Below are 501,695 nucleotides of genomic sequence, written 5' to 3'. Positions count from 1 at the left end.
TTCAATAATCCCTATAGTCCTGAGTCGTTAGTGCTGCATTGTACCAACAGATGGAGCCAGTTCCCAACAACACAAGAAAACTGATCATAATCTCGCTCTTCACAACAATGTCATGTGTCACAGTGCGTTTCAATGTCTTTATATTCACAAATCATGAATTATTAAGCACCAAACATTTATACTGAAGAGATGGTTTGGTTTCCATTATAACATATAATGTATCTGTAAATGTTCTTAATTTCTCTATTAAATTATTCCTAAAAAATATTTTAGTATTTCTTTATTCTGCTGTTTTAGGGAAATCAGTGGTTTCATGAGGCATTAAACTTTTATTAATGATTCACAAGGTAATAATGAGTCACAAGCATTATTAGGCTCATCAAGAACAAAGTCCATTAAATGACCCATAAATGTACTTTGAAGTACAAAATCTTTTTCTAAAGTTAATTTCTTTAATCAAGGACTCATTACATTTTGCAAATAGCCTGAGTCTTTTAATGTACATCTAAATAAGGGGTAATGAGATTAAGGCTGTTTTAAATTCCTGCGTCTCTTAGTTATTTAATTATATAAGCAAACAGAAATGAAGGGATTATTTATGGTGGTCTCTACAAGTATCCAATGAAGATAATACTCCTATGCCTTTAAAAACCCTATTATCTCATTTTTAGGAGGGTTAGGAATTAGGTTTAATAAGGGGAGATCAATGCCACTGTAGGAAAAGTATCTGCCAACATAATTAATCTCCTTTAAATCTTTAAACAAATTTTTGTAAATTATTATATTATTCTAAGAGGACGATTTCAAATCATATTCTTTATCCACAAACTTACTGTCCAGCTAATATAAACTAAGGCAACAAACTATGTAATTAGTTACACACAGGTATAATCCCTAATGAAAAATACTGTAACTTTACCATGATGTCATGTGCTGGCTAGACTCAATTTTCATTTATTCTGGGTCAACAAGGGATGAAAACATCACAAAAATCTCTTTCGCAATATGCTTTAAGAGGAAAAACTGTGCAGTTTGTTTGTAACATCAAACAATCTCCACATCAGGTGATTCTGTCCTGTAGGTCTGAAGGAAACACCCTTTGGGATGGAGGCACACGCTCTTTGGTTACCAAAATGTGCTTTGTTTTGACGTGCAAGAGAAAAACAGAGCGGCAGCTTTGAATCAGCTGACTGTAAAAGTCAATTCCAGGCTCAATTGAGCAGGCATTTTCATCAAAACAGTCCCTTGAGAACTTCAGAGAGGGACACAATAGTAGGGTTGCACTGCTTCAGCTTCTTATTACACCTAAAAATGAGTGAAGCGGTGCAAAGAACACATGAACTGTGGTCAAACTGTCCGATGAGTCATCATTGTTTTTGAGCGTGCGGTACTCGCAAAACAAGTGTCCAAAAAGGAGAATGTTCCTAAGGTGAAGGGTTCTGGGTGCATTTCCTGGCAAGAATCCCAAACAGTAAACAGTAAACATAAAGTAACTCTTTCAGATTTTGTAATGAGCACAGTCCTCGCATGACACTGCCACCAATCTACAAGTGTCTTGACTGTTTATTGAATCATCTAACCGGCATGACAATTATTTGATATACATGGCCTGGGTTAACCTGCTAAGGGGGTCCTAACTATTCTTTGCTGGAATATAACATGGCTCCATGGTGTTGTATAGTAATTTAACAAAAATGCAGCATGTCAGCACGATATGAACTGAAATAATGAGGATTCTAAAACTAGATTTAGATGATTGTAAAGGCACTCTTAGTTTAGCCTGGTCAGTATGAATGTACTTTGGCCTAAAGAGTGCGAAGAAAGAACCTCTGTCCTCTTCTGGATCTTTTAACTTTTTGGCCTGGTTTAATAGGATACATTGCTAACTGAAACCATGTACACCTACACACAAGTTGTTATGTTCCAGGAAGAATGGATTGTATCAAACAGGCTGCATATTGTCCTCGTGTGTAACTGATACAGAAAAAGGTGGAAGGCCATTCCCATCCACACGATACTCTCAAAAGCAATGGAGGAGTCACAAAATGTGCTTTTCGGCCTCTTGTGTGCCCAGAAAACCATCTTGAATCAAAGAAAATGACAGTTTATGTCTGGTAGTAATCTTTTTACTCTGCAACCAGAAGGCCTAGTTTATAACACATTAATAGAAACATTTGAAACCCCAGCAAAGAGAACAACTAGCAGGTTACATTTCCATACTGAAGCCTTGCATATATATATATATATATATATATATTTATATATATATATATATAGCCAATAATGGAGGCTATGATACGCAAGGATGTGTTTCAATTGGATAATGAGTGGGTGGCTGAGAGGCAGCAAAGGGAGAGAAAGGCACTGTAATTACATAAGCTTTTTTCCCCCACTGGGACACAAGATCATAGTGATCTAAACTGCACTATACACCCAACCGCTTGTTAACAACTTTCAAACTGTCTAACATTTTAATCGTCCAACAGAACTGAGGTCAAAACATTGATGGGGTACTTTCATTTATTTCTCCCTGCTACCTTAGCTGCAGCTACGTGTTTCCCTCTGTCACATGATACCACAAACACGGTTTGATGCTACCATATATGCAGTCATATGATAGATGATCTTTTGTCTTGCAGTAAAACATAATTCTCACCACTGTGTTCTATACCCATTGGGATAGGGTTGTAATAAAGTGCTCTGTGGTCTTTAAATGGAGACACGTGAAATGTTTTCTTTGAGCTCATAATGTTTATGACGCAAGGACAATGCTGGACAATATGACTGCCTTGACACTTGGCTCACGCAATGTCTCGGCAAGAAGACAATGACACAGAGCTCTTGCCTACACACATTAGGTGTGGCCTTTCAGGCCAGGATTACTGTGTCTCTCCACACTGTGTTTACAAGATTACATAGATTTATGCACGAGACAAGAGGTCACTAAGAGAAGCACGCGTGCACTTTAAAACACAGGTAATACTCATGTGAAGTTGAGATCAGTGCCGATCATTTTGTTTTGGATGACACTGAGGATGACAATGCTGTTTTCAAACAGCTAAGACTGAGTTTTATTTACACCTGCTTTGTTAAAGCTTCTTACTTGTTTAAAAGCCTATACTCTGACATTTGTGGACACTGTAAAGATCTTGCTGTGAAAGCAGTAGCTTACACTTTTTGTTTTTGGAGAATAGTTGTCTGCATGACTCGAACAACTGACTATATTATGCTTTGTTCGTTAAGTAACAGTGCGTATGGAAAGCAAATGAACGATGAATTAGTCAGTGCATGTTTTGATCTTCCAGTGTTTTCAAACCACTGTGTGTGGAGGCAATGTAACAACAAAGAAACATTGAAACTCACTATATTGAAATGTCTTATTTATTTATTATTTTCATAGTTTGTCACAGACCATTGACATATCATGTACTTTAGCCCACTGGCCACTTAGACGGAGAAGATACTTTATTCATCATTTCCCAGGTACAAAAGTCTTGAAATTGAAGAGAAAATAAAAGATACATTTGTTCCAAAATACAACTTTATTGCAATGCAGACATTATTTATTATTGCAGTGAGACATTTCACAATGTCAGCACATGAAAATGTGTTTATAGTACAAAAAGTCAGTGTGTTTGTATAAGGAACATTTAGGTTTCTTGCATTTTAGTGCTGATATATGTTAAAGTTCAGCTGATGCTGGAACTAGTCTATAAAAAACACCATACATCCTGTTATATAGGTCAATGCAGGGGTCAACAGCACATGTTGATTTAAGTCTCTACTATACTGTACATATTAGCCCATTATCTATAAATACCAAAATGGCAAACATAAGCAACAGCCTTTGTTACTGTAAATATATTTAAAGGGATGTGCTTGCAAAACATTCATTGCTTGATAGCAGTAGGGGAAGAAGTCTTTAAATGATCTTACTTAGTAAGTAGTAGGTCTTGCATTCAATATTTTACTCAAGTGAAAGTACAGATTTTGACACAAACATGTATCAATATAAAGTACTCATTAGGCAGCTGAATTGCCCTCGTCAGTGCTATATTATACAAAATGTTATTAGATTATTAATGTATTAACATGTACGCATAATTTTAATGTTGCATCTGGTTGAGATGGGGATCATTTCCATGTGATTAATCTATAATCATATTTAATATTATCTTAAAATGAAAAGTTACTAGTAAATACAGCTGTCAGATAAATGTAATGGAGTAAAAGATGACAATATTTCCCTCTGAAATGTGAGGTGAAAGCAGAAGCGGCATAAAAAGTAAATCCTTAAATAAATTACAAGTACCTCATAATTACACTTAAGTGCTGTACTTGAGTAAATGTGCAAAGTTACGTTCTTATATTATACTGTGTGGCTTATTGTTGTTTAGATGTGGCTACATGTGACTATGTAAAACATTTTGAATAACTTTGAACTCATGTATAGCCCTTTCTTGGCTGCTCGATTTGAGAATATCGGGACAGTATAGGATTCGTGTGATACTGTTTCATGAGCGTAAAGGGTCTTTCCTTAAAATGTACCTTCATTATGATGCAATGTAAATAAAAAACTGTTTTTAATTTCATTCTTCAACCACTCTTCTTCCATTCCCAATAATATTCATGACCACTTTCTTTCACAAGCAAAACTCAGGTGTCAATGAAAACATGCCTCGAGGGCGTTGTATCCGACGCATGCGGTCCACCTTGAGGTCCTGTGCTGTCGCTCTGACCAGAGGTCTTTGTCTGGCACCTGTGTAGGGAGGGCAGGGTGTACGTGGATCATCTCCAATGGCAGAACCAGGCTCACACCCCGGTGACGTTGGCCCAGGCGGGGAAGGAGTCCAGATCAAACATGGCCTTGCCCCAGCTGTTGATTGCCAGTGTTATACAAAGGATGCCAATGATGTTCATAACTATTCCTGTCCTGGCCTGATGGACAAGAAGAGTGCGTCGCAATGTTAAAGCAATATTTGGACACTTTGATCAACGATTCACTTTCTTGCTGAGATTTAGATTTAGAAGATTGACACCACTCTCATTTCTTTCAGTTAAATATTGAAGCTACAGCCAGCAGCTGGTTAGCGTAGCTTAGCATAAAGACTGGAAGCAGGTGGAAACAACTAGCATTGCTCTGTCTAAAGGTAATAGGACTATGTTACCAGCTCCTCTAAACCTCACCACTTATCTCGTCAAACATCCGTATCAAAAGACTGAGCATACAAACATTACTAACAAACAACATGCTGTCTTTTATCAGGGTGTGCTGGACTATTTCTTATCCTCACATTGACACATGCTTTAAGCATGCTGCTGCAGCATCATATTCACCATAAAGACCTAAAGATGTGGTCAGAAAATAAAGCTGTTGCATACAAAGTCAACCAAAATGCATAATTAGACATCATGAAATGTGAAGACGTGTCTGCACGAGTTGACATGGTTTCAGCTTGAGCAAACTTGAGCTTAAAAATGTGCTTTTGAATCTGTTTTACAAACATACAAAGACGAGAGGAAAAAGGAGAGAGACCAGATGGAAATAACTAAAAGAACCTGGTCCCTGGTGAGTTCTAAGAGCAGTAAGAGCATGAGCTGCCACAGCCCATAGTTTACTGTACTGTAAGTAATGTATTAGACAGTTGGTACATTGGCTGTTTGGGGTACAGCAATGCAATGCAAAAGGTCCATCAGTCAAATCTTCATTCATACTATCAACTGACTCTTGGTGAGAAAGCAAATAAGCGTATGTCCCAAAATGTCGAGTTATTCCTGTAATAGCGTCAGGCCACATCTGCAAGTGACTATAACCCATGAGTTCAGCTGTCCTTACAGTGTAACAGTGGCCCTAAAGTGCCAACTTTGCATGTTCAACATATAATTTACTGAACAAACACAACAAACCGCGGCCATACTCACCATGTCAGCAACCTTGAGGTATCCATAGGAGAAGACTATAGCGTTTGGAGGCGTTGCAACAGGCAGCATGAAGGCAAAAGAGGCACTCAGAGTACAAGGCACCATGACGTACAGTGGATTGATTCCAATGGACTGAGACTGCAAGAATGACACAGAAAGCTTCAACAGTCAGAGATAGGGATGAACCGATCCTTTATCATAAAATCCCCCACTCCTCCATCTGGCTATTTTTCTGCAACCGTAATCACTGACTTATAACTCTGATTAAGTGGGTGTAATTAAGATGTAATTCTTGCAAGCTCAGCGCTGAGTCATGATATCTAAAATAGAAACTCTCTACATATGTAGCGATAATGGCAGGCTACTGAAATGCAGAAAGCATTACTCCGTGGAATTTGCTTTGGAATTACATGTCACGCAACACAGTAGTTTACAAGTGCACAGTAATTTCTGGTTCTCAAAATAAACAGTAAAGTGGGAAAAAAACATAAAGTTTATAGTTAGTCCTCTTTAAACTATGGGCTGTATATCAAGTCACCACGATGACAGTGTTTTATCTTGTCTGATGGTTTTTGTTTGAATATAATAATAAATATGGGATGACACATAAAGTGACAAGCCATGACTGCCACAAAGTGTCAACTCCTCACATGTAACTGATCACATGCACTTTTTTTCAGTTTTCTTTCAATCCGTATGTTCACACGAGGGTTGGACACCCTTGTGCCCCCACTTAAAAAAATATCTATGTGAATACCCCTGCTTGTCACTGTCTTTCGCAACCCAGCCTTGGCATTCTCTCTAGTGCTCGACTAGCGGGCACAGTAATGCCATTCTTCAGCAGCAGCGGGGTGGGTAGCATTACGAGGCACTGGGCTGAATTGGTGTGTTTGGCAGGTTATTAATGGGAGCAGGGGCCCGGGAAAGGGGACCAAACACATTCAGCCTGAATGACTAACTAGATGGGTAACCAAACATGGGAAAATAGGCTAGCTCCCACTGGGAGTAGTTTTAATGCTGGACTCCAATTGGGGAAATCGGTTGAAAAGAAATAACACTATGTAGCACTTCACCTCACTGAACCACTGTGACTAAACTAACATAATTGTCTGTCTCCAGCTGTCTGAGATTCTCCTTCTGATTTTGTCATATTTAACTTTCACTCTGAGAACTTACCATTGAGGCTAAGACAGGTAGGAACAGCGTCGCAGTGGCAACATTACTAGTGCACTCCGTGAAGGTAGCAATCAGCAGGCACAAGATGATAGCAATTGCCCAGGGAGGGATGTTTTGCAGGGGAGTCATTTGATCTCCTATCCACTTTGAGAGTCCTGATTCCTAAAGAGAGAGAGATATGTATATATAATATAAACATATGCAGGGTTAGAGAGGGTTTTCAGGAAATGAAAACAGTATTTATCTATACAGCTGGGTCAACATTTGCTCATTTACTTTAAGTATAGTGTTATTCAGATTTGTAGAGTAAACCGTAAATAATGAGGCTGCTTTATATAAAAATGGAAACAGTAACGCTGCATTGCATGCTGTGCTGTTGTGAATCCTTTGTGCATAGAAAGGCAATTTGGATCCAGTGTAGGAATGGCGGACTCCGCCACCAACAATGAAAAACACTGTACAGAAAGGTAATTACAGAATGTAAAAACTTGAATTGACTATTGCTGGAAAAGAATCTAGACAATAAATAGTATTTAAAAAAGGTGATTTGATTTCATGAAAAGAATGTTTGCAACTTCAAATACAGACAAATATGAAGCGCCCATCACACTTCCCCCTCCAGAGATATTAGTATTCTTGCCATATTGTGTGTAAGCTCTTGGCACAATGTCCCATGAATATTTTGACTGTCACTGCCACTTACTTCACTACCTTTCGCCAGAGCAAAACCTCCGCCAAGAAGAAGCACGATGCCCCATGGTAACTTCTTTTGGGCAACTTTCCAGGTGAGCAGAGGTGGAGTTGGGCCAACATTTTGATGTGGTGCTACAGATCCAATACATTCAATGTCAGTATTGAATCATTGTACATTCTCTAGTTCTGAAAACATGGATGTAACTGTAGGACTTATACTATATATTCTTCCAGAATGATGGTTCACCTGTGTCAAAACTTTGAGTCCTCCATGAACAAAAACGTGGGGGTCTCGAGGGCAGAACAAAGAGAAGGACGGCAATGAAGATTGCCACTGTGGCATCAGTCACATACCTGAGTGCAGTGAGGAGGGAATGAACAAACGGACATATATGAACGTGTCCTAAACTAGATTAATGTATGACGGAAGACTAGCTGTATTATTGTGTACAAACTCTGCTTTGGAGTTGAAGATATCTGTCGCCCAGCCGTCGACAAAGCCTGGCTCTCTGGTGAACCACATGACCACCAGCAGTGTGAAGAGACCCAGGACACTTATCTCTCCAAAGGACATGGGCCCCAGCCGACGATGCTCCTCACGGATCACATTATAGGCAGCAATCTCCTTCTCTGTCTTCACAGCCCCACAGCCCCACGTCTTCTTAAAGCTAGAGGGATCACACGGGGGGGGGGGGGGGGGGGGGGGGGGGGGGGGGGGGACTCAGTGTCACCTTTACACTTAATCACACTCCAGTTTCTTGATGTTGATTCAAGTCTCTGTCACTGTAATCAGGCTTTAACCATCACCAAACTCACTTGAATCCCATGAAGACAAACTGCAGCCAAAGCCAGGCCAGTGTGAGCATGAGGATCATGTTAGGGAAGGCGAAGCCGAACCAGGAGGCAAAGTTAATCACATCTCCGTTTTGAGGAAAGAGTCTAAGGAAAACAACAAAAGTTAACATAAAATCGTATCGAACCAAATTGAAAGTTAGCAGAACATGGCTAAACAAAGCTTTAAGTAAACACTCACTGGTTCATCTGGCCCTTGAGCACCAGATTGGGACCGGTTCCTGTCAGTGTGGCGGTGCCCCCGATGCTGGCAGCGTAACAAACACACAGGGTCATCCCTTTACACATTTTCTGCTTTTCCGCTGCGTCCTTATGCATGGCAGCCTCCACTGTGACATCCAAGAAAGTCACCACCACAGGGCCTTCAACCAAAGAGCAGGGAAATAAAAGGGCTGCTAGCAACATAGTTGTATAAGCATTAGAAATGTATGATGCTTGGCCAAAGAAAACAATGTACTGGAAGATGATCATGGCTCACCTTGTCCCTCACTCTGTTTCTCTGCCAGTGAAGTCTGCCTGCTCTCAGTCTCTGATGTCTGCACCTGCTCCTCTGAGCTGAGGATCTGAGGCGTCTCTTCCTCACTGTTGTTGAGCTGCTGCAGCACTGCTTGGACAATAGGCACCATCATGGCTGTGGTAGCCGTGTTACTGATCCACATGGACAAGAAGGCTGTCACACCCATGAAACCCAACATCAAACTACCAGGGAGATTTAGAAAAAACATGTTAGTGGCCTTGGATGGAAAGAGGGGCCCTGAGTGTTTTACAACAATCAAAATTAAGAGAGAGACATACTTTTGTGATGGCAATAAACAACTTCTACATAGTTTTATTATGTATACAGGTGTTATCAGTTGATTAGATAGGCTTTGGAATTGCAGATCATAAAGATGAAAAGTCAAACAGTGAATGTGTTGTGTGAGCCACTCACAGCGCTGGACGCACACCAACAATGAGCAGCACCCTCAGGGCAATGCGCTTGTGCAAATTCCAGTGCTCCACGGCTACTGCAACCAACAGTCCCCCCACAAATAACAGGTTTGTGTCCTTCAGGTACTGCATACACACCTGGGTCACACAAAGCAAGGTGTGTGTGAATGGAAATGCATCCCTCGTGGGCAAATTCTTCAAACTGCTGCAGCTATTTCACTTACATCTTTGGATTGCATAATGCCAAACGCAGGGAAAAGGATGGCTGGGAGCAAAGCGGTTACAGCCAGTGGTAGGACCTCTGTGCACCAGTAAACCGCCATCAGGATTATCACATAGGCACATTCTGCTTCCTGCGTAAAAAACATGTAAAAACATACTGGTAAATGCACACACACCCAAAAACCTTGTAAGGTGTATAAACTGCTTCTTGGAACATTGAGTATTACACAATTGATAACGGGACATTAAGATGGTTCAAAGGGTAAAGATAAGCGTGCTTGTTCTATTGTTTCTGGTCACCAGCTTGTGCATTTGCCTAGATCAAACTTCTGTGCTCTTTAAACACCCCTCCAATTATTATTCAACATGTTAATTTATTAAAATATATTTATTATAAAGCAAAGACTCCTAAACGTTGTCCTTTATCAGTTTGAGACCTCATACTCTGTCACCTTCCTCTACACTATGCCATTGTTCCTGACTGCTTATTGAAGTCTATCATAACATGCGTACAGTCTATGTGCATGCCTCTATGTCACATGTAGCGGTAGCAACGTGAACTGAGCCCTTTGACTCTGTGTTCCCACGCTGGACATGACCCTTCATGTTAACAACAAGGAGTTAAAATAACAAGACTTTAGAGCGCTCCAGCCTCAGGCATCACTGGACAGTTCGCATATTGTTGCTGCAAGTGCGCAGTGTGCACTTGTGAGCCGCATCAACAGGTGCAAGAGAGAAGCAGTGCAAACCTGATGCATTCATTTAAAAAGGCATTTTTTAGAAATGTCTATGTCGCGCTGAATTTGTGAATTCATTTCGTTTATTCATGTTTTAAAACTGCATGCAAGCAAAGTGAAATGTTCCCAAATTAAACTTTAAAAATACACATAATTAAATTAATTCTGAGGTATATTTTGCAAAATAAGATTGCACCCAACACTTCAATGCACTACTTTATGCAAAACTCCTCAAGAGTTTAAGAATGTATCCAGTTTTAACAATGAGGCGAAGTTTAAATTGAATGAATCTCTAGTTTTACCAAATGAGTTACATACCGATGTCCCGATCACTAAAGGCAGTGGAAGAAGAAGAAATGGAGCTGAGAAGAGGATAAGCTCATTCTTAACAGAGCAAAGATATTTGAAGAATGCCATCCTGAAGGAAAGCGGAGAAAAAGGAAGCTTTCGCACTGTGGACCGTGCTTTTGAAGCGCAGAGGAGGGGAGGGGGGGGAGGGGAGGGGGGTGTCCCGCGGCATATAAAGGAGAGAGAGAGAGAGAGAGAGAGAGAGAGAGAGAGAGAGAGAGAGAGAGAGAGAGAGAGAGAGAGAGAGACAGAGAGAGACAGAGAGAGAGAGAAAGAGACAGAAAGACAGAAAGACAGAGAGAGACAGAGAGAGAGAGAGAGAGAGAGACAGACAGAGAGAGAGAGAGAGAGACAGAGAGAGAGAGAGAGAGACAGAGAGAGAGAGAGAGAGAGAGAGAGAGAGACAGAGAGAGAGAGAGAGAGCTGACTGACTGACAAAACGGTTCTTCTACATATTTAGCAAAATAATACTGCTGCACTGAGTAAACTTAATAAGGTTCCAAATCATATGGACAGACAGGTGCTTATCAACTGAAGCCATTACTTCATTAACTTATTTAGTGAAAAAGATTTTGTCATTTGTGACAGCTAGTTTATGTGGAGTTTACACTCTGGCTGGTCTGTGATGAACTGTGATGTGAGTAACAAGATATGACATCACCATGTCAAGAACCAGTTTTCTCCAGAAGAGCTAATGCAATAGAGTTCCACATAAAGGTTAATCATGTGACTACACAGTGATGGTTGTTTGAATCATTGCTGATGTACCTCATTATTTTTGGTAAACCAGCAATGGGGCTGTGAATTGAAGTAATCTTCATCACTAGTATTAATAAAGGATAGCCAGTTTTGTATCCTGGTTGTATAAATACTGAGGTCCACATTCCCCCAGTGAGACCCCACACAAGAAACTTTTAAGTAGTCTCCAAAAAAGCTTGTGAAATGTTCTGATCATCATCATCGCTTTTAAATCCTTTCATTAATTAATTTAACTTTCCTGTAAATTGTATCTCCCTAGTTGATCTAAGCTTTTAAGCATTGTCGGATGTAATTGAGGTTTGAAAATAACCAATTTATTTTAAATTGAAAATGTGTCTTAAAAAATAAACTAAATAATAAAGATGGTTGATTGACATATCAATCGGTTGCTGTCAGGTTGATATGTACTGTATATAACAACTCTCCGTCATGTAACCTTCATGACACACGGCAGTTTCTGGAGAGTGGATGCTGCTGGGAGATAAGCTGACAATGTCTCCTCTTCAAGCAGCAGCATGTTGTTGCCTGAGAGCCAAGAGCACCCACCTTAAAAATGTGTTGCAACCAAGAAGCTGCCATTTCAAAAAGCCTGCATTCTGGGCTCTAAATGAACTCATTACACTTCCTTCTGTGTGTTTCTGCTGACCTGAATACTTCACCAAAATAATAAACACCTCTCTACAGCCTTTCAAATGTCTGTATCTCCCAGAACACATCAATTATAACTGAGAGTTTGTTAGTTTCAGATTTCAGAACAGGTCACTAAACTGCAATAATAATAAATGGGAAATTGGGCCGACCACTTCCCCAAAAATATTAGAATTTCAGCAGATTAGATTGTCTTGATTTATATGTACAAATTAATTAATTTAGACATTTGTTTGCATGAATATTGTTTTTTATAATTTAAGAAACCCACGGGGTGCATGAATGCCAAGACGAATGACTTTTGTTTGTATTTGGTAACAGTGTGTTTTGAAACAATCACAGTCAATTTATTTCCAGCCTCATATGACAGGGGAAAGTCTGCGTTCCTCAAATTTATTACAGTAAATGATATATAAATACATTTCTATAAATTACTGTATTTATTTATTTATAAATGATCATTTAATGCAACTTCTGTCATCTCAGATTTCGTTTTTTTTCTCATAAAAAAACTGAAAACGCACAACAACTGAGTCTTGTGCGTGCAAGGATTTGGCAACTATTGGACATTACTTAAAGGGTCATCTGAATGTAATGTAATTTGTATAAGGAGAGGAGAAAAAGCTAGTTGTGTTATGAGGGATGACACACCGTGCTAAAATGGCTATCTTATGGCACTCTCCGAATGAAAAACGTATCTGAAATCTGTTTTGGAAGACATCCAACAAGACCAACAACCCACAGAAAATGCAACCTTGTTGGCAAAAGAAACCACTTTTATCTCTCTGGATTAAGTTAATGTACTTTTTCAATGAAATATCTGTAGTTTGAACTTGAACTCCTTAGTTCTTAAGAGTTTTTCCAGTTGTAAAGGTTGTCAAAGGTCACTTCAGGCTTATTTCTCAGCCTACAGAGAACCAAGTTTCCTTTCTTGTGACTTAATACAATGACAGTCAAACTATTTTTGAATGATGTGACGCAATACAAAAGCACAAGTAGTATTTATTTGAAGGGGTACTGTAATGCATTGAAATGTAATACACAGTGTGCTTCATTGTGTCGACCCTCTTTTTATGTAAGTTCGTGACATTTGCAGTAAATTCTTTAAATCAAAACCAACACTGTGGTTTGGGACATAAAAGGGATTCTGCATGGCAGTACTATAAAACTACTAAGAGCAGAGCGTGAAATGCTGAGCCAAGGAACATCTGAAAAAGTGCTGAAATGATGCTGCATTGGCGGTATGCTCAGATGAGTGAGGCTTTTAATTTGTGTCCCTGTAATTGCGAGTTTACAACCCAGTTTGAGGTTTCAACATGCATGCCTATAGAATCATTTTAACCAATTGTCAAGACATAATAAATCTGTTATAATCTAGGGTCCATTCGTTGACTTTTGACAATAATTGTCTTAATTCTGTCGCTTTGCATCTAAAGTAGAATCCATCTTGAAGCGTATTCATAACCATCTTGAATACAACAACACAACACAATAACATTTTCTGTATAGATACGAATGTAGTTTTAATATCCTGTGTATGACACATACTCTATTCTGACAAAAGGACCATAGAAACAAATTAATTTTTAATTTTGTTCAGTATTTATCAAAAACTGATCACATTTGGCTACCAGTCATTAGTTATGCCACGTTGTAACAGAATACAACAGTGGTAGACAGATTGCAGTTGCAGTTAATTTTTGCGACATTATAAAAATTTGAGTCAAAGTTGGAGCCACTAAAACAAAATAAAAGAAGATCAGATTATGGAAAACTGCTGAAGAATTTGTCTCTGAAATGACAGACATAACGCCACCTTGTGGAGATGACTCACTTAATCCCAGTCAGGTAATAGAAGCAAAAAATGTATATTAAAAATGAACAGAGACTCTGCAAACTTGAGGAACTGTCAATTATGGAAGGAGTCTTTAATGGGGTGGTTTCTAAAAAAGATAAGGCAATGTCCAGGGATCTTAAATGCCAGAAAATGTTGAAACGCAGCTATATTTCAATCACTAGATTAGCACAGATGAGATATAGTTTGCTAGGAGGATGGGCTATATTGCAGCCCTTTCCTTAGCCTTCTAATACAACTATGTTGACTTAAATGTATTGTTCAATGAAATAAAATAAAATCACACAAAGATATTTCTATTTTTCTATCTGTTGAACAGTTGACTGTCAACTTTTGCACTATTAAGTAACCACAAAAATATATTCTGGTGTTCAAATGTTATTTGCAGGTCATTGAGAAAGAGGCCCTTATGAGATATGGTTAGGACATCTACATTCAATAAAAAATAACTGTGAGAAATAGGAGAGGAAATAGAAAAGAGGGGAACTTTTACGAATAAATTGCCTAATCTGAATCTCACTCTTCACATCCAACCTGTGTTTGTGAAATGTGTCTGTTACAGGTACCAGAAGCAGTAAAACATTTGCTTGTCATTTGCAGGAAATAAATATCAGAGAGAAAGGACATGATGGAGGAAATGAAAAGACAAGGAGCAGAGAATCTTTGGTCAGCTTCCTAAGGAGAACAGGTCTGATGGGAATAGTCTGACAACCTGCAGGAGTCTACTAACTCCAGAAGATGGCAGTAATGCAACACTAAGGTAAGAAGAGGAAGCTTCGGGCAGCAGTAATCACATGAGACGGGGCTGGTGTTGTGTCACGTGAGGTCTCTTCTTAAACATGGCTCCAACTAGCACAGAACAAAAACATCATCATCGGCTGACTGACTGTCGTCTGTCTGCTGTCACGCTTTAGTAAACATCAGAAAAATGGAGGAAGTAAATGTGGCCCCGCTGTATGTCCTCGTTGTATAAAGTTACTGTTGTAGAAACCTCATCATGCGTGAAACCGGAGGTGCACCGTTAGCTTAACGCTAGCTAGCTGTCAACTGCTACAAGTGGTGAGAGGTGAGCTAAATATTAAACATTGAGTGCTGTTGTTCTGTAACAACAGTGGAGTTACATCTAACCAGTATAACTGCCCGTGTTTAGCTTTGTATCAATGATGTTTGTAACAATATGAGGGTTGTTTGCTTGTTTGAATGAGGTGTTGTAACATTAGCCACTTCGTTAAGCTAACTGTTAGCGTTAAGTTGACGTTACTTCCCCAATAGTGTTCTTAAAGCTTATTAAAGCTCCCCACTCACGCACACAAACATTACAAAGTGAAAGGGGTTGCCATTAGATAAATAACAATTACGTGTGCCGTTTGAAGCTTACAATAATTATTGTCTTGGTTCTGTCTATGTTGTTTTTTTTGGATGTTATCTCTGCCAGACAGCTAGCAGCCTAGCTGACGTTATACGAAATCCATTCAAACTTTTAACTACTGCTACTATATTACCGTTTTGGGAATTGCCGTAAGTAAAGTGAGTTGTAGCTACATTTATTAAGGCACTGAGTAATAGGTTGCTTATGGTAAAGTTACAGTTTAAATCACTCAACCTGAGACTCTTCAGTAAACCTGCCACCAGGGTAGAGGAGATGAGGCGGAAGCAGGAGGCAGTCATGTGAGCTGAGCTGACCTGAGTTGAGCTAAAACTTCAGGGACTTGTAGAAGGACAAGTAATTTGTCTGCATTCACCAACATCACTCCTTCATTGCAACAACCTACTTTTCTCCTCTGTCGAAAAACTATCTCTCATCACAGCGTTGCTGAGCAATAATAATGTTAAATCACTCAAATAAAGAAGATAATATAATTATATATATATATAATATAATTATAATTAATAATCTATTTATGCTTTTCAATTATTTCTGCAGAGGGACAGGTAGAAGAGATTAAGTCTGCCCTTGATGACTTTGATTTCTTTCTCCATGAATGTCTGAAAGTCGTCCTTGTGGGAGACAGCAAGGCGTACGCAGCAGGAAATTGTGCGACTCTTAAGCATTGGAGACTCACCATGGATTGGCTGATGCATGCAGTTGAGAAAGACCTGGGGGTTGACCGGCGGCAGCAAGGCCCAGGTCCCCGTCCCAGGGAGCTCATTGCCCTTGTTCCTACGCGCTGGGTGATGGGCCTGAGGGAGAGGAGGATCATGCGCTGTGCGCGCTTTGACTGCATCACTGACGCAGAAATTCGCACCTACCTTCAGTGTTCCCAGGCAAAGTTGCCTCCTGGTTGGACACGAGTGTGCATTCAGGGTCTGAGGAAAAGCAAGCTAAGCTACAGATTGGCCAGAGACCCGTGCCATCAACAAATGGAATTCATGTCACAGGATTCTTATGTCAAAACCATGCAGTGTGTGTCGCAACATAATGTCAGGTTGGTGATACATACTTTGATATTCTGTCATTCTATCTATTCTGTTAAATGCGGCTATGCATGTCACGTTATATCTGCGCTAAAAGTTGATCAAAGTAAAAAATATCCTTTTTTGAAAATATGTAATTCCTGTGACAATTTACTTATATCTGTGAACATTGTTGCTCTCATACTTAGCTTAAATAAGTTGTTCTGTAAGGATGTTAGGTAGAGCTGAAACAATGAATTGATGAATCGATAAGTTGATCGACAGATCTTTTTTACCTGCAGCAATTTTGATAACTGATTACTTGTTAAAGCCATTTATCTAGCAAAAATGCTTCTTGCTGCTTTTGTCTATTTTATATTAATATAACAGGTAACAATTTACTGTCTTTTGGTTTTGGAGTATTTGTAAGGCAAAACAAGCAATTTGAAGGTGTGACCTTTGGTTTTGGGAACAAATGCGGAACATTTTTACTACTGTCATTTTACAGAATAAATGATTGATAAAAAGAAAAACTGTTTTAATCAGTAATGAAAATAATCGAAAGTTGTAGCCCTAATATCAGGGTACCTAGAACTTCACTTAAAAAGGCCTTTTTGGATCAGCTTCATTCATGCATTGATGCCTTCAATGGTTAGGGCAGGGTTTCTCATTTACTATTAGTGGGGTTGCTCACTCGTGCACTCTTAATTAATAACATTAGGCGGTTCACTCTCGCTCTTGGTTTTTTGAAGTTTTCAATAGTCAGAATGTCAAACTTAACTATTTGCCTTGTTAATTGAATTCTGAGAATAGATTTTCATTCCTCTTGTTTGGAGTGAATTTAAAGTTAAAACATGTGAGATTAATTTATAAGTTTTAATACTGAAATGAAGAAAATGTAATGCAGTTACTGAGTTAGACATATTTGAGATGGTAATTAATTGCCTTTTTGTCTTTTTTCTCCTTTTTAGGAATCTGTGGCGTGACGCTCATTACAAACTTGTGCAAGCATATGCCGGAGCCAATGAGCAGATGCATGTTGCAGCTGTAGATGCAGTGCGTCATGCTTTACAGAAGCTCTTCAATTCTACATTCATCTCATCTGACCGAGTGTCACCATCCCTTTCTCCAGCCAGAGAGAAGGAGAAAGAAAGCTCTATGCCATCCAGTTCATCTTGCTTCTCCAATTCCCAGTCAGACCATCTGTGTCCTAATGTTCTGCCTGCAGAGTGCCTGCTGGAGACAGCGGAGATGCTTTATGTGATTCTACCTTATACTCAGTATTCACTCCATGATATTGTCTCCTTCAGCCCAGCCAAGCTCGCTAACAGCCATGCCAAAGTGTTGTTCATTCTCTACCAGTTACTAACAGCCCTGCAGGGATGTCATGCAGCAGGTCTGTCTTGTGGAGAGATCTCCCTGCAGGACATAGCTGTAGATGAGCAGCTCTGCAGCCGTCTCAAGCTCAACCTAGCCCATTATGAGGAACTGGGTACGGAAAGGGATGAAAACAGCGATGTGACTGGCAGACAAGTGCCAAAAAGTGTCCGGCCAAGGAACAAGTCATGTGTGAGCCAAGAGAACAAAATCATTTGCAAAGACTGCTTTGGTGAGCTTAAGAAGTTGGTTTTGGACTGGGTCCATGGACGAGTCAGTAACTTCCGCTACTTGATGGAACTGAATAGGTTAGCAGGACGTCGTGAAGGTGACCCCAATTATCACCCAGTGCTGCCTTGGGTTGTTGATTTCACTGTGCCATTTGGAAAATTCCGAGACCTCAGGAGGTCAAAGTTCAGGCTCAACAAAGGGGATAAGCAGCTGGACTTCACGTATGAGATGACCAAAGAGGCTTTGGCTGCTGCGGTGGGTGGTGGGGTCGGTGGAAGCGGTGTAGGTGGAGACCTCGGTGGCTCTGTAGGTGCTGGTGGTGCTGGACAGTCTGACCATCTCCATGTACCTCATCACATATCTGATGTGCTCTCAGACATTACCTACTATGTCTACAAAGCCCGGCAGACGCCCAAGTCAGTGTTGTGCAGCCATGTTAGATCCCAGTGGGAGCCAAATGAATACCCAGCCAGTATGGAGCGTGTGCAGAGCTGGACCCCGGATGAGTGCATTCCAGAGTTCTACACAGATCCCTCCATTTTCCGCTCAATCCACCCCGATATGCCAGACCTGGACGTGCCTTCTTGGTGCAAGTCGTGTGAGGAGTTTATCGAGATCCATCGGCGTCTTCTTGAGAGCAGAGAGGTGTCCCAGCACTTGCATCACTGGATAGATCTCACATTTGGCTATAAGCTGTCTGGTAAGGAAGCTGTCAAGGCCAAGAATGTGTGCCTGCATCTGGTGGACCACCACACCAATCTGACTACCTATGGTGTAGTTCAGCTGTTTGACCAGCCCCACCCACCACGCTTATCTCCTGCCCAGTACGCCCCAGCAGAACCTCCTCTCCTTGGCCTTGCTGCTCTTAATGTGCCTTCTCTACACATCCCTCAAATCGACACCGTGGCTGACACTGTGGATGGACTGGTGCCAGAGTCTACAGGGTGCGAGTCCAGCAGCTGGACCATGGTAGAAAGAGATGAAGAGCTTGAACAAGGTATGGAAGCTCTGGACTCATTAGCGTCTGCTGGCTCATCCAGTTCTGTGTCTTGCGCTGTGCCAATGCCAAGCGTTAGTACGGTGGGAGGAAAGATGGGAGGAGAGTACACAGCACCTATTGTATCTCAGTCCCCAAGCTCATTCCCTGGTGATTTCACAAGCGGCTTAGGCCCTGGTTTACGCAGTGCCATGTTACAAAGAGGTGGGCCAACGAACAAAAAACATTGGGAGGGAAGTGTGACTGCCACCAATGCAGAGGAAATCAAGATAGTCCTCCCTGAATGCTTTAACCCGTTGCAGCCTTTGGAAGAGCTGGAGAAGTTGAACAATTTCCTGGTGAAGAGTCTGCACGCGGAAGTATGGCATCCTGCAGGATCTACTGACTGCACAAGAGACGGTGTCATAATTGAATCTCTACTCTCTCATACACAGCTCTACCAAAGAGACATGCAGGCCCTTGGTGTTCTCATCGCTGAGATATTCTACTCCTCTAAACTGAGAGGACTGAAACCAGGCACCCCCCTGAGACAGCGTTTCCAAGCTGTTATGAAGCTATGCTCTGCCAGCCTCCGTGATGTGCCACTGTCTTTGCACCATGCTCTTGAGACGCTGCTGCTAATCGAGAAGCACTCTGGAGTAGCACATAGAGAAATACCAGATTGCCCACGGCCACTACTCTTCAAATATGAACCCATCTGCGATGGTCTCCCTCCCCCAAACCCCTGCCAATTTCTGAACCCAATCATCACCCCCTTTCCTTTCCCTTCTTATTTTGAAGCACTTCATCGTTTTATTTTTTCCTACCATGCCAAAATAGAGAGCACGTGTAGTATTCAAGGACGAGATGTTGTCTTTCACCTGTGGCAGCAGCTTGAGACACTTTTGCGGGGAAACATCACAGGGGAGGGTCTTGAGATTCTCTTGCCCTTCATTCTAGCCCTCATGCTTGAGGAGTCCACTGCTGTCTATGCTGCTTGGTACCTTTTCGAGCCCATCTCTGGAGTACTGGGTCCCAGAAATGCAAACAAGTACTTACTGAAGCCACTGATCAACGTTTATGAAAACCCTCACTGCCTGCGGGGACGTTTCTATCTCTACACTGACTGTTTCATTCTGCAGCTGATTGTGAGGCTCGGCCTGCAGGCCTTTCTGTCCAACCTGCTCCCCCATGTGCTGCAGGTCATCACTGGCTTTGAAAGCTCCATCTCAGGTTCTGGCGGGGAATCTTGCAAAGGGTTGAGGGCTGGCACATGTAATCTAGAAGAAGAAGAAGAGGACTTTCAGTGTGGCGAGGTGCGGCCACCTTCTGGGTCTGTTAGCGGGAATATGGGAGGTGGCAGTGGTGCCAGTGGAGGAGTCGGGACAGGGGGAGAGACAGGGATGGTCGATTACTCCTCTGGCATCAGTCTCAATGACCAAGTGTTTCTCTCAGAGGCAGAGGACTTTCAGAATGGGTTCTATGTCAACAGTGGAGCAGGGAAACGACAGAGCCAGAATTCTGCAGCCAAGGATCAAGACCAGGAGTCTCTAAGTGTGGGGAAACTAAGTGACAAAAGCAGCACAAGTGAGCTCTCCCTGGGTGACGGAGACTCAATGCGGGATCGAGCAAGTCTCAAATCAGCAGATAGTAGCCAGGACCTGAAACACGCTAGTGAGGGAGAGGAGGGCGGTGAGCTGGAAGAAGAAGAAGAAGAAGTGACTGAGACTACAGAGGGTAAAGAGGGGGCAGACGACCCTACTGTCACCAACCTGGAGCTCACTCTCTCTGGTTGCACAGAAGCTTCAGGAGATACAGTTGCCACTCTGGAGGCTGAGTTTGTGAATGGAATGGCACTGGAGGAGACTGAGAAAGGCATTGTGGGAGAGCAGGAGGAGGATGACCATGATCAATCGGATGAGTCCAGGGAGAAAGAGCAAAAGATTCTTCTCGGTGAGTGAATCACCATCATTATGTAAATTATTTGTTTATTAAGTGATAATGTCTAATGATTTTAATCATGCCTCCACACACAGATGCAGTCTGCAAAACAGTCCGGTGGCTGTCGGCAAAGCTCGGGCCAACAGTGACGTCTCGATACGTAGCCAGAAATTTGCTGCGATTGCTCACAAATTGTTACATTGGTACGTAAACAAATAAAATAAAGAGTTTCATTGCCTCATTTATATTTTCTAATATTAACAAAACAGTGCTCTGGGGTTTTTTAATTTCAAACCAGTGTCTAGTATAACTGCTTCACAATTTCTCCCTCCTTGTTCTCTGCCTGTAGGTCTTGAGAAACACCAGTTTGTGGCTGTTGCGCCTGAGGAGAGCAATCTGGAGAGTGTGGGAATGGGCAGTGTTTATGAGAAGAAAGCTGTTGTTGGAGACCAGACAGCAGGGCCTGTGTTGGACTGCCTCATCTACATAGCTCAACTTTATGGAGAGCCTGTACTCACTTACCAGTACCAGCCTTATATAGGATATCTGGTAAGGCATGAAAAAAAGGACATTTTAAGGGTAATCCTTTGTCTAAGAACATTAACAAACTCTCCTTTGATTTCACAAATGTGTATGTTTCCAGGTTTCGCCACCTCCTTCGCAGCGTCTTAACACGCGTAAGGAGGCAAGTCTGCTTGGAGCTGTTGCACTTACACAGAAGATCATTGTCTTTCTCTCTGATACCACTCTAATGGACATGCTTATGAAGATCAACCAGGATGTCCTCCTGCCACTACTGGACTTGCTCACCACCCCCCGTATGGGGTAAATAACACACAATCACGCACATACTCTAGATCAGGGGTCGGGAACCTACGGCTCGCGAGCCATATATGGCTCTTTCGATAACACGATATGGCTCGCAGACAATTTTGAGCTGACATTTAACATGATTAACAAGAAATAAATAATTATACTGTGTCATTTTAAAGTGAAACATTTAGCAGAGGATTTGTTTTTAGTTCTCCCCTGACTGCACAGCGCACACACTTACACACGTGTGTGTGTGTGTGTGTAGGGGGCGGAGCCCTGCCCTTCGCGAAACCGAGCAGAGGAGAAACTGCGCAAAGCAAGCAGTAGACCGGGGGGGTCAAACTCATTCACAGAGAGGGCCAACATTAAAAACTGGGCCAAACACGGTCCACATTTACTGAACAGGATACACATAAAGTGCAAAAAGATACGGAACATATTTAAGTCAACTGCAGACGGGTTGCTGAGCAGTTCACTTTAAATATCTGAGCTGCAAAGTCTCTCAGTCGATCAGCAGAATCAGTCGGGAACACAGCGGGGGAGATGTTTGTCAGTGTTTGGAAACACGTAGTGACCAAAGTTTCCTTCTGCATCAGAGTCTCCCACAGGCAGCTCGTCATCACACACGTCTGATCACACTGAAGCTGCAGGTTTAACAGTGAGATGCTTCGTTATGTCGCACTAACAGTCCCGCTCACACCGTCCCAGAGATCTGTGGTGTGTTTCCCTTTGCTTTCCAAAAACTTTCATTTCATTCACACACTTAGATTCTTCCTCAAATGTCTTTCCCCGTGGTTGTGCCATGCATTGATGCCAGTTATGACAGACATATGATATTTTCTCGCGGGCCGGATATAATAATAATAATAATAATAATAATAATAATAATAATAATAATAATAATTAATAATAAATTGTATTTGTAAAGCGCCTTTCAAAGCTAAAAGCAATCTCAAGACGCTAAAATGCAGGACAACAACAACACCAACACCAACAGACATAAGAGGTTAAATAGGTCATAATTGCCTTGAGTTTGACACCCGTGCAGTAAACACTGAAAGATGAGATAAATAACGTAAGCGTTTAGTTTATTTAATAAAAGAGCACCTGTTCAATGCAACACTGATACCGCTATTAGTACAGGAGACGTGTTATTCTTAAAAAATGCACGCATAAAGTTGCGTTCAAATTGATTAAATATATGGCTCTCAAGGAAATACATAAACAAATATTTGGCTTTTATGGCTCTCCCAGCCAAAAAGGTTCCCGACCCCTGCTCTAGATGTATGTTGAGGTATAATTTATGATGGTGTTTAATTATTCAAACACAGTATGTCATGTAGTAGAATCATTGTAAAATATTGCAAATATTTTATTTGATTTTATTAATTTAGCTGTTTTTCATTTTTGTGTTGAAAGAGAGTAAAATCAGAAAACACGCTACAATAGATCTATCATTCATCCTCTGCTTGTTTTTACCCATTCTGCTGTACTCAGGTTCCCCAGCGGGGTGCAGACACGCACTGCTGTCTGTCTCAAGACACTCAGCCTGATGGCTCTCATCTGTCTGCGCATCGGGAGGGAGATGGTGCAGCAGCATATGGCTGAAACTCTGCGTCGGTTCTTTGCCGTTTTCTCTCTGCTGCATTATTTGCAGCCCCAGGTATGCACACACAAACACACGACACATGATGACTGACAAGTTAGATATCAAGTTTATTTCTAGAATGCTTTCAAAAAGCAGATTTGTCATAAAGAGCTTTCCTAAACCAAATGACGGAAAGGCAGAAGACAGAGACTTGAAATACAAACAGTCTGACAGACAGAGGGAGAGAAAGCGAGTACATTTATTTGTGAGCATTGGCAGCATGGTTTTTCTTGATGCATCAGATCATTTAGAAGTTTCTTCATGTAGCTACACCTCGTGTCTTTTGAAAGTGGAATTGTAAACACACAGATGGTTGTCTCACTCATAATGTAGCTGGACAGCGCCCCTCGCAGAGTTGTGGGAGAAGTCACGGTTGTGGACGTCTGCACACCTGAAGAGTCGAATGTGACATATGAGTTGGGGGTTTTGGAGGAGCTCCAGTCCGTGTTTAACCCTGAGATGGCCCATGCCTCCTACATCCCCTTCTACTGCCTCATAGGTAGGAAGAAGGCAATATATGTTCTGTGCTGAACTCAAATATATTGTTACACTTCGGTGGTATAAATCAGCGCTGCATTGTGATTTCTGTAGGTGACATAGCAATTCGGAAACTGGTTCCCAACCACGAGCTGGTCTGGCAGTTGGCCCAGTCCTACCATCAGAGTTTGCATCAGGGGAGTCTAGAGACGAACCCCACAACAGCTTCAAGGGTGGAGCTACCGCCGTCCTCCATGGGTGTCTCCTCGGATTTCAGCAGAGGTGTGGGTTGCAACCCGTTTCCTGCACCCTTCACTAGCTCCACCTCGCTGGGAGACTCCCTCCCTGAGTCAGGCACGTTTGGGAGCCACCTGGTAGGCAATCGTATCCAAGTGTCCCGGGACACTAGTTATGACGCTAGCCCGAACCTGGGCTTGGCCAACTCTTGGGGACGCTCTAGCCATACCAACCCCATCATCACCACGGCCTCCACCTTCACCACTCCCTCTGTTGGAACAGCAGCTTTCTCATCCTCCTGGGTGACAAGCCCAACCCCAGAGGATAGTGCCTTGAAGCAGGAGCTCCCTCGCAGTGGCCGTTCCCTGCAGGGCAACTGGCTTGCCTACTGGCAGTATGAGATTGGCCTCAACCAGCAGGATCCCCATTTTCACTTTCACCAGATCCGACTGCAGAGCTTCCTGGGTCACTCGGGCCCCATAAAGTGTTTGGCACCGCTGGCAGGAGAGGATTACTTCCTCTCTGGTAGTAAAGACAAGACTGTGAAGCTTTGGCCCCTCTATAACCATGGTGATGGAACACAGGAGGTGGAGCCCAAGCATACATATAACGACCATCGAAAGTCAATCTTCTATGTTGGACAGCTCGAGGCTTCACAGGAGATAGTCAGCTGCGATGGTACTGTGCACCTGTGGGACCAGTATACAGGTAAGAGAGATAATGTATTTTAGCTCATCATTTAGAAATGTGAATTCAAAGCTTTTTGTGTGGTTAGTTGGAGGAGATGAGACTCAATGAAATAACCGTGATATTCTATGTAACTGAATCTGTTGTCCTTAGGTAAGCAGATCCGCTCATATGAAGCCGTGGATGGGAAGAATCCCATTACAGCTGTCACCACCATGCCAGCACCGCACTGCAGTGTGGTGTTTGGCAGTGCTGATTCTATTCTCCGCTTCATCGATCCTCGCAAACCTGGATTGCAGGTAGCAATTTCAGTTAGCAAGCTCATTCTGCCATACAACATTCACCAATTATCAGTCATCACTTTTTACACTTCTCCACTATAGAGTTATTTCAGACTTGACAGTGACAAATCTTCCCCTGTGTCCCCAGCATGAATTTCGTCTGGCATACAACAATGTCGGTGCTGGGCTGATCCGCTACCTGGCAGTGAGCCCTTCAGGGCGCACTGTGGCCGCAGGTTTCTCATCTGGCTTCATTGTTCTGCTAGACGCACGCACTGGACTTATTCTGAAGGGCTGGCCGGCTCATGAGGGAGATATCCTCCAAATGAAGGTGTGTGTATATTCTGGTTTGTTTGTTTGTGTGTGCTTTAACCGTAGGTCTGTATAACTGAATAGGGCCGCCTCAAGGTAACATTTTAGTCAGTGATATAAAAATAAATATGTAGAAGATGTCCTACCAATGACCGTAAAACTAATTCCACAAAGGTTTGGCAGTTGACAACAATACTTATGTATTTATATTAGTTGTGTATGTTTTTTGGCGGGCATCTTTGCCTTTACTTACTGTAAATAACAGGCAGTAAAGGGGAAACATGACAAGGAGAAAGGAGAGGACGGATGATGACATTGCAACTACATGGACAAACCTGTAGGCCGCAGGGCACACCTGAAAGGCATTTCTTATTACAGGATTCTTTTAAAATAGCTATTTCAAGTATTTGTGAACATTAGGCAAATGAGTTTCATGTTTTGAAATTATAACAATGATGATAGATTTGTTAAATGCATAAGTAAATAAATGCTTTCAGAAAACAGTGGTTTTGTATTAAAATGACCGTTGAGTGATTTGAAAGGAACAAAATATATAAAACTCCACGTGGGTGAATACTAAATACTTTTGTGGGTTTTTATGCCTTTTCAGCTGAGAAGGAAAACAGCAATATCTGTGTTTTCCTGGTTGTTTGGAGCAACATGTGTTGCTTTTTTGCTTTTTAAAATTGTACCTCGATCAAATAGTGACAACACACTAACTAGAAGCCTTGTTGCAGGTACCAGTATTTTAAGATACCAGCGTTTCCCAACACCAAGCTGATGTGTGGCATTAAGACATTGGCCGAGGGACACAGGTCAGGCAGTGCGTCACATATAGTCAATGTAGTCAAACTGTGTGTTCTGCAAGATAAACGCGTAGCCAAAACACAAGTGGACCGTTTCTCTAACATGACTCCATTACTTTCTTGAGTTGTAAGCATGGTGTGATTTCAGAAATATTTCAAGTATGGGTTTGAGGGGAGGGTTGGATGATCGGTATACCATCAAATACAACTTTTGAGCAACAGCAATGCAAGAGTCGGAGCAGGAGAGTGTTTATATTGGGGGAGGGGGGGGTAGTAAATCACAATTGGGCTTCTGGAAACGTTTGGATGACCACCACTGTGGAAATTGCAGCCCACACAGTGTATGTAGGCCAATTAATCACAGTCACTTGTGTTGACTCTTTTTCTCTGAGCAACTCGCATTACAGCCCTATGTCTGACCTAAACCACCGGGTGAAGTACATGGATTCTTTTTTAAGGCAGATTGAGAGCTTGGTGTAAAAGCAGTCTCACTGATAGTTCACAAACTGCCCGTAATAAAAACATGAAAACAAGCATTTTATTAAATCAATGGTCAGGATCAGGAATACTGCTGTTTGATGTGCATTCAGCCTGTACTGTAGGTGTTGTTATTTATTTTTCCTAGTTTAGTACCATATAGTATGTAAAGACCTGAGCTATTGCATGACATCAGTACTCTGCCAAAAATAATTGCCAGACAATAGTTGTTAGAGCCTGTTATTGTTTTCCTTGACCACAGTAGATTCTCAAGCTTTAACGTGTTGCTGTACTCTTGGATCATAAATATTCAAGAAAACGTTTATTTTGACATTCCCCAAAGGTAGTGGTGGAGCGATACTAAGTGGTGCAGAGATGGTGAAAGTTGTACCCAGCAGGTCTGCTGTCAACAGTGCGCAAGTTTGAGCAAACTTTATTTAACCCCACATTAGGTCAAGGATTGTATCTCTAGTTTTAAAGGCACAAGTTTAGGCAAATATGGACACAGGTTACTCATTAGAAAGACCACAGTGGTTCTCATTGGCACATTCATATTACTCATACTTTTACTCAGACTTCCCCCTCAATTTGTATGAGTATCAACCAGTTGCTGTTTTCACATCTATCTAGGAAAATAAAAATAAATGGACTTTCTTTATTGCGATTTAAAGGTATTTAAATGCGTGCTTTAAAGTGAGTTGTTTACTGTAGACAATATGAGTAAGAAATGGATATACAGTGCATCCGGAAACTATTCATACCCCTTCACTTTGTCCACATTTTGTTATGTTACAGCCTTATTCCAAAATGGATTAAATTAATTTTTTGCAAATTTATTAAAAAAACAAAATGATCACATGTACAGAAGTATTCACACCCTTTGCTGTCACACTTGAAATGAAGCTCAGGAGCATCCAATCTCTATTTATCATCGTTGAGATGTTCCTACACCTTGTTTGGAGTCCACCTGTGGTAAATTAAATTGATTGGACATGATTTGTAAAGACACACACCTGTCTATGTAAGCTCCCACAGTTCACGATGTATTTTTGTGCAAAAAACAAACCAGGAGGTCAAAGGAAGCCTGTGGAGCTCAGAGACAGGATTGTGTCGAGGCACAGAGCTGGGGAAGGCTACAAAACAATTTCTGCTGCATTAAAGGTTCCCAAGAACACAGTGGCCTCCATCATTCTGACATGGAAGAAGGTTGGAACAACTAAGACTCTTCCTAGAACTGGCTTTCCGTCCAAACTGAGCAATCGGGGAGAAGGGCCTTGGTAAGAAAGGTGACCAAGAGCCCAATGGTCACTCTGACCGAGCTCCAGATATCCTCTGTGGAGATGGGAGCACCTTCCAGAAGGACAACCATCACTACAGCACTCCATGGATCTGGGCTGTATGGCAGAGTGGCCAGACAGAAGCCACTGCTCAGTGCACATGAAACACATGAAAGCCGCTTGGAGGACTCAGACTGTGAGAAACAAGATGCTCTGGTCTGATGAAACTAAGATTGAACAGTTTGGCCTCAATTCTAAACGTCACGTCTGGAGGAAACCATGCACTGCTCATCACCTGTGCAATACCATCCCAACGGTGAAGCACGGTAGTGGCAGCATCATACTATGTTTTTTTTTTCTTTCAGTGGCAGGGACTGGGAGACTAGTCAGGGTCGACAGAAAGCTGAATGGTGCAAAGTACAGGGAGATCCTGAATAAAAACCTGCTCCAGAGCGCTCTGGACCTCAGACTGGGCTGATGTTTCACCTTCCATCAGGACAACGATCCTAAGCACACAGCTAAAATAACGCAGGAGTTGCTTAGGGAGAACTCTGTGAATGTCCTTGAGCGGCCCAGCCAGAACCCAGACATGAACTCTACTGAACATCTCTGGAGAGACCTGAAAATGGCCGTCCATCGGCGTTCCCCATCCAACCTGACAGAGTTTGAAACGATCTGCAAAGAAGAATGGGAGAAACTTCCCCAAAATAGGTGCCAAGCTTGTAGCATCATACTCAAGAAGAAGACTTGAGGCTGTAATTGATGCCAAAGGTGCTTCAACAAAGTATTGAGTAAAGGGTGTGAATACTTATGTACATGTGATATTTTAGTGTTTTATTTTTAATACATTTGCAAAAAATTATAAAAAACCTTTTTCACGTTGTCATTATTCTATTGTGTGCAGAATGTTGAACTTTCTTTTTATTTAATCCATTTTGGAATAAGGCTGTAACATAATAAAATGTGGAAAAAGTGAAGGGGTATGAATACCTTCCGGATGCACTGTAAGTAGATTTGTCTGTCTGAATATGTGCAAGTATTCTTACTTAGTAATAATGAAGTAATTTAGTTTCCTTATTCTTTTCTCATGAATATCTTTTTTAAATGTCTGCTTTTACAAGGACGTTGTAATAGCATTGCTTGGTATTTATCTTGACTAGCAGTGTTTACTGGGATAGGACGCCAACAGTCAGTGACTTCCCATCTTGTGTTTTTACTTTTCAGGCTGCAGACTGGAAACTTGGTCGTCAGCTCCTCCACTGACTACACGCTCGCTGTGTGGAAAGATCTGGAGCACAAGCCTCTTCGCCAGTACAAGTCGCAGTCCGACCCCATCCACGCCTTTGACCTTTACGGTTCGGAGATTGTGACCGGAACAGTGGCTAACAAGATCGGGGTGTACTCCATGGCAGATATCTCCTTAAGCCCTGTTAGCAGCACAAAGCTGAGCTCGGAGAACTTCCGCGGCACTCTGACCAGCCTGGCCGTCCTGCCCACAAAGAGGCTATTGCTGCTGGGCTCTGAGAACGGGGCCATACGGTTGCTAGCTTAGGGGAAAATCAATCCCAGCTACGCTCAACACTCTTACCCCTGATTTTGAAAGTGTCTTATTCCTGAAGACGCCAGGTGTCTGAGCTATCTCTGTCCACTCTCCTGTGCGTGAGGTCAATTGTACTGAGAGGGCACTTTCTCGAAGTTGCACAAGTAAATCTTGCCGCTCTGGCTGTTGGCACTGAATTTGATGAACAAGGAATGTGTTAACATTCATCATGTACAGTAAATCCCATGATTTTTTTTTTTTTTTAAAGATGCTCATAGATGTATAGATAGTATATAACGGGGAAATTCTTATCTTGACAAGGTCATTTATTCTCTTGACAAAGTCACTTATTCTGGTCAAAATAATGAATCAAAAGACGTGCTCAGGAAGGTGGAACCAAACACGGTTCTTTTGTAGTGTTTACACTTTCCAAATAGATGCATAACAACACCAAAAAAAACATTGACCTCAACTTTCATTTCCCTGGATGTTAGAATACATGCGTATCCAAATGCACTGATTAAACTATGCAGTATTTGTAGATCAAATCATTTGTTTGTGTTAGCGTTTCTCAGTGTTTCATAAGAGTTGTTTCACAGTAAATTGTTTATACATCAATAAAATTACACTCGCTGTTTTATACCACAGTCTTGGTGCATCTTCTCAGAGTGGAGAAGCTTCAATTGTCGTCGCATACAAAAAGTCAATTACTGATGCACAGCCTTTATTCTCCTGCACAAGTATGGCCTGAATTGTAACATTTAGATTCTCACTCAGATTTTAAATACTTAAATGTTTTTATCCACTAATAAATTACTTGAAGTTGCTTTGGGATTTTTAATCCGTGTTTAGAGACTTTTGATTTAGCAGTCAGAACCTGTAGCAACATTACACTGGGAGTGTATCTAAGCAGGGGCCACTTTCACTGGCTTGTTAGACTCATCACTTTCTAATTTCTTAATACAAAAGCTAACATAGGAACAGTCGATGCCAAGATAAACAGTTTTGTATTAAAACATTTATATAACTGCATATGAATATGTTGAGAAAAAAAGATAAATTAATCAAAAAATATAAAATGTGCATTAACTTGCTCCTTGAACACAAATGAATATACAGCAGAGATTTTTGTTCCGGATGCCGACTAAATTTCCATGAAACTCTTAATGAATCTATCTTAAGTTTTCAACGAACATTAGGATCCAACAATCAAAGCGCTCCCATTTGTATGATTTAATCACGGTCATGTTGTAAAACAGTTTGCCTACTTTTCTAATTATTTACCCAAAGCTCAAAATGCTCTGACGTGTGTGTACTACACCTTTTTGATATTTTGTGTTTTTTTTGTAAACCTGGAGTGAAAGCTTAACAATCATAAAACGACAAACTTCATTTGGAAAAGAAAATTTGTAGTTGCACATTGATGATTGGTTACAATTGTTCCTGTACCTCTTTGAACAAAAGTCCTTGAAAAGGCTTATTTATTAACTGAATTAATAAAAGAATTTGCTTCTATGTCATTTGTTCTGTTCCCGTTCTCTGTGATTCACTTGGCTTCATCATGACTCCCAGCCTTGTCTACCGATCTGGGCTGACTCAATGTAGAGTTTAGATTGGACAATGTCCCCTCTTGTGTTTGCAGATGGCTGTTATGTGATCTAGAAGATATCACTTTTGACCAAATACACTGAAAAAAATATATGTTTTTCTTAGTATCTTTCCCTCTTTTAAGTAATGATTGGTCATGACATACAACCACAGTTACTGTACTTGTATACTGGTCACGTCTTTTCTGCAAAGTTGTTAAATGCATCAAAGCCAGGGTAGTGTGGGCTTGTGTTCTCCGTCATTAAATGAGTAACTAGTGTCAGCAAGCTGTATTTGTTTGCCCACACATAGTTGGAATAACCACACTTTTGCAATTTGTCATGTTCTCTGTCAAATATTTATTTGTGTCATGGTATCACCTGCCCATTGACATGCTAAGTAGCTAATCTTCTCAGTCTTCAATATTTAACCCTGGAAAAGTCTCAGGACCTACATTTACAAACAAATAGTGGCTTAAATGAGGCCCCAATCAATGTAAGTTGATGTTTAACTGTTTGCTGAGCAAGTGCCAATCTTTCACTCAGGAATTCCGCCATCGACAGTCACTTAGTCGCTCCTTTTTTGGAATAGGCAGCAAGTTTTTTTTCTAATTTAAGGTAAGATCAAATTTATTTGTAAAACATTTATTGAAATACTATTGTACATTTGAAGTCTTGGTGGAACATGGTAAATACTACTGAGTTATTATTATTTTTCATGTTTGTGCAAAGGGGGCTATGGCGCTGTTAATACTTTTATTTCATGTGCCATATCTCTTTAAAGAAATATTAAACAAAAACAAAACTCAGTTTAACGATGAAACTGAAAGTACTGTGCATCTATTCTAAATGGATCCAGAAGAACAGGCCATATTTATGGATTGTAAACATTGTGTAAACATACTATTTAAAGTTCAAACCTACAAAAAAATAAGAAAAGAAGTGCAAGAGACAAAAAATGGAAATAAAAAGAAAAGAAAAGAAAAGGGGGGCAGTCAGGCGACAGGGATAGGAGAGAGTTTAACTTTTTATTTTTTTACATTTGGACATTTTAAGTTCATTGCTAGCCTATAACATTAACATTGTTTTATTAAATAATAAATATTGGATCCTGGATATCTGCTGAAAACACACTTTTGCTCTTTCTGCGTAGAAATCTTAGTGTAGGGTGTACAACATATTGTGTGAGGCTCCTACGCTTTAGGCATATTTCCAGATGGTCTGGATTATTTTTAAATGAAAGGGCAACTAAATTGAACAAAAGTGTTTGAGACCTACAAACAATACAGCAAAGAAACTCTAAATACAAGTTGAGAGTGTTTTAGGAGGTTTGATCACGAGCAGTACATTTTATTATTTCATAAACAAATTTTTCAGCCAACATAATTTCTCTCTTTTACAGTTACATTGTAAGGAAATGGACCTTCGTCTGACACTCCTGTTGATCGGTCTCTGCAGCCAAGGACTCACTGTAAAACACTGAGTTTACTCATGAATCACTTTTAAGATTACGTTGGATAATTATAATCTGTGCTGATTATACATTACTTAGATATATTGTTGTCTCATACTATCTTTCTTTTCCACAGAATGCTGAGGTGGCAGACTCAATCCCTTTGATGCCTCTCATTCCTTTGATTCCCAGCATCCCCATAGAGGTTAGAGGCAAATTGTGCTTATTGTGTCATAGCAGTCATCTAAATTCACAGTGTCCTTGTACTTAACATGTTTTCCTACCCCCGCATTTAGACAGTAGAAAATGGAAGTACAGCACAACCTGGAAACGCACCGACCACAGAATCACCTGTAAATACGGAAACTATAACTAGTAAGCCCAACGGGAGTTCATCAGAGGAAGGAAAAGATGAAGATTGTCTGTCTATCGGGCGAAGGCCACAGTCCAGGGAGACCATCGCCGCAGCCATTCAGAAACTGGGTGTGCAGCTGCTGCAGAACCTGGAGACAACGCCAGAGCAGCCAAATGTCATCATATCTCCTTTGAGCATATCATTAGCGCTCTCCCAACTGGCTTTAGGTATGCATGTCCTTCTGCAGCTTTTATACGACACATTATAGCCCAAACAACTTGTTCTCTACATATATGCAATCACCACATTTAAGGAATTGTGTCAGCAACTTGCACAAGTTTATAGTCGTCTGGAGACTGTCACCGTTCTCATCCAATTAATGCACCCCTCTTCTTTGCAGGCTCAGTAAATGAGACCGAGGAGCTGCTGATGCGCCATCTCCACAAAAACACTCTCCCCTGCTACCACCAGTCTCTGCATAATGTCTTGGCGCAGCTCAGAGACAATGACCTGCAAATTGCTACACGTATCTTCCTCCGCCAAGGTAACTTCCTAGAAATACACACCTACTGCTGGCAGAAACATTCTTTAAAAAAAAGATTTCACTTGTAATTTATTTTTGCTGGCCTACAGAGCAGATTAAAGAGAAATAGAGCCTGAGAGTTTGTGTGCTTATTATGTGTTTCAGGGTTTGAGCCAAAGCAAGACTTTGTGGATGAATCCCTGCGATTATATGACTCAGAACCAGCAGTGTTGGAGAGCCTGCAGCAGATAAACGACTGGGTAGAGAACGCAACAAACGGAAAAATGACTGATTTCCTGTCTGCTTTACCACCCAATCTGCTCCTCATGCTCATAAATGCTGTCCATTTCAAAGGTGAAATGTCATCATATTCACATAATTAGCCTATTTTCTAAAAAAGAAAAGAAAGATCATGTTTGCCCAGAAAACAATTTTCCCAAGATTCCAGTGGAACAAAAGAAATCTCCTGTGTTTTCAAGTTTTCCTTTTTCATAAGCTACTGTATTGCATTATACTGCTAAAGACTAAAACAGAGACCCATGTTACCCACAGGAGAGTGGAAATCTCGTTTTGACCCGCGCTTTACTTCTAGAGGTGTGTTCTACCTTGACGATAAGCGCATGGTTGATGTTGAAGTGATGGAAGATGCCAAACATCCGTTGAGTTTATTTAATGATATTGAACTGGAGGCTCAGGTAAAGTTCACTCTCATTAATTACGGTTTAATCACTGTCTCCAAAATACACTTGCCTCCTATTTGGAAAGAAACATACATTTGTGACATAACCTCAATTTTATTATAACACTTTTTCTTCTTCCTGTGCAGGTAGCGAGTTTCCCTTTCCAGAAGTTAATGAGCTTGTTGGTGGTCATGCCTATGTCTGGCCAGGTGAATGTGTCTTCACTTTCCGCAAAGCTGAATATCTCTGACCTGTATCATCGTCTGCCCAAGGAGAGGGCCGTTCAAGTTAAAGTCCCCAAATTCAAACTGGAGTATGCTCAAGACCTAAAGGATGTTTTTACTGAATTGGGTAAGAACTCACGATTTTCTGTGGTCTTTGTTATAGCAGTGATTTGCTTCACAAATGCAAATTTGTATGTCTCAATGACATTTCCCAATTGACCCTGTACTCTCTGCTCTGTGTTAGGGCTCGGAGAGATGTTTTCCAGACCCAACTTGGCTGGAATGGCAGACGGCCCCCTGCTGGTCTCCAGTGTGATGCATAAGTCCAGCATGGAGATAAACGAGGAGGGTGCAGAGGCTGCTGCAGCCACCACGGTGGTCATCTCACGAGCATCTAACCCTGTTTTCCACCTCAGCCAACCTTTCTTCTTTGCCCTTATAGATGATATGACTGAAGTGCCAATTTTCATGGGTGTCATTAACAACCCAAATCCTGGAGCTCCTATTTTGCATCGAGGAGCTATTGGAAGCAAGGATAAAGTGGGATTCCCAATTGATAAGAATCAAGTTGGCTCATTTAAAGTCCCACCTAAGTAGGGACTAATACCTGCACTGCTGTCCTATAGAAAACACAGAACATGATCTCTATGATTGTATAGATTAAATGTACAATATCACATGTGTGTGTGTGGAAACAGATGCTTTATATGTGTCTTTGTTTCAGTGTAGAGTAAACACACTAAGGAGCCCAGCGTCCCATGTAAAAACCTTATATTTCTTTACGAAAATTACAGTTTTGCTGGATTAGATGACCTTCTTTTTCATGCAACTTTTAAAGTTATAATTAGATACAAGAAAGGGTTTACACCCACAGTAAAATCTGTCATAAGCTTGATTGAATTGCTTGAATAGATTGAACTTTAAATTCCAAAATATAAGGCCAATGTCACAGCATTACTGCATAATTTTGTATGTAATTGCATTTTTATTGTCATCTAATGTGCTAATAAATTGAATTGATTTGAATCACAACATGTCAAGATTATGAGTTTTATTTACTTCTTGGATGAAAAACTGTATGTATTGACAAAAAATATAAATTGCAGAGAGGGCATTTGTAAAGGGCTGGTGGCTATTTAACATACTTGTGGTTGTAGCTAAAAGACCTTTTCATGTACTTTGACAAGTAACTTCTCATTATGGCTGTGACTAAACAACAGACTAATTAAAGTGGTGCTGTATTGATTGCAATATAAAGATGGGAGGTTTTGAAAAAAGATGAAAATTCGTTTTCACACACCCATTACTTTTTGTATTTGTTGATATCAATGTATTGTCCCAATATATTATTTCAATAGTAAAAGAGTTTGCGATAAGATAACTAATGGAAAGGGTTACTTCTTGCATGATTTCTTCAAAGATCCTCCACTAATTAAGTCAATCGTCATTATATGTATATTAGCGTTATGACCACATTAAAAAAACATCCACTACTATGCCATCATTTCAAAAGAATTAACCTCATAATAATAATAATGATAATAAAAAACACGGACATCCATGCTGTTTACATCTTTACATAAATATGAGTTAGAGTGGAGTCTGAAGATTCCCATTTTGTTCTGGCTGTGAACGCACCTGACGTCACGCTATGTTTGGCGCTGATTTGCATGCAGCTGGTCTCCGGTCAGTTTTACAGTATACCAGACCGATAGAGTCACGGTGCTGTCAGACCACAAACTGAAGTCAGATCTGTGAACGGAAACGGAAACTGCAGCAGCACATTCGCGCGTTTGTACAAGCTGTTGGCGCCACCGACACAATTCAGTAAATTACTGTCAGTAGTGGAAGAATAGAGTTGGCTGTCTAGCGAAAATTTAATTTAAAATTTAGCTAATTTGTCTTTTTGTAGCCAAATTACATCCTCGCAGACATGACGAAGCTCTCAGAGGGTGCGATAGAGGTAAGGTTAATATTTTAGTGTATAACTAATACGCTAAAACACGAAATATATTGTTTAAAACGTAAAAACTGACGATGTTAGCGATGCTTTTGTGCAGTTTTAAGTGCAGTCTTTGTTCAGCTGGATTAGCTAGCCAGCAGTCATTTGTGTCTACTTCATGTAATTTAACCAGCGGTGGTTAGCTTAAAGTAACATTAGTAATGCTAATAGCGTTCTTAGCTGAAAACAAATAGAAGTCAGCTTTATGTTGCCAGACACTGTAGAAATGTAACTCAAACGTTAGATAATAACGTTATCTTAAAAAAAGTTTTCATATGAAACATTGTCAAATAACGAACTTGACAACACATTATTTAGCTTAAGTCAATTGGCGTTAATTATCTATTTGTGTCCCCAGGCTCTATCAAACAGCACCGGTGGCAACGACGCAGTCCTTCAGTTGGTGGTGAGTAACAAAACAACTAGGATCACACAATCTTACAATGCGCCACGCGCAAATTCCCCGAGTCTCCCCCTACATTTGATCAACATTGGCTTCTGTTGGAATCAGATTTAAGAAGCATTCTGAAAACCAAAGCTGGATCCTCGGGATGGAAAAGTTTCTGAAACGTAATTTCAGACCATGACACACTACTCATAATTGAACACTCTACAATGTTAGTGTCAGTGCTTTGAGGATGGATGCCACACCGCTAATAATGGAGAGGGTCATTGTGATCTTGATTGCACGTGTGATGCGTGCAATGTGTGTGTTTATATAGCAGTCTCGGCCTATGATATGATGCTCTGCTATCCATTTTCTTATGTGCGTATGTGTTTCCATAACAAACAGTAATTGATATTGACAGGATGCTCTGGGTTATGGCTGTGTAAAATTGACCCTGCCTGACTCTCAGGAAATGAAGTGTCTCTTGGGCTTTTTGCATTTGCTCTTTGGAGTTGTGGTCCCATTTGAGGTTATTGCTGATGTGTGTACAAAGTAACTTGAAGGAGTTTGTTATTGTAATTGTTTGGCTCATGAGGATAGGTGCTTTTATTGATTGTGTTGTTCTGAAGTCGATGATCATTTCTGTAGTCTTTTTTTCTGTTCAGGACCGCGGCATTTTCTCTGTGCCAGTTGACTGAATTCTCTACCTTTTTTTTCTTTTTTGAGATCAGTCCTATAATTGTGGTGTCGCCCGCGTAATTCATAATCATGATGGAGTTTGATCAGAAATAATTTGATCTGTCTTTCCAAATATAATGTTTGTCTAATCGTCTCGTTCTGTATTCTATATTGAACATTTTCACTTGTATATCACTTTTCAGAACATTCGCAAAATTGATGGAGGAAACGGTCCAGCTCGCTATCGTGTGATGATGAGTGATGGAGTGCACACTCTGTCCTGTGAGTTTGTATTTTTTTTTTATACATGTTGAAGTACAGATTTCCTCAAACACAGCTATCACTTAAATACAGAAGAGCAGATTTGGATCCATAACAGACATTGTGATATTTAAAACACGTTTTTGCAAATTATTAATTGTTGTGCCTGATGTGTAGATTTAATTACATTTTTAAGATTTTTCTGTTCTCCTTAATAGCTATATCTAATTACAATGTGAATTGGCATTAAAATGTTTTATTAGACACTGAATGTAGGATGAGGTTGAAGACTTGTTGTTTTTAGGAGCACTTATTCCCCTTAGTTGAATAAACCTGGGCCGCCTGTCTGATTTCCTTTGCTCACTTTTCTACACCTTTGCAGCCTTTATGCTCTCGACGCAGCTGAACTTCATGGTCGAGGACAATTTACTGGCCCCGAACTGCGTCTGCATTCTGAAGAGGCATGTGACCAATATACTCAAGGATAAAAGGTATGCAGTTTTTATGTCTGTATAATTGTGTAATAAGCATATTTAGTAATTATCTTCCAAAACTAAATGGATACAATGCTATTTTCTGCGGTTTACGATGATTTCTTATTACAGACGAGTAGTGATCATTTTGGAAATTGAGGTCGTCAAGCCTGCTGAAGATGTTGCTGGAAGAATAGGTGACCCTACTCCTTACACTGAGGGTAAGCCTTCAAATCAGGTTTCATAAGAATATCTGCTACTTACTGAATAATTAATGTTTGTCTTGGAGCAGTGGTGGGTGAATATTATTATGAGGTATATGTAATTGGTCATAGTTTTACTGCAGGCTAATACTAATGTCAAATCTTCCTTGCAGGTCAAAACAAAGCACCGCAGTCGGCGACAAACTCTGAAAACCGCCAACCGCTACAGCAGCAACATAAAAGTGAAGGTGTGTACTCATTTTAATTTGAACTCTCGTACATGAATTAAAATGGGTGAACATTTCAGAATTAGTATTTTGTGGTGAACACTGTGCACATATATAGTTCATACAATAACCAGCAGCTGGCAGCATTTCTCTGCTGCTTTCTATAATTTGGGTGGCTGACAGATTTAAAGGACACAAGTCATTTTGACAGTAACGTTAATTTTTAGTTTTTTCACAGTGTCATTGACACTCGTAATTCTCCAGAGCTCTTTTTACATGTGAATGCCTGGCATCATAAACTTTAACAACTATGAGTCTGTGTCGAAGTGTAGCTGTCTCAACCCGTGCCTGAAAAATCATTGCGTCTGTCTCTTTTTGGATGCCCAGTAAAATACACTAACAAACACGGACTACCTGGAATGTGTATTCTAGCAAACAGATTTATTTTTCAAATTTGTTCATGTCAAAGATAAGCAGAGGGTCACAGCATTGCAAAAAACTTGGACCAGGAGAGATGTGCAATCCAGCTGTCTGAGGGGTTTTGCTGTCTTCTAGTGTGTGCCATAGCAGGTATTCATCCCTCTAATCTGCTGTGTGGGAATTGAGGTTATGGCAAGCACCCTCCTCATCAGCACAGTCATTGTTCATTTCTCTGTGTGTGCTGGTTGATCTGGGGGCTTAATTACCAGAAGTGCACTGGTTGGCAAAGTGGGAGGACTTAAGTGGACACTTTGAACTCTAATCCTCCGCGTGAGACGCACGCAAATCAAATGTGCAGCGCTTGTTCAAACGGAAAATCCCAAAGTCAGGCAGCACAGCTTTCTTGAGGAAAAGCAGCTACAGTTTGTTATAGCATTTCACACTCTCCCCTGATTCTGTGAATCATCTTTCACACCAAAATGCAGGATCACACACCTCCACTAACTTGACAAGATATTTGTTTTCTGTTGGAGTCTCTCCTCCTGCTCGACTCGGGAGCCCACGGTGGTAAATTTACTTCTTAGGTTTTTCTTTGATGAAATTTCCCTCATAAAGTGAGATAATTACAGTGATCAAGCAGTTGCAATCCAAAGAAATTGGATTTTTGTAATTCGTCTCTGATGAATAATGAATGTGCCTCTCTTTTGACTCCTCTCTATCACCGCTCGTCATGGATCATTTAGTTCTCTCTCTTTATTCCTCCAACAGTGAACAGAGGTTTCAATAAAGACTTTGGTAAAAAGACTCCATCTGCTATGCCCAGTACTCCAGGGGGTAGCTCTAAAGTTGTGCCCATCGCCAGCCTCAACCCCTATCAGTCCAAGTGAGTACGTTTCCAATTTAGTGGGAAATGGTCAAAAGGTTGTGTTTTTGCCATGTTTGGGACAGTAACAACAACACATCACTGCATACATTTAGAATAAAAACTACAAAATAAAATAGTGTAAATAAATGCAATAAAAACTAACTAAACACCAGCAAAAATGTGAAGTGTTGCATGTTAAAGCGAGACATTAAAGATAACGGAAGGTAGGCACAGTGTCATGAACGACTATATAAGTAGTGGAAATATCTTTTGCATTATTTGTATCGAGCCAGACCTGTAAAGTCTCCTATAATATCAGCCAGTGTGACCTTATTGAAGATGTATTGGTGTATATGTTGGCTGATCGTAAGATTGCAGAACAGAAAGGCCACAGTTATGATTGAAGTCGGTGTCGACATAGTTTGTCCACTAGTGAGCACTACAACTTTATTTTTCACCTTTTTAATACATCCTGCAAAATCCAAATGTCCTGCTCAGAACAGCTCTAGGTCACAATTCTTTCAAATATATAAATAAGAATTTGTTTATGTAAAAAAATAAAATAAAATAAGAGACTGATATATGTCAGATTTATTTTAAACTGGTGGATATCAATATAGGTATTGGCCTCAAATACAGTATTGGCCAGGCTCTACTGTGTATTGACAAACAGACTGCAACACATTACACTGATTATTAAAAGGTGGAGTTGGTAATTAACTGCATGTATTAATGAATAAATCCATGTATATGTACGGTTACATTCTCTGTCCATGAGGCGGTGCTCTAAAAACACTAAACAATACTGATATGAATGACTTTTCTGTCCGGTAGGTGGACCATCCGCGCCCGTATAACCAACAAGAGCAGCATCCGTACATGGAGCAACTCTCGTGGTGATGGCAAACTCTTCTCCACGGAGATGGTGGATGAGAGTGTGAGTGTTGTAGTCGTCCCACTGTTAGCGATTATGCGTTGTAAATTTGTAAACAAGAGATCATGATTTGGAAATTGTACTTTAATATATTAACCAAATGTTATATTTTATTACAGGGAGAGATTCGAGTGACTGGTTTCAACCAAGAGGTGGACAAGTTCTTCAGCCTTATTGAAGTTGGAAAGGTGAGACGCGCTGTGGTTGTGTAAAACATGGCAGCAGTGGATGAGTGACTGATTGAAAAATCTCTTTTCAACATGTTAATGATTGTTGAACAAGTGTATTGATAAAGTATGGGAATTTTTACTTGCAGAGGTTTTATTGCACTAAACCAGCGTAGTTGGAGTAGCTCAGCCCAGACACAAAGAGCAAAGGAGATGCTGCAGCATGAACATAAATACATTAAAACGTTAAAAGAACCCCTAATGTAGGAGGTTATCAATACTACGATCTTAAATAATTTAGCCCGTGGCCTGTTTAATACCAGGTTTTGACACCCATCACTAGTCCTAATTATCTGTCAAAACTGTCTTTCACTGTGCTGTTAAAGACAGATTTGGCTGCAGACTGTTCTGTCCACAGCTGCCAGTACTTTGTGAGTTAACACCACAGAGACTACGAATGAGTCATCTGGCTACACTGCACACATACAATAAGCAGCTTATGATCATCTGCCAGCCTTTGTTGATCTCCCTACTGTCTGAAGTCGTATCTTGTTTGCACCATTCAGTCAGGTGCAATGCTCTCCAGACCTCTAAATAACACGTGGTTCATTCATCTGTGTGGGCCAGGTCTACTACATCTCCAAGGGCTCCCTGAAGATCGCCAACAAGCAGTACACATCAGTGAAGAACGACTATGAGATGACTCTCAATGGAGACTCCACCATCATCCCCTGTGAAGACAGCTCTGATGTTCCCATGGTGCAGTGTGACTTTGTCTCTATCGCAGACCTGGAGAACAGAGAGAAAGACGCCATTGTTGGTAAGGAGCACAAGAAATGATCTCCGCAGGCAATTCTGAACTTAACCTGTATCATTAAATTCCAAGACAACATCAGGTTTTTCCTCATGTTTCCATTTTGAGACAAAAATACTGAACAGCCTGCAGCTCCAACTGCATATACAAAGATAAAGAAAGCATAAAGCCCCATACATAGCCCTGAAATTTAGCAGAGTTCAGCTCAAACCTGATGTCTCTTAGAAAAGAAGTCTCCGGCAGTTCAAGTTTTGTTTAGGTTCAGACCTCTAAGCACACATTTTTTGGCTGGTGGTAATTATTATAGGTGCTTCGAGATGCGTAAAGAGTGAGACAGTGTCATTTTTAAAGCCTCTGAGAACAATGTTGTAACAAAGAAGAAAGCTGAATAAAACATTTAAAGGAAGCCTATGTAAGATGTTAAATAAGTCCAGCCTCCAGTCCTAACGGGTTAAAGTATATGGTGAAGCAATAACTACATTGCAGATTTGTCTTGTTGTATTTGTTGCTGGCTACAAGTATTTTTTTAATGAGGATTTTTCCTTTTTAGTTGGAGCCCCTTTTTTCCCCTCTTAACTGGCCCTCCCTCCTAAACAGTCTGACACAGTGTAACATGTTGTATACAAGCAGCTAGTTAGACCACAACTCTATTTTTATTTGAGACTGATTTGGATTTTTGCTTTTGAGAACCCTATTAGACCCTACTGCACCATGTCCCAGGTTTATTCCTCAGAATCAGGCCGTGTAAACCCTTTCATGGCAGAGCTTGAGACTCAGTTTGTTCCTATGCTGCATTGTTGTAGTAGATTGAGGGTGCCACATTTCGTCCATTTTTATGAAACATTGGTTTTGATGTTGTCTTATGTATTTAGTGCCCTAAACTAATGAACAGAGAGAGCAGACCTGTGTAACACCGTGCAGAGACGAGTGTTAGAGTTTTCGCCCGTCAGTGACTGTACCGAGCACCAAACTGCAGGTAGCTCATGTTTGTGTCTTCTATGATTCCTGGTGATTTAAGCGCGCAGTATTTTTCCTTCTTATGGATGGCTTGTGCTCTGTGAGGTCTAAACGCATCATAATTCTCTTAAGCACTGGTGTATTACGAAAATCTCAAGTAACTAACCAAAGCTCAGAGCATAGCTCCTACTGAGGTGTTCCCGAGCACCTAATCATAAGCAGAGGATAGAGTTCGTAGCAGAACGTAGAGCCGGATATTCTGTGAAGTAATTACAGCGTACGAGCAGAGAGATAAAAGTGGTATTAATAATACTGATGACAGTAATAGCCTGTACTGCAGATTGACTTTGGGCCCTATGGCAGAACCGATGAGAAAATGAGAACCTGCTGTCACAGGTAAAATGAAGTTATAATAAGGAGTCTGCTTGTAATTCCTTTAATGAAGACTGCGGCTTGTACTGCTGTGAGAGTAATTTCTCTCCCGCTTACCAGTTGGCATCAAACGTTAAGGGTTGTTCATTATGCCTCGTACATTTGAAATCCTTTTATTCAGTGGCGTTGGGGGTTTATACATGATGAGTAATATTGGTGATGCCACTCTTGCACCTTTTCCAAATAAATGGCTCTGCATATATCATGCTTGATTGCATTAGTCAACAAAGTATGTATGATGAAGTGCATTGGTGGAAACAATTAAGGCATATTTTATGGATTCTCCTACATTATGGATGTGATGCCTGGCACACAGGCCAGTGACCTCAAACCTTATTTGAAATGAATGAATCACTTATTTCCCACGAGCCAATTTGCGCCGGAAGTTGTGGGACCTAGAGTGACCTGTGGGCGTAAACACCACAATCAATATTTATGATATGTATATTTGGGAACAATTGGGAGAATCTGTCAAGAAAATTAAACCTATAGGGTCACCTGAATCAGTCATGTCGGGAATAGAAAAAATTGATCCTGTGTCTGCTGCTAATGCACTGATTTCAATTCTTCCATTTCAGATGTGATTGGCGTGTGTAAGAGTGTGGACGAAGTGACCCGCCTCACCACCAAGGCCAACAGAGAAGTGTCCAAGAGGACGCTCCACCTAATGGACATGTCTGGGAAGCTGGTGACTGTCACGCTGTGGGGAGAGGACGTGAGTATAGTATTTAGACGGACAGTAAAATGTGTAATGCGGTAGGAGTGTTGTTTCTGGAGCTTTTAAAATGGTTTGCAAAAATCAATACCAACCTTTTATAATGCATAGACATGCTTATTGTAATGGCTAGACTTCCTCCTCAGAACACTTGTCTTACCAAACGTTAATCATCATCTGAGAACAACCTTTTACTATAAATGACTGAAGCTGAACTGAAGTTAGATCCCACATTCAGGAGGTGAAAACAAAGACGAACAGTACATGCTACCTTTGTGAATCTCATAACGTTGAGTTGTTTTACTTCGACTAGGTGTCTCATTAGAAGGGTTGTTCAACGTGTTTGCCGATCATTGTTCAGCAGTTTGAGAACCTAAAGACATTTATTAATGTGTGCCGTGTTAAATGGAGGTGGATGTGGTTGAAATCGTTAACTGAGTTCGCTGTCACAGGGTGATGAAGTAACTGTGCTCCTGCAGTTGATTTTTACCTGTGGCTCAGAGGGACTGTGCAGAATTGGCCACCATTTCTTCTCTTCCGACAAGAAGCACAGTGTTCCCTGTTTGTTCAACACATACCCCTTTTCCACGGGGACTTGCTGAAGTATACAAGATGTATAGTTTATAAAGAACAATGGAGATGCCAAAAAGCAAGTGTTGGAGATATTTCCCCCCTGTCTCGGAAGGCTGTACTGCCGCCCTTCTTTCTCTGTTATATTTTTTTCTCTCAGTTGGTGCCCTCAGGTTATTACAGTAAAGAGCACTGAAAACCTACGAAATGGAAAATCAAGTAAACATATTTTTTACAACTACTTGTCAGACATTTTGAAACTGAACTTATAAGAAATGTGTAAGATCATAGCTGCGGCTCTAGAGATGGCAATGCTGGTCTGTCTTTTGGTATCTCAGTCTGTCCACCTCTTCAGACTGAAATAACTTAATTACTATTTGATGCAGTAAGATTCCTCGTCCCCAGATAATTAATCACAAACGTTGGCTCTCCCGAGACTTTTCCTCTAGTTCAGTGAAAGATCCAACTTTTGAATAGATTGGCATGAGATTAGTTGCAGACGTTCAGCTCAATATTTCAGTTTGTCGAATTATTTTGTTATGACCAAACACCTGTAATACTAAATAGAAAATCTCAACATGCTAAACTGAGATGGTGAACATGGTGAACATTAGACCTGCTAATCATCAGCACGTTGGCATCAGCCACCTCACAGTACAGCCTCACCGCACCGCTCTATTCTGTCGATTCCTAATCTTGTACAAAGTACCAACATGTAACTCAGACAGTTTTACCAAGTGTTTGTCCTTTGTCGATATCTCTTTGTTTTGTGTAGGCAGAGAAGTTTGAAGGCTCTGGACAGCCCATCGTAGCCGTTAAGGGGGCGAAGCTTTCAGACTTTGGAGGACGGTCCCTCTCTGCATCCTTCAGCAGCACTGTGATGATCAACCCCGACATCCCGGAGGCATACAAGCTCAGAGGCTGGTAAGTGAGCCTGGGTTTCATAGGTAATGCAGTGCAGAACATTGCTTATGTGTTCTATCAATTATACACCCATGACAAAGAGCTTTCATAGCAGGTATGAAATATTGTTAACATTAAAGCCAAGGCTTTTTATTATTTATTTCACCCGCTGTAAGAGAACTTCTTGCATGCAAGAGTTACTGTTGAAATTGAAGAACTCAAAGGATTTAAATTGTTGCAAAAGTGCATGCTCTGATTCTCATTATCAAGATTAGTTTCCCCCATTAGCCACAATGTGGGGGGGCTGCTTCAATGAAGCATTGCATATAAATGGAAATCATGCTTAATCTGTGGAAATGTGTATTTTTTTCTACTCCTAATCGCCTTTCCAGCTGAAATGAAATCCAGACTAATTTCTGTGTGATGATGTTGATTATAGCGTTTCTTATGCCTTGATCTGTGTGTGTAGTGTGTACACGTCTACTTCCATGTTTGTTTTCACTTGAACACATTGGATTATGTGGAAATTAGAGAAGATATCTTTGTCTTTAAAATCAATGTGGTTATCTGTTAATCTGTTATACAACAGCTAAATAGTTTTAGGATAGTACACTAACACAATTAAGGCGTGCGACTATTCCTTGAAGATTTCCCTTTGGTTTTAACTTGCGGTGGAATGGAGGAACATTTAAGACTCAAGCTTTCATCTTTTATTTGGGCTCACATGCCGGTTCCGTATTTTCTAAATTTGTGCCTCCATTATGCTCAACATGATAATTATTCATGTGTTTAGCAAGGGGCAACATAAGTGTTTGTTGTTTGTCTGCTTTTAAACAAGGACATCTCCCCAGTCCGTATGTGATGTGGAGGTGCATAGGGATGCGTTGTATAAAGTGGTACAGGTTGGCATATGACTGACAGATGAGGCAGTGCTCTCATGGTCCGTGGTGGGGGTTGATACTTAACCTCGCTCCAACGCTGTGGCACACTGATTGATCTGTCCTTATAGAGCCTACTTTAAACAGACGGGGTCTGGCTCTCCTCTCTGGCATGAAAGCAAATGGTAAATGTCTGTATTTGTGAGTGGAGATCTAATCGATTCCATCAAGAGTTTCATTTATTCACCTCCCAACACCAGCGTCTACTCTGCAGTGAGAAATAAAAGACGGTAAACAGTTCAAAATTAAGAGTCCAGTGCAGTCTCTCTTTCTGCCTCAACAAATGAGGCTGTGAGTATTTATACATAATCAAAAGACCTGATCTGCATAATCAGAGGAGTGAAATGTGACTCTTACTTTGCAGGTGAGACGGAGGCAAATCCCAAAATATGCTCAAATGGGCCCTCTTTAATCAGATGCTTTGGCTTGTAGTAATTTCTTGGTGATTGTTATACCACCAGCCTCTGGCATCTTTGAATATATTTTTAAATTTAATTTCTCAGAATGACAACTACTTTGAACTGCTACCTGAACACTATTAAGTCCTGAATCACATTTCCACATCCCTACTGGAGCATGGGCTTTTAGTACTTCCTGTGCTCTTTTGTTTATTGAAAGAAGCTTTTTCGTCAGTCACGTCTCACTTGGACAGCCAGTAATAATGATCCTTAAATTCTTCTGTTGCTTTATCCACTGCCGAGTTGGCCCATGTGGATCCTCTTTGGACAATGCAGGAATCCACTAATGAACAGTTTAGAAGTCACAGATGGAAGGAGGCCAGACCTGACTTATTACTCTCGATCCAATTGAGAAGCATGGTGAAGACTAGATCATTATGCAGCATGTCTGAGAGCTGAGTCCAGCCAGCCTCATGCTGTGAAGAAGATGGAGAGAATAGCCTCCCTTTGTTATTTAGAGACGATCTCTTAGATGCAGCCTTAAAATCACTAGATAATCTAGTGATGACAAATAAGTAGTTGGTGTGTGTTTTCACTGAACGACCTGCCAGCCACACGTAATGTGTGTTTTTGTTGTGCTGGTGATAAGTCCGCCTCTCAGGATAGTAGCTGTCCACAAAGTGTGTCCATTAATGATCTGTAAGCCAAGATGTGTGCTATGTAAAAGACGACGAGGGAGCAAATCAATTAAACCCTTTAATGAATCTTTTTGATTAAATTTTAAACTTTCTCAGAAGAACCCAAAGCTTTTTCTCCCTCAGTCGAACAAAGATATGCCTTTTACTGTAGAGCCACGGCTGCTGAAAATCATTGTTTTACTCATGCAGAGGCGTCTTAATTTGATTGTGTTTTGGTGCAGACCTTTGGGACTTCCTCAAATGAATAGCCTATCCTTGGCGGGCTGTTGACTCAAAATCAAAAGAGCTTTGCCAATGTGCTTATAAATAAGAATGCTGCACTAATTGTCTTGATCTTGGGTTAATCTGGCGTTGTTAGCCTGCATGTGCAGTAGGCCCTCATCCTCTTTTTGAGATTTATTGACGCATGTTGCCAATTTAACATTAAACCTACACTAGGTTCCTCTTTGTGAAAAGTATCAGTGTAAAAATCCGACTTCACAGTCTCTCTTTCATCCAGCTCACTGTAAACATGCAGTTGTCCATTAGATGGCAACAGCACATTTAGAGATGGTCATGCTGCCTTTTCCTATACTGTGACTCTTCTGTTAACCACACTTTGTCATGTCTAGTCTCATTGCTTGATGCTGTCAACCTCAGACATTCACCACAGACTCATTTAGTCACACAAGTCGAAGCTGACATTTCTCCTGTCCTCCTAATCATGACTCCAGTATTTCTACATGTGCAGCTATATAGTTGTAGCAGTAATTATGTCATGTGTATAACACCGTAATCTAGTGAACATGATGCCTCAGTATTTAATTGACTGCTACTTTTACCCAAATGTTTCCCTTTTCTGTATTGATATAAAAACAAAAGTGTCAGAATTACTGTCTGAATTAGTAGTGTTATTATCTGAATTGAATTAGTAACTGATTTATTGCATGTTTCAATCCAACTTTGAAACATCTGACATCGTGTTCATTTTCAGTCACTACTGTCAAAGTGTCCTTAAAACCAGGGCTCTCAACTCCAGATGCTCTACCGGATCTGTGTGTTCGCATACAGAGCTGTCATTTAGCACTAAGCCATCGAAAGAAATTTAACCAGCAACTATTTTAATAACTAATCAATCATTTCTCTCTTTTCTTTAAAAAAAAACAAATGAAGCAGAATAAGATTTATTGCTTTTTCTAGCAGGGCGTTCAGTTTGCCTGAGCTGCACTCAATCCTGTTGGACCAGAAAAATACTGTGGCATAGCAATAACTTACTGTTCTGTTCTTCCATGATTTACTTATTCTGCCGAGCTATTGTGACAGTGTTGAGTCTACTGATGCATGCAGAACTGTCCTCGGTGGGAATGACATGTAAACGTTAGATTGCTGTATTCTCCCTCTTTTTATTCTACAGTGTTCTTACACAAATGGTATAACAATTGCAGCCTGCGTGATCCGTCCATTATGAGGAGGAAAGAAACGCATTGCTGTCATTCTGCCAACATGAGAATTACAAAAAGCAAACGTACATTCATCCACATCTTGCGTTGAATTAATCTACTTCTGTGGTTTCATTTGAATTACTGGTATTCAATATATGACCTCATTTCAGACGACTTCATTGTCACACACAACATGGGTAATCGTGTTTGTAGCGTGTTTGCCATTTGCCCAGGCATTCGAGTCTAAGCCTGGAGCAGAGAACACTGCTTACTTAGACTTTCCCATCACTCCCTCATGTCTCTGACACGTCTCTTCTCCTATCTTGTACTTGTTCATTGACTCACTGACACTTGACATGTCTATGCCATGCACGTGCATGCCTGCCACCCTCCTGTCATCTATCTCAGTGATCTTGCAGATAGTTTGTCTCACTGAGGCCATGCTGCTCTAATCTGGGAACCGCTTGCTTGACTGGTGAACATTTTTCTGCCAGGTCTAATTTGTCCTCTTATTGTCTCCTTCATTACGATCGCTGTCTACCTTGCCATTTCTGTTTCCTGTGCTCATCGCTGTCGCTATGATAAAAATGGCAGCAGTTTTAAAAATGGATGCTGTCACTGTGGTATCTTGATGAGTGTTTTACAGTCCTTTTGTGCTGCCTGTCGAATCAGATGTCCAGAGCAGCCATGAAACACTGAAGTCTTACAAGTCTTTTTTTTTTTTTAAGTGTAATGCATTTTTAATATTTCTTTCTCCTCCTGTAGAACATCTGTCTCAGGAGACATGTTGAGCCATGAAGGATAACGGTATCTCCGTATTGTCCGATTTGATTTGTCAGAATATCTTTTTTACTTCTTCCCAACTGGGCGCAGGAACAATTAAAGCAAAGCAGTGCAGTGCAGGTCCACTAGTGAGGAATCTGGTGCCACCATAAAGAATTGCTCACATTTATCAAAAGTTGTGGGGAATTGGCAGCCTGTGCGTTGCTCTGGCCACAGTATGAACCGTTAATGGGGATATTTTCAATTAGTCATGGCTCCAGGAGCAAGGCATGCTCTCGCTGTATTTACAACCCGACCTCCCCATTGTGCTGTACTCTGCCTTGTGGCCAACAGATTAGTAAGGTCTATTGATCTCTGTGACCATTTGAAACTGTTTCTCCCCCCCCCCCCCCCCCCAAAATGCATTTAACATCCACCCATCTTTCTTCTCCTAGTACTCTGCTTTCCCCCTTCTTCTTCCTATTGTCTTTCCTGAATTACCAGGAAACATTGGGTGAAAATGGGTTTCTGATATCACTGTAACTGCACTGACCCTGGCCAGCTCATCTGTCCCTCTGCTGTTGATTCATTTCACAAGCCTCTCAGCCTGCCTTGCTCTCAGCTGAGCCATCCTTGCTTTGACAAACACAAATGGATGCTCTGCCTGCAACAAGAATATTTTTAAAGCTCACTGTTAAATGGACAGCCTGCAGTCTGCCACGTGAACAGCATATATATATATATATATATATATATATATATATATATATATATAAAACTCTTCTCCAACATTTAATGGACCCAACAATTAATCCAGGAAATAATCAGATTAATGTATAAAGAATATATTCATGTGTTGCAGTTCTACAAATATACTTGGTTGACTGTGACTGGAGACAAATCGCAAGTGACCGGTGTCTGTTCTCTTTCACACAGGTATGACAAGGAGGGTCATGCCATGGATGGACAGTCTCTGACGGAGATGAAAGGCGGTGGGGGAGGAAACACCAACTGGAAGACTCTGGCCGACGTGAAGACGGAGCACCTGGGGCATGGAGACAAGGTATACACACGAGCCGCTTTGCCTTGATGCACTCAAACATTCCAGATATGGAAACCTCGGTCGTATTGTTATTCAAGGATGATTCTTTGAAGATATTCAAGGACAAACTAAAAGACTGGCGTTGAATCCCAAACAACTAATATGAAAGTGCTCACAGTCGAGCTGCATTTGTTAGTAAAAACCCAAGGTACACATCGCATGCAACCTTGTCACTCGTAGTTCTGCCTTCCAAATGTCCTGAGAGTCAGCGTGATGAATCTTCATAATAATCATTGACTCGTGAAATCACTGCACCACCAGGTATGTGTGCTTTAAAAATGGGATCCTGATCTTCTGCTCATTAATCCCTCTGTGTTGTGGGTGTCCTCTCGCACTCGCTGTATGTTCAGGGTGAAAGTCACATTTATCTGTAGTATTGATTACTGAGATTACATGGGCTCTAGTTTTTGTCCTCTGTAATGAAATGACTGCCCTCAGATAAGTAAAGAAATATACGTTCCTTAATTTCCCTCCTTTTTTCAATTATAATGTTGAGGGAAATGGTGCTCACAGAAGTGTATAAATTGTCTAGAGTGGATAAATGTGACCCGTGCTGAGATCTTAAGTTGTGTAATTTAACATAATTTAACATGCTTTTCACATTAGTAATCATCACAGTATGATGAAAATATCCCATTAAGACTATAAGACAATTATTGGATGCAATTATGCGATTATGATCGGGCGCCAAGAGACACAAAGGGAACAACTTTACTCTATTGTCTATTTGGAAGCGCAAAGAAGACTTGAGGGCCCATAATTCCTTAGAAAATAAAGAAATGCATGGATTAAACTGGAGCAGCAGTTATCTGGAAGTCTTAATTTTGGTGACTGGAGTATTTTCAGGATTTCTATGCAGTGGTGAAACTGTTTTTGTCTGCTGCCCATCCTACTTGTGGTGCCATCAAAATGATGTTATATGGTCACAACTGCAGGATTCTCAGTCCCAGAGAGTAAGAAGCTTATTGTTTGTCACTATGCCTCTTTTAGTGTAGCTACTTAAGATATTCTGTCATCTGAAGGCCTATAATGCAGCGTAAGCAGCTCCATCTATTGTTTTCTCTTAAATTCCAAATCCCCGAATCCAGACTGTAACAATTAGCCCCATGTCAGGTGCCGTGCTTCTCGTGGCATTAGCTTCCTGCTGTTCAGGAGGAAAGCTTTTGACCCTGGGCTATGGAGGCTCTTGCTCCACCTTAAAATGGCGTGTGACGAGGCCCGCTACTGACAAGAAGGAGCTGAGCCAAGGCTGTCCTCAACCCCTCTGAGACATCCCGTACACAGGCGCATGGGGGTCAGGCCTCTCAAGACCCTCCTAACCAAAGTCTGTTGCAATTAATTGTGCCTGTCACAAAGTCTTTGTGTCCCAATCTCAAGTTTCCAAATTGCTCCCGTGCCCTCACTGACAGTTAGTGGTCACCCTCCTCTTGTTGGCTTGACACTGCATTTGTAAAGGCCTATGACAGTCGCTAGAAACAAGTTATTCTGTCACCTTCCCCCTGAGGCAGCCCTGGTCAGTCACACTCTGATTGAAGAGTATTTACTTGATTAATTGCACCTCTTTTGGAAAAGCATCAGAGGTTGATGTCTGGGTTGTTTTTTGGTCAATCAAAACCGTGATTAAAAAAGCATAGCCAGCGGCGATCTTTGAATAGGATGATTTTTTATTTTGTTGCTATCATTTACCACATTTTTAGGGGTTTTTATTTATCCAAAATGAGAGGGAATATCAATTATCCAAGTTAATTGGAGTTGTATTCTTTTCACAAACTATGGTCAGTGCTTTTTGAGAAGGGAGGAAAGAATTGATTTTCATTGTACTTCCTGTTGTTGAATATGTTGTTCTTTATTTCTTTAGCAAATGTTTAAAACACTAGTAAGAGGTTTGTTAAAGCTCTGTATCACTCAGCAACTTCTCTTGACCGTATAAACAATCTGAAAAAGCTGTTCTCTACCACATCACTGACATTTTAATGATGTTTTCTATTTTGTCAAAATACACCAGTTTTTCCTTTTTTGGAGAACCTCTGATTACAGAAGAATGTGGCCATCAGTGCTTCTTCACAGTCAACATAATTGCATTTACATAGTGGCTTAAATGATTGCTTGATGTACTTGCACCAAGCTATTAGGCCTATTGCTCTGCTTCCTGACCCTGAACAGGCAACTTCAGCCTCTATCAAAGCGAGCGGGGGACAATTCTCCTCTCTGTCCAAAACAATTAGCTGTTGGGGTGCAACTGCTATCATGTCATTTACATCAGGGCCTACCTTTCATGAGGAAACTCATTCTGAGGAGGGGAGGTAATGTGACTCATCTGCACACGTGTTGAAACCTTTCACCCCTTCATTACAGCACATCCAGCTTCTTGTATTTATCTATTTCTATCCAATGTGAATTTCATCATGTCACTTGGTTGGGTGTCTTCCATGCCGACTCAGAATGTTTCCTGAAGGCTTTTAATGTTCGGTGCTTTCAAAAGTTTTCCGGTTCCCCACGAACACAGCTACCGAACTAGTTTGCATTTGTGTCGGAGCCATTTGGATTCTGATTGGGAGCGTGTGTGTGTGTGTGTGTGTGTGTGTGTGTGTGTGTGTGTGTATATGTATGTATGTAGTTTTAATTTCATGCTGTTTTATTCATAGTTTTTAACAGTCAACATATTTGCCAAACACAAAGGTCGTGAGAGACATCTAGTAAGAAGCACGTTCCAGTGACATAATTCTGCACTGAACCTTTGTTTATATCAATATTTGTTTGTTTATGTTCCCTTTTTTAGGCAGACTACTACACCTGCATTGCTACCATTGTGTACCTGCGCAAGGAAAACTGCCTTTACCAGGCTTGTCCTAGCCAAGACTGCAACAAAAAAGTGGTAGACCAACACAACGGCATGTTCCGCTGTGAGAAGTGTGACAAAGAGTTCCCCAACTTCAAGTACCGCCTCATCCTTTCTGTAAGTGACTCAGCACCGGCTCCCCTAAAACGTCTGACTGTTTTTTCAGCTGTGCCACACATGCACTCACACACGAGCATATGCTAATGAACATATCTTAAAGGCCTGTTCTTCCTGCTTAGTCTTGAGCAGATGCCTCTGCTGAGGCTATACGTATCATCCTTCTCATTGTCTTTCTGACTTACTGTCCTTTTTCTGTCTCCCCGCCCCTCTCTCCCCTTATGGCCCACTCCCTCTGGTTCTACATTTCCCTTTGCAGTTACATTTAGATACATTTAAATCCAACTTTGCTCTTCCTGTGACCAGCGTAATGAGGACTAATATCAGATTTTACTCGTGTATAAATCAGAGCTTTGTCGGGGTTAATTGCTGCAGCTTTCCATACTGTGCGGTTAGTCATTGTGTAGAAAATGCAGAGAGCTCTTTCTCAGCTTGTTCACAAACTATTTGAAAAAAAGAAATGGAACAAATAACATTAAATACAAAAACTCCCTTAGTCAGCAATAGAGCAATTGCAGCCAGGCATCTGAAATAAGCGGCTTTTGGTTTGTACCACTCGACATATTGTTGTTCTTCACAAGCTGTAGCATAAGCTGTGAATTTCCTTCCACTGTATGTATCTCAAGAGCTCCATGAAAACATCTGCTTGTTTCCAGGATTGCCAGCAGAATATAAGCTAATTAGAAGATGGATTGATTTCTTAAGAGCAGAGAAATGTGTTAAGTTAACATGGCATAGTTAAACATCCAAAACAAAACAACAAATACATTAAAGCATAAGATCCTTATTCCATACTTGTGTATATGCATCTAACTTTTCTTCCTATTTACTCTCGCCTTTTTGTTTTCTATATAAACCAAAAGGCCAACATTGCGGATTACGCGGACAACCAGTGGGTGACTTGCTTCCAGGAGAGTGCAGAGTCCATCCTGGGCCAGAATGCAGCTTACCTCGGGCAGCTCAAGGACTCTGTGAGACTCCCCTTCTTCAATATAACACTCTTCTCCTGAAAGGGCGAAGGCACAAGCTAAACCTCAGGCTTTATTACTGCCAAACATGCACACGCACTCACACGTCTGCATTGACACATTTCTGTGCTTTGTTTCTTCCAGGCACAATTACTCAGAAACTCACAGGAGATCCTTTTCAGTGTTCAGTTATCACACACTTACTTTATTTTACACTTGAAACTGTGCTGAACATAACATTTGATGAATGTGTACCTGTTGAAGTTGAGCTAATCAAATGTTTCTCTATTTTCAGAACGAAGCTGCCTTTGACGAGATCTTCCAACAAGCCAACTTCCACACTTTTGTCTTCCGCAGCAGAGTGAAGCTAGAAACGTATAACGTAAGTAAAGCAGGCTTTTAAAATGCCTTCGGGTTTGTTGCCATCTGAGCATGCTTTGTACACGAACCATATTTCTGTAACAAAATAGAAAATATGCTCGTTTATTATACCGGTAGGAGGAAAAAAAAGATGCACAGATTAGTCGTGGTCACTATTTCCTATAGGCCACACAGATAGAGGTTTGTTTTTGAGGGAATAAAAGAATTGATTGTGCTGGGACTGAGCAGGAAGTCTGGAACTGAGCCAGAGGCTGCATCCGCCTTCAACCCACAGAAGAGGCCACTGTGTCTGTCACATTCATCTCGGCATCCTAACTGCCAATGGCACTGCTACAAGCATGTATTGGCTGCTGCCGCCAGACTCCTTCGACAGAGACACCTGCAACCCCTCTTTCAGTTTCTTTCTCCTTTTCAATGCTACAAGCCAGCCATTGTGCCGTGCTCTCGCATTTTGTCATGTTACAATGTTGAATGTGTGATGTTTAACAAAGCAACTTAATGACACCCATCCATCCTGTTGCATCACAGTGAGACTTAGGTTTTAAGAGAAACTCTGTAACAAGGTTTATCAGAACTGTTAAGGAAAGTATGCTCCTCATTTATTGGATAATCAGGACAGATGGACAGGGGAGGGGGGGGGCGCGGGTCGGATTCCAACCTTGGACTCAGCCATGATCGCTCACCTGGTAGCCCCATGCTCTTCATTTGTAATTCAATCAAGGACATGCAACAGTCGCATGAGGAGTATGATTAAATTATCCCTTATAGTGACATTAAAACACGAGCAGACTGTCAGCGCATTTAGAGGTCGCTTGGCTGTACCTAATGTTGTGAAATTATACCTCAGAGTTTATGCCCTGTATGCATACATATCCAATATTAAAGCTGAAATTGATCAGTTGGTCATAATAATATTTTATCGATTAATTGACACTAATGAAATACTCCAGCATCGCTTCGAGGTTAGCCGGAGGCCAAGTTATGCCCGTTATGAGCAGACACGTTTTGAACAGGAACGGCTCTAGTTATAAATAACGATCACGTTTTATTGGACCTTTTTAGTATCGAAATCAAATTAATGTGATATGATACTCTTGTGATACTCTGTCATTGGTCCTGCAACATCACATCGAACGAAAAACTGAAATAAGCACGACGTTCTTAATAAGCAAAAACAAACACTGTTGAAGGAGCGGAGTGTCCCATTATGGATCAAAGCTACATTCCAGTTTAATTAATGTCATTCTGGCGTCAACATTCTCAAATAAATGAGCATAAAGTCTTTTAATGGATAAATATAGGGTGAGAACCAAAAGCTGTGGCACATAATAGTTTTCTTGCTATTAAATCAAAACACTAATTAATTGGTGTATTTATCAAAACAACTCGTGCAGTTGGTTTATGTGTGTCTGATGCATAATGTCATTATATTCACACTAATCAATATCAAAGTTCTGTTTGGCGTTCATTATATTTATTTTTGATATTATGTGTGTAGGTTGTTACTCTTAAAATCTCAGTGGATGAACGACTTTATTACTATGAATGTATTGTTACCATCAAATCAATCTTTTAAATATTCCCACTTATTACTCTTTAAATCTTAAATCTTAAATCTTTAACGTGACTGACATCAGGAATGTCTGCTTGCAGCTATGAGCTGCTGTTATTAAGGTCTCATTGTCCCTGTTGGCTGTGTCTAGACATTTTAACTGATTTAAGTGTCTCAAAAGGATGACACTGATGAAAACGCTGACATTCAACTTTAAAGGCTTTTCAATGCAGCACTGGCAAAGTCTTGACAACTCTAGGCTCCAGTTTCAAATCAGAGTTGTCTCATTTTGCCCTTTTTAAATCCCATCTGTTTTACAAGATGTGACCGTCAATGAGGGAGTCTGTAACATTGTCTCAAGCCAACAGTGCAGGGTTAGGTGTGAGTGCAGAGCAGGGATTCTCAGCCTTTTCTAATTCAGACGTGGCCCATTAAAAAAAGAAAAACAAATAGAATAGATTATTAGTTTTCAAATCTTATCTAATAATATATTCTAAGTGTATTAAACTACAGCAAAGCCGCTCCCTGTTATACAGGCAGGAACCATCAAATTAAATAAATACAATATAAACAAACATGTCTGCTGTGAAAATGGTCCATTGAGGACATTGTTTGAAGATGGATTTTATAGAACTAATTATTATTTTCAATTCGATTTTTGTTACCCAATTTGATACCATGATCAAAAACAAAACATTTAACATCCCATGTACTTCAACATACACTGCTTTTACTTTACCGTTGGCATACCGCTTAAAAAAAAAAAAGTATTTAAAGGAAGTTAAACGGGTCACATTTTCTAATATCTATTTTAAATTGATGTGAAAACTTCCCCTTTCAACAAGTTTCTCGCCAAAAACGACATGTTACAAGATTGCATTTGAACGCATCATGATGATGTAATTTAAATTTGCCTATACAATTTGTTTTTGTACTGTCACATTTTCAGAATTTGTTATAAACTTGGTACCGAAGAATCAGTTCTTGTGACATCCCTAGTTCCTGTAACATCCTACATCATAGCGAGGCTTTTTGTGCAATCTTCGTCTGCCACAAATCTTTGCATGTAAAACATTAATTCAAAATGTATATTGCTTTTGAGAATCGACAGTATCACAAAGCATATCGCAACCCCTAATTCCTTCTGTAAAATATATTACCAAAGTTTTAGTGTCATGTTCATTTATCTATATTGAGATGAAGCATGAAAGTTAATTCTGTTCTACGTTAAACTTAAATGAGGAAGATTTCCATTCTATATTTTTGTATATAATATACCAATATTTCATAGAACTAATTATTATTTTAATAATTGTGTTGGTAATGTATATGGTTTAAACACCTAATTCTCATGTTAATATTAGATAAATATTCTAAATAAAATAAATCCTTTCAAAAAGTAAGCCGCACAGTGTTTTTCTGCGTAGCATTAGGAGCTCTGCGGGAGGTAAAGAGCTTCACACCCGGGAGCAGCAGGTTCTCCTCTGGCCTGGAGCAGGGCCTCGCTGCTCTGCTGGTAGCAGCAATACAGCCTGTTCCTCCAGCAGTGTGGTGTCGGGGGTTGGCGCAGCGAAAGCAAAGTTCTCCGACTGCAGGTCCGTGGAGGCAGCAAAGCCGCATCCTTGTCTGACCACGGCAGGCCGGTAGCCGCCAGAGGCCCCGCTGTAGGTCATACAGAGTCATCAGTATATCGTTAAGACTGCGTTATAACCAGTTAAAAGTTCCTTGTAATATCTTTAAGAAAAGTATGCAACATAATCATGGTCAGCGATTAACATTAATTCAGTTGGTTATTGAAAGGAATTCCATTGCTACGTAAACCTGTGTACGCAATGCCGGGGGGATTACTAGAGGGCGCTCATGGGCCTCAGCCCTGTGGTAGAGAAACCCCGGCGTAGAGAGTTGTGTAATGGTTCCAACACTGGTTGTCCTCTGTACTACTTGTTTTCAAGATCAATTGCACGTGACTAGTTTTCTGGGGTTGTGTAAGAACCTCTGATGTAGCGGTGTGTGCAATGATCAAATGTACAGGTAACTCGTTTTTAGCAGAGAGCTGTGCACATCTGTAGGTCTGATGGATTATACTTTGGTTGAACTAAACAAAATCAAAGAGCAGTGGCTGGCCAGATGGGGGTGCAGGTATTTAGGAGGGCTTCACCCTTAAAGATATTACAGTTGAGACTTCTGCCTTGATGATTACATTCTAGTCACAGAGCTAAGGATCTCTTTTCCTGAAAGTTAAGTCCCCAGTGACCTTTAACAACACTTAAAGGTGCCCTCTAGCGTTTCCTTGTAAACAAAGTTTCTGTTTGTATTCAGTGTTACCCACCAAAACACATTGTATGAATGCATGTTCTTACATTCACAAGTTTTTACGTTTTCATATTCTAAATCATACAATGTTTATATCCATGTTTGTTTACTGCTGATTAGTGTAGCTCCATGATAAAACCTTTTTATCTACTGTTCTGAAGATATTTCTGTAATCCTCAGTCCATTTGGATCCACACGTATTCCTGGGGCTTTAATTGGCAAGAATTTAGTGATACCATACATATCGTGATACATGTTACGATTCAATATATTGTGAAATGTTGTGATACTGTAAGCAAGGCCATATATTGGGACTATTTAAATCACATTTTTGGAAAATTGTCACAGTATACAGGATACACCACCATAAACATAAAATCTAAGTAGGAATGCAATCAGTACAGTGGGATCTGCATTTATCACAGATCCTTTTAGAGATCACGATACAAGAAATGTTGTAGTCGATGCAAATACCAGTGAAATTCCACAATTTTATTATGTATTTAAAGGAAGTTAAACGGGTCACATTTTCTAATATCTATTTTAAATTGCTGTGAAAACCTCCAACCTTCTCAAAGTTTCATAATGCATCATCATGATGATGTTATAATTTACATTCGACTATACTACATTTTTACTGAATAGAGCTTGAACGCATTATAATAAAACTCAATGGAACTTTGTTCAGTTAACATTTGCTGTTCGCTCCGTTATTTAGCCAAGCGAGACTGTGCTGCCTACTGGCTGCTAACGTTAGGTAGCTCTCCTGCCGATCACAACACAGATTTGTTGTTCACAATGAAGCATCATCAGGGAAACCTGCGGTACTGTCACGCTTTCAGAATTTCTTATAAACGTGGTACCAAAGAATCAGTTCTTGTGACATCCCTAGTTCCTGTAACATCCTACATCATAGCGAGGCTTTTTGTGCAATCTTCGTCTGCCACAAATCTTTGCATGTAAAACATTAATTCAAAATGTATATTGCTTTTGAGAATCAACAGTATCACAAAGCATATCGCAACCCCTAATTCCTTCTGTAAAATATATTACCAAAGTTTTAGTATCATGTTCATTTATCTATATTGAGGTGAAGCATGAAAGTTAATTCTGTTTTAACGTTAAACTTAAATGAGGAAGATTTCCATTCTATATTTTTGTATATAATATACCAATATTTCTCTTGCATCATACAAAACGAGCAAAGAGATTCATAACGGGCTATTCTGAAGGAATGTTGGCACCAGTCCAAAGGAAAATGATTTACATTTCACCCACTTCAGCTGCAGAGGATTAATGGACACGAAATGAGTGTAACCTCTGTTTTAAATGCAGAGAATAATAGTCCTGGTAGAAATGACCTTCCCCTGTCTAGACAGCTGTGGAGGTGGTTATGACTTTAAAAGCTGCCTCTTTTTGTGAAACCTTTATCTGAATGCCAACACAATTCATAAATCCAGTCCAAACCTGTCACATCAACCCACTTTGTCACAGGGGAATGGAAGATGCATGTGTGTGTGTCATTATTATTATTATTATTTTATTATTTTTATATATATATATATATATATATATATATATATATATATATATATATATATATATATATATATATATATATATATATATATATATATATATATATATATATATATATATATATATATATATATATATATATATCTATATATATATATATATATATATATATATATATATATATATATATATATATAAAAAAAGCAGTGTGTTGGAATTTGCAGGCCTGGAATAAATACCATATGAATGAGTTTTCTTATTGTTTATCTAACAGGATGAGTCCAGGATCAAGGCTACAGTGATGGATGTGAAGCCCGTCGACCATATGGAATACAGCAAGAGGTTGATCATGAACATAAGGAAACTGGCTGCTGAGTAGGATCCTTGATGCCAAGTATTGTGATTCTGCTACGGTTTTTCTTTGTTTCAAAGAGTCAACAAAGAGCTCTACATGTATGACAAATTAGCTTGCAAAGCTTTTTGTGTTTAGTTTATATTTTGGTTATGTTTTACTTCCTTGTGAATAAGTGATCCTCGAAGTACTTACCTTGACTGTTTGCCTTTTCTTTATTTTCTGGCCTGATGCATTTTATTTGGTGAACATAGTGGACGAGGATTTATTTCCATTCTTTTTGTTATTTGGGTAAAAAGAGAGTGGGTCAGTAAACCACAAAAGAAATCATCACCGTGTCTGTCTTAAGTCAGCCAGTTGTTCCTGTACTGTGGGGGTGGTGACTGCTTTGAGCTGAAGACCAGTACGGTAGCTAGCACTCTTTTCACTTTAGTGCACACAGAACGGCTGGGCTGGACCTGCACATCCCTGATAAGACAGTTTGCTCTCTCACTCCGTCTCTCGCATATTGCAAACATAAGCACATATACACATGCACGGTGCAGACCTAATGGGAAAAGCTACTGCAGTCTATTTAAGTAGATACAAGGTGTTGTCCATATTTCCAATTCCTGTAACTGTTTTGTGTCTTCAGTTTTTGTGTGATAATTTTGGGAATAAATGTTTGTAATCGGTACTGAGTCTGTTTTACAATGAATACTGTGTTCTCTGTCACACTTTGTTATTTGTATGATTGAAGTCCATCACAGTGATGTATAAGTCTGTGGAGCTGACACAACTATCCCTCACAGCACCTGATCCCAACCAGTTTCTATTAAGAGCCAACAAAAACATGTATATTGTATTTTAGGAGTTGCACTAGTAAACTATATTTTTAGGAGTTGCAATATGTGTCGGGGATTTATTCCAGGGCTAGCACACAATGCCCTCTACCTCCTCGGGTTTTGCTCAGATGTGCAACAGATTCCCCTGCTAACCTGACTTTCATGTCGTATTAAAGCAAAACATCAGTGAGGCTACACCTTCCCATTTTTCTTGCGATAACATCTCGTTTCTGAGCGTCGCATCTGTTGCCTGTAGTGTGCAGAGCTGGATTAAACCTGTCTTAAAAAGGTAAGGAAAGGTAAGTTTTACTTATATATTTTATTTTGCCGGCCATGCTTGAAGATAGTGTTGAGAGTTTGCCTTTGATCGCCTCTCTATATCTTGCTGCTGTCACTGTTTGGTTATTTTAAGCTATTTTCGTGCCATCTCTAAGTCTTCCTGGATGTTGCAAACATAACGCCACGAGTCAGTTATTGTAGGTAATGTCAAAGGATGCGTCACCCCATTCCTGCCTCAAACTCCCAGTCAATCATACAGCACCAGCAGAAAGGGTCTGATAGGACCTGGGGACTCTTTAGTCATCTGAACTGAAATGTATTCAGTGTGTGATGTCACCGCTGAAAGAAAAAGGTTTCTTTTTCTGCAAGGGTGAATTTAGCACTAGTTTCCTCTGGGAGTCCAGTCTAGAGAGTTATTTACATATGACATCCCCTAAACTTCTTTTTGAAACAAGAAAACTATCAAGATTGATCAAGCCTCACCTCAAGCGAAGACGCCTGATTATTCAATTCTCAAACCTGTTTTGTAATTTTGTAATCAAGCAGATTACTCATGTCTAGTTTAGTGAAGAATTGGATTGTAATGCATTTCTAATTGATTTAGCACTTGTTAGAATGAGATTGGCTGACTAACTGGACTGAATTACGCTTGTTACTCTGGTATAATTTGCTCTTGCTGTTTTTATTGGTGGTAGATGAGCATCGCTAAATGGAAATGTCACACCAGGGTCAAAATTAGAAATGTGATTATAATCTGTGAGATGGCTCTATGCTGGGATCATGGGTTCATCTTCCCCATACTGAAAAAGTAAAATGTTTATTAAGCCCTCATTGGCTGATTAGAAAAATTAATCTATCTAAGGGATATATCGTTTCTCATATTCACGTGCGGTGTAACTAGAGATCCCAGCAGAGTTTTCTTTTTGGATTCTGAATAATGAGCACAGTTTAACTTGTGTTCTTCGTTGTGTAACACCTTTAAACATGCATCGTGTTCCTTCTCAGTGTGAACACGTTTAAATGAGTTTACTTTAGTTGTTTTTGTCCTCTTCTGATGAGTAACTAGATTTATTTTTGACATCTTGCTGTTTCCTTGCCATAAATCACTTCATGACAACCCTGTGAGCGATGACACATCAATCAACAATTAAATATGGATGTCAATGTCATGCGGAGGCCTTGTAAAGACTGTTTCTTTGGGGTATGCATTTGAAGTCTTGTATGCTCTGTCTATTGAACTTTAATTTCCAAGGTTTTTACAGTTTCAGATGTCTCATTGTGGAGGTGGGGATTCAATCCTTGGAGCTGTGTTGTCACGGGCAACTACTCCTTGTGTCCCGAGGCGCGTTGATCCCAGGTGAGGGTCTGACGAAGAGGGATTTAAATGGATCCACGAAACGGGTATGAACTTGGATACCAAATGCACTTTAGCTACAAGGCTGAATTACCAACAACTAACCTGGAGCCCCAAAAGCCTCAGGTTCACTGCATCGGTATTGGAAATTTTGTTCATTTCAAATTTGAAGGTTTATGCATCATTGTCACCATTACTTAACCTTATGGCCTGGTCTTGTTGTACCAAATACGTTTTAACCTTATATTTATATTAAGCTCTCATGGTGCATATTCCGTTATAGGACATACTTGTATTTTGGGGTTGTACTTAAACATGTTTACATGCTTTAATGCTCATAAACATAATTCTTTTCATACTGGCTGAATATACCTACCCTTCCCCTTCTGTCTGAAGCGCTCTGTTTTTAGCACCCGTCTCTTTAAACCCTCCTGAAAAAGCCCAGTCTGCTCGGATTAGCTTGAGAGAATAAGTTTAAACATGAGCTGGCATGTGACATAGGAAGAGGAACCAAATCTGAATGGCTTGTTGAATTGAGACCATGTTTTCTGACCGAGGCATCGAACAAAGAAACTGACTGGGTTTTCTTATTTCAGTTCGCGGGTTGGTAGGAACACCAGATACCCACATAATGTATGTGGCACTGCACAAGTGAATATTTGACATGTCGCCTTTTTCTTAAACAATAAAGTATTTTTAACAGACCCCTTGGAACTACCTGACGTACTGAAAAGGTAGTGTAGGGTAATACATGATATAATAGGATTCAATTGCCGTTACTATTTATAATAAATCTTTATTGACCATACATGATGCCTTATTAAATATAATCAATCACATGACATTTGTGGAGGTGGATGGATTTTGGAATTTCCAGTGCTATTTAGGTTAATTTACGAACGATAACTTTCTGATTTCTGCCTCTTTTGTGTGTTAAAAATCAATTTATAACCACTGTAGAATTTATCCACCACTGTCAATGCTATGCCAGAGTAACAATCTGCTAAAAAATGTACAAATAAGCATTGGGCATCTGTGTTGCAGAGAGCATGCCTGTTGCCCTGTAGGTTACACCACACATGGTGCACACTGCTGTGGTAACAACAGATGTGTTTGCTATGTTGATGTGCTCATCAGTTTTGAGTTGTTAAAGGCTTTGACATTTTCCATCTCAGTGTGGGAAAATATAATTTGTACGTTTGCCTTAAAAAAAAGACAGTATTATTGTATACTAAATGCATCGTACCTCATTTTGATCAACTTTCCTTCATGTTGGTATCCAACACTTCATATATCAGGTGTGTTGAAGGTTTTAAAGCCATCACCAGGTGGAGTTTAAGGTAGGACCGACAGATAAGGGTGTACCAGCGCCTTGCTCATTAACATCATATAGGCTAATGGCACATGCATATTGTTATGAATGTGCCGATATTGTCTCCCGTGTTATGTCATGAGATAATGTGTGTACATGTAAAATTGTGAGCATATACAGTATATCTCAAAAGTGAGTACACCCTTTAGATTTTTGCAAATATTCTGTTATATCCTTTCAGGGGATAACATTATCCTACTGAAACTTTGATATAACTTAAAGTAGTCAGTGTGCTGCTTGAATAACAGTATAGATTTATTGTCCTTTGAAAATTACTCAGTACACAGCTGTTAATGTCTAAACAGCTGGCAACAAAAGTGAGTACACCCCATAGTGAACATGTTTAAATTGTGCCCAAAGTGTCAATATTTTGTGTGACCACCATTGTTATCTAGCACTGCTTTAACCCTCCTGGGCATGGAATTCACCAGAGCTGCACAGGTTGCTTCTGGAATCTTCTTCCACTCCTCCACGACGACATCACGGAGCGCACGGATGTTGGACACCTTGCACTCCTCCACCTTCCTCTTGAGGATGCCCCACATGTGCTCAATTGGGTTTAGGTCTGGAGACATACTTGGCCAGTCCATCACCTTAACCTTCAGCTTCTTCAGCAAGGCCGTTGTCATCTTGGAGGTGTGTTTAGGGTCATTATCATGTTGGAAAACTGCCCTACGGCCCAGTTTCCGAAGAGAGGGGATCATGCTCTGCTGCAGGATGTCACAGTATATATTGGAATTCATGTGTCCCTCAATGAAATGCAGCTCCCCAGTGCCGGCAGCACTCATGCAGCCCCAGACCATGATGCTGCCACCACCATGCTTGACTGTAGGCAAAACACATTTGTCTTGGTACTCCTCACCAGGGTGCCGCCACACACGCCGGACACCATCTGACCCAAACAGGTTTATTTTGGTCTCATCAGACCACAGGACATGGTTCCAGTAACTCATGTTCTTGGATTCATTGTCTTCAGCAAACTGTTTGCGGGCTTTCTTATGCATCGGTTTCAGAAGGGGCTTCTGTCTGGGGCGACGGCCATACAAACCGATTTGATGCAGTGTGCGGCGTATGGTCTGGGCACTGACAGGCTGACATCCCACTTCTGCAACCTCTGCAGCAATGCTGGAAGCACTCGCACGTCTATTTTTGGAAACCAACCTCTGGATATGACGCTGAGCACGTGGACTCAACTTCTTTGGTCGACCCTGGCGAGGCCTGTTCCGAGTGGAACCTGTCCTGGAAAACCGCTGTATGATCTTAGCCACTGTGCTGCAACTCATTTTCATGGTGTTGGCAATCTTCTTATAGCCAAGGCCATCTTTGTGAAGCGCAATAATCCTTTTTTTCAGCCGCTCAGAGAGTTCCTTGCCATGAGGTGCCATGTTGTCCAGCATTCAGAGAGAATTGTGCCCAAAACACCAAATTTAACAGCCCTGCTTATCATTTACACCTGAATCCTTGTAACACTAACGAGTCACATGACACCAGGGCGGGAAAACAACATCATTGGGCACAATTAGGACATGTTCACTATGGGGTGTACTCACTTTTGTTGCCAGCTGTTTAGACATTAACAGCTGTGTACTGAGTAATTTTCAAAGGACAATAAATCTATACTTTTATTCAAGCAGCACACTGACTACTTTAAGTTATATCAAAGTTTCAGTAGGATAATGTTATCCTACTGAAAGGATATAACAGAATATTTGCAAAAATCTAAAGGGTGTACTCACTTTTGAGATATACTGTAGTTATTTTTTTTATAAAGCAGTTACTCTTATGCAAAACGAACTGTATTGATGGAAACTTTGTAATGGTGCCATTACAGAAGTTAAATGTGTTCATATTGCAGATACCTGAATGTGTAAAAAGTATAACCAAGGGGTCCAGTCAAAAATAATCACCAGTCTAGTCTAGGGTCCTGACGATGCATCCACGTACTGCAAGATATTTTTAAAGGAGCACATATGCAATCCGTTATGAGTTATTGTGCTCGTAGGCAGTCTGCAGTGATTTAGCTGGCCTTGCTCAGTCTGCTGTATGTTTAGCTTTATTGCTGGTGCTTCTCCTTAGGACCTGTGGAGCCCGGCTGGTTGAGACTCTACGCTGTGCTGAATGTAGGAAAGCCGGTGGCCCTGACACTGTGGAGACAAATGGAGAGGAGGTGCACCCCTGGGGCACTACTGTAATGAATAGGAGTAAGCAGTTTTCTATTTGTCAAGATTCATGAGTCTCGTTACTTTGGCGGTCCAGGGGTATTTGCTTATGTGTACAAGAAGGAACAGGTGCAAGACTTTGTGTTTGAGCATGCATCAGCCTAGTCTAGTCGAGGGACCTGTTGGCCAAACACTAGCATCACGTGGATGCTGCAAAGCGTTCTTTTTTTCCTGACTGGCCTTGTCGAGAGCTATGCAGGTGAGAGAGAAAATAAGTGCTTATGGCGCAGGATCTGTCAGATGGGGGTGTGGAAAATTGCACTGACAGTCAAAATGTCTGGAATGTGGAAAGCAGATTGTTAGAATAATTGTTGCAATCAAATAAAGTAATAATCCACTGTTGCTTTTGAAAAGCAGAGCAGATACAAATGTGTCCTGAGCCCCTATCCTGTTTCCACTTTAATTGGATTTGAGTATAGATAAAGTTCTGTTTGTCTTCTCGAGCACTAGATTATAAGGTCATGTAGTGAGTTTGTGTTGTTGTCTTCTCTACAGCATCTCCTTGTCATTGTCGGGGCTAGAAGGCCTGAAAAACTCCCCTTTACTTTGATTCCATTTCAATGAATAGTTTTCAGTTCTGTGTTTTGTTTCTACCTTGAGACTATTATCAGTGACATGTAGGGTTTATGAGAAAGTTGCTTTGTACAATTCTCATGCTAAGTGTGGCAGCAATCTCCGAAGATTACATACTTTTACCTGCTGCAATGTTCTCCTTGCACGAAAAGTGGACAAAGTGTATTGATTTGATATTTAAGGGCCTGGAATGAGGCTGATTTGATCTCTGGGGCAGACACTGTCCCCGACAAAGTGTTATATCGTTGGATTGTAAAAGCATAATAACTTTTTGTCTGACTTTGTGCCATCAAACCCTCGACTGAAATACACATGGGGTTCTCTTTATTTATTCACTTATTTAAATTCTGTCCTTCAGTAATTTAACATTCAGTAACCTTTATCTTGACTGTGCGTGAGAGGAGCTTATTCATGTACCAAGGTGATGTGAATTTGTCTGGTTTAGCTCAAACATATTGCTATATGGGTTTAGGTGTAGCAATAGTTTTAGCTATAACACAGTTCTCGTCTTTAAGTACAGCTAGTTTTTTCTTCTTCTCCTTTTAGTCCCGTGACACTGGTTTACCCATCAAGCAGAGTGTCTTCATTCAATCTCCATTCTGTAACTAGATGATTAGACTAAATTGTTTTTATTTGTATTTATTTATTGTCTTATTTTATCAGTTTTATTAGTACTCTATCACTTTACTGTTTGACGGAAAATAGAAATGTTGGCAGCAATTCAGAGGTTTGGATGTGGCCACACATCTCGGAGGATATGCACCATTTTCTTTTCATGATTTAAAGAAACTTCTCTCTTTTCTAATTATTTTACAAGCTGGTGTGTCCTGTATAGATTATGTTGTACTCACCAGCATCCTCGTATAGATTGTGACCACATGGGCTTTACACCGTAGTTTTATATAAGCTTTATTTGTATATGTTTTTTTAAAGACAGTGGTGGTTTGTCCTGTAGCTGTCAGCTCTTTCTTAAAGGAACAGAACCAGCACCGCAGGGGTGTTTTTAACGGCGCCCGTAGAATAATTTCATTGAAGAAGACGAAAAGAACATCAAAGATTCAGCACGTCACTGAAATTACTATTCTTGGTATGGTTTCCGATATCAAAATAACTTTGAAGTTTCATGTTGCTCTTTTGTAAATCTCACAAAGGAACTGACACTCCATGCTTTGAGATCCGCGGAGTCTTCATTCCGTATGTACAGGTGCCGGTGACCTTGTCTCGGTTGTCTTTAATTGGATGACCCATTGCTTTGAATAAGGGCTGCTCATCAGTGAATACTGAGGAGTGGTATCATCTCCAAGTTCATTGAAGTGTCAAGATAACAAGTGATTAGACCGTGCGTGGAGACATGGTGCGAGACTGTCTGATCCCATCTCCGTACAGAAAATATCAAATGTGTGTGTCCATGTTTGCCTCCCCAGGCAACACTTCTGTCTCCCTAAATGAACTGCGAGAGCATTAGAAATAGTAATTTATTGCGATGCTGCTACTGTAGAGTTCAGGAAATTCTTGTGCATCATTTTTCCATTCACCCTCTCTACCTCCCGCTCTGCCTGTCCACTTTTCCAGCCTCTATACAGAGACATTTTTAATAGTCCCTGTGGTGTAGGATTTGGACAGGAGTTTTAGTTATGTAACTGGGCCCTGCTTGTGCTGCTTCTGTGCCTCCTATGTGCCTCCATTCTATTTTTATCTCTCTCATCTTCACTTTTTAATGCATTGGGTCTTTAATTGTTTAGAAATGCTGGTGGAGTTCCCTTAAGGCTCGAGTGTGTGACCTGTGCGCGCGACGTCTGTTTGTGCTCATGCCTCCAGGACACAACCGCTGCAGAAAGACAGTTCTACATGAGTTCAGACTCCCCATCGTCTGTGCTTCTCTCTCCTTCTCTGTACACTCCAGGAGGTTTCTAAATGTATAGTATTCCTCAGTGTGGAGATTCACTTTTGGCTCCCCCCCCCCCCACCTTTCACATTGTTATTCTTTTTACCTCAACATCTACCTCGATCGTGCGCCGGCACATTATCTCCTCGGTGCAATGGGCGTCCATGCGGAACTCATGCATTCAAACATGTTTGTTTGAATTTATGCCAATGTCTTGTTGGGAAAACAACATTTGCGTGTTCCTTTTATTTCTCCCCAGGATAAAGATTATATCTCCATGTCAAGTAGGCCAGTCCAGGAGAAGAGTCGCCCCTTGAGGGGGGGGGGGGGGGGGGCCTCAGGCCCTGCTACAATACATCTCAGTAGTCCAGCCCTCTCGATGCTGTGGGTGATGCACTGCACTCAAGAGTCGTTTTCCTCCTGCATCTGTATTTCATTTACACCCTTTTGTGTTGCCCCCCCTCCTACCAAAGTGAAAAGCAATTGGCTTATATTTACTTGCTGTCAGTGGAAGCTTACCTGTTTCTGGAACAAGATGAAAAAAGGGGAAGTCATGGAGAGCGACTGTGCTGTCTCAGGAGCTGACAGAGAACTGCACAGGCAGCTTTACACACTTCCTGCTGGAGATGATATTTTGACATCTTTTTACAGACCCCTTGAAGACGAGGCTGAATCTAGAGAACCCCTTTAGTCAGTCATTTGAATGTAATGGAAAAAGAAAAGCTGCTGATGATTGAAGGCTGAAGTTAAATGAAAAAGAAAATCCTCTTGGAACTATTTTAACTGTTTTTGTAAAAGTTCTTTAAATGCGTTGCTCCGTTTATATCATCACTGTCTCGTTTAAAGTATTTCCACAGAAGTGTGTTGCAGAAAGTGTGTCTTGAGCTTATTACTGAGATGATGTATGTGCTAACTGTTACTGAGGCGGAACTCTGGACCATTTACTCCAAGATATAACAATTAGATGTGCAAAAAAAATTATATTTTGAAACTGTCAAATCCTACTATCGCTGAAATAACCAGGTTGAAGAACACAATATCGGAACATTTATGTTTCATTGTGCTGCCAGCTCTTCGGTCAAAAGCTTAAAATCGGGTTTAGAGATCATATGGTCTATAAACCACACAACAAACGGAGCCGGTAATGACTCTTGGCCACACCAGTGACTCTTTATTGTTTTTGTTTTTAAATATAGTGTCTTCTTCCTCTAACCGACTGTCATCCTGTAAGAAAGAGAAGATACTCTACCACAAACACAACTCAGCTGTCAAGGTGTCTCAGCTTCTTCCATGCCAACTCCACTGATTTACTTGAGCAGATGCCCTGCAGCTATCATTTCACATCATTACTTACAAGCCTTTGTGCCTCGTGTTTGACTGGTAAAATCAACAAACTGAAAGCAGCGGTAGAGAGGGGAGCTGAGGGATGCTTTATGACAATCATTAATGAGGGAAAATTAAGGTAATGTGCAGCATTACTCTAAAGGGCTATAATTAAACAACAACGTCCACTGCCAACTGCGTGATTTCTGAGGAGCCCCAGGCAAGGCATGCCTGTAGTGGGAGAGATAACGCTGCTGTGTGGGTGGAAATGTATCCTCGAGCCAGTAGTAGCCTGAACTAGCACCCATTGTTTTTGCCTAATTGAAGCCCTGATTTGGCCAAGCAGTGACCTGTGCGTTTCCTGGCCGGTGTTTGAAGTTTTGGTAGCAAGGCAGCCGCAGGGGGAATTTAATGGTCTGTGTGTTTGGAAAGTCTTTGGACTGTTTATCCCATCAGCAGATGAGCAGGAGGAAAATATGTCACAGTTGAACCCGATGGTATGTCTTTGACCGGGAGATGTCCTGTCAGCATTACAGCGAGGTGGTGAGACAGTGGGATACTAGGCCTTACTTGCAGGTTTCTAAGCCAGGTGGAGAGCTGTTTAGGTCAACATATAAATCCCTTCTTTTATGCCTGTCAGGTCTGGAACCAACAACAACCCCTTAAGATTGGGGTTTACACTGCGTATAAAGACCGAGGGCTGGCTGTTGTCGCCTGCCATGTTCTATCCTCTGAGTTATCCCGATAAAGAAATAAGCCGAGAATCTGGTGTCAGCAGGAGCTGACGGCAGAGGGGCTTCAATCATTGGGGATTCCGTGAGATTGTTTACACTGTTATGAATAAACAGTGGACTACAAGCGTGGAAAGAAAACACACTTTCTGGTAGGAATAAAAAGAAACGGAGAGGACATAATAAAATCTTCGGATTTAGAGATGATACAGTATTTTGTAATAATATCCTCAATGTTTCTTTATGTAACCCGGATGAAGTAACCACCCTATAGGTTTATGTCATGGTCACCAGTTTATAGAATTCTAATATTTTGAGAAATCATGTTTTGTTTGGCAGTTTGGCATGACATGGCTGGAAATACAACATAAGCCATAAGCCTCACTATTGTTGAATCTGTTAACAAAACAAAGTGCAATAGTTCTTACTGAAAACTCGCTCACGCTTTTAACTTCACACCCCCTAAAAAGGTCGCGTTTGCCGACCTCCAGTGGTTGAACTTCTGCCAAATCATGTAGAAGAGTCATAGTCAAACCGCCTCAGGAACGTCAGTTGCACAATATCTTACTACCATTAGCCACAATAAGCTACTGTGTGTGTGTGTGTTTTATTATTTATGAATTCAATTTTCTATTATCTTTTTTTCAAATATTAGTCCTGCTTCAAGGAAAATTTAGAGATAAACAATTTACAGGCTTTTATTGTTTGTGTGAGTGTATTGGGGACTGTTTTCAGGAGAAAATAGTTTAAATGAAAACAGTTCACAGCAAGGTTTGTAGATAAACCACAGTAACACAGGCATTGTTTTTTTGGAGAAACACATTGCTTCTAAGTTTTTCTAATTTCATTATCAAGTTTTTGAGCAACACAAACAGGGTGAAACTAGGGTGACGCATTAGTCTGAGCAATGGATATCTGAAAAGCTTGGCGAATATATAAAGGGAAAACATATGCATGGCTAGACCACAAGGAATAAGTGGGGAAAATGTTGTTTTGTGATTTGGAGGACTGACCCTTTAAACACCAGTTATTGCGTATGCAGGGATGAAAAGGAAAATAAAGCAGTGAATAGTCTTTCAGGGAGGTCTTTTAATGTTTTCTTTTTTTATTTATTTATTCAAATGCGAGCTGACAAAATATGAAACATATTTTAATATAAGGCAGTCCAACACAGAGTACAGCCTCAACAATTACAATGCGGTTTTAAGTAAATACCCTTCTCAAAGAAGAAAATATCAGGAGCTTGATAAGGGATTTATTTCAGGGCTGAATTGCATTACAGTGTAAACTGTCCTCTTGCGAAAACACAGTAGTTTATTAATATGGTTTCTAGATAAATTAAATGTCAGAGGTCCAAAACTCAGATACTCACATCTGATTTGAGAAATCGGTAGATTCATCTCTCAGTGGTCCAAAGACTTGTCTTGTGGGGCTCATTTAGCTTCTTTCAGGATAAATGGGAGCCCCACATGTCATTGGAAATGGGCTCACATATATTGACATATCTGTCAGCCTGTCTAATCCTTAATGATGGCTTTCCGATCCTGCAGGGACGTACATTTTTTCACGTAACCACATGACAGTTTTCTTTTCTTGAAAATGCAGCTAAAAATGACTTGTGGGATGTGGACATACATTTACAGCTTCAGTCAAGCAGTGGTAATGATGTCATTGTGTCATTGTTTTCCAGCCATAGTGGTGGTGTGATGCCGTGTCATCTCGTGGGGCAACCTCAGAGCTGGAACTTGTATTTGTATTGTCCTATTTTTCCAATGTTATGTATGAAAAGTACTTTTGAAAAAAGATTTTCCAGTGAGCCAAGATGTCACATGCTGTACATATTGCAACCTTATACCCATTATCACAATTAAATGATTACTAAGATATAATCACTTCTGTACATTTGTCTAAACAACACGAGTGAAGCTTTTATGGTTTGCAGATGAAGAAGTGTTTGTGTCCTCGTCCCCACAAAAAAACACCAGAGGCTGTGTACATACTGTATCTTATAAAACAAGTTTCAGATTAGCTCTTTTTCTCCCAGAAGTTTTATATATATGCAGGCAAAAGCAATTATTTCTGTGAGACACTTGCAGCCTTCATTAATTCATACTGTACATCACACTCGCCAAACTCGCATTATCTATCAGCGAAATACTTCTGTGGTAAATATGATAAACAAACTCCTTTCCTACAAATATCAAAATTGTTTAATGACACAATTTCAAATGTCTTTTATTAGTTATCCCCCCCCTGTCAGTCACCGCATGAGGGACAAATGAAACGTGAAGCTAAACCTTCAAGCTCTAAGGCTACATTGCTCAATGAGAATAAAAAGCAAACGTATGTCATATATCTTATATTTGTGTGCACTGCATGTTGACTTTAGAAAATAGTATCTTGTGTGCAGTGGAGCTGTGAAGTGAGGGTTAATAAAAAGCAAGCAGCATACAAGGTGGTATGTAATTAAACTCAGCATGTTAAGGGGGAATTTTGTCTTCAAAGACTGATGCGATGGAGCACTGCGCTGAGATAATTGTGCATGTTGTGATCGCGCGTGTCTCTGTGTACTTGTCGACTAGATAACATCAAGCAGCAGACAATAGAGCTAGATAACAGACAACAGTGACAGATAGAGCAAGTTGTCAGTGAGAGTACAGTCCCCATGTTCTCTTTTCTACCAGGAGTTATTGATTTAGCTCAAATTGATTATGACTTGAAATGGCTTTTCAGTGGACTATGGGCTAAGTAGAAATGGAGTGATTGGGTTAAGATGAATTATGGGTCATTGGGTATGAATAAAGAGATGTACCTGCCAAGACATCAAGAGAGCAGAGGCCACTCTGACTGTCCCATGCTATGATAATGGTGGGAAAGATGAAACCAGATGAGCTTCTTTTCAAACATTGAATCAACACAAAAGAAAACCCTATTAGAGCATTTCTCATAATCCCACCACACACATATTAGCTGATGGTCTGTGATTTGGCTCTGCACCCCTACAATGCTCTGTAATCCTCCTGCTTTCTCTTTGAGTACAAAGCCAATGTGGAAGGCAACCTCTAGTTATGACTGAGCTCCCACAGTGACCCGGACCAGCCCTCTTGATCAATGGGCAAGTGGGCGCCAGGCTGTGTTTATTGGCAGCCACTGGGCGCCTGGATGGGGTTGACTGCATCTGTGTTGTTACTGTAAGAGCTCCCTCATTAACCAAAAGCATTTATGCACAGGATTAGAACATATCTGCCAAAGCTTCCCCTTAATTATGGTAACCATTGATCATTTTGTGGCATTCTTCAGTGGCTGAAGAATGCCACCAATGGTTTTAGCGTTTATGTGTGTCTGTCAATGTGTGTGTGTTTGCTTGTTTGGAAGAGGATGCAACATTAGACATGTAGTGTTCATGTGTACTATGGGGAGTGATAAAATGCTCCTGATACTCTGGTGCTTCCAACATGAGAGCTCAGCAGAACTTGAACTAGCTTTCGTTGAGTATAACTCGATACATTGATTCATTTTCTATGTAGGCCTGTTTAACCATTTTTTGTTGGCCACTTAGGGGCAAAGAAGATATAAACGCTGACAAGTTGATATGGCTAACATGTTGATATGGCTAACATGTTAGCAAACAGTAGCAACATTAGCATTCATTTGGAGTCGTGTAGGTCCAATATTTGTTCTACTTTTAGCTCTGTTTTTTGTGTACAACAACTCCACACCAATGGGAATTACCTGTCTCTTTAGCTGCTAAATGCTCAGCTATGTTCACAACCTATTTTCATTAACATATAACATTGTCTGTCAGTTGAGTGTCTCGCAGGTAGTGTGAAGTGTTTTATAGATTTTTTTGCTTTAAGAAAGCTCAAGTTAGCCAATGATCAAATACATTTCACTGCAGAGATGTATTTTTTCTTTTGCATGCTTTACGGTGTACGTCATTACGATGAGCATGCTTCTCTTATTGTTTATTTATAGTTTGCAGGTAGTTTGACTAAAAAGCCTTCAAGACTTGCATATCCCCGCTATGTTATTGTCTGCAAGTTGTTGCGAGTTCCAACACAGCTTTTGCTTCACATACAAACTCCCCCTCTTTAGTAAACAAACCTAAGTAACCATGTTCTGAGTACTGAAGTCAAAGTTTTAGCCGATTTGCCAGTGTGCTTAAAAATGTATTGAAGTCACATTTACAACACACAACAACAACAAAAAGCATCCCTCACTATTAAAACATGGACATATAAATCAGCTGAATTGGGGAGCAGTAGGGTTTAAAAAAAAAAAAAAAAAACAGAGGCTTTGTTTTCTGTCTCAGTAAACTGAGCAAGAATGTGTTTTTGTTTATTTTCTATTCAAATTCCCACTTGCTTTTGGTAAAGAGTCCATGAAATAGTACTGCAGAGGAGGTGGGAGCCTCTAAAGTCAGCACAGTGTTTTCCACGAGGAGTACCAAGGACTCAATACAGGAGAGCTCTTCACTCACTGTTTACACAGTGTCGCCCCTTCTGAGAGAGGAATAATAAGAGGCTACAAGCTGGCTCAGGACTGGGAATATACTACAACGCTGTAGTGTACGCCCCCCCCCCCCTCCCCCTTGATCACATTTTAATTTTAAGACCTGTCCCATCATTTTAAGTGGTGAATGTCTGATTAAAATTAGCATCACGTTTAGCGCATATTATTGCTTCTTGACCCCATACATCTGAAATAGGGCACATTTGGAGTTATGAGTGGCAGAGATAAAACCTCTCACCTCTAAGTGTGAGGCCTCTGTCATGTTAAATGTATGTTTCTGTGACACATGCTGACAAAATGCTTAGTGCTGCATGAGGATGCAGAAAGACATTTGACCTGATCTCTGTCATTAGTGGGCTGATTATGGCTGTAAAGTAAAGTGTCCCTTGATGCCCCCCAGGTGTATTGAAATACAGGCTGTGGGAAGAAATAAAGTCGACTCCAAACCAAGAACGGGCTAGTCTTTAAAATGATGCGGCAACAGGGGAAACAAGTTAGTGTGATTTATTATAAGTGTGATTGTCGGTCATTTTTGTTAAATTGTGGAATATAATTTTAACTTTTTATTTGATTTATAAGAGTGCTTAATCATTAATAAATACAGATTTGTGGATGATGTCATCTACTTTTGTGGATTTTTATCTTTGAACAATGTGCAAAATCCTTCCTCAAAATAAATATTAATATTGCCTGGTATCTGAGGAGAACTCTATTTTTAAGCTATACTATATGTTGCTTCATTGTTTACCTCATTTAATTTGATAATTTAAGAAAGCCAGAATACAATACTATTAGAATTTGATCTAACCGAATCACAGCGGATATCAAAGGTTTTTTTTTGGTATCATGCTTTTATTAAACCTCTCGCCTTGTCAGGATAATTGATGAATCATCAAAGAAATCTTCAAAATGTATTTATGATTTTCATTTCATCGCTCATTGAAATTCCTCTCAGTAGATTGAATTCGGCTGAAACTAAACGTATGTCTGTTGAATATTGAAGTGTGTTTGGGCGCCTGTTTTAAACCGGCAGTTAAGGGATGAAGTGATAAAATACAGAGAAGAGTAAAAAGTATTAAGTAAAGCAGTGTAAACTGAATCACGCTGATCTTTCCCCGACCTTCCCACAAGAAGCTCCTTGTGTTTTCCTGTGAGAATTAACAAGGCCAAACAAGATTGTGAGTTCATAGAAAGAAATCTTTAATCAGTGGTTTATATGCATTTTTGCCTGTACATTTATTTCATAGACAGTCTCAGTAATGGAAAATCATAAAAATGAATGCTAATGATGACTAATTACATATGGAAACGTTGCATAAAGCTTTTAATAATTAATATTGAAATACTGGCTCGTATAAATGCACATTAGCTTATTAGTGATCTTAGACTGTGAATATATTATCACATGTGTGCCACCTTTTGAGGCCGTTACTGGTTTTAATGCATCTTTTATTGTTTTTATAATACTGTGCCCTCGAGTATGCTTCCAACTTTATTGATGTACAAAGTTGATTTTTGAGATTAGAAACAGCAGTTGAGAGAACAATCCAGGGAGATGAAACAACCAACTCTACAATTCATATACAATGTACTCTGCGTCCTGTGGAATTACAATTTAAGGAAACAAAGTGTATAACTAATATTTGATTAAAACTATAAATCAGAGAAAATGGTGAGCAACTTTGGCAAACACGTACACACAAGAAAAAGCAGTAGTGCTGCAGAAATAAAGCAATTTTTGCAATACAATAAATGAAGTTCGACATTAAAAGCATCAGTGTGTTTTCATCTTTATAGCACAGGAGCATGTAAGCATTGTGTTCTTGCACTCATGGGTGGGTGTATGTATTTGCGTGCATGTGCCTCAGTGGGTATTGCACAATGAATGCTGAGCCATGCCCACGGCATATACAGGCAGATCAAAGGCGTTCGTGGAACATGTAGTTAATTGAGTGTACTGGACAGTGTGCGTGTGCCTCACAGCTTCTCTGGGCAGAACCAACGCTTGTCCACAAATGTCAGCTTTTTTCTCCTCACCGTGAATTAAAGGCATCGCTTCACTTCCTTGTGTCCTTGTGGGGGGTTGTTATACATTTGTGTCAGAAGAGGCAAAGGCAGAGGAAGCCTGTTTGATCTGACAAGCCTGTATTTAATTGACTGTGATGGGGCTACAAAGGACATAAAAAGACTGGACAAGAAGCAGAGGTGGTTTACATTTTTGCTCAGTTTTTTTCACAGTGTTGACAGAGAGAAGTGCAAACACTGGGGTGACACTTGTCACTTTGAACCACAGCTACAGTCTGTGTAGGCTTTTACATACTTAAGTATACTTATAAGTGTGGGTTGTAAAAGTTTAAATCAAGTTAATCTGTAACCACAGAGCCCACAGGTGGACCCGGAAAATGTTTTGATACCCACCACAGAGGGCTGAAGCTGTTTCCCCCCCACCACCACCTGTATTCACAGGAATATCTTAGTTTTTTTTGGTTTTGGTTTACAAATACATGGCATCACAGACATCCTAAAATATTTTGAATTCTTAGATCAGAAACCTTCCTGCATGAAAAGATGTATCTTCTGCACATCACCTTCCACGCTGACTGATGTGAAGCTCTACAGAGGTAATCATTTCAATGTGTAACACGTTTTTTTTTTTATTCTGACAGTTGCCTCCCGAATGCTTGTGGGATAGAGAAAAGTTGTACCAAAGCTGATGGGATAGATGGAATCTCTTAGAGTCCCCCTGTTGAGACGACTTAGCAAACCAAGTGAGATGGGAGGCTGGTTTTTCCAGGGGTTTAACATCTTATTTTTAGCGGCGAGGATAGAAAGGCACGCTGGCATGAGTTGCGGTACCACCAGTCCCCGGTGATGGAGTGGCACTCACAACGCCGCCTCACCGTTTCCTGTCAGTGCTGTGGGGGATGTGACGTGGGAGCTTGTATCTCCAGCTCAAATCCCCAGGGAGATGGTAAAGGGACACTGTTGAGTACATTTTTACAGCATGCTCCGCAAATGTTATTACAAAAGATGGTCGGCCAATTGTTGCCATTAAATTAAAAAGACAAAGAAAGTCCTCACCACTTTTTATTTTCTTTGTGCTCTGCTTGTGCTCTACGTCATGCCAGGTGTGTTAAACCAGAGGGCTGTTGGTATTCCTCTCCTGTACTAATATCACTTACTGCATTAAATAATGGACTTTATGGAGCACACAGAACTCCCTCACATGTTGGTTTCACATCTGTGCAGTCCAGCTGTTCTCTTGATGGGGAAAGGTCGGTAGTGGTGGGAGAGGCTACGGTCCAACTCTCCACACCCGACAGAAGAGAATTAAAAGTTCTCTATTCAATATTCAGAGCATTAATATAACTGCAAACAAGTAATTACTATGTAAATATATACCAGAGTAATGTCTACCTGAGCAGAGAATAAATCCAAGCTTTTTACGCAGTCGGTCCAGCCACGCATGCATGTTAGTGAAGAAGAAAATCCCACAGGGTACCTATTAAAAGAGGAACCTAACAACAGGCTTAAAAGTTTCACACTTTTCCTCTTTCTAGTTAAAAGTCTGTTGCACTGCTGGAAACACCCACCAAGTTGAAAGTTTTAGCTTTTAAAAAGTGTTCTGTTATTTTTAAAGTAATTAAATAAAAGCGAGTGTAGGTCTTGCACTGTAGTAGCAGTTTTCAATATTCATTTAGGTCTGAAATGAAGTTTCCCCGTTGGAGGTGCAGCATCCTTTAGTAGAGGATGGTGACTTCTGTGCTAGCTCTCATTGGATAATTGACACAGATTCCACTTTCTTGTAGTGTATCCAGCCTGTGCTTTCAATCATTCATCATGTTGCTAAATGTATTGGTTGAATAAAGAGCAGGCTCTTCTAGTAAGTCAGATAGTGTTTTAAAGAAATATGTATTTTTCTTACAGCTGTAGCCACAACTAACGGTCATGTCATGATGTATTGACACACAGTGGAGTACACTTCTACATCACTGCAGCAAAGAGAGAAGGAGGTCAGCAAGGACGATGTTCAGCTGCTGTTACGTTGCTCTTTAATGGTAGTTTATTTATTCATTTATAGCTATATCTAAGTATATATCCGTCCTGTGTATATAATGGGATGAACGTTCTACCTAAAGATCAATCGGTTGATTCACTATAATCTGCAGCAGCCTACTTCTTACACGAACAAGGATGGTTTTCTGTCTTCACACACCATCAGCTATTGACCAGAACACTTGCCTCCCAGGGTGATATTGGCGTTACAATGTTATCACACCACATCAGTGATAAAACAGGGCCGGTCCTCTGCCACCGATATGGAGTGATTATTCTACACAGCGCTGCAGACTTTGCTGGCTGTAAAACCAGGCCGAAACTGTCGAGTATCACACTGGTCCGGTCCCAGCAGCACGTCTTCAGCTGCCAAGGCCTTGTACAATTAGCTTGGAGGACTGCAAATGCACATATCCAATTAAAGCAGAGTCCGATTCACTTGTCACAAAATCAATGCAGATCCGTCCCATAACGTGAGAGGCGCGTTAGGTGCCTGGATAGTGTGAACAAAGTGACGTCTTTCTTGCCTTTACCATCATTTGCTTCCCTCTGCTCACTGAATGTGACACAACAGCCTTATATTGAAGTACTGTCAGGGAGCAGCAAATGAATTGTTAAAGCATCTGCAGTGGATCACAGACAAGTATTCTGTATTTCGTATTCTTTATTGTTTTTGTAGGGATGGGCATATTTTGTAAAACCAAAAATCCTTTGGATACTCTGATCTTAATGCAGCCTGCCATTTCCCTTCCTGCACAAGTCTGCCACATTTCAAGAGTAATGAAAATAAGCTGACAGGCATCTCAAAGGAATTTTTCACTTTGATATAACATTTTGTTTTAACTGCATGCTTACTCATTTTTTGACATTCGTTGCCCCGTAAGCTTATTCAGTGTATTCTGTTTTCTCAGCAAATCCCTTTATTGTTAATAAACTAAATATAGCTTTTCTTTCCTTGAGCAAAATGAAGTAATTAATAATCAACTCAACGTAAAACAGAACAAAGTATGTGATACAGTGAATAGTGACTGATTAAACATTAACCATAGTCATATGAATTATTCTTTCACAGTCATATGTACCAGGTGTGGAGGGGGGGCTGACTGATCTTTAGATCAAAACATTTTCACGTGTCATTTTTGAAGGCAATGAAGAACATATTGTTTAGTTTGGAGAACTTGTTATAATACTGTTACTGCTTTAGTATGTATGTGGTTTGTGAACAGTGGAAAATGACAGATGAAAGTGATTTTTTTGAACATTCCAGATGAAGAAACAACATGTTCTTCCTGAGGCGATAGAAAGATACATTTATCAGCGGTAAAACAAACCTGTCCTCGGGGGTTTCGCCGGTATTTACCTGCAGGTAGGATCGGCTGCTAATGTTAACAAACTATTGTGTAACAAATGTTACTGGAGAAAGTTTTTCGGACTTTTGAACTCTTCTCTGTGTGTACCTTTTGTGCACCGCTTTAGCCTGAATAAACGTTCAAATAATTTTAACACCAAAATAAAACTAACACAATAACATGCAAAAGGACATATTTGTTTTTTCCTGTTTTGGGCCCCAGTTATTCCAAAGAAAGTGTTGTATTCATTTTTACAGTATCGGTATCTTTTGTGGTGATGATGTAAAGGAAAAAGTCAGTGAGCATCATGAGACCTGCAAGTCTGACTGTGGCCACTATGGCAAAACAAATGTCTTTCTGGACTAAATTTATAGGTTAATGTAGAGATGGACATTCTTGTCTAACAATGCAATGAGTCAATCTCTAATTTTGAAATCGCTGTTTTTAAAGTCACAGCTTAATATATCTGTTGGGCTGCACTTCCCTGCGGGTATGTAAATGTATTTCATACAAACTGCAACACTTGTATGCTGCGAAGAATTGTACATCGTGTGTATAAATTCAGATATAACCTCGGTACACACAGAAGTTTGGCATTTGGCTACAGCAAGGTTTGTTTTCTGTAAACACAGCTGGGGTCTGGTACTTGTGTGGGTGGTACAAACCTACTTGGAAGCCGAACAAGCGCACTGATACACCCATGTAAGCTGGTCTGTGTGTGTGTGTGTCTTACAGGGAAAAGGGCGATAAGCATCACATGTAAAAATATGTGCTTTTAAGTTCATGTTTGTGTGAGTATTATTGTAATGTGCAGCGCTGTGTGTTAGTGTGGGTGTGTGTTTATCTGAGTGATGCCTGTGCCGCGGGGCAAGAGCATGGAGCGAGGGAGTGAGACGAGCTTGAACTCAACCTCAGACACCCTGGAGCTTTCCACAGAGTGGAACATGTGGATGTGGGGGGACGCACTTGTGGTGTCTTCTTTTGTTGCAGTGGCAAAACTTTTACCTGACGGTGTTATCTCGGTACGGCAGCAGAAAAGCTTCTTCTTGCACTTCCTCTCTCACAGTAATATTTAGTAATTAAGGCTTAGCTGATCCACAGGAGGTTGTTTGATTTCTTATCTCTGTTGTCTTTGTTTGTTGATGTTGTATTCTGCTGTAATCCTTGAAACAGTGTGAATTGCAATGTTGGTTTTAAAGACAAAGAGATCAGGAAACAAAACCCTCTTTGATTATTAAACTCTATTCTATTGTTGTGCATAATCAGTACACAGCTTCAAAGAATTGGGAGTGTTGCCAGTGTGGTATTGAAATGTGTTCAGAATATGACATGATAATTAGATACTGCTGGTCCAGTGATCAGCCCCGTCAGCTGCAACTGACGCCCTTCATTGCATTTCAAATGGCACTGTGCTGAAACACAGGGGAACAACTGAGTCTTCTGGTAAGTCTGTGTTAGTTCTCTGTACTTAGAGAAGCAGCGAGGATTAAGTGGGTCTGTAAGGGTCTGTCACTGGCTAGCCTCAAGGTGAGTGACAAAATCACTACAACATCAGCATATTTCATTCTCTTTGTACCCAGCGGTGCAGAGCCAGAGAACCACTTTGTCAGTAGATCAGAACAGAGTTCTATTCAAATTAAAAACTGGGAGATATCTGGACATGGGCTCCCAAAATGTACTCTGAAAAAAGTTAACATTTTCCCTCTCTTGCTTAGTGCCGGAGGAGAGCCCTGAAATTCCCAAGAATTCCTCAGGATGAATTTTAATGATATCTTGCAACAACATCTGACTTAAAGGGCCTACGAAATGATATTTCGTCAGTGTTATTGGCCTTGGTATATGATAGAGGTTGCATATCTATTGTGAAATGTGCCATATATATATTTTTAATATTGATGTATTCGTAATAAATCACGATCGCAACGGCATAAAAATGACTTCCGCTAACAACAATCGATCGCTGTGCCGAGAGAATCCACTTCGGCAATGTTCGGGCGATGACGTCACAAGTAGAATACAGCCGCCGCCAGTGTTCGTCTGCGTTGAAGCTTCCAGCAAAGACTGCTGTCAATTATTATGAGAAATAATGGACAACAATCGATCGCCAAGGATAATTGTGAAGCAATGTGTTGTATGGGGATGTGGGGCCATCTCCAAATCTAACGAAAAGTGCGTCGATGAAACCGACGTTTTGTGGGCAGCACTTTGACAGATCGTGTTTCGAACAAACTATGCTCGCCAAGGAAATGAGATTCAAAAAGAATTTAAAACTGAACGCAGATGCTGTGCCTACAATATTGCCGAGACCCCAGCCAGCACAAGCCAGCACGCCGATTCAAACACGTCCGCCGGTGCAGAGTCCTCCACCAAAGAGAAGACGAAATGCATTCGCCAAAAGGGAGAGAGCGAAGGTAAGCCGTGCTACTTGTTTACTGTATTTATTGTTTCAAGCATAAAGCCATAATCGGTCTAGGCCTACTGTATGTAACGAGTTTACACCAGGCCCTAGCCGATATCTGTGTTATTGTTTGTAGTATTAATAACTTTAGCTAATTACACTTCATTAGCTTCATTAAGTATAGATTCAATGTGTATAACAGGCGACCACGTGTCAGGTCAGCAAGTTCCAATCCAAGTTGATTGTTCCAAAGGTCAGCATCATAATATATACATACATACATACATACATACATACATACATACATACATACATACATACATACATACATACATACATACATACATATATTATATATAATGCTTGATTATAAAACATCTTTTTTGCAGAGTATGTTACTGAACTCTTGACCGAGACTCAATGCTTTGTGTCGTGGAGACGTGTGACATGTAGGTGTCCGATGGAAACGTAGCAGAGATCTTTTGAATGGCACATGATGGCATTCTGTGGTTCTTACCAAGTATTCCCCAACAAAGTCTCACCAGCTGGCTGTATGCCATATAGTAATACATTGTGTAAAATACAAGATAATACATATCAATGGTAATCACTTCAACCTTATTTATCTATTTATTCTGTGACTGTGCAAGAGTGACCATTCGACTCCCCATAAATACATCAAAGGTTCTGAGCTCTACACATTTGTGCACACAAGTAACTTCCTCATTACGTGGCTGATCACCTGCTTGTTGTCTGTCCCTCTTCGAATACCTTTGGTAGGCTGTCTGCGACACCCAAACATCCAGAGACTTTGATTGGAATCCTGGGTGATCTGTTATGCAGGTTATGTTTGCACCATGTCCCTCATATTCATTGAATTCCTCCATGACATCCTTTTCTTGGCAGCAGCTCTTCAATTGCTTCCATAACTGTACAGTTTTCACATGTACACCTAATTGTACAAAGGAAGAGTGGTAAGGACATTTACACAATATGCAATATCCAGAAAAAAGGCCAATATTAACGTCATCTTAATTTCATACTATGTATATGCCTGTGTTTCACGACAGGCTTGTAAGCAGCTCATAAACCTGTTATGGTCGTACGGAGGTCGGATCTATCTAGTAGCAACTTGTTACCCATTTCACGTAAGTCTCGTAAAGTTACGACATCGTAACTTCCATGAACATCTGGTAAGTGTTCCAGCTACTATAGGCAGCCGTGAGACGGTCAGTATACAGACTATACTTTATAAACCAGCACTGTCCTCCGGTCTGTTTGTTAGCTAATAGCTAAGGCTTTATATAAAGCTCGTAATATATGACGTTTGACATCAGACACAACGATAGAACCTCAACCGCAGAAACTTCGAGAAAGAATCAAGTTATCAAGCTTTACAGACGTCGACGTGTCCAAGCAATTTGCGGACAACTAGTCGGGTTCATAACAATTCAAGGAAACCAAGCTATCGACTCGCTATAGGATAGCTTGCGATCTATTTATGATCGAGGATAATGTTAAGTTTTATTATGATGTATTCACTATTTATTGGGACGTTGTATGAACTATAGTCAAATGTATATGCCTGTCTGTGTTCTGTTAAACTCGCCCGCATGATCTAAATCCACGACACCGGCATCCTCTTCAATAAACACCTCTTCTTGAAGGTGTAACGAGTCTATTGACGACTCACTGTCACTCGATTCTGTCGAAATATCCGAGCCAGAGTCTGACATCGCCACGTCTGCCGCTTCTGCCGCTTCTGCCTCTTCTGCCGTGCTGTCTGTGTATTCAACTGGTGGACTGTGTTCTACTTGTGACGTCAGAACACGGCGTCAGGTGTTTCCGGTAGCGGCAATGTAAACATCGGTGGTCGACATAAATCATGATTTATTAAATACTGCGATCATTGTGTCATAAATAACACATAATTTTACACCACAAATAGCATTTACTATCATCAGTAGAAATTCATGTTTATCATTTCGTAGGCCCTATAATGCAAAAACAATGTGCTCTTGCCTAAAATTTTTCTATTTCAACATTTTCTTCAGGGCTTCTGTACATTTGGCATCAATTATGGTGGAAATACAAATGTCTCAAGTCGTGATGAGCTTATCAGCAGTTTGTGATTTCCTGAGGAGTTTTCTTGAAAGAACTGTTAATTTTAAAAGAAAAGTTATGTGTCGGAGTATTTTCTTTGGTCGTGATGGAGATTCATACTTTTACTTTTTGTGTTAATTAGTGAACTTTAGATTTTGGATATAGCAAGGCTAGCTATCTCCCTTTTTAAAAATCTAAGCTGACTGTCTCCTGGCTCGTTTTATATTAAGTTTACTAACATGACAGTGGTAAACTTCTCATCTAACTCTCGGCAAGAAACCAAGTAAATATTCATTTATTATTCATTTGTTATTGTTAGCTTGTAATTATATGCGTGTCTGTAGGCAAATATTCAATGAACCTGCAGTGCACTGACTAAAGGACTGTCTAGGTTATGCTAGCAATTAATTGGAAGTGTACCAACTGTACAATTTATTCTAACACCTAATTGTTCACTGTATTTTATCAATAATTAGTACTAAATTACAATACTTTTCCCGCAAACGTTTCTGTGGATTTACAATCATGCATCAGTTTGTTTTTAAAAAATTATAAGAAACTAAGGGAATTGTAAAATAAAACGTTACACAATATACATTTTTAGGAAGGTTTTCAATTATTTAAAAATATTTAGACTAAAGTATTAAGTCCCTCTTAAACTGAAACTTTTTCCTAACCTCTTGTCTCGTGGCCCCATGTACCTACATCTTTATCCCAATATTGTTTCCCAGTATTTTTTACAATTACGGTACAATAGGCTATACACATAATACTTACACTATAATTTGCTGGCTGCAATCTAAATCATTACCCTTTAATTTCCAGCTACAGTACACAAATTCCTAAATAGCCCTTCTGTAGTGTCAGAGCTAGAATTTCACCTCAACAATAAGGTAGCATTCACTTTTATCGAACTTTAGCGATGGCTTAAATTGGTATTTCTAGCCAAATAGAAGCAGAGTTTTGGTTTCCCCAAACAGTTTGTTGTTTGTCTCAATATAGATTACAGAGGTCCTTGGATCCTTTTGATGTGTCATTGCTATATCATCATTTCTGTTTTGGCATCTTGTGATTACAGGATTATCACAGACCTAACATTATTTGCACATTATTTTAAAGGCAGACAGATACACACTTTGATCTCATGAAAGGTTTAGACAGTAAGTGGTTCTTCTAGGCTTTTGAATACAATAATGTAAGTATAGGGTGTAGCCAACATCAGTCAAATGTGACTCTATAAAAAGGTGGACACAGGAATGCATATTAAGTAATTGCCTCCTGCAGACTGGGCTGATTTAACCCCAACATAGTCACTCTTAGCTATATTATAACATGTTAAAGGCACCTGCTACTGATCAATTGATGTTTTATGATGCATGATACCATGATATCCAGTCATTCTATTTGCCATTTTCGTCTTTGTGTTACAGTTATGATAATTGAATATGTGCACACAAACACACAGAGGCAAATCTTATCAGTCAGAGAGAGAGAGCGAGAGAGAGAGCGAGAGAGAGCTTAGCCTCTTGACTGGAGCGCGGACCCCTCCAGGAGTGATGGGCTCCACGGCTGCTTCACACATTTAAAGGACGACGCCTGTGTTCCTCAGGTCTCCTCAATTGATTGCGTCGGTTAATTGTGGGCATTGATCAGGACAAAAAACAGACCAAAGAGCCTTTCCAGCGGGGATGTGAGCTCGATGGAAGAAACAGAGAAGCGCTGAGTTTATATTGCGTACACTCCGGGTCTTATTTTCAGAGTTTTAGCCAACATTAATAACATTGTACTTAAGAAGTTAAATGGCTATCCAAACATCAATGAGACAATAAAACAGGTGTTCAACAAATCTCCAGGTTATCAAACTTATTTGGAAGGGAAAACAGTTTTGAATGGTTGGAGTTAAACTCACAGTTTACAGACCGACTTCATGTCCCAACTTTGATATACTGTACCTGCTGTAGTTGTGCATAGTTTTCCTGTGCAATGAGGGTTATACAGTACACCGTGCTTTATTCACCACACATTGTCTTTCATTTGACCTTCATAAACTCTACCAATCAGATATCTGAAGAACAGACTTATTTTAGATGCTGAAACACTTCCAGTGGACATCTAGGGCATCTTTACCTTCAAATAAACAGTTTATCTGGCTAAACTGTTTGCTTGCTAACATCCTGCTTAACTGTTTGTTTCCTGCCCTGTGGAACTTCTTTGTAGCAGTGCTCCCATGTTCCCAACAATTGCTTTGGTGAGTACACTATTATTTTATTTATTTATGTATAAAAGTATTCGGCCTTCTTGGAGACCCTGAATGGAGCCCTGCAGGGGGCTCCAGTAGGGGACTCCATAGTCTTGCTGGGAGACTTCAACGCACACGTGGGAAATGATGGAGACACCTGGAGAGGCGTGATTGGGAGGAAGGGCCTCCCTGATCTAAACCCGAATGGTCGTTTGTTGTTGGACTTCTGTGCTAGCCATGGAATGGCCATAACAAACACCATATTCGAACATAAGGATGCTCATAAGTGCACGTGGTACCAGAGCACCCTAGGCCAAAGGTCAATGATCGATTTCGTAATCGTATCATCTGATCTGAGGCCGCATGTTTTGGACACTCGGGTGAAGAGAGGGGCGGAGCTGTCGACTGATCACCATCTGGTGGTGAGTTGGATCAAGGGGTGGGGGAAGACTCTGGACAGACCTGGTAAACCCAAACGAGTAGTGCGGGTGAACTGGGAACGTCTGGAGGAAGCCCCTGTCCTGGGGATCTTTAACTCACACCTCCGGCGGAGCTTTTCAGCCATCCCTGTGGAGGTTGGGGGCATTGAACCTGAGTGGGCGATGTTCAAAACCTCTATTGCTGAAGCTGCGGTGATGAGCTGTGGTCTCAAGGTCTTAGGTGCCTCAAGGGGCGGTAACCCTCGAACACCGTGGTGGACCCCGGTGGTCAGGGAAGCCGTCCGACTGAAGAAGGAGTCCTTCCGGCGTATGACCGGGTCCCCCGGGTGATACTGTGGGAGGTGCTGCGGGAGTATGGGGTGAGGGGGTCACTTTTGAGGGCCATCCAATCCCTGTACGCCCAAAGCGAGAGTTGTGTCCGGATACTCGGCAGTAAGTCGGACTCGTTTCCCGTGAATGTTGGCCTCCGCCAGGGCTGCGCTTTATCACCAATCCTGTTCGTGATTTTCATGGATAGGATATCGAGGCGTAGTCGTGGAGGAGAGGGGTTGCAGTTCGGTGACCTGAGGATCTCATCGCTGCTCTTTGCAGATAATGTGGTCCTTATGGCATCATCGGTCTGTGACCTTCAACAGTCACTGGATCGGTTCGCAGCCGAGTGTGAAGCGGTTGGGATGAGGATCAGCACCTCCAAATCTGAGGCCATGGCTCTCAGCAGGAAACCGGTGGATTGCCTACTCCGGGTAGGGAATGAGCCATTACCCCAAGTGAAGGAGTTCAAGTACCTCGGGGTCTTGTTCGCGAGTGAGGGGACAATGGAGCGAGAGATTGGCCGGAGAATCGGAGCAGCGGGGGCGGTACTGCAGTCGCTTTACCGCACCGTTGTGACGAAAAGAGAGCTGAGCCAGAAGGCAAAGCTCTCAATCTACCGGTCGATCTTCGTTCCTACCCTCACCTATGGTCATGAAGGCTGGGTCATGACTGAAAGAACGAGATCACGGGTACAAGCGGCCGAAATGGGTTTTCTCAGACGGGTGGCTGGTGTCTCCCTTAGAGATAGGGTGAGAAGCTCAGCCATCCGTGAGAGACTCGGAGTAGAGCCGCTGCTCCTTTACGTTGAAAGGAGCCAGTTGAGGTGGTTCGGGCATCTAGTAAGGATGCCACCTGGGCGCCTCCCTAGGGAGGTGTTCTAGGCACGTCCAGCTGGGAGGAGACCCCGGGGAAGACCCAGGACTCGGTGGAGAGATTATATCTCCTCACTGGCCTGGGAACGCCTCAGGATCTCCCAGTCGGAGCTGGAGGATGTGGCCCGGAGAAGGGAAGATTGGGGTTCCTTACTGGAGCTGCTGCCCCCGCGACCCGATCCCGGATAAGCGGTAGACGATGGATGGATGGATGGATGTATAACCTTTACTTTACCAGGATAGGATTATGGCAAACAAAATGTCCCAAGTTGTGATAAAGTAGATTTAATAAAAAAAAATCTGCTTCCACAAATCCCCCCCCCCCCCATACTAAAAACAAGAAGAAAAAAAACATTTAACCTAGGCATATTGTTATGGAGAAACATGCCATGCTGACTTTCAGTAATTTCTCTGCATATTCTGTCTGACTTGAGGTCAAACATGAGAGGATTAGCGAGCCTCTAATCCATGCAGGTGGTGATGTGGCCTTGGGCTGCTCAAGTCCTCTCAGTTTATTATGCAGGCTGGCTGATTTAGAGAATTGGAGCACACCACCGCTCTGGGGGGATTTTAAGCTAAATAAATAGACAAAATAAAAGAGCTGGAATAAGAAAGGGTTTCATGGAGAAAGAGGTGATATTAGCTTTGTGATTGAGTGGGGAGAGTGGGACTCGGAGAAGAAGTGGAGAGTCACACGAGGAGCAAGTGTTGAGGCATTTTGTGGTGTGTCTGTTCTTAATTATCATATCCCCCAGTGCGCCTTCTCTCTTCCCAGCTCACCCGTTTTCTTCATCTCCTTTTTTAATTTTCTAATTGCTTGGTTTTAATTAAAGCCACACAGAAGTGACAGTGAGTCAATTAAAAGCCAAGCAATGGGCACAGATAGTCAAAGGCTGCATTTGTTTTGTGGAGGGGCATTTCTGTCTTCCACAATAGCGTCACCTTTTAGGAAGAATCAACATGCTGCCTCTCTCCCTCATGAATAAGTGATGTGAAATCACACATACTGGTGCTATATTGGGAGGCCCGTAGTGTGTTGTGGTGGTGATGTGTAAGGATGGTGCTTATGATCTACATACATGATGTATTTATACACAGACAAAGAAGTGTTGTGACATGTCAAACACCCCTTTTATCTATTTCACTTCTGTGTCTTATTTCTTCTCCGTCTCATTAATGTGATATCACATATCTGGTTGTGCTGCTTTTGTGTGTCATTTCCTCCTGCATGAATCTCAGCCAATTCCCCTCCCTCTAACCGCTCAATTACTGATGTACTGTCGCCTCCCGCTCTCTCTCCCTCCGCTTCTCTCATTTTCTTAATGATCCCACATTCCACATTTTAGCACTTATTTCTCCTCATCCCATCTTTTAATTATGCAGCAGCATTTTGGCTCGGGCTTCTAACGATACAGTCGTTGTCCTACCTGTTTTTACACAGAGGATCTGCCAGATGAATTGGGTCCTCGCTGCACGCTGATCGCTTCTAGATTTCCTCTGCAATGAGACAATTACAATTACTTCCCTGCCTTTGATGTTCTTTCTAACAAACTGGGTCAAGTCGGATGAGAGTATCTGTGATACTAATTTACCTCAAAGTTGAGGAAAATCAAACAATTCTGTGTAAAACTCTCCACCGACAAGATACCAATAACTCGGGCTGGAAATGAACGCAACAATAGTGCCCAAGTTTAAAGTGCCATTTATTATTAATTTGCTCCAGCTTCATTAGTTCAACAATGAGTCTAATTAGCATGTTTAGAAAACTCAGGTGTCCTGTTGTTTGCTCTGCAAAAACTTGCTGATGTTAACAGTCTATGAATGGAGTCAGATTGATACCTGATGTGTTCGGAGATTGACCAGTGATAAACAAATGGAGGTAGACTTTATTCTCAATTGATATCACAGTAAAATGTCCAACTGTCGGTTTAGTTCCTAATAAGTCAAAAGAATTTAGAGTTTGATTTTGAAAACAATGACAGCACAAGGTCAAAGTGACTTTGACGCTTCATTAGTCTTTAGTTTATTTCTTTTTATATGAACACATTTTCAAAGGTTATATTTGCATTATGGAAATAGTTGTATAAGTGTTTTCAAACGGGTGAACAACAAAACTCAACTCAAGGTCCATTTTCTAGCTTCTTTATTGCTTACAAACACATCTCATGGTCTTCATCAGTGAATGGAACTGGCTCAGTTGTTACCACAACACCTAAGTGTGGTAGGTCACATGATAACAGCAGGGCGTAGATTGGAGCCTTTGTCCCGGCTGTGACTCCTGCTCAAAATCTTTGGCCTCTTCCCAGTTGATGCTGTGATTGGTTTGGGTTCGACAGACATCGGATGCTGAACATCTAGTTTCGACTTTTCACACTTTAAAGAAATAATTTGACATTGTAGAAATCATAATAATTAGCTTTTTTGCAGAGTCATGGGATGGGATGTTTGATGGCACTCTCATGTCTGTCTATTAAATATAAATCTACAGCCAAGACACAGTTAGCTTAGCTTGGCATAAAGATTGGGACGGTAAGACATTTCTTTCTTCGTATAAAACAAACCAGATCTAACATGTTGGTTAGTGAGTTTTAGAGGTGCTGGTGGGTGGATTTTGTTACCTTTGTACCAGGACCGGTTCAATGTTCAGTGCAGATCCGGGGCTTAGTCCTACTGAAAGTCTGGTGCCAAGCATAGATTGATAAATATTACAATGTCAATAAGTGCAATATAATATACTGTATATAGTTTGGTATCCAGGCGAGAGGCAGTCTGCAGGTTGAACTCTGTGGCAGGCGGAAAGTTGAACTCTTCAGTATAATCATTAGATCAATAGCTGGCGTATCTTAAGTTTTAATGTCAAGTGCTTGCTTTCTAAGACTACACTGGGGAGGAAACAAACTATACATTTTAAACACATTGGCTCTTATGCAGCTATAATCGGGATTTAGTGCAATAAAATACCACGCCTGATGAACAGTAAAAGATTCGGGGCTTTGCTAAAAACATTTGGGGCTTAAGCCCTGTAAGACCACCTGCCTATGCTTTGTACAGTGCCAGGCCAGCTGTTTCCCCCTGTTTCTAGTCTTTATGCAAAGCTAAGCTAACCATCTGCTGGCTGTAGTTTCATAACAGACATACAGGAGAATGCATCCATCTACTCATCTGACTCTCTGTAAGAAAGCAAATAAGAGTATTTCCCAAAATGTTGAATCCCTTTGAGATCACTGGTGTGCACAGTAAAGACAGCACCTCACCCGAGAGGAAAACAAATGTGTGCTGTATGGCATCACGTGTAGCTTTAGGGAACATGACAAGGACTCTGGACATGAGCAAGTGAATGCTGAGCGATGAGCACTTTCAACAGCAGGTCACGGTCAGTGAACGGATCTGGCTCAGGTGTCATCACGTGTCCTAGAATGAAAACTCTGAAAAAGTTTGTAAATTGACCTTGAGTTGCAATTATATTATCCTACACACCAGCAGTTTAATTACCAAACAGAGAGTTAATTTTACCCTGAAACGAGTCGCTACATAATTTATTCAAATGAATCTCTTTTAAAATGCAACAATTTACAGCTTCCATATATAATTGAAACGTAGTCTTACCTTTACCTTAACCTACAGTCAGTGTAAATAAAACCTTAGCACATCAAATAAGCATGTTTATTCTCACATTTATGAAGTTCTGTGCACTTGTTTCCTTGTTTCACCTAAATTACAGTGATGGATGTTCGTGTGCATGTGAACAAGCTTATTGGAAAATCCACACCCCATCAGCTCCAGCAAACAGATACAAATGGATGCAAGGATGGCTCATTTATATCCTGTTTGACATTTATCCTCTTATTCAGCTCACTCAAACATGGAAATAATAAAATCACCCTTTGCTGACTATGGACTTGATCATTATGGGGGATATTGAAATATCTACCTGTACACTGTACAATGGAGGCATTTGGTGGCATTAAAAACAAAGATAATATTTTTTCACATGGTAAGCAGTACTTTAATTGTGTACATCATCATCAAAACCAGAGAATTGGAAGATTTGTTTGGGATTTGGCCAAAACTATATTTTGTATAATATAATTGGATGTAGCTTTATTCATTTCATTTAATTGTTTAACTTTTGCAATTTTTGGGCTGTTCCAGGGATAAAATGTTTAATCTTCTAACCAGCAAGAATGATTTTTAGTGAGTTATGTGCAGGAAAAGCAAAAATGATTGTGAGATCGACAGTATGAGTAGTTATGAGGTGGGTGTTGGATGAGCTGGCAGGGGAGAGAAAACTGGAGAGTATGATGAGCATCATACACCAGATGTCAGACCTGCTATCAGTTTGAATATAATTACACAGTACTCTCATCCATGCACATAACCACTTCTTCTGTGCTCATTTATCATTTAACACAATTAAAAAAAAAAAAGAAAGTAAAATGGAACACTTACTTGTGGATCAATTTCTATCCCGGTGAGGGGAATTTAAAGAAGGGGAAATAGAATTTATGTTCTAAAGATCCATTAATAATTATAATAGCCTGGAATATCTACAGATTCCATGTGACACTTTCATTAATATCCTCAGTGCTTTTAGATGATTTATTGAACTGCAACATATCACACCATAGTCTGCATGTCGACTTTGAATTTTCTTTTTTTTTGTCCTGGTGGTCTGGAACTTCTGTATGTTGTTGATAAAAACGGGCTTTTTGAGCCAACAAATCACTAATATTTACATTGTATAGTGCACATAAATACCAGATGTCTACAGAAAGAGGGGATCTGTTTGTAGGAAGCCAACAGGACTGATCGAGGGAGACAAATTGCAAAATAGAGCAAAGACAGAGGGAAAAACCGGGCGGAAATAACTAACAGAATCAATTCCTGGTTTAAACTAATTAAAAGGAAAGAAAGACAAGAAGAGGGGATCGAGCATGCCTTTTACTTTCTCCAAACGAGCCTATAAAACCTTAAATGTAGCAATAAACAGACTCAGACTGCAACGGTAGACATAAGAAGATATAGATTTTAATATCTTTATAAACATTTTGTACTGTTTTCTGATGATAACTTACTGAACAATTGAATCATGGCAAAGAAAGAAGATGAATAGGCATACAGCAGAACAAGAAATAGGGAGGTGAGGAATTGTGCTTTAACAAATATAACAGTTCTAAAAATATAGCATGAAAAATACGTAAATAAACAAATCACCAGAAAATTAAAAATCGAAAGACTCCCCCTGACAGGAGGAGCAGAAAACCCTGTTATCATTGATGTCACTGATATTGTTTTTCTCATAGTTATACAGTAAATGATTAATATCAGCACTGCAAGAAGTCCTCTTGTCTCCATTGTTAATAGTATAGTTCACATCATTGATACAAACACCATCTTAAGGGAGGCACAAAGCTCCAGAAGTAAAGCAAGATGTCCCGTAATTGTCCATCTGTCGCTCTGCATTGTACTGCATCCTCTTGTTACTTCCGAAGCGATTGTCTTGGTCTTGGATCTCCACATCCATGAACAATCACATCACACACAGTTAATTAAGAGGCATTATTCTCTCTGCATGATCCCTTTTTTTGCCATGCTCCATTCAAAAATGTTTTTTAAATCTTTTATTGATCACGAGTCATTGAAGGTACACACACATTTTTTTTCTCGAGTCTTGTTCTTGAATTCCTTTGAAGTTAGGTGATTGAGAAAAAAAACGTGTTCCTCACATTCTCAATGAGGGAGGTAATCCCTCACTTAGGAAAGATCAGATCAGCACAACCTCACCTTGAAACTGAGAAAGCCCCCTCTAAGGCTCCTGTTGGCCCTGCAACAAGGATCCGTCTCTTGGTCCATTTTGTGTCTTAGAAAAATCAAATGAACAACATCTGACACAAGATATAGACAGACGTCTTCAATATTCACAGCTTGAACTCCCAGAGACACACATTGTTTTCCAAGCAAATGAAAAAAGCGCATGGCAGTCCTCATCATCTTGAAACAATTAGCAGCTAAATATTCAGTTGCCCAGAAGGAGAGAAGTGTTGTGTGTAGAAATGTTATATCAACGAGAAAATACTATTAAATGTGGAGAAAGGTTGGTACAGTACCTCAAAAAAGCATTATGTAGAGAATACTTATTACAATTTGTTCCGGCTTCATACAATGCAAGCTAGTGTGTTTATAGCTTTAACATCTGTGGCTATAGATTTCCATTTTGTTGGAATGGCACATTCCTATGTCTTATACTGACTGACAATTTATTGCCACACTAACACTTTACTTCTTTGTTTATGAGAAACACTTAGACCCAATTGTTTGGACAAAATACATTTGGCAGAAAGGATGAGAGCAAGATAGGACTGACGCTGGAGGCTTTACAGGGTCATCAACTTAACAATTGTACCGTCTTGATAACAAACAAATTGTGAACTGGAAATTAAAGCTGGATGGAGCACTTGAAGATCTAGCTTATCTGTCTCAGAGCTAACTAGCTATCGAGTTTTAGGCTACCTCATTGTCATCTATTCCTCTTTTCACCAACTTTTGGTAATCTGAGCTCCATTTGAGTGAGAAACAGACGTTGAAAAATACATAAGATACCAAGACATATGACAATGAAATGAAATCATACTGGCATAAGTGGCAGTGCAAGCTTGGTCTGCATTAACCTTTTATCAGTCTCTGTCTCTCAGTCCCTTCGATATTTGTGCTGCGAGTCTTTCTATTGTAGATGTTTGATGCTTTGATGCCTGTTTCAGTCTGAACAGTAACGCTCCCTACACTACATTTACACGTATAATCACACTCACACACACATACATAAAAGACACACAGGCCTTGTAGTGCAGGAGCAAGAGAGGGTCTAAGGGCGTGTTGTATTAGCATCTGCCATATCCTCTGAAGGTCAACGGAAAATAAAGTCAATATTTGTCATTATCAAGGCCACAAAGAGGGCACAGACATGTAGTAATGACTGGGATATGGTTGCCCTGTTGTTGGCTTGCTGAACCCCACTAGGGGGGCGTACAGTGGTCCGGGGAGCGCACTTGTGCTTCCTCCGTGTGACGGTGCCGTCTGGGGATGTGTGGTCATGTTTGCCCCCATCTGTGAAATCTGGGGAGGAATCCTCCTTGTCTGCCATGACCTCCTTTGAGTGGTGAACCTCATTGTCATCCTTCCCCTTGCTCATCGTGTTACGAGGCTTAGTGCAGTTCCGAGAGCGGCCTGGCCTCGAGGGGTGCACTATGTGGGTCTGCCCTCCAGATCCCACCACTACACTGCGATTCATGGAGGGATTAACCGTGCCAGACAAATTGTTAGTCTGGGCTCTGGACTCCGAATTAGGTACAATTGGTGAACAGTTGGGGAAGTCCTCCTTGCGAAGCTCCTTGAGGTCTTTCCCAAACATATCAACCGGCGCCTGGCAACCCACTGAAGACGTCGAACCTCGGAAACGCTTCAACCATTCCCAAAGCGACAGAGCCTTGCAGTCACATGACCAGGGGTTGTCATTGAGGCGCAGGTATTCCAATGCGGGCAGTGTGTCCAGGCACTGCCCGGACAGCTGTATCAGGGTGTTGTTGAACAGATAGAGGGTGGTGAGACCCTTTAGGTCATGGAAGGCCAGGCGGTCAACCCACTCGATCTGGTTTTGGTGCAGAAGCAGTCGGTCCAAGGCTCGAAGGCCTCGGAAGGTGTTCTGGTTAAGGCTCCACAGGCGGTTTCCATGCAGGAACAGGTGGCTCAGGTTGTGGAGGTCCGTAAATGTGTCATCCTGCAGGAACTTCAGATGATTATCCTGAGGAGATGCAGAGAGGACACAATCACAAGATAAGCATATTGTGCAATGTTTTCATTCCAACATTTTTGTACTAAATTACTGTAACAATAAGTTGTGTCTACATGCCTTAAATACATTTTGTGAAGCAGCATACGATGCACATAGTATAAATCGAATTCAAAATTCTCAGTGAATAAGCAATACAAGCTTTGCCTTGTACTGCAGTGGGAGCATCCATCTGACCTATTGTATTCCCTGTTGCCTTCAGTAAACTATACTATTGTTTTACTTTCACAAAATGAAGAAAACTTGCAAGCAGTGCTGAATTGATAATATTGACGCCAAACCATCTGAGAAGCAATGTGTTGAAGAACTTTGGGTTTGACACCACAGATGGAAGAATTGTTGATAAAGTTAAGGCTGTTTGCTGATGTCGTAAAATGCAACTGCCAGCTTGTCACTCAAGTGAGGCAGCGGAGGGCACTGCAAATAAACAACACATTAATTTTACAACATACTTTAGGAGTGGGCTACGTGGGTTGTGTAGAAATTAATTTTGCATAGAATATGTGTTAGTTCAAATTTGTTTTTTAGTCTTGGTGGTAAAAAGAACCAAAAAAGAACCGTTTACAGTACCTGCAAGTAGAGATACTGCAAGTTTCTGAGGCCTTGGAAGATGTTACTAGGAAGTGAAGCGAGCCCACAATGGTACAGGTGAAGCGCATTGAGTCGATTCAGCCCGTGAAAGGTGTCTTCAGCCAAGGAGCGCAGGTGGCGGTTGTCTCCCAGATCCAGCTCCTCGAGTAGTGTGAAGCCGTGGAACGTGGACGGCTCAATGTATGTGATGTTGTTGGAGTAGATCCAGAGAGTGACCGTATTGGCGCTGAAGTGGCCCCGAAGTAAGCGATGGATCTTATTGTTCTGTAAGAAGATGCGCTCATTGTCAGGAGGAATGCCTTCGGGGACCGACAGGAAGTTATGGGCTTGGCAGGAGACGGTGCTTGGTGCAGTGTAGCAGATACAGTGACGGGGGCAAGACCATGAAAACTCAAGCCCACAGAGAACCAGCAGGAACTCCAGCCCACAGCCTGCAGTGACCAAACACACACACACACACACACACACACACACACACACACACACACACACACACACACACACATAGACAGACAGGAAAGAAAAAAGTGAAAAGTAAGTAACTTCAAAATTTAGAGTTAGTGCCTTCTTGTCTAGATCCAAACCTGAAAAGGAGAAATATATATATGAATAACATTAAGAGTTGGTTCAGTTTTGTACAGCTGAGCAGAATTAAAAAGGGATGGAGTCACAATTTTGCAAGTTCATTTTGTGTTTTGTATTTCACAAAGCATCGATATTGGTTCAACTTGAGCCACAGCACGTGCTACATGTCATGGATCCTCTCTGTCACAGTTTACTGCCTGAATCCACTAAGTGGAGAGCAGCCAATAACTCGTGCTCCACTGAGTCACAAGACGTCTCAGTGAAGTTGATTGGCTCTTGCAAGACTTTTGTCTGATTCCACATCTATGCAGCTATTTCAAAAATGACCCTTTCCAATATTATGCCACCTTAGGGAGATGTGCTATTAAGAGTCCATTCCTTTCCCTGAGAGTCCATCGGCACTACTTTGCAGCGAACGAATGATGTGATGAGTCTTTTTGTGTTGTTAAATGGGGCGTGGAATGCTTATTTAAAGTTGTAGTAAGCTGCTCCGAGGCGCTTTCAGATCGTTGACATGATTCCCCAGATATTTGAGACGCAAGATGTGACTTATCCACAGTCTCATCTAAAATGAGCACAACTCACAGCGCATCATCACAACCCCTGGCTGTCTTCTCCTCAATTTATTATTCAGAGCATAGCAGAGACCTGATTCACTGCCTCTAATCGATATGCCTCTGTTGCCTTTTAACTCGCCCTGTAATCCTGGCTCTTTTATGCTGGAAATTCAGGAGCTGCAGAATTACTCTACACCAAGAGACAGGCGTATTTATCTAATGTATTTTCTCGCCAAACTGTGGCTAAGCTGTGACATTCAGCGTCTGACTCCACTGACCTTTAACAGTAATTCTCTGTGTCTAGTTGCAGAGCTGGAGCATGGAGCCGTGTGTCACCTGAACAGGAGTGTGCTCTCTCGGGCACGGATCTAATCCTATTTGTTAAGCCCTGCCACTGGGCAACAATGGAAATGCATGCATCCTCCTGAACCAGAAATGTGCCCACAAAATGAAGTGATTCTTCACGGTTGAACACTGTCAAAAGGTTGAATCTGAATGTGTGTTAGTATGCATGTAGATATTTTGTGTTGGAGATCGTGACAGCACTATAGTAGGCCTTTGTTTTATTTACACTTTTCATTTAGATGTCATGACCTGCATCCGGACATGGATCCTTTAGTGTGTAACTGGTTATATCCAGATTTGACACACCGATGTCTCACTCTGCAGCTGTTTGTATCTCAATCTTTCTTTCTATTCAACATTTTCATGAAGATTTATCAAGCATGGCAACATACTGACTGAGTAAAGGGTGAAAACGTTTTACATTACTCCAGGGAAATAATGGTTTGCTTTATTTATCAAACAAATAAGCAAGGCAAGCCACAGTAAATTGTCCAGCATCCATTAAGCAGCAGCCACCAGGTACTTGAGATGCAGGTATTTCACATTTTATTACAATGTTAACCCTCACAGAAGAAGCATTTCCATAAAGAACACACAAAATACAGCAAATTTAATTTGTCCTTTGCTTTCACATTTGTTCTGAGTCGAAATTGATACTTGTTTCAATCACCTGCTGCAGCAGGAATTCATCCAAGAGATTCCCTTATTCATTTTACTGATCGTCTTTTCACTCCAGTAATTATATTTGTTGAGGCCTTGAACTATTTCCATTAACACTTTACTTCATGCATGTCCATAGAATTATGTAGATCTCTAGCAGGAAAATAGTCTGAGCATCCGAGAGACAGACAGTGAGAAGTGTGATACACAGGGAAAGCGAGCAAGAGAATGTAGATGCTGCCTAGATAGTGAGACAATTTGAATCAGTGATCTGCTAATCACGTTGGACACAAGGATGCGCCTCCTCTCCTCTCACTCTCCTTAGCTTGTCAGGACAAAGTAATAGATTCTTTACCCTACTTAATCTCTTCCACATTGCCAAATACCTCTATTTACAGAGAAGAACATTGAATAAAACACAGTAGATAAGGTGTGTAATATCTTCCTCCATTCCTTCCCTATGCACACAATCTTTTAGCTTCATCCCTGATGAGGCTTTAGAAGAGGGGAATTTATGATGTAGATGTTGAGAGTATCTCGTACACTCCCTTCCGCATGCAGATTGAGAGACAAGGGAGAAGCATACACCCTTTTTCTTGTTTCCAGCCACACAGAGCATGTGTGCTCTCTTTTGAAGATGGCATAACATGCACTTCCACTGGAGACTTTAACATCTGCCAACTCATTGATCTCAGCACTGCATGTATTTACACCTCCAATTGCTACTTTAAATACAGTTGTGGACATAAATGACACATACGTGCATTAGTGTATGTGTATAGGCTCTCCTTAGAAACACTAAGCGATGCATCAGGTTTGGGATAATGTCAGTGTGACAAGCATAAAAGGCTGAATGACGCTTGTTTACAGAGCTTTGCATAGGGAGACTGGTTTTCAGCACAGAGGGAAAAATAAGTATTGTGTGGGAATGCTGTCCTTAAATGAAAATGTAAGAAATTAATGTGTGTCATAGCTGCATTGTGCGCTCACACAATGTTCCATTCAGCTCAGATTGTATTATATAAATAGCTTTGGACACAACAGAACATATATATGCCAATAGAGCCTTTTGGAATTTGGCAGAATAAAGGAGATGCTCTAAAAGAGAGAGAATGTGTTTTTGGAAAAGAAAAAGGCGCAGCTATCTCTGGATGGAGTCTGGGCTGCGTATTAATACTCTCGTCACAAGTCTTTCACTTCCGTGCAGCTTCCCATCACCCCCCATTTCCTCCCCGCTGGTTACTGATGACTGATGCTATTGATATCTCTTCATAAGCATGTTTGGCCCTGTGACCTCATCATCACCAAATTCCCTTTTTTCTTTTGGAGGTGCAGAAACGGAAATAGATAAATAAATGAAACACAATGGCCCAGGTCTCCTGACAGACCAAGAAGTGACTGTGTAGAATATCAGTAAAGCATAGTTCACACTAGATGTGCCCTCATGAATAACACATCTCTGCTAATGGGAGGGAAATGGTACGTCTGTGGAGCTGCATGACTCTGCCCATAATTAGACTGGACAAACTCAATTTCCTGTGTCTCTCCAAAGCCCTTGATAAGCACCCTGGTGTTTTCGAAAATATATGAGATTATTGATTGAATAGGCTCATCCTTCTGAGGAGCATGGCTTAAAACGCATTTGACAAAACGTGTGCAGTGTTCCTATCATCCTGTGGAGCTAAATGTACTGTCCCTATATGTAATATGGGGATTATTCTGTAATATTATACTATACCTCTGCTATGTTATAGGAATAATTTAATAGACAAATACTAGTAACAATACGAAATGTAAGAATAAGGACAACATCTATAAATTATTGGTTTTACATAACATCATTTTGTGTTAGTTTATATAAGCCTTGGTTTCACAGCAAGCTGAGCAATGCTCTGAATGGACCATTAGCATCTGACATTTCCAGTATGAGCCAATGATTGCATATTTATTTTAATTAACAGTGTTGGAACAAAAGCACAAATGCAAATATTCATTCTTAACGGATAAAGAATCAGCAATAATGACACAAAACCCAAGCTGTTTCTCATTACCATTTTCTTTTTAAAAATGTTTCTGTTGACTTGTTAAAAGCACAGATTACCATTATTTTCTGACTGAACAACAAACTCACACATGAACACTTCTGCCAACAGCTGTGACCAGCAACACTTCTGCCCGGGAATATTTGTTTGTCTTTTTCAGAGCCTACTGCAGAACGTTATAGATTTTTTCTCATTTGCCATTCCCCGGCTCCACTGGAGGCAATTTTGCCTCATAAGGTTGCCTGACTATTCTTCTAGTGAATGAAAGGGAAATGGGAGAGAACAATGACAATGCTGAGATCGCTGGGAAACAAATGGAAATATTTCAGAAATATAGCACGCCGTTGAGATGGTGCAGAGGCATCAGCAAACTGAGAGAGAGAGTGAGAGTGAGAGTGAGAGAGAGAGAGAGTGAGAGTGAGAGAGAGAGAGAGAGTGAGAGAGAGTGAGAGAGAGTGAGAGAGAGAGAGAGAGAGAGAGAGTTGGAGCAGCATCAAAACAGGCCTCATGTCTTATCTCGTGCTAGCACACTACAAATAAATTAGGTCATACAGAGCTGGTAGTGTAATTAGTGTATTCAATGAATTTACTAAATAATAAGGGAATATTGCAGATAATGAGTTCAAGCTTTTATTTTTTGGGGGAAAATCATCGTAAGAGTTGCCAAGAAAAACGTTTCTCTCCTCCTTGGCTCCTTTTCTCCATCTTCTCTTTTATGATATATTTTATGACAGAGATCAATCAGATTTTACCTCAGTTCACCTCATCATGCAACTTCATAAAAATACTTTTTTATATTTTAGACATTCAGGAAATTGTAAAAATGTTCAGAGGTCCTAAATTATAATGCACAAGCTGCTCTTCAGACCAGCAGGTCTTGCACTATTGATTTACATTTGGTTGTTCTGTTCCATGTGTGATTCCTTTGATTTGTGCCATGTGTCTCGGCACAGTGTGTGCTGTGAAAAAGTGACAACACTCTTCGAACGATGTCACCACTTTCAACACATTAATTATGATTTGATCATTCTTCTGTCGAGTTGGCTTTACTTCAAGGTACTAAAATGCTTTTCATTTCTGTTTGCATCCCTGCCGAGGCAGAAGGACTGTTAAAGTAAAGAGAGCAGGTGAGAACTGGAGCCCAGTCACATAACAGGTTGGCATACAGAGTGCCAAGTTATGTCAGGGTTAAATGGACCAGCGTGCACCCCACATTATTGATATTTATGTCTGCTAAGTGCTATTTTATGGCAGTTTGGTCAACGAGGGGTACCTGTCGATAAATCTCTTCAAATTCATAATTTGGAATGGACAGTGAGAGAAGAAGAAAGTAAAAACATATGGTGAAAAACTGCAGATAGAAGGCATGCTAAGTTTGTGTAGAAAAAGGTCTCTGTCACCTGAAAAGTGCAGACAGTTACAACTGCAGAGAGATAAGGATCTCATTGGTTATAGTGCTTCTCAAAACACACACGTACAAAAGCAAGCAAGCGAACCAGAGGGAAGTCGAACATAGAAATGGCAGAGACGATGTGAGTGACAGCAGTGTTTCTCAGGTTCAGAAATCAGAAGGCCTAAAAATAACTCTTTCAAACAAGCGGCACCATATGGAGCATGAACGTAATGAAAGGGGAAGATTTGTGGAGAGTGTGTACAGGTGAATAAGCTCATTTTATTTAAAAGATGCAACTTGAGGATGCAGAGAGAGGCCAGGCAGAGAGGGGGATGGCTGACTGCTGAGCTATCCACATATGTTTGACACCTACATTTTAATTAAAAGACTTAATGGATGTCTAATAGGTGCTAATGCCACTTGCTTACATTTGCAGGCGCATCTGTACCCCCTGGTCTTTTACTCTTCACGCCTTCCCAGCATTCTGTTGAGCGTTGATAGAAGCCATACAGCGTTCATGCATACACATGGAGAAAACGCACATACACACACATACATGCAGTACACACATGCCATCCATGCACACACTAGCCAAATCAACGCTGTTGGGTGCAACACTATCAGCCACCAACTACATTCATTCATCATGACAGCACAAAGCCAAATGATTCAAATATATTGCACTCCCTGTGGCGGTGTTGCACTGCACTGGCCGAACTAAACTAATGGTTTTACCAAACCTAGATAAATCATCCAAAGTGTATCCATATGTAGTTCAGCAGGTGATAGAGAGCATTTACAATGCAATCCCCGTTGCTAGAGTGGCTCATAATTATCTTTCATGGTTGAAGATGGTTGATATAATAGGAGCTCTTCAAATGTAAAGAAATCTTTACAGTCCATTTCACAATATCCAAGATGGGTCGTTGGGCAATATTATCCTTGTTACATTAATGCCAATAAAACATATTGAATTGAATTGCCACTTAAATGCATGGTAAATCTGTTCCATTATCACAACATGTGGCTAATTTCAGTTTGATTTATTTCTGAATGTAAGGGCATTTATGGGATGCGGGATGTTTGGTTAACAGCCATTTAATGAACAGTTTTGGCTCTTGACAGGAGCAATGTTGGTTCTAAGGGAGTTGGGTGTGGCACTGTAAACACACAGATGGCTAACGTAAACTATCAGCTGACGGCACACGTGAAAATTATATATATATATATATATATATATATAAAAAAAACTCATGACCATATACAAATTTAAATTGTATAGAGGCAGTAATAGAGGTGAAAGGCTGCCCCACTATTTATTTCAAGCATGTGTCCAAGCCTTACTCATTGCATCTTTAATAATTGCTTTAGAAAAATGCAAGGCTGTTTTGGAGACCAACGCCTTGTAAATTGACATTCTTTTTCAATTCTTTTTATATTTGAGTATCATTGAAATTCTGGATTTAGTGGCCTCAAAATTTAGACTCAATATGGATGAATTCAGATTTGTTTATGCAGATAAATTAATCTAAATTTTAATAAATGCTGATAATTAAGTTGCCTTTTATAGTTGGACCAAGCTCATTTAAGGCTGTCACACACTGAGCACAAGATACTAATCGCACACACACACACACACACACACACACACACACACACACACACACACACACACACACACACACACACACACACACACACACACACACACACACACACACAGGCTCAGGTTTCACAAACAGACACAGTGATTCTCTGTTGTAGAGATTTTGGAGCTGAGTTTATAGCTCTCAGCAGCAGGCTTGATGGTTGTCAGTCTGCCTTGCTCGTCCAGTCGCTGCGTCTTGTTCAATCACGCGCATGTATGTCAATGACAGAGTGCAGCAAGGCCAATCATTGTGTGTCTCTGTCAGAGTGACAGCTGAGTTGGGGTGATACTGTGACAGCGAGCAGATTGACTGAGAAAAAAGCGGCAAATGACAAAGAAATATTTTGTACAAAAATAAGATTTACTGTAATAACTCCAGTCAAGTTAATCGAGAAGTAAAGACAGACAGAGGGAAATATCAGACAGAGGAGCTGTGGATTTAGGGGAAAAATGTTACATGCTTTGTGTCAACGAGTATCTGCCTTAAGAATCTGAGCATTAAATTATTACTAGCTCCCGGGCTGCTGCTCTTTAACTCACCTTATGCTTTGATGTTTCTGTGGAAGGGGCCAAACTAAATAGTGAAATTTCCCTATGGAGTTAGTAAATGAAGACAGTGTTTAGAACAGCAGAGCAGAATGGTCAAAGCAGGGCTGCAGCCAAAAGTTTAAAAAGATGCATTTCTCCCTTTTTAATTCATAAATTCACACAAAGAATATAATACGTATAAATATAAATATATATATATATATATATAATATATATATATATAATATATATATATATATATATATATATATATAAATATATATATATATATATATAAATATATATATATATATATATATATATATATATAAATATAAATATATATATATATATATTTAAAGAAGAAGAAAATAACGTTCCAATCAGTCTAATAGCATGCTGATGTAACCATCAATTTGTTTCAATCTGCATTTTTACCTAATCTTCTTCATTTCAGATACTTGTCATGTGAAACACTATAATCCATGTGAAGATGACCTGAGAGCAGTTTACTGCACCACATAACAATGTCCCTTTACCAACACAAATAATGTTATTACCAGACAAATATTACATTTGTTTTATCTCCCTAATTGTTATTGTTTTGCTGCTGGGTTATCAACAGGAATTAAAGAGTCAAATGTGTTGCTGAGTGTTGTGTTAACTCTGAGACTATGTCAACTACCTCTTCTGCACCACCATGTCCTTTTTATTTCACACATTGTTGTCATTCAAAGTCTCAATCCTGGTTTAACTAGGCTACTTGAAAGAGGTGATTAAAATTGCATCCTGTTGACATGTGTAGAAATGACATTCCCTAACCGTAGAGTCGCACATTCTGGCTCTAGTACATGCTACTAAAAGCTTTTGTGGATTAATGATTTAGCAGCTGCACAGCTCTGCTTTGGAACCATCAGGTCAGTACAGACCTATATGTGCATTTTCCAATTCACCTGTCTCTACCTCATGGTACTTCTTACATGTTTCTATTAAAACAAACTGTAAGGTACCTCCTGCTGCAGCAGCTGCCTCCTCGCATACAAACCTTATGCGGCCTAGATTCGCCAGATCAATTATTCATAGCAGGTGAGAGTTTGGTGCTCCATGTACGAAAATGCTCATACACACACAGAGAGTCTCAACAGTCTCATCTAATGGCTTCAAAGAGGCAAAGAGAAATGTGAAATCAAGCAGAAAAGTGTGTGAAGGAACAACAAAACATTGTGGTTCATTAGTTCGAGAGACAGTAGGATGACCAAGAGACGATGAGGACCCACTGCGGGGAAGCCGGAGCTGAAAGAAAACCTCGAGGGAGGACATTACACACAATACAGACATTACATGTACCAACACAGTGTACATACTGTATGTTTGTACATGTCCCCACTAACGCATGAAGTAAACAATATGCTACGTGTCGACTGTAATGCAAGAAGATTAAAGGAACACTTGAACAACAAAGGTTTGCAGTAAACTAGTTAGTTACATAAGATTTACTGCAGTCCCAATGGATTTAATTGGTGAACATTTACTCAAGTACTGTACTTAAGGACAGTTTCAAGGTACTTCTACTGAGTATTTCCTGCTACTCTATGTTTTTACTCCACTACATCTCAGAGGCTAATATTGTACAAATATCATATGACATTTATTTGACTACCTTAGTTACTTTGACGTTTCAGATTCAGGTTAATAAAGCAAACAAATAATCAACAAATCATTTATAATGTATTATTAATATAGGTTAAAATAAAATGAAATTCACAAGCTAGCCGGCAGTATATATAATAACAACAAAACTTAACTCCACCTTTACCGACAGCAACATCAAAGTGATGAACACATTAATTCATCAATACTTATAATCCAATAATATAATATATATTATTCTGAAATGAGCCATTGTGCAGAAGGAGTACTTTAATGTAGGTTTATTTTGATGCTAATACTTTTGTACTTTTACTTAAAAGTACGTAATTTTTTTAATGCAAGACTTTTACCTGCTGTTTTCACTTAAGTAAAAGATCTGATTACTTCCTCCATCTCTGAATGCCATGTCCATATGCTCAGTATCTTTCAAAACAAACAATCAAAGCACCAAGTAATTGCTAAACACGCTAAGCATGCTAGGTGTGTTTGGATGGGGATTAGGAGCTATGAGTGTGGCATGAAGATGTATTTAGCTATGTTGTGGAGAAACTGTGATTGGTGCATGCAGTGCTGAACATGCATGGATTATACTTCAGAAAAAGTTTGAGAAGTTTCCATAAATGTTTTGACGTTTTGTTTGTCTTGACTTGGAATCCGATGTAGTTGCTGTGAACAGTTAACTACAGATGTTGCTGTCCTCAAAAGAGCAAGCAACAAACTTTTCAAAGACATATTTCAAACCACTGGGAGTGAAAAGTATCTAATATTCAAGAGGCAGTTTTTGAAGAAAATATTTCCTTAAGCAGACACTCCAATTCTCACAAATCAATGTGCATAGACATCAATTCATAATGTGACCATTTACATGGGCTTCTCTCACCTAATCATAGTGCAGCAAATAACAAACTGCCACATTTCCAGACACACTTTACATTTAAATAAGTAGTTTGAGGAAGCCATATTAGATTGTGGGCAAAAATACTATATGTGTATATCTTCTTCAGAAAGGGTGGGAGAGTGAGGAAAGAAAACACAACAGAATATAAAAGAGCAGAACAAAAATGAGCAGAGGGGAAGAAGGGAACAGGAAGACCTTGATCTTAAGAGAGTAATCCCTTTTCATTAAGTGTAGTTTGTCAGACCCTGAGAGCTTCACCATTGATCCTAGTGTAATGTCAATTCATTAATGAACTGGGCCTCATCACCTTGAAGGCCTCCAACACCCTCTCCCAACAAACACCTTCAGCATTTACTGTAACTTTTCTTCACCATCAGCGGGGGGAGAAAAGACTGCCGTACGTTCAATTCTCATCAAATGGAAGTTGGATCTGTTTTGCTCTCGATTGGATTCCGTCTTGGCCTTTCCACTTTTTTATTCCTATTGTTCTGTCTTTATTTAGTGCGTCTTCGGCTTCATAGTCTAGCTGCAGCTGAGGAAGATAATTTATCATCATTTTGGTCACTCAATTCTCTGCAGTGTATTAAAGTTGCCCTTGAGTCACTGTTCTGTCTCCATCTAGGAAATGCACACATGCCTGCGCCTGAGGTCTGAGTCGACACTCCTGAGAAATTCTCTTGAAAGTCTCCATTGTGATGTCTCCTAAATTTAAAGTCTAAACATCGATAGTTCTTGAACGCTACGGTTACATAAATAGTAATGTCTCTCTTGCTCATTCAAATGACTGTTCCTTTTTACGACCTGTCTCGGCAATCATTTACTCCTCTCCTCCCTCATGCCATGTCCCCCTTGCCGTTTAATTGATTCTGTTGTTGTTTCCCAAAACTACAAAGCAGAAGGCTTCGCAGGATGAAACGGAGTCACTGTCTAGGTGTGATTAAAGAAACCCCGGTCTGGCCGTTGGAGATACTATAGCAGCTTATGGGATTTAGTGAGTCACTGAACAAGTACAACACCAAACCAACGATTCCCTTCAAAGTGTTCCATCACCAAAACCTTAAAAACATACAACACAATAATTAATTTCTTACTCTTATAACTTTTCCCAGATGCCTGTGTTTCATCCATAAAGCGGAATCTTAAGGGTCGTGATAAAACACTTGATCTTTTTACGATACTTTTTTTTTGTTTTTTTTATCATGTCGTGAGTCCTGCTGCTTTTGCAACAACTATGATAATTGAAGTTTCTATTTTGCTTTCTTCCTCTCCATTGTAAACCTGAACCCTCTGAGGTGAACCACACAAACTACTCAGCATTGTGAGTGCTTTCCCCTCCCTCTTAGCTGCTTGTCTGCATGCAACTACCACTCGCTAGAGAGTGCTCCCAATCCTCTCTCTCCTTATAAAGCCAAGTGCCTTGCTGCAGACGTTCCACAGATAAGTGGTTTATTTTTTTCCCGCTCCACAGTGATGGCCTGAGACTAATTCTCGTTGCATGTAATGACTTGGTCCCTTGAACTTTCTCGACGTATGACCAAGAAGAAAGCCTTCCCCTGAATATTGCATCGAGTCATGAACAACAATGATTTTCAGACAAGCAGCTACATCTCAGTTCATGTGGCAGGATGATGAAACCTGATTCCCTCCAGCCAGCTAACCCCGCCTCCTTGAAGACTGATAACGAGATGTAAAGTCAAGGACAGCGAGAGAGCCAGTGAGTGGTTTGTTTACACAATAAATTGTGAGTGAGATATTTTAAAGACAGAAGGAGAGGCAGAAAAACGAAGGGAGGGGAAGAGAGACCGCAAAGAGAGATAGAGACGAAAAGTAAAAAGTGTAGGAGAGACGTAGAAAGACCCGGAGAAAGAGAGGAAAGAAAAACAATGGACGCTTAGCTGACACCTTAAAGAGTAACTTCTTTAAAATCTCGTCTTTGCTGACCTCCAGTGGAATAACGTTTGACATTTGACCTGTTGGTTGTGGTTACAGGTTCACAAAGGACACATCTGTCACCAGACGTGATGCTGGGTGTGGTCAGAAGGGAAACAGGCTTGAAACTTTCAACCAGAGAGGGCAGACTGCTTTGAGCCTGATGTTTAGTAACCTTTGTGTGGTATTCAATATTTATTGCCTTTTTACATTACAGAAATAAAAACTTACATGGAAATACTTCACATACTTTCTTCTTTATTTTAGTAACAAACATACTAGATGACACAATTGATTTTTTGGAATTTACAATTTGAAAAGAAGGAAATAGGTAACAATTTAATTGTTATTTGGATTCTTTTTTTATGTTGTATGTTGTGTCCTTTGTATGCCAGGTCTTAACTGAGCCTTGCTTTTAACTGCTATAAAAATGTTCTCTCCTTGAGATAGAAAAATCAACCAGCCTGATGGCAATAAAAAAATCTTTAAACTGAACTTCTCGGCTGAGATTGACTCGGTCAACATCAGATGGTTTTCTTTATAAAAAAATAAGTAAGCCAAGGACATTTCGCAATGAAAACCTTTTTAAATTAGAATTCCTTTTAGAAAAAAATCAAATGGATCAATTTGACTCAACACCACATCACGGTCAAAGCCCAAAGCTTCCACCAAAGCTCTGCGTTGCCAAGAGGAAAAAAGTCCCATTAGCCAGCTGGGTATGAGCCTCAGCTGCTCTAACAGAAGCACAACTCACACACAATCTGGACCAATCAAATTATAGCCAAGGAGAAGAAACATACATCAACCACTGGACATCTGCAACAAGAACTCTATGCTATTTAGCTCTGAGCAGACAATACCAAGTGGCGGATTATCTAGGCACAGTTGGTGACCAGAAACTGAGAAAGACAAACTGAGTGACCACAGTTTCTCTATTGGCAGTGGTGGACAAACCTGGCAACTTAGAGAAAACAGACTGCATCAGTTCTGCCAACAAGAGAAAGAAAAAGAGCATTCGCCGCAGCCGATGAGTTCTTCACCAAAATAAAACTCAAATACTCTCAGAAAAAATCTAATTCAATATTTACTTTCAAGAAAAACTCTGGCATTGCTGTAGATGCAGCGAGATGTGTTAGAACAAGTGTACTGATCTCCTTCAAAATCTGCAACCTCTTTTTGATTTATATCTTATTACTTTTCTTTTATTGTTCTGACCATTAACATTACATTACATTACATCTCATCCTATCATACAGAGTATTCTTAAATGTATTTATTATTATATTGGGACATTTCTTTACCTTTTATTATAATGTATGCTTCGTAATATTGGTGACACTTTTGAGAGTATATACACACTTACACTCATAGCATTCACATGTAAATGTGCTATAGATAATATAATATTAGTTGTGGGTTGTAATGTTATATTAACTGATATTAAAGGGCAAAAATATCTCAAGGGCAAGAAAATATATCGGAAGAGAAAAAATAAATAATGCAATATAAAACAGCAATGTTTTTATATCCTAATGTAGCTACATAGTGTTTTATCATTTTCACATGTGCAAAACATTTGTTGTCTTTTTTTCACATTCGGAATCATAATACATTATAAGCCAACAATACTGTACCTAATTGGTCGTGCCAATAAAGCAAATTTGAGATGGGAAGAGATGAGCGACCAAGAGAGTGTGAGAAAAAGATGCAGTGAGAGTTAGAGAGAGAGAGATTGGAAGCCACCAGAAGTAAAAAACTGAACATTACTCTCTCAGTTTATGTGTGCAATGCAGGACTCCTTCACACTAGACTGGCCAAGCCTCATAAAGCACCCCTGCCTTGCATATCTTCCCTCAGGGGCTATTATCTTCACACCTCTCTGCCCTCACCACCACAAACGTTACCTCCTCACCATGTCACCCTCTCTCACCCGCCTATACTGCTCTCCCCTTAGGCTGCATTGTTGGTAGGGCTGCTTTAGAGGTTAAACTGGGCCCCAGTCAACCGTGGGAAGCTGTAATGGCAAAAGCCTAAACTCAAACACACCAAGTTTGCCAAAGTGATTCTTTCTGCTAAACTCAAACTGTGACAATATAACAAACTTGATGTGTGTACAAAGAACAAATAAGAGACAAATCATTAATATAAACAAAAAAAAATGTCTTGACAAAGGTTATATATTACGACCTAAATGTAAATACAACAATCAATTTTAACAAAGTTTTTATACTTGTGAATAACTAATCTGCCACCTCTGGGGAAAAGGTTTGGTCAAGTTTAAGCAGCTAAAAGATCGGGCTGCAGTATTTATGTTTCTTATTGTCAACAAATCCCATGAAAAGACGAATATCAACAATTAATTGATCTTATTAAGTAGTCTATTAAGTTGTCTGTTTACCCAAGCCTGATTCAGATAATTTATCTGTGGCATAGAGCCCCATTGTTGTCCAGAAACTGTTAAACAAAAACATAAATTAGCCGCGCTGTTGCAGTGGGTGACATGTTGATTCATTACCATGAACATGGTTGTTTATTTTAGTCCTGCTGCAGTAAATACTAACTAGCATATCAAATGTGCCTTACAAATGTCTAACAGTGTAGCTTCAGTTATCAATACAATGTGGATCTTTTGTTTTCAGTTTAAAAAAATGTTTCCAGCACCTGTAAACATGTTTTTGTTGTGCTACACTCAATTTGTAACAGGCTCTTTTGACCCAACCACCTGCCTCGGCGTTTTGCAGAAAAACAAAAAACATCTTGGACAATTTTCATTAAAAGAAACAAATGATAGACATCCACCTACCACTATCTATATTTTGCTTGAATATGGTGAACAAAATAGATCAAGCAAGACTGTCAGACGAAAAAGCGGCTTAGTTATTAAAAGCTCTCAGGGCCATAACCCGGCGTAACACAAAGTTAAGTCACGAATCAGCCAATGCTTGATGTTCTTGGAGCTGATACTGGATGTTCTTCTATTTGCTTCCCTTGTGGAGATGCCCACCATTCTTTATAGAGAGTCTTCCTGAGCGAAAAGAGCCAAAACACGATGTGTGGGTGGGTACAGTAATTTTGCCTAAAGTGATGATGGGGCTGATAAATATACAGTATGTACTTATCTCATCTAGAGACACAGACATTAGTATAATGGGAGGGATAATTGGAGGTAAAGGAATGTAAAAATGTCATGGTATGATAATCTAACAGGAATCACACAAACTAATTCCTGGCTCTATAATAAACACGGCTGGGATTCCCTTACGATTGAGGCTTGAAGCAAGGCTTTGTTGCTATTTAAATGGACTTTCTGTGACTGAATTCTACCAACCACACTACAATAGGTAATGTACTACATCTCACAGGTGTGGTTGTAAAAAGGGAGTAAAGAAACAATAACTAAATTAGCAGTTTATGTAAATGTTCGTCCGCTTATGGCAAAATCTATTGTCTTGAAAATGACGTGCTCTGTTACAGTGTGCAATAATCCTTACAATTTCATTTAAGATGAATTCAATATATTAATGGCTGTCTATTTCAACATTTAATACCGTATATGCAATGTATTTATCCTAACTCTTTATTACTTCATATGTATCATACTACATTATTACAGACTGTCGCAATGAATGTAATGATACACAATATGATCTGCCTTCTCCGCTTTCTACGCTGCAGACACTTAGTAACCACTCACACGCCTCTGTTTAGCACTGGGTGGTTGTCTGCTGCTAACCGCTCGGTGACAAATTGTGTGCTGAGAAAATACTGTCAATCATGACCTTTTTCATCAATGTGCATGCCATAAACCTGTATTTCATCACAGCAAATCATAGTCTCCATTGTGCATGAAATGCCTCTAACAGTGTTCAAGAGGAACTAATAGGCCTGGAATCCATCCAAAAACTTGCTTTGAAACATAATTGTATGTACCATTAAATATTTGTGACAAGGTAGTCAACAAAGCAACAGGTTACATCTTTCTGTTTTATTATTCTTTGTCTGTAGATTTAATTGTCAGTGATCTGGCAACATAAGCAAACAAACTAATCAAAATGCTCATAGTGAGAAGCAGTTTGGGGAAAAGCCCTTTAGGGGATCCAGTGGTCAGTTATAACAAAAAAGTTTTTTCTAAAGTCCAAAACAAATTAATATTTCATAAAAAGAAGAAAGTTTCCCATTATATTTGTTTTTCACAGAGCTTGCTTACTGACTGGGGCACATCTGGCACGCAGTATCTGTGCCAGGCCCAACTCACAGTTGGTCACCTTGTGCCAGAACACAGCTGACACTCAGCCACCATCAGTCCAACTTGGCTGGTTACCTGGGAACACCTGAATCCCTCTATTCCTGCTTGCCTTTCCGTATATAGAAAATGCACATCAGATGATGAACTGCCAGAGAGAATGTGATCAGTCAAATTACGGAAACATACCTTATGTGCTGCTCTCCTCCCGCTCTCAGATTGCTGCTTTATAGACTTCTGCACAAGACACTTTTTCATTTCCTTTTCAAGTATTCAACTTCAACACTCGTACAGTATTCCTTCCAACGTCTCAAGATGTTTTGTGTGCTGTTGAGGCACCGCCATAAGAGTCAGACGGTATGTCTTCAAATGTGCCTGTTTGTTCGTGTGTAAAGCTTTTTAAGATGTTGGCTTCTTTAGCAGTGAGCAGCCTCCTTAGAGAAATACAGTGTGCAATCATAAACCAGGCTGCATGTCTAACTAACAGGTGCATTTTTTTAAATCAACATTCTGTATTTTCACTTCACTTTATGGACCATATCAGTGATTCTGCATGTTTCATTTGGCCCATTTAGTGCTATATGTTGTATTTCTGTTTGATTTCTTGCCATCCAGTCAGTGAATAGTTTCAGTACAGCAACAGTTTCAAAACCAACAGATTATAAACAAGCTTAAAATAGATAATCCCTCGTAGTTAAACAAAAAATGATAGATTTCTTTTAACTTACATATTCATCATGTGGGTTATTTATCTGTGAGCAAGAAATGGTTTAAAAACTCACTTTTGCTGGTGCACTCCAGTGCTAGTAGGAAACGAAAGAATGTGAAACTTGAGCTACAAACTTTTCAATGTGAAACATTTACATGAACCTTCAAGCAAAAACCATGTTAGCTTGTTTTTTTTTTTGTTTTTTTTTGTCCTTCAGGTTGAATTTTCCAAAAAACAGCTTGTGAATGTGATGCTTTTCAGCAACTGACTCAAATATCAAATGCCAGTTCTTCCTCGAACACACCAACACATTTAGCTGTCTCTGCTTACAACTGAATAACAATGAGATGGTAATGAGCTCTGACAGGAAGCATTGTACGCTGTAGAAAGTGGTCAGAAGTACACATGAAAAACATTTAAAGGGCTAAAACATGAAAAACCAACGGTATAATCAAAGGCATGAGAATACTTCTTTCCTGGTCATTGCCTTCCAGTAAAGACTAGTTTCCTGCAATTTTCTGTCGAACAAAAAATGACATTGGAAACTGATGCATACTGTTGTTGTGATGCTATGTGCCACTGTGTGATGATGAAATAATCACAATTTGTGAAGTCAATGTGAAATTGGACATCACCATGAATCAAATGAATGCAGCATGTAGTATAAACTGGGCATACTAATTTTGCGATCGTAGCTGCCACACACCGTGAGTGAGTGAGTGACAAATGGCAGCTACTTTCAATATATTCACCGCCTCAGTGTTATTATCCCCGGGCTGCTCCTCCACCAATGACTGCCTACGTGTTTGAAAGTTTAAATCTGCGGAGAGATAATGCACTGCGCCCTGTACTTGAAGGGAATGAGAAAATGAAGCTTTTTCTTCTCATCCAGAAACAAATGACACCAGGGGAGTTTGAGAAATAGTGATGGTGAAAAGAATAGTTCGGCAAATGCTTCTCAGTCATGAAGAATTATTTCCTGTTAAGTGCGCGAGATTCTTTTTTATATTTCTCCCTCTTTCTCTCTGCCTCGCTCTTTCTGGCATGCACTTTTGTGCTCCAGGAATTCATTCGGTGGATTGCTGCAGTTAGAAATGACAAAACAGAAATTGAAAGCATATTTCTCCTACGGAAATCACTGAGCTGCGGATGTGGAGTGAGAGGAATGCCGCTGATGTGTTGAGGGATGGAGAGAGCACTGTGGGGCGTTTAGAGCATTTCAGATTCTTACAGAGCACCTGACCCACAGACATCGGCAAAGATGTGCTTGAGACTGAACACAGTCATATCAAATGCTGTAAAAGTAGTAGGACCTCTTCGCAGCCCTCTGTAGTTGATAAACTCTTTTTATAGATTTGGAATCACAAACTAGACATAGCATGCTGCTTGTGTGATTGTGCAATGCTCACAAACCAGACTCAACTTTTTCTGTCAATTGCATCAATAAGACTTATGATGAAGCAGTTGTTAGTCAGCATTTCTTGATGTCCAGCGCGACTTTCACTTCAAACAAATCTGCATGAGATGTGAAACTATGAGAGGCTGTTTGGACCATAAATTATATTTCACAAGTATCATTTAAAATGTATGTTATCTTATCAAGTTCTTGATTCTTGGCTCGTCTTCCAAGAATAAAAAGCATGTACTTGTTCATTGGTACTGCTGGCGATGCTTATGCTTCACTATAGTAAGTATTTAAATCAAGCATTACATGTATACATCTTGTCTTCCTGCTTTGAGGAGCCCTGTGTCAATTTCTTTATTTGTGTTCAATTATATTACCTGAACGATGCATAGAATACAATCCAGAAGGAAAACACTGCAATCCACAGTTTGAATGTCATAAAACAAACACAAGTGAATGTATTTACTTCAAATCTTGAATTCAAAACTCTTTGAAATAGTCTTTTGCATTGCCTTTATCAAAAGGAACAACACTTTCATGTTTTCTAACCTACAAAGTAGCCCTTGTTTCATCTCTAGACTTGTGGCTGTATTGCATTATAGTCCATTAAAGCTCCTGTTGGAGGAAAATCTCTCTTGTTTTGATTTTCTCAGAAGATTGGTCCAACATGTCAGCTGTAGAGAGAAGTGTTATCTTTTTGATTGCGGGGGACTCACACCAAAATGTGATGTTAAGCAAAGATGCTTTAGATGGGCAGAAATATTTGCCGGAAATAACCAACTGTCATTACATTTATGTTTGAAACTAGGACAACATCATTTTTCTGTGCCTGGAACATTTTAGGATTCAAACAGCTCCATCGACATAAATCATGCTCATTCGTTAACATCACTAGTGGGTGTCAACAGGTCCTTGTAACAAATACCCTTTGCCCAAGTAATGCCCCACTGGGTTAGACTGCAAATGCCAAGCTGGATAAATAGTCTGTCTTGTTTACCCTTATAAATGCGTCATTTTGCAGCTGCCCACTGCCGATTTGTACCGCTAAGACTAGCTGATGTGTCTGCTTTCCTGCCTGTGAGATCACTCAATGACTACGCTGCCATCTGTCCAACCTCTCTGTCTTTGTGACCGCTGTTTGCTCTGCAACATAACTCACGTCTTGTCTGCTGTTTGCATTGTTTCAGACTCACAGCCAGGCGTCTGTTTATCCACAGTATCTATGCAGACTATATTATTCATGTGGCTGGTTAATTTAACCTTTTTAAATATCACACATGACATTGGAGCCAAGTGCATTTATAGTTCAACAATTCATTCGCTAAAAGTCCTTCTTTTTAAACTTTCACTGACATTTGCTTTTTTGTTTACATTTTAAAAAGATGTTGTCGATGAATTACTTCTGGAAGGATTTTTATTTCAATGTGAGACTTAAAGCCAGAGTGGGTATTGTATTTTAGAAACATTTTGTGTTAGTTTTGTTGAAATACTCTTTATATCCCGACAGCAATCAATAAATCAAACACTCTGACAAAGAAGAAAAAACAATCTGATATCTGTGGCTGTGGTAGGACTGTAATAAGTCTACCTACCTGCCTGCACTCATTCACAAGCTGCTACAGTCTCTTTACAGCTGTGAGTACTAACGATCAGCATGTTCGTCGTCTATATTCATTATGATATGTTTACGTTCATGCTGATCATTTTGAGGGCGTGGCTTTGCAGGGAGGCCTGAAGGGACGGACTGTCAGTGTTGCCAAATTGTGTTGCCGACTTTCTCTATGCCAGCCATCTCTATTGCTCAAAAGCATTATCACACATTATCCTAGCTGGTACGTCACCTCTTTGGACATAAAAATGATCCCTTGTGAACTATTCCGCAGAAGTAGATCCAGTTTCATTTGCCTTGCTGTAAAAACATGCCGCGACTAAGAAGTGACTTCTCCCAGAGCAGCGTCATTATATTTTGACTGATTTGTCCTGAACTCTCTGGTAGTTGTAAACATCCTGCATCTCATATTCGTAAGCATGTATGAGCCTCGTCCTCGAGGACCTCTCCCTTTTGAGTACTCATTTTATAACCACTCCACAATTTTTATTCTCTTCCTCCAACTGTCCATTTTCATTCACTCTTCTGTCACCTGTGGCACAATGTCAGCAATATGTTCACAGGAAGAACTAAGAAGCCAATCTTATAGAGAAGACATTGATTGATGACATTTATCCCAATTTCTCCACTCACTATTTATGACAGGCAAAGCTGTGTCAAATGTAGGGAATACTTAGTAACTCCCAAATCTTACATCTGCTCAGCTCTGCAGACAGATGACTGTTTTCTCGGCTTAGTTGAACTGGCCACTTGTTTTCTTTTTTCTTTGCTGTGATCACAGGCAACAGCTGTGGCTCACATCCACAATCTGGCTGCTGGACACTGGAAGTTGTTCCAGACGTCCCACTGGTCACACGAGGGTTTTGTTTCTTACCGATAAAAATACAATGGACGTTTCAAACAGGTAATGCCTTTATAGTATCCCGATTCTTTACGTAACAATACCACCATGAAAAGAATAAAAACAAGAAAACTCGTTATTACATTTTGATGATAATACTTAAAAATAATAATAAATACTTAATTTATTACTGAATTTACTTAGGTTAAGATATAGAAGTCTTAAATGTACTTAAAGTATGTACTTAAATGTACTTGTATCAAAAGTAAACAGACTTATGCAGCAGAATAGTCCTTGTTAGTTATGTTATATTATATTTTAGTAATACTATATCATTATAATGTTAGATAATAAACTGTTGGATTATTGTTACCGATGCATTGACATGTTACCAGCCTTTAAATGTTGTAGCCAGTAGCGGTGGATATATTAAATATTGTATTTGCTTTTTGGTAGTTTCATCGATAAAATTAATATTCTATAAGCTCCTCCTTAAATTTTGAATGTGAATGTACATTTGTTGCAGGATCCACATGCACTTTAAATCCCATAAACTCATTTTAAAAATTTGCAGATTAATAATTTAAATTATATAATTTAGAATAAAACAATACACATAATGGACTCCCAGAACTGCAGTGCAGTTGCTAATTAATTTCGTTCACAGGTTGTTTTTGGTTTTTCGAATAGATAAGTCGACAACATGGGATATTTTTAGCCAAATAAACCCTCAGTGATAGCATCAATAATTTCAGAGTCCGACAGCAGAATATTTATTTTGTGGGTAAATATTTTGGTGTCAGCTTCACAGATTCAAACAGCAAATTATCTTTTCTTGCGTCATTATTTGCATTGATGTTCAACATTCTTACAGGAAGAAATATGTCGTACAAGAGGCACAGATACCAATTTATTTCACAGCGGCAGCTTTTGAAAGACCGAAATACAACGCAGCCACAAAACATGTCGCCTTTGGAGTTACAGGTGTGATGCTCACTTTCCTCAACTGTAGAAATCTTCTCTTATTGCTGTTGCTATTGATGTTGCTGCACATAACTGAGCCGAATGTGTCACTTTTTTCTGTCTCTGTGGGTTGTTGAGAGACTTTTTGGAAACTCGTAATTGAAGTGGGAGTACACGCAGCAGGTTGGGAGAAAGTTGATTCACAAAAAAGCAAAAGTGCAATAGTTGAACATACTGAACATCACATATTCTTTTCTTTTTCTATTCTAGACATCGTGAAGATTTTCATTTTCAAAACTTCCGTGTGTCGTGCATTGGTAAAAGCCGAATAAGCTTAATGACATCAGCCAATTACACCTTATAAACTTGGCTGCAATTAAAAAAGAAATGCAGCCAGAGGAGGAGTTCTCACTTTGAGGAGGGAACACCCTGAATGACATTGAGGTAATGAACTCAACATGTATTTAAATGTACCATCTGTTGCAATGCTATGCATACGTTTAGGTATCTTTTATAGATTTTGACCGGTTTATCTCTATCACTGAATGTTGCAAGATATTTGGTGATATTGGGCCATATTTTGTACTAACCACCAATCGGAGAGTACTGAGGGAGGGCCTGTCCCATGTCGCCATGTTTGAGTGAGAGTCTGTTATTGAATGACATTCTGCTCTGGAAGCCATTACAGAAAAAATAAATCTGCATAATTGCTGCCTTTAAATGAGACGGGCTATTATTATCTCTGGACAGCCGCTCTCTTTGAGCTGGGCTCATGCTTGTTCAGAATATGATGTGGTCAAAATTGAGTGGACACAAAACCCATATTTTGTTTTAACCATTTTGCCGCTCATATCCTCAAAACTCTTAAAAGCTACAATGTTGCAGTATTTACAATCGCATAGCTCTGAGTTGGATGTTTAATCTTATAATTAAAAATCAGTACGATGATATTAATATTTTTATGAATTAAGCTGTCTAAACTGAGAAAGTGCCAGTGGCTCTGCCATCCATTACAGCTAAGCATCCTGGGCAATGACATTTCCAGCTCATATTCAAAATTGTTATTATCACACAAACATGAACATACAAACATTGTAATACTTAATGTACTTTAATACAAAATCTGTCCAAGTATTTTATCATGTTTACAATGCCATAAACGTATGCTCTAATTAAGGTCACAGGATCTTCTAAAAAAAATGTGATGCAAATAACTGCAGAGCACAAAGGAGGTCTGCAAACTGTCGGGCTCCCAATAAATATAGTTTTTCTCTTTTTCTCTTTTCAAGGGAACTTTTTGATCTACAAGATTTCCCTCAGGCAATTAACTTCAAACACAGAGCAGGACCCTACAAGAACACATCCCTGACTTCTGCAACCCCATCACTTCTAATCTATGGACAACACTGACACCGACGTCAGCCTGCATTGAGTACCAAGATATAGCATCTACTAGAGACTTCCCAACCTCAATGAGTAACGCTGTCTCCAAACCAAGCCGAGCTTCAACACACATTTATTTCAACACAAACATAATTTACATAATGCTGCAATTACTGCATGTGTGCGTGTGCATGGTATATTGACATATTGAAACATTCAAGGTGTTTAATGTACCAAATGAGCACAATTCGTGTTGAATGGCTAATCTATTCAACATCTATGTACATGCATGAAACACAAGGGCGTACGCTTCGTTTCGTTGGGTGGGGTTACAAATTCAATGTAAAACAATCTATAATGAATTATGAATTATGCTGGAGTTGGTTATTATGTATTCCATAATAATGGTTCTTAAAATGGTTGAGATAACTGGTTAGAGACTTTCTGATAGATAATGTTGTATTTGTGCCCAAACACCACTTATCTTTACTAACTGAAAAACATGCTGAGACAGTGATGTGCTTTTGTCAGCCCTGAGTAGTGTCTACGGGTCATTTTCGGTTACAGTCACTTTTCCAACAAGATACGACGGACTGCATGTAGCCTAATGGCAAAAATAAATAAAAATCACTCTGGCTGCACGAGTCATTGCTGCTCATTAAGCTTTAAGCCCAAAGTAAATAACTGTAAAGCGATTTAGATGAGCATATCAACAATTTTATCGGCTCAGACATTTCATCTGGAGTATGGAAGCTGAAAAGTCAGACGACGGTGATTACAGAGAATATAGTAAGAAACTCTTACTGATGTACAACTGATACAAATGTCACAGGAGTCCCCACAGGGATTCACACACTTACACACCGGAACAAACACATACAGTAATTGTAAACTAATCATCCTATGATGTGTTACCCTATCATGTCTCTTATGAACTTATAACAAGGAATCATATCGAGTTTCAACCAAAGAAACTGATTCATATACAACATCCTATGATTCCTGGCTTAGTAATCACCTGTCACATGTCACAAATGTGTAAGTGATGTCTGCCTAATCCTTGTCTGATTAGTCAAGGTACATATTGGAGCTTGGCTTCTAACAGTTGAGTCAGGCATACAGAGGATCTAACCCCTTGCTGCTCACAGAGGAACATGTGAAACACGGAGGCAGGCAGCATAATCATCGCATGACATGCATTTCCACTCGCAGACATTAAGGCGGATTAGGGTCCTTCTTGCCAGTTTAATAGCATCTTCATGGGACTGAAATTTTGTGGCGTTTTATGAAATCAAAAAAGCACTATTTTTGTGTTCTTTATGGACCGATTTGTCATCTTGCAGATGAATATTTAATAATGACCCAGAGAGTTTAAAATCAAAAACAGAACAACATATACAAGCCTCACTTTCTTGGAACTGCTACAGTGAGAACATCTTATTTCGGTCTCTTGCGATTCCTCCTCAGCACTGGAGGTTGATTGACTTTGCCATGATAAAATTGCACTCTATAATTAGCAGTAATTACATGTTTCTCCTTTAACGCCAGTGTTTACATGTGTTGTGTTTAATTTTAGATTGCACCATTAAACGATTCGCAACTCTCAGTTATTTGTGAGAGCAGTGCTAATTATAGTGGTTGTCAGTGTAGTAGGGAATCATAAGAGGCTTTCAGTATTGTGTTTTTGAGAGGCAAGATGATGGTTTGAAGGCTGAATGATAGCTTTAGTGAAGAAGACATATGCTGGCTTGTGCATTTGAAGTTCTATTTATCAATATCTATGTATTTATCTATCTTTGCAGTGTCCTTTGGTAGCTGCCAGGTGAAATCCCTAGACAGGAAGGGGACTGTGTCTTCCCAAATGTGGACAAACACCTGTATCCCCAGCCCGCCGAGGACTGACACTTTTAACAAACTCCAATTATTTTCCCTTAATGAGCTCCTGTAGTGGTGGATGTGCTTCCCCATCATCGTTACTGTAGGGACAGCAGTTGCCGTGCTGGGCCTGACTGGCAGCTTACACAGACCTGTTCCCCCTGACTGACTGCAGAATGCATTCCCTGACAGCTGGAAGCTGGCCTCCTGGAGCACAGCATGCACTCACACAGAAAAGCACACAAGCACACAAATGTATGAACTTGTGTGGCCATTAGAAATACCGAGATTTTTCTTCAATACTATGATAACCTTTTATAGCTACAAAAAAACAAAGAATAAAATGCCCACCAGCAAACAGTGTGCTTTACTTTAACCCCTCAACATTGTTTTCCCTCCTGTTTTCTCCTTTAAACTTAAAAAAATGAATCTAACAGCATTGCATATTTTAGTTTGTTCCAGCACTTCAATGAAGCGGTATGATGTTTAAACCGACTGACATATTGAAATCAAAACTCATGTTGTGTTAGTTATGGCTTCATCATTCCAGTAAATTCCAGCAAAATATTGTATTGTGCATCCTTTTACCGGCACACACATTTCCCCAAAACTCAGCCTGAGATATTTGGTATCTTTGAAAACTTTGTGATCTTCACCAGCATTTTTTATAATTTTCTGTATGCTAAGATTTTGAGTTCAACTAACTAACTAACTAAACTCAATAAATGATCAATCCCCAGTTTGACGGATGGATAAATTTAGTAGCAACAGCTACAATGAACTGTCTCTTCCAGTCCCTCTTCATTTTCTCATTTTAACCTTTCTAATACATGCATGCCACAGACATAAACCTCTGAAGATGATATTGGCATTGAATCTCAGCTTGCAGAAGCTTTAGATTGCACATTTGATGAACGTATTGAACTTTTATCAAATAAAATCCCAAATTCAATCATTCAAATGCTCTCCAATTCAATCTGCAAAAAGAGATTTGTGATTGCATTACTACGCAGAGGAGAACGTAGGTCAGCGGCAATACAAAAAGCAGCTGCCATAGAAAACCCACACAAGACTGCTATTAACCTGGCATTATGTGCTCCGTCTCACTGTTTGATGTAAGCAGTTACATAAGTATAGTGGTAATTTCTCCTTTATTTAAATTACTTTCTGAGGAGCTATGGTTAAAACTCTTTAAAGTGCAATTGTTTCTTCACATGATGTGTCACTCCGATGATTAATATAACTTGCATGGCTTCACTATAGATTTCACATCACATTTCACAGTCCTGACTATGCCTGTCGGCGTTTCAAGCAGAGGCCTACAAAAGCCTATGAAGAGAAGTTGAAATAGAGCTAATGCATTGCAGGATGACGTTCCTGACTAAAGAAGAGTGCGAATGCACCATATAACATATCTGAGGACTATTTCCTCCTCGCCAGCTACAGTAACACAATCCCTGTGCACAGCAGCCAGATTGGTGTGAATATGTTCACTGTTGTGAAGTTGGTAAATGAGGATGTTTCAGGCAATGACTTCCTGCCACAAAGTGTCAGATGACAGAAAGCGCTGTCTGACACAGGTTTATCTCAGCAGTCTGCAAGCGTTGTGTACATGAGTAGCTAATTAGTGTTGTTAGGAGGAAAAAAGAAGATTATTGTTGCACCTTGTTGAGTTGGAGCTAATTCTCAACTTTTGTGTTGTTTTGTTTGTAAAATCTTAATTTGCGAAGTATCTACTAAATATAGCTGTCAAATAAAGGCAGTGGAGTAATAGGCTTAATATTTGGCATCAAATAAAGTACAAATAGTTTTTACAAAATAAAGTCCTGCATTGATAAATAGCCATAGATTTGAGGCTGCTTCTCTCTGACACCAGGTTTGAAACTGATCATTATATTCTGTTGTATTGCAAGACATCATACTGGGCTTTCTATTAAGCTTGTCACTTTCTGTAGTTTGATTTGATGGCCATGTTTCAGAATTAGTACACACACAATTTTCTTCTGGTGTTTTGAAAATGACTGCTGAGAAATACAGTGTGCCCTACATATCCAAATATAGGAGTAGGTCAATTATCTTTGTGACCAAGAAAATCTATACACGGTGAAGGGGTTTCAACATTAAATGTCACCAGTGTTAGTCACCGCAGGTCCTGGTGCCAACCGTGTTCGTCACATGACTCTCTGCCAGTGGACCTGTGCACTGCCAGCAACATAGCACCGAATGAGCCACATACAGTGACCTTGATAGCTAGGCTCCGAGTGGGGGAAAAAATGAAGATTGACAGAAATGTAATGAAGTGTTTGGGAATATAAAGTGCCATTCTCACTGACATTGGATTGCAGTTTAGAGGGGATATTATTCCAAAATTGCCCACTGCAACTGTAGAAGGTCTAGCTCAAAGTCACCCCATAAAGGACTCAAAAGAAAACAAATGGTTTGAGGTGATATTGCAACCTGTGATGAAAAGCAGCCAGTTCTCTGTTCTGCTTTGATTTAATATAGTGGAGATACTGTTACCAGCCAACAAACCAGACTTTAATTTGATCACTGACAGAGGTGGAGTGTTTGTGTAACCATCTAATTGCCTAAGAGGTAAAAGACAGTTGCCTCTACACGTTGTATACAGGCAGACAGGTGCAGTGTTTGTCTGCTTTACCGAACAACTATTTGCAGGCTCGAACCCCACTCCATCGAACCAAGATTGCTTCTTGATAACATTGTTCTCACTCCTCAATCAACACTACTCACAACGGCAAACACTTTGACAAGATTCAGAATGGGAAAAAGAAAAGAAAGGAAAGACAGAGTTGCAATGTGGGAAGGTGTGTTGCACATATCTGACAAAGAAAAGTTATTTGATTCACTTGCTACTTGTAGTGGTGTTACATTTCAAGGAATTTTAGAAGGTTTCATCATTGCTTTGTGATGACATGCTCTATTCAAGATAAGTGCATATTACAGACAATCATTTCCCATATTTTATAACATTTTGAGAGTATTCATATTCCTCCAGCAGGCATACACATGGATGTAACTTTAGAGTCTATGGATCTGACATCGATTGTGCACATGAGTTGAAATTATAGAGCATGCATTTCAAATGCAGCTCATTTAAAAGTTGGCATTTGAAAAGAGGCTGCTGTCATTAATTTGATCCTCTTTACTTCAGTGTTTTTAATGATCTGAAGACTTTTATTAACAAAAGTGTAATTCTCCTAATAACGGTGCAAACAAGATTATTTTTAGATGAGTCTAACGAGAATGTAATTGACTAAAAAGTATGACTCTGAAGCATGTGCAAACATAATCAACATTTACTCTGCATCCTTGTTGACTTGTTGCAATACATTTCCCTTGCGCCCCAACAGCCCTCCAGGAAACTTTGTTGATGATAAAACACTTGTGTGATGGGCCATTCTGGGATAGAGGATAAATCACTTTTGATTCTCCTTCAGGAAATTTGCGCCATGACAGCCACACGCTGCAGGCACGGGAAGACTCCCTCAAAAACCCTACAACAGAAATTGAAAGGAAGTTGCATCAAAAAGAAAGTACAGAGCAGAGAAAATAATCTTTTAAAAAAAATAGTTGTGCAGTGGCTATGAGTACATCTCCAAAATTGATTTGGTGGGATTTAAATCAGAGACATCACTGAGCCTTCTCTGTGGGTCCTGAATAAGATACAGGCTCCTCAGGAAAGTGGTTGCCAGCAAGCAGGGCATTTTTTGTCCCTTAATGAGATTTTGACTGATTTAAGTAGAAGATAATTATAGATTAATCATGTAATCCTAAAGCTCCAAAGGCAAAGAAATATATTCAGCCAGATTAGTTTTTCAGTAGGATTTTGTGACTTTGCAGGTGATATAATAAGGTTGTGAGACAGAGACCCTGCACAGCTCTGAAATACCTTCAAGACCGCATTGGGTTCAGAGGAAGCCCCATGAGAGGAAGCGTCCCACAGTGACACATCTTCACATCATTTCTGAAGAGAAAATGGGTTGCATAACTCGAAGTCATCCTCCACAGTGGCATTCAGTAACAGTCACCCCTTTCATCCCGTCTAACTCGGCTCATCACACTTACTTTTTTTGTGACACGGCTCACTTCAAAAGCAGCACAACACACACTTAAACACAGTTTATTTTATTCAGTCTGCATACAAGTCCATACAAGCCAGATTCCAATTTCCTAATTACTCCACCTCATAAAAATTCTCAGTGCTTGTCCTTTCCACTCAACCTGACACACTGTAGAGATAGTTTAACTGGCAAGAGTTCAGGGAGTGAGAATAACACTCACCCACCTTCATCTACATTTATCTATTCGTAATGCATTTTGCATTAATGCTAATATTTGTAAATGGACGTGCTGAAATGCAGCTCGGCGCTGTTTGCTGAAACGTTTCTCTGTTTGTGCATATACAGTGTTGAGATGGCTCGAGGATATAATAGGAAGGAGTGTGTGTGAGGAGAGGAAAGGGAGTAAAAGTGAAGCGATCTGGCACCGACTGGGTGGACAGGCCTGGCTGGTCCAATTATACTTGAGACAGGGTCAGGAAGAGTGAGAGGTAGTAATGTAGGCACTCATGTAACCTTGGAAAACTAGAACACATCTATTACAGTTTCACTGCTTATACTCTACAGGACATAGACACTGGCCACCACGGATACAAGTCTGAAAATGGAAAGTTTAGCATTAAAAAACATAATTCTTGTTTTTGACCTGACTTGATTGACAGTGCTATAGCAACAAAAACAAGCAACCCCACATCAGAGTTAGACTCAAATATTGCTAAATCCTGATTAGTGCATCACCATGTTTTGCTCTGTCCAAACAAAAGCACCATTAAAAAGATAAAAACACAGACAAACAACACCGAAACTGTTTGGCAGAAAATGTTTCTGACAGGCAGGTCTCTATTGATCATAGTAAGAAACCGATTGAGAAAAAAGATTTTTCGAGGCCCTTCAACTTTACGCTTCTAATATATTCCTCTGCATTGCTACTTGTACAAGTAAATACATATTCATTACTGCATTGCATCATGGTGTGTGATACATGCATGTGTTCAACTATGGCATACAATGACAGATACATGGAGACTGAAGTTGTCTTATCTTCTGGATAATACGTCAGGATAATGGGATTTCTTTTCTGAACTACCTTTTAGTCCCTTGCACTATTTAGTGTTACATCCCAATAGTTTTTTTGATTTAGTTTCTGACCATAGCCAATGCCACTGGTTTGGATCACAGCGTAATTCACTGATTTCTCTTTTAGACTCTCTGTGCTCATTCAAGAGATGTCATCTAATTCTTTGTACAATTTCAATAAGCACAATTACCATGGGAACAATTCTATTTGCTTTCATATGCAACAGTTTTTATTTTACAAACAGGAGTATATGGATAACATCCTTGGTATGTTGTGTGTCTGCCTTTGTAATCAATCATTTTGATCATAAAGCTGTGCAGTGGATAGGTTTTCATATTACTTTGGGAGGAAGTGGTTTGACATTTTAGTTTATTGATATTTGATCTTTCTGTTTGTTGCATGGTGGCAAAATAAAAAGTAAAAGGAGGCAAAAATAACATGATGCTCCTGTGGGGCACCAGGTAAGCCTCCAAGGCAGACAGAAAAGCTTTCAAACTTCTCACCAGGAGGCACAATGGCCGTGCAATTGTTGCTAGCAGATGGAGGTGTTGCAGAATGGATAAGGAGGAGAGGAGAATGGAGTAGCAGAGGAAATTACAAATCACGAAAGTTTTTTCCGGAGTGATGCTAACATGTTTTATGCTGCTTTAGTCAGAAAAATGCACACAATGTTGCTCTGTTATGCTGCATTGTGAAGGCCTTGCGCCTGGTGATGAATGGGCTTTTGTTCCTAGCTCTCTTTAATGAGTATTTTTCAGATATTTCACTGGCCTCTCCTCTGATGCCTGTGTTCAATGAATCCCTGGAGACTAGAGCCCTTTAGAAAACTGACTGCAGAACTGTCCTACATCAACCATAAAACTGCACTAATATGAAGAATTGACCACTTTCAAACTGGATAACTGAAACTTGTTCATTAATTGCATGCTTATTAAAAAAAAGAAATCAGGGGCAGCTTGTCTGCACAGTCTGTTCTCTCTACTCTGTCTCCCACATCATACCAGCAGAAGTGACAAAAATATGCATCGCAAAAAACAAAAAGATGACACTGGCGAGCATATACAGAACAATTTAGCTGTCTGCAAGATTGGAAAGGTAATTTAGAAATAAATAATGTCTGCCTTCTGCTCCCGGGACATTAAGTGATGTTTATGCAGGGAGATTGTCACTCAACGTAAATATTTATTTGTAGTCATGCTCCCCTTGATTGATTTTCTGGCAACTCCTTTCTCTGGAAAAACAGCAGAGGGCTTGTGCAGCATTGTTAAAACCAATCCTCCTGAATAGCTTCGAACTACAGCCACAGGCCCATACAAATCCACGATGACACAGGAATCTATCTATTACATTCTTTACAAGCTGCCTCCATTGTCCTCAAAATACAGCAAAGCCAGCATGAAATTGTAGATGCATTACTCAAGCTAAATTACAGCCTGCGGCCTCAACTGGTGTGTCCTAAAATAGATGAGAGACAAGGGGTCAGTTACAGTTTTGTCATCCACTGATCGGAGCTGCTCATTCCAAGTCTGTTCCACCTACTTATGTCACCAGAGACAATTCCTATGTTGGGCACGAGAGCTGTCGCTTTGATTAATGGGACAATAACATTTACAGCCAGCGTCCAGTTTATTATCACTCAAATGTGTCCCCTGAACTCTTCAGTTTCACCCCGCAGATATTTTACTTTTGTGTCTTCACTGCTGAAAGAGGGTGATATGAGGAGAACGGTACAGGAAATTCACTTTCCATCCCGTTCTATCTCTTTCACTTCTGTCTTAAAAATAGAGTTAATATGTAGTACTATGAGTAGCATCTGTGGGGTTGAAAGTCCCAACACGAAGACAGAAATGGGTTCTCCTTGTTGCCTTTATATTAAATAATGTGTCCTTTATGGTGCTACCAGCCAGGAGCAAAGGTGCATTGAATTATAAAGAAATTTAAATAAGTGAGGCAATAACTTTTTCAGAACAGCAAGTGCATGTCGTTGTTTTGAACAGAGCTAGATTAAAATATTGATACCATTGTCATATCTGTCTGTTAATAAAAAGCTAAAGCTAGCAGTAGATTAGTTTAGATTATTTGAGATTAGCGTAATGACTGGAAACATCGAGCCTTGCCCTGTACAGCAGTCTCTGCTGGTTGCCTGGCAACCTCACTGTGGAAACAGACTTGACTTTTCATCGGCTATCTTTTGACACTGATTAGCCTTAAAATGAGCTTGTAAACTAGTTACTTGTAAAACAATCCGGTTGTAGACATCGTCTATCAACTTCAACTCCACTCTCGTAAACAAAGAGCAGGAAGAAGGAAGTCTTCTTCTCCCTGCAGACTGACAAGATTTCTTGTGCCTACCTAAACAGGTGTGTCTGACCTTCCTCCCCAGGTTGCCTCAGTTCTCCAAACCGTCCCCACAAAAAACATCTTTTCTGTTTTCTTTCCTTCTTCTCTCTCATTACAGGATCCACAGCGGGGGACGATGAAGCAATACGCCTCATCGAGACTCTCACTGCCTGTGTTCCTCTCTACCACACCTCCTGGCATACCATGGATCCCAATGCCTCAGTCTGTCCATCCCCTCGTGCTCTGCCCCACTTCATCACCGTCTTTGATTCTTCTCATCCCTGACCCTCATTGACCCTTACACCTTACCTGCCATGCCAATAAACTAATTTGATTACTTTAATGGCGGGATCTTACTGAATCCCAATAGACTCAAGACTCTAAATGAGTGTGTCTGCCTCACATGTTTGATATGTTTGAGTGCATATGTGTGTACTGGGCTGTCAAGCTAAAAACAGGACAGTGACAGGTCCTGACAGTGAGATTGACAGGCCTACTGGGAGTTGGACAAGAGATGGATTTGGCTCCACTAATTGAACTGTGAGAGCACTGAAGCTTTTAAACGAGGACGACTGAACACTTTTTTCATTCAAGATATGTTAAGGCGCCTGTGTGTGTGTGTGTGTGTGTGTGTGTGTGTGTGTGTGTGTGTGTGTGTGTGTGTGTGTGTGTGTGTGTTTGCACCCTGCGTGGGTGTTTTCAAATGTGTATCTTTATCAATGGCTCTGCATCCTGTCTGGGTTAATAGCTATGTTCCGTGTTTGCCATAAAGAAAGAATGCCATGATTGAGATTTTCCTTTGTTGCTGTGAACTGTTTTTGACAGGCTGTGCCGTGGCCCCCTGCCTCACCATTGACAGTTCTAGCTTTAGTCAGTGTTATGTTACATTTGCTATTTATCAGCAGCCTCAAAAGTAGACTTTATTAGACTTATATGTCAGTCTGAGATGTCTGCAAGGAAGGTTTTTATAACACCGTGATATCTACAATATAGTTTCTGGAGTGTTTAACACCAAAGGACACTCATTTGCAGGTCACAACGGAAGGGTTGCACTTGTCACACACACACACACACACACACACACACACACACACACACACACACACACACACACACACACACACACACACACACACACACACACACACACACACACACAGACACCATTGCCCTCTTCCATGACAGGTTGATGAATATTTGATATGTTTATCCATTTTAACTCCATGGCTGGTGTATTATTAAAGTGCTGCTGTGCAGCCTATATTAACCCTCTCAGACAGGACAGAGACAGGCTAGGACAAGGCAGGAACTCTCTCTCTTGTATCTCTACCTTCTATCATCTATCATCATCTGTTCTTCTGCTTCTGTCTGTTTACTAGCCTTGTCTCTATCCATCTCCGTCCTGCCTCTCATCCCCTGCCACAGCTGCCTTCTTGCTCCTTGCTGCACCTCTGCAATGTCCTTCTCTCAGTCACCCCTAGCTTCAATCTTTGATATGTGTATATATATAAATATATATATATATATATATATATATATATATATATATATATATATATTTATATATATATCAACGCTGTCAGAGAGTCCCCATGCTTTCACTCTGTCTCTCAGGAGCTATCTATCAAGATGAACTGTCTCTGTGTCTGTCTTGTATCTCGGTGTGTCTGAGCCAAGAGACCTAATCCTCCTTGTGGATGGCCTTTTGAGTCCAACTGTGCTTTGGCCATGGAGCTCTGACAAAAACGTTAGAGGACCTGTCTGGAACAAGACAGTGAGGAGAGATTGAGAGGGCATTGAAGAGGCTATGAATCCCTGTACCAAGTCTTCTGCTGACAGGCAGCTCATCCCTCCTGCCTCCTGTCGGTGGCTGAGATGGATAGTCGGGATGGACGGATCCCAGCCGGAGAGATGGCTATGAGTGGCGACAGTGGCGAAACAACACCAACAAGGGATAAAACCAATGGTGATCGAGTAAGGACGACAATAGGAGCATGAGCGTGCATTTTTATCCACATGGTTGCATGGTAAGTGAGGAATGTGACTAGTGCTGAATCACTGCAGAAGGCAAGGCAGATTATGTCTGAAAATCCCTGCATACACGTGTCAGCATTACGGGTGTGTGGTCTGTGAGAGAGAGTAAATACGAGACGGGCCATATCGGGCCATGCTGTTTCAGTAAGCTATGACTCAGTGGCTTCTGTCATGCCTCTTTCCAAACCTGCCTATTGTAATCCACCCTGCCTGGCACCGGGTTCTGGTTGGGGCTCTGCCCGTCCCATCTGAGCCCTTGGGTGGAACACAGTATTCCCTCCACAGCCTATTGATTGCTGTGTCAGAGGCCATATTATACCACATTATATTGGACTGGCAGGGGTTTTATTCACTCTGTCTCGGGCTGTGTGTACAGCCAACAGATGACATTTACACTAGCTGGTTCAGGCCTTCTGGACTGGAGCTGACACCCTTACTAATGGCTACTTTACAGATGGCATTTCACTCTTGGCTTATTAACACTATTACAACTCAGCTTGTTTACACAAGGTGAAGGCCAGTCACACTACTTTGGCCGGCTATAGTCTCAAGCAAAATGGTGTAAATATTTCTCATTAATAAAACAACAAACAGCCTTTTCTTTCTGACCTGAAGACAATGCTCCAGCCACACAGAATATAGTCAGTCAGGGATGTACAGGCGAGCGTGTCATTCTCTTGAATAATAGTACTGGTTAGATGTCTCTTACAGTGAACATAAAGGTCACATTAGTGCTCAGTAATGCATGCAACGCCCCAGAGGACCACTGTAGCGAAAAAGTTTTACAGCCAGTCCTGAAACAGCGAGAGCTACGGTACCTATTAGTCGCCAACTTGCTCTTTCCTCCTCAACAGATCATCCAATCGCACCAGCTCATTTAGATCCCCACCGCAGATAAAAGAAATGTCAATACATATGTATAGGTCCAATGGTAATTGGTGCTCTGCTCACATCCGCATTATATGGTTATATGTGGAAGGAAAGTATTGCCTTTGATTAAAATAGAAACCTGATTATTAAATAATATGAGGCAGAAATTACCGTGGACAAATGTTCATGGTCACAGGAAACAACCGTTTTAATTGATTTTATGATGTAGTAATTCAATATGTTTTGTCACATGGCAGTATCTTGTTTGTAGAAGGTAGAATTTTCCGTGAAAACAGCATCTCATGCAACCAAAATAATAATGAAACACACTAAAAGATGATACTATTTCTTGGAGAAAATAGTTTATTTGTTGACTAACAACAAAGTGTCCTTGGTGATATTTATGCAATCCCAAAATTGCAAAAGTCACTTAAAGGCAATTTGATCATTTGAGGGTATAATTAAATACATACATAATGAGTGATTTGAATAATGCAAATAGATTTTTAGAAATGAAAAGCTTTTAACGCTCATAACTACTTTGTTTAGCCTCAAATCACTGTATAATGTACATTTATAATTCAAATATACTTTACTCTACAATTTACCATTTAGTCCTTCTATGTTTTTGTTAAACTCTTCAACTTTCTCTATTTTCTTGGCCCTAGTCTGCATTTTAATCAGTTATCTGTTTCTCCATTTCCCTCACGTAACTTTTTCACATTTCCTCTGTCTTTATGGTAATGAGAAGAGTCTGTCTAAAATATATCAGCAGTATTAGCTCCAGTATAAATACAAAGATGTCATTAGGGGATTTTGTTTTATTACCTTTATCAAAGACACACACACTCCCCTAGGCTGTACTTTGTGAGAGATGTAATTTCATCAGCTGATCTGATGTGGGGAAACATTTAGATTAAGTTTAGATGTCACCTAAGTTTTAGGGTTAGGGTTTATTAGCGCTGTCCAGGCATTTGCAACATCTCGTATTAGGTATGTGACAAGCAAAATGGGAAATGCTGCATGGGAAAACGGTGAATAATGTTCTAAGTCAAACAGAATAGGGAAAGTAAAGAGTCAACAGAAATGAAAAAAGTGGCTGGAAATGATACGCAGGAAGAACATTTATGGAGCCTTTGGAGGCTAAAAATAAATGTTGCTATTTTTCATTCATCTATTTACATTATTTAACGCACTCTATTATTTACTTGTGTATGCAATTAAACTTTTGATCCATCATAAAATCTTATTAGTGATGTTTGTCATCTCTGGGATTGCATGGAGACTCTGTGCTCATTTCACACCGTCTGTCCGCACTAACGCCTCTCGAAGGTGTAGTATTTTCAACAGCAGCGCCTCTGAAGAACAACCAACGTGTGACATTTTCATTCACATAATTAAAATGGTATAGACAGGGACTCGGTAAACAAATGCAGTTTAATGTCGGCGCTAATAAGGTGATGAAATGTTGTGGTACTGTCATAGCAGGGGAGGAGAACCGTCCGTGGGGATGTTGGGGTTTAGGTGAGAGCTAAAAAAAACTCACCTGAAGAGAAAAACATGGGAAGTGACAGAGGACAGAAGCATGGAGGATAGTGGAAGAAGACATCAAATGGGAGAGAGAGAAGTGGGATGCTGTCATTACCCCTGAGAGGACAGGTGTGGACCACGATTAAGACTGAGTTTCACTGGCAGCCATCTGGAAACAACCCTCACACCACCCGCAAGGGACGGGACATTTGCAAGCATCCACAGGCGTGTGCACATGAGACCACACACTCAGAAGCACGTACTGTATCTACACACACAGCAACAGCTCTATGAGCGTGCTGGTAGGGTGAAACAAACAAACTATACAGTAATGTTGCTGTTGAATTTGAGGCCAGAGGGACACTTGAAATGAATAATGAATTCAATAATATTTCCTCCATTTTAGATCTTCCTGTTCCAGCTCAGCCTCAAACACGGATACAACCCTTTGCTATAGGTCTCAGTCAGTCTGTCCTTACGACTCTGCTGGCTCAACCCAAATCATGTCCCCTCCTTTCTGAGCTGCAGGGTAATAAGGGAACAGGAAAAGGGAGGGAGAGAAAGAGGTAGAGCCTAAATGAAAAAGCAGCCTCGGTTTAACATCTTCCCTTTCTGGGGCACGGCTAAGCTTTATTGGATTTTTTTTTCTCCTAGTTTCGTCAAATCAGAAAGCATTTTCTCATAACCTTTGGCGCATGTGCAAAGTCAAATTTAATCACTTTCCTTGTCGAAATACACTGTACATGAAATTAAAATGCTAAGACAGGGACAAATAATAATTAAGTGTCTGACAAGTTTTGCATATTATCTACAGCCTCTCCTTCTTGTTAGACAAAGTAATGCTGAAGTCTCAGCATCTTAACACTACTTTAATCAAAATACATATTAGATTCAGGAATCTCAGGAACCTACATAATACCCAACCTCGTTGTTGTTGCACAGTACAATAACTGAAAGGTAATCCTCAAACTGCTCTTTGTGATTGGAGAAACTGAAGTGGAACAGTCAATTTCAGGTTGAATAGTATGTCAAGAGTCTGGATAGAGCCAAGGCCTTAAAATGTAATAGCATGATGCAGGTCAGGTGGAAAGGGGCTCTTAACAGCATGTGTCACAAAAAACAATACCGTGTGTGCCTGATGTGTGATGTGAACAAATAGGAGTGCAAGACAATCTTCCATCTCCAAGGTCAGATTGAATTTACTCAGTTCATGTTTCTCATTGAAAAAAGACATGGAAACCTACCTTACAGACATGCGGCACTTTCATTAACACAAACACCCACCCACCCTTTGCTCCATGCATTCATCCACCCATCAATAATGCAGTAATATATTTTGCTGATGAGCAGATATAATGCATGTTATAAAGGCCGATCATAATTACCTCTAATGGCCTGTGGACTATCACACATTCTAATCATAAAGCATTTATTCATAATTGTATAATAGTATCCATAAAATAGCTGTTTATCTTTGTTTATATTTGTATACCTAAATAAATTATGTTAAGCTAGTACTGGAGAGACTTTGAAAAAGTTTCAAGTTTCATTAATTATTATAATGTTAGTACATTATCTGTGGTCCAGATTACATTTCAACCCTGAATCTAAATCCTAATTGTTCTTATTTGCTTCAATAAATAAATAATTGATGATAACAACAGTTTGTGTCAATAAAAGCCATTAAACGCTCCAACCAGTGCATTAACGGCAAAGCTGCATTTGAATCAGGTTTATATTAAGGCTCATTTCCTGCTCGCTGACCTCCGACAGCATTAATGGATAGTTAATCATCATCAGCTCAGAATCCTTTCTGCCCAAAAAGGTGCTTGTGCAAGTCACTGGCATGGAAAAACAATTCATTAAAAAGTAATATAGTGCATATTGAATGTGAATGTGAATAGTGTCTGTTGAATGGTCTGTTTTGTACGAGGTAAAAAGATCCTTGGGCTGGGGGGTGTGGTGAGTATGAACCAACCAAAGAATAGTTCCATGCAAGAAAAACAACCATCATATCTGAATATTAAAACCAAAGATGCAACACTTCATCTGATGACTACTAAATCATGGTTCAAACTAAATTATATTCAAAAGAATGTGGATAAATGCATTAAATATTAATCAGTGTTTTTAAGGGAAATTCATTGATTAGTGGATAATGGATTAAACTAAATTATTTTGAGCTGTCAGGGTAGATAGACACAATTTCACTTGGTGTTTTTAGATTTTTTTTCTCTCTGCCAGAAATAAAAAATTGAAAGCACAGCCTCATGAAGTAAACTACTCTCAATCATGTATGAACTGAGCAGTGCAGGAGAAATGGAGCCCCGAAAGCTGCACTGACTAAGAGTTGCACCCATGGAGAAACCTCATTTGGATGCAGTTGATAGAATGTGATTTTTGTCTGTGCACAGTTTGTAAAGTAGGCTTTTCCCCCTCGTGATACATTTTATTCTCAGTAAGTTCATGGATTTGCTCACATGGGTTAGTTTGCTGATGTTAGGATAACTGATATTGGTTGTAAACAAATACCAAGATATTTTCTATATTTTTGTCCACATGCACCTCAAACTAAATCTATTTGAGTCCAAGAAGTGCTCCTACACCAAACATTTTTAATGTTGGTGATATGTTTTAAATACATTTGTTTATACAGGATTTATGAAATAGTGCCATATTGTGTAAATATTCCTTTGAGTAGCAATGAACATCCACTCCTGCAGCTCTCACTGTTACACCTGCAGCAAGAAATACCATTGTGCTCTCAGCAACACTTTATTATCCCAGTAAATACATTCTCAAAAATGAGGAGGCATTTTGTTTTCCACTTATTACATTTCCTGTTATGTTTCTCTGGGAGGATATCTGAGGCGATCACACGTCCTGAAGATCACTGTTGCCTGTGCTGACCCTGAAGATGAGCCACTGACTGTTGGCACCTGAGAGCAGTGGAGAGCTGAATAAATGTGGCTTGCACACAGATGATGGGACTGATTTCACTGCTTTGCATCTAGCAAAGTTGCAACCTAAAATGTGAAAATGTTTCTTAAATGTTACTGTGCTGTATGTTTTAAAACCAGCAATAGAAATATTAAATCGGTGTTAAAAAAAGATATTATGATAATATATAAATCCATTAATAATTAATCCTAATGTTCTTGTTTGGGTTCTTCTGGGCCCTTTAACAGCTGGAAAAACATACTTAACATTTTATCACTTTGCATTTATTATATATTATATTATATATGTTTATTTGTTTTTTAATATTGATTGTATTCGATACAGCCAAAAGTTTATTTATATTTTTTTTCCCAATGATATGGCACCAAAAAGTGATGCACTTGGTATCATCAACCTTAATAATGATTACATAACAAAACATTTAGATACAAATGATTAATTAGATAATTAAATTATAATTATTATTTAAATATTATTTATAAACCTCCTAAGACGTCAGTCTGAGTCTATCGCCCTCAGCCTGCCATGTTCTTGACCTGCCTCCACCAGGCTCAGCTATCCTGCATATTTTATAACTTGGATTTTCTTAAAACACCACTGACAAAGTAAGCACCCCCTAAAAATATCCTTTCCTTTTTTAAATTAAATTTAAAAAATGTAATCCAAGGTGTGTATGAAAGTGGATGCAACAAAATTAATTCATATTAAAATAGAAATATTTGTAGTAATTTCATGCAGAATCGACCTCAGTTAACCCCGTCTTTTGATTGGTCAAAGCTCACGTGTCAGAGAGAGAAGTCTCGCTGCACTAGCCAAGTTTGGATGAACTAGCTAAACTAAACTAAAAGTAAAAAATAAGTGTTTGCGCTGTGTTTTAAGTCATGGATCAATTCATTGTTCCGTTGAAATGGCCAAGGGTTGACTGCGATGCAGAAAAAAAGTCACAACAATAATGAGTAAGTGACGATAATCTGTCTGATGAATTTATTAAAAGAAAAACACAGAATGGGATTGCTGGGAATGCCATGCGTGATGCGCTGTTGTTATTAAAGCCGGATGCATTCCCGTATTTATTCAAATGGGGTCTGCTGACAATCAACTCCATGAGAACTACATAACTGGACATTGATTCCGATTGACCGCAAACTATCACAATAGTGCTCTTCTGTTTCAGCCCGGTGAGTACATATTTCTTTAAATTGACTATTATCTGTTGATTAAGAGCATTAGTATTGTTGTTTGGATAATGTGTGCATTGAGTAATCGTTAATGTGTGTGCTAGTTTATGTCCCATATGTTTTCTTTTTGACAAGTCATTTTGACAATAAGCCATGAGGGCTTTCAGTGCAGTTTGACCTGCCCTTGCAGTTATATGTGCATTATTGTCAGTAATGCAATTCCCTTGATGGTGATGGTTGTCTAGTGAAAGTGGTTATATGCTGGCAACAATTTATAACATTTGTATAGCACATGGAATTGATGATGATATTAATGTTGTGACCCAAGTTGTGAGTTTTGTGTTCTATAATGCATTTGAAAATGTTTTATTTGGCTTCTGACTGTATGAAGAAGGGATTTGCTGTCTGTAACTGTTCGTGGCTGCAGAGTGTTGTGTTGTTGTAGTGCAGCCTGTACAGTCACAGTGAGGCACAAACACAGTCATCAGCTCAATGAAGCTTGTGCATGCAAATAACCCTCTTTATAGTTATCATATCTCCCCCACTCACACATATCTCATTTTATCTCTTTCTAATTGTCACTAAAAGGATCAATGTAGTATCACATTTACATTATAATGACATTTATTTTGATTAAACTAAACTATCACAAAAGTGCTGGAAAAGCATATCTTCATCTTATCTTGATCTCCTGCCCAAAAACAACCCACATACATTGCTCATACAGTACCTTGCATAAGCCAGGAACCTCTCCACCAGAGTTAGCCCTCGCCCAGCCAGCAGCCTGCACCAGGCGGCCAGCTAATGGGCTGGTGTGGTGCACGGCAGGAGCAGGCGTTCCTAATGACACGTAACAGCAGCACTGGGCTGTACAGTAAGAGCACTCAGGAGCCTCTTGAAATCTAACCCCAATCTCATTTTGTAACGTTTGTAGCGTTCTCTTTCTCTATAACATGGCGTCACTGGTGGGTGTGAATAATAGAGGAGCGAGACAGGCTTCAAGCACGCAGTATGACATCAGTGGTCCTCTCTCTCCACCCAAAACAGTTTTAGTACATTTGTTACAGAATCCCCACATGTCTGCCGTTGACCCACTAGCATTGTCGACCAGCTAATAAAATCGGCTTTGGCTTTGAGATTTTCCATCTAGCCCACATTTATCCAAGTCTATTTTGGCAGCTTCTCTAAAGTCACTCCTACATGCATGCAGACGGGCTGAGCTGGTCTATTGTTGAGGGAGGGCGAGCAAGAGAGACTGTGCGGATGCTTCACAGCCCCTAATCCTATTGGATGCTAGGCCTGCTGTTTGTTTCCCTGTGTTGGCCCTATCAGTCACACTTAGATGAAGCCTGAGGGAAAGTAATATGGGTAGATTGGGCCTGAGTGGCAGGGGGAAGTTGCCAGGGCAGATGGGAGACTGCAGAGTAATACTCTGTGAAGTGCCACAGCCAGGGGTTCAGTTCGCTGTGGATGGATGTGTAATGGTAATGAAGAGAGATGAGATGAATCTGGTACTCAGAGGATGGAAATGTCTCTCGCACACACACAATACTCTCAAGAATGACCCTATGGATTATGCACTGGAACGCCTGCTCGCGATAAACATCATTCGGCACGGTGCTATTTCTGCAGTGTCCCCACTTTTAAATGTTTCAAGAAAGATAGAGTGAAACTTAGAAGAATAGTACTCACTGATATACAGTGTGAAGGGAATGTGCTGACATAATACATCATCAGTTCTCAAATCATGGATGCCTTGAAATAATTTCTGCGATAGGCTACACAGCCATACGGCGTATCAGTGGATAATGGACTTCCTCTGGTACGCATTGAATACGGATTGTGGAAGATGTAAAGGGAGATAGGCTGGCATTTTAAAATGTCTGCACCCGATCCAGGCTTTATCTAGTTTGGTGGGACAACAGTGTCAATGGGATGATTCAGTATGCCTATTGAGCATTTACCAGACACTTTTAATGCACAGCTAGCTCATTTTTTTGAGAATGTGCTATGACTTTTAAAATATGCAGTGATGGATGTCACATTCAGTGAGAGAGTGCATTTCAGTCTCTTTGTAAATTAATAAAATATAGATGCAATCTATTTTTAGGGCATTTTATCCTGAGTGCTTAAATAAGCTGTAATAAAAATCAATACGTTGAACCTTTGACAATGCTTGTTATCTTATTAAGAGCTAAGCAAATACATCCGGAACAGCTGTTCTGAAGCCCAGTGAGCTACATAATGGAAAATAAGAGAAAAAGGACAAATTATTTGTAGTCTGTTTTTGTAACCTAGCAATGAGCAAATGAGCTCTGAGTGTCTAACAACATCTAGGAGAGAAATTAATTGAGGGTTGGGGTTGCACTTTTATTCAAATTTGGTTAAAAGCCATCAATAATACTCTTTAGTTGGTTGCAAGGTGCAGATGAGTGCTTGCTCCATGACTTAAGAATCAGAAAATAGTTCATTTCTATTATTCTACCTACTAATGAAGATTTATGGCTGGCGGTGTCGAATCATAGAGGATTTACATAACACAACGGGTAGCCTGCCACCAGTGGAAGGAGAGCGGGAGAAAGCGAAGGAGGCAGGGTTATTAAGAGCTTTGAGTTTCTTTAGCAGGCATGACGCTCCATTAATATGCACACACATGTGCCTGTGTGAAATCATTTTGAGCAGATGATCGTATCTGTCAGATTCATGAAGCACAACAATTGCACACAGTGCACATGATATAATGGTGATTAATACATTCACTCAGTGCCTGCAACTAAATAAGTAAAAGTCAGAGGCAGTTGCAGTTTTGAAATAACAAACAAGACAATTTGTTTCTCATTTGCATCCTTCCAGCTAAACCTAAACTTAGCCATTAACCCAGATGTTCTGCTTGGGTTCCTGAAGACTTTGCACCCTCTTTAACATATACAAAATAAAACAGCAACTAGTCCTTCGTACTGGTCAAGACAAGAATGGTAGTTATCAAAATCTAATTTTACTTCACCTTTAAAAGACCCAAGAAGCAGGTGGACATTTCCAAAGCCCGGAGCTTAGAAAATCAATCAGGAACATAAGTGTGAGTTCCACAAAGTTCTCTTGTATGGCTGACCGTCTTGCCCAGGTTAGCTTTAATCATCACTGATCCCTCGCTACTATTCAGAAGCTCGCAGCTTCTTCTCCTGCCCTTAAAGCCTTTGATATGGATAGGTGTGAAACCGGCTCTCATTGCTGATCCCTACCACCACCAGGCTCGCGATCCCAGTAATTCAGTTTGCAGTCTCCGGTTTGTGAATTGATTACTTTGCTTTGCCTCTTTAAATTGCTGTCTGGAGAGTGGCTTTCTCTTTCTTCTCAAAAAAGCTCCCATCAAATCAAATGGAAATCTAATATTGGAGGGAAATGGGAATGAATAGTAGGTGACCTATGATTTAAAACGATGTGTGTAGGGGATGATTTGACATCTGCAGAGATGAGTCCACAGCTGGCCGACACCCACTCGTTCTCCAGTGGGCTCCTATGGGTCTTAAGCAAGTCTAGCTTGCTTCAAGCCAGCAGGACTGCCTTCAGGGCAAGAGCCGTGTAATACAGGTCCATGGTCCGATTTCTAAATCATGCAGCAAGCACAAATGTTCCTGATGGTCAAATAATGCAACAATACCTACTTAGATTCTGATCTCTCCGCTCCTCTCACTCCTTTTTCCTTCCCCTACCCTGTATCCAGCAGATCCGACCACTCTGTGATTGTATGTTACGATTACATGCTTCATGGCTTGCCTGCAGGATTTTCCCAGTATAGAATGAGATTGCGGGGGAAAAGGGCCACATAGAGGTGAGGAATTGAGCGGAATATGAATAATTATGTAGGCATTTGTCAGTCTGTCAGGCGGACTAAGTAATGCATGTGGTTCTTACACTACATTTTCACTGTCTAGACCTTCGCCCTCAACTTAATCATCACACTTTTGCTGTTTTGCCCTTTTGCACATTTATCACACCTTTCCTCAATGTTATTTCTTATTTCTCTAATTCTTTCTATCTCTGTATTCCTCACCTACCCTCCCCGTCTAGACAGTCACCAGTGAGGCAGACTTTGCCATATTGCTGATCGATGAATCGCCCGGGGAAACACATGCAGCACAGCTGGGCAGTATCGTTTTCCTTGGAGCCACAGACACACAAACAAACACACATACGTGCAAAGATTGTACCATTACATAGCCCCCGACTGAGTCTACATACACTGTAATAGATGAATGTCATCCCTACAGGCATCCCTGCTCACCAGTCAAAACTCCACATGCAAAATGTCCTACCACTATGTTATTATTGTATGTGAGTAACATCAGTCTGGAATTTCGAGGAAAAGGGCACCTATGAATTACTTATGGTGTTGTTGCAACGGACATGCCACACTCGGTATTCTCATACTTAACCCATCCCTGTCTGCTGGGTTTATAAAAGATCACTGACCCCGGACAAACTTAAGCCCACCATTTTGAATCTATGTGGAGTGCATGTTGGAATTCAATTAAATAGGAACAGAAAAGTTGTTTAAATATTTCATCACCGGAGAAACAGCAGGACTAATGTCAGTTGTCAGCATGGGCACAAGACATGTTTTTTTTGCGTCAAGTAGAGAGTGAATGAAGAATTTAAGCAGCAGGGGGGAGATGGATAGATTGAGAGGCAAAATGTGACAAGACAATAGAACATGGGAAAAATGAGTGAGGGAAGAGAGAGCGTAAATAGAAAGATCAAGTCAATATGTCTTTGCTTCCTGACTCAGAAAAAAATATGTTTTGGCTTAGCCACACTTTGCGATATTTGTCAAAAAAAGGGGCATGGATGGATATACTAAGTGTTGCATGAAGTCAGTGAATATGTGGCAATCATAATCTAGTCCCTATTGAAAGAGGGATGTGCTGTGGAGCAATTTAACAGAGGGAAAGAAAATACATCCAAGACCAAGGACTTACTCAAGGTCATTACTTTTTTCTTTCCTCTCCTCACGACACCCTTTTTCCTCGAATCAGTTATATTCCTCACACGTTTGCATAGGTTACAGAAGAAGCAGATGATTAATTATTTCTAAGGAGTCGGCCCAATTTTTTAGCAAAGCAGGTTAGTTTGAAATGAGACATTCATTTAGTGCACTGATGTGCTCTGTATATAGAACGATGTGTTGTCCTATTTGCTATATTCTATAGTCATTTATTTGCTGCATTGAGGATTGACCATTATATATACCATATACCACACTCAAATTCGGTGACCCAGGAAATGACTCTTTATCTGAATACCTGAATTTCTCTTCTGGCTATAATACGAGTTACACTTAATTTTTCTGTTAGTTCATAGCGTCAGTTATTAATGAATTAGATTGTGCCTTGAAACTGAGAACAAACCTGCCTAATTCAGATCAAGGAACCTTCAAACCTCTCCACTATCACATATTATATGAACATATTTTTTCCTTAGTGCTCCTTCCAGGAGAAAAAAAGCCATAATTAATAATTGCCTTGACTCCCCGCTTTGAAAAACCTCTTGAGAATGTTGAAGCAACTGTGGAGCAAGGCAAGCCTTACAACTCTTGTTCAGTGTTCAGCCTAGATTTCCTCCTCCTGAGATTGGTGTCTCCCTGGCGACTGTCTAGTCCAATTCAGCCCAGTGCTGATAGCCTGTAAAATCCCAGTTCCTGAAGCAGCAGCTTCTAAAACATTCATCATTCCCTCACTTCCCTCTAGGTGCAAGCTCAGCCTATATCCGAGGGTTTGTCAGGGTCTTTTTTCTTCAGCCCTATTGGAAGATTTAAAAGAGTCAACCCCTCAACCACCCTTTGCTCAAAGAGAAGGAATGGAGAGATTTCTAATCACATTTCTATTCTCCTCAATGGTCTCTCACTCGCTAGCTGGGTCAAGAGTTACCGTATGTTCTTGCTACATTCAAAAGCCAGCTTACATCGACTCACCTGGCAGGTCTCTGAGTTCACATATTATCCATCCATTAGCTTTGTGTAATAAAGAGCGTTACAGCACAGGGCTATTTATATGGGATTCTTGAACAAGCTTGAAAGCTAACATCGTGGAAATGTTCAACTCTGCCGTTTCTCACAGTTCACTTCAACATCACTTAAACTATACAAGCTGCAAGGACAGGGGCCAACATTTTGCTCATGGTGCTCGAATAAACACATCCCGGCCTGGTAGTGTGCATGACTGGCATCGGATGAGGTGGTGGTAGTGGTGGTGGGTAATTTCCTATCTTTGATTCATCACTGTAAAAGCCTGAGCTCACTCAATAATTTGTTGCCATTCGGCATCAAGCCCGTCTGCTTTACCTACACAGAATGAAATCAAGCGGTGCTTTAAAATCAGCCAACAGTGACGAATGTGCAGTTTTCCTCAGTTCTTACTAACACCTCCTCACAGCCAGAGGCCTATTTGTTGCTAAATAAAGATCAATACAGAACAAGAGATCCATGCAGATACAAGTACTCAGGGACATTTTCTAATTAGTTCTGCACATCTGTGTTTGAAACAGACGTGGTCTTTGTACACGAGAGAAGATTCACCTGCCATAGTCCAAGAGGAGAAAGAGAGGCCAGAGAGAGCACGGAGAAATGTTTAAATACGTTCAAGTAGTTACAATTAAAGAAGAAAAACTCATGAAACTGGGATTTTTGTAGCAAGAATTGAAATAGCTCTTTACTTAAAGCAAATAATTTCTTTAAATAAAGCGCTCTGTACCCATTATTGGTCAGAGCAAACAAAACTCAGGTCCTTCAGTAACATCTTTCTCCACCTGCCTCCCAGTCTGCAGGCTGTTCTCATCTTCAAACAACCTTCTGATTGTATGTTTTCTCTTTTAAAACACTTACAGTTGTTCTGTTGTTTGACTCTATCTACAAAACAATTACAAAATACATAAAGAATCCATTCAGAGGCCTGGGCTTGTTTAAAGTGTTTGCGTAGTCATCCAAGGCTGGTTACTACACAAATACATCTCCCCTGTTTCTGCTGACGCTGTCTGTTGCCACACTCGTAAGTGTTCGACTTTATTACCACTCCTTTGGGAAAGTCCAGCTAATAGAATTAATTGCATTTCACATTGTGTTTGCATTTTCAATTGTTCTGTTTGTGTTCTTACACACACTGTTAATCCCTTCCTTCGGTTGTCTTCATCAAGGTAAATCCCAACATTTAAATGGCCTGCCTGACGACATCACAGCAAAACAAACTCCCCGCTCTGCAGTCATCCACTTGTTCTTTGTTTCTCTGTGTGATTGTGACCTCTGCTGCAGCCATCCATGGAAACAAACATCCTACTGATAAAAGGGAAAAACACCAAAGGCTTTGCAGCTTTTATTTATGTCAGCCTTTACTCAGCGTAGCCAGACAGCAATAGTTGGCATAACGGCGTTCTTTGGGTGGAAAGTCTGACTGGAACAGTTGCTGGTTTGTCCCTGGCACTGATAGTGCCCAACATTACTGCAACAAGGGCATCTCAAAACCATGTACAGGATGTGTGCCGATGTCCTCCAAGGTCTGGTAGTGGATACTGTCAGAGTAAAAATATATTACACACACACGCAAACACTGTCTCATAGGCACCCTTTCCTCTGAATATAAAAACTATTTACAATCTTGTCCTTGGTGAAAATTCAAGGGACTATCTCTTATCTGTTGTCTGGTATTTTTCCATTAAAATCGGCCTGTGTGACAAGGAACGGGGGGCTGTAAGCTAGAAGTGTATGCAGTAGCTGTGTTTGTGTGTTTGTGCACGCTCATTTGTGGGATATTAAAATATAGAATGGCCTGGTTAATCACCCTTTATCAAACTCTCCAATCGCCTCCCTCTCAGTCCCCTTCACCGATCAGGCTGACACAACCATAGAGACGCACTAATAACATTGCTCATCCAAACAGAATTAAACCTGAAAAGCCTCAGCTATAGGAAGGATCCCTCAGGAACTGCAGCTAAAAAGCCTGGAACCCGACATCGAACAGGGAAAGCCAAAACGGATTTTATACATGCCTATGAAGCACTAGTCATTGACAAAGCAATATTCAGCATTAAAACAATTGTTTTAGAGGTTATCCGATTACATGAGTAATACTGCAGACATACTGGAATTCCAATCCCAAAATGTCCATACTATCAAAGCTATTTGGTCCTCATTGTAGTATGAACAAAATGACTGCTACATTCAGCTATTGTGTAAGTAAAAGCCTATTTGAAAGGAATAAAGGGCTTTCTTATAAAGTTCATGGGGAGTCTAGTTCATTAGTGGTAGAGAGAGAGAGAGAGAGAGAAGAAGTGAAGCTTATACTTGTAAACCACAAAGGGGCAGGTCTTTGGCCTCTCTGTCAATACTCAGTCACACACACAAAGGCACATGTGCCACACACACACTTACTGTGTTACCATGATCACTTATTTCATCAGTCATTTGCTTTCTTTCTCTACATCTAATTACTCTGTGTGTCCATTAGTGGGATTGTCACAGTCGTGGAATAAGTTGCAAACACGCCACAGACACTAACTCTAAGTGGGAACTAAATTGAGTCAAAATCAACAGAATACAGTAAGTTATCACTGTAATCTAGAGTAGATTGTTTTAATAAGATTGTTAGGATCTTTTCAAATTCAATTCAGGGCAGCAAAGCTGAAAATCTAAAACGTCCACCACTGCATGCACGGTATGAACCTAGTCTGGGACAGAAGAAAGAAAATAGTTAATTTTCTACATTGATTCACAAATGACTTGTTAACTGAAAGCTAGCATTGATAGATGTATTACCTAGCATATCAGCAGATAGGGAGCTAACGTCTTAGCAGCTTAGCTGTTTTCTTCCATTCTCTCAAAGATGCTGAATGAAACCGTTTTAATGATAGATATTAATGAGCTGTCTTATTGTCATATTAATGAGGCTCATGGCAACATAGCAACACAATTACTTTTTAACATGTAAGCTTTCACTCACGAGAAGTGGGAAACAGGCCTTCCAAGCAGGCCCATTAAGTCCAATAAAATAAACAAGACTGGAAGCCACTTGATGAAACAGTGACCGTTTTATTTGCTGACAAGTACCATAAATCAGTTAAGCGCAAAACGGAGCACAAAAGGCAACTATAACATAAACACAGCAGCTCAACCTGTCAAAATTCCCAGAAAAATGTGCTTGTGCAATTTGTTGTTTCATCAAGCAGCTTTCAATCTTCACTGTTTTATTGAATTCAGCATGAATGTGGCGGTATTGTAGGGTTCTGCTAAAGTGTTTCCTTACCCAGTGGTGCAGAATTAGTGTGCATGACACAGGCAGGAAATAAAATAAATAAACTTCCAGTCAAATAGAACTGCAGAGCTGCAGAACCTCAACACTGACATTCAATCTGCACTGAGGGGGCGTTTGGGTGAGAAAAAGCCACCTGACTGACAGTGCTAAAAGGGGTCAGGAAGTCCAAGGTTACTGATCAATAAATGTGAGCAAGTATACACATGATACATGCCCGACATCAACACAAACACACTCTAAATGGAGGTATATTTCCTGCAGGAAGACAGTTTTTTTTCTCATTAGAAATCACTAGACCCTCCACCATCTCTTCCTCCCACACTCATTCCGTGAAAGAGTGCAAAAATAATAATGGGGAGACACTAAGCTCTTTGAACACAATCTGCACATCTCCTTATTGTGTATTTACTACATGAGATTTATGATTAGGTATATGCTATCTCTCTGAAGTCGCTACAAAGCATTTAGCTATCCTCCTCTCTACATTATTAAATGTCCCTGTCATTATTTCTAAAGCTTTCTCTCAGGCATTCCTCTGAAAATAGAACTCCCTTGTTCAGAGGCTACAAGGCGAGGAAAGACAGACAGAGGAGAGGGTGGTGGTGCTGGTAATGCTGGAAAAGAGAGGGGTTAAGAACATGTGTAGTGGAGAGAGGGGAAATCTCATCAAATGAGACAATCCCCATGTTAGGTGCTAATGATGAGCCTGGAGGAGAAGCCTATATCTGCTCACCGGATATGTGTAAGATAAGCTGGGGTGATGAAGAGATGAAAAGAGCATGGTCCATTATGGTTATTTGCTACTAATAAAAGTGTAAAGTGTTGCACAGAAGAGGCTTTACATAACCATAAACAATTTCCAAAGAATACCATAAGTATCCTGACTAATTTTTTACCTTCCAGGCAACAATTCAGTTTATTTCTGTGTGCTATTAATATCAACCTGCAAACTCTATACTTGAGATCCATCACAGCAAACAGCTTGACTTCTCTCTCTCTTTAGTTTTGTTAAAGTTGTAGCCAAGACCATTTTCAACACTCTCGCCAGTGGTGCATTAGGAAAACGTACATTTTGTCATCTGACAAAAATAATTGATGCGCGTTGCTTTCAGGGAGTCTAATCTAGAAGACAAACAGCAGGCATTGTGAAAAGGATGCTGGGAACCTAAGTCATTTCTCACAACCAAAAGGATTGCTGTTTAGAAGCAGACGCTGACATTTAAGGTGTCAGAACATTGAGAGCTTTGCTTCCTGCTTTTAACTGCAGTAACATGCAGATGTAACTTTGGAAATTGTCCTCTAAGAAAAACGACAGCATCAGCCGTTTCAGGCAATGCACAAAAACTTTATATGTTTAACTTCAAGTGTCAAAGCCCTGTAGCGGCCATATTCATGTTGACTCTTGTGAGCCAAAAAGTCAGCAGAAGGAGGATGTTGAGGTGGTCGGATGGGTCAACAAAATGTTGGGCTTTGACAAGGGAGGCTGCTGTTTGCTTCTTGTTAACCAACGTTTGTTTATTTTACCTATAGACAGATAGGGTTAGGGTTAGGGTTAGACAGACAGACAGACAGACAGACGGACAGACAGACAGACAGACAGACAGACAGACAGACAGACAGATAGACATACAGACAGACAGACAGACAGACAGACAGACAGACAGACAGACAGACAGACAGATAGATAGATAGATTTTATTCTTTATTCATCCCGAGGGAAATTGTTGACTGTTTAACCCAAAACACTTTCCTTTATAAAGTCCTCTTGATGCCTAAACCTAACCTACAGTGATTTGTAAAGGTTTTGGAAGGAAGCGAAATATAATAAATAATAATCAGAGAACACTTGTATGCATTTTTTTGGATTGCAATTACTGTACAAACAATACATTTAGTTATTTAATTATCACGACTTGTTGTCAAGTTGTTGTTTACTGCGATGCAAGACCTAATGAACTACTTCTAGTGGCTTGCCTGGATGGTAGGGAATCTAAGACAAAGGCAGAATAATGTGTATGTGTTAAATTTGTTTTTAAAAACATAGAAAAAGTATAATTTCCAGTTGGTGACCAACAAAAACCTTTTTCTACATTTAATAAGGTCTGCCTGCAAATAACTAACTTTCTTTGGGCCCAATTACTGTCTATTTATTAAACAAGGCATTCCCGATTGATGTGTGCTCACAGCTGGCAATCCATGACTCATAACCATTCTTTCTTTGAATATCATCATGTATCCTCCACATGTACGTTAATGAGTTATGGCTGTAATCAGGTCAATGAATAATTCATCGCTATTATTAAAAAATGTATTCCTTCAAAAGATGTATGCATCAAGCACACGAGATGAAGTGCGTTCTCTATGCACCGCTTGCCTTACAATAGAACGATACAAGGATGTAATGATTGCTGTTGATTGTCAGGGCTTTAGCCTGGTTTCTTTTTAAATATGGCCAAACAGAGCCAGCCAGTCCTTTCTGGTTGACTGGAAGTATTATTATTATTTTTTAATAGTCTTCTGTTTTAGTTTATAAGCATGCGTTAACTTCCAGGCTTAAAAAATACAACAATCTATGGCTCCACTAGTTTTGGTCTCATTTTTAATCTTATGATTATCTAACTGCCTACTTCCACTCAAATCCATAAGCTCTTGCTGTGTGCCTGTGCTGTAAGGGCATGAGAATCACATATTAGCAACATAGTGGAGCTCCCTTGAGCCGACCGTCAGGGGAGTCAGAGCACTGAAGACTTCCTGGTCCCACCTGGTTCTCACCTCCAGCTGTTTATATTACTGATGGATATCATTCTACTTTCCCCTCATTCCCGGGAGATACTCGGCTGTATGTCAATTCCTGAAGGGTGCCTGTGCAGTGATTCAATAGTAGCAATAATCTACACACTGTCTCTTGAGACCTGATCGCAAACAAGAATGCACATATGCACAAGCAAGCACACGCCAGCAAGTACAACTACACACATGCATAGACACTCTACCTCTACCCTGCTCATGCGCGGAGACCTGGCACTATTTCTGCCTCATCTTATCCCCACTCTGCCCTTTGCTCCTCTCATTTTCCACCTGTCTCTGATCCACTGCCTCTTTTACATTTCAATCCACCGCCTGTTCCTCCTCGTCCTGACAGGGGAGTGAGCAGAGAGAGAGAGAGAGAGAGAGAGAGAGAGAGAGAGAGAGAGAGAGAGAGAGAGAGAGAGAGCGGGAAAGAGGGAGTTGTCCCCTTTAGGTAGCTAAGCGATTACCGTTTGAAAGATCCAATCCCTTGCATCATACCTCTCACAACCTCCTCTGCTCTCACATTACTCTGTGGGAACCCGCTTCTGCCTCCTCTGCACGTCTGGCGCCTCCACTCCTCTTTTCTCCATCTCTCCTTATCCGTTTATTCTTACTTCATTTATGACTCTCCTTGTTGTCTCTAATCCCACCCACAAGTAAGCCATTTAATTCACGATCATGAGCTTTTTATGCTCGCGTTGTCATTATTCCTCATGTATTTACACGCTACACTGAAATACATGGCAAACTGTAATCAGGTATATAAAACTGAAGAGTGGTAAAAATCAACAAGACGTACATTGCTTTTTAAGAAAGAATCATGTTGTTAATATTTAAAATAAATAATTTATGTATGCCTGTATCTGTTTGTGCACATTTTCTGCTTGTATGTGTTTGTAATCCGAGTATATCCGAATGTGTATTAGCATATGCTGTGAGCTGCTTCAGGAGCCATTTTGCCTGCTTTATCTGGCTGAGTGGAGTGATGGCTGCTCCAGCAGCAGAGCCAGAGCCCACTGCCCACTGCTTAAGTGGAAGAGGACTAATCCCTTTTCTGAAAGCCCACTCCAGTAAACACCACTTCTCCAAAGCTACCCATGCACACCGAGCTTGTCCAGCCTAACTACAGCCCCCAATACTTTGTGTAAGTTATGTGCAGCCTGGGGTTCCTTCATGGAGGGCGCCTGATCTCATATCAAATAATTACCAGTACCACGTTTCATTAAGAGTTAAGGGAAAAGAGCTTTTTGAATCTTTCAGCAAGGCAGAGCATCGTCATGTGCACTTTCCTCCATCAATATACCAATGTGCCACATCCATTACCCTTCATCTGCATGATAAAGGGAGGAAATATTGTTATGGAAAATGTAGCAACTGGAGTTAGAACCTCTGAAATCTGAACACATCTAACAGCTGGGAAGGGGAACAAAACTACCAGTGAAATGTTCTTAAATAGGGTTTTCATGTAAACCTAGAGGGGATCTTTAACCAGATTTTCTTTTTCCAATTGGGAAAATGATCTCCCAGCTGGGTGTCTTCAGGATACGATTTATTCTAATGAAAAAAGATTACATCTTGAATTAAAAAGTGCTCAGCACAGACAAATACACCAGACAGGAGTCGGCTCTGAGAATAAAAGCAGTTTTCTTTTGGTTTATGGTTTTGTTTTGCCACTTTTCTTTGTGCGCTGTGGTGCACTGCAGAGACACTTTGATAAGAACAGCAGTTTATAAGAGCTTTCCTGCCCCAGCAGTGCAACTGAAGGCCGTTATCTGCTTACCTTGCTGCTGTGAAACAAGGTATTTAACAGGAGAAGGTCAGATGCAAAATAGAGATCTGCCATATGGCGTGACGAGACTTTGATGAGGAAATTCATCAAAATCATTGCCGTAACTGACAGCCTTGTGATTTTTCACCGTAACACTTCCTTTAGCCATTTTGGGTACATTTTAAAGGTGGGTGGGTGGCTGGAGGGACAGGGTGGCAGATTGAAATTCATTAAAGTGAGCTTTGCGTACACGCTGCACTCTGCTCCACATGGATGGTTGGCTTTCTACTCAATCAAGTCGGGTAAAAAATTGACCCCCATCATCCATTCTCTATACGAGTCAGGAACAGTGCATTATTTCAGTGTGGCCTTGCCTTTGATAGATTTTTAGCTGCAGAGCAATTATACTGTTGTCAGAAAGCATGAAAATGTGCCCATCCGCAGTAGTATTGGAATTTATGTGGGACCATGCAAAAACAGCCGTCAAATGAGAACATTAAAATCTTCCTATTACCAAATTATGGAGTCATGCATGCTGATTCAATTATCCATTAAAGTAAGAATGATACTCCAACCTTATTGCATATTTGTCAATTTGATTGGATATTTAGTTTGAAAACATACACTTGTAAACAAATGCACTATAAAAAGTCAATAAAGTCAAATGTCAATAAAAGCCCATATGTGGCTAACAAATGACCCACCCAGTCTTATTCATTCCCTGCGTTAACAATTAAGCTGAGTGTTGACTTACACGTTTTATTAAATGTATTTATTCAGCCTCTGCAGTGGTGGAATTAGGGTTAATCAAAGTTCAAGTCCGTTCATATCCCTCAAGACGACACTGGGGAAACTGTGGATCGAAGTTAGAATAATCGCTATGACACACATGCTGACAAGGTAGGGCATCACATTCCACAGCCTGAGTGGACTATGAAAAATTATAAGATTGAACGATATCAGAGCTGGATCTGTCGAGTCAGGACGAGACGGGTCCAGTCAGGATGTGTCTACAGGTTCCATTAGCAGTCCCCTGCAACTGTGAGAACGTACCACGCTCTGGCTGCTCATCAATCTTTCAGGACTTTGCCTGTGAAGGCAAGGTGGCTCTGGAGCTGGGTCACTGCCAGATGTAGCACAGCCAGATTCTGAGCGCAAACAAGCACAGACAAGCTGCCGGCTGGGCTTGACTGGTCCGCTCCGGTCTGGTAGATGGGCACAGCAGAGGAGCTCAGCCTGTTTGTCTGTATGCACAGCAACAAAACGGCCCAGCACAGCGCAGACATTTTGGCCACAGTCAAAGGATGCATGTGTGTCGGACGCTTCAGTAGTAATGGGGAAAGTTGCGAGCTGAGAGGACTCCGAGAACAGCAAGCATGCTGGGAAAGTATGTTTCTCTCTGCAAGTGTTACAAAACAGCACTTTGATCCTTTTTTACTCATCGAACCCAATACAAACAAACTCTGAGGCTACCTCAGACTGCCTGTCAGCTGTCACAGAATACACTTTGACTGAATACCGTCTCTTTCCTTTTCAAAGCCCCACAAATGCAGGAATGTTATTTTCCGTCAGAAATCTGTTATAGGTGTAACCCTCCAAAAACTCAGTCAGGAAAAACTAATGAGCATCAATTCTCATTTGGCTCTTTTCACTAAAAGAAACATACCTGCACATGCACACACATTAAATCTTCAGCTCCGCAAGTCGAAGACATACTCTACCACACAGCAGGGGCAGACACTCTGTTTGTGTCTGATTCTGTTTGTTTCTCCTGTTTGATGGAGTCGAGTGTCCCCAGGGCACAGTCAGAATATTGTGGGCAGCCACAGATCAGAGCAACGATCTGAGGCTTGCTTTTTAGTTTGTGTTCGCCATCAAATACAAAAGTTTGCATTTCACAGAGAGGTAGTTTTTAGCCTAAACAAAGCACAGCTCTGCTTTTAAAGTATGACAATTTTAGCAAAAACACGGCGGCATTTAGCTGGAAATGTTTTGTTCTGGAAACCATTATGATGCATAGAGAATCTTGATGATAATGTTCTCTGCGTTAATATGAGGATTTTTGCAAAGGTAAATGAGGATAGCTTTGTAAAGTGCTATTGAGCCTTTGCATTTCAAAGTGGCTGCAATTAACCTTTTTAATGATTGCACTGGAGGACACAATGGAATCCATTGTTAATCCAATAACTATAGTCTGCCAGATGTACTTAACTTCGACCCGTCAGCCAGCTAATTCACTTCATGTGTTTTTTTGCTGCAGTCAATAATTATTCTGATGAGAATTGGATTTGCTGTTTAAAAAGGGGAAACGTTTATCAGGTTGTTCGTAGCACTCCAGTTAACATGCCAACGACGCAGGTCCATGTAGTTGTGAGATAACTAAATGTTAATTACCTTAAACCAAATATGTCAAATAAAACCTGGTAGTCCTTTTATACTGTCATACAATCAATTGAAATAATTTGTGGTTACTAATATGCTAAATGTATGTAACTAAAAAGTATATACTTTACATAATAGTTTTGAGTCTCCCAGGCCGCAATGCTGTACGTTTTAAATAATAATCGCATAATCCTTTTTTGTCGTTTCTTCAGAAATGTTTTATCTCATAAAAAACCCAGTATACAAGTACTGTGAACCGTTCCCTTTGTCACAGACGGTAAAGCAATTTTATTACACCAAACAAGCAAAAATGTCCTCAAGGAAATGTACAGGAGGCCATTCTATATAGTGTTGTTACTTATGTGTGGGTTTAATAAGACCCCAGATAGGTGTAACTCCCTGTTAGACCACTTATGAACAAACTGTTGCATTCCAAATAGAAAACAAGTTACGTATATGGGATTTATAATACTGTGTAATATACAAAGTATTGTGAACACCAATCACAGACACAGAGCGTTTGAAAATCCATTCCATCTTATTCCACCATGTTTTACAGCTGTGTGTCTCTTAGACCACAAACAGAATATGTCATTTTCTGTGGCAAACTTTTGAAACATTTCATCAGTTCAAAATCATGTTTAAAAGAAATACTCATCAAATTAGTCAGGAAGCATCAAGGTCATAAAATATGTGAGTATATTTTTGAGCTGTTGAAAAGGGTCTCTTTTGGACCGGAACATTAGGGTTACAAATAATGAGTCAGTGTATCAATTTCTCTTTGCCTTAGGACAAACCTATGATTGCCTCAGATGTGAAAATAAATGTTCCACCATTCTTGAATCAGCTTGAAATGTGTTGGTAAATTGATCTCGTAGGCGAGTGATAAGCTCCAAACTACTATCATCTGTGTGCAATTCTTGACAGCATCATAAGAGCACTTGCCATCATGAGCGCGAGAGCTCTGTCAATGAGACCACAACTTGAGCTTCACTTGCTATCTCAGAGCCTTTTAACCACTGGACTAAATGATGTTGTTGGTCCTACAGCGCTGACATTTTGCTGCCTATATGTTTATCGAAAACTGACATTGTGAAGGAAGATTATTCCTTTCAGCACATGAGCTGAGTGACAACAAGCAGCCACGCATCCCTGTCCCCCTCTCACCATGCTATTTCTCCTCCTCTCCAAGAAGCCCATCTGTTGTTAGAAATCTTTTCATTGACTATTTACTTCTCCTGGTTTGCTTTTCTGCCTCCATTTAGCCCCAGAATCATTCCAGCATTTCAATGACTCCAAAGTGTTTGGCTTCCAATTCAAATGGCCGAGTAAACCATCATGGTGTACCAACAGTGTGTCTGGGAATGAGGAATCCTGGTTAATATTCTAACCAGCAACAGCAGAGTGAAATTAGAAAAGCAGAGTCTTTTTAAAGTGGTTAATTTATCTTGTGTGAGGAGAGCCAGCCCACACTCCGACACAGAGGAAAGACTTACAAGGAAAATCCCAATCAAGCGTCAGCAAAGCATTTTAGGGCTTTTGTACGGTCATTGACTGAAAAATAAATGTGTCTCTTTTCCTGCCAGCTTTGTCCTGCAGAAACAACAAAAGAAATGTCTTGAGAACTGGTGGTAATTGTTATGACAGAAGGCGTCTAAACCAGAAAAGCACAGGACTTGCCCCTTCTCTTCATCAACAATGATCCCGTAATGATTAAAGCTTTTTAAATTTCAGCTCAGCCACAAGCCAAAGAATGGTTAAAGCCAGAATTTGGATCCAAAAAAGACGAGAGAATAAAGATCACGAGTGGGAACTGAAGTAGGTTTATATGGGTGACAGTAAAGGTTGAAATTAACAATGATGAAACACACAGAAAATGAATGTGAAATTCTCTACCAGTGCAAAATGACTCTAATGAAGTGAAACAATATCAATTAATGAGAGAGGGGGGGGGGGGTGGAGAGGAGCAGAGGAGGGTACGTGAGGGGTGGAGAATGATCAGGAGCAGGAGATAAGAAATGACAGTTTGTGAATATAATGTAGGAAGCGAATGATCTAAAAAGATGGTTCACACACCATTGCATGAATACGGTGGTCAATTTGAGTATGGCAACAAACAAATGTTTAATGATCTGATGCAGATCATTAGGCGGAAGCCCCTGTACAACCAAAACAAGGCAAAACAATAAAAACCATCAGTAAATCTCTTTTCTTTAACAAAACAATATGATAATATTTGCTGTATGTTTGCTGTATGTTTGGCAGCTTGCTTGGGTGTGTATAGTCAAAGGAACGGATCCAAGATGTAAACCTGACTGTACAGTGCTGAATATGTGTAGCTTCTATTTATTGTCAACTTCCTTTCTTGTCTTTAGCTTGCCCCTGTTGGTAGATAGTTAGAAGTGGTGAGGCTAAGCCATGTGTTACGGGCTGGTGATTGAATTTTCTTATTAACAGTGACTGATCAGGATGGGTGTGTGGCAGCGGGCGGCAGGCTTTGAGGGAGAAGCATCCCAGCTGAGACATAGTTTCACTGCTGGGAAGTCACCAGCAGGACGGATAAAACATATGGAGGAATGCACGCTTTCCTGTAGAGTGGAATTTGTGTGTGCATGGACAGTGGAGTGTGCTAATGCTGGGAGCCTGTCGCATAGGCTCCATTATAAATGAGCATGGCTCACTGGGGCAGCTGGACCAAGCATGGGGCAGCTGGATAATTTGGAGAGCTGTGGAGAGCGGTTTGTTGGCCCAGCTGTGTTAGCTGAGTTGGTTAAATGGGTCTGGGTCGCATGATGGAGCGTGTGTCCATACATTTATGTCCACTGCTGTTCATGTATGCACATGCTTCTGCAAGGACGGAAGCACCAGGGGCAGCTCATCTCAAATCCTTGATGTAGACGGGGGGAATAAACAGGCCTGGAACTGAAATGACACTTCACTGAAATATTGATCATCCTCCACAGCAGAGGGAGAATACACAGACAGTACAGACAGACACAACACTAGATAGATGAAACAGAGTCATGCAGATATGAGGGAATAGGTTTCTCAACAAAACCTTCTGCTAGTGCACATCATTACATAAACTTGTTTTCTTTCCTATACTTTAAACCCCACACGGATAATTTGCTGGAAAGTCAATAGTTGCTGTTTCATTTATTCTGATTGATTCATGGTTAACAAGTCATATAGAGGGTCCTAAAATGGTCTGAAAGGTCCTCCTCCAACCCACATGTTGCACTGCCATGTTACCACAGTAGCCCAGAGAATACAAACAAACACCGGCTCTAGAGAGGGCCTTTCATGTTTTTACGTTGAAGTGGCATGTCAAATTTGGTGGTGCAGATGCACATGTGCCTGAAGGTAAGTTCTTTAGCACGGATTGAAAGGGTGAGGTGAGGGTATTCATGTGGTTGCAATCTGCAACCTCACTGCTAGATGCCACTATATCCTACAGACTGAACAGACCACGTCTGGCTACTCCATACAAATATATCAATCTGCTTACAATCAACTCACAATCTCAAATACTATGCACACACTGCAGGTGTAGCGCGGAACAAAGATGTTGCTGAATCATTCGCACTTCCTGTCTTTTGAAAGAAATTAACTTTGGTTTGTTTCGTCCTACCGTGAGAAACCGAAAGACTTTTATCAAATCAATTAGCACCATCTCCCTGTGATCCAGCTCACGGAGGAGTGAGAAGTAGGGGAGAGAAAACCAGAGGCATTGGAAGGAGGTATAGGACATGTGGAGGGAAGCAAAAAAGTAGAGGCCTTTGTTTTTCTTTCTCTCTGCCTCACTTTAATTAGGCAGGCCAGTGTGAGCAGAATCCCAATGGCAGGATGCAGGGAGTAACAGATGTATAGAGGAGGAATGGAAAGCAGAGAGGGGGGTATACCATGATACCAACCAGAGACTGCACAATGAAGGAAGCTGCAAAGGTAAATGATGGTCTTTGTGCTGCAAGATGGGATAAAAAAATAAATGCATTCTTTATGTAAAATATACGGATGGAGAGGTTGAGATTTGGTAAAAAGAAGAAAAAAGGAAAGGGAAAATGACAAACTGTGTCTGATTGCATAAAAATGGTAATTTAGGGGAGATGCTACAGTGTGCAATTTGCAGTGGGGTCCCGCCTTGTTGAACCACCAAACACTTTGATACTCTATGTATGCTCCTCTCTGAGTGAATGGCTCACGTACCTTACGGTTCTGCATGAGCCCAACATGGAGGTTTTGTGGAACAGTAATATCATCCAGATTAAATGTTTTAATAAACTGATATGTCATGTTTAGTGCCAATAATGAACATATGGAAAATATTCACAGTTTTCATTTGTCATTTTTTCTACAATGTCTGCTCATGAGAAAGAAAAAAAAACGTTATTGTCATGGCAACTACAGTATGGTTATGGTAAGGCATCTAAACCACTCGATTAAAGAAAAGATTGCTGTTGTGCTAAAATGCAGTGGAGGAATGCAAATATATTTACTCAAGAACTGCACTTAAGGAAAGATTTGAGGTAATTTAATTTTACTTCAGTATTTTCATTTTAGCAATCAGTTGAAAGCTTCACCAGCTGCAACACAAAAGTGATATGAACACCGAATGCATCATTGTTCATAACCCACTCATTTCTTATACATTATTATGAAATTCTACATACTGAACACTTTTACTTATTAAGTATATTTTGGTGCTAATATTTTTGTACTTTTACTTGAGTAGCATTTTGAATGCAGGACTTTTACTTGTAACACTTTTACTTAAGGAAAAGATTTGAGTACTTTTTCCACCAACGCTGGAATGAAATGTGAAATGAAAGTGAGATAGGAGAAGAATCTTGGCCCGAGTCTGTACACTCACCCACCTCACACTTAGATACACTCGCATCACTTCCTGTACTGACAGTTTTGCTGTTGAACATAATTATCAATGGCAGTATACTCCCTTCTGAAGCCCCTCTAAAAGTCCTATGTTTTAGAGCAGCTTGAGGACAAGAAGATTTACAGCTGAAGCAGTAATTCAAAAACCTTGGATTAAATTATGCCAATAACACAGCTACTGACTATAGGTAATATTAACACTGAATTATCTCATGTTATAGCAATAATAATCACCTCGGAGACATTCAGCTTAATTGTCAAATGTTTGCAAACTGGGAACATATTTAATTATACGGGATTCACAATTCAAAAGTACTGATCTATGCTAAGCCATAAACTCTGACTACATACTGTTGAAAATGACTACGAACATTGAATAATTTTGACATCAGATAGGATGTGATCATAGTTGATGATACCGTCTCATTACTATCAACAGAATCTTGTGTATGTGACAAACCTTTGAATCCTGAGACACATGGGCCTTTTGGAACTTTTTTAATAAGTGACAACCTGCTCTGTTTTTCAAAAGGAAGTATGTAAATGTCGCTGTCAGCTGTGTCAATGTTTAGCATAACTATAGAGTAGGTATAAAAAAAGCATCTCTACAGAATACTTAACAAGTTAATAATATGCCTCGAGCTCAGCCTCATCGTCATAGGCCAGATTTGTCATTCTGCAGGATTTGAAATGTCTTCCTTCAAGCTCTTAAAATGGCTTTCCTTGATTTGTGCCACTACTTGTGTAGTCAAGCCTGCCAATGAGTTAACACACGCTAATTTTTTGCTGACAACAGGATTTCCGAACAGATAAATTGAAGGGAATCTAACTTCAGTCGAACATTATCAAAGCAATTTTCAAAACAAAGGTTTTAATTGCTTGAAATACACTGAAAACTGTGCATCATTGATCCCATGATACAAGGTATGAAAATAGAGAAGTTCAACTTTTAATAATCACAATGACAGCAGGGAATCTCACACAGATAGTGTAGCTTGGTATAATGGGTGCTTACGGAGATCTAAGGTGGCTTCATCAAATATTGAGCTGCATTTCAAACAGGACTGTCAGACTGTGATTGAGTAAAGCACACTTGAAAGTGAGATAATCCGTCAACACATTTGAACCTGCAAACACTGATGACCCATTTCTTCTCGACACCTGTTGCAACACTTCTGTCGAAAGATGCATTATTAACGACATTTATCTTTCACTTCCTGAGCGCGTGGGTGCGTGTGTCTACATTTGTGTGTGCGGAGCTTGTATAACAAAGAGAAAGAACTCATGAAATGATGTGAGAAAGAAATGATGTTCTTTCTGTCATACAAGCATAGTGATAAAAGAAGTTTACCGGTTCGCCTTTAGACAGAAAGAAATTGATGTCCAGAAGATGTCCTCTATTTATAAAATGTAAAGTGTAATATTTGTTTTGGTGCGTTTGCAGGTTTGTATTTCAGCCCATTCAACTGAGACAAAGCCCATAGTAAAGATATCGCTTTTATATGAGGGCTCGGTTGCCATTTTTACATGTGGTACTTTAATGCAGTGCAACAGCAGCAGAATGGATTTGAAGGCCTTTTTCCAGCGGCACATTGAATAGACTTGTTTAATGGTGCATTTTTGTCTAAATCCTGTCTCTAAATGGAGGTTAGCAGTGTTCTGGAAATTTCCTGGAAGCCACCCACTCTGAAGCAAAGCTTCATAGCCACTGTGGATAATCCATCTGATTCAAGTTTTTTCAGGAGCTGTAATTAAATTTCCTAACGATCAAGGCACTATAACGGAGGGGGATTGGACACTGAGTGGAATTGAAGTTCAGAGGAGCGAGACCTTTATAATGAAGCTTATTCATTTAAAGCATGTAGCATGCCACCAAGCAGTGCTATCTCACTTTCACCATGTTGTCGCTAAATGACCTGACAAATAATTGAATGATATACTGTGCTGTATGTGGCAGCAGCAATAATCCACTTTAATATGAAACCTGGTGCAGATCACAAAGACGCAACACATGTTTTTTAATGAGGGAGGCAATTAGGCTGTGATTCTGAGAGTCTATGTGTATGAGATTGTTAATTTCAATTACAGGATACATCAGTATCCAACTTGGCTCTCTCTTTGCTCTGTAGAGAAATCTTAGAAGCTCCACTATATTAGGCCACATAACTGTGTTGAGAATATTTAGGTGAGCTTGCAAGATCAGCATCACACACTAATACCAATTAAAAGCAGAGCAAACAGATGGAAGAGTTTGAAGATGTTAAAAGAACCTCTGCAAATTACATTTTTATTGTGGGAGCTGCACCCTTGGCCTGCAAACAGAGGTGATGGGCTCCATTTTTATACAAAGGCGACCATGACGATTTAATGTTGTCTTGAACATAAGTGACATAAATTGGTGCTGAAGTCATGCAGCCATTATACCAGACACAGTTTGAAGTAAAACAAAAAGGCCTGAAGGCAAAGGTGATCTATATGCTACAGCTTACCGACTGCCACAAGCTCTGGTTAGTAACAGAGAGGATCAGATCAAACCCTAGAAAGAGGGCGAGGGACTCACACACACACACCCTCTTTCTACATTTACCAGGTGATCCATATTCTACAACTGACCTACTGCTACAAGCTCTGGTTAGTAACAGAGAGGATCAGATTGATCCCTAGAAAGAGGGTGAGGGACTCATCTTAACATTAAAAAAGCGGTTTGAGGTGCTTCAGGCATCTCATTAGAAACCCTCATACATGCCTCTGTTTGGAGGGCAAGTCTGACTGGGAGGAGACCCAGGACAGACCCAGACCAACTTGAAGTGGATTTTTATATATTGCCACACCTCGAAACCTTGGGATCATCCTGGATGAGATAAAAGGTCACACATGCTATTCTACTAGAGCTGACTCTCTGACAATCCATACACAGTTGACCAGCTTTTACTTTAAGACCCTTTAAGATGATAATGGGAGTCTTGAGTAAGTGCTTGCTATCTGACAACACGTGATTTGTAGATTTGTTAAAGGCTAAAGACTATGTTTCCTATGTATGCTTCAGGGGGTGCCTGCGTCGTCATTTGGTCGCTGTAGACTTAATCTGAGAGCTGATTTTACTCCAGTTCATGATACTTTTGTACTAGATCTCAAAGTGAACCCTACCGGGTGTCCTGTTCAGTTACATTTGGTTTAAACAGGATGGCTGTTTGCAGATGATGCCATCTTTCAGGCTTAACCTGATTTTTATCTTCAGTGTCTCTGTTCCATTTTGCAACTGAGTGTGATGTGTGAGGATGAGCATGGGTACTTGGTGTGAGGTTTTCTGCTTTCTCTATCCACGTGAGAGGGGATAACATGTCTTCAAAGTCTTACTCATGTGTGACAGTAAGACGGATCTGACACCCAGGATTAATGCTGGGTGTCAGCTGCACTTATTGCAGGTGTTATGCTGGGATATTGTGGTTTGGGCACCAGATCAAGGCTCTTACTTTTCTGCTGTTGGTTAGTATTGGTCAAGTCATGCGATTTGGGTAAGACTAAATTAATAAAATAGTGGTAATGAGGAGTCTCTGCAGGTTGCCTCGCTCTGCATGATAACATGAGGACATCAGCTAAGAAATCACACACAATAAGTAGTATAAAGTAGTAAAAAATACATTTTTGGCCTCTCCATATTGGCAACAAAGCTCTTAAAAAGTTTTCTGGATAGAAGATTGATGGATACAAGAATGTAAAAAGGTGCTGGAAACATCCACTCAACCACTTCCACAATTGTTACAGCAAGAGTGACAAACATCAACATCAGGGCTTTGCAGTGGCAACAAATGGCTCAACTCCATAATCTTTAGTGTAATGCCATTGTTATTGGTGACATGGTGTCAGCTCAAAAGCCATGATACAGAGCATCACATAGACATTTCGTGTTCATATTTCACAATTGGATGGGGAGAAGCGGCATGCTCGAAAAAAGGAAAACAAAATTAATCTAACGAGCTTGTTAAGTACGTGCTCTGTCTCCAGCTGAATGACAATGACGATGCATCCGCTTACCACGACACACATTCCATTGTGAATAAATGAATATTTGAGCACACTGCAAAACAAAAGGCAAATGGAGGAATTAATTCAATGAAATGAAAAGCCTGCATTAGCCAGATAAGCCATAAGGCTTCACTACCGAGGTATGAAATATGACAGCGTTTGTTGAGCCGCATGGATACGGAGGCTGGATCTACATGTGACAATCTGTCCATGCCGAGTCCACTGTGATAGGCTTGTAGCTCCGGCCAGAGTTCTCGCATCATTAATTCAGCATCTCCCTGGCGCAGTGTTTTGGCTGCTTTCTCTACAAATGGGCAAAGTATATGCCAAGACAAACAGAGGTCAGAGAGCAACAGAAAGAAAAACTTTCACAATAAATCTAACTTGATCTCACAAGATTTAAACACATTCATACTTTGCCTTGGAGAAAAATATATGTTTTGCCATAGGGATCTGTAAAGTGAACCCATATGTATTTGATGAACGCAAGCCATTCTCTGTGTTGAAAAGTTTGGCTGAGGCTAGGAGCTTAAGAATACATATTTACGTATGTGTGTCTGCTCCCAACTACAGTAGGAAAGATCAGAGAGGGAATCCATACCCAGATCCACATTCATCCAGACCTACAGCAATGCATCAGAGCCAGCTGCTGCCCAGGGGGTGGGAGGCTGCACGTCCAGCGCAAGTAAGGCCATTCGGCTATCAGGACAGCTAAAGCAGACACGGTGCTTGGCACCAAGCTACAAAGAGCCTGGGCCTGCAGGCAGAGGGGTCCTGTTTGATGGGGAGGTGATAAAGAAAGACGGTCACCCTGCCAACTACCTCTGAGTCATACAACAGGGACGAGTATTGGGGGTGTGCAAGCTGTGGGGGAAAAAAGAGCAGCAAGACAGAAAGAGCTGGATGGTTGGAGTTTAAGCTGCTCTGAGTAGCTCTGAATGCTGGGTAATTGGAATGGGAGAGCCCTTGATGAGAGTGAGAGGATTCTGCTCACAGCTAAGGGAGACATTATCCACTGCCACATACTTTTTTTCCTACTGTAACTATTCTGGACCGCCGATCGAGCCATTGAATTTGCTCCGGCTTTGTCGCAAACAGGACTGAAAGCATTACAAAGCGCTGCGGTGAGGGCAGTAGGGCAGCATTCAGTAGTTTGTAGTATTCTTACTCCATAAAGACAACAAAAAAAGAGAGGACAAGAGTTTATAGTATGTGACCTATCCACTGGACAAGCTATGGCAGTATCCTCACAGCACGCCGTTGCGCCTGAATGAGCTCATATGGTGACCAAGATGGAAAGGGTCCTTATCGCACAGTGGAAACAAAGCCAGCTTGGGAGGTGTAGAGTTACCAGGAAACTCTAATATTTTAAATTGATGTTAGGCTAACAGCACGACCTTGACATTTTCCATTCACACAAAAATGCATACACAGCAGTTTTATACAACCAAAGTAGAGCAAAAAATAATGGGCCTTCAGGGCATCTGCAGCGTAAATATGTTGACGGCAGCTTAAGTGGACAAACTGCCAGCCACGATTTGAAGAAAAGACACATTATATGAAGGTTAGAATTGCTTTATCTTTTTGTATCACTGATTTTCTTCACTGTACACTGATGACTCAATAATAGAGTCTTAAAAGAAAAGAAGAAAAACAATTCAAATGGTGAGGAAAAACAAGAGGCCATATTAAAATGCAACCCAGCAAATACTCATTATTTCTACACTTGTACAGTCACAGAGGAAGAACAAACTCTGCATGATATGAGGGTAACACTTCAAATTAGTGCACTGAAAAAATAAAAAAGTGAATATGAATGTACTCCATCTATGGCTCTCTGTTCTTAACTCTGATGTGTTTTCAGAATGAGGGGGGTACATGGAAAAGGTATTTAAGCATGATAGTGGATCTGGAATTAGTTAAAGCTACAAAACTCTGCTGTCAAAATTCCTTCTGCGCAGTCACACAGCTTTAGCCGGTCCTGCAAGTGACCTTCAATACATGCATAAATGTATGAACACATGGAGACGATATAGAAATATTTACATTTAGATACACTGGTGGTCCACTTGAGCTTATTCTCATATCCCATGCCTCAAGTTGACACAACTTCAACATTTAATTTCTCATGTGTCAATTTTAAACTGTAAACACTGTGCACAGATATCAGTTGTGATTACCTGAGCCATAAACACGAGATTTTTCTATCAAAGGTTTAAACATTGTTTAATGAGATGTTCAGGAAAACACGGTCAGATCATGATTTCACAGAGAATGATAACAAATCTCAAAGTCTCCAGTTCTGAAATAGAGCTGTTTTAACATGTCGATGCATGAAAGGGATAAAATATTATATGTTTTTCTACTATATATATATTTTTTTTTAATCATTCCATGTTTAAAGAATCAGTCACAATTCCTATTGTGGCTCCTTATTTACGTAAAGAAAGGTGAGTTGGCACCAACATTGCCAATTTCCAAAGGGCAACTCCACCAATTTTATACATTTTACAGCCATTATAATTTAAGAAATGTACAGATAATTACTCTTAACGTCTGGACATTAATTGTGTGGTTATCTTTGGAGACTATGTTTAAGTTATGTGTAATTTTAAAATTAAAGCGATAATCTGGGTCTTTTGAAGTGGGGTTGATGAGCTACTTATTCATAGTCAGTGTATAACCTACGGTCGATGGCGGTCGGCACGCCTTCAGTTTGGAGAAACAATCACAAGTACCAGCAAAGCAGCAAAGCAACAAAGCAGCAAAGCAGCAAAGCAGCAAAGCAGCAAAGCAATGTACATTGACGTCAAAAAGCTCTTGGGGCGTGCCGGCCGCCGTCTACTGTAGGTAATACAAAAACTATGGATAAGTACTTCAAACAACCCCACTACAAAAGACTCAAATTATCCCTTTAAATTCTCATTACTGCCTCCTTACGGGGCTATTTAACATATTATTTAGAGCTGTAAGCATTGATGCGCTCCATTTCTCTGTTCCTCTAACTGTACTTCCTTCCATTTTGAAACATTTATTTACCCAAAGAAGGTTGACTGAGCATGCTTGCCCTCTCTCTACAGTGGCCTGCGCAACGAGTCATAGAGCTACACATATCTCCACCTGGGACCTGCACGGTGCGACTGCAAACCACTGCTATTAGTCACTCCGCCACTTTGAGGCAATTGTGGGTTCACTGGTTTTCTCTAAGGATCATTAACAGGGATTGTTAGAGCAGGGAAGAATGCACCTGATATACTTCTTTCCCCTTTGGTCTTTTATCTGCTCGTCAGGGGACATTAACCTCCTTTTTGGTGACAAGTCCAGCTCTCCAGCTGCTTGGCCACCTCATAGCACGTGCACTGATATTGTATGAAATCATTGTTTTTGCCTCCCAACCACATTCAAATTATTCTCTCCACGTCTGATAAATCTTAGTCCGCTCTGGGTTCCCTAACACAATAATCAGTTTTTGTTATCTGCCTAACGCATTGAGACTCACATTAACACTATCATGCAGCCGAAACAATGGAAAGCATTAATGACTGTAGATACGACCTTAACTATATATATATATGATACGCTCTCTCTCTCTCTCTCTCTCTCTCTCTCTCTCTCTCTCTCTCTCTCTCTCTCTCTCGCCGATGACACTGCTTTATGTCCCTTACCCCCATTCCATGACTATTTATCATGTCACATCATGCATTCTCAATCCTTAGTCCACCACCCGCTAAATTAACCTTTGCACATTGCGCAAGCAAAAATCCACCATGAAAATCTGTTAGAGGTCTCGAGGGGTGAAAGGCCATTAAGTAGTCCACGAGGAGTCTTAAACTCTGCTACTCTCTGCCTCGTATGCCTGCCTGCCGCTGCTCTCCCACAAGTCCATTACAAAAGGAGAGGGGCAGTGCACATACCACAGGCTTTTTCTCCTTGATCCCAGAAGAGAGCTTTACACTTTCAAAATCTTCACAACCCACTGACCACCAATGCTTTTGTAAAGTCATGAAAAGACAGGACCGTTTAGACTATCAACTGTATGACTGCGGACCAGTTTTGTTAACGTTTTCTTTATTTGAATTGTTGGCTACACAGAGTTGCTTTATTATCAACCAAGAGGAAAAACTCTCTTACTCTCTCTACTGTACTTGTCATGGTCAGAAGCTGCTACTTTCTCCTCGACTGCAGCCCTGCCAGTCAATGGTTTCCGTTGTTGTAAAAGCTGAATTAGAAACAGCTTGCAGGCACACACTTGCAGCTTAGACTGGTGTATCATATCGTGTTGAAAAGCTCCAGTTATTTTATTTAACTTATAGAGTCAAGTATACCTTGCATGTGTTTTCAGCATGACAGATTGCATTAGTTCAGGCAGCAGTGTGTCTCTGTGAGCAGCTTTTAATGGAGTTTTCACAACAATAGAAGTCTGTGATGTTGCTAGGTAAAATATCAAATATGTAGGTGAGCAGACAGACAGTGGCTTTCGATTGTAGTACTGTCAATACATTAGTGGATTTACATTAATTGGTAAGAGTGGTGGTACTGAGAAAAACAGGATTATCCTTTAAGACATGTATACAACTAGAGATGACACTGATGCAGTACTGTGTGTATAATGCGGGATAACCAACATGTATTTGGTGGAAATGAATCTTCATTAAAGAAACATACTCGTGGTTCTGCATCGGTTTCATTTATTTACTTGTAGGTTTTTTTTTAAATATATATTCTTTAGGTATTTCCTTCAAACTCCAGGCAGTGTTTGGTTTCCATATTATGCCTTCTATTTAATGTTTTGAAAAATACTTTGAAGTAATGTAACATATAGTTTACTATATCATTTTATATACAGGCTTGAAATATGCCAAGAAGTTAAGCTTCTTTTTTCATCTATTAAAATTATTTTATTATAGATTGAGAAATGTATTTTAGCTGATCCATTTCAGAGACAGCTGGTTGCACCTTTGTAGAAGATTGGCCACAGAAAAAAACTTAATTCAAATTAAGTTAGTGCATGAAGCAATAATGAATAAATGTATAAAATAATCATCAACTTCAGTCAACAGATGCTAGTCTTTCAAAGATCATAATCTAATCTCACAATCATAAAGTATTAGTAATGTTAAAATAGTTAAATATACATGAAAGGTTTTTTTTCAGCGAAAAAAGCTTTGATTTTATTCCAAACACCTCCACCCACAATGATGCAGCAGAAGTAACCTCTAAAGTCAGTGAGAGGGTGAATAGCCTCTAGTATGAGGAGGAAAACCAAGCTTGATCCAGCAGCCCCTGAGGCACTGGGTGTGTGTCTACTGGCCTCACTAACTAAAGAGCACGAGTTCCCTCTCTGGATCATTCTCTCTGGCACAGCAGCTCACTGTATACTGTTTTTAGTGTTTATAGTGTGTACAACTTCTCCTCGTGTTGTTTTAGGGCATTAAATGGTTATTTGAGTATCCATCTCAGTTATTTAAGATTGTCAGTGGCTGGTAGAAAAAGTAAATCAGTGGAGGTTGGTAGAAACGATTGTAGAGGAGGGTTTTGTTGTTTTGTTTGTTTGTATTGGTGACAATGAAGATAGACAAGAACATGCTTTGTCCCTATCGCTCTTTGTGTCTCTTTACCCTCTCTCTCTCCCTTTCATTACCACACAATCTCACAGTATACAACCTCAGATGCTCTTACACTGTTAGACATCATTAATGTGTCATGTTCATTTTGTGTTGAAATGTGGTCATTTAAGTTTTTGTTGTGCACATTTTGTTTCAACTTGCCTCATCAACTTCAACACTCATAACAGAGACAACCAATGTCTCCCTTCTCTCCAGGTGGGGCAAGGGTCATTAATTGTAAAACTATTAGCTACAATATCACAATAAGCTCTGCTATATTTAGAGTATTCAGATGGAGCACATCTGCAAATTAGTCCAGTCAGTCCCTCTCTCTATTTGGCATCATTCAGCAACATTGTACAACAACAAAATCATAAAATACTGAAACTCATCTCTGCAGTAATCCTTTAGTGCAAAGCTGCAGTTAGTGTCTGCAATCTCTCAACCAGCTGTTGGTGGCTGCACAAAGTGGCTTGTATGAGAGGCCATAAAATACTAAATGAAAATACCTACACCACTATACTGAGGCTAAAGACCATTGTAAAAAAAGTATGGTAAATTGTACCAAATTATATTGTATCATCAATAATGCCCTTTTCAAATGACTACATTTGTAGTGTAGACAATTATGTTAAGTTGTACTATTTAAATATTGTAAATACGTTGACTATAGTTATGCACTTATTTACTACACTTGCACACACTTAAACAGCACAAGTTGTAATCACACTTTATTGCACTGATAGTGTTTTTTTTACATTGTGTATACGTCAATCACGTTATGCAGTATCTTTTGCATCGCTATAAATATACATTTTATACGCTCGAAATGCTTGTTGTACTACACTTTAATGTGCATACTTGAAATGTACAAGTAACATACCTGAGATAATAATTTAAGTCAACTGAAGTTATATTTGAGGTATGTCGAAGAACAAAGAAGTGTATTCATAGCGGAGCAAATCCTGTATTCATGCAGTGGAAAAGACAATTTCACATGCTTACATCAACGCTCACTTGAGCGACACACCTCACAGACGTTGATAAAAGTTGGATGAATACTCTCTAGTAGTAAAATGAAACAATCCCGTTCCAAATTGATTTAGACTACCACTCAGGGATGCCAAAGTCAGAAATGTTCAAATTCTCTGCATGGTTGTTTAAAAAACAAACAAACTGAGGCATAACACATTCAGCGCTGGCTCACTCCTAATAAAAGGTGGTGGGATGATGCATTTTGGCATTTAGGGAAATATATACACTGATTAGCATGATCGGTATGAGAAAAGTTCAACATTTCACATTTTATAATTCACAGGATGAGGCATCCTCCTATTGATTGATTCTTGGGTGGGGGTGTGGTGCTGTTTGGAGTAAACAATAAACCTTTCCATGTCACTTCTCTTTACCTGCACTCCCTCTCTCCCAGTGCTGCACTTTTCACACCCCAGAGGACCTCACGCACTGTCAGCAGTTTCTGCATGCATACGGCCCTCATTAAACACCTTTATGATGGCGATGAAGGAAACAAAATGCCATTTAAGGAAAACATCGGGACATAAATCAAAAGGAAGCTCTCCAAAATCTATGGTTTGTTACACAGGTGACATGGCGTCATTCATCACTCCCCTGATCCATGGCCTTGTGACGACTTTAGGCTGCCTGACATCGCTTTCTCTCAGTGTTTCACCTCCAGCACAGTCAGCCATGACATCTGTACCCACTTTATCTCCAGCCCTGAGCCAGCCCATCAGAACACCATGTCACAATGCAGCCAACATCAATGGTGAGAGTAGAGGGGAACTGGGAAAGATTCATGTCTATATATAACTTCTTAGATTCAGTGTGAAGGTACCGATCAAAAGTGTCGATGCCGACTGCCTCACGTTTTGCCTGGCCATCCATCACAGAGATGTAGACACACCGGATGATGTATGTTGTCTTCACTCAACACTGCTGGGAGGAGTAAGATGTGCCACTCTCTTTTTTTTTATCCTCCCGACTGGGAACCTAAATAATGAACACGATGATTTTCTTTATCATGTTAACTTAGTGGATTGCCAAAAGGTACAGCTGAGAGCAATGTTACACAATGCTGCACAAAAGATGTAAAGATATTTACAATGTTTAATGTGATTAGATATTATCACAGCAAAGATGGCAGCTGGCAGCTGAGTCTTATCTTAGCTTGTATGTGAGCAGACATACAACAAAGTATTAGCAAATAATCCCACAATAATAATTTATGTGACATATTCAGTACATTTAAACATCATAGAGTGATTTTGCTTTTCATGATGCTCCTGTGTGTGGGTCAGTTCTTTTTATCATGTGGATTAATCCAAACCACCTAGCTTTGTTATGCTCAGTATTTCACAGAAGCATCACTCCAATGTTCTCTTCTTTTTCCAGAACCCAAGCTTTTTCTCTTTGTTCACTTGTCTTTTTTTCTCATCTAACAATGGAAAGTTTCTAATAACCCAGATTGCATTCATCAGCACTTCTTTTCAGCATTACAATGTCTCAAATCGCCTACTGTATTCCCATGCATTGTGTCATTGTAATCACAAAGGTTAGTAATTACCTCATAGAGTAAATGGATGGAGTGTGTCGGCAGGAAATCCTGTTAGTCGTTTAGATTGTTCACATTGTGAGAACAATGTCCTTTAGAGGGGTTTAAAAGGCTCATGAAGCATTCATGGGGGGGGGGGGGGGGGGAATCAACATTTACAACAGCTCATTCTTGTGACATGCATGTAATATAGTTTATTTAAAGATAAATGTGCTCGACTATATGTTTATTCAGCAAACAAGCAAAGGCTATTGTTTAATTTTAGAAAATAAAGGATATTTTGCAAACACATTCACTCAACTCACCTACACCTGCTTCACTTTCATGGGACTCTCATTTTGGAGTCCAAATGATATAAACCATTACTATAAAACCATGTAATGAAGTTAGTTTTGTGTATTGATCAGATAATACGTCTATGGTTATAAGTTCACTGCTTTTGTGCTACGAAAGCCCTGTACAAAGAAGAGTTTTAGTTGTTCTCATGTTGGTAGAATCACCTCTGTGTGTTCTAGAAAAAGGGCAGCCTTATTTTGGTGATGGAGGGACAAAGAGAGAGAGGGCCATGTCTCTATGACCCCTTCACATAACACTGCTTATTGATTGATTGCCAGTACCAGGGCTAAACCCCTTTCCAAGGACAAGTGGCTTCACGCGCCAATCCAGTACAAACACACACACACACACACACAACACACACACACACACACACAAACACACACACACACAAACACACACACTATTACTCTCCAGCTTTAGCTTTGAACATGCCTTTGTGTTAATGACAAATTCAGTACCGGAGCAGCTGCAAACACAACGTCTACATATATACTGTCAGATCTTTTTTTTTTGCTGTCAGACAGTTGAGTACATACGCTAAGTAGACAGCCCCGTCCACATACATTTCTGTACTTTTGGTGGGGCTGTTTCATGATTCTGCTTAGCTCCAATTAAGGGATAATACTAAAGCATACAGAGATATATTTTAGACTATATTGTGCTTTCAACTTTGTTGCAATAGTTTGGAGTAGGCCTGTCCTGTGACATGACATGACAATGTCTCTGTGCACGAAGCCAAGCCTATAAAGAAACGACTTTCCCAGTTTGACCTGAAAAACTTGAGCCCTGACCTCAACCACATCTAGCAGCTTTGAAATTAACTTGAACGTGGCAGACAAGTTCCACAATCTTGTGAAAAGCCTTCAGAGAAGAGTGAAGGCTGTTACGGCAGCATATTAATGTCCACTGTTTGGGAATGAAATGTCCAAGAATCACATTTTGGTATCAACATACCTCAAGTATCCTCATACATTTACAATATGGTTGCGGTTAAATGCAAGCAAATAGCCTGCCTTAGTCTCGTGTTCTTCTGTCATACACGATGATGAATGTGCCTTTATGTGCACGAGGGACATGACTCTGGTACATAAAAACAGTACAAATCAATGGTTCCTGAAAGAAACAATGTTGAACCAAGAAATAAATTGGTCCACAGACTTTAAACCTCTGCAAAAATGCTGAGCTACTGCCAATATTATTTTGAGAAGCAAAACAACTTTTTTGACAGCACACTGCATAAATATATTGCACTAATCTTAATTGTCAAATAACATTCATTTTAGGATAATACTGTGTATATATACACAATGGACATAATCACTTTAACAGGAAGACCTTGACTCCTGTGTGTGTATGCGTGACATTGCTCTTTCAGCATTTCTTTCCCTATCTCTCATCCCTCCCATTTGATTTTTTCCTTTTGTTCTTCTATCTTTCTTCTGTTGTCTATTACAAACAGGAGCGTCTTTGTCTCTGTACCTGTGCTTCCATGTAAACGTCTACAAAGATCTGTGCGACCAAGCCCGCACATATCACAGAACACTCCCAGCTATCTTAACCCAAACCCACACACATGCCCCAAAGGCATGTTTTGATTGTACACATGCAAATACACCAAACAAACCCCCAGTGCTCTAGGGTGTATTAATATATGAGTGGCAGGAAGTGATGGGAAGAGTTATGAGGTTATGGGTGGAGGCCACTGGCCAGGCGGTGGCTGGGGACAAGGGGGGACAGACTGCCACCAAGCAGCTGTTAGACTCTGCTGGCCTGCCGTGTGTTATTTATTGCAGCAGTGGTTAGGATCTCAGTGTGATGTCTGCAAAGTGGGTCAGCATATTATCTACCTCCCTCCTTTTACTCCCTCCCTCGCTTGCTCCTTCTCTCAGTCACTATCTCACACTCCTCATCAGCCCTTTTACTGACTCTGTCTGACATCTGTTTCATCACATATCTCATATCTTGTCTGTTTCCCTTTTTTTCCCTCTCATCCCAGCCCATTTAGCCACTTTTGTTTCCTCAAACTTGGCTTGCTTTCTTCACACCAACCTAATTCCTTCTTTTATCACTCCAATCCCTCTTCTCCTGGCTGTACACTCATTGTTGGTGCATCTCTGTTTTCCCCACATAGCCTGGGCGAGATTACGAGGGAGAGAGAGAGAGAGTGAAAAATGGGTGGAGGTAGTCAGTAAACAGCAGGAGAAGACTACTGCGGCCCAGACACCCAATGAGCTTCATTAGCAGCCTTCCACTGTGATTCAGGAATCACATTAAAAATAATAAATGCGCAGTGCTCACAGGAGGGCTCACTTGAATAGCTTCACAGTCACACGTTGAAATGCACACAGATACAAACAAAGTCCCATGCTCCAAGGCTTTTCACCAAACACAAGTTCATGGACTCAAAATGAAATCCCCCTGCTGTGTAAGAATATGCTTAAACATGCTCTGAATTCTCGGTTCTGACTTTTATGAATCCTCCTCGGAGCACACAAGGCTATAAGGATGTAGCCTGCTGAGTCATCAAGGTTTCTTTTGAATGGTCGTTGGTTTTGGTTTTGGACCCTCAAGGCCCGAGAGCTGCCAGGTTCCCACAACTCTAAAGAGCAGTGCTGATGATTTGCAATCCCCTCTCCTACTGGCCTAAAGCCTTAATCAGAATCTCAATCCCAGTGGCCCCTGGGGCATGGGCGGGACCAGCCTATTCCCACAGCCAGGTTGCTAGGATACGACTCTTGGATCTAATAAAAGTGAGCACCTGTGTATGACTTGCAGCTACTACTCTAAGGGATGAATTTCTAAAATTGACTATGCCAGCGCCTCTAATCTTTCTCTCCTATTCATCCTCATTTGATGAGAGAAAGTTCAATTTTTGTGTTTGTGAACTATTTGAATTACTGAAGTCAGTCCTTCCTCCTCCTCCTCCTCCTCCTCCAACAACAACAAAAATAGTCCCTATCAATCCCAGTGCTACTAAACAAGCTCTGTTTAAATACTTTTTTCTCGACTTTTCATGTTTCTGGCCTGACTTAAAAAATTAAAAAAAGAGAAAAACATTGAATCTAGGCCATGCAAAGTCTGAATGTTTCATATTCTGCTTTTGGAAAACACACATGCACGCACATACCCAGCAATGAGGTTCTAATAAAGGAAATTAAGACACTCCAGCAACTCTTGCAGCTGTTAGTTTTTCAGATGCTTCGTCTCCTGTCTCTCTTCCTTTTTTTTTCCCTAACCAAGGTTGCTCCTTCCCCCCTTATTTCGACCCTCCATCCTCAGAACAATACAAAACATGTGCTGGCTGTGCAGAGAGAATAGCTTTGGAGGGATTGCAACCAATTAAAGGGAGCAGTGCTCTACTTTGAAGAACTGCTGCACACAAGACAAAGCGGTATGTTTGTAATCTAGCCTAGTGTCTCCTCGCTGGCCCATGCTCATCAATCCTGGCTACAGCGGGTGGCAAAGGGGCAGGGAGGAGAAGAAGCGGCGCTTTGCACCAGGGTCACTTCATCATCACCCTGCACCAACGTACCACTGCATCTCTCGCTCCTATGCCTCATCAACACTGCGCTATAAATGTCAGCAGTGCCCACCCCACTCTATGGCCCATGCCCATATTCTGAAAATCAACCTGGGGAGTTGATACATGTTTTTGTCCTTCTCTGTCCACTCTTCTGCTACTCCAGAGAGTGCAAGCCTGCACTCTGCTGCATAATGGGCATCAGTCATGGGGGCTCACTCATAACGCTGTGAGACTGTGATGTGTTTATGGTGACAGGCATTACAGGTACTGGGACTCAGAGAACCAATCAAAACAGCCTATTCAATGCAGTCAACATGTTTTAAACAATATCAGACCTTTTCACGAAAAACAACAGTTAAGTTATTCTCTTTGTGCTCTTGATAAACAATATTATTTGTCACATTTTTATAGCTTCAAATAAACAAAAGCTGCTTCATGCCCTGTGGCATAAACATGTAAGATTTGCTTTAACACTGGCTAGTCCTGTTTGCCCGTGGTGCAGATAATAGCCATTGAAACAGCAGACCTGCAGGGCTGTGAGGCAGCAAATGAAGCCCACTGCTTCATACAACACTGTACCCAGTACAGACCTATTGGCCATGCCGTGGTCCCATTGGACCACTGCTCATCTACTCCTCTCCTCTTCTTGCAGACATCTACTTGCTGCATGCCTGTGTCCCTTCCTAATTTGTTTTAAAGAAATGTAATGTCCATCTGTCATTTTTTCATCTCTTCTATTCTCCTCAAGGGCAATGGTTATTTTTATCGTTTTGCTTCTTTCTTGTGTCCTTCTTTTTTCTGCTGGACAGTGTGCTCTCCTATAGAAATGAGCCTTTCTTTGGCCTTCACTCATTGTCCAAATGTTACTTTCTATATCAGCGTTAATAGTGTGTATTGTAGTGTAGGACAGAAAACTTTTCTATAGATTTTGTTCAGTTTTGGGCTATTTTCATGCTGAAACATTTAGCCATTGGTTGTTTAATCAACAAGAGATTAATTGATACATTTTGTTTCACTTTTTAAATCTTTTATCAAGATTTAGTGCTTCCAGTTTTTCAACTGTGTTGATTTCCTGCTTGATATCATTGAACATTGCATGTCTTTGGGTTTTGAACTGTTAATCTGCAAAATAATATCATTTTCAGACTATTTATGGAATAAATAAATCATTAGACAGATTTATCGATATGTGAAAAGAATTGTTAGTTCCAGCCGTAATTAAATGACACATACTGCACATAACAACACCCACAAACACACACACACACACACACACACACACACACACACACACACACACACACACACACACACACACACATGCTTGCTTTCTTTGAGAGCTGTGCCAAAAAGAAACGGTGTAGTTCTTCTCGCCTGTTCTCCAGAACAGCTGAATAACTAACATTGATTTCCTTTCTCATGTTCATTCATATGGATGCCTGTGTACATGAATACACTTGCCTTCATTGTCCTGTCTAAGAGCCATTCCAAAATGTGTGCTTGCTTAGGTAAAAGTAACCTTGATGGCCAATTGACTTAATGTCATTATGTTACGTGTTGCTGAGTGTGTTATGCAAACTCTGCTGTCAGGCTGGGATTGTCTTTGCGAACCGTGACAGGTACTGATGGAGACAGGAGGAAGAACATGAGAGACCAGCGGCCCTGCCATCTCTCTTATTAGCACATCCAGTCACTGCATAAACAATCTTGGACAAGGCAGACTATTGACACATGGCATAGGAATAGCTTTAGGGGTAAAAAAAATAAAAGCTTGAGAGCTGTACAAGAGCTGCTTTGTTTTTGTCGGCACCATGTCGACAGCTCCACAGAGGATTTGAGGCCCTGTCCTTTCTTAGTGTTGAATAAGAATTGCAATGCCTCAGTCTTTATTTCAGTGAGTCAGTGTTATGCGTTCGACAGAAATATGAGTGTATGAAATCCTAAACCAGCTGTGGCCCGAATGTGTCAGGTTCAAACGTCACTTTATGTATTGAATAAGGAATAGAGCACAAGCATGAAAAGCACAGAGGAGCTTTATGGTGGTGCCATCAGCCTTAATGGTGTCTGAGAGGCAGCTATGTACACCCAGTCCTCTCGGATTGTTCTAGCACTTTTTTCTCCCCATCTCCCTCATTTTCTACTCCATCCCTCAGTTGCCTAAACACACATTTCAGAGCTATTAGAAAATGTCAGCTGGAGCAAGCTTACAGAATAACGCTCGGGCGCATAAATATTGACTTGACATCCATATTGCAGCACACTTTACTACTATTATCCACACTGTCACATTTAGAGTAATTTCATTCTTTCATTCATATTAGAATCATGTTTCCTCCGTGGAGCATATAAAGTCTCTGTCCCCCATTTCATATCTGTTCGCATCTCCCCAAATGTGAATAAATAAGGCCATCGTCCAGCTTCATGTCACTGCATGTTTTGAAATTACTTTTCATTGTTCAACAGGGACCAATGGTGTCACAACAACAGCTTGTTCCATAATTGACTATACTGTATGTACTCTCCCCTTCCTGTGTCTCACTCTCTCACCCACTATAGCTTTAACTGCATCTCAAACACACATGAACACGTACTTCAGATTCCGCCACCATCCCCATGACTACCACCACACCTGCCACACATACATACTCACATACAGTTTTCCACCTAATGATGTTAAGAAAATGCACATTTTTAATAGGCCAAAACTACAGCCGTAGCATTTTTCTCATCTCATTAGTATCACCCTTCCTCTGCCGACGTGAAGAAGGAAAAGAAGAATGCAGGCTGTGTATTGTTTGGTGCTCTTGATGAGGCTTGCTGCCATAAATGAAAAATAAACACGTCTGTCTGGCTTTCTTCAAGCAGCTCCGTCATCAGCTACAAAGCCCCACGGAAAAAGGAAGAGTAGGAAAATTAGCTCCTTTTGACATGATTGTGGCAATTGAACCGTGGCTGTTTGCCTTCTGTTGCACAAAAAGCAGTTGTCTTAAGATCATGTATGTATATTCTACAAAGCTCTATCCTGTGCACCCAAATACAGAGGGATGTATGACAGATGCCATGAGCTCACCACAAATACAGACGTAAGACAGCTTCTGTCTGCACGATTGGTGGAAAACATGAAAACAGTTGGAAAACACGCCCCAATGGATGGGTGACGAGTGCAAACTGTGAAATTAACAATAGAAAATCAAAGCAAATACAGAATGAGTGGAGTGAACTGGCAGTGCAAATTATGAGTCTATGTTGGTCTGATTACAGTTGTTGTGGTTGAACAAATGCGCTGTTAAAGGAACATAAGGACCAGGATCAATGCTAAAAAAAACACTTTTCAAGCGGCCTACGAGGACATGGCTGCTGCAGACGGCACTCTCTTTGATGCATGCAAAGCAGAAGTTAATATGAATAGCTCATTGGACTACTGCTGTGCCATTCTTTGAAAAACATATTTGACATGCATTTAATTTAAGCTCTGAAGCTCGGCATGGCTTTCTTCCTGGAGTAGAAGGGGCCGAGTTCAGAGAGACATGAAGATGAGAGGCTGGGAGCAGACTGGGCCACACCAAAGCGCTTCCAAACTATAATGGCTGATTGAATAATATCGAATGTTGTTTTTATATATATTCTCAGTCCACAATGCTTACTTGAATACATAAGAAACATAGAAAATAACATAGACAAAAGCATAGTGCTGTTTTATTCAACATTGTACCCTAAATTCAAATGAGTCCTTGCAGAGATATGGCATGTGGGACAGAAAGGGGATACCTTAAAGCAAGGCTGTAAGATCACTACTAAAGTTATAACAGCCTCAAATAGTGATTATTTGACTAACAAAATGCTGCCGTCAACATTTCCCTTAAAAACATAAATAAAACATACTTGAATAATCTCCATAAATCTTCACATTTCTTCACATGGAATCAGTGCGTCTTCTCAGTAATCTTCCCTTCACAGCAGGACCACCCAATAAAAAGGATTCATCCCTAAATAGAAAATGTTTACAATTTGCAGGTTGCTCGTGAAGTAAGAATACTCCCGCCTGCAGCTGTGTCTGGGAAGCACAGACCAGTTAATCACAGCATGCTCCAAACAAATGGCTGTGATACGTCAGACAGTTTACCTACGTGAGTTTACCCACCGGATAAGACATAAAGACACAATATTATAGCAGCACAGATATAATGACGGTCATTTTGGAATCCCTTTCTTTAGCAACACTTGTCATTTTGCTGTGTTGGCATTGCACCATATTGTTTCATCTGTGTTAAAGTGTATGATGCCACTATATAAAAATTACAGTAGATCATATCAGATAAAATAAAAATAAAAAATCAGTCTGAGACTGTATCCAGTGTCTTTTAGCATTGATGACTGCATACTGTATATCATATAATCAGAACTACACACATGAACAGATGCTGATAAGGAGCTGGTGCACCTGAGGTCTGAGAGAGGATTAAAAGTGAGATATGTGTGTCTATATTCATGAATTAAAAGGTGCATCACCCCATGAGAGGGCTGCTGAGGGAAAAGTAAAGGGGGTAGCGAGGGTTTGGCTGGCAGATGTGCTGTGCAGCAGGAACACAGGTGCCAGACTGGTTTAATGAGCAAAGGGAGGCCATGTGGACTAAACTCCCTCATCTGTTGCCATCACACCTATGATGAGTCCATTTTGGGGTCAGTTCCGCTCCGTTTACCCCCCTCCAGGACAAACTTGATTTTAAACTCGGCCATATGGAGTCCAAGGAGGGATAGTGGAGCCCCTTGGATCTGACCTGTTAGCTTGGGAAGGGCTTACCTGTGCTTATTAGGGGCTCTAATGCTGATATAGCATTAGGAGAGTAATGAAGAGAAGGGAGGATGTTGATGAATAGACCTTCTCAAAATAAACAGCAGCAACTTGTTTATCATAAGAGGAGGTTAAAACAGTGCACGTGCAAGAACATATGCAGATTCATAATGAATGAATTTGGATATTGCAGCAGTGAAAATTGTAGGCTACTGTCATGTAATCTTGCATAGCCAGGGATTTGTCTGTAGACACAGTGGGGTGTTTAAATCATAAGAAATTATGTTACCCTGAAGGGGACTTGTTTGTGCCCAACTGGTGCCGTTTCCTGAGGCTAACATTTCAAACCCACAGTCAATCGAATAGCTGTCTAAGGATTACCCGAGGTCTCGCTATCACATTTTGTTATGGGATTTTCTCCAGACCTCCGTGAGCTTTACAAGACAGGGTTCTGGCTCCTTGAGATTAACAATCGTGTAGCACTAAGATATCTTACTTCTCCATGGGATATGAACAATGTTACATGCCAAAGAGGGCAGGTTAGATTGAAAGTGTACTTGAGTGGGGCTGCTCGGACTGCTTGGTGCGTGCACACACTTCTTTGACAGCGTCTCGGAAGGCCCAGAAAGTAATTACAGGATTCAGAGTGGGAATGGGAAATATATGTCACACAGTCAGCTACTCAGACTCAGGTTAGAAATTTGCAATCAACCTGAATTTCCCATTAGATCCTGAAAAACCTTTAGATATGACAGCTGATGCAAAGCTTAAAGTGCGTGGGCACAAGAGCTGACCTGGAGCTGTCATTACATCTATTGTTATGCTGCATTGCATGCTTTTTGTTTTTTCTCTGTTTTGATTAACTGAACAAACAAATCAGCTGTTAGATATTGGTGTTCCATCATTGTTTTGCTTGGGGTCACAGGGACAAATCTGGGACCGGAGGTGGATTTTTGGAAGCAGATAAAACTGCATTTGCGTTTCTACCTTTTGAAGTCCCTCTTGTCTGACATGGCTGGTACGGATGGGTTGCACAGCAAATAGATTTAGCCAGGGCAGGGCACGTGTGGGAGATCACGCATGGGCATGGACAGATGAAAGGTTTTGATACCCTGCTTGTGACAACACGAGTAACAGATTTCTGCTTTGATGGTGGCACCCTATCTTCAGCAGCTGCCCCATCCTGTTAACCTTCTGGCATTCCTGTAGATGAGAGAATTGCAATCTCCCTGAAACATCAGCGGCAGCCCTGTTATTTACCACTGATTCAGCTGCGTATCAAATTCCATGCAGTATATACAGTGGACCCTTTGATCCCAAGCATCAATGTTCATTACCATCAGCAATTACAGATATCTGAGATTATTACACTGGAAGAGAGCTGGAGAAAACTTGCTCAGCATTGATTACAATGACAGTGGAATTGGAGAATTAATGGCTCTTGGTTATCATGGGCATTTATCAACATCAAGTCTTGAGACTGTGTCTCAACATCATGGACTGTAGACACAAAATTGTTTGTTGTAAATGAATTTGTATTTAAGTCCATTTCAAGTGTCAAGGAAAACACTACAGTTTTGTTTTTTTCTAGAAAAAGAGGGTTACATCGAACTTTGGGAAATAATATTTTCTTTTTTTGCGCTGCCTGGCTAAATAAGCCGAGAGTCTCTCTGAGTCCGTTTTTAGAGGTTGAATTTAGTTAGTCTCCGTGGATCCAGAGATGCCAATAAGATAAAGGATCACAGACAAATGGTCCTGCCCTCGATGGGATATTGGGAGTTGTATGAGAGGAGATGGTGCAGGTCATTTAGGCCAAAGAAATAAAAGCAGCCCTGTGGTTTTCCTCCCTCTCTGCGTTTGACCTCTGGGCGGGAACACAGCATTCACTACAGATGGCCTGCATGCGCCTCGCTGCTCATTGCTCACCCAGGTACCATCGCTGTCACCTTGTTACCACCAACTCACACACACCAGTCACATAGCCAACTGACAGGGCTAAGAGCTGGCGTGTGCCCAACAGCCCCAGGCACACTTCAGTGCAGCTGCGGAAGCTCTTACACAACTCATTATGGTCTATACACTCATGAATGCCTAAAAATGCAAATGTTGGCTTTAACTGTGTACCACAAATAATGCACACCTCTGTGTGGCCACTGATTACTCCCTTTGAAGTACCATGTCAAACACCTAACTAAATAATTTAAGGTCAAAAGAGGATTTTTGTAGATTATAACAGTGCACTGTGCTTTATCACAGGTGATATATTATTAACCTCTGTATCTTATTGGAAAAGATGGGATGGCCCTCTTTGCCCAACAGAAAGGAGAAATATTTCTTTCTAAACAGCTCTACTGGAAAACCTGCCTTGTTGCCCATACTCTATGATACTGTTATAGATGATGATTTTGATGATTGATGAATTTAGATTGAATGGACCCAGTAGTAGACGTGAAATACTCTATTTTGAGTATTTGGCCTCTATTTCTTTGGAGCAGGTGGCTCGGAATTATACACATTGAACCTTCAAAAAAGAGACCTTGATCTTGAGTGAGATGACCTATTTAAATAACGGATTAACTAACTATGAATCAAAATGACTATATGCATTTAAATGTAGTTTTCTGACGAGTTACCAAAAGCAGAACTTCGGTTGAATCATATATAACAAGTGTATTTTGGATCATTGATTTAGACACGGTGGGGTAGTGAATTAAACATTTATATGGGTATAAATATGCATAAAAGTAGAAACACTACTTTTTGTTTGCTTGTGTTGTAGTACTTGCTAATGCGAATGATTGGGAGTACAAATAAAAAGTCCCTTCACAGTCAATCATTTGCCGACAGTGTAATGATCTGCTTTATCATTGCTGCAGGGATAAAAAAAACGTGCAAGCAAATTGTGTTTTATGTCAACAAATGCTGTGTTTGCTCTTTTTAAAATCCAAACCTCTGTCACCCACTCACCTCCTCCCTGTCCATCACACCACCACTTACTCTCTGTCAAATGCAGTTAAACACCCGCTCAAAAGATATGTACACACACAGTTCAACATATGGACACCCTGCACATTTTAATCTGCAGATTCACAGCAGTGGAGAGAGAGAGAGACAAAGAAAAAGAGAAAGAGAAAGAGAGAGCTAAAAGCAACAAACACAGAGCACTGCTAACTGCAAGAAGCCTCGAGCACAGATAAACACAAAATAAAATGCTACATAAACATATGCAGCGACGAGAAAGGGTCTGTGAAAAAGTTCACTTCAATGTTGAGAAACCCGTGAGCTCTAACATGCACTGTGCACTACTAAGTATGCATTATTTAATGCAGAGGAGTACAGTGATTGAATAAATAGCCGTGCTAGATTAAATTAGTGATATATGTTTATGTTATGGTGTATTTCTTTCCATATGTTGGGGTTTTGTCAGACTCTATGTGGTCTGTTTGCAGCAGTATATTCTCAAAGAGCCAGACATGACAATTAGCTGAAACTGTGGTTGTGGATCACACTGGCACTGTGGACGTAATGTCTGCAGGCTTTTGATCCATGTTTTAATTCCCTACATAAGGTGTTGGATTGGTGAATAAAGCTTAAAGCTGCACTTGTCAATAAATCAGTTGTTGCTGCTTTAAACTAACTTTACTGTTTCAATGTTTCCACCCACATTTAAGCCAAAACCCATCGCAGTTCGGCAGACTCTAACAGACTCAGAGTGACTTTGAGATGTAAGTCTATGTCTAATTAGTGTGGTGCATGTCTAAGTCAACAAAGTCTGGGACCCAATATGGTGTTGTTTCAGTGTAAATTAAAACAATCAAAATGACAATGTAACAATGACAAAGTTCTTTTTCTGTCTGTAAAAATCATCCTCAAGTGAGATTTTGTGTTGCCTCCCACCCACATCCTGTGTTTGCTTCAAAACATTTCCTCTTTTGAAGTACTTTACCATCACTGGAGTCGGCAATGGAGTGACGGAGACAGGAAGAGATACTCTGACATGTGCGTTTGCAATCTGGTGCCTCTTTGCTGCGTGTAAATACACTCGGCTGCTCTAATGCAAGTTTTCGACCGTACGCTAGGGGGAGAAGAGCAATGGTGCAAATTGTTTTTAGGTTATCAATAGTGTCCTTGTTGACATTCATCCACACACAATGCATGTGGTAAGTCATCATGTGAGTGTGTGTGCTGTTAGATGTTTGGCTTAGTAGGTGTGTGTGCGTGTGCAGTGTGTTAATGTCAACACAGGGCACAGAGTGAGTGAGGCTCATTGTCTTTGAAGACGTCAGAAAGAGATGAAAGGGCTTTCTCTCATTGATGCCGCCCCTCCCTGTTACCCCTCTCTACCTTTCTCTCCCTCCATAATCCAATGACGTGCCTAGCTCTCTCCCTTTTTTCCTTCCTCTATCCACACACACACACACACTGTCGTATTGACATGCATAGGCCGTACCACTCTCTTCTTTAAAGGAAAATGGATTTTGCGGAAGTGAGTCCTGAAGCACTTTTGCCATGTTGAATGTCCCACGGGGCTTTTGAATGGATAGATCTTTCCTAAGACCCCTCACACACACATACACGGACACAGTTAATATTTTTGCTCTCCATCCAGCTCCCTACACTCCACAAGCATCCCAAAAACTGCTGAACACTCCATTCAAAAGAGATCCTTTCCTTTCCCTACATGCAAAGGCAAGGTAACGGTAAAAAAGGCAAAGATTAAAATATTGGATAAATACAACTCAGTGAGAAATGACTTTGGTGCAGTCATTTGTATCCTGTGTCCATATCCAACGAGTGCATAATTGTGCTGGGCAGGGATTTCAACATGCGAATGTTCATGAATGGTAAAATGATTTGTGTAAATGAGTACTTTTGGGTTTGTATTGCAGCTATTGTAATCTGCTTTCAGGCTGAATGTAAAGCATATTTTAAAGGTGGTGCAACTGCAGATCTAAAAAGCTAAGACCGAAAAGAATAGGCTAAATATGCAAATTCAACCTGGGACGTGTGAATTAAATTTCCACGAGATAAATAACAGAAAGAACTGGAGATTAAGTAAGTAAGAGGCTAAGCTATCACTAAAACACAGCACAGAGACAGCCAACACATGCATGGTAGGCTATGAGTGTAGGCTACGTTGCTAGCTAGCTACAGCTAACGTCTCTACAGTCAGTTCATTGGCTGTTTGGGGTGAACACAGACAGTGCGGCAGTCAAATCTGTAAGAATAACAGGAGGTGATTTGCTTTGCTCTCTGTCTGAACAAACATTTAGACATGCACAGTTCACAGCTCCTTGCCTGTTTAATATGCTGCTACCTAGCATTTAGGTCAATGCACTGAGGTCTGCCAACAACTCCTCTGTACATGCTTTCTTACTACAGATGAGACAGTCTCAGCCATTCAATTACTCCGTCAGTAAAGAGGCACTAGCACAGGGGTGAAGGAGTAAAGGGCTTAGGATGGGCCCTCCTCTTCAATCTCTGCCCGACTTCAAGCCGGGTGTCCTATATTCAGCAGCAGCAGCATAAATGTCAGAGAGGAGAAGAGATTAACACAGTGTTAACCCTGACGGAGGTTAACGCAGGAGCAGGCCAACCATTTGTAGCCCCAAAGGAGATTAATTACTGTAGGACTGTGCGTGCGTTAGCTTGAGCAGCGACTATTTCATTTGCTTTGCTCGCTGTTTTTGTTGTGTTTGTACTTGTTTTAATGGATTGAAAATCCAGCTTCAATAGGGATCATCCCTTGCACTCCTTGCTCTATCTTTCCTCTGTGCTGTGCTCCCTCGCTTCTTGAATGAGCATCCACTGAATATTTTCTTTAAAATTAGAAAGGGCAGGCTATTTTATTTTAGTATTTCATTAGTGTTTCAGATACAGAGAAGGCAGATTGGAAGCTCAAGCCAAAACTCACACACTGCTACACACCGTGCATTGTAAATGCATTCTTTACCAGGCAACATTTCCTCTCATAATCTGTTTCCCTGTTTTTCAGTATTTACCTGCGCATCAGCACAATGTAACCATAATGTATCTCAGGTGAGGTCAGTGATCAATTTCACCGAGTCAAGGATAAAACCAATTTTCAGGTGCATCAGTAATCAGTGGAAGACAACAACTGAGCAACCATCAATGCGAGACAGTTTTGCATTCAAGGCTGCAAGTATTCAATAATTTATGAAGGTCTCGTATCTCCTCCATTCTTAATATTTTCCATTTCATTTCTCACCTAACTAACTAGCTCACTTTTTCTTAAGCTGTTAAAGTGAATCACAAGCCACCACGACTTGATGAGAAAGATGAGTGAGAGCATTTAAGGGTCAAAGGCCCTGCCAGAGAGTTATTTTTTAAGAGACGACTTTCTACCAATTTAGCTAACTCATGCTGCTCTCAAATAAAGAGCAGTCAATAGTTCTAATATTGTTTCAAATGTCAGAGGTTTGGGAACAGATTGAAAAAATGTTTTACTTGGCTAAAATTTGTAATCATTTTCATTTTCCATGTAATGTCGCATTTTCACTGGAAATATAGTTTTTTTGGTTTTCCATTAGTAAAAATTGTGTATAGTACCTGGTACTTTTTTAGTTATGACCTCGTTCGAGGTTCCAAAGGAAGCTGAGCCGATACTAAAAGGTGAAAGTAAAAAAGTTGCAATTCTTTACTGTGATAAATGTTTTTTTACCGTCTGAAATAATCCTGTGCTTCACTTCATAAAAGCTTGCATGTGGATTCAAAAGGCCAAAGTGCCTCAAGGTCATTTAAAGGACAAGGAGCTAAAGCATGTGCATGAGAGAAACACTTTGAAGAGCAGGAATATATTATCTCTTCTGCTGCCACTATTTAAGAGCAAATAACAAATTCCAACCACCCGACATGAGCTGCAACTATTATCAAGGGAAATCAAGTGCCGGGGTGAATTACAGCTCACAATAACCTCAAGGTGCACTGCATGTTTCTAACCCTGCAACTGAAGCGGAGCAAAGATCTCGGTAGTAAAGCAATTTGTACCCCGTCCAATGCTGATGTTCTCAGTCTTGTTTTATTCAGCGCAGGATCTCTTCAACTGACTGATCCGACTGTGACACAGCTGAGTCACGTCTCACTGTTGAGGGATAAAGGGTAGAATATGGAGGAAGCCATCCATGGAAAGGGTTGCATGGGGGACAACTTTGAGAGAAAAAGGCTCAACAAGGTAAAAAAGGCTCAGGGAGGTGCAATAAGTTGAGCACTGTCCCTGTAGTGACCCAGTCTGATGACAGTCCGACAACATCAGTGCTAACTGGCCACAGATGTGCCCACACAGCCAGTGTTTTCGAACAGAGAAAATGGGACAACAACCTCTTCCACCTCCCTCCCTCTCGAGTATACCCACAGGCTCTATGGCTCTGCAGGTTATCCTGCTATGATCCATCCTGCATTTAGCAGGTAATTGGTTAAGCTACTGCGGCAGCTAGGGTAAGCATCCTATCAAGTCTACAATCATCTCTTCAATCCACACATTCATTGTGATTTTCTGGCGTTAACATTTCCTAGGAGTCGGACTAAGCCAGGCTCATTTTCACAGAAAATTCTCATTTCAATTAAGTGTGTCAAAGTGGTTTAATCTAAAATCAGATATAGCTGCGTTTTAGTGCCGCGTGTGGTTATAATTAAGTCTCAGTGGGAGCTGCGGCCCATAGAGGAAAGCAAGGTCTCTGTGGTCAGACTACAATCACTGCCTTCACATGTGGCCTGCCTGCCTTCCTTTGTACCACAGTCAAATCTAAGCTTTCAGCCAGGTGACTTTATTATCTGCAGCCTAATTGGAAAAACATGCTTTTCATTGGCTGGGTAATGACTGTGAATGGTTTTATAGCTCATCAAACAACAGGCTATTTTCAATTACCTGCAGACTCAAGTGTTCGAATGCCATGAAATTGAGCAATGGAGGAGTTTAGAATTAAGCCTGCTGACGTGCTTGAATTTGCTCATTTGGAAAATGGACCTCCAGGACTGATGTCTGTATAATCACAACTAAAAATGTCACAATAATGACAGCAACAGGTACGTTTCCATTCACCTGATTTTGTGTACATTTAAAGCATAAAATAATTGTTTAAAAGCCTGTTAGCACATTTACGCAAAACTAGCTGTTGGTGGAAAGGTTAGCACATTGAGAAACAGAAGATAAGGCTGATAGAAACAGACTTTTCAAATACATCGTGATGTTTCTAACCTGCTCCTGCTTTGCCAACTGCAAATGATGTCATGTTGCCACTTATTGTTACTTGCTTTAAAAAAAATCAAAAACAGAAGAATTGTCTGGACTACTTATGTAATCTTGTCACAACCTGTTGGATGTATGTTCTTATGCTATATTATGGAAAATGCTAATTCACTTTGGTTATTATTATTAAGCAAAATGTTCAACAATTTCTTTATGACATATTTCAATGGAAACAATAACTTGTCTTCTGGCTTGCTTTGGTGACCACCAGTGGGAATAGCATAGTGCGATTCTTTATAGGGTTTAAAAAAACAATGGTTAAGACTCTAGCTGGTCTGTCTTGACCCTCAGCTCCCACCTGAATTGAATGTTTTTGCCTTCTTGACTGCTGGCACTGCTCAGAAAATAGATTTAGTGCTGAGTTCTTAAACCTTCTCTCTCGCTCTCTTTCTCTTGCTTCCATTTTTATATATGACACTGTTTAACTTCACTTTATCTACGTCCTCTTTACAACATTGTTTTTTCAGCTCCATGTCTTCTGCTCCGCTCAGCTATTCCTTCTTGCCTCCTCGTTCCAGCTCTCTGCCCTTTTTCTCCATTCTCACTTCATCAACCCCTCCCTCATTTCTCTCTTTGCTCTGGTCCCTCCATCTACATCACTTTCACCCTTATATGCTGTCGTTTTTTCTATCCTCGCTCCAAAGTTTACACCCTCCAGAGGCTGAATTCTCTATTAATAGCATAGCAATGTAAGGAGAGGAAAGAGAGAGGCAAAGAAAGAGAGAGAGAGAGAGAAAGAAAGAAAGAGAGAGAGAAAGGAAGGAACATACATGGATGCCTGTTGCAAGGCAGACAGCCATCCACAGTCTACACACCACAGATCTCACTATTACAAATAACAGAGCCGCATCCCACAGCCTCAACCCCTAAAGGGTTTAACAATGTGCACAATGGGGTTTAAAATCCAGGCATTACCTCTGGACATTATGATTCACTGGCGGCAACATCTTAGATTTGCCTGTTTTTCAGTTATATAATACTCATAAAGAACATTAAGAGAGAATGAATGTGAAGCATTCCTACATTATAACCCTTCAAGTGCAGGCTTTACATTCCAAACTAAAAACTAATTGGCAGCAACGCATATATATATATATATATATATACACTTTGGTGCATTTGTTTCTAGTGTGGAGAATGTTTACTTCATTAGGCCTTTATCTCACAAAGACAGACACAGTGTTCTTATCCCTAGCAAGCGTTTGCATACAATAGAGAAGCCATTTGGAGAGTAAAGAGCATGGGAGTGAGTATGGTTATGAAGGGGCAGACGGGGGAGACTGTGTCTTGAGGTCAGCTCAGCTTCGGAGCAGACTCATTCAATCACTTGGACACAGATCAAGAACGGTGAGAGCCTGTATTTCTTGCCCTGAAATTAATTGGTTTTCTTTTCCATTTCCCATAAAAACACGCAAATAAGTGGCTGCCAAGGAGCGCAAGTGCGAGGGGCATGGAAGAGGGCAAGGGGTTTATTTTCTTCTACTCAGTGTCAAGAGGGATACGTGGCTGGAAGAGAACAACGACAAATCCGGTAAAAAGGGTATATCATTGAACAAAAATAGGAACAACTAGGGAAAAAAGGGCCATCTATCTGAGATTGTAATCACAGTATTGCAGAGATTGAGGTGTTACTGAATGCCATATCTATCATGATAAGATAGCAGGAAAATGATCCTGTAAAGTCACTCACTGTGTGTGTGTGTGTGTGTGTGTGTGTGTGTGTGTGTGTGTGTGTGTGTGTGTGTGTGTGTGTGTGTGTGTGTGTGTGTGAGGGTGTGTGTGTGTGTGTGTGCACATCAAGCTGCGAATCCACTGGCTGCAAGACAACAAGATAAACTGTGACTGTCACGTCTCTCTGTTACTGTCATAACTCATTGTGTAGTAATTTTGCTTTTATATAATATGATAATATTGTCTTGTGAAAGGACCGAAACGTCGACACTCTTCTTTTAAGAAATCATTGCAGAGGTGATAAAAGTGTACAGAAATGATCTTTTTTTCTTTAAAATTGGATGTTCGGGGCATTTTATTCCTTGCACCACAAAGGAGACAAAGTAAGTGGTGTGCGTGTTGCCTTCTATTCTGCTTTTGTATAATGAAGAACAGTTTGATCAGATTGCCACTGAAAAAAAGGGGATTAAAAGACAATAAGAGTGGTTTGGTTTCTTTTTTTTAAGCTGCAACCAGCATCTCCATAGCTCGCTCTTTCAGTTAGTCAGTCGGTTTACAAACATTTCTCCTACTTCTTTGGTGGCTACAGCTTTCACCTTAGGCAGCTGAATTGGGCATGGAGGTCAAATATTTGTGAGGTTTTGTGATGGTAGTTCCATTAGTAAAACATTTAAATGAGTGATAAGTGTATATCTTTTTAAAAGATACTGTATGTATGATTGTCATGTGGTCCCAGTAAAGAGCAGGCACCATTTTGCAACTCGCTTTCTTTGTGCATGCAAGGATGCTTTGAAAAAAGATAGTCGACATGTTGATAAGTGCCTGTGTGTTCGTGGATAAGCACAGTATGGAGTGCTTTTAAAGGAAGCAGAAAAAAAAGAAGATATGTAAAGATGTCATGCTATATGTCAAGAGCACTGGGGGTTCAGTAAGTATTGTGTACTCCACCTGGCTGATTACCTCTGATTGCAGTGAAATAACTGTGCAAAGGCCCTTTCAGCAAGCTGAGCCCATGTGTCACACATATGTGGTTGCTGAGACACTTGAACAGAGCGTGTGAAGAGGTAACAAAATGGGTTAGATAAAGCAAGAGAAATGAGACATAAATGACATCCTGCACGTGGGAATAAATTAAATACATGATAAGAAATGTGCGAATGTACAAATATCTTCAGCTGGTTTAAAGCACGGGTTTTAGCTGCTCGTGCTTGAATGCATTTGTTACATCTGCAAACCCACCATTTGTGTCTGGAGTCATGTGTTTACTTACTTGTGTGGTTTGACATCATATTTTTATGTTGTGTTTATTTTTCCCTCCACTCCTGCTGATTTCATACACTTACATGCTTGCTGCAAGTCTAGGTTTATTTTGTTCTTGCTGGACTTCTGCCGTTTCCATTTTAATGTCAGTCATGATTGCTTTTCTTTCCTCTCGACAATCTGTGCCCTGACATCCCACTACTCATAACGGCTCACAACCTTACCCTGTTTATTCTTCAAAACCTATTAGTCAGTCCAAAGTCACAAGAGGCCATGCTTTCCCCACAGTAAACTAAATCCACTATCACAGGTTTATTTCTCTTCTATGCAACATTGTCTAGTCTTCTGCCTCTACATCTCACATAGGCACACCACTTAGATGCACAGACTACCACATAATCGCAGACACACATACACACATACACACAAACTCCAGGAGGAGAAAGGCTATGGAGCTGTAATGTATCACCCCCGCTGGCATGGCCTTTTCACACAAGCTGTTGTGGGTCTCTTATCGCCCACACTTCTTTCATGTGCAGTGGCAATATTTCTACACTGAATGGCTTGGATGTAACCATACATCAGCAGAAACTTTATGGCCTCTGTAGGAGCCAAGAGGACAGAGAGGTAAACAAGTTCAGGGCTTGCTCGGTCGTCTCTCTCTTTGTTTTCGTACAGTGTAGTTGCAAAGGAGAGGGTGAGTCAAGATGGGAGGAGAGAATGCAGGGAATAAAAGGGAAGGGTGAGAGGCATTGTTTGATGTGTATTAGTGCACAAGCATGCCTGATTAGACAAGAGAACAACAGCACTTTGTGCCTTAGTGTTTCAGCTCCTCCTTATTACTTTCTCCTTCAGTATCGATAACAAATTGTACTGCCACACAGCCCGCAGTGCAGGGGTAGTAACAAGTAACTAATTATAAATATTTATTGAAAAACTACGGGCATCCTGTTACAGCACAATTAAGGTGTGGTCCGACTTCAGTCAGTTCCCCATTTATTTCATCAAAGACAGGGGCGAGATGTAATCATGAATTGTTGAACTTTGACCTGCAAAGTGCAAGTGCTCTTCAGTGTCCAGCCTGTTTTAGGTAGTGGATAGACTGACCTCTAATTCTGGAAATATATATCCTTGTTTATACTGTATAACTTCACTGCTAAATAATCCACACAGCAGAGGACGGAGGATGCTGCTTGGCTGCAGTAAATGCAAGATAACTACAATAAAGTGTTTTATGTGAAATTTCAACATGTGGAAAGCTGTTGTTAGCCTGCTAGACATGCTAGCTCCCAAAATAACCCTTTTTCACATCCCACCTCCTTTTCCCTGTTGCCTAAAGTAAGGTTGCTCTAAATGCCTTTTCCCCAGTAAGGCAGTCTTTGATAATACTTAATTATGACTATATGTAATTATGTTATTGTTAGTGAAAGAGTTATTTCAAGCAAAAGTCAACATAGATTTTCTTGGATAATATTAGAAAAAACAATAACAGTAATTAGTAGTAGTAGTCGTTCAAGCACTTTCTATACACTAAAAACGATATACACCTCCCATTGGGTTGTACAAAGCTGTGGCCTGTTTGTGAAACTTTACTTTGGATCTATTTTATTTTATTTTTAAGATCTGTCTCAGCTGATTGCCTCTCTTCCTTTTTATTAAACTCTATCTGTCTGTTTACACATCTGCCATGTTTCATATGCACCACCCTTTTCCTTGAGGGTCATCTGGACATGTCTAAATTGTGGACACCCTCATCTCCTCCCTGCTTCTTGGCCGCTACACATTGCTACCTGTGGCGCTACAGACAGATATGGAGTTGGCCGCCATCTGGTCCCTCACGTCCTTCAGAGAGGGTCGAGGACAAGGTAGTCCAGTAGAGCCTAGCAATGTCAGCTGGTGGGAAAGGATTTTTACATTCCTTTTTATTTCATATGCAATCGCAGTGGCACGAGTGAACCTAAACAACCCCTAGACTGGGTCATAATCTCCCTTAGCATCCTCAAGTAATAACAAGCAATATATATACAAACATTTAACTATTTATTCATAACTTACAACAGTCAATATAATGTGAGTATTTGACATGTGAATTGGCATCTTAAATGCATACTTAAGCTTCTTTGTTGTCCAGAGAGTCAGCAGGTAAGAGAGTGCTTCAGGACGCGCTATGAATTTAGAGTGGCTGTTAAAGTATTTATCAACAATGTAGTTTGCTTGCACAGGTTATGACCTTTGGGATTACAAGCACCATAACACTGTTAAATTGTTGATCTGTGAAACTTTTCAAGGAATGCATGCAGACAAATATATTGCTGGATATATATATATATATATATATATATGGATTTATTGAAAAAATACAATTAGGGGATATTGTCCGAGCAGACACACTTGGCATTTTACACAAATCTCCTAAAGCATAGGTCTTCAACAGGGGGTCCGTGGAGGTACTGCAGGGGTGTCAAAATTGTTTGTAGATAAAGCAATAAAAAATAAAAAATGAATATATATATTTTTTATTTAAAAATATGTACTTCGCGAAGGGCGTTGAAGACCCCTGTCCTACAGTATCTGCCAAAGAGGTGGCAGACACCAAACAACTTACAAATCTTTGACTTTGTGGAAAGAGTGGCCGGGCTTTTGAGGGGAGAGACACATTCAGCAGAGTTTAGGACGGTTATCTACAGTTACATCTTCAGGTGATGGCTGCTATGGCGAGACTTGAACCCAGTCTAAAAAGAGTTCTGTTGCTCTGGCGATAACTTGATCCCAAAACTCACTGTCCGAGATGATGTCAATTGCGACATCTTGAAGAAGCTACACTACGAAGTCACAGTATTACACTTTGCCGACATGCAACTGACACTGCACTTGATGGCAGTTGTCATGGTAACGGGCAAGTGCCAGTCCTTCATTCATCAAGCAGCTTCTTGAATAGTCTAACAGTGTCATAGCTCTGGCTGTGAAGGGCACTTGATCTCACATATTCCACGACAGATCCAACTGACCAGTCCATCTGGGGGAGGCTGCAACATGGGGCCACTTGATATTAGTGTCTCTCACTGACACAGTTTTTAGTGGCACATATTTTCTGCCTTCTTCATTTTGCAGCCATATCAGACATTGAGATAGCAGCCGGGTGATCACGGCATAAGGTCTTTTAGTATTGTCAAACCCTGAGTTCAGGCGGAAAATAAAGACCTGTAATCAACCACTTTTGTCAGACACAACACAGACAAGCAGATTCAAGAGCAGGAAGTTTGCAGCTGAGTCCCAACTCATCTGACAGAGCTGAATGTTTTTAATATTCTTCCCAGTGCTGTCCTGAGAATGATGGTTATGCTTGGTTTCCCTCTCTGGAGGAAGTCTCCCCATCATCTTGTCTTGCAACACCTCTCTTTTTATCGGTTTAGTGAAGAGGCACGTTTCATAAATAAAAGGCGTATCCAGATTCAAGACTAGAAGTGTTTTTGCAGCCTGATAATATGATGTCGACTTGCTGGAATTCCTTGCTACACCTGTTAAAAAGGTATTGTTGATTAGGGAGAAGGGAGGTTACTACAATCTCTTCAAGTATTACACAATGTAAAGTTGTCAATTTCATAGAAATCGGCCAGCTGTGTGGAGGTGAGAAAGTACAGTATCGTAATTTCCCCTTAGTATCAGTATTGGGTAATATGTCATGTTTGAAACATACTGAGGCCTTTGGGTTAGGGTATGAAGTTGTCCAGGTTAAGTTTACGAGTAAGCCACCATGTGATGAATTAAAATGATCCAGGTCATGAACGTGGAACAATATTCTCACAAATATCAAAGGCAAGTGTGTATGTGTGTGTTTAAGTGTGCTGGTGGAGGGCGGGGTTTGGGGATTGAGACTCTTCATTAGGCACACTTCTCATTTCCATCAACATCCCTGGATGCAAGATCATTATGCAGTCTTGGATTAATAGTCATAAAATATAACCAAATAGTTTCAGCACATGGTTAGTGAATCAAAACACAACTTGGAGCTGCGATTAGTTCTGTACTGAACAATATTTCCCAGCATCCTTGACCACCAGAATGCCATTAAGTATATATTATGGAAGTCTTTTAGATGCCAGTTAATAGTGCAGCTCTCCCTCCTCTCTCACATGTCCTCCAGCCTCCCCCAAGGCTCTTTTGACTCCAATATGCGTTCTATCGCAACATATTTAGGTACATGACGAATATTGGAGCACATTAATTCAATAAATGAAAAGGCTGAAGCAATTTTCAACATACATGCCACATATTTGTTCTACATTAATGTCAACAAATATGTTACTCTACTGCTTCTTGAATACCTGAGGACTGACAGCTCATATGGTGGCTTTATTAACAGGAAGAACATGTTTATATGCCAGGAATTTGACACAAGTGAAATAATGTATTCTACAGTTGGCTTTTCCTATTAAACTTGTCTCCCATGAGACATCAAAGAGGGTGCATTTTAAACAGCTATTATCCTCATAATAAGCCCAGGTTTATGACTCTCACAATGGAGGGCTTTTTGATTGTGTTATTTCATTATTTTGCAGGCTGTTTATTCATATTTGCATGTGAGTAAACTGTGAAAACAAGTAACAGCACAGGCGGAAGTCAAAGCATTGAGACCCAATTTATCTTTCTCAACAAGATACCATTTGGAGTTGAGCTCCATGTACACACACAAGTCCAATTTCAGACACACACATGATTGCCAACACATTAAACTATGCTGGATTAACCCCTACTTGTTCTACTCACGCTCACAAAGAAAACAGTAGAGGTGGAAGATGGAAAGGGAGACGAGTGTAATGAATTCCAAAACTAAACCGCAGATCTCTAGACAAATGACATTTAGTCAGTTATCATAACTGTCAAAACAAGTACTTTCACCACTCTGCAAAGTAGAGTAGGTGATGGCATATGAGACAAATGTGGAGGGAGAAGGTATAAGTGGAGAAGAAGGAGCTCATTTGAGCCCAAATTGGATCTGTGAGGTAAAGAGAAGCTTGAGTAATAACCAAACCAAGATAAAAGAAAGGTCAAACCGTCTTTAAATCACAAAATGACAGAGTAACGTAATACAGAAACTTTGTAGCACTGAAAACTGAGTCTCTCGATCTCTGTTTCTGACATTAACTTTCAATCCTACACCATCTTAATTCCACACATCTAAAATGACATGCGCTCCAACTACTACATGATAAGGCTCCGTACAGTAGTCTTTTCTGAACCGAGGCTGATCACAGACCGCCTCACTGTGGACACATCCATCCCTGGAGGCGTTCCCTGGGGAGGAGAGGCCTCTGGATTTCATTGCAGAGCTGTGATTTAGCTGGTCCTCTCATGATCTCGTTCAGTATTCTCTGCTCCTGTCGGGGTGTGATTAGGTGCACGCAGACAGCTTGTACTTACATTAACATGCTGTTGGCAGCCAACAGGAATTGATGCTATCAATATTGCTTTGAAAGCCTACAACAAATGCATGGACGTGTCTGAGATGCCTGTTGATTATCATTCATAGTTCACAGACACAGGCTGTCCCCAGAGCAAGATGGAAGTGTGTAATGTCAGGACGCTGCTCAAAACACTGTCCTTTACCACATCCAGTTGCTAAGCCCCTACTACTGCATCATGAGTAATAGCACAGAGGGATACAATCAGTAGTGCAAGAAGCTTTCCAATGGTCATTCAAAAGCTAAGTGTAGTTGCTTTAACAGCCTGCAACCCTGTATTAATTTTACATTCCTTCTCTTGGACAGTTCTGGGTGCTCCCTCATTACCATACATTGATCGGGATAAAGGGCTCCACTCTGAGTTTCTCTGGGCTGCACAGTCCCTCTACATCCACCTACTGCCTGATTAAACTACTATTCATAATCCCTGTGGCCTTTAATGCTAAATATATCCCCTTTGTGTTTTTTTGTAAAATACCTCCCATTACCGAACACATGAGAAAGTTAATACTTACAGCAAATGTGATTTCAAATAGCTAAAGGTGAATATAATGGCAGCATTTCTTTAGATTGTGTGTTTGTGCCCAGGCTGTTCTCATACACTATTTGTACTTATATCTACGAAAAGTAATGCACCAGAATTTGTATAGCAAAGGTAATCAATTCGCATAAGCCCACGTAATCGGGAGTCAGGATAGGCGATGTAGTATATAGAGCGCCTAAATCAGCGTAGGTAAGGAAGTCGGGATGGGAAAACACAGGACTATCACCCAGGAGACTGCTGTTCATGTCCCCTGGGAAGCCAAAAGTTAACATTGACTTATTATGAACTGCTGGTTACTCCCAGGTCAAGGTTTGTGACAAAGGGTGATTCAGGCTTTTGTTAATAAACCCCGCCTAGACTATGTATATTCAGTTGTTTCTAATGATCTGATCTCATTTTATTTTCTAAAGCACTTTGTAACTTTGTTAAGAAAAGTGATCTACAAAGAAAGTTTGTTATTATTATGATTCTTATTATTCGTTATGTAACTTCCATACGTAAGTAACCACAATCTTTTTCCTAACCAAGTGGTTTTGTTACCTTTACACACTGATGCACACTAACCCATAGTATATGATACGAGAATGATATGTTGTTATGGCACCGAAAGTGAAAAGGAAATTATTTTATCTGGACTCTGATGATGAAGAAATCAGGCAACCATGTCAATTCCTATGTACGTAAGGCCGATTTATTTCAACAAGTTTGTTGCTCAGACCCAAGAAATACAAAACACACTGAGTCTGCACCTCAAGAATGCAGACACAGCTTTATATAGGAAGGATGCATAGGAGTGCACACGTCACAGCCATATACTATATAATGTCTTTGTTCCAAGCGAAAAACAAGTTTTAAGTGATACCAATTTATTTGCTTTAGCTCCCTTTCTCCACTGAAGCAGAAGATCCTTCTCTTTCTGGCCTCACTCCAGCTAACCACAGGAACCTGCTGCAGCTCTATACTGTAAGGAAGACTCACATCTAGTGGCAACGTTACACACACTTATAGAAGTATATGAAAGATTTAAACATATATATATATATATATATATATATATATATATATATATATATATTATATATGGATATACAAGCATATTACATTTGATTATCTGATGTCATCATGCCAAATCAACCAAAACACTCTATGAAGCTATGGAGAATGCATGTTGCTGCCAAAACGTCAGCTCAATGAATAAGGTCTATGCTGTGCATCCATCATTCTTAAGTGCTTCTTTTCCATGTTATTATGCTTGTTTGCTGCCTAATATTCATTTTTTAACAGATTTCATTGGAAGTAAAGAAAGTTCAGGATAGGCAACGTGATTTCATTGGTGAATTTCATTGTGCCAATAACTCTTCTTTTTTGCCTGAATAAAAACTGAATGAATAGCTTTGTCCTTCATCTTTGCTTTGACTATTCAGATGTGTGGGTGGATACTGAATATGAACGGAAGAAAGAAGGACATTTTTATTATTGTGTCATGCAGACCCTGCCCAGCCTGCATTGGCTTACAAGACACCACACATTCATATACACCAGATCCAGAGTGCCATGTATACTTTTAAAACTACAAAAAAGTCTGAAAATAACAAAAACCTATTTAAACAACTTAACACTTTATTATGTCATCATATTATGTACAGCATTTACATATAAATACTGTATATACATTGACAAAATAAAACTTATTCAGGGAATCAAGTCGCCATGCTGGACTTTCTGTACTTTCAAAGAAATATCATATTTACAAGATTTGAGGAGCTAGTCTCATTTATTAAGCCCTATACAGTTGAAGTTCAAGCATCTGTCTGCACAGTATAATAACACACTTCAGTCTTATACTTTAGTATCAATTTTGGTTACAGAACTTTGCCGCATAGCACTCATAGGCTTTATAAGCTCAAATAGAAAAACATTCTTGCAGAATATTATTTTGATATTTTTTTGATGGTTGAATCACAAAGTACTGCAGAGCTTCATGAGTTAAAGTTCTGCCCCGATACAAGTCTGCCATTGGGCCTGTAAAGCCAAACAACAACCCAAAACATTAGTTTGGAGGCAAGACGGTCAGCACTAAAGATTTGTGAAGATGTGCACTGGAAGTAGCTAGGCAAGTGAGGCAACCAGTGTAGCTCAGCTATAGCTGGGACTCCTCTCAGCTATAGAAATAACTTTTTTAGTCATCCGTATCTCTCTCTCTCTCTCTCTCTCTCTCTCTCTCTCTCTCTCCTCTTCCTCACTCCATATCGTCCTCTATCCTTCTCTGTCTCTGAGGATCCCTCTCATGTTTTCTGCACTGGCCTATTAGCGTGTACATCCAGCCAGTGCAACATTAAAATCCCTCCAACCCAGTGCTTGTGGACTCGGATAAAGATCCCTCTTTTTACTGAATAGTTTGATCCATCTCAGACAGCACACACTACATTAATATTCTCCCACAGATCAGAGACAAAAGAGCCACAGACCCATGTGCTGTACTGACTTGTGTGTCATCTGTGCATCATCCAGAAAGAGAGAAGGAAAGAGAGAGAAAGCGAGAGGGAGATGATAAGGCAGAGATACTCAAATATATGGTAACACTACATGAATTTTTCATCTGCCAGCAGCTGTTTTCATAACCTTTTCTCAGGGCAGCCACTGTGGTTTCTGCAGTGCCAGAGAGTCATTGGAACGTCAAGCTTGACAGCCATGTGAGTCTGAGGGAACGTGAAAACAGAAGAGGTGGGGTCGTTTGCCACGGTGTCAGGTCAGCTGCGATGGGACGAATGTGTTGGTCTCTTGGGTCTTTGGTACTGTTGAAGACAACGGTCATGTGTGTTGTGGTGAATGGATGTCCCTGGCAGGTTTCCCTTAGAGGGAGTCAGGCAGGGAGACAGGATGCTTATCCCTGGAGAAACTGCCCAACCCTCTGTGCCAATTTTGGTCCTGCTGGTGGTGCATGATGGGAAAGAAAAATATCCCTCTTTCCCTTTTCCCTCCCCTGTGAAAAGCATCCTGACCTGAATACAGATTCAGACGAATAATACTTGCTCTGTAGACGAAGGCAGACACGACTTTTTGAGAATTCATCTTCTAAAATCCCCCCTCTTGCCTTTTCAAGGTGAGATTTTGGGCGTGAGGACTGCAGCATCATTCTCGGGTTTGTGAACCAAGGGAGAAAGCACGAGAAAAAAACAGGGAGAACGCTGTGAGGAGCAAGAAAAACAAGCAAATGTGACTGCGCAGTTGAGAGCTGCAGCCCCAGATTCACAATCATACTGGGAATCACAACACTTTTTAATAATTCAGGATGAATCGAGGAGAAAAAATTCTGCAGCAACCAAGGAAGCCAAGGAAATGACAGTGAGGAAAAGAATCCAACAACACTCTCCGTACAAATTTCCCGGTCTGAAAACATGTCTGAGTGACTGCTATAGGGTTAGGCTATACATCAGTCTATGGAGAATTCTTTTAGCATAGAGCATTGCTGTGCAACTGGTTATTTATGACCTTGGCTCACTCACCCCTTCTCCAGGAACAGTCTACCTCACCATGATGTCTTCATTTTATGTGCAGCCATGGCTGAGAATAAGGGAATTATTAAATGAACTTGCAGAGTTAAGAATTGACTATCAATTCCTCGTTGTAAACATGTAATCTAAATACTGCAAGTGGTAGACTATGCTCTGCCTGTACCTGAGGACACATTTTAAGTATCAAACAAAATGCACAATTATCAGTTTGGTTTGGTTTCTCAGACCTTTTAGTGTGGCGTTAAATTCTAATTAATGTTGTCTCAAATGAATCAATTCATTCGGTTTTACTTCTCCCGACCCTGGCCCAAACCACATCTCATTATGTTCCACTATTTTTTATTTATGACCATTGGCAACAAGGTAGTGATCGAAAAAAATAACATTTGCCAATTAGTCTGAGCCCTTGTGATTTTGCCACTCTTGCTAACAATTCCAATTTACATTAATTATTCATTTTGAGGCTGCACACGCAGTTGCCCCTGCCAGAAGGGCTCGAAAGAGAGGAAGTGCTGCGGTGAGATCTAATCCTTTGTGTTGATGCTGTTGTGTTTCAAATACCACCACTTAGCATGTCTGTCATCCTGTTTTTCTTATGTCTGATTATTTTATGTGGATAATGTTCTATAGGCGTCATGTTGAAAGCTATGATGCAGTGTCCCCCATCAAATGGGACCATAATATCTTCAATATGTAGAAAATAAATAGTTGGAAGTGTGTAGAAATGCCCCGTCTGTCTGCAGAATGTGTTTATGTCTGTATACCAGGTGTTGCTTGGGATGATGTTTTTATGTGACCTTTGTTACCTGTTTACTCTGTCCTAAAATAAAACAGTGCCAGGCACGCCACAGTCTGTCTCTGCAAGATGCGGCTGACCAGACATCTTGGGTCATTGTTTAAACATCTATCTTTTTTCAACAATGCCTTGTTTACTGTTGTGACTGGAGATAAGTTGGAGTGCTGCGAGTGTTTACTGGGCTGCAGCGGTTGGGCATGCTGAGCTGAGGGGTCACAGGACTGATGCTGATGTCATGGCCTTTATGTTCAGACATATTCTTCAGGGGACACTGCTTTCTTTGCCCAGTGCAAGTCTAAACACACACGCACGTCTTCTATATGTCTTATTAATCACAAGCCAAAGTACAGGGGGACAACTGGAATACACAGCAGGGCTGAGCTTGACTGCAGGCTGAGGGAGCAGATCTGGCTGCAACCCAGACAGATGTGGCGTACTTGTTGCTTCTCCAGACAGGAGACTCATTTTCACACATAGGGATCGAAGAAGTCCATCAGTAATTAATACCAACATTTGCATACATTATTACAATGAAGAGAAAATTCTAACATCCATTGTTGAATGAGACTTTCGGGCATTTGAACTTTGAAAACGGGCAAATTAAGCCTTATGTGTTATTTCTAATTAACAAGACTTGGTCGCACATCTTTTTAAAATGTGTAAGCATTTGATATATTTGAGCTGATTTACATCAGAGACAAGATTTCTCTTGAAAGGAGCAAAAACATTGTTTTGATTTCTTGTGTTTCATATTTTAAATTAAATAAAAATGCCCTCTACTTCATCAGAGCCCTTACTGTAATCATGCATTCAGGACATAAACTCCAACTCTTTATACTGTAATTATTACTCTACATAATCTCTAACACACAGACCTACTTTGCTAGTTTTGTTTGGTTTTCAGTGTTGTCCTTTATAAAGGCCTATTTATATATTTTGACATCTGCCATGTCCTTCATTTTTCTACCGTGTCAACGTTTTATTTTGGCACTGAAATATTTGTGAAGACAGAGGTACCGAACGCCGCTATACCTCCCAGGCTAGATCACACAACAATCAAGGATCCATTCTGACAGAGGTTTTCTGCAAACATGCATATTGTTTGGCGTGACACAAACCGCAGTGACATGGCAGAACGCTGAAGGGAACATTTTAATACGGCTCGCCATCTTACCTCAGTCAGCACATTTTCCACTTAAAAGATGACCTCTGTGTTGTATTGTCAAGATGTGCGACAAACGTTACATATCAAAACTCTGAACATGTTAAAACGCAGCAAACCAACAGTAAAAACCGCAAAGTGAGTCATCACATGAACAAGGACGAAGTTGCACTGTAAGTTGTGTTTTTACAGTTGAAACTCATTACTTGACACAGTTTGATGTCCGCAGAAACAAAACAGAACTTTATAGTACAAACTGTTTTGTTTCACACATATGTGTTAATAATATCACTTTCTTCAGGAAGACTATGTGGGCCATGGTGAGTAGATGAGTAGTGTATGGAGAGAGAAAGCCGACGCCTTTTAGTTCTATAGAAGGGCTTGCACCTGCTAGGTGGGAGGCAGAGAGCTGAAGAGGGCTCAACTCCAATGTAACAACAATGGTGTGAATCTCCAACGGAGAGAGAGAGACTGTGTGTGTGTGTGTGTGTGTGTGTGTGTGTGTGTGTGTGTGTGTGTGTGTGTGTGTGTGTGTGTGTGTGTGTGTGTGTGTGTGCGTGCGTGTGCGTGTGCGTGTGTGTGTGTGTGCACCTGCAGCCAGATCACCCTAGCTGCTCCCACACAGAGCCAAGAGCTATTCCGATCAGCTGGATAATAGTGCCATCATCGCATGGTTTCATAAGCCAAGGCACTCCATGCAGAGATGAGAAACTGACTAAATAAATGTATGCAATCTAACAGACAGTTGCAAAACAGCGCAGTGTGTGTATTAGGCTGCGAGGGGCTCTCACAGATTGGGCTGTGAGCGCGACTTCTTCTCTGCCACATCATGAAGCTTGTACTGCGTGGAGACTTTGGGACAAGGATGATGCTTACATCATAAACAAGGTGTGAAATGTGGAAGTAAACACTCTTCTTTCCAATCTTTTTATTTTATTTTCTGGAGGAATCATTATCTTTTACCCACAGAGAAACAGATATTTCTAAACATCATACCTTTAAAGCGTTTAAAGTGCTTCAAGCACCACCTTGTACTTTTTGCAAAGAAATCATTTTTGAAATTCTAAATATAATTATTTTTTTAGCCACTAAATAAATTAAACTATTAAATTACTTGTTTTTGCATTTGAATTCACAAATGTTATATTATTTAAGATTTTTTAAGATGCTCAATCCAAGATTTTAAGACAACAACTGTGACTGCCTGTCCAGTGTTTGAAAGATATATTTGATGGGGTATCCTGAGGTGGTTAACCCAATATCATTTTAGTCTGAATAAATTCCAGAATATAATTTATAATAAAAAATAGAACTACAAAAAAGGTAATGTCAAGAGAATATAGTTTAGGTATGGGACAAATAACGGGACATATAACATGACATAGTCACGTTAGGTTAGGTTTAGGTTTAGGTTTCACATGGGCGAACTCCGGTCTCCTGTGTGAAAGTCCTGTGTTTGACCCATCAAACAGACCCCTTCAACAGAGCTTGTACATACATTAATATTATATCTAATGTCTGCTTGTTCCTTCAAAATCTTCAATAGCTGTATCCACACTGGTCCATGGAAATGGGCATCAGTCTGAGAAGTCAATAGGCTTGTCATGTCAATGATACCATCTCAGGCACACACATATATATTCAGACATCATTTGAACCCACATTATCTTCTGTTCCCTCCCTACCCATCACCCCTCTTCCTGTTTCACTCTGTCCTTTTACCCCCTCTCTATTTCAACATATCTTTTTTTTCATTGTTGACAATGTCATTGAATCTATTAACTTCTCCTTGGCCAGTGTGTCACAGGCTCTCCCCACTACCACTGGCATGCATGCATACACATGCATACTACAGTATACGTCTTTGGCATACTTTGTGGTCTCTCAAAGAGAACGTCTTACATTCCCCAGAGAGTATGAAATAAATATGTAAAGGGATGTAAGTAGAGTAAACAACGCATCCTGCCAAATATAACCACATAAAACATGTCAAAACATACTATAGAGATAACATGGCCAGGTTTTAGTTTGTTGGAGGGAAGCTGTGTTAAAAGTAAGATTCATATTGGTTGACTGACTGATCAGCAGCTACAGGAGGGCTCTGTCTGAAAAGTGTCTCCAGAGGATGTTGTGCACTCGGCTACCTAACTTACAGCGACTGTTAACCTCCCCATCCATCAGTGGAGAGAGCAGCCGTGACACAAAAAACCTGCTCCCTCCATTAGAGCCCTGGCAGAGCCTAATGCTTGTCCTTGCTCTCTCTCATTGGTTCTGCATCTCTCTGTTACAATAATGAAGTCTTCTGCCTCCCTTTGTTCCTGTGAAGTGAGCAACTAAACAAGTCTTTAATAATACTTTTTTTTGTTACCTTCTCCTCTGTGCCTCTTTGTTCTCCCTTGATGCCCTCGTCTTTGAGGGATGAGGGGACTCACGTTGGCAATAGTGTGAATTAGCACACGGACGCATAGGGATGAAAGACCGGCTCTTATTATGGCCTAAACGCATGAGCACACTTCTGGGAATAGAGATGTGTAAATGAGCTCCACACACCAAGTGCAGTCTTTTCTGGGCTGTTGTTTTGCTCTTTTAAATAATTGACAAGGCTGTGCTTGTAAAGACAGGGACAAATCTGCTGAGTTAATGTCCCAGCCAGAGGAGTTTTAGCACACAACGGCATCAATCCCCCCCACATAGGATTGTTACTGCCATGGCAGTTCATAAATCTTACGTAACCCCAGCTCAGCGATATATAAAGTCAGTATTCCACCATCATGTTCTGTTTATTGTTACGCTGGAGAGCTGGCAGCGGATGACATCTGCTATATTTACCCTCTAGATTACGTTCCATTTCCAAACAACACTTTAATGTCAGGCAGGTCCCTGCATTGAGGCTGGGGGCATATTAGCGTGATTGCTGAGGGCAAACTGTAGGCTGTTCCCGGCCATCTGGGGAATAAAGAGAATTGTAGTTTTTCTAAGAGTTGGAGCTGTCAGGGGTGCACACATGGCTTAGACAGTGATCTTATACTGGGGTGTTGGGGCAGAGCTGTGGCAGTGTTCACTGTCAGACTGTGGCTTCTCTGTGTCCCTCGGCCTCCCATAGGAATTGAGCAGTGTGTGATTGAGGCCTTGAATAGGAGCAGCAGCTACGAAACACAGCGTACATGGTAGTGACTATCTATTAGTCTGACACTTTTTTTTCTTGCTTCTTTTCTCTTTTTTTGACTGCAGGCGAGGCAGGATGCAGCTTTCTCTTCAAGGTCCCTTGCCAACGACAGCAGATGGGTGGAAACCTCTCTTCGGAATAAAAACATGTCTGCGCTTTCCCCTTTTACTCTCCATTAAAATTCCAACAAAAAAAACTACCCCTGCATTGCCAAGTGAGGAAAATCCATAACTGATGGTGTTTTCATACAAACTGGCCTCTGGACCACTCTGTCGTGACATCTGTCCCTTTGTTTTTTCCAAAATGACGGCCAAGATCAAGATTACAAAATGTTGTAGGAGTAGTTTGCTTTCCGAGCAGTTTCATCTTAAACAGAAAGGCACCTGGGTTTTAGCCGGAGCATCGTGCAAAGGAAAGTGTTTCATTAGGATGCACAACTGAAACCCTGCAGGCCTAAGGTGATTGGAATGTAAAACGACCAGCTACCGGCTTCACTACTGTCTGTACGCCTGCTTCCTAAAGCAGGGTCTCCCTACACCTCTTGCCAAAAAGAAAAGAAAAGAAAAAGGCACCATAACATCAGTTAAGAAGGTCACGGATGTGAAGCAGCACAATACCAACATGCATTAAACTGTATTACCACATGCACCATGTGTCACAATCCACCTCAGCGTGTCATTTGAGTCCAGCAAGGGCTCTGTACTCTTTACCCAAGTGCTGGAATAATTAGCTTATCTCTGGCACACAACGCAGCACCTTGCACCTCCATTGTGTGTTTGATACCCAGTGTTTCTGATGCAACTTTTTAATGGCTTGAATGGTTTCTACGAGCAAAAGCCAATGCTGAAGAGTCAAGATTGTTAAATAGGGAAAACAGAAAAATGTCAAGGACTTCATTCACTGCAGTGAAATACATAAGGAGAGTGTGAGAGAGATCCTTTCTGCACCAGAACTGGTTTTCAAATTGATGAAGGAAGGCTGCGAACACAGCATTTGAAATTGACATTTTGAAATAAATAGAGGGTATATCGAAACTGGTAATTCCAATCCATGCTTAGCCCCATTGTGCACGCCTTAATAAGGTCAAAACATGATTCTGCTTCTATAAATTGAATTTAAGACTATTCTAAGACAATTGTGAGGGATTTGCATATAAAAAGATGTGTGATTGTGGAGAAGACCTTGGCCTATATTCAGTAATTACTACAACTCCATCTGTCTCTCAGTCCTGCCCTTTGAATAATACTCATCCATCCTCTCTTCAACTATCTTTTTGATTGTTAAGTGTCCTCCTCAAGCCATTATACAAGACAACATCTGGTGCCAGCCTGTATCTCATCGATTCACTCTTGACATATTTAATGCGATTAAAACATGTTGCTTTCAAGGAATAGTTGAATATACAGCATACCTTCTGTAAATTAGAAGAACGTAAGGAAAAGCCCAAGCTAACTTTGTTTTAGCAGAGCCCAAGATTGCATTGGAAGCTCACATTTAGCCTTATCACCCTGCAGTAGGCTAGAGTGGGCCTGAGTTTTAAGTGGTTCTGTAGTTGCAGTATCACAGGCCACAGCGTGCATTAACATAGCAGTACAGAATTAATCCTAACAGGCTGCACCAATTACCTGAGCCCTGACTGTTCCCAAAAGTCAGTCTGAGCCGTGACAGACGTATGAGCACAGATAACATTTGCCAGAACACAGACACGGCAGATATTACAAGCACTAAGCTCAGATGTGACTGTGACACTAGCCTGTCTCATTAAAGCCATGGACGAGGAGGCCGGCTCTCGTGGAGCTGTCGAGCAGGAGATGAGTGGAGCGATAGAGCCTTGGAAAATAGAATGGAAAGATGATTGCTGCTGCTCTTCATCACATTCCCCTCTGAGTGTTTTAATTTTACTGAGCAGCCAGAACAGAAACTTTCATTTGGAAGCATCTTTAAACCTGCATACCCCAGAGATTGAATTAGCCATTGTTTTCACGTCAAACATCTTGAACTAAATGAGTTCTGACTGTGACATGGATGGAGTGCGAGATTAATCAGAGACATAATAAACAGGATGAATCAATGCCAGGAGTCAGATCAGTTCAGACGTAATGTCACACAGGAGGGCATGCATGCCAGTGTGTGCGCACCTAATACAAGCTCACATAAGCCACGATTGTCCCGCATGGTACGGCTCTACTCGACTCACTTTCCACTTTCCACTACGGATAGTATCTCCTCAGTGTAGGCGGGGTGATCAGCTGTTTGCCGTAGCAAAGCTGCTTGAACTGCCATGTAAACAGAACTCGCTGAATCTTTTCATCGGCAACCAAACAGAGGAACGTCTGCACTTCTTCAAGTGTAAGGTGTGGTGTACTCTGTAGTCTTACCGACTGCCATTTGTTTTAAATGTGGGTTGAATGGGAGAATAAGAAATGTGATTGCTATTGACGGTAGTTTGCTTTATAAAAACGTAGGGTTTGTGCAGGATTTCTCGTAATGCGCAAGTGGCAACTATCTCTGACCAATCAGTGGTCTGCAGTGTTTTAATGTCACCTTTTATTATCATCTGGCAGTACTTTAAAAAATGACCAGGTTCCAAGTACTATCAACAACTTTTCTTCGTGGAAAACCAAAAAGGAGCGGTTTGAGTCGAGTAGAGTCGTACCAAGCAGTGGAAACGCTGCTATACAAACCAAAGTACAAATCTTTACTTGATAATAAATAACACAAATGTACATGGCAGATGCTCCCTTCTCTTCTTTTCTTGACCTCTGCTCTATCTTGCGATGATATGCCACTCCATCTTGAGGCTTTTACTAACTCTCAATGCCAAAAGGACAGATGCCCAGGTGTTGGTGGAGCTAAATTGCTGTCCTCAGCACACAAAGACGATGTCGCCTGGGGAGGGAGGCTCGGGGAGGGGGAGAGTTGTCAAGGTAACTAGAGAGCACCTGGGATTACTGTCAACAGTCTCCTGGACTGTCTCCCTCTGCCCCTCCCCCACCCCCCACTTGTCTCCTAAGATCCATGGCATTTTCATTGACATTGACCTTTAAACTCCAATTAGCCACTTAATCAGAAATTAATTATTAATATTAGAAAAACCAACAGGGCTTAGGTTGTTTGTCTCTTTCACCTCATTATCATCCACTAATGACCATCCGTGAATCTCATTTCCACAACAAAGACTGAGGAGATGAAGTTTGCACAAGAAATAGGTGGATGTTTTTAAAGGGCAAAAGAAGATGGACAGGTTTTTTCCATGCATGTGCTGTAATTTTCACCCCTGACTCTCCTTCCAAGTCGGAATGTCCTGTGGATTTAATCACTCTGATGTCTCTTCAGACTGCATAAATAAGAGAGTCCTCAGCTGCATAAGAGCACTGCATCCACTTCTAAACTCATAGCCCTCATGCCGTAATTCAGTGTGAAATGGTTGACAGGGAAGTGTGAACATGGCCCCCGGAAACAGTTTATGGCAAAGAACAGTGACATGGACACCAGTCAGTGCTGTCTTCTCCACACACACACACACACACACACACACACACACACACACACACACACACACACAAACACACACACACACAATTATTTTTCATCTCCTGTTTGGTGTCACGTGTTAAAACTGTGCCAGTGGCTTCCATGGAAACACTCTTGAGTATTGACCACAAAATAAATGGCTTTTGGATTTGAACAGCCCCCTTTAGCTAAATAAGATGTTTGGAATGCACTGACAGAGCCAGAGGTGCATTGTGTGGCAGTATAATAAATGTAACTCAGCTATCCAATAATTGGTAATGTTCCTCTGTCAATTACTCTTGACTGTGTTTTCTGGGCTGGATCTACAGACTGTTAATGGGTCAATTTGTGAAAGTTTTTGGTTGCCTTATCCCATTACATCCGAGTTCTATGCTCGTGTATCTCATTTTCCTGGATACTTGATGTCTTCATTATCCAATTCTACCTTTTCTTTAAACAGAAGAAGGTGTTTCTTAAACAAGTGTCAGACAGGAGTAGAAAAGTTGTCCTCGTCTCTGATTTGCTTTCTATTTTTCAGGCGGCTTAGATAGATTTAGGGGATCAGTTTGAAGTTTATATTTTTGCTCCTCTCTACATTATCATTTTCACTTCTCCTCTCCTCTAAACCCTCAGTCATCAGTCCACACTGCCTCTCACCCGCTCGGAAACACAAGCCGGGCTGAAAAAAGTACAACAATGCAGAGTAGACAAGGAGTGATAGCAGAAGGCTGACACTGTGAGAGGATTAGGAAGATGATAATATGAGCGGGAAATCTATTCTCTTAAAATAGAACTCTTTCTGGGCTCAAAATGTGCAACATATTACAGTGACAGATGGGCATTTATTGCTCCCGTGCAAATTAATTTAAACTTACATGGGGTTTGCTTCAGGGCGGTGCCTGTGTCTCCTACTCAGGAAAAGCCTCTGTTTTTTATTTGGTAACAAAGGGAGACCATTTGTTTTTATGACTTTAATATTTTTGCTTTATAATCATCAACATAGCACTTGACGTCTATGATTCATATCATCCTTTGGTTAAAAATATCTCCCTGACAGAAGAGAGGAGCCCCTTGACGTGTGCAGTTATTAGATATTGTGGCGAACAGAATTGCAGCTGTGTTGCCTGAAGAGTCGCTCTGACGCCACCATGAGATACGGCAGAGCCAGAAAGCTGAAAAGCATAGGCCACAGGTGTTTCCCTTTTGCTGCATTCATTTCTGATGAACTCATTAATGGTAAATCCTCCAACCCTGTCTGCTAGTACTGAAAACAACATAAGCAATGTGCTACTTTAACATCAGTGCTCGTAATTAAGGTTGATTTACAAAATATGATGACTAAATGCTACAAGATTTCATAATCGCTACAAGTAATTATCTCTGCATATTGTCAATTACTGGAAATGGAAGATTAAGAAACAGACTGTGGTGTTTTTTGGTTTTGTTTTAAATTATATGTTTATGTAAAAATGTCAATTAACTAGTATTCATACAATTGCTGATTTGTTTGCCAGTGTGCACACACATACAGCTTGCATGATCTGTAGTGTTCTTACAATCTCCTTTGTTCTCTCTGAGCTAAATTCCCAAACATGCTCATCACGTTAACTGAAGTCAATGCAAATGCATTCCCCAATTAGACTTATCTTGCAAGTCTGACACTTGTAAAATCGAACCTTACCATAATTGTGTGTGCAATCGTGCGTGTGTGTGCATGAATTCACCACTTTGCTGTTTTGAGCCCTTCAGAGTTCTACTGTCGGTTGAGAACTGAGATTTGTGGTTGATGAAGGATTAGGTATAAGGGTTGAGGTAAGGCGTGTAGTCCTAATGCTTGAAGCGACTTATCAGTGGTTTTGCATGTTTTAGCCTGTTAAGTACAAATTATGTATATGTTACATTACAGCTAAAGCATACCAGTTTTCCAGAGCATGACATAAGTTGCGAGTGATTTCCTAGCTCCCAGGCAGCCATCCGTTTCAGTTCAGGAATCTTAACAGTATTAAGATCTACAGTACTTGTAGAAACTCTAAACTTACTCACGACAAGTAATCCCTCACGATGTATATTTAGTTGTCTACATATGTGTTACAGGTTACATTGTCTTTGTAGAAGGTTACTTTGATAGGTCTGGAATCTCAAATGTAAAGTGCACTTTGACATGCATTTAAAAGCACTAAAGAAAAGTATTTTTTCTGCCTGTAATAACATCACCATGCAACAATTACGTAAAGGGTTAAAAACATGGGTGAATTCATGTTGTCAGTGATATTCTCAAGGATAGTTTCAAGTCTTTGCAAATTGATTTTCATGCTGTTCTGAAATTAATAGAAAACTGTGGCTGCCTCATGGGAGTGAGAATATATTTGACAATCAGGTCAGCAATACATTGGTAGTAAAAGGCCCAATCAAATCAGCCGAGCATCCTCATAAAGATAGAAGGATTCATATGTATGTTCATCTTAGGGTTTTAGAGGCTTGCGAATTGACACAAGGGTTTTGTTATACACCTAACTGTACAATCCAAAAGGTGGCATCAAGCAGAAAAAGTCTCAGTTTCGCCTCCTCCATTAATTCTGAATAACATGTAGCAGGAATTACAGCACGTCACAGCATGGTATGTTCAGTGGACATCTCAGAGCTGTTCTGACAGATCATCCCTTGTGCCCACTCTATGGCTGACTGATTTTGAAGGAAAAGAGAGATTGTGAAAGTGAGACAGTGAGATAGACAGAAAAGCCAATACAGAGATGAAGTGACATAAGCGTGCATGGCTTCATAAATGTACACATGTACTCAGAGACGCACACAATCACACATGTTGTTCTATAAGCCATAGAAAAAAGACACAATCAGAATCACAACCACCGTTCTGACTGTTCAAACAAAGATATGAGGACTATGTTGTCTCACCTGCAGTTGAATACACACCGCAACTAATGTACATGTCTAGACATATTTGTGGATGGCATAGACACATTCACACTTTGTCGCAGCATTGATCAACCTGTACAAACTCATGGCCAACGGATGAAGAGATCAGCAGCCGGAGACAAAATGTGAACCAAAAGGTCATTGTAAAATATACATGACCACTAACATTAACCATTAACTTGGTAATTAGGCACAGCAGGCCACAATGTGAAGTCAACCTGGGGAGGTGCTGCTAGTGTGTGTCAGCTTAGACGCTTTCCTTCTATTCGTTTGAGTGAATAGTGGATCTGTCACAGTAAATGCTGTGGCCGGTGCATCAGCCAGGCTCCATAGAATGTGTTATTTTAGGTGCAAAAAAATTCAAATTCACCAGAGAACCTCTGCGCTGTTCCTGCCAACGCTGACGCATCTCTGCCTCACTATTGTAGACTCAGACATGCTGGCATACTGAGCATTTTTGGCAGACTGGTGGAATCTGTGCTTTGAAGTCGTTTGTCTTGAATTAAGTGATTTTCTGTCCAGTACTAAGCAGGGGTAGGACAGCTGATTCACATGCAAAAACCTTGGGCAGAGCAGGGATGGAGCATGTATAGTGTACACAATCCTCAAATGGCAATCACTTCTGGTTTCAGCTCTCCATTTAACCCTCAACATAAATGGAAGATGAATGTGTGTGGTGGGAAATTGCCTCCTTGAGGATCTGTTGATGATAATGATACATTGTCAACAGTAATAGCATTTACCAGCATGCCCATTAGCTTGACATAAAGCACAGACATGTTTGCTAACACATTAAACAGTAAAGAGCCTCTTCTAGAACGCAACCGTGACTCACGCTACTTCTCCCTGAAAAAATCAAGCAGCAACACTTTTCATGAATGTTAAAAAAAGATTGTTTATGAGAAGCAGAATGCAGGTTTAGACAAAAGGCCTTCCCACAAAGCTGTTATAGCTACTGTATAAGCACTCATCACCATGGTGTGTTTCATCTCGACTGTTGGAACAGCAATAATCGATCTGACAGCAGCAAAGAAACATGTTGTTTTTCTCTGCCCCAGAGGCGCACAGCAGAAACACACTCTATACAGATGGTTTTTTTCACAAGACAGACTAAATATTACACAAACATAAAACAAATTGTGACTGTATGGTGACCCCCACCACGCATGTATGTGTTTGTGTGTGAGTATGTGTGAGAGGCTTTCTTTCTAAAGGTTTGAGTATCTCTTAAGCTACTTTTACTAAATATAAACTGCATAAAATTAACACAACAAATGAGCAGGCTTGTTGTCACTCATGACAAAGTGTTAAACATGGCTTGATGTAATGCAGTGGTTCCTAAAGTGGGGTCTAGGGACCGCCCGGGGTCTCTAAGGGGCTCCAAGGGCTCCAGCAAAATGAGGAACAGTTTAATTTCACTATTATTTCACTCCCTTGATAATGGCACAATGGGAGCATGTATTACTCTGTAATCTATTCTCATTAGAGATTCGAGTTTTTTTCTCTCCCTACTGTTGTCAGACATCCAGTGCCGACAGTTTTTCAGCTATATGGCCAATTAAAGACTATAAAAAGAAAGGAACTGTTCCTTGGGACAAAAGATCATCAAATAGGTGTCTGTCTGTTGTCGAATTTGCATCTATGTGGGGAATCTTGATATTAAAGGTTTGAGGAGTTATCTCCTTTTATATGAGGGGCTAAAGGTCTAGGGTGTTAATATAGCGTGTAGCCAGTGGAGAATAACCTTGTGAACTGCGGCTTGATCCATCACATCTGACACACAGCAAATAATAATGCTTCAGCAGAGTGTAATGCTCGGAGAGATAGCCTTGTGACCCTGGCACAACTCATAAACTGCAGTGCGGCATAAAGCTGTATTAATTTCACATAGTCGTCCCCATGTTTCCTTACAAAAATGAATATTTCATTCCCAGAAATCTTCAGTGCAAATTAAAGATGCGCTTCAAATGGCGCATAGTCTGTAATAACACATCTGCGGCACAACGTGATGCATTATGAATGTGTCATATTTAAACATCATGTTTCATAACCGTATAAAGTACCAGCATTAGATTCGTACACATTAGAAGGACGCACAATTAGCAATATGGCTGCATTAGAAAATAATCAAAATCGCGTAATTGATTTAGGGGCTAAAGTTAAGACTTACTCACCCCTTTTGAACATTTTGTAGGCCTAGGTGTATTTCGTCTTCTGTCCTCTGAGAATCATCTATTCTTATATTCCAGACTTAAAACTTGTGCGCTTTAGTTTTGAAGTTGATCCGGACCTTTCTTGGCTCGTCATGTGAATGTCAGTTGTCACTCCTCGGGATTTTCTTGCGATCCACTGTATTGAGTTGCACTGCAGACTGCCGTGGATTTGATAAACACTGACAACAAACAATAATCTCCTTTTCCACAAAGTCTGGTTGACCGTAGTCGGACCTCGGAAATTAGGCGAGAATCGTTGCGAAACAGACGCACTGAAATCATCCCCTCGGTCCGAAATAATGGTAACTCCAGTGTGTGTGATGAGCGCAAACGCACAGTAGTCCGATACAACCTCTGGTAGCCAACTCCTTTTTAGACTCAAATAACCGTCCAGGCGGCTGCGAATCAGTTCTGGGGGCAAGAGGACGATGAACAGCAGCCTCCAAAAAAACACTTCTTTCAATTAAATTCTTCTCTCGGTGCTTCAGAGCCGTTCAAATCGCATAATATTCGTTAACATCTCTAATTAACATAAGTTATTTGGATTCACATTCCGCCTCTGATGTCGGATTATAAACGCAGACTCCTCAAATCCTTCTTAATAATAAGACTTTGATGCTTTCGGTCTCCTTAAAAATCCCTCCTTTTTTCAGCTCTCCTCTCCACTCGGAACTGTTACATTCCTGTGATCTTGTCTGTGAAGATCTCTCTGCTTCCCACCTATGGATCAGAGCTCGTTGATGCGCTCAAGGAGGGAGAAAGTATGTTGTACTGCCTCAGCCCCTCCACCGGGCAGCAACCTGCTCCATCCCTCTCACTGCCGCTGTCCCTGTCTGCGCCAGGGTGACACACACTGCTCCCTGACACCAGAGGTCTTCATAGTAAATATGATATGACACAACAGGACCAAACAGACATGTTACAACAATATATTAACCAGTAGACAACACATCAGGGGAGATTTCCTGTGATGCTGAGCTCATTCTGCAGAGGGAGACAGCTTTCATAAAAGCCACTGATTTGCTGATCAAATAGCCCCCACCCAAATCAATATCTTTTAGATAATGAACTAATGCATTCTCTCTCTCTCTCTCTCTCTCTCTCTCTCTCTCTCTCTCTCTCTCTCTCTCTCTCTCTCTTTCTCTCTCTCACACACACACACGCACGCGCGCACACACACACACACACACACACACACACACACACACACACACACACACACACACACACACACACACACACACACACGCACACACACTTTGCAATGGATTGCAAATAATAACAATTATATATATCATGAACAAATAACAATATTTACAGATTAAGCTAATTAAAAAAACTGTAATTCAACTTAATTATATTATATTTTATGTGAATTGCATCCTAAGCCTCACTAAATGTAATTGTGCAATGTAAATTCCATTTCCTTTTTATACTTTATTTAATACTTTTATTTTGATTTCATATTATTATTCATATTTAAATGTTTTATTTAGTGTAGCCTGTACAGTACATGCATCCTTTGTAAAACACTCGGAAACTGTTACTATACATTTGGCTGCACAGTATTTAAATTTATGTTTTTATCTTATTGTATTGTATTAATATATATATAAATACATGTAAATATACATTAATTTGGTTATTTTTGTAAATTGTTGTATTTACATGGTAAGTAAATCACTTTCAAACTGTCAATGTATTCATTGGGCTTTTAACTTTAATTACTTTTATTATTGCCACTCATGGAAATTGCACGTGCAAACCTATAGAAACACACCTTACTGTCTTGTCTATCGGTATGATGAGTCCTCCTGTCCCGTTCGGTGACATCGATTACATCGGTGCTCGTCTTCTCTGCTCTAAACTCTTCACGCGATTGGTTTTGCCTTTCCCTTCCTCACATGTTTCATGTTTGGGAGAGAAAAACATGGCAGCGCTCACGAATGAAGTTCAGATTGTTCCTGTCAAAAAGCCCACAGGTAAATATTAACGTTGAATGTAACATTTTTGATATAGTAGAAAGAGAAACATATAACTTCTATGAGTATATAAAGATACGTGGCTTCGACGTCGATGAGACGTAGCGTTAGCTACACAGACATCCAGCTGTGTTCAGAAGTCCGGCTAACTAATACAAACAAGAAACTGTAACGTAAATAACACGTCTGGTGTGCATGGTGTTAAGTATCTATCCAGCGTTGTTTAATACAATCAACGTACCTGAAAACAACATTAGCTAGCATCCGACCAGCGTTCAGTTTGTTGTCTCACCAGACTTCACAAGGCTGACAGACATATGAGTAGTGTGTTAGCAGGTTTATGAAAGATGCTACGCTTCAATCAAGATCATAAAACGTGGCATTTCCTCTCATTACCGAAATACAATTTACCGTTGAACATAACCTCTTGGATGATAACAACATGATTTCACGCGATTGCACCATGTTGACACTCATTTTAATCAATCTGCAATTTAACATGTTTCCACTTCAGACTTTTGAACCCAAATATACAAAGATATTGTTTTGGGTGAGGGCAAATCTCTATATTCTGGTGGGAAACACTGATATGGCAGTACTATAACATTAGCTTGTTGCAGAGACTACAGTTTTAAGTTGGCTCCTATTTCAAAAGATGAACTTTTCAGTCCGTTTCCCTCTGACTCGCAAAAGTCCTCAGGTTATCTCTTTATCAAGTGAGATGATTGCAGGGCTAATAGAGATGTGGTAGGTTATGATGATCCTTGTGGCATGAATAAGGTGACCTGAAATATTGTTTTCTAATCAAGTGTATTGCAAGTAAGAAATGTTGTTTAGTAATTTGTAGAGTAACTGCAGATAAAGCAGGAGCATTTTTTGTTTGTTTTTATTTCATTTGGGTTTCAAATATTTTATTTGTGCTTTTTAATGTATGATTGAAATATATAATTTACTTTGACTGCCCCGTGGCAATAGCTCAAGTCAATACTGCAATTAAGTTGTAATGGAGGAAAAACAAAACAGCGTCTGGTGGCAAAGAGTAGTTGTAGTTCACTGTCTGCATGAATTATGACAACTGCATAACAAGTTTTACATTTTTGGAGAATAAATAATCTTACAAATTAAGCACAATGTCATTTGAATGTCTGAGTTATTTATTGAACGCTACACAGAACCAGCCACTTTGATTAAATGGTGCAAAGTAAAGTAGTAGATATTCCTGCTGTAAACAGTGGAAGCGGAAGTCTATTAAGAAGTATGTATGTATAACAAAAGGCAAATGGATAAAAAGTGCAGGAGCAGTCCCAAAATAATACTTTGTGATCAAAAAACATTCTACATGTACTGTACTTGAGAACAAGTCGGGCTACATCAAGCTCAAACTCTGCCAGTAAAATCTGAGCAAAATCTATCAAGTTCTTTCCCATTTCAGCTGGAGTTTCAAGCTACCCTGTAGCTTGTATAACGTTATTAAGATGCTACATGGACACATTTGTGGTGCTCTCCATTTCCACAGCTCCCATACCTCTTCAAATGTGGCCTGTCCTTGTAGAGGTGAGAGACTGTACTATCCACCTTCACAGTTAACACCCCAAGGGCCAGTCTGACTTGTGGAACATGTCTGAAACCTGTTTTAAAGCACAAGCTTCATTTGGTGTTATTTTCTGACTGTTACTTTTTGCACCATCGTCTCGGTTACGGTCTGATAGATATAGAATACTTGCTTACATCTGTGTTCACTGCATTGCTAACAACTCAATGATTCAACTTTGTCCTCAGTCCGTGGACCACGGCGGGATAGCCAATCAAATTCCAGATGAAATCCTGCAAGACCCTGAGTTACAGGAGGCGATCAAAGCCCTGCCTGCAAATTACAACTTTGAGATCCATAAGACGGTTTGGCGAGTGAGACAAGCAAAATCTACGAGAGGTGAGCGCTGTTATTTTTTTATACACTTGATTTATTTTGAGAGAAACATGCAATATTTCAATTGAGAAGAGTATTTGTAGAGTAAGTTTTATCGCAGAGCTGAAATAGGGTCTGGGTGGTCCTCATTTAAGAGAATTGGAGGTGTTTGAGGACATTATGTAAAAGCAGTACCAACCATGTGTTCCACAATGCTCACCAGTGAAACCTAACCACGTCCCAGAAATCTAAAGTGCTTGTGCTAGAGCAGGGGTCCCCAAACTTTTTCCTGTGAGGGCCACATAACTTTTCCCTTCTCTGATGGGGGCCGGGGTCAGTTTGTAACAGAAAAAGTGTGACGATCGCAGGGGTGCCTAAACGTAAACATTTATTGTTTTCCAGAAAGCCACACATAACCAAGCTGAGCTAACAGTCCACTTTTTAGCTTTGAGAGTTTGTCTGCTCGCATTTGGCCTTGCAAGTTATCATACTTGTCTTTGTGACGGGATTCATAGCGTCGGCGCAGATTGTATTCTTTGAATTCCGCCACCGCCTCTTGACAGGTGAGACAAACAGCCTTTTCTTTGCATTGAACAAAAAAATAATCGGTTAAACACCCTGCATTCTGAATCAATTTTTCTCTTACCTAACCTTTTCGCCATTATTCCGATCTATTTGACAGGGGCTAGTCTAGGATTCGCGTGGCCAGACTGAAAAAAAAATCATAATGCGTCTCTGGTATTGTTCAGGGGGCCGGGCCAAATGTGGAGGCGGGCCGTATCCGGCCCGTGGGCCTTAGTTTGGGGACCACTGTGCTAGAGGCTTTTAAATTGCAAAACTGATTTCTGAAATAAGTTGCATTAGCTCGATTGAAGCAGACGCTGGATGAAGTTATACGCAAGTAAAGGATCTGCAATAAATACGGTATTTTATATATATAATAGCTCCAATTAATAGTCATAATAACTAGTAGAGATGGAGCACAAATTATGCTTTTTTTTAAGAATCTCTGTTGCTATTACATTCTGCCACCATACCCTTTGTCATCTTGAATCAAAAATACTTTGTATATGTCCATTAATGTCACCACAACTAGAAATAGATGAAGGTACAGCACTGACGTCTTTATATATATATATATATATATATATATATATATATATATATATATATATATCTTTATATGGCTACTCACACCTCTTTAACAACTGCTTTGCAAGTTTAAAGATTAGCAGTACAGAGTGAATGCATGAACACACGGAAAGCGCAGCGTAAAGAATCTTATACCAAAAGACAATGTGTGCAAGCATCCATTTAAAATGCCATCCATGAGTGCTTCTGTGCTTTGACCTACTTTTACGACTTTATTGTACAGTCAGTAACGTGCAAGGCTCACACAGGTTTATCCAGTGATGTAACAAATCAAAAAGCAACCCAGTTTTTAAAATGCCACGCGAGTCATCCCACAGTGACTATGCTATTCAAATCTAACATCACTGAACAAGTATTGGACAATATTCATCAACAGCAAAGAACAAGAAATCGGTACTTTTTAAGATGATTTGTGTTTTTGCTTCTGTGATGATTTAATTTGCTGTGTTAACTGTTATTGTTCAGCATGATGTGGACACCAAATTGTAGCAGAATGTTTTTCACAAGCACTTCTTTGTCCAGTGTGTTTTGGCGTCGGTTAAGACTGAATTCTCTTGAGGAGGGTTTGTTTGTTAGCCTTTGTTTGGTTTTATTGTGTTTATGTATTGCAGTATTGACAGAGTTGGAGGGCTACTCTCACACTGCAGCTGATAGTGCTCAAACACAGATGTCTTCTCACCATCCATGCAAAACAGATGTCTGTGTAACTACACACAAATACAAGACATTATATTTTTTTCCCATGTCTTGTTGATCCATATTGAAAGCAGAAATGATCTTTATGAACGACAAACATTTAAAACCCAGTCCAAAGTAAAAGGAGGAAAAATATTATTTTTTTATTAACTACAAACTGGGCATCAATGTCAGTTGCCTCCTTTGTTCCGACGCCATAACTTTTGTTGTGATATCTTTTGTTTGTTTCTATTTCAAGATGGATGTGATTTTAAACTGATACGAGATATGGGTCACTTAAAGAGTAGTTTATTCAAAAAGAATAATCAGATCTGAGCAAAAATCAAAAAAGAATCTACAGTAGACAGAATCTACAGCAAGACCTGCAGTGGGATCGTAGCCTCAGGACTAACTGAGTGTGGGCACATCGGGAGGCTTCACTGACTTCATTGTACTGTATGCTGGGGTCTATGGCAACAGGCAAAGCAATGTTAGTTGCTCTAGAACTGCCTACAGTAAAAATATGATGATAGTATTCCATGTAATGTTTTATTAGTCTAACTGTGCGTTGACACCCTTATACGATTATTAGGTAATAATATAAAAATTATAAATACTACCAGGAAGCTTTGAAGAGCTGCAGTCAGTCCCATATTAATTTAGCACAATCGAGACAGAGCTGTCAAATTTACATGATCAGTGGGGAAACAAAGAAGTACAGAAATCAGAATGGCTGTTGTGGACGACGCATACAGTACTTCACTTTGATTATCTATTTTTAGAGGTAGTGTTAATTAGTTAATACACGTAAAAGTCTTGTGTTTCTTGATAAAACAAATTGTTTTCTTCTTTTTACATTATCAGGGTTACCGCGGATCCTTAAAAAGTGTTAACAGGCATTGAATTATTTAATCTAAAAACAAGGTTTAAAGATGCTAAGTGGGATTTTATTAATCGTTTGCTTTCCGACAATTTAATTGCTTTATCTATTTTTTTTAAAAATAATTTAACAAATGCCTCTCGCATTAACGTAGATCAGGATAGCAGAACCAACAACACTCCCTGTAATGCATCATTTGTAGGTTTTCATAACACATTCGGGACTAATCAGGTGGTGCGAATGCTTGTACTGACTCGTGTTATGAACCTTAACAAGAGAAAAGCGTTTCCTTTTAAGGTGCTGATGGATCATGATGAGCCACACACCCAGGCTTGGTGTTCATTGTTCTTTGCATAATAACAAAAAATTTGACACAATTTATATTAAAAAAATATATATTTATATGAGAGAGACAAAAGTAATTTATTCGTCTGTCGACTGTACACACACCAATGTGCCATAATTCAATATTCAGACCTGAATCAGTTCTCTTCATATTGCCGACTAAGTTAATGTTGTACAGTTGTCCTGCATGCAACCCATTTAAGAAAATCTAAATGATACTGCCTTCCCCAAAATTTTAAATCCAACAAAGCACATGTGAACTAAGCACAGTTTGGGTTTAAGTTACTGTCTTTCAGTTTTTGTTGTTCCCAAATTGAGTTGTGTGTATCTTTGTCAAAAGCTTTTGCTCATTGTTCGGTTCAAAAACTGACAAAGAGAACAATTCAGTGATTTTTATGAAGTGTAATTGAAATGTTTTAGTACTTTTTCACTTTAAGGATGGGTTCCACATTTTATCTTCTATCTTAAAATGATCCTACCCATATGCACATTGAAGGGTTGCTGTAATTCTTCTGCCTTTACATATCCACGAGATAAAAACCTCAAACAGAACATAGATCTCTCAAATGTACAACATGCAATAACAAATGTTGTACATTTGAGAGATATTTGTTCTGTTTTATGTGATGTTTTTATCTCGTGTTGTGTTTAGATTTTTCTGGGTAAGTCCAAAGATAATTATCCTGCCTCGGCTGGACAATAAAGTTTATTGTGTTTTTCCTTCCTCCTCTCCATACTGGGCGAACAGAGATCACTTCCTAAAGCAATTTCAATGTAAGCGATTCAATTCCTGCCGTCCTGCATAATTACACGTAGTATGTTTTGATGTTTCCTCATGCTTGGGGTTTGCAGTGAAACAGTTCATGAAGCAGTGTTACAATGCTGGCTTACAGCCATAAGAAAATAAAAAAACGTCCTTCATTAATATAAATGTCAAAATGTGTAGTCCTTCAGTCGCTGCTGCCTTGGGTGGATATATGCAGATAGCATACCAAGAGAATTTAATCATTATTTTGGATGTCCCTGTGGGGGGCATGTGGTGTACCGCAGCTTGCTGGCTTTGCTTTTTTGTTGTGTGACGTTTCTTTTTCTTTCTTTTTTTATGAAAGCTCATCCTCTCTCTCTCTCTCTCTCTGAACTCAGAGAGCATAACTCACCTTATCACCCCTGTCTCTCTCTGTTTCTCTGTGTGTCCATCTGTTTCTTTGTCTGCCTTTGAACTTGAGTCTCACTCGTGCTTTTGAAACAGAGGACTGAGGATGATGCAGTAGAATTTTATTTTAGCTGTCCAGCCTCTTTTTTTCGGAGTTTATAAATAGTCAAAGGCTTTGTGTTGTTTTGTCTAATTTTCTCTTAGTGTGTTGTTTTCGATATACTCTGTTGCATGTCTCAGCTCTTTTCAAGCTTAGTTGTTTTTGTAACTGTTGTCTGCTGTCTTGATTACCGCCGCACATTCAGTTAAGATAAAGACAACAAAAAGGTAATGTAGGCAATAATAACTAGCTGACTTGAGTCTAGTGTTTTGTTTATACAGATTTACAAAAGTAATTGTTTGAGTGACACCTGGAAGAATAGGAATCACAACCATCAAACAAGCCTAATGGAGGTTCTTCAGTCTAGCCATTCCCAAATAATTTGGTGAAAATATGGCTGATGTTGGCCAACTTTCCATCCCTGGATTTGTGTTCATTAAATGAAAACTCTATGCGTTTCCAGGTAATACAATGGGGTAAAAGTCTGGTCATATGGCCATACGTACAGTACAGCCATTGTTTTCTTCGGTTTGAGATCTCAATTCCGGTCCACTCTTACCATTTTATGATGCCCTCTTTCTCACAACACTAGTTCAGCCTTGCACACAACTGTTACATCTTATTTGGAAAAACAGAAGAATTAGACTATACATGGAAATAAAGCCAAAGAAGTAAAAAGCAGTACAGCCTTGAGCGTCTTGTGGGACCTTGAATTCTTGAAAGTGTTCACCTGCGGGGATTGTGAAAAGTCTTCTCACAACTAAACTACAGACAATTCAAAAGATTAGCATAGTTGACGGTTTCTCTTTAGATGTTTCCTTGAGGTTAAAGACATTAAGCAACATGTGGAGCATTTAGTTCCTCCTTTTATGTTCCACAGTTTATGTAACATTTACTTTTTTGAGAGTGCAGGGTGTGGGAAAAATTGCAATGATAGTAATGTTGCAATGACAAAAAGTTTAGAATCTTAAATTACATATTTAATTGAGGATTGCCTCAACGCCACAGATCCAGAGCTACAGATCCAGCTAAGCCAAATATGGCCCTCCCCGCTGAACAGAACAGTCAAACAAGTTGCTGTTGACTTGTTTTTTCTTAATTAATGGTCCCTCTTTAAATAGTCTCTTTGTGCATCCCCCAATAACAAAACTTCATCCATCCCCAAATACAAAACGACTCCCAGGTAAGCAGTCCAAGACCGCCTTTTCTCCTCCGTCTGAACAGCGTGTTCCTTTCATATAAAACATGACGTCAAGATGGAGCTCGCTGCCAATGTAAAGTTCTAGCAGATCTTCAGTAGTAGTTTCTAAAGACTGGATATGCACATGTGGATGTATGTGTTTGCTGAATATTGCCTTGTTAATGGTAAATACACATTTTTTACATACTTTAGTGGAATTGTGCCAATTGTGTGACTTCCATTCACTCCTAATTTACATGTGAATTCACATTGATGTATGTGAACACATGCTATAGAGATGTTTGAAATATAGACTATTCCAAACTCCATCCATCCATCGTCTACCGCTTATCCGGGGTCGGGTCGTGTGGGCAGCAGCTCCAGTAATGAACCCCAAAATTCCCTTCTCCGGGCCACATCCTCCAGCTCCGACTGGGGGACCCCGAGGCGTTCCCAGGCCAGTGAGGAGATATAATCTCTCCACCGAGTCCTGGGTCTTCCCCGGGGTCTCCTCCCAGCTGGACGTGCCTGGAACACCTCTCTAGGGAGGCGCCCAGGTGGCATCCTTACTAGATGCCCGAACCACCTCAACTGGCTCCTTTCAACATAAAGGAGCAGTGGCTCTACTCCGAGTCTCTCACGGATGGCTGAACTTCTCACCCTATCTCTAAGGGAGACGCCAGCCACCCGTCTGAGAAAACCCATTTTGGCCGCTTGTACCCGCGATCTCGTTCTTTCGGTCATGACCCAGCCTTCATGACCATAGGTGAGGGTAGGAACGAAGATCGACCGGTAGATTGTGTCACGTGTACAACAAGGGAAGGACCCAAACGCAGGACACAAACTTGGAGGGTGGGAGGTTTATTGAAGGGGTTTCCAGGGAAAGGGGACAGAGGACGGAGAACATCCGGCTTGTGGAGACAGAGGGTAAAGTGGGTAGCAGGTAGCAGGCAGGCGGGTGGACAGGAAGCCAGGGATCCTGTAGCACAAAAACCAGTAAGAGTTAATATGAAAAAACACACAAGCAAATGTACTTGAATCCACAATTCAAGCAGCCAGAGACGCAAACTACCACTGTAGCTGAATAGACGATCTAGCGACGAGTGGCTGAAGACTGGAGTTGATATACTGCTGGGTTGATGAGTTAATGGATGACAGGAGTGAGGCTTGGAGCAGGTGAGTTGACTGAACTGCAATCAAGGGAGAGTGAGGGGGGCGACACGCCCACAACACAGACAAATACACAGAGAGAGAAATAAGCAGGTGACACAGGGAAAACACAAGGAATGACAGGAGGCGTGGCCGTGACAGATTGAGAGCTTTGCCTTCTGGCTCAGCTCTCTTTTCGTCACAATGGTGCGGTAAAGCGACTGCAGTACTGCCCCTGCTGCTTCGATTCTTCGGCCAATCTCTCGCTCCATCGTCCCCTCACTCGCGAACAAGACCCCAAGGTACTTGAACTCCTTCACTTGGGGTAAGGTGTCATTCCCTACCCGGAGTAGGAAATCCACCGGTTTCCTGCTGAGAGCCATGGCCTCAGATTTTGAGGTGCTGATCCTCATCCCAACCGCTTCACACTCGGCTGCGAACCGATCCAGTGACTGTTGAAGGTCACAGACCGATGATGCCATAAGGACCACATCATCTGCAAAGAGCAGCGATGAGATCCTCAGGCCACTGACCCCTCTCCTCCACAACTACGCACTGGGTTGATGAGTTAATACGCCCAAAGAGGGGTTTTGAGGGGTTGCAGGTTCCACACTGCAACCCCTCTCCTCCACAACTACGCCTCGGTATCCTGTCCATGTAAATCACAAACAGGATTGGTGATAAACAGTAATATAATATGGCTGGTGGAGGCTAACATTCACTGGGAACGAGTCCGACTTACTGCCAAGTATCCGAACACAACTCTCGCTTTGGGCGTACAGGGATTGGATGGCCCTCAGAAGTGACCCCCTCACCCCATACTCCCACAGCACCTCCCACAGTATCACCCAGGGGACCCGGTAATACGCCTTCTCCAGATCCAAAAAACACATGTAGACCCGATGGGCGTACTCCCAGGCCCCCTCCAGTATCTTTGCGAGAGTGAAGAGTTGGTCTGTTGTTCCACGACCAGGACGGAATCAGCATTGTTCCTCTTCAATCAGAGGTTCGACTATCGGCTGAACCCTCCTTTCCAGCACCTTGGAGTAGACTTCGGCAGGGAGGCTGAGAAGTGTGATACCCCTGTAGTTGGCAAACACGCTGGTCCCCCTTTTTAAAAAGGGGAACTACCACCCCGGTCTGCCACCCCCTAAGCACTGTCTCAGACTTCCACGCAATGTTGCCGTGTCAACCAAGTCAGCCCCTCAACACCCGAAGCCTTCAGCACTTCTGGACGGATCTCATCAACCCCTGCAGCTTTGTCACTGTGGAGTTGTTTGACTACCTCAGTGACTTCCGTCAGGGAAATTGACGATGATCCCCCATCAGCTTCCAGCTCTGCCTCTACCATAGAGGACGTGTTAGTCGGATTCAGGAGTTCCTCAAAGTGCTCCTTCCACCGCCAGATAACCTTCTCAGTCAAAGTCAGCAGGGTTGACCTTGCTGTACACAGCTTCGATGGTTCCCCGCTTCCCCCTCCTGAGGTGCCGGACGGTTTTCCAGAAGCACCTTGGTGCCGACCGAAAGTCCTTCTCCGAACTTCTCCCACACCCGCTGCTTTGCGGCAGAGGCTGCAGCCCTTCTAGTCCTTCAGTACCCTTCAACTGTTTCCGGAGTCCTCCCGGATAACATATCCCGGAAGGACTCCTTCTTCAGTCGGACGGCTTCCCTGACCACCGGGGTCCACCACGGTGTTCGAGGGTTACCGACCCTTGAGGCACCTACGACCTTGAGACCACAGCTCATCACCGCAGCTTCAGCAATGGAGGTTTTGAACATCGCCCACTCAGGTTCAATGCCCCCAACCTCCACAGGGATGTCTGAAAAGCTCCGCCGGAGGTGTGATTTGAAGATCTCCAGGACAGGGGCTTACCAGGTCTGTCCAGAGTCTTCCCCCACCCCTTGATCCAACTCGCCACCAGATGGTGATCAGTTGATAGCTCTGCCCCTCTCTTCACCCGAGTGTCCAAAACATGCGGCCTCAGATCAGATGATACGATTACAAAATCAATCATTGACCTTTGGCCTAGGGTGCTCTGGTACCACGTACACTTATGAGCATCCTTATGTTCGAACATGGTGTTTGTTATGGCCATTCCGCGACTAGCACAGAAGTCCAACAACAAACGACCATTCAGGTTTAGATCAGGGAGGCCGTTCCTCCCAATCACGCCTCTCCAGGTGTCTCCATCGTTTCCCACGTGTGCGCTGAAGTCTCCCAGCAAGACTACGGAGTCCCCTACTGGAGCCCCTGCAGGGCTCCATTCAGGGTCTCCAAGAAGGCTGAATACTCTGAACTGCGGTTTGGGGCATAGGCACAAACAACAGTCAGAGTTTTCCCCCCCATAACCCGAAGGCGTAGGGAGGCGACCCTCTCGTCCACCGGGGTGAACTCCAACGTAGCGGCGCTCAGCCGGGGACTTGTGAGTATCCCCACCCCCGCCCGACGCCTCACACCTTGGGCAACTCCGGAGAAGAATAGAGTCCAACCCCTATCCAGGAGTACGGTTCCAGAGCCAAGACTGTGCGTAGATGTAAGCCCCACCAGATCCAACTGGTAGCGCTCCACCTCCCGCACTAGTTCCGGCTCCTTCCCCCACAGAGAGGTGACGTTCCACATCCCCAGAGCCAGCATCTGCTGCCCAGGTCTGGTCCGTCAAGGTCCCTGACCATCACTGCCACCCGTGTGACAGTGCACCCGACCCCAGCGGTTTTTCCCATGAGTGGTGGGCCCACAGGATGGATGGATGGATGGATGGGAGGCACCACGTAGCTTCTTCGGGTTGTGCACGACCGGGCTCCGTGGCAAACCCGGCCACCAGGCGCTCGCTGTCGGGCCCTCCCTCTGGGCCTGGCTCCAGACGGGGGCCCCGGGCTTCCTCCGGGCAGGGTCTCTCCTTTCCTTTCCCTCCTTTCAATTCCAAACTGATCATTGATAATAAATCATAATAATGTGTTGAATAAAAGGTTATTGAATTATGTCAGAATTTGTTGCTTAATCTTTATATTTAATACATAAATAAGGTTAGACTAAATATATAGTGCATAATGCAACACTACACAAACTGTGGCCTCCAAAAGGACCTTAAAGTTGAATCAACACCTCTCTAAAATAGTTTGACCAAAGATTGTTGTATTAGATTAAAGTTGATATTAGTTTATAGATACTAATACACTGGCAATCGACCTCATTAAATATATTCCCCTGATTATTTCATTATGTCCTCTTTTTCTAGTATTGTCCATTTTGGACATACAGTATGTGAACACATAGATAACAGATATGCAATCACACACATGCTGTAGTAAACTACTTCAGGATAAACCCTAAATATAGCCCTATTGTAATCTTCCTCGCCTTAACCTCCCTTTTGAAAATTTGGAGTAATCCCTTGGCTTTGTCCGTTCACTGATAAATTAATATTTCCAGTCTTTGTTCACATAATGCCAGATGTAGCTTTCTTGCTACCTGTACAGCCCGTAGTGTTACAACAATACTGCAGGTCTGTCATATAACCGCATCATAAGATGCTGATTGACAGTTCAAGTAAGCCAAAAGAGAAGCTTCTGTCACTTCACATTGAGAGAGCTACATGTATGTTACAGTTGTCCACATTAAGTGTTCAAGAATAAGAAAATAAGAGGTGTTAGCTGTATAAACATGTGATATCTGAAGCCTTAAAATTAACTCCTTGTCTCATTTTATGTCCATGTGGTTTAGGTTCTCTGTTTTGTTCCAAGGTAGAAGCAGCTCATCATTCAAACAGCCGGGCCAACCTCCAGCATCAAACTCACATTTGGCTGGAGGCAACAGATGGAGGAAGCTCTTTGCTTCTGTCAGCTGTGGCAGAGGTGTGCTCTGAAACCTTTCTCTGTTAATAAACTTGCCCTTTTCTAGGTAATGACCTGTCTCTCACTGTCTGCATGAGCGCTTGGTGATCCCTTAACCTTTAATCAGTAAGAAATGCTCTCGCTCCTCCTCTTCACACTGCCCCATCTACCACTCCATCTCATGGCCATCCACCCTCAACCTCCTTGGCCTTTTGTCTGTCCCAGCTTTTATTGTTTAATGCTGTCTGGCCCTGAAGTCTTAAAATTGTTTCAGGACTAGTCATGTGAAAACGTTGCACTGCATGCAGTGTCTTCGTATTGTCCACTGACACGTCGATGGATTCATTGAAGTAAAGTGCGGCAGAGTTGGACTTTGGCAAAATGTCACGGTTGATTGAAACGAAGCCTTTGTCTCCGGGTGCTCGCCCCGTGTGTGACATGGTGGCTCGGACTTCACACGGAACAGGTCGTCACCTCGCATGTTTGTGATGATATCAAATCTACAAGAAACATACAGCAATTGAAACCCAAAATGGAATTTCGATGTATCAAAAACTACTTTTTCTCCATTTTGGAAAGTACATCTATTAAAATAGTCAATTAATGGATCGCAAAGTATTTTTATATTTGATTAAGAGTTGACGTCATTCATCAAACATCAAATTGTCAAACATTTCTGGTTCCAGCTTCTCCAATGTTAGGAATTCCTGCTTTTCTCTGTTTCATATCACTGGAAATTGAGTCTCTTAGGTCTCTTGACTCCATTGGAAACAAGAATTTAAAATATGTTGCATGGGCCTCTGGGAAATACTTTTCCACCATTTTCAAAAGAGTAAAATAGTGCGTCATCTCACAGCATCATATTTGCTTTTCTTATTAATCTCCTCACCGTCACTCTCATCTTTTCCTTCCCTTCCACTTCATGCTCTGATTCCTGTTCTGTTATTCCTTACGGGGCTATATTTGACATCATCAATATCTTATTAGTCTCTGATACCAAGATGTCGTCATGTATATTTAATGACGAGGTGACGGGAATAATGTATACTAAATCATGGGTTCTTGATCTTCCAAATTCTATAGGATCTTTAAATCAATACCACAAGATATATCTCTTAGGAAATTCCAAAAAGGACATTTAGATGTTCATCTACTTTCAATTCCTATATAACAATAACTGGGATATTACCCTGAAAGGAAATGGTGTCGTTCGGTTCGTCTGAGATGAGGACACTGAAATGTGTTGATTGGTTTTGAGGTCTTTATTTGGCCTTGCAAAACTCATACACTTATCTATATTTAAAGAGATGTTTAATCAAAGGCGTTCACAAACCACTTTCCTTTATATTAAGTATTCCATCGCAGGTAAGCCTGCGAGAGAGACTTGGGCATCACTATTGATGACCTACTGGCAGGAAGTGTGGATCTATGCTATGGAAACATCTATCTGTACTCGAACCACACCTACTCCGTTTAGAATTATACATCGCACACGTATAACACCTGCCCTCAGAAATCAAATGGATGCTAATGTATCTCTGCTCTGTTGTGACTGTAGAGTCACTGTTTCTGGTCATGTGCGAAGAAACAACGCTACTGGTCTCGTATTGTGGATGAACTCTGTGTTGTATTTGATGTTCTAATAGAGTTGGACCCTATGTGCCTGCTACTTGGTCTTCCAGATGGTCATATTATTAATATCAAATACAAGAGGTTATTCAATTTATTGACTTTTGCTGCTATGAAAAGTATTTTGTGCTTCTCCAAAACAAAACATTCTTGGCATTGTCGTATAATGGAGTGTACTCATGTACCCTTCGCTCCTCAGTGCATTTGCTTAGAATATATTGGTTCTACGCTGTCATCTTCAATATTAAAAGGGTTTCCTAAACCGGCTTAGCCTGTGTCGGTACCTTCTTTACTATTTTCTTTACTGACTATTTGTTTACAGATTGATTGATTTGATATTACCTCTCTCTGTTGTAGGGGATGGCAAGGGTTGGGGATGAATATATAGCCCACTATCTTTATTTCTTATTCTTACCTATTAATTGTATTTGTCATCTCATGTCTGAGCTGTTTTGTTCTGTTTGTTTATGTAAAATGTAATAAATATATTCTTTAAAAAAAAAAAGCATAGCAAACATATTAGTTCAATTCCCTTTGCTCACTACAACCTTCATTTAATATACCTGCAACTGCTATTTAAAGGTGGAGAATATTTCTTGCAATACTGATCCCTGCATTTACATTAGCAGCAAATCCAACATCTTTAGACATCATTTGCATGAATTTTCTTTTAAAGGAATATGCATAAAGGAAAGGGCCGCCCTCACACCATTGAGTGCAGGAGGGGGCTGTTGAGATGCTTCCAGGCCCTTCTGCCTGTCCGTCTCTTGATACAGAGTGAGTCTGAAACGAGGCACAAGCAACTTAGTAAATCCTGCCCTAAAGGAGGTTTTTCCATTGGTTCATCTCAATTGGTGTCACACTTCAGTAGGTCTCCTGTTGACAGTGCACAACACCATCAGGTTGTTAATTCTTTGCCTTATTTCAGATTACAGCAGCAGTTTTTTCACATTGTATTCTAGCTTTGACATATAAAGCTGTGTGAGGCTGGTGCAGGGATGGTGGGGGTTTGTGTGTTTCAGCAGCAAAGAGAGTGAAAGTAAAAGAGACTGACATTTAAAAAAAAGGGAGTTTGTTGGCTCTGTGCAAGCGTATGTGTGGTAATTGGTTTGGACTATATTTCCAACACTTGGTCACTTGAGAAATTACCCTAAAAAGTGATTATTTTCTGTCAGTGGAGCTATCTGAACCAGTAGCAGAGGCTATAACTGTGCTGTCCAGGATTTAAGTTTACAACTTTGCTGTTTGTCTTTTTCCACTCTCTCCAGTTGCTCTGCAGCTTCCAGAGGGCCTGCAGATGTTTGCCTGTGTCATCGCCGACATCGTTGAGAGGTAAGGTGGTTATTGCTTAAGTTGTTTGAGAGTCTACAAGTAAAAAGCAGGTGTAGAAGTTAAACCAGCTTTAACTGCCGCGGCTAGAGCGAGGGCTTTATCGTAATTCCCCCCTTTTGACTCAATCAGGGATTCAGCAGAAACTGAGACACGATTACACTGTTTTAGGACAGAGCCGATATCACAGCTTCCCTTGCTCACAGTTATTCTTGTTAATTACGTCTTGTTTAAGTTTGCAAATGCCCTATTGCACACCAGCCCCCTTAACACGGACACCGCAAAGATCTTTCTTTCTTTTTTCATCTTGCAGAGAGAAGTGCTTCAGCATTAATGTGCTCTCGTGTACAACCCTGTGGTTTGGCCTACACTGTGATAAGCACAATATGTGCCTAGATAATAGAAACGCACATTCTGAAAAACTTTTATGCGAGGGCCGATATGAAGCACAATAAATATTTGTTTTTCCTTTTTTGTCCTGTGGCCCCATTGCATCTTCAGTTGGCCGCTGTTTCTCAAGAGCACCGTCTGCTAAGTGTTTTCTTGAAGAAAATGGCTGCTATCATTAAACACCCAGAGTGGATTCTTTTCATAGGTGTTTAGTCAATACTAACCAGATTACAAGATGTTCAAGATAAAGAAAAGAGTGGCTGGAGCCGCCATAAACGTTTCAGGCTGGGAAGATATTTGATTTCACACAGGAAATCTGGATCATGTCAGTTTAACTGTATTAGTTTGCTCTACACGCTTACATGTGCTTTATATTACTATGCCAAGACACATTAATTTACCCTATAAATGATAAAACTTCTTGCCCGAAGAAGTGTTGAGCAAGGGAGTCGTCTTTCTACCCGGCCTCAACTCTTTTATCTATCTTCTCTTTTTCCTCCATCATTTTGTTCCTGTTTTCTCCAGCTGTGTTAGAGCTTTATCGTTTTATCTTTCTATCACTCTCTTTACAGTAATTTCTCCTTTTTATTATCACAAAAATGATAGAGTGAATTTTTGATGATAAGGTCCCGTCTTATCAGTCCTGCTTGCTATCAGACTGAAAGCTACCACCGTTCTCTGAATGGCTTTAAACTGCACAGACGTGCAGTCCAAATGTATATGTTCAAATCGTAACTGTCCATCATAGAGTCTGCGAAATCGGCCCTATCTCTGCTTATGAGAGCAATTAGCAACAATAATTGCTTTTCTCACTGTCTTCATACCCCGTCCTCTATCGCTCGTCCCTCTGTATTTTCCGACCTCTCTTTACCATCCACACGATTTCTCCCCGAGACAACAGCCAGAAGATGGTTCTCACGGTTTCCCTTCATTAGTTTCCTTGAAGCTATGTTGCTTCTGTCCGTGCTGTTTTACTATGTAAGACATTTCTTTTCAATTCTAGTCTTTCCAGATTGAACAGATGGGTTCTTTGAATCCTGGATGATCATCAGAGCGTCTGTGAAGTAAATATTTTCCATTTTGTGCACAGACAGTTTGTGTATATAATTTGAATGACATCAACTATTTTTGTCTCCCTATGAAATATGAAAAAACTCAGTGATGGATAAACATGTTGGTCATCTACCATCATACAACCACAGTTTCCTCCTTAAAAGGACGTTCTAGTTTAGTACGACTTGGGTATTATTTGTGCAGCTTTGACCTTTCCTATTGGTTATGATGATATTTAACTGATCTCATGAAGTAAGACAATGCAATAAAAGAGCGATCAGGCGATCAGACGGATTCAAAAGAAGACGAGAGTTTGGAAAAATGATCTAAACCACTTTATTCGGAGGGTAAACTGAAAGCGTCCTCCCGAAATGTCGTAAATAATCCCTGTTTGCAAAGGAAATCTATCTGTGCACATAAGTACGACTGTGGATCTATTGTTCTATGTTGATCCACTACATGTTGATCTGGTGTAGGTCAAAGCCGATCCACAAAGTCGATCAGTAAACTCTGGGATGTTTACAACAGTCAGTTTAGGGTAATAATTAGAGATGTCCCGATCACGTTTTTTTGGCCCCAATCTAAGTCCTTTAATATTGGGTAACTCCAATACCGAGTCTGATACGACACTTATATTTACCTACATGTTGATTAAACTGTCTGACACATTAAAATAACATGTGTAGCCTTCTAAATTGAGCACACCTTGTTTTTCATGAACCAATGATGCAACACTGAAGGCCCTGGTTCAAAAACTATTAAGTTGACAAGCTTCAATTACTTCTTATTATTATGATATTAAGGAAAGTTTAACTGGAAGAATGTGACGCCTGAAATTAATGAGACGTAATCGGTTAGAGAGAAGACGTATTACTCTGTTGAATTGGTTGTGACTACAGACAGTCACCAACACTATGGTTCAGTATTGTACGGCTTGCAGAGAGCACACAAACTCTCAACAGCAGGCAACAGCCAATTGTTGCCTGCCATCAACTTACTCACAGAATTAACGATAATAAGTGACAGTTGAGCGCCGGCTAAAAATGAGAGGCTGCTACCTAAATGTTTAATGTACTCTGATCTTTGCTAATAGGAAAGACAGAGGAGAGATAACAGATTTGTTACTGTGAGGGAACATCTTAATGAGCAGATTACTGGACAGAAGAAGCTGCAGGAGGCCGAAGTGATGTCTTACGCTGAAGGTTTTTTAGATCTTGTACAAGGTGAATAAATAATGAACAGCACATGTGGATACAGAGATGCAGTCACATTGTCTGCCACCATCCATTCTGCCAACCAGCCGCTCTCCCTCGATATTCATCCTAAACAAGGCATGCCATCAATTGTTTGCCTAAAGATGGAGCACCTGGATGGCTCCTCAAATCCTACTCGACACATTCTAAGTGAGACAGTCAGAGCGTCTGCCTGACCTCTCCAGTCTGAACACACGGAGTCCATCTGAACTCTTATCTTGCAGCTGTGGGCCGTCAGCTCTCGCAGACTAAAAGATGAGCGATATGTTTGTGAGAGATGACCTGACTAGAAAAAGAGACACTCAAGTGTTTGATCTAAAGCCTTCTTAAATCTCTTCTAACATGAGAGGGATAGTCTAGGATCAAACTATGTTTAGTTTTATATATATATATATGTACAGTATATACTAATGGATAGGAATTAGTCCAAAAATGACTTACTATCTGAGTTTAGGGGATTTTGCCTACCCATGACTTCAATCACCAGTGCAACCAAAGCATTTTTTATGTTCACTCTAATTTTCACTCTCATATTCAATGAAATGCTTGCAGTGTAGAGTCAGGCTGTCATTAAGAAGAGCAGCGATGCAACACTAGCAGACTGAAGTGGATCGTTATTTTAGCCAATACCGATGAATTAAAACATTCCGGATATATTTTATTTCCTTCCAAATACTGTAAAATGGTTTAAAACCTGTTAATCCTTTGCTATTGATACTAATGGTGGTCTAACATAGGATTTAAGTTCTAATAAACAACACATAATATTTCACCGCCTTTTCACCACCAGAGACCTGTGTATGTATGACAATGGAAGACGTATTGGAACAGGGTTGCCATGTACATACCTCAGAAAACACAGCGCAGGGTAAAAGTCACATAGGATGGGAAGCTGCAGTGTATAGGGAAATCCAACAAGTCTGCATTTAAAGGCACCCAAGAAGTTCAGTTGCCTTCGACTTTAATACGTGTAGATTTGGTGATCTGCATGACTAAGAATCTTCGTCATGCTCTGCTAATGTGATGGCCACAAGAATGGCAGTTTTAAGTTGAAAGCCATATCATGTCTAAGGGCTTATCGCAGGGGTCGGGAACCTATGGCTCTTTCGATAACGCGATATGGCTCGCAGACAATTTTGAGCTGACATTTTTTAACTTAACAAGTAATAAATAATTATACTGTGCCATTTTAAAGTAAAACATTTAGCAGTGGATTTGTTTTTAGTTCTCCCCTCTCCTTTCCTCCGCTGTGTGTGTGTGTGTGCGTGCGTGTGTGTGTGTGTAGGGGGCGGAGCCCCGCCCGTCGCGAGAAAAACTGGGACTACGTCGAGGAGATATGGAACATATTTAAGTCAACTGCAAACGGATTGCTGAGCAGTTCAATTAAAATATCTGAGCTGCAAAGTCGGCAAATGCACTCAGTTGATCAGCAGAATGCTGTCGGGAACACAGCGGTGGAGATGTTTGTCAGTGTTTGGAAACACGTAGTGACCAAAGTTTCCTTCTGCATCCGAGTCTCCCACAGGCAGCTCGGCTTAGAAAGCTCTCACTGCATCATACATGTCTGTGATCACACGGCCCTGAAGCTGCAGGTTTAACAGTGAGATGCTTCGTTATGTCGCACTAACAGTCCCGCTCACATCGTCCCAGAGATCTGTGGTGTCTTTCCCTTTGCTTTCCAAAAACTTTAATTTCATTCACATATTTAGATTATTCCTCAAATGTATTTTCCCGTAGTTGTGCCATGCATTGATGTAATTACCAAAACCGGCGGGCCAGTTATGACAGACATATGACATTTTCTCGCGGGCCGGATATAATTGCCTTGAGTTTGACCCCCGTGCAGTAAACACTGAAACGTGCACATAAATGAGATAAATAACGTAAGCGTTTAGTTTATTTAATAAAAGAGCTCCTGTTCAATGCAACACTGATACCTCTATTAGTACTCGGAGACGTGTTATTCTTAAAAAATGCACGCATAAAGTTGCATTCAAATTTATATGGCTCTCAAGGAAATACATAAAAAAAAGATTTGGCTTTTATGGCTCTCCCAGCCAAAAAGGTTCCCGACCCCTGGCTTATCGTAACAAAAAGAGAATTGAAGGTCAACACCATCTCGCGGCTTCTAACTATATGATCATTGATCCTGATGTTGGGATGAAACATGTGTAAAGAAGAACTAAAGCAACTTAAGATCATGGTTTAAGTCGGTTTCCACTTCATACTGTAACCGGATAGAAAGCGCCCTGGAAGTCAGAATTGTCTCAACACAAGAGTTTAGAATTTGGCTGATCCCTTCAAAGGTTTCCCCTGCAGGTGAAAGTGGTATGTTTCTGGTTCTTTAATCTGCCCTCCAGATGAAACTCCTTGTTGGGGAGAAACCAGGATGTACTACTGAGAAGTCTGTCAACTGCTCTGTGTAAGAAATAATGAAGTAACTCCTTGCTCAAGTATCTCACGTGAAACTTAACAATGATCACCGAGATAGAGAGGGAACATTTTTTTAAATAAGACATTGCAGCGGCAACATCCAAGCCAGTCGTTGCATTGATGTGAATGTAGGAAATGGGCATGTCAATCCTAATGTGGATCTAGCACAGGGTTGGAGGTTGGTGTTTGGAGAGAGTGAGTGGCAGTAACCTTTGTTGGCGGCAGCAGGCAACTGACCTTGTGTCACCCAGCTTATGTTGAGGGTTACCAGAGGTCCCAGGAGTTGGGCGGCTCTGCCATCACCATCACTGCCACACTCCCTCGTACTCAGGAGACGGGGCTGAGGTCCATATCAAAATGGGGATGAAAGGGCTAAGCTGCCCTTAGAGTAAGGCGCTTCAGTGGGAGGGACTGCTAAGTCTTAATGAGGACAAGCTGCTCTGAATTATGGCTATGCTGCAGTTAATACGCCCAAAACATACACCCTTTGCATATGCAGACTTTTACAGTCACAGTGTACCGTGCTTAATGTGATGGGCGCTATATTTCTCTTTCAAGCATTATCTCTCTCCCTCTGTATGTCTGTGTAGTGTCTAGTTTGCCATCTATGTGTTTATCTTTCTGTCTTGGCCTCTCTCCTTCTCCCTGGTTTTGAACAACCGGGGGGAAAGATGTGATCTTGCACTCACAATCCTTCAAAGACTCCAAAATGTCCGACTTCCTAATAGCCGGAAAGTCAATTTGGTAATATGTCAGCAATGACCAGAGCATTGTGCGTACCACATTTTGTCAGTATCATAGCAACTATATGTGACTATGGCCCTACCATGCAATTGGGGGAGCTAAAGAGCCCGTTGGTCAAACCCAAACACTGAACTTTGCAATTTCCGCCAGTCCTGACGTCTGTGCCAATTTCCATAAATTTTCAAAAGCCCCATCCAAATCGTGTTCAAAGAGCAGAAAAATATTAATAATCTCTACAAAAACAATAGATTTCCTCGCACTTTCAGTGCCAGGGACACCGTAAAATTACAGTAAACTAATTAAACTTCCAACAGGGCCAAGATTGCAAAGAGTCTTCTGGTTTTAAGCCTTGACCTGGGAACTATCAACAAAGACCCACCAGAGAATCTCAGACCACACTCAGGCTCTTATGGCGATAGCAGGTGAGCCAATCAAATACCTTGAAAAATAACGTAATTTCTACTGGGAATGGCACTCACTTTTCACAATTATACTTTTGTTTCAGTTCGATGCAATTAATAAAGTGGTCTGAGTGGTTAACATTGCTCATCTGAGTCGCTTTATTATTAACATGCACTCGCATCAATTCAGCTTTTACAGAAGTATCAGGTGATTTGCCCTCTGACACACATTATTTCTAAGTTTCAAGGTTAATTTTTGATTTCAGGAAAACAATACGCAGTTATAGGGTTAAACCATTAATAATACATCCATTTCTGTTGCATTTTTCTTTTCACATCCATTATTATGGAAAGCATGATCACCAATTTGATCATGATTTGTTATTTATGAGACATTTATATCATTTTCCTCTTTTGTTTGACTGAATAACCTCTAACAACCAAACCTACACCCTTGGCCTTGAATGTGAGCAATTAAATATACTGACAAAAACAAACACAAGAGCAAACATACACAACATACATGTATTAAAACATACACATCCAATTTAGAGATGCTAAAATGTGGGTTAAGATGTTGTACTTCATAAAGGCAGGGCTTAGTCCAAGGCTCTTTTATTGAATAGATTCCTGGATTGTAACATTTATTACTGACTCACAAATGTTTTCGTAAATAAAAAGCTATTAGGTTTTCAATTAGTTTTCCATTGATATATGCGGACTACAGAAACCTGAGCTCTTTGAGATGGAAGCCCACTTGAAACTTTAAAATAGATTTGTCTGTACAATTAACTCTTCTAATACCTGCCGTCTAAATAACCATGTCACCATATGTAAAGCAGCAGTCCATTTATTACACTGCCATCCTCTTTTATCTGCTTCTCTCCAAGCCATTTAATTTCTTTCTTTACTCAATTCAAAGACTTATGAACTTTGCTTTCACAAGAAAACAAATGAGAAAAAGCTTTCAGCATACAAGAAAGAATTGGAAGCTTTTGCAGGCAGCCAGTGATGCATGTGCTGTCAATGTACCATATGTTTTATTGCCTTTGATAGGTATGCCACCTGTCAGTTCCTGGCTTTGAAATATTCTTTATGAACTTACTTTAACTTACTGCTGCTGCTTTTGTGACAGTGTGGTAATATAAAGAGAGGAGCAGAAAGCAGGGTGTGTGGGGTTGTCGCCGTGTCCCCATCCTGAGGACAGCACCAGCATTTAATGTTCTGTCTCTGTTCTCCTGGAACAAAAACCCTGGGCCTCTACGTTGAGATGTTGGCGTGTAACCTGATCCGAGGTATTGTTCTCTAATGTTTGGTGGTTAAACGACAAATTTGCTGAGCACACAACGCCAAAGGGCTCTTGCTATTGAAGCAAAAAACAAGAGTGAAAAATGAAACTGACTGAAAAGAAGTCCTCTGACTATTTATTGTAGATGAAAAGAGTAAATATATATGGTTTAATAGTGCTATTGTTTTATGGTTTGTTTCTAATGTATGTATCCTGGACTTCTTATAAATCAATATAGATACTGAGTGTAATAAAGTCAATTGCATTGACATTTTATTATGAAACCAGATGTCTCTGCAGTTTAAGCACAGACAAGCTTTATACAACAAATTACACCAACATCTTTAGAAATGAGATAATTAGTCATTTAAAAAAATCTAATTTCCAGATTTAGAGACGAGTACACTCTGCCCTACAAATGACAATTGTGAAAACAGTTTAGTATGTTTTCATATGTTGTCATATATACTGTATACAGTTAACAACCATCTGTTAAATGATTCACCATTCACTCTATTTTCACTATTTCTGACAGCAGAGAAGCTGCATTTAACAGAGCCGTTATACCAAAGTATTCAAATCAAATGTATTTATATAGCCCAATATCACAAATTATAAATTTGTCTCAGTGGGCTTTACAGACTGTACAAGATACGACACCCTCTGTCCTTAGACCCTCGCATCGCACAAGGAAAAACTTCCTAAAAGAAACCCCATAATTAAAGGGGGGAAAATGGAAGAAACCTCAGGGAGAGCAACTGAGGAGGGATCCCTCTCCCAGGACGGACAAACGTGCAATAGATGTCGTGTGTACAGGATAGACAACATAGTACAAATACAAATTTTGACAGAAATTATGTTGTGTTGAAAAAAGAGAAAGTTTGGATGAATCCAGGAAAATGTCAAAAAGGCTTCCCGGTGTCCAGCAGGACCAGGACAGCAGGCGCAGCCACAATTCCTGATCCTGACGTAAACTTTATCAGCGACAACCTGCCACATGAGACACAGAAACTCTGGGGATGATGCTCCGGATGATGAGTTAGTAACATACATTTACATAAATGCATACAGATAGAGAGGGAGGGGAGGAGAGAGGAAGATGAAGGAAGAGAGCAGGGAGGTGTCCCCCGGCCGTCTAAGCCTATAGCAGCATAACTAGGGGCTGATCCAAGGCAAACCTGAGCCAGCCCTAACTATAAGCTTTATCAAAAAGGAAAGTCTTTAGCCTGCTCTTAAATGTGGAGAGGGTGTCTGCCTTGCGAACACAAACTAGAAGCTGGTTCCACTGGAGAGAAGCTTGATAGCTGAAGGCTCTAGTTCCCATTGTGCTCTTAGAGACTCTAAGAACTACAAGTAACCCTGTAGTCTGGGAGCGCAATGGTCTAGTTGGTTTATAAGGTACTATGAGATCTTTAAGATATGCTGAAGCCTGACCATTAATTGCTTTGTAAATCAGGACAAGGATTTTGAATTCTATTCTGTATTTTACCGGGAGCCAGTGCAGAGCAGCTAATACAGGAGTAATATGATCCCGTTTCCTAGTTCTTGTCAATACACGTATTGAATGTATTAAAGGAACTGACACATCTATGGCAGCCCTTGTTTTACACAGTTTAACTACTGTTAGATTGATGAACTGCTGTGGCCACATGTCAGAAAGATTTGCTCACACAATTGAATTTACTTAGCTTACTGTCAAATAGGAAGTTTGAAGCCACCGAGCTAGCTGCTAAGTGCTTTGCGTTGAGGTGATATTTCAGGCTTGATGGTTCGAACATTCTTTGCTGCAGGAATCACACGGAACGGAGCATCAACAGTTACATCCGGGAGTTTATTAAATGTAAACGTTCCATTCACTGGGTCAAGTAACGTTTTCTCATCTGCTTTATCATGTTGACGAGGCTGCTGTGGCCGCGCCACGTCAGTGACGTAAAGGGTCAAGGGGCATCTAAGAGTGCGATTAATCTGCGTTAATTCTTTTGTTGCGTTATTTTTTCTTTGATTAATTATCCGAAATTAACGCACAAATTTGACAGCCCTAAATATTTGTTTAACTTTTATATTCATAATTAGTTTGTCAAGAGATGCATGAAATTCAGAGGTGCAATACAGTCGACATAAAGTCAAGTTTTATTAAAAGTAGTTAGACAGAAAAAAAAGAGGAAAGTAGCAGAACAGAGGGAAGCAGAGAGAGGTCAATTAAAATGTATGAGTAATGTATTACCTAAAGCCTCGACAGTCACCAGAATATTTATTTTCAATAGATTTGGCAGTTGTTCTAAACCCACTCACCAGTTACCAATTCCCTTAGTTTTCAAGTTTTCCTGCAGAATAGCAGTCAGCAAAAAAATAGGCCAGGTCTTCAGACTACAGTATAATGAGGCCCACATTTCTGATTAATATAGAAAGTAGACTAGGAAGGAAGCTTTCCCAAAAATGGCCTTATGAATAAAGATAGGTTAGTGACTTAGCGTACGCATTGTCAGAGATGGCCAACCAGCCCCGGCATTGAGTAAACGGTGATGAGTAAGTGATTTGAAAATTGAAACAATCTAAAAGCACCACCATTAATGGTGTCCAACATCCAAATATATAAGCAAATACCAACTAATGACATCCCCATTTTTCTGTGCTGTTGGTGGCTTACATGCTAAACTAAAATAGCATGATGAACATACTGTAGTGAACATCATACAAAAGAAAAGTTTTTTAACAAGCTAAATCGGTTTTTTCCCAGGTTATCAGCAGTGGCATGCTTTTTGTGATGTGTAAAAAAAACTGTAGAGACAATTGTCTGAAAAATGTGTGACCAGCAATAACACGACTGCCAGAACAAGAGCGGGATTCAGTCAGGTCTGATCAATAAGGACAGCGGGTGTGGAGGCAGTTGGTTCTGAGCTACTGATTGTTGAGCCTTCTGGAGGAGTTGTGTGCTTGTATGTGTGATTCAACTAAACATGTGATGGAAGATGCTCACTTAGTGATCCCACTGACATACTGTACTTGTTTTCTGTCCCTCTCCATCATGTACCGTCCTAAATAACTGTCAACATAGGCCCTAGATGGCAACTAACAGTGTGTTGGTGATTGAAGGCACAGTACCAGACAACTTCAGGTCCTTCACCGTCTCCAGCCGTCTTTATCCATCAGACTAGATTCCTCTATACTCCGCACGGCAGGTTGAATAATTTCTTCGGGAGCAGCAGCCACAGCTCACTGCCTCCCAGTGTATATGTCCCCTCTAACATTAGGAAGGAGCGCGGTTGGAGCCTCGCAACACCTTCTTGCCCTAAAATCGTCACAGTCCTCACGGCGCCTACAGTGCAGCTGAGCTGTTGCAACGGATCTGAGTGTTGGTGAGAATGTGTCTGTGCGCCAGCATATATGATATGTGTGTCTTTGTGCATATGTGCATCGTAGTTATGCTAACGGCTGTCTGCTCTTTGGCTGTATGAGACCCATATATATATATATATATATATATATATATATATATATATATATATATATATATATATATATATATATATATATATATATATATATATATATATATATATATATATATATATATATATATATATATATATATATATATATGAGGTGTTCGTATATGAGCTCCCAGCTCACACACAGAGCCATGTGCCGTCTAATTAGCTCTCCTGCCAGGCACACTCTCACTGTCCACCCGAAGCTTACGGTGAACTCCAACAATATCTCATCATCAGGGACCGCCTGCAAACCCTGTAGAAAAACTGTCAGGGTTTTCTGTTCCCCTGTGACGTCTCCTACCCTCTGCAAGATGGAAAGACATGGGGACATGCTGGAAGACTAAATAAACGAGGAGAAAGGTTAAACCTCCTGCCCAGTAGCCCTTGCCAAATGTGTATTTGTAATGAAGCATTGTGTCTCTTTATATTTGTACAAAGCAAAGTTATAGGTATTAGATTTGCTTATTGGGACAAACCCAGCAGCAAACTGTTTATCCGTCTTACACACTTATTCTTCTTCTTGTGACCCTTTTTCTTTTAAAAATGATCCACACATCAGAATTGAGAGCAAGACAGGAGAATGTAGAGGGCAAACTCAAGACGGTCACTAGTACAGGTAGTATTGTCATTGCAGATACCGGTCACCTCCTGGTGATGAGGTGACACTGATGCTATCCAAGGTGCATTTGATTTATATTATGCGGGAGAGTGTAAAGTGAATCAGCCACACCTACCACGGACCACCAAGATACCTGCTGCTTCTGTCTTTGCTAATCTCATCTCATCTAGGGGAACATCATGCCGAGTCAGACCGGAAATTCTTCTAGGTGCTGACACTGTGTAATATGATATCTTGGCAGATAACACCTTGAAATTGCCTGAGCTGTCATGAAAGTACAATTGATTCTCTATATAGATACAGTAAGAATAATAAAAGGATGATTTGGCTGTAACTTGGACAAGACTGGACGAGCCAGATCGAGGGTGTTTGTTTATTCCTAATGCCTGACCTTTGACTTCCAAATGAAATGTGAAGATAGCAAAGAGAACAATTGGGTGAAGGCAGTAGTTGTTCATTCCACCGGTGATGAGACCACTTGTGTTCTCTTAGACTGGATACTTGTAATTTATGAAGTAATGATATAAACACATTTCCCCTCTTCTCAGCAGTGTGAAGAAGAGATAAGCGATGCTTAGTGTGGAGGTTACAGTTCCTCTTTTCCCCCTCTGTTCTGTCTCCAGCACAACCAGTCAGACCGGCCATAATCATTGTCATTTCGGATGGCACAGTCCCGGGCACATGTCCATGTAATTGCTCTCACAGAGAGCCGTGTAATATTATGCACAGCCTGGAAAGAATATACTAGAAGAATAGTACATGTGCTTTAAAAATGTCCTTTCACAGTAATTCTACTGACATTGCGCTGGCAGTTGAAGGACACAAATTGGAAAGAATTAAAACGATAAAAAGCATCATTTGGAGCTCTGCTCTATAGGAATGTTGAGAATGTTCCACTCTTTCCTATGAAACAGAATTTAGGGTTGTGAACCCAGCTTAATGTATGCCTAGAATATGTTTGTGTTATGTTGTCATATGTTTCCTGATCCAGCATGAAACAGCTTATTTTCTGTTATGAAACATACATCTTTTGTATATATTTCTCACTTCATAGTTTTCTACAGATGTCTACATAAACAGTACGTAAAAAAAAAAAATGAAAGTATCTACATAAACATAGCAGAGTAGTGGAAAAGATTAACTCACATGATGTGCTTATAGACAATTAATGTGACTATACTTCCTATTAAAAAGGAAGAGACAGCAGCTAATATGAGAATGTCTTTTTTTGTTAGGGGATAAATGAAGGACAACTCAATCACTGGGACACACCTTGATTCATCAAGCATTGAGAAAAATCCTAATGAGTAGGCGTTCCCAGAAATTAAGTGCTAGATGTAATCATAGACAGCAGCTCGGGGAAATTATGACAAGGAGCATAAGAAGGGAGGAAAGCAGTCAAGAAGCTTAAGAAAGAGAGAGACTGTGAAATGACTTGAGGGAGCCGAGTGACATACGATGGAGGGAAACCTTAGGGACAAATGAAAGAGGGATTGGATGGATGTGACCACATCAATTGCTACAAGAAAAAGTTTTTATAACTGTTATTTTTCAGTTGACTTTTATGTCATAAAGAGTGTGGCTATAAAGGCAGTGATGTACTGGGATTGATGAATATTGTTTTTCAAACTGGAAAGTGCCGATGCGGCATGTACTTTGTTGTAAAATGTGTTAAGTTTATACTTCAGGTTCATGTGTGAGTCGTACCTAATGCAGACCCACAACACTTATGTTCCTAATAGGCTTTGTACTATGAGTGATTGGGTCCTGCATGAACATGCAACTTTCTGCAAAAGTTCAGTTTAGGGTTGTTTGTCTTTATCACCTAGTGTCAGCAGGACCACACACCCATACTGTCCTGATGAAGCAGACTAGCTGAGATTCAAATACTAAACCTCTTAAACCTACAATAACAGAATTGTTATTGACTACTTGGTGGCAGCATAAACAAGCTGTAAAGACAACAATGACATATTATCACCTTAGTTGAAATTACGAGCTTGTTAGCATACAGTTGACAATTTCCACATCAAAGAGATACAGAGCAACACCAGCAGTCATGTTTCTGTCTTCCTGATGAAAACAAGTCACTCATCTTGAGGAAAAGATCTGTGTCTTTACCAAAAGGCGAGGAAAACTGCAGATTTGTGTGCTTTGTTTTTTTTAAATACTAAGAATGACCCTTTCACATAGTAATTAAATACATTACATTGATCATAGCCACTTTAATTAATTACAACTAAGGCTGTTTTTTTCTTTGATTCGTGCTTATTCAGTCATGAATATTTAATGTTTATTTAGAACCACATTTTAGAAGCGTCACAGGTAGCCTTTACATGGACTGAAACAAGAGGCAAATAAATAGTTTGAGCAAACAACCAGAAGCTTCAGTGTTCTGTTATTATCGAGGCACGCTATCACGTAATACCCCCATTATCTGTCCTCTTTGGTCCCTTATCCTGATTCCTGTCTTGATACCCTCACAGATCTGATAACCACTGTGTCAAACTCGATTTAGTTTTCAGTATTATGTTTTTTATAGCTCCTTGGAGATTACATCTGTTCCTGGTTGTAGGCTTGGCCCTCAGTTTGCTCCTCCTAGAGCAATATCTACACACCAGCAGTCCCTTGTAATAAGTGTTGCCGTATGATCGCTTTGTTTCTGTAAATTGGATTGCAGCTCTTTTAAGCGTGCTGTGCTATGCAGTGCAGTTTGGGGCTCTATCCTGATAAAGCTGTAGGCCTTTTTATAATGACCCATGGCTCAGGCTTTTGAATAAATGCCATGACAAATAGATTAGATACACTCACAGAAATAGCAGTAATGATCTTGTTTTTCAGGGAGTTAAAGGATTATCTAATGGTATTAGGCTACTGAAAACATCTGTGTAAGCATCAACCCATACTCACTGCCTCACGTCTCTGTATTTACACATTCCTGGCAGATGTTCAATGACTGCAGTTAAACTATCATATTTTACAGGGGGGTTTGTCTCCACATTTTCTCTGTGGAAGACAGGCGACCAGGATTCAATATGGCATTGAAATGAGTGGAGAGAGTCATCAAATGGAAGATCTACACAATGAGAGAAGGAGTGGAGATCATTTAATCCTTCTGCCCAGCGCCCCGTGCCAAATGTATTTTTGGAGAGGAGCACTTTGTTAGGATATTTTCTATGTTATATGTGCTGGAAGCAGATTATCGATATCAGATTTGATAATATTACAAACAGGGCAGCAAACGGCACATCTGTTTTACGTAGTCTGCCCTCTCCTCATCATCAACCCTCTCCTTCTCTTTCCCATTTTATTCTTATGTAGAAAGCACTTCTCATGTTCTGGTTTTTTATTTGCGTGTTCTCTTGTTTTATCTCTGTATCATCTCCCACTCAAGATTATCTCTTCCATTGGACTTCAATTCTCCTCCTTTCTATCTGATTGAATTGTTTTTCTCCTCAATTACCTAAACTGAACTCATTTAAGGAGGAAATAATGACGGTTCATCCCCGCTGAGCTAACCTGCCACCTTTGGGAGAAGCCTCTTTTCCTGGGCCAATCTGCTGTGCCCTGTGCCAAAGCCCACTCACAGACACAGGTGATGGGGGCTGATGTCTGAAATGTAATGGAATAAAAGATGAGCCAGAAATAGAAAAAATTCACTCATGTATTTTGTGTGTGTGTGTGTGTGTGTGTGTGTGTGTGTGTGGTTTGACTTGGTATGCAAACACCACTACATATGCTCATTTGGGCTGTCTGCCCACAGCCTATGTGAGTGGCAACTGTGAGAGCAGTGCTGCTGCACCTGTACCTACATTGCTGAACTGCTTGTCACTTTTTTCCCCCTATGAGATCAGTCTGCTACCTCTGCTGCATAATTAGACTTTAGATGTAAACATCTCACTGGCAGCACAGTCATATGGACAGACAACCTACAGTGGAGAGTACTTCAACCTTCCTCTTAGACTTGCGGAGAGTCAGTAACAATACAGACATAACAATAGAGCCTCTGGACTAGTTTAATCCTCCCTGCCCGTATATTCACCAGGGTCAGTCAAGGTACATTACCCTCCTGCTGCACAATTATTAGTAAGTCTAGTTGAGCATATGGCATATGGCTAACAGCCATAACACATAAAACTCCTTCCCTTAAGGATTTGTTTTAAATGATGGTGTTTTTCTATTCTCTCAGTTATTTACAGTACCATAATACAAGTCATTTTAAAGCAGTCTTAAATGCCAACATTGCATACACACTAGCTATTTTTACTACCTGACTGAAATGACTCAGGGCCCACAATAAGGACACTAAATAGACCTTGAACTATTTAACAGGGATTCAGTAAAGACATTCATACGTTCATGAAATTCTCATAAAGAAACTTAACATAATCTATGCACTATTAACCAATAACAGATATTTCATTGAGACATCTGTTTTATTTTAATTTAATTTATGAGCAATGGCAGAGAAGATAAAAATAGTTTGAAGAAGAGCCAACTGGATCAGAACAGCACTTCTGGCACCCCTCATTATATCACAACGAAGCACAGCTGCAGCTAAAAGGATGATCTAACTGTGCCCCAACAAGTTTGACACATTTGATTGTCTTTATTTGGATAGATCATGTCTTCATACCATGCTGGTGCAAAGAGAGAAAGCAAAAGTAAGCTGTGATTCTCATATTGTCCTAACACACCAAGTAAAGCTGTTGAAGGTCCTACGATGTGTAAACAGTTTAAAGACCAAATTTGGCCAAATGACAGAATTAAGAATCCTGCTTTTCAAACTATGGTCACAACAACTTTTCATTTGCTTATTAATAGAAATAAGTAGACGCATCAGTACTGGTTTAGTAAATTGGGGATACCCGACACTTGAAAACGCACCTAGGAATCCATCACCAGAATGATAAAAATGTTCCTATTAATTAGGCTGCACCTGGTTTCAGCTGACAAGTAATTAGAAATGAATGTTTTTGTATGAAAAATGTGCATGCAAGGTAAACATTTTCCCCTAGCAACATCTGTAATCTCAAACAGATGAGGAGTGCGGAACTTTGTCTCCCCCTTCTGACGGTGACGGTAACTACACAGACTCATTTTCGTGAGCGTGATACCTCAGGGACACCTGGAGGGAATTTCTCCAGATTTGACACGAATGTCCACTTGGACTCGAGGATGAACTGATGAGCATTTGGTGGTCAAAGGTCAAGGTCACTGTGACCTCACCAAACGTTTTTAGCCGTACCTCAAAATTCACTCGATATACACACACAAATGTCTAATATGATAAAAATGATGAAGTGATAACATGTTGGACAGACATGGATGCATATTTAGTTTATCTGGAGCATCCATTCCAGAAACCTTTCTGTGATGCTTCTTAGGTTTTTCTTCCATACTCCTAGCTACTGTTCCGTCGGTATCTTCTACCTGCTCTTTATGTCTTTTTGAGCTCTGGCTGCTTGCCGTAAAACCCATCACTGGTGCACCAGCGTAGAGAAGTCAACATAGACACCCAACACCACAAATCCGGTAAACTGCCAAATAGAGAGAGGTTACCCTGGCGCCAATAGGCTTACTCAGCGTTGTGTGAACTTGTTTAGAAAGCTTGAATGTTACAGACGTTCATTTGTATGTACAAGTCGGGCACTCCAGCTTTCGCTCGAGTAAGAGAACAAGTCTAGATCATACTGTACACGGCTAGTTTTAGCTAGTTCTCTACCACATGCTTTACTGTAAGATGCCTTAATCATTTCCAAAGACTATTAAGTATTGCTTTGATGTACTATTATGCTAATGTTGGCATGCCAAAGTAAATGTGCCTATTAACAGCTGCCGATGAGCTATACATTAGAAAGATCCTGATCCCTCTGGCGGGCTCTGGATGTTCTCTTTATATGTCTTTAATGAATAAAAAAAAAGTTTAATTTACTGTATATTAATACATGTTAGCGTAGATACTACAGAATATGATCTGTTGGCCTGACATATAAAGAAACACATAGTAGTACTGTGTATTGTTAAAATACAATCCAAACTAAAGGATGCTGAGATCGTCTGGAGTCCATCCCAGCATGCACTCAGCGAGAGGCAGTGAAACAGTCTGGATAGATTTCAAATTTCCAATATATTGCAAAGGTTTTGAGGGGAGCTTGGTGTGTTTGATTTAATCACTTTCATTTTGTGCCAGTGAGTAAAACATTTTAGGATCTTTGGTCTATTTTATCGGCACATGGCTGGTTTGTCATTATAGATGACAATTTATTAAACTACAGTTTGTTAGATATACAGCCAATGTTGATAGTTTAGAGTGAAACAAACCATGACTAGTACTAATTATACATATTATGTACTTTATACTTACACAATTAGGAAGATATGACATATGCAATGTACCGCCTCAAATATATACATTTCTTGCACATATGTATGAATGACATCTTGATTTGTGTACATCATTAGTTGCTCTGCATGAAAGTAAGGCTTCAAATTTTGACGGAGCTCTATCTTTGTGACCCCGAGAATATCTGCAACAAAACTGCTTAAGTTGAGGTCTGATATTGTATTTGACACCTTCCAGGTATGAATGTTTGGTATGTGAAGCTCTGTTGCTTGTGATCCAGTCAGTCCACTTTCCCACCACCACACGCACAATCCTACTCCTTCAAACACACAACTGGAAATTTGCATCCAGAACAATCCAAGAAAAACATGTAACTACAGTAACATGCTTCATCTAACCTTGTTGTTCAGCATGACAAAATATTTTACGGAATTGCAATTTTAAGAGCAACATACAGTCGTTCTCCATGCAGGTTTTGAATCATTGTCAGAGACTTTTAAAATCAGTAACGCTTTCTCAAGCTGATAGGGCTCAGAGTGAAAATGATCTGCAACTTCCCACACCTCAAAACACTGCAAATCTTAAATCAACAGTTATTCAGACAGATGGTAGAATTATTTTTAGTTATAAAATGCATCCTAGTAATTGTCATCAACAGATTAGTGTCAGCATAAGCTTTGTAAGTGCTAATGGTATGCATCAGAGACTGGAGAAGTTTTTCATTCTCTTTGTCTGCGGCAACATTACATTACATTACATTACAGGTCATTTAGCAGACGCTCTTATCCAGAGCGACTTACGTTGAACTAAGTACAGGGAGAGTCTCCCTGGAACAACTCAGGGTTAAGTACCTTACAATTGTGGCAGCCTGGTATTGAACTCCCGACCTTCAAGTGTTTTGTTCGGGAAGGCGTACCACTAGGCCATCACCACCCTAACATCTCTGAGCTGCAAGGCGCAGGTGCCAACAAGTGGCAACGCCGGCATCAGAAGAATCCTGTCAACATCAAGAAAGTATATCATCTCAAGAGAACAGCAGCAGAAAAATGAATGTGCTTTCATGCATATGCTGCCACACTATGACAATAATGGATCTGAACGAGATGCTATTTATATAATACATAGCGGCTACTTAACCTGTTGATAAACAGTGATACAATTAGCTGACACTTAATCCACAGTCGTGTGTGTGTGTGTGTGTGTGTGTGTGTGTGTGTGTGTGTGTGTGTGTGTGTGTGTGTGTGTGTGTGTGTGTGTGTGTGTGTGTGTGTGTGTGTGTGTGTGTGTGCGTGCGTGCGTGCGTGTGCATATGTTCATTTTTGCGGTCTGCTCCTGAGACTTGTGTTTTGTGGCACACACCAGTGCAATGGTTTTTATAACAAAGATTTTGATCAGTTGGCAATTTCTCACACATATTGAGCTGTATGCTAAAGACCTAATTAACAAGGGCTGTTATGGAGTTCACAAGCTTCTCTGACATCTTAATTAGATCTTAATGACATTTTGGTTGGAATGGCTGAACTGAGTACCCTGAGATGAGGCAAAACCAGTGCTGATATACTGAAGGAAACAGGAAAGTGACTGACACGAGAGATTAGTAGAGGAGAGGAGACGGAGAGAGGAATAAATGGAAATGAGGAGGCATTGGAGCTTTATATGCACCCACCAGTCATATGGTATTTCGTGTGTTAGCTGGTGTTAAAAAATTGGATTCGATTAACACTGATACACTTTTCATTCTGTAGTTCTCTCTTCAACGTTCATTCATTCCATCCTCCCGCTCTCCCTCTCTCCCTCTCTCCCAGAGGGATATAGGACTATACATTGCCTAGTAATTATGCTGCCCATGTCCCAGTTGCATCGCATGTCTCTTATGGGCCTCTTAATCGGATTCTTAGCATTTATTACCTTGAGATTTCAGCGTACTCACTCTGGAAATAACTGGATTTGCACTGTACTGCCAATAGAGATAACATGATAATGGTATTTCTGGCAGATAGATGGCTGATTAGATCCAATCATCTTCTGTAGTGTTTTACATTGTAGAGGATACTGCATGATCTGCAGTGGATTGCAGGGAATAGCCTCTCTAATTTTCTGGTGGGCAGGCTCTGTATTTTTAGCTGAAAGGTTGATGCACGTTTATGCAACTCCAAACAAAGTCAGTGGACTGCGATGAAAGAACAATGGGCTGCAGTAAATGAGCAAATGAGTGCACAAGTCCACAAACGACCCGTAAGATAACATCATTTTCACCCGTAATTACGCACGTGCACGTAGTACAAAGAGACACACACTGACAAACATCAAAACCTTGACAAGAGAGAGGGTAATTGATTCAAATCTTCAAAGGCAAATATTTATTTACCAGATGAGTTGCTCTCTCTATGTTTTCCTGGGCTCAGCTGGCCTGCACTACCCTTCACTTGCGAGCAGCGATTAGAGGAGAAGGGACAGGGAGAGAGGGAGAGGGAGGGAGGGGAGAGAGAGAGAGAGAGGGAGAATAGAAAACTTAGAAAACTTGGGGACGATGATGAGGAGCCCAGAGAGAGTCAAACCAGAGATTAAATCAGAGAAAATTAGGCAGAAAAGGCTAAATGGAAAACTTTGTCTGAAGCCGCTTGCGAGGAGAGGAATAAAGAGAGAGGGAGAGAGAGAGATGAATAAAGAGAGAGAGAGAGAAATAAAGAGAGAGGGAGAGAGTGGATGTGGGTTGAAAGATTGGGCGGCAGGAGACACATTACTAAGAGTCTGTTGGTTGCTACAGATGCTGTTCTGTGTGCAGCCATGTCTGTTTATCACTTCCCTCTTCTCCCCAAGCCCTCTGTCTCATCTCTATTCTACCCCTTCTGTCTAGCCCAAATCTGTCAGAAGACGGCCACAAATACGTTGCAACAACCACCATTTACAACCACCCCTCGTCTACCCATCTTTCCTCCCCTGCAATGCCTCAAGCTTCTGTTCATTTGCACTTCCTCCCTGTTACTCTCAGCCTTTATTCATTTTACTTAGCCTTTAAGGGTTGACTTAGCATTTTATTCGCCCATAAAGGGCAATAAAAGAAAGAGCTTGTTTTTCTGTAGTGCGCTCGGCAATTCATTCTAACAGATCTGGGTCCACAGATGCCTCTGTAATTTGCTAGTTTTCCTCTCAAGAAGGCCATGAATTGTTTGTGGTATTACAGGCGCAAAGTGGAACATTAGGCTCACATTGTATGTGCTACGCTCTCGCAACCTACTTGAGGCATAAAGCATCGAGTCTGCTTAGTTTATTCTCGTACACACACTGTTGCACAGGCTGTTTCTACTGTTTCCAGGCAGATTTGCTATAAATTCAGGCAATAGATGAACAAGCCAAGGCCCCTACAAACTCTAATCTGCTTTTGTGTAACAGTCTTTCCCTTCCTACTGCTTCTTCCTTCTGTGTAGCCTCTGTCTGGTAAAGCCCTGCCAGACTAGGGTTAATAGGTCATCAGACAGCATGTGCCGCATTCGGGCCTTTGGCTGCCGGTCATGAGGGAGCAGAAGAATAGCAGTGTGTCACTCTGATAAGCTGCGAGTCAGTCATTGACTGACAACGCTGTCAGATTCTATATAATGTACTCTATCTGAAGCAAGCGGATAGGGATTGATCGTATTCAGACCGCTCATAATCAGGCTGTGCCTGGCATGCTGTGGTATTGATTGCCATGGTAACGAACAACAGCATGTGCATATGGTCTGTGACTGCACTGATTAGTGTATCCGTGTGTGCACATCCCAGGTTTACGGAGGCAGATACCATTGTGATGGGGGACGTCACGTACGGGGCCTGCTGCGTGGACGACTTCACCGCCCGAGCCCTAGGAGCTGACTTCATGGTGCACTACGGCCACAGTTGTCTCAGTGAGTCTCTTTACCTGTCTGTGTGCAGTGTTTGTCCGTCTCTCCGTCGCTCTGCTTGGATGATTATATACAGTATATCTCAAAAGTGAGTACACCCTTTAGATTTTTGCAAATATTCTGTTATATCCTTTCAGGGGATAACATTATCCTACTGAAACTTTGATATAACTTAAAGTAGTCAGTGTGCTGCTTGAATAACAGTATAGATTTATTGTCCTTTGAAAATTACTCAGTACACAGACCACCATTGTTATCTAGCACTGCTTTAACCCTCCTGGGCATGGAATTCACCAGAGCTGCACAGGTTGCTTCTGGAATCTTCTTCCACTCCTCCACGACGACATCACGGAGCGCACGGATGTTGGACACCTTGCACTCCTCCACCTTCCTCTTGAGGATGCCCCACATGTGCTCAATTGGGTTTAGGTCTGGAGACATACTTGGCCAGTCCATCACCTTAACCTTCAGCTTCTTCAGCAAGGCCGTTGTCATCTTGGAGGTGTGTTTAGGGTCATTATCATGTTGGAAAACTGCCCTACGGCCCAGTTTCCGAAGAGAGGGGATCATGCTCTGCTGCAGGATGTCACAGTATATATTGGAATTCATGTGTCCCTCAATGAAATGCAGCTCCCCAGTGCCGGCAGCACTCATGCAGCCCCAGACCATGATGCTGCCACCACCATGCTTGACTGTAGGCAAAACACATTTGTCTTGGTACTCCTCACCAGGGTGCCGCCACACACGCCGGACACCATCTGACCCAAACAGGTTTATTTTGGTCTCATCAGACCACAGGACATGGTTCCAGTAACTCATGTTCTTGGATTCATTGTCTTCAGCAAACTGTTTGCGGGCTTTCTTATGCATCGGTTTCAGAAGGGGCTTCTGTCTGGGGCGACGGCCATACAAACCGATTTGATGCAGTGTGCGGCGTATGGTCTGGGCACTGACAGGCTGACATCCCACTTCTGCAACCTCTGCAGCAATGCTGGAAGCACTCGCACGTCTATTTTTGGAAACCAACCTCTGGATATGACGCTGAGCACGTGGACTCAACTTCTTTGGTCGACCCTGGCGAGGCCTGTTCCGAGTGGAACCTGTCCTGGAAAACCGCTGTATGATCTTAGCCACTGTGCTGCAACTCATTTTCATGGTGTTGGCAATCTTCTTATAGCCAAGGCCATCTTTGTGAAGCGCAATAATCCTTTTTTTCAGCCGCTCAGAGAGTTCCTTGCCATGAGGTGCCATGTTGTCCAGCATTCAGAGAGAATTGTGCCCAAAACACCAAATTTAACAGCCCTGCTTATCATTTACACCTGAATCCTTGTAACACTAACGAGTCACATGACACCAGGGCGGGAAAACAACATCATTGGGCACAATTAGGACATGTTCACTATGGGGTGTACTCACTTTTGTTGCCAGCTGTTTAGACATTAACAGCTGTGTACTGAGTAATTTTCAAAGGACAATAAATCTATACTGTTATTCAAGCAGCACACTGACTACTTTAAGTTATATCAAAGTTTCAGTAGGATAATGTTATCCCCTGAAAGGATATAACAGAATATTTGCAAAAATCTAAAGGGTGTACTCACTTTTGAGATATACTGTACATACACACACACACACACACACACACACACACACAAAGGAACGTGAAGTGGGCGAACATTATGACTCCCACCTGCTCGGAGCGGGCCGCATGGAATAGAAGTCAAAGACAGACCGAGCTATCGATCAACGGAAAACGCAGCTAGTTAGTAAAGCCCACCTAGCTCTAGCATAGAAGGCATATCAGACCTTTGGAGCCCGGGCATCACATTTATCCTGCAGATCAATGGGGAACATGCATTAGTGCCGTCCTTTGAAAACCTCAAGCAGTTCTTGAGGACCTTCACACTCGCCCCCGCTATCTGTCTCTTGCAGAACATGGGAGGAAATGCTAAATCAATAGTTCTGATACATCCCTGCCAGAACAATCTCCCCTCTCCCAAATACCAGAAATGACCAACAGAATCTTAATACACTGAAAAGCTGTGTGTGTGTGTGTGTGTGTGTGTGTGTGTGTGTGTGTGTGTGTGTGTGTGTGTGTGTGTGTGTGTGTGTGTGTGTGCACTTTCACTTTTTGATATTATTTGATTGCATGCGTCTATGTTTACAAAAGAGATGTGTACGCACACCAAAGATCAATTTGTTATAAAGTTGGATCAGATATATCTCGAAATAAATTAGGTGAATTACAGATTGTGAAAGAATCTGTGTGTAAGGGTGTGTGTGTGTGTGTGTTCCTGACCTTCTTAACTCAATCATGAGGACGTCATATGCACTGTTTCCCAAGATGTCAGATACCTGTGGGAGATTAAAGACAATGGGTTCTGACTGACACATAGAGAACCTGTCTCTCCTGCACCATTTTCATTTCCTCTGCGGTATCTGCTTTTGTGAATATTGGTGCCACGTCATCTTTTGTTCTCATAAAGCGCGGTTCAGGGCAATATGGGCAACATCATAAAACCATGTTTTGGCATGTTTTAAAGTTTTAATAATATTTTCTGATAGCAAAAAACACCAAGATAAGAAGGGCGTGAGAGTAGAGATGAAGCAAATTATAGAAATCAGAATTAAACTTGTGTGCCAGAGAAAAAACCTAAACTGAAGCCTCGCTCAGATGTCAGGCGAGCTGCCACAGTTGTTAGTATTACTGGACCTTCTTACCCATCATAGGCAGGTCCTCACTTTGTTGGTGGCATGACTCATTTTAAAGAGCTTTGCAAATCAAATCATGACGGCAACATTTGTTTGTGTAGTGAACCTGCATGACGCTTGGGTTTCACTAACAGGCCCGTTAACAGTTCCCACATTACACATCATCATGGGGCCTAATCACATCTCAATGACGACTGTCACTTCCTTTTTTTCCCAGAGTCAGCTCAGGCTTACGACACATGTTTGCATTAGAGTAAGGTATACGCTTAATTCTGATACGTCTGAGGTCGTACCCCTACAAATTGCACAATATAGAATGGAACCTGTTAGTGCATATTGATTAGTTTAAAAACATTTGTAAATACACCAGTATACTATTATGTCCAACCTTTTCTTAGTCCCAATTGCTTTGAATGTACCTCTGTATTTGTTTACACAAGCTCGATAAGCAGCTGTGCTACGTGACCTTATTGCTATAACACATAGATGAATAAAACCACTGGGGTAATGATGGGGTGAGCGAGTCCTGTCCATCTCATTGACTGAGTCTCTAATTGCAGCATCTAAGTGCTCTCAGGCTACCATGCTAATGTGAACACAGATCGATGTCACTTTTCTTTGCCCTTTACGTTTTGGGAGTGCCTATAAACAAGCAACTGACAGCTGTTAGATTCAGTCTGGATTTTTACTCAACTCCTCCAGTCCTTTTTAGTCTCATGATATATTTAAGTCCTTGGTTTCTCTCTAAACATGTGGCCTGCAGTAAAGCCCACCTGCTTAAATCCCTATCCATCTCCTTCACTTCCCTCTCTGCTGAGATGCGAAGCCATTCATCACTTCTCTTGCCAGCTAATTGACAACCCACCCCCCAACCCTCAAACATACACACACAGTATCCTGTTACTTTTTCCTTTCCTTCTCTTCCAAGCCCTATCTTTAGGAATGTATAAAGTACATTATTGAATCACCTACCCCCACCTCCAAATTGGATTTCAGTGTTTTCCAGCCTACTATCATTGCCATTTCCCATTCCTCACTTCTGGTTCCCACCCCATCTGCCTGCAATCCTTTGTGAAGACGTGTATCTCACAGATCTTCGTTGTTGCTTTAATCTTCTAGGCAGTCAAGTGAGCTGCACTTGCACGTAAGACATTTGGAACCTAATGGGCCATTTGCTTAATCGTAACAAAAAAAGTCCCCTTGTCCCTGATCTACAAATTAAATTTCATTTATATTTTTTATCCGAGTCCTTTGCCCCTTTCTTCTTGGACTGTCAACTACTTTTCTAACTCGGCACGTCTCTACCTCTCCTAGGCCCCGGCGTGCAGTAAATGGCCTGTGAAATTAATGACATTAATAGTAATCGCATGTGTCCCTCTCCTTCCTTAAATAATTGAGGTGTTTGCATCAGTTCCTGCGTGTGCTGGGAGTTCACACAGGATGAGTTTCAGTTATATCACACATACTTACATCTATATATGTGCAGGTACTGTGTTCCTGTATAGCTGTATCGTTGAACATGTACTGCATGTTAATGCTTGAACCACCTTCAATAGTGTATATACCGCAGGCTTACCTGACATAACTGAGTAAATTATTCATCTGTCTTTCTTTTGTCTTTGTCTCCCTGCAGTCCCCATAGACTCCACAGCAGGTATTAAGATGCTCTATGTGTTTGTGGATATCCAGATGGACAATGCACACTTCATGGACACGGTCAAGTTCAACTTCCCTCCCGGACAATCTCTGGCACTCGTCAGCACTATTCAGTTTGTGGCAGCACTGCAGGTGATTAAGCACTGGGTCTGTCTGATTGTGTGTGTGTGTGTGTGTGTGTGTGTGTGTGTGTGTGTGTGTGTGTGTGTGTGTGTGTGTGTGTGTGTGTGTGTGTGTGTGTGTGTGTGTGTGTGTGTGTGTGTGTGTGTGTGTGTGTGTGTGTGTGTGTGTGTGCGTGTGTGTGTGTGCGTGTAAATGTAAATGTGTGTCAGTCCATGTTTGAGTCAGAGACAGCTGAGGTAGAGGGATTCTGTATCTTTACCTGAATGATCATTTTCACTTGTGTGTATTTTCAGTTTTCCCCGTGTATATTTGTACAATATAGAAACACACATACTTCTGTGCATTTGTACAGTATACCTTATCTGGTTCCTGGCTTTTATGAACAAGTTCGCACTCCACACTTAATCTCAGTTCAAGTGTGGGTTTGAGAAATCCGGTAGCAGTTATTTTGGATTTGAAAGGAGTTATGAACTCGGAAGGCCTCTCGGTACAGCGTCGTGCTCAGCTCTGCTCTTTACATAAGCAGTGGCAGCAGCTATAGTATTAAGCTTGAACATCTTTTCTTACACACTCGCTGCCTCTTCTATAATGCATTCTGCTGCTTTCATTTGCTGTGTTGAACCAACACCACTTTGGGCCTTCACTAATGTAACCACCGTTATTTTTACACCACACTCCTCCCATGTGGGTCTTATTTTATGTTGTGTTGTTTGAGTGCTTCTATGTGTATATGTGTACATAATCAGTATACTTCTGTGTTTGTCGTTGTGTATTGTATGTATGCATGTGGGCCTCCATCTCCCTCGTGTGTGTGTGTGTGTGTGTGTGTGTGTGTGTGTGTGTGTGTGTGTGTGTGTGTGTGTGTGTGTGTGTGTGTGTGTGTGTAGGCTTGTTGAGGTCACACAGTATGGGCGGGAGAAGCTGGGAGTTCACCCGTATTCCCTGTGGACTGCCTTAAATTAGCCTTATATCGATTAATTTATCCTTCCACCTCCATGCACACTATCTGTTTGTTTTTTTTGTTTGCTCTTATATCATTTTTGCTTAAATGAATGTAGGTGTTTGGAAGAGTTGATTATTTGAGCGCTTTTTAATTGCATTGTTTATGTGTTGATATTCATTTTATCTACATTAATATTTCTTTACACATGTAGAAAACATTTGATATGTGTAATGATACTGAGAACACAAAAGAAAGGCTTAGATCATCAACTACTCTGGATTAATTTCAAGCTTGGCAAACCAAAATGTTTATGCTAACACGTCTCTAGAAATAGAGATAAATAAGCAGGTGTAAGCATGAATAAGCACTAACATGAAACCTTAAATTCAGAACAATAATTGGGTGCTTTCACTTTTGATAAAGAGTAATGTAGATGTGATCACAGAAACCATTTACAATATTCGCAAGGAAGGTAACCCACTGAATAATCCAATAACTATATATAAATATCAAATGACAGTTCTAAGGACCGACCAGGTGAAAATGCACAATATACAAAACTATATACCAATGTATTACAAATAGGATAAATGTGTGTTTTAGATGAGACAAGACCTAATTCCTCATTAAGCCAATTATTCATGCCATGTTTAATTTTCCTGCATTTGATGATGACTCCTTTTTCATTTGTAAAAAGAGGGAGAAGAAAACCTTGTTTTTGTTTTCTTTTTTTTTTCTTTTGCTGGTCTTAGTACATGGTGTCTGTTTGGCAATTAACTTCTAATGATGTGTACAAGTCATGAATATCATCCTCATAGCTCTCTTTTAGGAGAGGCATTTCAAACCTAAGGCTATTCCAAAACAAGGGAAAGGGTAAAGGGTGAGCTTGCCTAAACATGCAAATCTCTAACTGTCTTTTCTTCTCCCTTCTTCCATGCTGCAGGCTGTGAGTGCAGCCCTCAAGCCAGAGTATGATGTGCTGGTCCCACAGTGTCGACCTCTATCACCAGGAGAAATTTTGGGCTGTACCTCCCCTCGCTTGGACCGCCATGTCAATGCCGTAATGTAAGACACCCGCTCCTCCTGTCTCCCGCCTCACATTTTCCTTTCTTACTGATAGTTAGCAGAGATATCCAGATAACCAAAGACACCCAGCACTGACAACCCCCCCCCCCCCCCCCCAGGTGCCTTAATTACCCATGCCCACCCATGTAACATGAGAAATAATTAGTATGACATCACCCCAGCCACACCAGCATTCTGTGAAAACTCGCTCTACATGTGTGTTTCTGATCAGGCTTTTATTATATCCAGCCAAAAACAGCCAGGTGCTGATCCAGAACGACAGGGCTAAAAATACCTTCGCGCTGTGCAAAGCATCGAATTGTGTAAAACCAAGGCCACTTTTGGCTGTTTTCAAACCAACTACAATGCATCCACATGCTCGCAAATGTTACATGTTTTAAAGAAATGTTTTCACAGAGGAGGACACCTACTGTGGCATTGTCATGTTGAGAATTTAATCTGTGCAACATGTCACCGTTTGTCATTTGTTTCAGCTTGTGCGATGGCCTGTTTTAACTTCGTTTTTCTCCCCTTCATTTCCCATTAAAGGGGGAAAATGTGATGAATCCTAGAATCCTAAAAGACTAGCTCTTCAGTGTTTTTACATCAACATAAACTCTGTGCATGTGAGACTTGTCAGCGTGATGCTTATCCTCCCTGTTCTGCGGGGAGGAGAGTGCTCTGGCAAAATAACATGTTCAAGCAACAAACACCTCCGCAGCCACTTTGTCTCTGCATCTCGTGCAGCTCTACAGTGCAGAGAATCCTATGCCTTGTGGTGCACAGTGAGTTGAAGTAATTCCCCGGGTATAATGATGTCTAGGGTGCATCACCTGGTATGTCTGATCTGCACACATCTGGTGTCCATGTGATTAAAACCTCCCAGTGCATGAGATTAAAATGGCTACTCAAGGACAAGCTTTGCCATATGCATAAGGCTGGCCCTATGGGAGACAAAATCAGTGTGTGCGTCTTTGCACGTGTGAAAGAAGTGGAAGTGGAAAGGGGCAGGGTGTGCTTCACCTACTAATCCAATGTGTGTTGTCTTTGATGTGTGAGTCTTGGTGTGTAGTGGTGTGATGGTAAAGAGAATCAATTTAACTGCCTGAGAGTTGGTACGTTTCTCTCTCTCTCTCTCTCTCGCTCACTCACTCACTCACTCTCACACACACACACATTCAATACACCCGTATAATATACAGGTGTGGTCAGGACCTCTCTCTTTTCCAAACAGTGTTTAATTTAAATTAGAAACCTAAATGGAAGGAGATGTTTTCTTAAGCTGTGAAATCTGTATCCAAAGCGTAATTACTGTGTAACAGTGTCCTCTTAACAAGTTTCCTTTTACCTTAATGAATCCCTATTCAGGTATTGACACTATTGATTATCCACCATCTCCAAGAATAAAAACACAGAACAAGCTCTTTTTAACAGTGCAGGGTTTTGTTCATCACCCTTATTAGTACAATAAATCCATATTTAACATTGGGTTGTCTTACATTAATTACGTGTGTCAGTGCTCCAAAGAATATTAGTTGTAATTGCACTTTAAGCTTTGAGCTACTTCAGCATTATGGAGATTGAGTCGTGGTGTATTAGTCTTTGAGGCCCATCTTTAGAAATGGCCTGGTCCGTCTCTTTTCTATAATGAAGAAAAGTATTTGCAAAAGCTGCATTAAACAGAGCTATGATCAGTCGACCATTTCTATCTGCTTCTACCTTACCCTAGCTCTCGCTCGTAATACATATAATATATAGATGTGAATGTGAAGATGAGGTGTTGCGTAACACAAAGACACATACCATTACGATTAGAAAGCACTTATAAAAAGAACAATAGAATATGGATGGAAGGACTGTGATCCTCAGGAGAGCCAGAGTTGAGCACACCAGCCTCTTAAAGCTACAGTGAGCTGAGTACAACCATGGTGAAAGTGCAGCAGGTTTATTGTGAACATAATTATATGAGGTCCTTGGATATTGCTAAGCAAATGAGAAGCAAAGGTCTATTTGTGACACTCATCAGTGAGACATGCATGTTTGCTTTTGACACAAATACACATACAAGTCTCCAGGTAGCCTATATAGCAAACCTAACCCTAACCCACCCACACCATGTTTCAAGCTGCTCTAAACGCTAACCAATTAGTGGATTTAATTGCATATCCTGTCTCAGTAGGCCAACTGAGACTGTCCAGTAATGAGCGGGGGTACCGACCTGAGCCCCCTCACACTATCAGCAGGATCCTTTCCGGCCTGACCCTGAGAGGGGAGAATATGTAAGACCGTTCTGCCTGAGCTTGTGTTTTCAGCCTCCTACCTGCTTCCATGGACTTGTGGTTTGTGAACTCTGCCTCGGCTCGGGCTCCAGTGAATCTGCAGGACCTGACTCTGGGTTAATTGGAGGAGCTTGCATTCTCTGTAAACAGCATGCCCCAATCGTTGGGGTCATGTCCCCGTACAGCAGAGATGGGCAGACCCTCCGCCCTAGCCTCAGGCCTTCTGCCTGGTAATACTTTTGGTCTTCAGTTAAAAGGCTGCAGAGAGGAATTAATTTAAAAAGAGAGTGAGAGCTGATGGAGAGGATAGGAGAATAAACGGACAAAGGTTGCACATTGAATTCTATTGTCTACAGGGGGTTTCCTTTGCACAAATAATCTTTCTTTATTTCTTTTTCTTTTTTTACCTACCTCTAACATTGATTTGCTTTGTGTTTTTTTTCTATAGTTATCTGGGAGATGGAAGATTTCACCTGGAGTCAATCATGATCGCAAACCCAGACATCCCTGCTTACAGGTATAGTGAAGTAAAATGACATCATTTTATGACTAATATTTTAATTTCTCTTTACAAATATTGCCTTGTGGTCACACACACACATTACAGCTCTAATGATATTCACACAGTGTGGGATCAACTAATAACATGTATATGGAATAAGTACTCTGACAGCAAAAGTTGGTAAAAAATGAGAAAGCTAAACAAATATAATAATGAGATTAGCTAATAATATTCTCAAAACATATTTTATGCATAGAAAAGGTATTTTGTTAATGCTTAGTCACATTCAATAATCCCTTGCAGTCATGCTCATTCACCTTATTACAGTGTCATGATAACATTTTGTGAGGAGAACTTCTGTTTTGATGAGGTCTTGTTTGTATGCAAAGTGAAATTGTGTCGTTATAGACATATGCACTGCTGCATAGATCACAGGTCTCTCTCATAAACAAGATTCTAATCTCAAGTCAACTCCTTGTACCAGAGAAAAGGAGATTAGATGCTCAGAAATGCCTCCATTTTTCCTAAGATACACCAACGCTTGTCATACTTGATGGCTTTTCATGATTGGATTTTTTTTTCATCTTTTCTTGCATTCCTGTCCTGAAGATAGATACCTGAACAATAGTTGGTAAGATGTATAATATGGTCTTCTTATGCTTATACACACATTCCATTCACATAGGTGTTGCCTTTTCCTGTCCGTTTGTTCATAGATATGACCCCTACAGTAAAGTTTTCTCCCGGGAGTACTATGACCACGAAGCCATGCGTGCCTTAAGGCTCCAGGCAATTGACAAGGCCCGATCGGCCCAGAGATGGGGCCTGATCATGGGCACGCTGGGCCGGCAGGGCAGCCCCAAAGTCATGGAGGTGAGTGTCTGCGTCCTCATTTTGACAGTCTACATGTCCTGAGGCTATTTTTGCAATGGCTTGTAATATTTAGCAATGTGAAGTTCTCCGACAAGTGGTTTGGTGTCATGAAATACTGATAGGACAAGCAGCTGTCACACCGGGAGCTTGTTATTTACACATTTAGAATGATGCAGCCAAACAGCCGTAGAAAGTCCTATCCTTGATCTCGCTGTTGGCCTCATTCGCTGTTCAGGAGTTATTGCGAGGGATTTAGTTTGTAAGCATTTCCTTTTATCGATTTGACAATGTAAATCAGAGATACTCTTAAATCAATATTCAAAAGGTTAGAAAAACACTAGATAAAATCCATGCTTTTCCTCAGTGAAAGTTATTTTTCAAACAACTGACATTGGCCTTTTTCACGGCACAATCCGAGTACATTTGAAATGTGCAATTCCTTTTTACCACTTTATTTATTGTGCCTTATTTGTGCAATATTTCATATGTGCAATACCTTAACCTCTTTATTTATTTGTATATTGTGTATATCTCTTGCTTTTAGTTCTAATTTTAAATGTTTGCTGTTGGAGGATTAGTGAAGTAAGTTTTTCATTGTACAGTATGATTGTCTTTTATCTGTGCATATGACAATAAATATCTTGAATGATGTAATAATGCTGTGAAACTTATTCATAGAAACAATGTGTGTGTATACACTAATGCTGGTCCATTAGTGTGTTGAGTGAGAAACTCAAAGTCTTTGCAAGTACGAGCTATTATGCATTAGCATGCACACAAGTATGTCTGGCGGTACTAATTGATCGACCGAGAAGCTTTCTCTGGTCACTCTTAACTCACTGCTTCTCCTCCTGCTGCTTTCCCCTCCACTGCCCGTTCTCTTCATTTGTTCTCCGTCTTTTATATGCCCACTTTGTTTATTAGCTTTGCCTTTTTTCCATAATCATATCTGTAATTAGTATACATATTGCAGTATGGTAGAATGCATGGACATCTACCTGTAAAAGGTTTAAAACCACCCCACACCTCGGTTTTGTCAGTCAGCAAACATTCTTAGGCTTATTGGTGCATGTCTCCTGTTTGTCAATATCCAGAATTCAAAGAAGAAGTTAGCATTGATGTCAACCGGAGAGCGAAAAGTTTCAGCAGGAGTGGTAGGAGATGATGGATAAAAAAAAAAGAAGAAGGGAGATTTGAATAAAAGGACCCACCAACTCTCCCATAGTGATTTTGAGATTAAGAAGTAGTGTCAGATAACCCTTTAAGTAGAGGGACAGAACCATCTCTGATAAGAGCACAGATGTGGAAATGTTTCATAATACTCCCAAGTACAGTTGGTATCAGCAACTCTCATACCTTAATCTCACCAAAAGAAAATGTATGGGATGTCTTAACTTGTTTGGATGCCTTCTGCAGTCCTAAATGGCACTTCAGTCTAAGTACCAATGGCCAAAACTTCAAAGGTGGTGACAGCAAGAGAGAAGAGCTAAACAGTTTCATTTATTGAGTTATTGATGTTATATAGGGCCAGGTGTCTGTGCTTGTACCCAAGGGACCCAATCCAGGTCAATCTGAGGAAGTAAAGTGGGGCCAACTCTACATGGGCCTACTATCCTCCAGGGTGGTGTCGGGGTGCATCAAACAATGGACAAGCCCTTTTATTTGCCAGCAGGGGGTCATGGGAGTTTTTTCATAAAGTTAATGCATGTTTTATTGGCTGGAGTGTTTCTAATTGTGGCCTCAGGATGACGTGTGTGGCACTTCAAGAACAGAGTGAGAGTTGTGTCTTTATTCCCAGCAACAAGTAGAAGAAGTATGTTCTCGGTGGGAGTTGGACTCTGTTTTGCTTTGTTACCAACTCTGTGATCTTTATGGATAGAATCTATAGGTGCAACCAAGGCTCGAAGAGAGACCAGTTCTGTTGGCTTCGTCAGGTTGTTACCTCCAGTACTCAATTTAGTGTTTTACTGCTAAGTGTGAAGGGATTGAGAAAGTCAACATAACTCTGAGGATATGATACTGAAACACTGGATACTTACCTTTTAATATTTAATATGTAATATGAGATTGACAGTTGGATTGACTCTGTGTCAGCAATAATGTGGGCGTTGTGAAGAGGGAGTCTCAGGCGCAAGCGCTTGATCTCAACTACTGCCCTCTCCTACAGTTTGAGCTCTAAATAGAGACTGAATTAATGCGATTGTAGCGCCCAAACGGAGATTAAAACATCCGTAAGGTGCTCTGAAAAAATCCTGTTGAGATGGTTGGGCCTACTCATCCAGACAATTCCCACGTGGAAGAGTTGTGGCCAGAGCCATTTGGAAGGAGATCCAGAGGAAGCCCCAAAATATGCTGGAGGGATAAGACTTTTCATCTGAGAATGCCAGAAGGAGCTGGAGGACATAGCTGAGGAGACACATCTGTCTGCTACCTTTCTTAGCTTGCTGTCACCAACCTGTAGACTTAGGCAGCAGAACATGGACGGATGTATATATGAGGCTTCAGAGACTGAGAGCTGGATGTGATAGTCTGAGGATAATTAACAGCATTGGGTGGAAGTCATGGGCTTTGATATCTGTCATTTATCATTTGATATTGTTGAGTTTCACAACCCTAGAGAGAATTGTGTTTCATGTGTGGATTGCAAACCTCTCCATTGTTTCTTTTGTTTGATTTCTTTCCCTTCTTAGCACCTGGAGTCGAGGCTCCAGTCATTGGGAAAGTCCTTCACTCGAGTGCTCCTGTCCGAGATTTTCCCAGGCAAGCTGGATCTGATGCAAGATGTAGATGCGTGAGTATTAGGATGCACATATACATAAAACTCACACCAAAATGGTGCTATTCATTCAATCAGAACTGCTTGGCGTTGGCAGATGGAATACAATCAATGGACCGTATTCTCCTTGCATTGCAGAAGCTAGTCATTTTGGTTCATTCCCCCTTACGACAACTTCAATGCCTTTCAGCCTCCAATACATGAAACATTGGAGGCAAAGCTTCTTTTTTCCGAAGTGAAAAGGTTGCCATGTTATTTTTGTTACTGCAAAGACTTGAAGAGCCTCTTATACAGAGTACTTTTCCCTTTTTCAAATGCCAAGGCTTTCTGCATCCTTGAAGTTTGGATTACTTTCATTGTCTTCCTCACATCAATAGGACACTTATTCCTTTGGCGCATTGTTTTCTTTATTTGCAAATTCTTAACAAACTGCTGTGTTTCGTTATTATAAAGAATGGCTCATTTATCTTTCACATCATGGACCCTGGCAGAGCTATTATGATCAGTAGTCACCTAAAAGTTGCAATCAACAACATTTGAAATGTATTCTGTAAGCATCATTGCACACATAACTTGGGATTCAGCATAATTTGCAAGTGCACACTATTACAAGGAGCCTGACAAACAGTAGTCTAGAGTGTATAGCTTCATAAACACAATTGACATTCATGTCTTGGTGAGATTCCATTGTTTTGCCTTTGTAGCAAAAACTAATAGTCCAGCACAATGCACTTTGGATATATGTGAATGGTCTATTTAAGTGCTTACTTCTCCCTGTACTTTTGTACAAACTAGAACAAGAAATGGAAAAACATATTGGTCCATTTTTCTTAACTTCAGGCTCCTTTTATTTCATTTTAAACATCGTGAAAATATGTTGAAATCCTGAACCCAAGGAAAACCCATCACACTTAATCAATACTTACTCATTTCCTCGCATAGTTATTACATTATTGATGCACTTGTTGATCTTGTCTTTAGAGGGACAATGTCTAAGATGTGGGCAGAATATTTGTTTAAAACGTGTAAAAAAATGAAGAGAATGTGAAGAGGTAACAGTGTTGCCGTTATAACAAAGACGTCTGTGTATTGTGTTGCATGTTAAGAAGCTAGCCCTGCCCCGTCCTGTCTTGTAATACCACTTGTTCCTTGATAGGACGTAGTGAGTCAAAATGTTCCAGTTGCTGCGGTTTGGTCGAAATGTGCGTATTCTTGCCCTGCTGATGAATGTGAATTTAGATTGTATGGAACCAGTAGTAGAGGTGAAATGCTGCCCCCTATTTCTTTGAAACATGTGTCCATTGTCATATAATGATAATCACAGTGACCGAATCTGAACTATGCCCCGCCACTTAACGCTGTTATCCAGCCCAGCAACACTCATCATGGTATTTAAAAAAATGAACTTAAGTTTCTTCAATGACATATCAAGTGCTCAGACTTCAAGGTGCAGCATTTCCAATTTATCGGACGTCAAACCAGAGCAACAGAGGTGAAGATGGACAAGGGGTTAGTGAGACACTGATGTGCAACAGCTCCAATCACACTCACACAGGCACACACACACGATCCTCACACTCCCTCAGATTGGCCTCTCTCTGTGGAGTAATGAGAAGTGTGATATGTGAGGGAGGAGTGGGTGAGAGAAGGACAGAAGGTCTGAGAGAGAGAGATTGAGAGTGAGTTGGAGAGAGCGATGCAGAGGTAGTTGAGTGGGCTGTGTTTGGAAAGCAAGCGATCATGGTATAAGCAATTTTTTTTCTTTATTTTTTTTGACTCTCCTCTTCAGACTGACGTATGAGTGCAACTCCGAAATTATGTAAGTCAGGCACGATTCTCCCAACCAAAACAAACTCTCATTACAGACGAAAGCTTTTCAACAAGGTCTGTTTCAGTAGCATTTATGGTATTGATTTCAAGAAAACAAAAGTGTTTTCAATACGAAATGTGTGTACTGTATACCAGATAGAAATACACTATATACCTTTTATATAGAGTTGCCAGTAGGTACATCTAGCTAACTAACTAACTGCTTTTTAACAAATAGTTAGAGACTTTAATATTTAACTTATTTAATGTATATCAATCGTGGTGAACAAACTATTAGAAACACCTCTCACCAAACACCAAATCAACAGATTCAACATAAACTGTGATGACACACTACCTGAGAACACTTTTTTCAATATCTCACTTTGAGAGGTATAAAATGTTTTTGTACAAAACCCTTTTTTATGCCTCCTTTCCGGCGACAGCCATTATGTTTCGGGATTGGCCGTCTATCTGTACGTACGTCCAACCGTCTGTACCATTCTCGTGAACTCGATATCTCAGGACTTGGATTCAAGTGAATCCAAGTCCTGAGATATCGAGATAACTGCGAGGTGATGATTATAGTTTATTTTAACAATAGAAGACAACTTTCTTAAATGCGGTCCAAACATGAAACGGTCACCCAATTTCGGTCGATACCAAAAAAGCAGTGACGTTCAAATTCCAGCTCTATTGAAAACCATTGCATTTATTCAACATAATTGTACGTTGTCAATGTAAAAGAAAAAAGCTGTTGTTTGTTGTGTTCTTTAATGAGTCTAGGTAAGAGATGAAAGTGGAAATTTAAGGTTAATTTAGGAAGCTATGACTTACCGACAACACTATCATCATTAACCAGTATTTATTTAGAGTGTGATTAAACAACATAGAGTGGATCTCTTCTGTTTATATTTTAGCGTTTCTATATTCATCCGCTATTTTTGTTTGTTTTGCTTTTTGTTTATATTTCCCCCCCCCCCCCTCACATACCTAAATAGTCTGTAAGAACACAAGTATCCCACATTAAGCCGCAACAGACATTACAAACCACCAGGTGTGTGAATCTGGGTTGAATCCAACTGTGTTGATGGAGGAATAGAAGGAAATAGAGAGGGGGCGATTGAGAGATAGACGATGGGGTGGTACAGGAACGCATTAGTGCTCAACACAAGCCGAGACAGCGCACTGTACAGAGTCCACCTCCAGGCTCTCTCTGTCATTAGACACACACATACTTGCTCGTATAAAGAGAGAGACACCATTAGCATATGCTCTTAAGTGTGTAATTAGGCTGTCCCTAAGCAGGTTTTAAACTATTGTATAGATATCTGTACACCCCACACACTTATCTCGACTAGACTTCAAATGCCACCCAGTGAATTGCAGTCTTTCATCTTTCTGTTTGAATTTTAATTTTTGACTCCATTGACTTTGTTCTAATTCAATTAAGTTTGCCATTAAAGGTGAGCATTTTACCGCAGTACCTGGCATGGCATCATGCATTTTACTGAACTACACGATTCACTCAGTCTCTGTGCTAATATTAGGAAAGTCCCTTCTGGGTCCATGTGTCAATCAGCTCTCTGCTACTTAGGACGGATCCTCTCTGATTTCCCTTTCATGCTTTCTGTCTTGCTTTCCCTCTCAGACCCTCCTCTGAAGCCTCAAAGATTTAGTGTCAAATTTAGAGAGTTGGTTTGCTTTATTAAGCACCCTCCCTCTCTTAAGCACCCCCCGTGTTCTTTCAACTCATTCCACACGCATACACACGTCTGCTCCCATACATGTCCATTCAAAATGCAAATTGTCACTCTCCCGTTATAATTTGTTCATAGTTTTTTTCCCCGGCTAAGGCGGTATTGATACATGTGCAGAGTTAGGCTACGTAAAGGGCTCCGGTTATGAATAGCAGCTGATGGACTCTACATCTCAACTCAGAAAACTTAGGTCTCACGAGATTGGTGCAAAAAGCTCTGACTCAGTTGGCTCTCAAATTAGGAGGATGAATAAGAATTCACACTTTGGGGGGAGACTTTACTTTTTTTCTTTTTCTCAAGTCTTATTTGAAGATGAGAAAATGGCATGCGTTTGCCCAGGGGGGGGTGGAACATTTCTGTGACAGAAAGCAGAGGAGAGCGAGAGTCAACGGTGCAATCAATTCTGCAGTTGAGAAATTGCGTGAAAGTTAGAAAATGAAGAATAGACAGATGGGGGTTTTGACGCAGTAGCGTGCACATGAAAGTATTGAAGCGTATTTCAAGTGTTTTTGCTGCTGCACTCGTCTGTACTCCCTTTGCTTGAATGTCAAACAGGTGTATTCCTTTTGACATTTACCTAGCTCTAACGTTATCTCCGGGGCTTTTATATGAACTGTGATCAATTTCATATTCGTCAATATTTCTGATGGACCTCCATCATTAGGATTAGGGACGAGGGAGGATGCGCTCCCGCAGTGGAGATGCAGCTGTGGATAGCATTGATCTGTGAAAGCTAACCCCCGTAGCCCCGGCCGCTTCTCTCCGTCTCCATTTTCCCATTGTTCATTTTTCCCTCCAGCTGTTTACATCCACGTCCTCCTCATCCCTCTCTCATGCATTTTCCAGAGTAAACACTTTTTCTCCCTGCCAATCTTCCTCCTCTCATCTGCCTCTGTTCTCTTCTCTTCTCTTCTCGCTTGTGCCTTTTCAACCCCCCTCCCTCTGTTTTTCGTCTTCATTGCTCTTGCCCCCTATTGCTGTTTATCTGTGTCCTTCTCTCTCTCTTTTTCCTCACCCCATCTCTCTCATACATATCCCCCCCCACCACCACCCTGTCTGCCAGCTATGTAGGCTACCTCCGTGGAGACCGGGCTGGTGCTGCTTTTTTATTCACACTCACCTAACCCCTCCCGCTTGTCTTTCACTGCTTTTCTTCTCTTTTTACCTCTGTTCACTTTTTTCCCTGTTTTTCTGTTTATGCCTCCTGCAACCAGTCGACACCCCCCCCCCCCCCCCCATACTCCTCCTCCTCCACCACCACACCTTCCTCCCTCTTTCTCTTTCAGCCTCCCCTTTTTACTGGTTGGCTATGCATTCAGACTGTGTAGCGTGGCTGTCTTTAGAGCTTTTGCAAATCAGGACAGATCTCTCCAACAGATGCTAGAGATCAGGTGGAGGGAGGCTCCCTGCACAACCCGTTGCATCACGTATCCACATGCAGCGTGCAGTCGCAGATGTGCCCTGCCTCTCTAATAGGATCCTGGTCTCTCGCCCCTCTCTGACTGCTTCTGTTTTACACGCACGTTTGCACTCACTCATGAATGTACATTTGAGAACAAATTTGCACCTTTTCTGCCCACAGGTGGATCCAGATCGCTTGTCCACGCCTTTCTATCGACTGGGGCACAGCCTTTTCTAAGCCCCTGCTGTCTCCATATGAGGTAAACAACATGCTCCTTATAGTCTCTCAGCAAGATCACATATGTCACTCACTTATCAGAGGAGACTCATGCATTGCACACACGCACACAAACCCTCCTGCCAGTACACAGACCACCTGACAGATGTCCTGCTGAAGCTTTCATCAAAGCACAGAAGATAAGGGAACTACTACAATGTTAAGTACAGGGATGTGAATTTGTATAGGACTTATCAAGGCCTTCTTGTGATGAGGAATTGCGCCTACTCCTCTCCCTCCTTCTTTCACTCCCTCTATCCCTGCTATAAAACACTCAACCACACACATAAAACAGCATCAGCAGAAGACTAGCCCCCCCTACTGGCCATAGGACCACACAGCCCCCCCCCACCACCACCACCGCTGCAGCTGTCTTGTTTTTCTAAAGGGAGAGAGATAGATCGGACAGCAACCCATAAAGATCCATTTCAAAGCGAGCGTTTGTTAGTGTGCTGCTGCAGCTGGTGTAGCCACTTTGTGATGGGTTTGGCAGTTATGTGCCATTATGTGACTTGGCTGGTTAGCGTTTGATTATTCATTAATGTAATGATTTTCCTCAAAGATATGCTACTGATTTGAATCCTTGTGAAATGGCTGCGAGGGGAATTGCTCTCTTGAATATTGGAATGTGATTTGAAATGGTTGCTGTTTTCCTCCGACTGCACATCTTTGTGCTGCACCTACGATTCAGAATGAGGCCATAAAGAACAATGATAGCATTCACCTTAGAAGAAAAAGTGATGATTATCGTGTTGTTTTTATTCTCACTGAGATCTATAATGTTGCCTGCGAACTCTGTAATTCACCCAGCTGTAATGAGGAAAGCGGCAATCGGTTTTCTTAAACCTTTTTTTTGTGAGAGCTCACTTTTCTCTTCCCTCAAGCTATTTGGTGACGATGTCTGTGCATTTAAATAATGTGCAGCTGCACTTGTGACCGTGTGCTTGTGTGCAGTTGTGATAATTCTTAATTCACCCCTTTCTCTATACCTTATGAGTGTTATACAGTTGTGCTTCTCACTGTGGCATTTCCAATGACGATGAAGAGGGAACGAGATGGGAGGGTGGAGTGAGCAAGGAGAGGGGTGGAGGGTGGGGGGCAGCAGCATTTATTTTCAGTGTGTCTCATGTTATATTTATAGTCAATAAGACACACTTGGCTCTTCTGTCAGAGCAGGGATTAGCAAGAGAAGCTAGCTTCCACAGAGAGAGGCAGTTGGTGTGAGAGGGGAGAGGAGGAGAGCAGTGGGTAATAGCTAAAGAAATGAGAGGCGGGTGGAAGAAGGGCAGAGGAGGGAAGAAAAACTAGCAGGAGGATGTTTGGGGAAAGGGCAAAGAAATAAGACGATGAAAGATGTATCTTTACATGTATCTACTGTATACAGTTTGTTTAGGAGGAAACACTTGGGAATTTACCTGAGCCACTTTTAATAGTTCGTTATGAAGGAAGTTGTGTTATTTTGTTGTTATACCTGAATAAAATAGATATATGTTAAATGTTTTCCTTTTTATATAAACATATATACATAGTGTGCAGCAAAGTATCAATGTTACACTTTAAAAACATTGTCTCTCTCTACTGCTGTTGCTTTTATCCTGTTATTTTTGGTTCATATGAAGATATGAAAAACATGTTTAAGGGCAAGAGTTTTGTTCTTGTTTCTATTTAAAGATGCAGTCAGGATGTAGGAGAACACCACCTTGTCAGTGATGGTTCACACCATGCTCACAATATACACTACAAGCTGTGTAACAGTGATGAATTGTGTCCCACGAGAATAGAGATTTCATCACTTTCAAGCTGCATTTTTATGTTTCCTTTGAACTAAACTCTGTAATGCGTCAAATGACTCATCATATTTCCATACATCTTTGAAATGATCCCAAATTGTACAAAGCTGAAGATGGGTCTCGGCATCTAACCAGCCTGAAAGATGAATGAGAAGTAGGAAGAATTAATAAATAAACAATCAAACGATTTGTCCTTTCATTCAGCAAGCTTGTTTATTCATCTGTTCAGTCATTCAGCTGCTCCTTCTTTCATTTAGAATCAATATTCACAGAGACTTGTCTTCCATATGGAGCAGTCGGTACTTATGTCACTGCATTGTCATGCCTGTGCTGCTGTTGCTCCCCTCTAACAGCTGTTGTGTCGTGCAGTGCAGCTGCATAGGGATAACATGACAACTCTGCCTGTTATCCAAGCTTAATATTCTGACACCTGTCTTGTCTGTTGTGACTACTCATCACTGTGTGGTTTCCTGCAGCTGCTTTGCCCAAAAACTGCAAATACACTCCTAGATAAGGAGGGGGGGAAAACAGCAGAATCGTATAACGTCATCCAAGAGGTTTGCACTTTTATTTTATCGAGCTTGTTGTTGTTTTGTTTTTACAGTTTTTGTTATTATCTTTCTCACTATCTCTCAGGCAGCTGTGGCTCTACAGGAGGCTCCCTGGAAGGAAGTCTACCCCATGGATTTCTACTCCAATCAGAGCCTGGGACCGTGGGCGCCCAACCACCCTGACAACCAACCTGTGCGGCCCACGCGCAGACAGACTCAGGTGAGCAGGGGTGGGAGATAAAAGAGTGACAGAGGAAAATAGAGCAGGGGAGGGAGAAGGAGAGCGCCACTGTGTTCAGCATGTGTTTGAAGACTTTTAGTAATATGTCACCACACTGACACCCAGTGGCAAAATGACAACAGGACATGTATCTGGACACATCTCTTAAAGGCGTGGTTGTGACCTTGACCTTGATGTTTATCATAAATGTTCTCATTTATTAAAAGAAAAGCTAGATATGCTGTTAATTGCTTCTGTGTGAATACACCCTGCAGAAGCAATCTTGCCCCATATTACCAATAATCTGTCTGAGGTAGGTACTGTCACTATTCCAAGTGTTAATGCTATCCCTCTGCCTGCCTGCAGAAACAAGGCTCAGAGCCAATCCTTCCTACCAAGCAGTGTATGCCGAACCAGTGCGCCCCCTGTGGCTGTCAAGGGGAATGACACATGTCGTCCAGCTCCATCTTTGACTTGCCTCGTGCCTGCCAGTGCTTCTGCCTCTGCTAATGGCTGGACACAGAAAAGGAGAGTGGGTATTTGTCCAGACAGCGAGCAGAGCTAAAGTCAGAGGAGCCCTCAGCCGCTCCTCGAATGGATTACCATCCATAAATAATCCCTAATTTTACAGCACAGCAGATCAAACCAAATTCATTGCTCTTATTCACGTTTTCTGCACGTGTCCTGAGCTCAAAATGCAAGCGACCGAGAGTAAAGCTTGTGCGTTTGAGGTCATGCTTGTTCATGTGAGTCACATTCCCATGAAGAAGCTCCTCTCTGCTGTGGTAAGAGAGAAATGTTTCCTGCAGCAGGAAATGTGTGGGCCTCTGGGCTTTTGTGATCGTTAGAGAGAACACGCAAGATGACCTTGAGTATGTTATATGGAATGAAAGTGTTAATGTGAGTGGATGTAGTTAAACACAATCCATGCTTCCTTGTATAAAGCGCTGTATGTATGTAAGCACTTCAAATGAGTTTCCCTTCATATGTCTATGACTGTCTGGACAGTGATAGCCATGTTGTATGTTGTATGTCTACTGAAAATGTGATGACATAACCTTGTTTCTCTGTCTTGCCTTTTTTTTGTCAAACTCTGAAACAATAAATCAGAACTATATCCTTGCTTCTTGTGTGAGTGTTTTTGATAAACGCAGTGCCATGCTGAAGCGATGGGTTTGTTTTTAAGCCTGTGCACTGCTAGTCACAACTGCTGATTCTCCACCCTCATTATTTATTAATGGAGGAGTCTGTCAATAAATAAATAAACCCTCTATTGCTATTTGGCTGCAGCAGAAAGTGATTGACAGCAGCGCTCCAGGGGTCCAGATGATCCCGAGAACTTGTAAATCTTCCCCAGATTGCAGCACATTTTCTCAGGTGGGTATGATCTTCTGTGAGTTTTGTTATTTGCCTACAACGAGGCTTCTCTAGTCAGACCCTCCCTCTACTTTCCAACATCGTATCTCCTTGGCAACAGAGGCCAGTGTGATGCAGCCCGTCCCGCCAGATGTCTTTCTCATGATGTGTCTCACATGCCGCACTAGTAGCTGTTATTTTGAAGTGTTCAGTGTGTGTGTGTGTGTGTGTGTGTGTGTGTGTGTGTGTGTGTGTGTGTGTGTGTGTGTGTGTGTGTGAGATGCGGCCAATAATAAATTATTGGGCGGTAGAGCTCACTCGCAGTAGATGTTTGATTTATTTTTGGTGCTCTCTATCAGGGGGAAAGAGGGAAAAAGTTTAATAAATCCTCTTCTATCTGCATCTAAAGTGTTTAAGATTTGTTTTGCTTTAAATATTAATTACATTTTTGATTTGAACATCAGTAAAAGAGGATGTGTTTCAAAAAATGTTTTAGCCTGCAAGACAAACACACTTTGTGTGACAGGTTTAGAATTTAAACTATTTTAGAAAAAGATGGAACTAATGGGTATTTAAATATCGTAAATGAAATCAAACAGGGCTCTTATTACATCGCTAACAATATTGGACAACACTGGACACTTTGATGTATGCATACCACTGTATAATGTTTTTGAAACTAATATGATCTTATCTGTACTGTGTAATGTGTGAAAATAAATTAAAATTGTTGACATAAATGTTATTGGTATTTCTTTTTCGTAGAACATTCATAATAATGTATTATGTAATGAAGATCAAATTGAATATATTCAGTTTCTGTGTGTAAATATTATCCTCGCTCTCATTCTTATTACTTATTGTTTATTTGGATCCCCATAGATTGTGACCTAGCCAATAAGCACTCTTCCATAGATCCATGTTGAAAAATCACAATGCAATTTACAATTGTTTACCATTACACAACATTCAATAATAAATAAACATATGGCATACAACACCTTAAAGAAATGATTGACCAGCAAAGCATGAAAAAAATCCTCTTAATTCCATACTTCAAAGAATATTATCTACTACCAATTATGCAGGTCTATCGTCAACAATAACATCTTTAATTGCTTCTTTAAACCGGTTAGAAAATGGCTCTGTTTTGTTTGTCATTGCAGAGAGTCCATTGCTGAGGTTGTGTAATGTGACCCAGCCTCACCAACCTGTCAACATGCTGCAGTGTTTGTTCTTGTTTTAACAATGAACACTTAAGTGTTCTAGCTAACCCTGCCTGTGGGGAGGGAGGGGGGGAGGGGTGGTGGTGTTGCACCAAACCTTCTAAACTCAATAAAAGTGAATTTCTGAGCAGATGGATGGAACTATTTCAAAACATATTGTGGTTACTTGATACGGCTCATGGAAGCAAACTACGAGAGTTGTACCAGAAAGTTAACGCGGCTCTGACTCCACAGAGCTGTTTTAGACCGATGCTGTGTGAGTAATGTAAACCCCAGTAGTGTCTCGCCTCTCAGATTCATTACCAGCTACAGTATGTCGACCGTTGAGGTACCACTAGGTGGCACTGTGTGCATAGCTTATTTACAGTCCTGTAAGGCATTCAAGTCACACACTTTTCACTGTGGAAAGGCTGTGCTGGGCATGGCAGAGTGAGAGTGCTAGTTGGCAGGGCACAAGAACCCAGTGAATGTCTGTAACTGGTGTGCACAATTTTTTCCAGATGTGGTAAGAATTTGATTCCACGCTCTTTCATCCTCCTTGGCATCCCTTCTCTCCTGCACCCTGCCTGCTCTCAATGTGTTTGCCATCAGCCCCCAGTTTCTTGTCCAGAGGGCACAGTTCAGCACAGAGAATTTGTGACATGTTTATTATGATTCTGCAGAGGGCGCAGGTTTGAGCGTGTACTTTACGCAACAGGTGCTCGGTCACGCATTGCCTACGGTGATATCCATATACCCTGACTGCAGCTGGTTGCCATTGGGGCTCCATCACTTGTTTGCGTATCCTAGAGCAGTAAGCTGTTATATGACTCAAAACCCCATCTGCTAATGCACCCTCAACAACCACACATCATCCGGTATCCAGAGGCGTTAATTGACATTTTCAGTAACTGAAAAAACTGTTTGTCTGGGTCAATGTTTTTCTGTGGCTTTGTCTGGTACCTGCGAGCAGATAAAATATGTCAGCACCCAAGATTTATATTTAGTTGTTTCATTTTCTGACCAGGGAAAAGCAAAGTCACAGCAGTCTCTCGCTCTTCCTGTCTGTTCCTTTCTGCGTTTCAGGCAAATTTACCCTCTCGCTAAGTAAATGTATTATCCCAACCTTTTAACAAAGTCTGGGGTTTATTTGCTTCTCATATGTTTCTTATTATTAGTGGACTTTTCTGTCCAAAGGGGAAATCAAGCATTTGTGGAAAGGAGACAGATGTTTTGAAATATATTTTATGACTCATGGCACTACAGCACAAATAAACAGAAGCGGAGGAGATTTGTTTTGCGAGTTTACTTTGTGCATGTTTTTTCCCCCATCAGTGTTGCATTGAGGCAGAGTGTGACTTCAGAAAGCCACATGTGTGACTGAGTCTTTGCTGGGGAAGCAGTGGCCGTGCTAGAGGACATGTATATAAGACTGAGTGAGTACAAGTCTGTATTTCTCTGTTTTTATTTCAGCAGTTCCCTTGGATTACATTAGAACTTAACAGAAATGGCATCAAAAGACGACCGCTTTTGTTTAATTCTGTCAAGACACACAGGATTTATTTGAGTGTGCTGTGGGGATAATAATGGACAGCTGATAGGACAGTGCATGTGCAGTTTCAATTCAACAAGAAGGGCCTTGGAAGAAGAGCTGCATGTTGTCAGTGTACAAGCTGTGTCTGCATGATTTACATTTTCTGAAGAGGCATGATGAACAGAAATCTGCTCTTGTACATATGTTACAGCATGCATAACTCCAAAGTTAGCTTGTTGGATGTGCAGGTAACACTGAGCTACGAAAAATCAGGTCTATAATACAAGGAGAATAGCAAATTAGACCTTTATACGTAAAGCCAAACAAATGCAACAGGTCCCCTAAAGGGAGAATTACAGAATAGACAGAACTAGTTAAGTTAGGGTCGGTTGTATTCATTTTAAAACTGGTCTAATTCCAAGTGTTTCTTTGATTTAGTTTAAGTAGAATCCTATCCTAAAGGTGTAAATTAGCAGCTCTGTGTGTTACAACCCCTTGATCTGAATCCCTGTGGAAATTTGAACAATAAATGATTATATCTAGAGGCCGCTGACTCCGTGTTTGTGTGGGAGAGAAGATGCCTGGGCGGCCAAACAGCACTGCGAAGGAAGGTTGCTAGAAAGTTGAATAGGAGGTTGAATAAGTGGTGTTAAGAGATGACTAATTCTGCGTGGGAGGTCAGCCTGTCCCTGATCATCCGGCCATGAGCCACCGCAGCACAGGGGTGTGACAAAGTCACCTTCTTCCTCAGCCCACTCAGTCCTGTCGTTGATTGTTTTCCTGTCATGCTGTGATCTTCCGTTTCTTATTAATTATTTTAGTCCTTTTATACCAGTCTAGTGGGAAGGGGCCAAGTGGCTACTGATTTTCATTTGTTGATTAACTTGAAGGTTTTGTGTTTTATTGGTAGTGCGAGGGCCATTCAAATCCATTAAAAACTTGAGAGGAATTTTACAGTCTGGGAATTAAGTTTCTGAATGCCAATTTATTTTTCTAAATTCTTAAGTGATTAATTGATTCATGATGAATGAAAGGTGCAATCTGCATTACTTTACTGGCCCTTTACACAATCTAACCATTATCTGTATTCCTGATTAACTCTAGTGCGATGACAAACTTTTCAAACAAGCAGAAAAAGCCACACTCACTGTGTATTGGCTGGAATGTCACTGCCAACCCCTGTGTGCTACTCCCTTTATGTTATCCAAACCCAAGTGAACATCAGTTCCTAAATACTGGACGGACGATGTAGTAGAACCTGAAGCTGTTGAGAACGCACTATATCATGTTAATGTACATGTATCTGATGATAAGTTCCTGGATATGAGTGAATATGAATACTGACCCTTTCTAAATTATTAGATTTAAATAGCGTTTATTTAGTCTAATTTCCATTTGGAAGCAGCGACCCCTGACTCATTGTTAGAATTTACGTTGGTAAAAGCAGGGAGGACATTGACAGTGATGCTCTCCACACATTACTGCACATCACTTAACTAGACTTCCCGTTATTGTGGCTATGTAAGCTAATAATATGACATATGGATGTGAATTTTAATGTAAATATGCTTCGTCTGCCTTCGCAAAAATGACTACTGCTACTAATGATGATCAGTTACTGGTTTTGTGACATGATCAAGACATTCCAGTAATACAGTGGTCCACATGCAGATTCACACATAAGAAGGGACTAAATGTTACTGATTTGTACTAACACAGTATTTAGGAGTCGGCTGCCAAGAAACTTCCATAGCCCTTAATTGAATTGTTTGTTATATTATTTATAATTTTATATTATTTATATGTATTATTCTGTTTTGTTCCTTACTGTGCAACCATGGCAACTACTCAACCTTTTGAATATGTTATTATAATAAAAAAGTTACCAATAAGTTTGTTATTCGAGATCATTAGGATATAATTGGTAAATAGAAGATTATAATGAATATTCATATTGATAGTTTATCATGAAGTCATTAAGTCACCATGAGTTTATTATTTAATAAGGAATCATTAACACAATGAAAAACATTTTTAATGTATTAATATACATTAGTATTAATGTTTTAATATGTTGTGTTTTCTCTCTACAGTAGCGGAGAGGAGAGAAACCTTGGAAACCCACCAGCAGTGTTGAAGGGAATCCCCAGTGTTACTGGATTAGGTTGGTTTTAGTAAATGCCCTGACATAAAAGTTGTGATGCATGTTTCCTCTGAGGGCAACGGGTTTATACTGTGAGTTTGTAACTGTGTATAAGTGTGTTCAACATGTACATAATACATTTGTGCCTGTGCGTACGTTTGAGTTTAAAAGAAAGATGCACTGGTGAACCATATTCATGTTATTTTCAGGGACAGGTAACATATATTGTGGCTCAAGTGTCTCAGCCATTTACTTTAGATGTGGAATTAACTCTTTGGCCTTTCCTTATCTTTACAGAATATATGTTTTGTTGCATAAAATCCCACCACTGAACATGTTATACTATTGAGACTACTGTGTAATAAGTGGAGCACTTACCATTGTGAAATCTTTCTGGAGAAGAAGAATTCATAAAGGTTTTCACACACAGCTAGAACTAGTTTATTCTTCAACATCTGTACCCATCTGACCTGAGCCTTGGTCTCTGAACAGTAAGACTGTATATGCTGCTGTAAAGGAGTTCAGCATGCAGAGTCTTACGGTGCAGAAAACACTCATCTATGGGAAGGGCCCTCACACAGAGGATGGCAACTGCAACCTCGGGATGAGGTTTCTCATGTCTGATGGCTCATTTATTTCAATTCTGAAACCAGCACATCCATGTTGGCCAGGCTGCTGGAGTGTCCTTGAGCAAGACATTGAACCCAAGGTCACCGCTGTGTTGCTGAACCCCAGCTTTCATGTCATTGTAAAAAAACAAAGCAGTTCAAATCAGTGTAAGTGATAAAGATACAAAGTCTCATGTGCTCATGATTAATCCATTTATTGATCAAAAAAGATACCTTACATGAATATAATTCAAACTTTTATAAGAACAGTGAATAACCCAACATAATGCCATAACATATCTGCCTTAACAGCAGTTTCAGGTTGTTCCCTGAGCTCTTTTCCTGCCGTGGAGTGGAGTAGTTTTCATCAGGACAAGACATGTAGCCTCTGCCTGACACAGCTTTTCTGATAAACCTCCAAGACTTTCATCTACATGTCAAGGAGTCTTCCCTCCTCCAGGATACGGGTATACTGGAATATTCCTTTCTAAAATCTTCAGCAGATACGTGAAGCTTTTCTTTAAAAGATGTTCAAATATTTTGTCCTGAGGATACCATATCTGACATGTAAGGAGTCCACCTTCTGTGTGCTTAAATTATGGTCAGGTTCATAGAGTTCAGTTATATATTATATTTTTTTGCAGCCAGGCTCTTTGCTATTTATTTCACTTATTTTAGAATTCAGGTGGTTAGTTTTCTATTCTTTTTTTTATCCATTGAATTACATAAATTATAAATCAAATGCTGTAAAATATGTGTGATTAAAACTACACTGCTGCAATTATTATAACCTTTCTGTGGGCACTTTGCCTCTCTTGCTGATTCTTACATGTCCAGTGTGTCTTTCTAAACATTATGCTGTTTTTGCACCACTTTGGTTCAGATGTGTGTTTTGCCCCCTAGCGACCATGGCTGTAGACTGTTACCAGTGGTGCTGTTGCTACAGTAACAATCTAATGCCACGGTCACCATGGAGACAGCAGGAGAAATATGATTGGCTGTGGTAACCACTGACGTCCTCGGTGGTTTGATGATGTTGGTGATGCAGCCTTCAGTACTGCTGGGCTCCGAGAGGAAACTTCATACAGTACAGCAGCAGCTTCCCACTCTTCTTAACTCTTACAGTCACAAAGGTGAATTCTATCACACAGAGCAGAGGTTTGCCAGACGTCAGTAGCCATGACTGTAGACTGTTACTGTACTTTGGAGGAGTTTTAGCAGTAAGCAGTCTAGAGCCAAGGTATTGATGCACTGACTGTGCAGTAGTAAGAAATTAAATAAGACTGCAGAGTGTAAGAAAGAATATAAGCTGGTAGCAACATGCAGAGGGAAAGGTGGGGTGTGCAGAGTGAGAGAGACAACATGATGCTGCCCTTTGTTCAACAATTAAATGTCATCTGTGATTGCATTACATAAACAAATCAAGGTGTGAAGTGGAAAGGAAAGCGAGCTCTTCAGTGCTCTTTACAATAACCAGGCATATCTCTGTGGTGCACTACAGAGCTATTAGCTAAATCAGATTATATACTATGACACAGTGCTCACATTAGCATAGCCTCTCCTGTCAGAGGCCTTAGGCTATTTGTGGCCAGACTAGTGGTTACATAGTCCATTGTTGTGTCGGTAGTATTGATTTCCATGCTGATTATCTATGAGTCAGCCACAGGATATGGAGTGACGGGAGCACAGGGTGGTTTATGCAAGCTCAACTCTGGGATTGACGTCAGCAGACCGGAAATTTGAGCACTCACAAGCACTCATCTGATGTTTATATACTGGCAGTCTGAAGCTGTGTAAATTGGTTGACTGTGTTGATTTGTGCATTTTCATGGGAACAATTTTTTTTTCTGAAGGAATCTAGATAGGTGAGGAAGAAAGGTAAAGGAACATTGTGAGTGGGCATAAGTACAAAAGTTGCCACTAAAGTGTCTCCAGAGGTTACTTTCATTAGAACTAACATTTAGTCAAATACAGCCCAAAATAAATGTTTTTAAAAATCCCATCTGTTATTCTAGTTCAATCAAAGTAAACCAATTTGTTCTGTGAAGAAATATCTGGACTGTTGCTGTCCATGGTGCTGACTGACAAACACTGCTGCTGCGTGAGCCGTAAATATCGTTAGAGATGCGCCTCTCTATTTGTAAGAGACATGTTCGGTAGAGGTCAGAAAGTTTTTAACATACATATAAATATATATAACTAGCAAACGGATAAGAAACTTACATAAAGGAATGAATAAAAGATATGCCCATGGTAACAAAATTCCCTTTAACATTTTAAAATATCTATTTTATATTTTTTCCTGTATGAAGAAATGTTGGATAGTTCACTAACTGTTTCAATACAAATCAACAAAGCCTAATTGTTAGTACTTGTGTAACAAAAATCTGCACTTTCATAGTATGTCAAAAATGACCCATGCAGGTCAATCCATAGTCCACGTCCAGCACCATGGACAGCGTTATGTTATAATCTCTTTGAGAGATCTTCAAAAGAGTATTGCTGATCGTTTTTATGCCTCATGTTGTTTCCAGTGCTCTGTCAAGTTGTTTAAAGACACTGTGGATATACCCTGCACTGCCGGACATTAAGGCTAAAAACATCGGGAGATGTTATTGAACCATGCTCATTGTAATTCTGGTCATAGCCCCCTCCAGGAGTTACATTTGGGAGTTTTCAGCAGACCCCCAGGCCTTCCCACCCCCTCACCTCTATCATCTTCTCCGCCTATACACATCGCAATGCAGGTTGGAGACGTATAGGCGACTCGCACTGTGTCTTTAAAGCCCTCTGACGGATTGGGAGTCGTCTGCATGTGCGCAGGAATGACGCAAAATTGACTTCATCTGAAGAACGCGTCACGATGTCATTTCAACATGGAAAAAAACTGCCGAACTAGGCAAAGGGGCTCTGGCAGCCAATACGAGGAGTAATAGGTCACTTTATTTAAAGTAGGTCGCTGCACCGGGGAGGTGGGGAGCATACATTGTTAAGCTGGTGGATGTATACCTTACGGTTGATTCTGTGCTATTTGTTTTATGTTTTGTTTTGATAACAAGCAACACATGTATACATGATGTCCTATACCACCTGAATACACACGCCATTCCTGGTTGCGTTAGGTAGTAGTAAGTTCAAGAAGCATCCCGAGAGGATGCCCATAAAAACTAACTACCCTTGAGGGGGGGGAATAAATCAACTGCATGTCGTGATTCGCTCATTATGTGCGGGGATGCAGCCTGGTTAACATGCAGTCAGTGCAGCCTACACCCTACAAGACATTCCCTCCTTTTTTCACAGTTGTCACTGCCCATGTGCGCCAAAGTGACTCACACTGCAGTAACTTCCAGCCGCTGTGATCTACCGTAGATTCACGAAATGGCACACAGAGGAAAATTCGGTGACAGGAAAAAGAGTGAGCTTACACTAATTTAACAAACTCGTCCTTGTTGTAATTTGTTGCCACACGTGGATCAAGACAGGTGTTATAATACAAATGTGTAGAAGACAAACATAAATGGTACAATGAAAAGGCAAACTTACCTCTTTGGTATTCTTCGATCCAGCTGAGATTTCTTCAGTTTACGACTTGATCAAAATTATGAACAAAATAATAAAAAAATAACATTTACCACCACGTCAAATTGTAACTTGATGGCGGTAAATGTGTTCATATATCATAGTCTTATCCTACCTAACCTTATCGTCAGCACTGGTGCGTAATTTTAGGTAAAAGTAGCTCGAAGTTTCATTTATTTTTCTCGCTTCTTGCTCTTGCACCTCGGTATCTCATGAAATTCAGCGGGCTGTCCCGGCGATCTGCTCTTATAGACATCCCGTAGTACTAGTAATGGAGATGGGAGGGGACACTCATTCATTCAGAAGCATCACCTACATGGACGATGTACGTGGACTCTTACGTCATCGAGGAAATTTAGTCAACAGGAGGACGCGCAGGGTTCCGCGAGGGGAGGAAGGAAGAGGGAAAAAAGGAGAAGGAAGCATGACAGTGGTTGAGGAGGAAGTGTGTAGGGGTGATGGGGACTATATTTGCCTTTTTATTGGGTACACTAATGCCACCCCGTAGTCCTGTATTTGTCAAACTCTTTCCAGATGAATTGTCCCCCATGAAGTTGCTTTAGAAGTGTAAAAGTATGTGTAACAAAGTGAGGCACGAACAAGAAATCTCTCAGGAGGAAGCAGAAAAAGTTAACTAAAATATTAGTCACTGGACCTTCCTGCTGTTAGATTATTAAACTATTTGTCTACTTGACGTGTATGTATAAGCCTGCGTGTTTTTTTGCCAGTTAGATGATCAGTAATTCACTTCTTTCTTTAAACCTGCTGTGTAATACGTACACTTCTCTCCTCATAAGAGAATTATCACAGGCACGATCAAACACATCTTTTTTCATTCCCAGATCATCTCTGGGACGCACTGTGGAGCTGTGGGACTCCACTGCACCGGCTATATCTCGCCTTTAAAGGGGTAGTCATGCAATTTAGTATAGCACTATAGAATATGGGTCAAAATCAGATAACATGACCTTTAATAAAGAAAACTAAGTAAACTGAACTAAATCCTACATTCCCATAATGCAACTTGATGGCATTTTTCAATAGAACCTCTGTTGAATATGACACCCAATATGTAACACAAGCTTTTTGTTACTTTTCCAAATTTTAGAAAGGTCCTCCATATCCACAGAGGAAATGATAGAACTGTTTATCCAGGCCGAGTAGAAGGCTACGTATCATCATGAGTAAACTGATTATTTATGTGTAAAATTGGTGCAGTGCCCCTGTACATTTCTGATGTATGTGAGAAGCAGTGAAGAACAAATATTAACGCAAACGTGTTGTGCTTTTGCCTTTAGGCAGACAGTAAATCAGTTTAACTTCCGTCAAAAACCTTTTCTTATGCTCTGTGGAAACATTTTGGTAAGATACTGTATCTCATATAGAGAAGCTGGAGAAAAGAAGCTCCAGGAAAGATAATTAGTGCTCCGTAAAATGGAAACTATGAACATCTACAGTTCCATGACGACTGATGTCTTTTGTTTCTTAGGTCAAGCTAAACTTTGAAGCCGAAGCCAACATGGACAAGTAGTCCTAAAAGTGCTCAGAATAATGAAGAGCCAACTCCATCCGCTGATGAAGGCTGTGTGACATGGTCGAAAGCTGCAGAACAAGCACGCAAGTGAACCTTGAGTGGAGATTTGTTTGTGTGCCAACATCAGAGTTTTCGGTTTGAATTGATATTTTTAGAATCTTCTTACTGCAGACATGTATGCTTGTAAAAGCAGGAAAGGCACAGGTGTAACTAATACCATTAGGAATGTCTCCGTTCCATCTAGGTGTACCAGTAAGCATGACAGTATCTTATTAACATCATCAGTTACACCTGTGATTATCCAGTCTTATTGTCCGATTTAACAAAAGTCTGTGGTCTATTGATGTTTCTCTTTTGGATATTGAATAAATTCTTTATTAGGAAAAAACTCATGATTAAGTCAGAACCTAGAACTCACCAGAAGCATCGAGTTCAATAGTTAACTCAATAAAGGAACAATATGACCCGCATAACAGATTTTTGTGCCTTAAGCATCAGTTTCACACACAGTTGCAGAGTCTCATGACTGCCAGAAGCTGGCAATTTGGGATAATGATTCTGCAAATATATAGAAAAAAGTATGAACCAAAACTTTAATAAGGGAAGTCATTGCTGCCTCTCTCCCTCCCTTACTCTTTCTACGTATTTCACTCGTACTGTCACCTCCATCTTCCTTCTCTGACCCAACGTTTCTGTCTTTCTTTTTTCTGCATCTCTCACGTCTTTGCTTGGCTAATGATGGCTGATTTTCCATGTGTGAATGTAAAACCGAGAAAGCTGCAGTTAACGGAAGAGGGAGGGAGCGACAGCGATGATTCACTTATTTAGTGTAAGCAGGAGAGCGACAAGGAGGAGGTAAATGTCTAGAGGATAAAAAAGAAGAGTTACACAGGAAGGGCTGATGAACAATCACGATCTCCAGGCATTATAATAAAGAAGTGATGGCCATTGGCACAGGACAGTATGTGACTGACAAGTTCATCCTATGTAGCTCTTAAGCCTGTATACACACTAACAGTAAGTCCAGGGCAGCTGTCTCTTCCCCTGAGGTAAATTGATTTTTTTATGTTCAGGATATCCATGGGCTGGACAAAATAACAGGAACACCTTATAATATAAAACAATACAACAACACAACAGCTGGCATTTGGAGCAAATTGAACATTATGAGCTCCATAAATGTTGTATAGTATTCGCAGTTGTTGTTTTACTCTATTGTATTATTCCACTATTACACGAAGTACAAAATGCACCCATCAAACCTTTTGTCTTCCTTTACTAATTCTGATAAATCAACTCTGCCAATACCTACAGTTGTACCAATCTGATACCAGTGCTCTCTTTTCCACAACATCTGTATAGTAGGTCTGTAACTTTTACCTTTATTTTCAGTGTGTGATTAATCTGCCTATTATTTTCTTGATTAGTCAGTTAGTTCTTTGGTCAATAACATGTGAGAAAATAGTGAAAAAATGTCAAATTTAGTCGTAGTTCACCTGTTAGAGTGGATCCTTACTGGGTTGGAATCTGAACTGCTTTGCTGCATGCCTACCCCTCTCACTTCCACGTTCTCTCTGCGGCTGTTATATCAATTATAGGCAAGAAGCCTAATACAAATCATCTTTTTTTTTAAATAGTGTATCAATACCAATTTGTCGATTATCAAAATAAATGGCCATTAATTGAATAGTTGACAACTAATAGATACATTTTTGCAGCTCTTTTGTTTACAACATGGGTTATTTATTCATGTTTTACATGTAAAATAAAACTAGATGGCAGGGATTGTTGTGCCACTAAAAACTGAGTTAGAAACCCACCATGACTAAATGAATAAATCCTTTTATCGGAAACATACATTTATATAATTACATGACAAATAAAAATGTTCTTAATGGGGTCATTTCATGCCCAATACCCAATATGTTTAATCACGTCAGTATTGGCACTGAAACTGATCAATTTACAATCATAATTTTAACTTTGAATCAAAGAATTGCTGTATCCCCGGAACTATATGGTAAGCAGTTTATTAAAACTTGCTTACTCATTTAATGAATGTTGATTGAAAATACCACAATTTATTTAATTAAATTAATAATTAAGATTGATCTTTCTATAAGATATCGCTTCACCTTCACATCTCTCTCCGCATTCTCATTAAATCTCTAAGAGGTCCAGAAAGTTATCTAAAGAAAAGCGACCTGGTGGTGTGATGAGTTACACAAACTAATGAGCCAAACATTAATAAGTCATACAGAATCAAAGGTAGCGATTGGTCAGTACTCTTACTCACACAAATGCCAGAATCAGCCAGTGCTCTCACAGGGGTGTCATGAATTAAGTATGAAAAAGTAATACGTCACTGGGAGTATAAATCTCAGTGCACCTCATGTTCTTAGGCTCATTTCACCCCCCTCTGCCCCCACAATTTCACCCTGAGGCTGTATTTCACTACTGTTCGCTTCAGATTCTCTCTTTTCATACATTGTACAGGAGTAACATCTCCAGCTCGCCCACCTCACTCCACCCCCCCCCCCCCCCCTGTTTTAACTTTAGAAAAAATATGCTCTCCAATGCAGCAGTTGCATGTGTCAGAGAGAGAAAAATGCAAAGAGACAGAGACAGCTAGAGAAAAAGCAGAAGGGAGGCACTGTGGGGATGCCACTTTGATGTCCAGGGAATGTCTCTGTACACACTGTCTGATGCCTTGTGTCATTTTTCTTCTGCAAGAGCGAGAGATGCTCGCCACTGCTACCATGTTTTAATTCTCTTGCTATACTTCCACTCTATCTTATTCCTCATCTCTTCGCATCTGACCCGTATCTGTCCGTTTCTCTGTGCGCCGGTTATACGAGCATCGTTTTGCAGTTAGTAAGAAAGGGGGAGATAGACCCCACATGGCATTCACCTGCAGAGTACTGCTCCTGCCCCACATCTCCTCCTCCTCACACACATCTAACTAATCAGTATTCTGCTTTACCACTCTTCCTCTTCCCGCTCATTCTCCCCCCCCCCCTCGCTTTTTTTTTCTTAGTCTTTCCTTCCCACTCAGTCACTCTCTCTCTTTCTTTCCTCTCTCCGTCCCTCATTCTACCACAGCTGCATAGTTTTACATGCACTGAGGTGCAACATTGACAATGATTCAGCCTGGTTTCTAATCTGCAGCTTGTTAGAAATGAGGGCCTGGGGTCATGTCAACAGTGGTGCAAAGTACATTGTCAAAATAGGGAATTACCCCTTGCTCAGTGCAAATTTAAAGCAACTCAATGAGGGTATTCTCCCCATTATCCGCTCTTTCACGTTCCTCTGAATTATCGTATTTGTATTGTGATGCATATGCATGTGGTTCGCATGCATATTTATTAGGGGGCTCATTTGGTTACAGCATCCCATTCACTAACATTGACATAAAACCCCCATCTTCATTCTAACACCACCACTGCTCATGAATCTTTCATCACAGCCCCCCTCCCCTCAGTGTTAGTGGGTGAGAATTAATTGAACAGGATCACCCGAAGGCAGTTTGATTCCACCAGACGTGACTGTTCATTCACCGGTACAGGTGTGGGCTCTGTAGAAGATAGAAGTCTTTGTAGCTCATCCGAATGTGTCGTCCAACCAGCCAGTGCATCATAATGCCTGATGTTCACTCCTTTTTCTTTTAAGTCAGATGCAGTGCGTAAAGTTGATGCTGTCCTGCCTTGTGCGCATGGATACAGTATGTTTGTCACTGATCGCTTTAAGACAGAAGGCTGTTTGATCGAGGTATAGACCTGAAGTCTTCCACTGACTTGCTGAGGTAAAATCCAATAAATGTGGAAAAAATCAGCAGTCTGACTCAGCTGATCACGACTCCTCCTCTCAAAAAGTTAGTTGCACACCTTGGAAACTAGTAGAGCTGCTGTCCTTACTTTCATACCTGCCAATCGTTTTTCATTCATGTAAATATTTTAGGTTATGTGTTGTGTGTTGTGTGAATGAGAGACATACAGTACCGTAGGTTATAACGATCTTATGGGAAGTGAGAAGCATAGCATCATGGAAATACAGAAAGCCTTTGATGTGAACCTAATCTCTAAGGGAAAGAGAGGAAGACAACGGAGAAAGAGCGGGTGAGAAAATGGGAGAGTGAGAGAATGAGCTCTGAATAAAAACCATAAACCCAATGAAATACTGCCAGGACAGTTTCCAGGCACCCAGATTTTATTTTGCAGCTTGTCTTGAAAACTAAAACATCTTATTTCTCTTATCTGGCTGCCTTTTTATTTTCCACAGTCCCCAGACACTTTCTGTTCCTCTTCTGTATGGTTCCCTTTGAGATGTTGCCTTGAATCTGCATATTCAGGGGCCCCCTGCTGGTTATAAACTCACACAGCAAGCCGTAGCTCATATGAATGATATTAAACCGTCTTTGTCCCTCTGTCTCTCAGTAACACATACAAAATGTATCAGATGTACAGTAGCAGCAGGTTGTACACATACTAATGTTTCCAACAACAGCAACTTAACACACCTTTTCTCTTTAACTAGAGTTGGATTTAGTCACATGGAGAACCGTGACACCTTAGCTATTCCACTCTGGCCTCCACACCCCAGTCATCCTCTCTCTATCCATCCTTCCCTGAACTGTCCACACACACAGCACATGACTCATCCAGATGACTCACCCCCTACACCCCCCCTCCCTCCCCCACATGCACACGCTCTCACATCTTTGTATTATTTCCCCTAGCTAACCTTGACAGAGGAACACAGAAAGGTGCTGGTATTGTAAGACGTAGCAGAAGATATACTGCTTCATGCCACCTCCGTGTTTTACATAAGTGCCCCATGGACCAGGCCCAAAAATATTAACATTTTTATAAATGTATCAGCAAGCATCACCCTTTTAGAAATAACTTATGTTGTCAAGTATACTTTGTGACCAAGGGCTAACATGACACAGTGAGAATCCTTTTGTTAAACCAACATCGAAAGTGGTTTTCTTTTCAACTGACGCATGACCAGGCTTCCATTGCAACACCCTATATATATATATATATATATATATATATATATATATATATATCCAAGACGTGTTTGAAGATGATTCAGAGCTTTAATAGCTGTGGTTAAACCGGTAATCATTCTAAGCAAGTATAATTAGGTGCTAAGTGTCATTACTGTCAATTGTTCCAAATGGTTATTGTTTCATTCACTAAGACTTGTGTATTTGGCATCTGTAGCCAATAACTTTCACCAAAAATGTAATTTGGGTATAAACAAATTGGTTTAAACTGCATGTATTTAAAACTGAAACATATTTCCCATGTGGTAAATTATTAGTTATTTCACATATTTGATATGACATTTAGTAAATGTTTCATTTCAGAATTAAATCAATCAAACACAAAGTACACTGAATGATCCACTTGTATCTCCTGTTCTTGGGATACTAAATTCAATATATGAGGTATTTTCTTCTTATAAACTGACTTTTATATATGACCAGATGTTTATGAAGAGGCATTGATGTAACCTCTTTCTTTCTCCATGTTTAGAGATCAGGCCACCAATAGATGTCAGTGTTGGTCTGACAACATTTTACTGACAGCTCCCGTATGTTTTAACACATCCCTGTCAAACAAATATTCCAATAGGGACAGGGGAATCAAATAAAGCTTTTAAAATGAGTTATTCAGCTTCTCAGTCCTCTCTTCAGGTTCTTGCTTCTTCTCCACGACTTTGAAAGCTTTATTTGCTCTTCTTGGTTGATGAAGATTTAATAAATGGAGGCTATCGACGTCCTGCTTTCATCTCTTCTATACAACCTGGTCTCTCCTGGCTCGCATCGATTATTCAGAAATACTATATGTTCCACTTTGAACAACTGCAACGTGAGGTGGATGCATCTTGCAAAACCTCTGTGCTCTCAGCACCTGCAGTGGAAAGCATTGTCATTTCTTTACATTGATGTATATTCAATACTACACATTGCAGGTGTATGTTTCTACAGCATATCACTGTGTCAGCTGTTGATCTAGCTCCTATTTGGAGGTACTATACACTAATTCTCTGTGAATTGTTTAGATTTGCTTGTTAAAGTTGTTGAAAACAGAATCAGTTTCGTTGTACATTCCTGTAGTGACTGTGTGGGTTAAGATTGCGGCTCCTAACTGCCATGGGAAGAGCAGATATGGCTGCGATATGAAATGATTTAGAGTTACAATCTAAACCACTGTTGGTTGGCTTCAACGCAGGTCACCACACACTCTGGGTGTGTAATCTATCTCTGGTCAACCTCACACAGGATATGCCAACACACACTCAAAACCCACTGAATGCCTTCCTTTTCATAATCTGCTTCATACTTTGCAATCTGAGTCAGAGAGGGAGGGTAGATTATGGTGATTTGCGCTCATGATTATCGCAGCACTGTCAAGATTTTATTGCTTTATTTGAGTACCATGCTGGAGCAGAACATGGAAACCTCTGTTTTAATATGGTACTTGACTGTGTGAGAGTCATGAAAGGCCACTGGAATTCTACACGTCCACCCTTCATAGATTTGTAGTCTAGTTTTTACTGGTAGGGAACATTATTTAGCTAGAGTCGTGGTACAAAGGATTCTTACATGATGAAGAGGCCAACATTTTCAATGAAAGTCAAAGAAACAAGGAAAAGACAAAGTAAACAGGCATTGTACTTTATTTAGATTTGTACTTAAATGCTCCGTCTGAAGTTTTATTTAGTTTGTATCATGCACATTGCTCCATCCGTGGTCATAAACCACAAGATAACTTTAAGTTGCTATGTAGTAAGCTGACGTGTCAGAGAGAAGTGTGCAGAGTTGAAGGTGTTTGTATGGTAGAAATGAATTTGAACTGTTAATTGGTTGTACTTAATCTCAGGATTAGGTCAAATTTAGGATTTAAACTAAATTGCTCATGTTAAGATTAGGCTCTGTAAAGTCAGAGTTAGTTTTAGCACTGTCCACAGAGATGCCCCTCATAGACAATTGACACTTGACTCAAATACCCACTTTTATGTCAACTGATAGTTACCATATGGTCATAGGAAACTCTACCTTTGACGCATACAGACATGGAACCTATAAAACCTATGCTATTTGGGTTTCTCAAGAGATTCTTTCAAATGCAGCTCAGAAATATATCACATGATCTACAGTATAGTGAGCATTTTCACATTACTTTGGCCTTTTCTCTATCTATTTGCAATACAAAAATGTATGTGGAAAATATAATAATTCAGATCAGATTCTGATACAAATGTATACGATTAAGTAAATGACACAAAATGATGTTGTAGATTGAGGATTATGATTCATTCGTGACCTTGGGAACACACACCTGTGGTTAAAAGAAGAACTTGCTCTGGTGTCATTATGTGTTTGGGTCACATGATAACACCTGAACATGTCACCATGTGAAGGAGGTTGTGAGATACAGATGAAAACGCCGTAATAAGCTAATAAGTGGATCTTGAGTTTAGAGTACTTTATCACGTAGTGTATTAGCTAAATCCAGTGTTTCAAGGGCCTGATGATTCATCATTTTCTCATTAATTAAACAAGTAGTGCAGTTTCTTCAGTTTTTTATGGAAAGACTGGTGACTCAACCTTTCTGCCTGTCTTATATGTGCATGTATATGTGTGTATGTGTATGTGTTATGATGCACGGTGGTGCACGCTCCCTGTGGTCTGGCTGCAGCAGCTGCGTGGCCAGAGTCACGTCCTTCAGTGCAATGCTTGTGGGAATGTGGTGAGTTTGGTTGAGACCAGCTCATAAAACATTGCACCCTGGCACTGTCCTGCTTCCCCTGCAGACAGGGAAGCAGCGACCGATGGGGAAGCCACACAGGCGGCCAACGTCAGGAGCTTCTCTCTACTGCTGCTTTTTTTCAGTCCCACACACACTGCAGCTCCACTGACCCGGGGGTCAGGACCTTTTAGCTTATGGCCGCTGTGGTGTTCTGTCTCTGTGACCAGTTTCACTTCACCTAATAGAGAAGAGTTATTATTAAAGCTGCTTTTTCTCATGTCACTTGATCTAATCATCCTAAATGTTAGAAATTGACTGTATGCTAGTGTGGTTGGGTTTGGTTGTAGAGTGTAATTTTCTGTTGGTTTGAAGAAATACTGCAATATCTTGAGCTGAAATTGTTGCAACATGAAATATTAGTACAGTATGAAGGGCAGCAGTGTCCTAAAGCAGCTACTGAATGAGGAGAAAAGACATGAAAGCATACAATGAAAATTGTAAAATGATTAAGAAATAATGACCCAGTGGTATTGAAATATTGAACCAAAGCCTAAAAACAAAAATGTTGAAGTTACTAATTTAACAAAATCATAAGGTGCATTATTGTAGTTTATAAATTCAGTGTAAAAGCACATTCTACATCCTTTTTAAAGCATTACAAAGAATCTACAAGTAGCAAATGTATAAAGGAATCATACAAAAAAGAGAAATTACACGTGTTATAGATACAAGCTGTAGTCAACGGGAACTGGACTCGACTGAAAGTAGGTTCAGGATCATATTTGACCTTTTGTTCTAGTAGAGGTAGCAGAAGTGACTTTGTGGCTTGCTGTTATGTTGCGACGCAACGAGTGAGGGTGGAAGTACCTCTGCCCTGTGAGTGCACTCTGTGGGTCCCGCTCCCACACTTTCACACACACAGACACACATACACTGTATAGGCCAAGCAATAATTAGAAGCAAAAGTAAATCAGTGGTTGTTGGATGTTTTATGCATCATTACAGTCCATGGAACACTGCACCACAAGTGTAACTCATTGCTGACAGGTCAAGTGAAAAAGCTAAATCGAGACTTCACTGTACCCATCCATATACATCAGTGTGTGTGTTTGTTTTTGCGTCTATGTATGTATGTATGTATGTATGTATGTATGTATGTATGCATGCATGCATGCGTGCATTGCATATTAAATTAATGTTTGTTTCTTTATGTATGTTATTTGCTTGTACGCACATGCAACAGAAAGCCATATGCTAACGTTGTTTGCATATCTCTACGTGTGCGTGTTTGTGTGTGTAGCTTTTGTGAATGTATCAGGGCAGAAATCTAAGCCACCACTGGCTCCACAGCGCTTCACCAATTCCCAGAGCTCCTAAACCCAGTGAGCTCCAGCGTTGTCCTGGCCTCAGTCTTCATCTCTGTGCTTCTGCCATGCCCTCAAACCCTTGGAAGGCCTTCTTCCTGCCATAAATGTCACAATCCTCTCTCATAAGATAAATGAACCTGCAGTCACGAGCCAAATTATATAATCTAAAATCAGCAGCAGTGTCTGCTCGTACCTCTCTGCAATGTGTTTTTTTTTTCCACAGGATGTAGTCCGACTTTTGAATCTGCGTAAACATGTCTAAAACATGTAAATGAGGAGCTTTGACGAGTAGAGAATGGGGATTTGCATTACTTAGAACAAAGTTATCATATTTTGAAGAATTCAAATATGACAGGTCATCTGACAAAGTGTTTTTTCAAGTATTGTTTGGAATGCATATGTACGTTTTCTCAGTTCCCTACCTTCAGGCTAAAGGATAAAGAGTGTGTACTGGAGTTGATCATCATGACATGCAACTACATTCAACTCACTGCAGTAGAGTGATAAGATAAATTGCACAGTGTATTGTAATGTTGGTTTTAGCTGTTTAACACATCATCCACGGACCAAAATATAAATGACACTCCGCCTACAGTAAGGCCTCCTCTTTTCTCCTACTCCAAGTGCAAGACGCTCACGCTCGTGTCCATGTGAAATTTAGTCTATTTATATTATCTCAAGGGTTACATGGAAATATATGTTTCTCTATCTAATTAGAGGTGTATAGATTAAGCAATAGTGGAAGAAGTACTCAAATCATTACCTGAAATAAAACTAGAAATACCTGCAAGTAAAACCCCTGCATTCATAATGTTGCTAAAATAAATATACCAAAGTATTATCAGTAAAATATTTTTTAAGTGACTCAATATATTATGTATTATTATTATAATGCAGATGGGTGATTAAATCTATAAAAAAAGACTTGGATAGCACTTTTTAATATTGCCACATGGACGCAAGACGTCCTTTTTCAGCGTGTTTTCTGACCATTTTTGACCATCAGGTGGGGTTGATTATAGGTGCACAAATACACTATATTATAAAACGGGGTTGTGGAAATTGCCAAAATACGCGTTTCTTGCCCAAAACATCTGTGTTGCTATTTTAAAAAGTCAAATTGGAGTGCTGTCCTAGTCTTTTTATATGTGCAATCTAAACCTGTGAAGTAACTCACAAAACTGTACTTGAGTAAATATACATAGTTACTTTCCATCCAAAAGTTTAACTCAATAACAGACATACGTCAGTATTTATCAACATTTGTCAATATCTAATAAGAGGCAGCTAATGCTGAAAAATATGTCTTACTTTATTTAGCGTAAGAAATTAGAATCTTTATCTTACTGTGTGTCAAGAACTACTAACAAACTAATGCAGCTCATGGAATAAATATATCCCTGATGTAGTTGCATCAATAAACCCTGGAAAAACCAGGACGACAAAGGATTTCAAAAGAATTCAGAGAGTTGAGAAAATGCGAAACACCTGTATTTATCATTTCTGCAAAAACATTTCTTTTTTTTTATAAATAAACATTACTAAAAAGTACATGGTATGAATTGGGAGTCCTAAAGCGAGCACAAGCGTTCTGTTATCTCTGGGTGTTTCTGAGCAAAGGGAAGCAGTGCTGCTTTTTGCCATCTTTATCTGGTTATGTGTTTGCTTATCTTTGGTAGCTTTTAGTGGCCCGTTTCTACCTCACTGTGCTTTGCATTTATTCTGAACTCTGCTCAAATTTCGTGGTATTAAGACACACACACACATGCCCACAGACACAAACTTGTACCCATGATCTAGACTTTCATTGCATTTGAATCCCTTTAATAAAAAGTACACTTTGCTCTAAGAAGTCATTCAACATCAATGAAACACATATGCTTCAGCTAAGATGCATACTTCTCATTCACTCTTCTCTCTGTTCCAGAAACCGTGATTGAATCTTGAATGGATGTGATTATGATCTGCTGTCAGAGTCTGGGGCCAGATCAGACAGATGAAGGTGTGTAGATGCCAAGCCAGCTGTTGCTGGCTATGAACGGGTCTTGGCTAACCACAGTCGCTAGCCTTTCAAACAGACCTTATCTTCTCTGCATATCGGATGCTGGAAGCCCCCTGGATCACAGCACTGGCTCGTAACAATATAACAATCTTCCACCTGTACACATGTATCACAGAGACTTATGGACAGCTGGACTCGAGAGGATAAGACCTGGAAGGGTAAGCAGACAGAAGATTGAAATTGTGCAGGTGTTCATAAAGAGTGTGAGAATATGCTTTTGCACATGTTTGTGTATTTATTTTATGTGTTAAAGTTCACACATATGCATTTACTGTATGTGTAAGGGTCTGGTTTAGCTGTGGTGTTTAAACCGTTAACTTTTTCCATTGGTATCAACAGCTTCACCAGTAAGAATCAAGCTTTGACATGGTCTATTTTCGTCACAGTGATGACCATTACTTGGCCTACGTGGCAGCGAAGACACACAGATGAACCCTTAGAGACACGTACCACTTGTCACCAGGTGATTACCGTCGCAGAAAGTGAAAACCACAATAAAAGAAGTGATGACATAGAAAACGTCTGAGGTCGACTTTTGTAGAGCCTCAACGGAAAAAAAATATGTGGGTGTTTCTTTTCAGATAAGAAAAGGTTTTGTGCCGACTGAACCAAATGACCTCATAGGTTTTTGAGAAATCGTGATCGTCATATTTTATCTGGAATTTACACAGTTTAAGTGATGGAAAAAAAGAGATGAATAAACAGCAATAAAGGCTAAAAGTGCAATTATTTAATGTAGCACAAGCACATGTTGACCCTCCTGCACAGCATAAAACACATCCTTGGTTGCACTATGGGGGATCAGAGTGAGTTGTTGCACAGGAAGTTGATCATCTCTCACTACAGGAGAGAGAGGCAGGTAGAGCGAGCGATGGATATCAGTGGGCAGGGAGAAGAGATAGCAGCACCTCAGCAGCTGTTGCCAGGGTTACCGCCTTTCGTCAGCACTGGCAAAAACGCACAGGCACGGTGCTCTTACAAGGCCGGCACGCTTCTTAAAATGTGCAGGGTGGACACTGGAGAACTCTTGTTAATGTAATGTTTTTGTTGAGCCGTGTCTGTATCGTCTACAGCTGTATGTAGCATTGTGTGTGTTCGTACCTCGTTTGAGTATTACACCTTTGTAATGAGGACATTAGTGCAAAATTAGGTTAACAATTACATAACATTAGCTTTATGTTAGAGTCCATGTGTAATGGTTAGGCCTGTGGGGGTGAGGGTTAAAGTAAATGGACAATAAGACAAGTAAAGAATCACTCGCCTTATCCTTTAACCCGTGTTTGTCATAATGGCCTTTTGAAGTGAATAACACATCCACTCATTGTATTTTAAACACATGATTGTGCGTGTGTGTGTGTGTGTGTGTGTGTGTGTGTGTGTGTGTGCCCACATTTGGCACGTGTGAACTTCTAAGGGCAGCGCTTAGCCTAACAGAGGGATTACCAGCTGACTGTGGGATAAACAACCTGACTACTTGTGCGAACACTAAAGTGCCAGACCTGCTTGAGGGCGTCTGTATACACACCCACAAGTGAGTGTGTATAATCTATAGAAACACTCTTATGGTGTGTTGATACTGAAGGTGATTTATGAGTGGCTCAACAGAGACTACTGTATAAACTATTGTTTTAATCCTGCCTGCTAAGGGTCAGGGCCTTGTTAATGTCTGTCTATATGACTCTGCATATCAAAGACAGCCATTAGCTTTTGACTAATGGCCGCTTGTCTGTGCCCGAGGCTACCTTTAAACAGACTCCTGACACAGCTTTGGCTCGGCAGTGTCTGAAACATGAAGGTGCTGTATTACCACTGATGGTTGCCCTGCTTGTTGTTTGGTCTCCTGAGAGAGTGTCCTGGTAATAGGAGGGCATTTTGGCACAATATATTGCATTAAGCGCTGTGCCCAGCTAGAAATGACATGGTAAGCTTCTACGTATGCATAAAGAGAAGAAGAGATTTCTAAATTGATGATAGATTCATCAATAAATTAAAGAGGGATCAGTCAGTGGAGTGTATTCATTTTGAAATGTTAATAATCAGAATAATCCATATTGATTATATATTCATTTCCTAAGACATTTTAGAGTATATCTCGTATTTGAGTTATTTTTTTGTTTGTTTTTAATTAAATTAATCTTTCTCCTCAAATCTTTCTTCGACAATTATTTAAATCTAAGTGCTGTTACTTGAGTTGTATTCGTAGTACGCTTTTCATCCGTACAAATAAGTGTGTTTTGTAATATACGAGCCTAATGTTCACCAGGATTATCTCCCCACACACACACACATAGCAAGCAGCATTAAATCAGCAACAAGAAAAGTATTCTCATGTGACTGTCTCAGGCTGTTGAGATACCAAATTGGGTCTTTCAACTAAATGTTTGTCTCTTTTTGATTCTGTGGCATTAAAATGTTAAAAATAGTGTGGGCCAGCTGTCTTGTCAAGCGAGCGGTTTTCTGTGAGTTTGATATCAGCGATACAAAATCCTTCCTGTTTGCTACTTCTGCTTACAGCTACTTCACTCATGAGAGCAGGCCCTCTCGTCTCACATTCAACGTCAAGCTGCATATATGAGTTTAAGTGTCATACATGCAGTTCAAACATGCCGTCAGCAGAGGGCAGACTCTTCCTTTGACAGACAGAAATATGGTATCTGGTGGTGTTTACAGTACTGGCTGCCTTGCTGCATTAACTGTGACACTGATTGACACATTGACTCTTTGACATTCAGTTTCACGTTCATTTGAACCCACTTTGTCTTTACGGCTCACTTTCTCTCACTCTCTGTCCTCTTGTATTTGTCTCAGCCTGTCTAAGTGCCTAACTGTCTCTCTTCCTCTCTTCTTCTTCGTGTGTGTGTGTGTGTGTGTGTGTGTGTGTGTGTGTGTGTGTGTGTGTGTGTGTGTGTGTGTCTGGTCTCAGTGACAGGGTCTGAGAGTTAACCAATCACAAGACGAGAACTTGGTCCAGAGAGGGCTTGGAGGCCATGAGAAAGACTCGCCCACCCCTCCAACGCCTGCAACCTCTTCCCCCAAACCAGCGCTGCTCTCACCCCTGCCGACGCTCAGACACACACACACACTTAGTCTGTCACATGGGCTGAATACAAACAGAAGCACACACGTACACACTTACATTCATGAGACTGGTATACAAGCTTCTAATCTACTACAGAAGGCACATACTGCTTTTTTTTGAGTGAATTTATTTCCACTGACAAAGGTCACAAGGTTACAGATAAGCACCATGGGGTGATTGAGAAATAGTGTGACAGTGTGACCATGCAAATGAGGCACAGCAATGTTCTGGCTAATTTCCCAGGGTCAAGTTCCCTATCTCAGTATAACTCTGTACCATCATCACAAATACATTTTCTCATGTGCTAATTTCCCCTATAGCAATGTGGGCAAGTATTTCACCAGCGTTGCTTCCTGAACTTGTTCTGAATTCTAATTCAGACAAATGTGCTCTCTCCTGCTGAATAATGAACAACGTGCACAAACTGGCAAAGTGACACACTTCCAACATTAACTGTATTTCACCCTTTAATAATAAACGCAGAACAGATACAACAAATACTGTACCTCCTGTTATGTGTTTATTACAAAAATGACAGTACCCTACATGCGTCTACTGTGTAACTGCATTACATGGGGTAAAAATCATGATACTGTTTTCTACTTTCAACATGTGTGTGTGCCCTGACCTTTATATGAACCTTAGCCTCGGTGCACTGGTGTTTCAAGAGTGCTGCCACACCAGGCAGAAGTGAAACTTGTGGTTTTGTGTTAACCTGCTGTGTGTGTGTGTGTGTGTGTGTGTGTGTGTGTGTGTGTGTGTGTGTGTGTTTCTAAACATGTGCCTATACGTGCCTATACTTTTCATACCCCCATTTGTACAGACGCCACTCTGCTGCACCTCTGACGCCTGTCTCTCTTTTTGTTCTTTTTTCATTTTCTGCCTTTGTGGCGGGCATGTTCACTTCAGTGTGGTCATGCATACGCACACTTTTGTAGTCACACTAGGGTGAAAAGTCATATGCTCACCACTTTCACATACACACGGGCAGGTCGGCACGTACTCAACTTGATTTGAGCACGTATACAGTCCTTTGCCCCTTTTGTCGTAGCAGCCACCGTTGCATGGGAAGGCACAAGTGTACAATTTCACATACTTACTTACTGTCAGTAGATGTGATTATGAAAGCAATCTCACTTATGCAGCATGATTTTTCTTTTATGTCCGCAAAAAAGATAACAGTTGTCATGTGTCTTTGTGGTTTGGAGGGAGAAACATGAGCTGTCCATGGGCTTCTATCAGTGTGAGAGCAAAGACAGTGGGAAACAGAGAATTTAGAAGGAATCTGTTTAGGCAGTTTGTTCCCACATCATGTAGATCGAAAGAGAAAATATTCTTATCCCAGAACTGTAATACAAAAGAAAACCTACAAAACAACATGACAGTTGATTGAAAGCATTTGCATAAATGTTTGTTGTCAGTATCGCTTGGAAACCACTTGAGATGTGAGATGATGAGCTGTTTTCATAATCATTTGTCAAGTGTCAACCAAAGTTCAATTGATCTAATAACAAAAACATATGTTGGAGGCCAACCTGTGCAGGCAAATTTACCCAAAGGATAAATTCTCCTTAAATGATATCAGATTGCATTTACAGGCTTTTTCTTTATTTGACATGTTTCTTTCTATTTGCAGCTAATTGGTCTGACATGACATAAACAATATTTCCAACACAAGTTCAGAATGTGAAAGTGAGTTTTATCCCCTGCATACTTTAGCCCATAATGCAATATTGTCACAAGATATTTTGGATAAACCTGCCTTTGGGGATTTTTGACCGGATTAAAAACGTGTTTCATATTATTTTTGTTTTGGGGGGGGGGGGGCATAATCAATTATGAATCATTCTTTATTATATGCCCTTTCTAAAGATGGACAATGTGTTTCAACACAAAACATCACTATAATGCGTTACACATAATGGTCTTTTTATAATTAACAATGTGAGCATGTGTCCCAAATGTTTTCACGCTTTAAATGTATCAACAGATTGACATTGCTTTTAGCTTTGAAAGGCGCTTTACAAATATCATTTATTATTATTAACAATACACATACAAAGCCTTCTCCTTAGTGTTAGGATTTAATTCATTATTTCCCATTGTACCACTGGGATGAAGATATAAAGATATCAAAATTTGACAGAAAGACAAATACTCAGAAGCTACAAGTTCAAGGCCAACTTTTTACTTCTCAGTAAAATGCAGCTGAGAGTGATTCAGCCACTGATGGAGTTTCCAGTGAAGGTCCTCTCAATTTTCTGCTGCCCTGCCAACAACCACCAACCCTTCTCGCTTCCCTGGCTTTAGCCCCTAACCGGGGGCATCCATAAAGAGGCCCGTGGGGGAAGCAAAGGGGTCAGAGGGATCAACAGGAACTGGTGTGTGGGTGGCAGTGCCAAGGGATGGACGGAGGAAGGGAGAGAAAGAAGAGGAGGGTGGGAGGACACTCCGGGAGTCCTGGGGAGAAGGAGGATTTACCAGCAAATCGAGTGAAACATTGTGTGATTCAGGCCCCAGTGAAAGTGGGCAAAAGGGCAAATGGATGGAGAGGGGGAAGGAGAAGGGAAAGCAAAGCAGGGAGTGCTTGTGGAGAGAGTAGGGGAGACTTAGTAACAGAACGAGGAGGAGTGGAGGGATGACAGATGCCACAGTCCAGGCCCACAGCACAGGAAGTCGTTCATATTGAGAAGTGCTTGTTGCCGTCTCCCACTGTCCACTCCAAAGTCAAAGTGTACAATTACCCAACTTTGGATAATCCTGTGACAAAACTCCCATTCAATGCATCAGTAAATGACACCTGAATATGCATATGTCAATAAACTCACTGAAATTCTGATTAGCTAATGCTGTAATTTCTCTCCAGTGCATCCTGAGCAGGCGTTAGTGCCTCTCCACAATGTTCATTCTATTATCCATGCAATGGGTTTTGGATAGAGCTCGAACAGAACTGGATTTTGAGGATTAAAAGATTAGATCATGCAATTTGGATTTTTCAACTTAAATTCCCAATGTGTAAGATAAAGCCTAATTTTAACAGGTAAGAGTGTTGAAGTTATGTCATATGTTATATGTTTTGTGTTGCAGAGATTTCTACTGAAATTAGCACGCTAACTGACTATCCCCGGTTCGTCCTGTCTTGTAATACCACTTGTTCCTCTAGAGGTGATAGTGAGTCACAAGAACAACCCCAGCTCCTGGATTCTGATCTCAGGGATGGGCGCTTTCCCCTGACACCCCTGGGACCGAATCCGAGCCGCCACAGCCGTTAACTGAAGGTCTGTCCCACGTAGCCACTGCGCGCTCTCCTCCTGGCCAAACACAAACCTGAGTCGTTCCCTCGTCTGTGCCACCCTGGACCCAAGCTAATAAACAATTCATCAAAAAGTAAAGTTACACTGAGTGTACAGCCCCAGTTAGCGCCACCTGTAACTCAAAGCAGCCACACCATTAATTATTCATAACTTTAAGCCTTAAGCAAGGTAAACTGTGAGTTGTATATAGATTCACCCCTGTACAGTTCCATGAACTGGCAAAGTAACTATAGAGATCAAAACCGTTGTTTGTGCCAGCCTGTAAACATTTTTCTTTCTGCTGTAAATTTGGGCATTTAACATGGGAGTCTATAGAGATTGACTCAGATTTGGAGCCATGTCTATGTGGCCATTCGAGAAACTGCAGTTTTTGAGGTTGGCTCCGGAGGTTGCAGCTTGGTCAACATTTGTATATTGTATCACTCCTAAACTTGAATTGGCCAATAAAACAGATCATGCAGATGCATTGATGACAATCCACTTTGGTAAATAAGTATAATTTTACAACACGCCTGTTGTGTCCACTATCATTCACAATTCACCATATAGTCCCCTCGTTAGTGTGTTTGCTATTTTGTAATATTGTTTATATGTCTAGCGAGAATTATTAAACCCAATATATTGGATTATCCCACAAGGCAAAGCAAAAAGTAAGTATCCTCATGTTTTGCACAAACATGGAAAAAGGTTCATTTCGACAACTATCGCCTGAAAGGAAAAACCTGAGTTAGATGGGCTGAGAGACCTGTTGTTGCTCTTAGCAGTGCAACAACAGGTCTAATGAGCTAAATGTAAAAGCCATGTGGGTGTGACAAGAGGTGTGTGTGTGTGTGTGTGTGTGTGTGTGTGTGTGTGTGTGTGTGTGTGTGTGTGTGTGTGTGTGTGTGTGTGTGTGTGTGTGTGCAGGGGGGAGAATGTGTGTGTGCGTGTCACATAGTGATGAGAATGGATGGGATGAATAAGGATTTTGGGGGGGCAGATTGCACTTTGGCAAGGAAATTCTGTACTGTGCCAGAGAGGGATCTGCTCATCTCATTGCCCGCACACACATACACACACATACAGTACACACACATGCTAACCCCCTCTCTTAAGCCCATTTCCTTTGCACAGGGCATGGGAACTCCCCTGATCTCTCTCCTCCCACTCTCCTCTCTTCCTCCACATCATCCATGTCCCCTTGCTCACCCTCTCTCCTCTTGTCCTCTCTCCATCCCTCTCTCTTCCCTCTTTTCTTTTTACCTCACTCCATCACATCCTCACCGTGTCCTATGTCACTCTCTCTGGTACCCCCTTCTTCCCTCGTGGTCCTCCTGTCCTCCTCTTGCGCTCCTTTCTCCTAGTGTCTTCTCAGCGCTCGTTTTATTTCCTGCCTCCATCTGTGCCCAATTTATCTTGAGCACGGTCTGTGTTTTCTCCCGATAATTTGTTTTTGATTCCCCAGAATTAGAAAAGCATTGTGTGCACTCTCACTAAGGCGAGCACACACACAAACACATGCACACACATGCGCTAGCACACACGTACGCACACATTTTTATTGTATTATTCTATAAAAGTTCCTATAAATCACTGGTTATTAATCGGCCCCAGACGGCCGTCCCCCTTTTGCTCCCCCTCTCCCTCTCCGCACAAACACAGACCAGATGCATAGGAAATGGGATGGCAAAAAGGGCACCCAAGAGACAGCCTGCCTTTTTTTCTTTTCTTTTTTCCCTCTCCTCCTCCTTCCCCCACCCACCTCCCTGTTTTCTGAGAATGTTCACTTATGTAGCAATGCCCAGACCCTAGACTCACAGAGGAAATAAAGTTTAAATTAAAGTTTAGAAGAAATAAATTAAATAATAAATACAAATGGTGATCAGCTGCCAAACAGCCTTGTGTGTGGGATAGAGGTTAAACATCCATCCTCTGTAGTGAAAGACGAATGGATTCAATTCCAGCTGTTTGAATCAAGCCCAGTTCATCTTAAATGTGTTCAGGCGGCCGCACATTCACCCTGCCTCTCTTTGTATTTCATTCGGCTCTTGGAAGGTTACCCTCTTTATTGTCGCGGGTTCGCCATTTCCTGCATTTGCCTTTTTTTGAAGCTTGCACCTGTGCAGCCGGACTATTCTGAGAATCAGTTCCTTAACTGGCTGAGACATCTGTGTGCCCCCAAACTGACACGTGTCTGTGAGACAATGCCTGCCAGACACCCGGTTTCCTCCCTACTAGCTCAGACACGTTCATATTAGCAGCTTTTCCTCATCAAACTACAGTAACGCATACATCCACACACCTGCACTCAGCTGGCTTGCTCAGACAGAGCAAAAAGGGCAAGTAACCACCAGAGAGAGGGATTTGGATAGAGTGAAAGTGAATTATAGAGAGACTTTGGAGACAGAGGAAGAGAGATGGGGAGGATGTGGATGTAATGTAAGTGAGAGGACGTATTTGTCCCACCCTGTCCTGCAGTGCCTGGGAGCCTGGATGATGTGAGGAGGCTGAAGTGAACTGTTCACAGAGAGCAGGCAGAAAATGTGAGAAATGTGCGCGTTGGCTGCAGGGACGAGGGGGAGAAAGCTGGTTTTTCAGGCACGCAGGGACAGCCTGCAGAGTTCTGCCAAGAGAAACATGGCGCTGAGTTCCTTGGAAGAGCTATGGGGGTGAGAGAGGTGGGAGGGGGCAAAAGAGAGAGAGGAAATAAGGTGTGTGCGTGGAGATGGGGAGACGAAGAAGAAGACTAGGAGTTCCCTAGGGCACTTCCCGGAGCCGTCACAAAAAGATGTAATAAAAATATGACAAGGCATGACATGACCTGGTGTGTTGATCATGAGAGAAAATCTTTGTTGTTGTAAAACTTGCCATTGGGATTATACATAAAATATGCCCGTTATGGCTTCACAGGGTGTTATGGATGATAATCATATATTACGTCTGGTTCAATATGTGTAAGTTCATTCTCAGTTTTCATAAAAGATCAAATCTTAAGATGTCCAATGAGCTGAGCAAAGCTGTCAAATGTATAATGTTTGGTCTGTAAGAGATAGGGTGATAAGGGTTAGGGAGTGAGCCGCAGCCAAGGCCCAGGCCCAGATGTCCACTTTCAGCTGTCCTGGCTGACCACTGCCTCGCCTGCCAACACTCTGCTGAATATCCCCACATCGCTGCAAATATGTAAATATGTTGACTTGGAAGGATGTCCTCTTCTCTTCCGACCTTGTAGCACTTTTGGAGAGAAGCAAGACAGCGGAGAGGAGAGAAAACAGCTCCAGCGCTCCTTATAAGGACCTGCTTTGGGCTCTAACACCGGCTTCTCATCACTTTCTACTCCGCTGGGCCATTACACAACTCGGGGAACACATACAGGAACCCTAACCTTCAACACTTGGTATACACGCTCACACACACACACACACTACTTGGTGAGATGTGGAGTTCTGGGTGTAAGATTTAAACGGACACCTTAGTGTGTACACTGTGTTCCACTCTAAAGTGAAATGATGCTTTTGCTGCAGGCGGGGTTACTTCTGACATACATCTTTTTATAAACGCGTTCAAACAAGAAGCAGAGGTGCGAAGTAAGCAACCAAGTTTATTTTTCAGGGAGTTGTAGTTTACTTGGGTATTTCAAATCTCGTCCATCCCATTTCAGAATTCAGTTACTAGTTAATTTGCAGGTAAAGATTTTTAATATATGTTAAAACATACTATACGCTATACGCAGCAGCTGTTGCCAGAGGCATTATGTTTTTGGGTTGTCCGTCCGTACTTCCCATTCTTGTGTTAAAGTTGTAAGACAAAAACACGAAGATCACCCAGACCAGACAACACCGTGGTAGCGACATGTCAATCGCAAGTGAGCCCTGCTCCTAAAGCATATGTTGCTTTATTGTCTATTTTACTCTAAATGGGATAAACAATTACAAAATGATCATCCTGCTGTATTGAAGAAGACTTGAAACTAGCGATTGAGACCATAAACTCATCAGGAAAATGTTTATTGAAGTAATAAATAAAGTGAGAAGCAGGTTCATTTTCTCATTGACCGCTGTAGTTTGTCTGAATATACCTATTTTCTCTCCTGTCTCTTTAGGCCCCTCTTCTTCAAAAGCACTGCTCTGATTAGCTTGCGAAAATATGGCACACTTTTGCAAAGGTAGTTCTCAAGCCGTTGGTGGAGATACTCAGATGGGAGGGCTGCGCTATATTCTAACGACCCTGCATCCTACAAAGAAACTGACAGTCAGTGGGTTAGTAGGCACTCCAGATACCCAGTTGTGAATTTTCATGACATGTCCCCTTTAAATATATTTTGCTTCTGATTTATGTTTACAATTTTGAAGGCCTTGAGAGGGGCAGTTTAGGTATATCAATGATGCACTCTAATTCTTCTGCCGTACATTTCAAAGAGATATATGTACGTTTTTATTCCACCACACAATGGGTAGGATTTGCACATTTCTGACTTCATTGCCCCCTTGTGGTTGTATCAAAAAAGATGGGGTGTTAACAAGCATAGACGCTTGACACACCCCTTCTCTCCGCCAAAGACTGAAATGAATGGACTAGAAGCAACACAGACTGCATCAGTTTCTACTGCAAATTAAGTATTGCTACGTTCACTCTGAATACTTCCTCACAAAGAGAACAACTGACCATGCACACAAACACACACACACACACATACACACACACACACACACACACACACACACACACACACACACACACACACACACACACACCCTCACCCTCGTGCCCTGTAACAGACGTATTTCAGACCAGTCATCATCTCTGTTCCCGGGCTCGGCAGCGTAGTATGTTGTAAGGCTGTTGCTCATCTCTGTACCTCCCCGCCTACAAGCCTCTTTGTCCCCGCTGAACTCTGTGTGCCCTTTCAGGCCTGGATGATTAAAAAGGGGGAAGAGAAGGCAGGGGAAGACAGAAACCTCACTCATTCTCATTTTCTAGAACTCTACCTCTTTACTTGGTAAGTGTGGTTGGGTGATTGTGTGTGTGAGGTGGGTGTGTGTGTATGTGAATGCATGTGAGTGTGTGTTGCAGTGGGTATATTCATCCAGGCCTCTCTGGCTTGTGGGTATTGGCTTGTGGTTTGGGTCTTGGTGGAGAGCGAGGGTGAGGGTGGCGGAACACCATGGCTGCCACACTGCCACAGACATACTGGCACCACTGAGCCAGTTCCCCTTTCCAAAATACGGAACCACCCTGTGTGTGTGTGTGTGTGTGTGTGTGTGTGTGTGTGTGTGTGTGTGTGTGTGTGTGTGTGTGTGTGTGTGTGTGTGTGTGTGTGTGTGTGTGTGTGAGAGAGCTTTCTCACAGATATAATTACGTGTGTTTTGCATGTAGAATCTCACAGACGTGTGAAGGAAAAAACAACTCTTATTTCTTGAGCAGTGCATTTTGCATGTCATGGATTCTGTACTTTAATTTGAAAAAAATGTTAGTTTAATTCCGAATACCAAACACAGGCATGCATCACTTCCAAAGGGGGAGTTGATGACAGTGAGCTCTAATTTCAAGGTAAACAATAGTTGGTGAAGACGTGAAGAAGTACTTTTCAAGAAGTTGCCCTGAAGTCATGTTATTTTACAGATGGTAGCACTCTTGGCAGGCTACTCCTCCTGCCAACCCTTCTCTTTCTCTTTTTTTTTCTTCCTCTCTCTGTTTTTCTGTGTGTGTGTGTGTGTGTGTGTGTGTGTGTGTGTGTGTGTGTGTGTGTGTGTGTGTGTGTGTGTGTGTGTGTGTGTGCGTGTGTGTGTGTGCGTGTCTCTCAATTCTCCATCCCTCCCTGGGGCTGGCAGCGGTGTCTGGGCACTCGTTTCACTGCTGGCCCTGAACCCAGCAGGATGTGGAGATCAGTGTGTGTGTGTGTGTGTGTGTGTGTGTGTGTGTGTGTGTGTGTGTGTGTGTGTGTGTGTGTGTGTGCGTGTGTGCGTGTGTGCGTGCGTGTGCGCGTGCGTGCGCATGCATGCTTGCGCGGGCATGTGCTTCTGTTCTTTTTTCTTTTCCTCCTTTTTCTGATTTTGCGTCTTGGCTGACTTTTTTACCTCTCGAAGAATTTGGAAAGGCTGTGAGATTTTTTCTCTTGCATGACTTTCAGCAGTGCTCCCTCTTTCTCTCTCTCTCACTTTATGTTCCTCTGTTGCTCTCTCGCTCCCTCTCACCCTGTGTCTGCTGTGGCTCCTCACTAATAGATTTCATATGTTGCTGCAGTTGACATCAGTCTTAAACTATTTTACATGTGATCTGCGATATTTCCTCAGGAAATCTGTCAGATATTTATTAAAGACTAATAAAATAAACCTCTCTTGTTGTCATTTTACCTTTCTGTCTCTTCTCCGTTTTTTTCCTTCCTTCTTGCCCCTGTATTGTTGTCCTTCTCTCAGAAGCTGGCTTGATTCTATTATTATTACTCATGCTTTTTAAATAGGATTTTTTAAGCAGACAATTTCCTTCCATTCATAAGAAATGCTGCGGGTCAGACAGCACACTGGTTGGGTCTGTGTGGGCTGCTGGGGGTCTTCCCCTTCCTCTGTCTACTTGTACCATTGGCTTTTTATTCTTCTCTTCTACACTTCCAGTTTCCCTTTTTATTTCCCATTAAGCAGATTAAAGGTTGTAAAATTCATATTCCACTCTGTGTGACAGTATCACATATGTTCTGTATTGGCTTGCTGCAGCTCATTATTGAAGCTATATGTTTATTCAAACCTAAGACCTAAAACCTGTTGCATGTTTTCACAAAATTCCTCCTGTATTTGGTATCATTGGAAACTTTGGGATCTCCACTACAATTTAAAATAAAGTTGTGTGGGTTTGAACAATGTTTGGCTGCACAGCATGAGCTTGTAATGACCGACCCAACTGGCAGGTCATTGGGTATACGATACCTTCACTTTATTGTTTCTCTCGTCCTCTTTGCCCTTTATTTTTCCCTCATCCCTCTCTTTCCCTCTTTCCTGTCCTCCATCCAGCTGCACAGCTCATGTCCCTCCGTCCACAGGCTTCTCAGGGACTGATAGAGCCAAGCCGCCGTCTTCTCTCCCCATCTCTACTGCTCGACTGTTTCCTCCACCTCTTCCTCCGCCCTCCGATCTGTCCCATACGTTACCTTACAGCGGCGGGGCTAGACAATCCAGCATGCCTGGAGTTGTCTCTGCACGCAACAGGAGCAACACACTACCTTATAAAGACAGGTATTCACACTTAGCATAAAGCACTACTGCACAGTGTAAAAGGTGACAGACACTGTTGAAATGATACAGTAAAAGTCACGGTTTTGAACAGGCGCCATGCCGTGAATATGTGCGCTCTGGTCAAGTCACAGTGATGGCTAATGTAACCAACGGCACCAGTCTGTTCATGTTCATCTCAGCAGCTGCACGGTAAATTTATACGATGATGAGTCTGCTGTGAAGACACACCCACAGTTATAGGCTTAAACATACATTGTTTAAGTTTCTTTTTTAAACATTGTTTTGAAGTCGGTTGTTTGTTTCTAGGACTCCTTATGTGAAGATTTGATATGAAGAGATAAGGGAGGTTTGGCGATAAGTAAGACACTTTCATCATAGAATTATTGCTTTGAGAATAGAGTTGAAAGTCTGTATGTAATATATCAGTGTTGCCGTTTGTTTTCTCTCTCTGTCATTGCCCGGAACAGCAGTGATGGAAAACAAACACATCAGCACTTGGCATTCTGAACCCTTAAATTGCCCTCCCTCCATCCCTCCCTCCTTGTTTTTCTCTTTCATCCTTCTCCCAGCAGTATACTCATTCAGTTCTTTCTTGGGTCCCCTGGCTGTAGTACCCATAACTTACCCTGAGACACCAACACCCACACCATGCTCTCACTAACCTTTATAGAGCAGCCAAGACACAGCCTGAGAGAGGGAGAGACAGGGCAAATACTTTCTCTGCCTCTCTCTGGGCCTCAGGCTGAAAAACAAGAGGAAGAAGATGGACAGGGGGAGTGGGACCCAGTGCACCCTGGGCACTGGAGGCGGAAACCGAATATAGATGATTTGGGGTGCAAAGGGGAGAGAAAGCGCAATGCCAAGGAAGTGAGGGTTAAGGCTGCAAGATGGTGTGATAGAGGCAGAGAAAGAGGGACGGACAGAGCAGATGTCGGGAGATAGCAATGCCAGAGGGTGCCTGTCTGTCGCCGCAATCGTCTATGTGTCTGTCTATGGCGGATTTATGTGTTTGTTTGTGTCTTCATCCTCAACTCTGTCACTTCCGTAATGCATTCCATATTTTGTGTCGTTACCAGCAAGAGTTCACTGGCTTGCTTTAGCATTTCAAAGCGTCTTTTTTCTTCCCTCTCTCTATGTCCTTGTCAATACACACAGCCTACTGTAACCCCTAATTCTATTGACTTCTATAGAGGCAACATTTTCTTTAAAACACATAGCAATTACAGAAGTATGTGATGCTTTGACTGCACACTCAGTCACACTGGGATCTTTTGGTTTTTGGTTATGACTGAGAGTGTTGTTGGGATTTGGATTAGATATGTGACCTTGTGTTTGGTTATATTCAGGTATACTTTGTGCTGTACAATTATGTGGTTTTGTTTGTTTTAGTGTAAACTATTTTGTATCATGAAGACAACACTGTTGGATCGGCTGTTGAATAGATTCCAGTAGCCAGCTGGATGGTAGAGGCCCTGAAAGAATAAGCAGAGACACTAAATCACTATATGGGAAAAGATATGTGACTATCAATACCCTCTATACAACCACAACTTGTCATTTTTACACGGATTAAAGAAACCCCCTGTTGTATGCTATGGTAGGCTAACCGTGTCCTGGATGCAACTTTATATTCAACGGACGGATATAAGAGTTGTTGAAAGCAAAAATGCGTATTTCCCAAAATGTCTTGTGGATCAGATTTAAAATAAACTCAAATGGAAAATTGGGGACCAGGTAGCATTTTTCCAAAATTGGAGCAATGGTTGTTGCCGGGGTAATCTCGGAAGGGGTAATATTTCTAGGGATTCCGGTGTAGCCAGGAGATAACCTTGCCAAGACTTCCTTTCTCCATGCGCTGCTCATTGTTTACGGTCCGTTTAGCAACTTGAGATGCGAGACTGGAGTTGGAGCTGAGAGACGACATGTCCGACTGGATTGTTTCACAAGTAGCCAGTTTACAAGCTAATAAAAAGCTAAATCATCATCAGACGATAGCCGGTGGTTTCCGAGATTGCATTTCAGCATATGCGTTCCGCCTCTTTTGCTCTCCACACGGACAGTTAACCTTCATTCAACCAAAGCCTGCTCAAACAGTCAATTCTACTCGGACTACAAACGGAAACCAAAATACTTCCGATGCCAAAATCTTGTCCCATCTGCATATAAAGGTGCCGAATCTATTTATAGAGATTAGTGTCGGTGTCTCTGGGCACATAATGAAGCTGTTTGCACTAATAGGAACTTGAAGAGTCCCAACAGCAAGCAAATTCCTCTACGGCCCAATAGCAGGTTTATCCAGCCATGGCTCCACATCAGGAAACAAAAATGTCAGACTATCAGAAAATGTTGCTTGTGAGATCAAGCAGATCATTAACATTGTGGCTTCAGACACAACAGATTGCAAAAGCACAAGAAAACTGATTGATGAGAAACTTGTGTGAGGGTTTGTAAGCTCACTCACAGGAGGTACCAGTAATCGCTCGACATCAGGGAGGCTGACTGTGGTTAGAGGCCACTTACTGTAGGTTCCACCTAGGCTGACGTTTCAGTGTTTATGGGCATGGCTTTATCAGAATTACTGAGCGCTGCATAACAAAGGGAGTGTTTGGAGAATGGGTATGTGCTGTATTGTTGTAAATGAGTGTGACTGAGAGGTTAGATACCATATGGCAATGAAGTCATCTGGCCTGGCCCTTCCCTGGAAGCCCCGCCCGAGCCCCGGCGAGAGACACAGGGAGCTGAAACTGAAGAGAAAACTTTTTTTAATCGATTATGATAACCACCATCTATATCAAGTCCCCTCCGCTCTCCCTTCCTCTGCTGCTGCACCCCTCCTCCACTCCCTCACCTCTCCCACTCTCATTTATTCCACCTAACCCCAGGGTATTCTGCTTTCTTGGCAGAACACCGGAGCAAGCCACCTGCAAAATCCTCCCCCCCCCTTAATCACACATATTCACACACACACAGGCAACTCAACTTTCTCAATCAGTAATACACACAAGACAAAACTCACAGACATTGCAACATGCATTGTGTGTGTGTGTGTGTGTGTGTGTGTGTGTGTGTGTGTGTGTGTGTGTGTGTGTGTGTGTGTGTGTGTGTGTGTGTGTGTGTGTGTGTGTTTCCTCCTGAAAGGCTTTTAAGATGTGGAGTTGTACACGTGTATAGTTTTTTATCAGCCCATCAGAGCCAGGCTATATGCTTCTTTATTAGTTTTTTCCTTTTGAATAATTCCTTCCATTTAAGCAGAAAACCCGTTTGACACATGCATTCAAACACACACAGCCCCTACATCTAAAACACAAATCATATTTGAATATGCCTTCGAGCACATCAGAAAATCTACCTGGGTAACAAATAGGGATTTTCCATCATAAATTACCTCTTTTCTCTCAGCGACCATCCTCGATCTGCTCTTTCCCTCTTCTCATCCCTCTCTGCTTAATCCCATTACCTGTGTTTATCTTCCACTCTCCTTTTCATATTCACTTTCTGCTTTCTCTACCTCTCCCCCTTCTCGCAAGCGTTGATGGATTAAACTTGGCCCTAAACTGTCGAGTAAGGTCAGTTTTACCATTTACAGCCTGCAGAGAATGTAACCTGATCGAACTTATAGCTGTGCCTCCAGGTGTCTGAGGCAGAAGATCTACACTGTAAGAAGATGGCTGTTGATTTGATTCTTAACATCCAATCCAAGTTTTACATTATAAGCATCAGGAGCACTAAAATATAATCCAGAGTTTTGTCTCAGGATCCAATAACAATGTAAACTGTGATAAGTTGCCCCAGCTGCATTAGTCCTTGTCTACTGTCCCTGTGATGAATGTGCCAAATCCCATATGGCCCAAGTTACAAGAAAAAGGAATTTTATACTTTCCATGGTTTGAAATGTTTAAATTCCACACTGTCATCTCTTGCAGGACCTGTATCTCTGCCTGATGTACCAGAGGGGCTGCGCTGACAGCAACGACTGAGACAGCCTCGTAAATGGGTCATGTTGATTTGCCATGGGTCAGGAGAATGAATTGACTCAATTTAGCAAAATCCAAGACAGAATGTCAGAGCTCAGCGGGCCTTTACTGGGACGCCAGATCTGTTTAGTGTGCATAGCACATTGTCGCGGGGCGCAGGGCTGACACGCCTGTGTTTGACTGATTATAAACCAGCGGTCACTGGGTAGTCTCAGTGCTCGCTTTACTGCTCGGGACAGACACATGAGTTGGTGGATGGGTTGATTCAGCGGAGTTATATCTCATCCTGGCTGACTACCCCGTGTGAAAGGGCGCCCAGGTTAGACGAGCTGTTTACAAAAGACAGAGATGCAACTTTGTTGTGTTTACTCTTGGTTCATCTGAAGTGTGTGTCCATGCACACTCATCAAATGAACACTTTACTAATCCTAGATTGGTGTTTTGCTGTCAGACTGTGTGTGTGTGTGTGTGTGTGTGTGTGTGTGTGTGTGTGTGTGTGTGTGTGTGTGTGTGTGTGTGTGTGTGTGTGTGTGTATGTACAGTAGTATCAATGTTTAGCCTGCCTCAAGAGCTTTTTTTCCTCAGTATGTCCCACATTTGATTCCTACTGACTCAATTTAAGGATATTAAGCAATTTTTATAATAGCCCAAAAAAGCATTTTAGTGTCTTTCCACTTTTACGGATGAAAAAGAAAAGAAGAAAAAATGTGTAGAAATGTTTTATTATTATTATTATTATTATTATTATTATTATTATTATTATTATTATTATTATTATTATTATTATTATTATTATTATTATCATTATTATTATTATTATTATTATATAATTAATGGGCTAATGATTTTAGCACTGGGTTTCAGCAATACAAAGCTGCACCTGTACGTCTTCAGGTACTCTTTAATTTCTTGATTGAAACATCTAGTAACAATTTCCACATCTCTATCTGGATTTAAAAACACAGCAGGTAAACTTAAGATCCTACAGACATCTGCATTTACATTTCTCTTCCGTCTTGAACCACAAAGCCGGAAGATTGTTTAATCGCTGCCTGCTAACTTTCTCACACTGTAGGTCTGGATCCACACTCACTATGTCCAGAGGGCAGAGACTCTGGGGAGGCAGCAGGTTTCATCACTCATTGCGCTCCTTAGCTCTGTGGGGGAAGGTAATGAAATGGCTGCGGCTGACATGAGTACGGAGGAGCACAATATAGTAATACAGTTACTCCAGCATTCCTACTGGAGCATCTGTTAAGGTCATTCGGACTGGGCCCAAGTCCGAACTCAAGGCTTCCGAGAGGCTCTGGGCTTCATTCAGAGAAATCTGGAGGAGATTTCCCAGATCAGAATGTCGGGCCTGGAATCATCTCTCTAAGTTGGTTTTGTTCTGATTGGTAGTCTGTACTAGTGCTGCTTGTCTAATGTGTTACAGTGAGTGAGTATGCAAGGATGGATCTGTGATCATGGGGGCTGTTTTAGAAGCTTAGTGCTCGCTCTGTGAACTGGAGCCATTGCAACCACAGAAAAGCCACATGAGACCAGAAGTAGTGACGCAAGACGCACGCCAGAGCAAAGCCTGGGAAACTGTGTCACTGAAAGTGCAGCAGTGCATCCTACATCCTCTTCAAGTCTGTTTGTGCACTGAAATGAAACATTTGGATATTTATGTTCAATATTGTCAGCAAATTAAAGGGTTTATGTGGTGAGAGTGATCCCTACATTTCAACAGGTCATGTCTTCTACTTTTCTTTTCACTTTACATTAACCAGTCAGACTACATGATACTTAGAATTATTGTGCACAATATAAATAATGCATGTCTGTAAGTCAGTGTAACTATGGTTATTTTTGAACTATAAATCCCCTAACTTGGCCCCAAGATGATGCAATTCTGTGCTTGTAACTAAGGAATCTGTTTGTGTGTGGGTGTGTATGTCCTATACACATCTCGAGAACCATTGATTTGATCTACTTTATACTTGGCAGGTGTACTGCAGGGGACCCAAGGGAGAACTTTCTCAAATTGGGACACGTGATTGTTCAATATTGATAGACTTTGATAAAAAGAGAACCGTACTCTGTAACAGTAGGGCCGGGGCTTCAGGGCTCTGCAGACTGAGTCGAGTGTGTCGTCTGCAGCGGGCGGGCCGCGGCTCATCGACTGCTGTTTACTTTTGCTGTTGGATGCTGGATATACTAACTTTACATAGATGCTGGATATACTAACGTTATGTAGATGCTGGACATACTAACTGAACTCTTATTCACTTTCCTGGTGTCAACGAGATCATGCTGAGAGCCTTCAGGAACAGCGGCACTCAAATAGTGTATGTTTTTCTTCACTAACTTATAACATTTCCGCTGGCAAAATACCTCCACTATTAAATCCATGATCCATGATCTACTACTGTGGTTATGTCAGCAAGCTTCTGATATGCCTATTTGGAAATTAATACATCCGCAAAGTGTATTCCCCCAGTGTTTCTGACCACGATGGTAGCCGGACGATGGTGTGTTTTGTCTCGTAAAACAAATTGTATTTGTTTCTAGCCGCGAGTTGGGTGTGTGACGCAACTACATGTATCTTATGTTAAAGTTGTTTGTATGAGCGGTTCTTGAGAAAGCTGCAAGCAGCAATACCACAGGCCAAGCAATTGGCCCATTGTGAACAGTCATGCACAGGCACTGCACTAGTTTTATTAAAAGCAGGAGGATGTAACCACAAGAATATTGGAATATAAAGCAGATGAATAGTGTGTTAGATGATTCAACTGTAAACCCTTGATTAACAATGTTACTTTGCAACTTTATTAATAATGTAGGGTGAAGATCTGCAGGGGAAACATTGTCATTAAACTATAAAAGTCTGGTTAATTCAGTTTACTAACAGCTACACGGTTCATGTATTCATCCTATCTTGAGTTACACATAGGGGATATTTTGTATAGCTGAAAACTCAACGAACACATCTGTAACAGTTCGCAGAGCTATGAGGTGTTTTCTTTGGAAGACTCAAATCACTATGAGTCAACATTAAAGCTGGCAGGATCTGGAAATACCAGAACATTTGGTAAATTGTGTGTTATCGTTGTTGTCGAGTACGTGCCAGAAACAAGGAGTTTTAGGTGTTTTCACAGATCAGTGGGCACACTTCTTAAATTCAGTTTGTTCTGTATATTGTATAACCACCTGAAATGTTATTGGACAGCAAGATGCAGACACCTGGACGCGTATGATGATTCTACCTTTGTTGATAATGTGTGTTTATGCCTATCAGTGTGTCTGCATAATGTATGATCAGCATATTCATGAACTTTGTTTACACTTTGTTGTGTTTGTGTGCGTGTGTGTGTGTGTGTGTGTGTGTGTGTGTGTGTGTGTGTGTGTGTGTGTGTGTGTGTGTGTGTGTGTGTGTGTGTGTGTGTTAGTGTGGGTGGGTACTAGGTTGAGTAATTGTAAGAACTTTTAAGATTACATATTGTGCAAACAAATGAAGTCAGCATTAATTTCTTTGACCGGAAGCAAATCTAATTTTTGACGGTAGCATGAATCAGACATGCCATTTGAAATGATGCTTGTGTCACCGTAGGGTTTAGTTGAAGTAAAATACAAGTAGAATAAAATCACTTAGATTACAGATGTAATCAGTAAAAATCTAAGAGTTTCATTTAGGTGTATTCAATTATATCTTTATGATAATAAATGATTATATTATTCTTATCTCTGGGAATATTGTCTGCCATGTCTGTCGCTGTGAAGTACAGCTAAACTTTGTGAGGTACAGATTAGATGCTGCTCAAGAGTTTAATGATACACCAGGGTTGAGATTCTCAATGCTGGGCAATGATTGTGGTCCATAGCAGCAAAAGTATTGTCAGGTTATGGTTAAGTCACGGAGACAATTGGTTAAGATCAGGGATAACTGCAGGCCCAGGAGTTATGATGATAGGCTTTTATGGATGGTTATGGTTAGGTGTGATTGTTGGGTTAGAAATGGTTAAAACGGTCACATGACTCTCTAGCCATGGCCTGCTAGCTAAGCAGTTTTCTTGCTACCCATATTACCTATTATATAATACTATATTATAACATCTTATGTTTCTCTTAGTTGTGCACATTCCTCATCTTCAAACAAGTCTGAAATGGTCAGTCTGTACGTCTGAGTCAGTCCGAAACAAATCGATTTCAGAATATATACTCAGTGTTTTTTTAACCTTAACTGGAACCCAGTACAACATTCAAACTGTGTGTGAGGTTTTGTGTTAAAGTGTGCGGTATGTGTATAAGTGTGTGAGGGCATGGGTGTGTGTTGAGAGGCCCAGTGAGTGGGAGAGTCGGGCTCTGCTGGGACTCACAGCTGCTTCATGGGGCTGTTCCAGGAAGAGCTGCTGGACTTGTTAGTGTTTACTGGCAGCCAGTTTGTGTGTCTGTGTGTGTATCTTTGCATCCATGTGTGTGGCTGGGTGTTGGTCCACTCTTGTTAAGCCAGTCGTGCTCTCCTTCTCAGCTGCCCTCACATCCCTCCGGCGCCCATTTTGAACTTTATCAGGAGATTAAATCAGTCAGTCAGCCTGATAGATTGCGGGTCAGAAGGGGTCTGCTACAGCAACTTATCATCGATTTACACGGCACGATCTAACACATTGTGACACTGAATGAAATGTTATGTTTTGATCACAAACAAAAACAACTTCTTTAGGTTTAGGCAATAAAACTACTTGGTTACGTTGAGCAAAATATAGTGGTTTGGGTTGCTAGAGGTTGGTGTCAGCCTCTTCTATTGCTGTAGCAGCCCCCTTCTGTTCCGCATCTATCCGGCTGATTACCATTGATAACGCTGATTTAATCGCCTGATAACATTCAAACCGGGAGCCTCTGGTCTTCCACTGATCCAATATAAATTATCTGGGGATTATAAACCATTGCAGACACTCACAGAACAGTCGAGGCTATAGTTTTCATTCTATCTGAGGATGGGGCTCAAAATTGGGCAACGATGGTCCCTGGGCCGCCAGCAGAGCACAAGTGACAAGAGACATTTTTTGTACCTTTTTGGCTCAATGTTTTTTTTATGGCTGCACCTTACTATCAAATGAAAATATTCTAGATGTCTTGCGTATAATTTTCCTCCAATATTCAGCTTGACACGCATCATTTCATACATTTGGAAATGTCCACTAAAATTAGAAAAATTGTTTTGTTGGTATGAATTAGGGATGTCACAAGAACCAATATCGATGCCATACTCAAGTCGATGCCAAAATTCTGAAAACGTGATGGTACTGGTTTTTCTACAGTACCGGGGGGCTTGAGACTAACAGTGTCCCGTCAACGTGTTAAATAATACATTTAAAATTTTGATTCTGCTTATCGGTTCCAAAGCACACGATTCTGTCTGTGTGCCCTGGACTGGAGGTTTTGTCCTCTGCTGCCTCTCTCCCTAACAGCTGTTTGCTGTCAGTGCAACCACCCCTCTTTCTCTTCTGCTCCACCAAACAGTCGCTCTACACCCAGTACGCACGCAATTGACTTTTTGTGATTATTGATTCATTATACTCACTATGACAGGTCGAGAGGGCGCACCCTATTTGTTCCTGTTCCAAATCCGTGTTGAAATCGGCAGGAGTGGAGCTCGTTAACATTAGCTGTTAGCAGTCATCATATTGACCTGTATTAAGGTTTCGTCTGGCTCTATTCAGTAAAATGTTGTATTGGGCGAAAGGTAAAGTATAACATTATCATGGTGTGTTCAAATTTCATCTTGAAAAATATTGTTTTGGCGAGAAACGTATGCAAACTTACGGTTGTTTGAAGGAGATGTTTCCAAAGCAATATATAATAGATATTAGAGAGGTTTTTATGACCTGTTAAACTTTTAAACAAATAAATAAACACAATAAAGGAGTGTATGTTGAATTAAATGGGATTTGTTGTTCTGTTTCTGTTTTTTACCGTGGTATCAAATTGGAATTTAATTGGTATTGGTACCGATTACTTTCTGGTATCATGACATCATGGATTGAGGAGGTTACAACAGGTCAATGCCAAAGTATGAGGTCCTGCTCTAACAGCAGGTACTGTAGGTGTACAATCAAAAAAATGGAACCACAAACTTGTTCTATTTCCAAGCCTAATTCTGCCTACAGTATATCACAGTGACAGAGACTGAGTAAATATTCCACTGAATATACATCTACAGGACAAGAGTAGTGAATCTATCATGACACTGTAAGTCCCCTCAGTTACTCCTCAGCCCCTCATGGGTCTTGTCACACTTTGAAAGGCCAGAAGAACAGACTAAACATGGTGAGACTGGCCTTTCTCCTCACTAAGCTCAGAGGTGTCTGGGCCAGGTGCAGATTGAGTCCCTTGAGCGGTGCAGTGTGTGTACATGAGAGTGACTGTATGCGCCTGCTCTCCTCCAGGTGATGTGGAGGGGAACATGATACCTAACAGGACATGATGTCAGTTGGAAGTCCTAGAGCGTCCAATGTGACGGAGGGGTTTGCCGTTGTGTTGGTTCTCTTGGAATGTTGAATGTTTCTCTTCACTTACCCTCCGTATTTTCACTAGGTTTCATGTTCAAAGGAATTTCCCCTGAAAACCTTCTGTATAGCACAAAAACCACAAGTGTGTGTGTGTGTGTGTGTGTGTGTGTGTGTGTGTGTGTGTGTGTGTGTGTGTGTGTGTGTGTGTGTGTGTGTGTGTGTGTGTGTGTAAATGAGTAAGTGGTCATCTACTAGTGTACATGTGGGGGTGTTTTTGTATTTCTGACTGAATATCCTCATCAAGATTGAAAAATTAGGAAACTCCCGCACAGTACGGACATTCTTCCTTCTTCTTCTGTTAGTTTATGTATAGGGTATACAGTTTTTGCAACAATTGCTATTTGTTTTGATCATATTCTCACAAAATGTAATTGCTGAGATCCGAGCACACAGCAACATCACAAAAAAGAAAGTCGTAAGGGACAAAAAACACAATGATACAGACTTTAGACAAACCCCCATGGTTGGCCAAAGTTATTTGATAAAAAAGTGAGGACAAACATTACAATTGTCTGTTGTAAACATCTATAAATGTTAAAAGACCAACAGAGTACTTATCATTACTTTGGTGAGTAGGCTAGTACACTGTTATCATAACAGAACAATTGACAAAACTACAACAATATTACCAAAGTTGTAATAGAATAGAATAATTCTTTAAAGCTGCATTATTTGATGTTTTTCCACCAACATTGACATTATTATCCAATAAAGCTGTGTTAGCTGCCTAAGTGCACGTCCAACAAATACAGAGCAACATTAGCATTGTTTCATTGTAGTTGTAGTAGTTTTCTGATCTGTATGCCATTTGGTAGTGTACAGTTTCTGAAAGCAGCATGAAACAGATGAGAGTGGTGGAAGTCAAACAAATTAATAAAGTTAAAGGGAAAACAAAACATGAACAGAAAGATTCCAAAAAGCTCTGCAGAGTTTAGGAAAAGTGTGTAGTTGGGTGATCATTTTCTGTGGGTTTGTCACTACGAGCTACCTCTTCCACATCAATGTAGTCAGTTGATGTATTATTTGCATGAGTATTGATTAGTGCTGCTTTAAATATAATGCCAGTGTGTGTGTGTGTGTGTGTGTGTGTGTGTGTGTGTGTGTGTGTGTGTGTGTGTGTGTGTGTGTGTGTGTGTGTGTGTGTGTGTGTGTGTGTGTGTGTGTGTGTGTGTATTGGGGGGTATTTGATGTAAATATTACATGGAGATAAGAGAAGCCAAAATGGCCTCAGGAGTCCTGCGTGGACCTCGGCGAGGAAAGTGAGAGGAAATGGGTCCAGAGGCCAGACTCAGCTGTGTATATATTCTGCGGGGATCTGAAAGTGGCCGTGTACCCATCCTCCCCTGCCTCCCACCACCCACTCCCTTGTTCCCTCCCTCCCTTGGCCAGCGCCACTCCGTGCATCTCAGGGCAGATTTCTCCCACAGTTGGGAGTGCTGGGTTGTGTGGCGGCCTGTTTATACTGGAGCGTGGACTTCCTAGTGGCAGCCTGCACCTATCTAAACATCCCCCCGGCCGCTGCTCTGTGTTCCCGGCCTTGCACAGCCTCCCCCCCTTCTCCCCCTCCTCCACCCGCCTCATCCCCACCCGGCTTACTCTGCTCTCTCTCACACCCTCTTTCTGCTTTATCACTCCTTCACTGCGGGTCTTCTCGTCACTGTCCATCTTTTTCCGTTTTCTCTCTGACCCTCTCTTTCTCTTCCATTTTTCTTGCCCTCCTTCTTCTTCCCACTTCCATCTTTCTCGTCATGCCTTTTCTTCCATTGCTGCTTTTTCTCTTGATTCTGTTTCTCTTGCACTTTCACCCTTTTCTTACTGTAGAAGAGAGAAAGCAGGATACAGTGGTTAAGGAGGAATTCTTCAAAACAAAATAATTTCTGTATTGCTGAAGATTTTTTTGCTGTTTTACTTTTGATATATTATAGTTTCCCAATTGATGGTTTCTCATCTGTTTTTTATTTTTTATTTTATTCTTTATTCAAGTGCTTTTGCTATGCTGCATGCAGGTCAATAAAGCATGAATTGATCGAAGTAAACAGACGCTGTCATATACATAACAATTGATGTTTCCTAATACAAGTACACAATACAGATGCTGAGTCTTAGCAGGTATAATGTTTACCGTGTTTATCATCTTAGTACTGGGCTCAGGCTGATGCAAATGTCATCAATCTTGCAGTTATTTGGTCATAAACCTAAGTATTGGAAATGTATTTGTATAGCCCAAAATCACAAATTATACATTTGTCTCAGTGTGCTTTACAGACTGTACAGGTTACGACACTCTCTGTCCTTAGACCCTCGCATCGCACAAGGAAAAACTTCCTAAAAGAAACCCCATAATTAAAGGGGGAAAAATGGAAGAAACCTCAGGGAGAGCAACTGAGGAGGGATCCCTCTCCCAGGACGGACAGACGTGCAATAGATGTCGTGTGTTCAGGATAAACAACATAGTACAAATACAACATTTGACAGAAATTATGTTGTGTTGAAGAAAGAGAAAGTTTGGATGAATCCAGGAAAATGTCAAAAAGGCTTCCCGGTGTCCAGCAGGAGCAAGGCAGCAGGCGCAGCCACGATTCCTGATCCTGACATAAACTTTATCAGTGGCAACCTGCCACATGAGAGACAGAAACTCCGGGGATGATGCCCCGGATGATGAGTTAGTAACATACATTTACATAAATGCATACAGATAGAGAGGGAGAAGAAGAGAGAGGGAGGGGAGGAGAGAGGAAGAGAAGGAAGAGAGCAGGGAGATGTCCCCCGGCAGTCTAAGCCTATAGCAGCATAACTAGGGGCTTATCCAGGGCAAACCTGAGCCAGCCCTAACTATAAGCTTTATCAAAAAGGAAAGTCTTTAGCCTACTCTTAAATGTGGAGAGTGTGTCTGCCTCCCGAACACAAACTGGAAGCTGGTTCCACTGGAGAGGAGCTTGATAGCTGAAGGCTCTGGCTCCCATTGTATTCTTAGAGACTCTAGGAACCACAAGTAACCCTGCTGTCTGGGAGCATAATGCTCTAGTTGGTTTATAGGGTACTATGAGATTTTTAAGATATGCTGGAGCCTGACCATTAATTGCTTTGTAAGTCAGGAGAAGGATTTTGAATTCTATTCTGTATTTTACCGGGAGCCAGTGCAGAGCAGCTAATACAGGAGTAATATGATCCCGTTTCCTTGTTCTTGTCAATACACGTGCCGCTGCATTTTGGATCAACTGAAGAGTCTTAAGCAACTTTTTGGGACATCCTGATAACAATGAGTTGCAGTAATCCAGCCTTGAAGTAACAAATGCATGGACTAGTTTTTCTGCATCATTTTGAGACAGGATGTGTCTTATTTTTGCAATGTTACGTAGATGAAAGAAGGCAGTCCTTGAGATTTGTTTTATGTGGGAGTTAAACGACAGATCTTGATCAAAGATGACGCCAAGATTCCTTACAGTGGTGCTGGAGACCAAATTAATGCCATCCAGAGCTTCTATGTCATTAGAAAATGCGTTTCGGAGGCATTTAGGGCCAAGTATAATAACTTCAGTTTTGTCTGTGTTTAACATCAAAAAGTTGCTAGACATCCAAGTTTTTATGTCCTGAAGGCATGCTTGAAGTTTAGCCAATTGATTGGTTTCATCTGGTTTAATTGATAGATATAATTGGGTATCATCCGCATAACAATGAAAGTTTATAGAGTGGTTCCTTATAATATTGCCCAAAGGAAGCATATATAAGGTGAATAGAATCGGTCCAAGTACAGAACCCTGCGGAACTCCAAGACTGACTTTGGCTGTCATGGAGGATTTATCGTTAACAAGTACCAATTGAGATCGCTCAGATAAATAGGACTTGAACTTGAACACAATGTTCCAGTCTCTGTAGTAGAATGTCATGATCAACAGTGTCGAAAGCAGCACTGAGGTCTAACAAGACAAGAACAGAGACAAGTCCTTTGTCTGATGCCAATAGAAGGTAATTGGTAACTTTCACCAGTGCCGTCTTTGTGCTATGATGAACTCTAAATTCAGATTGAAAAACCTCAAATAAACTATTATTATGTAAAAAATCACGTAACTGTTTTGCAACTGCTTTCTCAAGGATCTTAGCGAGAAAGGGTAGGTTAGATATTGTCTATAGTTGGCCAAAACCTCTGGATCAAGACTAGGCTTTTTAAGAAATGGTTTTATTACAGCTACTTTAAAGGATTGTGGTATGTAGCCAGATAATAGAGACAGGTTGATCATATTTAATAACGAGGTGTTAATTAAGGGTAAAACTTCTTTAAACAGTTTAGTTGGAATCGGGTCTAAAAGACAGGTTGATGGCTTAGACGATGATATTGTTGAAGTTAGTTGGTTAAGGTTTATTGGTGTAAAACAGTCTAGATATATTTCAGGACTTACAGATGTTTTTAAAATTCTGGCAGTTGAAGTTAAGTCATTACCAATTGAGGTCAGGAGGAGATTAATTTTGTCTCTAATAATTATAATTTGCATATGTGTCAGCTCTGTGGTTGTCTGCCAGAGGCTGTCATAAATGTATTTTTTATCCAGTTTTAGGCCACATTTTTGCAATAATTGTTTTAGATCTTGGTGGTTTTTAACTCTATATTTTAATCAGATGAAGGATTTTAGTCATCAGACGTCTGGATCTTAAGCTTTCAGAATTAACTTAGCCTTTAGCTCGTAGCCCCGCTGTCCTATGTCCCCTGGTGAAACACTGATTTTCAATGTGAAACTGCTTTAATCTGTGTTTTTACCAGCTTTACTCACAGGGTCCTTTTCTTTCAGAGGGGGGGAGACCTCTGCGGACAATTCAAGTCCCAGTAAAAAGATCCTGAACAATGAACAATGAATTAATCCTAATCGGGAGAAGCTGACTGCAGTAAGAAACTCCCATAATCCGCTTTGTCGTGTTTTGTTAGTGTTTTGATTGAGAAAATGACATATTGTACGAGTAAGTAATACCAGACCAGCTGGTGCAGCCAGATGAAAAGTCATGGGATCACCAATGTCATACAGATTCATCCTCTGTGGACCACAAATGTCTACAATCCCTCCGATAGCTGTTGAGATATTTCAGTCTGGACCAAAGTGGCGGACCAACCAGCTAATGGGCCGACGAACGTTACCATCACCTTGCCTCTCCGCTAGTGTGGCTTTACATACTGCCTTCATTTTCTGAAATCCATTTGTTTTGGCTTGAAATATGATATAAACATATAAAAACTCTGATGTGTGGATTTACCACTAGCATGGCAAAGAAATCCTGCTATTCAAGAAAACCACAGCTCTGCAGAAAATATGTTTTTTTCATCGTAGTCAGGAGAAAAACATACATTTTTATCTAATAATCAGGTCATTATCGGTTGATTATAGTATCACTCTCTGTTTTACAGAGACAGACACACGCACGCACGCACACGCGCACACACAAACACACACACACTTACACGCATGTCAGACATATAGCACACCTCCTCTTTGTTTGTTTATTTGTATGATCACCAGCTCCTGTCCAAAAGAGCAGCAGCAGGATATCTGGTGTAACACAATAGCAGGGTCTGTTCCCCGGGGAGCTCTCTGCTCTGTACTGTAAGACCACTGGAGCATCCAACTTAGCGTTATCGCTTTTGTCCAAGGAACAGCCCACCCTACGCAACACTTGCCTTGAGGCAAGCTGAGCATACTGCATCATTGGGTGTTTATGTGGTCAGACAACTGGTTTTGTTTCGACCCTCTCCACCTTCTGCGCTGGTGAGTCCTTATCTTAGTCATGGTTCTACACTGTTGAAGAATGAGCTCTCTCAGGGGATCCCCTCTGGTTTGGTTGGGTTGGTGTGAGCGGCGGTGATTGAATTATTAGTTCTGGTGTAGTCGATCCGAGGTGAAGTATGTTGGACAAGCAATGACTGTGAAATCTCTGGGGGGACACATGCATGTTCATGTTCGCTGGGTGAAGAATATGTGTGTAAAGTGTGGGTAAAGCTGGGAGTGTGAAGTATGGAGGTCCGGCGAGAGCAGGGCCAGAGAAAGCTCCAGTGAAAGCGCGCCCTTGCTGACAGATGAATTGCTCTAATTAGAAATCCATAACATCCTGCCACATGGCCGCCTTATCCCTAGCACACTTCCTGCTCTGGGCCAGGCTGACGACAGCCAGCCCTGCTCCTTCCGTCACTCCGAGCGAGAGAACGAATCGACGGACGAGTGTGGGTGTCTCCTTCAGCACATGCCCCAGGCACCGGTCTTATCTTTCAATCCCCCCTTTTCTTGGACCACAAGTTAGGCGTGTGTGCATGCGTGCGTGCATGTGTGTGTGTGTGTGTGTGTGTGTGTGCACATTTTTGTGTGTGCACATTTTTGTGTGTCATCCCAGCCCTTTGTGTCTGGGGCCTTGCTCAGCTGGCTGGCTCACTGTCTCTATCACTTCCTCTGTTTTTGCCACTCTCTATCACACTGTTGCTCTATCCATCTGCCTCCCCCGTCAACCCCCTCCACTCCTCCTCCCCCCAGGTGTCTGGATGGGGGGCATGAGTTGAGGGAGTCCAGAGACCAGCACGGGGGAATACAAATGATAACAGAGGTTGCAGGCCTGGCTCATGTGCGAGGAGGGTTCTTGCTCTGGCAGGAGCAGTGGTGCCAGCTCGTTGGATACACAGCAGGCCAGGAGACAATCTGCTCTGCACATTAAGAAAGACATAACGGAGATCCATGGCCCATCATAAACATTATGCAAAGCTTAATGGCCCCTGCTGAATGCTCTGCACTATCTCTGAGCCCATTATGAGATGAACAGCTCTGGAGTAAGTTTAATGGTCCTCTAGCTACTAATCTCTAAGCTGATGAGAGGTTTCACAGCAAGTGTTTCGCATAAGGCAGTGTTAATAAGTAAGCTCTTACAACATAAGGTGTCTTAATAGGGTTTCCAGCTTCTGAAAACTGCCAAAACAGCTTCATTGAAAATTTGGGGGAAATGTGCACGTGTCTGTAACACTTTAAGAAGCATGCAACATTACTATTCTGCTAGAAATCCAGTGACTATTGTTGGTGTTGGAAAATGTTTTCTCAGGTGCAGTTTCTGAGTCTTGACACAATTGACATGGTCAACCCTGCTGGTGTCACCATTAACTCTTGAGCTGTTTTTTTTAATGGGCTGCATTCTCCTCTACGTTTGCAACTACCAGCACCTCACAAGCAGCCGTGTGTGTGTGTGTGTTTATGTGTTTCAGCAGTTTGGTTTCCATTAAATTTAATCACAGCAGAATAAAATATGAATCACAGTGTGCTTCTCTCATCTAGCTTTAGGATCATGCAACTTCATTTTTGCTACGCTATAAATGTGGGATTATACTTCATATGCAAATAGATTGATCCAGCTTGTTGTTGGGAGGTGGGATGGAAACACATCACTGGAATTTAATTTGTAACATTTATATTAAAACCCTAATCCGTAAAATAATTAAACAGCTGCACAAATGTCTCATAACGTCACCTGTGCTTATTTACTTGTGTGTGGAAGAAGAGAAACGTGTTGTTTGTTTTTATCATTTTTATAATTTCTTTGGGTGGAGGAATGCTTACTGTTAGATGGGCGGGGTGTAACGGAGAGAGGAAGATTGATGTTAATGCTTTGCCAACAGTAGAAGAAGCATAATCCTGTACAGTACCACAATGTCAAGGTATGTTCAATAAATCTGTTTCCATCAGCCTTTATTACCTTACTATCTCACTGTGCAATTTCTTTCTCCTCAGCCAAACGTAATATTGTTTTTTTCCTCGGCTTTCCACTCAGTTGTCTGCACAGATTGAAAGTCTGTATAACAAAAGGTTGCTCGAAAAGAAATGCACATTTCAAGTCAGTCATACTTTTTAAATAGTGTTGCTGAGCTGGCTCCTGTGTAAAGTTTACATTGTTTTCAGGCTCATCAAACTGTTCAATGACCTCTTGTGCCTTGTGGATACAGATTCTGTCATCTTGGAGAAAAAAGACGAGTAAGAAACTTTCCAAAGGATGGAAGTAATCACTGAGAATGGTATTGTATTTGTTGGCCTATATCGTGCCCTCTGAGGGGAAGATTAGACCAAAACCAGAGCAGGAAAACTCCCCCCCGCCTGGTTTCAATATACCTTTTATTCTTCATTTTACAGAATAATTTGGCACTTTCTGTATTGCAGGGTACAGTCGGCATGTAATAGGTATATTTGAAGGAATTTCAAAATGTGCACAAACACACTCACATGCTTATGTAAAATACAGCGGCTGCAGACATGCACTTTCACAGAGATGCTCAGGCTCTGCGGTAAAACACACATACAATGCTGAAGTGTAAGATTCGCTGTGGTCTAACCAGACTGCACCCCTGCCATTGTTTTGATCCCTTTTGTCTCTTCAGTGACCCTGCTTACACACCCTTACACTCGCAAACACATGAGCTACACATAAACACAACCCTAGTGTGAGCGCCCACACACGGGCACATACACACACACACACACACACACACACACACACACACACACAGACATACCAGCATACATGTATTTCTGGCTTCATGTTTAAAGTATGCAGTGTTTTGTGTGTGTGCGTCTGTCAAAGACATAAGGGGAGGGGGGGATACAGGCAACGAAGAAGGGAAAAGTGGGACAAGAGAGAGTCAGAGAGAGAGTTGAGACACAGAACAACGCTGCTGCGAGCAGCTGTGGCACTCCCAGATTTCCCCCTGATTGCTTTCAGCTGGTACTTGAACCCTGGGCCTTTTGGGTTTTGGAGGCCAGCCCAGACCCCACAATCCCCCCAGCGCCCCATCCAGCTGCCTGACCCCTCCCTGACCCCGTGCCGAGGATAGGAAAATACGAGCCGTGCCAAGCCAGAGAGACTCTTTTATTTTGCCTGCTGGCATGCTGCCGGTGACCAGGGCTTACATAATGGGAAACATAGCAGGACCCAGGAGAAAGCAGCCCCTGCCCCCTTTCTCTTTTTCCTTACCAATCGATCCTCCCCTTTCTCCCCCATCTCCTTTCTCCTCTTCTTCATTTCTTTTCCCACTCCGCTCCCCTCTCACCCCCGCTCGCTCCGTCCTCTTCCTTCCCCTGTGCACTCTGCCTCCCCTCCTGTTTGTGATATATCTTTTTGGGCCCACTCGCCTGGGCACATTTATTACAGACAGCCTCGACACAATCCTGAAGCCGAGCCACCAGCAACACAACGGCACATCGCACACGCACATGCACACTCAAACGCACAGTCGCACACACGTGTGCATACTCCGAAGCATTTACAGCTTGTGTTGTGCGTCCTTGTGTAGCGAGCTGTAATGGAAGAATGTACATGTGGGAATGTTACTTATACACAAGGACGTAAAGAATGGCGATACATTATAGTTTTATATCCTCAGTGTGGTTATGTGATGTCTTGAGGTTTTTGTTTTGCTTTATTTTAGCTCACTAAAGCAAATTCCTATCAACCACTTTGAAATGGCAATAAAATATTGAATCTTTAATCATGAGTCAGTGTTCTCTAAGTTGGAAAGAAACACCATGCTTTGTTCAGCATCAGTGTATTCTTTTCTAAGTCATCTACTGTAGCTTCTCTTTGGTAAAGGGATGCCAAATGCATAGGGCTCGTGGTTGAATCTTCTTTTGCTATTATTTTAGTTGGCATACTCTTGGATGACAGATCCTGCCTGTTGCCATTTATTAGGTTTAATTTTATGACCCTCTTAAAATAATTAATTTGGAAAAACTCAACAGTACCAGTAAAAATGAGCATTCGGTATACTAGTTCTTGGTTTTCCTTTCTGTCTGAACTAAAAATGGAAGAGCAGGGCAGCTTGTCAAACCTCAGAACTGCCAAGTAACCTTTCACTCTTGTTAGCCTCTCAGTTTGATGAAGTCCACTGGGAGCCAATTTGGAGGTGATCATAAACCAATTAGTTGTACCGTGTTTTTTTTAGGATGACATCACCGGACCACAGTGCTCCAGTTCAGTGAGGTCTAGACTGGCTCACCACAGCTGAGGCAGACACCACAGAAATAGGTGGCCAGTGTGTCTGATTTGTAAAAAAAACAAAAAACAAAACAAGAGTGTAGGGACTATTAGTTCTATTTTAGTTTGATTCACGCTCGATTGGGAACCATTACAGTACAGATGGTTGAAACAATGCAACAGCAAATGGGAAGAAGGCACTTTTACTTAAAGGATAATTGCAATGTATTACATCTTGGGCATTATTTGTCATTATGTTATTGTTTTTTTTTGTATTTTCTTGTTGTAGCTTCTATCAGTCGTGATAGCAGTGATAGCAAGTGAGATTTAGGAGCATGGTGACATTACTAATAAGAGCTCCGATGGGGCAAGGAACTAACCGAATGATGAGTTTGAACTGTCGTAATTATTGAATAGCGCATTGAATCCACAGCTAAAAACAGTCCACTACAATCTGACAAAAGCCTCTTTTTTTAATGACAATATATTGTTTGTGATGTTTTACATCCGTCGTAGGAAAGAATGGGCCTGGGGCAGAGAGCCACAGACAGGCTGGGGGAGTCAGGAGGTATTGAGAGACAAACCATTGCATTGTTGATTTTGGTCTTTTCATGGGATTTGTTGATGTTAACAAAAATATGGAATATCGCCAGCTTCATCCTCTGACTGAGCAAGTACAATGTTGTTAACAGTGAGGACACTGATCAATTACATTTGCTCTCATTACTGTAAGAACGTTGTTTTTTTGTATGCTTTTACAAATCAGTCATTTTACTTTTACTTAAGTATTTTGTAAACCTTAACTAAAACACTGGTTTAAAACACACCCACAGTGTTGCTTAGAAACTTTTACCTTCAGTGAGGTGTATAAAACCTTTCTGATGTTTTGACTGTTTATCCTTGTCACAGACTGCCCAGCATCTTTCAGCTCATCATAATAATAATAATAATAATAATAATAATAATAATAATAATAATAATAATAATAATAATAATAATAATAATAATAATAATAATAATAATAATAATAAATGTTTAAAGACTTTGAGGAGCGAAGTGGGATGGAGAGGCTAAGTAGACTGGTTATAGTGGGACAGAGAGACTGGTTTTATTGGGCTTTGAGAAGAGATAAGGAGTTGTCCATAGAGCAAATCGAGGAGGACTTAGTGGACAGGTGAGTACAACTACAGTCTCAGAGGATAATGTCAACGTCGCTATATAACGTAACGTCGTTTGCGTGTGTCCGCTGAATGAAGTGAGTAACGAATTGTGCAGATCTCCTTTTGCTCTAATATTTGTGATTGTTGTTGCAACCGCTATGGAGTTATAATATTTATACATGTGCATGTTGTCAGATGGCCCGTCAGTGATGTTTTATTCTGCTGTTAGTTCTTTAGGAAATGGCAGGTTATTTCATTTCTGTAGCCTTATAATGCTTGTTGCACCCGCCAAGGTGTCCATAGCTTGACATCATGAACATATACATTTTTTCTTTCTTCATCCTACTCCTCTCCATCATCCCCATCTCACTGTTTCTCTCCTTGTGTCTCTCAATTCTTATACCAAATCCTCATTCCTGGGAAAGTCTCAATAGAGCGGAATCAGATTAAGTCATGGACGGGTGTTGAGGGAAAATTCTGACCTCTTCTCCTCCCTCTTGCTCTGACTTTCATTTTTTCTTTTCTCCCCTCGGCGCTCCTTTATTCTCGCTCTCCCGTGTACCCCCCAGCCTTCCAGATTGTAATAATAGTATTAATGATAATAACGGTGATGGGCCTGGTGACGGTGATGTAAAGAAACATAATATTAGAATAACAAACACACTCTCTAACCAATGGACATCATTTGACCTCTGTGGACGAGTGTGTGCATACGTGTGCGTACACTCTCAAGCTTCTGAAACTGAGATTTTTGTGTGTGTGAGAGAGAGAGCTGAAGAAAAAGAGGAGATAGAGAAAGACAGTAAGGGAGAGGGAGTTTGCTGGCATGCTGTATATACGGTCACTTCCTCTCCAGTTTAAACAGAGCAGGCTGTGCTGGCAACCTTCGCTCCCCACTCCAAATGGTTTGCATCATGTTTAAACCCCCCTGCCACTACCCCTCCCACTCTCCCCCTCTCTCTCTCGCTCTTCCTTTCTCCATAAATCATCAAAATCTCAAACTTTATGTGTTTTAAAAAAAAACAACACCCTCTTGCTTTCTCCCTGCAGAATGGCATAAGAAAAAGCTATAAAACGGTTCTAGGATCTCTTTCCACTTCAAACACCCCCCCGCCTTCATCCCTCAGCCGGCCTCTCGTCACCCCTGTGTCCTGGTCATGGTGCTCTCATATCTGGCTGGGTAGACTTCCCTCCTCAAGAACCGACGTGGCTCCAGTAAAACACCACATAAGGGGAGCTGGTGGCCTCAGGAGGCAGATTATCTCCATAGACAAATTTCTATAGTTAACCCTCCTGTTTATGAATCACACTAGTCCCCTGTGGTAACTCGCTAAACGCCTGGGTGGGAAAATAAATGGCCCAATTTGAAGCTCTGATAAGAATTCACTGATAGATGAAATATTTAACTGGCCATGAACAGTCAACTGAAACATGAGCTTCGGCTTAGATCACTGCCTGGGTCACAAACTGCATTTTCAAAATAATGACGGACAACAATATAAAAACATATTTGAGACTGCCCTACCAGTTTAAAAACAACCCATGTTTTCATTTTTCTGATAAGTAATCTTTTGCAGTCATGACAATATTGACTGTGAGTATGGAAGTTAATTCTTGACCTTTGATCAGTATGTAAAACAAGATAATCTCAAATCGAGGCATCCTGGTAGCCCATTGGTTAAGACGCATATCATTTAACCACAACATCCTTGGTTCTATTCTGGGGCAGGGATCTCTCTCTCTCTCTCTCTCTCTCTCTCTCTTTCCTTGTTTTCTATTTGTGTCACCAATCAACTGTCCAACAAAGGCAAAAATATAAAAACAAATAAAAGAAAATCTCAACTAAAGGCCCACTTACTCTCTTTTTTCCTCTAGAAAAAGAACATACCAACATACCTCTGTTCACAATAAGTATCAAAGGTAGAAGCAAGAGGATTTTCCAGTTCTGTTGTTTCTCCTTAATATTTTTATATCTCCGACTCTGGCAGCGGCCACGGTGTCTCGAAAAGTGCCGTGTTGTCTTTGAAGTGTTGTGGGTTTTTTTCATCATTTCTTTTCTTTGGACGTGCGCAAGTGGGCTGCGGTGGAGAAAAAACAAATACTCGGAGAATCTCCTTTTGATTTTGATGATCGAACTTGAAAGCTCATTTGGATTTGGAATCAAAATCATGACACCCCTACTGCCAAAGGAGGGTTGTCCTACAAAAAAGTTGAACCATGCTCCACTTTTGCCGTGCATACATGCAGGCAAACATTCCTGGTAGATTACTTTACAACATGAACGCAGTATTTCTACAGTTTTCCATGTGCTTGTCGAGACAAAAGATAAAATTGTTGCCACCATGATAACTTTCCAGAGTTGTAAAATCCTGTCTGTGAGTATAAAACCATTGTGCAGTGTTTGGTTGTCTAATAAGCCTTTAAATGCATTTAATGTGTTACTCTGAAAGCAGTTTCTTTTACATTTTTACCATTGAGATGAAAAGTGTAGTTTCACTGACCATGCCATGTCAGTCAGTGAAACTACACTTGCACAAAGCACTTCTACATCGCTGCATTATTTTGGAAAGAATAAATAAAATACTTATTTTGTCATTTGGGTATGGACACTTGTGCTTTTTGAATAAGACAATATCAGCAGGAAAGTACTTTCAAAGTCAAATTCATTAATTCATCAACTATTCTCCTCCCCATTGATATATTAGAAAATGCCTGTTCATCAATTTGATTTTGATGGACTTGCAATGCTTATGCTCATGCGAACACTAGTCGGCACCTCACTGCGTGTGCGCTCTCAGAAACCAAAATTAGACGAGTGAGTAGCATAACCACAGTTAAAGCAGCCAAAATGTGTGGTTGAGTACGTGCGGTTTTGAACGCCAAAAGGATCAAATGTTTCTCAGTGAAATAAGTCAGATTCTGCTTATCTATTCATTGTGTATTGAGAGTTGGTATGTTGCTTTGCTTTGATTTATTTCTTTGTGTGTTTACAATAAACCATGTAGATAGGATTAATGTGTGTCTATCAGCAGCTAGACGGATGGATGGATGGATGAACGAACATGTGTGTGTGCTTGAGTTGGCACCAGCTAAGTCATTAAGCTTGGCTGTCCCTGCAAAGACCCCTCGCAGTCTTTAGTCATAAAGGAGCTCTCTCCCAAAGCCTGAGGAGACGCTATAAATCAGCCAAAATATTTTGATCACTGTCCCGGCCTGCTGGTTGGCACACACACACAAACACACACACGCACATGCACACACTCACACTCACACACACACACGCACACACACACACACACACACACACACACACATATATTCACACAGACAAAGCACATCAACACACAGACAGTTGACTACATGGGTGGGCACACATTACTGTCAGCTCCAGAGATGGAGCTGATAAAACAGTGCTCAGATGAAGGGAAAGAGAGGCAATGTGGGGACAACTGCCTTTAAACTAATAGACACACATATATGCACACACAAACACACACCCCTTGGGCTTTGGCTCTCAGCTCTGTCTGAGCAGATCATATTTCAACATCTCACCTCTAGATAAGACTGTTTATCAAAGGCTTTAAGTGTTTCTACCGAGCGCAGGTTTACACTTATTCTAACACACTTTCTGCAGCGCCGCACAAGCCTCTGATCCATTACAGATGGCATCCTTCCGCAAAAAAAGAGAAATAATCTATTCATTTGAAATTGATTTAAACTGATGAATTAGGAGGGGAATTACCATTGTGAGTCCTGGTGGTAGCTGGGAGAGGAAGAAGCCGCACTCATTTCCATTTCAAACAAGCTGTGTAAGCCTTCAGCCATATCTTCATTGACTGAACATGTTCCTCAATCAGTAAACTGGACCTGGATCAAAAAACTACTTTGATTAACACAATAAAAGGCCCAGGACGTCATTTACTTACTGAGGGCCAAAGAAACCACAGACCAAAGGTTGGGACCAGGTGTGAGAGGGAAGTGTGTGTGTGTGTGTGTGTGTGTGTGTGTGTGTGTGTGTGTGTGTGTGTGTGTGTGTGTGTGTGTGTGTGTGTGTGAGCATGCACATATGCAAACAGTGTAGGTGGTAGCAGGGAAAGAGTTTGTCAGTAAGTGAAAGGCAAATGGCAGTGGAAACATGTATGTATGAAAGTACATTGAGAGAGCATTTTTAGTCAATGAATCACACGCAAACTTTACTCAGATGCTTGCAATGACTGGAATATGAAAAAACATATGAATATAAATGCAAGTACAAATTTTGTCAAATCTTCTGAAATAATTCTGAAACATTGAAACATAAACATATCACAAAAATATCTCCTGTAATCATAATTATAATGCATTGTAGGAGTATAATATGTGTAGATGGGTGACTTTCACTCACACAAGAAGACTGGTGGCATGTGAGAGTATTTCCAAAGAAAACTGTGACCTAAAAAAGTAAGTATCCTGAGCAAGCGACATGAAAAACAACATACACAGCATGCACAAACGGACACACCTCCGTATACTTTGCAGCAGAGTCATAACGCACACTGTGCTAGAGTCATTGCTTGTTTTGTGAATCGTCTGCGGTACAACTGTGGTGGCAGGCTGCTTATGACAATTATACCCTTGCTTCAATCGAGTTAATTGACAGTCCTGCTTTAATTAGTCTCATTAATTAGGAGTTTGTGCTCACTTTGCTCATGACTCCTTACTGATAATTAAAGGCGATGTGTTCAGAAACCACATGCATAAGCCTACTGCATGGTTGACTAAAAATAATAGTAGCATGTGCCATTATTTTTACAGTGAGAGAGTTAAGTAGTTTTTATGGAAATGAATACCGCAGCAGTGACCGGGGTCAAAGGGTTAACTTGTTATGTGTGTTCAGACGCACACATACACAACCTCTCGTCTGAGGTTTTTCTCTTGAATGACTCCGAGCAAAAGGCCATCAATAGCAGCAGTGTTTGTATCCAAACTTGGTGACTCGACCAGGGATAACAGGCTTTCCGTCCGCACCAAGCCAACCCACTAAGGTAATAGAAAGCAGCTGACCTCAAACCTCAGAACTGCAGGTTACAGCCTTGTGCTCTGACTAATGACCCCTTGTTTTCATAGCAAGCTGAGTGCCTGGGTGTTACATGTGGCCTCAATAGAATAAGTTTGCACACACACACACACGGTCAGATGAAAGGAATCTCCACTCCATCTAACAAGTGCTATGAACTTTGAAGAGTGTTAAATGTGACCTCAGTTGTCTGAAGTCATTGTGTTGTGTACAGTCATGTTTAGGTGCAGCATCCTATTCTCCAGTCAGGTGTTGGTTTGTGATATACTGTACTTATGAGACATAGGTTTCTTTATTAGGTCTATTTTCTTGATTACGAATTCTGCAAGTGTTGTCATCACTTCCTCGCTCTGTTTATCTTTTATATTCCAGTGGGTGGTTGCTGCTACTGATCTTGTATTACTTTCTAAAAATGAATGTTCTTTTCTGATTTGATAATCTTTGGTCTGATATCTTGAAAGGTTTGCAGGAATATCAGTATCTTACAGCAACAAGTGAAAGAGTCCACTGCCACGCGAGCGGCTCCGTGAGGCTGTAATGTTCAAGGTGAAACAAAAGCTTTAAAAAATGTTTGGTAGATAAACAAGCGCTGAAATTTTGACAGAATGATTGTGCTATTGTAAATGGAAAGTCAGTGAATCACCAAAGTTCACAAAGTCCATAAGTGTCTGCCCCATATTGCATGGTAATCAATTCCAACAGTTCTTCATACATTCACTCTGAAACACTGCTGATGGCCCTAGAGAAAAAGTCAGGGCTTCATCAATAGGAATGTCAAATGTTGTGCCAATCCATGTGGAAGATGTTGAGATATTCCATTCTGGACCAAAGTGCTGGACTCGCTGACAACAAACATTGGCATCCATAGATCAATGCCATTAGTGTAAGACAGGGTATTATGAAGGCTTGTGTGCGGAAATAAATCAAAGCTTTAGCTGTTGATCTCCATATAAATAAATACCATAAGACCAGCTTCAGGTTCAATGGTAAAAAAAGGATGCACCTATGAAACACAAGTTGTGAATGTACGTGTGTGTGTGTGTGTGTGTGTGTGTGTGTGTGTGTGTGTGTGTGTGTGTGCGTGTGTGTGTGTGTGTGTGTGTGTGTGTCCGTCCGTCCATCCTGCTAGGCTAAAGTTGGGTCACAGACGGACTCCTGCAGCCCTCATCTGGCCTCTCTGTGGCTACAGGTGCTTCACATTACGGATCGTAAAACTCAGCAAGAGGGAAAAATTACTGCCTCAATTTGTTAGAGAGGGAGGGCGGGGGCATAGCGGTGGGGGGGTACTGGCGTAGTGCTGTATATGGATACAGTATTGACATACGTGACTGTTGTGTCTGTTGAACGCTTTAGCATTCCAATCCTGTGCCAGGAAAGGCCATATTGTTTTTGAATTGAACTCAAGTGTCATTTTCTGAGGAATGATTTAGTGTGTGTGTGTGTGTGTGTGCGTGTGTGTGTGTGTGTGTGTGTGTGTGTGTGTGTGTGTGTGTGTGTGTGTGTGTGTGTGTGTGTCGCACGCCAGCTGGCACACGCCTTGTCTGATGGTGTGTATGCCATACGTACTGGGAGGAAGGTCACAGGGTCACAGGGCCACAGGGTCGCTGGGAGTGCACTGTGGAGGGAGGAAACAGACTTAATCTCAGAAAGGCTGGCAGCTTCCTGTTCTGAGTGCAGGGTACACAGAGGATACTGTCTTAACTCTGGATACCCAGCTAGTGAGTTTACTATGTAATTCAATCAGGATTAGTCCACTCACTTACGTCCTCTAATAATAGTCAAAGCGAGGAGGTCAGAGGTTTAAATCAGTATCTCCTCAACTGGATTTTACAACCAGACATAATTATTTTTTGGCCTCGCCATGTAGTTTCTGTATGCATACTTACTCAATTCAAAATCTTTTAACAAATATTACTGTGTAAGATATTTCAAATTTATCAGCAGTACAGAAAATGGAGTGAATTTTATGGATTTGCAAATGCGCTGCTGATTATTCTGACCAGTGCTGTGTCAGACACTTTACATTTCTAGTTCTGCAGGCATGTTTTGAAATAGCCTAGCTCAAATGATATCCATTCATATTATACAGTGTGAGACACTGTTGCCTCCATGCAAGTGAGCCATTATGTTTTCTGGTTGTCCATATCCGTTCATTTGTCCCATTCTCGTGAACGCGATAGCTCAGGAACGCCTTTAGGGAATTTCTTTCAATTTTGGCGCAAACGTCCACTTGGACTCAAGGACGAACTGATTATAATTTGGTGATCAAAGATCAAGGTCATTGTGACTTCACAAAACACGTTGTTTGCCATACCTCAAGAATTCATATCCTAATGATGACAATTTCACACAAATGTCTAAAAGGATGACATGATGAAGTGATGACATTTTGGACAGACACGGATGTAAACTGCAACTTCACTAGTTGGCGGAGGCATGAAACCGCAATTTGTACTTCTAGTTTTTTTATATACAACCCCAGGCTTACTTCAACTAATCTATTTCACTCAGTTTGCCATAAATAAACGATACGCAGAGAATGTACCTCACTTTTACAACAACAAATAAACAATTACCAATGTCACAAGTCTTGTAAAACTGCTTGAGTAAGCAGTCAGAATCCCTTGAACAATGAATTCAACAAAGATTTTCTATTAACTAGCTACATACATAATAACAACAAAAATAACTTGATGTGTGTTTGCACATGGGTATGTTCCTTTTGTGTGTGTTTGAGGACATGCAGGATATGAACCTCAGTTCAAGGCTAAGCGCTCAGGGTCGGGTTGAAGGGCCGGAGGTCAGGGTCAGAGGTGGAGTCCGGGGAGATAACTTTTTAATCTGTATCCGGATGTGGAGAGAGAGAGAGACTCTGCAGTTCCAACTAAACTGAGAGGAGGAGACTTCAGGCTGATGTGAAGGAGTCCAGAGTGGACAGAGAGGTGACCAGACTGTTGAAGCCAAAGGAGGGACAGTCAAACAGTAGTAGCCAAATGTAGTTCTCAGGCAGGAGTGTACGATTAGATCATGGTTTGGAGCAATGTGGGGGTTGTGTCCATGGTTGCCCTCTAGGTTAAAACCAGTGTTGGATAATGGTTGAGCGTTTGGCTACATGGGAGAATTTAAAGAGGTGGGGGCTGAACATAACTAGTTGGGCTGCAGCACTTTGGATGAACCCAAAGTGTCAAAGAATGAATACAACCAGACTAAACATTCAAATGGGACAGTTTTGCAAATCCCTGGATTATGTTCAATGATGACATGCCGGTGTCATTAGTTGTTTTTACAATATCCATGCATGGCAGCTACAGTATGGTAACTTCACCCCCAAAACGACAATTTGTATATTAATTACTCACCCTGTGTTACCTTATTTCCTTGAAGAAAACTTGCATGCCTCCACAGTGAGCGAAGAAACAAAAAACTTAATAAATTAAAGTAAATTGGGGCCGTGTTTAACAACAGCATGAGGATACTAAGCCTTGTTTTAGTATCACGACTTGTTTCAATAGGATCCAAAAATGTGGTAGTAGATTACATTCTGGTCACGTGACTTCTCTTCGTAGTCCATTGAATGCTTCTCTGCTGCTGTTATGTGCGTGCGGTGATGCAAAGTAACTAAGTACATTTACTGAAGTACTGTACTTAAGTACAATTTTGAGATACTTTCACGTGAGTATTTCTAATTTGGGTTTCAAACTACTTTATACTCGTATTTCACTTCATTTCAGAGGGAAATATTTGACTCTTTATTCCACTACATTTATGTGACTATGATACGTAGTAATTAGTTACTTTGATTTTACCTACAAAACGTATTATGGACTTAAAATATGTTGCTTTATCAGTGACGGGCCGTGCATTTCACACCTAGGCCTTCAGTGATGTCCTACACAGTCCTACCTGAAATATTCCACCTCTTAATACCATCATTATGATGCCATGGCTCTAGAAACTATACATTTAGACAGAAACGCAGTATAACCGTGCGTTGCATCACCCTAACAACAGAGTTATATTAATATTTATGAAACATTTAGTTGTAAATAGCAGGCATTCCCAGCAGTACAATGTGCAGTGCCTCTCGGAGGCTGTGAGCCGGGGGTACTGCTCGTAGTTAGTGATTTGAAAGTGGTGGACAAACCCTTTTCCCAGCTGTGATAGGCTCGCTAGCGTCGGGGTTGGCCGTTTTTTCTTGAAAAGTTCGTCTTGAAAATGGCGTAATTATATCTGCGACCAAATCGATCTCTTCTCCTCCTTCAGCCATTGTGGGTTGAAAAAAAACAGCTTGTAGAAATCTACACAAATTAGCTCGTTCAAAGTTTGCTAGCTCTGCATAGCTCTGCCTCTCAATAGTGCGTATCCAATCAAAAGACGTGGACGTGCTGACGTTATCGTACGCCTGCTAGCTGGCCCCGGTGTCGCCAACTCGAAATCTGATTGGTTAACGCCACAGTTTTGTCTCCGTTCACTTTAAGCAACAGATGCCTGCACTGTTGATTCTGAAGGCCTCTGGGCAGATTTCTTGGACCCTGGCAACACATCATGGCTGAAATATGATTGGATAAAAGCTCTAACATAAAGGCCAGCCCTCCAAATCTCGATCTGAGGCTGGAAGCAGCGCAACCAAGAGGAAAGCTATGAAATAGAATAGAATACACTACGGGGAATAATTTAATACATATTTGTGGAAAACATATATCAAAATTAAATTTATATTCTGATGATGTTTAGCCCAGCAGAGAAGGCCTTGCTGGCCCTGACGGCCCACCACTGTGCTTTATAGATTAAAGGTCTTGTATACCACCTGGGTATTTTGAGTTGGCTGATTATACCTGAATGTGCTTTTACACAAGCAGAATTATACCTGTGACACAGTTTATTTACATTGTGGTAATGTTACTTTTACATAAGTAAAGGGTCTGTATACATTATCCTTCACTGGCTCATGACACATGGCTCTCCCATACATGATATTAGACTACTTTAGCCACCTGTTAATGATAAAAGGGAGTAGTATCTGGATCAGTATCGATTTTGATCATTTTAACCCTGGTATAATTTGGTATTTCATCGAAACCAAATTGTGGGGTATTTCCCAACCATAGTGGCAACCTCCTGTAAGGCAGTAGGTTTCACTTGTTGGTTTTACTTCAGCTTTAACTATCCCAAGGTGTGTTTACCCTACTGAAGTTTCATTATAATATTTGTTAATAAAAATCCACCTTTTCCACAGCCAACCAGCCATCCTTTCCGGTGTTGCACTGCTCATAATTTCTTTCAGGATTTCTAGAGCCAAATTACATTACTACACTTTCAGTGTCAACACAACAAATCAAACAACAAATGTCTGTTTTTGGCTTATCCAATGAATCAAATAGCTAAAATATTAAGGTTTGTTTGCAATAAAATTCAGCAAAAAAAATACAAATGCATTGCTACCTTGGTTATCTCACTTTATATTGTATCTTGTCAAAGGATCCAACCCACTGATCACGTCAACTCTGTGGGTATGTTTGTTATCAGTAAGGCATTCAGAGCGGAAGTGTCACAGCTGTTGCTGCACCTCTGTCATGCCTCCCTCAGCATTGCTATGTCAGATCACGATCATTATCAGATCACATATTTATAACCATATGACAATATTTTTTCTGATCACCATCAGATTCGTATGAGGTTTAGATTTATCTGCAATAAATCACCCTGTTGCAAAGAAAATTAAGTGACAGTTTCCAGGAGGTTTTTTTTGTTGATTTGTTACTCAGAGTTTCAGGTCCATTGCCAAATGATATCATTCAGCGCTGAAGTGTTATTACTGACTCATGTTTTAAAAAAGCCACTCGTGCTTTTAAGCAGCGTCTGCAAGAAACGGTAAGTGTCTGTGTTTCCTCCAAACTCACCACTAAAAACAGATCCAAGCACTGAGGCAAACCGGCAGTCAGATTTTGGACAAATCTGCTTTTTTCAGTGCGGTCCTTGTACCAGTGCATGGCAGAGAAGTCTTAATGTCTAATAACACATCCTTACTTGTCTTTTTATTGGCCGTGCAGCTGGTTTTGAGCTTTAGTGGTATAACAGTACAGTTCAAGTTCTCTTCAGATGATTACTGGACCTACATAAAAGCTTGTTGAATGAGGAAATGGGTACCAAATTACCATTATGTGATCTGGGTGGATTACCGTAGCACTCAGTTCATATGAAACAGAACCAACATGAGAGCCGCCCAGTCATTGTTTGGGTTCACCTCCATGTCTGCCTATATATGATCGAACAAGCACAGAAGAAAGTACCGCATGAAAAAGCCCCGAGGAAAACAACAAGTAAAAACTAACAAAAATACGTCTCTTTACATATGAGTAACAACGTTCACAGACTGGTGGGTGTACGAATGCTGTCACTTACAGTGATAGAGGTTGCAGCGCACTACAGCAGGGCAGCACTTTAGGACATGTAATTACAGCATTACCACATAATGAGAGTCATTTGTACTAATCACAGGGGCCATGCTGACTCTGAGAAGAGCCGCTATAGAAGCAGGAAGTCCCACTGGGAAAAGCTGTAGAATAGAGACCTGCAGGTGCACCATTAAAGCAGCAGAGGAAAAAAGCTGTTTACTGCTGCACACCTATTACAAAATTGTTCCCGTCCCACTGACGTCTCGTCTTTCCTCTCTGCTGCCCTTGCTTTACTGCACCTTTACTCCTCTGTTTCTCACTAAATGTTTAGATTTATCTGGATTGCTGAATCTCTCAGACTTCGTCCACATTAAGATGGCTTACTATTAAAACAATGTGCATCCACGCCAGGGTTTTATGTCATTTATGTGAAGATCTTCGACAGAGACTTCCTGGTTATTTCTCTGTGTCTCCGTTCTGTCCCCTCCCACTCTCAGAGATTAGTTCAACTGTTTTAAGGCATGTGACTGAAATATCTCAACCAGGATTTGATGGATTGCCATTTTATTTGATGCAGATATCCATGGTGACAAGGACTTTTTACTTAACTAGACACATTTCTCAGCATCTACCAGTTGGATTGGCAAACAATCATGTACAGACATTCATGGTTCTTAGATGATGTATCCTATATGATTGCAATCATTTTGGATATTTAAAATGAGTAATCAGAGAGAAGATAGGAGGCGGCAGAAAGCTGAGACTCTGCAGCCTTACACTTATTGTTTTCCAAATCGCAGTTTTTCCTATCCATACTCAAATGTAAGGCCGCCATTTTTAGATGTATGCATTCTGGAGAACCTTTCAGAAAAGTGTTCATGTTTAGTGTAAAAGACGGAAAGAAAAAGATGCAATCTTTTTAGATCTTTTTCTCTTTCTGCATCGTCACTCTTTTGCATCTTCTCATCAATTTCTGATGCTCTTATGCCATCTCTTCCATCTTTCTACCCCCAGGCCTGAGCCGGAAAAGTAGGTTTGAGCTAGTGGGCAGCAGCGGGGCTTAAGTGCTTCCTGTAGGGCCTGTGGACAGGAGGAACCGCCGCTGGCCCTCAGCCCTCAGGGGTGGAAAGTATGTGTCGTAGGCTGCGCTTCCACCTCCCACCTCCCAGCCTGGGAACGGAAGCTGGGAGCCGCCAGGGAAAACAAGCAGACAATCAGGTAGGGCCTGTGCCGGGAGAGAGAAAGAGAGGATAGGAGGGGAGGCGGAGCTGCTGGATACGTCAGGTCCTGGAAGGCTCAACTGAAGCTCTAGGAAAAGCATACAGATGTAATGGGGTCTGGGATGGAAGGTTTTGTTTATATGTTTGTGTGAGCATTTCCTCATCCATCAAAGAAAGTGAAAGGATGTGTGTGTTTTCAGAAGGACAGCATATGTTTGTGTGTGTGCGTGTGTGTGTGTGTGTGTGTGTGTGTGTGCGTGTGTGTGCGTGTGTGTGTGTGTGTGTGCGTGTGTGTGCGTGTGTGTGTGTGTGTGTGTGTCACACGTGCATGTGCAATGCTGAAACATAATCCGATATTAAAGTTCAGAGAGTGTTTGTACAGCATGTGTGGGTTAGTGTGGGTGTGTGAGAAAGTCGGGTACTGTGTGTGTGTGTGTGTGTGTGTGTGTGTGTGTGTGTGTGTGTGTGTGTGTGTGTGTGTGTGTGTGTGTGTGTGCGTGTGCGTGCATGCGTTTGTGTTGTGTGTTTGTGTTGTGTGTTTGGTTAAGGACAGTGGCCAGCAGGGGACAGGGTGGGTTCAGGGCAGGGGAGAGGGGATGCCTAAAGGGAGGAAGATTGTGGTGTTCAGTTTCTACAGGGGGGGTCCTGTCTGCTGCACGTAACACCGTGTATGTGGGTGGGGGGCATGGATCTCTCTCTCTCTCTCTCTCTCTCTCTCTCTCTCTCTCTCTCTCTCTCTCTCTCTCTCTCCCTCTGTCCCTCTGTTTCAGTCTTATACACACACACACACACACACACACACACACACACACACAAGTGAATACAACAGACCTGTGCAGTGTTTCACTGTAAATGAGCAGTAAAATGAAAGCAGGAATTTCCCTCTAATGGTATTTTTGAATGGTTTTTGAAGTGAATAAGAGGCAGGAATGGACAAGACTGACATTTTTATATTGCTGTGTTCCTGCACACATTAAAGTTATAATAATAAAAGTCCCAGTCAATCATTTATAGCAATTTAAAAATGCCAAAAGAAATCATTCTGCTGACAAATGTAATTATGTCTTTGTTTGACCTACATTCATGTTTGGCTTTTACATCATGTGAGAACATGTTGAATAAGCATCCATCATATAGTCACATCATGAGTTTTAAAATAAGATTTAGTCATCTATGACTTATGAATAAATTACATTTTCCTCATACGAGTGGCGTGACAGCAATCAGCCAAAATAAAAATAAAAAACCGTGACCCGACACCAGATAAGCGGTAGACGATGGATGGATGGAAAATATTTTTAAAAGAAAATATTTTCTTGTGTTGTCTATTTTGTGTAACATCAAAGATTTAATATCTTGTTAATGTCAGTTGTTTTAAACAAATGTATTTACTGAGACTGAAGTTTTATTGTTGGCCTTAGAAATAATAGTTTACAAACAATCTCAACACCTATAAGTCTATTTACATTTAGTAGTGTTTCTGGACACAAACTTATTTTCAATCTTGGTTTAAAGTTGAGACTGAAAGTTTGTTTTATTTATTCTTCCTGTTTTAAATAATGTTGTGAAATTACTTAAATATCTGTGAAATTATACATAGATACAATTATCGTCACAGATGTTTATCGGTGTATCAACTTGCAGTTATGCAATCCAACTGTTACAAATTGCAATCAAGATGGTGAATGATCTCGAGAGTGTTGTAGCCCCGAACACGTACTTGGCTTCCCCTTCAAGAAAAATCCAAAATTCTGTAAAGGGCATAAGCAGACCCTTTTTTTGTGTTGAGGGTGTCCATACCTGCTGGATCTAATAACTCTCCACTCTGAGTGCTGACTAGATACAATTGAAATGACATATACTATCAATATCAGGTTACAACAAACACTACGGTTGTATAGAATATGACAAGTGGTGTCCTCACTTTTTCTCTGTAACATGAACTCACTGCTATTTCCTTAGTTTGAGGTGGCCGAAGGAGGTTGAACATGCTTGAGAGCTCTTTATGGTCACATTTTCCCATAAATCTGTCACTTACTTCCTCCCAGTAGTGATGCTGCTTTTAAGACAGTATTGAATGCTGTTCATAATTCAGCTCTTGTTATCTGGCCTGAAATGTGAATTTCTTAACAAACGGCTTGTAAGCAAATCAGTGGTTTATGAGCCAAAATGGAATTATAAGTGATCGTAACTGATATAAGCAGACATAGCTTTTACTTTCCACGCTTGGTTCACTTGCTCTACACCTGTTATTGTGAGCCATCATAATCAAATCATCAGTCATGACTGGTTTAGATCATTCGTTCACTTTGAGGTGCAGAGTTTTCAGAGCAGAGGTTAGCGAGGTCACTGTATCCGGTGCAGTGCCTCGAATCGTGTTACAGTGTTTGGTAGCTGCTCTCCTCGGGATTGGGTTATTTCCTTTTCTGCTTTTGTATAGTGGAAACAAGTGGATTACATAAAACAATAAACCAACTAACTGTGTTACGGGATCACACAGCTTGTTATGTTGTTGTATTTATTAGCATTTCATTTAATCGCACTGCCTACATTACATAATTGAAATGATTTATGTGCAATAGATTTGCGTGTGCATGTGTTTTTGCGAACATGATAGCCACTGTGTGTGTCGAGCGCAGTGGTTGCCTTTCTGTCTGTGTTTGGTACGTGCGCCATTGACTGTCCCGGGTCGCAGTGGGATGCCAGTGATTGAAGCCGAGTTGAGAGAGGGGACAGACGCAGGGGATAGGGGGGTGTGGACGTGACATCTCCAGCTGGTCTGTGACATCACTCCAGTGGGGACAGGATGCAGGGGAGTTGGGAGGGTTAGGGTACAGTAGGTGACATCAGGGCTCTGTCTGGGTTTCTTGGTCCTCCAGCTGGGTAAACTAGACAGAGAGAGACCCCTGATCCGACACTCCCACCCACCCCTCCGTCTCCGCCTTTGTTTGCAGCCCACCACCCTTTCTTCGAGCCTCTCTTATCCATCACTGCGTTTATGTTCACAGACATTACCTGCCTCGTCTGACTCACAGAAATATGATGCCATGTGTTTCCTCATGCCGTCTCCCCTTCATCTAACTCTCTCTTTTATGTGTGGGTGTTTATGTTTGTGTGTGTGTCTGTTCCTCATCCGCTCACTTTGACCTCGCATCTCCGTTGAATGTGATCAAACAGACCTCCCGCTGGCTTACATGTAGACAGACATATATACAGGACATGTGATTGTACATGAGGAGTTTGCCCTCTTCTTTCCAAGGACAGAGCCGATACCTGTTTGGTGATTTTTATGGACGCTATTCCAATACATTTTCAGGGTACTTGTGGAATTTGATTTTGATGAAATACATTTAGTATTACTATACCAAATTTGGGGATTGTACATTTTGCGGACACTGTTCCAAATTGTGGTATTGTAACAACATTTCTTGGGGTGCTCTAATAAAAGTAAGAAGATCAGTTTTGTTTGTGCTATAAAAAATAGCATTACATGTATCAAACTCTCTTTGGGGCCCCTACAAAGCTTCGACATATATCGTACAAGAATTCGCAATTTGGTAGCAGCCCAGTTATAGTTTCAAAATAACAAAATCCAGACTGAGACTTTTGACTGATGCCAAAAAATGGTTTTATTTACAAAACAACAAGTGTAGAGGAGTGCATGACACTTGCAAGAAACAGTATGATGTGATGTAAAATGTATCTTTTGCATATGTGTTTGCATATTGGCATTCATTTTCCCCCGTGTTATGGCGAAACCTCAAACTGAGTCATCAGTGTCATTGACCAAATCTTTAGTTTCCTGCAGTTGAGATGTGATATGCAGTATGTTCCTTCCTGGTTAAAAGCGACCTAATAGACCATGTAAACCAAATAAACAATCATGGTGCTTTTTATTATCAGTTCTTAGTTTTGTACTGAGCCGAACGAAACAATTCAAATTAGCAACAGTCTGGACTAAAGTGAAAACCGTCTTTGTGACACAATGTTATGAAGAATGACGTGATGGCTTAGTGGTGCGTCTGATGTGAGTTTGAATGGTGATGCGGTCGATTAGTGTAAAGAGAATTACAAACTACAGTCAATCTATACAAGTCTTTGAACTCAACCAAACAAAACATTTAAAATTAAGTGATTTCTAATTTTCACAATCAGTAGACCTGAGCTGGGACCTTTTGTTTTTACATTTTAAAACAGATGTATGCTGATTCATCTCATCTCTCATAAAGCTAAGAAAAACACACACACAGATATAATACTGTTCTGCAAGTTCATTTTTCTATTACTACAGAGAGAGAGAGCAAGTGTGAGCGAGCGGGCTGCCAGTCACACTGAGTGTTTGGCCGTTGGTTTGCACATCTCCGCTTTGAATGTGAAACACATGTTAATGTGTGGGTGGGAGTCAAGAGAATAGAGGAGAGGGTATCCATGTCTCAATATGAAAACGCCCCGTCTGTCCATCTGCAGGAACATTTAATAAGACTTGCACACCAGCAGACGTTTTTTCCATCCTCTCTCTCTCTTGCTTCATCTCTCCAGCACCGTGCTCTCGTTATCTTTGATCTCCAAGCTCCCATTCTTTACTATGCAAATTAAGTTTGCTGGAAACTGAAGAAAAAAAAGTATGTTTCGGTGCAGTTGTGAATGTTTACGCCTGTGTAGTGTTTCGCTTTTCCCCATACCTTCTGTGTTTGTTTAGGTGTGTAAATGTTTGCGCTATGAACTCTACTATCTGTCCTATGGTGTAAGATCTCTCCTGTGTGTGTACTAGGCATGTTCCACCACAGCATGTGTTTGTCTGAGAGACGTGTTATTGTAGGGGTTGAATGTGCAAGAGGGGGCAAGGAGTGCGTGGCAGCCCCTGGCCTGCCCCCCCTCGGTGCTCTGGTGTGTGTCTCAGGGCTCTGCAGTGGGTTTATGATGTCTGGCAGAGCGTGTAGGGAGTGCAGATGGCAGGAGTGAGAGAGAAAAGGAGGCGGGAGGGAGGCAGAGGTGTGTGGTTGCATTAATATGGTCTGCAATTCTCGTTAGCACTAATCAGGGGCTTCCTGTACCGAGAGGAGCATGAGTTCACCTTCCCAAGTACCCCAGAACCACATACACACAGAGACACTTGCATGCACACTTTCAGAAAACATAACACACAACAGTAGGCTGCTCACATACACATACTATTGCACACTCCCCTTAAATCGCACTGGCTCCCTCCCATCTCTCACTTCCTACTCTCTGTTTCTGAATACTATATGTCAATCACTATGTCTCTGTTTCTGCCCCCTCACTCAAACCATGTATCCCTCTCTCTGTTTGTTTGGCTCCTCATGCTCTGAAACTGGCCATAAAATAAGTTGGAAGGAACTCCAAGCAACTGAAAGTGGAGCTTTTTCCACTCTCGGGGTGACTTACCATATGCTCAGAGTCACGTGAGACTACAGCAAAGAGTTCACTCTCCCTCCGAAAGGCCCTCGTCCCAACGTGAACTCTGAGGGATCATGAACTTCAGCACGAGTGCAGAGGAACTGGCACTCTGAGTGGAGATTGACAAAGACAGGCTAGTTGGCATAAAGGTAGCACAGATGACATCCTGGAATGTGGAACACAATGACGCACTCGCGAGCAGTAAATCATGAGCTGATATTGGCATACTCCAGAAAAAAAAGCTTGACAAGAATCAAGTCATCTGCATGTGCGCAAAGCGTGTAATACCATCTGTGACCGTTTAGCAGCTCGGAGCTTGTGTGGCCATGATGGCATGTGGAATCTTAGGGCAAGATTTTGACCACAGAAACAATAGAAACGAGATTCCACAATGAAAATGTCATAAGTACCCTCGCCCCTTTTCCTCTCCTTCCTCCCAACCCGTCCGCTCCCTTCTCTCAAGTTTAAAAGAGCCCTGGGGTAAGATAAATTAATGTATTTAAGATGTGGAAATCAGATATTGAAATCTTTGCCCTCACCATCCTCCCCCTTCTTTCCCTGCTTCTCCCTAAACCCCCAGCCTCACTTACCCCCCTTCTCCCTGCACTGCTGCTCTCTTTAATAGAGTTTAATAGTGCACAGGGAGACAGTGTGATAGATAGACTGAGAAAAACTGAAGAGATTTGGTTCAAAAAAATTCACAGTGCACATTTTGTGTCAAATCTTTCTCTTTTCTTTTACTGTGCCCTGGGCTTTGCAATTGATAGCCTCCTCAAAACTCAACCACCACCACCACCCTCCTCCTCCTTCTCCTCTTCTTCCCTCCACACCTTCCCACCCCACTGAACCCTGGCCAGCCACAGCTGCCTGACCAGATGTGAAAGAGAAAAGAAAGGGAGGAGAAGGAGAGATGGAGGACAGGGAGAGGCCACCTCCTGCGGGGAATGAGGATTGAAAGGAGAGAGTGGAGAAGGAAGGTATGGAGTAAAGGAGGCAGAGAGAAAAGAGGTAGAGAGAATGGGGAAGATGGAATTCCATAGCTGGTAATCAAATGTGAGAGAGCCAGCATATAGCATAAATTCTTCTTCTTTAGGCAGTACCTGGTCTTGTCATTAAAGGCCACCCAGGCCTCATTATTTCTGCAGCCTCTTTTCCCGCCTTTATATCATTATCGAAGACCAAGATCAGAACAAAAACCCTTTAAAACAGAACAGTCGACAACGTTCTGTAGGTCAGTCGGCAGGTTAGTGGAGGCCGCATGTATCCAGGCTTCTCCATGGGCAGAGCTGATTTATGTAGCAGCTCAGTGCTCTAAGCCCAGAGTCCGCGCTCACACCGTACTCCTGGGGGCCGTCTGATTAGAGATGGAGGAGAGAAACCATACTCTCACACACCCCACCATTTGGTTCTCATTACACACATGTACTTGCACACCCAGAACACACTTACACACCCTCACACTTTAGCACACACACACACAAAGATGCAGATGCAGACTTGTGCAATCTCAAAGACGTAGTGCCATTCCTTATTTACGTGTGTATTGTGAAATTGGGCATTGGCAGTGCTAGCACTGGAGAAAAGGAGAAAAAGTCAAATGAAAAATACTAAAAAGAAAGATTGCAACACACTTCCCAACCAATATTTAGTATGCATGCATAACCACTCAGTGTTCTCCTCCTCTAAAGTCCTGATCTTCTTGGTTCAACATGACACGTTCAAATTCACTTTTAACTTGTCACACTCCCTTTTCTCTTTTTTGCTTCACAGCACTGTGTGTTCAGTCCAATAAAACAGTCCAATAAAAGCAATAATATAATAGGCTGAAATAGTCTTAAATCAAAGTTAATTTGTTTTCTACGAGCTCCGCATCACATGATCAGATGTAGTTTGGAAGTTGACGTCAAGCTGGTGGTGTCAACCCAAAACTCAATTTTCAAAAATAAGAGCCTGGTACTGGATGGTACCTCATGCTGTTTTTACACAAGTGTTAATATGAGAGGACTGTAAACACTTGGCTGTAATCACAGACCGCAGCATGTGGTCGCTTTGACTGCAATGAGATGAGGAGATGCACGTGTTATAGGTAGAGGTGAGAGAGCCTGAGGGGTACAAGGCCAATGTATGACAACACTGGCCGGGTGTGTGTGATCTACTCAAGTCTCTGTTGTGTTCTTGATCATGGGCCACTTGCAGCATGTCAGTAACCTTGTTAGAAATCAGTTTGTCCAGCACCCGCGACCGTTATACATACTGTCTCCCTCCAGGATGGCCTCAGTCCTCACTCAGGTTCTACATCTCCTTCTCACAGCGCTCACCTTGCTGCCAGCGCCTCAGACACCCTCCAAGACTCTTCCGGTCTCTCACCCCCCCACTCCCCCCCAACACCTTACCCCGGATGACATCAGACTCCAGCAATGGGGGGAAACACGTAGCACACGTAGCTTCACCGTGCTGTGCCCCACAGCAGGTCAGGAACTTGACGCTGGAGCTCTGATGGGTAAACCAGATGCACACATAGACAAACACACCCATACATACCAGGCACACATTACTTTACATACAAAAAGGACAATACGTCATAGTCCTGCTGATCATGGTGGCAGACTGAGGGAGGACAAATCAAATAAAGATGCTCTTTCCTCCATCTAATGCATATGTAATGCATGTGATAATAAATGTTTGAATTAAATTCCTCTCTTTTTAAGAAATCAAATGACAAATACTATATGTCATTTAGAGTAGCGTAAGATCCCCATTGGTGTGACAGCAGAAAACAGCCTTGCACCTGAAGTTGTGCATGAATTTAACATATAATATTTTGTGAGAAAACAGATATTAGTTATTATATTATATTATTTTACATGGGGGAGTGGGGAGAGGTAACCTGACAGGGCCGTGATGGGTGACAAACACCATATAAACATATTTAAACACTATCACAATCGTTTATCGTTTTATTGATATTTTCATTAAGGATTGTGTGGAATAATCAAAGCAGGTCTTGAGACTTACATTTTTTTTGTTATTGTTTTAAAAGTTATTTTTAGTAAACACATACACATTCTGTCAGTAAATCCTGCACTGATAGAATTAATGTCTGTGGTGTGTCTATGACAAAGAATGTGTTTATGTAAAGAAGCACCTGCCGTCCTTTCAACCGCGGTCCCTAGTGATCACGTTCAAGTGTGAAAAGAACAATGAGGTGGACATAAGTGGATGACATTCTGCAGGGGACGTAGTGGAGACAGATCAGGCTCGCTTTCCAAGGGGGAGTCGCTGTCTGACAGGAAGTGTAGCGTGTAGGCGCTGGACGTGTCTGTGTGTGTGTCTGTGTGTGTGTGTGTGTATGTGTGTCTGTCTGTCTGTGTGGCCAGGTCCACACTAGCAGGTCAGGGCTGTACAGCCAGCAGGAAATGACCCAAAACTGTGGACATGAAGATTTAACCCCATATGTACCATGTCATCTTCACATCTGAGGTTTTTATCTGGACAATAACTATCATCACTTCTGTTGTCGTCAGAGATTTAAATTTAGCAGCGATCAAGTCGGCTTGTCTCTGTAAAATTAGCAAAAGTTAGCGCTGAAGTACCTTTTTGTTATTGAAATTAGTGAAACGTACAGTGGCTGTGTCAGTCTGAGGGTAAGCAGTATGAACTTATCGAAAGAAAATGATTTGCATCAATGATAATCAAATCATGGCTGCATATTAATGACGTAATTTTTGAAAATGGATGAAGTAACAAAGTGTATACGTGAGCACCCAAATACACGTAAGAATATTTGGAATACTTGAGCGGAGGTGCTCCAAATTTAGCTTCCCCTTGACTTTCCCTCGCCCCCTCCCAACACTTCTGTCTTCCAGTCTGAAACAATGGACCCCCTATGTCCCTCCCCCACCCAACACACACACACACACACACACACACACACACACACACACACACACACACACACACACACACACACACACACACTCCTTGTGCCATTATTGGATGTGCTACCTCTCCCTATTTATGTGTGTGCATCTGGCCTCTGGAGTCCCATAAGGAAGAGCGCAATGTTTAGCGGCTCCTGTGCTCACTTTGCAATGTTGTTTCCGTGGCGATAGGGACACACTGCCTAGATGGACAGGAAGTGACTCTTGGGGCCGTAGGAACTCTCAGACAGGCGGGCCTTGACCGACGTTATGGGGGCAAAAATATGCCATTTGAACCGAGCGTATGACATTTTTGGACAGGATATCTCTGCCTGATAGCAGATACATTTGCATCAGTGATTGACACATTTACTTATCAGGTTATGTAAGCGGCACTCTGAACATCCAAAGACACTGCGTCAGCTTCGTGCCCCTATCTGTGCGTCTTCATCCTGCTGCCACTCTGTAAGGGAATGGTTGTCTACAGTAGCACACAAACAGGAGTTGATGGGGTGATCTGAGGTTCATCCTGTTTTGGTGTGCGGCTGCAACCTTGAAACTTGTCATTTTCCTGGAGTGTCTTGGTAAAAACAGATGGTTGTTATTATCAGGGTTTGTGAGGAAGCTTCGCTGGCAGCTCATTTGTTCATCCTCTCTTTCCTCCTTTCTCCTGTACCCTCTCCCTCTCAGCTAATATTGTAACCACTTATCATACAGTTTTCGCCTTTTGTTTCCCCCTCAAGTGAAAAGTTAGATATTTTGGGAATTATGCTCATTTGCTTTTGTGCAGAGATGAGAAGATTGAACCATTCTCATGTCTGTATGGTGAATATGCAGCCAGCAGCCAGTTAGCTTAGCAAAGGCTATAAACAGGGAAAACCACTAGCCTCGCTCTGTCCATCGGTGCTTACCAGCCACTCTCAAGCTCACAAAAAAAAAATTCTAGTCCATACAAAAACCAAAGCGTAAAAAAAGACCATATACTGTGTTACAGGTGGTTACTGTTTGTGCCGATCTCTTGTCCGGGACCAGTCTTTGGTGATTGCCTGGCAACTCATCCTCGCCACAAAATACTTTTCTTATGTTTGGTCGGGGCCACGCTAACTGTTTCCCACTATTACCAGTCATTATGCTAAGCTAAGCTAACCATCCTCTGATAGCATAGGTGTACCGTACAGATATAAGGGTCAAATCGATCTTCACCTCTAACTCTCCACACAGCATCACATATTCTGTTTTTGTATGTTGCAGCTGTTTATATAATGTTTAACCTCTTAGAGTGAAATATTCAAACCTAATACTCTATTTTAGATGTGTATCGTTTTATAAACGATCTTCCAAAATCTCTGTATGTTTGGCCAGCATGAGTTTGTAATGGCTAATCCCATAACAATCTATTACTTTTTTTGTTTTTTTTAAAGTGTACCCTCCTCTTTAATCATCCTTGTTACCGTCTGTCATTCCCTCCCTCTTCCTCTTTCTTCATGTTCTGCAATGTACAAATGTATGCATGCGTGTTTGTGCGTCTAAAGTGTGTGTGTCAGTGTCCATCTCTCCGTGGCAAAATTCCAGTAAAACTGAGCCAGTGAGGGGTCTCTGTCTCACATCCCTCTTCAATCAAACACAAACACACACGTCCGGCCAGCCTGGCCCACGCTATCTTTCCCTGCCTCTTAGTGCCAGATGCACACACCCTGTGCTCTCCCTCTTCTCCTCCTCTTCCAACATTCCTCCTCTGCCTCCTCTCTCTCCTCTGCTTGCTTTTCCTCCCCACCCCTCCCACCCCTCATCCCCTCTTGTTCAGCACCCCTGTGCATCACATTGTCTCTCGGCTCTTCATCTTTCTCCACTTCCTGTGTTCTGCTCCTTGTGCCCCCTACACGCCCCCCTCCTTCCTACCCCGCTTCTCTGGGCTTCTCTCTCTCCTCGCGACGTGACTTTTAGCACAGACAGTGGGGCCGCTGCCAGTAAACTGGGGCAGAAAAGGCAGAAGATGTGCACTCGCTCACTGTGGTGTCCATGTACAAGGCTGACTGTGACATACGCAAGCGGACACAGAGACAGATGTGGTTCACAGCAACTCAGATTTGGTGTCTGTGCTTCTGACATCCCATGTACATGCCTTACATCACTTTCTAGCTGAGATAATGATACTACTCATGTGTCCTTTAAATATAAAGCTAGATGGTCACTTTATCTTAGCACAAAGACTAGAAACAGAGGGAAACAGCGAGCCTGGCTCTGTCTGAAGGTCACATCTGCATACCAGCACCTCTAAAGCTCACTCATTAACACGTTATATCTGGTTTGTTTAGCCAAAGTATAAAAGTGTAAATGAAGCTGTTCTGTTCTGTAGACACACATCCTAATTTGTTTTTATATCCATTATGCAACCAAGCTTCACAGGACATGCTTTTGATATTTCATAATATACATTTACCCCCTTTTTCTTACACAGAATGCCGTTGCCTTTAACTGTACTTACTGACTTTTCTCCACTGAAAATATTCATAGCCGATAGAGGCATTGTGACTCAGCTGAGAAACACTTTTTTGTAATGTGATCGTGGGAATGAAAGAAGAATCAGATTTGCCTGAAGAGAGCAATAAAGAGAGAGAAAGACATAGAGAGGAGGGGAGACAAGCTACAGCTGGTACAGGAAGTGAGGATGATGCCAGTGAAGGGCATGAGAGCAATCAACAGAGCGTTCTCACAGGAGACACCAGAGCTCAGTCAACACACAGACACACACACACTCACACACACACACACACACACACACACACACACACACACACACACACACACGTGGCATAGTAAAGCCTGCGTGTCCAGACATGTTGTTGTGTGTCGGCATGTGTGTGTGCGTGGGTTTTTTGCAAGAGTTATCAGGAGGTTGAAGATGGAGACAGAAGACGTCGGACCTTCCCTCTCTCTGTGTTTACAATCAGTCTAAACAGCAGACCAGCCAGTGAGGCTAATGGGGCTCTAATCTAGAGCTGGATGACACACACATGTCGTCTTCTTAGGTTCCCAAACAGACCATTAACCTCTGCGTGCCACATGTGCATTTACAACATACTCTCTCTCTGTACAGTTTGTACATTTTACTGTATGTAATGCAGTTGGTGTACATGGGAATTTTCATTTTCTGTTTTTTACTTTACTTACTTTTCTTTAACCCACATGGGGAGAAATGTGAGGTTTGCTGCCTTGGTCAAGTAGGCTAAATGATCAACATGTGGACAGGAGGAGCCATGAATTAAACCACCACCTTGATAATTTATTAAAGAAAACAAATATGACATTTGGAAGATTTAATGTTACGAATAAATGAACAACTTCACACAGGCAGACACTCACTAACAGAGACAGACAGATGCACAGACATACAGAAACTACACCCTCGCTTTCTTCTCACCTTTAGAGTTCTAGTATCTACACCCATCCACTGTGCACAAACACACACACACACACATGCATGCACACACACACAAAGTGAAAGTGATGAAGCACTTAGTAATTTATTAGCCTTGTCAAACTGAACAGAATACTAATGGACTTCTTTTAAGTGTGTGAATCCACGCTAAGAAGGTAATGGAGACCCTGTTTTTAACACCTCAATGATTTTCACAGTTCTGTGACACAAAAAAATACTCTCACACACACACACACACACACACACACACACACACGCACATGTATTTGTGCCCAGGCTCTTTGCCTGAGAGTGCGTCACCACACGTTGAAGTTCAAGCAACAGATCCGACAGTTTTATCTTCACACTTTGTGTCATACACAGAACACATCTCACTGCCAATGCTTTCACATAAAGTCACTCTCAATAAATGAAAGGTCACACAACTTCTATAGGCCTAACACACACAGCCTATATGTGTCTCTTACAGTAACACACTCTCACCTTCTGAACTGCAATTGTTTGCATGCCAGCTCATTAATTTGTTCAACTTTTTCCCCTCCAGGCCTGCAGTATAAAGGCGCTCTCTACCTTCCCCCTGATAGATAAAGATCTCATTATTACTTCTAATGTTTGGGCTGGCTGTATTTATGCCTGTGTGTGTATATGTGTGTGTCACCCAGCCAGGCTGGCCGTCAGCCTCTCTTCCCCAAGGCCACGCAACTTTGTCCAGGCTTGTCTGGCCGCTGCACTCCTCTGTGCTGGATGTGCAAACCTTATGATGTAAAGTCCCCGTTTGGTTTACTGTGTGTGCTTCTCCGTGTTACTTCCATAAACTGTGAATGACACATTTATGAATCTCTCATACCAGTTTCTGTTATCACCTTTTTGGCTGGTATGAAATGCCAAGTTTCTGGAAAGTTTAGCTCGTACTCGAGGTCAGTTTCTAGGTGTTTTGGCGTCCTTGTGCGCAGAAGGCTGTGCTGTTTTTACACTTGTATGTATGTTTCTTTAATATTTTATTTGCATGTTTCTTGCCTGATGAAGTATGTGCAGCGGCAGAAAGAGTATATGCATTGTGTAAACTAAGAGAAACAGGATGGGTGTATTTGTCAGGGCAGGTGCCCACATGTTAGTCAATCTGCAGGCAGGAAATTGCACTGGCATAGACACACAAACACACGCATTGCCCACAATATACACCCAATTTGTCACCCAGCCGCTTCAGCAGCTGAAGCAATACTTCCTCCTCGTACTTCTCTTGACCCTGCTCTGCTTCTCACACTGTCTATAGCTCTCTTGAAATATATCTTCATCTTTGTGGGTCAGCCAAACCATCCAACACCATCCAAATCCTCCTAATTTCTCAAAACAACAACAACAACAACAAGACATCATGTGTAAGATTTGCAGTTGACTCCACTTTGACTAAACTGTTAATTATCAAGTGAAAAACTGTACAGACCAATAACATATGGTATATAAGATTGAACTATTCCTCCTCCCTCACACATCACACATATTATATCCATGTGACTGTTACTCTTGTATCGGGCAAGATGAAGTTTAAATTGCTTTACCTTAATGTGACACTATGTACGCTTGGAACAGCAGCCTCTGTGGCCCCAAGTGGAAACAACCATATGATGACTCTGAATTTCCCACACAGTACTACAGATCGTTTTAGCATCGATCAGCTTTTTTGTTTTTCTGGCTAGCATCAGAAAAACTCTCACTTCAGGCTGTTCTCATTCCTTGTTTGCACTTATACCTTTGAATACCTCTGATTTACTATAATTTGTTTATAACCCACGTAATCGTGAGCCAGGACGTGCAAGGCTGCCTCTCAGGAAGTCAGGTGACGTAGTATAAAGAGCGACAAAGTCCGTGTAGGGAAGTCGGGAGGACCCACTAGACCGCTGTTTGTGTCCCGTGTAAAACCAAAAGTCAACGTTGACCCTTTTGAACTTACTTTTGTAACAAACTTATTTTAACCCAAACCACGATGTTGTTGTTGAAAGAGGTTGTGCACTGCAGGGGCTTGCTCAGGTGCACTAATGGATCATGTTGCAGGACATTCGTGGGAGAATGCGTGATAAAAGAAAAGTTACTTTGAGTAAGATATAATGCGAACTGTTATATGAGGATACGTCACAAAATAACTCTGATTAATCCACTCGCTGCTATATTTCCAGCACCAAACGGTGGCCGGAGACATGTTGAAATTATATTATCTTACAACAGGTTTGCAGAAAAGATCCAAAGATTGTTAACATGGTAACTGTTCGAGAGAAAGAATTAGTGTTTTTCTATTATTTTGGGTTTTGAAATAACATGCTGCCACATGTATTCCCTTCACATTATCTTCAAAAAACTTTTTACGGTGCTGTTGAAATGGGCCTTATTAAAAAAAAATAGTTCTAAAGAATTCAAAGCACATTTTTTATGGCTGTTTTTGTCTTCACATCTACCCCAGCAGGTGAACTAGGTTGGGTATGAGAACAAAGTCATAACTCTGAAACTTTACTTAACTATATGCATACTTGGCCGTACAGCTCAGCTGCATTATATCTCCACGTTTTTCAACTTGTCAAAAGGAGAACTAGCCATAACAGCAGAGAATCACCAGGGAGTTAGGTTGGGAAACAAATTCACAGAAAGTGGGAGAGGGAGAGAGTACCATATGTGGGTGAGAAACATGTTCTCATACAGGCTGTTTTTCTTTTGTTTCAGCTGCGCGGCCCCACCTTAAATGAGGACAGGGAGCAGGGGAGCACACTGGACAGAGGAGGAGAGGGGAGAGGTAGATGGGAATTCATTGAAAAATCGGGCATAATGTGCTCTGGGCAGTCCCCGAGCCAGCTGTTTTCCATTCAGTGGGAGTCCAAGCACTGAAATGTTACAGGGGTGGGATAGACAGGCAGAGAGAGAAGTGGAGCAGAAGAGGAGGAGGGAGTCTGTAAAACATGGTAAATGGTAGTAAAGGTCATGAAGATGGCCATTTATGTGGACTAATGTGTCGTTTTCTTTTTCTCTCTATTTTCCTCTTTCTCTCACAAACTAAATTGAAGTGTGGCCTCGCACATTGCCCCAAAACACACTTCCTTTAAAGGTAGCACAAGTTGTGTTGAGATGCATGTTAATGCTTTTATTGATAACCTACACCTTTTTAAATGTATACATATTTAACATTGCGCAGGATGCACTACACGACCTCTTTGGCAGCCTTAGAAAAAATCATACGGAAAACACATTAACTTTGTGTATTTGTTGTGGCCATGTAGCTACAACAAATATACATATTTATTGTAGCTACATGGCCACATTCATCCAAAACTGGATATATTCAATAGTTCAAATATTAGAAGTACTAAACCCACAAAGAACATGCCGAGCTAAGCAGCAGCAGACCGAGCTGTGCTCTTGAAAGCATTAAGCAGTAAGCCATTAACACTAATTGAATTCAGTCATTGTTTTCACACCATACAACACATGCGTGAAGTTCTAATTGTCCACATATATTAATCTACATTTCGTGATGACATAATACTGAAAGTGACATCATGACCCTCGAGGGGTATTTTTCTATGCTCCCTGGAATTTAAGAAAAGTCGCAGGAGTGAAAACAAAAATTGCACAAAGCTTAATTATGCAATTATGGAATGTGTCTTTAATGACATTGATTCACACACAGACACAGATATGAACACATACGTCCTAATCTCTTTCCTTGGTCTTAACAGCAGAGTCGCTGCAGGGTGTCTGTGTGTGCACGCCCTCAGAGTTTTAATAACTCTGCGTTCAACACCTTTGCCCTTCTCATGTCCCATCTACTCTCCATCTGAAGCACCAGATTACGCACACTTCCAGTCCACCGGAAACCCACTGATGACCCACTTCATCTATATAAATGTTATCGTTCCTATTTAGGGTGAGAAAGGTCTCACCCAGCATACATGACTCACATCCTGAAAAGTTCAGTGCTCCATCCCCGAGCAAACACAGCCACATCACACACACATTCATACCTGAGGACATTTTGTGTAACACATGTAAACTCCACACAGAAAAGTCTACATTACTATCTGGCACCTGACCTTCCCCCCCCCCGACATTACCAGGCTAACGAGGGCACCGAGTGCCCGACATCAGACACCTCAGACCTTTGCCATTTAATATGGGATGCCTCCGAGTGGCAGAGAGAGCAGGGTGAAGGGCTTCTGTCAGTATTAGCAGTGGGCACTAAGGTTTCTGATAATTGCCCCTGAATTGAAGATATTAATGGAAAATTTGCATTTTCTTCACTTATTTTTCTTATTTTAGCCATTATTTTTATCATTATGAGGACATTGTACTTGAAGCACATTGCTAGAAAGTCTGACCAGGCAAAAATCACGAGCAATCACATATTTAAACAAACTTCTTTGGAAGAGAGAACAAAAACGAGTAGTTGTAAACATCCATTTTAAAGATTGTGTTTAAAGATTGATATTGTGGTTCAACTTTAAACTACCGTAGCCTCCTTACTTTCAACACAGAGGGCTCTGGCAAGAAAATGCAAGGTCGCCCGGCAGAAAAGTTGAACCAGACTCAACTAATGTTTCAACGAAACGTCATGTCGTCACAATGTCAAGCTGCGGCCGCTGCCTGCCGCCTGCCCACCCACCGTTCTAAAGTTAGTGATGGTTTAACTTTTGGCGGCAAATTACGACCAGAGAGTACCCACAGCCAATCAGAAACCTGTAACGCCTGTGACATGTTAACCTATGTTACAAAGAATTTGTCTGAAACACATGAACACGCCTCCCGGACGCAGAACAATGTGCCGAAAACACACCAGTCAGCGGCGACGTGCGACTCGCCGCTGACTGGTTTGTTTTCGGCATTAGCCAATCAAATGTCTGACAGCAAACATTCCTGGTAGTGTACTTTGTAACATGAATGGTGTATTTCTGCAGTTTGCCTCTTTATCGTTGCGATAAAGATAAAATAGTTACCGCTGTGATAACTTCCCAGAGTAGTAAAATCCTGTCTCAAAGTATGAACAGCTGTGCAGCATTTTGGCATTGGATAAGCCTTTCAACGCATTACTCAAACTAGACTTCCTGGATCGTAATTCATGTCACACCAGTACCTGAAGAAATACGCCCCCACCAACGCAAGGCAATTATTCTGACTGAACACTCATTTAGCACTAAATAAATTGGTTTAGATAATCTGTCTTATTATTTGGCTTGTTTATAACTTGACTGATCGTCTTGTGTTTCATTGTGGTGTTTTTGCCATATTCCTCTGCAGTAAATTTAGTGAGCAAAATGTTTTCATAACCGATAGATAAGATCATGATAAGTTATTCCTGTCCTTAGAGGCGCAGCTTGAACGCTTCGGAAAAAGTCAGTAAGTGGACTTTGAGTTTTGATAATAGACACACTATGATGGCCACAACTATGAAAAAAAAGCCCCCGTTCTAATAAACTGGAATTTTCCTTTAACAAAAAAAAAACTGAGCCTGAAACCGAATGAACTAAGACATGTGATGAATGTTGTGCTGTTTTCACCCACTGTTCAAACAGCATAAAGCGGAAGATATTTTATTTCATTACACCTGGTGCTATGATCTCTCAGGAAGCGCCTCTAGTTCATGAATGTTGATGATTTACTGCACCTGAGAGAAATGCTAATTTGTTTAATGTCGAGACGTAATTTGTGGCAAGTTGCTTGATTCATATCAAACATCTGGAAGGCACTATGATTTCTTATGTGCTGGTGATAATAAGGTGATTTTCACACAGTGGAAAAGTGTGTGTGTGTGTGTGTGTGTGTGTGTGTGTGTGTGTGTGTGTGTGTGTGTGTGTGCGTGTGTGTGTGTGTGTGTGCGTGTGTGTGTGTGTGTGTGTGTGTGCCTTTTGCTCCTGCTGACAGAGTAATGGATCTGTTCATTGTTGCATGTGGACTGTGTGTGATGTATGAGATTCATTTGAAATTCTCTGTCTTAAATGAGGCACTCGTGTCTCCATATGGGAGGATATAGACTTGAAGGCGAATGTATTATAGGAAAATGAACAGAAGTTGCTCGCTTTTGCGGTCATCGACGCTGTGAAATGGTCTTGATCGTGGTCTTTTGTCTCATATTTTTCTTTTTATGTGAAACCCATATCATGCACAATAAATGTGTCAAAAACAGAAATGGTTTCTGTACTGGTTTAATGCTTAAGGTTTGATGTGGAAGATTTTGAGTGTTATTAAATTTAAGAAAATATAAATCACATATCTGAAATAATGTTGAATGTTTTGTCTAATAGAAATTTATATTAATGTATAAATATTTGTATTTGAATTGGACGTGCAAAAAAACTCTAGTTAAATTAAATAACGACACGTTTTCATGTAAATCCGTTATGCAATCCACTTTATTGCCAAGTTGATTTTGAATATAGTGACAAACAAAACAAACATGACATTTTTCACATTGGCTTTTAAAAAAATAAAAGCCTTATCGACATGATTTTATCAAGACACCATAATTACATGAAATTATTATAAAAACCCACAATTGAAATTTACACAAATTAACTATAAAACATTTTGACATGCAATAAATACATTCATTTCACTAAAGCAAGTAAAGTAATATCAATATTGACAATGAAATGCAGAAAATGCAAAAATACTGTTTGGTTTAATGTATTGCTTTTAACTGTTTTTATGGTATAAACTCTTGTAAAACCACAAAACAAAACACTGGACATTATTGATGTTTCACAGACATGCCTGCTGAAATAAGATCCTGTGTTCCACTGAAAAATCTCATTTCCATTGTAGATTTGTGATGTATGTATTCTGTCATGTATTTTTTCCATCTATCCGCAGCTACTACAGTCTGCGTGGCAGTCCATGTTACTGCTGAACTTTCTTATCCGTTAACCACAACCAGTCGGGTACAACCACCTCAAAACATCACAGTGATCTTCATTAGATCATAATCCATCATTTCTATACATAACCTTTTCCCTAAAACCAGAATAGATGTTTTTGCGTGTGTGTGTGTCCTTGAGTACATGTGTGTGTGAGGACCCTGAGGCTCTGTAACATTTTGGCACAGGTTTTAGTGTGTGTTGGATGGAAGCCGTCAGTGGAATCACCTTTTCTTTAATAATGGCTTTTTCTACAAGAAGCGACACTCCAAACGGAGCAGGGAAACCTAATTAAATCTGACCTACTCGTGAGCAGCAGCCTGCCATGCAGCTGTGTGTGTGTGTGTGTGTGTGTGTGTGTGTGTGTGTGTGTGTGTGTGTGTGTGTGTGTGTGTGTGTGTGTGTGTGTGTGTGTGTGTGCGTGTGCGTGTGCATGTGTGTGAGATATACAATCAAATATTTCCCCTTGACCAGCTTTTGCTCTTCCAAATTCCTGCTTGTTTTGTCCTTGTTCTTTGTTTGTCTTTTAATTTAAACTTCTGGAGCAGAAGTTGTACACTGTAAACGAAAAGATTCAAGCCAAAGACCACTTAGTCTGTCTTGTACATGTTCAAGGTAGAGGCAGAAACAGAGGTCCAAGTCTAACAGATGGAAGACGACACGGGCAGCCAGAAGCCTCTTCCCTATCCGACTACAAAGAGCCTACTGTGGGTCGTGTGCTGATTGGGTGATAATTGTTAGGTCTGGAAAAAGGATGACATCTCTGAGGGTACGCTGACATGCACATTAACATTTAGAAAAAACCTTGACAATGACCTGCAGCAATCAACAATGAAAAAGGAAAAAAAAACTTAATTTCCTCTCAAGACAATTTCCTTAAAGAGGGAAATGAAATAGAGTAAGAACAGAAAGAAGTGGGAGGGGAAGAGGTGAAGAGACTCCCAAAGCAACCAGCTTTTCTTTGTTATTTACTGAAGGTTATTATGACTATCAAGCACAAGCAATTTCTTCCTCTGTTTCTGCTTCTTTTCCTCTCAACCCCTCTCCCTTACTTGTTCTCTCCATCTCAGTGCATGACTTGGCGGGTGCAGCCGAGGCCCGGCTCAATTGTGCAATTTCATACATGTTTACTTTACTGGCATCTTTCTGAGCATATTTTCCCCTGAACATTTCCCCTCACATTATTCTGCATTTCCTCTACAACGATATGCTGTCTTTAATCTCCCTTTGTAAGCCGTTTCTTGGCTTGAGGATCAGAATACAATAACGATGTCAGACTCTTTTTATTTGGCCCGTCATCTGCTGTATTTTAACACATGCCACAAAGTTCATCTTGGAAATTGATCAGGGCTTATAGAAAAAGAAAGTAGCTCTTCACGTAAACATTTAGACAACTGTCTTCTTCAGCATGAAAAACAGCTGGAAGTAAGTGGATCACAGGAGAGGAGGGAGGCAGCGGGCGCTGTGGGTCAGCGGTTTGTGTTGAGTGTAAGAAGAGAGAAGGGACAGGGAGAGGTGAGGAGGGAAGCTGTGCTTCGAGGTAACAAGGGCGGTGAACGAGTGAGGCCAAGCTCTGCACTGAAGGGAGGAAAAGGAGGAAAGCGGAGGAAAGCAAAGTGCCAGAGGAAAAGGCAATTGTGGGACTTCTAGGGGATCACAAGAGTAATAAAAAATCACAATACAATGATTTTTCCAGAAAAGTGCAGTTCGGGGAAATAAATCTAAAGCAGCTGCTTGTAACAAAGACTCTTGCAAGTGTCAAATCTCTCTCTTGTACTTCACCCAGCTACACTGTGGGAAAGGAGTTAAGACATGTAGATGGGCAGGTGCACTACGTGGACACTTTAGCACACCTACACACTCACACACACAGCAATACACGCGTACAAGTTATTGCAGAATCATCAACGTTTGTTATAATGAAGGCACATTTGTATTGGTTGATTTAAGAGTCCGTTTTTGGTTTCAACGCCAAAAAAAGGCTTGATTATTGATATTATTTGGCTCTAGCTTACATTTAAACATGAGTCCACATAAAAAGAAATATGTACACTGGACAATAGTGGCATGTCTGCACTGCGCTCTCAAGATTAGCCACACATACAATGGCTTTCACAACAAGGCAAAGTCAAAGTTGGTCAGAAGCTTAGCTCGACAGTGCAACCCGTGGAAACTACAAAGATTGACGCTCAGTTTTGTTTTGAGCATCTGCAATGTCTGCTAAGTGCTTCAGTCCTTTTGGCACACATCGTGAAATAGAATAAATGTCAAATGGCGGTATAATTGCAGATCAGGGTTATTCAGCCGGTCGGAGTCACAAAGGTGACCTCGGCCCGCTGCCGCTGGTAGAAAGCTTAAAGGCATACTTTGCATTTTTTAACATTAAACCTAAACCCTTTTTGATCTACACAAGGCTACTGGTACTCATGCAGACGGTTTTTACTTCTGTATTGTTAGTGTTATTAAATTTACGGGCCTGGGATGGTTGCCATAACATTAGAAAGGAATGAAGTGGCCTAAAAATTTAATAAAATGAACAACCCACATCTCGTAGTTGGTGGATCGTCTTACTGCACTCATTTATATTTGCATTCATTCATTTTTATTATATCAATTGATGTAACTAATAAATTGTTTTAAATGGCTAATTTTATTGCTTTAAAAACATCTTCATCTAAACCACTGCTGGTGGTTTTCTGGGTTGGTGTGTCATATAAATAAAATTAACAAAGGCGTATGGCATAAAAGCCCAAGGGGGTGAGTGGCTACACCAGAAAATTGAAACAAGACTCTTGTAATTTTACTAATTGAATTAACCACAGAGCAATAAAAAAACTGCCCGTTTTTTTAATCATGATTTACATTACAGTTTCTAGGCTCTTCATATTGACCAACCCTGCCCCAATTCTTTTTATGGTATCAACATAATATGGAAAAAATATTGTAATGATTTCCCGCGCCCTAGAATGATGCCAAACTATTTTATTCACAACATCCTCAAATTGTAACCAAATGTCAGAATGGCTTCCTCGCCACACAGCCCTTGAAAGAACATGATATTGTATCACCGTGATACTGCGCAGAGGTCTATTCCCAAGGAGCAAAAAGGGGAAGGAAAAGAGAAGATACAGTCTCCTTGTTTTCTGAATGGAGAGTTTTAGAAGTACGAACAGGCTTTCATACTGAGACAATGGCTCGCGTCCACCCTGCTGCGCTCTCCCTGCTCCTCTCCCTCCCCATTCTCCGTCTCTCTATCTGCCTCTGAGCAGAAACACACGGCACATCCTGCTCAACACAACACACCAGCCAAAAGTTCACTTCCTGCTCCTCAGCTCTTCTCCTTCACACCAACCCTATTCCCAGGACATGCATTAACAGACCTTCATACGCCCGAATCACATAGGGACATACAAACAGACAAGCAAACGCTTCCCCTTTCTATAGATACACAACCCTCCACCTCTGTCTGTCATACACAGTAATGCAATTAAGCAAATTTCAAACAGTGCACATCCTAAAGAAATGTTCAGTCATTATCTTGCTCTTCCCTCCTGCACAGATTTGAAGTGACAGTGGAAACGTGCTGTGTTATTTTAATGGTGTAAGGCAGGAGACAGATTTTCATTTAAGCTAGTGAATGAGAAGGAGTGAGGGGACTGAAATTCCCACGACTGACATCCGCCTCTTCATACATTTTTAACACGTATGCACATGCTTGTGGAGCAAGTTTGCACTGTTACTAATGTTTCATTTCAGCTATACTTTCTTTTTTTTTTGTTACTGAGCTAAACAAAAGAGTTCCTAAAACTTAAAGCACCATCAAAAAACAAGCTGGCTTTCTGTGTGTATGTACAACCTCAGTCTAACTATCGTCATTAAAAGTTTACTAACCTCTGGAGAAAAGGTGTCAAACAACACAAGGCACGTTTTCATACTTTTCATACTTTCATACTTTCATAGTTTTCAAAATCACTGCTCGTTTATTTAGGGAAGTACTGAGAATACATCATGTCTTGCGGAGACATTTCCAAATCCTAGACTTAGCGTATGTGGGGTTGAAATCAATGCTCGCTAAAGTGTGGTTCGGAAAATCACAAACAGCCAGTTAAGATTCTACCAAAATGACTTTGCCTTATGTTATAACAAAGGAATTGGTCAGACCGGCACAAGCCTCTTTGAGGACAACACAATAGAAAATGTATACCGCATAGTAAAAATAAAAACAAAAAAATTGTTAATATCACATGTTATCTCTCCACCATAAAACTGTAACAAGAAATGTATAAACACAGAAATAACCACAGGTTTAACACAAGACAATTGCCCTGTTAATAAGAAAATAAAAAAGTGTGTGTGTGTCTGTGTAAAAGTGTGTGTGTTGACATTGTAATTCGAAGGTTTAGTAAAGCTTAGCGTCCCCATGCTGGGTTCAGTCCTGAGGTAAGCACCAGTTTCACGTGCGCTGCTTTCAGCTCAAATCAAGATAAAGAAAAATAAGTGACAGAAAACAACATGTTTGATATGATCATATGCTACAGAGAAGAACCCTTAAATTATTGGTACATTTTCTTTTAAAACAATCCCAAAAGTCAGGCACATTGTCTCTGTGTTTTTTTCTTTTTAAGCCTTTAAGATTCACTACGTCTATCACAGTGTATTTATGGCTTTAGTCTTCACATTCACCCACTGAGGTTGGCATTGGCACTATAGTGGTCAGACATTTCTAATCTGAATCAAGGACCAGTAAAAATAGAAAAAGAAAAGGCCAGCATGTTCTTTGGAATAAACATTTTAAAGACAAAAAATGTGCCGTCAACCCGCGACCTTTAAGTGCTCTTTTGTTTTCAAGCTGGAGGAACTGCTGGTCAGCCAAAACAGAAATATGTCATTCTTTGTTTCCGCGTTTGATACCAGCGGGGAAGGGAGGCGAGGCCGGGAGACATTTGCTAGGCTCGGATATGATGTTAATAAGTGGATCAGAGGGTAAGATGGCAGGCATGAAATGGGACATCATGCCGGCGAGCAGTGGGAATTGTCCAGGAGAAAGTGAGATTTCACAGGGATTACTGAGGCACAGCAGCTGGGGTGTGCTGTTCACCCGCTGGCTTCCAGGGAAGACCCACAAACCCCTTCTTATGTTCATATCACGGACAGATTAGCAGCCTGCTATGTGTGTGTGGTGAGTGGATCGGAACACTTCTAAGGCAAAGGGCTGAGTACAGCACTCACTTTGGCCTGTCAACAGTAGCAGGGCTCCCAGACAACAGACTGCAGGGGAGAGAGGTCGGACAGTGGAGCGTCAACGCGGCATCTGACTTCAGTCGCTGCGCAATTAATCATCAGGCTGCTGTGAATGTAATAATTGCTCTTGACAGTAAATGACAGATTTCTGTGTTATTAATTTTGACCTAGTCCCTGCTTCCATAATTGCAAATGTCAGAGGCAACACCCATGCTTAGTCTACACCATGAGATGAAGCTACACTCTTCATGAACAGGGACTAGTGTGTCAACAGTTGGGTATGTGCAATCATGTCCCAGTTATGAGATCACAGGGCTGTGCTTACTGCATCGCAATAACAACTGAAAGCTATGGGATGTTAGTCAAAATGCAAAGGAAGTTTTAGCTCAAGAACGCTGAGTGTAAAGCTGATTAAGCTACCATTACTGTCACATAGCATGAGTCTTTAGCCGCAAAGATATGTGGGGGAGTGAATTACTTTTAAAAATGTGGAGAAAATAAGACAGAGGAGACTTTGTCGAAATGCTGAAGCCATTCCTCTTATCGTTGTGTCATTTCTTCGCGACTTGGGAAGCAGGAACATTATTTGGATAAGCTTAGAGAGTGAGATACATAAATTGTCCAGTACCCCAAAAACAGAAAAAGGAAAAAAAAAAAGGAAAAAAAATATCCTCCCATTACTTTAAAGTCCAGAAGAGTTGGCTTATTTATTTGGTAAAAGTTCTGCTCAGGTCTGGACCGAAACCCTGAATCTTGTCCTTATGTGCTTTTCATTTGTTGTACACAGGTGATACTTAATAGTACACAGGTTTAGGGTCAGATTGCAACATTTCCTTGCAACAGTTTCTCTTTGGATTTCACCATTATACAAAAATAAATAAAACAATTTCATTTTGGTTTTCAATTTGTCACTTTGGCTCAATGGATGTATTTTTTTTTTTTTAAATGTTTGTTTGCATAAACTGTACATACATACTGTACTTCTTTGAGTAAGTTTCACTTGGCCACAGGATAGCACAGAGCTCCTTTATGAAGGAGGACTTTAAGATACATTAGATGCATAAAAGGCACTTACAGTCTACACACTTTGGTGTGCTCGAGCAGACCAATTCCTTTTGGCCTGAGTCTGAGGTGCAGAGGAGATATTGAGTTGAGGTGAATGGCTTTAGAATACTGCAAGTTGTGTGTGCACACAGACCTATTGGTGGCTGCTATTTATACAGGTCATGTGCTCTTAGCTGGGTGAGTAGCGATCAATGGTGCGGGCGTCAGAGAGAGGCGGGGGGAGGGATTGGACCAGGACATCCATCTTGTCATGTGTGAGGCCCAGGTGCTCTGCGGCCAGTTTGGACAGCGGGTAGAGGCTTTCCATGACCTTAACATCAGCTACCAGTTGCTGCTGAGCTTGAATGAGAAGCTCATTGGCCTTCTCCTGCTTCAGCCCCAGATGCTCTGCTGCATATTTACTCAGAGGATAGATGCCCTCAGCAAAGTCCAGCTTCAGTTTCCCATCTGTGGTCAGGCCCCCTGAACTTCCTCCGCTGCTGTGCATCTTCATGTGGCTGATGAGGTTGCGCTGTTGAGCGAACTTTCCTCCGCACACCTGACATTCATAGGGCTTCTCCCCCGAGTGGATGCGCATGTGCTCGGTGAGGCGGTATTGGCGGGTGAAGCGCATGCCACAGGAGTCGCAAGCAAAAGGTTTAAGGCCCAGGTGGCTACGCATGTGGCGCGTCATGGTGCCACGCTGCGTGAACTTCTTGCCACAGATGCTGCAGGGGTAAGGCCGGGTCAGCCAGTGGGTCTTCTCATGCTGGCGCAGAGTGGCTGGATCTTTGTAGGACTTTTCGCAGGAGGAACAGCGGTAGGGCCGGATCATCTCCCCGATCCCCCCTGAATTCAGCCCCTGGCTGGACTTGGTCTCCAGGTGGGATAGACTGTTCAAACTGTTGCTGCTGTTAAGGGTCCCATAGCCGTTTGTATTACTGCTCATGTGTTTGGTGCTGCTGTTATTGCTGTTTCCCATCTCCCCGCCAGAGTTGCAGTACAGTTCTTCTTCCGTGTGTGTCTCCACGTGTGCATTGAGCTGCTCTGAGCTCGGGAAGCCTTTGTCACAGGGAATGCAGACATACAGATTGTCCCCGAAGCTCTCTGGCTCATACGGCATGTGGAACCTCCCCATTGGTCCAGAAGGGGATGGGCGGCCTTCACTGCTGCCTGTCTCCTCTGTGCCTGACCCGCTCTTGTCGTCAGCTCCTTCGCTCTCTTCCCCGGCCTTGTGGTGGTTATGATGCTGGTCTCCATTTTCGCCCCCTTCCTCCTCATCCTCATCCTCATCTTCATCTTCAGCTGTGTATGACAGTGGCTCATGTTTCACCCAGCGGTAGATGTTGCCCATATCTCTGCCTGCCTCTCTGCCTGTGGGGGTGTCAGGGCTGGGGGGGCATGGGTAGCGATCTCTGCTTGAGCGATGCAGGTGGGGGAGGTGTGAGCCAAGAGGCTGGTTGAGATGTGGGAATGGTGGAGGAGTGACGGAGCTAGTCTGGTCGTTCGACTCCATTTTTTCTGATGGGAAGGCCCTTCCATTCATCACCTGCATGGGACTGGTGCGTCCACTCAGAGTCCCGTCTCGCTCCTCATCATTGTGAGTGTTTGCCAGATGGGATTGAGAGGGTGTGTGCTGAGAGTTGGGGCTTTTCTTGGACAGATCAAGGCCGTGGTTGGGGGAGCAGTTCCTCTCAGAGTGGACTGAGCGCCCAAGCTGTGCGGGCAGAGCTGACTGCAGGGACGGGAACACCTGACAGCCTTGGATGGAGGTGGGAGCATACAGCTCCCCAGCATGGATGGCTAGTCGATGGGGAACTAGCTCCTCTAGTGGTGATACCCGGGTTACATGGCTGTTCAAAATTCCTCCTGGAGGGCAGGACTGAATGACAGGAGTAGAAATCCTATACCTGCCACCACTCCCTAAACCCATACTATTGGGCCCCATCTTTGGGTAAGGCAGAAATGCAGGACCTGGGCGGGGAGGGTACTTGCCATTTCTTTTCAGCTTCTTTTTGCACAAAGCCACTAAGTCAAGCAGCTGAAGGTAGCTGGCTGCTGCCAAGACAGCCCCTAGATTGGGTTCAGTGGGAGAAGTGGGGTCTCCCTCGCTGAGGCGGCCTGTGTAGATGTAGTCCAGAATGACCCTGAAGACCCCTGGACTCACCATCTCGTGGTCGAGGTTAATGAGATTGTCATGGACCACCAAAGATTTCAAGTAGAGGCTGCTGGCAGCCAGAATGTTCTTATGAGCTCTGAAGAGGGCGTTCTGCACCACAATGATAACATCACACAGGAAGCCTTTGGTTCGTTGGCTGTTGAGCTGCAGGAGGAGATCCCTAGCATGACTTGGAACTTCCATGGCATCCAGCATCGTCTTCAGTCCGCCACCTGCAACAACAGATATCTGTAAAACATCATGCAGCAGTCAGCATTTCCATACACAAAAACACAATTAATGTGTCATTTTCTGTACGGTAAGAATTGATGTATTTTATAAAAGGAATCTTTGAAACATGATGATTTACACATCAGACTATATTAAAATATATTTGAGAGGTTCCAAAAGGTTTCATTACTCTTAGAATATAAGAAGTCTTTAAAGATCATTTAGAAGAAATACAGAAACATTCATTCATTATCACAGATTTTCTTTTGAAACACAACACATCACTTTATTAAGTTGCATTTTTATGCATATTCATAATAACAGTTACAGTTTGCATATTTATGTTTAATTCATAGATTCCATTTGCTGGAACATACAGAGCACAGAACTTATTTGTGGGAAGTGCACATGAACAGCACTTAGTAGAAGTGAACTTTTGCAAAAGGTGAACGGTCGCAATGGTTTTCTCATTATCAGAAATTCAAGTATTTGCATTCACTTCCTCTGCAGCGAGCAAAAAAGAAAGAAAGAACAAAATTCAGAGAACAGCAGATAAATATTTTGTAACTTGCTGGCTTCCTGAAAGTATTCCATAAGTGGTGTGCAGAGTTTTAAACAAAACAAGGGATGAATGTTTCACAAGTATGATGAACAGCAGGTATAAAAACCTGTGGGGGACAGACACATCCAAAAAAAGATTGCTCCCCTTTCTGCCCAGTCATATAAGGAACACTGAGTGCACGGTATGTGACTCAACATTACATGGTTCAATATTTTATGTTGAGAAGAGCTCCAGAAATCTAATGCACACACACACGTACGCACACACACACATTCATACGCAGTAGTCTAATATCAACACTAATTGTTCCATCAAGCCTAAAATAAACTGTATCAGCTGCATGCATGATACACAACGTATTGTTCAATCAGTGGCATCTGAGGATAGTTTACTTATGAGATTACACGTCTCAAACAGTCCCTGAGGGCTGAGTCTCACTGATGGGAAACAAGCAACTAAATAAATATCATGTCATCCGTCTGATCATGTTCTTCCTGACACCAGCTCATTCACTTCTTGTTTATTTCATACAGTGTACACGCTCCGCACAGAATAGGGAAGTATGTATTTATGTATTTGAATAAACCTTAAAGAATGACTCACAAAGTATAGATATAGAATGATAGAATTGGGTAGTCCTAAAATTGAAGGTCACTCCTCAGTACAATTTTAGCGATGTCTTTTTGTGAATGCGTGTTCAGCATCAGTCCTAAAACAGCTGAAGAAAATGTAAAGCCTGATGAAACGGAAAATGAAAAGTCAGAAAAAGTATGATTTCCAGCGAGTGATCATGTAGTCAATATGAAGAAAATTATATTTTCTTAAAAATGTGAAAGGTGCTAACCTATGACTTGTATGGTATTTATTAATTATTATCTAAAAAACAAACAAAAACAGGGCTATTAACAAAAAAGGTGGGTAAGACAGGTTGAGGTGGGTTTACGCTCCATCATGTCCCCAGTTGTCATCTAAAGTGTTTCCACTTCTGGTTTCTGTCTGGCTTTGATTACTCAACGGTCATATTTTACTATAAATTCCAACGTCGGTCAGATCAAACGTGTTTACAAATGAGCGTGATATGAGGAATAGGCCAAGTACTTTCCACAACGTGCTGAACTTTTGCAGTCTCCATTGCACTAAGGGGTGTTTAGCTTACTGTCACTGGTTACTGTGCGCAGCATGGTGACATGTTGTGTACTCACACACACAAAATCAGTGTACATTCTCGTCTGCATGCGGTCTACAGCGCCGTATTAAGCGACACAGTTCAATTGCAACATAAAGCATAATGGAAAATGCAGCGTTCTTTATATCCTAATTTATGAAGACAGATTTCGTTGTTTTATTACAGAACTTTTGTGGCATTTAAATCCACGTTCAATATATTCTTGAAAATTTGAAAAATCTCTTATGATACAAGAAAAACAATCTCATGTACAAAGCAACGTTTCTGTGCACCTGCAATGTTCTGTGCATACAACAAATTATGTTTTAGTAATGTCTCGTGGTAACAACAGTCAGGGTGGCTGTGGGTTTCCCACCAAGACAATAAGTCTCTTTTCTCTCCTTGTGATCAGAATGTGCCTTTTCAGAAGCTATAACTTGCCCTTTAAAATATTTGAGCTCAGCGTTTGATGTAGCTTACTGACAAAAAGTGAAAGATGACAGTAAAGCATGTTTTATAAAACTCTTGATCTTGAGGGCATGAGTAAGCTCACAGCATCCTGTTAGGAAGCCATCTATGATTGCAACGATATTAAGTCAGAAGCCTGCTACATATAATGTTCCTGTAAACACAAATTAAAAGCCTGCAGAAAAGTTTGTTTTGTTAAACAGGCTAAATTAAATATTTTTTCTAGGTTGCACAAACAGTCCTGAGAGAAGGTTACTTGAGTCCTTATGGGATGCATGGCTGTTTCCATCTGATCGCATTCATTCTAATGACCCGTCAACATGCTGAGGAAACTTATTTGATAGTGATGACGTTTACGGCAATGGCATTAAGTTATTTGCATTAGATTAATGTTCATTGTGCCTGTGTTTTGTCTGTTTTGTCACTTTTGAGGTTTGGAGTGAAGCGGGAGACTAAACTTCCTTCCTCTACATGCAGCCTCAGTCACATAAACACTCCAGACATCTGCTTAAAACGTTGTGTTAACATTTAATTTTATTTCATTTAAATTTGCTGCCCATGCTCATTGCCTTGTTTATTTTAGAATCCATTTAAACATGTTCATATACAGTCCATGTTCAATTTATGAGGCAACACTGAAAAGATCAGTGTACACTTTTTTTTTGACGTACTTTTATTTCACTTTAATTTAACTTATTTTTTTATTTGCCATTTTTGGTTCTCACAACAGTCAAATATGCATTAAATAAGAGACTGAGTTTTACTTTTAAGTTAGAAAAATGATAGGTGAATACATCGAGTTTTAGTCAGGTCAGCAAACATCATGGATAGTCAGTCAGTTTCTGCGCACAGAAATCATCACATATTTCATAAAATAGTGTCGGAAGTGTGACAGCATCTTAATTTTGATGGAAACCGAGTTGGCAGTTTATTTAAACAGCTGATCACGTAAGATATCATTATGATATAGTAATAATTAACACGGATATTTAATATTAACGGGATACATTGTCACTTGTTTTGGATTACAATAATTTTCTTTCAATAATTTTTTTAAGTTATTTTTTTAGATAATTTCTTGTCCTGATCGACAGACTATACATTCATTTGGAAATTACATTCAATGTTTGGTATGATTGTTATTTGCCTGTGTTACGGTTTATCGAGGAGTAAGATTTGAAGTTCAGTGATCGGAGAACTTCACGTCCCGTTGCAAGCAAAGCATTAAGTTGTCTGCTGACTTTGTGCGTCTTCTCTGAGTCTCTAATCTGTTTCACTTTTTATTCTACACATGTTGTACAGAAAACAGGATCACGGGGGAATCCATCTCTCTGAGCTGCAGCGCCTCATACTTTAAACCTTCACTTTATCTCCGCTAAAAGAGCCTTAAATCACCCGCAGAAACAGACCTGTGTTCAGCTCATTGTACTTCAAGGTGCACCAGACAGCTGCTTCTTCTTCACAGCTGTCAACAGCACTTTCAAACACTTATATACAATTTCGGCTTTTATAAAGGTAACCACAAATGTATGCACTAAATCCCCAAAATGTTCCTATAATATCCTTAGTGTGTCTGTGTTCGCCTGACCTCAGTAGTGACATTATTACACAGTGATGGGCCTGTTTTTAATGTCGACTTAGAGACATGATTATGATTTTACTTTTGCTTCCTTTTAAAATGTATTACATGATTACTGAAGCAATTCAAGGTCCCTTTAAACAGGTCGATGAACTGGTATATTCAATTTGAGTTCAAAATCACAAAAACAATAATAAGAATTTAACTCGAAGGTTTATATTTTTCTTTTTCTTTTTTATTATGTTAAAACATCAGTTTTTGCAGAGTGACACAGACTTGTTTTGTTTTGTGGGCTACTCGGAACTTTTCCCATAATTTTTGCTGATTTTTGAAGCACGATAGGTGATCTTAATTCGCTATTACATCAGACTGATCCAGATGGATTTTACAAATTAACTGACTGTTTTATGCATGATTAATTATTTGAAAATAAAATAAATACACATTTTCAACCGACTTATATTAAATGCGGGGAAAAAGAAACAGCGGAGCCTTCCTTGTCGATATCAAAACTATTGGCTGCTGGAATAAAAACGAGGTAAAACGCTGGATCATTTAAAATACTAACATTTTTGCAACGAGTCAATAACAAAAACATATTTCCTCTCTGCCAGCGTGCATTGCACAGTTTGATAAATAAAAACCTAAATGTCATTCTTGCCCTGTTCTTGTTTGGGTGCCTGTGCGCGTGCAGCATATCAGCTCTTACCTGCATGCCCGATGTCTTTTGCCATCCGATCTAAGTCTCCCTTAATGATCATCTCAGCAGTCTCTAGGAGTCATATCTGACGTTTCAGCTTTGAACTGCCAGCCTCCAAAAAACCATGCCAGTTTTCCGAGCGCGTCTACCAGCTCTTTTTTTGTGATTATTAATTGATATGAATTTCTTGTCGCTCCTTAGGTCCGTCCTCCCACCCACTTTCCTCCCTCTCCCTCTTTCTCTGTGTGTCTCTGCCCCTCCTCTCCCCTCTTTCTCATCCCCTCCTATAAAAAATACGTGCTTAGACCAGCATCAGTTTCCTCCTTTTTTTCTAGTAATTTCTTTAGCTATTTTTGAGTCGAAGCAATAACGCGCACCGGGATGATAATGGAGCCTCTATGCGCCTTAAGTGTTTTAGCGCCCCGTGTGATGTCAGTCTATAATAAAACTAAAAGGTAAAATCGAGGGCAGGAACTTCAGGTGACCCCGACTTGAACTTCTCAACACATCGTCTTAAAGAGACAGGCAGCCATTGTATGTGTTGCATATTTATGATCAGGCAGCCCACTTAAACTTTGAAGAGGAGATTAATGATGGATATAACTGGTAACATCAAGAGTTGTTCAAGCTTTTCATGTTTAAGGACCATCAAGGAATTAGACTCCCTCCCAAAAAAATCATATCTTAGGCCAAAATTAAATCAAAATCAATCACAATTTGTGTTAGCTTTTTTTTATGATATGCATTTGCAATTAATAGCAGGCATTCTTTAATTGTATAACTTTTAATGAAGTACAATTGATTTAAAAAAAAAAAGTTAAATGAAGGTGTCTCTCCCCCTCCCTGCAGACCTCCCCCTGAGAAGAGTTGGAGCCTTTAAATAGCCCCCTGGCTTCACTTAAAGAGCACAAATAGCTAAAAGGAGGTTTGGTAATCCACTTTAAACACTTAGAACAGTGTTTTCTCTCTCTCTCTCTCTCTCTCTCTCTCTCTCTCTCTCTCTCTCTCTCTCTCTCTCTCTCTCTCTCTCTCTCTCTCTCTCAGGTGAAACACCTGCTATTACTATTTTTTTGTTAATGAAACCCACCCATTGAAGAACAGGATCACTGTACAGTGTTTTATAAATGGGCAGATAAAAGTCCACATAAAACAGGCAACAAAAGGACATTAGTGTCTATGTTCATGTTTAAATAACTACCTACTTGTCAAGTTTTTCCCCACAGGGGATTGATGTCAAAATATTCTTATTATAGATAATTTATTTTAAAAACGCAGCTGTATGCCATAAAATAACATGTGTCTTTAAAATAATTGATTCCCAATTAATTTTACAAAAACAAATTGTGCAGTAAACCTATACTGTCATCTTGTGCAGTATCAACATAACATATTAAAACATTTTATATTATGTGTATTTTATCAATTGTAACTTTAATTACTTACTTTACGCCTACATATTAAACTGAAATTCCTCTCCAAAAGACCTCCAGCGTCTTGGATGATTTAAGATTAAATAAAAAAATTAAATAAAACCGAAGTGACTGTTATCAGATGAGTTTAAGGCCGGACGTGTCCATGTGATCCAGATGCTCAAACGTTGTCTGTAGCCTACTGAAGGTTACACCCGGACCATCGGACCAAAACGAAAAGACAGAAAGTACATTCAAGCTTGGATAAACTCATCATAGTAGTCCACTAAAGCCGTTCATCGACGCAGTGTCAAAAGTCTACATGAATGCCATCCCTGCCTCTCTGCGTATCACAATCTTACCTCGGACTCATGTCTGGTGCTCTGGCCGTATTTCTGCTCTCCTTTTCGGCATTCCCTCATTAGGACGTCCGCCTTTTTCTCCAAGTCCAGCTCTCTCTCAAAAACTCTCTTCCTCGTTATTTTGCAGTCCCCTGTCTCCCGGTTCTTCCCTTCTTTCACCCACTTCCAAACACTGAATATTTCACGTGTTAACAAGACTATCTGACACTTCAGACTGTGTTGGGGTCCGGTCGGACCAAACCTGCCGGCGGAGACTTTGCGCGCACAGCGACACCCAATGGTGCGAGCGAGTCCCATTGGCTTTATAATGGAGGACATACTGTACTGTACTTTGGGTGGATTATTAAAAAGATAGTAAATACCTCAAATACGCAATAACCTATAAATCAACCATATGGATTCGGTGTTTATGCAAGAAATCAGGCTCAATACGATTTATGTCAGCATAAAAAGGCTGGTCAAAGGGTTAGGGTTAGGTAAGGTAAGTAAACTGAGTACAGGTGATTTTAGTGATGAATACCCCTAATATTCATAATTAAATGTCCAGTGTGGGATGAAGTATTCAGATATTTTACTTAAGTAAAAGTAGCAGTACACCATAAAAAATACTCCATTACAAGTAAAGTGCATTTAAAAAGTACAAAAGCAACAACATGTACTTAAGTAAATGTAATTTTACTTTTGGTACTTTTACCCCTGCAAGTGCTAAACTATTATATTGTTGTATGATTATTATTGATGCTTTTACGTCTAATCTGTTTGCTTAATAATGCACTGTGCCGAGGTGGACTGATTTGAACTATTTTATACACTGCATGATTTAGTCTATAACAATGCATCATATTTCATCTTGATTATATGTTTTGTGTGTAAAATTGTAAGATGAAAATAACTTTAGCTGTCAGACAAATGCAGTGAAGTACAATATTACCCTCAGACATGTAGTGGAGTAGAAGTATAAAGTAGCATAAAATGTTGAAATAAAATCAAATATATCTCAAAAAGTGAAAAAGTCTAACAATGTTGTCGTCTAATAAAAAGTCCCTGTCTCGAAATCAATTGCACACAACACATCCAGTCTGTACATTGCTGTTAATTGTCTTTAATGTCTCTAAAATGTACATTTTAAATGATTTAATCAACTGTATTTGGACAGATTATGTCAGACAGGCATGTCTGTGATTATCCCTTTAAATTTTTCCATTACCCATCCTGAGGTGCTTGAAAGACCTCTGATTGAAATTGATGAAACTATTTATTTCACCATTACTGTGGTTGTTAATACACAGTTGATGTGATTCAGTTAAATACGGAACAGAGTGAACCCTCTTTATGTTTGTTTTGATCACAACAGCAGCTGACAATCTCACAAAGCATGCAGGGTCTCTTCCTCTCGAAATGATCCGAGTTCAAGGTGCTGATGTTTCATTGAAGTGATCCGAGCCACCCCAAGAGCCTGTCGCAGCGGAGGAAGGTATTGTCTCTCACTTCCATGTTCCCTTGATGAACTGTCGATAACCTCTTAGGCAGAGGTAGGCAGAGCTGTGCGGGAGAATAGATCTATCAAGGATGTGACAGCATGTTTCGATTCATGCTCCAAAATAGTTTTTTCCACTTGAGGAAACACACATGCTGCGTGTCAGGTGGGTATGCCTTTCACATAGCTTGATTTCTTTCTGTCTTTAATTGACACACCTTTAATTACAGTATAATTATGGCTGGTTGGGTTATTGCCCCGTGCCAAAAACTGCATTGCTACGTGTATTTACCTGATTATAAGATCAATCTGTCTATTTAATTGGATTGAAATATTGATGTATTGCATATTCTATTTCAAGGCTATTTGAAAATAATTAATATTTGACGTGGAGAATTGCATTCAAGAAATATGATGGATTACACATCTGTCACAAAATGCATTTCATTGAGATGATAGCTCATTACAGTCCAACACATCCCTGAAATCTGTGAAGTTTTTGGTGTAATTGGCAGTAACTACAATAAATAACACGCCTTTAATTAGGTTTTACACATTACACATATATTGCTGGGACCTCTATAACAATACGAAAGGAGGGGTTACAGCCAAGAATGGCAGCTCATTTTGCTATGAGGACCGGACATATTGTCTGATAGCAACACCAACACACACCTAGAATTGATAGGCATGGTTAAAAGCAAATTAAATAGTTTTGACATGTTAAATGTAGCATTAAAAGTACATTTTATATAGTTTATATATATATATTTAAGAGGAGGAAAGGGTTGTTTTTAATTAAGTTTTAAGATACTATAGAAATTAATTTCAGTTGCTTTGTGTTTCTCTGGGTACGGCTGTTGTCTTTCCAGACAAACTTTATCTCACTAATCAATCAGCCTCCAGAGACTGGACATTAAACTTCAGCCTGTCAAAACACAATTTAACATACCGTAATCTGGAGCGCAGCAAACCTGAAACGCTGAACTTTTAATGAACTGAAAAAGCCTCCAAATTGCTGGTTGTAAGCAATGATTCAATTAAAGCTGTGAGCTGAGCCCCAAACACAGCCCAGGGAGCCCATCCCAAAGACTGTGCATGTCTTCTTCCCCAAAGAGCAACACTCAGTGAGGAACCAGAGCTGGAGATAAGGCAGGCTGGACAGCTAAATCCCTTAACAGTCTGCTGTCACCCTCTAAATCACACACCTTTCCCACAATTTATCCAAGTGTGAGCATTGCAGGTTTTACATGTGATACATATCTTGCAGAGGCTTTGTGGGTTGGATATGGAAACACAATGAGGAGGTGAATACTCTGAATGACTGCAGCCAACTTTTTCAGACATCTGTGAGCAGATATGCTGCAGGGTCACCATGTCTCGGAGGCCCAAACCACCTCGTTTCAATTTAGGTTTTGAGTGACGAATATTGCAATCACGTTATTATTGCTCCATTTCTGTCCGCGAGCACAGAGATGGAGCGAGACTGGACAGTAGACAGGACAGTCTAAAAGTAATCCTAACACCTCGAAACAGACCACCTGACTGTAATGTCCCACACTTTTCTCAACTGCTCACTCAAGGCCTTTTGCTCCTTCTTCTTTCTTTCATTATCATCAATCATCTTTCTTTCTTTGTTACTTTCTTTCCATCGGACATGGCCACACATATCTCCAGATGCTTGCTGTGACCGCCCCACCATACCAGACACACCCCCCTCCAACTTCAGACTTCCTTCACCACCAAAAATTGAACGGTAGGCTCAACATTTACACACAGACCTCTCTTAATTCATTGTAATGAGCAGTTCTGCGACAGCTTTAGAGCACGGGCGTGCAAGCCATGTCATTTGAATGAGCAGAGCTGTTGTGTGCGTCGGTCGCTATTTTAGTTTGCCCATCTGCTTGTGATGGAGAATTATCGTGCGAGATCAGAAAAAGTTGATTTAAACATATAAAAATGTCGAAGTGCAACATAATTTCAGTTTTTTTAGAAAGCTCATACCTCGCCAATATTTCAGGCTATATATCTTACAGTCAGCACGATGGTAGAGATTATTTCCAGTTCGTCCAGTAACTAGCCAAGCCGTTATCTTACAAACCGTTAACTTATACATCATATTAAATGGAAAACCTACAAAAAATATGGCAACCCTTTTTACAAAACAAGTAAATATATATTTTTTAATATAGTTTTATATTTTCGGTAATATACATTTGACAACAGTTAATTGAGAAGATCACTATTTGTTTGTGTCTGTACAGTGAATATGAAGCTACAGCCAGCAGGTAATTAGCTTAGCTTTAGCATACAGACTGGAAACAACTAGCCTGGCTCTGACCTCTAAAGCCCAGAGCCCGGGGAGCTGATTACAGTTTTTTATGCTAAGCTAAGCTAATTGCCTGCTGGCTCTAGCTTTATTTTTAGCTCTCAGACATGAAAGTGGTATCGATCTCTCGGCAAGGAAGCAAATAAGCATATTCTCCAAAATGTTTAGCTATTCCTTTGAACCAACAATGGGTGCATTAAGTTGAACCTCCACATTTACCAGCCTGATGAAGGTAAGAGAGCTGAAAACAATTGAGGAACACAGCATTGTATTGGGAAGATGTGCAGCAATGCAAAATAGTGTCATATTTGATACTGAAGTGAAATAGAAAGTTTGACTTTTCATAACGGAGGGATGAGGACGCACTCTTTAGCTACAGTATGTATCAACAAGACTGTAAGAAGCTAACAAAACCACCTTAAAAGGTCCAATTAGTGGCTGTTCTGGAGCTTTTGATCGTTTTACAGAATTTTCTTCAGACGATGAAGTTTGCCCAGCTGTCAAACTGTTTGGTGTTACAGTTCAACATTTTCCATTTTTCTTTTGCATTTTAGGGACAATAAGGTTATTAAGAATGAAGGGTAATGGACCCTCTGTTGAGACGCTTGTGTCAACTGCTGTTTTCCAAGGTTGTGTTTCTGGAGACCTGATGAATGTAAATGACCTCGTAACTTTGTAATTTACCTCATATCTTTGCCTTTAACTGCGTCTATATTGTCCCATTTTCACTCTCCTCCTGAGGCAAATATCTGCTCATTAGCAGTTAAATGCTCCATTGTGTTCACAAGCTAGTCATCAACTCTGTCTGTGTACTGTTTGGTGATGAGCAGGTAGCAAACAGTTGGTTTGTAGAGCTTGCTGAAGAAACTTCTTGATGTGTCCAAAAATGTTGCTGGTGACAGTGGTGAGAGCAGTAAGACTAAGCCAAAACCGTAAAGTTGCAGCCAGAAAAGCAAAACAATGAGTTGAAAGATGCTAAAACTCTTTGTAAAGCTGAGGAACTGCAGAGTCGGGTGATAATTCTCTGTTGTTTTATTACTACCAGCGAGCCCTTTCACATACAAGTAGTTAACATTGATGTAAAAATATTGTTGTTAAGTTTTTGGCAACTCATTGCAGCTCAAATACCAGCAATAAAAAAACTATTTACCTCATAGAAGATTTTATTGATATTGAATCAGAGAAGTTCAAGTAATGCACACTTCAACCTTATTTACCAGCATGGCCTTGCTATCTTAACCCTGCCTACTTTTGCACTACAGTGTGAGTATATGACTCTGTTAAAATGTGTATAGGCCAGTCCAACGGGCGTCTGTGCAGCACATGGCTGTCCGATGCATGGTCTCTGCTCCCTGGTCTCTCCTCATTAGCCTCACACAGTGCAGCCATTCCCTTCTCGCCCCCTCACCTCCTCCCCCTCCCCTCCCTCTCTACCTTCCACTCACAGTACACACACAAGGGGAAGAGCGAACCTTTTGTTTTCTGTATCCGACCTGCGCCCCGTTCCAGCCCTCCTCCTTTTCTCTCCTTCTCCTCTCCACTGACTAAATCTCTTTTCCGGCTTGATACTGCTGAAAACCATATGGTGTGTGACATCATCAGGGCAGGAAGCAGGGAGAGGGGAATGGTAGAGCAGGGGAGAGATTGGCTTGCCAGGTCTCTGTGCAGTGATGTCAGCAGAAAAGCACTCTGGGAGGCCCGTTGGGGGGTGAGAGCAGAGCAGGTTGGAATTTTTTTCATCTTCCACTCCCACCTGGATAATCAGTGGCTAATGGAGGGCAAGTAGAGAGACAGCAAACACCTTGAAGGCAACTTGATGTAATTCTTTAACATGTCAGGTCATGAACTTTCCCTATTGTGCCTAGTTTACATTCTTGTGCAGGTGCTGTTGCAACACTTTTCTCCAAAAATGTCAGAATCTGGATTAGAGGGATTTCAGTACGTTGCAAATTAGATTTGGGTCGTCTTTAGATGTCTTGGTCTCATCCTATAATGCTAAAAACCTTCTGCAGATCATCTGTCTACCTCTTCCTTTTAGTCACTGGCAGTTCCAATGTGCTCACCAGGCTTTTTGTCTGTAAACCTCCCTCCCTCCCGCTTTTGTTCTCTGGGTGAACTCTGCAGCTTTGTGTGAGATCTTGGTCTCCATAGCATGAGTACCGACCCATCCAACGCTCTATCAGCACACACAGAGATGCACATAAACACGCAGTTAGCCACTCACACAGTCAGCATCTCTCTCCTTCAAACACAAACACACATGCACAAAAATGCCCATCCCCTCTGATTAATGGCAGAGCTGGGGAGGGTGCCAGGCAAGGAGGGAAGGCATTAGAGGAGAGGAGGAAGGAGAGGCTGCTGCAGCTGTGGTTTTGGAGTCGGTCTCTGCACCCCCTTGCTGCCCCCTCTCTCCATCTCCTCTCTGGCTCCTCCAGGGACACACGCCTTGGCCAGGCCCCAGGAACCAGGGAGTCAGGACCAGGCTAAGGGGGAGAAAAAGGGGAACAAGAGAGGGAAGGAAGGATATCAAAAAAGAAAGAGAAAAACAGAGCTGACCTAATACGAAAGTATTGTCAGGCACCACCTACATAAACAGGAGAGTGCATGGGATGTTCCTTAAAAGATTTTATGGGCAAAATGGTACAAAGGATCACATTTCCAAAAACACTTGAGCCCGTTAAAGTTTATTTTTATTTTTGATACTGGTGCTGTCATTTGGTTTTATGCTGCAACAAAATCAGTATTCAATTTTGTCAGAGTTGAAAAAAACTAGATCTACTCAAGTACGGTTTTAAATAATAGCATTTTACTGAAGTATTTTTAGTCACCTAAATACTATTGTATTGTAGTTTTCACATTTGGCAACCTGCATAGTCTCTACAGGGAGAGCTGTTTAGCCAAGTACTACCTCTATGAGTATATACCAATATGTGCCACCTATAGGAAAGTCATGATAGCAGAAGTTTAGAAGGGCAGATGACGTGTCAATGTGGCCTCCTACAGGCAAGGAAAGTAAAGAACGGCTATAATTTTAACACTCACACGACCTGCAGTGAGTTTTACAACTGCAGAGTTTTCAGGGAATTCTACTTCAACTTGACTATTTGCTGTAAAAAATAAAACCAAAAAAATGAACACCCGTTACATTGCCATTGCCACACAATGCTGATTAAGGCTATCGCCGCCAGGAAAAGCTTTCTGTATTTCCCAGCATACTGGAGTTGTGGTGTCTGACTTTCCCGTGCCGACGCATTATGCGTGCAGGTGAGCTCCTCCGTCCCCAGGACTGCATTTTATTTTATTTTATTTTATGCTGCTCTGTCGCTATGTCTCTCCTATATATTGTTATTACTCAAACTGCCAGAGGGGGGAGACAAAAGTTCTGCACTCCAGCTATAATGTACAGTATGTTAGCTAAAGATGGCCAGCGCCATTGGTGCGTTAAGTGTAAGAAATGTGATTACAAGCAGAAGGTAGGCTATTCAAATTCCTTTGTGCGCAGACTGTGAGCCATGCTCTTAACTTTGTCAACAATCGAACGCTTACTGCCCTCTGAGCAGCTGACTGCAACTTGCTGCAGTGAATTGTTCGTCCTCCAGCATCAGAACACTGCACTTGTACTGGGTATTAAAGAAAGTGATTTCCTCGGCAGAAGGGAATCTCTAAGTTTGCCAAGAGCATTTCTAGTGACTTTATTCCACAATCCACTGTTACTTCCCAAGGAAGATTTGGAATGATGTGGGTGGATGAACCCAAGAGAACAAACTTGCTTCTCATTTGAAATCATGTCAAAGGCTCTTATAATAAATTTTGCATTAATGCGTACAGAGATGGAAAATTTCCTTTTAACAGGAAAGATGTGATTCTTCATGGTTGGAGGAGGTGTCTACAGCGGGCTCATCCTTATTACATTTGAGATAAGCTTGTCAGCTCTCCACTTCATGCTAACTCTTTACACATTAGCCTATGGCTTTATTGGTGGCCTGACTCAACATATGTTTGGGTATGCCTGTGCGTGCTTGAACCCAACGTGTGATCTGCTCACCCCCACTGTCCTGCAGTCCTGGGTTAGTAAGTATTTGAGGCCTATTCTCTGTCTCCTCTCCCCCACTACTCTCAGTGTTTTATGGGCTGTGTGCTGCGGTGCAGTGACCTCGCTCTCACCCCGGTGCCACCCAGCCGGTGCAGGATTCAGGCTTGCATGGCCCCTGCCAAAACCCCATAGCGCCACATCTGCAATCCATAAACGCCAGCCACTCTCGCTCTCCTACTCCCTCGCCCACACTGCCTTAGACTCTCACACTCCTCCATTTCACTCTCTCTCTCTCTCTCTCTCTCTCTCTCACTCTCTCTCTCTTTCTCTCTCTCTCTCTCGCTCTCCCTCTCTCTCTCTCTCTCTCTCTCTCTCTCTCTCTCACCCACTAACCTTTTATTTAAATTTTCAAATTCTATGCATCCCCCTTTTTTGCATTCCTTTGACAGCTTCCTCCCACCACTTCTGGTTTTATTCATGCTGAACATCAACTGGCTCTTCCCTTATCTCTCACTCCCTCACTGCCCCTTTTCTCTCCTTCCGTTTCTTTATCCACATCCAACGGAAAAATCTCTCACCCATTATATCTTCAGTGGGAGCCAACTAAGTGTGGTGGCAGTGAACTGGGAACCACAAGACATTCCAGATCCAAACAGCACTAAGTCACCAGCGTTCATGTCTTCTGACGGTGGCCTGTGCCAAACACACACTTCACTTATGGGCTGGATTCAGCCTTACCACGTCGCAGTTGGTCCCCTAAATGTTTATCTGTTTCAAATTGATAGTGTCAGGGAAAAATGTAGTGTGCGCATCGAAACTACCATTTTTGTACATGTGTTACTTTAAGAGCATTATCCATCAAGGGGGTATTGAATTCCCCCTCCCCTCACCATGAACTGCTGGCCAGCAGAACACCCCTCCCCTCAGCCTTAACAAGATGTGTTCAACACATCACTGTTACTGTGCCCTTGCCTTAATACATGTTTTTAAAAAAAATGGTAAAGTAGGAAATAAATTGAGTGTTACCACAAAACTGTCCAGAGCTCCAAGCTTGCCCCCCATGGGCAATAGAGACATTAGTCTTTCTCGATTGTATTATCTTTTTTCTTCAACTCTTTGCACACAGTGAACTTTCGCTACCCTTCGTTTCTTGGATCATGTTCTCCTTTCCATCCCAAAGTCTTCACCTTCTGGTTTCCCAGACATATTGGCATGCCTCTGTTTTGCAGTCCCAACACAGCCCAAGGATGAATCATATGATCATGTTGCTGCAAGCATGCAAGAGATTAGTTTTATGATAAATAATGCAATTCATAAATCTGTGTTTCGCTAAGCAAGAAAGCATGGGACACAAAGCATTTCAGCGTGTGTGTGTGTGTGTGTGGAAAAAGAGAGAGCAGGGTGTGTGTGTGTGTGTGTGTGTGTTTGTGTGAAGTGGTCTATATTGCTGTTATTAAGTAAAGTACTATAAATACTTCTACTTTTAGATGCTCATACAAGTTTAGGCACACCACCAAATTATATCAATGAATCACAGGAACATGGAGCATGAGTGTGTTTAGAGAATTGTTTTTAAAGTTGCTTTCTTGCCGTCACACTGATGTAATTTTGTGCTTTTTTGAAGCTTCATACTGTAATACAATTGAGACTGGTGATTAATTAGGTCTTGGTAGGCTATTTTTTGTAAAGTCTACTGATAGACTTGTGATTTGTGATAAAAGATTATATAAATTAATAAACCTGACAGCTTCTATTTGTCAAATCTTAAAAGGCCACAAGTCAGTCAGACACATAAACAAGAATTTTTTGCTTAAAAAGTACAACTTTTTTTGCACAATTAAAGTTCTTCAGATATTAAACTTTATCTTTATAATGATATTGTCCTAGTTAGTACATTTAAGTTGTACTGAAGGCTTTAAACCACTTCTGCATGACTTCAAAGAGCTGCCTGTTTGGCACATGACTAATATAAAGACTATTATTGAGCTTCCAGTCGCTCCGGTAACAGTCGTCATTTATTTATAAAGTATTCAACCCATACACAGCTATTCATTCACTGATTTTTGACCCAATTTTAAACAAAGTTGTTAGTTGCTCAACAAAGTAGTGAAGAAGCTTTATGAATACCTATTCATCACTGCCATCTAGTGGCCGAAACAGACTCAGCAGCAAGTTAGAGGCTTCATTGCAAAATGCAACTAGATGGCTCAAGATAAGAAACAATAAACAAGGAGATACTTTGAATCAAAAGACTTATTTTTAATACACATTACACTTTCTGAAAGCTCATGTGATCACACTGATATAGAGTATTTCTGTTATTACATGTCCTGTGTCTGTCTTGCGTTGTCGCTCTACTATTCCATGTCCAAGTCGTCCATCTCCACAGTGACCTCTCTCTTGAACCAGGGTAAAGACATGGGCACGTAGGGGTCATATGTCCAGCGAGGATACACTCTCTTGTACAAATTCATCAGGAGAGTGTCTTGCGAGCGCATCTGATTATCAAATACACACTTCATGTGACCATGTGTTCCTGAAAAGATAAAACATGGCAGTCAGAATGATACAGATAACAGGCATTGCTTCTTCTGCCACCAAGTTTTGTTATTCTAAATGTTCTCACCTAAAGCCTCTTTGATGTGGCCTCTCCTACCCCACTTTGTCCGCAGCTCCACTGGCTTGAACCACATGATATCCTCTGTCATAGAAAGAATAAACAGCAAACCATGAAGCTGAAAGCCACAGAAGTCAAACGGTATGTACTATTCTCTAGTCATCGTAATAAAAGTATGTGAACATCCTCTTACCCTTGTTAAAGAACATGTAACGGACAACGGCAGAGCGGCGGTTAATTTTCAATGGGTGTCCACTCAGTACAATCCTCTTCAGCATAACACGCTGAGGGTTACAGCTGAGCAGACTGCCTGTAGCCACCAAGTCCTGGATGCCTAGAAAGACACAGTAACAAAAACACAATACAAAAAAGTGGATAATTAAATAAAAACAACAGAATGGATGATCCAAAGATTAAAAATCAAGATCGACACACAGAACCTTTCATCTTACCATCGTTCTTTTGTTTGAAGAGCAGGACTCCCGCAGGGGGGAAGGTAATGGGAGCGTACACCGACACCACGGTGGGGGCATTTGGCCGGAGGAAGCGCTCCATCTTATGCTTGTTAGCTAGAGAAGAGCAGAGTCGAGTTCAACACTCAACTTATTTACTACTGTAGCTTAATCTGTTTTAGACCACCTGCTTCTACATCCTTCTGCCAATACAGTTTTGAATAGAAGTAAGAGCAAATCCATAATGCTATCGATTGATGAATTAATAGTTTTGCATAAGACACTTTGCTATCACCAGAAAAGCAAGCAATATACTGAATCTGATGTCTTTTAAGTGACTGTAGTCTGCTATGGATAAAGGCATCACTACATTACTAGATAACCAAAATCATGTTCATCATCCCCGGCTTCTTGGGGATTTGGTGTCCTATCAAAGTGGAAATCATAACAATTCAATGTTGAAGCCCAGTCACAACACTAAATAAAAGTGCTGGTGGCTGCTGTTGGTTGTTGCCTCGATCGCATCAGTTCCATTGAAACTGTTATGTTTGTTAATGCTGGTGTGAGTGAGCCCTAATATGTAGCAGTCACTTAGGTTTTACTAACTTTGTGTAGATCTCAGTTCTTGAAAATATTATTGTTTCATGAAGAAGAGATTAAGTTTAGTATGCTGAGTGGCATGTTTGCTAGATTAACAGATGTTCTACCTGAAGTGTGCTGAGAGAAGATAGGAGATGCCCTGAACCTCCGAAATCCACAGTGGAACACCAGCTCCTCTTTGGACTTGATCGGCTCTGTATTGCTGGGGTGTCTCCTCACCAAGAGGTGCATCACTGACATCTGTGCACAGAGGGAAAAATGACAAGTCAGAAAAGTTAATAACAATAAAATGGTGGCGTCAGTGTGACTTGTCTCAAATAAACAGCTATAAGTCTTTCGGATGTCAAAAACGTGAATCGGACCTTCTGTTCATGGGGCAAGAGAGACACCATCATCAGAGGACTGCCTGACTGGACACTCTCCATCACAGAAGAAGGCACATCAATGATGTGCAGCGTAACATACCAGCCCACCTGAAACAGAAGGGGCAGAGTCAGTGAAGCCACAAATCTAAGATCTAACAAAAGTGCATTTACAATTGAAGACAGCCACTTTTCATTTTACCATGGCTCCCTCTTCCTCAGCTGCAGCCTCAGCCAGTATGCGGTGGCGAGTGCGTTCAAAGCTCTGGAACTGGAAGATGCGCGAGAAGTTGAGGGGCAAGTTCTCCATGGCGTCCCAGGGCGAGGAGCGGAAACTTTTTAGGCCTCTGTAGCGCTGGAACCTATGCAGAGGGCAGCAAAAGTAAATTTCTCTCAGAATTTGTTTGAATTTTAACCTAAATTCACAACATTTTCATATTCATTCATCATCCTAAATAAAAGAAGCAGAACTGACCTGATTCTAGCTGCCACGTCGAGGGGTGTGTCCACCTCATCAGGAAACATTTCGTTGGATCGAGCCTCACGGTAGCGTTTAAGGCCTTCTTCTTCTGCAGCCTCATCAATGTGCTCATCATAGCGCTCATCTACTCCAGTTCGCTCTGTGGCGCACACCTCTTCCTCTTCATCCTCCTCCTCCTCCTCTTCTTCTTCTTCTTCTTCTGAACCTGGATCCTGAGCAGAAAGCATACAGTACATATTGCTTTAATATGCTTCCATGTCCCCTTATATGTGACTATTAACTAAATGTAATTATGACATTGTGAGACACACTGTAGTTCTTGGAAGGGATCTCACTGGACTGAAACAACACGTTTCCTGTCTGCCTCTTGACTCTCCATTAAAATGGCCAAAGAACAACATGGTCACAACCTCTTGTGTTGCAGTGGAGCTATACTGTATACATCTCAAAACCTGGAAAATTAAAAACTAAAGTATTTGCATTAGCAGATACTTCTAAAGGCGAGACTTCTCTTTTTGGTCAATTGGGTGAACTGACACTTTCACTTTACCAGCACTGCTAGAGGCTCACTCTGTTAAAACTGTGAGTTATTACTTCTCATAGTTTCACTGTTCAACCCTTGTGCAGATACAGTACCAAATCAAGACATGAGTAGAAGAACATGTGTCTCTGCTGTTCTGTATAAGTAATACTGTTGTTACACTCCACTATTACAAAGCTATTTTTAGACATACGCAACGTTTTTTCCTAATTCACCAAGGGAGCTTTTTGCCTTCCTATTTTCTAAATTGCAGCCTTAATATTTTACGAACAATGGCCAGACGCACATGTTGGGAACACAAGTGCAGTCAAAGTGATTCTAAGTATAGAAATTGTATTATAGCCAAACATAAACAACACTGACCCACAATAAGAACAGTGTTTTGAGTGTGTATGCATGAATGTGATAAGGAGTTGCCAGAATTCAAAGTATGGGAACCCCTGGTTTGCATATATTTAAATTTTGCGTCGTTCCCAGTGTGTCTACATAAGACCGTCTACAGTGTTTTCAGAAATCTCCTCTTACAATATCTAGAAAATTCAACTTCCGTGGGCAATATTTTTGTATGAGGAAACGAATAATCAAAAACGACATGCTTTAAAGTGCTCCCTCAAATGGCAGATTACAGGCAGAGCCAGACACATGAGGGGAAAGACGCAGCATGGGGTTGATTCACAACCTCTCCAACATCCCTGCTGCAATGATAATAATCATTATCATTTGAAGTACCCTTTTCCCTATTGTTACCCTCTACTAAATACATATTCCTGTGCGTTAACCTTGACATCAAACACATGCTAATAACAATCACAGATCGTAATGAAGCTATTGGATAAGGAGAGTTTTCCCCGACTTCTTTTCAAGCAGAGCTGGAAATAAATAAATGGTCGACCCCTCCCTTCGTCCAGACGGGAAGTTGTGTTCACAGGACAGGAAGACAGGAGGCTTCTCTCGGGACTCCTGCTCCAAACACTATTGTTGTGGTGAGCAGCCTGGCACTGTAGGCCAGAGACAGACACTGAGAAAACAAACAGTGCCTCTCAGTTACGAGGTGCACCGACCGCGGGTCACGTATGCACCGCTCCAGCCCCGGAAACCACCGACACTGACTCATAGCTCCTCCGCAGATTACTCTCCTCATCCTCCTCCATAGGGTCACACTGTCTGGGTGCAACTGCACAGTTGCTATGACGACGCCGAACAGATTTACCCTCTTGTGCTGAAACTATTAATTGATGACTAAAGGAATGCGTTTGTAAATTGATAACAATATTTCTTTATACATTTGTAGACTGAAGCTTCTACAAGATGAGGATATGAGCATTTTCTCCAGCTCGTACCATTATTAACTAGGGCTGCACAATATGAGGGAAATGTGTGATATGCGATAACGTTGTTGAATGTCACGTTAAGGTTTCCTACCGAGACTCTCTTTCAACAAACTGAAGTGCAATTTAGTAGTCTTTAGCACCGTGTTTATCGTGCAAGTTGACGTCACGATGACAATATCAATCCCTGATTCGTCACGCCCCTATCATGTGAAGAAAACAAACGACACCAGCTAAATTACCGTGCGACTACCTGTGGTGATTTAAACACGGATAAAGGATTGCAGGTGTTGTCTATGCTAGCAGCTGTTTTTCAGTTAAAATCTGCATTTTAAAAAGCTATTACTGCCTACATGAGCAAGAGAAAGGTTAGAGGCATCAGCTCGACATGGAGCGGACGTTTGAAGGGATGGTTTGCAGCTTTCAGGGGGGCAATGGACATAAAAGGGAGAATGTTCCTGTTGTTATTTATGCTTATTTTGTTCTGCACAACTATTGGGAAGTTCACAAAGAAACTGTAAACGGACAAAGCATACTGCTCTCCAGTACAACGGGGACTTCCAGCCACCCAGCAGGGTTACAAGGGCGAGAAAAAGACAAGTAAGTGTGTGTGTGTGTGTGTGTGTGTGTGTGTGTGTGTGTGTGTGTGTGTGTGTGTGTGTGTGTGTGTGTGTGTGTGTGTGTGTGTTAGAGTAGATTAGACAATCTGCTTCCTGTTTACACCGGCACGCGCATGCCCAGTGGACGTGAATGGTCATGTGATATACACTTTCAGGCTTGTTAGTTTGAATGGAGATCATTTCTGAAAGTGAAAACGTTTGTGTGTACAGAGATCACTTTTAGCGTGTAACCTCAGACACCGACCACGAGCCTTTGTGCATCTCTGTCCTTCATTTCAAAGACTTAAAATGCTCAAAAATACTTTAAATGTGTACCTGGGACATATTGTCCTCATCCCCTCCATCCATGGCCTCGTCCAACATGTCGTCATCATCGTCATCCTCTTCACTGCTTTCTTCGTCTATCTCTCCATTCTCCTCGTCTTCAACAATCCAGGAGGCCTGGTAGTCTGATGTTCCTTTAGGGACCTTCATCACACGTTTGTTCTTCCTGGCCTCTAAACAGCATAATGAAACATAAAATAAACATTTAGAGTCCTTTCTTATTGTGGCAGGTTTAATTCTAATAGTCATTAAAAATATATATTATTATTATTATTATTATAATAATTCAAGAAAAGGCAATTAAGTACACATCATTTCTGGTTGCCAGAAAAGTTGTGTCAGGTACTTGAAGGCAATCAAAAATATTGCAAATACATATTTTTTCTTTGAGCTAACTGAAGGGATGTATTTACAAGGTTTTTTTCTGTAACTCCCTGGTCATGTTTATCCATCAAATCTATTTCAAATCTAATTATCTATCAAACTGACATGTGGCAAATCAGCATCATTTGTACAAAGTTTCCTGCCATGGTGACCTGTCCCACAGCGATGATTTGGTGTTAATCACAATACAAGATCGCACCAAAAAAAACTAATCTGTGATTGCTCTAACACAAATGATGTGTACATTCAGTTTCTGCACCTTCAGCTTCCAGGATCTCGGTCTCTGTTGGCCACGTCTGCTCTCCTGCCATGGGATCCACCTCAGCCTCTGCCTGCAGACTCTCCCTGCGGGATGGGTCCGCTTTCATGAGCACCCTCACGGGAGCCTCATCTTCACCTCCATCCTGTAGGAAACACAGATGACTGAGGTGAATGGGAAATGTTAAGAACAAACTAACTGACCAAAACAAAGTGTTAAAAGTCGACTTGTACCATTCGAGAAAATTAAAAGTGCACATTTGTCCATTATTATGCAGAAACACAACATTGACATAAATAGTGGCTCACATGATATTTACTGTTATGCAGTCAACCAAAGAAAATCTTGGTCGACTGAACTTCTCCCTTCTTTTCAACTGAAGGGAGAAGTGGTCGATGGATCTGCACATTATCTCTATATTAACTAGTCGTCCACGCCTTAATGAATTAAAACTTTTTAAAAAGTTAAATTAAAAAAGATATTTGCAACAAGTTAAATTATTTTTTAACAAATGACTTCATAATTACATGATAACAACAGAGCCCGTGCGCACCCGCCCATAATCAGGATTTCTGAAAATAGAACGAGACCGTTGAAGTTGTCAGGAGGGGATGCACCTGCAGTTACATTTTTAAACAAACCGATTAGGATATTTATTAGACCAAACCTGTTGAAATATGTCAATTCTGATATGCTCCTCTCCCTGAAAATAATGGATTAAGAACCGCATTCTCCATAGAAAAGTAACACCGGCGATTCTCATTGGTCAGACTCTACAGCATATCTACCAACCAACAGACAAGAAGGTGTCAGCCCTCAATGTTTAATGCCTCTTCACCTACCAGCATGTCAAAGTCTCCTTCCTTGCCAGACTTTGCAGTTCTGGCTGTAGTTAAGATGAGGGGAAGAGGGTCTGGTGGAGCATCAATCTGACTGAGCTGAAAGTCTCCGTGTCCGCTGATGTGCACCAGTCTGTCAACTTGTAAAGGACGGCCACGGACGTACCCGGAGACACAGAGGGTGCCCAGACCAGTTGGTCCACCACCTGTCCCCTCAGCAGGGCTGTTGGGCGTAAAAGTGACATGCTGAGCCAAAAGATGGGAACGTCTAGAGCGGAAACCGAGCTTCCTCTGTCTCTGAGTGCCCAGGTGTCTGAGAAGTAGAGTGCCATCCTGCTCCGAATCCAAAGGGTAGAGACGGGCGTCAGGGAAACGGATCTCTGTGATCTTTGACAGAGCTCTCTTGGACTCAACCCTCTTCTTCACAGGAAGATCGGACACACCCTGGCACACCAGTGCTACATGGGGAGAATTTAGGGACAGAGAGACAAGCACTTAGAAAATGTACACCATAAAAATTTGAAATGATGCATAGAATGTGCTGCAACGACAGTCTATCCCAGTGTCAATGGAGGAGTCTTACAACTCCAGCAGTGTGTTCAAGTTTATACCCACCATGACTGGGGAGGCCCTGGGCAAAGAGGCAGGAGAGACAGTAGTCTCCATAGCTGTCCCAGCCTTCAGTAGAGTCCAGCACAAACACAAGGCTATCTGCAATCTTTGCAACATCCAGTAAGGAGTGCATGTCAGCTGTCCAAAAAGAACATTAGAGAAGCTTCAGAATGGGACAACAATGCCCAAAACAAAGACAAAACAGTACAACAGATGCCTATAACACGGTACTTCTATAAATACGTGTTTTAAAAATATATATTTAATTTAAACAGTTTAATTGTATCAATGCCAATATACTAGACTATGCTTTGGGGTGAGTGAGTTCTGTTTTTTTAAGTCTATGGTTTTTATTTATTTATATTTGTTTAAACTAATGAACACATTCATTTACAAAAATATATATATTATTGCATTATTCATGCAAGAATTAACTGCTTTTAACTCTTAATTAATTTCACTTTAGTTTAGTTTTTTTAAAGAAACTGTTTCATATCACTCGATACTTACACGTGCTGAGGCTTAGAAAGGTGAATCTTTGCTTGAAACGAGGCAGAAGCAGCCCAAAACTGTCACTGACACCACTGATGCACTGCTCCTGATGCATGAGACCCCCAGCACCCTCTGCGCGTAGCAGTTTGGTAACAGCCCCAGCATCGACTCCAGCATGGAGGGACATCACAACGACCAAATGAGGAGGACCGTCCCTAGTGCCTAAACGTCGCTTTTCTGTTAGGACCTAAAAAGACAAGACACATGGAAACTCTGCAGCACCAATCAGGAATTCAAAGAAGGCTATTCTTTATGTGAAATAAAAAATTACCATGTCTTTCTTATTCCTGCGTAGCTGGTTGGCTTTGTGCCTTCTGTCCATCCTCTTATGCTCCTTCCTCTGTTTTTTGGTAAGGGCCGTCACTGACACTCTCCCTGAGAGACACAGAGATTTTTATTATTATGTTGCGCGAGATTCAAAGTGAAGTGATAAAATGTGTGTGCGTGTGTGTGTGTGTGTGTGTGTGTGTGTGTGTGTGTGTGTGTGTGTGTGTACAAAACTGCAACAAACTCTTTGATTCTGCTTTTGTGCTATGCTTTCTGAGACATTGTCAATGCATGAAGCTAAATACTACTACTTAATGTAGTAGGCTACCATTTACATGCCAAGTTTCCCTCCAAAAGGTAAAACATACGATGTAACTATAAGCTGTCAAGAAATCTGCCATAGATATGTGAACAGTGTGCGAACAAGATATTCACATGGCTTTCTGTCGGCTGTTGAAGTTATGATTGATGTCTCCAATATCTTTGCTGCTGGGTGGACAATATATTAAAAACACCTGTCAGGTCCAGAGCCCTGCAGTAAAGACGGTCTTGACTTTTGTGAGGCTTATAATGTTATGTTTGACTTTTTAGAGAAGTATTGATTCAATGGACATTTTTATACATTGTGCCATACTACACATGGGAAGGAATAGTTCTTATTTACTTGATAAACAAATAGTGTATAAATACTCAAATTTGAGATATACAGTATACACAAACACACAACAGTTTTTCTGACTATTTAAATGTGGAGTAGTTTTTGTTTATTGATCACATTTTCTGTGGTTAATTTCTATCTCACAAAACAGTTCAATAGGATCTTCTGTATAAAAGTAGACTGACAAAATGTCCATGCTTCTATTTACAGTGTGTTACTCAAACCCCTATATAACAATACATTTGAGCTTAGCTTCTCAATTAAATATGTGTATGTTGTTGTATGATGGCATAACAAACACTTGATTGGTATTGTTAGTTGCAGTGCTAAGGTGGCATTGTATTTATGGTCTACAATATTGCAATTATGTAATAAGAATACGTGCATGCAAACTTATGGAGGTACGAAAAAACTCTGGCTGGGAGCACTAGTGTAAAATATTATATATGAAAAATAAGAAATGTATTTATTTGTCATTCATTATGTTATAATTATGTTTACATTGTGTGATCCGTTTACTAAAGAGCCTAATGCTCATGATTTGTCAATTGCCATTTATTGTTGAGCATGTTATACTTCAATTAACGCACATATATCTGGGAGCCCTGATTGGTTCCCCGTGTTTTATAAGGTCACGGGTCAACTGGAGAAAGATGTGCGCAGTTTAGTTACAAACGTCAAGCGAGACACTGCACACTGTCGCGCGTCTTAGCCTAATTTCTTCCTAGATAATGTTAATATAAATGTTTTTACTGAACTGATGCCACGCTTGAATTCGCTAGAAAACCCAACACGTGTATTTGCAGAGTCCTGGCCACATCCACACGCAAACAGTAGCTGATAAGTAACAACACTTCATAACTGAACACGGCTCACCTTTGTTTTCTCTCTCAACTTCACCTTTCGTCCGGTGCTTGCCATGTTTATGGCCTTTATTTTTCTGTTTAAATATGCCGGCTCTGTGGCCCTGTTGTTTTTCCTCATTCGCAGCCATTTTCACCATGTGGGAAAGTCGGGCAATTTACTTCCGCACTCGCACCAGCGTCATCACAGAGACGCGTCTTCAGGCTTTCCGGAGAGATATTTCTTCAAAATAAAAGCATAGGTCATGATCATGTGAACATCATGTCATTTTCCACATCAATTTGCATTAATTAATACTGCAATATTACTGTATTTACTGATTCAAATTTAAGCAAGTAAAACGAGACCCTAACACACTTTATATATGAGCTACATTAGATTACAATATTTTGAAGAAAGTCTTATTAGTCTGCAAAAGTTTAAGAATGATACATTTGCTGCAAAGTAGGAGAAACACATTATAAAACTGTTTTCTACTCAATAAAATCTATACACATGTGAATATATATGATCTCAAATAATATAGTCATATATAATGTGTGAGCTCAAGCGCAATTCAGAAAATGTGTATCTCTTCTCTCTTTTATCATCCTCTATTATTTAATCCTCTTTCTCATCACTCTAATATAACTTGGCTTCTTTCCAGTCATCCAGTTATACAGTAAACAAATCTCTCTTTAAACAAAAAACACTCTCACTTTTGACCTGAAAGCGAAACAGTGAAGAAAGAAAATGAGATGTAGAGATGGAGGCAAGAAAAAGATATTAAGAAGCTAATGCAATCACCTCAGTCAAAATTGAGTTTGCAGCTTATACACCTGTTCTTTCAGAGAACAGATTCCTTAAATTACTGGGTCCCACACACAAAAAACAGCAGTGATTTCAGCAGTGAAAATGCAGAGTTTTTATATCTGGAAACTGCTATGGCCTTGAAGAAGTCATAAGAAAAAAGGGAAAGGAGAGATTACAAGAGGTAATTGAAAAATGTAACTGTCACTATCAACTTTATAATGATCATTATTGTTTATCTTAATTGTCCATTAAAAGTGAATTGGCTGTGCTTATACATTTTTCAATTAACAGATTAGAGATTAGAAATATAAAAAAGTCAACTCATTGGTTTGCAATTAAAGCCTTATATGGCCAGCCTTTCTGTTATGTAGTTCGATCAGGGCTATTATGAGCGCAAAACAGCCAAATGAACTAATGTCCCCTCTAGGATCTCCTCTCCTCGTGGAGAAGCTCCAAGTTGTGCAACACACATGCAGCACCAGTCACATGTGGCATCCAAAAGCCCTCTAACAGCCAACTTGAGTAGACCTTTGCCATTTGTTGGCTTTGGAACAGGGAGGTTATTGTACAAGCTGAGTTACCATGCAGATAGTGATGGCTAAAGATAAAAGGAGGGGTTGAACTTGAAGTAGAGGCTACATGTGTTTCTTTTCTGTTACATGATGCACAAACCCACAAAATGCATTGAATAAATCAGTAAAAAATATAGCTGACTTTCATGCACTGCCTGAAGAGAAAAATTGCATATTGTTGGTCTGCTGATGAAGGATTCTGTAAGTATGATGTATCATCTACACACCCAGTCACCCACGGAAACCTAGGAAACCTAGGCTTTGAGGAAGCCAGCATTAATGCTGCCAATTGTTGTAAACTTTTCCTGAAATCAAAACAATTCAATATTAATTTAATTATTTCTCTCTCAAAATCAGTTATGCGTGGGGGTTTGAGATCTGAGTCAGCAAAGTATCCAAGATACAGATAGATAGATAGATAGATAGATAGATAGATAGATAGATAGATAGATAGATAGATAGATAGATAGATAGATAGATAGATAGATAGATAGAGAGAGAGAGAGAGAGAGAGAGAGAGAGAGAGATAGATAATTTATTCATCCCGAGGGAAATTTCGGCATCCAGTAGCTTAAAAGACATTATACATTTTTTAACATTACACCCCCCCACTCCCTCCATTAAAAAGTAAGTACAAAGATAATTTAAAATAAGTGATAAAGGCTGTACATTATAAATACAAATGTAAAAATACAGACTGTTATAAATAATTACAAAAGTTGGAATCCCCCGGCCATTACTGAGAGGAGTTGTATAGTCTTATGGCCAGGGGGACAAAAGAGTTCTTGAGCCTGTCTGTGGAGCAGGACAGGGACAGCAGTCTGCCGCTGAACACGCTCCTCTGCCGTGTGAGTGTGCTGTGCAGAGGATGGTGGGAGTTGTCCAGGATGGATGACAGTTTATCAAGGGTCCTTCTCTCTGCTACTGTCACCGGGGAGTCCAGCTCTGTGCCCACTACAGACCAATGAGCTGCTCAGTAGCTAACACTAGAATGCTTGTGTTTGTATTGGTTAATTCCTTGGTGTGGACCATCAAAGTATTATTTTGTGAATGTGTGTACGTGTTTTGAATTGTGTTGTTATGGGCCAGGGCAGGATAACAGCTAACTGTACTTATGGGCTTTTTTGCTGAGGCATAGTAGATAAACTGATATTACTGCAAAGCTTATTAATATTAGTGAGTATGACCATAAAGGCCTAAAATCTTACACAGGCACAATTGGAGCTTACAGCATACTTGACTACTTTGCATTTACAAAAATGAAATGAAATGATGTATCCCCCAAATCTCCATGGAGTTACTGATCATATTGGTGTTGATCATCCATCATCCATCAACATACTACCGACCAGTCGGACATGAGATTTGATACATATAGTGGCCTATGTTTGGTCCCAATCCTAAAGATTTTGGTAATCCTCTGGACTTTTTTGTGTGCCATTATTAGATTTAAAAAAAGTTTCCTTAAACAATATGTTTATGAACCAAAATGTTGTATCATTGCTAAAAGAACATTTGTTATTTATAGTACCCAGATAATTCATTCTTATGTTTTTGATGACTTCTTGACATTTTCTCTAGTGCTACCATCAAGCCAGAAATGTACATGAGAAATATATAGGCAATAAAATAAAGTTAATATAAAATAATTTATTAGGCAGACTATCATACAATATACTGAGAACGTCCATGCTCTCCAGAAGATGGTGGACAGATATTGAAAACCAAAGTACATCAAGAGCTCATTAACCTTAGTAAATTATAAAAGGAAATTATTTAATGTATTTCTCTAAATTATGTTAGCTTAGTTTTCTTTTCTTTTTTTGACATTTGTTTTCTTCTTAAGTTGAGGAGAGGTTCATTTAATAAGGCTTCTAGACCTCTCCTGATACATTTCTTTATTTTCTTATATCTGGATTTTATGGTCTTGTGTCTGCAAAAAAAAAAGCAGGTTGAGAAAGAAAAATAGATGCTGGACTCCTATGAACTTTACTCGTATAACACCTTATACAGACTCACTACAGTCTCATGAATGACTATGAATACAGTATGTGATACACTAGTTAACCCTAACACTCTAAATCAATTGTACTTTTTAGAAAAACATTTCCCATTGGAAGATAATCAATCCTTTTTATATTACCTTTTCCTTGGTGTAGTCATTTAGGACAGAAATAAATATAAAGAAATACTCAACCACAAATACATTTAAAGTTTGTAAAGAGTTGAGAGTTTACTCCACTATACAGTATATTATAGGCAGAGTGGTTTTTAATTATGTCTCCGCCTCTGGATGTTTTTGGGTCAGAGAGAGTTTACTGCAACTACAACAGGCAGGGCGGAACTGCTGTTTGCAGTATGTCGAAGGAAGACGGACAGTCAGGCTGAGTTACAGCTTTCAAGTAACTAGTTAACATGCCAGTGTGCTAGGTTAAATCCCCAGTTTTTTTAAAACCACATCGCGGATACCGTCGTGGCTTGTTTCTGGGTGTTTTGGAGGTGTTTGAACTTCCCTCACATTCTCCCCAACCGTATTTTCACGAAGGGAGGCGGCGGCGGAGCGCTCGGCAGCCATCTTTGGACCTGCCTGGGAGTGATATTCGACTATTCTGGCTCCCCAGTTACTTCGAGGGTGGGGATTTTAACCTACAATAATTCACTAATCTGCCTGTTATAATCGATTGACAGCGTTAAGAACCACAAGGATTTAGTGTACGAAATTACCTCGCCGAGGATGAAACGGGAAGAATATTTTTATAATCCCAAACTGTTTTGAATTACACGACATTCTCTACAGTGCTGAAACCTGGCCTGTCAGGAGAGGGCGAGTTTCAGCTAACTGGCTAAAAGCTAACTTAGCAAACATTACATAGGTTAGCTTGCTAATTTAGCCATTTGTGGTAAATGACTCTTAAAGTTTAGTTAATTCCACATCATTCGTGTAGTTACTCAACTGTTCAAGTTGTAAATACGTAGCGAATATTGCTTGTACCGTTTGATCATATGACACGTAACTTAGCTAACGTTAAGTTTGGTGTGTAGCTAACATTGGTTAACGTTGGCTAGTTTGGGAGCGCCTGAGACCTCTGATTTGTTTGCGCACGCTTGGGAGTGTTGTTGGGTCTTAACATTTCAGACTTTGTTAGTTTGATTTACTTGTGTGACAGCTGTTGGAAAGTGACAACTTTCAGAAAGTGCTCTCTCTAATTCCACTTGTGTTGCAACTCCAGGGAGGTATTAACGTTACCTCGCCACAGGTAGCCTAGGATATAACGCAGCAGGTAAGGCTGGAATACTCGTTTACCTCACACCGTTTCAAGCAAAACGTGGTCAATTGATAGTGGTATACATTTTTCAGAGCAGTAACACTACGGTACAAGTGTCTAATGATCCCCTCAGGCCATCTCTGATTAGGCCATCTTACTCAATGGATGTAGGCCTGTACATATACATACGTTTGTGTTCGTTGACAGGGGTGTTACAGATACAGGAAACCATGTTGGTTGATTTTGTGTTTGTTTTTTTGTGCTATGGAGTGCCAAAAGGAAATGACCTAACTGACCAACATTACTTATACATTTAAACTGCTACTGATTTTTTTTTTAAAGTGATGGCAGTTGTATTTTGTAAAGATAAGTTAACTGTATGGTATGGAAGCTTAATTATTTTTATTTCACTGTGTCTGCAATTGCATTGCATGTTTGTAAGCATGTCAAGTCAAGAGAAACAGATAATCACTAGTCAAAATGCTCACTAGGGCCCCTTCCTACCTCCCTATAGCTGTGCGAACAGGAAATGCTGTGAAATGCAGTGCGGTGAGGGCATACATTGGGAATTCCAGCCCTCAAGCTTTGTTGTCCTGTCCTGCTGCATTCTTGTGCATATGTGTGTGCTAGTTGGAACTAAAGGTTGTTTTTATGAATGTATCAGTTATCATCTGTCACTTTTGGGCTCATATGTCTGCAGTTGAACATGCCATCATGAGATATGACAACAAAGCTCATTCATGAGTGACAATGTAGTAAAGAACAATGGCAATAAAGAGGCACAGTCCCACATGGTAATGAGGCTTTATTTCAGGGCTGTGGCTGCATCTGTGTGGAATAGTGAGTTGTTCAGTGTTGTTGTGAGACAAAAGATGTCTGCTTGAACTGGGGGCTGTTTCGCCCAAGCTGGGAAAGAAGTCTTGTGACTCTAGCGTCAGCTCTGCATCTGTTTGCAGCTGATCATCTGAGCCGCATGGACTCAGTAAATCTTCCTCAGTGATCTTTTACAGTCTACATCTGTATTACAACAGTGAGGCTGTTTAACAAACTATTTAATAGGCAGAAACAAGTTAAAGGTTTAAGCCTGACTGGAATTGTGGACCTATGCTACTTTCTGTCCATTACTGTCATTTTATCAAAGGCTCACTTCATCTAAAATAAGAAAAAAATAAACGGAAAACACCACATTTCCCCCCACATCCCTAGTCTAGTCATGCAGATAGTTTTGATTTTATATGGTTAGCTTTTGAGATCAGGTTAATCCACAAAGCCTACTGTAGATATTTTCAGCATTTAAAGAAAACTTATCAATGAAAACTGAGTAAGGTTGATTGGTTATCATCTGTACACAGGATGTTACTTTTGGAAAGGCATGCTGCTTTTTAAGTTTTTCCAACAAAGTGAGCCAAACAAATAAAGTACTTATCTGCTTTGTATCAGTATCTTGCAGCTCTGGATGTTTCAAAACTAGGGCAAATATAACCAGAACCAAAATCATGGCTAGAAACCACTTTAATAATTGGGAATAGGTGTTTTGTGATTTTGCTTGAACTGATCCTTTAATCACTTGTAGGAAGGTTATATTTGGAATGTTTGAGAGCGCGTGTTTACCAAGTCCTTACAGGTTTAACCAGTCGTCCCATCAGTGGAATGCTTTGTTTCACTTCAGCTATCTATCTCACAGTGAAGCAACGTGTTGTTACCTTGTTGTTGTTTTTTGTTCAAGCTGGAAATGATCTGCTGTGAGACAGTTCTTAGTGTCCTCCTCACATCTGTCTACATACCAGTCACTAAAGGTGTGAGGGGAGTTTGTCATGACACAGCCCACTGATTTCCTTACTGTGGTTGCTGTTACTATGGAAACAGGAGACTTATCTCTTGCTACCTCAGGATTTCTGACTGGCCATTCTCCACATTTGCACCTGAATCATATAGCATTATATTGTAGCATACCATTACCGATGTAAAGGAACTTAGTAGAGAATATATGTATATTTCCACAAAACATCCAAATGAACTTCTTTAACCACTCTCGGAGCCTATTGTACTTCGCTGTTGTCCATTCAATATTAGTAATGAAGCCCTGTAATTTATGCTGGGGACACATGAATACATTAGGTTATACAACTCTGCTGCTGTTTTTTTCAGTGAATTCATTCTTGTTTTTCCCTTCTACTTTTTTAGCTCTGAACACATATGAGACCACTGTCCTGCAGATGAGCCGTCGGTGGGGGCTTTCAAGTCGCTGTCGCAGACCCAGATAGTTCCTGGCGGCAGCGGCATTGCCCCCCAACTCCCCATTATGCCCAACAGCAGTCGGGCGGGGAGCCTGAAGGACCCCGAAATTGCTGATCTCTTCTTCAAGGAGGACCCGGAAAAGCTCTACTCAGATCTGCGTGAGATCGGACATGGCAGCTTTGGTGCTGTATATTTTGTGAGTATTTCTTCAAATAAGGCATGGTCAGTCTGACATCAGAGCTACTTCAAAAAAAGCGCAGCCTCGTCATTTCTTTAAGGAAGGACACTGTGTTGGCACTTTGGGACACATAGGAGTCAGGCCAAAAAATAAAGGGTTGTTAGAGCAGAAAAGTAAAGCCTGACTCAGTCGATGAAATGAATTCAAGTGCACATTTCTGGTATAGCACTGTGTAACGATACAATTACGTCAGGGCTTTGTAGCCTTGACGGTCATTGGGATGATATTGATCAATCATTTTGGTATTCAGCAATTGGGAAACATTGATCTATCAACCACAAAGGTCCTTAAAACCAACAGAATATTTCAAGGAGGATTCTAAAATGCAGGACTGTTTGAGCGACACTGACTTAGTGTGTCAGTTCGGACCTCCAGCAAATTATTGACCAGACACACCACAGTAAAAATCAATTATTGGGATTTTGTATTTTTATCTATATCTTTCAAATTGTGATGTTTTGGGTGTGACTTGGTGCTTTGGCATAATGTGTTAGCTAAAATATGACTAATTTTAGCTTAGCATAGTCTGTGTAATATGGATATTATGACTACGCTGTTAGAAACATTCATTGCTTACGTCCTTTAGCTTCCAGAGAATTGTATCACAAGTCCCAATTTGTTGTTGTTATACAGTGCCATAGTCTGATTTGAATGTGGATCATGTAGTTGAGTCTCAGATTGTGTTGTCATGATTGTTGGGGGAAATTAGTTTGCGCAGTGATTGTTGATTCAATAATGCAGAAATCCATAATTTAGGCTTTGTAAGCAAGGAATATGAAGAAAAATATTTATTTAAAAAAAACATATTTCTACTGTAGCCCATGAAGCCTTGGAGCATTCATCACTAAACGGAAACATGAATCATTGGTAATGTTTTGAGTGTCAATGACAGTCACACAAATATGTAATGTGCTTGTCATTCAAGGCACGGGATGTGCGGACAAATGACGTGGTGGCCATCAAGAAGATGTCTTACAGTGGAAAGCAGTCCACTGAGGTATGTTAGCGTTCACTAACTTATATCATGTTAACAGGCAATCGTTACTAAAACTTTGGTTGTTTTTTTGTCCTCTAACTTTTGCTATTTTCACAGAAATGGCAAGACATAATCAAGGAGGTGAAATTCCTTCAGAGAATACAACACCCAAACAGCATAGAGTACAAAGGATGTTACCTGCGAGAGCACACTGCCTGGGTAAGATTCAAGATTTAAAAAGGTTTTATTGTCATATGCAATAAGAGCTACGGCGTAGTTGTCCCAGGCTCCTCCAACAATGAAATGTATACTTGAGACATAAAATGACATAAACAAATAAAGTAGTGGAAGAGACATAATGGTGCAAGTGAAATATAGGAATAAGTAAAATATATACATATAAAATAGAATAAGATAAAACAGAATGTACAATTAAATACTCTACAGTAGAATAAAAATACTGTATACTGTAATAATATATAAATATGTGGATGATTCTACATGAGAGCCAGTGATGATGACTAAAATGTACAAACCACGGATTGATAAAACTAAATTGAAAACGACACATTCTTTATTTCATTGCAGCTGGTCATGGAGTATTGTCTCGGCTCTGCTTCAGATTTGTTAGAAGGTGAGTTGAAAAGCGTTTGCACTTCCTGATCATTGCATGAAGGCTGCATGACTACTGACAGAGAATAGTTTATCCTCGTCACCTTTTTCTTGATTTACGTCGCTGTTGGTGAATGTCTCCCTTCCAGTTCACAAGAAACCTTTGCAAGAAGTTGAAATAGCTGCAATTACCCATGGGGCTCTTCAAGGGTTGGCCTATCTTCACTCCCACAACATGATTCATCGGTGAGTGTTTTAACTGTTTGGGAGCATGCTGGACACTGCTTCTGCCCTCAGGCTTTGTGTCTTCTGTGTGGAGCTGTAATCATTTCCTCTTATGTGTTTAACAGAGATATCAAGGCAGGAAATGTCTTGCTGACGGAGCCAGGGCAGGTAAAACTAGCAGACTTTGGTTCTGCCTCCATTGCCTGCCCTGCCAACTCCTTTGTTGGGACTCCATATTGGTACGCTTCGAAATATTAATATTTAAGGTTCCTCTTTTGAAAATGTTCTATTCAATTGTTATTACATATTTATATTGTGCCAAATCTGTTTGCTTTCTCAGGATGGCCCCAGAAGTAATTTTAGCTATGGATGAGGGCCAGTACGATGGAAAGGTGGATATTTGGTCTTTGGGAATAACGTGCATTGAATTAGGTACAGTCACTTTTGTATTTTCACATCTAAGATTTAGATTACATTTGTTGTTGCAGTGCTTTCATCCACATCCATCTCTTTTTACACTTTACAAACATCTCATTGTCAGCATTGATTTTGTTCACTTAGTCAGTCAATGATTAAATAATGTTGCTCTTTCTTCCTCTCATAATTTTATTTTTCTGTGCAACATCTGACTCGTGCTACTCGGTCTGTAGCTGAGAGGAAGCCTCCACTGTTCAACATGAATGCAATGAGTGCCTTATATCATATAGCACAGAATGAGAGCCCTATGCTGCAGTCCAGTGAATGGTGAGTTTAAAATGTCTAAAAATGTATAAGACCTGGTGTATTCCTGCTTAAAATAATAATGCAACTACAATTCTATTTCCACATTTTATCTTTCAACTTTAGGAGCGAATATTTCAGAAACTTTGTAGATTCTTGCCTTCAGAAATTTCCCCAGGACAGACCGAACTCTGAGGAGCTCTTAAAGGTATGAATCACAACATGATTATGGTTATTATAGGTTTTATGATTAATCCCTATTACCATATTAGAAGTCAGGATTTTAATGCAAAACCTCTCTTGTGTGTTCTTCCTCCAGCATGCATTTGTCCAGCGTGAGCGACCAGAATCAGTTCTAATAGACCTGATAAGTCGGACTAAGGATGCAGTGCGAGAGCTTGACAATCTGCAGTATCGTAAAATGAAGAAGATATTGTTTCAGGAAGCCCACAATGGCCCGTCAACGGAGGCACAAGATGAAGAGGAGGTCTGTCATGTGACTGTTTTAACTTCTACTAGCCTGCATTTCGTTTTCTTTTTTTAAATCCTCTCTGTTCTGTCATCTCCGTTGTATGTTGTAGTATTGTGTCATTCTATGTTATTACAGAGCTTTGTTGTAACCTTGTTACTGTCTGTCATGTGTGACTTTTAGGAGGCAGAACACAGCGTGGGTAGGACGGGTACAGTGAACAGCGTGGGGAGCAACCAATCCATACCCAGTATGTCAATCAGTGCCAGTTCCCAGAGCAGCTCTGTCAACAGTCTGACAGATGCAGGCGACGACAAGAGTGAGGTGGACATGGAGGGAGAGCACACAGTCATGTCCAACAGCTCTGTAATACACCTCAAACCGGTAAGAAGTTCAGGTTCCAGTTTGACCTGCAGCTACAGTATGTCTTGTTATATGAGCTTCACTGTTTAAAATGGATAATAGTAATGTATTATTTAGTACATGATGCTATTCATTCATGTTCTGTGCATTTTTGCCTACCTTTTCAGGACGAAGAGGCATATAATGAAGAGTCGGAGCCTAACACCCGGCCAACTGAGCCACAGTCCCCGCCCGCACACACTCCACGGCCAAAACGGAACCGCGAACACTTTGCTACTATACGCACAGCCTCAGTGGTAATAACACGGTTATTGTGTTTGCATATCAAACAAGAAGATGGCTAAAATAAATGCTTGTATAGCTGCCGGACATTTTCCTTGTGTTTTGTAATCATTGAATGCTTTTGCTTTAAGGCTAGAAAATAATAATGTTGTATGTTTATCAAAAGTGTTATGATCCAGCTTGAAACGTTTATGTTCTTGGAAGTGCACTTTGAAAAAAAGTCTTGTGTTTTCCAGCTCACTCGCCAGATTAAGGAGCACGAGCAGGATTCTGAGTTAAGAGAGCAGATATTGGGCTACAAGCGCATGAGGCGGCAGCACCAGAAACAGCTGATGGCTCTGGAGAACAAGCTGAAGGCTGAGATGGACGAGCACAGACTGCGCCTGGACAAAGAGCTGGAGAACCAGAGGAACAGCTTTGCACAGGAGATGGAGAAACTGATCAAGAAGCACCAGGCGTCCATAGAGAAAGATGTATGCTTTCAATTTATCTATGTGTTCACTGAGGATCTACAGAACATACTTGTCTTATCTAGAGCAAACTGATTTATCATGTGCATTTCTTCATTAGGCAAAAACCTTTAACAATGATGAAAAGAAGTTCCAACAACATATTCAGAGTCAGCAGAAGAAAGAGCTCAACAGCTTTCTCGAATCCCAGAAGCGGGAGTACAAACTTCGCAAGGAACAACTCAAAGAGGTAGGGGGGTCCAGGACTTCATGCCCCAAACATTAGTGTGCAAATGGACATCAATCGGCACTACATGTAGGATGTCTCTTCTACTGGTGACCTGCAATCTTTCTTCCGTTTAGGAGTTAAATGAAAACCAGTCAACACCCAAGAAAGAAAAGCAGGAGTGGTTGTCCAAGCAGAAGGAGAACTTCCAACACTTCCAAGCTGAGGAGGAGGCCAACTTGCAGCGCAGACAGAGGCAGTATTTGGACCTTGAGTGCCGCAGGTTCAAACGGAGGATCTTGATTGCTCGCCACAATATTGAACAGGATTTAGTGCGTGAGGTCAGCAGCCTGTCTCCCACATTGTACCGCTGGGTCTACAATGCAAATACTACAAATATTCACAAATTGGTTAATGAACCAAAATGGAGTCATCTTCGGTGCATCACAGTCTCATGTTTTTGTTGTTTGTCTTTCCATGTGGACATGATTAGGAGCTAAACAAGCGTCAGACCCAGAAGGACTTGGAACACGCCATGCTTCTCCGGCACCACGAGTCCATGCAAGAACTGGAGTTCCGCCAGCTCAACACCATCCAAAAGACGAGGGCTGAGCTCATCCGCCTGCAGCACCAGACGGAGCTAACCAATCAGCAGGAGTACAACAAGAGGAGGGAGAGGGAACTGCGACGCAAACATGTTATGGAGGTTCGCCAGCAGCCCAAGAGCCTCAGGGTGAGAACTCGGCCTCTGATCATGCATGTCCATTAAACATTCAGCAGAAATGCTGCTCTAAGTACTTGTAGGAACTGTTTAATATGCAATTGACTATTTGTCAGGGGGACCTAGTTTTCATCTTGAATAAGCAAAGATGGACTGTAACAATAATCTATAGAATTAGAGTAAAAAGACTACATTAGAGTAATGTATAGGCAAAATGTTTTAAAATGAAATTGAGACTAGAATCTGACCCGTGTTCCTTATTCGTGGAATGCCTGGTTTTCCAGTTCTACCTGCTTGGTCTGAGCTCAAAGATATTTTTGATCGTACAGACCTAATGTAGATAATTATAGTCTGTTTCTGTGTTGTCTTAATGTTTGCTTTTAAATATAGAAACGCATCATTTGATTATTTTTCCTTTTTTATAACATAGTCCAAAGAGCTACAGATCAAGAAGCAGTTCCAGGACACATGTAAGATCCAGACCAGGCAGTACAAAGCACTGAGGAACCATCTTTTGGAGACCACACCAAAGTCAGAGCACAAGGCTGTCCTTAAACGGCTGAAGCAGGAGCAGCACCGCAAACTCGCCATCTTGGCAGAGCAGTATGACCACTCCATCAATGAGATGCTTTCCACTCAGGCGGTGAGTCTGAGAATGCCAGGAATGTAGAATCTTATGTTTAAAAATAACACTATGAAGGTGCTGCCCAATTCTACATTTTGCCACCTTTTTTTTTTTTTAGAGGATGTGTCCAACTCAGTTATGGTTTTGTACGTATTTTGCTCATTAGATCCTGATCTTCTCTCTGTCCCTAGCTTCGTCTGGACGAGACTCAAGAGGCTCAGTGCCAAGGCCTGCGTATGCAGCTACAGCAGGAGCTGGAGCTTCTCAACGCCTACCAGAGCAAGATCAAGATGCAGACCGATGCCCAACACGAGCGCGAGAGGAAGGACCTGGAGCAGAGGGTGTCACTCCGAAGGGCCCTGCTGGAACAGAAGGTTCTCCTCTATAAATTATTCTTGTGTGGAGATTTACACTGGTCTGAGTCAATGATTATTTGAGTATTGGAGGTACTTTCAATTTAAAAGCCCAGCAAACCTTCACAGGTTGTCAGCTATTCTGGTTTATTAGACCTGTTCTGGTTGAAGGTGGGCAAAGCTGTGCTAGGATTTGCATAAGGTCAGCAGTCTATGTACCGATAAAATTATATAGGTGTAAATTGTCCAGCCCTGGGTGCAACAACTTTAACAGGAGAGTAAGGGATATTTCAATCCCAGTTTGTACACTTCCACTCAGTCCTGGTAAGGTACACCTGTGGATGTGTCCCATGAGTGTGCTGGAACTTTAAGAGTACCTGTTTTTGTTTTTTTTACTGTTTTAACTACCCGGATGTGCACGGTCGATGGATGATGGAAAGGTTTAGTGCGTCTGCTAACTGTGAAGCACATGTACTGTATATGAACATTGTTATTCACTATATTTTTATTTTTCTGTAGATTGAGGAGGAGATGTTGTCCTTGCAGAACGAACGCTTGGAGCGAATCCGGAGCCTTCTGGAACGTCAAGCCCGAGAAGTCGAAGCTTTTGACTCGGAGAGCATGCGCCTGGGTTTCAGCAACATCGCGCTATCAAACATCTCCCCAGAGGCCCTCAGCAATAGCTTTACCGGGTCTCCAGCAAGTTGGAGTCACCATCAGCAACCGCACCCACCTGGGAGCTCTCAAGGGTCACCCTGGGGCAGTGGCAGTTCGAGCGCAGGGTCGAGCCACCATGGCAGCCATCACCACTATCACTCCAGTCCAGGAGGGGCACCTATGCAGCAAGGCTGGGGGCAGGGCATGCACGGAGGTGGGGTTCCATCGCCGTGGGGCCATCCATCAGCAGGAGGCCTGGTCTCCCGCAGCAGTGGAGGTGTACAGAACAGCCCCCAGGCAATGGGGAGGACACCCTCAGGAGGGCGCAGTGAGCAGAGCATGAGCAGGAGTACCAGTGTCACCTCTCAAATATCTAACGGGTCACACCTCTCCTACACATAGATCCCCTGTCAGTCCTGGAGTCAGAATTTGAGGATGTAGAATCCAACAAGCACAGCAGGACAGAGTATTGGCTGAGCTCTGCTGCTCTGTCTCTCTCTGTGACACCCCTCTCCCGTGTACAGAAGTGGATGTGCGATGAAATAAGTGTTGCTCAGGTCAAAAGGGCTGGAAGAGACGCAGCCCCTCCTCACGGCAGTTTATCGACACGCATACAGATCCTTAAATTTATGTTACATAAGCAATTTGAGTGTAAACGCATAATACTCCCATTTGTTTTTTATTTACAGTTCTCTCCTGCAAATTTTTTTTTAATATGTTTTGTGCTATTCACAGCCATTGCTCTCATTTTGCACATGAAACACATGTTAAATAGCCTTTAACATGTGCTTACTATGTCCTCGGAAATGTGTTATCAAACAATCACCCCACCCCACACACACTCCCAATTCGATATTCAGTTATACACTGGTCGATTCGCTGACTGTGGTCAAAAATACGCAGCAGACCAAACTAAAGATGCTTTGCTGTTGTGATACCAGCCTGCTGTAATGGTCATTGTGATGCATTTAGATTCCTTCTTTTTATTCAGTAGTTTTATTTCACCTGATTTCCTGGTCATCAGCCAAAATGAGACTTAAAATGAGAGCCAAATAAACTAATCTCAACTGTTTCAGGCTATTGCTACAACACTATTACAGTGCCTTTTTAACCTTTTTCATTATAAAAATCGGTCTCAGATGTTTATAGTTTAATCAATTTCATCAGTTGGTTATCGGAGTATGTTTTTAGTTTAGTTTGATTTTAGTTCTAGAGGTCCCAAATAATTTTCTCAGATTTATTGTATTCACTGTGTATGCAGTAAAGTTAGTTTAAGTCTTATAAATGGTGAGAAATAGGAAATGACTTGTGTATATCAGTTACTATATTTTTAGGGCTTTAGAGTGATGGTACTCTAGGGGTGGACTTGGAAACCCCTGCGTTACAGAGACTCTCATTGCACACATTCACAGGAGGAATTGTGTTTGGGGGGGGAAAAGAGACTCATTTGCCTTCAAAACAATCCTAGTATTGATCTGTTGATTTTTATTAGTGCCTTTTTAAACTGCTGCCTTTTTCAAAGCACTTTATACAGCGGAAAATATGTAACTTCTTTGCGCAAAGCACCTGGTGGATGATTGTTTCGTCGGTACGTATGTAGTTAAGTTGAGGAGTCGAGCTAACCCGTGCTGTGATTTTTAAGGAGCTAATTCCCAAGTGCAGACAAGACTTAGTTCCATACCTACATACAGTATATAAATGAAAGCTTTCCCCCCTTCCTGCAGCTTTTACTATGTTTTGAAATTATAGCTGCTGTTGGTTATCTCCTCTGTGTGTTGATGTTGAATTTTGATTGAATAATAGAGGATGTAAAGACGCTGCAGGCTTTTAACATATGGTTTGGCTACAGTTTCCATAAAACAAACTGAACTGAGTGAACTAAAGAGAGACCATTATGTGCAGGCAGAAAGCTTAAGTTAATTGTCATGACCATGACAGCAGGCTTGGCACTAAAAACAAACTGCAACTCTGTTAAAAATGTTGGGGCCCAGTTACGTAACGCTAAAACATGTAAAGGTGCTAAGTTAAAAATGTTACACCATCTCAAGCACATGCTCGCATTATGACATTGTATCATATACATGTAAATGTAAAATCGAGTTAACCCACACTCTGTGAAAACAGCCAAATACAAAATATATGTGGCAAAAAGCACTTAGGTATTCCTTTTGATAGCTCTAGCAGTTCCTTTTTTTTATTTTATAATATCTCTCTGCTCGCTCTTTTCTCTCTGGTTTGTGGTTGAAATATCATTGGAGAAGTCTGTGCCCTTTAAACCTTTTTAACAGCTTTGTCTGTTCAAGTTAGGCTTTCCATTTCCATACAAATAGTTTATAACATTTAGGCCATTTAAGGATAATGATCCAGAGAGAATAAGAATATATGCTCCCTTGAATCTCAAAGCTGGAGTTAAATGTTCATATGTGTATATTTTATTAAAGAAAACATTTAAAAACTAAATTTGCATTTTAAGAAAATAATTTCTAAAACTAACTTTATTTAACTGACAGACCACACTGATATTAGCAAACTCTCCAAGTGGTTTTGAGTTGTCTGGACATAGCTCATTGGAAGATATTCTTGGTTTTGTGTACACAGACAGAATGCCTCATATGCATGTATTTGCTGTCATCTCCTTTTTTAAATGCCACTTATTTAGTCAAGCGGCCATGTTTGAGCATTATCACTGCAGAGTTTGTTCTCCCCTGCTGCACACGTTTGATCATTTGTCCCCAATCCACTCTGATTCAGAGCCGTTTTGCAGATGCTGGTTCTTTCTGAATGTCATACTGTGATATATTCCTATCACATTTGAGGACACAAAAATGCTGGGGTCTTTTTCTTAAATAGGTGGGATGTTAATTTTCCGTGTGTGTGTGTGTGCGTGTGTATATATCCTATCCTTGAAGGTATGCATTATATCAAGTTACATATGGTTTGGTCCCAAAACCCTTTTTTTTTTAATGCCGAGTTCCAGCTACTTTAACACAGCAGGTTATATTCATCATTTCTTTTCTGATTTGTTGATATATGGTTAAGAAAAGGGGAATGTATTTATCATGATCGGAATCTTACCTTAAGTCAAAAGCCAAGCCCAAGAGTTTGAATGTTAGGCCAATCAAACCTCACATACATGCCAACCTTAAGTTTGTATGCACAACTTCTGTTCACTTTTATGTCAATGTTGTGTATGTGTGTGTGTGTGTGTGTGAGGGAGTCTGGGTATTGTTGTCAATCATTGTCGGTCATGGGACCTCTCAACAAACCGGGATTTTATGTTTTTTATCTAACTTTGTCAAATTTTGTCCTACTGACTGAAAGCTTATGGGATACCGAATGAGAATCTGCAACAAAAAATGGTGATCCTTTCTATGGTCAAACACTGTGCCATACCTGAGTTGCCAATTCCAGATACCACTGCATTGTCTCATCTCCATGGTTGTACCTATCAGTGGGCTGACGGCATGAAATGTATGAAACATAAAAACAAGTTGGTTCTGGTTTAGTGGCCAAAGTTAAAAGGCTTGAAAAGATGATGTGGTGACAGGCAAATTATGAAAAGAGATTGCATTTCTTTGAAGATGTCAGTATTCTTCTTTGGCACATTACCACTACAACTCATAACCTGTATTAAAATGTATAGATGGTGGAACTTGTTATTGAATGTCAGAGAGATTATGAAGATACTACATAAGAGATGGTAAAGTACTAAAAGTGGATTTAAATTGTGTAAAAAGATTCATAAAACCGAATAAAAATAGGATCAAATTGACTATTTTGTTTGTATTATATTTACCATTGTGTTGGCAGAGGGATATTGAACAGAAATCAGCTGTAATAAAGTAATTTTTAGTATAACTGGCCTTGTGTATTTATTTATTTTCTACTTAAACTTTACTTGACGTACTGAGCCATACATATAATATAATACTGACGCCACTTTCATGGGATTAATGCAGAAAAGACCAGGACCTCTGACGGTCCGAGGACCAGAGCTTGGATCAACCTATGATATCACTGGTCCAAGAAGCGGAAATGCAAGTAACGTGATAATGTGACGAGCATTGTAAACAGCCGTGAATGTTTTTGCTAGCCTGTAAAAGGAATGCCGTTACAAGAGTCGTTTACTTGAGTGAGTAAACAGTCTTACAACACCAGTCCATAATAATTCATTACCTTTTGCCCCGTTAACATGTGGATATGTGACAAATGTTACACGTCAATAACAAAGTTGCTCCATCTTGTCCCTATCGTGTAACCTTGTCGTATTTATATGTGTAATGTATCACGTTTAAATGCAATCATTAGCTAATGTTAAATTGAATTAGCATTATCATTAGCTTAACCAGCTACACAGACGAGGAACTTTAATACGAGTAACGTTAGCTAGCTAGCTAGCTGACTGGCTACTACAGTTACTTGTATCACGACTTTAGCTTCCAAGCTAGCCTCCGTTATTATCTCTTAAAATAAAGTAGCCTGACATATTCCCTGCATCGAGACCAACAACGGTGTATGAATTAATAGCAATGATTCACAAGCTTTTAGTCGCGTTAACGCCGATGTTGGTGACTTTTACGTTAGCTAACCAATAAAGCAACATAAGTTAACTTGCCATATGCACAACTCATACACAAATTATAACAATGTTGTTTTTTTATGTTTACATCTATAAAAAAAGATTATGACACAGAATTAATTGTATCCCTGACAATAGAAACAGTCGAAGAATAACACATGAAAAGTCAGGCCAGGTGAACACTTGTTATAGTCACATGTTATGTAAGATCATGAGGAGGATCACTCATTTCTGCTGTATGTTTTGTGTCTTCACAGAGCTCCAGGATGTTGTGTGAAGTCTTGCTGTCATCGTTATGGTTCCTATTTGTGATCTTCTGGGTCGAGACAATAAATGTTTGGCTGTTTCTGTCTATGTTCTACCAGGACCGGGCGTTTTACCACTGGGGAGATGGGTAAGAGATGTGTTACTGTGGTAACTTTTATACTCATAATAGTTTGTTCATCATTGGACAAAATACTCACTTTATACTAAAGATATATATATATATATATATATATATATATATATATATATATATATATATATATATATATATATATATATATAACTGTATGTATATATATATATATATATATATATATATATATATATATATATATAACTGTATATATAGTATGTATACTGTGTATGCATATATATATATATATATATATATATATATATATATATATATATATATATATATATATATATATATATATAGTATATATATATATATATAGTATATATAGTATATATATATATATATATATATAGTATCTCTATATATGTATTATCCCAGACTTATTTGTGACTTTAGCTAGGCATTGGGGCAATATAAAAATGTCATATCACAGTTATCCTGGCCCAGTTAATTATGATTCATCACTTTATTATTGCTTTAATGTCTTACAATAGCAGTAAAACATACTGGAATCACTGAGCCTTACATTTGGTAAACATCCTATTTAGTGAAAAACAAACAATCCTAAATAAGGTCATCATAAAGTACCCCTGCAGAAATAAAAGATGAATGAATACATTTTAAAAAAGCAACATTGTTTTTTTTTAAATTGCACCTTACTTTTAACATTCTGAAATTATTTCTTATGTTTACAGCTTCTTATTCTTTTCTACTTATGTGATTATATTGTATACATTTCACTTCAATCAATATATATTTTTTACTGTTGTTAAAACTTTCCCATGAGTATATTACCATTTCATCTAATTGCATATGAAGTACTTAATTAAGTTACAGGTAACTGAGCCAGTTTATATCCAGCTTTGTTATTCAGGATCACCAATTGTAGGCTCAGTGAAGTCACGTAAACCAAAGAGAGCCAGATTAAGTTGAAGCTGCTTTGTGGTACGGGCCCCATATCTGTTTCCAACAGACTGACAGGGAGAGAAGAAAAGGTAGAATCACATGCGTTGAGAGTTAAAACCTTGTCTCCATTTTCTTCATAGTATCCCAATGTAGACCTTAAGAGACCGCAAGCCCTTCCTGATCCAGTGGATGGAAAAACATTTAAGACCTAATGGGCAATGTCCATTATGGAATCAGTGTTGCACGTTCTCGGTTCATGGTTTAGTGAACATTATGTTTTAATAGAACTATTCTTTTGATGTTACAGGGTATTTGCAGATGATCCTGGACGGATGATATACATGTTGAGCAGGCAAGGACTTTATCGTTATCCTGATTAATTGAGTTCATAACAAACTGAAATATGAGCCATGTGTATTTGTGCGCAAGGTTTAATGTCTTGTCTCTCTCCACAGAGCTGATAGCCATATGCAGACAGAGATGCAGACCTGAGACCGGAAAAGATAAAGACTTCTACTGAAAGAATCCTCAATGAAAGGCTGTTGCACATATATGACTGAAGGACATATGATGAAAAGCAGTAGCTGTTTTTCTTTTTCACTGATCGCCTTGCACACTGTTTTGCACAGTCCTTGTTAACAAAGTTAAATGTTGGCCCACCTTAATAATAGCTGGTGGAGAGTTGCAGCATGAGTGAAGGTGCAACTAAGAGTAATATTAAGGATGATTGATGTGTATCACACCCACCAATGAAAAAATAATTATTTGCACTTTCATATTTTGGGAAAGCAGAATCAATGTAGCAGAAGATCCTTGGTTGGGTTGCTCTTTCTTTTCACTCCATTTTGGGACTTCCACAGAGATGGTATTTTGATCACACTGCCGTTCTATGCAACTACAGTTGTTACTGTCTGCAGCTATATTTGTTTGTTTTTTAATTTCAGATTGCAGTAAATCATAAATGAGGTTTATGAACATTATTGTCAGATGTGTTGGTGTATGTTTGATGCCACAACCTTCAACAAATAGCTAAGCTAGCTTTGAATATTGGAGGTGGTGGAACCATGAACTGAACACAATAGCATGATGACTAAGATTTCTTTATTTGATCAAGGATTCATATTTTTTACACTCAGAACGTTCACCTACATTTAATAAACTGGCAATAGGCACAACATTATTTAAGCTTAAAGGTTTATTGTAAACCTTGGAAATACTTTGTCCACTTTCAACCACATCTTGTGGCCTTTATCTGTGGATGGATATTTCTTAATTATATCTCTATACCAATATAAGACTAGTGAGGTCACATGATAACTGAGCCATCTGTCTACTTGGAAGTGGACCTTTTGGGGGTTTTTGGTCAGAAAGGAGAAACATGTAATGTGTGTCTAACGACAAGAAAATAATAATGGGGAGTATACGCCATAGTAGGGATCCTCTCTCAAGCAATATGTCAATGTTATATCCAGTAAATGAAAAAATAAAAATACTTTTGAAATTTCTTTGCAAGCCTGTGAGATTATTGGTCTGCCATTGCATTTGAACAAAACCAGCAGAAAGGAGCTCAAACTACATTTTGTAACTCAAAACAAAGAATGTCAAATGTTTTTAATGCGAGTTTTTGCTGAGTATACTTCATTGAACCTAAGATCTCACATGCTAGGGCAGTAGGGGTCGCTCACAATAAAACTAGTCCTCCAGCTGTGAATCTCAAACATCACCGCCGGGTCATCATCCTATCCTACCGGGTCGAAATAAAAAATGTACACATTCTGATTTAAGTTAGATTTAATAGTTGTATGTCGTTTTGCTTGGACCATCAAGCGTAATTGTTGTTAATCATTTGTGCAAACAAATAACGTTGTTTTCAGTTGGGAGCAGTTTGTCATAAACATGGCTCCGACGATTCAGTCGCAATCTCAGCGAGAAGACGGACACAGGTAAGAAAAACAAACATTTTATAAGGTTTTCTACATTGTTAACTATCATGTTTTCGAGTTAATGCTTAACTTTAACCTCAACATTAGCTAACAATACTAGTGAGCCAGCTAAACTAACGAGCAAGTTTAGCATCAAATGAATTGATGCTAACCTGCTTGCTAAGCTAACTAGCCGCGCTAACCTTATTGTTTAACGTTGAGTAGCTAACTTAGACACATGAATTTGGTATGTCCAGTCAGTCGAAGTAACTTAATGTAAAGGCAAATCCATCGGTTTAAATTGTGTTAATGGTAGCTAAACGTCGTTTAAGCTAGCTGAGGTTAGCCAGGTTATAACTGTATCGTAACGTAAGAATTCTTGTTGAACAACATTTTTTGAAATAAGAACTATGTAAAAATATGTATACAATATAGCCTACAGGCTAAATAATAATAATAATAATAATGCTGAAAAATTACTTCTATGATTAAGCGTGGTAAACTGCAGGATTAGTGTAAGCTTGATAAAGTAACGTACTGTTATTTACATGCATATACCTGAGTATTGCACTGTTGAATTATTATTGCACAGTGAGTTATTGCAGAAACGTATTGTACTGTTGAGTCGGTATTGCACATTCTAATAAATAAAGTACGTGTTAATAGCTGCTGACAGGGGTGAAATAAATCCAAGTTTGATGGTCACAGGCAGTAATGCCCACTAAACCTAACACTAGGCAGAGCAGTTTGCATTAATTGCATTAACTAGATTGTGCAGTTAGCAAAGATGTAGGTATTATTTACCTATGGTTAGTATATTCCTATAACAAATAAAACAAAATAGTATTTAGAGACTTGATTCAGCCCTTGACTTTGATTGTTGAATGAAGCTAGTAAATGAAGTTTACTCTACCAAATGTAACATATAAACGTGCGGTTTTTCAGTGGTCCACAAACTTTAGAAATGCGTGGTTTCCACAGTGATTCTCTGTAGAGAAAATGTAAACAACATGCATCTATCCCAGCATAATATAAGAGAAGATAGAAAAGAGCAGTGACATTTATTATCAATGCCACACTAGTATTAGTTTATGAGAGATTGTCTGACAAATGTCTGTTTTTTTCTTTCAGTAGGCCATCCTCTCATAGAACTGTTCCAGAGAGGTAAGTGGATTTACCACTGTTATGTATTTACTATTATGTACAGTAATTTCAAGTCTTCCCCTTTTCTTTTTTTTTTTCCGAAGTAGCACTAAGGTACGCAAAGGTGTCTGGATAACTCAAACTGTATGTCCTGTACTTTTGTGCCAATGACAGGTCAGGAGTGGTATGTCGAGTGAAGTACTGCAACAGCCTGCCTGACATCCCTTTTGACCCCAAATTCATCACATATCCATTTGATCAGCACAGGTAAACATTCAGCCTCTCCATACATGGAGTACACACTGATGAACATGGGCACAAGTTGACAATTGTTTTTCTATTGCGGCAGGTTTGTACAGTATAAAGCCACTTCTCTAGAGAAGCAGCACAAGCATGAGCTCCTTACTGAGCCGGACCTCGGGGTCACCATTGATCTCATCAACCCGGACACTTACCGCATAGACCCCAGTAGTAAGTCTCCCGTTGTTGTTACATATCACATCCTATTTTACATGTTGCATGTCTGTGTGTAGACTGACCAAATCTTTTAAATTGTTAGTACTGTTGGATCCCGCTGATGAAAAACTGTTGGAAGAGGACATCCAGGCTCCAGCCAGTTCAAAGAGGTAAGACTGGTACACAGGCAGCTTCATGTTGTTATTGATTCATGTGGAGACTTTTTGTTAGAAGATTTTCTTCTTCCCTATAAGGTCACAGCAGCATGCTAAAGTGGTCCCGTGGATGAGAAAGACAGAATATATTTCTACAGAGTTCAACAGATATGGCGTTTCCAACGAGAAAGTGGAAGTCAAGTAAGTTGGCTGAATGTGTTCACTTTGAAATGACCTAGTAGTAGATGATTTTGTGGTTGTATGACCGACATGTTTTGTGTTTAGGATCGGTGTATCTGTCAAACAGCAGTTTACAGAAGAAGAAATCTACAAGGACAGAGACAGCCAGATTTCTGCTATTGAGAAAACATTTGAGGATGCACAAAAATCTGTGAGTGAGCTAAAACGAGGCTTCTCAAATCATTGTTGTTTGACAGCCTTTTATATTTTAAGCCACTCGAAGAATAAAGTGGACAGTAGTTATAGTAGTTTTCTTCAGCAATTGCTGTGCAGTAGAAGACTTTGTAATGGTCAGCTGTATGCAAGTCCGCACATTAACCCAAAATGCAAAATATGTTATGGTTTTTAATCATGTTGATTCTCTCCAGATTTCACAGCACTACAGTAAACCCAGAGTTACTCCTGTGGAGGTACTACCTGTGTTCCCTGACTTCAAGGTGAGCCATAATTTCACTCCGTTTATTGACTTTTAGAGTCTTTGTCAGTTTAAAAATGCTTCAACTTACAAACTATAATTTTACAGATTTATATAATCATGTTTTGTACACTTGTTTCTCTTTCCCCAGATGTGGATCAACCCATGTGCTCAGGTCATCTTTGACTCTGATCCTGCACCCAAAGACTTAACAGCACCAGTAGGAGTGGAAATGATGTCTCAGGCCATGATCAGGTATTTACAGAGTATGTGTTGCATGGATGTGTGTTTAAATGGTAAGATTTTTTGCATAAACACTAATTGACGTTTCATGTCTCTTCAATACAGGGGTATGATGGACGAGGAAGGAAATCAGTTTGTGGCCTACTTCCTGCCCAATGAAGAAACAATCCGCAAGCGCAAGAGGGATTGCGATGAGGGGATGGATTATATGCCTGAGGATCTGTATGTAGAAATATTACATGAAGAAATCATGCATTTAAAAATCACTTTGATGCTTTGCTTGTATACCAGGAAGAAATAATGTATTTAATTTTCTGTGTTTCAGGTATGATTACAAGATAGCCAGGGAGTACAACTGGAATGTGAAGAACAAAGCCAGCAAGGGTTATGAAGAGAACTACTTCTTCATCTTCAGAGATGGAGATGGCGTTTACTACAATGAGCTGGAGACAAGGTAATGGGTTTATCAAAGAAGAGACTTGTTTCTTGTTGCACCTGAGCATTAAGAAAGGGAGATGTGCTTTTTACAGGAATAATTGCAGTTGGTGTGTTCAGATCAAGCTTAAGTGTAGATTGTTATGCTTAAGAAAGTTTGGTGTAAATTGATAATGCACAAAACAAACCGCACCACCACCATGATATATGGGGCTTCCATGGGAAAACTGCTGGACCTTGTCCTCTGACGGCCTTTCTTCTGTCCTGCAGGGTGCGTCTCAGCAAGAGGAGAGCGAAGGCTGGAGCGCAGTCGACCACAAACGCTGTGCTGGTGTGTAAGCACAGAGACATGAACGAGAAGGAACTCGAAGCCCAGGTGAGTGTACTTTTTAACTTTTCTGTTGTACTTTATTTTTTACTTGAGCTAAAAGAAAAAATACTGGGTGCTCATGGTTGTAACATAGTTATTTCCAGGTGAATGCAAGGTGCTATTTGAGTCAAACTGTACTAAAGAACTATATGAAAAATGAAAACTATATACAAATATTTCAGCAACACTCTCACTGAGCCAATAATGTAGTTAAAATTCCTGTTATTAGTTTAGGAGATATCAAATAAAAGTGTGTGTGTGTGTGTGTGTGTGTGTGTGTGTGTGTGTGTGTGTGTGTGTGTGTGTGTGTGTGTGTGCCACTTATTTGGACAGTACTTTGGAATAAGTTTAGTTACTAAATTATTATTATTTTACTTTTTAACTAAAGCTAACTATTTATTTTAATACCTTCTAAATGTGTGGGGTTTTTTAAACTGAAGCTAGGATATTATATTTATCATAGATTACAGATGTAATATTGAAAGGAGGTGGTTAGTTGAAACAACATTGATTAATTGCCATGTAGTCTGTCTTGTTTTTAACAATCCTTTCCAACATGACTCAACTAATCGAATGCCTGAAACAGTTCTAGCATTATACGCTTAGATTCTTGGACAGTAATAGTGTACTGATGACTGATTTGTTTTCATTGTGATTCTCAGGATGCACGTAAAGCTCAGCTGGAGAACCATGAGCCAGAAGATGAAGAGGAAGACATGGATAAGGACATGCAGGACTCTGGTCAGTTTTCTTTTATTCTCCACCAGCGCAATTATCATCACATAATTTTGGGTACCTGCTGCACTGTAGTAATAGAGCGTCTGCTAATTCATTCACTGTCTGCGTTGATTACCGTTTTTTTTATCACTTCCTATTTCTGTCTGTAACATTTGAATTGCTTTCTCCAGGTGATGAGAAGGAGAAGGGCAGCGGCAGTGAGGCAGAGAACTCTGGTAGTGAATCTGAGAGGGAAGAGGAAGAGCGGGAACAAAGGGGAGAGGAGGACGCGGAGGAAGCAGAGGACGCGGAGGACGCGGAGGACGCGGAGGAAGTGGAGGAAGTGGAGGGAGCGGAGGGAGCAGAGGGAGCGGAGGAAATGGAGGAAGTGGAGGAAGCGGAGGAAATGGAGGAAGCGGAGGAAGTGGAGGAAACGGAGGAAGTGGAGGAAGTGGAGGAAGAGGTCCGAGAGAAGCGGAAGAGGAAGACAAGCGGCAGTGGAAGCGAGAGCGGCGAGGAGAGGACCAGAGAGATGCGGGACGAGGAAGAGATCTTCGGAAGTGACGATGACAGTGACGACAACGATGATAACGACAACACCAAGAACTCGGCCAGGAGCAGCGGGGAGGATGGCAGTGCAAGTGAGGATGAAGGAAGGAACAGAGGAGGCAGCAGGAGCCGCAGTGCCTCTCCAGCACACAGCGACCGCAGCAGCGACCACTCGGAGACCCGGGCTCAGAGTGGAAGTGGGAGTGAGAGAGGCTCAGATTCCAGTGATGACAGTGACAGTGAATGAGATCTGTAGTCCAAACAGTAAGGTGATGGCCACCTTTATTACCTGTGTGTTCCGCTCCAAACATGGCAGTGTTGCCCTGTCACTGACCTTAATATTAGCTCAGTCTGGAGCTGTAGGCTCTTGATGATTGCAAATATCAAATGACATTTGTGTGCGAGATGCTCATTGGTTTTGGACCGGGGACATGTCTCTTCAACCCAGTTTTTAATTGTAGATTGACCTCTCGCATCTGTAGCCATTTGTACTCTATATTCCGTACAGGATCGTGTAAAATTGTCTTTTGCTTTTGACTTGTCATTGTGTTACGGCTGTGAAACTCATAATAAAATGCAGGTGACATTTTGTAAGAAATATTGATCAAAGTTTGTTGTTTTTCCCTCTTTAATTGATTTAGGAAACTTCTTAGTAATCCTATAAATGTAACTGGTTATTTTACAATCAGCCCAAAGAAGTACAGGACTGTTGTCTATGCTCCCTTTAAAATAAATAAATAATGTAATCTATGATTTGTTTAATGAATGCTCAGTTCTGTAGATTTTTCATTTCTAAAATAATTGCTTTCAATGAAAAACTTTATACAGGTAATCCTTTTAATAGTAATAACATGCACACCAATTGAACATTGAAATCCATGGGCATTGGGTTTGTTTCACAAAGAAAAAGTGATTGTATTGAAGATGCATATTTAGCGAAAAAATGCCAGCTGGCTCTTCAGCCATTCTTCTGTCAAGTCATCAGCATTTCGTGTTTCAAAGACCTCGGGAGTAAAGCAGAGAATGTCACGTTCAAAATGAAGAATTATTCAGAGATATTTACGCATTAATACTCAAGCTAGTTGCTAATAAGTTAAATGGATCGGGTATCATCTTAAAAATAATGAATGGCTATCGGCAAACCACTGGCGTTATGATTAACTACAGGTCATAATATTTAGATAATTACCTTTGTGAGCTCTGCAGCTTGGACCAGTCGATTCTTGCTGCCTGCATACATCATTTGTTGCTCTGGCTTACATCCTGTTCAAATGAATTTTAACATTTTCCCAAGGGATTCTGTCATTTGACCAGTCAAACATTCCTCACCAAATAAATGCTACCTTCATTACAATACATTAAAAAATAAATGTAAATAAAAGAGGAGAGGACATTTTTTCTTCTAAGGATACTATAATTGCTTACCCATTGGACTGGAGAATATGAAACAAAGCGGGTAAGACACCCTCCCATCATCATGGACATATTTGTAGCTGTAGACAATGAATGTGCACTACTGTCAAGGAATTAAAAAAGAAATCTGAGTTAAAACATAACTTAAGAATTTTAGAACGGATCAAAAGGATATCTGGGTTGCCGCTCTGGAAGTTCATCTCTCAACTCATCCAGTGAGATGTCCTAAAAGACAAAGTTGAGTCAAAGTTACTCTTAACGAATAATGTACAACACCCTTAAACATTTTTTTTTTACAAAATTTGACTTGCCTCATATTCCTCTTCAAGGATAACAAGCTGTTTCACCATGTCTATTTTCACTAAGAAATAAAAATGATTGTTTAGGCTTTAGTTACTGTTTTATATTTATTGATGCACTGATCTTTGTATGGGTTTGGAATATGTGTTGATCAACTTACAAGTGCAGATATGCAAGTAACTAACTAACATTCAGCATTGGTGTATTATACTTACTCAATATGGCAGCATTGTTGGTCTCTTTTCGAAATCTTAGCTTTTTCAGTTTAGCTTGCAGACTTTCATCCACTTCACACACAACCAGAGCGCTTGACTGCAAAATGGTTTAAAACAATTACTCAATGTTTAAATGGTTATTAAAATATTCCTGTGCTTCTGATAAAGTTATGTGGATTGGTCTACAGGCAGAAATAGAAACAAAGAAAAGGGGTAAGAGACATCTTCTCGGTCTGTTGAGGTCCCTATCTACCCTGCATGGACACATTAAACATTTATAATGCTATTCTGACATATTGAGGGCAGGAAATGTTTTTGCTGCAACATGCAAGAATGTAGTTTCCTGTGTGAAAGAGTGCGGGGGATGGTCGACCTGTGTCGCAATGATAAAGTAAAAAATATATACTAAGACGTATAAATGACAGCTCATCAAATACAGTTAATTTAAACAGAAAAGCAACATTTTTCAAGCAATTGCATCAGTTTCACATACCATTCTCAAAGGATCCTTTTCTGCCTTCCGGGTGACACTGCCTTGTTGAAACAGACAAACTTGCGACAAACTGACAGCTACTCTCCGACTGTCAAGATCCTTCTTAAAATGCCCAGGGGAGGGCAGACACACAGACAGAGCATGCACCAGTGCTGCTTCCTCTTTTTAACAACATAAGACGACAGCATTGTGCAAAATCAGCCGAGTGTTGTGGGAAACAATCTGACCGTCTTTTAATGCATATGTAATGCTTAAGAGAAAAAACAAACATATGAGTGAAAATAGTATGACAGAAGAGATCTTGTTTAATAGATCCATACCGTTTGTTGAAGAAGCTCAATTTGACCAAACATTGTCTATCACAGTCCCTAATGTCATATGAGTGATGTGATTAGGGATTTCTTTCACTTCATATTACCATAGAAGGACGGACATCATATAAAAACTTGCAGTGCTCGAAAGGTTTGTCATATCCTTTAAACTAACAATACCATGATATAATACATTTATTACATTATATGCAGTAAAATGAAGGCTACTTAAACTTTAAATGTAAAATATCTCCATAAAGAAAAGGTTCTGTTACTGCTCTCTACTGGTTGAAATGTAGGTATGTTTCAGCTCTGGTCCCACCCTAATCAGTGATGTCTCAGCAGGTGCTTTTTCATTTACATCTGTGTGTGCTGTGGTGTGTTCTACCACTAACAGCTGAAGGCAAACACTCACTGTGACAACTGATTGTGACCAGAAGACCTTGTGTTTTCAACCCATTCAGACTAATGCAACAGGAGTTCTCTTGTTATTTGTATTTGTTGGTGTTGATTAACCCTCAACAGCAGCCACTTTATGGGGACCTTTATCTTTATCTTAAATCGTAAAAATATCTTGTCTATTTAAGTGTGGTTGATGTCTAAAATGACTCCCTCATTCACTATCCTCATCCTCATGCACACACGCTGAAGTGCTCAGGGGTGGATCATCACCTCACCGTACGTGAGGACCGGGGAGTGTCACTCAGAGGAACCACCTCCTGCTCAACGCAGGGAAGACCAGGGAGCTGGTGGTGGACTTCAGGAGGCGCCATCATTCCCCCCCCAACACCAGTGAACGTCCTGGGTACGGACATTGAGATTGTACAATCTTACAAGTACCTGGGCGTTTACCTGAACAATAAACTGGACTGGTCAGATAACTCTGATGCTCTGTTCAAGAAGGGACAGAGCAGCTTTATCTGCTGAGGAGACTGAGGTCTTTTGGAGTGCAAGGGGCACTCCTTACGACCTTCTTTGACTCTGTGGTGGCATCTGCTATTTTTTATGGAGTGGTCTGCTGGGGCAGCAGCATCTCGGCGGCTGACAGGAAGAGACTGAACAGACTGGTTAAGAAGACCAGCTCTGTCCTGGGGAGCCCGCTGGACACTGTGGAGGTGGTGGGAGAGAGGAGAATGATGGCCAAGCTGTCCTCTCTATTGGACAACATGTCTCACCCCCTCCAGGACACTTTGTCAGCACTGTGCAGCTCCTTCAGTGACAGGCTGCTTCACCCGTGGTGTCTCACGGAGATATACCGGCGTAGGTCCTTTCTTCCTGCAGCGGTCAGACTGTACAATCACCACGGCCCCTGATAGACCACCACACCGACATAAGTCTATTCTAACACTGTGTGCAACCTTGTGCAATATTCACTTTTTGTAACTTTTGCAATTACCACTGTCATGTGCAATATTCACTCCTACACATTTTTTTCCAATGACTGTACTTATATTACTGTTACTGTACTTCATTCTATTTAATTGTTACTTGCCACTTTACTATCTTGCTCTTTGCTGTAACAATGTAAATTTCCCCACCGTGGGACAAATAAAGGATTTCTGATTCTGATTCTGATATTCCCTACATAATAAACACTCAGTTGTTCGTTGCTGTAACAACTTACTAGATCAGCAGAAAATGCCCCATTAAGCATTTATGAAGTGGTTGGCCATTAATAGTAGAGTCTGTAGTTCAATCTTGTTGGCAGGACATTCAATTCTTCTCAAAAGTGAGGTTTTGCTACTTTATAAAAGTGAGGAATTGCTGCTTTATGTCATTGTAAATTAAATATATTTAGGTTTATGGCTGTTGGTCAGACCAAACAGACAATTTAAAGGTCGCCTTGTCATGTTATAAAATAATAATTTAATCTATAATTATAATTCTATAATGAACAGTAGAAACCTGACATTAAATGTTTCATACCAGGACATATATCCACATATTCCATGGTATATACATACATATAAATAAGACGAATGTCTTCTGGTTATCATAGTTTGTATTTTTTACATATAGCCATGGCCATAGAACCTACTTTTATTACCAACAAAAAGGCATGTGTTTATCTCAGTTCAGTTAGTTCATGAACATGAAACATGAAATAGTTTAGGGTAAAAGCTTTATGTACATGTCAGGTTGGAAACCTTTTTAGTTAGCAGACAGTGGGCGGAACAAAACATTACGCATCGTCCAGACGTATGACGTCGTACTCACGTCTTGCGTCAACTCAAAATCGAAGTAGATTTCTCCAGGCGTACACTCTTTATTTTCTGCATTGCAATAAACGTTTTGTACATAAATTCTTTAACATGGTCTGTTTAAAATCGCGGGAGCTTGCTGCTTTAAAGGAATATCATTAAGGGATACCTCGTATGGAATCGAAATCTACGCTTCTTTCAGCTAAGCTAACGTTATTGCATCTATTAGCAAAACTTGCTAGCTAAGAAGCTATCGCTAGCACTTAGCTATCCCTACCCTAACGTCGAGCTAGCTGTGCGTTAGCACGTTAGCCTAGCTCGCTAACCAGTGACAACTGACAAAGGTAAACAACAAACCTATTTGAGTCTGTTTATTGTTCATCACAACTCTCCTAACTTTGTCTAGTTAACTAGCTACAACCTACTGTCGATTAAAACTGCGTTTTAACGTTCCTGTTTGCACCGCTAAAATTGAAGTAACGTTACGAAATGGAGAAAAGGGGCAGCAACAGCGTTAACGGAAAAAAACAATGCAAATCTTGATTATCTCATCGCTGACTAGGCCAACCAAGTTTATTATGGGGGATACGAAGCTTTCGGAGGCACTGAATCACTATAAAGCAATTGTGTGTTGAAAATGGTTCACTGTTTCGAAGCTTTTGATTGTCAAATAATGGCGACACCTACGGGACAAGTCCATTTGAATTGCATTTGTATCTGTGGATTAAATCCAATAAATCTGAGACCATGGTGAAACCGTTAGTAAATTATGTTTATGTTTGTTCGACTTTCATTATAGTTATTGTTTGGTTCTGTTTGTTTTACAAATAAATTATCACTTTTAAACCTAATCTACAGCTAAATACTAAAGCAAATAGTCCCGTTTTCAAAACGAGCGCGACACCTTTTTGATACAAGTGTGACTTTTAGTGTTTTAGGTGGTCACGTGATTTATAGCGTGCTGAAGCGAGGCATCAAAACGTCTAACATTACTTCGGCTATGAAAGGTCTTAATACTGTGTTATTTTGTGTTAAGTAGTCTGCTTCGAGGGTAACGTCGCTGGACCAAGCTAACTCTGGCTAACCGCTAACTAATGCTAGGGTGCCGGGTGTAATGTTAGCCTGTTTCTGGCAAATCTGGCAGGGATAATCATAACAACTGTCTGTTGAGTTTATAGCTTGACACTCAAGTTTGTTCTTTAATCAAAATAATATCTCGTAATGTTACAGGTGATGCAGTTTGTTGGCAGCTAGTAGTTTTGGCATTTGACGTTAGCATACCCTTGCTGGTTAGCGGATAACCAGTGAATTATAATTAGCTGTTGTAAATTCAGGGCACTAATGTCAGACCGTATTATTTGGATAGCAGACACTTTTTGTTTTTCGTTAAGCATTTCTCGCAGCGTTAATGACCTGGACTCTTATCTTTTGGATAACGTGTTTGGCACACCTTTTGCGAATGACCCTTGCTTTTATCATTATGATATGACTTAAGCAGCGTGGTCAAGATTGACAAGAATCTCTAGTGCTATTAGTAAAAGCTTACTTCAAATAACATCCTTACAGTCACAGTTATAACTGAGATTGTCATATCACTGCCATTTTATGCCTATTAAAAAAGTTTAAAGCAGTATATTATCCTAGCATCTTTACTGTAATTTCCGTTTGTCATCCACTAAAGCTGATGATTCATCTCCATCATTCAAAAAAATGATGACTTGTTTGTAGCTTGGGTCAGAAATATGTATGTGCCCAAACAACACTGTCCAGGATCACAGGGAGAGCATATTCCAGTGCAAAGTCTGTGGGATGAATGGATGTACTTAATCTGTCAAAGCACTCATGTTCACTTATTTATTTATAAATGTGTTATGGTGAATGCAGTAAAATTAAAAATATGCATTTGGAATGGCTATATATTGAGTAAATCTTGGGTTGGTTAAGATTAAAATGAAAGTAGACATTGCCATCTAAGATGTTTCTCTTTGTCTGTTTGTTGATTTTAATAGAGCACGGATGATGTGATCCTGAACATGCCAAAGTGAAAAACAAAGCTTTTCCTGTTTGGGTCATTACCAACTACGATTGACAACTTTAAGCCTCACTTCATCAGATATCTTCTCAATAATCCACACGGCATCCCTGTCTGCAGTTCCTTCTGCACGTGAACCATGTGAGGGCCCCTCGGTCCAGTCTGAGGGGATCCCAGGACTGTTGCAAATACGACCCCGCTGTGCGGGGTGAGACTGATCCTGCCTGTGTCTGAAAGGGCAGTCTTTCCAGTATCCCCCTCCCCATACACACATTCCTGTTCTCCTTACCGAGGAGACACGCCATGATGTTCCGAGATCAAGTAGGTATCCTCACAGATTGGTTCAAGGGCTGGAATGAGTGTGAACAGACGGTGGCACTGTTGTCCCTCCTGAAGAGGGTGTCCCGCACCCAGGCTCGCTTCTTACACATCTGCCTTGAACACTGGCTGGCAGACTGCACAGAGATCCAAATCCTAGAAGCTGAGGCCAATAATGCAGGTAGCTGAGAGTTTTTTTTATTATATATTATTGATTGTCTCTGATTTATGAAGCACTATCAGTTCTATCTTCACCTAAAAGTGAAGAAGGCCCTAATTAAACCAGTAATAAAAGATTAATTGCTGGTGATAATCTCTGTTTGCCCTTTGTCATTAGCAATTGTCAGCCAGTGGCATCAGGAGCCAAAGGAAAAGGTTGTGTCCTTGCTGCTGTCCCATCTGCCTCTGCTGCAGCCACGCAACAGCGAGGCCAAATGTGAGTACATGAAGCTGCTGCAGAAGGTGTTGAGTCACACTATTGAGAGTAGCCTGTTTGTGGAAGAAAGCAGGCAGCTGCTGTCCTACGCGCTCATCCACCCTGCCACCACACTTGACGACCGCACCTCTCTGGCCATGTGGCTAAACCACCTGGAGGAGCACCTATCCAGCGGCTACGCTCCCCGGGCCCCATCTAGCCCCTACCACCCGCACCAGAGCTCAGATGAATGGCCCAGCTCGGCTGAGGCTCTGGATCCCGGACACGCCTGGCACGACCAGTCCCCCTCATCCAGCACGTCTTCAGCAGGCCAGAACGGACACATGTCTTTCCCAGGTGGGATATCCTCTCTTATCAACAGCAATAACACTGGTAATATTTGCCATTCAAGGAAAAATTAGGAAATAGTTTGGTAGGGGCATATGAGACAATTGTAGACACCCCCTAATTGTGAAAACAGTGTGCAGAGTGTTAGAATTTCTTTCATTGCTTTCATATTAACTTCAATTGTTTTTCATATATTAATTGTTTCCCCTGCCAGGTCTGGGTGGGCAGATGCAGCCCAGCCCTCTGAAGAAGTCCATGTCCGTTATTCCTTCCAGTTCCCAGGCTTGTGGCTCTGAGTGGGTTTGCCAGGATGACATAGGTGGCCGGCAGAACTTCATTCTAACAGACCACGCACCCCTTTCACCCCAAAGCAGCGTAGCCTCTTCTGGCAGTGAGCAGACAGAAGAACAAGGCTCCGCTCGCAACACCTTCCAAGAGGATGGCAGTGGCATGAAAGGTCAGCGTTCATTGCCTAAATGAGCCAATACCACTCACTGTATTTTGCTCTGGTAAAAGCAGAACTGTAACTTTGCTTTTTTCTTGTCCCTTGATTTGTATTTGTTCTAGATGTTCCAGCTTGGTTGAAGAGTCTCCGCCTTCATAAATATGCATCACTTTTCTCCCAAATGACCTATGAGGAGATGATGATTCTCACAGAACACCACCTGGAGTCGCAGGTTTTTATGCTTCTCTTTTACATACACTGGGGCTGTGCTTTGATTGCTCCACCCTCCTTATCAATTGTGAACATTACTGCCCTCAAACCTCATGATACATCAACTCTCAATGAGGCATGAAATTAAGCGACGCACCCTACAGTTATATCGAGCCAGTCTTACATACAAATGGTGCGATTTTGCCTCCGCCCCTTGGCTTTAATGAAACAAATGGTGATTAGGTTTGTTATTTAGTAACTGTATAAATTGTGTTCACACAAAGAATGACTCCCCTGCTTCTCACTGGCATCGTGTTACTTTCCCTCTCCTTTTTAGAACGTCACTAAAGGAGCACGGCATAAGATCGCCTTGAGTATCCAGAAACTGCGAGAGAGGCAGATTGTGCTCAAGTCTTTAGAAAAGGTAAATCAAATGGGATGATGTTGCTCTTCTCATGCTTAAAAAAGGGCTACAGTGTTTTGTCTTGGTGAGTTTTCGCGTGTACTGGTCAAAAATGCACTTGAGTATGTACCTGTTGATAATCATTCCCATTATGCTTGTTGGCATAGAACATGTTTGCTGTCCATAAGGCGTAGATCCAGACGTACATCTTGGATATCTTCCTTTCTACTCGCAACGTCACCCGTAACCCCAAACCGTACTCTGAATAGCTTATATAGCATGTGACACTGTTGTTGTCATCTCATGGCAGGATATTTTGGAAGGGGGAAACCTGCGAAATGCCCTCCAGGAGCTGCAACTGATCATCACCACACCCATCAAGGCCTACAGCCCACCCAGTGCAGCACAGACTGCCCTGGACGCAGCATTGGCCTTGGACACAGCCACCTCCCCTTCAGAAGCCACAAAAACAGGAGCAGACAAAGAGTCGGCCTCAGAGGGCTTCCAGTCCCACAATCCACCTCCCTGTGATGGAGACTCCTCAGCCACACCCATCTCAGACGGCGACATTGCTGGACAGTTCACCCGTGTCATGGGTAAAGGTAAGAGTAAAATGTTTTACCCAGAATTAAATTGATACCGCGTCGATTATAAACTATAGGGGTAGTTATGTGATTTGTCCTTATGAAGTGCTCTTAAAACTTTTTTACGGCACACATCAGATACAATCGGCAGCATATAAAATACTGCAGTAAAGCTATTCAGGCATTTTATGTTCATGTCAGCATTCAGCATACACCACATATCCTCAGATATCCCTCAGATCCAAGTCTACCTAATGGCCATGAATATATAAACTAGTGGTGTAAGGGCACACACAATTCACAGATTGGTATGTACCTAGGTTCTGTATTTCTTAGGTACAACAAGGGCAATTTATTTAGAAAAATATAAACGTGGTTCTTTGACCATAATTCTTACTGTAACAGTTAAGGCACTCAAATACTAGCATGTTGTCAATACGAAAAAATAAACGTTGGTAATGTCATTAATGCTCCATCAGAAAACCCTGTTTATTGTTCCTGGACTGGGCTGTGAAGGCACATTGTCGCAGGGCCCAAGCCAGTAGTAGACTTAAATACTAGTTTGACAGTTTGGGCCACAAGGCGTACTGAACAAAGGATGGTACACTGAACCAAACGGTTCCGGACGTTCCGTAGTGTTATAGCATTAATATTAATCCTGGCTTCTTTTTGTTTCAGTGTGCACCCAGCTGCTGGTGTCGAGGCCAGATGAGGAGAATATCAGCTGTTACCTTCAGCTCATTGAGAAGTGTCTGACTCATGAGGTGAGAACCTGAAGATTTAGTTTTTTCATTTGCTGAATAATGCATCAAACGGTAGTCTTACAGCACAATAAATAATACCTTAAATATATAATAATGAAAATACCATATCGTTTTTATTTGCATACATTTTTACAAATAGAGAATCTTGTAATCATCAATAGTTGTTTCTCTTAAAATAAAGAATAAAACTTGCATTTTCCTTTTTTTAATAAATCACAAATTCCAGAAGCTGATACCCTATTAATTCTTTGAAAATCTGATGCCTTTTATTCTCCTACCGTCTTTTTCTTGGTGTCAGGCTTTTACAGAAACTCACAAAAAAAGGCTGGTCTCCTGGAAGCAGCAGGTCCTCAAACTGCTTCGCCTGTTCCCTCGGAAAGCTATGCTGGACATGCCTGTGTACCGACAGAAAGGGTGAGACTCGGCTAGCCCTCTTTACCTTTGATCTTCCTCTTCAGCAGGGGAGATGTCAGACCAGCTAAATGTTACATTCTCCCTGCACTCATCCCCACTGTCTAACTTTTACTTTGATTCTTTCTCATTCAAATAACAACTATAATTTCATATGAAGTCACGTCAGCAGTACATGCGGTGTCTTACCTCTCATTGATTTCAGGATGTATGTTCTTTTTGTTTGTTTTCTTTTACTCTAGCTGGACCTATGGGTCAAACTCCCTCCCCACAGCAGGCTCTGTGAGTGGAGTTGTAGGGCGGAGAGGACAAAGGCAGTTCCAGATGACTCCTCGTGGACTCACAGCCGGACGCATCGGTCTTCTGAGTCCCGGCGGGATCGGGGGAGCATCTCCTCGCCACACACTCACTAATCCTGCGCTGGCAGGCCAGGGAAGACAAGTCAGTATTGCTGTCAATGGATGAGCATTTTAACACCAGTGTGTGCCACATGTAGCTTGCCTTAAATTGTAGGCAATCATGTCATGTTTCTTCTTTTGTTTGGTGATTTTTATTCCCTTTTTTTAAGTTGAAAAAAAAGTTAAACTAAGACTAAACAACTTAAATTAGTAACCTGTCTTGTTCATTTGTGACTCAAGAATTTTCGGCACAAGTTTGTTATTCTGAGTTTTTTTTCCAATATTTCCATTAATTATGTCTGAAGGTATTGACTAGCATAATGACATGTCAGAGGAGACATAATGGGCCTTTAGTAAACATTTGTTCTCAAAGGAAAACAAAACAAATGAAAAACAGGAGACTTTGGCAGATAAGACAGTACAAAGGGTTGGGGATCACATTTTGATATGAATTGATTCATTATCATAGCTTAAAGAGTTTCTGTGTAATGACTAAGGTGAAAGATAAGAAAGGTGCTCCCAGGATGAGTGGCATTTGGGTAATGAGAACTTGTGTTTTCCTCTATAGAACCTGTGGTTTGCCAACCCTGGGGGCAGTAACAGCATGCCAAGTCAGAGTCGCAGCTCTGTGCAGCGGACACACTCACTCCCTGTCCACACGTCCCCACAAACCATGCTCATGTTCCAGCAGCAAGGTATTGTATGAGCACTCACCATAGTCTATCACTGTCTTTGTTTACATTTTATTATACTGTATTCTTTGCCGAAATGTTACTACAACTGTCAGTCTCACCACCTAGTGTTCCCTACCTGTTGCTTATTTAGAATTCCTTTCATTTTTTAAATTAAATTATTCCTATTTTCAAGCTAAAATGGATTTTGTCAATGTAATATAAAGTATTTAGAAGTGGCATACTTTGTTAATGAACTTTGCGAGAAACACTACATAGCTAGATAAAGAGCTACATAACTTTTGTAAAAACAATACAATATACATAACTTTTTTGGTGCCAGATGTCACACAGGAGCATTGCAAATGTATCTGTAATGGTCCTGTCAACAGGATGCTTCCATAACGGAGCATACTGTGTGATGCCAAACACTCCCAACTTAAATATGTGTGTGAACGCAGCAGTGTTAGTGTCCATGTCTACAGCTAGGAGTTGTAGCTACTTCGTTATGTTGTTATGAAAAACTCTATTTTAACCACATGACTGGCACTGATAAGATGATTTAAAAAAAAAAAAAATGTATTGCACATTTCTTTGTAACTGTGCTTCAGTTGCTCGAATTGACAGCACACACACACATGCCATGTACACCTTACATCTAAGTGTACATTTAGTCATTTTTACCTTTACTGGAGAGAAGTATACAGGAAACAAGGCAAGAGAGGGAAGGTATGACATGTAACACAGGATATCGGCCGGAATTTAAAAGGGGTGTCGCAGCCATGTGGCATGTCCCCCCCCCCCCCCAACCATTTGGCCATCAGAGCGCCCTTTGCCTTTTGTTATAATTTAAATAATCCCCTAATTTGTCGCCTTTCTGGCTTTTAATTTATTCCATGTAGTGCATACATACAAATTAGTTGTTTTAAATAGATTTATAATAAATACTTCATAGTATGATGGATTTTTAATAAATCCATCATAGACCCTCACTACAAATGATCTTATAAAACCTAATTATAGAGATAAGGTTTACCGAACCAATTCAAGTTCCCTGTACCAGATCATAGTAAACCAATGATTGGAATATACGTGCATGAACTGAGAATAGAGAAGGAATTTATTGAACTATCATCCAATGAAAGATGTGTTAATAAAGAGACTAAACAAAAGTATTACAAAATAGTTTAACAGCTTGTTCTTTTGGGTTTTCCAGATGATCCAATTTAAAGCTGGACACCACTCATCACTGCACATTCCTACAGTTGAGTTTAAAGATCAGTCAAGGGTCAAACTTGACACTCAAATGTCCATCGCTGGCCTCTGTACGGAGGTTTCACTTTCAAGCTCACTCTCACGCTTTCTCCTCAGACCAGTATTATATATCATGTCCACTTGAGACGGAGGCCCCGTTTACACCTGACATCAGAATACATCTCAAGGGACCGCTTGTGATCACATTTTGTTTTGTAAGCAAGTGTAACGTAAGCTGTGACACAAAATACACCTCACCTCAGTGAAAAGGATCTCATCCACTAATAAGTTCAGACGGTCTGTATTTACATCAGACAGCATCATGTCACATAGGACAAATTATATTTTCCCTAGTTTAATCAAACTGATCATCATGTTCCTCATTGGTTAATGGCATGTTTCAGCGGTAGTTTTGTACCATGCCGGCACACACGCTTTACAACTGATTTCATTACAACAAGCAACACAAGTGACCGGAGGGTGAAACTCTTTCAAACTAAGTTCACGTCACACATTTTACTTAATTCAAAACGAAGGTAACCATACCCTAAAGGTGTTTGGTGTGTGTGTGCACAACTATTGTCAAGTCAAAGTTGAATATGGAACTAACTGCAAACTTTACATAAGCAACAGAAAGCGTGGATAATGACTTCATTCCCAGTTAATGGGTTGAAAGAAATGTGGCTAAATGTTCAAATTATGTACAAGCATTGCCTGTAGTTTTTACAGTGTGTCAAAACTGTTGGCTTCAGTTGATCATTATTATTGTTATTATTATTGCGTGGTCAGACGTTACACCAGCTCGTTGGCGTTCTTCGCTCCAGGCTCAAGACTAAAGGAGATTGTGATTTGATATTTGTGTCCTGATAATAGAAACTGTTTCCCATGTTAAATTAGCAAATGTATCCTCTATTTGGAGAAAAATACACCTTTTTGCTTTTGTAATTTTAGAGTGTGAAACAATTTGACTTTATGGCAATCCTGACAGTGATACAAATATCCTGAGGACTGAAACCGTTTTTGCTCATTCCCTCAGAATGCCAAGTTCCAGGTGCTGACCTGGAGATCAACCCCACGCTGGAGTCACTGTGCCTCAGTATGACGGAGCATGCCTTAGGGGGTAAGTGTCCTCAGCAGCCCGGTACTAAAACTACCAATTAGACAACAACATCTTATTAAGTATAAAAACTAAGCGATGAGATTTAACATTCTGTGTCCATCAGGGAAAGCAATACATACTAATTTGGTCACACACACACAACTGTCTGTTGACTTTTATAATTCATATTTAATTTGTGTATTTAATTTGTGTATTAAATTTGAATAACATCTGAATTATACAATATCATTAGTCAAGTCACAGCCAGGGGTGCTCTTGCTGAGAGAGAAAGACAGACTCACCTCTGTGCTTCATATGGTGTAAATGACAAAATTTACATAATCATGTCGAAATAGTTTGAGAAACAGTTGCTCTGTATTATTTTACTGTGTCCCGAGTATTCTGTGACTGACGTAGAAAAGTTTCCCTGTTGCATTCAGTTTTTGTGATTTAGATGGAATTCAGGGCATTTAAACTATTTCTGAGACGGATGAGTACAGAGTAATTGAGATGTTATAATTGAAAAATTTCACTATTTCCACAAAATATAAAATAGAAATTGCATCAAACACCCTTTTGTTTACACACACAGCCATGACAGATAAACAAATGCATATGTTTGTAGATAATGGCCCCAGAGTAATTGTATACACTTTCATTCAGCAGTAATGTTGGGGTTATGGTTTCCCAATGTGTGGAAGGAGCTGCTATTTATCCATAAATAAATAAATCTACTAATAAATCTAAGATATGATATGGTCAATGGCTGACATGCCATAAAAAATGTATGCAATAAATGTAAAATATTCATAGACTCATAAAAAGGCATCAATATCTGTTTTTGCTCCTGGGGAACAAAGGGAGTAGAATTCATGAACAGTGAACTATTCCTTTTACGGGTGAAATGTAAATGGTGCAGTGTAATTTATAATTGTTAATGTCTTGAAACATATTTATTTCCAATCTCCTCCTCAGATGGAACAGACCGGACATCAACAATATGAAAGGAAAAATACACTTCAGTTGAGGCCTGTTCAGTTTCTCATCACCCAGCACAAAGATATACGTATGCTTAAGAAAACCAGGCAAAGCAGTCACTACAAAATGACAAAAAAACTGTGTATATGTTCTCTAATATTTTTGTACTTTATTATATACAACTAAGTTTATTAAAAATGGAATACAGATGATTATTATATTGCAGGACAGAAACAAACCGCAAACTGCTCCGTGTCACCTGCAGGACTGTGACATGAAGTGCAGAGGCTCAGTTTGCCGTGGTCTGAGAGAAAAATGGTGGATTGGTGCTGTCTTAAAGGGGTTCTGCCCTACGAGTTACTCTTCTTTTCCTCCTGCCTTGGAGCAAGGCTTCTTTCTAGAACACACTGACAGCCACAGCCCCTGCACCACATAATGTGGAAATTCAGAAAATGTCCAGCTAGAAGTAAGGCACTTTTATTAGAAGATCTCTGATATTAGCCACTAAACTGTAATTGGCCCAAGGATACACTGAGGTTCCACTTGTAGACAGTTATTGATATACAGATAACAATACGCTTCCTAACCACCCTAATTGTTCTATAACCAGTGCGGTGCTTGTGTGGAGGTGAGGGCTTGTGTTGGATGAAACTCAGACCTCTTTCCTTGGTTCTTTTTATCCTCCTTAGAGGACATGTTTTTGTGGCAAAAGCAGGAAATGGAAGGCCAAAAGGATTGAGGTAAAGCTTGTAATTCAACCAAAGGTGTACCCTTTGTCTTGGTTAATTTCCCTGAACACATAGTCAAAGCAGAAGTGACTGTCCTCCTCTAAACGTCTACAAAGCCAAAGAGAAGGGTTGTGCGATTGTTAATTTGAGATGGATATTTGTAGTGAAATGCAAAAGAATGGTGTTTTTTTTTTTTTTTTTTTTTAATATAAAAAGAACAGCAGTCCGAATAATTTATGCCAGCTGCAATTTGTCTCAGTTATTTTATGCCCTATTACGTAGATGATGATGATGAATCCCATTTTGTGCCGAGGAATCACCAGAGGGGTGAATAAGGGCTGGTGAGGTTTGTACTGTGCGAGAGCTGATTTGATATTGAATTGATAAAAGCGAGGAGGGTAGAGTGTTTTCAATTTACATTTTAATGCTGGGTGGGAAAACTAAATGAAACCCATCTCAACCCTCTGGCCACCTTTATGATTGGCTCTGGAAAATGAAGCTTGATCTTGTAATAAATACTCCGGAGTGGAGCGCAGCGCCTCACCCTCACAGTGCCCTCTTCCTCAAATGGCCAACGTGACGATTTGATGAATCATACTTTTCAAGGTGCTTGACTATGTCCATATTTTCTGTTTGTGTCTCAATGTGTTTCAGTCTCAGAACCCTAACATTATCATATGGTGTCAGTGTTGAATCAAAAACTTGTCTTATACGGCCTCTGTCTTTGAATGTGGCAGAGCGGAGGTGCATGTATGTGTAATATGGTCTTAACTTTTGGATTGCATCATAAGGCAGGGATAACCATTCACATTTTATTTCAGCAGAGCCATAGGAGGTCTGTCTAGTAAAGATGGTTATTTACAGATATCTTTTCCAATTGTATTTTTTACTCTCCCTTGATATTGATAACTTATGCTTATTTTCTATAATCGCATGTTTTGCCACACTAATACAGCACTGTTGTAGATAGAGGACATGGTGGTTGATGGTGCCCAGAGTCACCAACAGCTTCAGAGCAGAAATCTTGCAACTAATGTATGTTTATACCGCCTAAATGTCACTGTTTACATCTATCTTGGATAATGCCCAATTCATGTTATGTAATGTCATGAATTCATTGTCTCACTATGTAACACATTAAAGAACTGACGCCTTCTCGCACATGAGATGGCTGGGTAGAGCCTGAAAACAAAAGCTATCTACCCCCTTATCCATGGACTCCGTATGAGCCTCAGTAGGTTTTTTTCAAGTGATATCTGTATGGGGCATGTAACGCCTACTTTTCTGGTCATGCGGTGTCGAGAGAGATAGCTTTCTGGACTTGTGATTGAACTGTTGGCTGTCATGTCCTGATAAACTGTTCATGTGGTGCCTGAAATGCACAGCTCCAGCATCCTCATGTCGATTTAATGGTCTTGAGTAGTATTCTAGTCATGGATTTCTTCAGAGCAGGCTCTTGGATAGATCTGACTTATTAAAAGCATCACACTCATGCCCGCAAAGGACTTCAGTGAGATAACAATGCTGACAACTTTAAGACTCGGCTATCTTATTTTTAACTTCACTATACTGTATATCAATTATGTTATGTTACAAATGGCTCAGATTATCCTTTTCATGGCCTCTGTCGCTTTGGACAGCCTACATATTACTGCAAAAAGACACAGGTACAGTGCAGCAAATTTCTGCAAATGTCCAAAGATGCAGCAGAGGATGACGATGCTAATCTGAGCCACAGATTATGTGATTATATGAGTAAACAGAACACTAATAACAGGCCAAGGTATATGTTTACTCCATGTTTACATTCCAGTGATGCATGAAGTGAGTTGGAAAATGCACTTCACGAGTTCAGCCTGGTGTATTTTCACATACCAAGCATCCACTAGGAGGTACAGAGCCTGTCATATGGACACATCTACCAAGTGGTCTCAAGATCATGTTAATGTCCCTGCCAGGCTTAATTATTATTGAATTGATGCAGCCAGCTGTAGGCTACATTGCATATATTTGTCTTGTACAATTTATATTTAATTCTGATGATTCCCCAGACATTTTCTAATATTTTATGAACCTTTTGCATCCCATGCTTACTCTACTTTTTTACTGTCACTCATATGTGTGAATGGTCTGAAGTGCAGCATCCGTCGGATCATTGACAGTCCAAATAAAGAGGTTCAGTTCTTTTGCAACTTCAGTTGTGGTTTGTCTTTGTGTCTATTTTCTTGTGTACACGTTTAACACGCCTAACACGCCCTTTAGTAGCTGAAAAATGTCCGTTGTCGGGTATTTTTAATTGGTCATATTACAGACGTCCTTTATGTTCCTGAAGAAATTACTGCAATTACTTTTTACTTCCGGGTTACAGTTCATATATCAAGCGAATATGAGCTAGCCGCCTTTTTGTTAACGCCATTAGTTTAACTAAGAAGAAACAGGAGCTATTTCGTCGGGAAACATCACAACAACGGCTAAGGTATATACACATGGTGTGTTATGGTTGAGAAAGCTAGATATAAGTTGCCATAAATACAATTTAACCTTTCCTCCTATAGCAAAGAGTACCCAAGTTAGCAGATAGCTAGCTACCCTGCTAACTTAGCCTACCGAGAATAAACAGCTGCTTGCTAACGATTTTAGCTTGCCTGCTAACGTTAATGTTATCGCTTGTAAAGTGATTAATTAAGTCGTCGGATTGCCTGAAGAGTTTGACATCTCGCAAGTATTTAACATTTGCTAACGTTGGCTTGCGTTTTAGTGGAAAAAGTTAGGAAATCTCTCCGTTGACCGTCGACTTTCTCTCGATAATATTTGATGATTTGAGAGAAGACAGATCCCCATCACCGATACTAAGCGTCCATGATCTGTTTTCAAAGCAAAACGAGGATGTTGGGTTGACACAACAACTGGGTTAAAATAGTAAAAACTTCAGCTGATCAGCAGTGTAGTTCTGTCAACTTACACCGCTAGCTAACTAACTGTTGTCGACTAACCTGCGAGTTTGTCACCGTCGTAACGTTAGTTATACAATTGTGGATTTAACGTAATTTCCATTAACGTTATAAACGGCTTCACATTTGAGGAAATCATAGCTTGTGGCACTTCTAGAGGACATGTTTTCAGGAAAAATACACATTCTTTCTGGTAACGTAAACATGATAACATTGAGCTGAAAGTTAAAATAAGCCGTCATGTAGGCCGGTACAATTTAACAGCACGGACAGCTTTCTCCTCGAGCGAGAGGCCACAGAACCAACACAGTGCTGTGATTAATCAAGCTGGAAGTTAAGCCCGTGCTTTTCCTTTTTTTGGGTTCCCTAATATATTCCTTTTAATATGGCTTAAATTCAAAGTATATTCATGTGCGTTAACTCTTCTCATCTTATAGACCGAATCAAAGTATCTAAACATTGGTAACTCCTCCCAGTTTAATACTATACAATTCAACAACACCACAAAGCGCCTTCAAAATGACCATTAAGTTCAATCAACTAGAGTAAAAACTCTAAATTAATTAGCCAATCAACATAAAACAAATCTGCAACTATTTTGATAAAAGATTGATCATCTCAGTCATTTTTATAAGCAAGAATGACCAAAAAATAACGGTACAGCTTTTCAAATGTGAATCTTCACTGGTTTTCTAATATGATTTTTTTAAATAGATATCTTCAAGGTTTTGGATGTCTACTTAATTAGCTTTTGGAAAATTGTCAGACAGTTTAAACACAAGCTTCATGAAGTTATCATTTTTAACTGGGCTGATTGGATAGATTGCATCCGTTTTAGAAGGCATATTACTGTTAATATGACAATATGTTATCTAAAAAAGTTAATTTCTGGCTTTAAGCAAACTCTCACTTTGTTTTGCAGGTTGTTTTAACTCTGTGGCCACAATGCATGGACCATGATAATGACGTCTCAAACAAGGGATGTGGATGGGAAACTTTCTGCCAAAAGCTAACTGCAACTACAAGTCATCCCTTAGCAACCCTACCTGGAGTTTTTTTCATCACATAATCCATCATGTCATTACCAAAGGAGTCAGGAAACCGGGGGAAAGGTCGAGAGAGAGGGGCCCGTCCCAAGGTGAGACAGAGCCGCTCAGAGGAGAGACGAGACGCGGGCAGTGTACGGAAAGGTGGAAAGGGAAAGAAAAAAGGCCTTTCTACCCATGAACCAGCAGCTGAGAGGCCTGTCAGTGATGGCTTTGAGTATGGCGAGCTGTTGAGTGACATCGAGACCAGGGACAGATCGTCCTCCTCTTCTCTGAAGGAGAGTTGTAAATGGCAGGGTTTGGAAGCTGCTGCCTCATTACTAGGACAAGAACGGGTAACAGCCAGGCCAGTACTGGGAACAGTTAGCTCTGCTACAGAGATGCCTGGTGAATGTGAGGGTAGAGGGTCAAGCGGCAGCCGCACTCCCTGGCAAAAAATCCAAGATGCAATGGGACAGTGTTTCCCAATAAAGACGCACAGTCCAGCTGCTCCAGCACCATCTCCACAGGCTCTTTCATCATCTGCCGCCTCTGCCTCCTCGAGGCGCCTGATCCATCTCAGTGAGTTGATGTTGGATGACTGCCCTTTCCCTGTAGGATCAGAGCTGGCTCAGAAGTGGTATCTCATTAAGCAACACACAGGCCCCCATTACCCAGCCTCCCGTGCTTGATCCTGCAGTAGTGTGCAGTGCACCAACCTTAGCCATGGCTGCTGTGGTGGAGGACGTGGATGACCGGTTGCGAGAGCGCAGGCGCATCAGCATCGAACAAGGCGTTGAGCCACCACCCAATGCAGAGATCCACACATTTGAGGTGACGGCCCAAATTAACCCCCTCTACAAGCATGGCCCTAAACTGGCTCATGGTATGAATGAGTTAGCCGGGGCCGACAGAGCCTCCGTACATCAGCAACAGCAGCTTCTTCTCCAAAGACAGCAGCAGCACCAGCTCCTTCTACAGAGCTGTTTGGACACTCTGGATGAGGTGGTTGCCTCAGCCTCAGCCTCTGCCTCAACGTCAGCATCAGCCTCAGCCTCAGCCTCAGCCTCTGCCTCTGCCTCTGCCTCTGCCTCTGCCTCTGCCTCAACATCAGCATCAGCCTCTGTCCACACCTGTGATACTATCCCCAATCCTCTGGTTGACCAGGAGGTTACAGCGACCAACGTGCCATCTAAGGCTATACTTCCTCCGCCCAAAGATCACAAATCTCACGATGGCTACCGCATTCACACTCAGATTGATTACATTCACTGTTTAGTTCCAGACCTGCTACCGATCACCAACCTCCCCTGTTACTGGGGGGTGATGGACCGCTACGAGGCAGAGACGCTGCTGGAGGGTAAGCCCGAAGGCACTTTCCTGCTGCGTGACTCTGCACAGGAAGAATACCTCTTCTCCGTTAGCTTCCGCCGCTACGGCCGCTCGCTACATGCACGCATTGAACAGTGGAACCACAATTTTAGCTTTGACGTACACGACCCCAATGTCTTTCACGCTCCCACAGTTACGGGGTTGCTGGAGCACTACAAGGACCCAAACTCGTGCATGTTCTTTGAGCCCCTGCTGTCCAACCCCATCCATCGGATACAGCCCTTCACCCTGCAACAAATCTGCCGAGCGGTCACAAGCAGCTGCACTACCTATGATGGCATTAACATGCTTCCCATTCCAACTGCTTTGAAAAAGCACCTGAAAGAATACCACTATAAGCAGAGAGTACGTGTACGGCCAATGGATACCTGGTGGGAATGAAGAGCAACAACAAAAACATAGTGACTAAAAATAACTACTAAATGCATTTTTAACACTCCCCGAACTGAACAATGAGTCTTGTCATTCACTCGATCTGGCTGTGTTAACCTACACGGCAATGTACTTATTTATTTTATTCCAGCTATACATGTCTTAACAATTGTACTAAACAACACTGATGAGACTGTTTTTGTAATCTCACCGATCTCACTCACTCAGAAGTTCTTTATGCTCAAATTAAACACACTTATTTAGATCTGTGTTATTCAGAGAACTACCCTCGCACATCTTCTGTGTTTTCAAGTGTGACTAAATCAGCTTAATTATCTGACAATGGGGGAAGGTGTCTGAGTGTGAATCGAGATGATTGTAATAGAGTTGTTCATCAGTCACGTGCTGAGAAGGTGGAATACATACTGACAAGGTTTTCTTCTTGTAACTGAGGTGTGGGAGTGCAGCATGTTTGCAGTATTAATCATTGTTTCCCACGTTGAGCCCAGGGCTGATTATAAGGGGGGGGGGGGGGGGGAGTGGTAGGTGAAATGCTACCTATTGTTATTAAAAAGTAGAAGGCTTGCTCTAGAATAGATATTTGTCACACATTGAATAATGATTTCTTGCTCTCATTAGTTTTCAGTCAGTGTGCAAAATATTTTAAATTTGACCGGCCATTCAATAGATGACAACAGGCTGGTGAGTGATGATAATGTCGTGCCCTGTTTTCAGTGTTGTGGTTTAAATGCAGGGAAAGATGCAAAGAGTGATGTCGCACAGCTAGCTAGTAATTTAATATATTATGCTCAGGTTCTACATCATTCAACTGCTTTGTTTTCAGCTTACATTTTACAAGCATCTGCCGTCCCAAGAGGCATGCTGCCTCTGCCAGCGGTCTTCATTAGTTTTAAAGTAAAGGATCAAATGCGACCCTCGTGAACTTGTCAGCAGCAGGTGGTGCAGCTGTATTATCAGAATACAAATGATGAAGACCAGACATTTATCAACCTTTTTTGCTTAAAATCTATTGTGTTGTAAAATTCTAAATTTAGTCTTTCTTGGTTGAGAGGGTTTGATCTATCTTTTTTTAAATTGGCATCTAATTGTGGTGTAGACACACAAATCCTTTAAAGGAAAAACAATCTTGCTGCTGTACTTCCTGCTGTGCATATATTTTTTTTAAAAGAGGATGTCTACACAGTAATCTTCCATTCCAGCAGTTCAATGACAAAAGTGCCACACTGATTTAGCACTGATGATCTTAATTGACAAAAAGAACGAGGGGATAAATTGTGTTTTGAGCTTTTTTTTTTGGAGCTTGACATTAAGTCAGTTACAGAAACCACAATCTGCAAGCTCTGCAAAGAGGAAGTTGAGGAGGTTAGGCTCAAAATACAGTGTATGAACCGAAGTCAAGGGTCAAATTCTTAAAGTTCAGGGTATAGTGCAGTGTATGGCATAATACACCTGTGGTCAACTCTAAAAGACATGCAAATTACAAAGTATGTATTTAAAAATAAAAGAATCGAAATAACACTAAACTTATACGTGATGACTTCAATTTCAGTCTAACCCATAGACTACATTTTATTAATATTAAAATACCAGACAAGGAACATCTGCTTGTTTTTAAATGTACAAATAAACCACAAAATCCCCATAACGCAAAAAGTAAAAGGCATTTCATGGTAGACAGACTTTCATTTGCCCTATTATCTTGGTCTTACTGAAAGATTAATTGCAGAAATTACCTAAGCGATGGAGTAATTTACTGATGTGTGTGAACTGCATTTTGTATTAATGAAAAGGCACAAGAAAGACCCCACTGCAAATTGTCATGTGCACCAAGTAATAATCACAAAAGACAACCGTCCTAGTGTTAATGGGAAAGCATGGAGAATGGATCCCAGATCATCTTTTGAACCACCGTGATGCTGTTTTCTCCTTGAGATGGGGGCGATTTGATATGCAGAATGCAAATTATCCATGACAAGCACTCATCCACTAATGAAGCAGCTGTAATTTAAACAGCAGCATTAAAGTCTGCATTCAAAATGCAAAGTCAGGACCTTTGACCTTTTGTATACCTAATTAAGTCACCACAAAAACTAAAATATAAAATCAGATTTACTGTGTTGGAAGACATTTGACCTGTCATGCATACACAAGTGTGGGCTATGAACCCTCTAGACAGGCAATTTCAGATCCTTGACAGCTTGAGGCTTTTGTTTTGTATTTCCCAGCACATGGTGCACACTACAATGCTCTGCAATCTCGTATGCCTAGCAGATAAGATCCAATAATAGACATTTTAAGACTTTTACCACTTTATTCTGCGGGTCCCATAGTTTCCCATTATTTCCTTAAAAGTGGTGGTATGTATCTAATTCACTGATTTGGCAATAGGTAACTGGTACATTTCCAATTACCGGTATAATTAGTTGCTATTGTAACCTAGAGAGTCTTAGAGCGCAGCAGGTCTGCTGAACATGCAAAAGTGCGAGTGTGAAATTTGATATATATTTGTTCAATTATGAAGTAGTTTCTTCCAGGAAATGACTTAATTGAATCCTTAATTGATTATACAATTATATCAACACAACGACCTAAACTGTCAGATATTTGTGTCTCTATTCGCCTTGTACCTATTTCTAACTTGGATAGTTGGATTTCTATGACATTATTATGAAATTACAGACTCGTAAAGTAAAGTGTTACCAATTCAACATACAATTATATAACCTGTAATTACGCACATTATCTTCACAAATCGGCACATACAGGTTTTTTTTCATGTAATACAGGGATTCCATTAGTGCTGTATTACATCAAGAAACAGCAGGTGGCTGCAAAGAGCTTCCGAGTTATTTTACACTGGCTGCTCTCAGGCCTGTGGGTTCTCTGTGTGTGGTGCATTGAGATGGTGGGATTGAGTGTGGATACTGCAGCTGGCAGCACTGTGGCACTCATCACGCAGGTATTACAGGTCCTGGGGGGGAAAAAAGAGGACTTTTCTTTGCCTGGATCAACAGGCCCAGAGGGACAGCATGCTCTATCAAAGCAGAAAGCGTGTTGGCTACACATACTTAGTGTGTTTGTGCCTGTTTGGACCTCTTTTTTCCCTTCTTTCCATTGAGGGAAGAGCTTTTACCCTGAGCCTAATCTCTACAGTTGAGCATCACAGGGGTGGAGAATAGGCTTGGAGTGTTCAGGACACCTGGGGACAATTACTTCCCCAAGTAATCTGCCGGTCATAATCTAACAAATGCCCTGACAGGGCTCGCCGTGGCACACTACTTAGCTTATTTGAGGCTAAAAATGTGCACAGTAACTTAGTCTTTTTCTAGGCCTATGCATTTGGCTGCTGCTGTGTAGACCCATATAGATTCTGAACTCAACAACCAGATGCAGTGTTTATCTAGGACATTAATTCAGAGGAGGGTGCATCAAACTGATTTCAAATTCTTGCAATATGCATACGGCTAGATGTGATTCTTATCCACCCAGAGAGCAGGAATACATTTCTGTGACAGAGGAAACACTGCAGCTGAGAGAGAGAGAGAGAGCGAGAGAGTTATTTTTGGACAGTAAATGAATACAGCTGAATTTCAACCTTGACATGAATGAAACATTCTTGCCTATAATTCGAGTCGCACCTTTTCAAACAGAGCACTATTTGTCAAAACCAAATAAGTAATTCCTGAGTTATTAAAGTTTCAGTTCTTAAAAGTCTCACAATTCCCCCCCCTAGGAGGTACATTGTCACACAGTGACACGCATACGTTTGATATTTGTTTCCCTGGAAGCAAGCCTTTGACAACGCAATATTTCCTTTCCCATCTATTTAAAATCCAAATGCACTCCCCGTTCTCTCAGGCAAGTCTCATATGAGGCCTTTGCTACAGAAAAACATCAGTATTCTAATTTTGCTGCTTGTGCTTCTTCCTGCTCAATCTCTTGCTGCCTCTGTTTTTTTTCCGCTCTCCTCTGCATTGACAGGTTGTTGATGGAATAATGGGGGTGTTGGGCGTGCTACAGCTAAACCATTGGATACTACACAGATTGATGGGATTGCTAGTGTAAATGACACACAAAAGCCCATATCCTAGACTTCAGCCCATGAAGTAATTTAACCAACAGCCTGGAAATAATGAAGGGATATACTGCGGACAGATGATGATGTGTGGTTGTTTATGAACCTTTGCAAATTTATATATCCTGTAATTTGACGTCAAAATTAAGTTGTGTATCATAATGTGTTTGTACTACAAACAGACTGTAATGGAGCTGCAGATAATAGATATAATTATAGATAAGCACTGTTTGTTTTGAGGAGAATGATCAATTATAATACGCCTTCACAATGACTGCTAAAAGACCCATTCATCATTGATAAAAGGTAGGGGAAAATGTATAATTGCAAAAATGATAAATCCAATTGCATAACTCCTGCTCTTTGGGACTATTATGCTGTTGCAAACAGTTGCATTGACCAGTGTGTTACACATTTTCTTTTACAAATGAGAAAGGTATTGCCATCTAGTTATTGCAAGAGTGATTCCTCACAGTGGGCACCCTTTAAACCCAGTGATATTTTCAGGTATTCGTTTTTCATCCTTTTAACATTTTGTCACAGAGTGAACACATTCCATTTGCAGGGAAACATGTTGGTGGAGCTCAGGCAACTAAATTATCTGGACTCTTAAAAAAATCACTCAAACCATAACTTATATCAGCTCTGTTCCCATCACACACACAATTATGTTTTGCAAAATAATTGCCCATACTCCTCACACATAATAGTCGTTTGTTAACATGCCTCTTTACTTAATTGAAGTGAGTTTTTTGTGCAAATCTTGTTGAGATGTGGTCTTTTGTGAGTCTCATTATTATAATAAAACCCTTGTCACAGTAGGAAAAATGCTTTAAAAAATGTTCTATTCACAAATTAATCAAATGACTATGTTATTCTGGTTATTTTTCTTTTCATATGTTTATCGTTTCTGACCCTGTATGACCAGTACCTGTAACTGCTATTTGAATTGGTTTGGTTATAATATTATATTATATCTAACATACTTGCACAAGATAAACACATTGCAAAGAACAAAGATAAAGATATCAAAAATATTTCCACCATGGCAGGTTTTATTTATCCTTGGCACCTGAATTCACCATGTATATTAATCCCAACCTTTATTTAGGCAGATGCTGCCGAGAACAATTGAGGATTTTCTGTGACTGTAGAAAGTTTGAATTTAGTGGTGGTAAAACAAGTTATAAATGACTCAGCTTGTGTTTGTGCCTTTCATGTAATCAGTGTTGAGATTTTTATATTGATGATTTCCAATGTAATCACATAGCTATGCATTAGTTGTCTCTCGGAGATACATCTACAACTTTGATCAAAACACCGGTCATTTGTTTTGTAGATATTTCTAGCTTCCTCAAAGACTTCCTCTAAAATGTTAAATTATTAAATCATTCTCATATTGTTTGTCGAGTAGCCGGAAGTGTCATATATCACCTTGCTCATTTCGTACACTGCAAGAAAAAATGAAGACAATATTTTTTATATGAATAATTAGAATACTTTGATAACATTTTTTATTAATACAATTATGTATGATAAAAAATAACCTGCTCTATTAACTTAAAAAAAGGTATGCTTAGGTGATGCAGGCCGGGTAACGAGCAGGAGCAGGTAACGACCTCGAGACCTCATATCTCGAGATGTTACTTCCCGCTCCCATCTTCGTTTGGCGAAACAGGTGAAAAACCTAATGTATTATTCATCCTAGGGGAATATTCTTGTACCAACTCGACGGGGGACGCTTTTTGGATGTCTTTAAACTAAGGTTAGCAGAACTTTTGGGTTGGACTTAACTCTTTGACTTGAAATAGTTCAATACTAAATATGGATGCAAGTATCAAACGTAACGGTAAAAACGATTATTAATGTTAGTTACGTGAGATAGAGAAAGAGGTATACACAGCAGCTACCAACAACATAGTATTTTTGATTTTAAAAGGACACGGGAAGCAACAAGAAACACCTGTTGTTAGCCAAAAGCAGGACGAGGACGTTAGCATGCACATTGCACAAGCTAACTTTGGAAGCACATACCTATGGACCAGCCAGATGTGACGGTACTAAATATAGTTCCCCCAAGGTTTGAGTAACATTTGCAAAGTGTGTTCATCCCTGAGATATAATGGATCGGATTGCCAGATAAACGCCACATTTTTATAGCCATGCACTATGGAGAAGACAACGCTAATGCCTTTAGGATGGAAAACAATAAAAGAAATCCGCACAAACAGAGGTGCTCACAAAGCTGCACAGCAGATAATGGATCATTTATATAATGGGACACTGAAGAAGATGCTTTTTATGATGAGATGAACAGAAGCCCCTTACATCCTCCAGACCCCCATTGGCAAAGTATGTGAAGAATGTAGACAAAGTAAGTAATTATTTAAACCTATACCTTGCATTGCTGTGCTGCACTGAACATTAGCTTGGCAATGTGCTGTTTATATTCTCGTGTTGTTTGTTAATTGTGCAGTGTGTATGTGTGTTTGTGTGTAGGGCATTTGCAGCAGCTTGCTTTGGTTTGTTTATCAGCGTCCTCGTTGTGGTTATTGATTGTTGAGTGCATATTTTGGATTGGGTTCAGTTTGTCAGGGTTATGGATTGTTGTTTGGAGTTAGTTGTTGATAGTTATACTTGAGCTGGCTGTGCCTGCCAGCAAGTTGCTCTAGCTTACAGTATTTGTGTGATTAGCTTTTGTTTACTAGACTGGTATAAAATATGTTAAAATATGTGTAAAATTAAGCTCAAGCTGCACTGGCATCAAAATATGCACAAAATGCTCTGGTAATGTAAAAAAACACCTAATTTTCACTGTCAATGGCAGTCATACAGCAGACAAGATGGATAATAATAATAATAATAATAATAATAATAATAATAATAATAATAAGCTTTATTTGTATAGCACCTTTCATACAAGAATTGCAGCCCAAAGTGCTTCACAGCAAAAACATTAGTACAAGATTAGACAGAATAAGAGCATTTACACTACAATAAATGAAAAGTTGATGTAAATGAGTCTGATTATTTCAAATAGTATAAAATAACATTGGAAATCATGCCTAGTTTCCCTATCTGTGCCGTACTTAACGACCCTACTGCCGGGAAATCACATTCATCACACCATTCTTGTAAATGTTTTAAACTATCAGAGCCATCTTTTGAAAGCATGAGATCAACAATGCACCCCTGTGGCCCTTCAACTGGTTTACTCCCTTCGGTTAAAGCCAGTTTTTCTCCAATACACATTTATCAGAGAAACTTCCTCTTTTTCCCGTGGTAAAACAGTCTATTTGATCTCAGTTACCTTTACACATTCAATGTTAAACCAGGCATAGCAAAAATGTATGAAATAATTTAAATTAGTTTAAAGTGGCACCATTAAAAGGCTAAGATAAAGAGATATAAAATATCACTATTTAAAGGCTAAAGTAAAGAGATATAAAGTATCACTATTAAAAGGCTAAAGTAAAGAGATATAAAATATCACTATTAAAAGGCTAAAGTAAAAAGATATGTTTTTAGCTCACTTTTGAAGATATTGAGCGAGCTTGTCTCCCTAATGTCTGCAGGTAAAGTGTTCCATAGCTTTGGTCGCTTTGGGTAGGCCTAAATGTCAGCCGTGCTTTTAAATGTAGATTGCCTGTATTAACTGTCTCCTGTCGTCCAAGTTATGTCCTCAAAGTAGGCACCATTGTTTTAGACATTAGTGACATATGTTGGGGTATGGGCTTGCAGGGGAGAAATGAGAGGGAGGGTCTAACTATGCACTTTTTGCCTCAAAGCAAAACATTGCACCATAGCTTTAACCATATTGCCCAATAGCTGACATGTCTAGCCTGTCAGGTTGTTTTCCTCTCAGTGATTGATGTATTTTTGCATCACTCATGTCACTCAGTGGCATGGAAAGTGTTTTACACCTCTGTCCAGTTAATATATTTATTACTAAAGCTATCTCAATCAAACCTGGAAAAAAAACAGTACAAGATCCCAGCATGCTGAGTAAACTGATTTAAGAGACATTTGCCGACTCAACTACTTTCAATTTCATGAAAGTGAAAAAGACTACAGATGCACAGACACAGTATGGCTCAGTAAACTTTGTAGATGGACAGTAGAAGGTCCTATCATAATCCTTACATGGGATTTTCATTTGAGTTTTCATTACCTCTTTTACTTCTACATTGAAACAGCTCCAATATGTTTGCAAACTACAAAAACACACAGCAAAATGTCTTCTCTAAATTTGGATATGTAGATCAGAGTTCTCCCTAATACTGATATTCACACAGCATAGCAGGTGTGAAATGGTCTCTTAATTATGCCTACATTGAAAATCAGCAGGAATCTGGCATTGTCTCTGAAATCACTTATTCACTGTTCCCTGCAAACCAAACACTCAATATTTTATTGTGAGCAGTCATTTATTTTGGGCACTTATGAATCATCATCATCGTTTTTTGTCATCACTGGCAGGTGTAGTGTCGCATGACTGATTTTTACATCTATCAAAGGTGGACCTATGCATTGTTCGATTTTTATCAAAATGTTGTGTAAATGCCATGGAAACCACTTGTTCCATTGCATCGTTGGAATTTCTGGGTTAATATAGCATAGTAAATATAATAAAGAACAAGGATGGGGAATCACTTAGCTAGGTAGTTAGGACACACATCTTGTGCTAGTGGCAGGATGTCACTTAGGTGTCTTGATTGTCTTGGGCCTTTTTCACGGAAGACATTTTGACTTTTCACAGGAGGGAAAGTGAAGCTGTAAATAATGAAATCAATGATGGTTGAATACCATTTAGCTGCATTGATTTCAGGTTCCTGCTATCTTTATATTAGCATGCTGGCTCACTGTTCTCTCACTGAACAGAGCCATCCTTAAAGGGCCTACGAAATGATATTTCGTCAGTGTTATTGGCCTTGGTATATGATAGAGGTTGCATATCTATTGTGAAATGTGCCATATACAGGACTGTCTCAGAAAATTAGAATATTGTGATAAAGTTCTTTATTTTCTGTAATGCAATTTAAAAAAAAAAAAAAAAAAAAAAAAAATGTCATACATTCTGGATTCATTACAAATCAACTGAAATATTGCAAGCCTTTTATTATTTTAATATTGCTGATTATGGCATACAGCTTAAGAAAACTCAAATATCCTATCTCTAAATATTAGAATATCATGAAAAAGTATACTAGTAGGGTGTTCAACGAATCACTTGAATCGTCTAATTAACTCGAAACACCTGCAAGGGTTTCCTGAGCCTTGAAAAACACTCAGCTTGGTTCAGTAAACTAAATCACAAGTATGGGGAAGACTGCTGATCTGACTGCTGTCCAGAGGACCATCATTGACACCCTCCATCAGGAGGGTAAGACACAAAAAGAAATTTCTCAAAGAGCAAGCTGTTCACAGAGTGCAGTTTCAAAGCACATCCACAAAAAGTCTGTTGGAAGGGGGAAATGTGGCAGGAAACGCTGCACAACCAAGAGAGATGACCGCAGCCTTAACAGCATTGTGAAGAAGAGTCGCTTCCAGAATTTGGGGGAGCTTCAAAGACAGTGGACTGAAGCTGGAGTCCAGGTATCAAAAGCCACTGTTCACAGACGTGTCCGGGAAATGGGCTACAATAGCCGTATTCCCACGGTCAAGCCACTTCTGAACTCAAGACAACGGAAGAAGCGTCTGACTTGGGCTATGGAAAAGAAGCACTGGACAGTTGCAGAGTGGTCCAAAGTCCTCTTTTCAGACGAAAGCAAGTTTTGTATTTCATTTGGAAGTCAAGGCGCCAGAGTCTGGAGAAAGGCGGGAGAGGAGCAAAATCCAAGTTGCTTGAAATCCAGTGTGAAGTTCCCACAGTCAGCGATGGTTTGGGGAGCCATGTCAGCTGCTGGTGTTGGTCCACTGTGTTTCATCAAGCCCAGAGTAAATGCAGCTGTGTACCAAGAGATTTTAGAGCACTACATGCTTCCGTCTGCTGAAAAGCTCTATGGAGATGAGGAATTCATTTTCCAGCATGATCTGGCACCTGCCCACAGTGCCAAAACCACCAGTAACTGGTGTACTGACCATGGCATTACTGTCCTCGATTGGCCTGCCAATTCCCCTGACCTGAACCCCATAGAGAATATGTGGGGTATTGTGAAGAAGAAGCTGAAAGACACCAGACCCAACAATGCTAATGAGCTAAAGGCCGCTATTGAAGCATCCTGGGCATCCATAACACCTCAGCAATGCCACAGGCTGATTGCCTCCATGCCACGCCGCATTGATGCAGTAATCCGTGCAAAAGGATTCCCAACCAAGTACTGAGTGCATTAATGGACATTTTCAAATGTTTGATTTTGTTTTGCTGTTATAAATCTTTTTTTATACTTGGTCTGAGGAACTATTCTAATTTTTTGAGATAGGATTTTTGAGTTTTCTTAAGCTGTAAGCCATAATCAGCAATATTAAAATAATAAAAGGCTTGCAATATTTCAGTTGATTTGTAATGAATCCAGAATGCATGACATTTTTGTTTTTTTAATTGCATTACAGAAAATAAAGAACTTTATCACAATATTCTAATTTTCTGAGACAGTCCTGTATATATTTTTAATATTGATGTATTCGTAATAAATCACGATCATAACAGCATAAAAATGACTTTCGCAAACAACAATCGATCGCTGTGCCGAGAGAATCCACTTCGGCAATGTTCGGGCGATGACGCCACAAGTATAATAGAGCACCAGTGTTCGTCTTCGTTATATGAGAAACAATGGACAACAATCAATTGGAAAAATTAATTGGCAAACGATGTGTTGTACGGGGATGTGGGGCCGCCTCCAAATCTGGCTATGGGATGTTTCTGTGGCCAAAAGATGGTAAGATGTCGCGTCTATGGACAAGTGAATTGCGTCAAACGAGGGAAAAGTTTGCTGGACCAGGGAAACCGGGGTCGATGAAACCGACGATATGTGGGCAGCACTTTGAGAGATCGTGTTTTCATCAATCAACGATGGTCGCCAGGGAAATGGGATACAAAAAGAAGCATAGACTGAACGCAGATGCTGTGCCGACAATACTGCCAAGACCCCAGCCAGCACAAGCCACCACGCTGCTTCAAACACCTCCGCCGGTGCAGAGTCGTCCACCAAAGAGACGACGAAATGCATTCGCCAAAAGGGAGAGAGCGAAGGTAAGCCGTGCTACTTGTTAACTTTATTTATTGTTACAAGCATAAAGCCATAATCGGTCTAGGCCTACTGTATGTAACGAGTTTACCCCAGGCCCTAGCCGATATCCGCCATCTTAAGTCATATTACGGCGCAGTGGCTGAGATGTTGATAATTGTTTGTAGTATTAATAACATTAGCTAATTACACTGAATTAGCTAAATTAAGTATAGATTCAATGTTATAACGGGTTTCTCGATTTTATTTTGTGGTGTGAGAGTAACTTTCACCCTATTATTACAGAGGTATTGGAAACAATGGTGAATGAAGCCACTGACAGAACTGAGGATACCTGTATGATCAGCGACAATCTATTGGACATCCAGACTGAGGAGGAAGCTGTGTGTATACCAGTAAGTATACAGACTGTACGTCATCTGTACATTACAGTTGTAGTACCAGTAGACCTGCACATGACGTGTTAAACATCACCACATGCATGTACATAATTCATATATTTAATTGTTTGATGTTATATAATTTCTCTCTCAATCAATTCAACCATATTTGTTATTATGGATGTTATTAGATATGTTCTTTACGCAGACATGTATAAACGTGCAATACAATTTCAAGCTGGTTTGAAATAGTTATTAATAAAGTTGTGTTCTGTACATTTCAGACATGTCAGAATGAAATTGCTGTGCAGACAGCTCCCCCTCCAAGGACACACCACAAGTCCATGCAGGCACGACCACGTGTCAGGTCAGCTGGACAGCAAGTTTATATCCATGTTGGTTGTGCCTGTGTATGTCTGTGTATTCAACTGGTGGACTATTTTATACTTGTGACGGCGTCGGGTGTTTCTGGTAGCGGCAATGTAAACCGGTGGTCGACATATTAAATCATGATTTATTAAATACTGCGATCATTGTGTCATAAATAACACATCATTTTACACCACAAATAGCATTTACTATCATCAGTAGAAATTCATGTTTATCATTTCGTAGGCCCTTTAATGTCGTTAGTAACACCTTTTCTTAAAGGCCTATTATAACACACACACACACACCATGGCAGATTTCAGTCTCCAAGGACGAAAACTGCATTGCCAAAGAGTGGTGAATTATTTGTGGACCGACCAACTGACAGAGCGAGCTACTTCTGATTCTGGGGGTTTTAACTCTATATGGGTATTTTACACTGAAGACATGTCACAGTAGGAAACACACAGGTTTAACTAAAAAAATTATGGCTGAATTTCAGAGTTGTGCAGGCTGTCACACTGTTGGTTTACTGGGACATTTGATAATAACAGAGCCATTGTTAATGTTATTTATAACACCTGTGCTTACCATGACAATGAGAATTTCTGCTGTGAAAAAAGCCATTACTATCAAATTGGAGCATCACTCAAAGACCCTGCATACCCACACAGGTGTTGCCAATACCGTGGCTGATTAGCCCTCCAGTCAGGTGGAAGTTAGTTGGAGATATGATGGGAATTGCATCATGTTACCACTAAAGACTAATAACAACAATAATGGTCTAAGTTTTCCCGCCTTAACAGCTTCAAGAAACGTATTAGAGGAGTGAAGGATATGTCAATAATCACAGTCTGTACACCATGCTTTAAAAATAATAATAATCCTTTGGTAACAGACAAGTGGGCAGATTTTACAAGCAAGTATAGTAGTTACCAATTTACCCTAAATATACATGCAGCTTTGAATATTTGTATTACATGTACATAAGTCAGTGCAAAGTAAAAGCTGTGAACATAAATATAACAAAAATAGGTATTGATGGAGAACAAAAACTACAACCAGCTGTTAAACAAATCTCAACTAAGACTAATAGACTAAACTAGTCAGATAAAGTAAATGGAAAACCACATGGAGCCCAGACAAAACAAAGAGCTTTAGCTAATGGTTGTGTGAGTGTGTGTGTGGGGAAAACTGAAACTGGAGAATACAACAAAAAAAAGTTTAAAGGCCGTTATAAAAGATTGTACGCTGAACTGTGGAGGAAAGGTTTAGCATGCGTTTTTGTTAATCTTGGAATTGCTAATATAGATTTAGACTATATGCATACTTTGTGCAGGCTTGTCCTTTACTGTATATGTGCCTAAACAAGGCTATGCTGTGGTTTTTTTTATATATATATATATATATATATATATATATATATATATATATATATATATATATATATATATATATATATATATATATATATATATATATATATATATATATATATATATATATATATATATATATATATATAAAAGAAGTAATTGCATTCTGTATTTAATTTGAAGCTGGTTCACAGGATTCGGTTAATTTAATAAATTTGATCATTTCTAGTCAGAGTCTCTCAAGGCATGTTTTAACCAAATTTAAAAATAATGAAAGCCAAAATGTTGTTTAAACCTGCTTTAAAGAATACCAAAGTAGGTAATATGCAACCTGTCTGAAGCACATGATTGAGGGCAGGAGAGTTGTGACACCCTGGCATCTTTCCCTCATATATATAAACCCAGACTTGGTCTATGCTGCATGATGGCATATTTCAATTATTTTTTAATATTGACCTTTTAGTAACTAAAGTACAGTGATTTGCGGAGCATATGGAAAAGAACACATTTATTCAAAGAACAAATTAGGGTGTTAAAAGTAGTACAATTTTAGTTTTGCGTTGCATTGCAGTGATTTGTGATTCCTTGGCATACAGAACTTTGGGAAATGCACTAGGCATGCTCACATGGGTGGAGACCGATATATTCTACAGTGGCTCTGCAGAGTAGATGTGCCAAAGCAAAGAAATGCTGATTTGATTACATTACGACTTGGCATCATGGCATGTCTCTGTCACACACACACACACACACACACACACACACACACACACACACACACACACACACACACACACACACACACACAAGTCCACAAGTCCAATCCAACTGCCAATTATTTGTTCCTGTGGTTAGGCAGTACCAGTGGCAGCACATGTTCTTGGCACAAAGGCACATTTGCGGTTTACCTTTTTAGGTGAACAAAGCAGATAATTGTGCAATGTAGGCTATTATGGGTTTTACTAGGTATGGTGGTGTAGCATGGCTGTCGCTGCTCTGCTTTTTCATCTGTAGCTTTTCAGAAAATACATCCTGCGGCAGCAGAGCGATGGGTACTTCTTGGTGAGGGCCAAGTGAAAAACAATGTGTCAAAGTGATCAATATTATCAAAGTGAATACTTTCTACAGCCTTTTCCCCTTTGCACAATGTACTTTAATTTTTCAGTGTGTGCTATGTGGAAAGACTGGGTAAAGGCCATTTTTTCCAATGTGTACAAAATACATAATCGCACCGGCTTCCACATTTGTGAGACTGTTATCATGAGCAAACTACAACCCTGTAGCATTTAAACGCTACATCTAGACCTCGCAAGATCGTTTAAAGGATAACCATATCTGCCTCAAAGCTGTGTTTCATATGTACTTTAAAACACATTTTCATCAATAAATAGAAATCTGGATTGTGCCCAGTATGAGAAGTTTTGTTGCCTTTGATTATGATCTTTTAGCCCCTCAGCTCTAAAATGAACTGCTTGAGGGTCTGAGTTTTGCAGAGTCAGGGACATCTTTCAAATCCCTAATCAAAGCTTGTCTTAAAAAATAAAAAGCCTTCTATTCATTTTAGCACACTGTTTAATTATAATTTTTATTTAGATGATTTGAGTTGAGTCCCACAGTGTAACTTTGCTATATCCCGCAGTGTTGGCCACTATGTGTCTGTTAAACTAAAGCTATTACTTCTTTAAAATGTATTGCATTAAAAACTCTCCCCCTGTTGCCAGAATAAGATGTTTCACTGTTGACAGAGAATTGCACATTAATTTAAGAACTGCAAATAGTCCCATCCAAGTCTGGCATTCACTCCGAGTAAATACATTTATTTGACTTATTTAAATATTGCTGAAGGAACTACTTCCACAAAATCCTCCATCAGCCTGCCAATGGCTCAGTTAATAGCCAGAAGTTGTGTTCAGTCGTAGCTCACATTGACTTGACACAATAGAGCTGAAGGGTAACCAATGACATGTCACATGTCATATCAATAACTGTCCATTTATATGTCCAACAATATATTCCTGTGAGATATACAAGCAAAACAGAGGGCTAGCTTGATTTTATGAACACAAATGGCATTGTTATATCAAATGTTATATGCAGCTGTATCAATCAGCTTTACCCAAATGTAGGACAAGCATGCTTAATGAGTGAGAAATATTACAAATGCACGAAAATATAATGAATAATTATAAACTCAAGTGTATTTAAAGGAATACTTCACCCCTAAAATGAACATTTGTATATCAATTCATCACCTCGTATTGAACTTGTTTTTGTCGTATGCCTCTGGTGAACGAGAGAACCCAAAAGAATAGAGAAAAGTCATTTACAACCCTCGCCACCACCGTCTCACGCTTACACAGGCACGCCACGGTGGAAGTGTTTCTAAATGGTAAGACTCTGGCAAAAATGCATGTTTGGGAAGTACTGAGCAAATGACTGGATAAACAACATTTGGATTATACTGCACAAACTGTGTGAGAGTTTGACGGATGTTTCGTTTCGTTTTTTCTGTCCCCCATTTACTTCAATTCATCAAGAATCTTCTCCGTTTTGGGATTATCCATTACCGTGGAGCCACTCGACCAAAACAAAGTTATCTCCAAAAATTCAAGGTAACACGAGGTGAGTATTTGATTTACACATTTTCATTTTAAGGGTGAATTATTCCTTTTAAATACATTTCTGATGGAAATAGAATGGAGGAACATGGGAAAAAAAAAAAAAAGGTTTTGCCTGTTCAGCGGCAACCTGAGAGGAAATGTGCCCATAGTGTACTTATGAAAATCCATATTGAAAGATATGATTTCAAAAACAAGCCTGTCTGAGAAATCCTTTAACCTGCTAAGAGTACTGGAAACTCATTTGCATGTTCTACCCAACCATAGCGAGACACTATCCTGAAAACGCTGAAATGCTGCACACGGTGTGTTGGGCATCCTGCCCTCCAGCTAGGAACTAAAGCAAAGTCAGCACATTGTGGGTCTCACTAGTATCTACATACAACCTGACCTGAACCTGTTTTATCATGTTTGACAAGGAAGCCAAAATACCTACATTTATATTGTGGAATGTCAATGCTACAAGTAAGACAACATGTGATGGTTTGTGGATTTCAAGAGCTTAAAATGAGGTGACAGGGTGAGTTCTCACTAGTAATCTTTGTTTGAAAGGATGCAAATGAAATACAGATTCACTTAAACATACGAACATACGACGACTGTGATTACGACAAATATCACAGATGATCACATTCTGATATTGTTTAATAAATTGCAAGTAATTTGAAGGAAACTGTAATTGAATGTAAATTAGGAAGATACAGTTGTGCAGTGTGTTGGTGCGAGTGTTGATGGAGACTGTGTGTAAATAAGTGTGAGATGTAGACGTAGTAGGAAATGTAATTTATTACTGTGCAACACGGTTCATTGCTTTGAACATCAATCAAATATTGTTTTGAAGATCATTTATTTTTTGTGACAGTGTTTCATACATTTAGCCTATGTGACATCAGAAAAATATTCCAAATAATATTGTGAAATTGATGTCTGTTGCATTACCCGGTTTCTCTACAGCACCAACCGAAAAGTACAATTCAGCTGATGGACACCTTCCTCAGTCTTTCAGTTTATTGGACTTTTGTGTGTGTGTGTGTGTGAGAGAGAGAGAGAGAGTGATTTGTTCACTTTGGTGTATCAAAGCTGAAATCCAGTTGTTGGCTGGATTAAACAAGTTATGTGGAATTATGTTGGATATTGGAGCTTGAGTTTATTCTTTGATCTTGATTCATGAGATAAGAGTGACAGATAACGTGGTTGTCAATTGCAAAACGAGTAGCAGACCTTCCTGTAGGATTCACCTTACTTCAACAGAGAGTTAAGAGTTTGTTAAAGGCATCACAGTATCATATTTTAGTAGTAATCTATTAAAAAAATGTGATAATATTTCTGAGCAATAGTGCTAGCTAAACGTGTTTGTGTGCCTGTTCAAATGCTAAAGTTAAGCCTTTTTTTCTTGCTAAATGTTGGACTTTGGGTCTTTGAAATCTCTGGTTGTATGAAATTCTCCTGCTGAACTGCATTAAAAAAAAAATATATTAATATTATTATTTTGGTTGTCTTTAAGCAAAACAATGCTTAAAGAGGCTGAAAGCTACGTAGACCTGCAAAGTGTGGTTTACACTCAGTGGCCACATTATTAGGTAGGCTACACCTATACAATCCAATGCAATCCAATACAACAGCCCTGCCGATACCTATCTTCACAAAGCTCATAATGTTCATTATTGTCGGAAATGTGTAGATTCAAATACAGGCTATGTTTATTATTGAGGTTGAGTTTTCTTTGCTAACACTGGATGCTATGCTGTTTGTTTGAGCTCCAAACTACAGATAATTACAGGGGCAGGGTGTTTTCAGATAAAAGGTAACATTTAATAGGGATAGTGGCAGTGTGACTCAATATTTAGCTGCCTCAGGGCAGGTTCGGTGCTTATCTCTGACCTGTTTTGTGTGTAATTTGCATGTTGTTGTATCCCAACAACACTGTTATCTGGTGGATTGGATTAGACTTAAACGTTTAAACGATTATCTATTGTTCTTTTTGTTGTTGTGTTTTAGCTACACGTCTTGCAAGGTGTCTACCTTTTATCCAACATATACTGGGGTTTAATTGAAGAGGAAATAATTCATCTGTAAGGGAAAATTACTGTTAACTGTAGTTGATTGTAGTTTGGAGTTTTGCTAAATCTTCTGGGATATCGTGTTATTAAATATTTTTGCCATTTTTCATCTACTAAACATCTAAACATTAGGTATTCACAATTAATTCCCAAGCTCTGTTTTACATTACAATTATATTGCTGCTGGGAACACTTTAAGCTTTACATTATCTGTTATGATTGACAGGTCCTAACATATTGGCAGAAGTAAGCCTAAAATGTAAAGCAACATTCTTTTAAAAATGACCTTTATGAAATGCTTATTCTCATCTCTGTGCCGCTTACACATTTAAACTGTTTCAATTATTGTTAAGAGGAAATTCCCCCTGGTATACAGATACACATTGCTTCTAACTAAACTAAAACCAGATGTCACATTTTAAGTATTTATTTTTGTGCGTGAGTGTGGTGTCAAAATCTGAAGAGTAACAAACTTCATGCAAACTTTGTGAGGCATGAACCCGACACTCAGTTTATCAGATAAGATTACATTTCAACGCAGCAGTTTAATTTCTGTACCTCCAAGCTTTTGATTTGTATCTGCCTTTGATACACATCTTTTAATAAAAAGTTTGTGTCATTCAGGGCAAGAAAATATATGAAGCTGTCGTGTCAGGTCGCTTTGCAGTGATGCTGTGAAAGTGCATTGTATTATGGGTGAAATATATAAAGACATTACAAAAATGCATATTTCTTATATTTTGCCCAAAACTGCATTATTCCATACAATTGCCACTGAACAGCTGCTGCTGTGTGTACAATGCTTAAAATCTGTGGAGCTAATTAAAGTTAGAAGTCAGCAATCAACAACTCACTCTATTGTGACAAACCAGAAACAAACCAGAAACACTTCTACTTTACTCTACTTTCTTATGTTAAACAAAAAAGGAAGCAGTAAAACAACAATGCCTCACACACTTCGGGAAGACAGTGAGCAGTGGACAACCAGGTCTCAGTAAAAATACAAAAGGTAGATTGCGTTTAATCATATCGTTAATAAAAAAGCTCTTGCTGGTGAGGCCTCTTGCATTCAAAAGAGCCTTTTTAAGCCTACAATCTTGTAAATGATAAGCAGAGGGGTTTGTTAATCAATGAAGGGCAAAATACACACAGGTGTTTGCTTAATATTAACAAGATTTTTCTGAACCATAATATTTTCCTGCTACTGCCTGTTGCTAATCCTAACGGGTGTTAAATGTCATGAGATGGTGCGAAACCATCGAGTGGTATGAACTAAAACCAACATCAATCTCTGACTGACGATTGGATGAGTATTGTAGTTTTCATTACAACCCTAAAAACAGTTTCCAATGATAATGGTCTGTAACTATTATGCAGTACATCATTGTGTATGCTGTTAGCCAGCAGGCAACGACAGTCTCATTAAAACGGAGCTATAATTAATGATATCATTAACATTTACATATTGTCAACATGTACCAATACACCCTGATGCCTATCTTTGGTTATCTAGAAATCATAGCCAGGTTTAATTCATCAGGAAGGGTGAGTTAAACTTCGAGGCTGCCATTCTTCCCACAGAAAAACTGACTTGAGTGCCTGAGGGTTTGGTCACTTTCATTATAATAGACAGTAGAGAAGATTTGGTTTCTGCTGTAGTCACCAGGCAGCTGCAATCAGGAGCAAGACTCTCACGCTCTTGCCCAGTAATTAGAAACAGGGAGGATGGAGGGAAGAGCTTGCATTTAACCTTCACATCCCCTTTGTTTTTATTAGAAGTGAATTTCCACATCCTATTTGTGTAATCCTCCTGCACAAATTATGTCTTGCGTGTTGCAATTTCCTTTATGTGGTCATGGTCTCTTTTTACAAACATTAAAATGTATTTGGATTTGTGCACTTTCTCATTTCACTCAGGCTTATCAAAAATACTTTTCAATTGGAGTTCAGGATAATGAGTTGGGAGGTGTTTGCTCCTTATCCACACCACAACTAAATTTGTATGCCAAATGGGATGCTTGGCTTGCTGCCCTTCACTGCGTGCACCGAGGGAATCCCAAATTCCCGTCGTAAAAGCACAGGAAGCTGTGACCTCTTTTGAAAGACTATGAATCATCCTGTTATCTCCATCGCTTGGGCGGCAGGGACTCTCATTCCAACGTATCACTGTCGAGTCAGGGCTTGGTAAATGAAGTGGAAAAGCAGTAGTAATGACATTGCAATGGCATTCTCAGAATTAAATTGGGAAATGAAATTTGCATGGCCTCAGATGTGCAAACATTATTATTCACCGAACTAAAGAGAAAGCCGATGCCAGATGGAGTTGAAGTCATACAAAAGCTAGCATTATAGAAAGATCTGTTTAGTAATGCTCTTTTTAACTGTGCAGTCCCAGGCTGGGGTAATGAAGCGCCATTAGCATGCCCTACGTGTGTCTAGTCAAATTACCTCTTTGCTTTGCTGCTGCGACTCAAAAACAACCAGCCTTTCAAGTCAGCTGATTAAATGCAGCAAATCCCTGCGTTGGCTGATTTCCTCTTAATTGGTGGTGACACGTCAAGCCATGTTCACACTTAAATATTCCTAAGATTCCCATTTAATATTCACTATATTTACACCAACCAGGGATCTTATTTATCTAGAAACTCTTGGAGTTAAATGGTATATTTGAAAGACAGTTGCTAATAAAGAAGGTAAACGGTTTTTCAGGGCAGCGCAACAGCGCACTTGAATTTCACTTTGATCGGTTTTATTCCTCCTGGTGTGCACATCAGGTCTATCTCTGTGCCCCACATTCCTCTGGATAAAGAAGGATTTTGACCACTGTACGTCTTTGAAATAAGAAAACTGTCACTGATAACATAGTTATTTTAGGCTTGTCAGAATGGGTTGCAGAGTTAAAACATTTTAAAACATTTTTTTATAGCATTTCATTGTAACCGTAATCCTGTTGTCCAATTATTCAGGTGAGTGTGACCTCACATACATGGAGGACATTTCATTTAATAAATGGAGGAATTTGTGCTCCCCTTTTAATCTGTGTGCAGGAACAGAATGAGTTTCAAAGGTCACTTCTCTAGCTCAGACAGACATAATGGATATGTCACTTCTGTCTAGGTTTGTTGTGTCATACGATACATTAGTCCTGGATCTTAAAGCATGAGGTAATATCCCCACCCCTTTAAGTAAGGCACTGTAACACTTTATAATTTGAGTTTTAGTGTGGAATAGTTGCAGTGGTGATGAGGGAGTTTCCTAAACTACCTAGATATAATGGATAGTGGTTTGCCTTTTTTTTTCTTCTTCGCTTGATTTACAAAAGCACAGAAATAGACAACAGCAGCGTAGCACAAATTCATGGTAAGAAATATGTCAACAGCAAGCCATTTTCAAGTATTAATGATTGTGTTCATACGTGCGCCCAAGGGAAGGACACCGTAAATCAAGGGCAGTGTTCACATGTGGCATAATGCCAAATTGAATTCTTCAGCAAAAAATAGGTTTAAGGTGGCCCTCTGCCAAAACACTAAGTAAATCTAGCTTGTGCCAAATTAAAATGTTATCCAAGCTGGATTTGATATGGCTTGAACTGCGTAACGATGGCTAATAATGGCTGTTATAGACACATTAGAAGATTCTGGATTAAAGGGGTGTAATGTACTGGAAAACCTACAATATCACTTCATATGTGCTAGCCGGTCCCTCCCTGAATAATATAGGTTGGGCTAGATTTTCAACCGTGTATGACTGACATTTCTAAATGTCTTGTAAAATAGGGCACATTGCCTCTCTTTAAAAGGGGAGATGGGACACCTGGCGGCCCAGAGCTGGCCAGGGGACCAAGAGATGAATAAAAGGCTAACCTTTTAAAATAAAATGAGATTAGGCCATTCTTCCTTGTCTCAGCATTTCCGTTGTACTGTTTTGTGCAGATAAGAGATGAAATCAAAGCAATCTGAGGGCTTCTCGCACAAAACCTAAACCCTTAAATTAGGTTTCATGCTGCCCATCTACAACATATAGCACATATATACATATAGTGTAGCAGAATTTTGGAAAGACTTGCATAATAGTTTCCAATGGTATTGCGCTCTTCCCTGGTGGGAATTTGGTCCAGTCATCTCCTACAGTGCAAGGTCAATCCTTATCTCAGTTAGCATATTGCTTCTGTGAAGTCGATGTGTAATGAAAAATATCTAGTAGGCAATTTAGACTTTCCTTTAGGTCCTCTATCAGGATTGGAGTTCTATAATGTATGTTGCAATTCATATACATTTCATATACAGTAGTTAACACAATGTTTCTACTGTCTAATGTTTTCATCCTAGAAGTCACTGCATTAATGAAAATCATTCAGGATTACTCAGAATATATGCAGGATTTCTTAAAGTGAACCCCACTCGCAAACAGAGAGCACCTTAAGACATATAAATAAAGTTAGTAATGAATAATAAAAAATACTTAAAACAAGGGGCTGTCTTGGTTGACACGCCTCGTCAACATTGCGTGCCTAGGGGGGTGGCAGACCGGGGTGGTGGTTCCCCTATTCAAAAAGGGGGACCAGAGAGTGCGTGCCAACTACAGGGGTATCACACTTCTCAGCCTCCCCTGGTAAAGTCTACTCCAAGCTGCTGGAAAGGAGGGTTCGGCCGGTAGTCGAACCTCTGATTGAAGAGGAACAATTCGGATTGCGTCCTGGTCGTGGAACAACGGACCAACTCTTCACTCTCCCTCGCAAGGATCCTGGAGGGGGCCTGGCAGTACGCCCAACCGGTCTACATGTGTTTTGTGGATATGGAGAAGGCGAATGACCGGGTCCCCCGGGTGATACTGTGGGAGGTGCGGTCTCGGGATCCTCCAGTCGGAGCTGGCGGATGTGGCCCGGAGAAGGGAAGTTTGGGGTTCCTTACTGGAGCTGCTGCTCCCGCGACCCGACCCCGGATAAGCGGTAGACGATGGATGGATGGACTTAAAACAAGCATTCCCATCGGCAAGCTCTCAGTACCACACCAGCTATGATGCTATTGTATACAGTACAATACATACCGTTACAGTGTCTTACAATGTTTTGTTGCCTGCAGATCAGTCCACCAGTGATGAAGACTCATGTCTGTAAGCTGTTTCATTGCTGTTAAAGAGTAGTCCTATCCCATGGGCGTTTAGTTTTAGTTGAGTGCAATCTTCTGCAATATAGAACTTTTATGCCCATCAAAGCTGCTCTTTCACTATAAAGCTCAGTTGATATTGCATTGTATATTACAGTGTCTCCCACATAATTTTGTAAGACTGGTAGGTGGACATGGTTCCAAACCCTGGAAGAAAATGTTGTGCATAAAAAAGGAAAGTCCTCCCCCTGTTGACGTTCGCGCTGGGAGCATGTAGGCACAACCACCTTCACCCTGACATTGTCCAGAGTTATTATAAGAAAACAGCTTATAGGGTATGGAAATACATTTTTTAATTAATATACTACACACGGCCAGATATATTATTATACTTTTTTTGATCAAAACTTGCTCTAGTGTTTAAATATAGCAATGTTGTATGAAAAAGGTGGGGATGCAAAAATGCATGTTTGCTCCCCAAAGTCTAATAGTGGGAGTGCAGCTGTTCCGCCTGCTCCATTGGCCAGGTGCCTATGGTCCTACCAATCGTGGTACGGTCCGCAAACCTGAACAACTTACTCGAGTCAAACCAGTATAACAGTGGAGACGGAATGCATCCCTGTGTGGCACCAGTGTTGATAACCAGGGACCAGGAGACGTTGTTGTCACCTGCCTCCTCCCCTGCAAAAAGTTAAAGATCCACTGACAGGGATGTTAACATTTAGCAGGTTTGTGTATGTGTGACACCGCGCCCTGTATTCCTCCTCGAGCGACACCACAACTTTAAAACAGTTATTCAAAATTAATTGAACTATTATTTGTTTTTTAGTCAAGAAAACTGCTGCGGTGCCCTGTTAACACCTGTTTCTGGCCCTGAATGCCAGCATAGACGGCTCCACCACCTGTCTCCCGTGTCCCTGGTAAAATGCCTAATCCAATTCAGACAATAATTTACATAATGTGTAATGTGTATGGGAACTTACAAAAAAAGTTGACTCCAAAAGTCATGGTGAAAATGTTTTGGTGCATCTAAATCATATGCAATCAATGTAAAAATAATAATATATTACTAATATATATATTATTACTATAGAACGTAACTGATTTTAGATGGAATACATTCATCTACAACACATTTTATATAAGTGGTGACCACATCGGTAAAAGAGTCCAGATCATTTGTCCCAGTTATTTGTCAGAAGATTATTCAGCCTGTCTGTGTTCGGAGGGGAACAGTGCCTGACCATCCTCTTGCAGGGTTTCACAGTTTTTAGCCTCTGACTCTCTGTACTGTGGAATGAGAAACTCTGTTGTGGTCCGACCCTCCACAAGGATTGCTCAAGCAGGTTTTCTTCTTTTTACCTCGCCTGTCAGTGAAGATTTACTCCTTGTAATTGGACGTACTTTATCAGCTGACATGGTTAAAATAACCCAAACGGGTCACAAAATTAGCACCATTTCCCAGTAAAATATGCAAGTGGCTATTAGATTTGAATCACTCGCCACCAGAGGAAAAAAATCAATGGTATCTACTGAGTCGTTGGTAAAATACATTCACTAGTGGACAAAAAAGCTAATTATGTACCCTGCACCCAACGTCAAGATGACCAAATCCTAGTTCGAATTTTCTCTGTCCATGATATGGGTCAACAGCTGCTGAGCAGTAGCCGTGGCCCCAGCGGGAGGAAGAATGTAAACAGCTATCAAGATAAAGGATGCGCCATTTAATGGCCAATATCTCCATTTCTTCAGAACATGACTGTGACAGAGTTGAGTCTTTAGTACATCACCTTTTTTGATAAACGTAGAAGCAGACGCCACCACGTTGATGGCCCTCCTGTTGCAGCGTGGAGTCTGGCCAGTTCTCGATGGAGCACATGACTGAACAGTCAGCACGGTACTTCTTTATGGCCAACTCATCCGGTTTGTTGCCTCAGGATCACACATTTGAGAGTATCATGCTCGGTAATGAAGTGTGGTGCCTGACGTACAAGAATGCCAGCCCCTTCCCCCGTGTGTCCTGGGAGCATAGGTGTGGTAGCTGACAGAGCAACTCAGGTCAGAGGTTTTGCCTCACGGAACGTATCCTTAGAAGTTCTATTCTTTTTTTATTTTTTATTTTTATTAGATGGGAAAAAAACGCATGCTCTCTACAAAACACGTAAAGACACACCGAGCGAGAAACACCATGTCACCACAGGACAGCGCCATGTTGTTATTCTCCTCAGAATCAGTGTATTCTATAAAAATGAATATTCATAGTATTTACACTGCTCAAAGCACCTGACACCAGTACGACTAGACTACACTTTTTCAGTCCTGAATGACATTTAATTCCCGCACTGCAATGAAAGACTATAAGTTGAAAATACTCCGTTTTAATGCTTTTCAAAATGCAAAATGACAACCTAAACAGAAAAAAATGTGTTTGCTTCACAATCTTTGTACTTTGACGCTGCAGGGAGTCAGAGCTTTGGTCTACGTCGGTGAGTCAGAGGCATCAGAGCCTCCAGTTTTAGACCTCGTGTCATTCCCATTTAATATTTTCATTAAAGTGATAACACTTTTCTGAAACTCAGACCATTGTAACAAATTTAACTCTCTGCCCCGAGGAAATTAACTAGGTGATGTGAACCTTTGGTGTGATAAAGATAAATCACCAACTCAGTAGATACTTCTTTTCATGAGGACACCACCATCCCGAAAGAGTATAAACTGTTTTATCATGCTTCAGTGGTGCTTAAATAGTAAAACAATATAGCAGTTAGGGCTCTGTGGTGCACATCCATTACCCCCTTCTCTATTCTCTCTACACTTTCACATCACAACCTACTGCTAATACCCACGACATGTCCCCGGCTGGAAAATCAAATGATGTGTTCTGATTGGGACCAGTTGTGTCAGCAAGGACATTTTGAGACACTGTAATATGATCTTTATAATCACCACTTTTCAGCTTTTTTCTGTTTACTTTTAGTAAGTGGACTCTTTATGCAAAGGGAGGTTCAAATGAATAAGATAACTTACGAAACGGATGTTAATTTCTCATAGACTGGCATCATTTTCTTTTCAATAGTTAAACCATGCATAATCTAAGGAGTAAAGAAGGCAGTTAAGTTTACATGTACGAGCCACGATTCTTCAATCACTTGAGGCTTTGTCTAGTTAAAAGTGTCAATGATCTTAAACGTCTTCACTATGTGCTCCTCACTTCAGATGACAACCACTTCAAGAGCCAAATTGGACATAATCTGACCTTTGCATTTAGGTGCCCTAATTCAGAGTTTGTGTCCCTTTTCTGTAAAGTCACAACAACAAAGTTATAAAGAAACGATTAGTGATTTACTGAGGAGAAAACACGGTGGCCAAAGAACCACAAAGCGGTGTCAGACTGGACAGTAATGGGCTGTAAGTGAATTCATAGTGAAGAATGGCCTTTGGCTCTTTCATTACCAAAAATAATTAAGGGTAGCAGGTTTATTCATTGAATAATGTTGCACCATAATCACTTAAAATGTCTCGGTTCCTTTTGTCTCGAAACGTTTTGCAAAAACAACTAAAAATCAATTCTTCAATGTAAATGTAGGAGGCTCCTTACTGAGGATGTCAACATCACATTTCTTCAAACACAGGACTCTGCTGTTGAGATATTAGCAGTGTAGACACAAGCAAATGAAATTATGAATGACCATTAACTATCCACAGCGTCTAAATCATAGGTGGAAAGCCATCTGACATGGTGATTTAGATAAATGTATACATGCATTAGGAATTCTACTTTTAATTGTGCATTTTAATCTTGAGGATGCAACCGCGCCAGATGCAGTTATTGAATAATTACCTCTATTAAACACTGCATGGTAAAATACGGGTAGAATGTCGCCATCATTTAAACTGTGATGTTTCATAATCAGTAATAATAATATTGAATAATAATTTCTGTCTGTTCCTTTACCAGACTGCAAACAATGCATTATTTAAAATACCAAGTTGGAATCATTGAGGGTGACCAGGCTACGGAGCTATTTACCTTTCTGATTAAAAAAAAAAAAAAAAAACGGTATCCTGGAGTGTAAAAAAACCCTTTCCTGCCTAGTTTCTCATTGCTACACCTTTAAAAACTTGCTAAGGATACAGAACCAAAGGAAGAATGATGGCTTATGGTAGCAACATCTGCAGAGCCTGATAAGCTCAGTCTAGGTGGTGTTAGTGAATCAAGACCCTTGACTATCTCCATAAGCCCTGTTGCAGTGGCCGGTTCCTAGATGTGGGTCCGGATAAGCTCTGGCCCGCACATCATTTACAGCTTTCAGGAAAGGATAACCAAAAGGATAAATAAATGAAATAACTTATGATACATGTTCTCCGGGTCACCACACATTGACAATGAGACCACAGACCTCCCCCTTCGATCAGCTGCTTTGTATCCTGCTTTAAAATGTGACACAGTAGGAGTCTCTGGCTCTGCAGCTGGAGCGTGCCTTCTGGCAGGTGTGATGACAGCACAGTGTAAGACAGGATTTTCATAGACCTTAAATGCTAAGTTTGTTGACAGTATGACACGGGGCTGTGCAATAGGGGTTTGATTATGAATAATCGGCTCCTGTTTTAGCTAAAGTTGAACCATAACTTTGTTTTGGCAAGCATACTTTAGTAGTGTGTGGCATTTAAAAAGAAAACGTGATTTAATAGATACAATTACAATTCTGGGTTTTTTGCATTCTTGTTTGTTTTTCTTGTCTCAGTTTTTTCTCTCACTCTCTTAGAAATGACATTCATATACTAAATAAAAAAAGAGGAAGTGCTACATTCTTGTACTAACTACACAGTTGTAAAAGGGTGTTTGGGGTCAATAGTTGGCATACAAGTGGAAATAAGTTTATCAAAGGAGGTCAGGGTTTGCGTCCTGCATCCCTCGTGTGGTTAGTTTAGGGTTACTGAAACACAGGTTTAAACAGGTTAGAGGGAACGGGCATGTTCGGGAAAGATTGAGGCTTTGTTAAGGTTATAGGTCGGTAAAGGTTGTGGTTTGGTTACATTTAGAAAAAGCAAACATCCTATCAAGTGTTTTAAATTCAGCCCATAAAATATGCATGATTGTTAAATGGCTAATGGAGTAACTACTGCTCGGCTCTCACCCTTTCGAGTAGATTTCCTGAATATATGTCCCTGCTACATGTTTGTGTTCTGTATGGTTTTAATATATCTGCTGCTTCTTGCTCAGGGACTAAAGGTGAAACGGTAACTAACAATGGCATAAGTAATGTTAATCAGCGTGCAATGTCCTCTTAAAAATGATCACAACAAACCTAACGTTTAATCTTTTAATGCAACTTTAATCACAAGAACCCATCATATGTTCAAGATGAACCAGAGGCCAAAAAACAGCGCTGCTACTGAATTCTTATTTTACCATGGCCTGCAGCTTACACCTGACATTTGAAAAGGTTGAGTTGTATATGACACCTCAGAACAAGTTAAGAGTAAGACCTGAAAGTCAAACGCAAGCTTTTCTTCACACTTTTCCTTCATGAAAAACAGATCAATCTTTCATTCATATAGTTTGTTGTTTCCATCATGTCCCACAGATTAGAGTAAGTTTTAAATTCCATCTTCATTGAAATGTTATTTGAAGTAGGCGCGAGAGGGAAAGGTTTGTATCTTAAAAAAAAAATAAGTCTGAGGCCTTAGTGGAAATTGGAAAACGACAGAGTAGTTCTGCTCCACATCGCAGTTGTATCAGCATTAACCACATCGGTAAGCTTATCACTTTACTGTTCATGTTGCTGCTACACATTTTGTTTCCTCTTATATAGGCACAGTTGCTCCATTTAGTATTGAGTTGAATAACAATGTTATTACCTGCCATAAACGACCGCATTTACACAGATCAAGAAGTGCTTGCTTTCTACCCTGGGTAGGGTGCAATTTGTCTAACAGAGAAATGCTGAACGTGTGTGAGTGTGTTTGTGTGCAGAGGCGTGGGCGTTTGCATGTGTGTGCTAATGGGAAGCTAAATCATGGTGCCTTGTCTTCATCACGGCTCTGTGAATTACCTCAGCGGATAGTAGTTTTGGAGCAGCCTTTCTGCCGTCCAATGAGAGTCTTTGGCTGCACATTGTCTGGTGCAATCTCTGCTGTTTTCTAAAAGCTCCCCTATTGAATATCAGAGAGCACATTTGTTTGTATGTTTCCTTTTAGAAGTGTACTTTGTTGACAAAGCTACTTGGGCCTCTGCTCTAAAGATGAACATAGCCTGTCTGTAAAAGACTTAACAGCTGTTATTAGTGTTTCATCACAAAGGCAATAATGAATATTCATCTGCATATCTTTACAGTTATTAATAAATTACAGCAGCAATCACCATAAGCATTACTTGCAGTAATTAGCCTGAACATCCTTTTTTCTGCTTCTTTAATGAAAGCTCTATGAATGCTGTCATAGATGACCATTTGTTTTGTTCCTTGGTTGCATAAATTAATCATATGAAAAGTGGGAGAACATTACTGTTCTCGTTCAGTGTTACCGTCATACAAACACAAAGAAGAATAACATTTCCTAATTGGTTGCAAGGTTTTTTTGTCTTGCACTTTTAAAGGGCTAACAACAGAACAATGTCTTTCATGTAGTTAAGTGGACTGTAGTGAATTGTCAGGTTTGTGTCACCTGGTCTCATGGAAACAAGGTCCTTGTTGCTTTTTGTTGTACCTTTTTTATTTCCTTTTTTTCTGAGAATCAGGTTTGTCATTAAGAAGCTTTTAATGAACTCTTGTTAAAATGACTGCATGCATTTCACTTCTGGGAAAATAGGCCCAACATTATAATAACATGAGTCATGTATTAATCAAGCTGAAGTCGCTAACGGAGCTAGTGAGAAAGGCGTTTCTTAAAGATATATTGAGTCAGATCGATGGATAGTTTCACCCGTAGTATCGAATTGTGGAATTTCACTGGTATTGGTATCGACTAAATGTCTAGTATCGTGACATCCCTCAAACAATTACCACAAACATTAACACAGTGCTAGCAATTGTCCCAATATTGTTCCAAAAGGAATATTAGTTTGCAGTAAGTGCTCTACTTAGTAAAAGCTCTTTGTGGTAATATTAAAAGTTTCTTATTGTGCAGCTGGAGTGATAAAACAACAAAGCAATAATAACTGACAGGGATAATGCAAATTGGTTTATATTTGATAAGGTATTCCAATTTGTGCACAATTCATTATGTTACTCATAAATAAAACGTGAAGACGACTTGATTTGAAAATGTTTTCTTTTTTTCCTTTGAATATTTGTGATTCATTAGGTGTTGAACTAAACTAAATAAATAAAGTGATGCAATCGTTCCTATAGCACAGCAACACCTGAAAGTTGAGCTCCATCCGTCTTTTCCAGTTCTGGAGAGGAAAACAACATGTCACACTGCAATTTTCTGTTAATACAATCGGATCTGATCAGGAAGGATTGTTAGAACTCATTTTGGCATGCTTGACAAACATGTAAATACATGTAAATTTCCCAAACACCTCTGTTAAACTTTGAGTTTGAATATGTGAGTTTCAGTACACACTCCGCCGGAATGGATTTGGACTCTTGTGATTCAGTGGGTGAATCAGGAAGCCTCTGTAAGGAGTCCTGTTGCAGATCTGATGAAACCAGAGATGAGAGTGAGAGGAGGGGTAAGATGAGGTTCTTTGATCTCCATCTACTTGAATGAGCACTGGCATAAATTGCCGCATCCACTATCAGCAGTGAAAATCAGATGAGAATACAAAGCATGGGCCTAGTTCGGCTGATGCGCTCTAACCATTGGCAGGGTCCAGTGAGATATCATTAACACCACTGCAGTGGGAAGGGACAGATAAGACTGCAGAAATGAGATAGCTGATTGTTTATGTCCTCCTTGTCCCTTTTATTTTATTTTGTCTTGTTCAACTCGCTCATGTTCTGCAAGTGACAATGGGAGGTGTCTGTGTGTTTAATTTGTCAGGATGATGATAGCAAAGAACAAATAACATTAACATGGAAGCGGTGGACTTTGTAGATGAACAAGTTTGGCAGCGAGTTTAACTACATCACTGTCAATCTATCGCCAAAAAACATCACCATACGCTTTAACGATTGTTGGCTGACGCACACTAGCCTGGAGCAAATGTACACAGCCACAGATGTATTATTTTCAGAGCAAACAGTGATTTTCCCTGTGAGAAATCCACAATGTGGGCTGCCAATATTTTTTATTTTATTATTTTTTTTAAACAGCACAATCAATCTCAGCCATCGCCTTTCCCTGATGATGAGATCACAATTCGTCTCGCTGAAATTTGGTTTGGGATTTTCCACCTACACATGTATATTCTGCACATCAATAGGACAATGTTGCAAGCTCCGAGTATTTATTGAGTGCAAACTTTATGATTGTGAGGGAGTAATGCTCCTTTCCCTATGAAAAATGTCTCTCTGGATATTTTGAGCATTCAAGGGATTTCTGGAAGATGAAAATGGGGACGCTTGATCATTGTTGTTTGAGTTCTTTGAGGCTAGATGCTAGAATCACAAAATGTAGCTGCATTTTTACTTGATTCAATTACATAGAAAGTGTCCGTACCTAAAAAATTATATTTTTTAAAAATACATCAGGTTGAGTTTAAAAAAGAAAATCATTCCTGTTTGGTTGAACAGGTCACTGCTGTCCTGTCGTTGTTTTATTTTTATTTTTAACATTTGGCATCGCTTTACCTCATCACAACACAGCGCTATGATTATATTAATGTGAACAGGCTCGTTGATGTGGCTGAACAACATTTCCGCAACAAATGAACGATGTCTGTGTGTCTGCCGGTTGTGGAGACAGTTTCACAGTGTCTGGTCCTGCATTGAAATTCCAGTCCTGTAAAAGACACAAACGTGGAGTGGAAAGATAACAAGCTCACTCCTAATCTAACTAAATGTGTTTGAGGCAGGTGTTTCCTGTAAAATGAGGACAACACAACAAGATCAAAGCACATTGCTTCATAAATTCTGTCATCTCATTCTGCATTCAGAGTGAAATGACCTAAAGGCTATTTGCTGTGTGGAAAATACAAATACAGATGTGTTTGCAATTCAACGCTGGAGTCCGTATTGACACTAGCAAGGCGATAGCTTTCATTTTAAGGCAGATGGGACGGGCACTAAGTATTTACTAATAGATGCAGTTAATGGATAATACAGTGTAGCATCCAGAAACATTAGGAGCAAAAGTTACTCTCAAGAAGTCATCCTTGCTATAAGAAAGGTCAGCGGGTAAATAAATGTGATGTCACCAGAAGTGGCTCTAAATCGTTTCTATCAGAAGATACAGGGCCACCATGAAAACAAAATTGAGTGCGTTGCTTTCAGTGGGTGACACCTTAATCGGAAGCAACCACAAATCTTCTATTTTGGGAACAACGGAGGGGCCCTTTCCTAACTCGCTCTCCAGCATGAGGCATTTGGCGTGTCTCTCTCGTCTGGACTGGATATATCATATTTGATTTTAACTTAAAAAAATAAAATAAAGACACGATTCCAACACTCTGACCCATTTAAATCCTGAATTAATCTCACCAAGAAAAAAAGTCCACTGGGGAGAATTTCTGAGATCTTCAGACTGATGAGACTGAAGTTATGAAAGTAAAGTGTTTTTTGGCATTCGAGGATTGAGCTGCTGTTGAAACTGAAGAATCCAAGGCCAGGTTTCATACACTGAGGCTGGGCTGCTCGCTATCCAAAACTGGGTTTTTCTTATGTCGTAAAGCAAATATCAGACGCTAACATTATCCCATAGATATATAACACTGTGCCTTTCAAACACTGCCTCTGTTATGAGAAATAAATCTGATTTCACACAGCAAAAATGACTCTGGTGTCTAGAGGAAATTCAGGCTCAACATGCTGCTTTTCCCCCCAACAAACACAAATTAAATCAGTTTCTCTTTGCATTACACAATTGGTATCCCAAAAGCAAACACTTGTGCTGTTTTGTTTTGTGGAGGCAATACATAGATGGCGATAGTATTTAAAATTCAGGTCGTGTCCCAGCAGACAACATCTTAAATGGGCGGCCATATGATCCTGTCTGCACTGATTACCTCCAGCATTGTAAAGTGATTACTTGGACTAATAACTTGTGTAAAGAGAAGAGCGTCATATCTGCAGCAGTCTTTTCCTCCCACCTGATGGAGATATCAACACGGCTGTCCGTTTTTACAGCTCGTGTTGCTGCTATCAGGGCTTATTTGTGCCTCGTTTATGAAGGTATAAACTGACAGGAGGCAAGAGGTGTGTATCTGCCTATCTCTCATTGTGTGTGTGTGTGTGTGTGTGTGTGTGTGTGTGTGTGTGTGTGTGTGTGTGTGTGTGTGTGTGTGTGTGTGTGTGTGTGTGTGTGTGTGTGTGTGTGTGTGTGTGTGTGTGTGCGCAGAGTGTGCAGAATTATGTATGAGTCTTCCAGTGACTGGTCAGGATTAAATTCCCATTGTTGATTTGACACCAGGTTTCTGGTCCAATTAGGTATCCAGTGTCTGCAGTATCTGTTGACTGATTTCTATTTGCAAAGCATGCAGGCAACAATAAGCTTAAAGCAGGTCAATAACAACTTCTTAAATGAAAACATTTTGACTATGAAGAGAAAACACGGCAAACAAAAATAAAATGATGACTAGGAGTTTCTGATTGTTCTGTATGCACATGTAACCAGCTGCTAACCAACAGATGTTTCCAATAATAGCTAACAAGCAATTATACTTCAAAGGTTATTTTTTGAAAATGTATTCACAGAATTACAGGGACAGATTGTTGGTTGAAGTTGCATAAATGGTCAAATCACAGCTGACTCCCATCGCCGATGGAAATCTATTCAGCTTTCAATTTCATAACCATTAAAAAGGGAACAAAAGGTACGATAGAAAATGTGGCCACATAAATTGGACTAGATCTTGGCGTGCGTGAGCGAATATTTCTTACAGGTTTTATTTATTTAAAAGTTGTGTATGTAAAAGTACATTGTGTATTTAGAAGATGTGTTATCTAATTTGTTTAACTTGAATGTTTTATATTGTGTGTGTGGAATAATGTATCTGTCAAAGATGAAAGATTCCTATTTCCATTCAAGTGAAATAAATAACGTCTGCTGCCCAATTGCAAAATACTGCCACTCCATTGTAACGCATATATAAACACAGCGGTTGCTTTTAGAGAAGATTTACGCCAAAGCTTTACATGATAAATGTTTGTGTGCAGCACAAAGCAACTGCATCTCCTCATCTATGGGAAACATCCAATGTGGGTGAACTGAGGTGACAGCTTAGCCAGCTTGTTTACCAGACAGATGGAAATGCTGTTTTCTATTTATGCTGGGCATGACACACCAACCCCCTGAAGCAATGTAGAGAGTGGGAGCGGGAGGGGGCAGAGAAAGCGCAGTTGTTTGACGATAATAATTCTGTCTTAAGTAGAGGGGTGTTAGCATTAGAACAGTTTCACTGCAGCTGTTCAGGTCCCTATCTCCCAACTAGACTGTCCTTATTTATGAAGGGAAGTCCTGACACGCACAGAATCCCTTTTGACAAATTGAGGCCACTGAGAAATAAAATTGAAGCGGTGTGTACAGAGCTATGACACACTGCAGCGAACTAAGTGCCCGGACTGTTAACAGTTTTTGTGACCTCACACTAAAGTCCACTCGAGCAGCAATTCAGCGTGTCCCCTCTCCCCACTTCATCCCTGCCCTGCCTCCCTCGAGGCCCTGGATTAGGATCGTTGTGAGTCAAGGAGCTCCTCCAGACCTGCCAGAGTTTTTTCACAAATTGACATCAGGACCCTGTCAGGAAGCGTGATGTCTAGGCAGACAACTTTTAACTGATACACGCCACTGTGGTAATCGGCCCTGACAGCACATTGTGAATCAGGAGGAAACCTGCATTTGAAATTGTGCCTCTGTACGGTAATTACAGCCAGTGTGTGACACATGCGCCTCATGGGTAATACCGTAAGAAGGCTGTTGTTCAAGACCCGGGTGGGGCTGCTCAGCGTCTGCCTTGCTGAAGTCTCCTTGAGCAAGACAATTAAGCTCTGACCTTGCTGCTAGGCCACACTGTGCAGCAAAAAGAGAACTTTAAAAATAATGTAGCCATGAATCCCTTTCTGCCTTGCCTAAATTGAATTCCTTTTGTGGAGTACAACTGTGCTATACAATCAGAACCAGGTGTGGACCCTGGTTGGTACAGCAGGAAAATGTCCAGGCTTATCAGGGCTCAAAACAATTTAGGAATACAAATGAATATTAGTAAGCTTAACTTTCAAAGTGGTCTAATCTATCAACACAATAACACAGCATTGACATTTTCAGGGAGAGATTTGATGAACAGTGTGCGTGGGAACTATTTGCTTGTCACTACTGTGTGAGCTGCTGCAGTGGGAGGGCTGGTCCTTCAGCTTTAAGTGGAAGGTTACAGTGCGGAAACTGGTGTGCAAACGCTGTGCAGATTCACAGTGATAGCCTGCGGGGCCTGACATTCTGGTGTTGCCTCTAGGAGGGTGAAAAGTTGTGATGGTTCCGTGGGCCGACAGCTGGGAATAAAAAATTTAAAAAAGAAAAAGGGGGATGTTGATGATAAAAAGAGCAGGGTCTGTAGAGCAGTTGTGCTGGGGGCAGAAGAGTCTTCTGTCAGGGGATTTGACACTGCACATCCATCTGCTTATACAGACATTCACCTCACTACCCGTGGAAAAAAACAAACATCTAACCCAATAACAAAGCCTTTAGTGTTTGCCCTCCATGACCACCAAGCTTAAAAGACAGACAAAAAAAATTAAGATGTTTACTGAAACTAAATTCATCCATGGACTGTCAGATTAAACACATGGCGGACCCCTGTGAAATCAACATTGTTCCAGTTTATTATTAAGGAAAATATAAAAGCAGTGTTTTATTGGTGATCACACAGCTGCTGTAGGCCAATATTATTTTATGGTGTTCTTGTGTTAGTTAGGTCTACAATATTGATAATGTGTAGAGCTCAGGATCAGCACATGACCACGTTCTCGTCATTCTCTCTGGTATTAAAAAAAACAAACGCTGTGTCTCAATTGGCGTTCTTCCATACTTGGCAAAAAAAGTTTGGAACGCGGGACACTTAACCGTCGAAAATATATGTGTATTTTACATGGGCTGTTTAGTTTGTTTTTTTTAAAGATTAGTTATAATGGATGTCGGATTTTAGAAAGCAAAATGAACTAGAAGTCACATGTGGCGTGCAATTATGACATTTTTTACTGCCGAAAAAGCTTGTCCATTTTGTAGGCATGAGTAAACAAGCTTCCATTATTGCAGTGCCAACTCTCTTGTAAATCTGCACATGCTGTGATGTATGGAGGATTTTACATTTAAGCTGCTTTTGACCAGCTTTTCCCCCAAAAATATGTTTGGCAGATCCTGTAAAACATGTTTTTTTAGTTATCAAAATGACATTGAAATAAAGTTTATAATCTAAAATTCCTTTCACAGAAGTAAAATGTTTTAACAGACTGCTGATATGCAGATGTCTTTCTAGCTGGGGACCCTCTGCATATGTTTCCTTGCCAAAATGATGAAGTAATGTATAATGAAATACAGTCATTAATAAGTTTGGGGAAATGTGTAGGGGGAGAAATGCGAAGGGAAAATAATGCACAAATGAATAAATACATAAATAAATACCATCCATCCATCGTCTACCACTTATCCAGGGTATAAATAAATTAGAAAAATAAATGAACATATTAAAAAGTTAATGAAAAGGGAAATGAATACAAAGGTAAATCTTTTTTAATGTTTTAATTTATGTCATATTTGATCAATTAATCAATGCCTACATTTATTTATTTTTATAACATTTCTTGAGTCCTTTATTTATTTTGGCAGGTTCCTCATTAATTAGTTCATTAATGTCCATAATTAAAGTTATAAGTATCATTTTTTTTTTTTTCCCTTTACAACTCCCCCCCCCCCCCCAATCCTGGAATAAATACCAAATAAAATAACAAATACTCTCTCACAACTACACACACACACACACACACACACACACACACACCAGCTGCTCTGTTCAATCATTGAACTACTGGCTTTGTAAGATAGTGGGTTGTCTAGCCCAAAAAAAAAAGCAAACAAAACAATACAGCATAATTATAGTATTCAACTTCGTTAAAGGTACATTACCTCCTCATCTATGCAGCGGAGAAGTAACCTTGTTTCTGTAAATTACAGACCACTGTGAGCTGCTTTAGAAACATGTTGATGTTTTTAATTTGTTCGTCATGAACATAATCATCAGTTCACAGCAAACCGCTCTTAAACAACAACAATGGGTACTCTATCCAGAGATGAAAGCAATCAATAGTTCTGTTTGGTAAAAACAAAACAAAAGCTGCTTTCCTTTCTTATCCTCACTCTCAGACGAACCAAACTGCTAAACATGACCATGCTATGTGCAATTCTCTGCTCATATTACCTTGTTTCTGGCTACTAACAGTTACATTGCGTTAACCGTTTGGGACTGAACGTGTACGGATTTGCAACTAACCTATTTTCTTCCAGGAAAACATTGTGCCTTTCTCAGAATCTTGCTTTGCGTGGGTAGTGAACTGATCAGAAATACCTAAGGGAATACTTTGCTGTCATAAGTTCCCTCACAGGTTTACACTCTTTACAACAGACCATGTGCATTTGCTCTCAGCTGGGAAAGATCTTGACATGCAGACAGCGATGGGGATTATTTACAGTGAGATGAGTGTTGGCAAAGGCTGCTGAAATGTATTGAAACTCAAGTCATTATTGAAAGATATACTGTATATATATATATAAATAGAGAAAGTTAGAGGTGCCTAATCCAATGAATAATTGATTTAAACATTTAGTCCAGTGATTCCCAAGCTTTTCTTCACCAGTTGTAACCAATTCCATTTTATTTTTTATCAGCCTAAACAGCTTCAAATTATTCAGTAATTCACCATAAAATGGCAAAGATTAGGGGGAAGGTGTGAAAAAAGTATATAATGTAACATAATTATGCATGTATTCTTTCTGGTTCTTTTGTTTTTAATAATCTTGCAACCCCTCAGACTTATCTTGCGAACCCTTGTGGAAACCAATCATTTAAAAGTCCATCTAATATCAGAAAATAATGAAAAAAGCCCTTCACAATTATTTTGAGCCCAATATGACATCCTCAGATTGATTTTTCTTTTTGTCCATTCAACAGTAAAAATGTCATTTACATTGATATAAACCAGAGAAAAGCAGCAAATCCTCACATTGTAACCCACAAGAACCCGGACCCATTTCTACTTTAGGGAAAATGATGGGGAACATAACACAGACTAAACTGAGCAGATCATAATCACATTTCTTATTGTGACTAATGTGTCACATTAGATTTTCTGGGAAACTTTAAGGTTAAAGTCCCGATGTGACATTAATGTCACAGCAATATTATTTTATTTGTTTCATATCAATGTGATCAAGAAATGTTTTCACAACAGGTTGAATGTAATAAAGGACATGTTATGTAAGCGTTCTAATTCTTAAATGGCTTGAATCTTACCTTTAGCAACACAAAACAAGCTTTTTAGAGTTAGCTAGTTCTGTCACATGTGTTGTCCTGGCACATGGCCATCTTGGAGATGTTGTTATGAGAACACAAAATCACATGACCTGACCCACCAGGATGTTCAGTACGTGTCACGTGTCATGAGTTAACATCAAGGGTAAAGCTGTATAGGGAACTTTCCAGAACATTTAAAGGTTGAGTGACATCTGTGTCACCGTGGGTTCTTATGGGCTACAACAACATGATGCTATTCGTCTTCAGGTCGTCTAAATTGACAGGGAAAGTTCAGGGGTCGCCCAGACAGAAAGAAATCACAGACAACTTTTTTTCCACAGTCAATTCCACATTTGATTATGTAACGTTGAAAATGGCAGCGAGTGAAGCAGGACTCGGAGTATGCAGGATTCTCTCAGGACATCCTTATCATCTATTCTTTCATTTGTCCAAGGCGAGGTTTGAGAACCTGAAATCCAGGGGATTAATGTCTGCAGTGATAACAGACGGGACGTGCTGTTGGACTTCAGGCAGCAATCCACAGGACTGCTGAACCATGACTCCCTTGCAAAGTATTCCATTTATATTTGAAGGAATGAAATAAAAGGAAATAACTAAATCAAATAAATGAAAAATGAAAAGATAAAAAATACATTCAGTGTAATTTTGAATGCTGGCCGTGTAGGTAAAGTAAAAAGTAGGGAGCGCAGGCACAAGGAATGCTAACCTCATCCTCTGCAAAAAGTCAAGGCACTTGATTCATCAAAGAGGGGTTCAGGCTGCCCTCATCACCGCCAGGTGGGTTTCATTCGATTGTCATCCTCTGCTGCAGCGAGCTGTTTGTGTGTCGGGCACTCTCCAGAGGGCTGGCATTCTCCTAATTGACCGACTGTTTAATGGTTTATAGAGGAAATCTACCTTAAAGTTTAATGTGAGATAACACTGGGTTTTAGGTGGTTAGGTAGTTAAGATGGATTTATTCAGGAATTATCAATGAGATAGTAGCATCTCTTTTGCAAAAAAAGATCACCTTATATGCAACACTCATCACACACACACTAATGAAAACAAGGACTAAAGGTGTGTGATCTCTCATTGTACATGTCATTTTATACACAGTATTGATGCACCTCTACAATAAATCCATAGAGGAATGTTGCATGAAGTTAACAAGTCAAGGCCCTTTTAATTGAATAGCACCTTTCAAACATGGGCACTTCAGAGTGCTTTACATGAAATTAAATCAAATGAGGTTTCTTTTTATATAATAAAAGACCAGAAAATATAGTGCACTTGTATAAGATAAGATTCCTCAACTTCAATAAAGGAAATATGAATACAGTAGAGAATGTTTATTTATTTAGATTTGTAAATGGTTTAAATTAAGATCAGTGTTTTTTTTTTACTAATCCAGCAATTTTAATAACTGACCAATCATAGCACTCCATCATGTTGGTGAAAGAAATCCTCATTTTTATGATTCACCCAAATTTGTAACTTCTCTTATTGGGAGTGGAATGAGCGTCTGTAACTTCAAGTTGTTTCAGTAGTGATGTTTGAGATGGTTTGAGGAACTGTTAAAGCTAAGCTATTCTGCAATCTGGTGTCATGGTTGTTCATTTTGAGCCCAAGATAGACTGTTTTATATCTCTGCAACTTAGATGGAAAGGTCTTATATAAAGTAAAATAAAGGTACGCTGATGGCTTCCAGATGTCAGTGATGACTATCGGATCATTTCATATAACTCACAGAGATGCATGCGTTTGGTATCTTGAGTGATGAATCAAATGGCCCTACGATAAATGATGTCTTAGAGAGGCAGCAATGTGAGCTCACATGATCTCTCCATCCTGCTGTGTTTTACAACAGAGGTGGGCTACCTTGACTAAACATTAACATTAACCTCCATGAAAAAATACTATTTCATATATGTTTCATATATATATGTTTATTGAGTGTGACTATGTTTAGGATGTCATCTCCTTTAGTAAACGGACTCTGCTAAACAATTTCCCAGGATACCCTGGGTAGTGTAGTGTAAATATCATAGTGGATTACGTAATGTAATTATTAGAAATCAACAACTTTTAAAAATATGATGGTAAAGTCCATCCTCTTAAACTTTTTACATTTGTTTCGTGTGTTGAATCCTAGCAGGAACAGTGACTTCATATTTGGCAGACATAGTAAAAAGCATATAGAAGCCTGCACATAGAAAGAAAGCACACGGTCCCCTTTGATAATGCACATTTTGAGAGACGCTGCTAATGGAAATGTTATGCTGCCATTGGACTCATAACAGAAAAGGAATAAATTCCCAGCCATGGTGCTGTGTAAGAAATTATTGGTGAACTGATGATTGAAGCAATTAGTGCCGTTTAATTTAATTGTCCACATATTCTTATTTAATTGCGTTTCAATCTTTTGGGTCTAAGAAAAGGAATATAAATTCAAGCTGTGAATTTCACTTGAGACTTGTATAAATGAATGGTTGTGACATACCAATGCATTTTCCACAATGAGAAATATTATTTGCAAACAAACATGTTCTGAATCTGAATAGACAGGAAGGTGTAGCTAATGAAGTACTTGTCTTGTACAAACTAACTTATGTTCACACACATTTTCAAAGCAAAAACATGATCTTAATCTGACGTTTACCATGCTGCGAAAATACTTTTAATAATACATTTGTATCCGTTGTTTGCATGGTGCAAAGTGCAGCCATTAAAACTAACCAGTCATATGCAGTTTTCATAACCCAAGTGTGCGTATGCCTCACTATGTTCCTGATTACGCAACAAGTCCAGCCCGTTTCAAGTGAAAACATTTGGCAAGGAAGACTGGCTTCTTTCTCGGATCCACCGGGGCTATAACTGTGATAACACCACAGTGACATCATTTGATAAACTAAACTGCATCATTAGACCAAGTCTGTGCGCAGACTTGTTTTGTTTATGGGATCTCCTCCACTGTACACTGAAACAATGAAGACAGAGTTGCAACAAACCATTGAGGTTTGTCTGTACTAATGACTCTGCCAAGACTGCGGATTACATCCACAATAATCAATGTGACGTGAGTAAAAAGAGAAAATGAATATGAACATCCTCTATGAGGGATTTTTACACATAACACACTCGCCGAACGATCAGCGTGAGAGATTTTATTTGTGAAGACTTCTAATTAAATTTTTAAGTAGCAGTAAATCTGGTGTGTCCATGTTTGTGGTTGCGGCTACCTATTGGAAAGAGATCAAGATGACATATTGGTATTGCTTCTCTGGGCTGAGAAGATGCTTGTTTCAGCATCTTGTGCATGTCATCCTTCCTACCACAACCCCCAATCAATGCTGCCTTGACAAATCTCCCCGAGAGTGGGAATCATATTTTCAAGCGCTTGAAGGGCATTTGCTCAGCCTAACCCTCACCAGTGACCCAGCTCCAGCTCACATTTACAACCTTTTCACACCGCGTGACACATTTAATCCTCTTTGTATTCACAGACTGATTCCAGGATGTCATACATCTTTACGCTGCATTCTGTCACATCGTTTCCTAATATCGATATGCAGCTCCTCTGGAAAGAACTTTATCATTTGGAAAGAATGACATAAAAATTGCACACCTATATAAACTTAGCTGTACAATAAATCAAAAGTGTTGACTGTGGACCTTGTACTGCTTCTAGGTATAAAATAGAGCCTTTTCCAATGAATGAATTCCAACTCGGATTGCATAGGGCCTGTCATTTATTATTAAATAGTATATTTTAATATTTCTTTTGTATTTTTCTTATGTTTATTGTCTATGCACCAATAAACCAAAGCAATTTCCTTTGTATGTGAAAACTTACTTTACAATAATTGTGATTTTGGTTTTCTGAAGGGAAGTTAAACTCAACATTAAACGCATTAAGACAACACGTTATAAAAGGACATTTAAATACAATTACAAGCTAAAGTAGAATAAAACAGGTTGAAATAATAATTATATGATCTAATTGAAGGCGGCGGCGGCGGCATAGGGAACTTATTTGGGGGTAAATGCACATACAAAGCAATGATATGTCTAATGAGATGTTTTTGTTAAAAGTATGCCCACTATATCAAGTGTAACCTGCGCTGCATTCAGCAGAACACTCTTTCATCACATGAACAGATCATTTGCCAGCATCCCATTAAATAGGAAGTCAGTGAAGTTACAACCTTCTGCATGCTCCCATCACATGTACAGCCCACACTACTGCACTGTCTGAGCCAGAGGGCTACATGCTTTCATCATATCACTGGAGTGAATATATTTCATATGTGTATGATGTTTCAGTTAACAAGTAGATGATAGCCTAAATTTAAGTGCACTGTTTATACTTGTTAACAACTTCTGCTAGTGTTTGCTACCAAGCTATTACCATGTAGGATGCTGCTTGATTGAGCATATGTGAGGAGGTTTATTTAATCTATTTCCATTCATTCTGTATTGTAAAAATGTCTTTAATGAATTAGTTCTTCACTTAGATTCGCTTAGACTTTTGATATAAGTTCATTCATGAATTAACTTTATTTATAAAACACATTTCATGCACAGAATGCAGCACAACATTTTTTACAATTCACCAGCAAAAACACATGTTTAAAACCACACACACACACACACACACACACACACACAGGGAGGAAGGGAGAAATGGAGTGTTGCTATTACCTAGAAAGTACTGATATACACAGTAACATCATTATTATTATTATTATTATTATTATTATTATTATTATTATTATAGAACAGACAGTTAAATGAATAAATAATTGAAATGCTACATTGCTCGTCAGTAACCAGTCATACGGCAACTTAGAAGGCAATTTGGCCATGTACGCTCTGATTAACTTGGCATGCAGTTAACACACAGCCATCATTTTGTTTTAATAAACACCCAACTCCTGGCATTTGCTCCTGGTATTCTTCACCACTGTGTTAGAAGAAGTAAATAATGGGAGTAATAGGTGTTCCAGCTTTAAAAGTGACATATTTCTTTTTAAATAATTACTGTGCGGTTCAATTAATTCAGTAATTTTCTAAATTTGAGAGTGGAATTCGGTGTGGTGGCCCATCCAACACTGAAGCAGTCAGAAATGGCTGTATTGTTGTTGTAGCTGAAGAAAGTGCAGTCATTTCGAATAGTTTGAGACGATGATGCAGTTATAATTATGGAGGAGTTATTTGTAAATGATTGGGCAAAGGAATATATATTTTCCCCTACCATCTCTTGGTGTTTGGATGTTCTTATGAATGAACGGACACATTCTGCTTTAACCTCAGCCATTTTCAAAAGCCTACAGACCTAAAAACATAGCTGCGTGTCTCCTCACATTTGCTGTTTTTTTGACAGTTACTACAGACTTCTCGCTGCTTACTCTGTGCACATGAGTGCGCCTAAAGTGCGGGCGTATAACTGAATGTTCTAAAACCTTTCACCCATGATGATCACCAGGCCTTGTGAGCCAGTCTTGACGTTCAAAGATTTTCTTTCTGTTAGCGAGTCCCCTCCCCCCCCCTCCATGATATTTGGCACATGCGAGAACTAAGATGCCAGATGTAAGTATACGTGAGGGGACTTTGGGGTGAGAAGTGCAAATTTATCCATTCAAACTCCCTTGTTCTTTAAGCGCTGTCAAATACAGCACAGCAGTATAACTAGCACGCCACGTTTCACATCCTGAATTATCCGATATGCCAAAGTGATTGACGTCGTACAATAAAACTCATTCACACACATTCCTGAAAGACGAGTAATTACCTCAAGATTCATGCTTCAAAAGATTTTTTTTTAAATAAATCTCGTAAATCTCATCTAATTGACAGACGAATGCTTTTGTTTCTCTTCTGTTTGTGCCACAAACTGTCTAATTATATGTTCAGGAAAGTCAAATGTTACACACAAACGTATCAATTACAGACAAATATTTATGATAAAATGCAACACATGATAATGCCAGATAATCTTCATCTACTAGCTACAAAGGAAGATGAAGACATTACTTTTGGCCAGACAACCAGCTGAATATATGAGAAGAGACAGTGTCTCCAGAAAAAAAGAAGACAAATGAAATATTGCAGCAAACCAACACAGTGCTGATGAAGGTGCAAAGGGAATATAACATTGTTCCATTGAATTCAGGGCTGATACACGTCGGAGCCAGTCGGGGAGTTAATAGCATCATTTGAATTACATTGTGTGATCCGCTGTTACAATCCTCAAAAGGTCAAAAAGGGACAAAAATGTCACTTAAATCTTCAAGCCTGCTACATGAGAGAGAGAGAGAGAGCCTTATCTCAAAGTCGCCTTAGTTCTTTATATTATAAAATGTAAATTAAATTACAGTTACACTATAACCTATACTTTTTGAGAGTAATTGAGATTGAGACCAGATACAGCCGTACAGTAAAACCCTGTGTAGAAGCTCTGTAGCGCTGCAGTGACCCATCAGTAGTAAAGAGGAATATATAAAATAATGTCATGATCTGAATGTAGGGCAGTGCAGGGGGAATGAAAAAAACCCCTTAAAGCTCAAAACTAAACCCCAGTTTCCTCCTGAAAATGATGGCGCAGCTGCACGCAAATGAAAACACTGAGGCTGCCAACCACAGCCTTAAACTTTCAAGGTGATACCTTATTCTTTGTATCAGCAGGAAACTGTTGCCAAGGGAACAGAATTACTTGACTGTTGATAAAGAATGTCAGGCAATCAAGAGGGAGCTGGAGGCGCTGGAGCACTCTCTGATAGGGCGGCACCTCCACCTCTTCTCTGTACAAAGATGTGGAAAAGCTGACGATCCATCAGCTGCTCCAGGGATACCGGTCAGATTCACTGCGATCAGCGCAGCACCGCTGTTGTTTAAATGTGTCTATTCAAGCACGACTGCCGCAGCAGAAGAAATGTAAAGCAAAAGGCATTATTAATGACAGGCGTTACCTGACGAAAATAAACCCGGGAAGGTCACCTGCAAGACAGAGCCAGTTTCACGGAGAGATGCGGTTCACACATATCAGTGAGCCACTCTCTGAAGACTTCAGCTGAACAGCCCGTTTAAACCAAAGATCTATAGCTTGACATTTTTCCCTTTCTGCCTCGTGTTGGCTGCACGGTTTCAGGGGAAGGCTGTCAAATGTGCACACACACACACACAGCCTCTTGTCTTTATGTAACAAACCTAATTTAAAGCAACTCGTTTTGAGTAGGAACACCTCATATCCACTCAGCGGTCAAGTGAACGGAATCTGGCTGAGAAATATTTAGTTACGAGCTCTGTGCTTTAGAGGCAGTTATCATTTTTACTTGCTAGGTATACTGCACTCCGGGGGCTAGATGTATAAACGATGCATTAGCACAAAACTCACAAGCTGTCTCCCACTTATAAAAGGGTATTTCTAAAAGAAGAATGTGCAGTGGGAGTGTACATACCTCATGCTAACGTACAAGCCACGGAGTTCTTGAGGCAGCTGCGAGTGGTCTAAGGCAGCGGTCTCCAACCTTTTTTGCGCCACGGACCGGTTTCATGTAAGACAATATTTTCACGGACCGGTCTTCAAAGTGTGGGGGAATAAATATGACAAAATAAAATCATACCACCGGCATAAATGCAAATATAAAGTGCATACAAAACTCTCCATTACGCTGAATTAGTGGGAGCCCTGAGCTTGTGTCTCTGCAACGAGCCGGTCCAATATAAGGATATAAATTCTTCACCAATGGTAAAAGGTTTCTTCTCTTAGCGACACGGTTAGTCACTAAGTATGACGCTCTCAGTGCACTTGCATGTGTTGATGTGGTGGCCATCAGTAATTGTTTATGTCCTTCTTGTTCATGTTTTTTTCTTTCAAAAAACTCCAAGGGCTTGTCTTTTAATGCCGGGTGCTTGGTCTCCATGTGCCGAAGCAGTTTTGAAGGCTTCGTTGCCTCATTGGCGAGCCTGTGTATTCTGCAGAGCGGTGCATGAGAATCACCTGTAGTGATAAACACGCATTTTAAGTAGGACTCCTGATATTGTCTTTTAAATGCAGCTTTCGGCGTCCCATATATGAAGGCTGAGTCCTTGCCACAGCGGCCACTGGTTCGAGTCCGACCTGTGGCCATTTGCTGTATGTCGTTCCCCTTCTCTCTCTCCCCCTTTCACAATCTGCACTTCTCACTATCTTAAATTCATGAACAGCCCAAAAATATAACTTTAAATGCAGCTTTCTTTTTCTTGGAAGTCGTAGGCTCTTCTTCTTCTTCGGTCTCCTCATTGGGGTTTTTCCCTTTTCCAAAAAAGCTCTTTAAACGTTTGTTTTTCACTCATTGTTGCTTGTGGGCTTCATTTTTTAAGTAAAGTATCACGTCACTGAGACGAGCGTCTTGACCTATGGACTTGACATGTGTCAACACAGACGCACAGACGGATGTATCCGGTGATTTTTCAAAATAAAACCTCTTTCAAAAATAAAAACATTTTTTATTCATTCTTTCTGTGCGGCCCGGTGATGACCAGTACTGGTCCGCGGACCGGTGGTTGGGGACCATTGGTCTAAGGTAGAAGAGATTAAATATTACGTGAGTAATGGCAGTTTGTTCAGGTTGTTTGCTAATTTAATCCTGCAGTCTATACAGCGATCTATGACATGTCTATCAAGGGTGCATTTAAATACTTCATTTTAAATGAGTTATGAATTTGATCATTTTCATCTTTTTCAGGCGCTAGAAATGAATAATTGTTCATCGTTCTGATGTTTGATAATAATCATTGCGAACTCACTGTCGGTGATGGTTTACTGTGATGAATTCATGGTTCATGCACTAAAAAGCCACAGTCGGAGGAACCTCGCCAACGTAGCACAATCGGTAACATTTCTTCTTTGCTGTTCTTCTCACTGACAGGTCTAATAGGTGGTGGACCAGGCTCAATATCGATAAGCAAACAGGTGATTTAGGCTGCGTCAGCATCCACTTATAGCTTACTTTAGGCATTGAAATTGTGCGCCCAATGACTGAAATGTAAAAACGGCACAGCTTTATAAATCTGTCTTTGTGTGTACATACACTTTTAGTCGGGATTCTACCAATCTAGTCGTTTCATGCATCTGGCCCAAGTCTGGCGACTGCTCTAATCAATCAATGTCCAAATACATGTCATGTACAATTATGTTACTTACATACATGTATGGCATAGCTCAGGCATCAACCTATTACAGAGCAATCAACACTTTCAGTCTAATAAAGCGTCATGGTTATAATGGAAATTCATAAAAATACTTTCAAGGATGAACATGTCGCACAATAAATCATTTCCTTTTTACTTTAGAGTTTGATTGATCCCACATCTTTTCTTTAAAATATGTACAGAGCATGAACATCAGTTTCTAAAGATAATTCGAGACAGGCAAACCCTCTTTGGGATTTTCATTGATTTTTTGCATCTGTCTTAAAACGTCTGTCTTTTTCTTCCTTTAAAACGTACATGTTATTCAGGTAATGAGCTGGAGAGAGATCTTCACTGCAGAACTTTAAAAAGAAAGAAAGTGTGATTACAAGAAAGAATTTGGCCTTTTTAAAGAGTGTTTAATAAATGAACCACTACGCATACATGTGGCATATCATCAATTATTTCAAGTTAAATGTAATGGTGCATTTATTATCCCTCTTTGCTTAAAAGACTTATCATTACATGGACCAAAGTGGTTAATATTATTATGGATAAATTAGATTCACCATCATTACTCAATAACTGGGATGTCCTGATTCCAATGTTTTTAATTTTTTAATTTTCTATTCTGAGGTCTGAAAAGGGATGGAAACAGCCGAGTGTGAGAGCCAACTGCGTATTTTCTGAATCATGCACAGTTCATAAAACTCTTAAGCTTCTAATTGGAGGTAATTATGCTCCACTTGCCACAGAATCACCTCTCTGAAGACTCTCACAAGCTAAAAGGTTTGAATAACACCCGAAGATTGAACATTTTATTTTCATATTTGTTTATATAATTGAAATAAGTAGCTAAAATTATAACGTTATATTCATTGGATACTCTGAAATATACCTTGCTCTTAGTCTGGAGTGTTTGGATGGCATCAATAGTAATAGGTAATACTGGAGAGTGAAGAAAAAAAGAAGCAAGTCTTAAGGTATTTTGGCTTGTCGCTGCGTGAAATTCATTGACAGTGTGATGTGGAGCCATGTTTCTGAGATTCTTGGCAGGACCCATGCAGAAATATCTGTGTGCAACAGAAGCCACTGCCAGTTTACCACCAAATGAGAATCCAAATTAATAACCATGACTAAATTACAGTTGCTCAGATTTGGATTCACACACAGAGGTAGTTAGGATCATCCAAATAAGGTTTCATAACTTTTACAACTACACAGGCAATATATTACTGGAACCAATAGATGCTCTTGTGTGTAATGGGGGACTGATTGTGTTAGCATTACAATGGATCCTGCTTTTCCAAACGTGGAAGGCAGACGCTTGCTCTGTGCACGGGGACATTAGGATGAAACAAAAAAAAACATTTGGTACAAAGTTGGACACACACTATTGTCTAAAATATAATTATAAATATAGAACAAAAGGACACATGTCTACATACTTTTGGCCATATAGTGTATATGGAACTGGCGTCGGAAAAGGGAATAAATCACCTTTTGTCCATTTATTAATCTGAGTTTTTCACCGTTAGACACACACAACTTATGGTGTAAATAAGCATGTTATAAAACGCATAAAGTAAATGGGTTTTTATCCAGTATTTCGATATTTAGATCATGTTTCAACATTAGGCTTTTGAATAAGGAGATATTTTTACCCACATGTTGGCATTTGTTTCAGTCCTTGGCTGTCATTTACTTTACTTCAAAGCAGGACTCACGAGGAGGCACAAGAAGAATTGATTTATTGTCATCCTACCCTGATAGAAGGTTCCCATTGTGTTCAATTGGCCGCTAATACTTTTAACTGCCTTGACAAATCTTTTGACAGCTGAAATAAATATACTTTCACTTTTTTCCAAATGCATCTACTTTGCCTCATCACAGGCCTGAGTTCAGCAGTATTTTTATTTATTTTTACTTTTATAGATGAACTACTAAATGATTTCCCTTTGGGTCAAAATGTCTCATCTCCTTCTCAAGGAGTATTCAGGAATACAAATAGATATTTATCTTTAATGTTTTGGATAACCTTTGCTAATATATACCGTACTTAATCTCTTAATTTTTGTTTGCCTCCCTTTAGTGCCCTAATGTACAATTTCCATCTTTCCATCTCATATCGATTTAGAAGAACAAGCCGTCACCAGCTGTAAGTTGAAACAGGCTCAGCTGCTCAGAATCATCTCTCATCATCTCCACTGCAGCAAACTGGAAATTAATTTCAACTGGGATTGTCACTGGTAAACAAAAGACATCACTTTTTGAGATAAATTCATTGCGAAGACGGTTAGAAATGTGGATGTCAAATCAAATCAAATTTATTTATATAGCCCAATATCACAAATTACGCATTTGTCTCAGGGGGCTCAGTGGGCTTTACAGACTGTACATCATACGACACCCTCTGTCCTTAGACCCTCGCACCGCACAAGGAACAACTTCCTAAAAGAAACCCCACAATTAAAGGGGGAAAAATGGAAGAAACCTCAGGGAGAGAAACTGAGGAGGGATCCCTCTCCCAGGACGGACAGACGTGCAATAGATGTCGTGTGTACAGGATAAACAACATAGGAAGTTACAGTGAAGAAGTTCTTACACACATTTCAGCCTCTATTACAACTTGTTTTCTGTCTGATTCTCAGGTTACTGTGATGCAGAATGGAGAGCTCTATATATACAGTATATATACACATATGTATATATACTGTATATATATATACATATACACACAGTTATATGCATATAAATATATATATATATGTGTATATAAATATATATATGTGTATGTGTATATAAATATATATATATATATATACACATATATATATATACAGTATATATACACATATGTATATATATATATACACACAGTTATATGCATATAAATATATATATATGTGTATATAAATATATATATGTGTATATAAATATATATATATATATATATATATATACACATATATATATACAGTATATACAGTATATCTCAAAAGTGAGTACACCCTTTAGATTTTTGCAAATATTCTGTTATATCCTTTCAGGGGATAACATTATCCTACTGAAACTTTGATATAACTTAAAGTAGTCAGTGTGCTGCTTGAATAACAGTATAGATTTATTGTCCTTTGAAAATTACTCAGTACACAGCTGTTAATGTCTAAACAGCTGGCAACAAAAGTGAGTACACCCCATAGTGAACATGTCTAAATTGTGCCCAAAGTGTCAATATTTTGTGTGACCACCATTGTTATCTAGCACTGCTTTAACCCTCCTGGGCATGGAATTCACCAGAGCTGCACAGGTTGCTTCTGGAATCTTCTTCCACTCCTCCACGACGACATCACGGAGCGCACGGATGTTGGACACCTTGCACTCCTCCACCTTCCTCTTGAGGATGCCCCACATGTGCTCAATTGGGTTTAGGTCTGGAGACATACTTGGCCAGTCCATCACCTTAACCTTCAGCTTCTTCAGCAAGGCCGTTGTCATCTTGGAGGTGTGTTTAGGGTCATTATCATGTTGGAAAACTGCCCTACGGCCCAGTTTCCGAACAGAGGGGATCATGCTCTGCTGCAGGATGTCACAGTATATATTGGAATTCATGTGTCCCTCAATGAAATGCAGCTCCCCAGTGCCGGCAGCACTCATGCAGCCCCAGACCATGATGCTGCCACCACCATGCTTGACTGTAGGCAAAACACATTTGTCTTGGTACTCCTCACCAGGGTGCCGCCACACACGCCGGACACCATCTGACCCAAACAGGTTTATTTTGGTCTCATCAGACCACAGGACATGGTTCCAGTAACTCATGTTCTTGGATTCATTGTCTTCAGCAAACTGTTTGCGGGCTTTCTTATGCATCGGTTTCAGAAGGGGCTTCTGTCTGGGGCGACGGCCATACAAACCGATTTGATGCAGTGTGCGGCGTATGGTTTGGGCACTGACAGGCTGACATCCCACTTCTGCAACCTCTGCAGCAATGCTGGAAGCACTCGCACGTCTATTTTTGGAAACCAACCTCTGGATATGACGCTGAGCACGTGGACTCAACTTCTTTGGTCGACCCTGGCGAGGCCTGTTCCGAGTGGAACCTGTCCTGGAAAACCGCTGTATGATCTTAGCCACTGTGCTGCAACTCATTTTCATGGTGTTGGCAATCTTCTTATAGCCAAGGCCATCTTTGTGAAGCGCAATAATCCTTTTTTTCAGCCGCTCAGAGAGTTCCTTGCCATGAGGTGCCATGTTGTCCAGCATTCAGAGAGAATTGTGCCCAAAACACCAAATTTAACAGCCCTGCTTATCATTTACACCTGAATCCTTGTAACACTAACGAGTCACATGACACCAGGGCGGGAAAACAACATCATTGGGCACAATTAGGACATGTTCACTATGGGGTGTACTCACTTTTGTTGCCAGCTGTTTAGACATTAACAGCTGTGTACTGAGTAAATTTCAAAGGACAATAAATCTATACTGTTATTCAAGCAGCACACTGACTACTTTAAGTTATATCAAAGTT

General features: G+C 40.6%; 13 protein-coding genes and 1 long non-coding RNA gene across 22 annotated transcripts; 9 read left to right on the top strand and 5 right to left on the bottom strand.

Annotated features, from left to right (window-relative positions):
- Positions 1–3,363: 3,363 nt before the first annotated feature.
- slc13a5b (solute carrier family 13 member 5b) lies at positions 3,364–11,012 on the bottom strand. The gene is made up of 12 exons (XM_029447156.1): positions 10,851–11,012; positions 9,798–9,926; positions 9,575–9,711; positions 9,122–9,342; positions 8,825–9,005; positions 8,608–8,730; positions 8,247–8,459; positions 8,039–8,145; positions 7,802–7,923; positions 7,099–7,260; positions 5,923–6,060; positions 3,364–4,938 (listed from the first exon to the last, which is right to left on the bottom strand). The coding sequence occupies exons 1-12, from the start codon at positions 10,947–10,949 to the stop codon at positions 4,813–4,815; spliced, it is 1,758 nt and encodes a 585-aa protein (XP_029303016.1). The 5' UTR covers positions 10,950–11,012; the 3' UTR covers positions 3,364–4,812.
- A 3,917-nt stretch (positions 11,013–14,929) lies between these two features.
- Positions 14,930–31,145, top strand: wdr81 (WD repeat domain 81). Of its 4 annotated transcripts, none has more exons than XM_029446008.1 (12): positions 14,930–15,208; positions 16,067–16,568; positions 17,508–21,073; positions 21,157–21,264; positions 21,411–21,610; positions 21,705–21,886; positions 23,372–23,537; positions 23,856–24,021; positions 24,114–24,944; positions 25,077–25,222; positions 25,353–25,541; positions 29,308–31,145. In XM_029446008.1, exons 2-12 carry the CDS (start codon positions 16,207–16,209, stop codon positions 29,626–29,628), a joined length of 6,237 nt encoding a protein of 2,078 aa, XP_029301868.1. In that variant the 5' UTR covers positions 14,930–15,208; positions 16,067–16,206; the 3' UTR covers positions 29,629–31,145. The 4 variants fall into 4 exon arrangements, with proteins under 4 accessions (XP_029301868.1, XP_029301867.1, XP_029301866.1 ...); XM_029446007.1 differs by having other exon boundaries at positions 14,930–15,096; positions 25,353–25,535; positions 29,301–29,476; XM_029446006.1 differs by having other exon boundaries at positions 16,136–16,568; positions 25,353–25,535; positions 29,301–29,476.
- A 1,463-nt stretch (positions 31,146–32,608) lies between these two features.
- On the top strand, positions 32,609–35,034 carry serpinf2b (serpin peptidase inhibitor, clade F (alpha-2 antiplasmin, pigment epithelium derived factor), member 2b). The gene is made up of 8 exons (XM_029446828.1): positions 32,609–32,673; positions 32,792–32,860; positions 32,952–33,237; positions 33,411–33,554; positions 33,699–33,887; positions 34,086–34,228; positions 34,360–34,564; positions 34,682–35,034. The coding sequence occupies exons 1-8, from the start codon at positions 32,620–32,622 to the stop codon at positions 35,032–35,034; spliced, it is 1,443 nt and encodes a 480-aa protein (XP_029302688.1). The 5' UTR covers positions 32,609–32,619.
- Positions 35,035–36,169: 1,135 nt separating this feature from the next.
- Positions 36,170–61,502, top strand: rpa1 (replication protein A1). The gene is made up of 17 exons (XM_029447262.1): positions 36,170–36,400; positions 36,798–36,845; positions 37,709–37,787; positions 38,149–38,257; positions 38,372–38,460; positions 38,616–38,690; positions 39,858–39,972; positions 40,789–40,891; positions 41,008–41,076; positions 41,683–41,875; positions 43,837–43,973; positions 45,319–45,467; positions 50,600–50,726; positions 53,545–53,721; positions 54,585–54,692; positions 54,985–55,071; positions 60,749–61,502. Exons 1-17 carry the CDS (start codon positions 36,371–36,373, stop codon positions 60,851–60,853), a joined length of 1,800 nt encoding a protein of 599 aa, XP_029303122.1. The 5' UTR covers positions 36,170–36,370; the 3' UTR covers positions 60,854–61,502.
- Positions 61,503–94,679: 33,177 nt separating this feature from the next.
- On the bottom strand, positions 94,680–217,718 carry rtn4rl1b (reticulon 4 receptor-like 1b). Its single transcript, XM_029446282.1, has 4 exons — positions 217,704–217,718; positions 215,885–216,797; positions 98,084–98,535; positions 94,680–97,465 (listed from the first exon to the last, which is right to left on the bottom strand). The coding sequence occupies exons 2-4, from the start codon at positions 215,895–215,897 to the stop codon at positions 96,572–96,574; spliced, it is 1,359 nt and encodes a 452-aa protein (XP_029302142.1). The 5' UTR covers positions 215,898–216,797; positions 217,704–217,718; the 3' UTR covers positions 94,680–96,571.
- Positions 217,719–217,827: 109 nt separating this feature from the next.
- On the top strand, positions 217,828–277,971 carry dph1 (diphthamide biosynthesis 1). The gene is given in 14 exon segments (XM_029446283.1): positions 217,828–217,843; positions 217,846–217,905; positions 219,685–219,701; positions 219,703–219,835; positions 233,174–233,237; positions 255,015–255,136; positions 259,479–259,633; positions 261,511–261,632; positions 264,360–264,428; positions 265,130–265,286; positions 267,977–268,077; positions 273,214–273,292; positions 275,736–275,870; positions 276,237–277,971. Coding segments are annotated over 14 exon segments (1,311 nt in total). The 3' UTR covers positions 276,318–277,971.
- An 88,127-nt stretch (positions 277,972–366,098) lies between these two features.
- Positions 366,099–381,694, bottom strand: hic1 (hypermethylated in cancer 1). Of its 4 annotated transcripts, none has more exons than XM_029445974.1 (2): positions 381,540–381,694; positions 366,099–375,312 (listed from the first exon to the last, which is right to left on the bottom strand). In XM_029445974.1, exons 1-2 carry the CDS (start codon positions 381,597–381,599, stop codon positions 373,096–373,098), a joined length of 2,277 nt encoding a protein of 758 aa, XP_029301834.1. In that variant the 5' UTR covers positions 381,600–381,694; the 3' UTR covers positions 366,099–373,095. The 4 variants fall into 4 exon arrangements, with proteins under 4 accessions (XP_029301834.1, XP_029301838.1, XP_029301837.1 ...); XM_029445978.1 differs by having other exon boundaries at positions 366,099–375,296; positions 381,540–381,641; XM_029445977.1 differs by lacking the exon at positions 381,540–381,694 and adding an exon at positions 379,778–379,910.
- Positions 381,695–391,613: 9,919 nt separating this feature from the next.
- tsr1 (TSR1 ribosome maturation factor) lies at positions 391,614–401,329 on the bottom strand. The gene is made up of 15 exons (XM_029447209.1): positions 401,151–401,329; positions 399,621–399,724; positions 399,308–399,536; positions 398,801–398,935; positions 398,189–398,643; positions 397,347–397,491; positions 396,695–396,876; positions 393,885–394,102; positions 393,612–393,771; positions 393,410–393,520; positions 393,155–393,287; positions 392,448–392,564; positions 392,189–392,329; positions 392,005–392,079; positions 391,614–391,914 (listed from the first exon to the last, which is right to left on the bottom strand). The coding sequence occupies exons 1-15, from the start codon at positions 401,275–401,277 to the stop codon at positions 391,736–391,738; spliced, it is 2,511 nt and encodes an 836-aa protein (XP_029303069.1). The 5' UTR covers positions 401,278–401,329; the 3' UTR covers positions 391,614–391,735.
- Positions 401,330–404,822: 3,493 nt separating this feature from the next.
- taok1a (TAO kinase 1a) lies at positions 404,823–418,780 on the top strand. Its single transcript, XM_029445970.1, has 20 exons — positions 404,823–405,134; positions 407,953–408,202; positions 409,170–409,241; positions 409,338–409,439; positions 409,809–409,854; positions 409,982–410,078; positions 410,183–410,296; positions 410,398–410,489; positions 410,708–410,801; positions 410,904–410,985; positions 411,097–411,264; positions 411,430–411,630; positions 411,777–411,905; positions 412,128–412,364; positions 412,462–412,590; positions 412,704–412,907; positions 413,060–413,299; positions 413,718–413,930; positions 414,104–414,286; positions 414,785–418,780. The coding sequence occupies exons 2-20, from the start codon at positions 408,071–408,073 to the stop codon at positions 415,322–415,324; spliced, it is 3,075 nt and encodes a 1,024-aa protein (XP_029301830.1). The 5' UTR covers positions 404,823–405,134; positions 407,953–408,070; the 3' UTR covers positions 415,325–418,780.
- Positions 418,781–418,947: 167 nt separating this feature from the next.
- LOC115017902 (uncharacterized) lies at positions 418,948–421,165 on the top strand. Its single transcript, XR_003833286.1, has 3 exons — positions 418,948–419,054; positions 419,759–419,895; positions 421,121–421,165. It is a non-coding gene; the product is annotated as an uncharacterized LOC115017902 (long non-coding RNA).
- Positions 421,166–422,517: 1,352 nt separating this feature from the next.
- paf1 (PAF1 homolog, Paf1/RNA polymerase II complex component) lies at positions 422,518–428,056 on the top strand. 2 transcript variants are annotated; one of them, XM_029446927.1, is made up of 14 exons: positions 422,518–422,756; positions 423,870–423,899; positions 424,053–424,145; positions 424,228–424,349; positions 424,438–424,504; positions 424,589–424,690; positions 424,775–424,880; positions 425,098–425,166; positions 425,296–425,399; positions 425,493–425,609; positions 425,713–425,841; positions 426,093–426,198; positions 426,855–426,933; positions 427,101–428,056. In XM_029446927.1, the coding sequence occupies exons 1-14, from the start codon at positions 422,710–422,712 to the stop codon at positions 427,703–427,705; spliced, it is 1,776 nt and encodes a 591-aa protein (XP_029302787.1). In that variant the 5' UTR covers positions 422,518–422,709; the 3' UTR covers positions 427,706–428,056. The 2 variants fall into 2 exon arrangements, with proteins under 2 accessions (XP_029302787.1, XP_029302786.1); XM_029446926.1 differs by having other exon boundaries at positions 423,867–423,899.
- A 218-nt stretch (positions 428,057–428,274) lies between these two features.
- gmfg (glia maturation factor, gamma) lies at positions 428,275–430,036 on the bottom strand. Its single transcript, XM_029446925.1, has 7 exons — positions 429,880–430,036; positions 429,387–429,483; positions 429,183–429,232; positions 429,047–429,096; positions 428,884–428,966; positions 428,648–428,721; positions 428,275–428,462 (listed from the first exon to the last, which is right to left on the bottom strand). Exons 1-7 carry the CDS (start codon positions 429,880–429,882, stop codon positions 428,391–428,393), a joined length of 429 nt encoding a protein of 142 aa, XP_029302785.1. The 5' UTR covers positions 429,883–430,036; the 3' UTR covers positions 428,275–428,390.
- A 2,353-nt stretch (positions 430,037–432,389) lies between these two features.
- Positions 432,390–445,646, top strand: samd4b (sterile alpha motif domain containing 4B). Of its 2 annotated transcripts, XR_003833274.1 has the most exons (14): positions 432,390–432,735; positions 434,401–434,922; positions 435,079–435,513; positions 435,719–435,961; positions 436,072–436,181; positions 436,497–436,583; positions 436,873–437,164; positions 437,825–437,910; positions 438,209–438,324; positions 438,564–438,762; positions 439,288–439,414; positions 440,607–440,654; positions 441,681–441,764; positions 442,719–445,646. XR_003833274.1 is itself a non-coding variant. In XM_029446492.1 (13 exons), exons 2-13 carry the CDS (start codon positions 434,727–434,729, stop codon positions 442,745–442,747), a joined length of 2,004 nt encoding a protein of 667 aa, XP_029302352.1. In that variant the 5' UTR covers positions 432,390–432,735; positions 434,401–434,726; the 3' UTR covers positions 442,748–445,646. The 2 variants fall into 2 exon arrangements, 1 of the variants encoding a protein (XP_029302352.1); XM_029446492.1 differs by lacking the exon at positions 440,607–440,654.
- Positions 445,647–445,769: 123 nt separating this feature from the next.
- Positions 445,770–449,637, top strand: socs9 (suppressor of cytokine signaling 9). The gene is given in 3 exon segments (XM_029446192.1): positions 445,770–445,925; positions 447,323–448,092; positions 448,094–449,637. Coding segments are annotated over 2 exon segments (1,722 nt in total). The 5' UTR covers positions 445,770–445,925; positions 447,323–447,475; the 3' UTR covers positions 449,199–449,637.
- The last annotated feature ends 52,058 nt before the right edge of the window (positions 449,638–501,695 follow it).

The sequence above is a fragment of the Cottoperca gobio genome, chromosome 13 (genome assembly GCF_900634415.1).
Source record: "Cottoperca gobio chromosome 13, fCotGob3.1, whole genome shotgun sequence".
Lineage (NCBI taxonomy): Eukaryota > Metazoa > Chordata > Actinopteri > Perciformes > Bovichtidae > Cottoperca > Cottoperca gobio.
This window is presented reverse-complemented; position numbering and strand designations above follow the sequence as displayed.

Bases quoted from the DNA above. Each gene is read 5' to 3' on its own strand.
- slc13a5b (XM_029447156.1), bottom strand. From the start codon at position 10,949: ATGGCATTCTTCAAATATCTTTGCTCTGTTAAGAATGAGCTTATCCTC. The intron at 9,712-9,797 runs GTAAGTGAAATA...TGTGTGACCCAG, and splicing joins GCATTATGCAATCCAAAGAT to GTGTGTATGCAGTACCTGAA. The intron at 8,460-8,607 runs GTGAGTTTGGTG...TGATCCCTCTAG, and splicing joins TTTGTCTTCATGGGATTCAA to CTTTAAGAAGACGTGGGGCT.
- wdr81 (XM_029446008.1), top strand. From the start codon at position 16,207: ATGGATTGGCTGATGCATGCAGTTGAGAAAGACCTGGGGGTTGACCGG. The intron at 21,265-21,410 runs GTACGTAAACAA...CTCTGCCTGTAG, and splicing joins GCTCACAAATTGTTACATTG to GTCTTGAGAAACACCAGTTT. The intron at 21,887-23,371 runs GTAAATAACACA...TGCTGTACTCAG, and splicing joins CTCACCACCCCCCGTATGGG to GTTCCCCAGCGGGGTGCAGA.
- serpinf2b (XM_029446828.1), top strand. From the start codon at position 32,620: ATGGACCTTCGTCTGACACTCCTGTTGATCGGTCTCTGCAGCCAAGGA. The intron at 32,674-32,791 runs GTAAAACACTGA...TCTTTTCCACAG, and splicing joins TCTGCAGCCAAGGACTCACT to AATGCTGAGGTGGCAGACTC. The intron at 34,565-34,681 runs GTAAGAACTCAC...GCTCTGTGTTAG, and splicing joins GGATGTTTTTACTGAATTGG to GGCTCGGAGAGATGTTTTCC.
- rpa1 (XM_029447262.1), top strand. From the start codon at position 36,371: ATGACGAAGCTCTCAGAGGGTGCGATAGAG. The intron at 38,691-39,857 runs GTGTGTACTCAT...TTCCTCCAACAG, and splicing joins GCAGCAACATAAAAGTGAAG to TGAACAGAGGTTTCAATAAA. The intron at 53,722-54,584 runs GTAAGTGACTCA...ATAAACCAAAAG, and splicing joins AGTACCGCCTCATCCTTTCT to GCCAACATTGCGGATTACGC.
- rtn4rl1b (XM_029446282.1), bottom strand. The intron at 97,466-98,083 runs GTACTGTAAACG...GCATCTCCTCAG, and splicing joins TGCAGTATCTCTACTTGCAG to GATAATCATCTGAAGTTCCT.
- hic1 (XM_029445974.1), bottom strand. From the start codon at position 381,599: ATGAGGGAATGCCGAAAAGGAGAGCAGAAATACGGCCAGAGCACCAGA. The intron at 375,313-381,539 runs GTAAGATTGTGA...GATGTTTTACAG, and splicing joins GCACCAGACATGAGTCCGAG to ATATCTGTTGTTGCAGGTGG.
- tsr1 (XM_029447209.1), bottom strand. From the start codon at position 401,277: ATGGTGAAAATGGCTGCGAATGAGGAAAAACAACAGGGCCACAGAGCC. The intron at 392,565-393,154 runs GTAGAACATCTG...GCTCTTCTCTAG, and splicing joins CTTCTCTCAGCACACTTCAG to CTAACAAGCATAAGATGGAG. The intron at 392,330-392,447 runs GTAAGATGAAAG...GTGTCTTTCTAG, and splicing joins CTTCAAACAAAAGAACGATG to GCATCCAGGACTTGGTGGCT.
- taok1a (XM_029445970.1), top strand. From the start codon at position 408,071: ATGCCCAACAGCAGTCGGGCGGGGAGCCTGAAGGACCCCGAAATTGCT. The intron at 409,855-409,981 runs GTGAGTTGAAAA...TCTCCCTTCCAG, and splicing joins TGCTTCAGATTTGTTAGAAG to TTCACAAGAAACCTTTGCAA. The intron at 410,490-410,707 runs GTACAGTCACTT...CTCGGTCTGTAG, and splicing joins AATAACGTGCATTGAATTAG to CTGAGAGGAAGCCTCCACTG.
- paf1 (XM_029446926.1), top strand. From the start codon at position 422,710: ATGGCTCCGACGATTCAGTCGCAATCTCAGCGAGAAGACGGACACAG. The intron at 425,400-425,492 runs GTATTTACAGAG...TCTTCAATACAG, and splicing joins ATGTCTCAGGCCATGATCAG to GGGTATGATGGACGAGGAAG. The intron at 425,610-425,712 runs GTATGTAGAAAT...TCTGTGTTTCAG, and splicing joins GATTATATGCCTGAGGATCT to GTATGATTACAAGATAGCCA.
- gmfg (XM_029446925.1), bottom strand. The intron at 429,233-429,386 runs GTAAGTATAATA...TTTATTTCTTAG, and splicing joins CAACAATGCTGCCATATTGA to TGAAAATAGACATGGTGAAA. The intron at 429,097-429,182 runs GCAAGTCAAATT...TTTGTCTTTTAG, and splicing joins TCCTTGAAGAGGAATATGAG to GACATCTCACTGGATGAGTT.
- samd4b (XM_029446492.1), top strand. From the start codon at position 434,727: ATGATGTTCCGAGATCAAGTAGGTATCCTCACAGATTGGTTCAAGGGC. The intron at 436,584-436,872 runs GTAAATCAAATG...ATCTCATGGCAG, and splicing joins TGCTCAAGTCTTTAGAAAAG to GATATTTTGGAAGGGGGAAA. The intron at 439,415-441,680 runs GTATTGTATGAG...TCATTCCCTCAG, and splicing joins GCTCATGTTCCAGCAGCAAG to AATGCCAAGTTCCAGGTGCT.